Source organism: Phalangium opilio, unplaced genomic scaffold (genome assembly GCF_054372755.1).
Source record: "Phalangium opilio isolate 3A_F unplaced genomic scaffold, DU_Popi_V2 ptg000003l_1, whole genome shotgun sequence".
Lineage (NCBI taxonomy): Eukaryota > Metazoa > Arthropoda > Arachnida > Opiliones > Phalangiidae > Phalangium > Phalangium opilio.
The window spans coordinates 10,844,378-11,332,679 of record NW_028324145.1 but is presented as its reverse complement, the minus strand read 5'-3'; the positions used below and the strand labels follow the sequence as shown (position 1 = coordinate 11,332,679).

Sequence of the window (488,302 nt, the reverse complement as noted above, 5' to 3'; positions counted from 1 at the left end):
GAGGTGGGAGGGGGTTTTTGAAGACTGTTAGCTCGATCAATTTTAAAATATTCTAATGCTTTGGCGCCGAAAGCTATTTTGGAGGTTATCCAAAGACCATTTCTGTTTTCAAATTATTCACCCCATCATTCCCTTTAGACTTTAAGGCCGATCTTTCTCTTATAAGACATTATAAAATATACTCTCTCTCTCTCTCCTCTCGGGCTTCGCTAGCTCGTTTCCATTTTTCCCGAGGCCCGTTCTCGCTATGATATCCAATATATTCCTAAACCATTACTGTCAAAAGCCGCCGAAAGAGATGCGGGCCAGACATCTTAAGCCTAACGATCCGAAAACCTTAAGTTTCCATCGAAAGAAGTAGATGTGGTTGTTGAAATCTATCTATTCCAGGGTTTCCACAGACCTGAAAAAGCCAGGGAATTTAAAAATGTGCCGAAAAGGTCAGGGAAAAGTCAGGGAATTTCAAAAGCTTCAGCCAAGTCTGGGAAAAGTTAGGGAATTTTATTTTAGTCGGTAAAATTTCTGGGGATAAGTCTTTATTGAAAGAGTAATGAAAGTTTTTCCTCATCCTCTCTTAACACCGAAAACTCTAGAGCAATCCTTAAAAATGTTGTCTAGAATTGTTTTTGTAAAGTAAATGTTCTCTAAAAAATCTCTCAGGCTGTTATTTATAGTTAAAATGTTTCTTATTCATTTTGGTGCAACAAACACATTGGAAAACTTATTGTAGAGAGTTTATTTAATTATAAGCACTTAAAACGTGGGAAAAATCTAAGAAAAAGGTCAGTGAAAACCTGGAAAAATCAGGGAATTTGGTTCTGAAAATTGAGTGGCAACCCTGTATTCAATCTCAGTCAGTTAGTCAGTATATACCCGAGTCCAGTAGTAACAATAAACTTAGTAGCACCCAACCATCTTACCTAGTATGGGCTCGTGAAATTTAGATAAATATTGGAAACCTGGTATATACAGTAGAATTGCCCGGTTTGGTTATAAGTAATGTCTTTGTTAGTCAGTATCGAAAGACGATGAATCGGCCATCAAGAGAGCTCTTTAACTTTAATTGAAGTCATGATGATTCGGAAATTCTTCCCCTAAATTCGATTGAATCCAATTTCGGCTTCTCTTTCATTCTAATTTAACTTCAAATAGAGAAGACGTAGATTGAAGAAGAAAGAAAAAAAAAGACTCTCTAATCGATCGAGGTCAATCTTCTTCTGCCGTTCTTAATTAAGTTATTGAGTTCTGTCATCACCGCACCTTACTCACTTCCGTTCAAATTAAAAAAGGAAAAGAAAAAAAAAATAAGTTTCTGCTCATTAACGCCCGAGTGAACTTCCGGATAAGTTCCGGAATATTTTTGAATCTTGTTTGTTCGTCACTTTTTTTTCTCTCTCAAACTCCTGACTTTTGACCTTAGCTCCATTTTTTTAAGAATAATGTGAAACTAGAAGATGATACTGTTAAATTTTAGAAAAATATAATAGTTAATATTTAATATTTAATATTTAAAGTTAATTACTGTATATTTATTTACATTCACAAACCAGATATTTACGTTTCAATTGTAGTTTAATTATAAATCGAGCAGTTATCTTTCGCTTGGTAGATACGATACGTTTAAGGCTAAAGAAACGGAACGGTCTCTTTGATAAGATGAGACCGGAAAGGAAATCAAACGTCGAGGAAGGAAGAGACTGGGCTACATTTGATGATAATGAGGAAATTTGGGTAGTTTTTGCCGCCCGCCGGAAGATTGGGATGGCATCGGATCCTATACAATGATGAGAATGAGTTGAAGCCACGAGAATGAAAAGAATTCTCCGTTCCGTAAATTGGTATTGCACCTCCCTAATTCCCGTGAGAGAGAGAGAGAGAGAGAGAAGAGAAAATAGTTGCCAATCAATGATTTCTCGATATTTGTTTTTAGCCCCCCCCCCAAATAACTCGTGGATGGATCATGGAAAGCATGGGGGGAAGGGACTCTATCGGGATTGTACTGGACTAGAAGACCCCCCTAGTTCCTTCTAGAAAAGTGGCAAAGTCATTGGGAGCTCCGACTGTAACTGTACTACTACTAGTCAGGAAACCGTGCCCAAATCGAGTAGCGTGGCCCGGGCCATCTGGCGCCCATAAAAGAAGATTAATTGTAATGGCGATGAAAGTGCACCCCCATCCCCCTGAACCAGATAGAATGGGCCCTGCAGAGTGAGGTGGTGGGTGCTTTGGAAAAAAAGCTAGCAGCCCACTTTCAGGGAGCATCGTCGTACCAAAAGGAAATTCTCTCTCTCTCTCTTTCTCCTAACCCTTTTTTAAACTCAAACCAAAAATTGGGGTTTTTAGAAATGTTGATGTGGTCAGTTTGTTTTTTATTTTAAATTTTAGAGATAGTTTTATTTTTTATAAATTAGCTCCTGTAAGATTGCTTCTCCCTGAACGTCAGAGTGCGGCAGGGTAAACATTTCTACAGGCGCTGTATTTGAAAAGCATTATTTTTTGTACCCCCGTGGTTCGGCCGCTCCTGCAATACGCATTTTTAGCCTCATACATATTATTATTTTATATATGGGAGCGAGGATATTGTTTTTGTTTAAATAGTTTCAAAGTTTCTTTACAGGGGGTTTTGAGTCCATCCCTTATCTTTCTTGTCAGGTTTTTTTTCTCCGGCTGCGTTTGCTAGTCTTCCTTTCTGTCGGTCCACTACCCTTTTCTTCCGTTCCAACCCTTCTATTTCCTCCAGGATTCCCCCTAGTTTTGGTTCGCTCCAAGAGAGAGAGAGAGAGAGAGAATTATGTTGGCCGTCTGGAAGTAATCTAGACCAATTCGCCTGTCATTTTTGCTAACTTTGAAAAATTAATGATTCTTAGTTTATAGCCTTTTTCCTGATTCCTCCGCGTGCCACTGTGTGGTTGCGCGCGCAATTTCCCGCCTTTCCCATATAGGCTTAGTTGATAACGTACGTTTTTCTTATTACCACCGTAGCTCTTTTGCCAATTTGAAACAACTTTTTTTTCTTTTTTATTTCTTTATATACGCAACATTGGACGGAATACCGCCGTCAGGTTCAACAAAGTTTGTTTTCCTTTTGATAGCTTTTTCTATTAGAGATGATTGGACCCTAAAAAGAAAACCTAGTTCTATTTCTTTCTCTATATCGACCTAAGCCTAATTTCTTGTTTTCACGTGCTGTATTACGTAAGGCTTAGGACCGTATTGGCTAATCACGTGACAACGCAATAGTTAAAGCCCACGCCAACCTTTTTAATCCTTCTCGTACTGTTTAAAATATCTTTTTCCCTCGAAGGCATTCAAAAATAAGGAAAATATAAAATAGCTCGAAAGAGTATTTTCAACGACGTTAGGATTATTTTAATTCGGTGGAGAATGCCGGCAAATTTTTTTCCAGGACTTAAAAACAAAGAAAAATACATTTTTAGACGTAGAAAAAACCAAACAAGTGACACGTGACAAGAACAAAGTTTAGCCAGAAGTTTCCTAACCCGAAGTTATATTTGTCAGCTGAAGGTTTTTCTCTTTCCTAACTGCTCTGAAATTTAAATCATTTAATAACGTCACGTTAGGCTATTTTTGGGTAAGCCCCTTTCACGTTCGGTAGCGTCGAAAATTCGAAGAGTATCTTATTTTTTTCCCCCCGAAATTCGGGCCATCCCATTTTAAGCCTAAATGACGTATATATTATCAGCAACCGCGTTAGACCTTTTTCGTAAATATTAAGCGCTAACCTCTTCCCGCCTTTGACAAGTTAAATATTTATTAATATGGTACGAAGCTATACGCAAAGTCGCTCTTGTCTTCGATGAAAACTTTCTATAATAAGCTTTTTAAAAATTCTTTCCGCGGGCTATCAAGGGAAATAACTTCATTAAGAAACTCTTGGCTAAATATAGCTTAAAAACATTCCCCGGGACCAAAAATTTCGTGCTTCAAATATCTGGACTTAAAAGAGATGGTTGGAACAAAGAGAATTAACTGTAGAAGAGTGAATGGTTGTCTCACTCTCAATCAACTGCTAGGGAAAATCAGAATATTCTTTGAGAAAGGATACGATATCTACTCCTCAAGGATCGACTATTATTTATTCTCTCTGGTCGCTCTATGGGATAGCGCTAAGAGCCTGGAGGTAGCTTTTTCTCTTTTGGAATCCCCTTTGGCGTTTAGTTTTGCAGGTCCCCCGTCTTTTCCCAGAATTTTTGCATTGCAAATTTTAGGCGATTGTAAGTCGACGAAAGTCGCTGCTGTGGGGGAGGAGGAAAAGGGTTGAAAGTAAGTGGGGGGAACCACTCTTCGCTGTCGAACCAATCACGAATATATCTTAAGCGAATAGTTCCGCAAAGTTCGACGTGTGCTGAACGATTGAAGTTACGCGCCAGAAACCCAAAGAATTAAAAGGCCTTCTTCTTGGTATATACTTAAATCTTTCCCGTATATATTGTATGGACTTTAGGCTAGGGCATTTCAAGAAGAAATAACAAAATTTTAGAGGTATTTTAGTGAGCCATCCATTTGATTTAAATTTCGGTCTTTTCAGCTGCACGACATTTATACACTTATTGGTTATCGATAGGCCTTTGTTGTTCGTACTAAGATAATTTCCTTGGGATAATTTCTAGTCCGATGTCTAAAGAAAGTCCCTGATCCGCCACTTAAGTTAAGTATTGAGAAATTTGAGTAGAAATGAAGAATTGGTATCTTAATGATAGAAGTTTCTAAAACGGAAGTTCTTGCCACAAACAAAGACTTATCGTGGCTCATACGGTGTCAATTGAACGGTATAATTATAAATTGGTAGTTTCTAGTTAATTTATTTCTGCTCGGGAGGTAATTTCTTAAAAGGGTTGACCGCGGCGCCAACATACTTTAGGGAAACTTATTTAGTTCCAGCGGAAGTACGCCGCTTGAAATTAATTTGTTAATGTTCCTTTCATTTTAATAAAAACCCGTATACAGTTTTGCGAATATTTTTGATTTCCCATTGGCCAGTTATACTTCTTCTATAAAGATTAAAAACATTTTAGGCTATACGACCAAATTTGATCCTGTAGGGAATCTGCTAAAGTTTATTTCGGGCAAAAGGATCAAAAAGCGCGCGCTAAAATTCTGTATAATCGGGCAGGCCCGCATCAATTCCAATCGCTATTTTATAAGTTTGTAAGGATATCAATTCCGATGGAGTACAGCTTTAAAATTGGAAACTCTTTCCATCCTAAAGCTAAATATATACTCTCCAAGGAGTAAGCCCCAATCGGACTACGTACCCAGGAGTGATATTGTCATCAATACTTACTCAAATCAAGAAGCGATTTCTAGTTTATTAGGGAGAAGGTATAAATTCGCCACATTTATAACCTAGCTTTATCTCCAGTCCAAAAGACGTAGACTGTCCGGACTGTTAATCCCCGCCGCCTCTAAATTACAACCAGCATCTCACTGGTTCTTGAAAACTCACGTCAGCGCGACGCGAATGACGAAAATCACGTGGTATTTTCCGACTGAGGAGAGGCAGCGAAATAGCCCGGCCTCCTTTTACGTCCCCCCTTGTATTTTGAAAGGGGGGACTGGGACTATCGCGCGTGAATATTTAGGTATCTTAAACATTCTCCCTAATAAACTAAATATCACTTTTTGCTCAAATACATACATTACGTTTAAAACGTCAAAATGTCCCGCATCTGACGCTGTTTATTTGAAATTAAAAAATATTAAAATTTTCTACAGACCTTGGGTGATGTTATTAAACTATGTCTATCTCCGTGAATAATAATGACTGAGGATAAACCCCTCCTGGGTACTTTTTCGCTATCATCCTCTTTCTCACTCTCTCTCTCTCTCGGCTCGTTTTCTTGGGAAAGAGGATTTTTGTATGGAGCTGCACGCGATTTAATGCCTTTAGGATGTTGACTTTCTTTCGCTAATGAAAGTATACGAGGCTCGAAGGCTTCACTCGATCCTTTAATGGACTATAATATCCAGGGCGTCTGATTCATCCCTTTCCCCGCACGCCTCCTCTCCAAAGGGATTTTAAAAAAGGTCCTCTAGATCCAGTTTCCCCTCTGGCATTTAGGCCTATATATATAAAAAAAACCTAATCTTATTTTCCGCGTCAGACCTACGCCATGAAAAACTCCTTTATATAAATATTGGGATTTACTCTTAAAGAGTTTTTCGTTTAGTAACCCGATATTTTTCAAAGGGCTTAAAATATTCGATTATCGAGAGATTTTTCTTCGAAGGAGAATCATTTATATCACAAGTTTATGTTTACTAAAGCGGGTAACTCGAGCCTGAGAATCTGCCTCGTTTTTCTGATCATTTTCACCTCCATGGGCTAAGAACTTCGACTCTCAAATATGCCCAAAGTTACTCAATAAATTAGCTGTCAAACTTTGGACGGTTTATTGGGTTCATAAAAATAGCATTTTTTGTCTATTCTTCTTTCTATTTGGAAATTTTGATTGAAGACAGCTATAGGGTTTTAGGCTTTAACTTTTGATTATCCCAAAAACGGACTCGTTTTATTACGTAGGTAGTTTAAGGAGAAGGGTATATAGGTCTACTTGTCGCAATCTTGAAATAAAGTGACTTTCTAATTTTTACGCTTACAATTTTGCGTTTTTCCAAGGTTGCTAACAACTATAGTTCCCCTTTTTATTCGTAAGGAATGATGCTTTTACAAGATTTACGATTCTTGGACTGTAATTTAAAGTCGAAAAGTCGAAACGAGCTAGCTATAGTCATGGATGGGAAGGAAGGAAGCGGTTGGTCGGTGGAAGCGAGACAATTTTAGATAGCGCCGACGGGCGACCCAAGAAATTACGACTCCCACGCGGGCACCCTTAATGTATGAAGTTGGTTGGGGAAAAGGTATCCCCTTGGAGAGGCTAACTAAGGAACGACTAATGCACCATTTACTGTCCATTGAAATAACGCGTTGAATTTCAATCTGAAAATATTTTGATTCCCCCATTTTAATTTTGTCAAATTTGGATTAGTACTATCTCCTTAGTTTCTTTCTCCACCTATTGCCACTTTGACCACTTTGAAAATTTGAATTCGTTGAAAGTAGGGAAGGAAAGATGGAGAGTTAGCGCTTCAACCTTAAATTTTATTGTTTTCCCCTTTCTACGTTTATTCACTGGCTATTGGCGGTCGGGTACATGGGGATAGTGCGGCGCCGTGACCGCGGGCACCAACCTTGTTAGCCCCTGATACGTGTCCCGGGTTCCCGCTTCTTTGACCCGGAGTATCGACAAATTTCTGGGACCTTTTTCCGATAAGCAAAATTCCTTTTCTTCTATCGGCCAACGATTTAATAGTGGGAGGGGGAGGGAGGGGACTCGAGGAAGATTGATACTTTTTAATCATGTCTTCGGCTGTATATTTTTCTTCGTTTCTTTATTGCCCGTTCACTCAAATAGAGGTAATGTAGAGAAAGGTTATTTGAATGACGTAATTACGCGTACTACTACTAACGCGATAAAACAGTGAACGGACTATGTTTATAGATGGAATGGGGGTGGGAAATTCGGTCAACCCTCGATAAGGAAAGGTAATTTCAACCCCTTTTTTTGTTATTGGCCATTTTGACTTTATTGCGACCGCTATATTTTAGCATTGTCTTTTGATTTTTGACAAATGTAAAATGCTGGACCAATGCCATTTAACGATGTCGTGGTTCAATTTTCTCTATGATTTAAGTTTCTAATAAAGTTTTAGATGATAGAATTGGGCGGTGTAGTTATACTGGGAGGGTAAATTCCGCTTAGCTTCTACAAAAGAAATAGCAATTTCACGAGGAAATAAAATTTGAAAAGAAACTCGCAAACAAAACATAATGGAAAGTTAAATCTTTTCCCTTTTTAAACTCTTCATGTTGAGAGTTAAATTTCTCTTTCAATACTTGTACGAGGGATTGGATATTTGCAAATTTATTTACGCGTAAACCAGTTAGGAGTACAAATTTTTTTTAAAAAAGAAGTTTCCGACTCATTGGAACAGAGTCGATATGATTTCTTTTTATCTTTTCGTCTTTTGTCGATTTCGTCTCTTAAACGAGCTGGAAAACAAATCAAACAAAACGGATGGTTGACATCACTCTTCCGTCGAGTACAGAAGCAAGCTGCTCTTTTTTTGTTCCTAACTGGATTCTCTAAAGCAATCGACGTTCCACTCCCCTCCTTTTGTTCACTAGCCGAGAGATAACAAACAAAGAGAGAGAGAGAGAATGAAGTTGGATCTTAAATGAAACGCTCGTCGCTTTCGGCTATCAAAAAGATAAAAAGGACCAGAACAGAGAAAGTAACGGAAGCTACGTAGCAGACGCTGGCCATACCAGAACACCCGAGAAGTAGATAATCTAGAAGTTAATTGAAAGAAAGAGAAACACGTGACCACATAACCCACATTCCTTCCTTGACTTTGAAAGACATATAGATATAACTTCGAATGAATCCACTTTTGGCCGCCTCGGTGCCATTTCAGGGAGACCAACTAAATCTAAAACCCTTCCTCCTTTTCTTTGAGCAGGAAATTGCTGCTCCGTTCCCCAGACGCTATAGCTTTCCCTGGTTGGTTTTCTTCCCTTAATTTCCAAGCAAATCTTAAATTAAATAAGAATCCCTCCAAAGTAACCGTAGAAAATTTAGAGAGCATCGTTATTAAATTTCCGGAATTGGGAAATGCGGGTGTAAAAACCTAGCTTACTTTAGGATTACAACAAATAGAACTCGAGTAAATAGGCCAGAAATAATCTCCGCCTAGGACTAACACGGTCGTATTGAATACTGCTAATGCAGGTGTTTTTAGGCTTCCTGGTGTTGATGTTGGCCCTTTCACTCGACAGAGAGTCCGCGATCTTAGAGGGGGGGGGGAAAATTTAGCTGAACTACTATTTTTGTTGTATTATCTTTGCCCGATTGACCCTTGACCCATTTGCGAAGCTTAGTTTAAGAGGATGTCTTGAAGTTTTAGGGAAAGAGAGACGTCGCGATAGTGTCTTAACAGGGCCGAGTAAGTGGAGAGCCTTGTCACCAACCGAGAATTGGGAGCTTAATTAGAGAAGCCCTCTTCTTCCTTATCGATTGATTTTATCTCGCTTTATTTTTCTTCTTTTTACTCCCCCTTTCATTGTGAAAGGCCTTATTACCGGCTTACTCTCGTTAAGACAACGATTAAGAACTAAAGAACGCTAGCTGACAATCCAATCAATTACACTTCAAATATATAGTGGACTATAGTTTGTCACCTAAGTGTCCCGGATAAAGTTTTCATCCTACTTCTAGCCTGTACGGAGACTGAAGTTCGCCCTAACTCTTCATGTCAGTTTTCAAGACATTCTGTCATTTTAAAGAAATAATATAAATGTTTAGCGCGCGCTAGAGATAAGACCACGTGCCTCTTTTCATAGCACGTGATGGCTTGGTTCACGAGTCGCTTTTTCTAGCACGTGATGTCTTGGTCCGCACGAGAATGACGAGATTTATCTCAAAAATTTAAATTTCACAATTTTTATTTTCTATTTTGCGAGGTGTCGTTTAGGATTACCCCTTTCTCTCTCAAAATATAAGTTCATTTGACGTGACGGTTTCTTCCGCACTCGTAATATTTTTCTTTATTATCCGATGACGCGCGCTTCCACCTTTAATCTTTCTTTTGGGGATAAAAGTTTTAGTTTCTCGAGGGCGAAAGAGAGATTATAGAAATTTCGACGAAAGATCCAATAGATGGGGAAATGGAAAGGGGATTAATCCTGCCCAGATGCTTTAACAGTTTTTCGATCGACGCCATCATAGCAAACCTCCCTATATAGCTATAGATATAAAATACACACCCCCTTTTTCTACCCACGCAACCAACCAAATATTGATCGCCGAGACAAACTTATCCGGCTCTTTGCCCCCCCCCCAAAGAAAAAGAAAAGTTTCGGCCAAGGTAAATATAAGAGTAACTAGGGACCGGAAGGTTTAATTTCCCCAGTTTCTTATCTATTTATAAACCTTTCTAAAAATGATGGTGAGCTATACTTGAGAAATAATATTTTTGAACTGGTAACTCTGGCTTCTTGAAACTAACCTGAATATTCGAGAAAAAACGTGACGTAACACCAAAGACTTACTTCCTCTGATAAACTTCTAACTTAAACAATAATAAAATAGACCGAACTTTTATTAAATGTCTAAAAAGAATGGACGCGAAGTTATAAATCAAATGAATTGGCTGGCGTCTCGGTGACGGCGAGAGAATCTGCAACTTCTTCTAATTTTTATTTTTTATCTCCCTTATTCCGTAAAAAAGGGTTAACGAATCGGAAAAATCCTTACTCGGATCTCCGAGGAAATTATCCGAGACTGCCACGTACTCGCGAATACTAGGCCTAGCTTTTTCTTTAATCAGAGATATCACCCTTTAGGACAGGCGTAAGAAAATATAGGCCATTGATATGAAAGATAGAGCTGGGACCTAAAAAAACTCAACCAAATTAGTCTCTCTCTCAAGTCGAAAGAGACAAAAAAATATGCCAACCCAGAGTTAACGTTTAGCGGGAAAGCGCCATGTAGGCGCAAACGAACTGCTGTATTTCCCCTTGCCCCTGTAAAAATGTTCCACCCTCAATGCATCCGTGTTCTCAGGGAAAGTGTTTTAATTTTTCGCAGAATTTATTTTGGTATTTTTTTTTTAATTTGATAACTTCACCCAATTTTTATGCAGTTTCTTCAAACTTACTTTTTAATTTTAATTCGAATTAAGTTTATTTTTTTGGTTTATCTCAATAAGTAGAGACCAATAGATATTTATAAGCACTCGCAGAAGTTTTAGAAGTTCTAAAAACTTTCGCGCATACCTGATTTTTCTTGAAGCTGGAATCATGTTACATGATAAAAATTAATAATATCTTCAAAAATCGACTTGAATGATAACGAAAAAAAGGGAGGATTAATCGATGTGAAATAAGATATTTCTGCAAAGTTATCGGTTATCGATGTTTTCCTCCTCCCTCGCACCGTAAGGGATACTTGTTATTAATATATCTTCGGAACTGGCTATTAAAAATCCATTAGCATCATTCAGTTTTTATCCCTTTTTCTCGAACCCTATTCTTTCGGCTCATTTCCAAAGCATTTTCCCCCCTAACTCCAAGCTCCGTATGTCTAGTGAGCGGTGATCGGTCTGGCATACTTTGAAAGTTGGTTATGGGAGCCTTGTGCCAGAGGAACATTTTTTTGGGTGGTAATTACGTATTGTCTAGCCTAATCAATTAGAAACAATTGGTCTTTTGCGGGCGGAAATGAGGGGGACCCTTTTTCCTAATAACTGTAAAGGGTGCGGCAAAACGACTTTCATCGTGAAATTTCTACCACTCTTTCTTTTTTTTATCGACTATCGAATAAGGTGGCGCATGCCAATGTTTGAAATAAAAATAATTGAACCGAGAGCGTTTTTTAGTCCCGCTTCAGTCTCCGGACCCCTTTTTACTTAAGCGAGTGATAATGATAAGTTCCTTGAGAAGTTTCAAGATGTTCAAGTTTTTGAAACTACAATGTTTTAAAGCAACCTTGGATAATAAATTGTAGAGAGGATCTTGTTTCCTGGAAGATGTCGTTCTAATCCGTCATAGACCGTGCATGCACTTTGTGTTAAAATCTAAAACCATTATCATCACCTGGTGGTATCATTTAAGAGTGTATGCTAGGGTTTTGAAAATCGGTAAAAATTTAGGAGCTACTCATTATGTCAGTAATCAGGCCTGCTTTGGGGGGTGGTTGGACCAACCAAACCCTGCTAAACCCTTTGCCTCTCTAAGAGCCCTCTCTCTCTCTCTCTTCAAAGTGATCAGTTTTCATTGTGCCATTAGAAGACAATTAAGGTTAGGATTTTTTTGTTGGGCGAATTGCCTCCCTTTGTGGAGCATCGTGCGTGCGTGCTTGGATGGTGCAGTTGTATCTCTTTCTTCCTTAGCTATTCATTAGCTTAACGTAGAGGGATTAAATTTAATCCATTGGTGGCTCGTTGGAAGTTCATTAAGGTAATCCGATCTTCGACCCCCTCTCCCCTCCAATGCCTCCTTCCCTCCTTAATACCTTTAATTATTTCCCGCTTCTCTGGATGGCATGGTACGAGTAGAATTTAGCTAGCCAATAACAATTAGCGCCTCCCATCAACGTGGAAAAAGGGGACTTAACCATCGACGTAAACGTTTATACTTTTATTTCAATTAAATTATTCCGAATTAACATCTTAAAAATATTATTCCACGCTGTTGTTGTATAGTTGCCAAAAGTTACGCTTATTTTAATATATATTTTTTTTAATAATAAATGAATTTTAACGATGAAAAATAGGTCAACTTATAATTAAAAAATAAATAAATAAACTTATTAGTAGGGTAAAATAGATCTTCTGGACCTAATTAATACTTAACACCAATTAGTTTTTTTTTGGTTAATTTTATCTCTTTTATTTTAATAGATATTTCAAGAAAAGAAAACCCCAAAACACAGCATTGAAAAAACAAAATAGGATCGAAAGAGCCTAAACTTCATTTCGTCGCAAAAAACCCTCAAAAAAACGAGGTAAGATTTCTTTTGTTATAAAGACATAGCCCCCATCCTAAAACAAAAAAAGATCGGTCTTTTAAAAAAAACTATAATAGGAACATTCCTTTAGTTCTATCGACGAAATAGAGCCTAAATCTCTCCTCGTAACGGATGAGGGAACAAACAAATTTTTCTAATTAAAAACTTTGCCCAAGAAAGTTAAGGGATATAGCGTATATAAGAAACCCGCTTAAATGGATGTTGGTTGTACTCTTTATATCGACTTTTGTCCCATTCCTTACTACTTGTATTATGAATTATTTTAATTGGTTTATGAATATTGAAGTAAGGCCTATATCGATGTTATCACGGGGTTTAAAACCATTTGGGGATCAGGTGATTCTCGCTGGGCTTACGACAAAATTGGGGTAAATTATATTGAATTCAAGTTTCCGATGTTACCGAAGATTGACTGTTCTTTATTCGAGGGAGAATGGTGTAAACTTCATAGTTGTATTCGTTTGGAGCTTGTCTTCTATTTTTCATCCCAAGGTTTTGCCTTTTTTTGTTGTTGGGGGGAAACCGGAGCTTCGGAATAAAGAGTTTTAGTGTTGGAAACGGTTGCCATGGCAACTGAAAGAGTTTTTCTCTGTCGGGATGTACCACCTTAGTTTCAAGTAGAGATTGCAATATTAAGTAAGGTCTGACTATGGCATTTATAATAAGATTGACTTATGTCGAAGGTACGTTTTGAGAGCTTCGCAAACTCTGGTTGGGATATAAAAGTATATGGCTCTTTCGGTCCATCGAGCCCGTCGACCTGGCGCTTACATATTTCCGTACTAGCGTGCCTAAGAACACTCGAAAATCTCTTATAAAATCTCCCTCCTAAGTTCTATATAACTCGGGCAACTGCGGCGGCCAAGCCATAAATAGATGCTCTTCTTGTATAGTCGCGTACACTCTTAAAAGGGAATGAAACTATCTTTGAGAAGCCTAACTTACATGGGACATTCGTTCCATTCTACGGATGAACGCCCCGCGTATCTATGGCATCTCTCACCACATGTCCCGTTCCCTAGAGTCATCGACGAAAACTATTAACTACCGACTCTGAGGTAATCGATTCCGGCCGTGTCAACAAGCGAAAAAACTTCATCCCCTCCCTGTCTATAGATTACTTCATCCAAAGCCTCCAGCGTCCTTCCATCAAGTTGCACTTATCACGAGGTAAAACCTTGCTAAGGCATATGCGGAATGATGTACGCAGCTTCCATCGAAATACCCCATCCCAGTGTCTATATCTAAGACCAAGAGCACGTTATTTTCCGCGTGAGTGAACGCCAAAACCGTACACGATTTTCTCTGCTCTTTTTGTTCCCCTCATCTTGAAGAACTTTCCATTTGTTAAACTTTGTAGGGGAGAACAAGTCTGGTAGGTTGTTAACTCCCAAGTCATATACTCCTGGTAGAACCATATCTTAACTCCCGAATGACCGGTATTTTCATAGTTGTACTTTCTCCTTTCTTTTTTCTTCCATCCTCTGCAAGGAACCTTTATTTTCTTTAGCTCTAGATCCCCCTGGTGTAGGTAGGGGTGTAAAAGTCTAGGGAAAATGGGGTTTTCTCCGCTTTCCATTGTCATTCTTGGTAGAAGAATGTTTGCGTTTCATCTGAGGCCAGAAAGGGTATTAGCTAGGAGTGGCGCCTGCGGGAGTGTAAGAGCCTTCTTTCCTATTATATAAGGTAGGATGAAGGAGGTCCGCTTTTAACGAGGAATTCTGCACGGAGCGAATGACGTCTATATACTTGTCCTTGCTGGCTTCTTGTCATTTAACATTGCGCCACTTAGTGATCAATTACGTCCTGGCTATACAAGTACATATGTGTGTGTTTGCCCCCCCCCCCTTGCCAAATGTTGCCTTTCCAAAGGATGCTATCGTGGTAAATAAGAGCTCTTGTTGAGATGGTTAAATTCTGTTTACTTAACAAAGATGTCTATTTTCGGTCCAGTATTTGGTTTTCGCTAGACTGTGACAATAACCGCGTGTGTTAGTTTGAAGTATCTTTGTGTACCAAGGGTATTTTGAGCTGTTACAGAGTTAATCACCGAATGTTTGTAATTATCAATATTGAAGACCAATCCATGGATACTGTTTAGAGAAGTGCAGTTTCAATTAGAGCTTCATAGATCAATTTGACCAATCTCTGTTTAAGCTCAATTAGACAAGTTCATCCAAATACATTTCTCAAAGTTTGGAGATATAAAGAGTGGAGATTAGGCCTATTCTGCATTACGTAAAGTAATGATTTACGTATTAATCATCCCTAATGACAAGATATCCCAAAATTCCATGGGGAAAATATATCAACTTTCGCTGTAGATTAAGTAAGGAATAGAACAGGCAGCGATCGACCATAATGTCCGGAGTTATTAATTGTACGTAAGTAGTCTTACCTAATCTATACATCCATCTATTGGACGCCTGTCATCCGATCGAGCGACACTCCCCCCTCAACCCCTCCCCCTGACGTAATAAACGGAGAAGTCAATCTCCATTTTACTAGCTAGGGATCCTATAAGATCAATGGGGACGATAAGAGAAGCGCCACTTTAATAATAGCTTCTCTATTCCCACCAAAAATCTGCTCCAACTAGTGTTGATGCTCTATTTTACCCCTAACTTCGTTTTATCTCGGGATGATTCCATGAATCCATATATTCAATGGAATACTGACTATAAGTTTACTAATGATTGTTGAGGAGTTAATTTCCCACAATGCAAACTTGCTCTCGAGACTAGAGTCAAGTGGTAAAACTCCTAAACTGTATTTACTTACTCAAAACTCGCTACCTTCGAAGACGTGTTTACTATATTTAGTTGGCAGCTAGGATAGTCTCAAAATATTGAACATTAACACACTGTGGTATGTAAGGATGATCGGGGAGAAAAAGGAAGGATTGCATTATAGAGGGAGTAAAGAAGGAACCGCAGTTTTCTCGGCGTCTCCGTCACTTCGTTCACTTTCTCCGTGGGGAGGGGGCGCGCGCGCGGATAAATCTAGGAGAGCGCCCTCTATAAAGCTCCGAGTCCGAAGAAGCCGGAGTGGGAGGATGGGGATGGTATAATAGGGAGTGAAGGAAGAGAAATCTCCGATGTTGCCGCATCTGTAGCGAAAGAGAAGGAACGGTCGGCCTTTCAGTCTAAAGATCTCGAGCATGGCGTACGTTTCTCGGTCCAATTCCGCGCGAGGAGCTTCTTGGCAGTCCGTTCTGGGGTACGCCGTTTCGTTGGCCCTGCTCCTGTCGCTGCTTTGCTGTCAAGGAGGACTCGTGGCCGGCTTGCTGGGCAACGACGAGGGCGTGGACATCAAGGATCTCGACGAAGGCAACGTCGAAAGACTCCTCAAGTTTGTCCTGACCGAAATACAGAAATTAAAAGTCGAAAATCGCGAATTGGACGACTGTCACGGACTCGAAATCGGAAGCGTGCTCAGAGGAAAAAAACAAGTAAGACAATTTTTTTACTTTATACATTACTTATCTTAGTGGACAACTCGTGTCACCTTTTTTAAAACTAATCAGAATCGTAACGCCATAACGTAAATAAATTCATTTCTTATACTTTTTCGAATACCAGACGTTATTCGTGATAATAGGTTGGTAAAGTTACGGGGTTATTGGCCTTCAAATGGGCGGACGATCAATTGCAATTGCAATCCTGGTGGTTTTGGGCTAAATAGGTCATCCATCTAGTCTCGCCTTTTTCCTTTTCTTTCTCTTTCTTTCGATAGAATTGACCATAGGCGACAGAAGATTGAGAACGTAACACCTTCTTACCCCTTTTCCTTATCATATAAAGAAGTTTCGCATAATCGTATCGTTCTTATGTGTTTTTAAAACAAACGTAGGCCTATATAGTCAAGGATATTTTATTGTGTGTGGTTTTTGACAATACAGCTAATCTTTGCAATTTGAAAGGAAACCGACACTAGGACTAGTAAAAAAGGAAATATCTTTTAATGGGAACACAAATGCAGTTTAAGGAAAGTATTGTTAGTAGCTTGGGTCTTCTTTCTGATGGAGGAAAAGCGTCCAAACTTTTATTATACGGACGGTATTTTGGCGTCTAAAAGGAGTGGTGTTATTCTTCTTCTCTCTTCTCTCCTTTCTCCGTCATTAGGGAGAAATGAAACGGCGTCGTCTACCAACTGAGTGCTGTCGTTTTTCCTCCCCCCCATTCATCCTTTTAAGAATGAAGCTCGCTCTCCCTCTTCTTTAGCATCTCTTTGTAGCTCTTTTCTCCGAAACTTATCCCCACTAGAGCCACTCTTATCCCTTTTCAAAACAAGTCTAGGAATAAGAAAAACTAGAATTTTTCCCCCCTTAAGTATTAAAGCCTTTAAGACGTATTCAGTTTTATTCTGTGTGAAAAATACGTTTTTGGCATTTCATATTTCATACCAAAATGGAATTTTTAAACGATGAAACTATATATATATAACCTATACCGGCATTGAAGTTCGCGAATGCATCTAGCCTAGATCTAAAAGAAGTTAGAGAATTCAAAGTATGAAAATTTCATTCTATAAAAATGCTGCAAGTTCAAAATACACGAGTTGAAAATGCAGCTTTATAGAATATTTAAACTCTTATAAATATTCAATATTTATATTAAGTCTAAGAATTACTTTAAAGGAAAATCTTATTTAGGAATATTTTTCAAAGGACTTGTTTCATTTTTAAGTTGTTTACAAACTCTAACTATAGCCGCAAACTTAAAAACGTTTCCATGTTTAGAACAAATCGCCATTAACTAAAGTTTAATAACTTAAATATTTAATATAAGTACTATAAAATTTCCGAGACAATGGGCATGGAGTGAATTCACTAAGAACTCTAGAATAACATTTTCCAAATCTAAGCGACCATGCAGAAAAATGTTTTATTTTCAAAATTACCCGTCAATACAGTAGCATAGAAAGATCATATTATCCTACATTAAAGAGTGAAAAATTTCATAACGTCCAAATAGCTCTTTAGAATAAAGTTAAAACAATTTCCGAAACCTTTCTATTCTTACTTCGAAGTTCGAACATTCTGCAAATTGGATATACAGTATATAAAAAAAAAGAAGAGAGAGATTTATAAGAGAAATGCCTTAACAATTCCCCATGTTTAAGCGTTTAACAAAAGAACGATCTTTTCCATCTCATTTTTCCCCTGGGGGAAAATGGAATCTTGGGAGAATGGGAGCCCTGGAGGGGGAGGGAAAGGGGAAATGGGTGCAAAATTCCCTGTGGAAGCGATATTCTTATTCCCATCGGGGCTTTTATTATCGAAATCTTTCGCCTCCCGATATCTATCATCTTCTAAACGAGCGCGCAGTTTGGGGATAAAAATTGATCCCTCCTCCTTCCTTCCTTCCCGATCATCTCCTTGCGATGGTAGCTTGGTAAATGTCTTCCTGATAAATTCATTACTTAAATGGCCACTAAATTTCGACTCCCTGTCCGCGGAAGAAGCTATACGGGATTCTCTCATCATTCAGCCCGTTCGTAACTTCAGCTTACACGCAAATGGGCTCAGCATCCCGAGAAAATAATAGAAAAAAAAACGTTTTCAAAGAGAGGGATGAAGAAGATTGGGGCTTCTACCTTCCCTTTGTTCCATTCATTTAAGACCGTGGAGGTTTCTTAGGATTACGGGATTTCTTGCGCTGGGACACGTTTTTCAGAATAAAATCCAACCCCCTGCAGGATTTAGAGAACCGCTTACGTGAGGCTCTCTTAGGTCTTATTCAAATTCCCAAAGTTCAAACTTTCGGTTGGCAATTCCTAGTTGTCTTTCTAATCTTGTTATTTTTCTACGGTTGACTTTGGCCGTGGCTTCTCTCTCTCTCTGTTTTTTTTTATCGATTATCTATTCTCTTCTTTTATCTCATATTTCACCGGCGATAAGTCTTTCCAATCGCCATCCTTTAGATCCTCCCAGCATCCGCATCACCATCTCGCAACGGCGCGTGAAGATTTAACGCGTCTCCCATCCACCCATTTAAAGTCCACTGCCTGATACGTGTACACCTAGAACGTTCTTTTTTTATCAGTGTAGATTTTGTTCCTTTTTTACCTTCGGAAGTATATAAACCCATTTTAACCCGGTGAGGGTATATCCAATGGATACTAGTCGACTAGCCTGAAGTTTAGAAAATATATTTCCTTAATTTCGATAAGAATTAACCCTTTTTTACTAACGCGCGAAATTTATTTCAAACTCTGTAATTTTTTTTAATTTAAAGCTCTCTTGAGGTTTATGGGATATGAATTATGTAGCGTCATTTTTGACCCTTTTTTCTTGTTGCAAAAAAAAAGTACTTTCAATCTAATCACGTGACATTACTCTATCAATTCTTAAAGCGCGTGGAATTTCAAAATTTACAAAAAAAGGCTTAACTGTTTTTTAAGTACTCACAAAGCACGTGAAATAATCCTCGAGATTTAAAATTAATCAACCAAGGCTTAAGAGAAATTTTCAAACTTCTATACTAGCGGATTTTTCTACTAGTCTTATTGTTTCAATACTTTTAGCTAATCTGCTTCAGGTATTTTTGGTAACTTTTCGATCTCCTGTTGCCCCTTTTGCGGGATTGGATATCGAGGGGTCAGATTTATAGTATGTGGCGTTGGGGTATGGGGTTGGGTAGGGTAGGGTAGGGTAGTCTTATTGGAAAGTCGTAACTCTTTTGTGGCACGCAACCGTTACCGGCCAGCCAGTTAATTGCTTTTACTTTATTTCGCCTCGGACGTACGTACGTGGTCCGGGCCATATATTGGATTCCCTGCCACGTCTTTGTAATTGCTCGCTCCCGCCGCTACAAATTGAGAACAAATGTTCTCAACAGTTTATGGGGTCCGCGAAATTGCCCGTATTGTGTATTGAGACAAGTATTTAGTATCGTTGGAAAATGGCCCGCGACTCAAAGGATTTCCATGGCATGTTGTAAAATCAGAAGGTGTCGCTTAAATAAGCCCATGCATGTTTGTCCTATGGAGAAGACGTCGTTGAACCTTTCGCTTAATTACTCGGGCTCTGATTGTCGTAACCTTAAGTATTTGGTATCCTTGGAAAGCGGTGAAATTAGACTATAACATAGTGAAAGGAAATTCCCTTGTCTCTTATAGAAGCAGAGTTACGAGTCGCTAAATAATAAACTTGAGTGTGATTAGAAACCAATGGAATTAAAATATACCTCGTTCGATTGAATATAATTTTCTCTTCGCTTTTGATATATGGTGGAATAAAGACATCACCTCATCCGTCTTAATATAAAATGACGCCTTTTCAATGTATCACTTTTTGATCGTTTAAACTGACCTATCAAATTTCCGAAACGTCAAAGAATAATACCAGCTCCCCCATATTATTACTTCCATCCTCCAGAGTTTACCGGTATAGCCTTTTCCCCCTCTTTTCATATAAGGTATCAGGAAGGTATAGACCTTATAAAGCATCCTTTAAAGTCGGGAGAAAGAAACTCTCAAATATCGAAGGGTCACCTTTTTTTTCGTAGCTAGATCCCTGGGTAGAAAAAGAAAACCCCCGTTATATGATACTCTTTTATCCAGAGCTCATCTCACGATGGAGTGAATTGTGTGCAGTTGTAAGTACGCTATGAAAATTTTTACCTTACCTTTAACCTTCAAGAATGCGGTTCACTCACTCCTAGGTGACGTACTTTCGTTATCCATCCTTCAACTCTTCTATTATATATCCTTTCTCCTTCCGGCGTTTTTGAGAAACATCAATAGCTTTCCGATATTGTAAGATGCCCGTGCTGCAGTGCCAAAGCAACCCAAACCCCCTTAAAACCCCCCTTATTTTATAGCTCCCTTTAAATTTATGCTAAAACGCCGTGTATTCCATAGTGATTTATTTATAAAATGTAGAAATTAATAATGGATAATTTTATTACACGGTTTCATTTCATTTCAAACGTAGGGAATCGAATCGAAACTAGAATGTTTAATTACGTTAATAAATTTTCTATTTTCGAGAAAACCGCGCGTGTTCATTTCCAATTCCTCTAGAATATTTTTAAATTATTACAAAAATGGTTTCATCGGCGAACGTGCGGTCTTTTGAACCCGTCTTAATTTTCTTCTCAAAAATCGATTTTCTCTCAAGATTGGCTTTTTCTTTTTCTTTTCTTTTACAGTTTTTTAATTCTTAACCGCAAAATTACTCTTCTGGTTTTTCCGACCAGATTAGTTTAGTAATTATTTAGGAACCAAAAAAGGGGAGCCGAACTTTTTTTCCGTTCTCATTTTCTCTGTCGATGACTCTAAGTTCAGTAATTCCTTTCTAGGAAGAGATTAACGTGTGCAGGTTATAAATTAATTTATAACATATCCTTTGGTTGTTAAAAATGCAAACTATAAAGTCAAGCAATTCTGGGTGTTTAAATTTGTTACGGAAATACTGAGAGGCTAATCTTGAATAACATATCAATTTGCGTATGCCGGAAGCCCAGACGTGTCTGAATTAACGTTCTCTTCATTAGATTCGAAATTAAAATGTTTCTAAGCAACTCCTGGTCCCTTAAACAACCTAACTTGAATATTGATTAAGATTTCAATCATTTAAAATTGAAATTTTAGTCTGAGATTACGCGAGTTATACAAGATCGCGTTTAAATCTAGAACTTAAATTAGTTCTATCTACTCAATAGGAAGATTTAGAAGTCAAATTTCCATGGCGTAGAATATTTCAAGTCTAGTTTAAACAACGATAACCTTTGACCTGCCAGCTATTCACTATTCCCGCCCAAATATTAAAGATTTACTGATCTCTCTCCCTCTCTCTTCTCGGGCGTTTCCTTTTTCTCGCTTTTTCTTTTTAAGTACAAGCCACTCGTAGCTTAATTAAGTTTCCCTAAATTTTATATATATATATTTAATAGTGAGGGACCCCGGGTGCGTGATAGGCGCCACACACCCTTACGTCTCTTTGTCACAGTGTGACTGCTTGCGTGGCACCTGGGCCATTTAACATCGCGGTAGCTAAAGATCTGCCAAAATAGGTGACATGGATATCAGGCTTGAAATAGAAATACATTACTTGAAGTAAATAATTACTGTATGCATGGTCACTTTTAAACATGAAGTTCCATTTGGATCCATTGTAGTAAAACGTTTAACTTTGACATATCCTTCATTACTTGAAGTAAATAATTAGTGGAACACAAATGATACATGGTCACTTTTAAACGTGAAGTTCCATTCAGATCCATTGTCATGAAACTAACATTTAACTTTGACATATCCTTTGTCTAATTGCTTTATTTCAATTAATAAACTTCCGATACAATATTATAACCAAGGCTTAAGAGTTGATTTTAGGAGTCTAGGTATAAAAATATAGCCATTCTCCGCCCATCCGTGGGTAGTAAGTAGTACAGAATGAATGCACAGCGGTTTGCGTGTCCGGCTAACTTTTAGCGAAACGTTTATACCCTGATTATCTGGAGGCCTCTCGTTTCGTTTGACGTTTCCAATCATGTTTTTCTCTCTCATCTGGTCGTCGGAAGGAAGGAAATCACACTTATCTCGATATAAGCAAGCGCCTTTTCATTAATACATAAACATCGTAAAACTGATACGTTCTTATTGTATTAATATCAACTTTCATTTTTGGTCAAATCTTCAATAGAAATTCAATTCATATACTGACCTAATTTAGCCCAATATCATCAGGATTGTTGTTATGGTTTGTTTGAAATAACTTATTTTTAGGTCAAAAATAGGTCTATTTGAAGAACAGTTAGTAGAACTTAGGCCTGAGTTATTAAATAAGATTGTGAACATTTTTTTTAAATTTTTTACTGTTTGTTTTCAGACTCAGAAAACGGTCACTTATTCTTTGACCTTAAAAGTACAACCAACTGACCTGGTCAGTGACGAATGTAGTCAAAGGAATTCAACCTCCAATTCCTTACACGTAAGTAAAGAATTAATTTCAATATTTTTGGGAGAATTGAATGCATTCTGATTTTTATTCAAAATCCAAACAATTACGGATCGCTACATTTGACATTTTTGGAAAAGTTGAAATCCTAAACTTACTAAATTTTCGTTTTTAATTGGCAACTTTTATAATTAAATCCGTTCATTTGGCGTTATATTACGTGACGTCGCGAAATAAACTGGGCGACTTATCGGGGTCGTGTGTCACGGTTAATTAAAATTTTGTCAAACTGTTCTCGTGTTTCGGCTTAGTTCCCGGATTAAATTTTATATTATTTTGTCCAAATTCAAATTAAGGTTTCGAATTTTTTATAAAGATAGCTTTAAAGACTGAAAATATAGGGATTAAATATTTAAGAGTAATTTAGGGAAAATTTTGGAAAAAGAGGAAAGAAGATCCGAACTTATTAGAAATATTTCGAAAATTTGAAAAATATACTCGGGTTTGCTCATTTGAGTGTTTGAAGAGGACTTTCATTTTGCTCGCATCTTCTGAGCAAGGTTGTACAAGACGTTCCCTTCTAGATATTAAGCGCGTCTCTTAGTTAGCGCATTGCGGGATGGGGAGTAGTGGGGTCCTAATCGACTAATCTTCATTAATCTTTCTTTATCTTTAGGCGCGATGCGAGAAGGAACGCGAAGTGCGCTCGGTAATTTTCTTTTAAGGGATTAAAATTTATTTTTCTTTTCCCTCCGTTGTTTTTCCTTGGTGATGGCCAATCTAGAGTTCCGTTTTACCAGGGAGATAACCTTTTAACCTCTCATCCGTTAGTCAAAATTAATGGCTTTTTCTAAATAAATTTCTTCAAGAGCGGATTAAGAAATTTTATCGGTTGTTGCCGAGTAGCGAGTAGAGTAGCGGCTTAGCGCGCGAGCACGCGCGGTTCTTGACAGAAGTTCATTAATTAAGGTAATTTATCGTTCTTGGAAATTGCGATGGAATCATGGAATGTACATCGTAAATAGATTAGTTTAGTAGATGAAACATTTTTACACTCTTGGTAGAAACGTTTCAACCACCGTGTTATTCTGCTGAAAATCAAGCCCCCCCCCCTATAAAATGTTTGATCCCTAACCCTTTATTCAAAGATCCTTGATAAACCCTTTTTATTCAAAGATCCTTGATAAACCCTTTTTATTCAAAGATCCTTGATAAACCCTTTTTATTCCTTCGTCTATTCCATAAAATGATAAAGGTGTATGTCTAACACAAACAAGGATCTTCTGATCTTCTATACATAAGCCTTACGATCTCATAGATGATCTTCGGATTATGTTAACGGCGTCGCTTAGCTAAACTTGTAATGAGTGTTTTTATAGTCTGGGGAGCAAAAAAAAACCTCTATAGCCCTGAACCAAATTGAGTTCAAAAACGAGCAGCCATGTTATTAAAAGGAAAAAACTAATCACGGACTAGGTTAACTACAAACGAAACGAAAGAAAATAAGAGCACCGAGAGAGAGAGGGAAAAAAGAGGAGAGGAGAAATCTTCTTCCTTGGATGAGAAAGATGAAATAGTCGTAAATTTTTCGAGCTCTCTCGTATATTTTTACGAGGTACGGATGTATGTACTATTCTGTCCGAAGTAGATTAATCCGAAGTTATATCTGAAGATACGAGGTGTATCGCGAATAATTACCAATTTATTGCAATAATATAATAACGTCGTTGTTAATCTACTTCGGTTTTGGTGCGTACATAGTTATGAGACGATCTTCTCTCTCGCGTGTTGAAGCGTTTTAGTGCGAAGGAAAAGGAACCAGCGATTTTTCGGTAACGTGGAATTGTTTCGTTTCTTTAATATTTTACGAGATAATTTAAAAAAGTTGTAAGGCGGTGTAGGACTTGGAAAGTGTTCACTCCCTTTTACAATGTTAGCCTATAAAAAAAGGAGAAACTGCATGCGCCTAAATTTCTTTCCTTTTTTTTTCTTTCTCTCCTCTTTCTACTCTTTGATTAACGAGATTTACCCGAAGGCTATTTTTAATCCCAAAAAATCTTCCCAAGGAGTATAAGAAGAAGGTGGAGGTAAATGGGTCGAAATAATTTTACTGCCGCGATATAAAAAAAGAAAGGAAGTGTTTCGATTTAAGGACTATCCTAAAACTTATTTTTGGAAGGTTTTTAAAACCGGGCGTAACCCAACCGTAATGTAGACCAAATTTATAGACCAACGCGCGGAGTAATACTAAACTGAGTCAATTTTAGGTCTACTCCTAAAAAATATGTGATACTTCGTTTCCAAAAATGTCATTTAAGACACCGTTATAGTTTATCATTACTAGGTAATTAAGTTTAATTATTTTTATACTGTTTAGCCGGAAATTTGCGAAGCGGAAGTAATTGAAGACGAAAAAAGTAGTACTTCTGGTATGACCCTTTTAAGATCCGCTTGTCTTCAAGTGGAAGAACTTCAAGATTAAAAAAAAAATAAATAAATAAAAATAATGGAGTCGAAGAAGATACCGATTTGAATTATGATGACGTCATATGTATATATTATGAAATGCACACGCAAACAAACAAACATTGATTCCCTAAACAACAAACAACAGTTGTCATTTCACTACTAAATATTTATAAGTACACGAACGGAGTATTCCGATGGAAAACAAATTATAATTGTTTTAAAATTAATTGAATCCTAAAAATCAAGAAGAGAAAACATCCTGCGAAGAATCGAACGTTTCGTAATTGTCCAGCCAAAACATTTTCCAAATAATTAAAAAAAGGTTTTTCAAAAGTACGTAGCCTAATTATATGGAGAAAAAAAAACAAGCATTCCGTTGTCTCGTATACGTTCATTTTTAATTCGAGGAATTAATAGAACTCAATGTTTAAATCCACGAAACTCAAGTCAAAATTAAATAAAATTTAAATAGACTATATTTAATTTTAATTTTTTTTTCATATTTGCGTTAGGTATACCTACTCGGAAATTAATTAATCGTGAAATTTGGTTTGGTTCGAACACAACCGTGTAGTTGTTAAAATTTATACGTTAAACCAACCGAAGACAAAAACTATCGTCTATTATTTTAATTTGAAAAGTAAGAAAACTGATATTTGAAAAAGGAGCCAGTTTTATGGTGAGTAAATGTTTTTCGCGATCGCCTTTAGTCAGCAATAAAACCTAAAGTTGAGAAAGACTGGAATATATCGAAGAATTGGAAAAACATCTTTAGATATTCTTGTTTTTCGTGGTTTAAAATTTCCCGAAAACATCTTTTATTTTATTTTTTTAAGAAAAAATTTGTAACAAATGTTTTCATTCATCGAAATTTTAATATTTTCTTTTTTTCTTTGAAACAAAAAATTCTTGAGACTCAAAAGTATTTTTTTTTTCTTTCTTGAAAGCTAGTGGCTTATTTCCATTAAAGTTATTTGCGTTGGTCCCAAGAAACCCCTTGGGGTTATTTGAAAATATGACCTTTGTTTCTCTTTTCCAATATTTTCCTGTCATTTTTCTTCTCTTTCACTAATTAAATAAAAAACATCACCCTTCAGTCTTCGTAACATATTTATAAATCAATGTATCTATGTTTGAAACGACACTCCAATTTCAAAATATTAATTTTTTCCCCTCAAGTTTTAAAATATTCAAAAAAGACAAATTTTGTATTTTAGAATGTATTGTTTAATTTCCAAGAAAACTTTTTAATTCGATTAAAAATAAGGCCGTTCCTCTCGTTCAAGTTATAATGGTTTTCAATATGGAGGGGAATATTTGTCTTTTAAATAAGAAATGGTATTTTTTTTAAGTCAAGGTAAAAAATGGAAGAACCTATTGATCGACGACAAAAAGAAAAATAATTATTGGACACGCGAAGAAATTTCGGTATATAATCTTTATCAGAACGCGAATCAATCAAAAATGAACTAAAGGAATTCTTTGACGTCACTTTATTGATAACGGAACCGTTGTGACGACACGCCAGGATGACGCGTTATACTGGCTAGGAGCCACAGCATCCTTAATGGAAGAAAAACGAACTAAAACTTGGACAAAAATATTTCATAGGAACATCTCGCGATAACTGGTGTAATTCCAGAAAGAATTCGCGATAAACTGCTAAAGAGATCTTTGATTATTTCGCCTAGGAAAGCTACAGGACGACAGAAGCACGAAGTTCAAATGATTTCTTTTGCGTGTTGTTTCCCTATGAAATATTCTTTGTCTCTATGGAGAGCGTGTCTCTCTCTCTCTACTCCTCCATCAACCTCTTGAACAATCTCTCGGATACTAAAGGAATTTTCTGAATAAGAAACGGAGCAAAAAGAGGAAAAAGAAGAAAAAAATCTCCTTTTCGTTGCTGCGGGATCTATAGCTTTCTTATTAGAAAAAGGGACGAGGAAGAGGATGAGAGAGAGAGAAGATGGGGATGAAACTTCTAGGAGGATCAGCCCCAAGGATGAAGAGCGCCAGCCGAATAGCCGAGAAACCTATTTTTTTTTTTTTTTTTCCTTCTCATTCTCATCCGATGCGGATGAAGTGCCAGAGAAGTATAAGGGGATGGGGGTAGGAGGAGTGTGTGTGGGGGCCCAACGGTCCGATAGCCGCTGCCATGATTGAAGAGTTACGGAAATGCGCGACTGCTTGGGCCCCCACAGAGAGCGCGCGCCAGGAAGGAAGAAAACTTTTGTATAGCTGGGCAAGCGAGCGTGTGCACTCCCAGATGCGCCCATCACCAAAAACCCAGGCTTCCTAAGAACTTTCCCTCCATGCCGCGTCTCGAGGGCGCGCCATCCTTGGCAGACAGGGACTGCTGGGCTTTTCGGATTAAATTGTGGTAACTCGCAGAGTCGACACTTGCTCCTAAGTCAGGAAAAGTCAGGAAAAACGGAATATTATCAAATAAAGTCAGGAAATTTGGTTTTACGAAAATTCCAACGTTGCACGTTACAATATGTTTTAAAATATTATCTATCAAAAGAGCTTATTTATAAAATAATATTCTTAAACACTGACAATTAAACTTTGACCTTAAAAGTCAGGGAAATTTCGTGTCAAAGTTGAAAAAGCGAAATCGAGAAATTACCAAGTTTTGAGTTAGGATGTATTTGATCCGAAAAGCGTCAAGTATATTTTTTCTTTTTTGCGGAAGAAGGTAGCCCGGAGCCGATCGCCATCGACTTTGGGACTTCGTTATACTCCAGGCAACCCCTTATCCCTTATGGGTCTCACTCTCCTTTATCGAGATTAGAAAATAAGGAAACAAGAAATAGACAGCGCACTCCTTTGCAAGCTCAGTTTCGCCAGGTATCACACTCTATTATTATACACTGCGAAACATTATACACGGTGCAAATTCCACCTGAAAAATACTTTGTTGTATTGAAAAAAATAAGGAAAAAAGTAGAGAAAGCTATTTGTTGGGTGGCCTGGGTTTTGCTACGCTGGCCTAAACATCCGGGTCAATGCGATAGACGTTTTTGGTACCTTCCTTTTCTCTATTAGCTAACGGATTGAGGCTTCTCGGATAATTCAGGCCTCGGAATTATTTTTAGGCCCTATAAAGTTTGTTCAAGGATCTTTGGAGGAATAAAAATGAGTTAGGTGAAGTAACGGATAAGAGGCGCACGAGTACTTCAAATTATGAATATTTACAGAACGAATTGGTATAACACTCTAACCTTTCCACGTATAATTGAACCTAAATCGAATATCTATTACGTTGCCAATTGGTTAAAAGGCTCGCTAAGATGTAAAACGCCGGTTACGTCTAACTCTTCCCCCCCTGCCTTTGCCTCTATTGGCTTTGACTCGGTGGACAGAGTATCGAGTTAGGTCCTATGGGGAGATATAAGATAAGTCGCTCTATCCGTTCGGGCGATTGGACTGGCGGTGTGTCGCAGCTGGAGGTTCTGGTTCGGAGGTATAAGCCCTTCTCACTATACAGTACCCGACTTAAGTAATCTTATTAACGAAAACAATAAGTGCGTGGGTGAAGGAAGTAAAGTGGGAACTTTTCTCCACCGCATTTAGGCTTTCGGGTCAAAAACTTGGAACCCTGGTCCTTTTGTACGGCTTAATAAAACCCTTCTGCATGCCATTCTATCTATACCCGTTACAAATGGAGTGTTTTGGTGAATAAATCAATACTAACCATATACATAGGACTTGGACCGTCGCTCTAGAAGTTAAACTTATTCGAGTGTCGATGTTTGGGATTAAAATAAGCTAATTGGATAATTAAGGTTATTTAACTAGTCACAAACTCATCTAGAATTACTCGCGATTAACTTATTAAAATACCTCTGAGATTTAAACCATTAAAGATTAATTCTTAATTCGTTTAAGATTTAAGAGACTTAGTTTTTTTCCCCACTGAAAAACTTTAAACCATCTTTGTTTTGTTTACACAGTTTAAAATCAACATTAAACTTAAGAATTCTTGAATAAATAAACTCTATCCTTTTTATTTTTTCAGAGGTTCGACTGAATTACGATTTCCAATTAGTTATTGAACACAGGGAACTTCATTAGATAAGCTAATAACTTCAGTCTCAAGGTTTCTTTGAAGAAAAAAAAAACAGAACCCTCAAAAGGCAAATAAAACTCGACGTGAAAGTTCAAAACCCCTAGCTCTTGTCCAAATACAAATGAAAAAGTTCAGCTTGCCAGAATACATCAAGAAAGTAAGTAAACCAATCTACCGATTGATTCGGTTCAAACGAAACTGTGACGAAAACAACCTAAATATTGAGTTCGGTCCACGAATACGATTAAAATTATTTACGCCCTCAACTATTAATGAAAAGTGAATGGAGTGGAAGCCTCTAGCGACTGAATTTTAGGCCCATCTTATTGATCTTCCCCCAAAACGTATCTTAATTCGGCTTTATTTGTGGACAAACTCGGCTCTGTAGAGGAAAGGTACTTTTCCAATTTCAGGGTCTCCTTATCTCTAGGGACGGGAATGCAAATACACTATATAGGGATATTGGAATAGAAACAACAAGACCGCGAATAATATTGGGACCAACAGTGATTCCGGTCCTCTTAGAGACCGAGTCCCTGGTACTTTGGTTCATCAAAGGTCCCGGAAGCAAGGGTCAATATTTGAGATTCATCGGAACGGTGCTATTCTGCAAAGTTTATAGGTCGAATTAGAGTTCCCTCTCTCGCTGTGCACTGTTGTTTCTAAGGCGTATATACGCTCGTATAGAACTAGACTCGAGCGAGCTACGGTATATTTGGCTTCCGTTGACTATACTACGGTTTCTAGGATTTAATAGACTGGAATGAAAGGGCGTAAGGCTGCGTATAGTTTACCTATATTTGAACACGCTTATTGGAAATCTCTGTCCTCGTCGTCGCTGACCCAATGAAGCGTATCCTCATTTTGAATCTATTATTTAAACGAAGCCCTAGGCTTAAAACACCAGACACAATGTTTATCTAAAGCCAATGACGCGAAACAGTTCTGCTACCAGAAGTAATTTCAAGTCTGCGCGTGTTTAGCTAGGTCTATGATTAATTGTTAAAAATCCATGACGGAAATGTTAGCACGGATCTGACCATTTTTTACTCGAAACCCACTTGAAACTTTATACTTGGAGAGGAACGCGTTGTACGTAATAAATTGAAGTGGACCCTCAATTCTGGTAACACTATGAAAGGTCAAAAGGACCATTTCCGCGTCAATACGCTTTTCTTCTTATTTTTCCTTTCCTTACTGTCCACAAATCAGCGGTAACTCTAAATCCGATTGAAGAACGCTAAAGCCGCGACTGTTTTTTTCGGGATTCGTGTCCCTCCATCGATGCTGGTGAAACTAGTGCAAAAAACACCAAGATTGGGAAGGGTAGTTGACACCAGGAGCCCTTGGGATGTGTAGTCTCTTATTTGTTGATATTAGACTTAGTCCGTCTTGTTTTCTGGAAATTTCATTTCACGAACCCGAACCATAAGTCGTGGTAGAGTATAGGGGTAAATAAAAAACAAACTCGTGAAAAATAGAAATCATTTTATTTTGGTCAGGCAATTCTTTTTTTATTTGGTAAAAAATCCCCGCGTTGGCGTTTTCCGTCTCTTAGAGAAGAACATCCTTTTCTTTACATTTTTTCTCATCTTGGGTTTCCACTCTCTCCCTATAAGGCATCACGTTGGGAGTTGTTGGGACGCTAAGGTATCTAGAAGAAAGCGACTCGCGGAGTTAAACTAAGAACGGGATTAAGGATACATTCTGCAGACTCCAATACTTTTTTATTTATTTCCGTGGAATTTTAGTGAAGCGGAGAGATTTATAAAAAGAGGAGTAGAAAGTCTAACGTTTCGATTATATTGTGCATCTTAAGTCGGGAGCATAAGAAACCCCTTAAACTCCTCTTGGTATAGTTCTTTATGGTGAAAGGATTTTCTTCGTATGCACCAGGTCGCGATTATTCAATGGAAAGTGAATGCGTGGTTCTATGGCGGCTTACGTTACAGGTAAACCTATTCGAACGAACTCAAATCCCGAGCTTTATAGTTCCCCTTCGAACTTAGGAAGTATCTTTCATGCGCTTACAAATAGAAATCTTGTTATAGTAAAACAGGATCTTGTCCTATTCCGTAACTCGCATATTTTTTTATTTAAAGATAAAGAGTTTCAATGGAAGAAATGTTCCCTGAAAACGTTAATTCATTTCTGAGATCACCTTTACCGTTCATTTAACCCGTGATTTATGTAATTTGTCCGCGAATTTGTCTTTTCTCGGTGTTTAAAACGAAGTCATTCATTCTGAAAAGTGACGTGTTGAAAGGCCTTTAGTCACGATCATTTTGATTATAAATTTCAACGTCTTAATCATCGTCTTCATTAACCTAATTTTCCCGAAGTGAAATCATGGACCCCTTAATCTTGGAAAGGAACTTGAATTTATACTCGGGTTAATTTGTAGTTTCCCTTTTGCTAAGCCTAAGTAAGGCCCGTAGAATTTACCGTTTCAGTTTTAGTCCCGTGTATGGTAGAGTGAGTTAGAGAGTTCCTGCTTGGTTATAGACGCTGCCGTAGCATCCACGGGGATTTTAATTTTGATGAGTATAAACTCTCGGTTCTATTCCGAAAACTCTAAACGAATCACGACACGTATAATCTTCTTAATTAATCGCTGAGGAATTCCATCGAATAATTAGCCGCTCGACATATAGTTAAACTTGGAGCTTAGCTATAGCTTTAGCTATTCTAGGATTTAATAACAACGAGGAAATAACAAGGATAGAATTTAAAGCCTTCGAGGCTTCCGTAATTTTCCAACGCACTTCGCGAGCAAATAGATATATAGTTTAAAGTCCAAGCGCTAGCAAGGTTTTTAAGATAATTCCTAGTACACAACAGACAATATTAAAGTTTGATTGTTTAGCCAGTATGTGTTCTTTAAACCAAATGTTCTAAAAAAATAGTTCAAACTCGAGAAAGGGTCAGACTTAAGATAAATATTATCGAAGCCCTTTATGGAATAGCGGCGGTGTTTACCCACCCTTTTAAATTGGTTTACACTTGGAAAACTTTAGCGGAAAATGAAACTCTTTGAACCAGTCGCGGTTTACGCAATCTGTATGGAATCTAACCCGCCAGTATCCCTTCGCCTTAGTACAGCTGTTGTAGTAAAGATAGGGTGGTATATTAACAGCCCGCTATCCGGTCGTCTAGGTAAATAGAAGAACTAAACTAATATTTTTAGACGGATTTTAAAATTTTATATCCCAGATATATTAAAAACGTTCCAGTTCATGGGATGAATACGAAACTGTATCTATACCAACTGATTAGATATATTTTTTTCTTCTATTTCTTCGGGGATAGATTTAATTTTAGAAGTAGGAATGGAGAACGGTTAGTATTTACTTCAGTCCAATTCATAGCCCAGTATGTAGCCCCTCCCTTCAACACGTAACGAAAAGTTTAAATTATCTTATTGGCTCACTTTGATGAAGTTGATGACGGAGACGGCGAAAAATACCTAATTCATTTTTACCTCTGTCGCTATGACCCGCCTCTTCTTTCATACCCCTCCGTCCCGTGGAAGGGGGCCTGGGACTTTGACGCAGGCCCACATTACTCTGTTCTCCATTCCTACTCCTAAAATTAAATCTATCCCTGATTTCTTTTTAACTCCATTTCATAGATTGATGAAGTTGAACAAATCCCTCTAAAACTGTAGGTTGCCACCCAATCAGGTGCATATTATTTTTTCCAGTTCAGTATAGTTTTATAATTGCAATAGTGACTTTACTCCAGCTACTGTCTTTTGATTAGATAATCTTGTTTATAAAATTATAACCCTACTTACAACAATTTTCCATTAGTACTAGATAAACACTTTGTGAAAAGGTTTTTGGGGGGAAATTTCTCTTTAGGTCTATAGGTCCCTAATCCGCTTTTAAAGTTATTATAGTACACGCTAAAAAGGTCAGAGGTTTATGAACTAGGCCTAGCTCTTTCTGAAAAAAAATCCATAATCCCCGGATGAATCTTTTCTTCGTTGGCGAAACTTTTGCCGCTGGTTGCGGCCGGGTTGGCGTCCAGCTTCTGTCAGCGGTACAGGAACGAGAGAGTTAACCATGCAGCAACCGCGGTACCGTACGTCAAAAGGGTTTCAAAAACTACTCTCCGCAGCCCATCTTTTCACATCCCCATTTTTCCGTTAGCCAAACATTATATAAGACCGCTTGCCAACTAAAAAGAACCCCCGTTTTTAAACCCTGCCTAGTTTCAAGTACTTGGGTTTATTACTTTGAGGAAAGTTCTAACAGAGATCTTGTCTTATAGTACAACGCGTGGTGATACTCTCTTAAAGGTCGTAAAGTGGTGCTAACCTTTGACATTCAGTCTTATCACACTTTTTTTAACAGTTAATCAGTATTGTAAAATTACGATAGACTAGAATTATCTCCAAGCTTATTATCGTCAAACTCATCTAGCCCATGGATATTCAAAGGGCTACTGTACAGTTCATCTTGTCATTCTTGTTTCCCTTGCCGGGCTAGCATCTCCTGCTTCTTTAGTGCGCGTGTTCTTGGTGGGCGCGCTCCGTGACATATTGGTTTCCTATAGTCGGCGGGTAACCTTCTATCAATTTTTCCTCCTATACATTTTTCTCGTTAAACCTCGGTTAAAGGAAGGCACTCCTTGTGTGTAGAAGCCCTAGCTGTCCCTAGCTCTATAGTCGCTACCATCCTTCTACCCCTCCCTCTCCTCCCACCGAGAGTCCCAAAGACTCCTAAACCGCACCGCAAAAAAAGAAAAGAGAAAACGTAGGAAGAATAAAAAAGTATTTGAGCTCTAAAAGATATAGAATATGACACGCGCTGGTCAATGCTCCGACGGAATACTGATAAGGTCCCCCCCCCCCCGTTTTTCAACCATTGAAAGATAAATAGAAGTGTATGGGGACATGAGAGCTAGACAAGCTGAGGATGTTTGGGACGCGACCCATCTTTAAACTTTTTAGAAGCTTAAACTTCTCCGAATAGAAAAAAAATAAGATGAAAAGGTCGTGTTTTGACTCGTTATTGGCCTTTTTAAAGCTCCGATTTGACATTTGAAACTCTATATTATATTCTATATCCAAAACCACACCCGAATGACTTCCGGTAGATTCTCAAAAGATCTCTCTCTCTCTCTCCCTTTCCTCTAAAAGATCATTCTATCATCGTACGTTTTCCTATTTCTAATATATTTGAAGGATCAAACGAGATCTAAAGCTAAAAGATCTAATAGAGCTATACGATGTAAACTTTTTTTGTAAAATTATTTATGAGCGAAACTGCTTTAAAATTTATAAACTAGCCTCCTAGTAGCAGAATCTAATTGCAAAGTGTTTCAAATTCAAACTCTCTTCCGTATTCGGATCGTGTAATCTCCTTGAACTGTATTAGTTTAAATTCCTTAATTATTTAAAATTTATCCCCGCCAGATATAAAGGGAGTTTCGCAGTTAGGGCTAAACTTCGCAAACTAATTTCGATCCGCAAAAGGGAATACATTAAGATCAACACTCTCTCTCAAAGTGTATACCCTTTGGGTACTCAAATACCCCAAGCTAGTATACATAAACGGCAACTAGGCCCAGGTAAATATTTTGCTTAGTGAGTCACGTGTCAAGTTGCTTTGAACCTTTAATAACTTAACTTCAATTTTAAATTTACGAAGGAGTTCACTATATAGAACGTTCGGACAAGTTTTTAACTTCCTACAATTTAAATTTAATTTAAACTTGGAGTTTCTTATCTTAGAAATGACACGATATTAGTAATTAAACAACTAGACAAGTAAAATGGTAAACGTCAGACGTCAAATTAAAACTGAATTTCTCTCTCGAGTCGCGGTCAAATTGTGTCTCGCGCGTCTCAAAAACGTCTCGTAAAGACGTCGTAATGGCCAACTTTAATTTTCTAACTTGGCTTTTATTACAAACGAAATTTAGATCAAATTAAGGGTCGGATGACAGACAGCGATAGAGTAAGAAACTTATTTCCCTCAGACTCTGATATCGTTGCGCTCTTTCCCATGTGTACTATAAAGGAGTGTGCAGGCTACTGATACCAACCTTTTCGACCAAATTTCGAAGATGGTTTATCGTCCGCCTTTGACGAGAGTGATGGTTTCCATAATAGGAAGCCCCGCTAAAGAAAGCCCGAAGTTCGCGTTGAAAAGGTTGATACGGAAATCTTCTCTACCGTAATTACCGTCAGTGAGTCTCGTATATATAAACAAAATAGCCGTAAAGGAAAAATAGATTAACTCGAAGTTATTTTTATTATTGTATTTTTGAGCTATGAGAAAATGACATCTCCAGCATTCAATAGACTAGTTTGAAAAACGTTTATTTTCCACATGAATATTTTTTAATGATTAGAACTTCTAGTTAATCTACTTCTTGTAATAGTTCTCGGGGATATCTAGGATACTCCGGATAGAACGTTACGAGTCCCGGGGTACTCGTATCCTAACATTGTGACCATCCTGGGTTAGTACACCTCTACTTTTTCCCAAACTTTTCGAGCAGTTCGCCCTGAGACTATTTTCAACTTGATACAAAGGGTTCAGGGTTGCGTCAACTACCTGGAAAGCCTAGAAGCGATCCCCAAATCGTAGATACAAAGGGAATTAGGGACGAGCTAGATAACTAGAAATAACATTGTTGCATAAACGTGACACCGTTATACGGCAAGTTTTACGAGCTAGCCTAACTAACCCGTACACTCTGTGCTCTAACTGAACTCGAGAGTGTTCCCGAAATTTAATCCCAAAAGGAGGATATTTTCCTCTTCGTATTATTTACCTTGCAAACTTAAAGAGTTTGACTCTGCGGCTAGTTAAATAGGTTTCTAGAGGAACCGTTGATGCGATCAAACAGGGACCATAACTGTGCAAAATATTCATTCAAAATCAGCGGACAGTGTTTCGTACGTTCCCTCTTTGCACGTGGATAGGCGAACTATTGCCTCTCGTACAAGAAGAGCGGGTGGTAAAGGCTAGCAGCGGATAGAGGTGTTTAAGACGAAAGAGCGGAGTTTCCTCGAAGAGATTACAGATGCGTGTTTAAAGGGCATGAAAAGCGGCGGATTACGCTTTAATGCTCGCATCGCGTGCCATTCTACCTTCATTATTTCCAAGAGGGTTCAAAATCCCCAGTCTCCCCTGGCACGCGGACCCGTCTTAGGAGGACAGTATGTAGCAAAGGGCCGGACCACGCCTCCACTCTTTTGACGATTGATCACTCTAAATAGCCTCGTGGAATTTTCACGCGCCACTTTTCATCACCTACTACAAGAATAGGACGGTTGCCTATAGCTTCTTCCAGCATTCGGAAGTTTTAAGGGTTCTTTCTCGAAGCCGGCCGCGGCACCGGCCCGCCTTGAAACTTTCTAAATATAACTCGTACGATATGTCAAGGACCCGACGACGCCTAAGTCGCTTTTAATTAAAATTTACGCCAGATTGTGGGATTATAGAAGTTAGCCATACATTGAGAATGGGTGGGGTTGACTCCGATGTGCCACGCGGCCGGAAAGAAAAATTATCATTCGGGTTATGTATGATGATGCTATATTAGAAAGCGTATGAAAGATTGTCGCAACCATCGGGATTACTTTAAGCGAGGACAAAGTTTGGCTACGTTCTTTTGTTTGCTGTAAAAGTGCATCCATTTTAAAGAGGTTGTTGTAAATTTTCCAACAACATTTCATTTTTCTGGATATCTAAACCAGTTTTACAAGGCTTTGATCTCTCTACTTTGATTACCTTTCCAATTTATTACCTACTAGTAACTATACCTTGAAATGAATGGGATATGAATTCCGTTACATCACGTTCTCGAATTACCGCGCTTTTGTAGGCGTACGGTTTTTGGTACGAGCTAGGGAGCTCCGAGCTTGAAAAGATCATCAAAGGTCGGTCGAGTCTTTCCTGATAGTAAACGAGGCCCGGGATGTTGGAGAGAGAGCGGCGGATCGTCCTATCCTAGCTCGTAATAGACGCAGCTGCCAGATAGAGGTAACATTCCCCCTTAATGGACTCTTTTAAAGAGATTCCTGGCCGCAAAGCGAAACCATCGTATAAAACTCCCATGCTCCCTTCTACAGAAGGTTTCATAAATATATGATGATAAGTACCTCTTCGCAAACGTTAGTATTTCCCGTAGATATTGGAACTATACTTGATTACGACTTACAGTTTTTAACTTATGGTAATGCGGTTCCTCCGAAAACTTCGATCTAAAACTATATACTAAACTAAGGCTCCCATCGTGAAAATGTTTTGGAAAAAAAAGTGCATTTACCCATTGGTAATGATCGTCAAAATATTTTTAGGCATAAATAGCTGTATGGATAAACAGAACTTGAAATATCCTCTGTATTTCCATAACAAAACCGAAATAAACACTCGGCCAAATATGCTATATTTAAATAACTGTGGGAAAGGTTATATCCAAAATATAGTCTTCAATGTTTACCATAAGGAAAATAGATCCGAAATGATCTCAAAAGTTTCTGTACATCTTAACTTGAAAAGTTATTACTATACAGTAACATTTTGTTCTTATTTGCTACCCTAATGCGCTTATTTTGGATGTTGTTTTTGACTCGGAAATAAATTCAAGAAGCAACTATCTAACCAGTACCCTGGAAATGAAGATAGGCCAACGCCGTAGGTCACTTTCTTATCTTTCTCTAAAGAAGAATTCCACTTCCGCGTTTAGTTAACATTACCTTAAACGCCAGAACATACAGACTTAGTCTTATACGAAGAATAAGGACATAATAAACAAAATAATCAGAGTTACTGAAGGGAAAACATCATTCTGATTTTATTATTTTTCTTTTAGCGTAACTCTATCTTCCTCGCTTATGTCTTGTCGTTATCCTTTACAGGGGGTCCGAGAATATCTAACAAAGAAAGACGGAGGGGCTGGAGAGCTTGTTCTATGTGTTTGTTTGTCTTTCGCGCTTGCTTCCCTTAATCTTTTCCCTTTGTCTGTTTACTCTCTCTCTCTTCTCTCTCGTTCTGTCCTTTTCTTTTTTTCCGGATTTTTTATCTGGCTGACGATGTCCACCTCTAAATGACAGATTGTTATCCCTAGACGCGCTCGCTTTGATCTACCGTCCTTCCTCCTTAAATCCCTCTGTTCCACGCGCGTTTTACAATGCCCGCTAACCAATGTCGTGGGACGTAGTTCGTAATAGGAAGTAATAAGTTCCTGCCACGATTTCGTACACGTTATTCTGGAACTAAGTCAGATCGTCCCTCGCGTCAGTGTGGTTCAGTTCTCTAGATAGAACAGCGTTTCAACCTTTATTGTCATTGATTCACAATGATTTTACTTCCCTTAATGTCCTTCGATCACAGCTGAATCGTAACCACCCCTACTATTACCGTATTGCTTTCTCTACTTGCCTTGAATTGTACTTATAACTTTCTCGGAATCCCTTTGAGTCAAACAACCCCGAACGGAATGAAAAAGAATAGAAGCATCCCGCTAGTTTCATCCGGAAAAGCTTCGACCAGGAACAATATAGGACCACCCATTCTATTGGCTATGGAACATACCGAGTCTTAAGACGTTGGTTGCCGGACAACAATGGAGAGCATCACGATATAATGACGGGAAGCCGAACCAGTACTATCCTTTTCGTGAATCATAGGCAACCTTCTGTACCTCGAATTCCTCGAGCTCCTTTCGTTCCGTTGTTAAATCATCCCTTCCCTATACCCAAAATAGACCTTTTCGATTTCATCTCCACGTTAACCTACCTTAAACCTCGCTCGATACAATTCCACCTCCTGTTGAATTAACGGGAGATTTTTCTTTGGGTTTTAAATTGGAGCTGTCCATTAAAATCATCCCAGAAACAATTCTCTTATATATGACACCGATTGGAAGTAGGTTACAGGAAGTAAACCACTGAATCCGTTTTACCCTTTGAGTGTACAGTCGTTTCAGTTCTGTACTGGGACGTTGTTACTTTATCTGATGAAGATCAGATATCAGTTTGTTTTAGGAGAGATGTTTCCTTCCGTCTCTGGTGTAGAATATAATCCAGGGATCTATTAGTGGCGCTCGCGAGTCTATATGGGTTTTTATCCGAAAATGGGACGAGGTGACCTTTGGGGTCTTTCCGCTATTTATTTCCTTGATAGTTGTTTTTGTTTTCCTTTTATAAATGTTGTTGGTCGTCGTTCTAACAGCCATGTAATGAATCTCGGAGTGAATACTTTCTATCGACTTGTTTTTCTTATTGTCTTTGCCTATAAAAATGATCATACTTTATTATCTCCACCTAATGACTTCTTCCCTCGAGCTGTTATTGAAATTAATTAATATAGCCTTAAATGACTCAGTTAGGGTTAAGTTATGATAACTATTAATTTCTACCGAGAAAATGCATTGCATTCATTTTTCGTCTTGCAAGCCTAACTAGTTTTGGTATAATGTACTAGCAAATTTTGTACGAGCTACTTTTAAAATTTATAAGATAATCAAAATGTTTTCCGGGTTGTTTCTTTTTAACGTCCGTATCTATCATCCTGGATTCTTCTTCCTTCTTCTTCGCAGCGGAAAACAATCTTGAAGGGAAACTAGAGATAACGGAAATAGAAACCTAGTTTCCAAAACATACAAAAATAACAAAGACTTTAGGCTTAGGAAACTGAAAATTCAAAAAACTATAAGCGTAAATTTATCTGACGTTGCGGAGTTGGAGATTTCCTTTTGGAACGGAGCTGCTATATAAGTTACAACGGAAGTAGAAACATTATTATTGCATTATACCACATACCCAGTTTCCGTCAAATTGTATAAAAGCATTGAGACAGTAAAAATATTTTTCACGCAAAGTTCTTACCGAATTTATTCAGGTCTTCCAATAATATTGAAAATTTGACCCTGAAATTAAATTTAAGGATAATATATTTGTTAAAATTAAAATTAAATTCAAATTATTTGCCTACTTTCAATTTAATTAGTCATTATATATTCATTGGAGAATTGAATAGATTCATGATTACTACTCTTTCTTTTTTGCTAACGGATGTTATCCCGATGTAACAGAGAGAGAGAAAGAGAGAGACGGTAAAAAACTTTGGAAATTACATTCCAAAATTCCATTACGTCACTGACAGCTCTAACTCGCGAAACAAATTTTTCACCACCGTATATATATTCTTCCGCCCAGCAGGAAAGGGGAGAAAAATGAAACACGGCTTATGAAAACTTCCCCATACATCAGTAGACTAAACTAGTCGGTTTAAATTTACCTTGGGGATGTAGAAGGCGAGATAGCTCTTAACTTCCATTGAAATACTCTAAATTTGGAATGATAGAGGATGAGGAAAAATTCGCTCTATCTATCATATTTGTAGCGGAATATTGGTTCTCCCGACTTTGAAAATACTTTTGGGGAAGTTTGGGAGCAAAACGGAGGATGTACAGTTAAGACTGAATCATTTAGAGTTAGGGAGAAAAAAATTATCGGAGAGTGTACTTGGAAAAGCGAGGGAGAAACTGTATTTTTTTTTCTTTTGGTTCGTAAATGTATAAGCGAGCGATGAATAATTGGCTTTTGACAAATTATTCTTTGCCGGTTTCGCATTATTTATAATGCACGCCTTTTCCACTTAGGATGAAGTGGGGGGCAACCCCTTCTCCTCTAGATGCGTGCCGTGATTTTCATCCCTCGATCTTCCTCAGACCTTCGCGTTTGGTTACAACACAAATTGGATTATCTAGGGGAAACTCTTTTGTTAATGCCCTTATCCGAGAATTTTCTGATTTTGAAAAAAATGTTTTCCACCCATTGTAATTAAATTCTCCGTAAACCAATCTTTTTTTTTATTTTATTTATGATATCCCACAATGATTATAAATTATAATACAATTCTATGGAATTTTGATTATGAATTATAATACAATTCTATGGAATTTTGATTATGAATTATAATACAATTCTATGGAATTTTGATTATGAAATATAATACAATTTACTTCTCAGAATTTTATTTCGAGATAAAATTTCATGTGCGACGGGGTAAACATTTCTACAGGGGCTCGTAGGAAATACCTGGGAATAGAAACCCCTGAATGTTTTCTTTCCCTAAACACCCCGAAAAAGTATTTTCTTTTTAAATTATTTTTTAACTTGCATTTCCCATTCTTAAAAATATGATTTAACACTTTTTAATATCAATTTAAAATTAATGGGAGCGCGTTAAACGGGTCATACTCAGCTTGTTTCCTATTGGACGAGCGGATTTTTGGGATTAATTTTTGACCGAACCGTTGGTTCGTGCATGCCGATCTTCTTGGGACGGACGCGTTCGATGCTGGAATAAGAAAACTAACTTTGGGAACAAACACTTTTCTATTGACTCTGTACCCGAACGCGCTGTAAACTCTTTCTTCTTGGCAGTTAGGGAACGATTAATGCGAGTACTATCTATATAGTAAAGCTTAATTCTTTACCAGCTTCTTTTTCTCGAGCAGCTGTTATAGCGGCGCGGCAACTGACAGCCTCGAATCGGTAAAGGATGGAGAGGAGAGGAGAAAGGCGCGGGAGACTAAGTATCGAATAAATCAAAAGATTAAAGATAATTCAAACGGTATTAGTTCTTTCTTGCCCCCCCTCCCGTTCATACCCCTCCCCGGCCGCCTGCCGGCTTTTTATTGTTTTAGAACCTTTGAGAATAAATCTTTTAAACGTGTCTAAGATCGGGCCAAGGGTTTACTCAAGCAATGGAGGAAATAAACTACAGGAGTTCACGCAAAAGTGATATAAATTTAACAAGCCGAGTTATCTGGCTTTAACAATTTTGATTGAATATCTAGAAAATTTTATTAAATAATAAATAACGAACGTGGGTTTGATTTTGGAGTCAAGCAGTCGTTACAATAGCTTCCAAAGTATTTAAGTATTTACTCCAAGGTAAATTACTCTAAGCTTGCCAATTTCGGAGGTCTTGTCAAGATTAACGAAGGGAAGAGTGAAAACTGCTGTGAGAAGGAAGCTGTTTCTTATTTTTTATTAATTCTTTACAAATTATATATTTTTTTTCTTATCTATATATTTATCTATTGATGGCTTCTTAATAATGACAAACAGATGGAGCCAAAATGAATAGAAATTGAATAGATTAATCGTTCTTGTACCATCATGGCTTCCCTTCTTAACTCGAGCTCTTTTTTGGTGATCGGAGAGGGGGGGACCGTCCGTCTTTGCGGCTCGTTCAAATTGATCGAGTAAGGGCCCAGTTTTGCCAGCTAGAGATGCAAGAGAGACGGTACCTAAATTTTTAGTATTTAAAAGCTCTTTAGAATGCAGGATTTCTTATGAAAATTTATATGGGGTATTTAATTTTGTTAGTGAATCAATTTCGGCTTTGGACATTGGCGCTACTGACGACCTAGAATTTCACTCAAATTATAGACCTATTAAAAATACATAAGGTGCCAGTTGGAGGTCAAGATAGAGGTGAAACGTTCCATTATAAGGCCGGTTTTCTTGATGTATTCCCCATTCACTTTCAATTAAGAAACGATAATGTGAGATAAATATTAAGAATAACGACGTCGAAAGCTAGTTCCGAGAAAATGGGAACTATAGCGATTAATTTCAATGGTTTACTAGGCTACTCCAAGAGATACACTTCTGGAATTGCGAGTTACTCTGTATTTATTACTATCCCATTCCAGATTTTAAAGGACTAAAATTAAGTTCTCCAACTTTAATATTTTAAAACGTATGTCATCAGAGGTTTATTATTCGAAATAATATATTCAGTGTTTTCTCTGGTTTAACACGGGCAGTTTAGAAAGGGGTAAACTTTACTTCAAGTATTTTAACTTCTGACATCATAAGGCAACTCTAAAAGCATCATCGCGATGAAAACTATTAATAAACGGAACAAATTACGACCCCAGTTTTAAATATTTCAGCCTTATATCTTAACGTTAAAATTACTACCGTCCTAAACATATAAATCTGAGTTTCCATGCAGTATATTTATTTTTTTCTCTCGCAGTTTCGTAACAAAACTTTCCAGGGACCTTTTTATTTATTCTTTTTTTTTTTTGGCAAATTATTCAGGCTTTAGATTTATGACTTATATACAAAGTAGAAAATGCGTTATTATTGTAAAACCCAGGCAGAACCGTGATACAAGTTTGTTTTTTTGCCATGGCCCCGCTGACTAAATTTTCAAAACTGAGATTACGTAAAGGGGGTGTAATGCTTAACATGTATAAATAAAAGTGGCCATTCCAAAGCCGTCAGGCGGATACCCCCGTTACCAAAGCAGATAGGAAGGGGATTTTAGCCGCTGGGATGAAAAAGGAGAGAGAGAGAGAGAGAGAGAGAGAGAGAGAGAGAGAGAGAGAGAGAGAGAGAGAGATGGGGGAGAAAGAGAGAAAGAAAAGATACGGGAGAGAACATCCCTGGTTCTTCGTGACCGTGCTAGCAATTGAACCCTCTTCCTTCTCTTTCCCCTCGTAAGCTCAACATTTTTTTATATTCCACTTTCTTACATGAAATATTACTATACCTAGATTCGAGCTAGGCGTCCTGAAAACAAGGGCAAGTAGAAACTGGTTTTTAAAGCCCTGAGCCTCTAAGGTTTATAGGTCTCTTTACTTCAAATTGAAAAATGTATACCCAAATGATGACGGTTCAGTTAAACATACACAGCATTTTTATTGAATGAAAGCTTACAAGTATAAACGTTAAAATAACAATTTTGTAATGTTAAGGATACGAATGAAATATCGTAAAAGTTAGAGAATTTTGGATGGTAGTCATTGGCCCCTAATCGTGGCTCTTAGTGCCTTGAAGTTCAACCAAAACGTTACAGACATTTTTGGTAAACGGGACGCAACTGAAGTATAAGCATCTTTCGCAAAATCTATAATCCTGAACGACGTAAAACAATACGATAAAGAGAACGATGAAACCAATCAGTAGAACGATTGAGACGACGAAAATAATCCGACGAGCTCTACAAGTCCATCGATTGAAGCATAAATGCGGCATAATGGCCAGAGCGACGGGAATGCCGAAAAGTAAACCACCGAAATGCGCAAAGTTATTGACGAACGGGAAGAATCCGGCGATAACCAGGAACATCATGACCAAAATGACGAAAAAGAACTCGCACAAGTACTTGCGTTTACGGAAATTCAGAGCTTGAAGGCATTCGATGAAGGATATTCCGAGTAACGTAAATACTCCGCCGGCGCAACCGACTTGCGGTAAATAAGGATCGAAAAAGCTTCCAACCTTTTTTAAATAAATGAATATAAAAGTTTCTCAAGAGAACGTTAAACTTTGTAATTACCAAATTTCCGCCGATGGCTCCGGCAAGATAGGTTATCGCGATTCTGACGTGTCCAACCGCGGCTTCAATGGGTCGTCCAGCACACCATTGAACTATGAAGATTATGCAATAGTGAAAGATCCCGGCATGGAAAAATAGGGAAGCTAAATAACGCCAGCTTTGATTCATAGATTCCGGCATGAAATGCCACTCGTCATCGGCTTTCAGTCCAACAGATCCGCAAAAATGTTTAAAACAGAAAACCTGCGTTTTGTAATGCATTCATTAGATTATACATTGAACTTGGTAAAGTTACTCCAGATGGGTTCTTACTTCACTGCAGTGATCTTTAGTTTCAGAAAAATGGTGTCCTTCGTGAGCGTTACAACCTTCTTTAGTTGTCATTTTACAATTTCCCAGATATCCGTAACAACAAGGCTTCAGAATGGTAGTTACGTTCAGTGTCATTTTGGAACACACACTTTGTTCGTGCCAAGTTCCCCCTCCTTTGAATATCGCGTTAGTTATAACTTTTCACGAATCGCAAATTATTTTCGTCATCTTACCCATTGTCAAAGTATCGCACTCGTCTTTCATCGTGGTTCCAGCGATGCCGTGTTTTTCCACGACGCAACAACCGAGTTTTTCTTTCGAGCCGTAATGCTGCGAAAGCAAAATTCCGGTCACGACTTCGTCAGTTCGCATACAGGGAGCGTAGATGGCACCGGAACCTGACCAAGAACAGGGTGTTTCACTTTGGGTTTTGCCCCATTTTTCTTAGAAAATATCATACTGATCAAAGTCCCCGTGGGTGGTCCAATCCAAACGTTGGGTCGACGCCAAACATCGTAGTCCTCCGTACCGCGAAATGTGGTCACGCCTTTGACCAGCTTGATTTTTGGTTCAACTCCGGGCGCCGCGATACCTGTAAAATAGTTTATATCGTAATTACTGATTTGTTAAATCTCCTTCAGTTAATCCTTACCTCCCATTAGGAGGGAAATGATCAGGGCGATTAATTGCAGTATTGACATTATAATTATAAACCACGGTTTATGGTGATGTTTAGGGGTCATTTCGAGTTCAAGTTCGTGCAAGCCCCTAGAGTCAGATATTTGATAAATTAGTTTACTTAATCAAAATCACAAATTTCATCGAGAACCTTACTTTTTTCTTTCGTCTTCCGGCAAATTATTCAATTCCTGTTCTCTCGCTTATTAATAACAATTTTTATCATTAGTCAGTTTAGTTAATAGATTAGAAACGTCGATACCTGTAATTTCTGACACAATATAATAAGGTCTTGTAGTTTTCTTAACTCCCATATGTCTTGGTAGTTTAATTTCCATCTGTCAATTTTTAAATATTTTAGGAAATCAAAGTTATTAACAATTTGAGGCATTTTCTAACGTTCACCTTGCTCAAGTGACGGTAATAGTCTCCTTGTTGAGATTCTCCGGATGAAGAGTCACCTTTTTCCTGAAAATATTACAGTTAAAGCCATAGATTTTTAGTTTAAGCGATATAATATACATTGTCAGAGTGGCTCAAATCTTCTTGAGATTCTACCAAACTATCTTTGATGGATTTTCGTTTATTTTCATCAAAATTGTCGCATAAAGCCAGGCAACAAACGCAAACGTTTCTAACGCAAAATCCCACTTCATTTTCCTGGATTTTAAATGTTTTATATTAATTAGTTATGTCATGATCTCTGAGCCTATTTTGTAAACTTACTATGACACGTAAGTAGAAATTTTCTTTCCACAGGTTCATATTGAGATTCGCTAGTCCGAAAGCCCGACCGAGGGCCGCGATCCCTTTTTTCGGAGGACAACATATCATCTTGTGAGGATTTGAAAGTAATTGTACAGTAGTAATTTGCTTTATGGGTTTCACCGCGTCTTCTTTTGGCTTTTTTGACTCTTCATTTGGTATAGTAGATAGTTCCTTTGAAATTTCTACCTCTCTTTTTGGCATGGTTACCACTTTCTCTGGCATTTCTACCTCCTTCTTTGGAATTTCTACCTCCTTCTTTGGCATCTCTGGCTCAAGTTTTATCGTTTCTTGACTTGGTTCTTCTTTAATCGTTAATTCCTTTCGACTTTTCTCACTCGAAACAGTTCTGGGAAAGCTTACGGTTGAATCTTCTTCAAACAATTCATTCGATGACATCGTTAAGACATAAAATTAGGCTTAGTTTTAAAATTGAGTTTGAAATTGGAAACGCCGCACGTGCTGAATAAATTCACGCGCCTTTTCAAAATTAGGCTCACGTGTTCAAATCGCGCGCTTTTTAAGTTTACTAGCCGATCTTGTTTTATCAGAGTTGTGTTGGTTTGGGGGAGGGGGGGGAGGTTCCCAAAGTTTTTGGAAGGCCGGTGGCCCTAGAAAACAACTCGTCTGTGAATAATATTTTATAAGCCTGATAAGGTTATATTCCGACCCTAAAAGGATGATGTCAGTGGCGCGTAGTGGCGAATAGAAACCCCGGGCGACGATTGCCAGCTATTTTTTTCTTACTTTTATTATGTATAGAAGCCGAAAGTATTGTGCTAGCTTGCTAGTAGTCGGACTAGGCATAGGAAATGACATAAAAATAGATAGAGTCGAGCTGAGAAATATATTCCAAGCATGGACGGTCTCGGAAACTCAGGAAGCCAACACCGATTGCATTAGGGTCAGATCGATGTCTTTTTTTGCCAATACCCTCGCCTAACTACCATCGGTACCGCGTACAATGTACGGGTACTTGCTTGAATAATAGAGAAGCCAGAAAGATGGGTAAAGGAGTGATTGGGCTGCAGCCAAAGTGGTTAGCGTTGTATTTTATTAACAGTTAGTTCACGAAAAGACTGTTTATGGGTAAAAAAGGAGTTCTGGTATGAAAAAATACCTTCTTCTTCTTCTGGTCTCAGACCTCGCGGGCATTTTCATTTCGTACAGGAAACCCCTGCATTTTCTTTGACTTTGAGCTTTTCCGTAGTCTTTCTCGCGCTCCGTTTGCTTGGCATTGTCAATCAAACATGGTGGTTTCAAAATTGCCAAATTCAACAGTGAAATAAGCTTATCTTTTCAACAGTTTCTTTATTGATGTTGTTCCTATTTATTTCGTTCAAATCCCAGTACAAAATCGTCTTTCCTATCCAGTAATATAAGGATATACCACAGTCCCAAAAACATTCTTATTTCTTATGTATGTTTGTTTATTTATTCTTTCTCTTTCTTTTCACTTTCAACGGTCTTTGCTATACGGGACTTGGTTTGGTTTCTTTGCCATTGAATGTTCTTTCTTTTATTTTCCGCCACGGTTTGCGCGCGGCTAAGGTTATAGATAGCTCCTGTAGGAGTAGGAATGGCCAAGTCCGTTCCGCCGTGTTTGATTCCAAATTTATTTCCAAATGTTTCGCCCATCCAACCCGTAGGCCCATGAGCTGCAACTCGCGTCGTTTCGCTTGGAAACTGAAAGGATCCCATAATTTTGCACCCGGGAGGGGTAAAGATATCTCGGTTTCTTCGCTCAATTTGTCTAGCGACGTGTAATACCAGTATATACGGAGTAAACTAAAATGGATATCTTAAATATATAAGGAGGTTGAAATAAAAAGCCACGAATAAAGAAACGTATAACACTTTATTTTTATTCAAACTCGCGGTATTCAAAATTAGTAGTTGAGATTGTTAATTATATAATTTCATCTTGAATGTATCAAATTCACCAACAGCATCCTTATTTGTATTCCAAATTAAAGTTTGACCTAATTTACATCGCAGCCTCTTGAACCTAACTCGATCGTTGTTTGGCTTTGGTAAAATTAATGCAATTGCAACGAGTCTCGAACCAACTCCGGTTACATTCAGACCCGAAAAGACGAAAATAAAATGCAATTATTGGTCCCCAGATCTTGGGAGCGAAGTCAATACTTAATTTGGAACTTTTCGCCCCCATCCCCCCTCCGCCTTTTCTCGAATTTGCAGTAGCCAATAAGAAACCCTTATTTCGCCCGCACCATCCGAAAAGTTAATCTGTTTTGTTCGGAGTCTCGGTTAGTATGCTCGAATAATTTTTCTTCCGAGAATCTCCCTAAAAATTATATATAATTGGATCGAAAATTCCGTTTCGTCCTCGGGGAGTTATTAAGAAAATGCAATGACTAGCTCTACTCGCCTCCATTTTTATTTTTACTTACAAAACTTTCTTAAGCAGAAAATAAGGGAAAATGGAACTAGACACTAGAGTTTCCTTGGGCCATAAGCCAATAATAATAAAGTTGCTCTCAGTTTCTTTTACTTTTAACGTTAATGCGTCTATATTTAATATTTATCGTCGAGAAATTGTTACGATTTTGTGGTCGTTATTCAAACATCTGTTATTTCGTACCAATCATTTTGAAAACACCGCGATAGACGTATTTCGCAATTGCGGTTGTTCAAATATTCTACAGAGATTTGCACTATTTTGTGTTTTTTAAGGCGGGAAACTCGGGTTCTTCCGACTGGCAAATCTTGTTTTCCGTTGAAGTGTACATAGAAAAGAAATTTGCTTTCACGATTGGCCAGATGCTGAGAGGATATATTTGGCGGAATAAATTTTAGTTGGCGGCAGCGGAAAATACTTTTTAGAGCTGGCTCGCTACACTTTGTATGGAAATGGGCGATGGGACGGTGGTTGGCGCGGGAAACTTCGGCAAAAGGCGGGTCGTAATTCGCGCCTATTTGGCGTCAACCCTGCTGACGCCATCAGCGATTTCCATTTGCCAAGAAAAACCGCCAAAATATATTATTATTGTTATTCCCCTCTATTCCCGAGATTGAAAAACGAATTTCGGGTTCCAAAATTCCTTCCAGATAAAATTATAATACTTTTTGATTCAAATTTCGGTACGTAACACCAAAGATAAGTTTCGAGCTTAGCTTCCTGCTAGAGCTGGTTTAAAGGGGAAAGCCGCATCCAGGGGTAATAGAGCCCTTGTATTTTCAATAAGCGCCTGTAGAAATGTTTCACCCGCTGTACACCAAAACCGAAAGAGAATGTTGAGCTTCTTTGTATCACTTTTAAAACGCCAAATTATTTTCTCAAAATTTGTATAACGGTAAATTAAAGCTGTACGTGAAACGTCCAGTGTCATACGCGATACGTTAATTTGTTTCTCTCGAAAACGGACGGTATCGAGTTTCAAGCTCATCTATGAAACTCGCTGATACGGAATTTTCGAAAATCAAGAGAGGCTAGGATACCATTTCCGCAATTGTTGAGGGAATAATTATATTTCGATGAGTATTAATGTATACTGTATATTTGCTTTTCAAAATATGCTAATTAGCGCCAGAAAGTTCGCTTCTCGTTACGGAGGACGGTCCTAGCTGGAGTCTGGGGAAATTCGGAAATATGAACCCCTCCTCCCCCCCTCGTTACGTAGAGGGGAATGAAAACTTTGGTCTCTATCATCAATTTACGCTAACATTGGCAAAATTTTCGATGGAAGAGACGGTGGTGGTCTTCTCTCCTCTCTCTCTCTAGTTGCACTCCCGCTGTTTCTGGGCTTTCATATTCGCGCGGGATTACATGGACTGGCTTTCACAGAGTTCTCTCCACCCCCCCCCCTCTCTCTCCTACTCCTTTTTGGAAGAATGAGTAATTTAACGAGATCTTAAGGTAAAGAGTCTGGGAGGAAATAAAGTGTACGTGATCTGTTGTAGAGAAACCCTTATCTCTTTTAAGACCGCTCGAGAATACGCCTACTCAACCAGCCCTTTTGTATCAAGTCGTAAGGCTATAACGCTCCATTATTTCCCCTAAAGAGTAGACTAGATAATTTAAACTACATGTTATTGTAGAGTCGGGGTATATCTGCGAGTTAAAGGAGCCGATACTTCGATTAAATTAAACCTGATCACTCGCTCGCCTTGGTCTACGGTAATTTGGTGTAGAAAAGGGCTAAAAGTCGAGCTTGTTTCTACTCTCTTAACTTAAGAGAAGGAGAGAGAACCTCTTTAAAATTTATGAAGTCAGGCTAGGGTTATTACGGCCCAGGCTAAGCTAACTTTATCATTTAGGATGCTTTAAAGAAAGTTTCTCTTTTCCGAAACAAACTGAGTAGAGATACGGAGATACTTTTAATTAAAACTTTTACAATGGCTCTCGAGGACTCTCGCGTCGCTCTTCGCTTACTACTTTTCTTATCTTTTCATCTCTCATTTTTAACAATAGAGACTCGGAGACTTGAAATATATTTTCTAATGAGAGAGTTTCCTAAGGTGGGATTTTCCTATCGTGAATGGGTAAACATATTTTAGACACTCTCACTCCGAATTTGTGGTTTCATTTTTATTGCGTAGATACTCCATAGAGTTATGTAATATTATCGGAGAAAGTGACCAAGTAAAAAATTAAACTACGTCTCCTGGAATATTTCTCCATGGTCGCGGATTCTCTAATGTAGCCACCATGTCCCTTTATTGGCACGCCGACCGTCACCGTGACTAACATTTTCTTTCAGTACGGTATAAACAAACGCATTATAAATTATTTTAATCATAATATAAACTTAATTACGTCGGTAATTAGTAAATCGCGGTTTTGAAACTATTTCAAAATCAATAAACAAAATATCATAAGCATACGGCGACCTCTAGCAGCTTTAGTAGACAACACTTTTAATCTTTCTGCTCGTGAGTCGTTTCGCCGGTTGTGATACTATTGATATTATTTAAGATTTATATTAAATAACTCATAATTATATTAATTGTAGTAATAATATATTAAATAGCACAGTTTAAAATATTAAGAAATCGCTTTTTCATTTTAAATAGAGTGCAGAGAAGCTCGGTAGAAGTCTTTTATTTTGTGTGGACCAAGGCTTAAGGGAAAAAAAACCCGCAATTTTTGAATTGAACTTTTAAATAAGCCAAATTCAATCTACAGAAAAATGAGGTAAATTAATTCTTGTGATTTAAAATTTAACTATTACTTATTACACGTTTGTTTATGGTATGTTTGCAGAATCAATATTGGGGGTTTGCTTGTCTATTTTCCGTATGACTACATCTATCCTGAGCAATATTCATACATGTGTGAACTAAAGCAATGTTTGGATGCTAAAGGACACGGATGCTTGGAAATGCCATCGGGAACTGGTAAAACCATATCTCTACTAGCATTAATTACCGCCTACATTAAGGAAAAACCCCTGGATGTTGTCAAATTAATCTATTGCTCCAGAACTGTCCCTGAAATTGAAAAAGTGAAGTTAAAAGAGAGAAGTTTCTTTGAAAAATCATACTAATTAATTCTTTGCGTAACAATGGTAGGCCTTAGAGGAATTAAAGAAACTAGATGCTTACGTTGAGAAAGAATCGGGAGAGAAAAGCACCTTATTGGCCTTATGTTTATCAGCTCGAAAGAATCTCTGTATCCATCCTTCAGTTAGTAAAGAAAGAGACGGAAAAGTGGTTGATGCACGATGTTTCAAACTGACAGCTTCTTATAAAAGAGAACAAAGCAAGAATGACCCCTCCGTCGAATCATGCTCATTCTATGAAGGATATGAACATCACGGAAAGGAATTTCCATTACCAGCCGGAGTTTATAACCTGGATGATTTGAAAGATTATGGGAAGAAGAATGGATGGTGTCCTTATTTTTTAGCCAGATACGCTGTAAACATGATTATGATTTAAATTTAATTTATCTTTTTAATTGAGTGTAATTAAATGTAATTAATTAATTAATTATTAGATTACACACGCCCGCGTGATTGTTTATAGTTATCACTATTTACTCGATCCTAAAATTGCCGATTTAGTCTCGAAAGAATTGGCCAAAAATTCAGTTGTTGTTTTTGATGAAGCCCATAATATTGGTGGGGAAACTTCCTTCCTTATTAATTATATTAATTAAATTATAGGCCTAAGGTTTAATTAAGTTTAATTACTTAATTTAGATAATGTTTGCATCGATTCAATGAGTGTCAATATTTCAAGAAAAACTCTTGAAAAGAGTAACACCGCAATTCAAACTTTAGAGACGACTATCAGAGAGTAATTAAAACTATTAGTACTTTTAATTGATCTTTTAGTATAATTTTAATTACCAGATTAAAGGAAAGAGACTCGCAAAAATTAAGAGAAGAATACCAAAGATTGGTTGAGGGATTAAGGGATGCTAGTGTTCAAAGAGAGACCGATGTTGTTTTGTCAAATCCAGTTTTACCGAGTGAAATTTTAGAAGGTTCATTCCACTTAATTCCGTTAATTATCAATCATATAATTAATTACAGGGTTCATACAAACCTGGAAAAATCAGGGAAATAAATAGTTGACAAAAACCTCAGGGAAATTAAAAAATTTTAGTAAAATTCCGGGAAATCAGGGAAATTTGCGTCAAACAGGGGCCGAGTAATTAAGCAAAATGTTCATAAACATACCCTCCATAGGAATAGCATCACACCCAACTTTGGAGGCTCATAACTCAGGTTGTACTAAAGATACGGGGATATCCTTTGAGTATGTTATAGTCCAATTTGTCCCCCATCCAACGATACTAAAAACTTAGGGCTACGACAAACAGGGGCCGAGTAATTAAGCAAAATGTTTGTGAACATCCCCTTCATAGGAATAACATTAGACCCAACTTTGGAGGCTCATAACTCTGGTTCTACTAGAGATACAGGGATGTCCTTTGAGTATGTTATAGTTCAATTTATCCCCCATCCAACCATACTAAAAACGTACGGCTACGACAAACAGGGGCCGAGTAATTAAGCAAAATGTTTGTGAACATCCCCTTCATAGGAATAACATTAGACCCAACTTTGGAGGCTCATAACTCTGGTTCTACTAGAGATACAGGGATGTCCTTTGAGTATGTTATAGTTCAATTTATCCCCCATCCAACCATACTAAAAACGTACGGCTACGACAAACAGGGGCCGAGTAATTAAGCAAAATGTTTGTGAACATCCCCTTCATAGGAATAACATTAGACCCAACTTTGGAGGCTCATAACTCTGTTTCTAGTAGAGATACAGGGATGTGCTTTGAGCATGTTATAGTTCAATTTATCCCCCATCCAACCATACTAAAAACGTACGGCTACGACAAACAGGGGCCGAGTAATTAAGCAAAATGTTTGTGAACATCCCCTTCATAGGAATAACATTAGACCCAACTTTGGAGGCTCATAACTCTGGTTCTACTAGAGATACAGGGATGTCCTTTGAGTATGTTATAGTCCAATTTATCCCCTCCTTCATTAACATTTGCTCCATAGGATACTCCATATACAGGAAAAACCTGGAAATCTCAGGGAATTTTGTTTTCCAAAAGTTGTATGAACCCTGAATTAATAATTATTAATTTTTAAGTTTGTTATTTAACTCTAAATATTTAGAGGCAGTTCCGGGGAATATTAGAACAGCCGAACACTTTATTAGCTTCTTGAAAAGGTTTCTGGAATACATAAAAATGAGGTTAAGAGTTCAACACGTGGTTCAAGAATCCCCGGCCGGATTCCTAAAAGATATTTCCCAAAAAGTCTGCATTGAAAGGAAACCCTTACGTTTTTGCGCCGAACGTTTAAGGTCTTTAATTAGGACTTTAGAAATATCGGAACTCTCCGATTTCTCACCTTTAATTAGTGTTACTAATTTTGCAACTCTAGTCAGTACTTACATGAAAGGTAAGGGAGCTTTAATTAAAGGTTAATTTAACAATTAATAGTTTATTTTTAATTAGGATTTACTTTAATTATCGAACCACACGATGATAAGACTCCGACAATGCCCAACCCAATTTTACATTTTAGTTGCATGGATGCCTCCATCGCTATTAAACCAGTATTTGATAGATTTCAATCTGTCATTATCACTTCAGGGGTGAGATAAATAATTCCTTATCAACATCCCATAATTAATTTAATTAATTAACTTAGTAATTAAAATTTTAGACATTGTCTCCTTTGGATATGTATCCTAAAATCTTGGACTTTAGACCAGTTATCATGGCTTCCTTCACAATGACCTTAGCTAGACCCTGCATTTGTCCAATGGTATAAACTAACTATAACTATAATTAAATTAAATCAAATTAACATTAATTAAATTAAATTAACTAAATCCAAAGATTATCAGTAAAGGAAATGATCAAGTTGCTATGACAACTAAATTTGAAACCAGAGATGACAATGGTAAATATAAATAAATAAATTAATTAATTAAAATAATTACTTCTTATTAATTATTATTATTGTTTTAATTAATTAATTAATTAATTAATTTAATTTATAAATAAATAAATTAATTAATTAAAATAATTACTTCTTATTAATTATTATTATTGTTTTAATTAATTAATTTAATTTATAAAGAAATAAATAAATTAATTAATTAAAATAATACTTCTTATTAATAATTATTATTATTGTTTTAATTAATTAATTTAATTTATAAATAAATAAATTAATTAATTAATTAAAATAATACTTCTTATTAATAATTATTATTATTGTTTTACTAATTAATTTAATTAGCCGTAATTAGAAATTATGGGAATCTCTTGACTGAAATGTCAGCTATTGTTCCTGATGGAATAGTCTGCTTCTTTACGAGTTATTTCTATATGGAATCAGTCGTAGCTTCTTGGTACGAACAAGGAGTCATCGACAACGTACAAAAGAACAAATTATTGTTTGTAGAAACTCAGGATTCGGCCGAGACGAGTTTGGCTCTTTGCAATTACATTAAAGCCTGTGAAAACGGCAGAGGAGCTATTTTACTTAGTGTGGCGAGAGGGAAAGTTTCGGAAGGAGTTGATTTTGGTAAGAAATTTAATTTTAAACGTTTAAGAAATTAAATTTTCTTCTAAAACTTAGATCATCATTTGGGTCGAGCTGTTCTCATGTTTGGAATTCCCTTTGTTTACACTCAAAGTCGAATTCTAAAAGCTCGCTTGGAATATTTACGTGATCAGTTTTTAATCAGGGAAAATGACTTTTTAACATTTGACGCTATGAGACACGCGGCTCAATGTGTGGGGCGAGTTATGAGAGGCAAAACTGATTACGGAATCATGGTTTTTGCTGATAAAGTGAGGAAAATTTGATTGAAATCAGGGAAAAAGTCAGGGGTTTTCAGTTTTGTCGCTTTGTAAAATATATTGCAGAGGTTTTCTAGAGCTGATAAAAGAAGCAAGCTACCGAAATGGATTCAAGAATATTTGAAAGATAGCGTCTGCAATTTGTCTATAGAGGAAGGAATTCAAATTGCTAAATTGTTCTTGCGGCAGATGGCCCAGCCTTTTACTAGAGTTAGTCTTCTTTAAATTAAAATAATATTAAAATGTGTCTAGTGTAAATTTTTGCGTTTTTCTTTTAATTTATTTAATTAATTAGGAAGATCAGTTGGGTATCTCTTTACTGACGTACGAACAACTGCTCAGTGAAGATATGCAGAAAAAGATGGAGCAAAGAGTCATGATCAAATAATTGAACGGAATCCGCCACTTGTTTTAAGAATAAAGTTTTTATTCAAAATTGGAGGGAAAGATTCTATTTTTGATACTGCCTCAAAAAAAGTGTTCTTTTTAATATTAAAAACAAATATTGTATTTGAAAAAATAAAAGAAAATAAATGTTAACACTGAAAAAAAAAAAAAAAAATTGTTTTTCGTGAAAACATTTACAGGTATCCATTTCCACTCCAGTACAGTGTAGAATTTTCCTCCATGGTTTTAAAGTTGCCGTTGACCCTAATTACGCGGGAACTAAGCCGCCGGTTCCAGTTACAGTCACGTTGAGGTTAGAGAGAAACATTTTTTTTTCTTTTACTTTCAGTTAGCTTCCTAATATCACTTTTAATTGAATTTTATTTTATTAATATTATCTGTAAAACAGTTTTATTCTGAAAATCATCCGTTATTAACCACCAATAATGGAAATTTTGAAACCAAAAGGTAAGTTTTAATGTTAATTGACTTGTTAAATGACCAAGGCCCAACCATTTAAATCTTTCTGGCCTGTATCATGCCTAAACTTGAGCTCAGGGTACCCCAAAATATATCGTGTTCTTTAAACCATATTTTCCAAAAATAAAACGGCGGCAAAATTATGGTCTTGTCTAAAGTAGTAACGTAAGGGGAGGTTTTAAAATACATTTTGGGTAATGTAAACTATGTAAGCATCGTGTACCCCCCCCCCTATGGAACAATATTCAGTCTGTGTTTTCCTTAAATTTTTTCTTGCAGAACAAGAAACCCTTTTTCTATTAACTCCCTTTTTTCCTGAGATTGTGTAAACATGGGTTTTCTCCCCATTCCCCAAGACCAGCTTCTTCCAAGTTCAAAAAATCCCGCTCGGCAGTCCCGGACTACCACAATATGGCGGGAAATCTTCCTCTCTTTGGGAATGGGTGGTACGGGGCGGTAGAAATATTGTTGCACGAAAATTAGCTCTCTGCGCTGCTTTCCACGCATATTGAACTTTCAAACTAGGCTTGGAAAAATTTACCAACGTGTTGCGGCCGTATTAGCTAATTAAGCAATTTCAATCGGTTTTAATTGCAATTAATCGTTGGATAACTTAAACTATAGTTTGATTAACTGATTATGAATAGAAATAGAGCAAAATTAGGTAATTATTTTCGGATATTTAGAAAGATTTTTGGAATAAAAATAATTTTTCCAATCTAACATTACGCTAAGCAGATTAATTAGCTTTTAATCACGATTGAATGTTGAATATCGGAAATAAGAGTTTGATAAACTAATTCTGTTTAGAAATTTAGCCTAATTAGGTTGTTATTTTCAGATAATTAGAAATATTTTTTTTCAAATTAAAATAATTTTTTCAACTTAGCATTTACTACTTATTTACAGTCATGCAAATTTTGGAAAATAAAGCTAAATCAACGAGGGAATTAGATCATCTAATGAACAGTGCAAATAATTCGTATCATCTCAACCAACTGGTTTCTCCTTCGGGTCAACCACGTGACAATTTGGAGTCATCTGGTCAACATGGTAAAACGTGTAAGTACCTCTCTCAAGTAACCATTTTGGAGATGGGGAGGGGGGGGCAGTGCGTATCAATCAGCAAAGTTTAAATGTCATATTGTAAGTAGGCCTAGGTCTAAGAAAGACAAAATTGCAATGATGTTTTCGTCTATTGGAAATAATTGCAGTAGGGGGGAGGGCAAGTTCAGACACGGGGTTACCCCAGCCAAGCGCACTCCAGAGTGAGTCAGACTTAGCCCTAGCTATCCCATAATTTAATTACAACGAAGTCGAAGTTGCGTTCCACATCAGTGGACTTTCGGGATTAGTTTTATAAATAGATAGGCATTCGTTTAAGTAATGGATTATTCAGAATGAGATGAACATTTTTTAAGAGGTGGGAGGGGGAGTTACTGTTGGAAGTCAAGTAAGTTGTAAAGGAATCAGCGTGGAGAAATTGAAACGGCGGCAGAACAACATCTCGTTCCGGGCCGCGTTTAGTTTTAGCAATTTCTTTTTACATGTGGGCCGCTGGCTGTTCCGAATAGCAAGCGCGTAAGAGTTATTTGAAGCGAGTCGCGTGTCAGAAGTTCGACCCCTCCGCCCTCGAACTTCCCTTTTTCGACCAACCATTCCTCGCGATGTTTTCAGAGCGAAAGAAAAAAAATGTAGGGGAGAAACGGAGCGAGCTTATGGTTTATTTGAATCATGGTCTTGCCTTGGTAAAAGTCAAAATTGCCAGAACTTCTTCCATCACAGTCTGTCTTAGGGTTTTATCAGGGGCAAATGTCTGTATAGGGATTCTCCAGGAACTGCATGGGTCCTTTAGTTAGTGTACCAATCTTTTAAAGGAACCTATTGGATATTTCTATCTTTAACCCAAGTACCCTAGCTGTACTGGTACGTCAAAGTACCACCAAGAGACTTGTTGGCAGGAAGAGGTAAATAATTTTCTTACTTGCATGGTTATTTGTCGCGCTTTGGTGTAGTGCGTGATCTTGTGTACCAAAAAAGAAAATTTTGGGTTCCCTTGTCCTACCTCTCCGTTGGCTACTTCGATTAACACAATTTATTAAATACATAACAAGTGAGGGGCCCCTTTTCAAAGAAAGAAATTGGTGTGACGTCAAAGCAAAATTAAACGTAGGTGTATTACTCTCTTAGGCTCAGTGCGAATGACGCCTTTGCCTTCCCCTCCCCCCTCTCTGGTTAAGTATATAAAAAATAGCCAATATTTTTTAAACGCTGGATGCGGTATCGGTTTTCGCGTTTCAACTCTAGCAACTAAGTTAAAATAACGTGAACGAATTTTCTTTCATTCGTTAAAGAAATCGCAAAAGAAAGTTCTGGTGCGTAAACCGTGATACCGCGAACGTGTCCTCGATGATAGAAAATTGCATCTTTTGAATACCACTAAGGGTAATTATAGGTATTTGTGGAATAGCCTCTTTTAGGTTAGGGGATTTCGGGACAGTAGCCCGGCATTTTTGATTAGGGTTATTTAGTTGAAACTCTGGACCGTTAGTTGACTCAACTTCATGCTAGTGTAATAACTCGGTCCTTTAAAGCTAAGTTAGAATTCAATCGAAAAGGTCTTAATTGAAAAATTGTCGCCAGGATGTTAGCCTTTGACTATGAGATTTTTATCAGTATTTTTAATACAGTTTAAGGGTAGAATATACCATCCCGTATGGTTCAATCGAAATAGTTGAAACAGTCTCCTGTCTCGTAAGCATCAATCGTAAGTCATTAGAGGGGCCCTTTAGGTTCGTTTTTTAAGTATATTTTCAATCAGAAGTAGATTACTTCGAAGTCATCCTTCAAGGACAACGGGATGTTCTTTCTCTATGAGATTACCCGTATTTTGGAGCGACGTTCTATAACATCGCTCTACTTCTGAGTTCTGACTGGCTGTTTATCTAGATTTTTATCGGTTCTTATCTTCCTCATCGATGGCTGGTTTGGATCGAGGCGTCATCGCGGGAGGGGAAACGTAAAAGACAGACCGGGAACTCGTTAAGAAACCTATTAGTCCTCAATTAAGATCTTTCTTTAGCTTTCTTTTCCTCCCTCCTTCAGGACGTTTGGTGAGGCCCAACTAACCAGTCCTATGTAGAAAATAGGGTCTCTCTCTCTTCTAGCCTTAAAAATCATCTCATTTCCGAGGTAGTCGTTCCCGGCGTCGGTACGCCACTTTGAAAACCCCTCATAGACCGTTATCTTTGTGTGAGAAACGTTAGATGGGCCCCTCCCCCTCCCTTTCCTTGAAATTGGTGTATCCCGAAATAACCCTATCCCGTTCCATTCTCGGATCGGATCTCCTGGCTGGGTAAAAAACATTCTGGTGTAACTTAGAGGCGATATCGAATCCAAGTCCCGCTCTCGCTCGGAGTAAGAATCTGTACCCCGAAATTACTCTAGAACCGTTCGTTCGTTTTTCGTTTGAGTCATCTGTCAGCGGTGGCCCTCCGAATTACACGAGGGCTAAATATTAAGTATGATTTTTTTTTTACCAAAACCCTAAACTCTCTTTCCTTAAAGACCAGCTAGGAGGGCCAAAAAACTTAACGGACGTACTTGACTCCCAAAAATATATAGGACGCTAAATGAGCGCCGGGGAGGTGCACTTGTACAGACTTTCCGATAGGTTCTTGCGGTGAAAAAGTGGATAAACCTGAAATGAACTTGAGTTCAGAACTAGAGGTTCTTTATTTACTATAGGTCATTGTTGTTATATCGTCCTCCAAATTTAATCAATCGAAATTTAAGTGTTGTTTCTCAAGAAACTTCAGGGTAATCTACTTCCGTTTAAAGTTGGTCAGAAGCTGGGAGCAGAAGGGCGACCCCGCTTAATAGGCTCCTATCTATTCCTCTATCGTGCGCGGTTTCTCGTGTTTTTCTTGACGTTTAAATTCAAGCTTAGTTTTCAATACGGATAAATGCGAAACCGAATACTATTCCTTGGTATTGAAAATAAGTGGAGTTGGACTTCTTTCACGCTGACAACTCGGGTTGTACAAGAATATAGTTAGCCAAAGGAGCTCCGAGGCTAAGCGCTTCATTTAGTTCCAAAGCTATTTTCCTTACAAGACGTATATTGTGGCCGCTCTCTATATCGTGCGCCGTGTCTTAGATCACGGCTTAACTTCTTAAAGCCTTATTGACTTTGAAAGAGTTAACCAGTATTATAATCCTCCGTTTTCGTTCCTTTAGGACTGCCCGCTTTATCAAGATGGTTCTTGGTACAACCGCCATGAAATCGCGAGTCCCTCACAGTCGTGGTCGCTCGCCGGACGTTGCTAATACCATCAGCTCGACAGTGTTAACCCCGGTTCGACGCGCTATGACTGGAAGGGTACCGAGTCCGTATCCTCAGACGCAATTACCAGGCTTGTCCATTTTATATCGTGGAAGACCAGCCGGGTCATCGGGAAGCGATTCTGATAGACAATCTCGCGAGTATTCTTCGAGTGGACATCAACAGAAATATGTCTTCGATACGCCGAAAGAGAGACAAATTTTATGGTGCAGGAAGTGCGATCTTCGTTTGGATGAACTGAAGGATCAGGCAGCCAAAATGCTTCATAATCTCAGGGTTCAGGCGTCCAGGAGCGAGTTACCTGTCGGGGTAAGTCAAATCTTTACTTATACTATATTGTGGTTGCAATTTTGGATGGGGTCGAGTACTTCCGCTTTGGTGACCAAAGCAATATCTTGTTATCCGCAGATTGTAGTCTTATAATTCAACTGAACTCAAACTTTAATAATAAGATTTGTATCGAATTAACTATACATTCAGAGAACGCGCGCTAATAATTATCCCAAATCAATTAGTTCTTTTCCACCCGCGTTCAATTGTGTTGAGGTGCCAGTAGCGGCACGCGCAGTCTTTTAATTAGAAATATTCTCTTGATTGAGTATTTGGCCTTTTGTTCTCGCGAATACTGTCTAGGCTTAGCCCGGATTTCGCAGGTATAATTTGGTATTGGGAGAGAAGAACTGATCTTTAATTAATAAACCCTTCGAAGAAAAAAGGTATATTTTCGACAGGGCTATCGTTTCGTTTCGCTCGGGTGATGATGGACAAAACAGTGTCTTCTTCATCTCGCGATCGGTGTCGAATCTAAATACCTTTTCCACCCTTTCTAATCAATTGGAGTGCAGAATTTATGGGGACGAAGACCTCGGGTGGTCCAAGAAAAAAAGGTTACCTTTAATTAAAAATATATAGAAATTCCTCAATTATTTTATAATTTTTTTTGTCCTCGCACCTTGGGTGATTATGGGGTATCTTATTGCCTATTATAGGTATTATAACTTCCCTTTATTTAATTGATGGGACGACGTTTTTGCAATTTATCCTGAGCTTCCTTTATCCGGTAGTTATAATTTTGCGAGTACCAATTTGAAACTCGAAATGAAATTTTTGGTAATCTTGATCTTGTTGGCGGGTCCCCTTTTAAACCTGACACCTTCGTACAAGCAGTTAGAAAACTGTTAGCGAAACATTTCCCACACTATTCTCGAATTTACTCTTGGTTTTAGTTTTCAAAATATCGTGAATAAATACTGGCGCTGAAAGGCAAGCTTACTCGCTCGTAGTGAGTGTGTATACGGGGTTTTGGCCATCTGGTTGCGGGGAAAAACATTGTATACCGTTTTGAGAGTCCCCGAAAAAGGGGGTTTTAACTTTTGCCAAACATTCTGAACGCCACGCACTCCAACACCACGTGCTGGGAGTCTGTTGAATGTCAAAACTTGTCCGCGAAAACCCAAAACTCTCCCGAGATTTTTGCAGGGGTGCAAATTTATACCGCGCTGGGTTCAGATCAGTTCCCTAGATATTGGGCGGACAAAATGTAAACGAAAGCTATCAGCGCGTTAACCAAAAACCTTTGAAGGCATGGACACTCCGTATTGCGACTTACTTACTATCTTTGATATCTTTGGGTTTATTTATCTCTGGAAATTCCCCCTGCAAAGTTTTAGTTTGTTTGCTAAAGCAGCGAATTGTAGGCTGATATATGAAGTCAGCTTGCTATCTTACCTGTCGTCGCCTCTTTTAGTAAAGTTGGCTCTCTCTCTCTCTTTTGGAGAGGAGGAAAAGAGAACTGCCAAAGTTTCATCCAAGAGATTTTCAGGAGTGTTGACATCCGGGGATCAAGCTAGATTAAGAGATCGGAGCCCCAGTCTTTTGTAAAAGATACAACCTATAGGGGAACTCTATGGGGGTCCTTACTTTAAATATATATATATACGATATAAGGGCTCTTTTATTGGATTAGATGTAGTTTTAATTAGGGAACCCATGACTTTTCTCGCCTTGCCTTGGAACGTCAAAAAGTAACATAGTTTTTGTATTATTATACTCTTGTTCTATAAATGTCACGGTGAAGTCCTTTGAGTATGTTAGAGCCCTATTTCTTACCTTTCCAATGATACTAAATACCTGGGGTTACAACAATTAGCGCTCGAGTAATTAAGAAAATTAGTAAAAGAAAGAAAGAGTTCTCCATTCAACAATTGTTTTTTTTTTACTTGTGTTAAGAAACAGTTTATAAACTATAATTTTATTTTGCGATATGAATTTATATTTATATATTTTGACTGGGAAAGAGAACGTTTTCGTGCGGAACGCTCCCAGAATTTTTAATGATCTTATACCGAGGTGGTTATATATTTTTCTCCCTTTGGTAGGGATACGTATGTCCGATCTTTCAGGCTGATAGGGCAAATTGTTTTTTCCCTTACTTACTTCATCGGGGTATAGTATGAAGCCACTGCTACATTGACCCTTCATGAAAAAAGGGACTAAGAAACTATATTGTTTTATATGAGTTTCTCCTCTCGATAACCTCATTAACGATTCTAGTCCGGGCGTAGTTGGAATGTCGCTGAAAAGGCAGCTAGGCCTGGAGCGTTCCTTTCTCTTTCGGTGTACCTTTTAATTAGGAGATCAAGTAGCGCCAACAGCTACGAAATTTCGCTTTAGGCCATTTTTAGATTTCTCGCTGCCACCGAAAGAAAATATTACCTAAAAGTTTCCAATACCGACTTGTAGGTAACAGACGGGGCCAGTTTTCCCCCAAAATTGCGTTCGAGTTTTTTCTTTAAGAGATACCCTTGTTCTTTTTCGGATATTATTAACGCGTTTTACCAATATTGCGGTAAGTGAAATTTGGTTTAAATTCATTGCTATTAAGAACATAAACGTTTTGGTTAAATTTCTTCCTTAACTTAACAAATATGTTGGTATTTGTCTACAAATTTTATTACTTTAATTATGAACTTAGCGCAATTAATTTTTAACGCAATTATATCAAGGTAATTTAAATCATTCAATATAATCCCTCGATACTGTGGTCAGTCACGAAAGCTATCAAAAGCGTGACTTAAAACTATAGCGAAACTAATTCAAAATCAGCGCCGGTATATTTTTTAATCAAGAATTTATTGAAACCCCTTAAGTTGATAGGTTCTGTAAGAAAAAGAAAAGGAAAGTTGATTTGCCTGCGAGGCGTTCGTGGTTTTCAAATTTGAAATCCTTTCTACATTCACGATCAAAATTTAATTCAGTTGCGTATAAAAGTATATAGAACCGCTACTGTTTAATTAGGAATTGTATTTAGAGTATCGACTGAATATTTCTGGCGTTCAATCATACGGTGATTATCGCTTTTTGCTTCTAAATTACGGATATCACGATTTACTTCATTTAAATGAAAGAGTTAATATCGAGTTGAAATCGTTAAATGTTAATGTTAAATATGTTGGTATAATAATACTTAGGCCCTCACACCGAGCGAGAAGTACCTTTTAGTCCCCGATTAATAACAGAGTATGAAACTATATAATATAGTTTGCAGTTACGTTCGTGGGTGCCCCCCTAGCTTGGATTTTATTCCTTATACCTCCTAAATTTGAGCCATCTGGCCGCGCAAGAAAGTAAAGAAGTATATAAGAGCGACAAAAATGGTGGCCCGGGCCAATTATCCGAAAAAGATCTATCGCGTTTCGCGCCACATTAAATTGATACCCCCAACTTAAATGTAGGTACGTGACCGAGACGGGAATTATACTCTATGGCCTCCAACCGATGCCTGCCTTAAACCCACACGTTACCATTAACCTATAAATATACTACCGCTACCTAAACCTTCTGCTTATCGACTTAGATGACGTAAAATTGGCCGCGAAACTAGAGGACATCTCGTGTCCAGTATCGCGTCATTTTAAGTATAAAATGTTTTGAATAAACAGCGTGGAATTTCATGTTTGACCAAAATAATTTTATGATAGACAAGGAATTTATGTAAAAAATAATAATAGTTTGTATCAATTAACCTTTGACCTTTTTGTCAGCGTCACTCGTATAGTATGTAATTAATTCTTCATTACTATATATGAAGATTATTTTCGTGGCTATACGCGTACGGTAAAACCTTCTTGGCTACCACTCTGCTTATTAACATTTTTTCTTCTTTATGACTCAGGGTGATTGACCTTTTTAACTCGGCTTACTGGTAAGGTGATGGAGAAATAAATTTTGCGTAACGCCCAATTTGACTCCCCATCCCTAATTTGAAATTTATCGAACCGCCAAACACCCCTTGGTGCAGCCCAGGGCAGACTGCCAAAGAGTACCATCATACCCCTCGGACGACTGCCACTGCCACCATGCACGAACCAGAAAAGAGAGCGTGCAATCTCTGGTTTCATTTCAACCAACTTTGCAAGTTTTGTAACCAATTCGGAGTATCATTTGGCCCTCTATAGTGCCACAAAAATCCCGAGGAGGGCTTAGACGTTATACGCATAGCGGAAGTAGACTGTCCGAAGGATGCTCTATAATGCACTGGGGCGCACTAGGGTACTCCCTTCTTGATTTTTCGACTCTTAACTTTCTTTCCTTTTAATCCTCCTTTGATATAAAAGATTCGCGCGTACGCTGAAGTTCGTAATACGAAGTAAAACGAGGATACGCTGGTCTACGGACCACACCAGGTCTCTGTTTTACTTCAATACACGTACTTGCCTTCGGGATACTTGGGGTATTTGTAGGGGAGCGACCGGAAACGTATCTAATGCCCCTTTAAACGTCAGAGATCCTAGCTCCGCTTTAGAAAGGGACATAGATATAGAAAACCTTGGGATTTTTGTCATGGATGGGAGTAGAAAGAGAGAACGACACAAAATGTCGGAAGTCCGCCTAAATTGAATCTTCCGCGCGGATTAAAGTGAACCGAGATGCGGATCTTTTACTATTTTCCTCTCCACCACTCGTTTTAGGCCTTTATAGACAGACAGTCATAAAGATTCTCTTCTCCGAATGACTCACCAAGTAAAAATCCCAAAGAGGGAAAAAAGGATGGATTTTATTTCTTTATATACTATAAACCCGAAAATAAATACAAAATTCGGGATTATATGGGTTCTAGAATTTCTCATATTGAATCAATAAGGATCGTCAGCTCATATCTTGACGTAAACAATTCATTTTTACAAACTTGAAATCGCAGAACCCTAATTTTAAAAATTATAATGCAATAATTTCAATTAGTTTAAGAGGTCATAGGTCATTTTCTTTTATCAAAACCGTTTTTCCTGTCCAATATTAAACCTTAAGAGCTTGGTAGGTCAGGCATTTACTCCAAGAAAGTTATCTTTGATAACACTTACTATAGACTCGTCACGTGACAAAAGGATACCAGAACGATTTTTTGAAGTATGGTGGAAACTTGAACTTCTAGCGAGGCCTTTGGGTTTATCTTTTCTTTTTCGGCGGGTCCTCTTTTGAAGTCAATCAGGGTTTAAAGTGACGAGTCTTCGGTTCCCCTTTCGTCCGCCCGCCATGGTTAATGTCAATATTTGAGTATATCCTCCAAACTGAAGAAGAAATTCCAAACTTGATGATTTTTTTTTTCTTCTCCTCTCATCCAGAGTTCTTCTCCCCTTTCTCTCCTTCCTTCCTTCCGTTCAGCCAATTTGGTCTGCTTCCTGATAACATCCTCCTTGGAACAAAGAAGCCTTTGCTTCTTAGGGGATGTCCAACCGATCACCCCCCCTCCTTTTGTTTTAACTTTTAACGATGTTAAGGGTTAGCCTGTTGGACAAAGCGTGGAGAGACTAACTTAGAAGATGTTTTGAACCAAAAAATAACTCTGGAGGGTTGATTTAGGTAATGGATATTGGAATGCCTACCAACATCTCCTTGTTTAATTACTCCAAAAGGTCGTATAGTCGTTTCCACCCATTAATTATCTCCCTCATTGTATGCGAAACCAATTTTTGATATCTTCCTGTTATTTTTGCACTTGAACGCCCGGCAAGCTAAGAAGTTTTCCATTATGAAGGTTTTCGTAATCGAAATTACCAAATTTGAATCGAATTTCAGGCCATGGGAGGATTTCAAATTTGAAAAGTATATTTTAACGGGAGACTATAAGGAAGTATTTAGTAAATTAGTTATTAACTTCTTAATTACCATGAACTGCGCGGAGGGTAAGATTATCGTGGCGCGCACCCCCTCTGGGTTGAACCTCTAAATTTTGAGATAAACAGGGCCATGTGGCTGTTGGAGCGCCCCACATATACATACATAAGAGCGCTCTTTATTGCGTCATTAGGGAATATTCCCATGCTCTTTAACAGACAATCTTTTTTTCTGATATTATCCTCTCTCTCAAGTCTCAACTAACTGTACATGCAGTTCGAATTCCCCATTTTCTTCCAGCCATAACTCGCGTAACAGCGGCGTCATCACTTAGTTATATCCAAAGATGGTTTTCTATAGTAAGAAACTTTGGGTTTCGTTATCCGTTTCTTGAATTTTTAGTTATTGCGTAATTTGCTGTCGAAACTTCCAGTTATGGACAGTGCATTAAACATTCAGATTGTCAAGTTTTTGCTTTGTTTTTCCGCGACTTTTTCGCTCGGTTTGCTTCCCGCAATGTCAGTCCTTCTTTTCTCTCCGTCCCAATTGTAAAATATAAACGTTAACATTAACGGCTAGATAAAACAAAAGACATCTTTGTACCGTTTTTGCTTCTAAAAATGCTAAATCTTACATAAGATGGAATATATATTTTAGGCCTAAATTTCTCTCTCTTAAGACATCGGCATAGAAGCGTATCGGAATTCTTTTGGAGACCTTATCATAACATTGAAGTACTTAAGTTACTGCCGCTTGTCACGGCTCTAGAAGACTAGACGCGGAGACGAAAATCAAGGCGTCTTTCCAATTTCTCTTATAAAATTGTTTTATAAGTGGTAACCTCTGTATAGTTGAAGTCATTCGCCATATTTAATAACATTATTTTAACGACCATACGCAATTAAATAGAAATCAAAATTATACGGTTGTTATCAGCTCGGAAAGAATTTTTTTCCCTCAAATATTTTCTACTTTGTCCCACCTTCCTCCTTAAAATGAGATAATATTAATTAAATATACTGTTATCCCAATTTTTGGGGTACAAATGCACCTGCGCAGTGCTAGTTTAGCCCAAGATTTCTTTGTTTTTAAAACCATTTTGATAGTAATTGGCAATTACATTGGTTCTCATTGTATGGTAAAATTACTTCCTCCTTCGGCTTAATTAAAAAAAGTAATCCATCAAACTCTTTAATTAAAAATTTGGTAAGATCAGTGAAAAATCAAAATATTAATAATTCGAAGCCAAATATGTATACTTGTTTTTCAGCTTGTACTCCTTAACACTCCAGTTTTAAAATTTATTTGACAAACAAGTGACATAATGACTTCTTCAAGTGTTCTTTAACATAATTAGTGAATCGAGAAATTTATTCGAAAGACACTAAGGCAGGCGCCAGAAGGATTGAGTTTAGTTTCTTTGAAGTTTCAGATATAAATAATTTGAAGTATTAGCCCTATAAAAGTCCCATATAGTTTCTTTTAAGTAAAGGATTAAATAGAACTTCGGTTAATGGACTTTTTATAAGTGCGGATTGATTAAATATACGTTTTGTGCTAACTTTGTGAGTGGAGCTAAACCGCGGTAACGTGTTCCCCTACGATTGAACCCAGACAAAAAGGTTTCTTTGATATCTAACAACCGTATAATTAAATGCCTGTACCCCGTAATTAAAATCATGTTTTTTTCACGTCGTTCTTTTTCTTTCCAACGGTATTTTAAGAAAATAAGAAGTGAATATGGTTAACTGCTACTGAAATTCTACCGGTCCGGTTTTCAGACATTTCGTCTTGAAAAGAAAAAAAAATCCAATTTTTTTTATTTCAAACCATAAAATATCATTAATCCATTCGGTTAATAAGTAGATCGGAGCCTAAAATTTATCCTTAAACCTTTAATAGACACAGTACAACTTTCTTTCCTTAATTTCTATTCCAAATATTTAAGATATGATATTAATTTAAAATATGGAAAACCCGTTTCTTAATTTTAACGTTGAATTTTTTAGTTTCAATAATTTATTCGCTTTTTCAAACTGGGCCTAGGTGGTCATTAAAATTTATAATTGGGTGTTTTGTATTAAAGGTTTTGACCGCCCTACTTTTGACATTTTAACATTTTTAAATCTCAAATTGAGTCGGAAATTAGCTCTATATTTTTCTTGATTTTGACTTAAATGATTGGGCGTATTTATCCTTGGACTAGAGTTCTCGAATAAAAATATTTTCCAGTGTCAGTGTTTTGATAAACATAGCGGAGAGCTCCAAAATCTCTTTGAGAAGGAAAGTTTTTTTTCTTACATTCAAACGGGACTTGTATTTTTGACACTAAGGTCACTAAGGGTCAGAGGGTTTTAAAAGTTCCTAAGAGGCCCTCTTGTATTTCGTCTAAATTATGATTTTCTTACACGGTACAATAACTTTAAAGAACAAATAGCTTTAAAGAAAAAAATTGGGCCTCCAGAGTTAGATTTATTTTTTGTCCCATTCGACAATATTTTCTTAGTTCCTTGCCTCAGTCACAATTTTTTTTTTTTGTGATACTGGCTACTTATTATAAATGAAGGTTAATGGCTGAAAAACTCGTTAAAGTAATTATAAAAAATGATGATATACTGGAGACTATCCATTTCTTTCTTGAAGATTCGTTTTTCTTAATTTTCAAAAAAAAAAAAAATAAAACAAATTCCGGATCCCTTTTAATTATGTTCTCCTTCCGTACGCGAATATGGCATGGCAATTAGTTTAATGATATTTTTAGCACGTTCAGCCCAAGTTTTTGATGAATATATTATTGATATATCTTCTTTAATATTAATTGAGAAGTTTTGAAAGGTAAATATTATATAATCTGGAATTAGAACGGGTTTAAGTTTTGATAGGTTTTTGATAAATCTTGAGGTTTTATTTTATTTAAAGTCGTAAATTAGATAACTTTATCATTTAGCACTACATTAAACGAGGGGTGAACCACTATGGATTAATATTACCAGGAGGAAATAAACTAGGAGTAATTCTCCTACATAGTTCTAATTTTTTACGAAAGTGTCGTTGACTCGGAGTAAGCAGCCCCTCTAAGGTTTAAGAAATACCTCGTTATCTTTAAACTACCAGTAAACTTCAATAAACTTGTTCCATGGAATACTCTAGCCTTTGAGAACTGAAATAAAGTAAATATGTTCGCCATGATCACATTCTTGGCTTTTAATAGAAATCACGCGCTCTTGATTTTAATCACTTTTATTAATCTACGGTATTTCGTGAGTCTCGTGACTTCGCTTCTCTTAAATCTTAGTGACTATATGAGATTAAAAAAAATAAAGATCTTGCTGGTACTGAAATTCTCCTTGGGGTTTTCAACCCAGGATTGATTTCTAAACCACTTATCCGTAACGAGTTATTTTTTTTTTTAAAGTTGAACTTCTCTCCTAATTAATAGTCTTATACGTGGTGCTCATCGGTTAAATGTAGCTGGCTTCCCTCTTTCGCCCGGCTGTTACTATACCCTACTAACTCTACAGATAAACTCCAGATTGCCTTTCCAAAGTCCTGCCTCCCTGGTCCCCCTGCTACAGTCAGTATTTGGTATTTGTAAAACAAACTCGAGTCGAGTTCGCATACGAATTCGAATTGCTATTTCAAATCTCTTCAGTAATTTATTTGGCATATGGTACTTACCGAGGTTGGCCTCTTTGAAATTACGATGGTACAGTCTTATATTGTGGGCGTGTTCCGTTTAAGTTACGCAACACGTGAGAAGTATACTGTTTGTTTACAAACCTTTTAAAGTCGTAAACATTGTAAATAATTGTGGAAATAAGGCATTTAAAGTCCTATTTTCAATTTATAGTTGTTTCAAATATAAATTTCAATCTTAATGTTCAACAAAGATTAAGCTAGGGCGTAATTATTCCCCCGTATTATCCTATTTGAGTTTCAGCAAACTCAGACTGGGATACGAGTCCGTTTCGTTAGACCCCCAGGCTGTTGATAAATGCTGAGGCTGAATTTGGCAGCTTATCTACAAAATGAAGGATGACTGTCAACGACAAAATCTCCCTCTGGCGGGCCCCCCGCGCCATAGCTGCTCCAATTTCAATTTCCTAATTCGACCGATTATTCTATATACACCCCTATCTGCCCTAATCAACGCCCCACCCCACCCCATTCCACGAAAGAGAAGGCCAGAATGAGTAAGCCTAATTTTTAACTTTTATTTCAAATGACATAAAAAAATGTATTTCATTTATTGTCCTATCTTTCATACATGGGACGTTGTTCTAATATTCGATACCCAATAATACGCTTGACCTCCAATTAGCGATGACCCCAGTAACTGATAAAACCGTATTTTGATTTCTTTGTAACATTATACTGGCATATTTATTTAATAATGTTTGGACGTAATAATATCTTAATTTGAAATATTCTTTCTGTCATATGACATCACGTATCTCACGCTGCCACATTTTCGTACCAAACTGGCGAGTTGGGACTAGGTGGTGACTTGGTTTGCCCCCTTTTTTTAATAAAAAGTATAGTTATTATTCAGTTATGGTGTCTGGTCTGGTCTGACCAGTCCAGTAAAATTATACACGTGTTAGCTACTCCCGAAATTATAAACGGTCCGATGTATCACTGGCTACTTTGATAAGTTACATTATTAAAGCTGCCCTACCGTCCCGAACTATGCGCCAGACCATACGAAGTCAGTTGCTTCATGGTTCCAGCCCATTTTTGATTAATTGCAAAGGACGTTGGTGGGTTGTCGACACCTATCCATAGAGGGAGACGCGGACTCCGTCTACTTTCTCTTCATCCCATCCATTACGCATGGGATGAGTAGAGAAAGATGCACCCAGTTCCATTCCTCATCTAGCCTTGTCATAGTAACCTAAGATTAAATACCAAAATATTTAATATACTTTATTACTTCAACTCTGGTCTAAAGTTACGTTGAATTTTCATTTTTTTTTTTGGGCAAAAGGACCCCCAAAAAATATGATAAGCTTTCCTATGAAATTAGGGGTTTCGGGGATGTTCAGTACCGGTCCGGGTCTTTTGTAGTCAGTCGTTCTTCTGTAGGTCAAAATTAGCCTTACAGGGCACGACCCACGCAGATGCTTCTTGTTTTTTTTTTTTAAGTATGAACTTCTAAGCACTGCCGGCTCCCCATTGCGCAAGTACGCCGTGTCATAAGGTTATAACACATTTCAAAGTACCTAACGTCGCTTGTTATTAATGGTCAAAGCTGGTTGCGAAAACCTAAGAATAGTTTTATAAATATTGTTAGTGACTTACAGGGAGGGGTTTATTAACGTATGGTAGAAATATGCTGGTATAGTGAGAGAATAATAATAGGAGCTTATTTTTTTTTGATGGGGCGTCTGTACAGATGCCTCGGTTTTAGAGCCCATCCTCTCTCTTCATCCCCCCTCGTAATTGTCCTCGTCCCGTTCTCCATCCTTATCCTCTGCTTTTCTCTCTCTCTCTCCTCTTAAAATCCCAAGTAGAATTACCCTCCTCTCTTTTTATACTAAATTCGGAAGAATCGGATGGGAAAAAAATTCTCGAATGGAAATTAGCCGTGGAAATCTCAAAATGTCGTTTACCACCACTCCTAGATTGCTTCGCCAGTAACCCTTGTTTTTTAGTTGCCAAATAGAGCGTAGTTTATAGGCTTAAGGAGTACTGGGACTGGTACGGTGTTCATTGTAAAAAGAATTCATTTTTTTATTCGAGCCTCCTTCCGAGGTGGCACCTTGTAGGATGTATTTAAGAAAAGAACATATTTTCTTAGGCGTGATGTATTTGTTTGACATTACGAACTTCCTTGTGTAGCGGGGAATGTCTTTTGTATTATTTCTCTTTCATCATTAATTCGCGCGTTCTAGACATTGTTGGGCCTCATATTTTCCACCATTTTAATAGCAAGTCTTCTTTGGCAAACTTCATCCAAGATGAACGCGGGACGTATACATATAGCATAAATTTCATCGAATTCCTCCATTTATCACGTGATATTTAGCAAACATTTTTCTTAATAAGGATAAGAGAAGGGTTTATGTTAAAGTTTTTATTGTTATCCCTTGAGATATAGTGCGTGCAGGGTGATGTAACCGAGAACCTTAAAAACTTAACGAGGTCCCACATCTACCCTAAAATATCTCAATTCTCCTTGATGGTGGAATTTATGTACCCCTTATTTTAAGGGGTACATGTTTTTATGCCCCCAACTTTAATGGGTCCTCAACCCGAAACTACGTAAATTTGGGAGAAATCTCTATTTACTTTGATTATAACTGTTTATGTCCTAAGCGAAGTACGACCATAGCTCTAAGGCAACTATAGTTAAAATGAATTAAATATTGAAATGACGTGTTCCCTGCCTTTCGACTCCAGTCTAATCTTACCCTGAAAATCCTAACGCGTTTCAAAAATAGATACTCATAAAAATAACACAGGCTTCTTTAAATTGGGAATTAGATTTCGGTATTTTCTCTGGACTTTTTAAATGACACAGACATTTTCCGAGTTGGTAATTCCTGACTCTTCACGTGATTCATTTTGTGGATGGGGAGGGGGAAAGATGACGTCATAATGGAATTAACAAAATTTTATAGGTATACCGTAAAGTTGCATTTGGTTCATAGTGAATGTAATGACGCGTGAAAATTTATTTAGGGCCTCTACGAGAACTTCGTGGTAATCTATTACCAAGATTAAATTGGGAAAAATTACAATGCTCGGTCGTGGTAACAGCGCCTTTTTAAGAGTTCCTTTACCATTTCTACAATGAATCCTGGCCTGGCTGTTACCTCGACGAAATGAGTAAACGTTTTGGCAGCATCCATGGGAATTTTCCTATAGTTTTCCCCCTTCGCATTCATACATTATTATTTAATCGTTCTAGTAACCCTCCGGTAATATTTTAATGATTATTGTAACCGTATTCGTAATTATACATTTGTTTATATTGGGGATTTCTAATGATTCTTTCCATTGAATGAAGTAAATACGAAATTATATCTGTTTAGTTACGCGTGGTTGGCTTCAAGCCTGTGCTATAAGGGTTCAGTTACTCATTGTTAATTTGAATAAATTTTGAAATGATAGGGTCTCAAACCGAAATTAGAATCTTAATGACCCGGCAAGGTTACCATGTTGGTTTTCTGATGTCAATTACCATGATTGATAAAAGAGAAGTGTAGCTGTACGACTTTGAATCTTTTTATAACTTTTACTTAATAATCTTTTTCCACTACTGCCATCTTATATTTTTCTGTAAAAACCTATTTGATTGTTAGTTAGGTTGTCTATAGGGTAGTTCTGACGTATTAATGGCGTTATCCAAACTGCGTGACAAACTGATGAATGAATTATAGCGCGTCTAATTAGGTCATGCTTTTTTGGCAAAATGAAAATTTTTAAAACGGCCAAGGTCAAATAAAAATATAACGCGCGTGAAAAATATCCATAGATGTGTATGTGAGAATTTTGCGGGCAACGGTATCGCCAATGCAACAAAGAAAACAAAACATCGTTAATTCTATTTGTAAAACTATGGCGCTACCGTTGCCCCATCATTGTGGTCAGACAAGCGTCCCGGACCGACGGCTGGTTTCTTTTTTTTTTGGGCAATCCCTGCTTGGTAATAACAATCTATTTTGGCCTTTGCAGTCAGTACCTTTCGCCTCTGTAAGTTACGGATCTATTTGCCCCGTTTTACCTTAACTCCCAGTGTCCAATCAAAGCTTGCAACATAAGGAATGCTAATAATAACTTCGGGTTATAGCTAGTAGACGGGGCGACTTACGATTGACTCTGGCGTCTATCCCCTACCTCGTGCAGTGTATCTTAAAAACAAAATACGACTTCAGAGGTCAGACGCCTTTAAAAGGGTCAAAACCGCGGCGCAAACTTGGCCGCGTAAAATATTTGCATCGCCTGGAATACGCCCTAACGATTTAACAAATATAATCTATAAATTTCTATTTAAATAAAAATAGGATTATTATATCGCCGGCGCCAAATTAATAGCTTATAAAGTCTCGCCCTGAACAAAATTCACCTTTGACAAACTGAATCTCTTATTTATTCCTGAATTGTAAAGCTTCTGCATGGTATTTCCGATTTTCCGCGCTCTGAAGCCCAGTAGCGACGCGTGATTGGTTCAATTTTGTATCATAAATTTCGAAATTATCTAGTAATTTAAGTCATATATATATATATATTTTTTTTTTCAATTCGTTTCCTCGTTGAAGAAGTATCTTTTCTATATGAAAACTTGAAAGAGATCGAGAGAGGTAGAGAAGACTAAGGCCGTTTAACTCTCAAAGTTCCCATGTTTAACTCAAAATTACGCCACTTATCTTTTATAGCGTGGGTTGAAGGTACACGTAACCATTCACTTAAATTATACAAGTAAAAAAAAATAGTTGTGGGCGAGATTTCAATCTTACAGTTCGTGTCATCTTAGTTGCTTCCAAATTGGTCCATTAATGTTTTTTTTTTCTTCTTTAAAGTTTAAAAAAAAGGTAATTTATGAGTGAAACGTCATTCCATTGTCTTAGGTTCATATATTAAAATATTTCACGCTGGTTCAATATAGACGCTTACGAAAAACACGAATTTCTGGTCCGTGAAAAAATGGATGGAACTTTGGTGTTAGGGGACGTTTTTTCTTTTTTTTATTAACTGTCGATATCGCAGGTGTTGAGGCACCCTATTCTTATCGAAGACCGTATTACATTGGTGTTACGAGACCTTTTAAGGGTGTCGACGTCTTAAAATCCCCCCTATTTGAGAGAGACCCGCGCTGTCTGAGACGATGAACTTTCAAAAATAAATCGGCGATATACACCCACGTTCTAAAGCCCGTCTCGTCGCGAGCGACCCCCATCAATATTTTTCTCATCAGGGAATCACTGAATAGTCGGTACATCGTTCAATCCGGGAACTCGTGAACCTGATTTGACGTAAGGAGGTCAATCATCCTAGGTTTTATTTTTTGAAAAAACTTCTTGGTGAAATTTTGTCACGAGATGTTTGTTAATATATTCTTCCTGCACGAGATTTTACTTAACATTTATGTACATCTTGCACGTGTGTTATAAAACTATACATTTCTCTAACGTTTGTCCACTAAGCCTAGACGTTAAATTAACGTTATTTTTAATTTAATGCTTATCATTGTTGAATTAACCCGTTTACGAATCTGGTCACGTGTACAGTTAGGTTCTGGTTGAGTAACTCTAAGTCTAAAGTACGTTGAAGAGTATAAGCGTGAGAGTTCTAGACTGACTCTCATCTAAAATCCGCTTATAATGCGCATGGGGGGGGGGATAAAAATGGAGGAGATTTCACTCACTTGGCCTATAAATACAAACGTGTCTTTATATTAGAAGCTCGGTTTTTGGTGGAAAAAGGGCGCGAATGTGTGTCGAGTGCAGTTCGCACGGTCTCGTCAAAAACGCGTCCGACCGTTACTCTATCTCCTCCTGGCTTCCCTTCTCTTTCTCTCTATCAAGAAGTGACTTTTCCAAACAGACCATTCTCTCATATGTCAGACATTCAAATACATCGCATCCATCTTACACAGTTTTCCACCAAAAATTTTATTTTTAGGGATTTTCTCTCGTCGAATTTGATTTGATCGAGTTCTTGTATTGTTTGAAATCGTGTTTATTCGGGTCTTTCTAACGAATACTTAATGGGTCATAGACAGTTGTGAATGCCAATAGGGAGCTTTCGGTTGAGGGAGGAGCTAAGATTCGTCAGATAATTTTCACGGCCATACTGGTGGGTTAAAGTACAGAACGAAAGCTGATACCCACCAATATGGCTGCCAGAACCTTGGCAAGACTTAGGAGGGTGTGACGTACTACTCAGCCAACTGAAAGCTCTCTATAATCTTGGATATTCCCTGTCGATAGAATGCATTACAAGTTACAACATGCAGGGCAACGATTTCGGGAAACTTTGTTTAATTACTGATGAGTGCTAAGAACAAGTACGCCCAATTTTGCAACACTATAATTTAATTTAAATCTTAAAATACGTATATACCATGTTGGGTGGTCTATGGACGTGGTACCTTCAGCGCCTTTAAAGCCGAGTGATATTAACGCGTAAAACAATAATTACGAGGTTTCGGTCAAACCCGAGGGGTTACCTAATGTACATAAAGTTGTGGAATAGGTTTCGATTCGGATGAATCTTCTTCTAGACGTTAAGCGTATAGACCTCACGCGTAGATCTTTTCATTTTTATTATATCTATCCAATGTATTGATTGTATAGTGAATTTGGGCCTCTCTTTAAATTCCAACTAAATTACAATTTTGTTAAAGTGTTATTCGGAGTTTTAAATTGGTAGGAGATCACGACCCTCGAGTATTGAAGTCTTTGACGCATCTTTTATCCTTAATTTATTCCTTGAAGAGTTCGATAATGTAGCTTATTACCCATTTCCCAACTTTGTCTTTGGCATTTTTAAAAATATAAATTTAAACTATAGGGTCAATAATTTCGTTTAAAAGTCTTAAATATTTTGAAGTTAAAAGGTGAAGGAATAAGCCGAAATTCCGAAAACTCTTTAAAATTTTCAAAAATCTAGTTTTCAGAGAGAGAGAGAGAGAGAGAGAGAGAGAGAGAGAGAGAGAGGAGTGAAAGTTTTGAGGAAGTACAGCAATGCTTCTCGGTATAATTCCTCAAACTTCAGTTTGCGCCGCTTATAATTAAATTCCGTAGCCGATGTAAAAGAGAGAAGTTAGAACGAAGCCCCGGCTCAAAGTTTGTTTCGCTTGACACCATTGTCAAAGGAGGGTTAGATACCTTTTAGTGTGCGCTAGTAACCTTAGGTGACATTGAAATATACTATATACGTTTGAAAGATGTGTATGAGAAAAGGGAAGGTGGGAAAACAAATTCACTCATTACGGCTCACGTATCTAAACGTTAATCACTTCATCTTTCTCTCACTGGGAGAGATTCTGCAGCTAAAGTTCGTCTCACTCGGTTAATTCAATAATGACATTGGTTTCTGACCTTATTTGACTTTTGCTTTGGTTTTCAATACCCTTAACGCAGACCTTTAAAATTGGTACGGGGCACGGAGCTGGCGTCTCTGTACAATCCGGAATATATTAAAACTGAACTAGCAATTACAATAGAATAGAATATAATATGGAGTGTGCTGCTGTGAGGTTCTTGGCGGCGAAGATCACAAGATTCCCGTTGCTATCCCCCCGCTTCCCCCCCGTGACGTGGCCTCACCTGGTAATATATACCGTCCGGGCCTCTCTAGTATTAAAAGTGTGTCTTAATGGACGCCCTATCTCTATAATAATTAAGAAATTTTTAAAAGGAATTATTTTAGACTAATTACTAGTTTAGCTCTTCTTTATAGGTTTAATTTGCATTCGTTTTCGATTCGCTATGCGAAATAAACCACAGCGTATACCGTTAAGTGTTTTACTTCCTTGATGTTAATTAGTAAACACCTAGCGTCGTGTCTTTAACCGTAAGATGAGACTTTAGGAGGGATAGCCTTCAAATTTTTCTTTTAATCTCTCTGATGTGTGAGAATTAAGGGGCCCTGCACTGTTGTAGCGTTTTTGTTTGACGCACGTGGCGCTAACACTGAATTAATCCTGAAACATTTTGACAATAATATGTCGGTTTTCTTGTGATCTAAGATATAAGGCCCTTATGATAATTATCTTGACTTTTTCTTAATTATTAAACTATCAGTTGATAAGTTTAAAGCAGGTATAGCTAGGACAATCCTCAATCTGGAAAGTGAAAAACATAATGAGTGTTTCTCTTATCTGTAGTCGGTACGTGTTTAACTTGCGGAAACATTAACACAATGTTATTCTCGATATCAACGTCTTATATATAGACGGAAATGGTTTTCCATTTTAACACTCTAGATCTAGGTCTATAGAAGGGAAGAAAAAGAGGATGTTTTTATATTTTCGCGTCTATTAGAACGTCTACACATTTCGTTCCGTTATCGATAAAGGTTATAGGTTATCGTGGCGTAGACGTTGAGACGACTTGGTCCCTAGGAGGAGAGAGACTATATCTATATGAGACAGCCAATGTCTCTATTGTCTTAGAGCTATCGTCCCATGCCACCCGTTGCGAGAAAGATAAAGTCATATAAGCCATGTCTTATTCCCGTTGCTGAATTCAAGAAAGTCATATCATAAAAATATTCGAGGGGTGCAAATCCAAAGAAAATAATAAAGTTTATACGTTCTTTTTCTTACTTCCTAATGTGGTACGGTATAGATGTAGACGTTTCCTCGCGTTTTTATGTCCGCCATCATAACGCGTATATGTATTTGATGAAATAGCAGAGAGATTGCGTCACAATGTGCGTTTACCGAAATTTTCGAGGTTTACAGTGGATTATTTTAAGAGGTTTTAATCCAAATCCCGAGAAAGGTAGTCCCTTGGGATTATTTCAATTTCGCAGACCTTTATTCCAAATTTAAGATTTTTCCTCTGGATTAAACAGATTATGATTTTTTTGGGCCAAAATGGCATGAAAATGGCCCAAGAGAGAAAGTAGATAAGGAATGGCCGTATCGTTTCTTCGTGTTCATTATTGGAAATCTCTTTTGAAAATTTGTAGTTGCTACTTCCTTTATAAATTCTCTATGACAATACCCCAAACAACGTAAATAAATTTTATCGTTCGACCATGAACATAGCTTCTATGGTTGCCATTTTCCGGAACGGGTTACATTGGGTCCTTCATGGCGTATTAGACAGACTAACCTTACAGTTCCCCCGGGTCTCGTCTACGAGTTAGGATAGGGAGTACAATGGTGCCAACTAAGTGTGACTACCGAATAAGATTTGGCAACAAAATTTGGGGATTCATTCGACATTTGGGAGAGACTTTATACCCGACGAGAGTGGATGGCAAGTTCAGCCGGGGTCGATTCGTCAACCCTCTGTCGTAGCACCCATCGTCGTATTATGTAAACCCCTGCGTGGCCACTTTCTAAATGGACATAAAACTAGATGGCCCCAGACGCCCATTGTAGGGACCCCTAGCTGTTCGGAGGGGGGACTCTACTCTAGGATCAGCCAACGGATATGGGGTGCCTCCCTATTTTTATACGATCAGCTTCTTTCTCTATTTAGTGGAGCGAGAGTCGTTTCGGAACAAAGAGTTTCTCGGACACTGCCCTGGAAATTTTATTGACCAATATTTTCTGGTATATTTATACATATCTCTAAAAATTCTTCTTCCACTGTGTTTGAGGGGAAAAATAGGAGTCAAATATGTAAGCAAAATTATTGCGAGAAGTTAGGCATCAATTTCTAATCTATATTTTTCTAAAACTTTAATCCCACACATCTTGATTCAATTTATATACGATATTAACGTCATATTTAATTATTCACTTAAAATACAATTTTTTAAAATTACCCTCGTCTATGAAATCGGTTTGACCTTCGCAACTCCTTAAGCCCGTCGCGAGCTGAAACTAATTCCATGTCAGTTTTCTTTTTGAGACAGTGGTGTCTGTGCACGTGTAAGATTTAAATTTAATTATACTTATTTTTTTCTCTCCTTAACCATAAATCATTCTAAGAATTAAAATCTGCCGAATTTTGCTATGGTGTGCGACGTACTAGTGACCAATTCCATCTTTCCCGCCAAAACCTTTAGAAGAAGGAAGAACAACCCCTGTAATAACGGAGGGGTCCTTCTGGCACATGGCCTAAGGGGTCCCAAAAGAAACTAATAGATAATTAGCTATCTGATAGAAAAATTTGAGGGAGGCCAAAAGTATACTTATAGAAACCATTTCAAAAAGATGGAAAAAGGTTTTAGAAAATTCAGCTATAGGGGGCCCCCTTCGAAATAAGCTTCATTTTATTGTTATTACCGGGTTGTCAATGGATTTGTAATAGTTTATTCGCGGTGACGTTATTAATAGGATGTAAAGTTCGAGTAGGCGGTTTATTAAGTAACCTATTACACGTCACTCTTCATTACCCATCTTTGGGCGAACGTGTTCCTCCGACAGAACACTCTGTAACTATTAGCTTCCGCAAAAGTAATGCCCGTCCCTGTCAGAGAAGGATACGGAAAAAGCTAGTGAGGCCAGCCAGGGTCAAAGGTCACCTATAATAACCTAGCTGGAACATGGCATTTTTTTTGTCCCGCCTTGTACGTCGATGTATCATATAGGGATAAAAAATTTCCCTATTGTTATTTTCCATCAGGGATTCGCCTGACGCTATAACTTTTGTAGACACCTTCGATAAAATTCGTCTGCTAGTATTTCCCACAACTTTGTACGTATTAATCCACTTACCCTAAGTTACCCTCTCGAGAGGTAGGGCTCACGTTTTACCGAATTGGCCTATAACAATAGGGGCTTCATTTTTCGCTAACGCAGCTTCAGCCCCTGTTTTTACTTGGCCCTGTGAAGCACGTAGTCACGTGCCGAGGCTTCACAACCCATGGTTACTTTTTTTTTTTTCGTTTTGGGAGACGCTGTAGTTCTCTTCGGGGGGTTAAAAGCGTTCAATGATTTTAATCTCGATTAAAAATCTTTATTGAATTTTTGTATAGGGATAGAACTATGCCCGAGAAGCCCAGAACTTTGTTTATTTTAATGGAGTTTATAAATCTGACTTTATAGCCTGAAGAGTGAGTTCTGGTATTAGTTTTAATTTTGCTACTGCTCTGCTTCTAAACGATTGAGGCTGATTTACGGTAGCCAATGGACAACCGTTTCAATCTAGATTAACTACGTTCTAACTTCTAGGCTATATTGTCATTAATTTTAGTTAATTTCAATTTTATGGCTGTCCATTCAAATATAATATAATATTTGCCTCGATAAATATTTTACTGTTTCCCTTTCGAAAAGTCATTCCCGTATAGCTTATCTCGATCAATTTCATATTTTTCTTATCGAATCTACGTGCTAGGGTGACGGTGGGACCAATAACCAAAATGTTATAGTTGTAAATATGATTGCTTCCTTTTTTTATTAGTAAATTAACATTAACAGCGAATTTCCAATTGGACTAATAGTAAGCTTACAATGGCGCCACGGTTTGCCTAGCAATTCTCGCATTGTCTATGTATATTTACCGTTTTATTCTGGTTATTACGTAAACACACTTCTCTTCCTAATGGCAAAGCAGCTAGCTAGCTCTTCATTTAATCTTGATTCGCGATATCTTAATATATAAAATCAACAAAAAGAGAAAATAACTTTTTTATTAAGCTAGGGCTATTTACCCCGCACAATTTTTACGACAAAAATTTTATTCTCCCTGGAGAGAGGAAGTAAAAATGCAATATCTTATCGTCGTTCTCGGATCCAACGATACGGACTCTTATACACTACAAGAAATCCTTTTTTTAAAACGCCGTAAAAAACCTAATCTGTCCCGCTTTCTCTTCTTCCCCTTTATCTATATACATAAATCAGAACTATATTTTTACCCAGGCAATCTCTCTCCCTTACATGACGCGTTGTTAGTTTCAAATTACGGTGGTGCTGCTACGAAATATTCCATAAAGGACTTTCCTTAACTGAAAATGAGAAAAATGCCTCGAAATGATAGAATCAATCTTTACTCCTTCTCTTGTCACTCTGTATTTCAAATTTCTTTTTCTCTCTGTGAAATTACATTTACCTAAACGTGGGAGTAAATATTCAGAATTATTTTTTTTTCCTTTTTTTTTTCGAAATGAAAGCTAGACACTCGAATTAAACTTGATTTACATCTTTATCGCTTGTATCTGAAGTGCATTACCATGAAGTATTCCCGATACATTTTCTATAGCCCGTGCTTTATATTATATAAAGTAGAAGTTAGTTTACTACAAGTTACCACCTTCTATACTTGAATAAATTTGGTTCCATTCCCTGGAAATAATTTTCATTTGATTTAAGTCCCCTACGCGTCAGATTTGATATTTATGAGTTTTTCGACCAAGTATTTTTTTTTTCTTATTCAACTCCCAAATTCTAAGAGATATTTTTGCGATAATTTTTGCTCAAGTGACTGGGATCTGTCACTGGTTCCATTTTTTTTTACTTAAAATATTTTTGTCATAATAATTTTGGGAATAAGGTTCGGTAACTGATCTTGTTCACACGTTACCCGCACCGAACCGCACCCGTTTACTGTTCTTCATTAAGTAGATACTCGCGGTGTGCCGTTTAACTACCATCATGTTCTCGATTAAAAACGTGACTGCTCTCTTTAATAACGTATAGCGTTTAAGCAACCTTTATAGTGGCATCGCCGCAAACTCTCGAGCCAATTTGGTAGTCCAGTCTCACGCGGTGAGCTTGATATAGGTGTTGTCTTTGACCCTTGGCTAGTTACTCGATTAATGTTCGCCGCACCCCATGCTGATGATGATGGCCACTCCGGAAAGGCGCTAAAATTGGCGCCCGACCCCTGCATGACGTGTAATAAGCAAAAATCAAAATTAACAAGCTCGGAGAAGAGAATATTACGCCATGTAATATTTTTCGAAATTTCTCTCCCGTTTTGACCGGACCGGGTGTTGTTCTCTCACGCCCTATTACGGAATTCAGATCTTATCCACTGATAAGCCGAAATTAAGTAAAGTACGTATATACGAGGCTTCCCAAACTTTATAATAACAGTTATTTTGACGTGAAAAGTATTGTACCACGAGATTTCAAAGATTTAAATTATACCATACGTGCATGGTTAAAGTTGAACCCGAAAGCCATTTCTGGTTTTTGGAAACTTAGTTTGATTTTTTTTGTAGCGGTTCCGTGATCGTGAACTAGGCTTAATCAGTGTTCTTTTTATTAAATTATAAATTATTTTAATAGATTACTTTTCGATATAAAGCAGTTTAATTTAGTATACATAGTTTCAGACTATGAAGATTGATACCATTTACACCAGGAGTCGAAGCTACTCGGTACCTCACATCACTTTGTCCGCAGAGTAGCTTGATCTCCTGGTATAAATGGTATCAGTCCTCATAGTCTAAAAACTACGAATTTATTTTTCGATATCGTACAGTATGGCCAAAAAAAAAAGATATGTCTCAAAAGAACAGTCGGATAAATTTATTTCATCTTTATATATGTCAATTTGATAATGTTTGTCAAATCAAATTTATCTTTATTCATTATTTAATAACTGGAATTAAAACGTTACGCCGATAAAAACAACCAAATTAATTTCTCCTCTTAAAAAAAAAATAACCGCTGAAGAAAAACCTTGAAATGGCGCCAGATATCCTCTATATATATATATTTATTGGTAGCACTTTATTTAATATTTTCTATACACGAAAGGTAACCTTACTAAGCCAGCAATCCATTATTGAAATTTTTGTCTGGAGTGACCGCGCGTTAGAAACCAAAAGAAATCGTTCCTCCCATGTCGTTGAAGAAGAAGAAGATCCCTAACTGTTATTGACATTCACGACGAACGACTCCAGTCACGCGATTTAAATCCTCTTAAAATGTAAGGTTGTGGTCGCGCGACAGACCAGAATCCTGACAGTGACACCAGACTATGTCATTCTTCAATCTAAGTGTTTAGCGGAAACAAAGCCTTAATCAATAGGTTGTGTTTTAAGCTGTGTTTTACCCTTTTCAACGCTATAAAGTTACTTTGGTATTATTTAATGAAATACAATACCAAGTGATGAAGCCAAAAAATTAGACCAAAATTTGTCAGTGATGCCCAGACGATGTATATTAAGCTAGAAACCATAAGAATGCGTTTAATACTTACTGGAATATTTACACGTTACTAATTGACGTACGTGGGCTGAGTAATGACGTTGACAATATTTGTTTTCTGTTTAAAATAAATATAAAGATGTAGTGGGATTTTTGAATTAATTTATGTTCAAAGTCGATTGATAATAATCAAATAAATAAATTTCGAATTTAAATTTTAAGCGAATGAAAAACATTGACAGGTAAACGCCCTAAAATTTTAAATTCGTATTACCGTTTTTCTTCACGCGATTTTTTCACTTTTTTTACAAAGATAATTGCCAGATCACGGTTTTCTCTGGCATTTTTCCCAAACCTTATGCAAATTAGATGTATACACTTGTAATAACGGTATTAAGTTCTATCCGCTTAAACTAGCTTATCCCATTATTTATTACTATAGTTATTATTCCGGCCCACTTTTCCTTTTTTTTTTTAAATATAAATTTATAAGTTAAAATCTTGCTTTTATTTAAAAATGTATTTACGATGCTTTCAAAACTCATAATAATAATAAAAATATTTTGAAGTGAGGAGGATTTTAAGGAGAAGGTGTTAGTTATTAGTTTACACTTTGTAAGTCGGCTTTTAAAACCGTATATCCTTTTCTAAAGTTAAAATACCACCACAATTTTAGGGAATTTTTTAAACCTAAAAAAAATTTGAATATATTATAAAATGCATTCCATTCCAAAATTTATATTAATATTCGCAATTTTTTCTTAAATAATTTTAGAGAGGTTAAGAGGAGGATGATGTCCTTCTGGTTGCACCTATTTTCTTCATTGAGTTCCCGGCGTTATAGTATTATAACATAACCACCACCACCGGTGGGGGCATGCGGCATGAGATTAGGGAGACGGTAGTTTTCCTTCCCCTGTCTATATTCTCGCACGTACAGTCAATTTTTTGGGAAGTTTGAAAATCGGTGGGCTTCACTCCACTCTTCATTCGATAGACAGACAGCCGCTGCTCTAGAGACTAGATACGTCTTTTTCCTTTTCCAACTCTCTCTCTCTCAATCTCTCTAGGGTCCGAGCGTGTAAACAGTTGTATAATTCCCTTTTACCGGATTTACAGTTTTAATTTGCCCCCTGGGTTTACCAATACCTGCTTCGTAATTAAGCGATTTAAAAAAAAAAAATCGGTTCGCCGGTGGTTTGGTTTGGTTTTAATTAAGTGAAATTTGTGTGTTTTGCGCTTGGATTATTATTTAACTTCCGAGGTATGTTTTCAAATCGTTTAATTATACATTAACCAAATAATAATGTTAAAAAATAATATGGCAAATTCTTCATGGAAATATTAATTTTTCAATTTAAGAAAAATTCAGTTAAATTTTATTTGGCGTGTTTTATAAATATTACGTAAGGACAATAATTTGAAATTACAATATTCTTGTAAGGTTTGCAATGAATTCCTTTTGATATACGGTCGCGTCCAGTTGTTCGAGGGCATAGATACCTAGTACATTAGTCATCAGTATGCGCCCGAAACGCTTTTAACGCCACTCTATAATCAACATGCAGTCTAGCTAGATAATAGTCCCAAAATTACGATGTTTATTTAAATTCCAAGTATATTTATTTCGCTTTTAACGTAACCTTATTTTTAACTTCACTTAATGTCTAATACTTAACGCGTGTAGTTTCTTAGACTCGAGGGTTTTGTCCGTATCATGAAATGGGTATGGGGATAATCGCTCTTTAAAATTTTGTATACGCTTTAAGAGAAATCATGGTAAAACATCGGGCAGAGTGGCTAGCCCCTCGGATTTTTAACTCCTCGAAGGAACACCGTTCCGTTTCGCGGATACTTAAACATATATTTCTTCTTTCCAAGCCCCCCCCCCTCCCCAACCAACCAAAGATAATTTGAATCCCCCTTATCTCTTATTTTTAACCCACTTATAGTTTAAAATATCGAGAATTTTATATTGGTATTTATTTCTTAACCCAATTTCGATTATATTTTATTATATTAGCGACTCCGGTTTTGTCGCGAAACATGAAACGATTAAAAATGAAGGAAAGTCATTTAGAAATTAATTTTAATTTCGATTATTATCGCTTTTTGGGTGTAGATCGTTAATTAAAAGGGCTCAATCTCGTTATTGATAATTAAGTAGCGTATAGAAAAAAAATTAAAATCATTAAGAGTAATTAAACCAGTTAAAAAAAATAGTAAAAGTATTTAATTACGTAACGGAAATATTTAAAGGGATAGTTCATCGAAAAGCGAAATCCATTTTATTATACCAATGATTTATCATGAATTTTTATATGAAATTCATTCATTTCGGGAACTTCTTTAACATTCAATTCAAAGAGAATTAAATGAATTATTCAATAATATATTATACTTATGAACAGCAGTTTACTTTCCCTTTATATTATAAAATTGCGTAGGCGAAACCTGATCATAAAATTAGAAATATATATATATATTTCAAAATGTTTTGATCCGATTAAAAAGTAAATTTCACCTGACGGAAATTTTTTTCTCTTAATTCTTTAATCTTACATTTAATATTTAGTGTCAGGGTCGTATATTTAATTTAATTCGTTTGTGAATATTCGTATTTAACACGCGGGACCCAAAAACCAAAACCATGATCCATCGATAACTTCCCCTGGGGCCATTTGTCGCGTGAGCCTGTATAGAGCTATTTCAGAGGGGGTAATGGCTACGTCACCAATGCTATTTGCCCATAGAGAAAACCCTCACAAAATGTCCGCCCTACACTCAAAGGCAGACCCAATTCTCATAGCAGACGAAATTTTTCCCCCACTGAAATAGCTCTATAGACATTTTAATGAAAACTTAAAAACCTTTTTTATTTCGGTGGTAAGACCATTAATATATCTTTTTATTACCGTCGAAATAATTTCATGACGATTACGCTTGTTGGAAATTATGATCTGGACAGACTTTGCGTTTTAAGCTTTTTACGAATTTATTCTTTAGCTTTGGGAAAGGCAAGGGCGAACACGCGCGTTTGAGTTATCGAAAAGGTCCCTCCATTTATCATCGGATTCATCAGGCGCTTCGGTGTGGTTAGAGCTTTAAGTGTAAAACTATAGGACATCCGAAAACTGAATAATGTTACAAACCTGTTAAGTTTATTTCAACCAATGAAGCGATAAGGTGAACGTGGAAAATGTATACGAATTCCTTTATTAGAAGTAGATGAATTAGACGTTATCAATATTGATTTATTTTGTCCATTTTCCTAGATTTATATATCAGACTTGGAAAATTATAAGCGCACATTTTACACAAGGTTCAGACTCTTTGTTATTTACCTCAGGGATAGATTTAATTTTATTAGTAGGAATGGAGAACAGTTAGTGTTTACTTCAGTCCGACTCATAGCCCAGTATAGATCCCCTCCCTCCAAAACGTAACGAAAATTTTAAATCATCTTATTGGCTCACTTAAACTACGTTTTTATTATGATGTTGCTAACGGTGACGGCGAAAAATACGGAGGTAATTCCTTTTTACCTCTGTCGCTGTGACCCCCCCCCTCTTCTTTCATACCACTCCGTCCCGTGGAAGGGGGGTCCGGGACTTTGACGCGCGCCCAGATAACTCTGTTCTCCATTCCTACATCTAAAATTAAATCAATCCCTGGTTACCTTAATACGAAATATACCAATTGTGTATAATAATAGGAAATTATAACAATCGTCATAACTTTTCTTTTAATAATTAGCGTTTGATAACTTGGAGTTAATTTACTTCCGCTGTAGCTTTATACTCATTAACTGTATTAATTTGGACAGACGGTAGATAAAGGTCCCATTAAGGATTCATTAGCAAATGGCACCTCAAAATTCTTCGCTATAATTCTTTTGATCAAATTTCTAGGATGGGCGGGTAGGGATTTTCCATGGGTATAACGTTGTCGAAAAGATAATTGTTCTCGCTTATGACTCTTAAATGACGACTTTATAATGTAATGTTACTTTTTATTAATTAATCGTCGCCTCATCCGCGCCGCGCACGCTATACTTATAATTGCGGTGATGGGTACAATTTCACGCCCTTTAACCCTGGCTTATTCGGGATGTGACAAAATTACCGGGTTTCAAACTGAGAGATGAAACAAGGAGAGTAAAAAAATTCTTGAGTATAATTATTACCTCCTAGTCTTCTGGAGAGTTTAGTGAAATTATTTTTTTAATTTATTAAAAGGTCGTTTGAGGTTAGAAACCTTTTGGTTGAATGATGTTCAAGGCTGTGACGAGAGCTCTTTGAATATTACCAAGACTTATGGTCTATTTATTTCACTCACAAGTTTTTAAAGGAATTCACAAATTTAGGGTTTACCACCTAAATATTGAATCGGAATTCTCGATTCATAACGAAATCCACATCTAAATTATAGTCATTCAGATCGTGCGAAAGGTCAGAGCGCAAATCCCTGTCGAAACTAGAACACTGCGGAGTAAACCCTCTGGTACTCGTATCAAAGGCTGTGCTAGATCACAGCCGGCTTATATGTAAAATTTGCCTAATTACTATTTCCTCTCACTGCATTGCCAACTAATATTACCCTCCAACCGGTTTCTAGATCTCAGGGTGTTGCACCGTGCCCGTGACAACTACAGGCCTTGTTTATACCAAATATTGAGCTCGAAATTGTGGAGACTTAATGCAAGAAGAGCAAATTTAAGAGGTGAATAGTGGTGTCATGGTCATTCGCAGTTATGTGTACAAATCATCCCTAAGAGTGTTAGTTTTTTTTTTGCGTTCTAAGCAGTGCGCAACACCTAGTACATACGTATTCTACGCTCGTTACATTTTAATAGCATTAAGTTTCAATTTATGGGCGAGCTTCTATTTAAAATTAGCGCATTAATTCCCCGGCCGCGCCGCCTGCATCATTAGACGTCGCTTCCCGCGTGTCACCCATAACCTCCCTCCCCCCTTTAGTCTAAATTGGAAAATTCCAAACACTGAACTTTCCTCCTAACCTCCCCCCCCCCTTCCCATTGCGTCACTAAATGAACGAAACCTCATTGTGTAAGGAAATTTAGTCGTAGCCAGCTGATGCTTGATCTGTTTTTCGGAATTCGGAGCAGTTTTTTTTTTCTTTCTTTTTTGGAACACCGGTCAGAAAGAAAGGTTTATCATTGTCCGTACTTTACCGACCACTATTGCGGTCTCTTGAATAATGGTGAGATTTTTAATGGCTTCGTATTAATGTGTGTGGACTAGTTTTTATTTTTGAGAGTAATGGATGGTAAGCCTTGTACCGTAGTGACTGGTGATATCGTATGTCGCCTCTTAATGAATGAAGGCGAAAGGGTCCCGCTTCTGGACAGATGCTTTTTTAATGCAGGCGCACGTTCGAGTGCGCGTGCCGGGTAAAGCACGTGCAAAGTAGTCCGAGACGGCCCTGGTCACGTGCCCCTACTCGACACGTGTTATTCTTGGGGCAGCGCGTGCACGGTTTGATTAATACGCGTCACTTTCAAACGGGCCTTTCACCAACGTACCTTACCAAACATTTCAATGTCAAGGGTGGGGTTTATTTTCTGTATGCATAATTTTATACCCAGATTAAAGGCCAGGATATGATAGCGTGAAACTACGATTGAAATGGCCTATTCCCCTTACCCCAGTTGTCGCGTTTATTTGTTAGGCTTCATTCCTGTGTTATTGTTTACTAGAGTGAATTCGGACATAAAATTTGGGATACCAGAGTCATGCTGCATAGACAGAAGGGAAAAAAGTCACGTTTCATTTTTTCCCATAGGATTATTTGTGACATTGAGATGAATCTATTCCATTACGTTGATTTTATTGTTAAAAGTCCGATTGATTCATTTGATTGTTAAAAAAAATCCGCTGTACAACGCGTTACAGACGTGATATACGCGGTTTCCGGTTTAGGTAAAACGAAGGCAAAATCGCCCCACTTCCGGCGGCGCCATGGCTTGTTCGAATCCATTATTAAAATGCCCAGACCGTAGTATCACTCGTTGCTACCTACCGCAACTTTTTCTATTGTATTTTTCCCCCAATTCTTACTGTTAAGTTCTCCCATTGGTGAAGGAAGCCTTCTCCAGGTTGGGAAAGCATCACCTGATGTTTTTTTATATCTTTGGAAAACTAGAGTTTTTATTAATAGACCTTGGTTTTTTATGCCACGTTTTCTATTATAAAAAAAAATATGAATTTTTTTTTAGAATTTTTTTCCGTGTGAAATCGGAAGGCGAGCTGCCCAATTTTAGCTTCTCACGCGATTTTTTTATTCGATAAAATTAGGGTTTAGAACAAAGCTTTTCATAATCCTTTTTGGGTGCGTTTTTATTATGTCATTATAGTTTGAAGGCGATGTAATTTTATTGTCTACGGTTGTAATTTGATCATAATTTAGAATTTGGCTTTTTTGCTGTTTTGAGTTGTCAGTTTATTTCATTTCAATAGTTTCTTGTCTTTTTCGTATGCTTTACCAACTTGAATATATATAACCTAACCAATATCGTAATATCTCTTACAAGTAGTTGCCCTCTAAAGTATCAATGGCCCGTGCTCGGCACCACCCGATTAGATTTATTACCCATAGGTCAACGAAAGGTCATTTCGCTAGTCCCACGTGAGTTACTTCGATGATAAAGTTTACGTCATCAGAAGCTCGTTATGTAATGTAAAAACAACGGCCTGGGGTTTCTTGTAAAAATTCGTAATCATCCGCTCCCCACAGTCCCCTTAACGTCCCATCCGCGAATTTATTATTTAAGCCGATAATATTTAGGTAGTGGCGGAATAGGCCATCCAGAACTAGTTAGTTTTAGGTAAGTAGACGTTCCCCTCGCCGCCCTTCTATGCCATTAACGCCCCAAAAAAGAGAGGGGATCCAGTATATATTTTTTTTAGTGAGAGTTCATTTTGTTCGAGGGTTACGTTAGGACTTGGTTAAGTTAGGGCTAGGAGGATTTGCCTTCCTAGTCAGATTAAAGGATAAAGATCGGTCGTGTTTCGGGATTAGAGCCGACTTTCGTGACGTCCCGTTCCACGGAAAAGTGTAGAATCCCGCACAATGCGCCCCTGCCCTACACCATGGGCCAAAATGTTCAACCGGACTTTAGCCTAAATGACTCAAATGAAGAAACCATTACCAGTCCGGGACGGTTTTATTTTTGGGAAATTTATCCCGTATATGTTATCTCCTGGGATACGTAATGCGTCTTCCTAGTTTATGTCTATTTTTTTTAACAAAATTTATCCGTTACCCGGGGCTTAGTTACAAACAGCCTTGTCCAGTCTCCAGATGAGAAGGGAATCCGTCCAAGTCCAGAGTAGCTCGTGCCCGTTCGTTTAGATTAATGCGTCTAGATAACGGTTACTGCTACTGCTAGGCCTCGGTTTTGAGTATTATTTTCTGATACATTGGGTCCCTAAGGCAAAATACATCAATTTCTAAATATTTCTAATACGGTTAGTTACGTTTTTTAGCTCTGTTTAAGATTATAATAAATGAAGCGAATTTAGTTTCCAAAGATAATTCCTACTTATTTTTAAGAGAGGACGGTGATTCATCATTGGCCATGGGGGCCAAGTTACGCGTTATAAGGTCACGTGACACTAACGATTGTATTTTCTTGTTTTCAGGAGAACTTGTTAATAAAACGTCTTCATGAGAAGCTCAACTCTAAAGTTTCATTCGGCGGTGGAGAAACTTGCCAGTTGATTCAAGGTTGTTGCCGCGATTGCCATACTCATTTGGCGCAATTGAAGCACGTGGCCGTTGCTATGGTACAAAACGTTACCGACGATCAACCTTCGAAAATGTCTCGCGCGGCGGTACCACCCAGTCGTTTGGGTACACCAACTCCTAACTCTCGACCTCCGACCTCCGTCGTTCGTCCCATGGCGGCCCAGCCTTTGATCCCGCGCTCCTACGAATTACCTTCGCGATCTCAGCTGCCCTCTAAACAAGCCACTCATCATCACGTGCACCATCATCTTCATCAACATCATCACCAATCTGGTGGTACCAGCAAGATACCAACTGCCGTCTTGACACCCTCACCGTATTCGGAACAACTGATCATGCCTGTCAAGAAGCGAGAGTGCGAAATGGTATCGAGACCCGTGACGTTTGCCCAAGAAGCGATTAAAAACCATCATCAGCTACAGTTTCCGAGAGGCGCGTCACCAAGACCAGTTGGAATGTGTCCCGGATCCTTAACTTCTATGGTCCTTAAACGGTGAGTGCACGTTTACTTTTGTAGTTTTGGTACCTAGGTACAGTTATATTAAGAATTTGACATGTTGGTTCCATTATTCATGGGGTGACTGGATAAATTCGTCACTATGTTAAATAAAGACGTCTTTGTAACCCAAAATTATGACCGCGAGGCCGGCTTTATCGTAGACACGTGGTCGGATCGTAATTTGGCGCTTTTTATATATGGATCCGAGTTATTTTTTCACGAGCTAAAATCGCTCCCGCCCTCTGTGCGATGTTTTCAGAACCAATAAGTTCGGGTCGATACTTTGAATCCCTTTTAATCTAGTAATTCTAGTTTGGTAGTCTAACAATATTTCGTCTATATTTCCATGATCACGATGATTCGGTTGAACGTATATTAAACCGCGCCTAGCGCCGCGTATCGCTTTTAATATCGATTAGTTATTCGTTGAACATGGAATGAGTAACGACTGCCGATAAAACGTACCGCTGGGATTTCTATGTATTTATCGATAATTTATCGATAGTAATATAGGTTTATCTTGGAGAAAATAATTAAGGGAGTTGTAAATGATACCAACCTACGTTTTTCCATGAAAGAGTTCGTGTTAGGACTATAGGTTAGTTTGGGGAAATATGTTTTTATTTGCGAAGAAATCTGCTTAGTTAATTCCTCCAAGGATCTGCAAAATTATATCAACTTTATTAGGGTTTGTGTACGCGTTTCTGGTGTTTACGAGGGAGCTGTAATATTGGGGGAAAATATACGTTGTTGGGTTTAATGAATAATTGACCGATACGGGCTCTAATTAACCCCACCACGGATAGTAATAATCCATTAATGAAGAGCTAAATTTTCGCCTTACGAGAGGTCAAACACTCTACGTAACGTGGTCAATTTAATTTAACCTAAACCATTTTTCCTCATATTTGCTCCCCTAATTTCGTTTACAAAGAGGCGATTCAATGTTTATCAAATTATTTTCCCACATTTGATACAAAATTTTTCCATTTAATTAAGTGTCCAAGCTCTCGAATTAATTACAAAATTTATGGCATATTCCGATCGTTAACGTATTCTGTCCCTATACTTACTAATTATTATATAAACTTTAACATTGCCGCCGTAACTTTAATTATTTTTTAAATTAGTTATATCCATGGGATTTAAATCAGTGGTATTTTAGCACGAAATATTCTTACCCTGGTGGGGAGGAAATTTTCCTTTCAAAGTAATTAGCGACTAAACCCAATCAAGAAATTGATTTCCGACTACCCCTACCCCAATCCCTACCATCTCTCTCACGTGTCCCGACCCCTATCTAGTTGAACTTTGTGAGTTAAAAGAGAAAGGCCCATCGAATATTAAGTTCTCCCAAAGTTTTAAGCTACTACGCTTCGACTTAACGGAATAATGACGTAACTGCCACAAAATGAGGTTGAAAGTGAAAGATACAGCGGTTTATCCCTATATAGCTATAGCGTAGTCTTACCCATGTAGACAGCACCGAACGGGAGAAGCTAATTCGAGCAAAGATAATATTGCAAATGGATTTTACCGTAGTTGGCGGTCGCCAGCTTATTGGGGAATCTACCGTACTAACCCCTAGTTTGCTGTCCGATGTTCGATCATACACGGTTTTAGCTCCGAGTACCATCTTAGCTCCTTGGTGTAGTGAAGTCAAAACTACGAATCAAACAATATGTTAGTAAACTCTTACCTTACAGTAGAATCAGGGATAGATTTAATTTTAGAAGTAGGAATGGAGAACAGAGTAATGTCAAAGTCCCGGACCCCCTTCCACGGGACGGGGGTATGAAAGAAGAGGCTGGTCATATAGCGACAGAGGTAAAAAGGAAATACGTATTTTTCGCCGTCCCCGTCAGCAACGTCATCAAAACGTAGTTTAAGTGAGCCAATAAGATAATTTAAACCTTTCGTTACGTGTTGGAGGGAGGGGCTCTATACTTGGCTATAAGTCGGACTGAACCGTTCTCCATTCCTACTTCTAAAATTAAATCTATCCCTGGTAGAATACTATACTATTCCTAATAACAAATAGTTTTAAAGTCTATGAACGCAAAGTTTTAAGAACCGTAGTGTTTTTTGTATTACTTTCCTTGATATCGTTACAATGTTCTAAGACGATACACTATATAGTGTTATAGACGAGAGGTGGTAGGGCGAGGGGGTGTTCCAATGTTTAAACATCCACGCCATCGTCTTCCCCCCCCCTTCACCTCTAGGAACCCCTTTCACGCCAAAGGTGGCAAAGTTTGGCCGGAGGAAGGATTGAATATGAAATCGGGAGTGCAGGTTGGGGGGGGGGCAGAAGTGGAAATTACCATAATGAAGGTTTGCTCGCGCGAGCACTAAGTGATTGTTACGCAATTAATCAGGGAACGAAAAGAGGGGAGGATATTAGTGTCCTCCTACTAACCAACTTGCATGAAACCAACCGCCCCTTCCCACCCACGCCGCTCGCTCTGTTAATATTCTCCGAACGCCCCCCCCTCGCCCCCCCTTCTTGTTGGGAAGAGTAAATTAATTAGCTTGGCTACCTTTCTAGTACCTTGTGGCGGTCGCTAGTCTACACGGTTAGTAGTTTTGTATATTACATAAAGTGGGGCTCGAAATATAAAGTTTCGCGACAGGTGTTAACCAACCCTTAGTTTTCCCGTGGACTTGCCCAAATAACCAAATTTGTGTGAGCTAAAAATTTTAATTCGTATCAAATTTTGACTATTTGGATTACGATCTGTTTTGACAATTATTGTTTAGGTATGTTTTTGAAGAGGAAATTTACAGGAATGGTTAGATCCAAATGATACTATGAATGAATATTGCTTATTTACATATAACTTACCGTATACTTTTGTCGGAATATATTGTAGGTGCTTTATTTTTGTTTTTGGGTATACCGGCGGATGTTTTTTGGGGATCCCTTTTTTAGTGTGGCTCGAATATTGATTGGTCCCGGGAGCCCCCGCTCTCGAAAAGCGCTAACCCATCCTCCCTGAAGTGCACCTCGAGGAATAGAGAAACGCTAGCTAGCTCCCGCGACTCTATTTTTTTTCTTTCTTCTTGACTACTTTGGGGAAGCTCCGTCTTAGGCCACCTTCTAGGCTTTACTCTCTCTCCTTTTCCTTAAAGAACTGTAAAAAAGACTTGACTATATCCTCCTTTCGGAAAAAATCGGATTCGCCCGAAGAAAGGCCGCTATTATTTTATACCTAAAGTCTTTGGGGACATCAGCGTTTTCTGACAAACTTTTTCTATATATTCTTAAAAAGAGTTTTCAAGATGTTTATTTTTCCGTGAAATACCTTGGGTTTATTTTTTTTTTCAGTACTTCCCTTCAAAATAATCCACAAATACCTGACGAATTGTGTGTAGATCCGCCAATTGCTCTTAGATGCTTAATAGTGCGAAGGTTCTTATTATTTTGGGTTGATTTACTTCTGTTTATAACGTCATTATGCGAATTCGTTTTCAAAACGTGTTTAAATCCGCCAATTGCCTGTTAGATGCTCAATATAGCGAATGTTCTTATTATTTTGCGTTGATTTACTTCTGTTTATAACGTCATTATGTCAAGGCTAGAGTAGGAAGCATGGACACATTGACAGAAGCGCGGTGTTTTGTTGCTGGTAATCTTAGAAAACGAAAAGAATCATTTATACATGGGAAAGAATTATTGGGATAAATGTACTCGGGGTTAATATTGATAAGGGTGTTTGGAGTCCCGTATTATTTTACTCTCGTAACCTTTCCCCCCTCCCGCCCTGCCGATTCAATGAATGGTCAGAGCGCGAGACCAACGGATATATAACGATCTTCTATTTTGACGGATAGCTGTCTTCCTTTTCTGTTTATCTTTGGGCGGCCGTGGCGCGTTACAAACTATAGTTTCGCCTCTTTCTAGGAAGTTGACTACCCTGAAGTTACCCTTTCAGAAAATATAAATATTAAGAGTAAATCAATAGGTGTGAGTCTTAACTTTATGGTAACTTTGGTCTGTTATGTTTCAGTTGCTATATGTCGTATCTTGGTCTTTTATATAACCAAGAAGGGGGAGGGAAAAAGAAAAGGCAGGCCGACAACCTAAGGTCCCATTCTCCCCCTTTTTCTGGAAGACGCCGCGTACATATAGGGGTTAGGATACAATTACTCGGACCAGCTTCCGAGAGTTTTTTGGGTGACTTGTGGGGGGATTGAGGGCGCGAAAGAAAATCAAGAAAAAGATTATAGCGGTTTTTGCGGCGGATGAAATGGGCAGACGGCTTAAAGAAAGAGCTGGCTGGCTCTCTTAGTCTACGACTCGCAGCCAGTAGGCCAGTTTTCTTCTTTACTTCTTTTTTCTTCTTTTTGGTGAAGGGAGAAAGCGAGACGTTTAAGCCTATGTTCTATAGCAGCAGCACCACCGCGTCTTAAGACTCGTCTAGCAGCCTCGATCTGCCTTCCTCCAATCTCCTCCTCCCAGACCAAGAAATTCGTCTGAGCCCCGTTCGAAGTTAACCCATTTATGTATGATCAATCTATGTGTGGGTCGTCGTTTAAGGGTTGCCTGCAGCTCTTTTAAGAAAGAAATCTTACGAATTCCATATTTTGTTACAACCTTTAGCGATAGTTTCAATTTCGAAAAATTGGAAGCCTTAGTAAACTTAGGATTTCGACTCTCTCGTTTAACTTTTAGGACTTCCCCTTGGTGGTGCTTTTATGTTTTGTATCAATGTCGAACGTAACCTTGACTGAGAAATGGAAATATTATAGCGCTCGGGAAGTTGATGGCGGGAAATGGAAAATAGAGGGCAGTAGCGCCTCCGATCCGCTAGGATTAGAGCGGCGTGTATAGAGGAGAAGCCCTCTTTTAGGCGTTTTTCGAGGAAAGAGAATGGGAGTACCAACGTCAGGGGCGATTTGAGATGATGGAAAGGCCCTGAACCTTTCGCGGGACGCGCCTCCCAGATGGGCCTGCTACGTACACCCTTCCTAGGCTAAACCCTCCTGGGTCTCCTCCACCCACTTCCCTTCCCTCCTTTCGTAATAAGGCCCGCTGAGAAATATATTTATATATTATTTTTCTCCCAAGGAGGTTTTTGCCTCCGAACCGTGTGGCCTCTCCTCTTTCCAGCTTTTCTCTCCAAATATGACGGAAAACCGAGGGTTCTTACCATCAATCTATATGGGTTGGTATAGAATTTTCATTTCTCGGTCACAGGGTGCTCCTGGTTAACCGCGTATACCCTTTTGACCTTAAAATGACCCCTTATTGAAATAAATGGTATAGCAGTTGGTTTATCTATATCATATCATGAGTTCCATTAAATTCCCTAATTTATCTTCTCTTCGGGAAAATTTGAGGAATTAAGAGAAAAAGTCGAAAATGATGTTAAAGCTTGTTTTGGGAAGTGCAAAGAGTTTGTAGCGCGACATCGGAGTAGGGGGTGTCTAAAGATGCGGAATGACAGAAACACCAACCAGATTGTAAGGGTTTCATGGTGTACAATATTCGGGAAAATGTTCCGCTTTTTGTTACCGCGTCCTAGATGCTACAATACTTGTCGTAAGCGTGCTTTCTTTTTTAGCGGACGGAACTTAGGGAAGGAGGATTTTGGGAGAGTCTTATACACGGTGGTGGTGGCGTTGGGGCGAGCCAACATCGACTCGCGACTGTCTTTTAATTTCACACTTGGCTTACTCGAATCGAAGTTGTTCTCTCTCCGCTGTCTTCTCTCTCTTTCTTCTTCGTCTTCCATCTCTGGCTGGCTTTTCCGTTTTCCTACATCCTCTTTCCTCTCCGCTTCCTCATCCCTAAAACGAAGCCGCGATGGCGACGCTGTACCCTCACCCTCGACTGTTGTAGAACAAATGGGAAAATTAAAGCAACTGCTATTACCGTTTCGTTTTCTTTTCTATACCAACGATAGATTTTTCTGGTTTGTCTCTTCCACGGAACGGTTATATTGTATAGAATTGAAAAGAACGGAGCTCGTGCTACCCTTATTCCTGATCCTCCAAAAGTCTCTCTCTCTCTCTCTCTCTCTTTGTATATATTGTGTCTAATAGACCGCCCGTTTCTAATTCGATCAATTCAGAGGTTTGTGAGATCGTGATGGCTGTTGCTTTTCAAATCTCTACCATGTTTTATACTCCACTACCCATAATATAAATACGTCTTGTTCGAGTCGGGTATAGAAGGATGTGAACTGAAATAAAATACTAGTGTGAAATAACAATGAGAGGCTTGGGGAAAAATTGCGAATTTACGTAGGACTATTTCTTCAATTTATTTACTTTCTGTGTTAGTCAGGTTGAGTTTATGAAGTTTCGTAATTACTTTACGACAGTAGTTTCATATAAGTTATTGTAAAATGTTTGGAACAAAATAATCGCAGTTACAGGTACCGTTACGAATTTAATTTTAGTAGCACCGATTGACATATTTTTAAAATATGTAAACTTTATTCATTCGAGCGTCTAAATGAAGGCGTTAATGAAATATTAATTAATTGAACATTTTTCGGTTAGCGAACCGACGCGGAACATTTTGGCAAAGGACGAAATTTCTCCGAGTCGCGATTTAAACCATTTATCAAAATTTTCCGCTTTTAAACAATAGTATCTTCCGACTTCATTCATTCATTCATTTCGAAAAGTATGAAGAATTTTTTTTTTTTTTTTTTTTCAAAAGTGACCGTCGGGCCGTTCCTAACTTTACGGATTAACTATAGGGACCATTCTAGCGAGAAATTCAAAACGTAGCTCTCTGTATCTTTGTGAAAATGTGAAAAATCGCTTTGTCTTCGTTTTGTCGCAGTGAGCGAGTGACTTTTTGGGTTTTGGTGGACCCCCCTCCTTTTTTTCTTTTCTTTTCTTTTGGATCTAGTTTTTCCCTGGAGCTAGGCCGCGGACCGAGGCTTTTCTTTTCCTGACAGTTCGCTTATAGGCTATCCGACCAAGACCACTAACGAGTATATTTTGTCATCGCACGAATATTGAAATTGCGAAACATGCCAGTTACGAACCTTCTAGAATGTAGCTCAAATTTTTGAGGCAACAGAGACGTAGTTCTTTTTCGCGCTACAAAATTATTTCAGTAAAAATCTATTAAGGAAAATTGAAATAAGAATATGAATTTTCAATATTCAAGGGGACATTGAAATGATTCATTTAAAGGCCCAATACTAACGCGAAAACCGATCATTTCTTTTCTCTGGAAGTGCCTATATACATTTCTCTTCCCTTTTTTTTATCCCAATTTTTCAAAAAAAGAAAAAAGTATGGACCATTTCGAGTGAAGCCTTATGCCAGCTGCTTCTCTTGCCTTTATCATACCCTAGTGTGTGTCAAAATGAACTTTGTTGAAGTATAAACTGTTTGCAGGGTGAATAGCCATATTTGGGTAGAAAGTTCTGTGTTTGAAAGATGTGACCGCGAGCTAACGCGCGCCTAAGAAGAAAATTATAATTTTTATCCAGGTGTGTGCCTCTGAGAAAAATTGTACTCCAGGTAGAATTCTATTTTCTTTCCGTTGTACGAAGTTTATAGTCTAGCTTTTGGCGTGGCTCCCTCTCCACCGCAAAACCACTTTTCCACTTTTTTCTTATCCCGTTTTTTATAACTCGGCCGCCAACGTTTAGTAATTCGGATGATGCATTTCACTCGTTTTTTTTTCTTGCCCGAAAACCAATTATTTCTTTTAAGGAAAGGAAACCGTACGAGATATTTTTTATCCCGACTTTTCTTCCCTTAACTTTATTAACAGAGTCTTACTTCAAATTGGATGCATTTGGATTTTAAATTTATTTATAATTCCGAGAGTTATCAACTGCGGATTAAAAATGTGGCAGAATTTACAATCTGACTTTGTATTATGACCTTTTACCCCAAATATATCAGGCCACGGATCACGTGGAATTTTTCATACGGTGTTAGCGACATTACGAAACTTTGACTTGACCCCCAAAATGGCTTCGTTTCAAATTACTATATTTTTGATTTACACCCTTTTTGAACTTAAACCATACAGATTTTCTTTTTTCTGTGGTAACTTTTTAACCTTCTGCCAGTGTTAAAAATAGAAAGTCCTCTTTTATTAAGGCTCTCTTCTACGCTCTACAAGTCTCCTTCGTGTCATATTCGCGTCTTCTTTCGTCGTGGCAAAGAAAAATATATCTTGTCTCATTAGGGAAGTCGGGCCAGCTCAAGAAACTTATACAAAAGAAAGATTCGGAAAAGGAAAAAAAATAAGATTTTTTTTTCATCTTTTCTTTGTGGTTCCAGTTTTTTTTTTAATAAGTTCTCCGAGGTTATCCACTGGATTTCTTAATATTAGAAATGACGGTCAGAATGAGGTGTACCCATACCAGAATTGAATTAACTCAAAGTTATAATTTAATTTGATTTCTTTTACTCCAAGATATGATCTTCCGCATTAAATGACTTATTTAAAGATGAGTTTCCTTTTTTTCTGATGCGCGGGCTTCGAAAAAGTGTAAAAATATTAACACACCATGTGTGAAGAGGGGGTTTATTTGCATACCCCATGATAGGGGGAAGGGGGTGTGGAAAGTTGAAAATGAGGTAGGGATAAAGGTTTTAAAGATGAGGAGGGACGTTACTTTACCTATAAGTCTTTGAGACGTTTTTTTCTTTTCGCGTCTCTTATGGCTGCATCATTCAGCTTCTTGCCTAGCTCTTTTCCGTAAATGTTGATCCGGGATTATGTAGAAAGACGCGTAAAGCGAGTTTAATCTTAGACGGCTCGCTGCAGAGAAGGTGCCGGCCCGAGCTATAATCTGCTAATAGAAGCGAAGGATACGGGAGAGATGGGTATTCACCAGTCCCCCTACAAAAGGTTTATGACCTTTTGAACTACGGTGGACTTATACTTAAGGTAACTTTCCCTTTGAAATGAAAGTAGATCGGGAAGACTTTTAATGAGACGAAGTTTAAGGATGGAAAGCGAGCATCGCGCGCCGCCATTTGCTCTCTCATCCATCAGCGTTAATGTCCGGAGATACCCGATAGCCAAAGACATTACCGCCTCCCTTCTCTTCTCCGATGGGATACGCGTTTTCGATATAACACTGGCCATCTCCTTCTCTCGGCTTTTCCTCTCTTTGACATTGTGCAATTGTCAAAGACGGGTATCGGATAGCGCCAAGTATGTGTCGAAAAGGTCTTTGTTTTACCCCCTTCTTTCCTTTAGTTTGCGAGACTTATCGCCGAGAGAGTCGCTAATAGCGTACAAAACCTGATCCCTCTTTTCTTTTGCCTTTTTTCCCTTCTCTCCTTCGACTTCTTCGGTCGGTTTCTTTTTCGGATAAAATATACTTTCTCTTGATGCCATTTTATTTTTATTATATACCTAGATTAAGATAGTTCTCTCCTGACCTTTACATACGGTCCTTTATGCGCGTACGTATCCCAAGTTGACCTTTGATTGGTATTGGCTTACTTCTCTTAAGCAAACCTGATAATGTCGACTGTTGTAACTTGAATTGTCGGTTAAACTCGGAGAATAAAACCTAGATAAGTCACTGAAAGTTTGAAATACTTCTCGCCTTTAAGCTGGCTTTCTCACCATCTTATCTCTTCAGCAGTGTAAACATTTTTACAGGCGCACAATTACATAAGGCGTGGGTGGTTTGGATTCTAGGATATCGGAAATAGTTTAAGCACTTAACTTCTTTTTTATTGTTATTTTAAAAACTGTTAAGAGTTAACTTTAGCCGTTTAAATTAATGTTCTTATAAATGTAGGTTGAGATGAATTCTTCTTTTTCCTTAAAAGCCGTTCAATTCCTTAAAACGGCAGCGATCAAAATTGATCCTTCCTGTTCAAGGAAAGAAAAAAAAGAGGAAGGAGAAAGTAAGAGTTAAGAGACGATGGGGTAGGGTTCTCGCAATCAAGGGATGGACATTGATAATTTTGCTAATATATATTGCTAATAATTCTGAGATTGATCAGATCAATTTGTAAGAGAAATTGCGAACCACATTCGGTTTTATAGTTGATAATGCGCGTAGATTGGAGGTACTCCAAACTCAAGTGAATCTTTATTTATAATTTCTGGCGAGTATCCGACTCCTCGGACTGTGTGGCAGCGACAGTGTATTAGAGTGAAAAACAAGGATCGCTTTTAACGGGTTTTCTCCTTCCTTTTTTTCACTCTTCTTTTCTGGACTTCCTTCTTTTTAAGAACACTTCTTACTTCTCGAGGAAACTTTTAGTGTTTTTCCTCGAGTTTCTTTTTTATTTTATTTTGTGTTTGTTATCGAGGAAAGGGATTGGTGGGTGGCAAGCCTTTTAAAAGCCGACGCCGCCGCCATCAGAAACTCGGATTAAAAGACGTTTTTCTCGTTTTAGACGACTATTTTTCACTGACTCTTTCTTGGAAAAAAGAACAGAGTGTTTACGTTATTAAAGCGGCGGCCTAGTTTTAACCAATCTTATAGTAGGCCTATGTCTATTTAGTTTTAAAAAGAAGAGTGAGAATTTCTTTATAGCTAATGGACCGGCTTAACTAAGTATCGAATTGTATTTCTCTTGAGAAGAGGTGGTGTTTAAAATGAAGTGAAAATAGGGCAGAATTGAAAGACTTATAATATTTAGTTTTATAGTAGGCCTAGGTCTATTTAGTTTGAAGAGGTAGAAGAGTGAGAATGTCTTTATAGCTAATGGACCGGCTTAACTAAGTATCGAATTGTATTTCTCTTAAGGAGACGTGGTGTTTAAAATGAAGTGAAAATAGGACAAAATAGAAAGACTTATAATATTTAATTTTTGGTGAGCTTAAAGGGAGAATGAAATTACTTTATCGTCTTAGATAGATAAAAGAACTTTGGTTAATTTTATGTAAAATCATGTGGTTACGCTCATTTGTCTTCGACGGACTCTTGTTCTAAAATCGCAAAAGAAATGTTGGCAAGGGGCTATAATAGTAAGTCTCTAGGTTCATAACCTCTCGCGTTTCCCATTTAGGGTCACGCGCTGTGTCCCAAATCGTTCGGTCTCGAAACTCGTTCCAAAATGGTTTGTCTTTTTGTTTTATTCCGGCCTTTTCTGCGGACAGAGAAAGAGTTGGCTGGGCCCCGAAGAGAGTAGCCAAAGCACTTTCAATGATTGCACGGACGGGTTGGTCCAAATTTTAATGTCATTAGCCACCCCCTTTTTCTCTTTCCCAAATCCTCCCATCCCCACTCCGCTTCTTATACCTTTAGTAGAAGTTAATTATCGTAACGTTATTAAACGCTGTATGTTATTTTCTATTCCAAGTTACACACAGATGGAAGTATATCACTTTTATACGTAAGCTTCATATTGATACGCTTCTGTCTATAGATAGGAGACCCAAACTTTCTTCCGACTAGTTCGCTTTTTAGTCTACCGCCCTCCCCCAATGGATTTTGCTCCCCACCTAACCCAAGTCCAAATTAGGGGTTGCTCTCTTTCGCTTGATTAAATTTATGAATAAACTTAATCGTTTTACGATTATAACGAACTGCTTCATTAGCAAGAACGCCTAGCTCTAATGGAAAAGTTTTGGAATTGAAATAATGATGCGGGCATATATGGGGTTTATAGACTTAATTTGGGGTTGGCGCGAGAGATGTATGGTACAGTTAAGCTCATGATAAAACCGATTGGTGAAGCGGGCGAATTTTAAAATTATTCGTAAGTCTATTGAAAAAGGTAATCCAACATACGCAAGATGGATTGTTCAATAAATAAACAAAAACTTCTCAGGTTTTTGTTTAGAGAGAAACTCCCGTCGTTTATAAAGTCAGCCCATCGATTTTAAAAGCGTTCTTTTGTCACGCTATGTATGACCCAATAACTTTCAAAGATTGGCATCCTCCAATAGATACTTTTCTATCTTGAAACACGTCACGCCGCCGCAAGACGAGGTATTCTCTATAGGATTTGACACGTTTCAAAACTTTTTGCCAATTTTTTATAAACTGGTAATATTTTCTAATATCGGACGTCGGGAAACAACATTTCTTCCCCCCCCCCCATTTCACACTTTTCTTTATCGAAAGATGTTCTTAGAAGCGAAGATGGGGTACGGAGATAAGGGAAATGTTCGGAGCTTTTCGATTCAGAGCGTGTGCCGGTTTAAGCCCAGCCTTTAAGAAGCGCCTGAGTTTTGTTTGGAAGGTTACGTTGTCAAAGTTGGCTCATACGGTTTATGGAAAAGAACCATCGTGGAGACTCATCTGGTTCGCGGCCATCAGACACTTTCAAGATAGATGGCTAAGAGCATGACGATGCGGTTTTCTGTTTCTTAGGGATTGCCTGTTTGATTCCTATTGTGAAAAATATATATATTTTTTCCTGGTATTATCGAGAATGAAAAGAAAAACAAAGGGGAGTAGGGTTGGGGACTGAACCACGCTGTATTGGGGATTGCTAAGGACTAGAGGATGGGGGATGAAGAGGGGAGCTCTATAATCCCCTCGTGAACCCGGAGAGATCATCGCCTTTCTCATTTTCCTTGCCCGCTGTTCTTAAATGTCCAGTTGGGTGTGATGTTTTCGCCGAAAGTGACACAGTTCTGTCCATAAAGCTTTTGAACGAAGCTGTCAACTCGATCGTAGATGGTTTTAAACTTTATAAGTTAACGAGAAACATTCCGCTTGACCAAAAGGCACTTCGTCAGAGTCGTTTGGTACCTTCTGTAGTGATTTCGGAGAACTTATTAAATTTTCAAGGCGTATATAACGCTGTAATGATGATCTCTTATCACCAAGCAAGCGACACTTCGTTTTGTTTATCCCATGAACACTCGAGCGTTGTTATTCTTCTAGATGGCGCGTAACCGGGGTCCGGGCCCATCCATCACTCGTGGTGGCTCGCTCAAATTTATAAGAAGTAGGAGAAAGATGGAGGTTCGGCAGCAGCCTCAGCGTGACTTCGCGCGCGTCCCGATATTCTTTCGTATGTCTCGCCTCTGGGGTCATTTGTCAGCGAGGCAGAATGTTACCCGCTCCTCGTATCTATCGCTAAATATTTCCCTTACCGAGAACGGGTTAGGCCCCTAGTTGACGATGCTGACAAACTATTCCGGTCACTAGAGGCTCTTCAGCTTCTTCGATCTGGTATTTTTTTTTATATTCCTCGGATACCATGACGCGTGGTCGTGGGTCTTTGGCTGTCTCGCGAGACGAACGAAACTCGTGGGGACAACACGGTCGCGGCTAAAAAATAATATGAACTCTCCTTTCCCGAATCTCCAGAGTCGGTCGAGGGGAAGAAATCCCAGGCGATAGGTGTTTTTTCTTCTCCTTCTTTCATACTTGCGGTGGTAAAGCCCTTTTTATATATCTATCTTTCTATCTATCCGTTTTTGACGCTTCAATACGTCTATACTTTTTGAAAAGTTGCGCTGGGTTGAGTTTGAGGTTGGCTAGCTTTCTTTTTTATTTCTTCCTCCTGGAATTGGAATTACAGCGTGAGATGGTTTCATTATTCTTTGATGGAAACTGTTCTATGGATGGTCAAGTTTGGACCACTTGTAGACCATGAAGTACACAATGATTAAAAAAAAAATTCAATTCGAGCTCTAGAAGTCCAAATTTTTCTAGCCTATTTGTACTTGTAGTTTAATTAGAAAAAGTAAAGGAACAACTGCGATTTAAAATAATTGATTGCTCGCTTACTTCGGTTTATTGGACTTCTAAAATATCTTACATTGGCTTTTATACAGAGCTCCGAGTGAGTTTCTGGTATAGGGGAGCGTGCAGCTTGCCACACCAAAATGTCGAGATCTCTACCTTTTTGGGAAAGACAGATCGGGGCTTTAAAAGGGCGCAAAAACCCTCTAGACGTGTTGGATTTATACCCATGCACCCACCAACCCAAGAAAGGAAAGTAGAAAAAAAAGTCTATTTTGAAGACTTCTCTCTTTCTCTCTCTCTCTCTCTCTCTCTCTCTCTCTCTCTCTCTCTCTCTCTCTCTCATGACTGCTTTCATTTCCCTCCTCCCTCTCTCTTTTCTCTTCCATTTTCTCTTAAAAGAGTTTGTATCTTGACGGGCTTAGAGTAGCACGCGTTGAGTTGCGGCCACGGAGAAGTTTGGCTGTAAGAGGCTGGCAGGGATGAAAGAAATCGCCACCGACTCACCAAGAAAAAGAAGAACTCTATCAGATTTCGTTTTCTCCTTTTTCTTTTTTATTTTCAAGATTCTTTTATTCGGGCTGCGGGGCTATAAATAAGAGTATTATACTTTTGTTTTTCTACAGGGGGGGGGATGGTTTGAAGTTTGTCTCCCCCCTCCCCTCCACCATCTCCCTCGAGATGAAGTGCTCAGACTAGCAGCCTGCCTGCATGCTTTTCTCTGTCTTTTTCTTTTCGTCCGTATAACCACTTTTACTTTCAAATTTGATCCTATTTTTCAATCTCGCTGGGATGTATGTATGTACGAGTATGCTTATACTTACTTATACTTGCCGATATATTTTTTTTTGGCTTTGTTTTTTTCTCGCCTGAAGGTAGGGTAGAACTCCCATGTTTATCAAGTTACTTTTTTATTAACTCGAGATACGTGTATGGTTCTTATGGGTTCAGCATTGTTTTGGTGAAATAATTTTCTAGACTTCATATTCCCTTTGAAACAGTAAGGAGGAACTTAAGGTGAAGAGAAATTTAAGGGATAGTGAAGTACCTTATAGTCTAGCGTATTTAAATAATGAAATAACTCTGTTAACAATAGTCAACTGCTTTATTAAATCTATGACTTTTTTAAATCCAATTCAGTCGTTAAAAAGGAAAGACATTATATATTATAGGCATTGGGAGGGTGATGTTAAACTTTGGAGTATTAAGTCCAGATTTATTACTTCTTATTGCGGGAAAGGCTGTAAAGTAGCTGGTGCCACGCCAAGGAATCATGGATGGCAGTAAGAAACGAAAAAAGTCCATTACGAGTTATCGGGCGTTCTAAATTGTCTTTTTCTTTCACACCCTTTTCTTCCAAGTTCTCTCCGAGGACCCGCGCTCATCTCGTTACGCGATAGATTAAAGCCAGCCTGGGGAACAAAAAAATCCTTAATTAGCGCCGAATGTGGCCAAGTCAGAAAAAATCACCCATGCTAGCTAGAGAAGAGGAGGTATTTTTTATTCAAGAATCTCCCTGCAATTTACCAAATCAGTGCGGTATTGTCTTCTAGAGATAGTACTTGAATCTACACTCTTTATCTACTTCCAATTTGTAAAAGGGGCTTTTCGCCAATAGACCATTTTGATGGTATCCTTTCGAAACCCTTTTTGCCTTGGTGAATGATTACCAAGGAGAAACTGACGGCGAGACTGTGATAGAATTGGTCCATCGCTTCTAGAATTTGGAGTGCACGGTGGAACGCGCGCTGTTGAAGCTCTTATCCTTAATATTGTCTCATTAGTAACTAGAAGTGCCCTACTCCAAATCCCTAACGAGTCTCAAACCGTGTTTACCGAGAATCTTCGCTAAAATTTTCGCCCACGAGAGTTTCTCCTTTTTTTCTTTTTTGAAATGATCCTTAAAGGCCTAGATATCGCTGCTCGATCACGGCTAGCTTGGACCATCCATGGTTGGCCAGTTTGAAACGTGCCTGGAGTTTTAACTAAATATACCAGCGAGACTGTGAAAATGCATCCTCATTTTCAACCCGAATTTGCCACGTGAGATAGGAGTCCGTCAAGTCCGTTGATAGTTTTACGCTTGGCGCAAAGTTGGGCTGGAAATAGACCAGAGTGGGTGACGTTTTCTCGCGTTTTCTCCGTGTTTTTTTCGCTCGCATCATCGAACTTCCAAACACGTTTTTCTCAACGTTCCTCGGTTCCCGGGGAGATTGGGGGGAAATATCCTTAACGATCCCGAGTAACATCAGCGAGGGTCCTCTCCTCTTCTTCTTCTTCCATGGACCATTTTGATCCTAGTTTCGCCCAACGTCATGCGAAACCGTACCTTGCATTACCAAAGGCGGACACGAGCTGGCTGGTGTTTAGTATCAAAATTGTACCTATTCCTTAATAGACGTTCGTAGGCTGTAAAAACTCTGGAAATGTTTTCCCGCAGCACGTCAAATGAACGCTAATCAAAGTGACCGCGTACTGCATTCTTAGACCAGAAATATTAGGTAAGGACGTTCAACGACGTTGTCATGTCTTTCGTGGTACAACTCTATTTAAGGAATGCGAAATTTGGTATTGACAGAAAGAGGGAGTTAACTTTTTTTAAACGGTCTTGATTCTCAGCAAGGAAAAATTGTTTCGTAGCTACCTTTCAACGCGTTACGGTTTGTTGGCCTCGATGGAATTTTATTAGTCTAACCTATATAATGGTGGCCTTCTAAGTTTACGAGGTTTGTACGGTCCTCTGTCGGAATTCGATGTCCTTTCGAGTCGTCCGCTCTTTAAGTCAGTTCGCGAATGAAGCGAAACGTGCCACGTCCAGACAAATTACGGCCGCCAGATTAGTCCCTTTCCCAAATACCCCCGAAACCCAACGTAAACACATTTTCTCACCAATAGTTAAGTTAACCGTGGGCGCTAATGTTTTTTCATTAGTGATTAGGCTTAGCTCAGAAATATATGTTTCGCCTTATTTTTCTCGATACTGCATCCTAACTCGCGGCTTTGATAAAATCCGTCTATCATAAACCATAGGGGAGGATGATTTCGATCAGGAATAATATATCCGTTTCTATACATCCTTCGTTGTTACTAGTGGTGATGTTGAAATTGCCGTCCTTGGCCTCTGTAGATGTGGTTTTCCGTTAACGTTTATGGCCACATCGTATAAAGTTTAACTTAGACAAGTGCTGGCCCGTTGGTAGCACCACGCTGGCTGATGCGCCCCAGTTGGTCTTCTTAGCCCGCTGATCTCGCGTCCATCGAAGCGAATAGATTTGGACGCGCCCAGACATCCGTCTATATCTATAGCCCCCCTCTCCTATCTCAGTGTCTCGAGTCAGAAGACCTCTGTTATCGAGGACTGATCTTTTGTTTCTACATATTCTTCGATCCGAATGTCGATGGGCAACGCCTGGGTGCCCGGTGTGTGGTGGAACCTCGCAATCAATTCTCGCTGGACGTAGTAGTCCTAAGGGTGGCTGAGAGAAATATAGGGAACCCCTTTTTTCTTGAGCTTAATAGCCGACACGGACGGTCTGCGGACCGTCCCCCTCCTCATTGGCCAGATGAATCACGGGGCTCGCTGACCCCCTCGGGCTATTCTGTTTACGGCTCCTTGACCTTTTTCACGCGCTATAAACTGTCTCGTGCAAGATGGTCGCGGGAAAATCCTATTGACCTCTCGAGAGGCTAATCAACGGACACTGACGACTAGCGTCTGCTCGCCAGTACGCTCGTGAGGTCTCTCTTTCTTGCATGGTCAACGGTCCAGTCCGTCTAAAAAAACTATTCGGGATACTAAACGCTCATCTCCTTCCAATCCACCCTACAATTCGATCTCCTCCTCGTTTGCTGGAGTGATAAACCAACTATACTCCCCGTCTGTCCATTTGACGCTAAGTTAGTGCCGTGATAAAATTGCCTGGTTCTTAGCTAAATTTAGATAAAGTAGACCATATACCCGAGTACGGTGGTGTCTTCTATGTCCGAAGGACCTTATAATATATCTCTAAGCGCAAAAGCTCGTTACGATGTAGCTCAAGTTTAAAGTTCCTGTACTGTTTGCTAACAAAACGGACGCGATCTTGCAATTCTCGATAATAATTTAAGTAAGCCTTTGAAAATTTATTTAAATAGGAAAATTAAAGTTAGGTCTACGAGGTGAAATTTCACGGCTTTGTGAGTCTGAAATTTAGGGAAAGAGGTCATTGTGGTAATGGTCACTCAGTCACGGCGCGTGGTAAAAGTAGGTGGAGTTTTCCTGACCCTCCTTTCTCTCTCTCTCTCCAGGAATTACCGATTGACCCCGGGCTAGCTCATGATGACCCCTTGTCCAAACTGGGCTATCCAAGATAGCTATAGAAACGCTAAAGGATATTTTTCCTTCCCCAAAGGTTGAATCTCGCTAGAAATAGGAAGAAGGGCGAGGGAAGGAAAAAAAAGGCCATAAGAGTTAATGGTAACGTTTAAGCCCCGGTTTTATTTCTTCGGCGTTAGGGAAAATGGCTTTCCGTGATTGGTTCTCTCATTTGGTCTTCTCTTCTTTCTCTCTCTCGCTTTCTCCGTTTTGGCATTTTGCTAACCGCTATAGCTTGAGCGTGGCTATCTACCTACGCTTTTCATTGATTCCGTGTTTCCTGATCTAGTTTTCGATCCCCTTTACTTTGTAGCCAGCCGTTTCCTCTCAAAGTGTCTAGACTTATCGCCAGATGGCCAAAGTCAACCTCGTCTCTATTTTTTTCTTTCTTTCACTTAATTTTTAAAAGTTTAAATTTAGGTAAATTATTCTGACTGGTGTTGATTAAGGTGAAACTTAAGCTTAAAATTTTTAAAACTTATTACTTCGTCTAAACTTTTGTTGGAGTTTGAGAGTAAGTGTCTTCTTGTAGTTAAAACATTCATTGCAGTTGTTTTTTAATCTGACTCCATCTCGCAATTCTTACACTTATTGATAAGGGAGATAAGAATAAGATGAAAAAATGCATAATTTATTCAAGGGTTTAGAAGAAAGGGCTACCATACTTTTTTATTATGAGTTTGAAATATATATTTTTTTCATATTCTTTGGGGCATAACATTGGGAAGAAGGTCGGGATGGAAACAGCTTTCAATAATTCAATAAATCCGACTTAAATACGTTCCTGATCCTTGTTTATGACGAGAGAACCCTTTGCTTATCCTACAGATTCCCCCACCGACTAATCAGAAGTAGAGTAATCAAAGTTATCAAAAAGACACCGTTACCTTAAAACGTTTTATCAATTTCCCAAAAACCTTTTCCTTCGTGTGTGCAACTTTTCGTAACTTCATTTTTATTATCTATCGGGTTCATATGCCCAATTTTATCCCTGACGGCTATAAGAGGACCCTTTGCACCCCCGTCGCAAATATTTCTGGTTTAGTTCGGGTCTAGTCTTTAGGGAGCGAGGGGGTTTTGAGCGTCACCACGCGGGGCTTATAGGGGGGGTGTTATAATAAAGGGGCCACCAGCGCGCCGAATTAGGAAATAAAAACACGAGGTTTCCATCTCGTTTTGCGGTCGAGGAACCTATAAATGCCGAGCTTATTTAATATACGGCGATACAGTCTTGAAATGAGTATCTCTTACTCGAAAATATGATATTTCGTATGACATTTTGAAACCATTCCGAGCTTACAATCGGGGCTGGAAACTGGGGATCCTGAAATTTATTTCGCTCGTATTTCACTTTAAAACTTCGAAAATAACGCGTTTTGAAGATGAACAGCTCTCGGGGCGTTTTCAACCGTCTTCCTTTTTGGGTAGGGATGGAATGGATCTTATAAGCTCTATCCTTAGTTTGCCTCATTTTCTAAGACTTACTTTAACTTTATCTTTATAGAATTTCTGTAACGCGGAAAGGGTGAAGTTGGTTTTCGTATTAAATATAAACTTTAATTTAAATTTTTATAAAACCACTTTTGATGGTTGACTGTATCGATCTCCAGAGCCTCACTAACAATGTTTCTAAATTAAGTCCCTCTTTGTTAAGTATAACGAATTGTTTTAATTAATTATTGAAAGACAGTGTCTCTCGGAGTTAGATAAAATACAAGTATACTTGTTTACTTATATTTTATGACAAAAATGTCAAGTATTTAAAATACCGCAGCTAATTACAATTTGCGTAGTTGCCTATATAGATGTACAATTTTATCTTTTATAAAATGAGAAAGTTTTAATTCCATCCGTGCCCTTTTCCGCGGTATAGATAACTGTATAAAACAAGGACAATTTCAAAAGGGACTCGAATAGATGTGATGTGCTTTTCGCGTGCCTTATTAGCAAGTTTTCTTTGAAATTTGTAACCCTCGTTCTGAGTTAGTATTGTTGCTAAAACTGACTGTACAGGTTGGAAATTTCCTGTCCATTTTTAATATCCTTGATGAAAGAGAGCGACGGAGGAGGAAAATGGAGAAACTAACAAGAATATATATGCACACACCTCTGACACCAACTAGGCTTTTTAATTAAATAATTCTGTCTTCGAGTCGGAAAGAAGATCGGAAGAAATGTCCAAAAATAAACTCAGGACGAGTAGCGCGCGAGAGTGTGACCATCAAACACTCTTAGTAAATTAATTCTCTGTTTAGGCACCGCTTTTATTTTATTATTTTTTTATTTTTTCTCGTCACCCGTCTAAATTAACTCTTATCTTTTGGCACTTATAAACTCTATTTCCTATACACGCCGGATTCCACGAAGTACCCGAGAAATAATTCTTCCTAAGAGGCTGCGAAAACTACCTTAAGACTTCTTTAAGCTAACTCGGTTACGTACAAGTCGACATCGCCTTGGTTCTTTGAGAATGGAGAAATAATAGTGGAGAAGAGTTCGCGAATACAATGTTAAGTCGGTTTTTATTGGGATAAGCTATTTTGTCTTTAAGAGAGAGGGAGAAACACCTACAGTGTCATTGGTCTGTACGAGTTGTTATTTCGTTATATTTCCCTGAGCTATTATAACGCCGTTAGTCTTGTTTAAGTTTTACTCTTGGCCAAACTGACCTCTCGAGCACGTTTCTCACTATACACGAAAATTCTTCCTCCGCGCGCGCGTGGTATGTTTACGCCATGGCGAATCTACCTTACCCGTTTCTGAACCCGGTGTACTCTAGAGTACACCCGTACAACGCCTTCGGGCTGGCTGCTCCCAGCCCGTTCGAGCATAAAGAGAGTAACATTACCGAGTCTTACGCTTTTCGATTCTGTACTAGGGCCTTCCTTCGCCCACTAGACAAGACTACCAGGCCCTAGCTATACCGCTTCTTTAAAGAGTAAGCGTCAGGGACCCCTGTACCCGGAAAAGGACTACCAACCCGGTAGTTCGTTCGGGTGGTGACGGCGAATGGTGTAGAAGATAGGCGTAAGGGATAGCTGTCGCGTCTAACCCGCCTTAAAGGTTAATCTGGAGTCCCGAGTGAGCATGAACTCCTCTTCTCTTGACGTAGCTCTTTTCATCCGATGTTATCCAGTTTGGTTCACTGGACGCCCACACCGCGCTAGTCCCAGTACCATCTTGCAATGGAGCCGAAATTATGGCGGAGTAATACGTAATAATAAGGTTCGACGAATCAAATGTGGGCTGAAGCGATATTTAATTGGGATAAACTGGTACATTCGACACTGTACTTTCAGTTTGAGAATGCAACGTAATTTAAACTAAACCCGTATTAGGGTAGCTTTAAGATAATCGTAATTATTGTAGATTTGTAGCTTTTTACGCATTGCAAACTGCGATTGCCGTGAACTATAAAGCGTATAGAATATCGGTCTCGTTCGAGTTGTACCGTTTTTTCTTTTTATATTTCGGGACCAAGATCCGAGTTCGTTCACTTCGTCGGGATTTTTTGGCTATTTTGAATAAGTGATTCGCGCGTTCACAACTGATTCTTATTCAAAACCTCCTTCCAGGTTTTTTTTTCTTCTTCTTCTAGTTTCTGGAAATGGTTTAGTTTGCATACCCTCAGATTTTCTTGACGTAAAAAATACTTTCCTTGATTTCTTACATGGATGAATAATATTTTAGTAGACTTAAAGTTTTCCAATAAAAAAATTCATACGTTCTGAAAAGAAAAAGGAAAGAGATTTTACTTTCAATCATTCAAAATACGTGCTCCTTACGAACGAACGAACGAAACTTCTCGAAGAAAAGTTTAAAAGATTATTTTCACCCTGAAACTGGAACTAGAGAGATTTCATCCTAAAAATACCCAACCCAAGTAGAATTCCATTCATTGCATGAAGTCCCACGATGTAAATTTTACTTTAGTTAATGAACTTTGGTAAGCCAGCCAATTTATTTAAAAAAAAAGATTTGAGAATTTCATCCGGGGTAATTCTTTATCTTTGAGTAATGCGAACGAGACCTTTGTTTATAGTAGCCAGTTTTAAGAGAGCTCGCGCGAGCTTCGGAGTTTTCTCGGTTGTAAGCTAGTCCTCTCGGGATTCGTCTGCCGCGCTAAACTTCTTTCGAGAAGATAGAAATGAAGCCCGAAGAAGTACGGGGTTGGGGGGGTTGGTAGGGCAAACGCCCCCGCTAAGATCCAAGACAGTGGGGAGGGTGGGCGAGGGACAGGGTGCCAGCCTGCGGAAGAAGGTCTATTGAAGGGCGTCTTTGCCGTTATTAGATAGAGACGTAAAAAGAAGGCAACTCCCTCGAAACTCCCGTGAGTATTTCGGGGGAGGAGGGGGGCCTTGGCCAACCCGCCGTTCGTGTGTATCTTTACTATTTGCACCCGTAGACGTGGTTAGGCTGGCTCGCTTAGGTTAGGGCAAAAACTAGAGAAAGTTTGCAGTCTCTTTCTTCTCTCATCTCTTCAAAAATCCCGTTTTTTTTCTCTTTCACCTTAACTTTTGCGTATAAGAAATGGTGTTTGAAAAGGTTTTCTCTCAATCCAACCAAAATTCAAGCGCAACGATTCTTCTCTGCCTTTTTTGTGTTGAGTCTAGGCTTTTGGTCTATTAAATGTATTTTAGAGTCAAAAAATACTGTAGAGTGGTGAATTGTTCCTCCAATTGTTGTTGCCACTCCATGGAAGTCGGCGCTCTTTGGGCAGAAATTCGCCTTTTGTGCCTTCGTGTCCCAAATACCAGTCCAATCCCCTTTTTGAGATTTTTTGTGTTTGTTTTTCTCCGTCTATTGTCAAGATTTTAGACGTCTAGCAGACGCTCGGAACATTGGCTACTTGGCCTAAATGATTGAACGGGTAAAGCCTTATCTGTCTTTGTTATTTTTACTTAAGTAGCTTAGAACGTTATTGATAAAAGCTATCGTACCGTTTCTTTATAACAAAAAATACCCTAAAATAGATTGTCTCCTGGGCAGTAGCTTTTTCTTGGACAGTGGTGTATTGCGGGTAAAACATTTCTACAGGCGTTCTATGGAAACCTAATGTTAACGGTTGCCCCTGGTGGATGGCTTCCCTTTCGAACGTAATTGCTGGAACTTAGTATTTTAAACAAAGCCTTATACTGGAAAAATCCTTTAGAAATTTTCTATTTGAAATAAAAGGCCTTGAATTACCTTATGACCAAAAATTATCCTAGCCTTTTTTACGTTTGACTTTCAAATTTTGATTTAACACCCAAATGAAAATACCTCAATTGTCCATATTTTTTATCTCGTCCTTCCCAAGCCACGCACCACCTACCGGTAATTTCCAAGGAGAGTCTAGTATGTGAATAGTTGGATCCCCCATTTTTTCCCATCATCAATTCCGGCAAATATATTCATAGAGGGAACAAATCTAATGTCTGCTTTGCTGCGGGCTGAGAGAGTTGCATGACGAATGACGAATAAGCTAAAATGTATTCGCGAATCTACCTTGAATAGAGAATAAGGCCGGGTTAATGTAGATCTCGCTCTATCTGATCCCCTTTTTACTACGTTAACTCTTTTACACTGAACAGAGGCAAGGCATGCCCCTGATATTTCCAATTCTCCAAATGGTTCTTTTTTTTATTTCATATTTCTCTGGAAAACCCGTGGAATGTAGGTTCTCCCCTTTTTCGTCGCAGTTCGTCCCGTTTCTTATTATTGAAGCCAACCAAGCTTCCTTCCCTCTTTCTTTATATTATACTTTCTTGGTCGTGTTCAGGAGGCTTTCGTACGCCCTGAAAAATTCCTGATACGAGCGTAGGCCAAGTTTTCCAACTTTTTAACCATATTTTTTACGGTGGTGTCAAGCTAGGCTCTAGTTCGCGTGTGCCGGTGTATTCTGACGAGTTGGTTGTAAAAATGTCCCCCCTCCCTTTTCATGCTCGTACCAAATGCGTTTTCCATTTTTTTCTTCTCTTTCCAATTTTCAAGACGACTTATAACTTACCCATGGGTTTCCAGAGCTCTACGTTGGTATACTGAAGTATGTTTTTCATATTATAACTGATTTACGTTATTTCATCGTGTTAAAATTCATTTCATTGATGAACACTTTGGTCCCTTCAAAGTATGTAATAGTCTTAACATCTATAAAACCCCCATCGCATTTATTTGACCTTCAAAAGCCAATTGTTTGAAAGAAATGAAAATCCTTCATACCGTAAATAATCCTGGCTAGGTTTTTCTTTTCTTTTATTCAAATCCTTATAAACGTTTAAAAGGGACTAGGAATATATATATGGAGACTCAGATTTTTACGAGCTGAGGAAAGAAATGGTCTCCGGATTATTCCTTCAAAAGGAACAGGCAAAAATAAAATTGGATAAAGAACAAAAAACCTTGGAATATTAACCGAGAAAAGATTTCTAAAATAGAAAGCAAAGTCAAGAAGTTTTATATTAAAAGAAAGGACTGAAAAGGCGACCTGCCTCGGGGTAATATAATATATACATGTATTTAAAGTCTATTACTTGTAGTAAAACTCTGAATTTATCATGACTTCGTAGACTTTTTCATTGAAATTCCAAAGCGAAATGTTATCCGGCGTTTAAGTACCCTTTCTTAGTTACCAATTTCTTTGTTATTGAAAGGGTCTATCGCCAGCCAAAAGTTACTTTTCTTCATTTCCTCGTAAAAACGTATTATTTCCGAACGAAAATATTAACGAATCCCGAAAAGGCTTAACGGGAATATTTTATGGTCTTTTTTTTTCTAACTGAATCGCGTGATGAAACTTTTATTCCAACTCCGGGAATTTTTCCCTTCAAACCAGATGAAAAATGTGATTTACTCCGAGCGACTTCATTAATAAAGTGTGTAAAAATGACAGATGAAACCCAATTTTAATTAATACTATTGATCTTTTAACGCTTTTCGAATCCTCCGTTCTTTCATTGGGATTTTTAATATTACTCATTAAAAGAAATTTAAAAAGAAAAACACACTTTTGTTTACCAGAGGCGTGGCGCAACATTTGAGAACTCCCATTTTAATTCGACCATAAATAACTAGAAAAACAAATCCTTTGTTTTTTTTTTCTTTCGTTTGCGGCAAAAACCTCGAGTTAAGTTTTCCTTGGGGAAAAGTATCAGAAATTAGCTCTTACACCTTATGTTTTTTTTTGGTATTAGATTATCCTTTGAGAGAAAGGAAATAAGGAAAGGGGAAGAAAAGGAAAGTCTAGATAGAGGGGAAAGGTCCTGTCCCGTTTATGAGGTTCTCGCTCGATTCTAAGCTTTAGCTTGAGCCTAAAAAAAGGTTTTGCTCCTTTTCCTTGTCGCTCCTGATTTATACCAGGCTGACTTCTTGTAAATCATTGGGAATTGCCTTCATTACCGCGCAGCTAGCTAGCTAAGGCTACTTCCATAGACCCACTTCTTTTTTTCCTTCTTTCGCGTTCTCTTTTCTTTCGGGCCTTTTTCCTTTGTACCCTTTAACCCCTGGCAGTAACGACTCGGTCGCGCGCCAACTAGGATAAGCGCGCTCTTTAGAATCGGGCGCGTCACGCACGCGCAAAACTATTCAATATGGTCTACAGGGGGTGAACAATGTTTTCTTCCAGATACGAGAGGTAGTAGATACGTATTATTAAAATGACGTAGTTTTCCCCAATAAACCGAAACTAATTATTTATTATCCCAAGCTGTTAATTAACTATCTCGTTTGATCTTACTGTGTCCAGCCCGCAATAACTACACTCTGTATACTTCTTTTCCCTGAGCCTTAGCCTTAGCCTGAACAAGCCTTGGCTGCTTTTTGGTCCTACGCGAAATAATTGAATTAAGCGATCGGTCAGAATCGCTTCTCTTCTCTCTTCTTCCGCTTCTCTATGATGGCGCTGAGATCGCCCTCCGCTTTCCCTTGGCTGGCTCTAACCCCCACCACGCCACACCACGCCAATCTTATGAACGGGAGGAATAAGCCCCTACTACAAAAAAAAGGTATATAAGCCGTTAGTTTAAGAAAAGGAGAAAGAAGAAATGTATAAAAAATTTGGAGAAGGTTCCCTCCATCCCCGGTAGCTTCGTTCTGTTCCTAAGCCGCCTTCCCAAGTTTCCCTAGTTCCTTTATGACCATGGATACTAGACCTAAATGGTTTGTATCGTCTTTAAAAAATACTGATTTGTTAGAATCGTTAAGTTTAGATAGTTAAAAATTAATGGTTGAGATCGAAATCAAAGTTTAACCGTAATAGGTAAAAGTCAAATTCTTAGCCCTCACGATTTAAGAAAAAATTTAATAATTGTTAGTTGGTTAACCATTTCTTGTTGGAACGCTTTCTTATGCCTTCAGGAGTCAATGTATTACGGGCAATGCAATTATTAAGAAGGCAGACGTCAGCTATCGAATTATTCTTTTTTCTTTCATTCCGTATTTTTTTCTTCTCTTTTAAGATCTTAATACTTTTTCTCTCTTTTCTTAGCTTCGTTTTCCATCTTTCTTCCGTTTTCTTACGGGATTAAAACTCTGCTTCTTCCATTTCTCTGATCTCCCCCCCCCACACCATACTTCCCTTATTGCCTTTACTTCTTTGCCCGCCTTGTTATTGATATTAAATCTCTCTATCTCTCTCTCTTCATCGTTTGCGCAACGTTTAAAAGATAAATGTAGCTATTTCTAACATATTTTCTGTTATATATAAACTTAAAAAAGAATTTAGTTTAGAGGATTGCGACGTAGTATATAGTTGGTCTAACGTAATTGGGCCTATTTATTTCGTTAGATGGTTATTATATTTTTGCGCGCCATGTGGTGCACCGTTATTAAAGAAGTTCTTTGATTTTTAGGTCGGTGCAATAGTAAGATATTAGATCTGTTTTAGAAAATATTATTTAGCTTGTAGCAGTTTTTTGTTTTTATTGGTAAAACATACTTGATAACGGCTAATTTTATTGGCATAACAGTAAATCAGTTGTAGTTTATTTATTACTTGTCCAAAACATATGTTTTACCCATTAGTAAATACTTTTCAAAGCTTCATCCCACGAGGTAAATAATATTATTGAGAATTCGTCAATTCGATTTTGTTTTCGCTGTTATAGCGCTTGGGTGCTCGGCGGGTAAAACGTTTTACAGGGGCTCGTTGAAAATACATTGGCTATGTTGCGCCTGTAAGGGGGGCTTCCATTAGGGAGTTGTAAATAGATAATGCCGAGTTTAGAGATTTCTAATTTTATTTTACTAAATATTACTTTTAAGAAATTTTCGTTATTAATTATTCATTAAATTTCTTCTTAACAAATATTTGTTTCGAATTGGAAAGTAAAACTCGAGTTAGCTTCGTTTTAGGGAAATATTTACTCGCAAAACTGAATTTTTATTCGAATAAATTTTAGACAGCATACCGCTAGTATTATTTGCTCTTCCAAGATTATATAAAGATACATCTTCATTATCTTTTATTCAAATTATGTTTGGGTTTCAACAGAATTTTAATATTAGTGTCTTGATTTCTCGACTAAATTAGGAAAATTATGATCCTCGTTTAAATATTGAAAAGAAATAAATAAAATTAATCTCGTGAAAGACAAAAACAGGTTTTAAAAGAAAATGGAAGAGAAAGTTGTTGGCTGCATATTTTACCCGAAATGCAAAAGCTCTGATAGCTAATAGAGTGAGAAGAAAAGTAAGAAGGAAGAGTGGGCCTATATATTTCCTAGTTTTTCTTTTAAAAAATCCTCTCCCGAGAACATAAACATGGGAATAGCCTCATGGTGCATTGAAGAAAAAAGAATAATACTTCTTTACTGGTATCATATTTCTCAACACGAGATGAAAGCGGTTAGAAATGAAACGTCACTTTTTATAACGCATCTAAATATAACTTACCTCTATAAATAAATATATAAAACTTACAAATTATGTTGGTATTGATATAAATACTTATTTTCAAGATTTAATCATTTAGAAAATATCACTACACGAACTTATTATTTTTAAAGCGTGTGGGACTTTACCTTCGTACGAGTTTTGCTCGAGCTATACTTTAGAGTGTAGTATAAACTCACCCTGAAAATCTGTAAATATTTAAGCTTTTTCTAGTCTTTTTTTCTTATCCGGTCTTTCCTTGGAAAGGCAAAGACATCCTCGGTAGGACGGTGTTTGGGTTTTTTGGGGGTGCTAAAGTCGCCATTTGCAATGGAAATTAAGGGATTATTCCGCGGGCCTTGTTTTTCTTAGCTATAGGGAGCGTTTTTCCTTCCTTTTTCCTTTTTTCTCCGCAATCGATGCGCGTCTCAGGATTTCTCCGAGCGTTTCTACTTTATATATATCCTAGAAGAAGTTCTTCTTGGTCTTCTTCTCTCTTAGAGTGACGCCTGCCCCGAAAAGAGTAATAGAGAAAAAAATTGAAATCCGCTTTTAGCGAATAAAGGATTCAAAGCCCCCTCTTCCTCCTCTGATATCTTTTATCTGGAGGAAAAAGAAAATATAATGGTTAATATCGCGAACGTGAAAATTATGCCAATTTCCCCAGAGCAGCTTCTCTTCGTTCGTTCTACCAACTCCTCGAGTTGGTGGCGTTTTTTTATTTTTTCCATTCCTCTCACTCAGGAAATGGGCTAGAAATAATGCCTGCCATATATGGTTTAATGTTAGGAGATGGTTATATACGAAACTATACGGATAAGGAGTTGATTATAAAGGAATATTTAGATTAGTTTTATGAATTTATGTTTAACTGCCAATTATAATTATCCCTTAGTTTTGAATGTATTTCATTATATTTCTAAATTTAATATTATGTATATTTTTTATATTTAAAAATAAGTTTTTTTAAAACATTTCTTAGTATTTTTTGTCCTTGAGTTTTTGCGATGAATTCTATGAAAGAAAATGAGGTGAAATTAATATCAATTTGCATTTTAATTAATATTAATATAAATATTAATGCATCAATAGCGATAAGGTAGGGAAGATTACATCATAGTTCTATGATGAATTCTTAAAATCGGATAATCTATTCAATCTCTGGTAATTTCCTTTATTTTTGACCTTATCTATATGTGGGTTCCGCTACAATACTCTTGATCCCTTTTAAATGCAAATAAACCAAACCAAGGAGTTCTTGCTTCTTGATATTATTAAACTCATTCATTTGGGTGGAGGGGAAGGGTTTGACGCGTGGTGTTGGTTTATAAAATAGCCGCGATATACTTTGAATCAACTCGGAATAAATTAATTTGAACGTGGCGCTTCCTTTATAGGGAAGAGGGCGCGACTCTTTTATTTTGATGAAAATGTATCTTGATAAGATTACAAGTACTTTATTATATATTTACAACATCCCCTTTCCCGCCTCCTCCTCCCCCCTCCCTCACTACCTCCATACTTGGTCTTGTTTATTTGTTAGCGTCAAGTACAAGGTAAAGTTCTCTCCAATGGGCCGCGGAATACTTGGAAAGTTGAGTGTAGAGTGCATTTGTTATCAAGTGCACTGCGGATAACCCAATTTCAATACTTGTAGGTCTCTAGGAAGTCGGATTTGTTTCGTGAACCTCGTACCTATAGTGTTCTCTATGGTTTGGTTTTTTTTTTTTACCCCAATCCAAGGTTGATATCGTAAGGGAAGGTTTTCGTTCTCGAGTTGAATGTCCTTAAGATGTGAAATATTTTGACGGTTTTTTTTGTATGAATCATAACTGATATAATCAGTACATCTGATCGAACTAGTTAATTTGCTGATCAACTGGGATTAGTATCCTCCTCTTTAACAATCGGTTAACCTTTCCCATAACCCGTGAGCGTAGAGTCACCTATAGCTTGGACTTTATCGAGGCACCCTCTTAGGACTCTCTGTTCTTTTTATCGGAATTCGTGTGTCGAATACTGAAACAGTCTCTCTCTCTGTTTCTCTCTCTCTCTCTCCGGATATAGCTCGATCTCTAATAAGGTTTCTGGGCGCGGCGTGGCATCGCGAGCTGTATTTGCTTGGCGTATTAAAGGCGTAGGACTTACGCTTTTAGTGGCCTTGTAATAACAAACGTCTCTCCTTTCTCGCACCACTCTTCTTTGTGTTTTCTAGTTTATTGTTAATTGCAGACACCGGGATAACGTTTTTTTTTGTCTGTTTCTCTTTTGATAAGGTTTTTCCTAGAAGAGAAAAAAAATACATTTATCCGACGTTTCTTTTCACGTGCGAAACTAAGATTTGTAAGAAAAGTTGGTTTTAGAGATAAAAATGACCCTAATTTAGAAAACTTCGCTCGTGAGGTCGTTATTTTGATTTTACTTTAAACAAAACGTTGGTCTAGCTTTTTTATCTCTTCGTTTCGTTATGAAACTAGATCCATTTGTGGAATGAGAATTTAAACTAAGCTAAATATTCTAGAGCTCAAATCCCCACGCATCGTTCGCCAAAAATGTAATTTTTGTTTCTAAACCATCATCTTTTAGATAAACACTGTAATCCTTTCTAAATGGGGTCGCCAGTTTCGTATACTCTTAATAGGGCTTATTGCTAAAAGGGGTAACGCTTCGTTTACGACTTTAAGCGCCTGTTTAGGAAGTTGCATTACCGGATGGTAGATTTGGTCTGGCGTTGTGACATTCCTAGACGGTTCAATATTCATTTGAAACATTTGATAAATTCCGCTTCATTATATTTTAGCGTAGTAGGTACTTGGGGCTACGGCTACTTAGACTTAACTTGGCGCGCGGTTGGTACGTAGTACCGTGGAAGTGGTTGTAAGATTGTATACGGTATTTGGTTTGACTGGGTGCTGGTTCAGTTCAAAGTTGGGTAGTGGGCGCGCCGGCGCGGACGGTGTCGAGATTTTCCGTTCGGCGCGAACCCCGCGGAGCGGAGCGACTGGATAACGCTCTGACGGACGAAAAGCGAAACGTTTTTCCTCATTCGGAAGCGGGGTTCCGGAAAAGCCAGATCGCACAGTGGCGCGCGCCTCTTTAAGTTTCCCTTCCACGGACCCGAAAAGTCTTTCTCTCTCTCTCTCTTTCTCTCGTTGGTGTCAGGGAATATCTCTAAACTATAGAAGAACGATCGCCCACCCTTGCCCCACCGGCGGACTCTGTTCCGTGGTTGAGAGGCCAAACACCACCGTCTCTGCCTAAGGTGGGCAACGACGCCCATCCTCTAAGAAAAATAATCTTTTTCAAAAATGATTTAGTTTGTTGAAAATTAAACTCCGTGAATGCGAATGAATCCGTTGAATATGTTTACAAAAACTTGAATAACTTGGAAACCTTTGTGGGACGTAAATTTTGTTCGAATTATCAACCGTGTATTTAGAAGTTGGTGGTCCTTCTTTTTGAAGGTAAGCTATATATCAAATCTGAAAGAAAAAAAAATAACTTTAAGAAATTTTATTTGGGTTTTAAAATATTAAAAGGTCTCTTTTCTCTGTTTATATTTCGTCGCAGTCAATAAATTCACTATATTTGTTTAAAACTTCGAGGAGAAGTTATCTTCAGTACTGTTTATACTTTGCAATTTAAATGTTGTTTAAGCATTAGCATTGTGTTTAGCGTTTCATGGATTCACTGCATTATTAAGTTCATATACAGAAGGAAATTTGAATTAGAGAGAGTTGGTAAATTTTAACAACTTGGGAATTTGTAAATGATAAATAATTTTAGGTAAATTTGAAGCGAAGGAATGAATGTTTACTCAAATCCGTAGAAATATTGTAAAAGAAAACTCTCTAGAAATCAATTGTTAGTTCTTATTCCTCCTCCAAGTGTTTGGGGAAACATTTTTTTTTTATAAAAGACGACCTATCGCCTGTATTTCCTCGATGATATCGCTGTAAGATATCTCTTTTCGCATCCTCATCCCTGGTAATATTATTTTATCCTCGGAAAGAAGGGTCGTCCGACGAGTAAAATAATCTTAAACGACTAAAGGTTTTTATTTTTATCGCCCAGTTAATTAAGACTTTATTGGACGATTCTTCTTTTTACGAGTTGCAGGCGCGCTTTTTGCGGACGGCGGCGTTGCCACGGCTTTTTTAGGCGCAAACCATGACGGTCGTTGCAGTAAAAACTAAAGAGGGAAAAAACGACTTCGGGAGAAAACGGTGCTGCACCGGAATCCTTTTTTCCCTTATTAAATACGAGAACTATATATATGTACGGTGGAAAAGGGGGAACTTGGAATGGGCAGCCCGAGACCAGTAGGATGGCGATGAAATAGGGATCTTACTTCTATCACCAATTGATACATTTTATCCAAGAATATCGAAACTTTTTGAGATGTTATTAACTTCTTGAAGGAGTATTAAGGGAATTGTTCTAAAATAAGATTTTTCTGTTTAAAATTGGCCCTACGTTACTATACTTTACCAGTACTCAAATTTACAACTCTTACCTGGAAATTTGATCTAAACATAATTAGGAATAATCAACAAATTTATACGAAAGAGTTCATTAATATTCGTGTGATAATCGAGTACCATTCCCGGAAAAATACTTCTTTCTTTCGAAGACGATGGTTTTTACGGCACAATTCCGAGTTGGGTTCCGCGTTCTTCTTCTCATCTATCCGACGACGCTATCGCAGTTAAGAGATTGTCCGTAATGACTATATAGGCGACCCTAACCGAGCCGCCGCCGCACCAGCACCACTATACTGATGCTGAGGAAAACGGCCGAGCTGATTTCCATTGGGAATAACCAGGCGGTTTAGACCTAATTCCAAACTGCAAAAAGGTTACCTCCTTTTCTTATCCTTTATCCTTTAGCTTTAGCTTTAGCTTCCTTTTTTTTTGGATACGTCCTAATCTCGTTGATATAATAAACCACGTGACGTTTAAGATGTGATATAATGTAGTGTGTTGAAGGATTGGAATGATGTTGATCTCTAAAGTCTGTATTGAAATGAAACGTTTCGAGATATCTTAAGATTGTGGGTAATATTTTATTGAATAGCGCACGCGCTAATTGTTGCTTGGAGTATATAATATGGTATCCATCTTGTTTGAGCCAGCAATACAATTGCTGTTTTTGATTCCCTAGCTTGGGAGGATGTTGGAAGGGGAGAAGAGAGAGAGAGGGTATTATAAGATTGTCTGCTTCTATTCCCCGAGTTTCTTTTATTATATACAATACACCATTCTCGTAAGTGTTAACGTCTAAATAAGACCCGCGAGCTGCTAAATTAACTTTTTTTCTCTCTCTCTTCTCGCTCTTCTTCCCTCGTTCCGCATCTCGTCTTTTCAGCGCCAAAGGATTATTTTAATCAAAAAATCTTCTCTATCTTCCAGCACATGCACGCTTCTCGCAAATTTTTTTTCATTCTTTTTTAGTTTTTAGTTGCACTTCTGGGAGACTTCTCGTTTTTCGTAATTTCAAATTTTTCTTTCTTTCTTTCCCAACTCTCTCTCTGGGGATTTTCGAGGGGAGTTCAACTTCTTTCGGTTTCGGGTTTAGACCGTCTTCTTTTTACAATTCGGATTTAATCAAGAGCTGTCTAATTAAAGACATAATTATTTATTGGACGATGAAATGTAGGGTAGATAAATGTAATTTGATTTTAGTTATATTTTTGGGGTGCGTCAATCTTTAGTTTAGTATGATGAGAGTGATTTGTTCCTCGAAGATAACCTAATATTCATATTTTGAACGTCGTTACAAATTAGTCCACGGGGCCCTTGCCAACTCGCGCCAGTTTAAGAAGTAAATTAATTGGAAGGTTTAACGTAATCAAAATAAAGACAAAATAGTTTTCATTATTGCGCTGATAATTTTATCGCTCGGTGCTGTTTTTTTTAATTGACAACTTTCTGTTAATTAACTTCTATAAGAAAGGTTTTTGCGGAGTAATGCCTTCCGTTTCGCTATGGAGTTGGAATATTGGAAGAGTAAAGTGTATAGAGAAGTTTTGTTTGCGAAGATATTTCTCAAGGGCTGTCATTTATGTTGAACAACGAACTCACACGCTAGCTACCGATCAGAATAGCAGCCACGTTCCCACTGCTATCTTTAGATTTAAATCACTATTGTTCTTAGTTATCTCGGTTTTAATATCTGACGATAATTATCGATTATAGATCTTTTTTCAGTCGATAAACGTATAGTTGAAAACATTTATGTAGACTGTAAAAAAAGCCCTTAACCTTAAATAATTGAAAGCAGTTTTAACTTGAACTTGTGCGAACGCGATTTCAGTTTCATTATCGCCAGCCGAAAACTTATAAATATTAGAATCCTGGAACAGTTTTCTCTTCCGGGTGTTGTATTAGTGGTTTGAATGAAACAAAACGCGAGAAGAAAAGGTAAAAAAAAAAAAAAAAAAATTCCCCAGTTTTTGGTCATTACCATCAAAACCCATTAATAGTCTCGTAACGTTTCCCTGAGTATGATTTATATTCTGACCATTATACTCTTCTATACGCTTGTACAATTATATGCTTATAACATCTTTTCATTTCGGTTAAAACAACAAAACCCCATTTCGACGAAATGTATATATACTTATTTTTGTTTAAGTTACAAATGACTATACCGAGAAGATTTCTTTACTAAAAGTGATATGAAGTCGCGGATCTACATACCTAGCTTTTAAAGTACAATATTCATGCAATGATTTAATAAATTCGTGTAAAAATATGTATAAAAATATCGTAAAAATCGGAAAATTTTGAATTTCGAATTTCATTTTTCTTTTGAAATTTGAATCCGACCTAATTGCGTTTAAGATAAGGGTATTTTTTTTGGTTTGTTCAAAAACACAGTAGATTTTTGCTTCGGTAACCAAATCTCTTGGACTATAAGCGTATCCCCTATGTCTCTTTAAATTCCCTTATGTTATCCTTTCGGGTAAATTTTCTAAGAAAATCGCCTTTTATTGGAAAAGAGGTAAGACATTGGGAAGGATCGAATATCCGTTCTTTCGCAAAATGCGCCGCGGCTTAAATTTCGTCCCTTTTAAAATCTCTAGACCCCTTTTATTCGGAAAGTGAGTTTCGCATGGTGATGTCCAAGAGACAGAGACAGCTCGTTTCAATTTTGTATTAGGGATATGTCGTATTTGCTCCTTACAATGCTTCGGACTTCGGTATTATAAGTGATATATATCTTGTATACAGACTTTGTATCGAAATGGTCCATTGTCCAAAGAGGATAAAAGAGTGCATGATGCATTTTCTCTTCCAGTAGTTTCGTGTTTCCGCTATCATTACCATGAACAAATATCGAATTTGAAAAATCTTAGAGTGACTTAGGCTCGTCCTAATGTAGATCTATTTTTTCCGTTTTATTTTTCTTTACTGAAGTGATGAGTAAATATCTATTGTAATCTGATAGCAGTTTCTCTAGACCTAATTAAATTTTCAATAATTATATTTAAATATCAATGATATCTTATTAAATTAAGTTCAGGCGTAATTTTGAATGTTATCATGCACCCTTCTCGAATTTTTTTTCTAAAATTATCTTTAGATATCGCACCTCTTACTCATTTCTTATTACGTTGTAGAAACAATACCTTAACTCTAGATAGTATATTATAATTCTCCGGAAATGGGTAATTACGTATGCGCGCTTTTCAGGCGCCGCCATTCAACCATAAAACAAGTGAAAGAAAAAAAAATAATAATGAAAACGCCGCATAATTTTATAGATAATCTGTCGCCATATTCTGAGAGTGCATCCCGGATTACAACGCCCAAGTTGTCTTCTCTTTTAAACTCGAACAACGCGTTTAATTTAATTTTTATAAATTGTTTTATTAAGAAAGAAATAAGTATGTCTTACGCGATGTATCCCACGATACTGTGAACAATGAGACGGGACGGTATTGTTCCTTCTGTACAAGAATAGAGGGTACGCCGGTAATTAGGTGGATGAAGGTTGAACCGGATAACCATAATTCATATTGTATATAGTTGTCTTGTCTCTGCCGTGTCAATTGAAATAAATTACCCATTTCAATTAGGCAACGGATAATCCGAGCCTCTTTGTTTCAACCACCCGGCCGCGCTTTTGCATCTACACATGTCTCGTTTCGAATAAGTAATGAATGTTTCGAGTCAAGAAGTTAATTACCCGAAAGTAATTGGTAATTTTAATCAACTCTCATTATTTTAAATAATTTGTTATTTACCGTAATAATCTTTATGTAAACAAATCTAAGATGATTGGAGTCCTAGCTGTTAAGCAATAATTTATTAGTTGATTTCATTTGATCTTTACACGTTGAACATTAATTATTAATGTATTTCAAAAACCTCTTAATCGTGAAGGAGAGAGCTTTAAATTAATATTTGTACTTATAAATTATTGATGTCATACGGGCCTAAAAAAGGTTGGGAAATCGATGTTTTTGGCTTAATTATTCACGAGACTCGCCGTGACGTTTCGCCTACATTTTTATCGGTCTTTTTATTATATTTCTGCTTTGAATAAATGATATTTCTCATTTCCCCTATTAAACGTTTCCGAGGTCCATTCACACCGCCTACGTTTTGACAGAGACGCCCTATTAATATAGCTAACTTTAAAAATGGAACAGTGTGAATTCAACTAACTCGGTTGAATCACTAATTAATATTTTGTCAAGTCGTGTTAGTTGGTTAAATCAGAAGTCGACAAAACAAAAATAAACAATTATTCTACTATATGTTAAGAAGGAAATAACGTTAGTATTTTTCTTCGGCGTAATCTACTTCTAATTACGTATACGATTAGTACGAACCAGACTTTTACTTTGAAATAAATATGAAAATTATCCTTGACTCTTTCCCTCTTCGGAGATTAATGGGAGTACGAAATAGACCAACAGATTGCTTTTCCCAGACCCCGGACTAGACGAAATAAGTAAATACATTTGTACCGACCGGATTGAATACAGATTAGCGATCTTAATTAACAAAACGGGAGAAAGATTAATACGGTTTACTAATCATGATTGCAATTAGAGCGCTTGACCTATAAATTCATTAGGAAAGTTACGACATATTAATCTTGTTGACTATAGTTGGAATTTCTTTTTAATTAATGAAATAAGTAGTAGAAACGATACGATGCTACTCCTGGAGTTTTAGTATTTTTACTCCATGGAGTAAACCGCGTGCGAAACTTTGTAATGCTAAATCACGCGCAAAAATTTAAACACGCGGTACATAATTTATTCTTAACATTTGTCCATCTTTAGTAAACCATGTAGAATTTCCCCAATTCAATCGCGAATACGCGGCTCATTGTTTGTTGAAGGATAATGCCTTAGCGAATAATTATTCATACGCCCTTGTTCTTGAATATTGTTACGTTAATAAGGTTGAAGCGAAATTTCGGAATTCGAGAGAGAGCTAGGACCGAACGATTCATTCACCCTTAGCCTATTGTATCTTTCTTAAAATGTATAGTATATAGTTGCTTACTCAAGGTGCGTGTGATGCCCTTTTCGTGATAGTAAGTCCTCGCTCGTATCCTGAGGTTTTAGCAGAGTGCTTCTAAGGTTCCATCACGCTATGGATCGTTTAAAAAAATTGCCAAATCGATACTTCTTTGAACCAGCGAAAGGGGTATCGAACCAAATCCAGTTTTTTCTTTACCCCTGCGCTCTGTTTAAAAGCGGATAATCCAAAGTTAATGAAACAAAAGCACTCTGGTGACTCACTTTTTAGAAAATTCCTTAAAAGTATTCTAGAGGGAGAGATAAAACTCATCTACTACTTACGATGGTATTAATTGTGCCTTCATTAACAACTTCGCATTGATCTATTTCTAATCTCTTAGTGAGGTAACCCTCGGTACACCTCCCCCGTTCTGTATTTAAGGGAGAATATGAATTTTTGGGAAGGGAATGGGTTTAAAGTGAAGCCGACTACTCTGTTCATTTTTCATATTTAGTTATATAGGCGTTCTGTGTGGTAGAAATGAGCTTGAGACGTAGGGGCGTTATACTCGTTCCGCGTGTCTTCGATCGTGTCAAGCTTAGGCGTTTTAGCCAATTAACCCGACTAAACGAGAGTAAAGAAGTTCCCAGATTTATTTTTTCTTCATATTAATTAATGCATTATCCCTTTTAAAAGATAAATTCAGAATGAAATGTCAAAAGCTCTCCGATTGGTTTATAATTTCCTCGTGAATCTTAAATAAGGGTTAAAAGTTCTTTGCCTTAGACCACGCCCCTGAATTGGTGGGGCGTTTAAGTATCTCTTTAAGTACTATTTCCAAATTACCTAGGATGAAAATAATAAGGGTGAGAAATTGTAAAAAGAACGCGTTTGTAAGTGTAAGTGTACACGAGGAAGGTGAAAACGAGAGCTGAAAACATAATGGTTAAAAAAGCTAATGACTATATGGAAAGGCGGGTTGCGGGTTCTTACTGGCGCAAAAATGCCTGGCCCGATTATGTTGTGGCCGTAATGATTTGGACCCCTTTCTTTCTAGTTTACACGCTGAACAAATGAATATACCAAAAGCAAGCCGCAAAAAGAAAGAAAGAAAGAACAAAACCCCCCAAAACGCTTTTTTCTCATTAGCGCTCACCAAAAACTTTTTCACTCCTAATTTTGGTCCCTAAATGACTTTTAGCCGCGGCATGCAATCACTGGAGGAAAGAAAGTATATAAGTCTCACGTAACGTATACGAAATTATGATGAGCTTGAAATTCATTGTAGAAACACGTGCACGTGGACGTCGGGCGCGAGAATTATGTTTCAAAATTGGCGCGGAAAATTTACACGTGCTTTTAAATTACCATTTTCAAATTAGGCTTAACAAGTAAGAGTAAAACAAATGTTTTACTCACGCTAAAGAACCGTTTACATACGTGTACATGAAATCAAACCCACAAATAATATTTGCTTTTTGAGACAATGAAAGAATGCTTAATGTAATTGTTGTAGAAACGCGGTTTAAGGGCGTGCATGCGCCTTCTCTTTGGAATATAAGGTACGACACCCGGGAGATAGGTAAAACGAGAGGGTTCTATATATATCCAAGTAGTTAGAAACGTCAAACAATGAAAGCTGACGCTTGTATATATACGAAGGGAGAGAGTTAGCCGTGTAGATAGAGAAGAGGAAGTGGAAGTGCATGGTGTTGGAGAGCGAAAGGGGGAAGTAGCTTTATGAGAGCTTGGGCATCGTAAATCAAGAGGAAACAGCCAATATAATCAGGTGGTAGGCGCAAATATATAAGAGCTAGGTAAAAATATACTAAATAATATACTCATCACCATGGTAACACCCCCTGAAAAAGTTATAGTTATTACCAAAGCCTATCTTACCTGCATGCGTACGGGGTGTCGCTCCACGATAAAAATGTCGTAACTTGAAATTATTTCTCGCCAACTATATATATATCTCTTAGTTCAGGAGCCGTTACAATTAGACAATATTTCCAATGAATAGTAAATTGTCTTAATTACTCCAATTTTTGGTAAATTGTATTTTGGATTGTGAAGCGTTTAAGAAAACGTACTCCGACCTTATAAAACTGAAACATTTCTTCAAACGCCGCGGACAATATTAATTAAATCTAGTAATATTAATTAGATCTAACATATAAGCTCCTCAAAAAGTACATCAGTGTTCCTGTAGGAACTTGTTCCGCACGTTCGCCGTGATAACCCGCATGATACAACGTTTTCATCCCAACTTCGCGATATTTTCCCCGGAATATTGTTAGCTTCCTCGCCTGAACGCGCGCTTTTTACGACAAAGAACCGATATAATTTTTTAGCCTATGATCGTAAAACTTGTCCTATAGGCGAAACCGAAAGGGAACACGCGCGCTCCTAGGCTAATTTCTATTTCCTAGTCAGGGTAAACTAAGAAGGCGATCGAGTCAAGGTATGTCGGAAGCGTAGAATCGGGAGTAAAACACTTGGGAACCCGAAATAAGCCGCGAATAATTATGGCCTTTACCTTCTTTATCAGTGTTTTACTTCATTACGTCAACTTCTACATAGCTGAAGGGGTTTTTGGCGCAAAAATAATAGGCATACGTGATTATCATACGCGTGGCTTCATTGTTACTACAAATGAGCCTGGTAGGTTGGTTGGAAGGAAAGGAGGAAATTTACGACGTTAAACTTAGATGGAAAGAGTCGTAGGCCTACACTGTTTTTCTTTTTTATTATTTTATTATTAAGGGGCCACACGTGACCCGATAGATTTCGCGCGCTCGACACGAAGGTCTCGCGCCACACACCTTAAATGAAAGTCACTAAAAGGTGTTATTTTTACGTATGTAAATGGGTGGGGGTTGGGGATACATACGCGACCTGTCGCTATGATTTAAATCCCTAAAGTTTTTGTTGTACTCCGTGTACTAACTAGAACTGTAATCGCTACACTATTGTTGGCAAGGGGCATGTGGGAAATTACAGTACAAAAGAGTCTAACGCGGATTGATATATAATATTATGAACTACTTTTATTTAATATTGTTCGTTGATTTGTCGGAAATGAATTTATATTTCTACTTGACATTCTGGGTAGTCTAAAATGGTTTTTATTTGATACCTGAACTGGTTACTGTAGTATTAATTATCCCACTTACGCGCATAATTTAAAATTATTAAATCAATTAAAATATAGAAGAAAAATTATAATAAAATTACTTTTTATCGCAAAATTTTATCTTCATAAAAGTAAGAAACTTCAAAAGACCGTATACCGGTATATAATTTTTCTTAATAAAAAAAAGGGATTTTTAAAACCACAAAAAATTTATGGAAAATATTAAGTAGGTGGTCTTAATCTCTACCATTTTTTTCTTTTCTTTTTATAAATATAAAATTACCGATAAAACCCGTTCATTTTATAAATTCATTTTCCTTCCATTACTGCGATTAAATTTTGAAATAAACCCCCCCCCCCCAAAAAAAATTATCCGATTTCCAAAATCGAAGAAATATACAGGGTGTACCTTCGCAATTTATTTAATTTTATTCATTTTGAAGGTAGAACCGGGCTTGGGCTTTTATTAGGTAATTATATTTAAAATTGTAGACCGAAAACCCCCTGTTAGACAATTCCGGAAGTGCGGAACAACGCGTCGTAAACGAGGAAGCATTTTAAACTAAATTAATAAATTAAAAAAAATAATTTAAAGAAAAAAACCATTATTGCCAGCTGCATTTATATTAAAAAAAAAGAAACATGGTTGGATATTTCTTTTGAGTGAAACTTCATTAGGAAGATGTTGGAAATCGAAAGATGGAGGAGAATGTAGGAGAGTGGGGGAGGGGGAAAGGAGGGGGGAACCGGAAGAAAGCATTTATCATGGAAAATAAAACCTCATTAGTGGAAAAACAATAAATCAAAGAAAGGAGCGAGAAAGTGTATGAGGGAGGAATTGCGCCTTTATTAGCCTCTCAACCTTCCAGCAGATTACCTCCTCCTTGCACCCTTCCTTCTCGTTTTACTTCAAAAGCGCCTCTTATTTTAAGACTGCCGCATAAATGGCAGTATTGCCAGACTGATAGAAAAACGGGGGACTGCCTGGCATCTATTGAAAAATCTGCGAAATAATTTAGGTGGTGGTGGTATACTGCCATGCAGCCGCTTTTAACTGTACAGTCCCAAGTAATGCCGGGAATCGGGTATGTGAAAACCACTCGATAAATCACCAGAGTCCACTAGCATGCAGAGAAGAGATTCACGTAAAACGCTGAATTTTTCAAGTCGTTTTGTAATACAAACCATGAGCTCTTTAATATATGCCAGTAATTAGAAGTATAAATCAGCTTATGCCTGGAGTTATAAATGGAGTCAATTTTTGGAAACGAAAGTACGTTCATCGTTTACGTCTTGGGATGTGTTTTATGACACTTTGTTAGGTGTTGTTTCAAGGAGTAGTGAAAATAGGTTAATATTATCTGTAATGATTTAATTATGTATATTGTTATTTGTTTCGTACGTTGAATTCGATTTCAAATCTCGTGCAGTTATCAGATTAGATCTTGAGTATTACATAAAAACTGCTTTCAAAGTCTATTAGGTTAAGTTTAGGCAATGGTGACTCTAGAAACGGCCAAAATAAAAACTGAAGTACATCACTCTTAGATAAAATATAGAAAATACAAGAGAATAGAGCAGACGGACAATTTCTCCTTTTTACCCCTTCTCCACCCAAGGAAGGTTCTGGGCAATTAGACAATATAGGAAAATTTCATTTGGGCACTAAAGGGTAGCTTTTTTTCAAAATAAGAATTCACGCGTCAACACCTACGAATAAAACTATATTAGAGGTGTAAGCCCCTTATGGTATATACTCCTGGCCCTGTAACATTGTCCCTGATTCCTATATTCCTTTATTTAATAAAGGGGAGCGACTTCTATGGGGATCGATTAAAACTTCTATAATAAACCCGAGGGGGGAAGGGAGTAGACCGGGGATATACATATGGGGAGAGGAGAAAAATCGGCGTCGAGGACTTTTGATAATAACCGAAGCGAAAAGAGAATGGGATTATTTAAAGATACGAGCACCACTGCACTGCACTGCATTGCCAAAGTGTTATAGGCCTATTTTAGCCACTTCAAAAAACGAACTAGCTAAACGGGGGGAACTCGTAGCAACGCTTGTCCAGATGGACACTTCGCAACCATACCGAATTTTTCATCCGAAAGCATTTTCTCTATGTGGATAACCTTAAGCCTATTTACAATCCGATTCGTATATACTATCTTATAATTCTTAATGCATAAAGATACGTTGACGAGTGTTTTTCACCAAGTACTTGGGCCCGATCGCAAATGGCTTTTGCGTGGAATCGAATATAACGTTGCAGAGAGAGTGAACGTGACTCAATAATCAAAGGGGGAAATTGCCTGCCTTGAAGTATAGTATAACTTGGTCCGTTTCGGTTTAACGCGCGCTTAGGACTTTTAATTCCCCTTATATTCTTCCAACTGTAACTCTTTTAGGATGCGGAGTGTACATCTCCTGGTCCGTCGTTAATGGCGTTAAAAGTTTCCAATTGACGCGAGAGAGAGAGAGAGCAAGAGAGAGGGAGTTTGACGCGGTGCAGTGGCGACATTGAGTGAAAAATCGACTTACGTAATGGCAGATGCCCCGAAAGAGATTTCTAATTGATTCGTTCAATTTCGGCCTCGTTAGCGATTTAAATAGTTTTCTAGTTTGCTCTGCCCCTCCGACCACTCGCCCCCGCCCACCCACCAAGAACCGAACAATTAAAATTCGAAACTCATTCTCGCTTTTGCCATCACTCTATTCAAATTCAGTTCGTCAGTTCGAAACTTTTAATGGATGATTAAGTCGTGTCCACCATGACTCTTTTCTGCCTTCCCAAATATGTTTTATTACTATTATTTCAGTATTTTTAGTTAGTTTTAAAATACGGATTTTAGATTTGAAGATTTTGAGGTTTTAAACTAAATATGCTTAACAATTGTCCAACCACAAATTTAATATACTTCTAACCTTCAGTCGTACAAATTTGGAACATACCTTAAAACGTTTTAAATTCAGTTTTTTTTTCTAGAGAAAAATACCACACCAAAAAAAAAACTCTGAATAAAAAAAATAGACTATTCGGGGGGTAGATATTACTACATATATATACGACATGAAAATTTCAACCTTTAAAAGTATCCCGGAAGCTAGTAGAAACCCCAAATTTCTCATATAATTTTGGTTCCTACTAAACCCGAGAAGAAGTATACACAGCAGAGGTATAGGGGATTTTACACTGAAGGGGGGGGGGTAGATATTCTGTTGGGCCTTTTGCCTTTCGGATGAAGAGTGAGGAGGGAGGGATGAGGTCTGTAGAGGGTGATGGTGGGTGTCTTAACATTAATAGCTTCTGGTGCGAGCGGCGAGAGGGCCCGGGAGCCTCCTCTGGAATTTCTAGCATTTCTCCATCCCATTACGCTCCCGTTACAAGTATTCTCCTTCCTCTATCATCCCCTCACTCTTTTTTTCTCTCGCGCTTCTCCACGAGCATCCCGTTGCCATGGCAACCCCTCCTTGATTTAACTCGCTCCATTTGCACGCGCCAGCAGCACCGCGTCCGGATCTGTTTTGCATACTCCTCTTATTCCTTCCTTTTGCCCGCCTATCCTTGTTCCTACAACTAAACCAGCATCGGCCCTAAACACAATAATAACAGACACACCACCCAAGAACCAAACCCAAACCAAACCTGATGCGAAATGCGATGGTATGGATGGTTTCGGGATTAATATAACTCCTTGTCTCAAGTATTAAGACATATTTTTATGGTTTAACATGTGGCTAACAGTACGTATTGATTAGACGAGTTGTTATTTTAGAATATGGGTCTTTTAGAATACTATAAAACAAATGTTCATCCACGCATACTCTCAAAATTTCTCATTAAATTGTTAAGAAAGAAAACGAATTTATTAATTTTTAAGTCAAGTAGGTTAAAAATAGATTTAAATTTCTCAAGGTCGTTGACAGTTTTTAAAAGACGACCCCTGGTGGTTGTTGGACTTTTGACGAGAACGAAAGGTTTTTATATCTTTTTCGGCGTAGGCGATTTAAATCATTGAGGTAGTTTTATTTTTGATTCGTAATTAGCAACCCACACGTACTAAAAAAGAACAAGATACGAAGTATACATTTTGGGCATTGGCCGGGTGACCTTCTGGCAGGAGGGAACAAAACACTATTGGCCCCACTAACGTATAAACCCCCCTTTAATTCGAAAAATCGGATCGTCCTAGCTTTGATCTCGCTTATAGGGAGCCACGCGAGGGTTTTTGGTTTTTGCGCGCCTCTAATGAGTCGAATTAAGCTCCTAGATTGATTTACGGTTTTTTTTCTCTCTTGGTCAACGTCTGCTAGGGCCTAGGGTAACGTGATTTTTAAGTACAATCGCTCGTTTATTTACGTGAAAGGATATTTTGATATTGTGAGTATTATAATTAATAATAATTTTAATTTCATATCGGTTTAGTTTTAATTGCTTCATACACAACCCGTTTAAATAATTTTAACGAAGCGTGACTCTACCACCCCCTACAGATTTAACCCCGTATTGTTTTCTCTCGCGTTATTATATTCTTAACAGCTAGAGGAAAACCTTTTGTTTAAATTTTTCGTGTCGTGACCTCTACCGCCCCCCGTACCTTTTAAATAAAAAAATGGCTATCATTCAATATTACGGAGTGGGAGGAGGGGGGTTAGGGTTAGGGATTGACTTGACACAGGCTAAAGCGAAGGTTAAAAAAATGTTGAGGAAGTAACAAAGAGATTTGATAGGGAGTGACAGGCGGAAGTGATCCGTCAACATTATATCGAATAAATAATGTGCAAAGTAAACGGGCCATCGGTGTATATATATATACACCTTCCGATTAAATAGCACCACCCCCAAAGCGGTCACCCATCTCTTTTTTGCTCCGGTCACTTCGGTCCGGGAATCAAAGACTGTTAAAAAAATAAATAGACAACTTAGACACACGAAGTGATTATGTAATATTTTGGGAAGTGGTGGGTAGTGGAGTTTTGATGCTATTTGAACTTGTTAAAGCTAAAGATCCTGAGAATTTCGTGGGTTACGGCAATGGTATACGTTCCTTATTTGGCCTAAAGTTCTTTGTCCACCCAGAAATTTGGCATTAGTACCAGTTCGGACACGCACCGCGTTACGTATAAACGGTCATTTCCCAGGAGAAATAGCCAGGCCTAAAAAGATGAAAACGCGCGGCTCTCTATATTCGTGGACGTTTCCCCTTGGTTCCTCTTTGCTTTTAGCAAGTGGCATATTGCCAGGACCAAGAGTGAGTTATGATTGGGATTCTTTCCGCTCGAGGGCCTTCGTCTTTCTGCAGGCAACACAAAGGTCAGCCGATGGGAAATGACCTTTTCCCTCCCCCCTTCTTCCAACCCCTACCCTCCCCCGGCCAAAACCCCTGAAACAATGCGCGATTCCGCGCGCCTTCTTTGACAAATGAAAGTGACGCCAAAACAAGAATTTAACTCAGTTTCCAGGGAGGTTTTAGGACTTCCTTTTATTCTTTTAGGGAAACCGCAAACATTATTACCGTATATACATACCTACTTGCAATAAATTCATTCTTAAGAAGCGTACCAGTTTCTCCTTATGATTATTTATGAAATATATTCCCTCGAAGTTATCTATTACACTGTAGGAGATGACATGAAGCTTCAAATTTAGTAAAGCCGCATTATTGTTTACTTCCGTTTTATTTTCTTCCGTTACTCGCAATATTTTCCAAGTCTAATTAGGGATTCCAAGCCGAAATTAGCTCGCCACAAGGAATTATGAAATTTTTACACACGCCAGGCAAATAAAGTTGTTATAATAATATAACATTAGCTCAAGCTTTCAACCTGCATGTTTTTACCCAAATTAGTAATTAGAGATATACCCCAGAGTTTTACGTGGATATCAAAATTTAAACCGTGGAATTCTTCCATTAAAAATAAAGAAACCAAATTAACATTAGACTGTTAATTTTTATTAACTTGTCTTAGTAATATGGTAATCATTGGAACCTGCATTTTTAAGGAAAACTTATCGATTTAAGTAAACTGGATCGAATATTTTTGCTATCAGCGCACCAAAGTCACGTGGGAGCTGGGGACTTTTGGGTGACGGTATCTCGCTTATAGATGAGAAGGACCCCATACTAGTATTAAGATCACGTCGGGGACGCGATGTCTTTCGGGGTGCAGGGTGTCCTTCGGTATAGAAATGTTAAGTACCGGAATTCTTTTACGTCGCGGTTCCTATCTATCAGCGCGAGCGGGGGAGGAAGACGCTGCTAGAAATTTTGTAGAGGATTCTGGGAGATCTTTTGTAGGCCCGCGCCTTCTTCGGGATGCTGCGTGAGAGCTAGGGTGAAGGGGGAAAGGTATAGGCTTAGCTTTTCAACGTCCGTGGCACGCGCCTTTTCCATCCTATCTGACTAATGAGGCGGGCGAGAAGTCTGATAAAGGTCTCGCGCCAAAAGAGACGCTTCAAGCTCGCGCGTGCCACCAATATCATCGCGTGGAAAGACGCTAGGCGAAGAAAATTTTAGACCATTTCAATCATCCTTCTAGTCTCGCTTTTGCCTTACTTAAGCAGACTGGTTCGTACAAAGGCGCTGTGATTCTAGCCCGAACGTTGTACCGAAATAGGCCATACGCTTCTTATATATCCCAAATATTTTAGGAATACCATCACCATGCACGGCTTACCTACGCTTCTTTTCATCGCGAAATATGTCTACTCTAGTAAAAAATTGGTATATCTACAGTCTTCGAAAATAAAACAACCCGAGTCTATGGCCGCGTCAGAAAATGAGGAGTTCTTCTTGAAGTTAAACAGTGGGTTGGCGCAGTATATAGAGAATTTCTTATCTCGGTTGATGCAAGGAACCCTTTTTTTTCTCGCGGTGGACTTTCGGTGTTATAATACCCCGAAGCTGGTGTTCGTCACGCGTTTTTTGACGTAATGATTAAAGTCAGCCCTAGCTTTCTCCATTATACTTACCCCTTCCTACACAAGGCCTATAACGCCTTCCGCAAACCTACCTTCACGATGCGGTCTATACGGCTGAATAATGAATTTAGAAAATAATACCGAAAAACGCGTGGGAAAAACTCCAGACGGATTATAACCGATATACTTTAGCCGAACTCTGATTAATGGTTTTACTTATATAACGACAACCGTCTATAGCGGTTTAAGCCCTATTATTTTTAATCCCTTAGTAGGCGTATTAAAAGGGTTCGACTTATAAAGTTTTAAAGTTGATTTTAAGCTTACACCTAGTTGATATTATCTCCATTTAAAAAGTAACCCTAAGTATCTAATAATCAAATACGTAGGACTATGTCCATGCATCTTGAATTCTCTGGGAAATGACTGAAGTGGGAAGTTGTAAAAGTCAAAACAAAATGTCCAATCGATGATAAAGATAATATAAACCGCTATAAACCAATTTCAAAAAATAAAAAAGTATCTTTTATCGCTTGGAAGAGTCAATGTATTTGATTTAAATCACTCTCAAGCCGTTACAATATTATCGGTTCGAGTGTTTGGTGGTCGCTCCGTGAAAAATAAACTCGTTAAAACAAGGGATCGTGGATCGGACTTCCTATACGTACGAGTTTTTAATCGGCGCTTAAACTTGATTTAAAAGCTGACATCGTTAAAAAAAAACCCGCCGAAACGACACTCTGGCCAATAATTGCCAAGTTGCGACGTACGCCAACGTTAATAAGTTTTCCTAGCTGTGGCCTGGCGACTTATCTTTTGGGAATTGCGTCCAAATTTACTTCCAATCCTTTTTTTCGTACGTACGTAACCGCCGCTTGCAGTATATACGCTTCTCGTTCTCTTTCTCTGGTATTTGGTCAGGGAGTAAGAATAGGGGGAACATAGAGACCTTTTCCCCGACTCCGATAAGCGACGTAACGGGACTAATCATCTATAGCTTCATTGATTTCCTATCGTTTTATTCATTTGTACCCCTCCCTATTCTGGCTTTGTTACCCGACGAAATTCTGAGGGGTTTTAGGTTTGTTTTGTTGATCTCGGTGATTGTGAATTAACGTTATAGGAGACGTGAAACGCGTATTTCGTTATTATTTCGTGAAGTGGCGCTTGAAGAGGATAATACTTGGCTGCCGAGTTTAGTTTAAGATAATTGGTTTTACGATATATTTTTGATTTTAATTTTAATAGTTTTTTGGAATAGTCGAATTAAGTCTCGTCTCTCTTGTTTCTTTCTTATAGCGGTGGCAATTCTCGTAACATCATGACGTCCAGACAGTCGAAACCTTCCTCGAGCGCTTCGCCAGCCACGGGAACCGCCGTGGCCACTGGTACAACGCCGACTTCGCAGTCGACGACTACTTCCGGCGGTGTAGTTCCGACGCCCGTGGCGCAGCAAGCTCAGCAGTATTTGGAACAGAATATTCAAGCCTGGATGCAACCGAAACCGCACCATTCTCAGGTAGGCTTCTTCTCTTCTTACTTCCCAATAAAGTCCGAGAGGAATTTTGGCTTTTAAGCCTTTGCCCGTTAGGGTATAAAGGGTTGCGCAAAGGTTAGAAGAGAGGATTTGTTTAGCTAGGGCTATAGTTCCGATTAGAACGCTCCGGGCGCTTTAATTAAGGCATCTCGACCTCGCCTATGTATACTCGTTTCTATTGTAATCTAAGCCGATACCGCCGCGCCTTCGTGTACCGTACTTCCACCCCCACCCGCCCGCTCTACCATTCCGCAATTCCTCCTTTTGAGGAAGGGTTTTGTCTTTACTAATGATCAAGAAGATATACCTATGGATTAGTTTCGGAGCACCTTAATTTCTGATAGAAGAAAGTTTCGAGTGTTGCCTTAACTTTAAAAGTCCGTTGGGAATGCATTGAGACATTTTAAGACTGCTATGTGTTACGTAATTAAAGCGTTGATCAGCGTAGCGCCATTTTAATACCCTTCTGTTGGTTATTACGAATCACGAAGGTATAAATTGACTTTTCTTCGACACTTATCCGCTTTTTACGCTCTACTGACTTGACCAAAGGGTATCTTTTAAAGCTGATTTATCCGATCGGACACTAAAACTTAAATCTCACTACGTCGGCGGTCGAGAAATGACCAGATAACGACCTACGACAAGTAACCGCTAGATTTATAGCTTTAAGGTAAAGCGGCGCTGGAAATAAGCTCCGCACTATAATCGATACCAGTCTGAGCAGCTCCTTCTAACCTTCCCCAAACCGCTAGAGTTCTCTCTAAGCTCGTCGAGAAAAGAAAAAATGTCTTAAAATTTTCTTAAGTTCCGAAAAACGCGGCTTTTAAAAGGATAGTGATAATGCAAATCCTTAAAAGATAAAAAAAAAAAAACACGAAAATACTTAGAAAACCTAGAAAATTTTTTTCTCATTCCCAAATTTGCTTTCATTGGTCCATGAAAATAGAATCTCACGTTCTCCCATTTCTCTAGCAGAATTTCACGCCTTTTGTAATTTTCTTCAAGTATTTTTCGAGCCAACCTTAGAATGTACAAATATTCCATTTGCATAGCTGTTATTCTCAATGATTAATGCGTTTTGTAAGACTGAATCTGACTATATTTATATTCTGGTAATCTGATCCTTGGCTCTTCATCCTTTTTCTCCAAAAACTCTAAGCTTTTTTTCTTCTCTCTTACTCTTCAACACATACTGTCCGAAGTAGATTAAGACGAAGTTATTGAATAATTGAACTCTTGTATAAATATGAAGCTGGCTTTCATAGTATTTCCTCCGAATAGAAATGGCAGTACGTCAGAGGCTGTGTACCTTATACTCCTACATATTTAATTTTAGAAAGTGATAGCTTCAGGCTGATCTACTTCCGTAGCTAGATCCCCCATTCTTCGCATTCGCAAAGTGACGTACGCGCCGCTTATAAAATTCCTTGATAAAAAAACTGAATTTAAACGCTTTTTTTAACTCTTTTTTTCCGTTTTCCATCTTGCTGAAATTCATTTTTTATTGGCCGCCGTCTTTTTTTCTTCATCAGTTTTTTAGCTTTGCATAAACCGCGCAGTGGCTATTTTTTTTAACTGAATGATTAATTTTCTAGCTCATTATAACTCAATGGTGAATAATTTTTGGCGCCTTTTTTTTTTCGTAATGAACTTTATTTTTATTTTTTTTTACTCGGCCATGGTTTATCATAATGATTTTTCTTCCTTTAAAAAAAATAGAATTTATCACCTAGAGTATTAAAATTCATATTACTAAGGGGAAGCTACGGAAAAATAATATTTTAATAATTGGAGAAATTAACTTAGGAAATAGCTCGCTTACTTAAATTTATTTATGGAATTTTTTACCTTCGTTCTTCAGTGAATAATTAAATCTCCTTTATTAGTTCATCTAATTACTCGTCATATCTGGCGTGAAATAACACGAATGGTTAATCAACTAAAAACCACCCACTATAGCAAATGAAAAATTTATATACCGTATAAATTTTGAAAGTATATATCTTAAATATTTGGCTGCGATGAACCATTAGGATTATGTGGTCTATAATTAGCCTATTAAATTTAATCGGTTCTTTAACCTACATGCATATTCATTTTAATTAACCGCGATACGTAAGAGCTCTGCCTTTCCGCTTTGCGTCAAAGAGAGAGACGGCTAAGACCAGTATAGCTTGTACGCGTTCCTAGCATACCAATGAACCGAGAAGACCCCCCCTTCCGCCCCTGTTTAATCCCATCTCCTACGCTTATGTATAAGTCTATTATAATCGGCCTAGATTTTCCGCCCCTGCTCTATAATACGTCTACTTTTCACGATGAGAATATACTACAGCTCAAAGCTAACTTCATCGAATGGCGTAGTTTAAAAAGATGAAATTTCAGATTTCTACTCCATTTTTTGACAAACACGGACCATTTGACAATTACTTTGATACTGTTACGCGCAACCTTCTTAGAATTCCAGAGTCTTTTTTCCGTCTAGGCCTAAATCAGGCCTATTTTAAGCGTCTTCCCGAGTCGGACGCGGTGCATGGTGTCGCGTCTGAATTGACAACGATGGAGCCCCAAGATTGGGCGGAGTAGGGTCTCTTTATCCCCTTAATCCTCCTCTTCAACTGCTATAAAAATAGGGATGTGGGTGTTAGACGGAGAAGGCTATCTTTGCCCCTTCCGCCTGGTTTTATTCTACCATGTAGGGTTCCTCCTTTTTGGCCTATCGCGAGGAAAAACAAAAAGGGAGACAAGTGACGTAGCGATGAGCGTCGTGATTGGTTGGGGATTATCGGAATGATTGGGACCTCCATCCTCCTCTTCTTTTTCTTCCACCAACCATTTCGATAAATGTTTCCTCTTTGCCTTCTACTGGACTTTATCCTTTTTGGAAAAGTATCTCCTCGTAAAGTCTGTAAGGTTCTGGCGCGTGACTCGTACCGAAACGGGTCTTCGTTTTCCCAACATCCCTACTCGGTCGAAAACAAAAGGTTTCTTGGGGATCTAGCTATCTTTTCTTTGCGCTTTTCCTTCTACATGTTCGTGTAGTGTTTTTGAACGCGTTGCCAGGCACCGAGTTTATATCGCGCTGTAGGCTTAGTTCCGTTTTCTTCTTCCTTCCTGGCTTAGCGGTTGTTCATGGGGTAAAAGTGGAATCCGCTGATATAGCAATTTTTCCATTGCTGTGTGGGTGGTGGAAATGGTGGGGGGTAGGGTAGGCTTAAGCTTAGTTTTTTTTTACCGTATAAAACATTGTATCTCTCAAGGAATGACGGTATCGTTGTTAAGGTGACCCAGCTTGTACGCTTTCCGTTTTTTGTTTTTTCTCGTTTAGCCCCCGAAAGGGTTTTGGGGTTTGTTGGTTTTGAAGTTCTTTTAGCCCCATGTTCTCCCGTTAGTTTTCTCCTAGGGGTTTTGAACTGGTGTTGTTCTTCTTGTTTCGTCGTTTGGCCCTTCTTTAATAGAAGAAATAGAGAGGGGGAGCTATTAAGGGTGGGTCGTTTTGGGGAAACACGTTCCACAAATAAACTGGCTCCCAATCATCCAGGGTTGCTCTAGTTATTTACCGTCCGGTAACGAAAGAAAAGACCAGGCTACAGATCCCAACGTTTTCGGTTATTGGCCAGATCGGGCGATTTAAAGAGCACCGCGCTGCGGGTCTCTAAGAGAAGAGCTCGATTGTGTGTTATGCCCAATCTTTTCTCTTTCTTCATCCTTATTTCTCGCTAGGAACACTTTACTCGATTGTCAGAGAGGTGGACGAGGCTTAGCTTTCAATAAGTACTCGCGTAACCTTACCGAAGCGATGGCTCGAACTAGCAATGGCGTATTGGTCGAAATGGTCTATAGTCCTTGATCCTTCGTAAATGTTACGTTACCCGCATTTATCTCGATATATACCTTGTTTTATTTCGGTTCGGTTTTTTTCCCTCGATGTACTCGTGTCCATTGTTTACCCTTTTGAGGTTTTTTTTCTCCCCCCCTCTCTCTCTCTCTCTCTCTCTCTCTCTCTCTCTCTCTCTCTCTCTCTCTCTCTCTCTTGGCACTGAGAGGAGAAGGTTCTCGATTAAGAAAAGAAACATATCGATCGAAGATACCGTTTTGTTTATAAAGAAAATAAGCACAATTTTAAATTGGATCTCTTTAGAACCTTTTCTTCTTTTTCATTCCTAATAAAAAACGAAACTGAAATAAATTTCGAGATTTTACTCTTGGGAATTTGAAAATCCCGAATAAGCGGAAGTGTTTATATTTCGTAGTTTGTATAACAAGATTAGGTTGTTTTCTTTAAAATGCAATACGCATTCCTTTGTTTATTTAATTTTTAATATTTATTTTAAAATTTTTTAACAACTAATTTTGAACTTTTTTTATTTGACTACTTGATAGTACATTACCAAATTTTAGAATATGACTCTCTAAATGTGCATTTTTCCTGTACATTTTTCGTCGCATCGCTCCAGGGAATTTTTTGTTGTGCTTATGCAGCCTCTACGTTTTTTCTACATTCCTTTTGCCATTACAAACTTTTTATACGCTAGTCCATATTTTTATATATATATAAAAACTTTTAGTATATACGCTGCAACGCCAAGGTATGCATGCAGCTAGGGTCGATATAATGAAACCGAAACGTGTTAAGTCCCAGACCGTACCCGTACAAAGTTACCTGGTTTTTGCATTTTCCAAAGTTTACAACGTAAAGCATTTTATATCTTTTGAATGTTTGCCTTTTAAAGCCGGGTCAACTTTAGGCTATACCATTCGGGTATTGAAAATACTCCAAAAGCTGTATTCCATAGAGATGGACTATAACCAGTTGACGAAAATTGGTTACCCTTAGAAAGTTTCTCGTGTCAAAGGCCAAATGATTTCCATCAACCAACGAACGAACCTCTGTGGCATTTCTTCAAATTCAATAACTCTGATAGAATTTGATGCTGAAAAAAATCAATAGCTCGGGGGTCTTTATAGGCGAGCTGAATTCAATTAAATATTTTGGTCGTCGGAATTTTAATAGAGCCTATTTTAGAGGGGAGGTGGTTTAATAGCGGGTATGTATGCCTAAATTGTTTCAGAATTTCTTTGCCTGTCCCTGGCGAATAAGAGTCGATACCAGATCGGGGTTCACCACCACCACGACTCACCCTTATTTCCCTGTAGCTATAGAAAGGGACTTTTTTCTCTCTCTTTCTCTCTCTCTCTCTCTCTTACCCCTGTGAGGAATTTTTCCAGCCAGAGATGTTCGGAGTCCTCCCAAAAAAAACGGGTGTACTTGTAGAGAAGTAGGAGAAAAAAGTGCCCGCTACGGTTATTGATGTTTTTTTGCGTGTCCCGATCAATTTTGGGTGGAACGGACTATTGAGGTGTGAAGGCAACAGGGGACAGGCCACCGTATACCTTTATTCAATCTAACGTCAAACCACGTTGCAATGAAGGGGACGTTTATTTTTCAACGCGCTTTAAAATAGGGGCTCTTGGCTTATGGTTTCAGTCAATTGTTAGAGTGATATTGATCGGGGTTTAGGGGAATAAGAGCAAGGAGCTATAGGGGTGAAGGCATTTATTTGCCGCTTATTCATGTAAGACACGCCCTACCAATATGGAACCCTAACTATTTTACCACGCTGTACAACCTTCCGACAGACTACCTCCATGGAGTAAATAACTGACGGAATTTCTGTTTTCGTGACGACGCCATGCCTAAGGGTGTTGCTATTAGTTTTAATCGTTGATAAAGAACTATGGGTTTTAATTTGTTTACATTAGTATGCAAATATTCGAAAAAAAAAAACAACCTTAGGCTAACATTGAATTGAACCACGCGTGAACCTTTAGTCCACGGTCTTCTTTGCTTGATATGGATTTATAGATCTTGTATCGAAAAAGATTATTTCCTCTGACTCCCCCCCCCCCCTATTGCAGCTCTCGCTATCTGCTTCTTGGTTCCGCCTCTGGATCTAACGCTATACTTGGGTCTCTGCCCACCCAGCTTATAATATAGACAGTTTACAAATTTCCCGTCCGCCTTTCGTTTTTTTTTTTTGCCTTTCCCCGGATTTAACTTAGTTTTTTTTGGCTTGGGGAAATATGTCGGTTTCCATATTTTTTCATGGATTTGGCCCCTATAAGCCACCGTTACTTTGCGGTTTGTGTCGTAAATCATGAGATCCAATATTATTGTACATGTTCTTTCCTTAATTAGCTTCGTATCGTTAAGAATGGCTTTTCCGAGGGGGTAGACACATGAGAACTCAGGTGTACAATATGTCTTGAACTCAATGTACTGTCAAAGCTGAACTTTGAGTTCCGAAGGCTTTGGACTCAATGCACTGTCAAAGCTGAACTCTTTTGAACTCAGGTGTACACAGAGATCCAGGGCATCTACCCCCTCGGGCTTTTCCTGATTCAATTTCTTGTAATTTGTGTTTCCTTAGAGTTATTTTATTTATTTATTTATTTATTTATTTATTTATTTATTTATTTATTTATTTATTTATTTATTTATTGTGGTAACTAGGGGACAAGGCCACTAAACCATAGCAGTATTCCATATCTTTCTGACTGTCCTATTTTCAATTCATTTGTAGCTTTAACCTTCACCCATAATGGAATGTCCTCTTTGGAAATTGTTTTATAAGAAAACTCTACTTAACACGTAGAAATGGCATATACGTAGATAAGGGTACGTCGATAAAGTCAAATAAAAATGTTCGGGTGCACTTGGTTTTCACGATTCATCTTAGAGTAGCTTTCCCCTCCAATCGTTAATCAAACACGAATAACTTGAGAATGATGGAAAGAAGAGCGAGAGCGAAGAGAGAGAGAGAGATCTCTATAGATAGATAGTAGATATAAAGAATAAAGGGAGTAGAGAATCCTAAAGCGTTTCGATGATATTTTTATTCGATAAAAAGAAAGCTTCCCCGGTCGTAAAAAAAGAAGGCCCGGCCAACGCGGGCCCGAATCGACGTTTCAAATAATAACGTCATCACGTCGTAGAAAACTCCCAGAGACGCCAAAGAGGGAGTTATATAGCCCCGGCCAAAGGAGAGATAGAGAGAGAGAGTAAAGTGGAAGGAGGAAGGAAGAAGAGAGAAAAGAAGCTAGGAGCTAGAAAAATTGAAGAAAAAAGCGAGAACGATTGAGCCAAACAAAGTTCGGCCTCCCCCATAAGGAAGAGACTCGGTATAGCTGCATGCGCTCCATGGTCCCAGGAGTGCCATTTTTAACGGCGTAGAAAACGTCCCTTGTCGGCCATGATACAACCCGACCTTCTCTTCCTTAACTCGGCATCGACTCAACCCCAACCTCCCAAGCTTCTCTTCTTTTTTTTTAGCTTCTTACTTCTTACTTCAGGAGGATTATTGCCGTCTTGGACAAAATAACCCGCGTGTAACAACGCAGGGAATATATTATAGCCTATTTATCCGCTCTGTTTCTTTGGTTCAGTTGAAATTTGAAAGTTCCATTTCAAGTAGCATGATTTGCAAAATTTCTCATAGTAGGCCTAAACTTGGCAAGACGATAAGCGCGAGATTATTTTGCAATGTTAACGTTTGCGCAAATTCCGGAAACGCGGAAATGAAGTCGGGTTTTTTTTTTGCACTGGAAGGCTACTTAAGTCTCATTAGGATTATTTCATCAACAGAGATTTGGTTGATGGTAAATGGCGTATCCAAAGTTAATTCCTCCACGTATAGCCGCAGCTTCGAAACTTCTGGGGTTTTTTTTCAGTTTCTCTCTTATTTTTGGTGTATCTCCGGGAGGGTTTTGTGTCCGTTTATTAAGGCCAACTGTCACCGGACAGATCGCGAAAAACGTCAAGGGGTTTACCCTTATCCCCTATCCATGGACCATTTTTAGGATCCAACGCGTCCCGTATAATGCTTTTCTTTCGGTAAAATTTACTTATGGCTGTTACGGAACTAGCTCTAGTCTAGCGCTGAAATACTCTATCTGAAAAGCCAAAACGAAGAAGGAAATACCCGACGGTGTCGAGTTTCAAAGTAAAAGAAAGAAAAAAAAATATATTATTAGACGAAGAATTGTTTTTCGAGAAAGTTTAAATTGAAAATTGTACTGAAAAACGGATGGGGGAAGAAGAGAGAAGCGCAATTAGCGAAGAAAAATGTTCCTTTGACGCTAAATTTGGAGGTAAAATGAAAGAAAGGGAATTATTTTTACCCACCTTTCGGCTTTAAATCACAATTAAGAATTGTACTTAAAAATTCGCTCCTTCTCTAATTTCCTTCGGCATAGCTTAAAAAGTAACTCGGTCTTTGAAGTTTTCCGCATCCCATTTTTAATCCCCAATCCAGCGCGTGCTATAGAGATACCTCGTTTACATCTACGTTAATCTCGCTTAATTGATTTGGGATTTTAAATTTAACCAAAGGCAAGTACCTAAATGGCGCAAAAAAGGTCCATTAAGAGGAAGAAATATATTAGTCCTATAGACCATACATAGTTTAGGAATGAATTTCTTTATTTTAAAACACTGCCTAACACGCTGTTTTTATACGTACGTTTCTAATGAAACCCATTGGGATTAAAAGGAACAAATGAAACTCCCAAAACACACACTCGCAAAAAAAAAAGAAGAAACTTTAGTAATGGACAAAACTTTCCAATTGACAATACAGTACTGAGAAAACGGACTCGCTCTCTCTCTCTCGTGTTTTCTTGACTTGGCGACTAACGGTTGGTCGGTTGGGTCCATAGTGGTCACGGGGGACCAAAAATGGACACCTTAAATGACCCCCTCATTTGACCTTGATGGATTGTGTCCGTTACGCTGACCCGGCTACGGGAAGGCTGGTCACGGGCCGTTACCCATTGTCCCCCTCCATCAGACCTCGATAGGTTATAAAGTTACCGTCGATTCCTGCTTGGACCTAATCCCGACACCAGGAGGCGGGCATTCCTTCGGTGATCAGGGAGGAAACCGGTGGAGTAACGTTCAATATCTTTATAAAGATACCTTCTCGATTGTTTAGATCGGGCCAAGGTGGCTTACGCGGCCTTCTTTGACAGGAAAAATTATCCTTCGGAAAAGACAATTTATTAAGTTTATTAATTACGAAACGATGGCGATTTATAAACGTTTGGAAATTGGATAAGAATTGATCCGGATCGAAAAGATGTTAAGGGTGGCTGAATTCGGAAATTTATCAAAATAAATGTACCTGTAACTTAGAGTTTGGGGTTATATTTCATACTGGAAATAACTGGGATAGATGGGTCATGTTATCAATGCCTCACGTTATCAATACCATAAATTCTGTTATTTGTGGGGAATTGTTTGCGTGTTACGGATGAAAATGTAAAAAGAAGTTGCCATCATTCAGTATTTGGCGCCTGTATGGGTGTTTCAAGGGCTACACTTCGGTGTTCGGCGGAAAGCCGAACTTAGGGGTACTGTTATATTTTAACTTTACTTTAAAGAGGAAGTTTATCCAGTTGAATATTGAATATTGTCTTTTCTTTGCTCTCAGTAAACCCACGCTTTCCATCTTGACAGGCTGGCGATACCCTTTAAGCACAAAAACTGTCATATACCTAATAAAGATGTTTCATATACACCTCGAGCAATATCCAATTGACCCGGGCGTCATGGGAAACTTATTGAAAGGCGTTAGGTCGCGTCGCTGCCAAAATATTGCACCGCGGACCATAGTTTTCTTAGCCTCTTACGGTGTACCCCTAAGCCTAAGACGTTAAGCCTTTTTTCGCTCTCTCGCTTTTGTTAAAGCCTTAGTCGAGAAGTAAGAAGGTCAAGTAGCTCCTTTTTTTTCTCTTTCCTTTTGCCTTCCGGAAGCAGCTGCGGTTGCGAGAGGTTCTAAAGTATGGAAATGTAAACTTCGAAGAAAGCCATTAGAGGGTTCGCTAAACTTCATACACCCATATACACTCGGTACTGCTGCATGCGCCATCGTACAAGACCGGCTTGGCTAAAAAACCCATCACCACCAGCCAAGCGAAAAAGCGAAAATACTAGGCTCGTTTTCCTTATATAGGCTTTTTATGTACAGCAGCACCAATCCCATTTTCAAACTCGGCCCCTGCCTGCTGGTAATGTAATCTTATTTTTGAAAACATTCGAGTTTTTTCAAAAAAACTTCGGCTGCTAGGGTATATGCCTAAAATATTAACACTTTCTAGACAAAATCCTAGACTGGCTTAAATTTTAAAAGCATAAAAGGTTGTTTCATTTTCAAATATTATAGAATTTAATACATTCTGAAATGAATATAGAATAATAATGTGGTGAAATTTTCGTGTTTTCAACAATAAATTCTAAAATATTTACGAGATCGCACGTGCCACATATCTTACCTCTCCCTTGGCCCCTTGGGGATAAAGTTTAAAACTTAAAGACCGCTGGCTTGATATTAAAAATCCTAAAATAATATAAAAAAGAATGAAATATAAAAGAAAAATCGTATGTATTTTTTACGATTTTGCTGCTAAGAAATAGTTTGGGATCGCGAAATATTTATATATATATAGTAGGTTTAAATCATATTTTATAGATCTAATAAAGTCGGGGAGAAAATCTTATATAAGAGAGAAAGAGAGAGAAAAGAAATGGGCATCGTATAACCTAAACATTTTTCACCCCCTTTTCAATATAACCCTGCAAACGAGGGTGCAGAGGCAGGTGTAGAAAAAACAACGAAACGCCACTGGGTTGACTCGATCTTGATAAATCCGATAGTCACCCAACCAACCTTTCTGTAAGTCGCCCCCCTCTCCTCTCCTCCCCAACCAAAAGGAACATTATCAGAAATGTATATTAGCCCAAAATTATCAAAGATATGTTGTAATACGACTTTACTTCTTGCACAGCGATAAAAAGAAGTTCGGTGGTTTTGATAACTTTAAGTTAACACGTTTTAGGCGATATAGTATAACGAGAAGGGATTTTTTTCCTTCGTTATTCGTTGCTACCTTAGAAAGATCTCAAATTTCGTATGGATGTATTGGTTTTTTTACGGAATATTTAGCTCTTTCCTAGACTGTAATCGCTCTACAGTTTTTATACGAGAAAACGAAAGAGAGCGTATATAGTCGGGCCATTCCTTTCCTTATCAGGCCACTACAGGTTTTATCCAAAATGAGATTGGACCGTAGTTCAAAGCGTAATCTTATGGAAATGCCGGTTACCCCGTGAATACCAGGACGCCCGCCTTTGATGGCGTTATCATCTCGAGATAAAAAATGTAAAGGGTGCCTTCCCCTAGGCCGAGAGAGAAGAGAACGACGTTAATCTGCTACCGTAAAAACTCTTTTTCTTCCTCTTTCTCTCACTCTACGCCCACGCTTTTCCACTCATTCTTATACCCATCGTACCAACCGTAGTTTGCTCTTTGAACTCTTGTACCACGTGATCCATAGGCCATCTTTGGACAATATTTAATAACATTTTATACTTCATTTTCTTCTCAATATAGGCCTACTAGCAAAATGATTCTTTTCGTTTTCAGCTCCATAAATTGCATCTCCTTCGTTTAATTTATTTAAGATTGAGCGTGGGGCGCGAACCTGAATTAACTGAGGTGTTGGACGGTTGAAGCAAATTGGGGTTGTGGGTACCCCTAGCGACGGGCGACCCCCGGTGATGAACAAGGAAGAAAAAAAACGGCAACAAAAACGCGTACGTCTAGTCGTAAAAACTTTACGCCGCAGTTTAAAGCGAAGCTTCCCTTTTCTCGGCCAAACGGGGCGATACTGGATTTTTATAGGCTCTCTATTGTATATTTTACCGTTCGCTAGGCTATTCCATCTCCTTGGAAGGCAAAAAAGAGACCTAACGCTAAGGCTCTTTTTAATACGGCTCCCTAGCTGAAACTTCTCTATCTATATATAAATATACCCTCCTTGTAGAACTTTCTGTTTCTCTTCTAGCTAAGCCTATACTTCAGCCTTCGTTTTGGCCCACTCTCGGGGCCCAGTTATGACCGAGCCAGTTTATAAGCCTATAACATTGAGCCTAGCTTCTCTCTCAACTCCTTTTCTTTTTCAAGGAAAAGAATATCCACTAGCTCTTTTCCGAAGTAGATTAACTCTTTGAAGTTATAATATATGTATAAAGATCATCCGTCTTTCCTTCAATGTTATCTTTTGATTACTTCTATTTAATTTATATCATCTATGGCGTTTCTTATCAAGAATAGATCGCGAGAAGCGTAACTTATATTCACGAGAGGATCGGATATGTTTATAGGCTAAGGTTAGGTAAAGTTTAGAAGAAGAAGGAAAGGCAGATATTATAGATTTAAATATTCTTCTATAACGTAGGTGGTATCTCTTTTCTTTTCGTGTGTATAGTCTGGGGGAATATTTATGATTTACAAATGCCTTGGAAACACCTTGTTGCCTATTTTATAAATAAAAGAGTGTAGGGAAGAGAAGCCAGAGTTGTGGGGAAGGGATGAATAAACGAAAAAGATATTTTACCCTAACCGCTCTTTGAAATTTATATCCCCCAAGGCGTTGAAGTGGACGCAAACCGAATGCCAAAGAGGTAAAAGTGCGTATTTATGATACGTAGAAAGGCTAGCTAAAACATCAAATATTTATATATACTTTAAACTTGAAAGTATTTTTTTTCTTTCTTTTAGAATATAAAATATTTAGGCCTAGTGATTAAATCAAGTATCCGTATAACACCTTATAACGTTGAAAAATTGATTGCGCACGATTATGTCGTGTTGATAAAAATGGCCACTGACCCTTGCAAAATTTATTTATCCTTTTTGGGATGGGTTCAAGGGAAGTTAGTCTTTGAAGAGGAAAAATAGAAAAATTGTCCAGTACTGCTTTTGGGAAAGAAAGTGTTGGGCACCGCCGCAATTTCCTTTCAAGAAGTTTCCGGCCATTAAAGTTATCAAGGGACCCTAAGGACTTCCTCGAATCATTTCCGATTCACCTTTATAACGAAAAAAGAAAAAGAAACACTTCCAAGTATTGTATAATCGACCTTAAAAGGGCGCGAACGCTTCTCGTGCAGTTTGTGGGTCAAGAAACCCTCAACACTAATAATAATCAAATTTGGTTCACGGATTACCATTTGAAAACATGATTTTAAATCACCTACACCATTGTTCGGGATTACTCGCTATTAATTCGCTCTCCTCTTTCATGTTAAATCGTGAGCGTGAAGATCAAAATTACACTGTAATTATTCCAAAGGTACGGGGAGAGAAATGTTGGGCTCCAAATGAATGGATGGCAGCGTAGAACCATTTATAGTCGAATAGTTCAACTTGGTTTCTGCCGAATGTAACTGGATTTAACCGGGGATGGGTAAAGGGGGGGAACTTTCCCTGTTTAAATTCCAACTCATTTTAGACTCTGCGTGCACGAAAACCAATCAAACGGCGTCGGCCAGGCGTAAAAGAGGATTAACCAATTGGACCCGGGCACCCCTTTTCCCTATTTGCTTCGCTACAATTCTATCTTTTCTCGCGGCTTATCTTCCCGCGACCCCTATATAACCTTTTCCCGCCTTTTCTCCAATGGATACGAGGGCGCTTTACCTGGGAGACCGTGTAGGACGTTATGGGAAAATAGGGGAAGAGAAAGGAAGGCAATTTTCGTCTCAGGTAATTCGCTTCGAGGATGGAATTAAATTGTACGTAGAAATTGGGCGCTCTGAATTTTGACGGAGAAACTAGGTATTGCATTATGGGCTACTCTTATGGGCTGTTTTACACTACGCGAAATTAATTTGCGCAAGTTTCCTGTAGATTTTCTAAACCAAACTACGTTTTTTCTTCAAAATATTATTTATTATAAAACTTTAATGTAAGTACCGGAGTCACGCAGCAAACCAAAGATATTTTTCCGACGTTTTGGACTCCGTGTATGTCTATCGATTGGTTCCTCCAGTGCTTCTTTCGCTTTGGTTATCTTTCGATACGATCGTGCCTTATAAAGCGAGCCCGGCCTGGCCAGACCTTCACATGCACATACACATACTATACGGAACTTACACTAAAATTCGTAGTTTAGTATTAGCGTCACGTAGGTCTTGGCACACGTCGAACCACTAGCTACCAGCGCGTCCGGGTTTTCTCGCTTCTTATTCTTCGACGCGGTAGTGGTACGGTGGTACTAGTAGTATATACTATACCAAATAGAATATTGTACCCGCTCGGATCATCACGTGATTTATACGTCAGTTAGGCCACACTTTCTAGCTCAACGGACCCCACCTCCGAAATATCTTCTACGGGGTGTTTTCTTTGGGTTTTAGGGGTCATTCCATTCTCCCGTCCGTCCGTCCGTCTTTATCGGCACAATGGACTAAAATAGGCCTAACATAACCCGCTATGTCACATCCAAGGTTAGAAGAATGCAATTTGGAAGTTGACTCGTATCAAATTGTATTGTGAAAGTTTGACAAAATATTGTTAGTTATCTTCAACATTCGTCCTGGTTTTCTTTAATCCTGCAAACTGCTTTGGAAAAATCTTTATTAGTGACTGACTAGCGTTTAACCTGCCCTTTAATATTCCGTTAACCTTGTCACCGTCGAACCAATGAAGGGAGCCATTTATGAAAGGTTTTTCTTGACGCTCATGGCGCAATCAAAAATATTACGTGACCGGGTATCGAGATTAGATCGGGACCCTCCTAGATAAAGATATCCAGTTTTGACCGGATTCCCGCTTGACGTTGCCCCCATTTCTACTATGGCCGTGGTATAAATGACCAGCGAAATGGGGCTTTTTACGGATTTGCCGCTCCGATTTGGCGAAACTATCATCCCTACATACTGAGTGAAAAGAATAGGGAGGATGTTATTCCATTTTCTCGACCTCTCTAAAGAGTAAAGACCTATTTTTCCCCCTTTTAGATAAACATTCTCACTGATTCTTATTATTTCCGTCTCGGCCATTATTATTACGGTTATTATGACTATTATTACACCAGTCTCTATGAGATATCCGTAATCGCTATTGCGTTAAGCGTGTCTTTATTATAGCCTTTTGTTACGTAATATAAACGTTATGATGTGATTAGTTTAACTCTGTTATTATAGCAATTGTGGTTGATAATTTAAAAAAAAAAACATTTTAAAAGGAGAGTCATCCTGAATGTAAGCTTCTCCTGGAACACTGGTGTGCGACGTGATAAACATTTCTACAGGGGCTGGTAGAAAATACATGGGATGAAAAACCCCTGTATGCTGTCTTTACCCTAAACGCTAAACCTCGGCAGTGAAAACATTTTCACAGGCGTTCGTAAATTATAACATTATTTTTTATAGAAGTTAAATTACTCCGCCGATACTTTCTTGAAGTATAAAACTAAAACCAATGAGGGTCAATGCATCGATTGGGCAGGGGTCAGTCAGCCCAAATACGACTACTACTACTTTCTCTCTCTCATCTTGTCGTCGTGTCTTTCGTGTAGTTACTTTGGAATATAATTAAGTCTCTCTCTTTCTTTCTTGTATAACATTGTCTCTGAAAAAGGGAAATGACTCTGTATTAGGCTAGTATCCGAATCCAAGTGAAAAAAAAAAGAAAACTGGTCTTCGATCATCGGTTATCGTTAATGCCATTTTCTTTCTTCTGTTCTTGCACGGGACTTCACATCTCTTTAGCTACTACTACTACAACTAGCCTGCCACCCCCTTTTGGTACCAGGACTATGAAAAATGAGGCAGTATGTTCGAGATTCTTCTTTTTCCTTTTTTTTTCGTGATCCCAAAAAAGGAAGGAATAAAAGTTTTTTATTACGCTCGCGTGTTTCTTTTCTCTTTGCTCGCCATTTTTTTCTTTTAGCTATTTTCTTTCTTTTTTGTGTGGAATTAGGGATTCTTCTTGATTTTTGGCAACCCTCTCTCTCTCTCTCGCTCTCTCCTTTTCCAGATCGATAGACTGGAAGAAACGAAACGTATCTAAAGGCTGGTGGTATTGGTAGTGCGTACTACTACCCAACAACCAATTTTGAAGCGCAAGAAGTGTGTGGGAAAAGGAGGAATGTAAAAATGTTTTTGGGCTGTAGTTGATGAAGATGTTTATGTGTAGTCGTGATTGTAACGCGTTGGAAAAAAGGATCAAGTTCGGGATGGGAATTTTCTGAAGATGTTGGTACTGATCTCCATGTACCATTCAAGTTCTCTCAAAGACAAATAGAAATAATGGAGAGTAAGGCACCATAAATATCATCTAGTGCGCGCGTGATCCAACTGTATTCTGATTATCAGTCTTTTCTCCTATCATCCTTTGACGCTTCTTATGGCACACTAAATATAAATGCCGTCAACATCTCAGCAATAGTGGACGATAAACACCTTTAAGATTAGGAATAGTTAGTCGTTCGTTCCTATGTTTATATATATCTAGGTTCTTTCCTGTGTTTTTCTTTAGCACCGAAAGGTCGTTATGTCCAAATAGCCTCTCAGTTCTATTCTGTTCTCCAGAGTGGTATCGCTCGCTCTGTTCCCTCTATCGTTAATATATATATAGAATGGCAGTAAGTAGGGGAATGGCAAGAGGTGAACCCTATCAAATGCCGTCTATGAATGGGGGGAGGAGGGACACTATACGAACGAGGGGATCGACACACTTTCGATATGTACAAGTAGTTTCTACGTTTGAAGTTATTTGCTCATCATCCCGTTGCAAAGATAAATTATTCGAATTTTGTTGTCGATGAACTTTCTACTCGGTGTCGATTCCCTCGTCCAAGGGTAGTCTTGTCCGCGGTCAAGTGTCCTCTAGGGCTGCGGGGCCAATAGCGGGTCGTAGCTGGCAACGTGCCGGGACTGCTTATAACCCTATCAAGGAACCGTACTGCAGGGTCTGAATGTGCCTAGAAAATTCTAAAGAAAAGGGGTCTCCACCAAAATCCAAATTTAGGTTATCGCTGTTTCGGGTTGTTGTGTATGTGTATCGTACGTTGCAACTAGAATGGGTAAACGTTGAAATTGCCCCGGTTATCGTTTTTTTTCTCTTACTCTCTTTTCCGATACGGGTGCTATCTAAACGGGTCATATTGGGAATAGGGACTATATTATGCTAGATGCCATTACGTTTAAGAGAACTGTATCTTTTTTATATATATAAAAATACACAGAACGTGTTAATGAACTATAGCTTCTGCAGATATTTAGTCGCGAAACTTCGTTATAAATGATAAATATTTAAAGTTTAGATTAGGAGACTTAAGTATATTTAGGGACGAGGTGATTTTTGATTAGGGAAATAAAAGGATTTAACGGTACGTTAGTTTTGCTAAATTACGACGTTTTCCCCAAATTACGCTAAACCCTTTGGACCCTTTTAAATATATATATATATACATTGTTGAGTACCCAAGGAAGGAAGGAAGGGTGGTGGAGAAGATATACAAGTTTTCCATTTATAATTCCGACCACTCCGGAATAGAGCGAGCTAGAGAGAGACACACAGAGAGAGTTTCTCTGGCTGGTTTTCGAATTAATGCTCGTTGGCTCTTTAAACAAATTGTGACATACGTACAAAATATTTGCGAAACCAATTTACGAGGTAGCCAAAAATGGCCATCGCTCGTGCGAACCGAAGTAAATTAAACAAAAGTTAGACCCTGCCTCTCGTTAACTTTGGTGCGATGAAGAAATAGTAACTAACCATTGATTGCATTGTTGTTATAGTTGGAAAGTGTGGTGAGAAAAGAAGTCTAGGGGGCACTGGCTAATATAATATTCAACGCTACACGAAATGGCTTTTATCCGCGGTAGCACGCGCGAAATCACTTAGAGAAGTATATACACCACCCCTTTGTTTTTTTCTCCTCCCTCAACGAGACGTTAATAGGGACTAATCATTAGTTTCCGAATCAATTCTACACGCGCCTCGCCTCTTGTGGAATAATTCGTGCTTGCTTGCTGAGCTTCGAATTTAATCAAAATCATTATAAACACGAGGGATTTTTCATATTACGGGTGTAGTTACCTGAAAAAGGCGTGTCGCGTTTGTCACGGTTATTGAAAACAATTCCTTTATTCTATTCGTCACTCCAAAACACGTCCTATTTCTTATTGTCTATGGGGACATATGACACGCTAGAATAGGTTACGCTAGATGAAACTAAGTTGCTCATTTGGTTCTCGTCTTCCAAATGGGTTGGGGGAGGGACATTCTTGGGCATGTTGCGCGGGAGTTTCATTCCACTCGGTCGATTTTTTGGTCTCGCTCCTTCTCTTCTAGCGTTTTTCCCCATTTTTGAAAAGGTTCCTTCTGAAAGAGAGCAACTTTTCCCGTTCGGCGCTCTTCATTCTACGTTAAAGCTCACCGTATGATTTTTTTCGATGTTAAAATGTACCACTATTCGTAGCTACATTGGTAGCCTATTCAAGCTAGGTTCCAAAAAGCGAAAGGATGCCTTTATATTTTGTTTCAAACTTAACGTGGGAAAATTGTGTAGTTTTCGCGGAGTTCTGGTAAATTCCCGGACCCTTTTTGAATTAGCCAGGAGATAATAGAGTCGAATTGAGTGGGGGGATATTCGCTAGAGTGGAATGAAGGCTACTGCTAGGATCTTTTGAGTTTTCGTTTCTCTTCATCCTCCGCTCTCGGTCTCCTGGAGATTTTTGGAAAGCTCCCCGTGGCTTTTTTGCCAGTGTCGTGGTCTTCTTCTCTTTTTGCGCTTGATTTTTAATTGCAATCAAATGGTTTGGAATAAATTTCTTAATGTGTATACCACTAATAAATTGATTGGAAAACGACGCTATTTTTTTTAAGTTCTTGTGTGCCCTAAATAGAACTTTTCAAAAGATTGTCGCTACCCAAGTAATTTATTACTTAACATAGTAGAGTCATTTTCACATAAAACTCTTATACCATTTGAAGGATAGTTTTAGGCTCGGTTCGCTGCCCTAATGGTTATCTGAACGTAGACCTCGGTATTGGCTATTTTTGGAGTCCATCTAACGAGGGACCAGCGTTCTATTTGATCTTAAGATAGCTTTATTGTACTCCTTAGTTTTCTGATAGAATAAATTAATAGTAAATTCACATCTGATTTGAAGAAAATAAGGTTTATAACTTGTACGCCATGAGCAAGTGGTGGCTCGAACAGCTGAAATGTTCTTTCGTTCGGAAATGAAAAACTAATCTATGCAGTGATGGTGAATTAATGGGATATATTTGATGGGGAGGATCATTTTCTTCCCCGCCCCCTTTTTTCGGGTGCATGGCGGGAAATCCACGCGTGCTAGACACCATCAATCACTGGGACCCAATCTGAACGTAAAAAAGAAATTCTATTTTTTTCATCAGTTTGCCATCTTCCTTGGAATAATTTTCCATTCAAGTTTATTCGAAGCAGACGAGAAAGGGGTTGCCCAAACGGAAACAAGAACGGCTAATTTAATTTAGAACCCCGTGTTCCTTTTTTTTATTGACCCGATTTTAGATTGTTTCTTCTGTTTTTTATGTAGGAAATTTGTCCCAACATTCCAAGGGTTTATTATCTGAATTTTGGAACGTTAAGGGTTTGGACCTAGATGATTTGGGTATTAGAGAAGAGCTGAAATTTGGGTTGAAATGAAATAGATAAGTTTGAGATTTTATAATTTAACCGAATCGGAAGAATTTGTAAAAACCAAAGAGTAGACATTTGAACCTTCGGTTAAAATAGACTCGTTATATCGTAAGGCTTTTTTTAACCCCGGCAAAATCGTTTTATAAAAGGCTTGTATTTACCAGGTGGTAAATATTTTCTTGTTGTACTCTCTCTCAAAGATATCTCTAACGAAAGAGAAATGGTCTGCCAAACTCCATTAAGGTTTCGAAATGAACCTTGGAGATTGGTGCTGGGATAGACTATATTCTAACGTTTTGTTTGCCTTTTAAGATCTGCCCACAGAAAAGGGGTATTTGGAAAGTATTTTTTCTTTTTCTTCTTCTTTTCCTTCATACGGACCCTTATATTCTTGTTGACCATCTTGAGTTTTTTCGGACAATATTGACCTTCTATGAAAGAGTACGTATACCGGCAATTCTCAGGATTTTTCACTATAGATAGCGGGAAGAGCTAAGAGAAATATAGGGTATTTTGATGGAAAAGGTGCGCGAGCTCTTGCTAAAGCTTTTGATCAAGCTAACAAGAATGTATTCTGTTTCTTAATGAATATTATATGTGTAACTTGATAATTTCAAACCCCTCTTTGCCGTTTGAACAATCATTTTGGTTTTCCAAGCCATGCCTTAAAAAATCGTAGTAAATACAAAATTCTGGTGATAATTAACTTAGCCTCAATACGTCCAAAGGCTCTGTCGAATAAGCTCTAGCCCTCAATCTCGATGCTCTATAAGAGTTTTAGTTGACCGAACGTGATTCACGCTGTATTTCTATGCTTTACTTTTCTTTCGCCAGTATCATACGGTTGCCTTAACCAAACCACTAACGTTACTCGCTTGCCAGGTTAGTTTTCATTCTGAAATATTGAAGCGGTCCTGCATTAGCTCTTTGGCGATAGGTGTGCCTAAAGGCTGGCCAGAATAAATGATTATTTTTCGTGAACGATAGCAACGGTTTCTCATGTGATATCTTTCGAGAGAAAATTAAGGAATTGTGTGAGAATATTTCGCCTAACGAGTGATGAAATTAACTATACTATAATATTAACTAGTATAAACTAATTATATACCTTTTGCATAATTATAAATTTACTATTTCGTGAAAGGTATCTTCGATTATTCATTTCATATGCACTATTTGAAAACGCTAGCAATTGAGTTTATGATAATCTTGCATTATTAATTTGAAATTGTATACTCTCTAGAAATATCTTCCCGTCTTTTCGTAGAATTTCGCGGGAAAATATATTTTGATGCCGTCCGTAAATTGAAGGTAAAAGGATTCCGTAATCCTCCTTTCGCCGGGGGCGAATAAATTTATAATATTATTAAAATGGCGGACGGAATGCGCGCGCGGATTTGTTTCTGCGAACGCGTGGGAGTGTAATTTTAAATTAATAAAGATACCCGAGTTTGCCCGCTTCCTACTACCTACCTACGCCCGCTTTACTTTAGATTCCTCTTAATAAATAGTATCATTGTGAATTTATTCCAGTATCTCGTGAATATTGAATAGCTTTTTCTGCTAAGAAACTATACTCAATTGAATTGCATTTTTAAAGAAAACTAACCCATTACGTCAATATTCCCTTAAAAACAAAATAAATTCGTGGTATCCTATTTTGCTCAGCCAATTTTGCATCCGTGTATGGTTGTTTAGAATTTAGCAATCTGTTATAGAGCTACTGCCTACGATAAGACTACGCTATGCCTAACTCTACAAAATAAAGGTCTCCAGATTTTCCTCCTTTTAGTTTCAACTAACTTTAGATTTACAGCATGGAAAACGTGGATGAGACTCACGGTCCAGGGAAGAGACTTATTACGTTTTGCTACGTGCCTCCCAAACATTTTCGTCCTTAGAATTTTTCAACGCGAGATTTTACTACGGCTCGAAACTAAATGCAATCTAAATTTGATTACCTTGAAAAAAGCGTACCACGCTGAAAATTCTCCGTGGAAAATAATATTTATTTTTCATCTCGAAATTATATTTGAGGATAGAGTTATAAACCGAGTAATTAAACAAAATGGTCAAAAACATTTTCTCCGTAGGATTAACATTGGTACAAAATAAACGGAAATCCTTTCTTTCAATCCACATAAAAGGAAAAAAAGTGATTATATTTAAACACCAACTTTAATGGTCGTAAAAAAACTAATTAAATTTAATCTCGAAGAAATTAATTTAACTCGCAACGCCCTCTTAATAAAATGGCACCGCCAAAATGGTGTTTTACTTTAAGTACCTTCATGGTGGTTAGTTCTTTTTGCACGGAGGAAGAACAAGCTTCTTACTTAGAGGAAACCGAAACCTTTATTTATACCGGGGAGTAGTATATAATTTGAATTCGAACTAGCTGCTTACTGCGTTAGTGTGGGGTGCGCGTAGACTCGCCCATTTAGCTCTCGGTCTGGTCCTGTTCTACTTGCCCCGTCGCCCATGCACTCCTCACTTCCGGTGGTGCTAGTAGGGTACAGCGCGCCTTCTTAGTGGCTCTTGTCACGCGAAAACGTCCCCCAGGCCAGAAAATGTTTGGCGGTGGCCAAGTACGCTAGCTAAACGGGATTACCCGCGCTTCTCTTCCCTTAACGAGTCGGAGAGGCAATTAGGCCTAATGGGAGAATGTCATAAAAATGATCCCATAAATAAAAGGTATAACGCGTGTAGCTGGCCTTTTTCGCCCCCTTAAAATTTCCAACTTCATATTGGACTAGAGCGCCAGGCGCGGGAGCTACGTTGTTTCAATCGTAATACCCTTAACAAGCCAGTATAACTTGGGTACGTGGTAAAATCTTAGATGGTAACGAAGTATATCACTTTAGGCAGCGAGATTCCAATGTTTACCGGCCCTTTATTACAGCCGGCATAGTTTTTTACGGCGAAAAATCGTGAAAGTGCGCTTTATTGCCATGGTCGCGGTTTTTTCCCGTCCTTTTAACATTTTGATACGTTTTTGGGACGCTAAAATTATTTTTTATTTGAATTGGAAATGGGTGCATCGAGATTGGGCGGAGCTGGCCCTAGATAAGAGTCATCTCGAGTATCGACGCTAAATCAATACGTTGTTTTTTTATTATTATTTCAGATATTGACTTCGTCGCTGACGTCCATGGTGTCGCCACGAGGAACCCAGTCTGACGATCGAACGTCGGCGAACGGTTTAAGTCCATCATCCTCGACGGGTTCGAGCGCCGGTGGTGGTCAATTGACCCAGGACAAAGTTCGCGGCTCATCCGCTCAATTACCGGCATCCTCCGCTTCCGGATATTCGTCAAATTCGCGTTTCTATTCTTCCAACTTGAGTTTGGTATCACCCGGACAAACCGGAAGTGTGGCTACTTCAAATTCCGTGGCCGTGACCTCTATGGCGCCAATACCCGGACTACCTACCAGTACTTCGTTTCCGCATTCGTTGTCCTTCAGTGGCTATTCGCAAGCGTCGGCTTTGCAAGGGACATCGTTCAGTTCGCCATGCGCCAGTAGTAATTACGTCGTCACTCAACAACCGTCGGCCGCGGCGTCTTTCTTTGCCAGGTAAGACAGTTTTCATTTAATTCTTAATTTTTTTGGAAGGAAATGCTTACCTGTGTCTGACCTTGATGGTCGGGTAATATTTTTAAGCTAAAAATCAAGGGTCACCATTTGACCCTAAGGGTTTTGTGGGAACGTAATTTAAGGTCAAGGTAGATGAAGTGCTCTATCTACCGCTACAACCAAGGACTTTTCTAAGTCAAAATAAATCCCATTACAGAATGAAAAGAATCCTAAATGTTTAAGCGATATAAAGACAGGGAAAGTTTTTGAAAACCTCTAAGGCGATTACGCTCCCTTTTATAACTGGATCTAATTAGCAATTTTTCCAATCCAAGGACCCCTCTCTCTCTCTCTTCATCTTTTCTTTTAAAGAAAGTGTATTTAATGGGGAAGTTCTTTTTCTGTCATAGCCTTGCCTTTAGAACACCTTTAATTAAGACTTTATCTAGCCGATTACTTCCATTATAAGAAAAGAAACCCAACCCCTCCCACTCACCTTCTACGCGTCGAAAAAGAATATCAAAAATTCAGGAGTTACTGAGAATGGGGTTCGCCCCATTAACTATTTAACTCCCGCAGTCAGATGGGGGTTAAAAGTCATGCCAAACCGGTTGGGGGGGGGTTAAGATGATTTTTCCCATTAACATTCACTTTAACGGCAAATCATTTCCCTATACCCCTTTCATTATTCGATTCTGTTTAAAAAGTTCAAATTGTTTTTACTGTTTTAATATGACGTCACGTTATTCAAAGTTATCTGGTTTGAAAAACAAAAAATCAAAATCACTTCTTTAATTCATTTTAAGCGCGTGGGTTTTTTTTATAGATTTTTCTTTTTTTCCCCCTCAAATTTTCTTCATCTATTTCCGGATTTTTTTTTTAAATCCGTTATTTTATCCTTTTTTTAAATGGAGTTTAGTTGCGCCTTGAATGGTTTCCGAAAAGGGGATTAGGCCAGGGATTTTAATGATTTTAATTTAATGAAACGTTAAGCTTTGGAAGTTTCCTAGTTTTAATAATTAGATTTTGATAATTAACGGGTCATTAAATTTTTACTGGAGAGGAAAAGATAATTTTAAAAATTATCGTTGATTATAAAATCGTTGCTTGGAAGGTGCGCCTTTTATTAAAATTTGTAATCGTATATAGTTAAAACAAGCGTGATTTGAGAGGACCACCGAATTATTACGGACGTAGATAAATCTCTCTCTCTCGAGAGAAAGAGAATCTCTTTATTTTTCCAATGAGTATTGATCTAGAATAATATACGACACTTGCATTATTTTTCTCGTAAAATGGTGTTTAAAATTATTATTATTATTAGAATTGAATGCATTCTCGCTTTCAATTGTTTTGAACTCCCATATATATATTTATTTATTTATTCATTTTCCTGGCAAACTCTCTCAAAATTAAAACCCATTATCAAAATATACTTTTAAAACTTTGAAATTGCTATTGCGATGTTGCAATTCTGCGTAACAGATAACGTTTATTATTACTTTATTTTAAAAATTATCACCATAAAATTTCTCTGGAAAAATTTCAGACCTTCAATAGGCTAAATTTAACGTTGCAACTTTTAATAACCGCGTAAAATTTTAAGGTGAAATATTCGCGCGCGAGTTTCAAAAATATTTTTAGAATTTCGAGCTCGTGAAAATATAAATATATTAAGAGTAATATAAAATCTAATTAAATAGGGTTAAGCCTTATAATTTTATACGAAAGAGAAGAGTAATTTCGAGTATGGGGGCGTTGGGGGGAGGGGGGTAATCTTTGAATTAAGCGTGAAAGGTCAGAAACGTAATCTCGGAGCCAAACAATTTCGCGAAAGGTTGCTTGGCTCGCTTAAACTGGGAAAGTAAACGTCATAAATTCCGCGATTAGTTTATATCCAACTCTCGGCCTATGCCTTGACTAAAATTCATTCTCTAGGCCTTGGCAGCAGCGGCATCACCCCTAATATTCTGGCAATGTAAATATCTCGAGAAAAGGTCTCGTGTCAGTATAATAAAGTCAAAAGTCAACGCTCGACCTCGTTTCTTTGGCTGAAAACATTTCTCAGCGAATGCGGATGATGCAGGCGTAATTAAATTTTTATTTATAAGCGAATCTCAGCTAGCTGTCTCTCCCATAGGATATTAGCGCATTTTCTGTTAGTTAGTTAGTTAGCTCAAATATTAAGACGCCAGAAACAAGTTTGGCCATCAACTCCTGATATTAGCCTATAGGTTCCATGTGAAAAAAGGTTTCTAATATTACTAAAGCCAAACCCTTAGTATGATTATTTCGGTGTTGGCTAGCTGTCTAAAAGAATATTCTGCAAGACAAAGCGAAAGCATTCTTGACTAGTTTACCCAGCGTCTCACGGACCTGCTACGCTATTCTTTACAGAGCATGCATGGTGCTGTGAAGAAAGTTTTGCACGGAGACGCCATGGAAGGAAAGGCTTCCCAGAGTGCAATTCGCGTACTAACGTATCCCTACTCCCCCGCTATTCACTTTATTACATGTAACCCGATGAACGGAAACTAACTGGGATCGATTTTCTTCAATGTACTTTATGCCCTGGTGAAACCTTTCCTTACTCCTGTCCCTGGTGCACCCAATTTTTTTTTCGAGGCCAGTGTATATATATATACACAAACACTCTCTCTGTGGATCTCTTTAGGCTAGCCGCTAGGTTTTAATTAATAAAGGGCAAACCGAAAAGAGTGAGATACTCGATGTAAAAATATATAGCCTTGCCACGATGGAAGGCGTGACCTATCGGGAAAACGCCGGCGATACACACAGACTCGCAAACTAAGTTGATTAATGATTTCGTCTCTCTTTTAAACTGGAGAATTGACGCACCTGCGCTCTATACCTTCCCTTATCGTACCCTACCATGACACAACACGGTCACGCTCCTTGCAACTGTATAAAAACTAAGCCCAATTTACACCAGTCCCAGATGAACTCAATCAATAGGTCCTGGTTTATTCGTTTTGTTCATGATAAAATCTTAAACTGGCCGCACAAAATTATCTTGAACCCGTGACCCGCTCTCCGAAAGTACACTGTACTATGTTCTTGAAGAATTTTTCGTGGCCTTAAGTTTTAGATCTTTGTAAAGGGGGGGCCATAAAATGTAACTGGAAACCAGGCGTGTTTCGATCCCCATCTTCTTGAACTTGTAAATTTTCTTCCCGGGGCGAGCCTTTGCACGGATGCTTTGATCGGAGTTAGGTGGGGGCATGGGGTTCGGGAAAACATATTTATCGATCGTGTCTTGTTTAACGTGAATGACTTAAAATCACTGTAATCTGAACGGGCATTTTTTTTTCTTCGCTCGTATACTCCACCCTCCTTTTGACGTTCTTTCGATAAATCGTCTCTCCAAGCTTTGCCTAAGACTACCATACCGTAGAACGTTTTTTTCTCTCTTCTTTCCTTTAGGGCTAAGAGTGAGAGAGAGATAGAGAGCGGATATAGAAAGCCTCAATTTTCGCATCCCATTGTGTTAAATCCGCCTTCCTCATTGTGTTGACTTCGACACTTTCGCATTTTTTTTCTTCCTTCCCATTTTTTCTTTCTTTTTCTCACTCCTCCTTGCTTTAAGAAGCCAGGATGGAGAAGTTGAGGGTGTAAAAGTAACGCGCCAATAGTTTCCATCTCCAGAAGGAGGAAAAAAAATACAAGAAATTGTTTAAACAGAAGCCCAAAGCTTGACGATAAAAAGCGTTAAATTTTTATTTTCTTTGTGTATAAAATATTATTTGAAATATGGAAACGAATATTTTACATCGAGTTACGCGCTTCATTTAAGTTAAAATGAAAATTTCAGCGCATTTTTGGGGCGCGTATTTAACACTGTAAAATAACTCTATCCGATGAAAATGTCGAGGAGGGGTCGTTTTGTTTCCACTTTGCACAGCCTGATCGTTGCAATTCTTAAGATCGCTATAGTTATTCCTTACCTTGGCGTTTGGGAACGTTTTCTTAGAAAGTATCCCCATCATTTAGTGTTAGTATTAGGATCATTCTAAGGTTGTATAGTAGTTTTCTTTAACGGAAGAAATTGCCCAAAAAAGGATGGGCGCGTTGGGTAAAAGGCTTTGTCGATTGACTGCGGATTATGCGCGAACGTTTCGATTTCCCGGGAGCCCCTTCTACACCTCTCTCTCTCGATCTCGTCATTATCTAAACCTCTTTTTTTATTTCGTTCTATAGCATAGCATGGCATGGGTGGGGCGCTACTTTCCCCCCTTTTTTTCAACCCCTTAATTGGCTCCAAAGACTTCTCAAAAAAAAAAGGTGCGGCTCTCCTTAGAAAAGGAGTAAAAATCTTTAACAAGATCTTTTCATCCCCGCATCATCTTCCCGCGTATTATTCTCCTTTTTCTCTCTTCAGCTTCTTTTTTGACAAAAGAAAGATGACGGAACCCCAACAAATTAGCATTTTGCCTGCCATTTTTTTTTCGCGAGCGTAAGTGGATAGTATACTCTGTTCTCTAGAAAGATTCGAAAAGACTAACTTAACTTCTTAACTACGTTCCCGGGGTTGGCGTTCTTGAATGACTCCTTAAACCGTATTCACGTTAATTGGTAGCCTGTCACGACTCGCCAAAGACTTCATCGTTTACAAGAAGTTCGGAACATTTTTTTTACTGAGTTGCAAAATTCAGGAGCATAAGTTTTTAGTGAAGTTCAGGATGATTTAGACTTTTTTACTAATTAGTTTTATTAATTTAATTTAAATTTCATAATGGATGCAAGAAATGACTTTAAGGTATGGGCTTCTTGGAAAAGCGTCAGATTGTGTTGAAATATATTAATTTTAAATTGACAGCTGAAAAGGATAGAATTACTCGAAATGCTTAATTGTCCGCGGGCGTTCTTTGTCGCAAATGCATCCTTCATTTCCGTTATATCTTAGCTGTCATCTCGGTATTTTAAATTCCGGATTAAAACTAATCAAAGCTGTCGTAAATATTGAGACGAGTAGACGAAGCTTCTCCGGCGCTGTGCCCCGTCCAAGCTATTAGTAAAGAGATAATTACCTTTTCATTAAGGTCCGTTTTCCTGGCTGCGGCGGCAACCCCTCATATTTAGACTTATTACTTACCTGGCAAAACTGGAAGGGGGGCGGGGCGGGAACGGTGGTGGTAGGGGAAGGCCAACTTTGTAACCACCGCGGCCATTATACAATTTGGTGTATTAATCCGTCCCGGTGTAATCTGTCCAAGCGTGATGCTTGAATAAATCTGAAGTTAGGGCCGCTTTGTACCATCTAATGGTCCGTACTTAACATCGCATTCGGTTTAGAACCGTGGACGGGCATTAGCTTACGCCCGCTGGCGCCAAAACGCGTCCCGCTCTCTCTCTCCTATTATTATAGAAAGAGGTAGTAGGGAAGTGTAGAGACTGGGGATCTTCGCTATCAGAAGCCTATAACTTCGAGTAAAACACTTTGGAGTTACGAGGATTGCCTCGTGTTTTGGTAATTCTTGTTGTTGAACAAATGAAAGACCAGCTGTGTTTTGAAACTGCAAGAGTGTAATAGGGAAACTGCAGTTTAAACTTCGGGTTATGAGCGTCTGCCGCTATCTTATTCTGATGTTAAGCCTGATCCCGCGCTAGTGGTAATAGTATAACGAGAAGGGTCTCTGGCTCGCGCTCCTCAGCTCGCCGGTAATGAAGTAATCGTCCCTGACATTGTGACATTGATCTATTGTGAAGCAAAGCGACCGCCCCTTTCCCGTTCCCCCCGAGTAAATGATCGCTGCTCTAGGAATTAGAAGATTCGTAGACTACGATACACTGGAAGCCGGTAGGAAGCCCTCCGAGAGCTAGGTGAGGGCTTCGTGGCCCAACGTAAAGGGGGCGAGATATAGAGGTAAATAGGGACATCCCCGCTTTGTAACGTTGTTACATACTACCCTATACCTCTTACGGCGTTTAGACTATTATTCAGGCTTTATTAATGGCTTCGGAAGTCCATTTCACGGAGTGAAGCTATCCCTTCCTCTTGTCGGAAGTCGTATATTATATTTCTATCAAAGAATTTACCTCAATTAGTAGCCTTCTGTCAAATGTTGTAGCTGTAATTTACCAACCAATTCTCCTTTGAGGCGAAGTAAGGTAATTCTTGCTATATTCCGTAGTCACGTGGGATTATACTAACATCTTTCTTAATTCAGTATGATTTAACATAGCCCCTGAATGTTTGTTTCTTCATAGACACGCGTGTTTAGCGTGTGAAACATTTCTACAGGCGTTCTATGGGATTTTAACGTTAGTTTTTCAGCCTGTAAGTTATCTTTCCTGTTGAGCAATGATGTAAATAGGTTGAAATACTTATTCGGGCGGTTTATAATAACGGAAATAACCTATTTAGTAAATATTAAGCACTAACATTTAGTAATTATACTTAATAGGCGTATATTGTATCGGAAAACAGCTTTTTGTTTTTAGGTTTTATTTTTTCGTGTTCTATAGTTATAGGCCTTGGTTCTCCCGTAACAAGTTGGCTGTTCCGGTGTAGGGCGATCCATAGCCCAATGGTGGAGCAAAAGGGATGGGGGGATGGTTGTCATAGCAACCCGTTGGCTTTCTCCATCGGGGCTCTCTCTCTGTCGAAGCGTAACCCGCCGCGCCGAAGAGTAAAAGTCGAGGAGGACCGAATGTTACCCGCGTAATTTACGATAAATCACGCCCCGTATAGGCTTTGAACGTAGCAAGACGCTCAAGCGCTATATAACATTATAAAGGCCTCGACCTTCCCCACCCCTTCCTACCTTTACTAGCTACCGTAAAAGATTTTTTTCTTTCAAGTTTTTATAGTACATTGTTACTAAAAAATTCCCCTTTTGTAGTTTCTCCGTCTATTTTTTCACTTTAAAATTTCAATCTTTAAACCTAAACGATTTTTAGTCTATTTATTGATCCTTAGAAAGAAGAGTTTGTCAGGGTTAGTCGATGAAATGGTTGAGGAGCTTAGTCTTACGCTATTTCCGTCGTGTTTTATGAAAACTAACAACATTATTCAAGTTTACAAATTGGAATCTGTTGTACGGAGTTATTTTATCAAAACATTTTGATTCAAAATACCCGTACAGTGGCAATCCCCTATTTTTTTGGTCACCTCAACCATTTCTTCTCCTGTAGTTCGTGAATGTGTTTAAAGCCACGAGGAATTGATCAATAGCTCGCTTAATTGCACCCTTGAAATGAATGAAACATTCCTCGGAAAAAACCTTTTTTACATTTAAAAAATTGGTTCCTTCTAAGGCTACGCGAATACCGAGTGTTGCTCCTAGTTGATCAATCTTTTTCGTTCCTTAATAATTTCCATCTTCCCGCTCTTTCCAACCCATCGTTTTTTTCCCTGGATGGCGGAGGCAACACCCCTCTAGTTTTTGCCTCTCTTAAGATCATGAACTTTTACTCGTATACATCGATAGATTGTTCGGGAGGTAAAGAACGGGGATCTTTTTGTAACAAGCAGCTACGGCATTAAGCCTTGGACTAGGCGTAGTTCGGTCCCTAACAATTTTCTTACCACTTTTCTTCCGATGAATTTGGAACCGGGGGTACCGGGCAAATCGAAACGTTTCCGTGGGATGGGGTTTCCCCGTGAGCGACCATTGGGAAACAATCTTAGTATGATTGAAATTCTCCGTAAAAACTCTCCATTTTGCAACCGAAATTCAATTCATTCCAAGATTGTACTCGGCCAAGGGCTACTTTCGCTTTAAACCCGAGCTACTCCATTCGTACCTTTAACCGTTTACTTATTTCGTAAGATGATAACGTTGCCAAAGCCATGATCGTGATGACGCGAGTTTTGTCGAAAAACTCTATAGGGAAATTTTTTATTCACGTAAAGCGCGTTGGGGTCTCGAGCTGCATGGGGGGCTCAGGGTCATTCGTCTTCGTCACGCGTCTCCCGTGACCTTTCGACCCAGGTGCTATCAGAGGCTTGGAAGGATCCATCAATCGGCTTCCCCGCCAAAGTTTTCCCACATCACGTGACTGCACAAATAAGGGAAATCACCGGGGCGCGCCCCGCTCTCTCTTCTTTTTTAGATATCCCCGTGTACCTCTCTAGACTAGTCTCTCTCTCTCTCTCTCTCTCTCTCTCTCTCTCGGTGCTCTATATGCGAGCGAAAATTATCTTCTCGCTTCCGGAATCGTATCTCTTTCCCTCGCTGTGAAGATCCATCCTCTCAACATTACGCCCAATCGCTCAACTAGAAAGAAATACGAGAATCAACCCGAGATCGAATGATGATACCCATTTACATCTTATCACTAATTTATTTAATATTTTCTAGTTTTCCGTATTTACGTGAAAACATCTTTCCAGTGTTGAATTGATTCACGATAGGTCAGAAATATAAGTGCCTTCTTCCCTTTAAAGATCGAGAAGAGATATTACTTATTTCATCCGACGAAAACAAGTTGTCCCGTCCCGTCCTTCGATTAAAGTTCTTGAACCCCTCGATACCGTTTGAGGCAATCAGTTTTGATCAGTACAACACTATCGACTAGGTATTTGTTGAAAGGTCCATGAATTTTAAAAACCTCAATTACAGTTAGACTCGGAGAGGGCAACCCTCGATAGAAAGCGCCCCCGGGTGGGCTCCCCGAACAAAGGGGGAGGTCTCAATCGGGGAAGGGAGCCACGCGGGACATCTATCCCATCGTAATCGAGTTAGCGACGATCGACTAACGCGCGTTGAGAAGGACAGAGATGAAAATTATAGCTTTGCCCGCGTGCCTTGAGACTTTACGTTGTCGTCACCTTTTGGGCTTTAGTTTAGGCAAAGACACCAGCTACCATCGTGAAATTCACGATTTTTCGAGGTGCAAATCTACGCTTCAACTAAGCTTGAGAATTTTATGAACTTGGCGTTACTTAATCCGTCGCTGTGGTTAGCCCCTCGTGTTCTCCCACGATAAGAGGGGTGCGCGAGAGTACCACTAGCGTCAACGTGGTTCATCCAAACCTTGGTTGGGTCTCTTCTAGGTCGTAAAGAGGGAAAACCTACTACTAAAGAACATGGGGAGCGGATGAAAAAGGGGGTTGAGGGTGGGGGGTCGGGCCTTTGAGTAAGGTAGCGTGTAATGCAATTACCGCTCAGTAGGTCTCATCCCCGGCTTACGGGGTAACTCCGAGAAGTAAAGAGAACGAATGGTGACTAGCTAAAAGAGTCTAGGCCTATTTCTATACGCAATCAGATGTTACACCCTGAGATTCCACTGAGAACAAGGGCGAAGCCTATCGGGTTTCATTACCGTACTGTTTTATCCTGACGTAGCTTTGTCCTGTAGATCAAACTCCAACTCGGAAAAAATCTAGATAGGGATGGTTTTTGGGTCTAAATTCCTTCACACGTTTACACATTCACTATTCACGAGGCATAGATTGCTACCTATGTTAACTCAGCTTCTCTCGATGTGCAGTTGGGGTTTTTTTTTTCCTCGTACGGATTATATCATGCACAAACAGACGAGGTGATAACTATACTTCCCCTTTTTCCCCCAAACTAAGAGCGTTGAAGGTACTGTAGGAGTGTTGAGGATGGGCTTGGAGTAACCGCAGTGTTTTCTTTCAAGTTAAGATATAACCTTAGTCATAAAACATTAATATACGAGGATGTTTCCCGAGGCTGTTAGAGTAAGTTTTAGGGTCTTGGCCTCTTTCTCTCTCTCTCTCTCTCTCTCTCTCTCTCTCTCTCTCTCTCTCTCTCTCTCTCTCTCTCTCTCTCTCTCTCTCGCTCTCTCTCTCTGCAAGAAAAAGAAGGAATTTAGTAGATGGAAAAGAAGATTCGTTTGAAACACAATGATAGTAAATTTTACTCGCAATATTCTTAACATGGGAAGATACCGCGCTGTAATACCTAATGTAAACTCTCGTAGTGTGAAAGTAGTACGTGTATTCTCCGGTGTAAGTGTGTAGGCCGGTGGTTTTACTCCCAAGTACTCTTCTTTTTTTCTCTTAGACGTGAAATATTTCTTTCCCAACAAATTGAGTGGCTATCGCCATTGGTTGTGTATTTTTAATACTAGAATCGGTAATGGTATTTCATGAGTACGGACTTGTTGTACATGGTTTTTGTCGCAATCACTACAAATTTCCCTTGTTTGAAAGGCTAATCGTTCAAATTCACTTTGAATTTCGAGCGCAACTGGAATTAAATTTTAATCACGATCGTTGGCAGTTTTTTTTTTATTTAATTTTTTTTTGATAAAATAATCAAACAAAAGCAATTAGCTCTTTAGCGAAACTTTTTCTCAACATCCCTTTTTCCCCGAATATATTTTTTTTCATCATCATAAACTCGAAAATTCCTCGGAGAAATAAGCTACCACTCACGAGTCGGAATTATTTAAATGAAGTTTGCCAGGGGCGGGGGTTCAATGTGGTGCGTTGGATTGTTTGCCCTTTCGGTTTCGTCAGCGAACGCGTCACACCCGGGAAAAGCGGATGAGAAAAAGAGAGCGCGGGCAGGCTGAGCACTAACCTTATTAGCCTTGTTTTCAATTAGTCTCTTCATCTCTTTTCCCGCCTTATCCTTTCCTATCAAACAATAGAGCCAAAGATAGGGCGCGAAATTTGGGGCATTGAAATCCCGCGGGGAAAAAACGTAGGAGGGTTTCTCGCGCCATTGCGGAATAGACTAACGCCTAAAAATCAGAGGGTTTTAAAGAAGCTAAAACCACTTTAGCGTTAGAAATGAAACAACCTCATTTTCCTCTTTTAACCTGATCCCGCGTGATTAAAGGGAGAGTGAAAAATAATGAATAAATTATATTACTAATTTTATAAAGAAACCCCTTTAAGTTTGCTTTACCCTTAACATCGCTGTGCGGCAGGGTAAACAGTTCTACAGGCGCTCGTTAAAAATATATGGGGAAAGATACCCCTAAATGCGCGCTTATCCCGAATGCATCTACTCTTTATATTTCACCCTCTCTTAAACTACTTTTATCTAGTACTGATTAGGTATGGCGTACGTCAGTGTACGTGGCCTTGTCATCTAAAAGAGCTCCTAATAAACTAGCTTCCAAAAAGAGAACTCTATATGTAGTTGAGAATGAAGAATTTACGTATATAGAGTGGAAAGACCTCTACCGACCTTCGCCCTTCGTGGGTGCAAGATCGTGACGAGCGGACCCAGATTAATTTAAAAGTCCAGACCTTGTTTGTCTCAACTTATATGTATATAAGTATATATGACAGCCTTGGAATTCAACCTCTCTCTCTCTCTCCTTTCTAAACCCACGCTTGTCTTAAAATGGAAAGAAGATCTCCGTTGCATCTTAATGAGAATCGCAGACTCGCCATTTCAAGACAAACTTTCTAATCAAGGCTTCAAGGTATAGTTTATACTTTCGATTCGTTTTGAAGGAAAAGTCTCGAATAATTTCCTCAATTGAAGACAACTAATATTCAATCGTAATTCTATGGTTTCTTACTATACTTTGCCTTTAAGATGAAGAGAGAAAACTAAGCAAAGGGGAAGATAGGGTTAAAGAGAAAATACAGAAGGGGGTCTTAAGCCTTGACTACCCCCTTCCTTTTCCTTCCTAGTCGGCAACCAAAACATAAACCTACCGGGGATTGAAATTACAGCTCATTAGTAACACCTTCTCGTCCGAAAAGATTAGAAAACGATCAGAGAAAGCGAAAGAGAGTGTGTGTCTGCGTGGGGAGAAAGAAAAAAGATGGGGAGAGGCTGCGTGGAATTGGGAGTTGAGATACGGAGTTTGGAAAAGAATGTATTCGATTCGATTCGAGACTTCATCCGCTAGCATTTGAGAAACACTTCCAGGATTAGAATTATGTATTTGATTAATTTTCATTATCATTAATTTAAACACTTGAATTTATTTCAAACACACTTAATTTTATCTTTACGGTTCAAGATCAAGTGACTCGAGTTTTCGATTATCTTCGTAATGACTTACCGAAGCGTTCGCTCTTCCTAGGCCTAGTTTGCGTATCTCACGAGATGGAGCGCGTGGATGTATTTCCATATGCAAATATTGACAGTATATTTCCCCTTTATTCCACGTAGGTGATTCAAGGCGCGTAACGCTTTACCCTTATTCGAGGTTTTGTGCCTGGGAAGGGGTTTTCCAACTCATGGGGAGATTTACAAACCCTGACGAGTTTAATGAACTGGCTAACAGACATTTAAAATAGGAGAGCTGTGTAGGTCTCTATATATAGTTTTCCCTTTCCCAAAATCCCCCGTACCTACAAAAGAATTGGGATGCTCGGGAAAAGGGTGTTTCATAGACTGTACTGGATGGAGATAGAGGTTAGATTGAATGGGAAACGTAAAGGTGTTACGGCCTTCGCTCTCCTTCAATGACTCTCTAGACTCCTATTTTTGATTTAATCGATATTGGGCTGGGATTTCCCAGTCTGGGTCGATTTCTACACAACGGATTAGAATGTTTGAGATTATACTAACGACCAAGAAAGATACTTTGTGACAGTTTCAAATTCCTAATGGGAACTCTTTTCTAAACGATGGCGAGGCTTGTATTATACTAAAGTTCGAACTCGTCTATATGGCCGATTTGACCTCTCAAAAGCGTGACCCCTAATCTTAAAAGCATCACCGCAACTCCTTATTGTATCCTGAACCATTATAATTATTTAACGCGTGCCGAGGGACTTTCTATAGCGCTCTTTCAAGCCCAACACGTATTCAATTTCTTCAATCAAGCCCTCGTATACAACAACTCTCTAACAATCAAGCCTAATTGAAACTCTTAGTGTTAAACGAAGCCGTGACGTTTTCGGGGGGGGGGGAGAATTGATAGAGGGACTCCCCCGTTCTTTACGCGAAAAAGGTCTTTCAATGTATAGGTGATGGTCTCCTCCTATAGGCCAAATAAGGCCTAACCCTAAGTAGCCTTATCCTCTAGGGGGACCCGACCGAAGAGGGGCCTTAAGCCGAGGGAGAGAGACCCTCGCCGCGTATTTAATAGGGAAGACCCGTATATTTTCGGTTTTAACTCCCTACATATACTTTGTTTGGTCGTTCGTCGTCTTTCATCGAGCCATTCGATGACGGTTTGAGCCTAAAACCGTTCAATATTATCTAAGAGAAAGGCCATGTACGCCGGAGTATCAGCAAGTGATAATGATACTTTACATCTTTTAGTATACTGAATGGAACGTGTCTCTCGAACTCTGACTGTTGTTCTGCGCTACGTCGCGTAACTATAACATTGTGGCTCGCTTGCCGTGAGCAAACTCGATGTATGGGTTATGGGCTATACCCTTATTTAAGTTGGGGAGTTTAACTGGGGCGCTACGGAATTCCGATCACGATTGAAAGTCATTACGGATCCTGACCACGTGTATCGGTAGTTCGCTAAAGAGATCTATACCCTAGCTCCCTAGCTCCTGTCCCGGTTACCCCCACCACCTCATCCTCCTTTTCTCGTCTTTGCTCGAAGCCTAAGTCCCATTCTCGCGCCACTTCCCGTTCGACAGATAAAAAGTACGAGAAAAGAAGAAAAGTTGACTTTGACTCGCGTTTTTCGCTCCAATGTCAAAATTGAGGGAGCCGCCATTTTTACACTCGGAGAAGATATCAAAGTTTTTCAGGGTTTTTAATTCAGTTTATATTTTTTTCTCTCATTTGAGATTCTTTCGTAGCTTCTTATAAATTCAGTCTGTGTTAGTTTTATATTTTGTATTTGCTATAGGGGTATTAATTTTGTCAGAAAGATTACAACTATTTTCAGATTTAATTTAAAATATAAATAACTTGAGAATCTTGTTATTTTGCTATAAAATCAGATATAGGAAAGGTTTCACTATCCGCTCCTATTCTTCCGTTTTTTCTAAAGGAAAAACGTGATTGAAAAGATGATTTCCTACCGATCCTTCTCCGTTCTCAAAACACCCCCCCCCCCTACACGTACCAAAGTACTTCTATTCTCGTTGTCTTCGCAAAATGCAAATTCTTTATTTAAAAAAACTAGGTAGTCTTATTTGGTCCCCGTAAGGGTTATTTTTGAACCACTCTACCCAATTCTGGATGAGTTCCTCGCGGCAAATTGAATCAAAAATTTATTCCAACCCGAAGAACGGAGTACCCTAGAGAACTATAGCGAGAGGAGTAAATAAGGCCCGGTGACCATTCAGAATCAGGGATAACCGGAGTAGCTAAGGAGTATCGTTTCATTTCCTCTTGCAATAATTCTCTCTGGTAGATTCTGGATATGTTAGAGGATATACCTGATTAGGTTTTGGGGTTTTTTCAATCGATTCCAGACTGAATCGTACTTCTGAATATTTTTAAACTTACACTGGAAATCTGGTGTCTAGTTTCCTGAAAATACACGTGTTTTGCTCTTTTTTGGAGGAAGGCAATTAAAGGGCTAGCCACATGGAAACTTTCCGTATCGACCCATGGTTAGTTTTGGAGAAATAATAAAGTTTATAGGCTATAATGAAACGCTTAGTGTTGGGAAACTCATCACGCTTATTATTCACTCTTAACACCAGTGTGAGCGACACATTGAACCACTTATCATTCAAATGGTCATGCAGGACAGGCGATGGAGCTAGAAAGCGGAAAGATATTCTAATAAGCGTGACATTACCATTTATCTCTTGTCCATGCCTTCTCCAGCTGCGGCGGACGTGTGTCCATTCGTCAGTTATCCCAAAGAAACATAAAACATTTTTAGCGTCGTGGTTTTCTAAAAAATGAACCTTTTTCGACAGACTATTCCCTTAAAGGTATTGAATTCGTCTTGTAGTTGCAGCTAGACACCGCCTTCATTTCCATAGGATAATTTCTCGGGTGAAGAGAATCCTTGGATTCCTATAGTAGGTCTATTGGAAACGGAATTACTAAGTTTGACGCGTGGGGGGATGGGGCGCTTCGATTCCTTCCCCCAAATATTAATCAAAAGTAAGTCGATTGTAATTAAATTTATCCTTCGCGGACGCCCCCTCCCCTCAATATATATTTTGGAAATTCCTTCCAGTGATTAATTTTATCCCGCGCGAGGCGCCTCGACTCCGGCGAACTTGTTTACATTAGCTCGGCGCCCCAACGCCAGATTATAATACTAAGTCAGTAAAGGGAGTCTAGCTCTAAAGGGAACTGTGCATCCACGTGGCCCGCGTGTGTGAATATTGCACCAAGGCAAATCCCCTTTGTTTTCTATCGAAGCTTATCATTTGAGGATGTAAACTCATTAATTCCCTCTGACCTCAAATTACCATAAATTGTTTTATCCTACCAAAGTTAGTTTTTTTCTGCAAGGGTACAATCTTAAACTCCTTGCAGAGTCCCTTGTACCCCTATCTCATTCGTCTATATATTATCTTGGACTTAGTTAATCCACTGACCATATCAATGGCCAGAATAACCAAAATTTGTCTGGCGAACCTGGACGCTGATGGGCGTCTTTTAAAGCTTGGGGAAAGGGGAGAATTGACGAAATTGCGTTTTCGTTTTGTCATTTAGTCCGAAGACCATCCGAGTCTTAGAGTCGCTTATCCTTGGCGTGTTGAGCGGTTGAATGTACTATATATATATACTACTCGGGCCGTTTTGCCTCGCTCTATATAGTTATGAATTCCATTAGAGACTGGCGTTTCTCACGCACCGTGTCGGTATTAAGGGAAGATATCGGTCTATAAGCCCGGATTGCGGGCCAGCCCAGCCTCGCTTCGCTAGATTAACAACAATGCGTAAAGGCTTTGGCGGGTTGCTCTAATTAGATGTTTCCTCGCTCAAAACGACGCGGAAAAGAGATGAAACTTAGTATCGAGACTTATCTTCGAGATGAACTTGTTTCCCCCGGAACGGAAGAGACCTCTTATAATAAGTCGGCTCTCTTCGGAAATTCTCAAAATGACATTGTACTGAAATTGTAATACGTAACGTAATATTGAAGTGGACAGATTTTGGTACGAGTTTTGCTTAGTTAGCTCCAGTGTATACTTCTTGCAGACGATTAATGTTAATGTTTGTTTATCGGAAGATAAGTTAATAACTCCTTAGGAATATAGTATTTTAGAAATCAAGTTATCGGATATATTTATATGTTTATCACCGTTCCTCTTCGCCAAATCGTGAACATGATCACTCTGTTGCCTCGTGGTAAATGGTTTGAAAAGGTTCATAGTTCTAGTAAAATCTTAAAGAGCCGATGTCGCTGTTTCAATCTAAACTTCGATTAGACTTAATGGAAAGCTCCTAGAAAATGCAAATTTTCCTATTGAAATCTTGTAACAGATTAGGCTTAAGTTTCTAATTTTTTTCTTCGAATTTAATTAAGGGAACGTGTTGATTCGTATATCGATTTTTGAGAAAGGACTTCGCGATTAGAGTCTTTGATCGGATTTCCATCGGCGCGGTGCGGTGTCAAATTTAAATAAACGTGTAAGCATAGACAGAGTCTTCGTTAGATCAATTTTATTCAATCCCCGTACCACCTTTGACAGCGTTAAACCATTTACAGTTACCAAAGGCATGATTTTATCTATCTCGGTTGTTCTTTGAATATAGCCTATTCGCCTGACACAAGGTTGTAGTTATTGTAGGTGTTTGTAGTCCGCGGGTCACGACGGTTGCGCAAGATGATGAAATTAATTTTTAGGAGCCGTATAGGGTTGGGTTAATCCTGAGGGAAGACGTACGCGGCCTTCCAATTAAAGGCAAGTCTCCTCTTGCATCTAACATCTCGGGTTTCTGCGTGGGCTTCGGTTACCTTTTCAACATATACCTCTATCTCCCCACGCCTACAACGACTACCAAATTGTTGTATTTCTCTACTCTTATGGGCCTACTTCATTATTTGCATAACCTTTAGGTTAAAAATTCATCCCATTTCTCTTAGCTTAAAGTTTAATTTTAAATATCTAGCTGAAAGAATTAATACTAAATTAGCTTGAGTTTTAAGTATTTCTTAAGCTATTTTGTTAAGATCGTCGAGCGCAACAGCGTTTCTTCTTCAAATATTTCTTTTTATGTCCCCACAAAAATTGGCCAAAAAAAAACCTCGTAAATTCTATTATATTAGTTTCATTTAGCACTCGTAAAATAAAATTGCACCCAAGACTAAAGAGGGGGAATTTTTGGGACTATTTTTACTTGTGTGGTATTATTTTCTTTGTAGTTCCAGATTAAATAAGAGAGGTCCCGTTTGCGTATCACCCCTCGTCGTAACTGTTTTATCCTCGTCAAAAAAGGGCCTATTTTTGTCTCGCCGTCATATATTTTTTTACGAATTTGACGTATGGCCCGTTCTTTACGAAACAAAAGCTTTTGGAAACCCAAAGCCTACCAATGAGGGAATAAACCCCCAGGTGTGTTTCGTCAAGGGGTATTCTACGACTCCCCATTTTATTCCCCAACATTCATCTCCGTTTTGATGCTACTTTTGTCTCGGAGGTTAAGGAGTGTACCCCCGTATAGTCTCTAGTCAAATTTCATAGAGCATTTCGACGATTATAGCGTGCGGCTTTAACGGCGTCCTAGAAGTTAATTCGATGGAAGGCTGTTGCCTATTCGCTCTGTATCCTTGGTAAAAAGGCCTAGTCAAGAAAAAGATCGTCCTTGTTTACGGGGGCGCGTATAAACAGAGGGCATCCTTGTTACGGGACAAAACTTGGCCAGCCGGTCGACAAGATCATCTCGAAGATTTTTACTCTCCGATCTTCTCGCTCTTAAGGTCTCTCTAATCTTTTTCCCTCGACCGTACTCTTATCATCCGTGAAGATTTCTTCTTCATCATCCCCTTGTAGATTTAACTTCCCACTGCACGCGGACCAAAGTATCTTTAGACATCTGGACCACCCTTTATCCCTCTATGGTAAAAAGTACTTATTTCGTGAGGTTTCCTACTTGCCATCTTGAGCGTATTACCTTAAATATTTTCAAGGCATCTTAAAGTTACTGTCCCGTCTCTCTACTTAACTCCCCCGCGATTCCGTATCGGACGCCACAAATCTACTTCCGAAATTATAACCAAACTTCCTCTACTATCCCAGCTTGATCCGATTTGGAGTTAAGGAGTTTTTAATAGCCGGGTTACGTTCTTCCTGTAATGCCTCGAGCCATTCGACGGATGATTTAAAATTTAGTATAAATCCAACCTTAATTATATACTCCGTGGAAAATTTATGGGTTTCTTGACGTTGGATTTGAACTTTTGTATTACATTGTTAACTTTTGCGTTTCAAGCAGTTTATTTATTAACTCTACCCATGTTACGAAGAGCTTCAAATTTAACTGGAATAAGTTTGAGTGGAATATTAATTTTAGAATTCATAAACTATATCACTTCCGTTCTGGAAACTTTATTTATACAAGTCCGTCTTTGAAGTTTTCTTTATAAAGCCCATAAGGTTTGAGTTTGAGGACTTATAGGTCTTGGGAGTCCCATTAATCTTGAGTTTCGACTATTTTATCCCCCTTATTGGATATACTATTCCGTATTTCCGATCATGACCGAACCAAGAAAGTTTCGGAAGTGATTTTTTTTATCACGCGCGTGTAAGACTCGAGGGGCTTTAAACTTTTACATGTTGTTTCTTCTAACCCGGTCGCCGTATCTTTTTTTTTCGTCTTACTGTAAATAAGACAAGCTTCTAAAAGCTTTTGCATTAATAAAACTTATAAATAAAACCTCTCCCAATGTAAAGTAAGTTGCGAAGGAAGCTACTGAAGAGAACCGTGGAAAACGTCTTTTCGGAAGTCCCTTTAGAATTACTTTATAATTGAAAAGTTTTTTCTTTCCCCCTTCTTCTTTGGCGTGTTCCGACTTATACTTTCTCTTTTCCTCCGGAGCATTCTGTTTTCCCCTTTAATAATTTTTTTTAAAAGCCAGCCGAGTTACCATCGTAACGGGTTAGTTTCGGGTGTGGTTTACAGATCATGCATGGAGAGGTTGGCGTTCAACTTCTGATCAGTTAGATAATGTTTATTGAATTTGGAGTAATGAGGACAAAACAAGGATGAGAATCGTTGTTACGGAACCTTCACTCTTAAGTTCATTTAATCTTGGTGTTTGGTTTTTGGGATGTTCGGTATCCGCGGATATTTTTTTTTCTTTTCATCCTTAGCTAGGAGCATCTTTGCCCTAAACAGAATTTGCCCAGCATCTCCATCCGCTTTTCCCGAAGATTCCCAAGTGACGTGTCTCTTCTTTTCCCCCTTCTTCTCTTAGTTTCCCTCCCCCTCTTTGAGTTTTCCCGTTATTCCGTGGTCGTGGAAGCGCGTCATCCTTCTCATCTGACTTTTAGGCGCGAGATCTTTGGCTAAAGAAAGAAGAACGAACCTTCGGAGGCTGAGGTCTCTTTTCGGTGTTTGCTCAGACGTCCACTATACTCGCGAAAGGACCTTGTTAAGTCTTCGCTGATTTTTTTTTCTTTTTCTATATTTCACCATATTCTCTACTTTAGTACGGTTTTTTTTTTCTTCTTCGCCCCTCGGGTCCTCGTAGATTGTCTAGTAAGTCCGGATATGTCCGTCCCCTTATCCCACTCCGCCTTTATAAAGATGGACTTGTCTCCGAGCTATCGGTCACTGGAAAGAATCAACGGACAAAGGTCAAGCTCTAGACACGCCGAGGTTCAAGTTCAGGGTCTAACCCCTTGGGAACAGGAACGCCTCTTGAAGTTTCTCTTGTCCGAAGAGAGGTGAGCTAAGAATAACGAGAAACGCTACCCCTTTGCATCCATTTTATGTAACTAGTGTTTATCCCCTTGTTTGGGCTTATTTTGAGACAAAATTATTTTATTCGCAATACCTTCGATGACTTTAATCAATTTTGAAGGGAAATAATCTTGACCAAAAGACAAGGCCTAATTACAAAGTTAGTTTCGTAAATAAAGACCTGTGGAATCTTAGCTTCAGGCGAATGTCACTTTTCCTTTCTTAATAAAGCTGAGTGACTAAGCTAGGTTGGCCTTAATTATAATTTGGCAATCTTAATTGGTCCTTTAGGGACAATTAGCGTTATACCTGCGTAATTTCATTCATAAATTAAGTTCTCGCTAGATGTAAGAAAAAGAAAAGAGAATGTCTTTAAACGACCTAAAAAAGACGGAGAGAGCTAGGAAGCGTATGTTTTGGGGACTCGAGGGAAAAGCTCTTAGCTATAACGAGTACCTTAACTCGATTATGGTTGCTTTAAAACAATACCCCTTTTTGCTGATGCATTCTCCCCAAAGCGCAAATTACGCGCGTCTCTTTGTATTTCTATGGCTCTTCCCCCCCCCCGTTTTCTTTTCAAAAAAGGACCGGAAAACAAAAGCAAATCTTTATTCCTTTTTCCAAAATTAATGTAGCGAATGTAAGCGATTTTCCATCTTTATTAAGAGCTAGATATTCTTATATTTAAAGACTGCCAAAGGAAGATTTTTTTTTTTGAAAACTTTCTAATTTTGTTTTTTTTATCTTTAACTCGAAACAAATTAGGCGTATGCGAATTTCATTATTTAAAAGACTCCCTTTTGGAATATCAGTCCTAGGCCCGTATTTAAGATTCTCTCTCTAGTCGAATTTAATATTTTATTCTTAGCGCAAAGAAAGAAAGAAGGAAAGACGCTATTTGCTTAATTGCTTTTAAGTTAATGTTTTTAAGCTTCGTATTTCGGTTTTTAAAAGTTCTTTTTTTAGTTCTTCAGCCTATTAAGAAGGTACTTTAGCTTCAATGCGTATAGCTATACGTAGGAGGTGAAGTGGTATAGCTAGTGATTCGTAATTCGAAAGAGCTGGCTTTTTCCCTTTCCCAGCTTTTTTGATTTTCCTGGAATCTTTCTCTTTCTGGAACCGAGAAAAAGGTCCGAGCGGAAATCAATGACTTGTCTCTTTCTTTTTCCTCGGTTTTTCGTTGTTCAGCCTATGTAATGGATAGAAGAATGCCCTAGCTGGGTTCACGGTTACTCTTAGTGTCATGCCTAATGTAGACTTGAATAACGCATTTGTTCTTCTCTCTCACTCGGAGTTGGACAAAGAAGTCTAAGATTTGAAGTAGAACCTGTTGTAAGCGCTTTATTAGTGTCGACTTGTATTTTTCTTAGATAATTTTAATTGTTCCTTTTAAAGGTTTTTAAATATTCGTTTATGTTTAGTGTCGCGTGAAACCTGTTTGAATTAAGCAGTAATACTTCGGATAAGGAGCTTCTGGTTCGAGTTAAGACCATCTTTAACGGGAACGACCTTACGTATTTTCCTATCTTGTCGTTTCTCTTTATTTTTTCGTGTTCTCTCGTTGTTTGCGAGAACTTTCTTTTTGTTTTGCTCTTTCATCTTTTTCCGTTCTCTCTCGGTGGTGGACGTTTCTTTTGGTGGAATGACCCTATACATTGGGGCTTTTGCCCCTTTGATGACTTTATAAACGTTGTTCCGCCTCTTTTCATCTTTCGTGCCTGGGTTTATCGATGCTGCGTGGGGCTTCGAGATTATCACCACCTACAAAAATAAACAGAGCTAATGAGATTTATTTCTTAGCAGTAATATGTTGGTTTACCAAGAAAAAATCTAATCATTTTGAGGAAGATAAAATGCTCAAGTGGAATTGGGTTTAAAATGTAATCAAGGGCTGGAAATTAACCTTAATCTTGTTGAATATAAATCGAATTGACCTACTTCAACTTTAGTATATGCTAAATGAAGTCCATTACCTCGAGTAAACCAACTAGTGGTTAGCCCCTTGTTACACGTGGGGTGATAGCGTTTAATTAATTAGAAATACTTTAAATAAGCCTCTAAATGTTCCGCTCCATAAACCCGTGCTGGATACTCGATTTGTTAAGATGCCAAAATCAAGATACACCCAATTCCTAAATTCTACGCAATAATTTAAAATAGGGGAATTGCGTGTAATAGTGTTATGGGATGACAAGAGAGGGAGACAAGGAAAGATCGAAAGTGAGAAGGGGAGAATCTTAATTGGTGTTTGCATCAGTAAAAATGCTCCCGTGGGACGAGAGGGCCAAGTTTGGCATGGCCAATTATTAGCGGAAAGCGGGGGGCATGAAAGACGAGACCATACCGTATCAGGAAGATTCTTTTTCGGACAGATAACTTCTCCGCTCTCCTTTTCAGTGCCATTCGTCTCTCCTACTTAGTAGACATCCCCCTCGAAAATGCCTCCTTTACCGTATTGCCAGAGTAAGTATGCTTGTTAAAATAATGTAACTCTTGCTGAAAATATTGACTTAAATCTCTGAGTAAACTTTCGATTGAGTTCACAATCGACTTTACTTGTTCGCGTCGGTGATGCGGTTAAGACCTTTTACGTAACGAGCATTTAAATAGCGTCTATAATTATCTGTCACTCTTCAGTCTTGGTTTACTTTCAATCACCAGAAAATATGGAGACTGTTTTCTAGTAAGACGTTTTTGGACGTTGAAAAATGCAACCATTTTTTTCTATCATTCGTCAAAGATGATCCGTTATTTGACTCTTTTCAAATAGAAAACCACCACCACCACTACCACCCTTCTTCTTCCCCTTCTCCGCCCCCCTCTTTTTTCGATTTCGGAAAAGAGAGAGAGAGAGAGAGATAGAGTGTAGTTCCCCTTCCGTCGGCATCACAATTAGGCCGCCCGTCGAAAAATGTCGAGAAAAACGTTTGTCAATTTAAGGTGTTTCGAGACGAACGCCTATTTTTTTTTTCTTCTTCTTCCCGTAGTTTTTCCTCTCATCCTCATTCCAATCTAGTCTCAGTGACGCATTCCCTCTCTGGAAGAGGAACTCTTCTCCCGATCCATCCATCCCTCTCGCTCTTGGTCTTCTTTCGTATATCTCTTACCTTGGTCGGTCGGTTTGCTCCAAGTGGCGTATCTTTATCTCTCCCCTCAAATTTCCCATCTCGCTCATCAGTTTGCTAAAAGACAGAAGGATGCCTTGTGGGAGGGAGGGTGGCCTGCACCGGGGGGGGAATGGATGGAGGTTATAAATGACTGTGGCTCGTCTTCTGGAGTTACGACGAAAATAAGTCGAAAATGACTTTGTTTTTCTTTCGGGTTTAGGCCTTGCCTCTCTCTCTGAAGTTTTTTTTGCCTTCTTTTCTTTATTGCTCGAAATTAAAAGCGTGTCATTATGGATCCCCGCACGCTCTCTCCCTTCATTCTTTGAAGGGAGTTTTGAAAAATGACCCGTTGAAGAGGGTAAATACCTTTTTAGATGGGAATTACTCTCGCTCGATATTTACGCAACCCGTGACTGTATCGTCAAAGCGTTAGACCTTTCTGGAATGTTGAATGATGTGATCATTTTAGACCTTAGACACGCGTCAATTCGGGTCAGTTTCCTTTAGAATTTAGACATACTGAACCTACATCAATCGTGGCGCGTAGATTAGCCTATATTTGCGGTCTTCATTTTGATATCTTGACAAACATTTAAGACCGTAACGTGAACCAAATGTGTTTTTAAAAATCTGGAAGTTGAAGAAGTCGATGCAATTTGATGTCAGTTCATTTGAATAACTTAAACTTGAGTTTCAGAAGCAAAATACCGGGGTTTTCTTTTAAATATTCAGCCCTATAGTATAATCCAGGTTGTAGAGAAACGTCTTTGAAAGAATAGGCCCCAGCTTGTCATATATATATATACTTCTTTCCATAAATTATATACTTACGTCATTCCTAAATCTTATCGCGCACCCTCTATAATCGAGTGACAACGCGGCAACGGGGAAATCAAGACAAATTCGGCTATCCAATATTACTACACCGGTGTATACAAAACATAGGAGTACATTATATAACTTTGTGAGAGGAAGTCTGGATCTCTTTTCGTATAAATCAAAAGAGGGTACATAATACCGAGTGAAGGGTAGCTAGGTACCGCGGCTTAACAGGTACCCGCAACATGGGCTGGCTAGCTGGGGCGTCAAGGGCGTTAACTCCGAATACTTTCAATAGGAAATAAACTTGGAAAGGAGGAAAAGTATCATAAATTGTACGGGGCTGTGACAAAACAGTTCCGAATTAAATATATAGCTTTTCAAACTGGCAACGCGTGAGCGAAAGGCGGGTAACGAGAATTACGCGTGTTTAAAGTAAGGGAAGTCGCTAACGAGGAAAATTCAACCTTGGAAAAAATAAACAAGGACTTGTAATTGTAATACTACGTTGTGGGGAAGCAACCATCGGTGTTACGCCGTCTGGAATCAGGCGCTAATCGTTTCGGTATTTAACTTCTAATGGTAATTATTCTCAGAATGAAGGCAGACATTCGCGACGGTGTAAGAATCAATTGCTACGAATGAGTTTCGGGCGCAAATATTGGTGGTACGCGCGGGGCTATTAATGGTAGGCAGGCAGGCCTTGGGGGGGGGGCGCGGTCGCGACAGTTTGCTCCTAGAAATTCTCCCATTATTGACACAAAACGGGTGTTGGTTCGCGGTTAGGATCCGCCTGTGGCCCGAACCCTAGACTTAAACGGCTAATTAAAGACGGGTTATAGAACTCCCATTAGGAAAATTGTGTTTCGGAATTCGATATCCGCTTTGCTTCGCACGCCATCCTGTATTTCTGGCTGATGCCACTGCCGCTGCTTGCCTAATTTCCGACTAAATTACACGTTTATGACAAATTGTTCAACCAGTGCCAAAGGACTATAAACCAATCATTGATATTAGAGTGATATTACACCACACCGAGACTCGCGGGAATTGGAGAAATGCTTCATTTTAACCGCGTTGAAGTTTCAAATTTTGACCTTTAACAGATTTATCGAAAAGTGATATATTAATATTATATTATTATATAGCGTCTCAACAAATTTGTAGACGAATTGTACAGAATCGAGATGTTACCAATGTAAAACCATTGTGTTTGATTTAGGCTAGTGAGCACTTCTTCCAAACATAGTATCTCGTAGGAATGTAGCCGTGTTATTTCAGGAATTATTGATTATGTAATATTTAATGAAATTCTGAAATGAACGTAAACAAGTACCTTTAATAAACCGGAAGGAATGTCGCAACAAGCTCTGAGTTTTTTATTTTTATTCCCCAGCGTACCTTTTATAAATAACGCTACTCTATCTTTATGGATCTTTATTAAACTAATAATTTAAAAATTCTGCTCTTTATTAATCTTTAATCATAACACTGCTTTATTCTCCGAACATTTTTTTTACTTCCAACTTTGGGATCGGATGTAAAATTTAATCTTAGAAGCTATAGTTCCCTTTCGTAACTTATTGCATTCTTAACGAAAATAGATGGCTAAGGGCGTATATCTTTACTTCTTGAAACTTAATAATAAACCCCCCTTCATTAATATAACATTCTTAATTTATATCCGGGAAATGAAAAAAAAAACAAGGAAGTAGTTCCGAGAAGTATAAGTAAACTATGAGGTTACAACGCGCATCGTCTTCTGCGCAGTTATAGATCCCTATTGATCTTACGGAAGGAAGTCTTTGTAAAAGCGAGGTTATCAAGCGCTTGAAAGGTATTATCACAATGTTTTGGTATCTTCGCGTTAACCAACATCGGGTATCAAGGGTAGAAAGGCATTGCCCTAATTAATAAATTAATTAATCATTAAGATCTTTTTTAATTTTCTTCGTGAGGTAACGACCGAAAAAAATTAGGCCGTAGTTTTTCATCATCATTATAATAATCGGCTTCAAGTATAAATCAAATGTGGGCAACCCGCTGCGCGGGTTTCAAAGAATCTTAAGCTAAAACATTGGCGCTCCGTTCTTCTTGGTCTATTATTCTTTAAAAACACGGCTCTCCCATGCAGCTCGCATCACCAAAAACAATGTCAGGAGGCATCGAGGGAAAGGGGGATATATCTAAACTAGGAAGCGGAAGTAGCTGAGGAACACATAGCCGGGGACGCTGTTGGTGGGGAATTTAAGGAAGACGATCATTTGCCATTGTAGGATAGACGTAGGAATTTTTGGATGTAACTGTATTGGGATATACTTACTCGAAAGTCGCTTACCTAATTAACCGGCCCTTTCTCCTCGTGTCAAGTTTTTGGCCCCTTCACTTGACTGCCTAAGAATCTCCCAAGAACCTAAATTTCAGGAACCAAACTACACCACAATCTGTACGAGAAAGTGTTAATGTTTCGTTTCTAGGAAGTTGTTAACCCCCGCTGACTTTCAGAAAAGTGTACTCAAGAACGTCAAAGACAGATTATCTTCGACAACTTCGTAACATTTATACGCGGATTGAAAGTTGTTATCTTACAAATTTTTGAATAGAAAATTAATTCATCAACTCTCGCTCGGCTTTTCCCGCAGTTTCCAAAAAGTTCCTTGGGATTTTACACCTCTTGTATTTGTCCCTTCTCACACGGAAATTCTCCGAGGTCCATTTTAGGGGCTTTCCTATACAATTAAAGATACGGTTCCTTCCTACCCCGCTCCGCCACTATCAGGGGAGAATGATTGAAATTTGTAAGAAGGCAAGTTGCTCGAGTATCCCCAGTTCGGTATGAAAAGACGAATGCATCCTCGTTAAGGTTAGGTGGGCTGGTCCCGGACCGAGGCTTAGTTACTTAGTAAAAATGCCTGTAGTCAGCTAATTTGAGAACGCCGTGTCCGTTCTAAGCTCATTTGTACCTTCGCGAGAAGAAACCAAGGTTAAGGGAAGATAAAAAGAATGCGTTCGCTATCTTCGTTAATTATTTATTGACTGATCTTTAATAGTAATTAGCGTCTTTTTAAAACTATCTTTTAAAATTCACCCTAAGCATTTAAAAATATGGTTTCCTTTGAACTGTCCCGTCTGAATAGAGGCTTGAAGATATTTCTCGCTCGAAACCTTAATTTAGTTTGGCGTTCTATGAACCCTGCATGTGTGGAAAAGCCGCGGAAGTTATTATTACAACTCCCATAAGAAGAAAGGAATTATCTCCAGTTTCGCTAATGACGCGGTGGTGCCCTTTTCCGGGGCGTTCCTTTCCAAAGAAAAAGATTAAGAATTCTTAAAAATAGCAACAGGTTTTTGATATAAGGATCTCCTTTTGCGCCTCCAATATTTCTTTTCACAATACCATCTTTACTCATATTCTCAGGAACTTGGTACGTTCACGTAGAGAAGCCGAATAACGTCGAAGCCCCGGGTTTCTGTATTTCCTAACTGATAAAGCCCCAAGTTGCTTGTTCCGTTTTGCTTGTTGAACGATTCCTTTCTTATCTAAACCTGGAAGAACAAAAGATTTCTCTCCCTGGGCTGTACATCTTAAAAGGGAAGGAAATAAGAGTGGAAATATTATTTTTGTAACAGGGGAAGAATGATTCTCGTGCCATGGGACGCTTCGGTTGAACACGCGAGAAATATCGTCTCAGCCTTTAACCCTAGCTGGTGAGCGTTTTTATCAGGTTGCGATATTGGAAGGCGCGTGGCATGTGGCTGTGGAAATGCATTGAAGTGGCGTATTTTGTATTAAGATTCTCATTCGGTGGGTTCCGTTCTGGAGAGGCTTTTCTCCGCACGAATTCCGACAAATCCTTGACTCATTTTTTCCTTGTTTCGCGTCTCTTTCTCAGGGAAATCAGTTAATTAGTCGGCCGTTCCTTTTATTATCGTATTTTCCTCCCTCCCTCCTTCCCTTTTGACGCGGGTAAAAGGGAAAGAAGTACCCGAGAAATTTATTCCTGTTTCTAATGTAATTTAAAGGGAGCCGCTGCTTGCGCGAAGACACGAAAGATTACTTTCTTATTATTTCGAGACTTTGCGCCGCTCGCGATGGCGAGTTGAGAAAGAGCCGAATGCGGAGAAGAGAGATCTCCTCATTCGTAAGAAGATTACGCCGTAATTAAACTTCCAGGATGCGAAATTATCTGTTGTTACTTAAGATTAAGACGATGTATTACTTATACTGATTGGAAAAAAGGTTCAAAATTCTGTGGTTATATTTAGATGTAGCCTAGAACTCTGCGATGTAATTACATCACGCGGTGCGACTCTTGGTCAAGTTTATAAAAAGGGCTCTCCATCCTGTACAATACAATATTTTCACAGAGATGTTTTTGGATTTTTTATGGCATTTCAATCCAATAGCTCCGTAACTCGCTTGTCTCATTCCCCAGCAGACTTTATAAAATATCTTTCGATATGAGCTAGTGGCCAAAAATCTGGAATGGCAGATGGGGAGCGGGAAATGTTGTTATATTGCTCAGGCAAGAAGTTATCCGGTATCTCACCTTTACCGTGATGGCATACCACAAACCAGACGGTGACCGCCCTCTCCCCAAAACGGATACACCGCCTCTTAATATCACCACCAAATAAAAAACCACCGACTTCTGAAACTTTAAATAAGCTTACGGTGTATGGGGCCCGCGCCATGCTTTTTATTGTGCGCATATTTAATATTGGACGATGCAACCGTGTTACGTATTTCTAAAAGTCCATTACTTAGAATTCACTCAACTTCTGCATGGCGCGAGTCTCTTCCATTTTGGGTTTTTTTTTCTTTCTGTCTCTTTCTTGGCTTAACTAGAAGAGATGTAGATCTCTTCTAGCTGGACTATCACGTCAACTTTCTGTAGTAGGAGAATAAAATGGCCTAAAATATGTCGCAAGTGCGTTCTACATCAATAAATTTACTTCCGACTCTATCCAAGTAGATTGTTTCCGTTCTTAAGGTTTCCTGTAAGGTAGGAGGAGGGGGTTACGTTCCAAAATTGAAGTCAGTCTCGAATAGAACGAATTGTTGACGCTGATCTACCGAGCGTTTTATCGTTCCGTGTTGAGATGCAATTTTAGAATAGAGGGTTCAGAGTAAACCCAATTTTCCAGGGCCACGAATCCTCATACCTATCTCCTCCCTCGTTCTCGAGTCGACGTTCAACGTCTAAGAGTTAATTGGTACGAAGCTGTTGTCTTCCCATATTTTTCTCGTTCAGGTAACATTCCTGTATTGATTGTAAGATGTTGAACAATGGCTCATGCTGATGTAGTGATTCCCATCTATCCCCGCGCACTACGATTTGATGCTGGAATTCTAGGGCTTAGTTTCGTCTACGAGGGGGGGCTTTTCCCTGTGCCGTTTTAGTCTACGGTGGTTTTGCGCGGTGTGACTTTAGACCTTCTCTACCCGAGATTTTCTATAGCTCCTACTGAGGGATTAAAGAGTCCCTACTCCTCCTTTTTGGGGTTTCTAGATCCCTCTTTAAGCTCCATCATCGGGGAAAATCGTAATGGCTCTATACACTCCGCAGCGTGCTCGCCCAGAAATAGGGCTCCATGCACCTGATGCGATCTGTTTTTGATTTTATGGCGCAACACCACCACCCACCTTGACTCGCGATACCACGCGCCCTCTCACGTGCTGCCTGGAATAGATCATATTTTTTTTCACCCCTATACTTTGTCTTTAGTTTGCTAGCCAACAATCCCTAACACTATAGTTATGTCGAATAGTTTATGGCTCATTTCTGGGAAGTGGCAGAGAAACGAATCTGGTTTATAAACTGCATTATAAATACCGTTCAATTAAAGTAGCTATAACTGCTGTGCCTTTCCTCAACCATATTTTTGAAAAAGCACTGCCATTGCCTTGTAATTTCATTAGTGTAGGAATAGTATACACCATTTCCCCCAAAAATGAACACGCTGCCAGATATATTTCGGTGCAAATATATCGCCAAAAAGTAATCTCGCTTTCTTCAACTGGCGCATTTAGAGGTTGCCTCTATATATAATAGAGAAATGCCATTTTTCTTTATTGTTAAATTTTTTATCGGATTTGTAATAGCGTTCTCTTTTCCGTCTGGTGGATTCCGGCCGTGTAGATCGATTTAGGATTTCTATATATCAATTGTTATTGATATTAATAGGATTCTTTGTTGCCAGTTGTTTCTTTCTTTATTTCGGGTCAATATTTTTGATTTCTCCGAGTCCCAACTCTAACAATATCTCGAGAGACAAAAGGGGTTGCTCCTTACTAAAGTCTGTAAGAAGACAGAGTGAATGAGTATATTTTATAGTAGTTAAAACATTTAATGGATTCCGGGTGCCTTCCGCTATTTTTCGGGGAAACTAAAATGAGTTTATTGGAAAATTCTTCACTTTTGGCTTCCACCGCACCAAAAGTCCCTTTTGACTCGCAAACTGCGCCCCTTGTGCAGGAATTACTCTATATTTAAAGGAAAAGTCAGATACACAACGTTTAAATAGTCCTTGAAGTATATTTTGAAATACGTCAATCAATACCAACGTTATAGAAAATATGAGAGATATTAATTCTAAGAAAATAAAATGTATTTCCGAGAAATTAATTTTAACCGTTGTTATATGAAATGTTGACTCTTCCTTTAAGCTCAAAAGGAAAGTTTCCCCTTATTGGGAGAGAGAAATGGTTGGGAGCTCCGTGTTTGCTTGACTCTCCAAGTCTCTCTTGATCTAAAGAGTATAGAGATGCTCGAATCCATCCTAGCTCAGTCGACTCTCTAGAAGGATTTGCGCTTTCTGCCACCGGATCCCTAACACGCGGAGAGAGAGTGCGGGTTATGAAATTAAGTTGACGTTCATACCTTGAAGAAAACCATTCCAGTGAACAAGCGCTCTTTACTTTTTATCGTGTTCAAGACATGCTCGTGACCGAGAACTTTCGACTTTTAGTTATGAACTTTTAAGGGAGAGAGGATCGTAGAAAGGAAGGTGGACGTTGGTTGGTTGGGAGGAGAGCTAGCTTCATTTTAATTTTATCGAACGTTGCCTTGGCAAAATGGCGCCCGATTAACTTACTTAAGGGGGGAGGGAGTATAGGCATTCATCCCGGCATTCGCTTTGGGAATATCGCGTTCCACGCTACTAGCCGCTAGGCTGCTTCGTAATAGTAAACTTTCTCGAAAAGAGCCGATAATAACGTTTTAAAGGCTCGCTCTTGTTTGAAAACGCCGGCTCGTGTTTGGCATTTAACCGAGAGCAAGGGGAGCTACCCCTTAAGCCCCACTGCCTTTTACAAACCATCCCCGCCCCATCCCCTAATCTCCCAGGAACTAAATATATAAGGAAGAGACATCTTGGATAAACTTAAAATCCCCATACATTGTCTAATATGTTTCCAAACTTTAAACGTGTAATGCACTTTACGTTTGAGATCAAAAATCAAAACCAATTAAAGATGTATACCATCGCGTTCAGGCACTATTACTTCCTTACTTCCTTCCTTTGATATTTAGCATGCATTGTATAGCCTCATCTTTTACTGAATAGTTTAGATTGCAGAATCTAAACTAATATCATTGTTGTTTAGGAAAATTAATAGGTTAATAACGTCAATAAATCAGAACTGTACGTAAAAATACGATGAAACCTTTTGCAGACGTTTCGAGTATAGCTCCAATACCGAATATTTTTCTCCCTCTCTCTCTCTCTTTCTCTTTCTCTCTTTGGGCAATTGCTTGATCAAACCGTAAATCCAATCTTTGGGTTGGAAGAGTCTCTCGCTCGCTTTCCATACTGTATGTGGAAGCAAAATGAATAAAACTGGTGGAGGGAGTTGGGGCTCTTTTGGCCCAAAGGCATGTCTAGCTATCCCAAGCGCGTAGTATACGATGGGAGTCTCCATCCTTGAATAAGCCTTCTCTTTTCTCCGTGCGGACTGAAAATGCTAACTATGCAAGCTTGATTTAATTTCCAGCGTATGAACCGCATCCTAGCAACCTCTTTCCCGCGAGGAACCACCCCCTTTCTCTCTCTTGGAGTCCCTCTCTCTCAAGCTAGAGCTCTGCTAGCAGCAGGAACTAGGAAAGGATAGCAGTGGGAAAGAGTTTTTTTTTTGCAGCCAAGGCCTAGCTTTTGTTATCAATCGTTTGAGGGCCTCCCGTTCATTCTACACTCGCCCGGTTCTTCTCCTTCATTCAATTTTCTCGGTCTTACTTCCACTTCCTTCTCTTTTTTCGCGCTAGTACGTGAGCCGCGTATTTTTATAGAAAGGATCTTTTCTTCCTCAACCACCCCCTCCCCTCCCCATTTCGACTCGGTTTAATTTCAGGCCTAGTTTGCAATGAACTCGAATAACTTCTCTACTAGAGAGTTTAAGCTATACCGTCTTAGCAATCTCCCACGTCATAGCGTCAAAATACCTGCAGTTCGCTCGGACTGGAGTTACAGTTGCTAAAACTCTCTATTTAAAATCGCTTTGAGAATTTAAAGTTTTACCAGGCAATGTCTGACCTACACTGTATTCTGACTCCGGGATTGTTTCCAGGCTTTGAATACGGAAGAAATTTCTTATAACGGCTGATGTTTGTTGGGGAAAGTTCGCCCCTTTCTTAGGATGCAACTAGCTATTTTATATAGAGGTTCATTCTAGCGCGTATAAAATAGGACGCTGGTGTAGGGGGTGGGTGGGTTAGGATTTTTTTAGGCCTAACGACTTTAATGGGCTTGTTTCTTGGTCTCGATAGAAAGAAACTTCTTCCGCTTGATGTTCTCTTTCGTTTTCCCTCCAACAATTCAGCTCCTTTGTCCCTCTTTTCTGTCTGCTTTTAGAAGCGGGATTGAGCTCGGAATATTGTTGTATAGATCCTCAAGACTCTTTCGTTTTTTATTGTACTCACTGAGTGGAAGAATTGACTACAATGATAGTACTTGCTCGATTCTACACTCCTACCAGCCTACGCCCCCACAAGTTACTTATTTTCTTTCCCCATATAGTCCTACCCAACCCCCCTTTTATGTTTTATAGGTTTAGAGTTGGATAAGATAAAATTAGAGATTGGGGAAACACGATGGACAAATTATTATCGTAAGGTTAACTCTTGGTTTTTAAAGTAATTTCATAATATTAAATAGGTTATATTAATCTAACCCTATCTATCAAGTGCTTAGCCATATGCCTAGGGTTATATTGAAGGTCGAGATAAGCGGGAAAAGTCGCTTTGAAGTTAAGATATCTCGGGTTGAAAGCTATTAATTGATTTTATAATCACGATGAGTTGATATAGAGTAAATGGATTTTTTTTTAAATGAAAGGGAATCCGCGGAATACGATTCATCACGATGGCTAACGTCGTTCAATCTATATGTCTGTCTTTTCTTACTCTCGCCTTTATTTTCGTCTTTTTAAAAGAGTTGAAACCGGTGGCGGTTTGATTTATCGTTCCTGGGACATTGTACTTTTCAATGATCGATGCATTTTCCTTATTTTTTTTTTTTTTTTTTTTTTTAGCCCTTGGCATTTCTCCTGCCAATATGAGGGGGGCAATTTCCACAGTTAATGACATTGTTCCTCGCTCTATTATTAGTAAACGATCCACTCTAAGCTGCTGCAGACCCGCGTGCCATTGACGCCTATTCAAAATTTACCCATATATAGACCTTTTCAATGGGAGAAAGGTGCTAGCGTAACAAATGCGTTTCCCTTCTTGACAGCATTGACACTTTTTAAACCATTTTTGAAAAATGTGAGTGCATGCGCCAGAGTTTAGAAATTAATTCAAGTATCTCTTTTTGCAAGTTAGATCTATTCAAAAATCTAAATTTAGGTCTAAATCTCTATGGTTCAAAGGGTTAGAACATTAAGGTATACCCGCCATTTTTGTCGCTGTCTCAAGCAGATTCAAAGGAAGTTTGACTTGGGAGTTTATCACGCACGAAAGTTTAAATACAGCTTGGTGGAAAAAACCACTACGGGGTAACTTTTCAGCAATACATCGAAAAGGTCACAAACTATCCAAGAAGGGAACAAATAAATGGAAATGTTTTGGCTTTGAATCGAGGCTCGATTCCTCTTTCTCCATTTTGCTCTTTGAATGCGGTTGGAGAAAGGAAAAAAAATCAGAGATGGAATTCTCTCTCTCTCTCTCTCTCTCTCTCTCTCTCTCTCTCTCTCTCTCTCTCTCTCTCTCTCTCTCTCTCTCTCTCTCTGGGTCTGTGGAAGAAATACAAATTTTTTATTTATACGAAACGCTGTTGGTAGCAGCTGGTCTCTCCGTTATTATTGGGGAGCATCGAAAATAATAAAAATATTCGCAAAAGCAAGAGGTTTTTACGCTATTCTAGCCACATTCAAACCAAAAAATCTCCCCACCGAGGTCTTGGAGATGAAAGAAGACTAGATCTATGATGAAAAACATTGAATAAATCGTACACCGCACCAAAACTGGGTCATGAAGGATAATACGGAGTTACCCAATAGGGATCTTTAAATCTTCCGATATTAAATGCACGCGCCTTTCCTTCGAATGATGCTTGCACCTAAACACGGATGTAGTAACGTTGAAACTACTTACAGGCGCTAGAAAAATGTTAATGGGGAAGCGTTAATCAACCACTGTTTAATTGCCAGAGTCTATCATTAAGGACGATTAGTGTTTGAGATTTATGCAAATATTTATATAATTTCATAATTAAAACTCACTCTCTCTACCTATTTCAAAATTTTCTCAAATTGATGGAAAACTTTGGTATAGAATTGCGCTATTACCTCGACAGATTATCCAATTAATTTTCTTAAAAGGTAAACCATATATTTTAAAGCGAGCTGCCAATATTAAGGGGGGATGGGGTGTTAATCTATCTTTGTATGTACATCCCGAACGGTCCTCCTATAGTTATTTCGATCAATTTGTCACCATCAACTTGTCCCTTTTCTAAACTTTGTTCAATCGGTCGGGCCATCGTCGTTATATACGCATATATGTATATATAACACCCTCATTAGAACACGTAATTACACTCCGTTCTACACCTAATAGTCGAGCTACTAGTAACCTTCCTCAATTTTGCCATGCACCTTGCGGATCCCGCGCCATTCCTAAATGCTCCGTAAACACGCGTGAGCTCAGATCGGAAATCCCTTATGCTAAGACTTTGATATTTGACACCAATCAGAAGTCGATTAAATCAAAGTTCCCAAGCAGTTATTGCGTAAAATATATAGCGTATAGTAATGCTACGTGAATTGTTACGAAACCTTGATAGTTTTGGCAAATTTATTACTTTTTTAAAGTTGAAGTTAATCAATTTCTGTTTGTTCGGGTTATACATTGGCCTAGCTTAATGTGAGCGAGGAGAACCAATATTGTATATACGTTTATACCATTGTTCTCTTCCGTGCATTGTTCAATTTCTAAAGGGATATTCTCGTACTGTTACCGGGCTTTAAATCGTAATGCCAGTTGAAGTTTATTTGGCGTTAAAATCCTTGGATTACTCTGTTTGCGTTTGCGAATTTAGAAAGGAACAATTGCAGATTTTTTACGTACAAGATTGGTAAATATTACGAAGTACGTGGAAACGAAGCCTTTAAATTAAATATCACACTTGGTATTTGAAGGCTCGCGTCAAACTTCAAATTATTCTCAAGTTCTTAAATTCCATAAACTTTCCCCCATATCACTTGACCTAACTGACCAACAGCCCCAGCATGATTTTGATCCCTCGTCTTGAAAGGGTTTGACTTTCTCGTCAAAAAAAAAGCTTGGAATATTTTTGATTTTCAATTTACTCTCTCTCTCTCTCTGAATATTTTCATTTTGGGATTTTGACGTCTTCAGCGGACGTACCTGGGACCGGCTGCTGTCCTTTCCAAACGGGTTCTACTTTTTTTTAAGGGTGGTCGGAACTTCTTTTCGTCGCGCATGCAATTCATATTTTGGGGATATTTTCTCGAATACCCCTTTCGCTTCACTATATGATCCTTAAAATAGCTACGAAGAGAGAGAGAGGAGAGGAAGAGGATGGTTATGATGGATCGCTTTATAAAAACGTCAATCATTGGCAGCTAAAATGTTAACCGGGCGACTACATTTCCCTCGATTATTTGCTTTTAGAAAACGGGGCACGCGCGCAGCGCCTCGAACGGCCAACTATATAAACTTTTGACTGAGTGATTTTTCACTTTCACGCTCGCCGCCCTCGAATGACACTCTCCAGAACTTTATCCGTAACCCCTGTCCCTAGCTAGCCCTTTAGCTGCTAACCCAAACTCCTTTTCTATCATCTCTGAAAAATGCGCGGACTCTTATAGCGATGCGATATCGCTTGATACGTTAGTAAGATGAGGAAGTGGAATTTTCTCGATTAGATTCTTAGATTGCATTAAGAGTCCTATAGATTAGGGGGAGGGGATAATCTGAAATAGATATTAATCTAGGGATTTAAGGAGACGAGATCACGCTGGATTATTTACCAATGTTCTTAAGGCTGAATTATTGAGAGATTATTTTAAGCTCAACTTATTACTCGGGATTAGATCCTTAAAATTCCCATAATCCTTTTCTCCTTGTGTAGAAAAATAGGGACGTTAGCGACGCTACAATGGAACGAAAAAATAAATTCTCTTACAACAGTACAAGCCTGGGGATCTTAGGTCCTTGAAAGGGATCAGAATTTCTCGGTAATACCTTGTTTCTCGTGATATCTTCCATCCTTTATGGTTTTGATCCCCCCCTTTTTTTCTAGCCCAGAAATTTCTATCATTTTTAATCCTTTTTTTTTCTATCTCGTTCTTCTTTTCTGGGAATCAAAATCCGTCCGGGAAGAAGTCTATTAACTAAATGTTATCAATCAGTCATCAATAGTTAATTCGTGATCGCTTGAAACAAGGTCGTTTCTAGCTTCACATCTACCAGATTGGAGGTGGGAAATATTTTTGAAATTACTTCATGAACATTCCATAACTTCTATGGATTGAGTTAATCTACTTCTTCGAATTGGCCAGAAATAGCGCTCTACTCGTCTTTTTCGGATTTTTGGGATAATAGGAGGAAAAACGGGACTCGATATCGAATAGACGAGAAAATAGATAAAAAAGTAGAGCACCCGCGAGATTTAACGTCGATTCCGATTTAGGATTTTTCTTTTCTTCGTCTATGGACAATTTCGATTGAATGGTCGCGCTGCCTCTCTCCTAACTTGACGATGTTGTAAAATTGTAGTATACTGCTAAGGCATTCGTTGGAGTTGGGCACTTTCTATTGAAGAAGTACATTTCTCCGTGGAAAGAAAGAAATCTCTGGAAGAGCCTAGCGGCCGTCATTCTTGGGATCACGTCAAAGCATTTTGGGTCTCTCTCGATATTTTTTTTACAGGGTAGAAAGCAGGGACGGGGGTACGTGCGATTTTCATTTCACGGTCTCGAGGCCTCTTTCCGACTAAGGGGATATATGGAGACTAAAAGTGACTCGGATTTTCTTAACCTTTCTTTTAAAGGAAGCTTGAGCTATAGAAGGAGATTGATAAATTGCATTCTACCCTCGATATCTAACGTTTGAACGATACTCTTTGATAGAAGTAAGAGTAGACCCTCTTGTTGCCACTCTATTTTTAAAGCAATGTTGTGCCATGAAATTTTGTTTCTCAGGGACCGTTAATTTATGGTCTTATACTTGTGTAAAAACCTGGATAAGTCATCTGCAAGGATTCGTAACAACGAGTTCTTCTCTGTTACGTTGTTGACAACTATGTCTAAAACCTTATAGACTACAACTTCGAATCCATCTTGATGAGATTGCGCTAAGTTTGTCTAAAAAAACTACAAAGACTACGGGGATATTGTAGTAAATAAAGTAAAAGACTTGACTCCACTAAGCGTATCGAACGAACGGAATCTTAACAATTGGAAGACTGGACAGATCACGCTCGGAGTGTATAGTCCAGAGCGTGCATGCACCCTGGCTGGGTGAACTATAGATACACGTGTCTGTGCCTAATGGAGCGAATATCGGTTGCGCCAGTGTAGATCCGGAGCTATCGGATTCCGGCAACGAAAACTGAAAAGTATATAGACTCTCTCGCTTCGATCAGCTAGTCCGAATCGTACGTCGGAAAGAGAGAGGACCAGAGGGAAAGAAAAAAAACTCTCTCTCTCTCACTCGGTTATCTTCATCCATTGGCAAGAATAGAAAAACGCCAGAGACGTCTCTTCGATCAATTCGGCAAGCAGTCAGAGAAACCCAGAGTAAAATGTAAAGAGTACAAACCGCCTGTCAAACGCTTCTTTCGGATAGATAAAACCCACCCTGGGGATGAGATACATCCGAAGAAAAAGGGCCCCAAAAAAACTCCGACGTTTATGTACGTCCCAGTTTCTCCTGGTGGCTGGCTGCTGGCAGGGGACGCGAAAAGTCACCTACGACCGGAAATCGACTCCCACGGGTTCGGTTTCTGCACCGTGCCCGCGCACGATGTTCTCTTTCCGAGCTCTGCTCTTCTCTTTTTCTCTTGTGCATGCCCATACAGCCCAGAGAAAAGCGGAGTATATATGACGAATGAAGAGGATTTTTGTTTATCCAAGAATATTGCAAATCATAAGGAACCATTCCGATCCCATTTGATAACCAATATGAAATTAAGAATACGTAAACAATAGAGTTAATAATTCATGGGTTAGAGGTAGAAATTCATGATATAGAAGCATCCGCCAGATGAACTACGTCACAGTGTGACGCGTCACGCGATCTCTCTCTCGGCTTCTCGGCCTTCTTTTTAATAATAGAAGAGGAGCTGGAGCTATTTTTTGCTCTCTCTCTATATCAATTGGTAAAGAAGAATTCTCGGTCCAGATGTTACCTGACAACAAAATAAAAAAGAAACCCATCTCCTCTGGGCAGGGAAAGAAACGTTGCTCTTTCTTAGGAGTCTAGACTGAGAGGGGGCGAAAGATTCCGAATGTACTATGTGTGTGGTTTGTGTTCGTTGATGTCACTTTGACTGCGCTAGTCCATCTCTTACGGCTTAAAAAATAGAAAACGCCCCGGGATTTACTAGCTTTTACATCGGGGGTACGTATTCCCTCTCCCACGTCTATACTCTGTCTTATACTGGCAAATCTCTACGGGTTTAACAAATCTCCCAAAGGTTAAACTAGAAAGATTGAAAGAGCCGCGGAGCGAGTTTCAGTTTAGTTTGAGATACGATAGCTGCCTGCTGCTGTCTTCTCTACAAACTCAATCGAGATATAAAGGAGTTTGAAACCATTCCCACGTTACTCTATTTAAGAAGATTGAGCCCATTGATGTACGTATATTGAGTTTCCAGCATAAAGTTCAATCTGAAGAGTGAAAAGGCTTAACAGTTTGCGATACCGTAACTTCCCCAAATTCAAAGAGCTTAGCAATTTGTACGAATTACGAAAAAATCTTTTGAATAACAATCAAGTACTTCCGGGAAACCTCGGAAAATAACAATCCGTAACGATATAGTCTAGACTGCGGTTTACGCTCGCGGTAACCCTTGAGTATGATTACCGCCCTTTATGCTTAGTATTTTTTTTTCTTACCCCAACGTTGCCAAGTGGGTGTTTCTAAGTATCTTTGCTTACGAAGGTTCTTAGAAGGAACTCTATATAGCAATAAATATTCGTGACTAAGGGCACTCCGTAGACCCATGCGTATACTCTTTATTTCCTGCATCCCGAAATATTGGTAAGGATGCGGATAAAAACACCCATCAAAGATGTTCTCGCTACCAGAAGTAAATAATTTCGAAACTGGAAACGCCGTATAAGTCCGTTGTATTTCAATAAGTATCAATAATGTATTTTATGTATTTTGATAACATCCGGTTAATGTAGTACTATAACTAAAGCGGTGTTTACGTCGTCGCTCGGGAGTCCATTTAGCCTTTGGCGCGCCAAGGCGTTCGCGTTGAAAGGTAGACGTCAACTGCAGCCCTCGGAAACAAAAGGGGGGCCGATAGAAAGAAAAGAGCTAAGACTATAATAGAACCATTCTCTGTCACACTTTTTTTTAATGTTCTGTATATATATATATTCCATCCCTAGCGGCGTACCTTATATATTTTGCGAGGGCTGAGGGGGGGTGTTAGGGGGTATACTGTTAACGGATCTAACACGGGGTCGCTTTTCTTCTTTCGTCTCCTAAGCTTCTTAAGACGCTTTTCCTCAGCCTCCAGGAAGAGAGAGCTTTTTTTCCCCAGATCTAACAACTTTCTCTCCATCCCGTGGTGATATCCCCATATTTTTTTCTACAAGTTCCCACACCTACATATTTAAGGCTGCAATTGGTCTCGTTCGTACCGTGCAAGAAGGTAACTAACCAAAAACCAATAATAAATCGGCTCAAACAAAGGTTTCCCATTGATGTTTTTAAGTTAAATGAAATGGTTTCATGGCATTCATTTGTCCTGAAGCTTTGAGGCATATTGTAGTTACCAAAATATGATTTCAATCATATCTTAGTCTGTGTCCAGGACTGGATCCGGACACAGTGTGATTGGTCCTTGAAGTGTAATAGCCTGGCGGTGGTTTTTACTTTGAAAAATTTCTCCTTCCATCACGACGGGTGATTTTTTTAATATTCCGCGTCGACTTGATTTCAAAAATATCGACCATATCCAACATGAGGGTGGAGAATCTCAAATAGGTTGTACTTTATACGTTTATTCGCGTTGAATGATTGAATGAGGTAGAACTGGACATGATGCGGTTTCGAACCCACACTCGATCTGATGGGTTTCCATCGTTCTACGTATTCAATCGGTGACTTTGGAATAATTTTGGAGGGTGCGAGACCGAATTGAGACGCGTCGTTGTATAAGTAGCCAGGTTATAGGAATTGAAGTCGCGGGAAAACTAAGGACGGGGGAAAGTTAAAGACATTTCCCGCGGCTTTGGCCAATTTTTATATATATTCGAATCAGAAAACCACGCGCCTTCTTCTCCCTTGATTTTGAACGTGTACGGCTGGAGGGTTTTGACTTAAGCCTCGGAACCGTTTCGACCACCGCAGTTTGGCGGCGGGAAACGCTATACACTATGAAAGTGCCAACGGAATGGACTTAAGTCGACTTCCTGCATGGTTTTCGGTATAAGCCAGATTTTTCGGTTTACCCTGCAGACAGAATCAAGTCGAGATGTTTTTTTTTTGGACATGAGAAAATTGGTTTCCTTTACCAAGTAACAAAAACTCGAGAGGATATTTTTCCAACTAGGATATAGAGCGGACATTAATTGGAATTTATTTTTAACCTCGGGTCGTGGCTTCTTGGAAGGTGTTTAAAACGCTCCTCGATTATTTTCTCATCAATAACGGTCCAAAGTTGGCCCCCCTAGGACCCTAACCCTCTTTGTCCATTATACCGCGGTGAAAATTCCAAAGTTAGTAATTATTCTTTAATCGCGAGAGAACCCGGTCGGGACAGCGACGACTCCGTTAATTTTCCGGCTAATTTAATTGAATCTCTTTTAATTGGGTCACCCTTCATTTTTCACACGAGCTTAATCGCGAGCCTCGAGAAAGCTTCTAATAGACCTTTTCGGCGAATCGCCTCGTCTATATTACGCCCAGTATAAAAATACTCCTTCTAAAAGCGAACAAATGAAGTTGCCCGAGTTTGTTATCGAAACATTCCATAGTTGACCGGGGGGAAGGGAGCCAGGCGTTGGAAAACTGGTCCAAGAGATGTTGCCTTTATATTCCCATTCACTTTTTGAGGATGAATAGAGTAATACCAAGGGGAAAAAGGATTGGATGATTGCTTGTATTGTTACCACCAGAAGTATATAAAATTGAAATAGCTAGAAACCTAAGCGTTCAGGTTTCGAAAATTATATTCAACCAACGGATTCATGAGAGGTCAATACGATTAACTACAAGTGATAAGCTTTCAATCTCGGGGTCCATTTTTCCGCAGTTCAACATATTTCCTTGAATGGGTCCCAGTATAGCTCCACACTTCCAGATAAAGTAACAATATTGCTTAGACTAGCTTGGCACGCACTCTGAGTGTATATATATATATCGAAGCTCTTTATTGTGTAGTAGGTGGCGGGAACTTGTCAAAAGCAGATGCGAAAAGCCCCGCGGGTCACCCAAAGCCGCCTTCACTCCATTTCCCTTTTCTAAGGCATTGATCGGAATCCTTGGCCACGCGTTTCGCACCCACTAAGACCACACCGTAGCGTTTAACGCTACGCTATACCTCTTCCCTCACTCCTTTTCATAATATTGTATATTAATATCCTGAAACGCGTAAACTTTCTTTATTAAACTATATAGCTCGTCTTAATAACGCGATAATATTGAAGATGAGCCGAATAATTCGACGAGGCTTCAAACTAGGACATACCTCTTAGCTTGTAAGAGATGTCCTTTATTTTGTCTCGACAGTCGAAAGGGAGCTAGCTAGAAGATGAGTATTTGGGCCCGAGATTAATATATTGTGAAAGGTGGTAACAGATTGCCAAGTTTTCAAAGTTTATTACGTATTAGTTCCTTTGTTTTAATTTAGTAAACTGACTCACGCTGAATACCAAAGACTAGTTTAATAATTATTCTCAAACTCGTTCGACAGGTTTGGTTTTGATATCGTGGATTTATTAGTTTCTCGTAAATATTGAGAGCAGCTTCTTGAATAGACGTTATTAACAATTAGGCGTTTTGAATTATCTACTGTATTGTTCAAATTAATACTGTCTCTGCTCTTACAGACCGTATATTATAATCACGTGGTGTTACTCTACCAATCACCTCTATTCTAGCAATTGTTAAAGCGCGTGCGGAATTTTTAAAATTCAAAAACAAAGGCTTAACCAATTTATAAAGCACGCGAAATTTTAAAATTCAAAACAAGGCTTAACCAAGTTATTTTTCAAACGCAGACAGCCCCTGGTAGTTGGGCTGACCGAAAAGTCCCGGTGCTAGACGGTTGAGAAAACCAGCAGGCTTCATTCTGTACACTTGAAAAACTTGAAGAAAAAAAAAATTTCTTTTCAAGCTATGATAATAAACGTAAAATGGAGAAGTTGAGAGAAAGCGAACCCATTTTCAAACAATATAACTTGAAGTGAAGTAAGAAAAAGAAAACCCATTTGACTCGAGTACAGAGACAATCTTTTCGACATACTTCCTAAGTATTATAGTGTACCTCTTAAAACAGCTCGGACCTTTTCTTTGGACAACCAAGTCCAGTAAAAAAAGAAGGAAAATCTATATCATCGCGAGAGTGAGTGGTCGGACAATTCTTGGACAAATAAAATTACGTTGGTTGAATTTCAAGTTTCTGGAAAACTGCCAATATAAAGAGTTGTAATATATTTGCATTACGATTTTATAGTTTTTGAACAATTTAGTAGGAAGTATCCATTCCCTCTAGTGAGCTCATCGTCTTTTGCCAGTGAAAGTGGGCGCGATAAGGCGTCGAGAACCGAATTCCATTACGAAGGAAAATTATTGTTAAATAGACCTTACACAAAACACATTTCCAGCAAAGACCTCTTCTCCCCTCCCATATATACGCCCACTCAGCAGCCACCATGGCGTTCTGTCCTTTGTATCGTTCAAAGCTAGCTAAGAAACACGCTAGTTTTGCAGCTAAAAATGGCCTTCCATCGCAATTTTGATCGGTTATGACGTTCTATAGCTATAGAATTCTTTTCTAGCACGCTCTTTATTTCGGGACACAAACGCCTCGTGCCAATTCGATTTATAAAAACCATACGGAGGAGCTTATTTCGTAACATTTCGCCACTCTTATTTTTTGTACTATTATCGAACGGACGGACGGACGTTCCTTGAAATGAGCTAATTTCGATCAAAAGTCTGATACCGTATAGCCTACGCTTACGTAACTTCTTCTTATATTCTAACGTTGAGTTTAATGGATTTGACCTCGTTTTCAATCTAAAACCAACATTCTGCTTTACGCACACTCTGAAATGTTTTTCTGAAAATACAGTTCCTGATGGAATTTGAAGTAGAAAAAGATATATTTTTCAGCTATTTGGAACATGGCTTTTAAGGAAAATAATAAGGATGTCGTTAACTGCGTAAGGAAATTGAAGGATTTTTTTTTTTTGAAGAAAATAGTTATTGCTTCAGATATTTTTTTTTTAGCCGAATGAGAAAGTAATATGAATAGACGTGTAATTTAGAACCATATTTCAATTTCAACAAAGTCGTTCTTGGTAGTAGTAGTAGAGATTGCTCTGAGTTTAGTTGATGCAACGGAAAAGTTAAGAATAACAAAAAGAAATATAGTTGTTATAATTTCAAATGCAAAGTGGAAAAAAACGTTAAACTTCATCGACCTTTTAAAATCATTGACGCGATTATACCGGGTTCATTTAATCGAAACTTTTATGGCTTTCGGAAATTCCATTCAATTCCCAGCTCCATTTAAAGCAATTGCATTTTTCAATGAAAACAATAAAGGGTACTTTTCTTTGACATTCAAATCCTTGAAGAGTATTTACACGCGCGCACTTTGTGGACTTTGAATTTCGAATTTAAAACTATACATACATTTGAAAATTTCGTTTCCATTTTAAACTTAAATAACAACAGTCGCTCCTATGTACTACAACTAAAAGTAAGCGGGCCGGGGAATTTTAAAATCCCGGGTTAACAAAAGAGCGGAAACCCAAACTCGTTCCGCGCGTATACGTCAAAAGGCCGTGACGACGAAAATCAGACTATGTCTTGATAATTTTACTTGAATAGAAAATTTTACCCCGTTTGTTTTAAAAATGAGGAAAGAGGGGAAAAAAGAAAGAGCGCAACACGACACCACCAAAGTTAGAAAATGAATGAAACGGGAACAGGGTGTCTTTAAGCCTCGTCTCTACTTAATGAACAAACTCCCATTCTTTAAACCTTTATATTGGCTCCCTACAGTTAAGCGCTAAGCCTAACCTTTCGAAAAATTACTTTTAGTATAACTCGAAGTAACGTTCAAATATTTTCTACCGCTCTCGAGTTTTACCTCCCGTAGTTGAAATACTATCCAAGTGATAACTTTCTTTTCGTCTACTTCTGTTAAAATGAAAGACGAAAAAGGATGGGTGAAGGTCTCGAGGTAGGAGACGCTGGGCTTCGAATGTCAAGAAGAGAAGTCGCGTAGCTAGGCGGCCCAGCGGGCGACACGTGTCTCAAATTAAACAATTACGAGTTTTCGTTAGAGAGGGACCTTGTCCTAGTCCCATACGCCATGATCAATGAACTCGCAAACGGTACGAGTATCCGGCGAAGGGTAACTGCGGCCTTTGACAACGGTATCGTGTTCATTTTGATCCGTAATATACCTTGGTTTAGTGGCACTGGCACCCGGTGCGACTGAGACTTTGAGTGACTTGAATTAAAGTCGGAACAAGATCCCTAGCTCTAACACGATTCTCAATTATGAGAGCTCCCAACAGTAAGGAGAGGTAGGCCTAACCTAACTCGGGGTCAATAGACGTGTCAAGAAGTTGCAAGTTTTCGTGCCACCCTTTGTCGCGTGTTGGGTTCTAGCGAAACCTTTTAATACGGATGTAATCCTGCCCTGCCCTTTTCGGGGCTTATCATCCGAGGCATAACGTAGCCTAAATATCTGCGTAATAGCTATTTAAAGGCTTTGATTGGTGTATCCTTATAGCTACGTATAGCTTTAAACTTGCTTACTTGTAGGTTGAAAGGTACATTTCTTCAACGTTTGAACTACGCGTTAGTATTTCGGGTTGATTAGACCAGTTACTAACCAATCCGTATTCTTTTATTTGTATTTTTTCAGAGCGGCTCAAAGGTTAAATCTATCGTCCAAGAAACGTCGACGTCACCATTCTGGTTCCGAACCGGAACCTTTGCCTTTCCGAACCAACTTTTCCGAAATAGTTAAGAACTCTCCTCCACCGGCCCCACCGGCGTTACTGAGAGGTTCAGGAAGAATCAAAGACTCGACGGGCCTTGGAAAGGTAATGAAAAAAAAAAACTTTTTATTTTTCTCCTCAAAATTTGGACAAGTTTTATAATGAAATTATAACCGATAACCCCCTATACATATATCCGACATGTATGACCCATCAAATTTTCGTTATTTTATAGTTGTATTAAAAACTGCCGCGCCAACTTTTCAAACCATTCTTGGGAGGGGGAATCGGATATTTGCCAGAATTGCGTTTTGATGTTTCGGGGTGATGATTCTGAAAGTTTTAGGAAAGCCAATGAAAGTCAATACGAATTAAATAGAAGGAAGCGTAAACTATCCGGGGGATTCTTTCGTGATTAGATTTGGAGTTAATGTCCAACCACTCGGATTTACGCTTCTTCCCTGATCGTCCAACATTTTTTGATCGTTTTTTACTTAGGGTTTAAGCTTTTTTCACGCGGTGGTGGCGCACGTGCTACGATAAGTTTTTGCGCGTGCAATACAATGTGCTAAGGTGATTAGGGTTAAATAGGAGGGGGAAGGAGAAACAGAGGTTATTGGATATAAGCGAGAATAGAGCAAATCTCGCCTTTGACTCTAGTCGGGTTGTCAAAGTGGACGATGGCGAGGCTCGCGTGTTCCAAAGATAAATGAGAGAGACTCTTAGCCGGGCCTCTTCCATCTCATCCATCTAAAACGGGCGCGCGGCCTGTCATCGCTAAAACTCCTTCCTAGAAAGTCAAAGTCGCTCTTTAAATTGATTACGGCACATCGCCATACCTTGCTCAGCTTCTTAAAAAAGTTTTTTTTTCTTAACTCGAAAGTTTAGTGGCGGGGTGAGCTTTTTTCGCGCACCCCCTATACCCGTAATTGACGTTTATTTTTTACTTCAAACCCTCCCCCCATATCCGTTATCCACTCGAAGGTAAAAAGTTAAGCCCGTGTTTTTTCGGAGCTTCAAAAGGGGTGGATCAACTTTTGCCCTTTGTTTCCTGAACAGAGGTCCGTGGAGTCCAAGCTGGCCATAGTTTGGCCAAAGTGGATTAACGCGGACTTATCATACTGGGATGGATTGCATAATTAAGAACAGCCGTTAGTTTAGTCTCGTCCACTTTTTTCTTACCCCTCAGGTTGGTTGGAAAACAATATGTTGTTTCGTGGAATTTTGTAACACAAGCGATAATTTATCTTCATTCGCCAATTTCAATTTCTTAGAAAAACTAAAGCGGGTCAGACCAAATTGATTTCCAATCGTTTTATTGAAAACCTTGAGGGCCCAACAGCAAGAAGAAAATAGAATCTGAATCTTGGTTCAGTACTCGGAATTGTTAATAACCTAGCGCACGCATTTAGGGGCACACCATTTGTTCTCCTATGGTTTTCTTGGAATCATAGGCCTACCTCGATTGAAAATATAGATCTATTTGGAACGGTAATAAATTTAGAACATGGTTAAGACAAAAAAGTTCTATCCTTTTAGGCAAATCGGGGGTTTTCTCTTCACGAAATCTAATACGAGAAACTTGGTCCAAAACCAAATCGAAAAATCCAATAAAGGATGCGGTGCACTATACGAGTTCGTTGACTCAGGAACTACAGCTTACGAGAGATCACCATTACTGAAATACTTGGGTAGTATACTGCTTGCACCTAAATTAAATGTCCCGTTTTGTTTTCCATCTGGTGGACCATTTCGTTTGAAAGAACGCGCGCCTATAAACCTTTTCTGGTTTTTGGTACCGTTTTCTTCTTACCGTATCTTCCATAGGAATGGCTCTAGATATTTTCTTTCTATTCTGGTTAAGTTTGGGATCGAGAGTGAATAGGTTAGGATTGAATGGTTTGGGGTCGCGAGCGCGGGGCTGTCCCGTCGAATCTCGAGAGGCAATACCCGACTTCAATTGTTTTTCCGACTTCCCCATTGACTTTCTATGTTTATATTGTGTAGTATCTTTTTGTTTTTCAATTCAAGCTTTATATTCGTTCGTTCCCAAACGCGCGCCACTTTCCGAGCACTTGACTCCCAAAATATCTATCAATTTCCCGGAGTCCCTTCGCTTTTTCTTTATTTAGAAAATAGTTTTAAAGCGAATCCTCTAAAAAAGAGAGATTGAAACGTATAAAGGAAAATACAAATTTTTAAGCTCTTACCGAAAACGAAAACAATGGGAATTTATCGTTATAGTCTCCCTTGAAATCTCCTCGGATCTCTATCTATATATGTATACGCATAGATATATGTAGTATAATATAAAAAAACCCTTGATTTATCCAGTCTGAAGTATTGAACGAGTTTTCTTTTCTCGAAGAGAACCAACCGAGGCCTAGCCCTAGAAAGAAGAGAAAATACTAAAAAAAGGAGTCGAGTTTGCGGGAGCGGAAAATATCGGACAATTCGTTTCCTCGCGCCGCCAGCGTTTGACTTTTGAATAAGAGTAGTTGAATGGAATTGGACACGGACCACTAGGTTTCCTAGAGTTGGCCCTTGCCTCCGGAATATTGCCGCTTCCATTCTCCAAGTTAGACTTATGCGTAAGAGTATATTTCTAGGGCTCGGATTTTCCAGCAGCTAGGCTTCTCGGGGAAGTATAAAAAAGAAAGGAAACTGTTTTAGTTCCGCGGCTGGATCGATTTAATTTTACCCTAAAACTCAATAGCGCGAATCCAAAAATCGCGGGAAACTCCCTGACTTTTTCCTGGAGCTCAGTTTGGCTTTTTTTGGCAATGAAAATCTTGCTTGGTTACAACAGCGGGGAGCTTATCGTTATTATTTTCTTTACGTGAAGGCAAACTTATATATTGTATTACAAAGAGTTGGGCCAGAAACGTTTTTGGATAACATTTTGGGGAAAGGGTTATAATTCTCTAGTCCCAGGTTGCCATCTTCGACGTTTTTAAATTGTTCTTTAATACTGCCATAGATTAATCAGAAATATTAAATTTTCATTGGTAGGCCACGTAATTTAACCTGTACAAACCCTAATTACTGTTGTTTAATTTTGGTTTACCGAATTTTTCCAACTGTGAAAATGTTTCATTGTGACATCTTCAGTAAACATCGTACGGTGTATTTTCGCTCCAGCGATGACTGATTATTTCCGTATGCGCGTTTGTCGCGAACATCAGCCGGCAAACCCGAAACCTTTGGGACCCCAAAAAACCAACGCTTGCATGGCCCTTCTTTTACAAAGTAAGCGGAAGAAAGGAGATAGAAAAAAAAGGGGTTATGTTATAGGGTTTTAGTGATTTATCCTCGGCCAAAAAGTTAAGTAAGCGATTCGGTTTTCACTCTATTACATCTCGCCAATTTCCCGTCGATTGCACCAACTGGTGCTGCTACTACTCTATCCTTGCCCCACTTTTACTCCGAACTACTCTTCCTTCCACTCCGCCTCTCTTTCGTTTTTATATATTTTGTAAGCCAACTGGAGCTAACGGAATCGAAATAATTCTCTCCATCCATTTGCCGCCTTTAGGCAGCGACGCTCTTTATCTTGCAGGACTTCCTAACTCTCTCTCTCTCGCTCTCTCTTACTTCTTCTGGTACAGCGTTCTGCCTTTAACATCTCTCTAGCAGCATCCTTCGATCCCTCTCTTCTCTCGGGTGGTAAGAGAGAAGCCTCTCTCCTAATCTGATTTGCTCATTTTATCCTGAAAAAAAGGAAAAAAGGAAAAAAAAAACACTAGGAAAAGGAGAAAAACCTGCAGCGGGATGGTACTGTTGTAGTAGCGGGGTAAGGAGGAAGGAAACTAAATAGCTGACCCGGCGATATATTTCTTCATCCTTATTCGGACGTCGTTGAGTTTTATCGAGCCAATTTTTTTTTTTCCTCTTTTTTTTTTTTTTGGTGGGATTATGTTTTTTAGTTTAAATATCATTCCGCCGGAATGTTTCGCTTTATTTTCTTTCGGTGTTTTCTTTTGGAGAGTGCGCTTCTTTTATTATAAAAAACTTGTAAGTTTTGAAGTTGGAACAAATGATCTTCTTCTTTCCATCCAAGTTTTTATTAATGTTAAATATTATATTAACTAAATATTAAGGGATAACAAACAACCGAGTATACTATTTTTATCCCAGTTTTTTCCTTCATTTTTTAGCGGGCGAGTAAAAATGGTGCGTTCTCTTTTCTCTCGTTTATCTTTGATAAATGGATTTTCCCCTTTTTCTCTTGGTAATGTCGAACTGCTGTTGGCGTAGAAACGAAAATAACGATATTTTGCGTCTGCCAAAATATTTAGACTCTCTATTCCCCTTTCTGTTATTTTGTTCATATCGAAAGACATTTTATCATTTAGTTGATTTACGTTTATTCTTCGCGTCCCAAGTTTTCTCACGTTGGTAAAAAGGGTTCCTTATTATTTGATAGAAAATTCCACAATTTATTTCGAAATTGGATTGATTTGACCATATAGATTATAGACAGAGTTCGAAATTACTCGTATTCAATTTACAAGGACTAATTCCGAGTACCAATCCCTTGGCATAAAGTCTCGTATGATTAAATTGCGACCAGCAGTACTACACCGATACACTCCGTTTCTATATCTTTTCTTTAAAAGTTATTCTTGGAGAAAAGGGCGCTACCATTGTATCTGCAGGCGTTATCCTTGGTGGGCTATAAACTCCTGTTTACCATATTTTATCATCCTCGAGTGAGCTACGATATCGTAAAAGGGACTGGCGGCCAAAGGCGGAAAGACTATTATCATCCTTGGGTCCGTGGTAGCTTTATTCGCGCGGACGTTATAGCTCACCTTCCTTAAACTCCCGACTCGCTTCCGACGCCAGATTAGGCTGATTATAGTCCCGCTCAAAGCCGCTCTAGAACCGCTCCGAGAGAATTTTAAGCGAGCCTCATCGAAACGAACCGTTAATCAGATCTCTCTGGCCATGAGCGAAACTAAAACCGAGTAACGTCTTAGTGCCGCGTGGTCTTACTCCTTTTGAAAGTAGCCAGTCGAGTTGCTAAAAAGAAAAGGAATAGCTAAGCCTGGCTCTTGGATAGCAGCGTCTCCCTCTCTCTCTTTAAGACCAGGGTGTAATAGAGTTTGCCATTCACAGCTGCCGCTCGCGCCCGCCTGGACATCGTTGAGTCGTTGACGATGCTAAGAGGCGCCACACCATCATCCTCTTTTGCGTAAATATCTCTTTTTCCAACGCGAGAATATACTACGTGACAAGGCGGGGGAGTTTGGTTTGTTAATGGGGAATACTTACAATTGGTGCAGGGTATAAACGACACAGTCAAATCAATCCTCGGAAAACTTTAAGTGGTCCGTTCTGGAAGATTAAGAGAATGTTGCATTTCACTCGTAAAATGCCGTTGGCCTCGAGAATGGAATCGAAAGAAGACACGAACGAAAGTACGTTTAAACTACTACTTCGTGGAATACTTATATTGGGATGTATGTCTACGCGAGGGTTTTGGGGGAATAACACCCTTTAGTTTCAATAATCTATAGCAGCCATAATTCGAGGTTGTTTCTTACAACGCTGGTCCACGAATAAACGTTATTCGAGACACTTTTGTTTGGGGTGCGTAGGGAATTAACTCGATGATTATGGTTCAAAATTTCCTGGAGAGATTTTTCGTGAATTGATAATTTAGATAAAACATTGGAGTAACTTCAGTAATAATGATGGTAAATGTAATTGGTTCGTTAAAAACCCATTAACAATGGGTACGTATCTCATCCCGAGTCTTGGTCTTCCGCTTTAATAGGCTCGTCAAAGATATCGCCATCGTTGCAGACTCGCGTATTAAGATCCCTGAAACATTAAAGCGAGAAGCGTACGCTGTAGTTCTCGGAATATATGGGCCGAGCTCGTATTAGAACTAATTATTATCGCCTATCAAAATTGATAGACCAACCGTAGGACTCGCGCTTCCCTGTACCCCAGGTGGACCACGCTACGTGCCGAATAGAGTAGACGCTTGCGTTGCTTGATTTGAATAGTTACTTAATGACCTTGCTATCTCTCTTTCCTCACATTCGCGCTGAATTCGTGAACGTTTCACGTGCTTCTACAACCATAGATATTAGAATTATAATTATTGAAACAATCAATGAAAACACACTCGCATTTTGGCAAGTGAAGGAAATATTTCAAAATTTATTTCGGATGTCTATAGGTTTAGAACTGCGTAGAAATCGTTAAAATTTCTGCCGATTTGGGCTCATGAAGGCGGTGAGGTTAAAATAGCGTAGGCTTGAGAGAAAAATGTTTGGCCATTTCTGTCTGCCACCGATTACGATCACCGTTCTCGAGTTTTGGGGTGGTGGACGATATATCCGACGACCGATTCCGTCTCGTAACACTCCGAGTCGACGCTTAATAGCCATAACCAGCCAGACTTAAGCCCGAGTCGATTAATGTCATTTTCCCAAATAGAAACACCGCAACCAAAACGGAAGGCGACGGGGGGGGAGATGGGGGGTTTAGCCCTACAGTCACACCGATACAATGAAGCCAGGCCCGTTTTAAATGGCCTACACACACCCTACTATAATTATAGCCGAGGCCTGCTGTTCCAAGTTGCGTGATTTATTTACAATTAAGCAGGGTGTGGGGGAAAAGAAGGCTAATTACGAGATGCAGTATGCCTGAGTTCAATTGGAAAATATCAGTGGGAACGACATGTACATAGCTGCGTTGTAATTGAAGATGCCACAAAGATTTTGACCTATTTTAATGCTAAGGACGGTAGTTGAGCCAATGAAAAATAATTGTAGGAGAGTTTCAGTAGCCCTTGAACGGATTACACTATTCCGGCTTATAAAACGCCCATTACACCTATTTTCAATATCTAACACGAGATTTTAAAAGTAAAGTACGTAATCTGAAGCCTTGGCAAATTTTTGAGAGATTAGGTAGGGAAGGGGAGTTTTGAATGCCATCAGAGCAACGACGGGTTCCCCTTTAAAAAGTAAGTAAAGCTTTTTTATGGAAGCGAGGTTCGAATTTCGAATTGACTTGGGTCCTCTAACTCCCCCTCCCTCCTCCTCCCCCCCCCCCATCAGCCGACTTGTCACGTTACCATGGTGGGAGAAAATAAGTCCTCGTTAAGTTTAAATCGGGAATAGACGTTTCTCCTATATACGCCATTACCCAACTTTTCCGAGACACGCGGTTCAGTCCAAATATAAGTTTCCCCGTGACCTCTGACATATTTTACCGCTGGTATAATCAAGTACAACGAAATAACTTGACTAAGGCTGAAAAAGAAGTAGCTCAAACCTTCAAACAAAATAGTCTATCGTTTCATCGGCTAGACATCATTTTGAGTCCTAAAAAAAGAGAGAAGTCACTAGCTTCTCAAAACACCTTCATTTTCAATGTGATATTGAGCCAAAGTTGAAGCTGGGAACCGTGGTATTTGAAGCGAGTAGCTTCCATACCTGGCTGTACCTTTAAACCCTGGTCAAATCTCAATTTGAAAATAGAAGTTTCCGAAGACTTTTTTTCACTCAAGTGAGGAACCGGAGATTTTTTGGGCGCGTGGTGGTATATTTTTTTGGGTCGGGGTTTTGAATGTCACGTGTCACGTGCCATCTTGGCTCTGTTTGCTCCTTGATGGGAGACTTTGCCCGGGGTGCGTTAGGACTTTTCGTCTGCTAGAATAGGAGACGCGAGACTGCTTGGAAACTAAATAGGTTTGTATTGATTTAAGAAACTCTTCGCGGAGTGCGTGTACTTGCAACTTTTTCATTGACTGAAGGAAAATCAAGAAAAAGTTCGCTTAAAAATTGCGTTTCTTTGTTTTTCTTTCTCGTAGGTGAAAGTGATGTTGCGAATTTGCCACGGTAGGTCCGACTTGGACGATTCTTCGGGGGACCAATCAACATCGTCCTCGTTTTTGAACGTGGACCAACGTAAGAAGCAACTGTCCGTTTTCGATCCTTCCGCCTGTGGTCTTAGCACCCCGGCTGACCGAAGGGTCGGGGTCTCAGCCCCAAAAATGTTCGCTTTTGACGCCATATTTTCGCAAGACGACACTCAGGTAGGCTCGAGCTTCCGGCGCGATTCGGGGGGCTTTTTAACATCGCAATATCATTTATACGCAGACTGAAGTATGCTCTAGTTCATTAACTGACGTTATTCAAGCTGTGGTAAATGGAAATGACGGTTGCCTCTTTGTCTACGGTCACTCCAAATTAGGTAAAGTCACTTAATATTATTTTGGGGAGTTAGACTGAGGCTTTAGTTTTATTAGCCCTAATTTGGGCAAGCCATGTCCAGTGTAGACCTGTTCTGAAATGGTTCATTCTCGGCACCAACGAAGAAAAGCCTCGAGGTTAATCAAATTTATTTCATCTTTCATCTCTGAAGGAATACAAACTTATTTTTCGAGATACGTCCATAAAAATTTAAAATAACCTTAACCAGAGCTAGAGTAAGGCTTTTTACCGTTCTCGCTCTTAATATAAAAAAGATACAACCACTTAAAACTTTCCACGTTGCTACAAATTTCTCTCTTTTTTTTTTGGTAAAAGAAAAAAAACACCCAACTCTGATGTTGAGAGGAAAAACTTATCTCTTTCCCTTTTCACCAAAGAGATAAAAAAGAGCAAAAAAAATGTGGATTTTTTTTATTTTTGAAGCGAGAACGAGTCAGCCTTTGAATTATGAAACTTTTTGGCGAAAACGTATAGCTTTCGTCGCCGCCTTTCATCTCGAAGGCCCGTGCCTTTTTGGGCTTTCTTTCAGTATATATTTCTCTCTTACGGGCTAAGAAGGTATTAAGGCTGCAGGTGGGACTTGTCTCACATTTAGCGACGAAGAAGAAGGGAGACTTTTCAAAATGGACTTCTCGTGTTGTCACATTTTTTTGTCTAGATCGCTTTGTCTTCCCTTCGGAATGCGTTAGCCGACGCATTAACGTTCCTTTCTCGCCCGTCCGCCTGCCTGCCACGTTTTTACCACTCGGTGATCATGCTATCTTAGGAAAACATTCCGCTATCATTCTCCAGTTACTGGTTTCCAATCTAAATTATTTGTGTAACTAACTTCCTTCTCGGATATTGTCGCGTTTTGGGAAACCATGACGCGTGGGATATGAACCTAGAACCTTAATTAGGTTAGGTTTTATGGCCACTCTCGCGAAAGTTGGATGTCATCGCTTGTTCGGTCGAGCTAGTCCCCTTTCTAGGCGACGTTAGGCGAATGCAAAGCGGCTTCCGTTATTTTACGGTTGTTCGCTCCATTCTCATTGCCATCTTCTCCACGCAGTGTTCATCCGGAATATTTTTGTCTCTCCGCCACATTTCTTCCTAGCTCTTTACCTATTTTTCCTTTTATTCGCTATTCCTTATTCCGATTTGAGTAGACGTAAAAACTGAAAACGTCGTGTCTTCCATTTTATAAAATAGCTTTTATCCTACGCCTATATTTACACATTGCCTCTAGCTTTTCTCTTCTTTCTCCAAATGGAATCTCGTTTATTCGCGTACTTCTCTCGAGCAGTTGTTCTATTCGGGACGTATTGATGGTTATGTTCCACTAAATCGCTAGCTCGAAAATCAATTAGTTACTTTAACCGAATTAGTTTTTGTTTTCTTTTCATTATATCAGGTAAAACGTACACGATGACTGGAGGTTGGTCTTCCCCTCAAGAACTGGGAGTCATTCCTTGCTCGCTGTGTTGGTTATTTCGTTTAATTAATGAACAGAAGCAGAGAACTGGCGCTCGTTTTTCAGTTCGAGTCTCGGCAGTGGAAATCACCGGGAAAAATGAAAATCTAAGAGACCTTCTTTCTGACATTGCCTCCGGTAAGAACCAATCATTTATTTATACTTCAACTATCATCATTCGAGGTTCAAACATTTTTGGCTTAATTGAAGTTAAGTTTAATCGTTGTAGTGCGTTTATTTGTACGCGGGAACGCGAAGATTCCGATTCGTATTTAATATTTCTTTAGATTCGTGTGTTTATATAGACGTTGTTTTGAAAACAGTTAGGGAACTCGTGATATTTCCGGGAGGGGAAGTCTGCCAATAGCTAATGTTATTTCTCGATGTTAGGAACGGAAGGAAGTGGTCCATCTCCGGCCATTTACCTGCGAGACGACCCGATTTTCGGCACTCGTCTGATGAATCACAGCGAGTTGCGAGCGCCCACTGCCGAGAAAGCGGCTTTCCTTCTAGACGCCGCTCTGGCTGCCAGAAGTGTCGGTAAGTTAACTTTTCCTCCTTAAAGATTCGTGGTTATTTTCTATTTCCTGATTATATTTCTAAAGAGATATTAAAAGAAAATGTAATAAAAAGGGGTAGTCAATGTGAATTGTACTTTTCATTGTCTTCGTATAGCGTTAATGATATCGTAATTTACGATTACGTACATATTTCGCTCAGAAAAACTGTCCCCATTGTCAACAGACGTTGGTCATTTCTATCCCGTCGACCATTTGACTTTTCGAGCCTAATCTCGCGTCGATAACGGATTTTTATAGTCCGACGAATAGGCCTGTCGCGCGAAGATCTCGCGCCGTACCGTTTTAAACCCTTTACTAAGAGTTTCCCTCGTGCTGACAATGATAACGTTTCGCGTGATCCAAACGGGGGATCTTCCCAGCATTGAAATGGTCTAGTTTACGGCGATGGGGAGATATGGTGGCTCGCGCCATAAACTCGACGTTGTCTGTCCGTTCGGTAAACGGGTTGCTATCTAAAATGAGGGACAGCAACAGTTGCTCGTGACAGCTGATCCTGACGGGCAAATTAGACGACACGCCGGGGTTTTCTCGTTCCGAAACTGGCGCGCCCATTATTAGGGAATGGGGTACTTTGCCAGGATCCCTCTCTTGGACGCTCTACTTATACTCCCTACCTCTAGAGCCATTTTCGACAGACAACGCGTGTCGACTTTTATTTCTTCTCCACCAGCCGAAGCATCTTCCAATTTTTCCTTATATTTTTGCTTTCTTGAAAGAAGCGAAACGTCTCATCCCGTATTCCATCTACGATTCTCTCTCTCTCGTTCTGTCCGATTCTTCAACTTCTCCCCTCTACCATCACGCCGCGAGTGATAATGTCAAACGTTATCGAAGTGTTCTTCCTCAATTTAACGTTCGAATATTAGCAACCACTCTAATGGCTCTTGACATTTTAGGCTCTGGTTAGTGCCAACGTGTTGTGGAAATTATTAGAAAGGGCGAGATTTCTTCCTCGTATCTCGAGACGCTCGTTGCGAATGTTACGTACATCGCTAAAACGTGACATTATCGCTGGCCGAGTTATTTGGATGTTGTACATGCTCTGGAGGAAGCGTGTTAGGGAGCGCGATAACTTCCGAGGAAAAGAATGATCGAATGGAAGAAATGGGCTCGTCTTCTCTTCCCCTTTATTAGTTTTTGCCTCCTTTATTTTATTTATTCCGAGTTGGCGATTTCAAATTTATTTTCTTCCGACCAGGCCTATAATAAAGATTTTTCCTATCTCTTATATTTTACTTCGTGTATTTGTTTTATGTCGCAGCCGAAACGGACGAGGACAGTCGAAATTCTCATTTCCTTTTCACCCTCCACGTTTATCAATACAGAGTTGAGAAGGGAGGTAAAGGCGGAGGTACGAATTCTCTCGCGCCCCTTGAACTCCTTCCATTTAAATAGGGATATGTTTTTTTTTCTAATTTTTTATGTTCGTTTTTACGTACAGTAGCCGGAGGTCGAAGTCGCCTTCATTTATTCGACCTGGGCAGTTGCGAAAAACAAGCCAAACCGAGGGAAGGTGGGGTCGGAGGTCAGTGTTTGACCTTGTCGGCTTTGGGAAACGTTATTTTGGCGCTGTTTAACGGGCAGAAACACGTTCCTTGCAAGTACGTCGAACTTTAATGAAACGAAAAGATTTAAAAAGGTTCTCTGGTTTTTCGGATTCTGATCGCGTGTTCTTGCCCTCTTTATCTATAGGGACAGTAAAGTGACTCAGATCATGCGAGAAGCTCTAGGTAGTCTAACGTGCAGGGCTGCCATGATAGCTCACGTTTCCTCTCATCCGAGTCATTACGCCGAGTCTCTATCCACCATCCAGTTGGCTTCCAGGGTACACAGGATGAGACGAAAGAAACTGAAAGTAAGCTAAGCTACAATATTTTACGAAAAACCAAATCGTTTGTCCTAGAGTTAGAATAGCCTCGAAGAGTAATAGTCGAAATCGTAACTTAAACTCGCGATATGTTGCGATTTATTTTTAGTACATGGGAGTTGGTACGACGGACACGGTGGATGATAAACTGTGTAGACCGTTCGTTCGTTCGCACGCTGTAAGTGACGATGGTGTGAAATCGGGTAGCAGCGACCCGGATTACACTTCGAGTAGCGAGCAATCGTGCGACACTGTCATCTACGTCGGAGCTGCCGGGTTACCATTACCCGAAAGAGACTTAACGGACAACGAGGGTCCTCCGCCTCTCGTTCCCCCGTTGACTTTCGCGACCCCTAAAAACGTCGCGAGCCAAATGACGTCCACTAATAATAGTGCTACAATTAAAGGTGCCAAATCCATCAACAACAACAATACGCCTTCCAACGCCGACCACCAGGTTCCTAAAGTTTCCTCCGCTGGTACGGATACCAATCGTGCGTCGGACGAAGTTCAAATGACCAGTAGTTCTTCCAACGCGATGCCAGGACCGGCGGGCAAAAGTGCCTCGGTATCTAAAAGACCGGTTAATCGTGGTAGTCAAATAGTTCAGAACGATACCGCGGAACTGAAAAATGGCGCGCCCTTACAGGTTTCGGGAACTCCGCGTAAAAGTGGCGGTGGCCCTAAAAGGACGCAAAACTCCTCGGCTAAAGCGGGGGTCGGACAGCAGGGTAACAATAGCTCCAAACTGGCCACGAATACCAAAGATCAGACAGCGTCCCCCGTGGGTAAGGACCCCAAAATCCAGAGTGACGAGCTATGGATAGACGGACCGCGATTTTGTAAACCGCGTTTCGATTCGAGGACGTTACATCAGTTACAAAAAGAACAGTGGGTTGACGGTCCCGCCGTCAACTACGGTTATATGGACGATCATAAACAGGACATGATTCTAAAGTGGGTGGAAGAACACTCGAAACACGCGCAAAGCAAACAGGAAAGGATGAAGGAAGTTTGGATCGACTTTCCTCGGGGTCCCGTGGCCGGGCCAGGTTCGGGCGGGATTTTGGTGGAAGGGCAAACTGGCGATTACCATCGGAGGCCTTCTTTCGCGTCACACGGGGACAGGAGTCATAGGACTAGTTCTTCACTTCGGAGGGCCAAGGAGGACGCCAAAAGACGGGCATCCGCCGCGGCCTCGGCCAGTCAACATCATAGCGCGAAAGAAGAAACGAGTAAATTGACGACGGGTGCTTTGGACGGTGACGCTGTTCCCGGAGATAGTGACGACGCGGATTCGGCAAGTACTTCAGCCGATATCGATGACGGAGATAATGAATTGGGAAATATGGCCAATGATCTCGAGGATGATGAAATCAAAGATGAGGAGTTTCAAGGAACACTCGAAGAGTTGGAGGAAACATTGTCCAAAACGCGTCAGGTAATGCGAATTTTTTATGTTCAATCCAACTTTCCACCCCAGTGTGATCGCTTTAAAATATTTGATCCAATTAAGTCACTCGTAGATGTTAAACAATTTTATTATTAAAGACGAGACTCTGTAGGATGTTTATGATACTTAGACCTTTTAGTAGCAGTTAGTTGTAACGTCGTTAGGGAAGGGTTCTTGGTAAGTTTGGTAAATGGATGAGCGTATAGTCGTAGTCATGGCTGTCTAGGTGGTGGATAAATCAAGTTGGGATCGACTCTCGGGAGACTGATTTGTCGCCTGACCTTAGCGTATAAATAATGCATCGCTTCATTATCGAGACTGACTGTCAACTCGAGCTACCAGCAAGGCGGCCATATAGAGACAAAATGATGGATGACCTTTCTTCGCCGCTTCTTTTTCTACTTTATTCGTACCGCCCCTATTTCCCCGGAAACTAAATATAAACTCAATCTCAATGGCCCCCGCTGCTACCTTTAGATCGTCTTCTTAATATAATCAGAAGTAAATAACCAGAAGTAAAACGCTCCGGCTCTCTCTTTCCCATATATTTCCAATTAACTTGTAATCCGTAGTCCCCTCTAAATGTAAATTGACACGAATAGTTTTCCTGGAAACCGGATGAATAATTTATTTAATCTTTGATATATGTTCTTGTTTATACAACTCGAAATGATAATGAATAACGAGACGGTGTTTGGTGGGTTGTCTTTATACAGGTCATATTAGAGTACGCGGAGAGTGATGACGACGAGGAACAGCCCCCGGAGACGATCGAAGTGATGGATCCCGAGGAACCCGTCCAAATGACGGACTCGTGCCTGCAAGTGAACGAGGAAGACATCATGGCCGCCTGTTGGATGTTGGATGACGCCTCTGAGAATCCCCTACCGGAAGTGGATCAAGAAAGTTTAGAAGGGAGCGACGAACACCCTTTGAGGATACTCAGTCGGGAAGGACTTAATTTGGCCTCGTCGTTTACCGATTCAAGATCCGTCAGCGTCGATTTGGAGACCATGAGTGTCCCCGACGACACGCCACGTTCTTGGAGAGATTACGTCAGGGGACCAACTTACGTCTCAAAGTTAAGGTTAGATGTTAATTCATTATTGTTTACAAACCAACAAATCTCACGTAAGCGGTGGAAATAATTAAATTTGCATTAGATAATGTTTAGCGTACTTTAATATCTCTCATGTTTGCGTATACTCCTTGTTCAGGGACCCGGCTTCCTTCGCCGCTGCCATTCGCTTAACAGACCCAGATGAAACTTCGAGCGTTCATTCCAGTTTCCGAAGCGAATTATTTTCTCAGAAACTGGAGCGAATCGCCAGGTTGCGCGAAATTTCTCTTGCCGCCGCTGAAGGAACAAAGTTCTCAGACAGGGCCAGCGACGATATCACCTTCTCCAAAACTAGTTCTACTCCCAAACTGAACAGTACCGGGCTTCCATCTAGAACCGCGAGATTAACCATGTCCGACATGCTCTTTGGCAGCAGGGATTCGAGCTTAGACGAAATGGTTGAGGATGTCACGAGCATACATAGCGAACCCGCCGAACTAGATTTCGATAGGTTAGGTTTCGTAATTTTTAAAAACGCTACTGGTTTCTGGCAATTGACAACCCTGTTGATCGGATTTCATTGTCAGAGGCTCAAGGCCTTCTTTTCTTATTCTGTCTGTTTGTCTATCTGTTTTTGGCCGTCTTAATTCTAAATCTAGTCTCCGCTTTACTAACGTTTCAAGGTGCGACTATAAATTTAACATCAAACCCATGAACGGCTTAAAGCTAGAAGCCTTTTATAACAAACTGTATAACACGACGTCGTTTTTGGAACAAGCGCTTCAAGCTAAATCTCCATCTACGTCCTTACTCAACTCGGCTTCTCGCATCCCTTCGGCTACGAAGCGACAAGTTGTCACGGCACCCAGCCCTAGTCGCTACGCTGTCCCGAAGATCGAGAACGCCGCCTATCAGAGGTCTTCCGTGTCCGTCGCCCCCGTCCTACCGACGACGGAGAAATTAAAAACTGTAGGTTCTTGCAGGTACGCTTCTTAACGAGCACCGACCATCAGCGCGAAATTCATATTCGCCATCTCACAAATTCCATAACTGCTTAGGAATCTTTCTGGAAACGTTTCCGATACGGGAGGGGAAGTAAGTGACGTCAGCGTCGGAAACGGAAATAAACGAAACTCCTTGGACGAGAGGAAGAGGAGGAGCTACATCACGTCCTTGCGTCATCCGGACGGGGCCTCTAACCCTCACTTGAACAAACATCCGTCCATCACCCAAATCAGTCCGCCTACAACGGTACAACAAGTAAACAGTCCCAGTTCGGTGGTGAGAATGGTCAACTCGCCTTCCAGCAAGTCTCAAAGGTCACCGGGAAGTGGGGCCTGTTCCGTCGAGGCTGATGAGAAACCAACGTTACAAGAGCCAGCGGCTTCTATCACCTACCAAATGGAATATGGAACACCGTTTCAGTACGAGAAGCAAACTCTGCCAATTTTAACACCTGGCCAATCACCAACTGCCAAAATGTCCAGGCTATCAAGGTAGGTTACTGTGAAAGTTTCCGTGAAATAAACTGAGATTTATACGTAAGGTTGCATTGTTTAAATGTATTTTGGTGATCTGTTAGGCTTCTAGGGCGTAGTGGTAGCGGGACGACTATAAATTCTGAGAAGACTAGCAAGTCGAAAGAAAGCTCCTCTTCGAAACACCATAAATCGCCTAAAAGCAGTCCCAAAATGAGTTCCAGGTCAACGCCAAACGCGTCTCCCAGCAGACAACAGCACGTGGTTGGGACTCCTTACGGAGCTTGCAGTCCAGCCTGGATTCCCACTCGAGGAAGTCCTACAAGTAGTTCAACGGGAGTCCCTACTATGTGCTGCAACTCCATGAAAGCCATTGGGGGTCGTTCTTCCAAGAACAAACAGTCCACAATACCTTCCAACGGTTCAAATAAGCATTCGCCAAAGATCGATAAACAACAGCGGAAAGCCGCTCAGGCTGCTGCCGCCGCTCTTAATAGTTCCGGTTGTGGACAGAATGGAAACTGTTGTTCAGGAACTAACGGCGAGACAAAGGAACACAAGAAGGCTCAAAAGTCGAAGATACTAGCCAGGTAGTGTTTTAAATCGTTATCCATTTTTGTTTTTTCTTCCCTTTGGACCATTAGGATATAAATCTCTTCTCATTTCGGTGGTTAACGGAAGTTGCTTAATTTTTAGAAGCTCTTCATCGCCCGTAACTTCCTGTGACGAGAAAGAAACACTTGGGGAAGAGCGCGAAAGCGAAGAACAACCTCACGCCAAGACGCCCTTGATAGTGGGGGATCCCTCGGTTCGAAAAAGATCAGGAACAGCGGCCTCGTCGTCTTCCGGTTTGCCATCGCCTTATTCTTTGATCACCAAGGCTCGTTTGACCCACCATTCCAGTAGTGGACACGGCAGCGATAGCAGCGTTAATAGCGGGGACCTTCGTGACGGCAAAGAACCCTTGATGAAGGGCATGAAAGGTCAGCAATGCTCAGGAACTAGCTCGGGATACGAGAGCATTCTTAGAGACAGCGAAGGAACACCTCTCTCGTCATCCAGTCAGGAATCTGAATGCGAGGACCTAACGGCCGAAGGAAGAGGTCGCAAAGGGAAACGCAAGAAATCTCAAGGTCAGTCAACCGGAGTAACAATTCTTACGTAACAGAAACTTAACCGGTTAGTCCTCGTACGTGTATCAGGAGGTTCGACTAAACGGAGCCGATCGGCTCCCGCCAGAGTTCCAAATGGAAACGGGCAACAACGCAGTCCGGGGGCGTCGGGCAACGGCGCTGCCAGTGCCTTCATTGACCAACCGCGAGCCACGGCAAACGGACGCTCCGGACGACACCATCATCACATCCAACAACATTGGGGGAATGGCAGGTTGAGAACATCGGAGGACGATGTCTGTTGTACGGGATTACTGTGCTGTCGACTGTTGGACTTTTATTGACCAAATGACACGATGCCCTCGACATTGATAATTGTGTAAGTATGATGGTACTTGGCGCCTTCGTTATGGCACTTGGCCTAACTTGTGCCTTGTATTTAAGCCTTGGCCAGATGGTTTGTCCACCGAAAGACAACCGCAACGTTCGTCGGCTCAATATATATATATATATAAATTTCGACGCAATTTTGACTGTTACGTCAGAAAATATGGCTAACCCCCTTTTAATTATCTCTCGAAGATTATTTTTTACCGCCATCCTGAAAGCTCTCTGTTTTTAAACCGCAAATCGTAAGAAGCCAAAGACGGGATTCTAGTCTTCGAGAAAAAGAAGAAAACTTTTAATTTTATTACGATCAGAATTTTACAGTTTTGTAAGTAGTAATTTATTTGGTTGATAAATGATTTGAGATCCCGAGAAAAAAGTATCAAGAGAAAATAGTTCCTCAAGAAAAGATTCGAATTGGTTAGTTTCGAAGGAAAATTACTGTAATTTAAAGCCAGGATAATAGAATAATTATTCAATCAAATTGGTTCAACTCCAAAAGTTTCATTTAGTTAAAGACAGTAAAAAAAATTATTTATAATAGATGAAAACTATTCAAGGCAAGACATAATCTACAAAAAGACCTACTGTATGTATATTACTATAAAAACCAACAAGAAATCGTGACAATTGTACAAAAAAAAAAAACCAGAAGAAAAAACAAAAATTAAAAAAATTAATGCTAAAAAATGTTTACTCCTTCCATAGCATGTGTGCCGCTAGGAACTCGTCGCTAATCAGGTAAAAAATACATGGGGAGAGAACGAAACGTCTACAAATGTGTTCATCAAAGGAGTGAGTAGTACTATTTTTATTTTCGTCTAAAGCTTCAATTAAAGTTTTGTCCGTAGGCCTATATTTACTTGAACGTCCGGGTAGGTGTTATAAAATTTTATAACACCTCTAATATTTAGACTAAAAAATAGGCCTCACATACTAAAAGGCAAAACCAAACATTACATTTTAATAGACTAAAAAAAGGCGCTCTCGCTCAAGACTGAGTTATCTTAAAGAAATAGCGTAGCATCTCGTCTAAAATGTATTTTTCAAAGGAAAGACGCGAACAACCCCTCTTGGCGAACAACGTTAAGAAAAAGTCATCGCGCGCCTAGAATATTAAATAGGGTTATTTTTTTCCGCTTCACTTTTGTTTGACAAAATATCCTTTAATAAAGGGGCCTCGTATCAAGAGGACTGTATACCGTGACGTAACGCTATCGTAACCTATTACCCTTTTGCGCGCGCGAGCCAGCCATCTCCCAATGAGACTTGGAGGGAAAACGAAGAGAGCGGAAAAAAAACACTCCTCTCGGACTCCGTTGCGGGTCGTTCATATTCATGAGGTTATCCGACTAGAAAATGTTTCTCTAGCTACCCCAATTTTATTTTTTTAGAGTTTTCTACAGTCGAGGCTACTAGCTGCTACGAAAAAAAAAGAAAACTTTAAAATTCGTAGCAGCCCTTGGCTGGTTTCTTATCTCCCTACGGGAAAACGGAACTTAATAATAAAAATATTCAGTACGCGAAGGGGGTCGAAAATATTTTTCAATTAATATTTTTAGTTCTTACTTCTTTCGGAAGTAGTTTCCGTTTGCCTTAGATTCGGAGTCGGATTTGTGAAATTAAAGTTCATGGGGATCGTTAACTGTGAAATTGAACCACGTGGCACGGATTACGACACAAAGGTGAACACTGAGATGAGTTTATTAAAAAGTAATTACGTGAGAATTCTACATCGTAGTGTAAAAGGCGCGAATATCGTTCAAAAACGTAAGCCTATAGTTGGTGCCTATTACACCCCTAAAATATAAACTGAATACCCTCTGAGAGGGTACTCCTGGCTGGCATCAGCCAACCTATACAAGTGATCAAAGTTCAAACCTAAAGAAAGAATGGTGGGAAAATGAGGTGGGAGGTCAAGTATACGAATGGTTTATAAAGGTTTCCATATACGTATAAAAGATCGGTAGTCTTTATAGCTCGGGGGGGTGGTAGATGTCGGACGATGGTATTAATTACGAGCGGCGGCGCAAAATGTCAACGCGGGCTCTTTTCACGCGCTAGTTACATAATACCAGAGTAAACAGGCACCTTTCTCACCCCTGATAGAGGGACTTAAGGGGGTGGTTTGCCTCGTGTTAAAGGTAGAGAAGAAGGAAGGAACGGTAGGGTAGGGTGAGGGGTAAAACGACGTGGCTCTTTATGGTGGCGGTTAATGGCCGAGAACGATGCTGTTGCTATGGTTACCTCCTTAACCGTCCAGCCGAAACCTTTATCACCCAGACATAACTCCCACTTGGCCAGCCCGAACCGAATTCCCCTCACACTCCTACTTATACTTTTTAAAACGCTAATTCTTTAAAAACATCAAATTTTAACGCCTTAAAGCTAACTATACCCGTCGTATTTTACCTTAAATAACGGCGTAAGGATATTAAATACAAAACTCCATAGAGATAAAGTAGAATAATTCAAAGTTAAATTGAATATGTTGGAAAAGATAAACATTAACGTGCGCGACCAACTTCTTGTTTATAAACGTTGCTGTACAGTTTGCTTTGAGATGAGATGATGATTGGCCAATATTAACTTGGGTTTTACGAGTGAGTCGGATGCTGATGATAATTTTGTTGATAAGTAAGCCTAGAACCGATAAAATTAAAGACTTATAGTTACTTTGTGATATACTGAGCGGGCATTTATAAGACCTAACGTCTTATAGAAATCGGTCAAAATTTCCAGTGGGTAAATCCGATAGAGGAGGAAGACTGGAAAGATAAGGCTAGGAGGATGGAGGGAGAGGGAGTTTTGGCATCAGGCTTAAGAAACCATCGAGGAAGATTATTCTAGGAGAGCGATAGCTCTCTTAGATAAGACCTCATACCGACTTTAATGTATAAGGATGGTTTTTTGATTGGTTATAACTTTTTTTGTATCGTATTAACTGCTTTGAAAAAATTCCACAGAACTACAATTCGGGACCTAAATATGTGGTTAAAATTTCAAAAAGATCCATCCATTAGTTTTTCTTATAAAAAATAAAGTTGCTAAGGGTGGTTTTCATTTCCATAAAAATTTTACGATATTTTGATGAAAATCATGAAATTTTCCATAGAAATAACATGGGAAAAATTTAACAGATAGCCTTTTTGTGGAAGCCGTCATGAAATAACTATACGTTTGTTTGATTTGAAAACGGTTTCAAATGAAAGCCTCATATTTAGTATTTGTGCTTTCCAGCTTTCATTGATTAATTTTAAGTTTAAGTATGTTTAATTTTAAATTTTCAAAATTACCCCAATCTGCGTTATTTAAGCATGGATAGACTGATTTACTAGAAAATTGCAGCGCGACCAAAATTGGCCTTTTTTTGCGTTTAGTTGCGTCATATTAATCCGATTGTTTTTTCTTAATGCCTTTTGGTTGAAATGCCCTATCGGTAGTGAGATAAGACTGCTTTAATATTGCCGCCGTGACAAATACCCCGTTTGTGGTCGCCATTTTTTTAAGGGGAAAAAATTTGAGAGTGGGTCCTTTATCGTTGTCATTTTCATATTTTTTGAGGATTTGCTGATGGATAGATTTTAAATATAATATAAAGTAGGTTTCAAGTTTTAATATAAGCCTAATTTCATAATTTTCCACCTTTCTATTGTCCCACAATCTGTTTCTAAACTTGCCACTTTTTTTAAGGCGGTGAAACCCGTGAAATTGCGCTAAGCCTTGGTCGCTTCAGCCCCTTTAATGCTTCTAATCGTGGTGCGCAGCCATGGTGAATTAATTTCTCTAAGCCTTGGTCAAAACAATATCCATAGTGCACCAGGCCCGTCAATCTTATTTCCCATCCTGGTTTCCTCATATATGCTCTGTCTTCGAAGTCTGCTTTGTATTATGCTATGAATTTATGCTTTATTTATTTCGTAAGCATAGGTAACAGTAGTGATAGTTAAAAATGCCGTTATTTATTTACTCAAATCAGGGTTCCATTGTATTAATTAAAACCTTGTATTCTACCTAAATGATTAAAATGTTTCATTTGGTAATGCTTTATGAAAAACAACGCTCACTACAGAAGATTTAAACACATATTCCTCACCAACGTAACACGTTTGTTTACCTTCTAAACTATTAAATACAATAAATACTATTGCCATTAACGGTGATTTTCTGGAAAGTATTGACAGCAAACCTTATTTTCTTAATTAATAGTTTACATATTTATAATTTAACTCAAACACACTTTTAACAAGTTATATTAATTGTGGTTATATGTAATATTTCATGAATGAAGCTCAGTTTCGAACAAAACCACTATTAGTGAGCCATCCAACAAACAATGGTTTGGAACTAATAATAATAATAATAGATGGAAATGATTAACGCAAGTTGATAAAGAAATTAATAATCTTTTGATTAATTATGTTAGAAAGGAAATGATTTACGCAAGTTGATAAAGAAATTAATAATCTTTTGATTAATTATGTTAGGAAGGAAATGATTAACGCAAGTTGATAAAGAAATTAATAATCTTTTAATTAGTTATGTTAGGAAGGAAATGATTAACGCAAGTTGATAAAGAAATTAATAATCTTTTAATTAGTTATGTTAGGAAGGAAATGATTTACGCAAGTTCATAAAGAAATTAATAATCTTTTAATTAGTTATGTTAGGAAGGAAATGATTAACGCAAGTTGATAAAGAAATTAATAATCTTTTAATTAGTTATGTTAGGAAGGAAATGATTTACGCAAGTTGATAAAGAAATTAATAATCTTTTAATAAGTTATGTTAGGAAGGAAATGATTAACGCAAGTTGATAAAGAAATTAATAATCTTTTAATTAGTTATGTTAGGAAGGAAATGATTAACGCAAGTTGATAAAGAAATTAATAAATTAATAATAATTTGATAAATATTATGGGGAAGAATATAATACTTCTTTTCCCCTTCTGATATGGGAACTCATGACGGAGACAATAGGGAGCTAACAGTTCTGACCCTGAAACGTCACACCCTTCTATCTCTTACTGGAGTTTCATCCCCCCTAACGGTTGGAAACAGTATTCTACTCGCAAAAATTCCAACCAGAGAGGGGCTGTGTGACGTCAGACTATCTGTTCCCCCTAGCCAGTTGTTACCTCCTTATAGCTTTTAGACCAAACTACATTTTAAATGTCAGGAAGCTTTGACTGTAATTGGATTTAGGAATATTTTGAACTAATAATTCTACCCAAATGATTAAAATCTTAAATTAGGTAAGGCTTTATGAAAAACCACGCTTTCTACAGAAGATATCCACATATTTCTCGCCAACGTAACATCTTTGTTTATCTTGCAAACTGTGTGCAAAGAATGAGAGCGACTTTGGATTAAAAAAACCAAAGATATTCAAAGAAATAACCCTCGTATTGGTTGAGTGAGTGTCTATAGAACGTCAAACTGTACCAAGGCCAAATAATACGTGTCAATTATTTAATTTCCCTGCATAGTTATATAACGGCTTGGCAAGCCTTGCCTTCAAGTTCATCAACACAATAGAAGTTCATAACAGATATGAATTCGCTAAAAAAACTTTTTTGAACAAAAGTTGCTTCAACGTTATTAAAATTTAGAACAGCAATGGTTTGTTACTAAAATTATGTACTTTACTATGTTGGGAGTTTGGGCGCACTCCTGTAAGCCAAGCTTCTGGGCGACAAAGTTTTGAGGGAATAAGGGACTTGTCAGCATGCCTACCCTACAGGAACTGACTACCCCGTGTCCGCGGGTGGTGAAATACCCCAAATCCCCCCTCCTTCACCACCCGATTAAACCTCAAGTACTTCACTCGTAACTCTAAAAAACCCAACTGTGATTAACCGCCTAATCACCTTGGACTTCAATTTAAATTTCCATCGAAACGCCTTATGAACGTTATTTTACGGACGTTTGCCAAACAAAACAAGCTCGATGGAATTAGTAAAATAAAGCTGCCAATTAATGACGTTAAGCAGTAATGCTATTTGAGTTCAAAAGTAATAAATATCAAAACAAAATAAAATGGACTGGAGATGTCGCTACCAAACACAAGGCACATCATTAACTCTCTGAACTAAATTGCAGATTCTACATTAACATAACAAAATCACGCGCGATGGAGCTAGTAAAAAAGCTACCGATTAATGAAATTAACCACTAACGCCATCTTAGTTCAATAGTGAAACACAAGGCTCCTCATTAACTGTGAACTAAACTGCAGACTCTACATCAATAAAACAAAACCAAGCGCGATGGAACCAGTAAAAAAAGCTACCAATTTATGACATTAACCACTAACGCCATCTTAGTTCAATAGTATTAAATATAGAAAAAAAAAAATAAATCAACTGGATTGAAGATGTCACTAACGAAATACAAGGCGCTTCATTAACTCTCTGAGCTAAACTGCAGATTCTACACCAACAAATCACTACCCTTTTTAAAAAGCATCTTTAAGTATATTAGCAGTATTTTAACAAACTCCCCCTTCCCTTTTTTATACCTAAAATAATTTAACATTAAAACCCATGCTTACTATTTTTCTGGCTATTATATATTCTCAATTTTACAGTCCTAGGATTACATGTGTATAAATATTTTTTCATCATTGAATTATTCACTTGAGAGATTAACAAAATGATTATTGGTGCTCTAACGTTAATGTTGAACTTTTCACACTTTTTAAATCCAACCTTCACGTATGACTCTCTTTGAACATTTTTTTAATCCCTCTCATGTATTCATAGTGAAACTTACATTTTAGATTCAGTTAAAATTAATTATAGTTATTCCTAGCTTTTCCCTGTTAAGGTCTATTTTTTGACAGTTAGGACGCTATCACTAATTATTCTCAAAAGCCTTTCTGGTGTCCAAAATAATTTTCCTTATAAAGTTACGAATGAAACCCTTTAAAAAATACGCAACTATTAGCTTTAAACGTGAAAAATAAAATTTTTATTTACTGGAAAATAATTATAATGAATACAAATAACAACCAGGGAAATTCAATTCCAAATTGCGTCCTATAAATAAATGTAGCAATTATCAAACCAAATGTGTTTTTAAAATAAATCTTTAGCACATGCCAATAAAATAATAATCATACGTGTTTTAACTTTGAAAAAAAAGTTTAACAAAAATATTCTTAAAGCAATTTATTGTTTTAATGACTTTTAAGTAATTACTGAACAGCCATAACTTTAAAAAATTACAATTTATATTTTAACTATTATATAAAATAAATAATACTATTAACCCTAACTTTTGTCATCAATAAACTACTGTAACTCTCATTTCACTTTATTTATCAAAGGTAAAATAGTTACCATTAGTTTCATAAATACTACTAAATAATTTGTTGATCCTATTATTTCCTATATTCAATGATAAATCTAAGCACAGTTCCATTGCCAGACTCCTGTAGTACGCTGGCTAATCATTTATCATCTATCCCAATGGCTAAATCCAATTAAAATTGTACTTAAGGACAGAGCGAAAAATAAAATATGCCAAACTACCACACTATACGGAAGAGAAAATCTTTTTAAGACGCGTTATATTTATATTATATTATAATTATTATGATATTGCCAGCTTTTCCAAAACACTACAAAATTGTATTTCTTTTCCCCTGAAATATTGCCAAATTATTGCTAGTTGTCTTATTTAATGCCACTTTTAACAAAAAAAATTACTATTTTAGTTTCTTAAATTAGGTTAAAGTTAATCACAAAAGATGGTAATCTATATGTTGAATCTCGTGTAAAGGTTAAGAGAAATATCCGTTCTGAATAAGATCTTTTTGACACAATGACATTGGAAATGGGGTTCAAAATTAGCGTGAAAGCAACTGGTATATTCTGGTCTGGGTTCATCAGAAATAGTCGAACTAAAATCTTTGTCATGACATCACACCCTCGTATATCTACGAATTTCATCAGCTTAAATTAAGACTAAAAATATTGATGTGACGTCCCCTTAGCTAATAACTCTCAGTCTATTGAATGACAAACTATTTCCTTTTCTGCAGCTAGCGGGAATGAGCACTGAAATAAATTAATCACCACCGCATGTACGCAAAATTAATAAAAATTAAGACCGAAGTAACAGATATTAATCAAAACGCGTCTTGGATTTAACCAAGACCTACAAAGTATCGATAAGAACAAGGTTAATCACTTGACTGAATGCGCAGATATTGAAACTTTTTTTTTAATTAAAACTTACATGCTTAAGAAAGTATGTTCCATCACCCTATTCCATTGAATAAACTTACTTTACTGGTAGTAAATTTTTTCCCTCTCAATAATTTGAAAAATTTACTTATCTCGGGTTTTCGAGCACAATTCCATTCCCCGAAAACATTTTATAACTACATTTATTATCACTTTTAAGAGTTTTCGTGTGGAAAAATACCTCATAACTAGTAACTACACGTAACAATGAAAAAACGATTAGGGGGTAGTCTGCTTTAGCTTCTGCTGCGCCCGATACGAACAAGGAGGATGTATAGTTGTATACCCCCCTTGATAGAAGTACGCCTTGTGCCATTCTCATGCCTTGTCTTTCGCTGGCCTCGTCACCAAGGCAATAGCCCACTCAATTACGCGTTAAGCTGCTCGAGAATTCTGTGTGAATCACTTTTTAAGGTATTCGTCAGCAAATAGTAATTGTTTTTGAGAGCATTCCTCGCCTTGAAATAGGACAACTACGAAATAATTCGACCAAATTGAAGTTTAAATATTCGAACAAATCTTATTTTATAAATATCTTCTACCATTTCAATTTCTATAAAACTGTTCTACCAAATGCATAAAGAGTGCTACCAGAAGTCTCTGGGGCTACTAGAAATACAACATTTACTATAGGAAGATTCGCAGCGACAAGTTTAAAAATCCCATATTCCTTTAAAAACCGTTAATGCATTATCCTTGTTCCTGAAGATATACAGACTAAGTAGCAGAGTCGAGCCACAGCGTCGTAGATCACGCGACTTGGTGAACGCAGGCTATTTTTCAAAATAACCAAGTCATAAATTTCAGGCTACGACCACGCTTAAGTTAACAATTACAACAAAGAAAATCAAAAAATTACGAATATCATGCACGCCCCTACTGCTTGCGAACCATAGAAACGCCATGGCAGAACCGTTTGAACATTGTCTGTCGTACCGTTGCTATAGACCCTTTTTACGTAAAAAAGAGATGTCAATCCTTAGTATCGGGACATATGGGAGGGGGGGGGGTTTGACCCCTCGCCGTCTCTGCTCTATTTATGATCTTTCCATCGACTCGACTCACTCGAGCGAGATGGAAGGCAAAGTTTTACCCCCGTGTCTTCCCATGTCGAAGTGGTCTATTAACATAAGTCAGTTTAACCAAGAGTAAAAATCATAACGTCCATGTTGAATGTGCTGCCATTGTTGAAATTTGCACTAAAATTAACAAAAGGTTTCACTATGGAGCGTTCAGGGCATAAACGGGGATATGTTAGCAACCTATTAACGACACAATGTCATACACGTACTCTCTTAAAAGTGATAATAAATGTAGTTATAAAATGTTTTCGGGGAATGGAATTGTGCTCGAAAACCCGAGATAAGTAAATTTTTCAAATTATTGAGAGGGAAAAAATTTACTACCAGTAAAGTAAGTTTATTCAATGGAATAGGGTGATGGAACATACTTTCTTAAGCATGTAAGTTTTAATTAAAAAAAAAGTTTCAATATCTGCGCATTCAGTCAAGTGATTAACCTTGTTCTTATCGATACTTTGTAGGTCTTGGTTAAATCCAAGACGCGTTTTGATTAATTGATTAAGTCATTAGTTTGCTTGATACGCCCTGCCCGAGCAACACCACACTCGGCCTGACCGAAAGAAAAATAAGTTTGCTGTCTGCAACGGAAGACCTTAATCAACGCTGCAGGCTTAGAATTGACCCCCCAGCCCCACAAACATCGAGCCTGGATAAAACAAGATGCGCCGGTTAATATTTAGAATTACTATTTCTAACCCCTCCATGACCCTCCTACAACAGTTTCATAATGAAATATAGTTATGTTAGATCCCTTTTGACCCTCAAATAGGAGTCATTTTTAATACACTCTAAGGTATACGGTCTTATCTACTTTTTTAGACGTGTTTTTAAGTCATTAGTTTAAATAATAGGGACTGCTTACAAAAAATAATCAAGTGGAAATGTTTAAGCCCGAATTCCTTTTAACAAAAATCCTATTTGCTTCAAGCTCAATATATTTAATGTTAGGTTATATAGACTTTTCTTTCTGGGAAGAATTAATTAGGCGTAGACTTATAACGTCTATTTTACTATCATACTCTTAGCTTAGTGAAACTCTCCGTGTCTTATAATATAAAGAAGAGCCGTATGGAAGGCCCATAAACCTAATTAACTTTTTCCAGATAAAGAGAATAAGAATAAAATTGAATCTGTAATATATATTGATAGTCCTTTGGAAGAAATTCAACCAATTACTTTGAAATTTATAGAGTCATTTTCTTAATAGGATCCTTATGTGGTTTTAAAGAAAGACTCTACTTTAGCCTACATCTAAGAAACTACTCCGGATCGAGTCTCTCGTGGCATTCTATTTCGGGGCAGAGTTTCGCTTTTAAACTCTTAATTCATTTTCTTCTCTTGGAACTTGTATTATTTGCGTTTTGCTTTTAGTTGGAAAAAGCTAATTATGGTCTGAAGATGTATCCCACGCATTCCTTGAAATATTCTTTCATTGATTTTAGCCTCCAGGGGAAAAGGTCGGGTATATTCTGAGAAGCGAGCGTAGGGTCTTTCTAATTAGAGTTTCCTTTTCTCTAACAAATATCTCTTGGAAAGAAGAAGCAGAAAAAAAACCCCAAGACCTTATCGGGTTAAATTATTTCCGCGTAAGAAGAGAAAATGATATTCCGTTTATTATTTCATTTATTCACTTAATTCCGAGGTTTCACTTATTTATTCTTCTTACGGTCATGACATCTGATTCTAATTTTAAACGTAGCTATTAGGAATAAGAAACTAATTTAGTGATAAAGTGAAAATAAAGATATTAGATTAATTAGGCCTTTTCAAAAATAGTGGGCCTTGGTACCTTCTGTTTTGTTAGGTAGATCTATATCAAACTATTTTCTCACCACCCCCGCGAGTTAGACTGACCAAAAAGTCGGAATGCACTGCGAGAAAACAAACTATAATATTTCAATAGAGAAATTCTATATCTTCTCGAGGAAAAGCCTGAAATATTATGTTTTCCGAGTTTTAGCAGTCCTATAACGGAATGTATGAAACAAAGGAAAAGAATGGGAAGATGGTGGTGGTGGTGGTGGTGGTATGGCCTATGTATTAAAATAGTTTGGCGTTGGGGAAATGGGAAAAGTCTCTTGGAGGGGAGAAGAAGTCTAGAGAGAATCGGTTCTCTCAGACGGCGTGGGGCCACGAACCCCACGGATCGATGCTCCAACAAGAATGAGGCAGCGAATCTCACGCGTTGTATAAACGAAACCAAATAACTGAGTTAAACTCGCATCGTGCACGCCCGCTACGATCTGGGTCAAAGGTCAAGCTACCACTTCTCCCAACGTCTCGTAATTCCAAACGAAGACCTAATTTTTCAACCAAAAAAGAAAAATCATAATTTGTTGCTTTTCATATTTCCTAACCATAAGTCCCTTGTTTAGTTTGTAATATATTCTTCGACTTCAAAATGAGTGTTTTTCTCTGGAACTAGAGAAGTCATTTTGGACATGTAGGTTGTATATCGGTGTCTGAATTCCGCAGCCGGGGTCTCGCTTGAGAGGTGTCGTATTAAGTTAAGGGACAAGTGACGAGCTTGTCGGTTAGAGGGGGTGGCGATAGGTTTCGAGGATCCTTTTCTATACATAACACAGTTGAGAGTGACGGGGCCAAGGCTAACCTCAAATTTAAATCGATAAATAGCGTTGGACCTGAATGGAAAAACTATGCCACAAAAGGGAACTAGGGGGGGGGGGGTGGAGAAGGCGAATGCTTTCCAACAAGTCAGGGTCTCTTTTAAAAGTGTCTCGACTCTCGAGATTTCGAGGCGAGAAAATCGGAAAACAAAAGAGAATGACACCATATACTTCAGGCTGTGCCTCCTCTAATCCTCTCACTGACCAAAATCAATAGCTATAACCTTCAAGTTGCAGTTTTTGTTTTTGTTTTAGAACGAGCGGACGACGCGAGTGATGCTTAAAATATGTGTTCGTTAATCTCGTATTGATCTCCGGTTGTTTGTTTATTCGGTGATTTAGGTTTAGCCAAACCGACCATTGTCCAAAACGCGTATATGACGGTCGAGTCTCTTACATACACAGCCTGAGCGTAGTTTTGCCACGTCAGACAAAAGAAACTCGCGAAATTGTATTTGTCCCAGTCTGATTAAATATAAAGCCGAGACCACTCTTCCTCCATCCCTTAGATTTGATTAGAAGTCATCCTACGTATTTGGGTCAGAAATAAAGTAACGGTCATCGAGCTCTTAGTCCACCCCCCCCCCGTTGTCCCTGTAGCCCTTAGTAGCTCGTGAAAGCCCATTTCCTCTTTATGTCCCCTCTATACTCCTTGGAAATGAAAATAGGCCTACATGATCTCGACAAAAGCCGTGACGGAACTTGTCTTTGCGCCAACCCTCCCATAACAGATATCAACTAAATCGAAGTTACCATAACTCGACTTAATATTCAAGGGTATCTTCTCTTAGTCTCTTTATATCTCTTTGCAAATGGGAACCTCGGCTTAATTCACTTTTGATACGAGTCTAAAAGCGCACTCGTGGCGGGGTAAGGGAAGGGCCCCGAGGGAAATGGCCCACGATAGTCCTAAACATTTTCTTCCGCGATAGTAGGGAGAAGCCTAATGAAATACGTGTTTAGGCCTAATTGCAAATTCAATTTAAGAGTCGGTGGGGGAAGACCGCGGAGACACGACCGGTCCTCGACGTAAAATAGGCCTCGACAGGATTTTTAGACCCACGTCGTTTAACCCCCCCCCCCTCCCCCTTCGTAAGCCCCGCGGTTTTGGGGCAAACTGCGTGACTGTGATTCCAAAATTTCCATCGGAAGCCAGCTATAATTTCAAAAAGAGCTTGGCTTGCTCCGAAAGGGCGGAGAGGAATAAAAGAGGATCCAGACCCCTAGAAGAAGATCACTCTTTTATCTCGGAAGCTTTTGTCGGCAGGGGTGTCATCGCTCATTGGCCCTAAGGGCTACTAAGACTATCGCATCGCCAACTGACTAACGTTTACGGTAACACCCCTTGGTCCGTCCGGCCGCCTTCTATCCCCGCGTAATTTGTTAAACTGGAAAATGACTCAAAAGGCGCGGGAACCGGGAGAAATTTGCTACGAGATAAGATTAAGAACCCGGTAATCGTCCAGTATTCGGAACAATGGGGCGAAATTTGCCTCCAATTGCGAATGTCGGTGATGCGTTCGAGCGGGAACGTTTTCTCATTTAGGTCTATTTCTTAAGAACAACCTAAGATAGCGATAAGTTTAAACTCCAAGTCTGAGAGTGCATAAATTTTTGGAAAGAGGAAGCCACACTTTTATTTGGAAATATACACGAGAAAGCGTTTTTAATAATTTCTGAACACTTTTTCTTTCCTTTTCTCTTAAACTTATGGTAATTTTCTTCATGCAGCGAATAATAAGAGGCATTCTCGCCTGTTAAACAGAGTGTAAATTAAGGGGCTAATCTCCTAGAAAAGTTTCGTTGCCACCACGCCCTCCTTTTATACCCCCTTCCTCGGTCGATATCTTACACTGTCATTTCTACCGGAAGATTTCACCACGTTCCGAAGGCTGACGACACTAAAACCCGTTACAATATTAAGCGTACGGTCTTTAACCTTATCCTTTAGTAAAATCTCGTGATTGAAATTTCACCTGTACGGTAGTGCTCGAGACCAACAACGAAGTTTAGGTTGCGGAATAAAAGAAAGATGTTTGGGATATGATCACCATGACTGGGTAGGGCTACTTGGAATGGAAAGCTCGGGTGGCTGGACATTTGACCAATATATGAAATATTTACGAATAAAGTAGAGAGTATAAAAGGAAGTGGACACCATTTACCACGGGAGAAAACCATATCTAGGGGATAGTTCTTGGTAGCTGTCCAACATCTTTTCGTAGGCCTGCTTCATTTCCGTTCTGAAGGCGATCTAAATTGACAAGGCTCTGAAATTGATGGTGGTTAGCTATTTCTTAGGACATTAACTAGTTCGCGCGGGGTCAGCTTAAAAAAGTAACTAGGTTGATAAAAAATGTGGCCACGGGTTAAATAAGTTTTGGGAAGCTTCAAGGCCAGCGCTGGCAGTGGTCAACGAGGCGAATAGAGCCCGACGAAAAAATGGAAGTCAGCTCTTAAGGTGACACATTCAGGACCCTACCCGCTGAAAAAATAGAGAAACCGACACATAAGTTTTTTATCTTCTTTCCTTTCAAAGAAAGATGAAAAAGATAAAATAGAAAAAAAAAGTAAAATGCTGACTTTGGTCGAATTTTAAATCGACATATACTTGCAGTAGGGATGTTTATGCGCTGAATTGTTGAGCAGTAGTTTAATATTTGACTGTTAGATTTATTATCAATACCAAACACCAAAATTCGATTAAATTCTATAATATAATATAATATAATATAATATAAAATTTTGTGCATTTCAAAATTTATTTGGAAAAAAAACTTTTTATGTATGTCTCCTGTAAGTTGTATTTACCGCCTTACATCAGGAGTTTTCGGTCAGCCTAACCTCCAGGGGCTACGAACTTTTCGGCCAGCCTAACCTCCAGGGGCTATTCACTCAATACAAAACTTATAACTATTTTCTCAATGAAACCCAAAATCTGACGTTTAAAATGAAAGATATTTATACAAATAGTCTTAAATATTAGCTTAACATGGAAATAAAAGCGCAATATATTCTTGGAAATCTGTCGAATATAAAAAGTAGAAAAATATCCTCTGATCTCATCTTATCGTATATCAAATCCAATTTGGATCTCGTTTGCCTTTTTTTTTTATTCTTCCCCATCTTTGTCTAGCTGTCTCTCTAGGAATGGGATAAGGATGGGAAAAATCTCATTTTTTAATAATTCTTCTTAAGCGGGGTCTTGTGTGCCATCGATTGAGGCTTATTTTTCCCTATTCAATCTTTCCAGGTCCCGAGGCGCTTTTTTTCCCGGAATAGAAAAACGTACCCCCCGTATTTTCCACGGTACGCAGTTCGTCTCAAGGCCTTGTACTTCAACCTCAAACCCCGATATTAAAAGAGAAGAGCGATAAATTGAAACAAGTAGGCCTATTCTTGGAAGCATCTCTACTCTCTGAATTTGCGGCACTTGTTTACGGATCGCGAACCCTCTCGCTCTAGCTCCCGCCTCGAAGGACGTTGTCCTGATCAAAGTTAGGGAAGAAGTCGGGTTCCACTTTTTAGCCTAGGTTCATGTATATACGAAGAAGACGTTTCCTTAGCAACTAAACTACTTCGGGTATAGAGTTGACTTCTCTCGAATCTTTCTCCTAGGAAAATGGGGATTTTTCTTTTTTGGCCTCGGGGTAAGGCAAAGTATATGCAAACGCGATACTCGCTATTTTCTTCCCTTTTACTGCCCTTATTGGCTAGGTTAATTTTGTAAAACCGTACTATCTAACGGTATAAGACCAAAAAGAACGAATGTGCCTAATTCTGACTAGCGTACATTTAAAAACTTAAACCGTACTTCCTCGTATCTCTTGACGTAGTGGATGGCTAGACAATCAGAAAAGTCCTAGACCATCTAGCAAACATTCCGAAGTGCTTGAGGACTGTGAAAATCTTCTCAAAGAGAGATATAGAAAAGGGCAGTATCTCTCTAATCCTCTCGACTTAAAATATTGCGGTATGAACCTCCCTGATACCAGAGGTAGCCTAGTTGAGATGGAGAGGAAAGAGAACCCGAATTGGGTAGGTGTGTTACCGTCTCGATACGATATCCGCGTCCTACACCCTAACTCCCTCCCTCCCCGGGTTAGCTCGCTCCAAGAAAGTACTCGATGTTTAAGTCCTTGTCGAATGCTCTTATCGCGCGAGCTGTCGGCCAGGGCTACCTTCCGGTTTGATCACGAAATACGGGAGGGGGTAACACGACGGAGGGTAAGATTCCATATCTTAAGGACCCTGGCTGACATAGGAGTTGAAGTTGACTCGTTATAAGAGAACCGAGAGGAGAGAGGACTTTACACGGCAGCCGGAAATTAAAAAAAGGAGTCCTATAGGAGAAAGAACTGGGCTATTAAATGAAGGCTGAACAATGTAGGGAAAGTTCTCTTGTGGTGGTTGCGCCTAGTTTATGCCAGTGAACCGTGATTTTCCTTTAACCCCGGCAACTTAAACCTCTTATCTTTCTCCCCCTTTTCGAGTGTCACGTCTGTCAGTATGTGAAGTCCTTATAGATTCTTAATATTACTGGTTTTAGCAGGAAGTAATATCATGGATAAAGGATGAGCGTGAAAAAGATGCCACATTCTATGGGATACGCAACCCCTATACCAAATATTCGATTACTAGCGCCGAATAGCTAACAGCGCTGGAAATATAGCGCTAAAAAAATTAATACAGGACATTAGAAATCAAAATCACTTGTTTTCTACTTAAAAAATAGATTTTTCGATATAATTCGTAATTCTAGACGTGTTGATGAGAGAACAAAAGAAGAAATTGAAGAACGCGGGAAACCTAGGTGGCGCTGGTTTATGACTCACTAGTCTCACGTGACTAGAGGACATTTTTGTTTTAGTCTGCTTACGATACGAGTTGCCGGTTTTCGCGGTGCCTTCTGAACCGTAAAGCCAATATTGGTAATAATTAGTTAAAATACATCATGGATATTATATCTGAAGTTAAAATCACTAGTTGTGAAGATTCCATATACGCTAAACCATCTCGTATGGTATTTAAACAGGTATGAAAAAATTTGCCAGGGTTTCTTCCTTCTTTACTTAAGCCTTGGTAATTTTAGAATGGGAAACCTAGGGATTGGGATTTGATGAAAGTTCATGACAGGTATTTTAAGATTAACTTAAGTAGTTTTAACTTAATTGTTACGAGTGTAATGATTAAAATACGCTTTACAGCGTTGCGATAGTGATTTACAATGTATCAAGGAAAACACTCGTGTTTGTTAAGCAGTTCAGGCCAGGTATTACAATAAGTGCTATTTCAAGTATCTTTGGTGCATGTGTGATTTAAGTGATCTAGAAAATAGCTTAAACCCACAGCCGTATATATCAACAGAGTGGAATTAGACGGAGATACCGTAGATACAACCAAATATCCTGGTAGTATCGGTGTTACTGTTGAATTATGCGCTGGTATTGTGGATAAAGACTTAAGCCTGGCTGAAGTAGCCAAGGAAGAGATCTTTGAAGAATGTGGCTATGATGTTCCTCTTAATCTTATTGAGAAAGTTACCTCTTATTGGTAGGAAAAAAACTACTTTAACCATTGAGAGACTAGTTAGTAAGTAACCCAGTGCAAATTTTGCAGTTCTGGAGTTGGTCTAACTGGTTCTTTGCAAACACTATTTTACGCTGAAGTCACTGAGGCAATGAAAGTGGGACTGGGTGGGGGGTGTGAAGAAGAAGGGGAATACATTGAAGTGGTTGAAGTTAGCTTAACTGAAGCTAAAAGAATGATATTTGACGAGTCCATACCTAGACCAATGTCTTTCCTTTTTGCAAGCATGTGGTTTTTTAATAACAAATTACCCACTCTTAAACTTCAACAAAAACTTTAAAAAAATCAACTCAAAAATATTATGCTATAAAATCAATTTATTTTCCTTAAACAATGTTCCTTAAGACATGATGTAATTATACATTTTCGTTTTGTTTTTCCAACAATATATTGACAAGTCATTTCTTAAACATTATCCGTCTTCAAGCTTTTCTTTTGTCTCTTTTCTGACATGAAAATTGGCATTAATCAGTTAATCATTAATCACCTATTAATTAATAATTCCCATACCAATTCTATTTGATGATTTCCTTTTCTTTTTCTCCACCATTGTCCCATCATCATCCTCATCATCACTAGCCACGCTAATTTGATCCCAAATTTCATCCTCTTGACCGTCTTCAATCGGGTTGATATTTTCGCTTAAAGATTCTTTGTTTTCCAAAGTTTCTTCTTTAATTTCAAAGTTTCTCTTCATGAGCAAGCAGTTTAGTCTCGATTTCAGATAAATCTACAATAAATTAATTATTAAACAGACTTTGACCTAAAAAGTACTAAAAACCAACCTTATTTAGAAGTTTACGGGAATTGAGATCGTGTATTCTTAAAAACCTATCGAGGCCGCACGAAGCCACAATAGGAAGTGTAGGGTGACATTGTACCCATCTAATACTGCCTGCAAAACCTTTATAAACATGAACCATAGCTTTCCTTCTTAGATCTATTAGAGCCATTCTCCCTCTAGAGTTCCCGATGATATATTGGCTAAAGAAAAATCCCCCCAAAGTCAATTTTAGTTAACTTTTTACCCAAAATTCAACATTTGAATCTTATTTATACTTTTCTCTGGGTGTATTGGAAATGCTAATAATGGGATATTCGTCAAATTCCATGTCAATAACTGGTCTTCTTTGACGAATACTCGGGTCGTACATTCTTATCTGATGATGTCCAGTTACGGTAACAATTTTGTCACTTTGAGGTACAAATTGCATATCACAGACCCAGATGGGTACCCTAAGATCTAGAAAATCATTTTGAACCTAAAATCAGATAGGAATATGTTTAAAAATTGTGGTGTCTTTATAATTTAGGACTATAAAGTATAAATGTTACATTTTTGGCTCTAAAAATGGGTGTATCAGGTTTTTGTAAGTCCAAAACTTTCAAATCATTTTCTTTCCCTCCAACCGCGACTACTCGAGGTTCTTCAGGATTTTGCCTCATTCTACATACATTAGAACCGACGTCTATAAATAACTATTAAATGAAATGATTTATTTTAATTATATTTGCCAAAAATTGAAGTTTTTAGTTTAGTTTAAAGAATACTTTCTGGTTTTCTTTAGCCCAATATGCTAATCCTCCAGATTCGGTACACGTTATAAGGTCCCCATTATAAACTGCTAATCCTTTAAGAGGTCCCTCTGAGTAAGAAACGTCAATTGTGTTGGTAAACCTCTGGGTTTTTGTGTCATAGATTTTGACAGTTTGGTTACGTTGTCCCAAATAAATCTATGTAATGTTAAGTGTTATTTTTGGCTTTTAAATAAGGTCTTGAGGCATTTACTTCTCTTTCCTCGTGTTCCCCCCAACACATGGCCGTAATTTCGTTCTTTTTTGATAAATTTTGCATTGGATTTAAGTTTGCGCATGTTTGTTTTACAGTATTCACACCTGGAACATAGTTAATGTGAAAATTCGTTAAGCCTTGGTCAAAATTTCATTTTATGGAGTTTAGCGATATTTAATTTTAAAAAATGTGCAATTTCTTTAATTAGAATTGAGTACTTGGATATTCTGTATCTAATGAAGTTGAAATAGAGAATTTAGGTCTAAAATTATACCTTTAAAGAGACCAGTTTCGGCTCCGACGAACACGTTGTACTGGCAATCAGCCATGATGAAAAGTAGCGGAAGTAGCAGAAGATTATTTCCGGTTTCTCCTATTTTTTATATATATATTTTTTGGCGGGAAATTCAAATTTAAGGCTTATTGTAAACTTGAGTCTTGAAACATTTTTAATGTTAATTATTTTCCCCAATACGAAATATTTAAGGGGTTGTAGTTTAGATAACAAGTAAACAAAAAGAAATTAGTTCCCATGGCCTGTAGGCAGAAATTAGACAATGTGTATATGTTATAGGCCTAAATGTCCTATTATAAACTCCGATGAATAAATAATAGGTTTCTTTTATATTAATCTTCAAAATGATAACCTTTATTTTTCTATTGGACCGATCTTACATTTTTATACTGATAATTTTCGGCTTTATTGTGTCAAGTCATATTTGTCCAAATATGATAGAACATAGTTCGATTATAAATTCGTTATATCTTATCAGTTTGTCTCGGAAAAATTAGACAATAGAATTATTACGTCTGTGTTTATCTATTCATATTTTTTTCTCGAGATTGATTCGCGAACAAATAGTTATTATCGGGAAAATGAATTAAACGGGCGGAGTGAATCTAGGGAGTTTCTTACATTTAATTTCTGGGTTAATTAAATTTAAGTTAGGCCTAGCGTAAGAAAGGAATTAAATATGAAAATGAAGACCACCGCGAGAAAAGACTGCCCGGACAAAATCAACTTTGGAACATTGACGCTAAAGAACATCCCTGCCGTGGCTCTGGTAATCTTTTTGTCCCTTATTGCTTTGAAGATCATTTTTGGAGGGAAAAAGAAGACGCGAGATCCTAAAGGCTTAGCCGTGTTCGTTACTGGCTGTGATCATGGCGTCGGGTACGAATGCGCCAAGAAATTGGACCGACTTGGATTTCACGTTTTTGCCGGGTGCCATTTTCCCGAGGGTGAAGGAGCTCTAAGATTGAAAAGTCGGACGTCGGACAAGTTGACCATTGTGGGTATTGACGTAGCTAATGACGAGGAAGTGCAGAAAGCCGCGGAATTCGTACGGCAACGTCTGCCGAGGGAAGCTGAAGGTTCGATCACTGGTCCTAGTCTTCCTTGATCACGGGTGACCGGGTATTTTTGCGACCGATTTCAGGTCTTTACGCTTTGATAAATAACGCTGGTCAAAAGCTATACGGGGACTTCGATTGGTACACGATGACTCAATGCGAGAAACAAGTCAACGTTACTTTGCTAGGCACTATTAGGGTCACGAAGTATTTCTTGCCTCTCTTGAAGCCTTCCAAGGGTAGAGGACAATTTATAAATAGCTAGTTTTTCAAATATATAAGGCGTATTTGATTGAAAGGTCGTATCATAACCTTCACGGGGATCAACGGACGCATCGCCTTCCCCCAGTTGTCGATCTACAGCGCTACCAAATTCGCTCTGGAAGGTTTTTGTAGAAGTCTTCGTTACGAGATGGAGAAGTTCAAGATAGCCGTTTCCGTCATCCAGCCAGGCGATCTCTCCTTATCTTTTAGTTTGCTGCAGGTATTTCGTTCGAGGGGTGACCACTCGGCCATTATATGACCCCTTGTCTCCTCTTCAGTCTTACAAACAGAACGCCGAAGAGATGTGGGAATCCATGAGCCCCGAAAACCGCGACTATTACAAGTCTTACTTTGAATGGTGCAAGGAACAAGTTAGAGCCGCTTCCAGAACGGAGAAGAGAACCCACAAGGACACGTTCAAGCTACTTTTGCAGGATTTGGAACACGCCGTCACTTCCCCCCAACCCAAGATGAGATACATTTCGGCACCATTTCCATTTAAAAATATCTACACCATTTTGGGAGTTTTGCCCGAATCCTGGAGAATCGCTATTATTCATTTTTACATGCGAAGGAAGACTGACAAGAAGGTGCGACAAGAACTGGAAGGAGGACCACAAAGGAAGAGAGCCGCGACTGTTAGTTGGTAAAAACAAACAGTAGGCCTACACCGCTTTTATACTTTTTTAAGATAAAATGAAATTATTCCATTATATTTTTAATAAAATTGGTATAATCTACAACTAACATTGGCGTTTATTCTTGACTCATTTCGGGACTTAAGATGTGTATTATTATACTAGCTGTTACCCGCGGCGTCGCTCCTGTGTAATAAGAACTACCATCAAAATGATACAAAGAATGGGTAGATTTTACTGATGACTAATATTTTTGTAGCATCCTAGGAGCGAAGGCACTCGGCGTTGCCCGTCAGCCCGTCGGGACATTTTTTATTACTTTTCACGCGGACATTATTCCATAAAGAAGGGTTTTTTAGTTTTTGGCCGCCATTTAAAAAGATGGCAACAAATCGAACCCAAAAGACCATTCAGTCTGTCTATAGGTTAAAGGAAATCCGTGTACTAAATATCTGTGAAATCGGTTGAAACGCGCGGACTTTGTTGCATAGAGAAGAATTTTTACATTTCTGGTCGCCATTTTTTAAGATGGCGGCGGATTGCAAAAATCTTTCTTAGTACGCGCCTACTACTTATGAGTAACGTTCCTGCAAATTTTCAGCCTTCTAGGGCAAGCGGTTTGGGCTGGGCGTTGATTATCTGTCAGTCTGTCAGTCAGTCAGTCAGGACTTTGATTTATATAGATATAGATTTGTTACTACCCAATTCAAATTGCCACTCCAGGCTCTCGGGGATTATTTCTCCATCTACGTATATTTTATACGTAACGCCTGTAAGTTGTCTTTTCCCCGAGCATTTATGCGCGAGGGGTGAAACATTTCTACAGGGGCTCGTAGAAAATACATAGGCTATTTCACCCTGAATGTTGGCTTTCCTGACTCGATATTATTAAAATTGAAAGTCGACAATACCGATTCAAAATTTTTATTTTCTACATCAAGAGATATTTTAATTACAGTTTTTAAATAAGGGCTGAACATTAGTTAATTTTTTCCTCCATTTTATCAAAAGTAACTCCTTCAACGCTACAGTCTTTTAGATAATCTTCCAACATCAAAGCAGTCAGTTCCAAATGAGCGACTCCTTTCAACTCTCCCAATTTCAATCTTTTTAATTTCCTGAATAATATAAATAAAACCAACGTTTATAAAGCTACGAAAAGAAAGGTTCCGCTATTAAAGTACCTAAGTCTATGTAAAACTGCTAATCCTCTTTCAGTCACATTGGGGCATCTATCGATTTCTAATTCTTCCAATGTCTCTTTGAAAATATTTAGTCTATCTAAACACCAGTCATCAATGTAGGGGTTGTCACCAAGTTTCAATAGCTTTAGGTCAGTTAGATTTGCTAATTTTTGTAAAAGATTATATTGTAATTAAGGCCTAATTTTAGGGGGGAGGAAGACCTACTAAAGTTTTCAAATCCCTCATACATTAGGCTCATTCCTGTGGTGTCAATTGCTTCCAGAGTTAAATCAGGAACAAAGTTACGAGGGAGATCGTATTGTTTCTTTTCTAATTTAACCCATTTCGTTTGCCCTTTAAATCTAATGGCGCCTCCCCTTGCAACCACAAAATGGGCGCAAGCTAAGTTAGAACCTAGGATTTTGTGTCTTTCAGGTATGAATTTCTGATTGTCTTCTACAGCTTTAGTCAATCGTTTTTGAATATTTTCGAATATTGAAGGAAAGGTAAAATCACCGTAACTTATCGAGTGTAACCTTGCCACATTTTCGATCCCGATAAAATTTTTGGGAACTAAACGCGAAAAGAAACCACCCTTCTCTTCTTCAACATTGTCTAAACGATCAGCCTCCCTTCTTTCCCGTTCACTACCACTCATTTGATATCGATAACATCCAATTAATGGACTTAGTTTTTTGCGTTTCAACGCTATAACTCTCGACTTTAACATAATTAATAATTAAATAATAATATATATTAGAAAAAGTATAATTTATTATACTGTCGGTTCGCGACTAAGCCTAAACCCTAAATATCGTCTGCTTCTGGGGGAATTGAACATTTTTTTAACAAATGCTTATTTCCAGCACTGGTGTTTTTTTTTTGTGGACTTTTTTGTTAGGCTTATCACGTTTTGTTTAATACGTTGATATGATATTTAAATTAAATATCTGCCGGGAGTGTGGCGCACTCCTGTAAGCCAAGCTACTGGGCGGCAAAGTTTGAGGGAATAAGACACATGTCGGCGATCCTACCCTATAGGTGCCGACTGCCCCGTGTCCGCCGGAGGTGACTTGACCCCCACACCCCGTCCGTCACCTCCCAAGTAAACCTCATTTCCTTCCCCTGCTTACACTCCTACTGAAACCTGAATAATCACATCCTTGCCGCGGTCCATAGACCCTATTCGCATTGAAACCTCAAAAAAAAAAAAAAAAATTAAATATCTTAGTTTGCACCAAATATTATGAAAATACTGAAGTAAAGCGAGTCACTCAATACATAAAATTCAAAAAGGTCCTTTCAAGTTAAATAATGGCATATGAACTTTGTCTTTACCAAGTAATAGCCAATGAGGTAGAGGCCGCGAGGCAAGTAATAGCAAAGGTCAATGATCTCTATGGCAAAGGCTTAAGATTTAAAATAATTCAGACAACGTGGTTATTTTTTAACAAGTTTATTTAAAAATTAACAGAACTAAAAATGACTGTAAACGTGTGAAAAATAAGATAAAACGTAATGAATAGAAGGTATTGTTACAATGCCAATAATTTTACAGTTTCAATTTAAAATAAAACGAGGCATGATGAAACCTATCACAGTAAGGGAGGAGATCAATGGGTGAATGAATGATGAGCTTAAGATTATGATAATTTTATAAATCGTTAAACTGTCAGTGGGATTAAAATAAACAAACTAAAATACCATCAGTTAAGAGTAGATTTTTTCCCAACCCAAAGATTTTGAGCATTTTAGGCCTAAATTTGTAATTGAACAATGGATTAATTGGAATTTTATATTTCATTATTTCACGTAAATGCTTAAAAAAATCACATTCACAAGTTTTTAACGCGGGACTTTCAAATCCCTTATTGCATTGATAATGCGTCAATTTTTATAAATAGAGAAAAAAATTAATAATTATTATTAAGTCCTAGAAAAGGGGGCGTGTCTAATTAAATAAAATAAAATAAAATTGTTAATGAAATGAATATTTAACGAGTTAACTTAAAAGTTCCTAATGAAAAATGATAAATCCATTCAGTTTTTTTTAGCGGGTTCACCACTATAAAATAAAAAATAAAATAAAATCAACTTAATGAAATTAAATTAAAAACGAAACCTAAGATTAAAATTAATTAGGAAATATAAATAATAAAATAATTATAAAACCTATCATCACCATTTTCCGCGTTTTGGCCAATCTTTGGGTGTCCAATGTAAACATTTAGAGTCGATCCTAAGAGGTCTTTTAGCAGTGGCTCTATCAAACGCTTCAATCACGTCCGAAGTCAACGTAATTATGTACTGGCCTTTATAATAATTGATTAGGTTTAGGTATTGTAAAGTCGAAATCACATCCTCTTTCTTGATACTCGTTAATTCTGATATTTCACTATTGGGGGGGAAAAATATTAAGTTAAGTATTATATTTAAATTAATTTAATTTAATTTTCAAACGAACTTGATGGTAATTAAGGGTTTTTCGTTTCCATCTGTCGGATTCATGGTGATTAAAATTTCTAATATTGTTTCAGACCAATAACTACGATAGGATAATAGACCCAAATCTGAAAGGGGTTTTTCAGGCGAACCCGTTTTACCTTCGAATTTTGATAATTCATAACCTATAATATCAAAAACAATTAAACAAAATATTTAAATTAAATTAAAGTTTATTTAAATTAATTTCTTAATCGTACTAAATTCTATTAGAAGTTTCCCAAATCCCTTTCTTTGATAAGGAGGTAAAGTCAGAATACAAGCTACATTATAATCCTCAGTTGATTCTTTTTCCTAAAATAATAATGATTAATTAATTTATAATTAAACCGTTAATTAATTAAATAAAATAATTAAGGAAATTAAATGAAACCTTAGAGAAATATCCGACTATATGAAATCCTTTAGAATCCATTTCAGTCATGACATAAAAGAGGAAGGGATCTGTATCATAATAGAGTGTTTTATGATCTAGGAAGCACTTGGCAAGAAGGCACAGATTTTGAGCATAAATCTAATGAAAGTAAATGATGCAAAATGTATTTTATTCCTTGAAAATTCCTTGGAAATTCGAAAATTCCTTGGAAATTCGAAAATTCCTTGGAAATTCGAAAATTCCTTGAAAATTCCTTGGAAATTCGAAAATTCCTTGAAAATTCCTTGGAAATTCGAAAATTCCTTGAAAATTCGAAAATTCCTTGAAAATTCCTTGGAAATTCGAAATTCCTTGAAAATTCCTTGGAAATTCGAAAATTCCTTGGAAATTCGAAAATTCCTTGGAAATTCTTTCTAGAACTAACTTTATTTTTTCTCCCATCAATTTCAAAGAAAGAAATTGCTCCTTTCCTATAAATTTCATTACCGGGTGGATGCCTAAGATTGCATTTAATCTAAAAGCAGCCAATTAATTTTAATAATAAGTTTTCTTTTAACAATCTAGTATTGAGGTATTTATATTTTCTTCTTACTATATGCCTTTGTAGACATTTTCTGGATTTCATATATTTTAGACAATATTCGCAAAGATATATGCAAGGGGAGGAAACCAATTCTTGGGGATAAGGGGAAAAATACCAAGGTCGAATACGATGTCGACCCAATTCTATCATTTCTAAATTTTTCATCCTAGTTACGAGATCATCGTGATGAGCTACCATACTCCCAGTTGTCCTGGGACCGGGAGAACCATCTAAAGAGTCCTGAGGTACCACCAATAATATTTCAAGGGGGAAAACTAATTTTACAATCTGTTTTTTTCATTTTTTTCATTTTTCAATGAAGGAGGTGTAATATTAATATACTTCTTCATTTTGAGGGAATTTCCTTTTTCTGCCAAAAAGAACCTTCTTCGGAGGTCCACCACCATTCTATAAGATATAAGATGCCATTAATCAAGATTAATTGGTTATAAATAATTAATTAATTATCAAAGGGGGCTTTTACTTTTGTAGCTGAAGGTGTGGCTATTATCGGAGGCACTATAGTTTCAGGTATAACAACGGGTCGAGTTGGAACCACTGGAGGAGCGACTGTTGGTGTCTAAAATAACCTTTTTTTTTTACTATAATGTATCTTTAATTATAACTCCGTAAATATTTTTCATTACCACCACTTCCTTATCAGGAGATGCTGGTCTGGAGCCATTTTTAACATCTTTTAAAGGTGTTTTAGCCTCTTTTTTGGGGTATTGGATCTTACGGACTTCTAATCTGTCTCTAGTAACCCATTCATCCAATCTTTTATTATCTACAAAGTGATTTAGCGGAATTTTATTTCTGTAGGAAGTATTTTAATTTTTATTTTATGAATAATGATAAACTTACAATCAATATAATGTATATAATATTGTGGTTCTTGATTGGGGGACTCTTTTATGCTTAAAACCTCTGCCAAAGCTATTTTTTAACAATATATAGTATTTTATTTCACTATATATATATATTCATATTTTTGCGTTATATATATATCTTACGCCAGTCTTCCGTGTTTCTCATACAAACAGGTAAACGACATCCTTCTATAATCTGGCCCTGTTTCATTTTAAAATAATTTACAAACTTAGTAATAAAAAATGTGCGTAAAGTTTATTTGAATTTGGCGCCTTTCTCAAGCATTTTGTTAAACAGCGCCCCCTATTTGCGTAAAATAATAATTTCGATATTTTACGGCTTGACCTATCGGGGCTAGCCGCCATTTTGAGCATTTAAATTCGAGAAAACGAGGTAGTGTTAGGCCCGAAATAGACCAAAATTAAATAACCAAAATAAGTTTTTCATACCGCGTAAGATCATACATCAAAATTATAATTACTTCCGCTATAAAAAAATCACAAAAATATATTTAAATAAGAATTACCGCAAAATTATCGGTATTCTCGGTCATTCCATTATCTTCCGTCATGGTCGCCCTATAGTCGCTTTTTAGAACGGCGACCACGTAGCAACTATTTTCCGAGCCTGAATGACGGAACCTTATTGGTTAATCCCTAGCTTCGGTCTATCCTCTCATCACATTGGACGAAGTGGGAAAATCGTCTGCTTCTAAATTATCCAATCGTATTTTACTTGCATCGGTCGTGGTGTGTCGCGGTTACCCATAGGTTAGGGCCGGTGGCGGGTTAGCAGTACGGAATCGGATAGTGTTCACCGGATTGTGTTTTAACTAATTACCGAGTAAATTTTACTATAAGTGTTAATTTGTTGCGGGTAAAGTGTTCACGGTAAAGAGTTTTATCATATTGGTAAGTTAAATAAGAGACCTTAATTGGGACTTTTGGTTTTGGTCGGCTTCTTCAAATTAAGTTTTTTTAACTATGAATTGTGCCAAGGCTTAGTAATACAAAAGTAAAAGCATGGATAAAGAATGCGCGGTATAAAATTTGTTTCCACGCTAGAGGATAGGCAACTCCCTATCTCTGATGACAGCTAATTCGATTTATACTCAATCTGTTCAAGCTTCGGTTGTCAGCATGCGCAAACTTAATTAGGTTTCCATGTTGGACCGTCTTAACGGTAACCAATACGTTGGATTAGTATACAGGGTGTTTGTGAAAAGTCCATCAATAATGAAAGGGCGTATTTATTGGGCCATTTTGAGTCGAAAATGTTCTATGACATTTTGCCGTCCGAGCCACGGTTTTCGAGTTATGATTTGAATATTTTAGGGATGACCCCTTCATTAAATTAGCGCTGTCTTTCAATTTCTTAATTAAATTTAAGGGGTCATCCGTAAATTACTCCAATCATAACTTGAAAACAGTGGCTCGGACGGAAAAATGTCATAGAACATTTTCGACTCAAAGTGGCCCAATAAATACGCCCTTTCATTATTGATGGACATTTCACAAACACCCTGTATATCGTATAAGCTGCCGTCGGAGATAGGGAGTCGAATATCCTCTAGCGTGAAAACAAACGTCCTCACTGGTATCCTTAATCCATGGTAAAAGTTCGTCAAGTCATTGCTTCTTTCTTTGTACTTAAAAGTTTCGGGAAGAAACATAATTCTTGGAATATTTTAAATGGAGGATTCCATTCTTGAAAAACAGGCGATTGATGAAATAATTAATGACACTAAAAAAGCGGCTATTAGGGCAAATTCTATCGGAGCTCATGGGTGGGCTAAGCCAAATAGGCCTGTAACAAACAAACGGTTTTTAAGGAACATGATTACATCCACTTTAATCACGCCACCGAAACAGAAACCAAAACATAACTCTCGTGATACTCGCGATATAGACAATTCGAAACCACGTGACACTCATATAAGTAGAGAAAGTGTTACACTTTCTAAAAAACCAAAGGTTGACAAAGTGGAAAAACCTAATAAAATACGTGGTAACACTTACGAACATAGACTAAAAGACCGCGAAGAATCTGAACGCTCTAAAACGCGAAACACAGAGACAAGTACTAACCGGAAGTATTATACTTCGAGATACGGTGGTAAAAGAGAACAAACTTTCAAAGATAAGAAAGATATTTAATTTTTAATCAAAGTGTAAAAAGTAATTGACCTTCAAGATAACTTGTACAATAAGTTTATGTTACTATCAAATTTATAAAATTTATTCGTTAATCTTCGGATTTCGCAAACGGACCGAATCTAATGCTTTTGAATGGCGTGAATGTAAAACGCCGGGGCTTCACTTGTCTTATCCAATGGCTGAAAATCTCCATAGACTGTATGTGAAGCCCCTTTCCCAAAAACGTCAGTTAGGAGGCCTGTAAATTGCTCCAAACGCAGGGGAGTGTAAGATAATCGGAAATGGCTGCAAAAAGTTTATAAAAACTTTGTTATATAGATCGGATAAATAATAGGCTCGCAATAGTTAAAAATATCTATTTACTCGACTGGCTCGGCGTATCTCCCTTTCTTTGTAAACTCGCTGTCAGTTCGATCAAACTTTGAGGGTAGACCGGAAATATCCATTAAATAATCCAAAGTAACCATAGATGCCTTCTTGTTCACGTACAAAACTGATGTTTGAATATCCTTGATATGGCGACTCTGAAAATTTAAATTTACTTTTAGTTTATGTTAAAAGTATATTATATAAGGATCCATATTACATTGTAATAAATACTCTTTGCCGGAGTATTTCCCGTATCCAAAATATAATCAAAATTTCTGTGATCAATGAACAAGTAGCCTCCTGGTTTGATCATATCGTGAAAATTTTGAATGGCCCTTCTTTGATTGCTTAATGTTCCATCACTGTCTGGTAAATGAGTGAAAGAATTTCCGAGGCAAATAACCGCGTCAAAACCGTCGTTTGGTTTATGCAAGTCGTCGGCTAATGTTAACCAATTAGCTTCTTCAATAACTATGCGGGGCGGGGGGGAAAATAATTTTGTAGCAAAATTCGTCGTGTCTTTAGAGTTAGAAAATCTTATCTTACCCCATTTATCAAATTCAGCTTCTTTTCTCCTATTCCATCTTTCTTTTAAGGCATACTTTAACATTTTATCACTAGCATCAACGCTCGTCATGTTAAAACCCTCCTCGACAAACATGATTGAATCAATTCTAAGAATAATTAAAATTAGTTATAAGTAGCCCATTTATTAGTTTAAAACAATCTTACCCCGTGCCGCAAGCTACATCCAGAATATTTTTACAATTCCTGGTTCGTAATAAATTGGTGAAAAATTCCTTGTAGTGTTTGGTACGGTCATTTTTGTCTCCAATAAAAATCTCCCAAACTTTGGCCGCTTTACCATCGGCGTATTGGTCAGGTAGACCCTCGACAGCCACTCCTAAAGAACGGGTGCGATACACATTGTCATTCATTGTTGGAAAATTAAGTACAACTGTTGCTACTCGGAATCCCGGAGCTCTATTTGGCTTTCGCTACCGTTAATTTTCAGTTTTAAACTGATTAAGGGGGTGCGCTTTCTCTTAGACTAAGTAGTACTTGAAAAAAATGCAAGGTCAAGTTTCTCAACTAGATTACGATGAAAACTTTGCTATTATCTCTATAGGGCCCGGGAATTTATTAACAAATTCGAGATTAGTCAATCCTTAATCGGCAAACTTTGAGTCTTGACGCACTGACAATATCGATTGATATACACATAAAAAAATTAAATTCATCTTACCATTGTCAATTGGAGCTTCGGGAATTATTTCATTCGGTTTAGGACCCATTATTATATATTTTTTCAACGCAATTACAAAGATTGTAATGCTAAAATGTTTCTGGCAGGTATCTTATATACTGTTGTAACTGTATACGAGAACCTTGCACTGTAGATCAAATTAAACCTAAACTAAAAGTAAAACTAAATCCTACGCTTCAAAATGTTTGTTTTTATTATTAATATTTTTTTTCAACCCGCTGTTCATTTTAATTCTTTTTTAAACTAATGGTTTTATATAGCGTTATACCCTTTATAAAGGAAATTAAATATGTCTGGCGATAGTAATTAGATAAGGGTTATTTTTCTATAATGATCTCTAGATTTTATCGGACGTTGACACATTTTTTGTCCTTTTTCTTTTTGAGGTTAAAAGATATAATATATATTGCGAAATTATTTATGGGATTCTTATTTCATATGACGTTACTCTTATTCGAGATAAATTTAATATCCGGTACTAACTGGGACCAACCAGTTGTACCTTTAAATCGGATGATACGCCGCTCAAATTTCTTTGATGAGAATGTCAACATAATACGATAGGTTTTTTTAAAAAAATTATGTGCAAACAAAACACTTGAAATAATATTATAAAGCTCATACTAGAAAGTAGAAAACTAATAGAAAAAGATGTATATAATTTTAATTGTGAATAAACGTGTTTTCTATAATAAATTACATCTCTTTCTTTTTACGTTTCAATTTTGTAGAATTTGAATTTCATACATTTTTGAAGCCAAATTCCCGAAATGGATCAAGAAATTGGCTCAAAACCCAAGCAAGGTCTTTAGAGATACGAATTATTCCTTAGTTATGACGAAGTGGTAATTCATTTTGAAGCCATGTCTTTTACGATGTTATAGGAGTAGGACACCACTCAAGACGTGGTGGTGGAGGTGGAGGGGGTCGAAGTCATCACCAACCCTCGTCTAATTGTAATACCAAAAAGGAAATTGAAGTAGATGAAAACTCGCCTACAATTCAGGCGTTTCGTTCCTATCAACAAGATCTGGATAAACGCTACGAAAAACACGAGAGAATCGTTAAAAGAGGCCGTGACGTCACTTTTGAAAGCAAGAAAGTCATCTTTCTGCTGCACAGAATTACGGGGTTAGATTCGCTATCTCGTTTGACTGTTTTTTGCCAGTATACTGATAGATGTTGTTGTTGAAATTTAAAGCGAATCAAATAAACAAAGTATTATCAACGAAGCTGAAGAGAAACTAAAGGAAATCGCCAATAATCATCTGAAAGAGATCGCCCTTGAATTGCTCGGAGAAGATTTTTATCAATTTCTTCGAGCGTTTTCGCCAGGCTTACAAGAATACGTCGAAGCCAAGACGTATTTGTCTTATTTAAAAAATGGATCAGTCATAACCATTGATGAGATTAAGAAAGATCTAACATTTGATCACACTTTCGTGAGAAAATTTATACACTTTTCTGTTTTAGAACACGCGCGATCTCATCTTTATGTTTATATAAATCTAGGAAGGAGATAACGAATCTATTACAACGATATCAATGCCATTACCGCAGCAAGAATACCTTTTAGGTGTGGCTGATTTAACGGGAGAATTAATGCGAAAATGCATTAATAGCGTCGCCCAAGGAAACATCGAAGAACCCTTAAAAGTTGCCGCTTTAATGAAACCAATGTACGAAGGATTTTATTCCATCGGTAATATAGCTGGCAAAGAAATCTGGAGGAAAACAGTCGTACTGAAACAAAGCTTAAATAAAGTCGAAAACGCTTGCTACACTATTAAAGTTAGGAGGTCGGAGTTCCCTGAAAATGATAAAATCGCCGATCACGTCTTATCTGACGTTTTCAGTTCCAATTTCAACAATCCAAATATTTCCGAAGATCTTTACGAAGAAAGATAATTAAACAATCCTTCGACCTTTGTTCCTTAAATGTTTCGAAATTTAATAAAACAATTTCTTTAATCTGTAAAGTTTCTTTATTTTTATTTACAACACTCAACAACAAACGCAAAAGTTGTAAAGCATAAATATAATATTTTTTTTAATTTATTTTACACGAATAAAAATAATCTTTTAATTGTTAACTTAATTAATTAATTAATTAATTAATTAATTAAAGGGGTTAAAAATGACTTGATTTTAATTTCAATTTCAAGACTTTATCATATGTCTAAACATATCTAAATGATAAACGCTATTAGATAATCGCCCAAATGCGTTTAGTAAAGTAACAATTTCCGCTCGGGTTAATTGAAATTTACTCTTCCTCATGTTAACTATATCGTAATTGTACTTTCCATCGCCGGAAAATAGGATTTTTAAAGCGGTTCCTAACCCTTGAACCTAAATAACAACGGGGCGGGGAAAACAAATTAATTAATTAATTAAAGAAGTTATAATAAATTTAGTTAAGAAACTAACTTGTAATTTCCCCCATAATTTACACTTGGAACATCCGACACAATCCATGATTTTGGAAATATTCATAAAGTGACTCTTAAATTCCTCTTTTAATTTCTTTCCCTCTAAATCGGAAAACATGACGCTTTCATTGAAATGCTCGGGAAAAGACCTAGAATTAAAATTAATAATTAATCTCCAAAAATAATTAAATATTCCCAAGCAATTAGCCTTATTCCTGATCAGCGCCACCTACCCATAGCGGTGACTTTGAGAACTACTGTAAGCGGCAAGCCAATCAGATGTCGCTAAAATCTGGTGACGTCATTTTTGGTAAGACCCGAGAGTGCCAGTCAGTGACGTCACCAGATTTTAGCGACATCTGATTGGCTTGCCGCTTACAGTAGTTCTCAAAGTCGCCGCTATGGGTAGGTGGCGCTGATCAGGAATAAGGGTAATTAAGAGCTCATACTTGACTATGTCTAATAACTCGACAATATTCTTTTTGACTTCCGAATCTTCTTTGTTATTTCCCGTATAATATAGTTCATTTTCCAAATATGGTCCCGCTTTGGCCAAGGCCCTTAACTCCAGTAGGTATAGAAAATATAGATTTTTTAATCTCTGGGGTCCTTCGCCATTTGTAAGCTTGGGATCAAATCGGCGACGAAATTCTTTCAAATTTGGACCCCATTTACCAGGTTGAAATGTGTTTTTGCCTGAGTTTCAAAGATAAATAATTAAATCTCAATGTAGAGGTCAGAGGGCGCCGCCACCGTTATTACTTGGTATAAAATAATCCGCGCAAAGGTGAATGTTAATACTGCTGTGCATTCCTGAAATAGCTCGGTAAAATACTCGTTTCTCCAAACACATGGCTACCAAAATAACGCGGAAGAACGAGTTAGCGATTCCGCTTATAACTCCTCCCCTTTTCGATAGGAGAGCCATCTCTTGGTGGAATAATGAACCTTTTTAACGCGTTTAATTACCATTTAAGTTTTTTGAAGTGGAATAAGGCCCTAGACCTTTCCCGGGTGGAAAACAATTCTCCCTATAAATACTTTTCCATATCCTATGAGCGGATTTTCCTTGATATCCCGTGAATCTTTCAGGATTCAATAGCAAATCCACGTAATGGGAATCACTGGAATATTCGTCTAGATGGGGTTGAAAACATTAATTAATTTAAACAAAGGTAATTGTTATTAATAGTTATAATTGGTTAGAACAGTGCAATCAATCAATCAATTAAAAACATTTATATGGTAAAAATCCGAATATCGTGACTGCATGTTAGTAACTTATTTTTGGTTATTAAATTGCGTGTAAAACAAAAAGAAAAACACACTGAAAACTGTGCCATTGCTGGGATTAGTCTCTCCTCTATGGAATTAATTACTCACTGATACACTCAACTGAAGGTTGAACACCACTGGTCAACCCTAATTTTTCGCATACATCTTTAAAACAAAACATTTTTGACAAGCACTCAATTTTATTATTATTATTATTATTATTATTATTATTAAATCTTTCCATTCAACATCTATAAATTTCTATGGGAATAAAATGAATTAGTTGATAGTTAAATATGTTTTTTACCATCCATCTCGCAAAAATTATCCTGAGAATCATCGTGATATCTCCACCTTTTAAAATCATTGAATGTCTCGTCGCTATTGTAAAAGAATAGGATAGGATTAAAATTAAATGAGAGGAATTAAATTTAAGGTTAATGCTAACTTTAAATTACCTAATTGTAAGATTAACAGCTCCTAAGCCATCATGATTTTCATCACAGTCACTTTTTCCCTGTGCCTCTTCCGAATACTATAAGATTTAAATATTATATTTAAATATTTCATTTAAGCCACTAGATGTCGCCAGTTGAATGTTTCTTTAGACCACAACGCCATCTAGTTTTTAATGTATAAAAAATCCAGGTGGCGTTTGTTTCCAGTTTCCCCAATTTAACCCCCTTTTCATCCCCCTCTTGCGTGAATGATGACATTTGAAATGATTTGTCTTACCTTATTAAGAGTAATTTGGGAATTACTCGAACCTTTCAAACCAATTGGAACTTTATCCTGTAATGAATATAAATTGCTGGTCTATATATATTTACAAATATGAAATATAATAAAAACTTACATCAGGACATAATTGAACTGTACAATCTTTCATGGAACAAGTAGAATCATCCGCCCAATATGGGCATTGTCTTTCTAAATTGACCTTAAAGTACCTAAAGTAGTCTTTAACCAATATACTTTGCAACTTTGGGTAGATCTTTTTGTTATTAAAATAGTCTAAAGTGTCTATAGTACACGTACAATCGTCTATTTGGCCTTTAAGCTGACAACGGAAACGTATTTCAATTAGATCACAACGACAAGATACTATTTGAAAAGAGTAATATATTTTCCCTACTTGGCAAAAGCAATTGTCCTCCAAAATTTCATTCTCTGAATTTATTCTTTGAGCAAAGGGTAGGCATAATAAAATTACAGCTACACTTTTAAATACAAAACTGCACCATAAATTGTTTGTATTTGTCACGTAAATTGTCACACATTGACTTCTTTGGTGTATAAGTTTAGGTTTCATTTTACTACGTAATAAAATATAAGAAAATAAACATTTTTGAGAAAATAAGTACAAAAATGAATTTATTCATGACTTATGAGAAGTTGAGAACATATTTTTCATGTTTAAAAAATAAATTCATGATTGTAAAGATTATGCAAGAGCTATACTTACAGTAATTGAGTATTCTTATTTATTTATTTTTGCTATTGATTTAAAAAACTTTTTCTCTTTGGAAAACATTAATTTAATATTGTACATAAATGAATGAAGGAGTTAGTTTTTTAAGGTTACGTATGTTAGAAAACAAGTTCATTTTCAAGGAACAATTCCGAGCACTTCAAAGGCGCCGTATTAATCACGTATTATAAACGTAAGAACACCCGATTGGTTGAATTATGATAATTTATGTTATAGTCTTCCTTCTGTTACGTCTGTAAAGGCTGGTAAAGGGGCGAACGTCTATATGCTTATGTTCGGCTCCGATATTACATTACGTTTTATTACGTAAGCAAACATCGTCTGCTAGACTACTTGGCTTCTTCTAAATCGAAGGTTTTCTGAGTTTTAAATTAATATAAATTTTATTTCAAGGTTAAATTTCGAGGTTAGTCTTTGTTAGATAATGTGAAAAGTTCCAGCTGGTTGCTACAATAATTAATCTACAGAAACAGTAAGTTTTTGCATATTTTCATTCAATTTTTGGTGTGGCACACCGAGGGTTAAGATAAGGGGTCAAATATTTTGGCAAACGTGACTTTTAACACGTGCGTTGTGGTGGCTAATTTGACCATCTCTATGTTGACTTTGTGTCAGGTATTTTTATCGGTTAATTTGAAAGTTTTCTGTGCTTTTTTTTGGTAAAGATTAAAATCTCTTGGGGAAATATGAGTGCATTTAGGACCAGTTGCAGGCTTTTATGCCATAACCTTTCAAGGTCACTTCCAAGGCAGAGATCTAGAGCCGTGTGGCTTCAAGATGCTGGTGGGTAGTCGTGGGTTACGATACCATGGATAAAAAATGCGCGTACTGAAATCTGTTTTCACGCTATAGGATAGGCAACTCCCTATCTCGAACGACAGCTTATTTTGTATATACTCTGTTACAACATCGGTTGTCAGCACGTGCAAAGCTAGGTCTCTATGTAACCTAGCTTTGTGCCTGCTGACAAGAGGCGAAAAACTTCAGGATTTTCAGGGTTTAAAATATCCGCGAGTTTTTTAGCTCGAGTGCACGGACCTCTAGGCATTAGTTTCAAATACGTATTTGAAATTAAGTCCTAAAGGTCCGTGGACTCGAGCTAAAAAAAACTCGCGAATATTTTAAATCCTGAAGTTTTTGTCTCTTGTCAGCACGCACAAAGCTAGGTTACATAGAGACCTAGCTTTGCGCGTGCTGACAACCGATGCTGTAACAGAGTATATACAGAATAAGCTGTCATTCGAGATAGGGAGTTGCCTATCCTATAGCGTGAAAACAAATTTCTTGACGCGCATTCTTTACCCATGGAATTACTCTGTTTTAGTAGAAAATGCGTAAAATAGGCACACAAAAATATTTTAGCCACAAAACCCCGATTATATTGCGCGCAAACTCAAATAAAATCCAAGGAAACCAAATTATTAAACCAGTTACGATCTAGAATAAAGGCCACAGGACCCATGACAGTTGCAGAGTACATGAAAGAAGTTTTAATAAATCCCATGTCTGTAAGTTTAGCGGTACTTGCTGGCTGTCAGATTATTCAAAACTAATAAAAAAAAAATATTCTTGGCCTTAAGGGATATTATATGCATAGAGATGTTTTAGGCAGCTCGGGTGACTTCATAACATCACCCGAAATATCTCAAATGTTGGGAGAGGTATAAAAATGTTAGACCTACTATAATATTAGACGAAAGCTGAAGCTGTTTCAAATATTTAGTTGGTGGCTGTTTGGTTTATTAACGAATGGATTAAAGCTGGAAAGCCTAAACCATTATACGTGATAGAAGTGGGACCAGGAAGGGGAACAATGTCCGATGACATGCTAAGAGTTTGTTTAAATTAATTTAGGTTATTCTCGACTTAATTTCAGATATTTTAAATTAAATTTGGGGCGTCTCGTTTTTAGATATTTTCTCAATTTAATGACGCGATGGAAGTGGTTTCTCTACACTTAGTCGAAGTTAGCCCCCATTTAAGTCAATTGCAAGAATTGAAACTATGCGGAACTGTTAGTGTCTTAAAAGACGTGATGGAAACCGATGAAAGCCAAAGACATTTATCCCAAAAGAAAGGTTTAATCACGGATGATTTAGCCTATAAGCAAAATATCACCAAACACGGTGTCCCTGTCTCTTGGTATCACCATTTGGATGATATTCCGGCTGGTTTCACGTGCATGATTGCTCACGAACTCTTCGATGCCCTCCCTATTCACAAATTTCAGGTTAATTGAATTCCAATAATCGCTACATTGTTTCGGTTTCAAAACTAAAATTCTTGTATAATAGAAAACTCCCGAAGGTTGGAGAGAAGTTTTAGTTGATATTGATGATGGCTTGGGCCAACATCATCTCAGATATGTCCTCTCTAGAGGACCAACTCCGGCTAGCCAATTTTTTATTGACGTAATTAAATTTTTCTTCAACTTACATCGATGTATAAAAAGGGGTGTTTTTTTAGGTCAAATTTTGTCTATTTAGGCAAATGAAAAAAGGGACCATATAGAAGTTAGTCCAGAGAGTGGAGTCCTAGTTCAAGAAATGGCTACCAGGTTAAATAGGGACGGAGGATGCTCTCTTATTGTTGATTACGGTCATAATGGAGAAAAAACGGACACATTTAGGGTACAAAAATACATTTAACCTGCTTGGAATTAAATGATCAGTTATGTTTAATATTTGTAAACAAATTAAGGCATTCAAACGACACGCTCTTCACGACCCCCTTTGTGAACCAGGGACAGCTGATTTAACAGCGGATGTTGATTATTCCTATCTGAAGAAAATGGTTCATGACAAAGGTCCTTGTCAAATTAAGTGGTTTTAACAAGGAACTATAGGAATATAGCGTGTATTTCTTATTTAAATAGCCCTTGTCTTTGGCCCTGCCACTCAAGAAACATTTTTGAAGAATATGCAAATTGCTATAAGACTAGAGGTAATTAAATTAATCAAACTAATTAAATTATATCAGTGTATTAAACGTTGGTTGGTTTCTTTACTCCCAGAAACTCTTAAAAGCCGCTAATTCGGAAGAACAACGAAAGCAAATTGCATCTGGTTATGACATGCTGGTCAGTCCGGAAAAAATGGGGGAGAGATTCAAATTTATGGGTCTTTTTCCATTGGACATGGAGGAAGATTTAAGAGAGAATCCCCCCGCTGGATTCTTTCCCGCTAGCTCCTAGTTTACCCAATGTTTAGAGACAGTGCCTTTAAGCCTTCTAAGTCAAAGTGAGTGGAGAAATGACACGTACGGATACATCAAAAGGTTAAAAACAACCCGATAACAATTAGCAGCAGCAGCAGTAGCCCGGCCAGCCATAATTGTCCATTCCTTTAGATTGTGTAATTAATAGTCTAATTAATCTAAGTCAAACGAGGATATATATCTTTTAAATATAATATACGTTAAGGCTCTACTTAATGGAGTATCAGTCCGCTTGTAATCATTCCACTCTTGACAGTCAACTGTCTTTGTCTCTTGTAACTGTTAATTGTTTTCTGCCCTCGCATAAGAATTAAGGCAGCCACCCCAAAGGAGGGACAACTAAAGCGCGTCAAATTAAGTGTAAACGTCATTTTTCAGTTAATTAATCATTTTTTTAATTGCAAACTCGTTAAAATCTGCAATGTACATCTGTTTTTGTCAACATTGAGTAAATTTCTATGAATTTGCCTGGATGAAATGTGTGTCGCGATACTTTTAAAATAAAAGTAACGCTAGATTTAAGAATAGACGCATTTTAATACAGCTGAATTCAATTTATACATGATTGTTTTTTAAATAATCTTTTAATGACACGATTTTAGCAATTCAGTTTGGATTCCTCCAATTCCTTGGCGGTGAAATGCAATATAGCGGCAATCGCGTTTAACATGTGCATTTTGCCGCCTAAATCTTTACACAAAACGAATCTAAGGACGACGTTTTTTAAGTACTCCATGTTGACGCCTTTCTCGTTTTGACTGCTTTCGAGACGCGAGACTTTCTTGCTCAGTAGTTCAATCTCTTCCACGTATTTCTCCTCTTTAGTGGCGGCCACGCATTGCAGTTCTCTCAGGGTACTTTCTAGCAAATGTCGGCCCCTTCTTAGATTGCTAATCTCCACGTCCTTTCGGGCGATTTCTTGGACGTAATGAAGAATCTTTTGCTCTCCTTTCTTGGAAGCCATTGTTTTGGAAAGCATTTCCGCCACTGTCTCCTTTTTGGAGTTTTCACCTTCCGATTCCGAGTTATCAGAGTTTTTAGACTCGGTTGCGTCTTGTTGTAGTTGAAAGGAACCCTGTTAAAGCAAAGGGATAAGAATTTTAATGAGATGGGACGTGGCGGTTTGTTTGGGGATTAGTTTCTCGAGTAAACCTGGAATAAAGGATGCGTTAACAAGCTGTCCTTGACGTTTTGTATCTCCTTATCCTTTTCTTGAAGCAAGGCTAAGGTTCTTTCTCTTTGTTTTTGCATCTGTTGCTCTAATTCGACCAATTTCGACGCGTGATTCGACTCAATTTGACTAATTTCGCGACGATGTTTCAGTTTAAGATCTTGCAAGGTGTTTTGCAGTTTATTAATAACTTGTTGTCGATATTCTTCACCCGACTCTGACTGAGATTTCAGCGTTTGTAATTTGTTTTTCAGTTCGCTAATTTGATTATAGAGAGTTTCGTTCTCTTTGGAATAATCTTGGTCCTAAAAAAGCAGCAAAGTCCGAATTTGTAAAATGGAATTTCTTCCGTGGGGATTCGAAATAAGGCGCTCTACTTTGACTGATTTGCTTTTCAACACCGTTTGCGCTCTGGCTTTATAATGTTCAAATTCGTTTCTCAATGCTTCTAATTCTTCGTGACAATGAGAGTGAAGATCCGATTCTGGAAGCGTGTTGTTTATACTGAACACTTCTGTAATTGTAAAGACACGTTTGAATTAAGTCTTAAAATACGTTTTAATTAGCCTTATTCCTGATCAGCGCCATCTACCCATAGCGGCGATTTTGAGAACTACTGTAAGCGGCAAGCCAATCAGATGTCGCTAAAATCTGGTGACGTCATTTTTGGTAAGACCCGAGTGTGTTAGTCAGTGACGTCACCAGATTTTAGCGACATCTGATTGGCTTGCCGCTTACAGTAGTTCTCAAAGTCGCCGCTATGGGTAGGTGGCGCTGATCAGGAATAAGGCTAATTGAAAGTACCACTAAGATCAACGGGAAATTCCGATCTTTCATTGGCTATTTTTAAAAGATTCTTTAGTTTGATTATTTTATCAATTAGCAATTGAGGATCTAATTTGGACGCCTCGAATTCCAATATTCCATCCGAGTTGGCCGCCTGAGCGAGGACCATATTTTCCAAATCCAACTGAGCCACTCTGTCCTAATTGCAGGTTTCGAGAGGTTTTAAATATAGGTCTAAACGTTAGGTGTACGTGTACAATATAGACCTTAAGTTTGACAATAGCTTGTTGATCTTGTTGCCTTAATCTATCGTAATTTCCTATCATTTCTGATAGTTCAGCGACTTTCATCTCTAAGGTGGTAACTCTCTCTTCACTTCCTCGCGCCAAGCTTTTAAGTTTTTCCTCGGCTTCATTCGCCCTGCGTTGTTCTTCTACAACAGCGTGTTGTTGATCCAACTTCATATCCTTCATTTCTTTTTTAAGTTCAAAAAGAAGGGGTGACGGTTTCAGAGACGCGTTTTCAGTCGAAGCTAATTTTTCTCTCATTCTATTTAATTGCGTTTCCAATTCCAAAACGGTTTTACGATAATCTTCCAATTGTTTTTCAAAGTGTTTGCAACCGTTTTCATTCTGTTTCCTTAATTTATCCACTTGTTTCGCTAATTTATCGCTAGAATTTCTTTCATTGGTCAATAAAGATTGGAGTTCTCTCAACATCAACGCGTTGTTCTTATTCTCTTCTTCCCTCTGTTTTTGTTCCACGCCTAAATTCCATTTGTGCTACCATGAAAAATAGAGTAATTTATTGTCGCAACTATACTAGAAGTTCAAGTTCGTAAGTAATTAAATAAATACTTCTTGTATTTTTTGATTTAGTTTTTTTATTTCGGCATTGTGTTGTTCCTTTAATTGCCCTATTTCTTGTTGTAGAGTTTCGCATTCTTGCTGCGAATCAATTTTAATTTAAGTGAAAGTTAAATTTAATTAAAGGTTCAATAAATTAATTGTACCTTTAATTTTTTCTTATCAGTGGTTAAACAATTTTCAATTCTAATTTTTTCATTAGTTAAGGTGCTAATTGCTTCTTTCAAAGTACTCAATGTATCGTTGGAATTGCCCTAAAAATATGTTCCCCTTTAAATATCTTTTAAACGGGGTGGAATATAAAAAGGATTGCTCAGGGGGGGGGGCTTTAAAGTTTGTTGGGGGATGCTAGGTGGAAAAGTTTTCAGGGTACTGATAATTTGTGGGGGGGGGGGTTCCTTCCATTAGGGGTCACTCAGACTCCCACGACGTCGTATAACACGACCACCCCTCGACTGACAGGTTCTGGGAAATTTTGTTTTGGATTGGTTTTTATGGTGCAATACTTAGATTTGTACTGTTTGTAGGGGGACATAGGTTACCTTCAAAGCTTTCTAGTATTTTCACTCTCTCTATTAGCTTGTTTTGTAGGAATGTGTTTGACCATAGATACGATCTTTTGGGGGGGGGTCACACTCGCCTCCACGTCGCCTGACAGGGTTCTGGGAAATTTTGTTTTGGATTGGTTTTATGGTGCAATACTTAGATTTGTACTGTTTGTAGGGGGACATAGGGCGCTTTCTAGTATTTTCTCTCTATTTATTAGCTTCTTTTGTAGGAATATTTTTAAGTTAAAGGGAAAAGTGAATTTTTTGGCAAATTTTTAATAACTGACTTCAATTTAATTTTTGGGATGGTTACAAAATATCGTTTTTCTACCTCTTCAGTAGACAACTGAGTTTCACTTCCAGTTTCCGTTTCACTAGTTTCTTTATCATTTCCTTCTTTATTTTTCTCTTCTGATAAGTTTAAGGCTTTTAAACTCTTTTCTAGAGCTTCTTTTTCTTTCGTGACACCTTTATACGCCTCAATTACATCTTTAAATTAATAAATTTGTCATTATTAAACGTTATTGACTGTAATTAAAAGTGGATTCTTAAAGGAGTTGGCACTCCGCGTTAAATTCCCTACAGCTTAACGCAGCCAAAGGCGGGGAGCTGCCAGTTGCTCTATAAACTTCCGTATTCTATTGATAACTTACCCCTAAGTTTGTGTCTATAATTAAAAATTTTGTTTTCCTGTTCCTCTATAATTTCGATTAACTCTTTTTTCGATTTCTTTTCCATTATTAATTTAATTTAAATAATATTAATTAAGATTGTAAACAATTGATCACCCATGCACGTTTGCCAAATGTCAAAATTGGACCATAATAGAGTGGCAGACGTATAATTATACAGCGCATGCGCCAGTAAACGGGATGGGGGGCGCCAATCAAAAGGGGAGTAAAGACAATAGGCCAATATTTGCGCGAGATTGCGTCATAGCTTCAGCGACACCATTTTGTACTTTGATGAGCTGGCATCAACGGCATTAAACCGGGTGAAACCAGTTTGGTCGGTTTGATATACTAGCCACGGGGGTCCAACGTCCCACGGTCCTTTTTATATCAGACTCAGAGAGATACCGATCTACCACACACGGACAGGGTTGCTTTTTTTTGACCCAGATAATCTTATATTCCTTCCTTCGTGTCTGAAGATAGTGAAAAGCGCGAAGGGTATCTCTGATTTACTTCCCTCCCCGTTAAAAATTAAGTTAGAGGTATTTCATCGGGCAGGGAGCCAAAACTTACGAAATGGAAAATCAAAATTATAAAGGCAGTAATCCGACGACGCCTTTAGCCGAGGAAGAACCTGATTTCCAGCGCAACTCTACTCTCGACGAAAATATGGACGAAGAAGCGGCGGCCAAAGAGCATTTAACGTCGAGCGATCCCACCAAAGTTAAGTTCATTTCGGCAAATTCTGAATATACTAGGAAAAATGGGGATGCCAAAGTGGACATCGAGAATGTTCAGAGATCTGTCGGAATGGGAAAAGACGAGCTGATGAAATACGCCAATGATCCTTTTTGGATTCGCCTAAGAATGACCCTCTTCGTTTTATTCTGGGTCATTTGGGTGGCCATGTTGGTGGGTTCCGTGGTCATCATCTTCTTGGCTCCCAGATGTCCACCCGCGCCCCAATTAGATTGGTGGCAAAAAACGGTGGTCTATAAGACCTTGGTGGGCTCCTTCAAGGATAGTAACGGAGACGGTTACGGAGATCTGAATGGCCTGATTGAAAAACTAGATTATTTGAAGGAGAATCACGTCAATACCTTGCATTTAAACCCTATCAACCCCACCTCACCCAACCAATACGAATATGAAATAACCGACTTTAAGGCCATCAATCCTCGACTGGGAAACATGGAGGACTTTGAGAATCTCATCAAGGCTGCTGATGAAAGGGGTAAATACTGACTTGATCTAATTAAAGTTAAGTTAGGGCTATCCTTGATTAATTAATCCTATAATTAAATTAAATCACAGACATGAAAGTTATCTTGGAATTCATCCCAAACCATTCCAGTATCACTCATCCGTGGTTTTTAAAAAGCAAATCTAGAACGGAGCCTTACACTGATTATTACGTCTGGGCTGATGAGAAATCAGGAAGTCCTGATAAATACCCAAACAATTGGGTAAGCGAGTCAAATTTATTTTAATATAAAAATCAATTAATTAAGCCATTAATTAATTTATACAGAAAAGTGTTTTTGGAGACACTGCTTGGGTTTTTGACGAACAAAGAAAGCAGTATTATCTAAGTCAGTTTTTCCCCGAGCAAGCTGATTTGAATCTTCACAATCCTGATGTCCGAGCTGAGTTACAAGATATTCTCAAATTCTGGCTGGACAAGGGAGTTGATGGTTTTAAGATTAACCATGTTCAATTCCTTTACGAGTCTCAATCATTGGAGGATGAACCTGTTTTGAGTGACAATTCCGATGGAAAGGTATTTGTGAGTTAAAATTTATCTTTGTTGAGGATTAGATATTGCTAACATCACGCTTTAATTAAAATTAATTGAATTAAAATTAATTATTTTGCATGGAAAAAGATATGAAATGAATTTATAGTTTTGAACTTGTGACCTCCAGGCTTTAATTTATCTTTATCTGATAACTGGAAATTTTTTGGGGGGATCCAGTTTCTTTACTTTTTGATATGAAATCCAATATTGGGTCTTATCTGAGGTCAAATAAGTTCAAACTCCAAAAGTACAAGTACATATCATATCTCTTTCGTTTAGACAAATTTAATTTAACAATATATTTGTGAAACTGAATATGTTGTTAAGATATTCTACCCCAAAATGGCGCCCAAAACTGACTGAACATATACGGGGGGGGAAGGGGGGAGGGCGGCCATCTTGGGGTAGAAGTCACTCGCTATCTGAATGTTTAGAATGAGTGAGAGTTGATACTCTTTCTATTTGTGCTTTTTTTGGTTTAGTTTTAAGGAGAAAAGGTCAAAGGTCAAGAGATGCTTGTTTTTTTGATTGTGCAGTTTATTTTTTTCAATATTGTTTTTAGTACTAACATCTCAATTATTTATTTAATTTATTTTATTTAAGTTCAATTCATATTTCACGGTCTTTGTTGTCACCCTTTACTATCATTTAGTTTATTTATTTATACTCAATTAGCATGTTAAATCATTTGTTAATTACAATAACGCGGATCCTAGCTTTACTCATTCTTATACATCCAGTCCGAGTCTCTCTCTCTCTCTCTCTCTCTTCTCTCTCTTTATGCCCACAAAAGTATCCCTACTCTTCTAATTTGAGAAAGACTTATTTATTTTAATTAACAGCTTCTTTTATAATCAACCTATTTAATTTGGCATAAAAAATACCGCTAGCACGTTTTTAACAGCTAAAATTCTTAATTATAAACGGAATATTAATATTTCTTGATCAGCATGATTTCTCACTATCTCTCTTTATTTAATTAATAATTCTACTTTCTATTCAATTTCAATAAAATTTAAAGGAACTATATAATTAATAATCTTTCTCTAAAAAATTAGTCCCCTGAAAAATCTGGTTCTTTAAGTAGTTGCAGCTACGGTTTGTTTGTTTGTTTTTTGACCCTTTTTCCCCGTTAATTTTCAATTTTAGGTCTAAATTTCGCCTATTTCTGTGATATTCAACAGAAATATTTTTTGTTTTATGATATGTTCCATAAGTATGTCACTACCCATACTTCGTAATGTTAGAGGCTTAATGAGAGCTAGTTCAAGAACGACGTGAGAATTGACTACACTCAGTTTTGCAGTCCATTCTCCTCATTAGTCTGTACTAAGCCTTTTACAGCGCCTCACTAGGCGTCGCTTTACGAGAATCTATGACGTTTCACCTACATCACTTCATGACAAGCTCTCATTAACAAGTGACACACTTATGGAACATATCTTATAAACTTATGGTTTTATTTATTTAACAAGCCGTCGCGTGTTATACTAAGTTGTCGGTTGCTATTCAACTTCCCAAATTATTCTGTGTTGTTTCTCAGAACTAGCCTAGAACATTATTTAGATGTTCTTAATTTCATTATTGTTTGTAATGAAACATATTCCGTTTTGTCAGAATTAAAAATTAGTTTAAATTTAGTAGTAGAAGTTGAAACTCTCTAAAACCCAGATTTTTCACGAGACGGTACTTTATTTAAAACTTCTCTCTCTAAAACGTCATTATTTCTATAAAAATAACGGCATAATCAAAGAAATTCAATTTTCACCACCTCCCCCCCTTATCACCCAATGGCAGCATACTTTTATGGGCATTCCAGTTGATGTGAGTATAAACAAATAAATAATCAACTTCATTAATTAAAAAAAAAATCATTGAAACGTGTTTTTTAAGCTTGTTCGTTGCCAGTCAGTCAGTCAGTCAATGTTTTGTAGTAGATTTGTTTTCGTTAATTAATTTAATTAATATTGTAACTGGTGACAACATCATAATCAAATCATCATTAATTCTATTTTAATTGAATTATTTTCAAAGTTATTTAAATCTTTCTTTAATTTTTTTTTAATTAAAAATAAAAATGTAGAAAGACTACAATAGTTTGTCGCACGAACATACATTGAATCACCCGAATAATCTGGAGCAATTAAAAGAATGGCGGGCCTTTTTGGACGATTACGCCAATAGTAACGCGACAACCGAAAACCACAGGAGAGTTATCTTAACGGATGTTGTTAGCTCAAATGTTAATGAAACCGCCAAATATTTTGGAAACTCGACAAACCCCATCTCCGATATCCCGTTTTACTTTGGGTTGGACAATATGCCAAAGGGCTCTGAAGCTCTTCACTTGTCAACCGCGATTAAGGACTGGTTAGCGGTCGTTCCTAAAGGGTTATGGCCCAATTTTGTGGTAAATAACTAATTACTTTTACCATCCACGAGAGACCACGCAAAGAGAAGCTAATTTTAAATTCTTATATCTTTTTGGGGTCAATATATAGTTGGGTGGTTTTAGCAACGAATACAATTCCAATAAACCTCAACGTTTAGCGACCAAAGTGGGTCATAATTTTGTAGACGCGCTTCACGCCATCGCTACTTTAGTTAAAGGAACGCCTATTGTTTATTACGGCGATGAAATAGGAATGGAGAATGTAGAGATTGCCGATAGTGAAGCTATAGACCCAGTTGCGACTAGAACCAACACTGTAAGATGTTTTTTGTAACCGAAATTTCGGACTGGTCACTTAACATAACATAACATACGCGTTTCAGGAATCTTCCGATGTTGTTAAAACACCGATGCAATGGAACAATACAGCTCAAGCTGGTTTTAGTTCGGGTTCCAATACTTTCTTGCGCGTTAATGCTAATTACGAAACCATTAACGTTGAGGTAATGTTTATAGAAAGGTCAAAGGAACTATTTGCGCCTTGCTAACACATGGAGTTCATTTTTCTAGACCGAGAAAAACTCTGAAAGTTCGCATTTAAGTATATTTAAGCGACTGGTGGCCATGAGAAAGGAACCAGCCATTCAATTTGGTACAACTAATGTCAAGGACATTGGCAAAAATATCTTTGCCATGACCAGGATTCGTAAGGGGACACCCGGTTATTTGGTTCTAGTTAATTTTGGAGGAAATTCCACCGTTGTCGATGTGGCCTCTAAAATGGAGCAAATGCCTGATAATGGGAGAGTGGAGTTGGTTTCTTATCCATCTCCCGATGTACCCTTGTCCGATAAGGGACATCCCAAGGTGACATTGTCCTCCATACCATTAGGAGGAAGTCAAACCGCAGTTATTTCATTTGTTCCCAAAAGTGGGGATTAAAATTAATTGATAAAAGAAATGAAACGATTAATGAAGTAGAAGAAAAAGAAATTACTAATGAAGTAGAAAAATAAATAAATAAAATAGTATCTCATTGCAAATGTTGTCCATCTTATTTTTCACAGCAACTTGGCATGGTTAATTAATTAATTAATTAATTAGTAAGAAAATTAATTAAAATTTAATAAAAAAAACGCTGTTTATTGTTCAAAGAAAACAAATGGTTTTACACAAAGAAATGAAACTTGGTATTTTTAAAATGATATTGAATTGTATTATCATGGGATGAGTAAGGTCATAGTTCAAAAACAGGAATCTAGGAACTATAACCGATTCTTCACTCTGGAAAATCCGTTTGACAGCCTGGAAGGAATTCAATATTAACTTAGTTAATTTAACGCATTAAGTAAGAAATTAATTAATCATTTCTTACTGAGGGTTTCATAAACAATGGGTAATGTCTGTATCTCTTTGACCTCCATTTGGGGTCCAAAATCAACTTGACTACAAAAATCTTGCGTTTCAAAAGCAGCGTCTACCATATCCGTCCCCGAGTCTTTCTTTTCTTTTAGTTCGGTTTTGAACTGGAATTTTAATTTTTTTTTAATTTTATTTTAATTTAAAAGGGGAAAATGTTATTTAACTTATTTTTAATTACAATTTGATCAGGAACTAATTCCGAGAATCGTTCGGAATCTGTTGGTTCCGTTTTAATCTTCAAAAATTAAATAATGGAAATATTTTAAAATTAATTTTAATGAGAAAAAATTAATTTCTAACTTCTATTTGAGGCACGGTATCTTCACTAAGAAAATCTGTAGATGTTCCAGCAGACTGAAAAAAAAGGTACAGTTTAATTTAATTGTAGTTTAATTAAATTAAAGTCAATTATAAGATTTAAATTATTTTACAAAATCTGAGGTGTGAGGTTTTGTCTCCATTTCTTCGTAATCTTGTGGTTCTTGTTTAACCTGAATAATTAAAAGAGTTATTAGTTGGGTCATTTTTAGTAGTTAATTGGGATAATTACAGTTATACTGGAAGGGATTGCTACGGTGTCCGTTTCCGTCTCCGTTTTAATCTTAATAATAAATTGCAATTCATTAAAGGTTATTTTAAAATTAAAGGGAATACAACTCTACAAGGTGATATTGATATTCCCTTTAAAATTAAATAAGAACCTGAGTAATTGGAATAGTCGGTGTTGGTGTAACATCTGGAATTATTGTTTCCATTGAGCAATCCGGTGGTTTTGGTAAAATCTAAATTAATTAAAGTTAACTTAATTATAATTAAGGTTTCTTCTTTTCTGAAACTTTTAATAACAAATTTGCCCTCACTTTCGCTCTTTTAGCAGGATAGTAGCTCATCTTGGTAATATGCTAATTAATATACGGGTTAATAACACTAATTAAAATCAGTCCTAAATAATTAAAATTAATCACAAACGGTCCGGAACTTTCTCTTCGTCCGTTTCAACAACTGTCAAACTACTGCAGTACTGTGTGAAGTTGTGAACCGTCGCACTCGCTAGAGGTCACCACGAGTTAGTCAACGCGGGAAAGTATGTAAAAGGCGGGAAATTTCGGAAATCTTCGGAACACGTGGTAGGCCTTCAAGCACGAATAAATTCAAGTCAATATTTATCAAAAAAAACTTTTTAATGCAAAAATAATATTAATTACAGTTTATTATGATCAAGTAGACGATGTTTGTTAGAACTTTAAAAGTCATTTTTTTTGTTACATTTAACAAAATATAATGAGAAATAAATATAAAAAATGTTTGATGCCCTAGCTATAGCTTTTTTAAGTGAGGAAATGAGGGCTGTAAAAAACATTTCGCGAGACATTTCGGTCCAGCCGTTTATACATTTTTTTTTTTTTTTCGATTTTTAGATAGCGGCTGCCAGATTGAGTTTTACTGCAGAGCGGATAACATGGATCGGAAATTATTGGCGCTAACGGGACATTTCTTTTCTTTGTCAAACTGTTCACAGTCTCCTCCCTTCGAACCAAAGTCACGCGCTTGTCGAATATTTTTGCTCAAGAAGTTGGTTTTGACCGGACCGAAGCTAAAGTGAAATCAATGATAAGGTAATTAATATTTAATATTGAGTTTTTGGATAAGTATTTCATTTTGGTGGGAAGACTTACTTTAAGACACTGTCGATAATGTCCAATGGACTGAGCGCGCCGTTGCTTCTACCCTCGGTTTTAGTGGCGGCAGAACGGCCGATACTGCACATGGCCATGTTAAGGCAGGCGTTAGTGTCGATATTGTATTGACCCAAGATTTTGTTGACGTTAGTGGCGATATCGTCGATGGTCACGTCACCTCCATTATCTAAAAATAAAACAGAACAGAATTGAGAATCCACTTGTTATTCGAATGTCCGATAAAGATTAATGGCTAAAGTTCTCTTACTTCTGAAAGAGGTACTTGGTACCAAACCGAGACTGGAAAAGATTTGTGGGTAGAAGAGGGTTCCTAAAACTGCCAAACCTCCCAGAGCGGCGACGGTTCCCATGTTGAGCTTAAAAAGGCTGCTAGTTGAGCTCGATAAACTGGGGAAGTTTTCACCGAAAACGCCGTTGAAGAGAGACTTCATGTGTAACTTGTAGACGGGCATTCTCATTCCCAAATCGAACTGAACATCGGATAAGTACTAGTGTTACGATAAGTTCTCGTAACTTCTCGGTGATAATTACTTACGGACATATCTCCTAAAGTGTCCAAGAAACTTCCCAATTGTCTGTCATGTCCGACGGGGTTGACGACGTGGAATTCGGTCCTACTGTCGGCACCGACTGGTTTGTACGCGGGAGCTCTGAATCTGGTACTTTGGTTGGGGTCCCCGGCTGGGAAGGCGATGCCTCTGTTTTGTCTGGCTTCTTCGGCGGTCGTAGTTGGGTTAGATTTAACCTTCGAAGAGTCTGAAATAATTAGCCCGCTCGATTCCCTCGGTGGACTAGCCAAGCTGACGGCGAACAGCGTCAAAGATACGAGACATACAACGGATTTCATGGTGAATTATAACCTAGAGTTGATAAAGATAAAATAGCAACTGTTAGGTGGGTAATTTGTATCGCCTTATCTCTTGGGACGCTTCGAAGTCCTAGACTCATTACTTCGAAGTCCTTCGAAACCCTTGAACCCTTGCCTTATCTTTAAGACAAGTTTTCCAAACCCCTTGCTTTATCTCTAAGACGAAAGTTTCGCGAAACCTTCGCCTTATCTTTGTGTAAGCGCCTCAATAAAGTGTATGGAAGTTTATCTTTAACACAACTAGATCATGATCACTTAGCCCCATTACTCGAAGATAAACATTTTAACCGTCTTTCACGAAAAAGTGGTGAAAACGTTCGAGGCCACTAACCTGAGACGCGTTTCCTTCTTGGAGAGTTATATTAGACGTGGTTCGATCTAAGCGAGAGAGACTTCTTCTTTGGGTCTCCTTGAGGGGGGATTGTTTCTTATATAGGTCCGTACCTTTCCTCTGGCCGCGATCTAGGGGTTCCTTCTCCAACCAAAAGAGAAAAAAAAACACCCTCCCTTTTTAGCGCGGGAAAAACATCTTGTATATATTATCCGAATTAAGGTTCTCGCCCGCTTTCTCCGAGAATCTCCCAAAATAAATACACGCGGGTAGGGGAAATCCGTCTTGTAGGTAGAAGAACGTGAAACTAACCACCAATGGTTAACCCCCTTCCCCACCTTTAAAATATGATAAGGCGCGTTGGCTTGAATCAGTCGGTGTACGTATTTTTAACGCATTCAATCGGTGTTTCAAATTGACATTATAAATCGGTTTTAGAAGTCAAGTCGAGCGACAATGGTAAATGGAAAGCATTCCCGGTTTAACAATCTGATTAGAGATTTATCCGCGCTGTCTGGACTTTACGTCTCGCCGACGGTACCTTCCTTTAAAGGAAGAGTTTCACAAAATATATGACATCTTATAAGAAACGGGGTTTTGTCAAGCGCTCCTGAACATGAGCATAGTGAAGTCGGGGTTTGAAATTGTAATTTGTCTCATTAGTGGCATTTACTTTTGGGTTATATTCCCTCTTATTTTTTTTAAATAAATTTCTCCTGAAGTTACGATTTGTATTCAGTCAGGTGTACGAAACTGTTACTGTTAGTGACTTGCTTATCCATAGTTATTACATAATAAAAGTCCCAAAGCGTGAAACAGGTTCTGCCATTGCTAGGTATAATAATTCTCACAGCAATTACTAAAAGATCTTCGAGAGACCATTTTTCGTGAGACTCTCTCTTTACGATTATAACCTCTGATAACGGTAAAGTTATATTGCCTGTAGCAATTTTTCAATAGGTAGGCCGGTAGGTCGAGTCTGGCCCTTAGGGGTCTCTCTTGAGAATTCGAGTAAACAACTGTCTAGGGGTCACGGTCAAGGACATGAAGTTGATGACTTTAACTAGGGTTTCTTTGCACTATTGGAGCCCATAAGGGATACCTTGAATAGGTTTTTATTTAGTTTCTAGTAACGATGGATAGTTCTATATGTCTCTACAGAATTTTAGGTGCAGGAGTTCTTGACTTTCTAGGAATATCTTCGTAGATAAAAAATAGGCCAAAAAAAATGAAGCGCGTCTTATTTCTGAGAAAAATACCGCGGAGATAATTATAAAAACTTTCACCCCGGTGTTTTAATTTCTAGGTCAGCAGTGTTAAAACCTTGCCAATGAAAAAATAAAGCTATAAATATATTTATTTATTTATCGCGTTTTGGGTTCCATATGGCGCAATTTTAATATTAGACTTAAGTATTTATAATTAGCGTGGATCAAAGTTGAAAGCCGTTCGGTATATTTTTCAAAGCGCTCGCCCATAGGGTTTGTAAGCCTGCAGATTTTCCTTTAGCGTATTATCTCTGTTATTAAAATGAGTCAGATCGGAGTTTCCATATGTAATAAGTTAAAAATGGTACTTCTTAAAGTAGAACAAACGGAAAATCCAACGAAAACGAGTCAACAGCCTTTTTAACTCGCGTTTTTCTTTTTTTTCTTTATGAAAATAAAAAACTTTTACCAGGTAAAGATTACGACTCCCGTGTTGCGCGTTAACAATTTAGGACGCGATGAATTGGTTTCTTCGAAATGTATTCAATTTAATATTGTATAACCAATCTTCCTGTAGTGTCTTTCGAACAAAATATAGTCTTATCAACTTCAGGCACAATATAGTAATTATATCTCTCTATATTACTGTCGACTCTGGTCCCTGGACTATTTGCCCCCTCCTTCCCAAAGTTTTTAATTACTTTACACACCCTTTAATTTAATTGGACCAACAGTGGGCGAATTCTGTTCATGGTCAAGGTTGACCTAATAAGGAAATCCCTTATTTATTATTATTATTATTATTATTATTATTAGTAAGGGATATTTTTTAGAAGAACTAAATTAAAAACCATTCAATTTGAAATTATAGCTATAATATATCAATCCCTTATAATTGTTAGGAAGTTGTGGGGGTATTTTTCCTTGCATCCGAAAGTGAAATACCCGAGATCCGGATCTACCATTCTACCCTCTTCGTTTGTTTTTAATAACAGCGTAACAGCCCAACCCCTATATACAATCTGGGTCGAAGATAAGTCACTCGCGCTAACCCAATTTTCTTTTTCTATTCTAAAATCCAACGAAACCTTAGAGTAGAACAAAGCATTCCAAAGGCAGACTCTTCCCTTCCCTCTGCTATTAGGTTAAGTTGAATTTTGAAAAATAGCATACGTAACTTCATTTTTCAATTTTCGTCGGGGAATACCTAAGGAAATCCTATCTCTTTTCTATTCTGGTATTATTTTGGGTATTTTTAAATTAAAAACAACTTTATTTATAGACATCTTTTATTTAAAACAAAGCTGGTAGTATAAATTTACAGAAAAACAAATATGTGACATTCAGGTCTAAAAAAAGAAACAATATTCAAGGGTATCTTTATTCATTTTTTTGGCACATTTATTTTAGTATATTTAGGAACGTGCATTTTTTTTTTAAATAGCGTAAGTTTGTAACTTATCAATGTGGGTAAGTTATAAGCTTATGAAAATAGGTTTAATAGACATATGGAAAGCGTTGTTAGTTATTCAAGTATTTAGAATTTTAGTTGAGATTTTAATGAGATCTATACTTTAATTAATATACCCTGTTTCAAGCGTCTTTTAACTTCTATGTAAATTTGGCTTAGTTTTTTTTAACAAGTTTGTACTTTTTCACGACTTAAAAGCAATATGTTTAGGCAACATTTTTTTATTCTATTGCTAAATATAGCAAATATCAAATAGTATAGAGTTATATTTAATGCTTAAATTTTGAAAAGAGTAAATTTTTAAAAGGCATTAAACAGCCTTTAGAGGTAATTAATTAATTTTTTTTTCATTCTGTAAATATTGGTACATTGGTATGGTATTTATTTCGACTCCTCCTATCAAAAAATGCCGCTGCAATTGCGGCTAATATCGCTGACAAGGTCACGACCCCCAAGACAAGCCAAAGCGCGGTAAGACCTTTCAACCTATCATTTGGTCCAAAACCATACTGACTTTCCATTGGACTGAAAACCAAACCCAACCCAACCCCAAAACAATCAAATTAAGTTAATAAAGTTTCCCAAACTGGTTTGCACCATGCCGCCATGGTGCCAACTATATTTAAAATAAAAAAAAAAAAAACCCCCAAATGAAAGGATTTTTATAGTACCTGACATACTTTAATTCCTGAAGATCAACGGTAGTATTCCCTTTAGCAATTAAATTCCTTAGTCTAATTTGACTGCGTAAATCCTCTTCGTCCGTAACAATTCCACTTGGTTGGTAAAACGTCACCAACATCCAGTAACGAGATTCCTCCTCATTAATACTCAGCTTTGATTCTTGGATCCAAGAGAAAGGAACGTGAATAACTTCGGCTAGCCTTCTTGTAGCTGCACCTTCAATTTCTTCTAAGGTTTTAAAATGCTTTAACGTAACTTCCGCCGGAGTTGGCGACGAAATTTTAAACCACATTTGGCAACAATGTTCAAGTTTTTGCTCTTTAAAGGCCAACACATTAGGAATAGGAACGGAGGTCAAGCATAAGTTTTCACTTTGGCAATAAACTGTTTCGTACTCTGATAGAAACTGTGTCGAAAGAAAAATAACGTATTTAATTATAGTTAATATTTAAATTAATTAAATTAAAATTACTTGAAAGTCAATTTGAGAGTCTTTAGGACAGTCAAACCATTTTTCTTCAACTTTAATTTCAATACTGTTATTAATGCAACGATATTTAAAACAACTCGCTGATTTCTAAAAAAAAAATATCAAGTTTATAAAAAAAAATTAATTTAAAGATTAATTAAAAATTTACGGTAGAATTAATTTCGGTTATAAAACAAGAAGACTCTCTATCCGAACATTTTTCCACAGCATTTTTATAAATTCCGCATTTATGCACTTTACTAATCATTTCGCATTTGCTCTTGGTAGTATGATATAAATCACATCCGTATCTTTCTTCACTAAAATATTTTTTTAACTATTTAATATTAATGGGAAAATTAATTTAAAATTAAATTTTACTTCATAACGCAAGTGTAATCGTAACTACAATCTTCAAACTGAAGCAAATTACACCCGCTACCTAAAAAATTAAGCTTCAATAAAATTTTAATATAATTTATCGAGTTAATTAGCCTTATTCCTTATCAGCGCCACCTACCCATAGCGGCGACTTTGAGAACTACTGTAAGCGGCAAGCCAATCAGATGTCGCTAAAATCTGGTGACGTCACTGAGGAGCACTCTCGGGGGTCTTACCAAAAATGACGTCACCAGATTTTAGCGACATCTGATTGGCTTGCCGCTTACAGTAGTTCTCAAAGTCACCGCTATGGGTAGATGGCGCTGATCAGGAATAAGGCTAATTAGTATTTAATTACCCTTCCCCCATAAATAATTATCCGCGGCTGAATAATTAACTCTATACCATCCTGTTCCTTCAAATAAACTCAAAGTAATTGCGTCAATTGCTGTTAAATCCACCTAATTTTAAGGAGATGGTTGAATAATTTTAAAATTGGTTTATTTAATTATTTTTAGTTCGTTTTTACGTCAGTAATTCTAGGTGCCATTATACTGTAATGAAATATAATCGGATCCCAATGAGAACTTCGTAACATATTTTTTTCCTATAGATTAATCTATTTAATACTAATTTCAATTATTTATTATTTATTTTTATTTACTGGCAAATTCAAAATTGCACCAAAATCGGGGTCGTCACAACCAAAGTGTTTTTGCATTTTGTCAATAACAGTTGGAAGAATTATTACGTCTCTATTATTTTCTTTAACGACAACTTTTTGATCGTAACAATTTCCTGACGATTATCAATTAAAATTAATTAATTAATTGGGAACCAATTAGAATAACTACATTATTTTACCAATTGAATCACAGTCTTTAAAATATTTAAATAAATCGGATGAAAACCCTAATGTATGAAATAATTCGTGAATAGTTGCCTATTTAAAGAAAATAAATTTTTATTTGACGAATTTGATGTAATAATTATCACCACCAAGATGGCGGCTATCCGTCATCACCCCTAGATGGAGCTGTACTATGTAAGGTTTATTTACTAAGCAGACTGATGACGGCCATTAAGGGGTAAAACACCCCTACACTCACAAGAACACTTTTTTTGAAAGAGAATTTATCATTCTTTAAATGTTGCGGGCAAAAATTGACGAAACCCGCGATGGGACGATTATTTTTGCCTAATTGACAATGAGAGGAATAAGCCATAATATCCTGGGATTGGCAATTGTCGGTTTGTTTGACTGTGATGTACGCGACAAAATCTGAATTTGGGATTCCTGCTCCACTTATCAAGGATTGATTAGAAGGGATTTCGGATGCCAGGGTGTTATAGTGATTAATTCCCATCAGATGGTCATTAGGGATCTTAAAATTAACCATTAATTTCATCATAATTTAACTATTAAGCTAAAATGAGTTAATTACAATAAAGGAATCAATTTTATCTATGCAATATTCATTTTGGTAGTTTGAGGCCAGCACGGAGCATCTAAAAACATGAAAATTGCGTTGTAATACAACATTTTTATGACAAAATTATTGGCAATTAATTAAAAACGGACTTCTCGTTATTTCCATTCACGATAAAGTATTTTTTGCACGCTCTTTTACGCTTGAGGTAGAGGTTTCCCTTAACGCGTCTCACTTAAAAACAAATTTAAGTTCATTAACACGTCAATGCGAGATTTAAGTGAATATCGAGTAATTTCTAATACCAGCCAATAAAGTAGAAGTCTTTTCGACTGCATTACGAATAATTTCTCTTAATCGTTTGACTTCAACTGAGTTTAATGTCTCCCAGTTTGTTTCGTGAACGTGAATTCTTATCGGTAAGAATTCCAAATCAATCAGGGAGGCTTGAGTTTCAAGAACCGAAAATTTTAGCTGATTTAAAAGGTTTTCCGCTGACGAATTATCGTCATCGGAATAATCGTGAGAGCCCCAAACAAATTTGAGTATTAAAATAACGGCAAGGATTAGAATATTACAGATTCTACAGGAATTCATGGTGGGTACTTTTATTTTAATTAGATTAGAAAGGGATTTGGAAATCAATAAGGTGGGCTCCTAATTCTATCATTATTTTGAACCTGGTTGAACTTAAATAGCTTTGACTGAAAATATGTTTATATGTATACAGTTAAATGTCAAAAAAAGAGCACGTAAAAATTGTTGGTAAACAAACAAATAGTCATCCAACACGTGCTCTATTTCTATGTTTATAGCAGAAGACAGAAACTTGAAGGGTCCAAAACAACACAAACGTTGAGCTTCTACTCCAGTAATTATTTTTGCTTCTTGCCTCTAGCCAAAGCCCAAAGCTGTCGTCTGCTCAAATTTCAATATTACCAAATTCAAATGGCTTTAAAACACGTGGCGGATGGAAAGTCTGCTATGCAATTTGAAATTAATTTTAGCGGCCTAATTACTGTAGAATTGAGAGGGAAAGTATTAGTTGAAATAATTAAAAGTCTAATTTATCAAAGTGGTCAAACGCCTTTACCTTACGATCAAATAAAACGTTACGTTGAAACCGAACTAGCTAAGCCTCGTCTACTAGGAGCAAACAATGAAGTTTTTCAAGATGGCGGCGAAGAAGTCTCCGGCAAAATTGAAGAAATTTCAACTTCTTCGAAAGAATCCAACATTCCAGTAAGTTTTAAAAATTAAAAGGTAAATATAACGCCTCGCCATCATGGTAACTGTATGCCTGTCGTATTTTTTACTCTGCAGCGAGACTTTAAATTTGAATCAAATTTCCGTAAAATTCGTCAAGCTTACGAAACTCTAACGACACTCTTTGAGCATGTTAACGTTGTACTTGGTAACGAACTGTTTGACGCGCGTGAAGTTTTACTTTTTACGGGGGCCACTCAAGTGTCTCCGCGAGAACTTTATCATTTAATTCTACCCGATTTGAAGCAATCAGTTTGCAGCGAACACGATGATATCCCCAAGTTAACCTTTAAGGCTTGTATGGTTAGGGTTTTTCGCGAAATCGTCACTAACAATATCTTCTGGGAAAGTAGTTCCGAATGTGGAAACGTATCTTCCATTCAAAATATCTTCATTATGGTTAAAATGAGTCGCCAAGCTACCATGAGCGATCATATGGAACCTCAAATTAATTTTCAAATTCCCACCAAGGCCTACAAAACTGTCACTATGCCTATTAAACTGATATGTCCAATTTGCGAAGTCATTGCTAATGAGACTAAAGATATTAATGAAATTAGTAAAGCCATGAATAAGGTTTCAATTAGTGGGGACGAAGAGGCGGGTGATCAAATTTGGGTTAAAATTTTGCCAGTTGCTAAGGGATTTTCGAATTCTTTGTTGGGCAATGCGAAAAAGTAGCGGAAATAGGTCCAATTTTAAAGCCATATTCATTCCTTAACTGTTAAACCCATTGTTTTAATATTTAAGTATCCAATTAAAATCTACAGCCAAAAATTTCCTAAATTAATCAATAACTCAAAACTTTTTAAATTCCAATTGTTTTATTGAAATTTTAATCAATTACAAAAAGTTGCGTCTCCTGAATGATCAACCTTGTGGTTTTGATCGTAAAAGTTATACAAAGTTAATAAAATATAGACTAGAATCAAATACAATTATTAAATGAAAACATTCATTACTGGAACATAATTACTACACTTTAAGTGTCAAAATTCTATTGCCAATATAGTTTAGCAAATACATTTATGGGTATATATACAGTGATATGGAACCAACGAAATAAGTATATCGCGAAACGTTAATTTATTATTTGCGAAATGCCCATGATCCCGTTCTTTTCAAACAAACACCGGAATCGTTAAAGGTGGCTAATGATAGTCTATTAAGTTTCGAAGCCAATAGAGCTTCCGATCTAACTTTAATTGGCGTTGGCGGGACACCAAATTCTATAGGAATAGCGCGAATATTAGTTTAAGAAACGATCGAGACTTTCGTTAGTTTCATTTTTATACCATTATCATCGTGAAAAGGGCTTGTTAACCCAACTCCATCCACTTCATCCTCACTCCAAGAAGGTCTTTGTTTCAATTCATCAACGAATGAACTAATTAATATATCCATAAATTTCGCCTGTAAATTATATTAGACAAAATTTGACGAGGTTAAATATTTAAAGAAACATTTCGGTGTAACTTTACTTGTTTCGAGAAAACTTGCAACAAGTTGGATTCCCGTTTGTTCATGCCCTGAACTCGAAATTGTAGGAAAATACACGGGAAACAAGTGGGGCTTTCTGGTTTAGCTGGACAAGCGTAATCCCATGAAAAATCTTTGTACTTTAAGCTTAATATGACGCTCTGCGAAACAATTATAACCATTTTAGTAAAGTCCCATCCATTAATTAGCCTTATTCCTGATCAGCGCCATCTACCCATAGCGGTGACTTTGAGAACTACTGTAAGCGGCAAGCCAATCAGATGTCGCTAAAATCTGGTGACGTCATTTTTGGTAAGACCCGAGAGTGCCAGTCAGTGACGTCACCAGATTTTAGCGACATCTGATTGGCTTGCCGCTTACAGTAGTTCTCAAAGTCGCCACTATGGGTAGGTGGCGCTGATCAGGAATAAGGCTAATTGTATAGACTTTATTGAAAGCACTAACGTGATCTCCTTGATCAATTAAATGTACTCCTTCGCGATTTATCCCGACTAATATCGGTTGATCGTAATGATTTAAGAGCATGGCGAAACCTTTAGCTGGTCTTTCAATTTGCCCGGGGAAAAAGGCACTCCTTAATTATTAATTAAGTTTAAAATTAGGTGGTTCTATATTGGAATCGTTAATTTTAAATTATTTATACCCGTAAAAGGGCAAGGCCCAACAAAACTCTAGGTATTTTCTTAGCAGCTTGTACGATGTAGTTTTAGAGGGAATACTTTTAAACTGTTCCAGAACTCTGTGTTCAGCCCCGACTTTAGGTCCGAAACCCAAAAGATTCCAACTGGTTCGACACGCGTATTCGGGGAGGAACTCTGTTATTCTGTTTCTATATGGGGTTAAGGGTGTTTTAATTTTTAATACGTTATAAATTTGGGTTTCTGTTAGGGGTTGAGAGGAGGGTTTACTTAAAAAAGTCCGGAGTATGTACGTCTCTTTCGTACGATTCTAATTCCAATTTGGCTTGAATGCCGGCTAACATTTCGCAATCTTCATTGCGACAAACGTAACGCCCCTCCAAAATATTCCATTTTGCTTCTTCGTATAATAATTCCAAAATTTTCATATCAGTAATCTATTTTTACGGGTAAATGGTTAGGTCCTGTTTATTCGAGTATCTCCAATATGGCGTTACTGACTCTCATTTCCTCTTTCTTATCAAAGAAAACGTTTCTCTTAAAAACCAAAACGGGTTCTTCGGGTTCGGTAACGGTTGTACTATATTTGGCCAACATTTCTTCCCATTGTTGGCGCAAATTATAAGGCTTATGATGCGGTTTAAGCTGCAATTCTAAATTCTTAGAAATCATCCAAAGCGTAAAAATTTCTCTAGCAATGGGAGGTAAGGCTATCTCTTGTTCATCATTGAAAATCATGTCTAAGAGCTCCAAAGTTGAAACTTGGAAGACAGAATCAACTTCTAAACATAATCCCACTTTATTCATCAACAAAACGCAAAGATCTTGTTCTGAAAACGAAAATTAATAAGGCCGCGGAAGTCTTTATAGAGTGGTACCATAAGTTTATGGAACATATCTTATAAACTTATGGTGCTACTGATAGGGGAGGAACTACGGGGACGTGACGTCAATATAGAACTATCTCAGAATCTTTAGCGTGACGTCACGTCACCCATGCTGTGGGTCCATAGAACCAAAGCTGTACTAAACATGACGGCTCACTACCAAAGTTAAGCTAGTGACGTTTTACGTAGGCAGTGACGTCAAAACTGAGATAGCTCTATTGGTAGTCTGATTGTACGGCCTGAGCTGACGACTACAATATGGTCGCCAAAATCGAGGTAAGAAAAAGGTAGGTGTGACGTCACGAGGAAGTTCGTATTAGCATTTAACAGACTATAATAAGAAAGGGGAAAAGCTACGGGGACGTGACGTCAATATTGGTAGTCTAAATTGTATGGCCTGAACTGACGATTTCCAATACACCCTTTCGACAGGGAAAGGGGGGTAGGCAACCCTTAGTATAAGGAGATATACAAGGGGGTTGCTCCAGTACCGTGTTTGCGCACTCTCAGATCCAAAACTCCTACAGCGCAGGCGCTAAAAAGCGAGATGGAAGGCAGATTTTTACCCCGCGCCTTTCCCTCTTAGACTCTTCGAAAGAGTGTATATGGTCGCCAAAAGCAAGGTAAGACATAGAGTAGTGTCGGTAGAAAGGGGAGTAGACTGTCTATCCCTCCCTCTAGGCGCGCTTTTGTAAGAGGGGATACTGTACGCGCCTGGTAGGGGGGATGACACTGAGCTAAGAGATAGAAGGGTATAACGTTTGCATTACTCTATAGGAGGGTGTTACGTCAGGACAAAGTTCATAGTAGCAGGCTATAAGAGAGGCTGGTTTACTCAACTCTTTGCGTTTGATGTTTGACTACCGCGGTCAGTTGCTCTAGTTGTCCATTCATTACAGCTGTGAATGCTGCTGACTGAACAACGTGTCCCCGGTCTATTATTATACCAAGGTTGGGTCCCTCCCACTAATCCATGGGAAGGGGCATGTCCAGTGTTTTCTGGACAGGAATAATCTCGAGGCAAATGACGCGATTCCTCTCTCCTTGTTGCATTTCCTTGTTTTTTTTTTTAAAAAAATTGGAAAGTTAAACAAGTCAGTGATTGGTTGGAAGTGTTAGAAAAAACTACCAGTTATAGAGGGTGACTCTGTGGGAGGGTAATCAACGGGTATGACGGTGACGTAATTATGGCTAACATAGTTGCCCGCGACTGGATCAGGTCGTTTCATTTCTGTTAATTCCTCGGAGAATGGACTGTCGTCCAATTTTTCACTTTTCTATAAAATTTTAATTAGCAGCTATGAAAATTATTTATTATCATAAAAGAAACCAACAATGAAAAATTTTATAAAATGGTAAACAAAATGAAAGAATAGATGAAATTCAAATGAAACGCAATTCATGCAGCTGTTTTATAGTACGCTTACGTTTATCTTAAACCAGTATACCACCACCACATATAGTTTGCTCGCCGCTAGCCGCTCGTTAACTTTAAAGATGAAATTAACTAATCAAGCTTAAATTTAAATACTTAAAGCGAGAGGGGTAGGTAGGCGGGAAGTACGGATATCAATAGGGGGAAAGATATGATATCATATTTCAAAGTTTTCCTACCTCTGAACTCATTAAATTAAAAATAATTAACTATATTTGGGATTATAATTTATAAAGAATTATATTAACCCCCGCTCAAAGAAAACAGAAGCCAGGTATGAGTAACCTATCTTATCAGCCCCTTTGTTGTTCAATATTTGTGTGATGAGGATGCTTTAATAGAGAGAAAGGCGTGTTTAGTCTTTAAATTGTCTTTTATCTCAGAATTCCTTTAATTCATGAATATTTAGCGTAGAGATTATTATCTCCAATTTCTCAAAAGTCAGCCCTCCCGCTGTCTTTTGGGGCCAAAAAGGTATCGTCTGCTCTTTCAATTGTAAACAAACTAAACATTAAGCCTTGGTCTGAGATAAGCTATTATTTTGTACACGTTTAAATCTTCGCTATGGATGCGAAGCTCCGCGAATTTCGGCAAAGAAAAAAGGAAAATCTCAATAATTTACCGGATAAAAGTACAGAAACTCTAAATCAAGATAACCCACCCCAGGAAAGCGATATTGAAAGCGTTAGGCTTAGGAAAAAACGTCTTTTAGAAATGAGAAAATCTCAGCAGCAGCTTGAAGCCAATCAACCCGAACTCTTGGATAATATTCCCGTAAGAATTACGGCACTTAATTAATCAGAAACGTCATAAATAATTTAATTACAATTAAATTATCACGTAGTTAATGCCAGACTTGGAATGTCAAGAAGTTCCTGATCCTAATTGGAAACTCGTCTATACGGAGAGAACGTTAAAATTTGTGATATGGTGTTTATTAATGGCCTTATTTGTCGTATTTGAATTTGGTGCCGTCTTCTTTGTTCTTTCCGTCTTTTACTTTATGTATATTAACTTCCGGAAAACGCCAAAAAGACCGGGAGAATTAAGCGCTTATTCAGTCTTTAATCCAAATTTTGAAACCTTAAAAGGAACCGTTACGGCTGAACAATTTGAAAGGGAATTGGTTTACGGAGCTGCCAGTACCGTAGTGCATTAAGGCGGCGATATATTAGTCGTGAAAAATACCATTTTTATTGCGTTAATATTTACATTTTGTATAATATATACTAAAGAACGGGGCTCTGTTTGAATTATTTACAAAACAATAAAACCCGAGAAATAAAATTACTTCCGATAATGCCTGAGACTAGAAAAGCCTATTTAATATTTTAATTTAATTTAATTTAACTTTTTATACATTTTGCTATAATATGACGAAACAAGGTACCTTTAGTTTCTTACCAATTAAAAAATACAAATCATTTAATTTAGATTAAGAAATAAATTATCACGAATTTGAAGATAGGGAATTTCTAGTTGACTCGGCTAACTCCTTCAATTGAGCGTAACTCGAAAACGATAGACTTTTTAAACCTAGATTATCAATCTAAATTGATATAATTAATTAATTATTAGTTAAAATAGATTTAATTTAAGGAAAATTATTATTATTATTATTTACTTTTAGGCCATAAGCTTCGATATCAATTAAAAGTTGTATTCTAATTTTATCATCGTCACTAACGGCAACTTGAGAGTTGATATTGGTGGGTGTTCTCTCTCTGGCTTTCCTTAATATTTTCATACTATCCTCTACTCTTTTAACCGAATGTAAAACGTCCCTAGTTACCGTTAGATATCTGAGAAGTTGTATTATTTAAAAAAAGATAATTAGTTTTTTTTTTAAGGTAATTTTCTGTTAATTATAATATTAATTACTGTTCAGTTAGTCGGTCTACAACTTGGCCACTCCATAACTGATAAGTATCCCGGGATAAATAACCCTGATGCGTAGAGAGGAAATTTTCCAAAGGGTTAAAGATAATATTAACGTAATTGGAGGGTTTAGTCGGGACCTGAAAAAAAAAAAATTTTAATTTAATTTAATTGTTTATCAAGTTAATTAATTAATTAATTAGGATCTATTACTTCTTTATTAGTTTTTCTATATAATCTGGGTATATCAGGAACTTGTTTAAGGTTCAGAGCGCAATGATTGGCTATTTGCTTAGTAATTAATTTTGCCAAAGTGTTTAGCAGATCGTTTAATTTCAATATTGATTCTTCCAAACCACCTGATTTAATTAAAAGAAATTATTAATTAATTATTAATCGTAAAACGTCCATTCCACTTTAAGAAAGAGCTAAAACCTTTTAAAATATCAGTGTTAGTGAAGCCCCGAGTCATTAATATTGGACAGATCACTTCCTTAAAATATAAAGGCACCTGAAATTAATACAAAAAATTAATTAACCAATGGAAAAATTAAAATTAAAAAAAGAACTTAAATTTTTATACCTTTAACTGTAAAGTTTCAATGTCTTGAACTAACATTACAAGATGGGCTACGTCAAATTTCTTTTCCAAATATGATGGGCCATTAGACGTTGTAGTTTCTTCAAAATTTTGTTGGTTATTGGAAGAGTTTATAGTAATCTAAATGAGAAAAGAAATCTATTTATTTATTTATTTATTACGGATTAATTTAATTTAATAAATAAATAATTAATTATTAAACCTCGTTAGAGGTGGCTTCTTTAGCCCATAAACAAAATCGGTTTAAAAGTTGCAAAGTTAATTTCCAAAATCTATGGCTCAATTTTGGCAGAAAAATATCCCTGGACCAACATTTTTCTACGCAATTCATTAAAACTTGCGTAATAATTAATTTATAATCAGATCCCTCCTTAGATAATTGGTAATCTTTTGAAAGGGAATTTTCAAAAGTACCGGCAATCTTTGGAAACCTTTAAATTAAAGAAAAGCCCATTTAAAAAACAATTTTCTTTTAAATGAATGAATGAATGAATTAATTTAACTGACTGAATTTGAAAATAAACTGGCAAATTCCATTTATTCTTGAATCCAATATAAATACGACTGGATTTTAATTTATCCTTGATTTCTTGGTTGGGACACAAATTTTCAAAATCCGCAATAAATTCTTCACTGGCCAAATAATATTGATGGAATTGCTGAGGATTTCCTGGTGAAAATATAACGGGGACTCTGCTCTCTAAATTAAGAATCATTTCGGGGAAAATAACTTCCACCAAGAAATCATATCCTATAATCGCTTCCGTTAATCTACAGGAGTTGAAATAATTAAATTATTTAATACTAATTAGTTAATTAATTAATTACCCAGTTGGAGTTGTTGTTAAATCTATCAGATGTTTACACTTTAAAGGAACGAAACTTAAAAGTTCCTTGTACATTTTTTCAATTCCCATTTTGAGATTATTTTCAGTAATTATCTGAAACATTTTAATTATTAATTAATTAATTACTTAAGGGGGGGGGATATAATTTTTAATTAGTAAGTTACATTTTCCAAATAAGGCTGCAAAATCTTGTTGAGAAATAATTTCTCTATCTCCTTTGATTTTCCTAACGAGCTATTTATTCTCAGAACAAATTCAAGTTTCATTCTAGCATTTTTATTTAAAGCAATTAGGAAAGCCTCGTTTAAATATGTCTGAAGCGAGTTGGAGATTTTCCAAACTTTCTGAAAACATAAAGATATTTTTTTATTTATTACGTAAGATTCGTGTCTTTTTGAAGTTTTTTCTATTAAAATTTACTGGTTTTAGTTCTTCCGTTAAAGGAAGGCTAGGGATTTCGTTTAAATGAACTTGTACATCTATTAATTCATTAGCTATTCTTTCTATAACACTTTCTACTGGTTCGGTGCTTTTGCTGAAATATAAGAGCACAGTTTTTAATTAAAAAGTTTGCTAAAACAATTTTACAATATTTTGGTTTACTCTTGATAAAGTTCATCAGAAGTAAATGGCGATAATTGAGACATTTTCTCAAGTTTTTGTACTCCGTTTAAAACTGTTGATATTCTTTGTAACGTTAACTATAAGAGAAGTGAATAAGTAGGGAAATAGTAATACAAATGGTTCAATTTGGTTTACCTTCTTGTCTCTCAACTCTTTTTGACGTTGAACATGGTGATAAGCAGTTTCTAACGCTTCATCCAAGGAAGATTTGACAAGCTGCGATAATACCGATTAGCTAAATAATAATAAGACTTTAAAATATACGTACAAGCACTTCTTCTCTTAGTTGACCAAGTGGAATACATAGGTTGTTGATAGATTTATCTAATCCGGCCTGACAAAACAATTAATTGATCATTTAGTATATTTATTTAGACTAAAACTTATTTTACCAAATTAGTTGAAAGATTAACAAAATCAGCGTAATCCTGATTTATCAACTCCACCATGGAAGATTTTAGAACTTTCAAGTAAGTTGTAAGATCATCCCTCAGTTTTTCTAGCGACGCGTATTTACGGTGTTCACTGACAAACTTGTCAACGGAAAAACTTTCCTATTATTTTAATGATAATTATATTATTTTGATTTAAAATCAAACCCCAATTAGCCGGCTTCCATATCACCAAGCCTTGGTTAATTCTCTCACATTCATGAAATCATCCTTGTTGAAACATAAAGTTAAGTTCTTAGTTACCGCTTCGCTATTGGAAAATTGGGTATTCATGACTAATTTTTTAAGAAACTTAACACCCATTCGATCAAAGTAATTAAAAATCCATAAGCTTTGCTGTTATGTTATTGTCAGAGTGACTCTAAGACCAGAGCACTGAGAGCAGTCACCACTCACCAGGGTAGGATAGCGGTGCTGGAAATATTAAAAGTTTCGTATTGACCCGCAAAATTTGAAAATTGAAAGTGTAGGTCTAGGTATAATAATTATGTTTGAGAGAAGTGTACCACAAAGCGAGGACGTGGTCTCAGTCACGTCAGTCCCAGAATTTAAACATAAACTAAAACTGTACCTTAACCTGTAAATTTGCATTTCTATTTTGTATTTTTGTATATTTCTGTATATTTTCTTTTTTTTTCCCTATGGAGCTGTATGACCTTCTGATAGGGTTCTAGCTCGTCAAATAAATGGAGCAAAAAAAAAAAAAAAATGGTTTCGTGATTCTTAAAAACATCGGAAAATTTGGAGCAAGGTTAGTAAACCCTCATCATTACTATTTGTAAAGGATTTAGTACCAATCAGTTATAAAACTGAGCCCACGGTGCGAGGCCCAATCTTAGTTTTATGAGCAGGATAGCGAGCGAAGGGGATGAGCTATGCCTGGTATATAAGTGAGAGGGGGAAGAGGGAGAGGGGGGCTTCCCGCTTGGGAGAAGAGAGAGAGAGGAAAGAAAGGTAGTTTAAATTTCGCGGGCTTTTTGAGTGAAGGAAACAAGATGATAATTTTCGTGAAGCTGTCGCTGATACATCAGAATATGCTGGATGGTTAGGTTCGGTTTTGTAAAATAGAGGGGGTGGTTTGCGTCATAGTACTTTCTGGTTTAGGGGATTCAGGATTTTGTTTTAGATACATTAAAAAATTTAAAAATTATACTTTAGTGCGGTGAACAATTTAGTTCCATTAATATTATTTGAAATGTGACGTTATTAGAAATTAAGGGGATACACTACACGACTGTGTTTCAGAAATGTTTTTAGTTGTACCATTTATTTTAATAATACCTTAGGGAGATCAACTATATGGGGGGGGGCAGTGAGCGTGTAAGATTAGTATTAAGGCCCAGCCCTTGGGATATCTTGTTTGTTTCTTTATTTCTTTATTTTCCCTCTTACAGTCAGTTTTTTTAGGGGGATTCAAAGAGGGAAAAATTATACTATTGTCTTCCCCCTCCTACAGCGCCCTTTTTCTCTCTAGCAGAGATCTTCCATGTTTTGGTTAGGGCTATGGGTATACTTGAAATAACACAAAAACTACAATTAAACTAAATAAAACACAGAAAAAGTATAATTAAACTACATAAAACACAGAAAAAACTACAATTAAACTAAATAAAACAAAGAAAAACTACAATTAAACTACATAAAACACAGAAAAACTACAATTAAACTAAATAAAACAAAGAAAAACTACAATTAAACTACATAAAACACAGAAAAACTACAATTAAACTACATAAAACGAAGAAAAACTACAATTAAACTAAATAAAACACAGAAAAACTACAATTAAACTACATAAAACGCAGAAAAACTACAATTAAACTACATAAAACAAAGAAAAACTACAATTAAACTGCGTAAAACAGAGAAAAACTACAATTAAACTAAATAAAACACAGAAAAACTACAATTAAACTAAATAAAACGAAGAAAAACTACAATTAAACTAAATAAAACGAAGAAAAACTACAATTAAACTAAATTAAACTACATAAAACACAGAAAAACTAAATAAAACACAGAAAAACTACATAAAACACAGAAAATCCACATAAAACACAGAAAAAGTATAATAAAACATTTTCTTTCATTCAATTTTTTACAATTATGTCATTTACAAATTTTTTGGAACTTTTTCTTTTCAAATGGCGCCTTGATTTTAAATGCGCTATAAGTTAAAATATATTATAAATATGTAATGAATTTAAAATTTTTATTCTCTTTAACTAATTTGGGGAATGAACTTACTTTCCCAAATTCGGCTTCCCACAATGATTTGTTGGCATATTTCACAATAGAAGGTTTCTAATTTATTAACAATAACTTCCTCTTGTTGGGGTAAAGGTTCCCAATTAGCTTTTGAACCCTGGAATCATTAAATATCAAAATAATTAGTTAATTACCCTTAATTTCATTAAAAAAAAAATTAAAATAATAATATTTGCCTTTAGAAATGCTTCCAGAATTCCATAAGAAATATCCCTGACATCTTTGTTCCAATTTTTAACCTCCGTAGAGTTTAAAGCATAAACGGGAGGGGATTCCCTTAAAGACTCTGGTAATTAAAATAAAATTTAATTTTTATTTGTCTAACAGTAATAATTATTAGAAGAAAAAAATATATGGCCTAATTCATTTAAAACGTAATTAATTTTTAAATAATTTAAAGTATATTTAATTATTTATTTACTTTTCAAAATTCTATTTTCTATCCAACGGCATTGTTTTTTGGCATAATGTCTCGTGACACGTTTCATGCATTCTGTTCCAGTTTGGAAAAGCCTCTTTCCTTCGTCAGTTGATTTCTTGAAATCATCCAAAATTAGATAATCATGAAACTCTTTGAATCCAATTGATTGGAAAATTCCTCTCGTATAATCAGCATCTCTGATCAATTATTATTATTAATTAGTAACTAATTACAATATTTAAAAAAATAAAATAGAAAAAAATTAATTAGGAACTTATAAATTAATTAACAGCCATTAAATTTCTAATTAATTAAATTGAAACTTACCCACCATTAAGCAACCTATTGCTATTATATTCTGTGTGAAAATTAGACATCTCTTCCACTAAACCTCTTTTTATCATATCATCTACTCTGTCATCAATTCTTTTATTAAGAACTGACAAAAAAATTAATTAATTAAATGTAATTAAAACAATTCTAATTTATTTTTCCTTACCTTCAGTATCACACTGCACCCATAAAATTATAGAATTTGGAAATCGTAAAGGTCCACTGACGGAACAACCTCCACTTTGCATTTGTTGATCTTTAAGAAGTTTGGAATGCAATTTTCCCGTTTGTTGATAGACTTGAAGGCTCCTGAATAATAAATATGTTTTCTTTCGGAACTAATTTACACCTCATATTCTTACCTAATAACCTTTCTGCGGTCATTTGGGTGTAAACTAGACCCACGTTCCGCATCAACTTGTAATAATAAATTGTGTAAATCCATATTTGAAAAATTATCTAGTGCTGCCGGATTTATTGGGTTGGAAAGTATATCATTGATATTTTCTATGTTTGATTGTACATTTTCTCGCTCCGTATCCAAAATATTCTGACTAGTTTCATTCTTAAAAACGCATTTAAAAAATTACTTAAATTAGGGATAAGCAAGGGTTGAAATGTTAAATTCTTATCCAGGCCTACTTTTTCAACCGGAGACACGAGAAAGTCCCATAACAATGATTCAATGTAATAATTTGTTCCACCAACAATAACAGGCAATTTCTGTCTTTCATGAATTTCGTAGATCTTGGTTTAACGACTAATTAAGAAATTCTACTTTACTAAATGAATTAGAAGATATATCTAGTAAAAAAAGATACAAGGGGCAATGCTTGGTTTCGAAAATCAACAACAGTATAATTAGCCAAAGGTTCCACAAAATCTAACAAATGATGGGGTACACCTTCAGTTTCTTCTTCCGTAACTTTATTTGTTGTGATATCTAGACCTTTATAAACCTTAAGACAAAGAATTTCACATAAATACTAATTTATAAGAAACGCAGATGCAGAACTTCTTAAAATCAATGATGCTCCAGCCAAGGCCTACTACTCAGTCACTCACTTAACCATTATTTTCAGACTTACTTGCATTGAATCAGCGCTGATTATTTCTCCATTGAATTTCTTGGCAATTTCAATTCCTAATTTTGATTTTCCACATCCAGTAGCGCCCAAAACAAAGACGAGGGGCTTTAAAAACTGAAAATTTGACACAGACATTTTCCTCACAGCCAAACCAATGGAAGCCGCCATATTAATTTTTTTTAAAGAGCCCACGCATGAGCAGTTGCAAGTTTAGGCAGTGAGCACATGTACTCCCTGGTTTAGGGTCATTGTTGATAGTTTTGGTTTTACACGCTCTTTCATTTAATTCAAATGAACCATTAAATTTAAAAATGTTTCAAGACATTAGAGGGCAATGCCTAATTTGTAGTAAAATAGAATGAATTTTTGTAACAAAACAAAAATGCAAAAAGACAAGCTCCGATGCCGGGAATCGAACCCGGGCCTTCTGGGTGAAAGCCAGATATCCTAGCCACTAGACCACATCGGATATACAATGTATCTCAGTATAGACTAATTTGATCTTAATTTGTCTAAGTTGAATTTATATTATTTTAAACGATTATATCATTTAAATTTGGTATAATACCAATTTATTTTTTAACAATTCTTTCGCAAACTTAAAATGCATTGTAGTTTAAGCTTCACAACTTCTATACTTATTAAATTGTAAAACAAATTGATAATAAAGACCCGTATGCTGTTTGCATGGATTTCTAGAAAACTGAGTATAAATAGCTGAAGCGAAACAACGTTATTTGAAATGGTCCGGAGTTCAAGGGAATGTTCCCGCAAAAAACCAGTATGGTTAAATCAATAGATATGCTTTGATTACCCCGATGAGCGAATATGACCGTTTCTATTTTTATTAAATTTAGTTTATATCCTTAAGTAACGTTTCTTAAATAATATTATTATTTAGTCTCTTTACTATATTTTTTATTATAAAGTCGATGCCATGGGCTTCAAATGTCACAAAAGTGTATTAGAAAGGGTTCCAAAGTAATTGTAGGCGAAAGTAAACGTGGTATCTGATCTGGGTCGTCTTAAGTCACGTTTTGAAAAAATAAATTAACTTTTAAAACGAAATTGATTCGTACTATCTCTCGTTTGATGGTCATACGCGGTTGATTTATAAACGAAACATACTGTTGTTATGGAAACAAACTAGTATTGATCTGTTTTTTCCTGTATACCTTACTCGGCCTTCATACTACCATACTTTCGGAAGTACTTATAACGACCAGAAACCCAAACCCTTTCTCCATTTTCGCGCCGGAACTCGATTTTGAACGGAGTATGAATTAGTTATGACAGATTGACCGCGGAACTTTCTTCCGGTCCAATTAAAACCGAAAAGAACCGATAGTATTATCAAAATTGGGTCAAGTCGACAAAAAGAAAGGAGGTTACGACCCCCATGCTACTTGTAAGGAGATTTACTGGCAACTGACGTTGTCCATTACTTATAAATAAATGGGTTTTGATTATCTTTTCAGTCCCAATTAGGGAATCAAACGCGCAATAATGGATTTCAAAATCAATTAGTCGGAGGAGGTTTCGGATCGTACGAAGAAAAGAAGAAACGGTTAGCCGAAGAGCGAAAAAAAGAATATCAACTCTTCTTACAAAAGGTAAAGTTCTTTTTTTGGCGTTGTTAACTGCTAAAAGGCCTTATCTCGCAATAGTAGTAATTAGTAAAGTTACAACGTTCTGGCTATCGCTCTCTTTTCCGAGAGTGTGTTATAAGGGAATTAATGAAATTTTGGGATGGTACTTTAGAAAAATGAAGAAGAGGAGAAACGCAAAGAAAACCGATTACGTCAGCGTCAAGAAGTTCAACAGAAACAAGAGATGGACTATCGAGAAATGCTTAGACGCAAAAAGGAAGAAGAAATGCGATACAGGTATGCACTACTTATTGATATACCATAAGTTAATAAGATATATTCCATAAGTTTGTCACTGGTTACTTAAGGAACATATCTTATAAACTTACGCTGATACATACAAATACAAGCCTGACTGACAAATAAAATGCAAAAAATACTTTTGTAGAGACGTTAACGATTTCGGAGCTGTAGATTACGGGTCTTCCACTGTTAATAATTACGCTCAATTAAATAAATCCGAAAATCAGCTCGATTCTGCTCCTAACGAAAGCCCTTTCGCTAACAACGATCGTAGAACTATGTCCCAAAGAAGAGGCGGTAACGCCAATACTTATCTATCACCATCTCCGGGACAATTTGAAAGTAATAACTATTCAAACACATTCAACATATCAATCTAATTAAATTGATTTAATTTAAATTAGACCCCGATGGTGGTGATAGAAGACGCTCTAGGGTGTACAGCGCCATTCCTAATCTGGCCCCGTCTAACAATCACAACACTAACGGGTAAACTACTAATCTTTCGCTGCTCGGACTTGGAAGTTGGAATACCGCAATTTAATGGACGTTTTCTCCCAAATTGCTCAAAGATAAAAGCGTATTTTTCTTTTAGATCGCCACAAACCGAATCATATTCGCCAAGTTTCACTGAAAAAGAAGTTAAGAAAAGACCTCAGTAATTATAATCCATTACTTAATGATGTTAAGTAATGCATTAAGTACGATAATTAATTTAATTTTCTTGGCAGAGCGTTACCAGACAATCGCCCTCCATTTATGGACGAAAGTACTAGCAACCATAAGTAAATACCAATTAATACAACTACGATAAAAACCCACTTATCATAATTAAACCTAATCCACTTTAGGGCCTACCAACAAGTACAAATTCAAGTTGCGCCACCAGCTCCGCATACTAATGGAGGTAATTACAATTGCCTTCTTTTTTTACCAAAACTAAATTTACTTTTACAAGTCCCAACTGTCCCTATTGGTTTCGACTTTCCCTTGTAATTTTGCTTTTATCATTAAAGCCTCTACTACTACTTTGCAACAAGAACCAGGATGGTTAGGCCCTAAAGACGACAGCGTGACGCGTTCCACCCAAGGCAGCAACAACCCTAAAGCGGCCACTCAATACCGTGACGAGCTTCAAAAACAAGTAAGTCCTGTTAAAAAATTGGGGTCATCAAGAGGTGGGAGGCAAAAAGGCACCGAACCGTGGATGGCTAGTCCATTAGGAACAGTTTTAATTTGTGGGTTTTAATAACCCCCCTTGTAATTCCTAATGTATTATCGCTTTGGCGTTAAGAGGGGGGGCGTACAATTTGCAAATTGAACTAAGGTACCTGTGTGTTGTTGTACCTTGGAGAAGGGAAGTTTATACTGGAGTTGCATACTCTAAACAATGAATACTTCTAACGCGAGAGGGCCCTCCCAACGAGTGTCCGTGAAATGTACCCATGGTACACCGGTTTCAGGTTGGGTATAAGTCGCACTCAATGATACCCAAATTTGAAAACACGCTGGAATTTTTAAACAGCCACGGATGGTTCCCAAACTATACAACTCCAGTACCAAACTTCCCTCCTCCAAGGTTGTACCAAGAAGCGATATCTAGTTTACTAGGGAGAAGGTATAAATTGGCCACATTTCTAGCTTTATCTCCAGTCCAAACGTAGGTCCGGAGTTAATCCCCGCATCTCATTGGTTCTTGAAAACTCACGTCAGCGCGACGCGAATGACGACGAAAACTACGTATTTTTCGACTGAGGAGACGCGAAAAAGCCCGAACTCCTTTTACGTCCCCCCTTGTATTTTGAAAGGGGGGACTGGGACTATGGCGCGCGAATACTTAGGCATCTTAAACCTTCTCCCTAATAAACTAGATATCGCTTCTTGGTTGTACTTTGCAATTTTGTAGATCGAAGAAAAAAAGAGAAGACAGGAAGAAGCCAAGCGGAAAGAGAGAGAAGAAGAAGAGAAATTGGCCAAGAGAATCGAAGAACAGAGATTAAAGATGCAGAAAGAGTACGAAGAGGAAGTGGCAGCCAAGAAAAAGAAAGAGGAGGAGGTATGAGGGGAGAGACAGAGAGAGAAGGATGGGGAATCGGATTAAGGAATCGTAAAAGAATCCATTTCCAAAAGTGAAGGTATCATTTACTTCCTTCCTCAATTTACCAATTTTCGCAGGCTCAAAAGAAACACGAACTGCTGCTTCAAAAACAACGAGAAATGCAACTAGACGCGGATAACGATAGGAAACGTGCCAGACAAAACTATTATAACAAAAGAACCGCGGAGGAACCAGATACTGTAGGTGTTCAAAAAATTTTATCATCGCGCTCTTAAACGTATTCTATTTCACGTTTCTTTTAAAGAAATTCGAAACAATTGGCGCATTATCGCGGCAACGGTCCCCGCCTATTCCAACTTTGAGAAAAGCAGCCGTCGCGGAGGTCAATACGAGGTCAAATTCTCCTCCCATTCCCACACTGCGAAATAAGGAAATGGCACGATCTCAATCTCCCCCCATCCCAACTATGATAAATAAGTCTAAAGTTGCTGATAAAACGGATGTTAATCCTTCAACAACGAGGAAACCAAATACGGACAAACAAAGTGAAGAAATATTCACCGTAAAAAAGACCTACCTAATTTATAATTTACCTTCATCCGCAGACTTACAGAAAATTCCCAGCTTAGAAACTCCTCCGCCTGAAATAGTAGATGAAATTACGCAATTTCGTCAACAGCTCTTAAACGAAGATAAACAAGAGTTGGAAACTCAAAAGTTACTGCAACAGGTACATAAATATACAGGGTGTTCCAAAAAGGGTGGTACAGTTAGTTCTAGGGGCGACCTTTTGCCCTAAGGGTCAAAGTGTTTTATGGATGACCCCTTATGAAATCAGTACTGCCTTTCAGTTTCTTACGTTAATTTTAAGGGGTCATCCACAGAATTCGTTTACGGTGTCCCTTATTGCAATATGTCACAGTACCCTTAGGAAAACACGTATAAGATTGGTCGCTGCGCGAACACAATTAACCCTTTACATTTTAATTATTTCTAGTCGACCTACCGTGTTACCAGCAGCCATTTCGTCGTCGTGGAGGACCCAAAGACGTTTCCTTTGTTAGCGGCGAGTAACCTAAACGCGACCAATAATCACGTGACGACATCGATACCTCAAAAGGAAACAAACGCCATCGTGGCTAAATCGGAAAAGGCCAAATTGGATCGCTTAGGGGACACTTCCGCGATAATACCTCTGTCTAATTTGCCGAGAGGGGATAACGACAGCGTATCGCGACAGCAACCGGAAGTGAAACTTACCGCGGTCAAACGGGATATGAGCTGTCAGGTCTCGAGTCCAAAACAACCAAAGTAAGAAACAAAGTCTTTTCCGTTTTGTATTTTGTTTTCAATCCACTTTGCTTTTCATTTATTATTAATTATTATTATGTTGTTTATGTTATTATATATCACTCGTTCGCTGATATCTGTTTTTTTTTTGGGTTTGTTTTGATATATTAACAATAACGTGTATATATATGTATATATATAGCTCTATACTATCAGATACATTCAATTTGTTATAACATTTAAACAAATAGTTACAACTCTCGAATATATTATTTTTTTTTATATTCTTTAATATATTATAGGCGCCATTTCGGTTCAAAGTTCGCGCGAATTTATTCCCGCCTTTAAACTTTAGTTTAGTTACTACCAAATAAATAGCAGCAAAGAGCATAGGGAAGTTATTTCAAAAAACGTTGCGTCTAGGCGCTGACGTCACAAATGAAATATCTCAGTGCGCGAACTTTTTACCGAAATACTCTATAATGTCGTAAATAGATGCAAGATCTAGTTGGAAGGAATTTCTCGCTAAACGACATTAATTTAATTTAATTTAGATTAGTTTAACCCCATTCCCATAAAAAAAATTATTAAATTATCAGATAAAAGTACATGATTAATAATTAGTTTAAAAAGGAATTTGCTTTAGGATGGTTTATTTATGGGCTATTTCAATTAGACCTAAGCAGAGCTTTATATTAAAGGGCTCCTTCGAACCCTTAGACACATGGCCCCGCGGATTTCCATCCCCTCTTCATAGACGATCTTCCTCAACACTTTGCCCCACCGATTTCCGACCCCTAAGTAGTTCCCTCCTTGTTAACATCCCCCTTCTTTCACTCCCTCCCTCTGGTTAGGTAGGGGGGCTCGGAAATCCGCGGGGCCATGAGTCTAAGGGTCCGAAGGAGCCCTTTAAGGTTCCTTTAGTATCTACGTATAAGGCCTTATCGAGTATACCGCGAGTCTCTTAATGAAATAGTCCATAATTAAAAGAAAAACCCGAACTTAAGTTTAATCGCGGTTAAGTTAAATGTTAGTATTATGTTTTAAAAATGATTATTTTACCAGTAGTTACCTAAAAGACAAATAGATCAGGGAATTTTATGGGGTAAACGGGTGGTAAAGGTGTATTGGTGTGGGCGTGACCTTCTTCGACCCTAACGGGGGTCATAGGTGAGGAAGGTCGACTGCAACTGTTATCCGGGGTGCTCGGGGGAGGCAGCTTACCGAATATCTCGTTCAGCTTATTCTGCAGATCGACCGTCTAAGGCACAAAGAAAATTAGAAAATATAATATAATATACTTTATTGAAAATTAATTACTATTAAAACTAATATTAATTATAAACAAAACATGGTTTTATCAACGCCACCCTAAAGTAGAAAAATGATTTTGAGAATAGGTGTCCCATAGAACCCACCTTAAACCCCTTTTAAGATAGGAGACCATGTACTATACTTTGATACTTCGGGATAGCGTTGATACGTAAATACAGAACGCCAATACGGAATAAATTAGGATACTATAGCGGTGCTAGGCAAATTAGTTAAGTTACAACGTCGATGAATCGGAATGGAGGTTAGAGAACTATAGGAATCGGATAAGGGACCAACCACGATGCGATCTACGAGATATGAAAGATGAGGACGTACTTCTTCCGTTTTAGATGCCACCAATTCGTCAAAGGGCGTGTTACGGAACCTTTCAACCACTCTGAGCCTGTGCTCCGTTTGGAGTTCACGTCGGCTGTTTAGAGGCTCCAAAACTAACTTCTTAAGGGAATCAATAGTGATTTCTTCTTCCGGTTGTTTCTGAAATAGTTATATAAAAACCATCCCCCTCGATCTTATAGCTATCGTAGAAAATAATAAAAGCGACACTTAAGTACTTAAGGATTCCAAGTGACGCTTTTATGTTTTGCTGTTAGAGAAAGGTGTACTAACCCTTGTCATTCCCGGAGAGGAATTGACGCTGTCAACTTCGACGTTAATAGCGTTCAAATCACTAATACTGCGAGTGACTGTTATCTCCCCTGTTTAGAGTACACCATAAAAAACACTACTAAATTCATTGTTCTTTGGTCAATTATATTTCGCAGCGCAACTAACAAGCAAATCAACGAACTAGTTCGGAATTTAGCTAGAGAAGATACGCCAGCTTATCATCATAATTATCACTTTTTTTACGACTAAGGTACTTAAAATATATTCAAATTAAATATGATTATATCTTTTACCAGTGCGTTGTAATAATTAAAAGTTTATATATTAAAATGTTGCGTTTCTAAATTTTAATTTGGTTTGTAATAATTCCCCGAGTTTGGAACAAAATAGAGCGTATTTACAAAAGGAAATTGTATCTTACCCGAGCTGACGTTCCTGGGCACAAACGGATGTAGAAGTTTGGAGATGTCGTGTCCGGTGCTTTGTAACGCTTCCGATATGGCAGCCCGGTCAATAAGCAATTCCGTAGGTAATGGCTCTTCGAGGATAACTTTAACGCTGTCCCCATCACCGTCCAATTGGTCATCTTCCGGGAAAGATGACGGAAGCAAAAAGGGCGCCTTTTCTTCGCGAGCTTTGATCACCATTTCGATGTGCGAACACAACGGTGGAATGGCGGTTAGTTGGCCGACCAAAGAAATGATACTGGCCACTAAAGAATGAGTGTACGCTTTTTGAAGGGGGCTCAAGTTGATTCCAGTTGTAGTCGGTAAGTCCTGGATAGCTAAAGTTAGTCTAAGTAGTTCCATGATGACCTCTTCACTGCCCAATTCCAAGAAAATAAGGGCCAGACTGGTGTACAGGGATTTGAAGTGTTCCCTTTGGTTTGACGCGATCTGAACGTTCTCGTACATATGGTACAATATTTCGGGTCCGTTTTTCTTCATAAACATAACGTCTTGGCGACTACATTTTTCGTAATTTAGTTGAGGAAGGTGACCCACCCTTTATAACGCGTAAGTAATGAGATTGTTAAGCCTAGGACCGAGGAATACAAGTAAAAGATTAATCGTCTTACGTTGGTATGGTGAGTTTGTCCATATTATCATGTCGGTCCAATAAAGTATGGAAGATATGTTGCACTAGTAATCGGACAGCTGGGTCCGGAGCCAGTGACATTTTCAGCAACGGTTGTAAGAAGGAAGAGGGGAATGCCTGACCCATTTGAACCGTACGGTACTTGGTCCCAACCTAACAATAAATAAACCCCAAACTCTTCTTAAGCTCAAAAGCCCCCGGTATGGTTCTTCTAAGTTAGTTCTAATCACCTTCAGTAAACTTTTCAACAACGTTCTCTGCAGAAGCGTGTCGGTTCTCTGTTGGTCTTCCCTGGGAGGTGGAACTTTGTTCAAAATGAACATCATGATTTCGATTTTCTGATAATCGGGGAGATTATTCGCGAACTCGCCTACGTCGCGGAAATATCACGAGAAGTTAATATAGGTCAGAGCCTTTGGGTTTAGAGTTCAGGGCTGACGACGCTGTATTATTAATACCTAGGGCTATGATAGCGGCCTCTTGAAAATGCTGCTCGTCTTTTAGGACCGCTTCGTTCGTCGCTTTCGTTTCGATAGAACGTCTCAAGTGATTTAGAAGAGAGTTGAAAATGTCCAATACAGAAGGTCCTAACAGTTAATTTTTTAAGGATTGGGGTTAGTTTCAAGTAGTTAACTCCGTGGAAGAATTGGTTATATTCATAGTAAGACAGGGGAGGGGGATTAGCCTACCAATACTCTCGCTAGCAGCGATGGCAACGATATGCGAGAGGGCGCCAACCATTCCGGTCAAAACTTTGGCACCCCCCGTTTTGGACATATCATCCATATGGTTCATCAGGGCTTGAATGACCGAGAAAGAATACTGTGCCTGAATCGAGTACATAATGATTTTGAATGTTTGAACGGCGAAATCGTTAGGAACCCATAGTTGATGACTATCCAAATGTCTAAAAAAACATAATGAACCCGGAAATCCGTCCATTAAAAGTCTTTCGATCTACCTTGAAAGAATTTCAAGTAAGCCCACCTTAGGACGGGTCCCAGAACGGATAGTATATGTCCGAACGTGGCCCTTCCCATAAGTTGACGTAGACACATTTCGGCTAGTGACCAAGGGTGGCTTTCCTCTTGGGGCGTGTCCGTCGTTTCGGTTTGCTGACCACTGAACCCCGGAAAGTAATTATATTTAAATACGGTCTACGCGTATGCCCTAACAATTCAAGAGCGTCTGGGAGCATATAATTACACGCACACGTGATCTTGCATGTTGAAGAGCAATGAGGGGACAATTTTCTCCATGTGCATTTCGTCCCAAATATTGGCTTGCAAATCATCGCTGACCGTTTTGCGTACTACCCCTTGAAGACCTTTCAGTCCAGCTAATCTTAATCTTTATTATTTAAAATGGATAAACGTTGTCAACCTCATGCGGCTAATGACAATTGTACTTAATAAATCAATTACTAACTGGGTTCTAGTGTTCACATCAGGGTGACTACTGTGACACAAGGCTGAGAATTTAGAAACGAAAAAATCGTAACGTCTGTGGTATGAAGGGGTATCTTCCTCTATGTTGGCGAATTTGACAAACTAGAAATTCGTCCAATAATACCGCTTAAACCTAAATACCCTCTTATTTATTTTTTAAGTATAAATTTACGGATAGGGTGGCCATGAGTTGTAATTCGGCGTCTTGGCATTCGAGTAATCTTTGAACCATTTTCAAGAAACTTTCAACGAAGAGGTTGAGACACTGCGCGTGACAAGCTTGGAGTAATTGATCCATAGCTTCCATAGCAATTACTACGTATCTAATGTCATTGGATGGAAAAGGTCCAAGGTGTATTTTTAAGTCGCGAGAAATTAATTACGCCATATCGCCGCGTTAAATTTCGAGGTTAAAATTTTAAATACCCGTTCTTATGTCGGTGTATGTCCCGAGATACTTTCTGAGCCAAGTATTCGCCGATTCGGTCCAGTTTTTCGGGAGAGGAAAGGACGTAAAACATAAGTTTTTCCATGTTACTCCGTACGAGACCATCCTAAGTTCAACCATATTATAAATCGCGAAATTAGGAACCGAAACTGAAGTCTCGTGAAAATATAGACCTAAATTGGCATGGTATTACCAACCATAAAACTTCTCAATACTAATCAAATATTTAATTTTTATATAATAAAAAGAAGCGTTTGAGCCTCAAATTCTTAACTAGAAAACTGTTTTTGTCAAATAGGTTTTGAGGCAAACCAAGGGGGTATAATTTAGAAGTTCATAAAGTCACTTTTAACAAGAATCTTAATTAAATTTGTTCCAAACAATAGACCTTTTCGACGTAAAAAAAGGGGTAGGCAACCCTCAGTATCTCTGCGCATTTTCATGATACAAAATTACTACTGCGCAGGCGCCAAAAAGCGAGATGGAAGGCAATGTTTCGCCCCCCCCACCGGTGTCTTTCCCTCTTAGTCACATCGAAATGGTCAATTGACCTTAACGTTTAAGAACCGTTCGCGTGAAAATTAGCAATAATAATAAGAGAAAAGAAAACGTGACAATTACTTGAGGATTAGGCGGGAAAATGTTATCAACCAATCGTTTATAGCGAGGTCTCAGAGCCGAGCAACATCCGCAACAACCTGCAATATACAAAGAAATATACCTAAATACACCTCTGAACATTACCAAAGATACCAAACACTGCATATGCTAAGCATATTTGATATTAAATTGGACTTCTCAATAACTTATTCAGTTATATAGATAAACGTAAAACATATACTATAGATTTATCGATTTACAAAGCCTGCATGGGTGTTAAGGGTAATATCTCGCATTGTCCCCATCACCTGAGACTACATTAGGTAACGCTAAAATACTCTTCCACCTTCATCCTCTACTCTCAGGTCACGCTGACAACGAAAAATCGAGGGATCCAACACTCACTACTTTAATATTAACGGAACCAAGATAGTTTTTCATCGTGTCCGACACTTGAACTCCTCTACGGATAAGTTCATAAGATATGTTCCATAAGTGTGTCACTGGTTAATGAGAGCTCGTCATGAAGTGAGGTAGGCGAAACGTCATAGATTCGAGGTAAAGCGACGCCTGGTGAGGCGCTATCAAAGGCTTAGTACAGACTAAATAGGAAGATGGACCATGCAAAATTAACCGAGTGTAGGACTTCAATTCTCGCTTGTCGTTTTCGAACTAGCTCTCATTACGAAGTATAGGTAGTGACCAAGGTCTGTATATGAGCAAAAAATTGCACTATGGGTAGTGACATACTTATGGAACATACCTTATAAACTTATGTTCATACTAACACAAATTCGAGCAGTAATCCATTACTGACGACAACTCCCAGCATGCACCGCTTCAAATTAATATTTCAGAGAGACTTAGGGCCAACAAGATCATTCCAAACAAATAAATAACTAATAAGAGCTTGAAGAGTGAGTTTGCCTGCAGCCCAGAATGAATCCAAAACACTTTTGCGACGGTACTTAAGTAGCGTTTTACCGTTTCTACTACAGCTTTACACCAGGAGCATCGCCCCCACGACACTCTAAAGGCTAAAAGCTATAAAGCTTAAGCTAGGCGCGGGGATCGATGAAGCTCCTGGGTACTTGCATATGAAAGAAGTAAAAAATATGTCAACGTCATTTAATGGTTAAATCGCCCGGTTAGAAATTTTGTCCAAAAATAAACCGTCGCGAAATGACAGAAAATTTTTACTCTCTGAGATTGCGGTACGTTTATATATACGTTGATACCGAAGTATATTAAATAGAAGTTATCCAATTTTGCTACAGAATACCGCAAAAATATATATTATTTTTACTTCAAAATTCGACGAACTGTATCGTTATTATATTTCAGGTTGATTTCACGAGAAAAAGTTAATATGTCTTACTAAATTTTATCAGAAGTACCTATATATTACTTCTCTTCGAGAGAAGTGTACCACGAAAGCGGCCAGAGCAATTGTAACACGATTATTCCCAACATCAAAATGCATTTGGAGCATACATATTTACTAAAAACCGAATGACTTACGCGATAAATAGTTCTCTTATCAGTTTGGTGAGCGGGAGAGAAAACAAAAATGGTGAGTCTACGTAACTAAAGAATTAGGAGGATACGGAGTGCCATCCTTCTTCTATTATCCCCTTCTGATTAAATACAATTCTTTGCTTATATTGCAAACCGTGACTGGCTCGAAAACGCGTTAAGGCAATGGAAATCACGTGATACAAGCACAAAATTATTCCTCCCAGCACCCGTCAAATGTTATAAACAGATACAAATATTAAAGAGAACCATTACTGCAAAAATCGAAAGAAAAAACTAACTGTATGTATATAAACAGACCCAGGGAAATTAAAACATGTTCGTGTCTCTTTATCATTGACCTTCGGAGAAACACAATGTTAAAAGTTCCACAACCTTAATGTCAATGACTCCTCACGGTTTAGACTTTAGTTTCCATATTTTTACGTAAACGATAATGAAGCTATAACCGTGGGCTCATTTTGTTATTCAAGTTTCACAACGACAAGCTAACGGATTTTGGGAGTTAAAGAGTTAGGGAGTGGATGGCATAGTAACAAACACCTCCTGTAAAACCGGATCCAAAAGGTAACGTTTCATTTAAATATAGTGTAAATGTCATTCGTCTTTACGCAATATTTTTAAAATAATAAAAAGTGATCCTCCACCCAAAAATAATATATTGCAAAAGAAATAAGAATGATTTATTTCATATTGCGGTGTTGATGTACCGGTTGGAAGAGGCAGGAAAAATTGTATCTGTAAAAGGACTGACTTAAATAATAGCATAAGTTTATAAGATATATTTCATCCATAAGTATGACGCTACCTATACTTCGTAATGCTAGAGACTTGCAGAATGCTTGCAGCAAGAAGTGATATCTAGTTTATTAGGGAGAAGGTATGTCTAAGTATTCGCGCGCCATGGACCCAGTCCCCCTTTTAAAATACAAGGGGGACGTAAAAGGAGGCCCCGGGCTATTTCGCAGCCTCTCCTCAGTCGGAAAATACAGAGTAATTTTCGTCATTCGCGTAGCGCTGACGTGGGTTTTCAAGAACCAATGAGACGCTGGTTGTAATTTGGAGGCGGGGATTAACTCCGGACAGGCTACGTTTGGACTGGAGAAAAAGCTGGAAATATGGCGTATTTATTCCTTCTAATAGTAAACTAGATATCACTTCTTGTCTCTAAGTCTTTGACAGTGCCTCATGCACCAGGCGTCGCTTTACCTCGAATCTATGACCTACCTCACTCACTTCATGACAAGCTCCAGTTTGTAACCAGTAACAAACTTATAATGGAACATATCTTATGAACTTATGATATTAGGTACAAAGCTACAAGCGAAAACTGGGACATTAATTTCACTTTAGTATGACCGATTTTCAGGATACTTCTTTTCCGGGTTACATCCATCAGAGAGAGCGGATGTAAACCTTAATATAACGGCTCTATCTCTTTCCTTCGCTAGCATCCTAGGAAGTAAACTGTGTTCCTAATAGAAATCATTTACATTCTGTCCCTATTAAGGTTGCAACAGGCAACGGAAGAATCCTCTACGGGGAGTTGAGGATGATAATAAAGATAAGGTCCTGACGTCAAAACGGTTTCATTATCATATCAACAGACCGTCAACATCAACTACTCGAAAAGGCAAATTATGAAAAATGGACTCGTAACCCGAATCCGCCATTCGGAAAGACTCCTTTTGTTATTTAAATTAAGGCATTATCTAAGGATGGGTGCGTTTTAACGGGTGTAAATTTAAACGAAAGGTACGAGCCGTTAAACGGAAATGACGTATTTACAAGCGACGAAGGATTTTAATTTATGAAATTTATTCAAATATGAGAAATGGTTGGGGTCAAGACTTCTATAATTATTATAACATATTACTCAATTGGTATGCAAAGGTAATTCAACCACTATCATAAGTTTATAAGATATGTATGCCACTACCTCCTATACTTTGTAATGCTAGAGAATTACTAAGAGCTAGTTCAAGAACGATGGAAGCGAGAATTGAAGTCCTACACTCGGTGGTTAATTTTGCAGGACTTCCATCTTCTCCTATTTAGTCTGTACTAAGCCTTTGATATGCAGCGCCTCACCAGGCCTCCCTCGCTTTACCTCGAATCTATGAACTACCTCACTTACTTCATGACAAGCTCCAGTTTATAACCAGTGACAAACTTATGGATGGAACATATCTTATGAACTTATGCTACTTACTATATATCGGTATTGAGGATAAAAACTAGGCAAAGTGCCTATCAAATTGTTTATAAAAATTGTCCCTAAACGCGATAAATTTGGCTACCCTCTCTTTAAAAAGACGTTCCGTTTGCCAATATTTGAGTATCGAACGGATGAGAGACGTGCCAAGGAAATTTCATTTCGCTTGAATACCCCAAAAAGACTCAGCACGCGCACCTTTCTGGGTGCACCCCCTAGCTCTTATAGATCGAGAGTTAAAAGGCCTGGTGTGTGTATCTCGATTTAATGCCTCTCCAGGTTATTAATCGACGAAGCGTGATGATCCCTATACGTCGTCGTCCTTCTCAAAAGCTCCGCGACTTAAAACCGTCACCGATTAAGCCCTTTGTCGACAAACCCGGGGACACACACGGGAAGAGGGAGATTCTAAAAATCGAGTTCCTAGTGCCCCACTTATCTCACACTCTATTCTTCCGCGTAAAAGGTTTGTTGCAAGGGATGCTGGACAAAACAATGGGATCCACGTGAAGAAGGAGGACGGAGGAAAATAAAATGGTACAGTAGTCGAGGTGCGCTTTACCCTAATTTGTTAAGAAACTAACCTAATCCGTTTTATACCGAGATTGAAACAATGAAGTCCATCATTTCTTGTCTTTCTTAACCCGAAATAAAATCACCGTGTACCCAAGATTCCTTCTAAGGAATTAATAAAGAAATGTTTATCATGCCGTCATCTGTTAAAAGACACGTGGAAACCTTCAGGGTGTCGTAGCTCTATTGCGAGAAAAATAAAATAAGAAACTTTTTATCTTAAAAGGGTACTGATAATTAATAGTCGTGGGACGTTTCACGGAGATAAAGTACTACAACAAGCCAAATTAAGGAGCAAAAAGAACTTACACTGGTAGGGAAGTAGAATCATGGTAATGTCTAACATGTTTCGGATCGAGAGAATCTTTAACAAATTCTTTCAGACTCTAGTTACTTAGTAGATTAGATCTCGCGGCATTGCAATTGCATCTTTGCTTCATCGAAATTCTAGTCAGACTGTGTGACTGACTACAAGAGCTAGACAATGTGGCTCCCTTATTCCAATTCAATTATTCATTCCCCATCCCTAGCATTACGTCATTCATTCGAATGATTCGCGTAGAAAAATAAAAAACTATATTTACCAAACTACGAATGTGCAAACTCAAAGTATAACGTGCTAGGTTATGATTCATAGCAACAGGTGAACACATAATTATAATTCCCCTAACTCTAATTATCATTTTGGTTCGAAATTTATTCAGTTGATTGTACCATTATGTCGAATGTTAAAACACTAGGAGGATAGATACCATTTACACCAGTAGGCCAGGATACTTGGCGGACAAAATGCATCACCTAGTAGCCTCGCCTCCTGGTGTAAATGGTATCAATTCTCCTAGTCTGAAAACTACGTATAGTTTAATTTACTAAAATTCCTTCAGTTTTTGATGCAAGTTGCGAAAGACAGTATTTACAATCCCGAAAATGTCTGCCAAAACCCCTTTAAATCTTTGGTCAATATTTTTAAAAGCTTTTATTATACTTAGGCATTAAACATCGCATCTCAATAAAAACTACTTTTACTGTCCCCCTAAGTATGAAAAGCTTTACGATGACCAGTTCATAACGTAATATTTAGAAGGTCATAAAAAGAAATATATATCCTAAGATTTATTGGCGTGACGTCCTGTCCAATCTTCCACGATTCTTGTTCCAACCCAAGGTCAAATTAACAAATTAATTACAGTTAAAGGTTAAACGGAGTCTGCTTGCATAATTAAAGCAATATCCGGCGAACAGCTATGGCCCTCCCACGATATTTCCAAAGACAATAAGTAAAGGTCTAATACGGATGTATAATAAAAGCTTTCCACTTTTCGTTCGTCCATCCTTTGTTGCGGAAGTCTTTCAGAATTTTGGTTTTGGAAGATACTGTTTCTTTTAAGATTTATATAAAAGACCAGACTGAATCGCTTTAGGCCTATACAGTCGGGGCTCTTTGTCTGCAAAAAAGCCCCTTTTTTAAACCAGACAGGATTAGGTCAGAAGTTCACAAATGGATGTTATTTTTGGTTTGAATTTGGGTATAGTCCTCGATTATATATAAAGCAAATTCAACAAGGAGTATTGATACCATTTACAACAGGAGGAAAGGCTACTGATTGATAACATTTACACTATAGGAGGAAAGGCTACTGATTGATACCATTTACACTATAGGAGGAAAGGCTACTGATTGATACCATTTACACTATAGGAGGAAAGGCTACTGATTGATACCATTTACACTAGGAGGAAAGGCTACTGATTGATACCATTTACACTATAGGAGGAAAGGCTACTTGGCGGACAAAGTGCAATACCAAGTAGCCTCGCCTCCTGCAGTGTAAATGGTATCAATCATCCTAGTCTGAAAAGTTTAAAACCAAAATATCCCTTTATTTATTAATAGCGTGCAATTATTTATTTCAAAAAAGGACTTTTAACCAGGAAACCATCTTCTATTTATTTAACAGGAGAGAGCACTTATATGCGGTTCTGAGAAGTAAGATTTAAAAATAACGAACGAAAAGTTCATCTACTACTTCTTCTTCTACACACCAGGTCAAACTAATAGCCAGCCCATCGTATGTCTGTATATACGATGCAGCTAAAAAATCTGCTTAGAAATGGTCACAGTCGTCCTTATTATAAAAAATATGAAAAAAACCCCCAAAAATATTATCTTTTTCAAAAGATGACACAAAGCCTCAAAAATATCTAGACAAAAGGATTATATTACGGTAATACGGATGTCTAGGGATGATGTTAGTAGCGTATATCACCTAGCAACGCTATTTCAATTCGAATAAGAAGAACACTGAGAAAGTAGAGGAAGGGAAGTAAAAAAGAGGAAGTAAGAGTTGCTAGTGTTCTTTCCATGAAGGGATTTAGTACTTTTTTTGAAGGAAAATTGCGGAATGTTGGAGATAACCAAAAACCACGCAAACTTAAATCTTTTTTCTTTTTCTTCAAAGTTTCTTTTCTACGAAACGAATTTGAATCTCAAAGGAGTAATGAATTTTTTTTGGTTCTGGTGCTGCTGACATGTTGTAAGAAAACTTCAACTTTATGTCTTTGAAATAATAAAGACCTAAAGATTTAAATCTACCCAAATCTAATTTAAATTTGTAATTTACGTACAATTCAGTATTTTCGTAATTGGGTTACAGCTATTCACGATTTTATAAGCAATTTTAAATAAATCCAAGAGGGATTGGAAAAGATAAGTTTTTGTTATTCAAGAAAGGGCGGGAAATGCTTAAAGGATCGAGATTTAATCCTTTGATTTTCTTAAATGTATATTGTCGCGAGACAAGTTTAGAAAGATCTTAAGGGAAATTTGAGAGATGCTCTTTGTTTATTGGGTCACATTTTCTACCCCCCCCCCCTCCCCCGGGGAAGGAGTTCAACGACCGATTGTGTTAAGAATAAAAATGGCTTAACATATCAAACTTAAATTAAATTAAATTAACAAGAAACATCAGATTTATTCCATGAATATTGAATAAAACCAGGAATGCATAAAGTTAATAAGAATCATTGTGCATCCCCATATATATCTTGTTAATTCCTAGGCATGTTTTGTGCGCCGGGCTTGAGAACTTGCTATACGTCACTCACGTCTCATAATTGGGATATCTTTCTAACTGCGATCTCATTGGTTAGCACTTGGTGGTAGCAACGCGAGGTCAAGAGGGCACGCAATGTGCAACAGGCAGCGAGATAAATTATTTGCCAGATAAAATTCATCATATATTGCGATTAGTTTAGCTCTTCTGACAAAATTGGCCTAGTTAAGTTTGAGAATCATTCCTTTTAGATGTATGCATTCCAGAAGATTTGAACTCATAATTGGATTAGCCTTTACAGTCGTTCAATATTCACTGGGAAATTTAATAAATTCAACAAGATGTTGAAAGGCTTCAACCAGTCAGACTTTTCTAAACTAAATTTTAACTTCACTTTAGTTTGGAAGGATTGCTGGTCAATCCAACGGGCAAAAATTTACTTGTCATAGAAGTAGGCCTACATCTACCAGGTTCGAAAAATTAGGCTTTACAAGCAGAATCAGGCCACAAAGAGAATAAAAAAATAAAATGGAATAGAAGTTTGTGTGGGCCCTATTTCCGATCGATATTAAACAGAAGTAGAACCCCTCATAGCGGGGCTTTTTACCAAATTGGATCAAACGATAAAAACGGTAGCCTTTATTTACGGCTTTTAAAAGGCCAAAGAGATGATGGATGGCTCTTCAATTGCTAAGACTAAATTCAAATATTTGCGATGCCCTTACTTATTAATGATTACGTCAAACTGATTGAAATTAGTCGCATCCTGTGACCCTATTCTATAATAATATTTTCGGGTTTTACCAACATTAGCACTAGTTAAGATTAGGTTAACATCATGCTAAACATTCGTTCCATTTAAAATGAAGAATTTTTACGCATAGTAAAAGAGTACTTCAATTTTGTAAAGTTTGGTCACAATGAACTTTGGTAAGAGGGTCAACACGCGGTCTAAGGAAACAAACTGCAAAGCAAGAAACCCTTCAAATCGCTAATGAATATAACCCTTCTTTAACTATAACACTTACTATTTAAATAATAATTAAGTTACTAGGTGAGAGTGGTATAGTTGAATTGACTTACAGTCAGGAGGGTCGCATCGGTTCCAGAGTGACGTTAACCAGCTGGACTCGACGCAGCAGCGCAGACCGCCGCCACCATTTATACTCATGTCTAAAAACCGAAACGACTCTCGACCTCCTAGGCCTACTACTTAATAATAAGGGTCTAATAACAACCGCTACAAGTCCTGCCTCGGCCAGGGGATGACCAGGAGGGGACGACGTTTTACAGCATTAAACGCTTGCCGAGTTTCCAAGCGGTCAGTAGCGAACTTAATCCGACCGGAGGTCGGACAATTTCATTCCCGATAGTGGCCAGTTGTTGGCTCAAACTCTTTTCGATCTGCCCCTTCATCTCGCTCTATTTTTTAACCCGAAACTGGGATAAAATCGGTTGAAAACTTTCAATCAAAGATACTGGGTTAACGCGGAAAAACCAGAGAAAGGTATCTCCCCCGGTTTTATCTATTAAGGCGCGAAAAAGGGGGCTGTCCCGCAATGCAGTGGCTTCTGTGAATAGCGCGTTAAGCTTTTCCGCGGCTCTTCGTTCGGACCCTCCAAAGTTTCTCAAAGACCTTTCTCTCTCAGCCGCTCGCGAAATGTTAGTGGAGAATACTAGTACTACTCTGGTAAACTCGAGATTAAAACGGACTGGACTTCTCCGACGGTTAAGGTTTCGAGAATAGTAGCTGGTGGTGGTGGTAAAGGAAGGAAGGCTGGAAGGGATCCGAAATATACGGGCCAAGAGAAAACCTTAAAGCGCTTGCGTCATTGCCTACAATTCAACTCTCTCTCTCTCTCTTTCTCGTCTCCTCTCTTTACTTATTTTCTCCTATCTGAAAAGGCTGGGAATCTCGGGATCGATTCTATCCCTCCCCCCCCCCTTAACATCTTTCTTGCCACCCGCCCGTCGAAGGCGATTGAGTTTTAGTAGCCGTATAAGTGAACTTAGAGAACCAGAGAACCAGAGAAAATTAGCACGCGATAAACTAATATTGAATGCTCTCTTCGCGCACAGTTATATAGTTAGGGTTATTATCTTATTCAATATTTACGGAATTAGTGTTAAAGTCGACCTTTTATACAGAAAGGTCACGAGTTAATTTTTTGGGGCAATTTATGTTAAGCTTAAAAGATAATTACCTCAAATTTAATATTAATAATAATTGTTATATAAAAACGGTTATACTATATTTTGTGCAAATTAAATTTTCTTTAAACGTAAGAACCTTGAGAACGCCTTCATTATCTAACGTAATCTTTCCAGCAATACAGAACCGCGCTTCATTTCGGTAAGGATTGCATAATTTTTGGGTCAGAAAATTCATTCATTATACGCCGTCTAATAACTAAGTAAGTGAAATTATAATTTAAAGCTTATCTAAAATAATTAGGCAATTGTTTGCGTGGCGTATTACACCTACAGCATCATAATTTGACTTTTAAATGTGTTTTCGTAACTTATATCGCCTATGTAGTAGTCTCTCCATAGTAGTCTAGTCCGACTATCCGAGTCGTTCAGTTTATGCTTTTAAGCCTAAAATCTTTAGCTCCGAAATGGAAAACGATGCTAAAACTTGCGAAAAGGTAAAACAAAACACTTACTGGTCAAAACAGGCATGGTCTTCTTTAAAATTGCCGCTTAATCACTTCCTCAATCGAGTAATTAAGTTAATTACAGAACATAATTCGTTATCCCTTTGACTTAAGCCTTGGCTTTCCCTTTGGGCGTAGCACAGTTAACACTTATCTCGCGCACATTTCAGAAACCGAGATACTTTAGTGACATTGTTTAGTTGTTGAAAATAATTTAGGTGTACAATCAACATTAATTTCGCGATAAATTTGACTTAATTCTTCCTAAATACGAATTAATTTAAATGTACTTCCTTCGAGGAAATACCCAGTTTTTAGAATGATCGAGCAGACGATCAATCGCTTAGTAACGTGTTGTAATGCCGGTAGGTGACGGTCGAGGCCTACGCTAAGGGATCATACATAAATCACCATTTCCAAAATTTGAAAATTGGCGGGAAAATGGTTTATGGTTAAAAAATTGGCGCATTTTTTACTAATTTCTTACGACCCTCCAGTACCTGTATAAACGGAATATATGTTATTTTTCCTTTCAGTTTGGCAATATGAAAGTCGTAGACGCCATAAAACTTTTTCAAACCCACCAAAAGTACTTTGCATCCTCCGTTCTTCAAAAGGTAAGTTTTGTATGGTAGCCCAAAGCAGCGCCATTTTAGGGAAAATTACAAGTAAATTCTCATAAACCTGCCAACAGCTTAAGGTTGTGAGCGAGGACAAGGGAAAATGTGTCATGGAGTTAAAAGTGGAGGAGGTATAATTCAGCCTAAAAACGTTTCAAGTAACGAACGTTTGCAATTAAATTTTAAATTTAAACCAGGACCACCAAAACATGTTTGGGTCTTTGCACGGAGGTCTTACAGCAACGCTAATAGACGTCGTGACATCTATAGCTCTACAAACAGCCAATCCCTCCAACCCAGGAGTTAGCGTTGACCTGAACATAACGTGAATAAAATACTATACCTGCATTGAATGCTTGCGCAATACTATAGGGCCTTAATGTTTTCCTCAGGTACATGACGGCGGCCAAAGTGGGGTCCACCATCTTGATCGACGCCCAAACTCTTAAACAGGGCTCTAGAATAGCATTTTTATCATGCGACATTAGGGACAAGGATACTGGGAAAATGATCGCCCAAGGTCGTCATACTAAGTTTATTGGTTAGCCGTCTAATTTGCATTCAATTTTCGTCTCACATTAATGACATACAGTCCGTTAATTAATTGTATATAGGAAATTACGAACCCAGGGTGAAATCTAATCTATGACGAATAAATAAAAAAATAAATAATTTTTGAAAAACTAGTTTTGGTTTCTTTATGCCTAATAACCAACCATACTCTTTAAGCTAGACGTCCTAATTATTTTCCAGCCAAAATTTTGAGGTCCACATGTTGGCACAGAACACGTCGTATTGGTTTTAAGTCTCTTATAATTAAAATAAAAGGAAGTTTAGTCCTAAAACTACACGCGCCATTATCAAAATTTATGTATTAATAATGGTTTTTCAAAACATAATTCAAATTAAATTACCTGATATCCTTGGAAAACGAAAAGCTGTCACCTTTAATGAATTGTCCACTTACTTGAACAATTAGTTCATAATTTTTTGGCACGACGTTAACAGGTGGTTTTTGTGTTTTATTTACGCTCGATTGCTGTATTTCCTGGTTTAGCGATCAAAAGCTCGGTAGCAACTGTACATCGAAGACTTCAAAAATGAAGATAATGCAAATAATCGCGAGACATAAAAACCATTTTGCACTGCAATTATACAAAAATGTAAGTTCTTGAGATCGTCAAGTTCACTTCGAAATACAGAAGCATAAATTAAATTTAGTAATTTGACACTCTTAGTTAAAAACGGTTAGTGAGAGTCCCGGGAATGCTGTCTTTGAGCTGAAAGTGGAAAAGGTAATTACCTACGCAGTTCTTAATATGCACAATTAAGCAAGAATTAAAACGTAGGAGCATCAAAACCCCGGTGGAATGTTTCATGGAGGAACAATTAGCTTGATTATCGACGACATGACTATCCTTGCCATGGCTGCCATGAGTGATGGTCAAGTGGGAGCCACGGTGGACTTAAGCGTCAAGTAAGTTACTTACAATGTTGGTTGCTCTCTTGAGAGTCACGTAAATTGCCACGGAAATTGTTAATTGCGTTCATAACGATGTATTGAAGGTATTTAAACCCAGCAAAATTAGGAGATACGGTCCTCATCAACACAAAGTTGTTGAAAGACGGTAAAAGGATGGCTTTCTTCGATTGCAATATTCTGGAGAAAACGACTGGCAAAATTATAGCTCAAGGTCGAACAACTCTCAAAAAATTTTCACTAAATGAAGCAGACAAAGATTAATAATTATAATTTTTTTGTTTGTGATTGAATCCAGATGAATAAATTAATATTTAAGCTAAAAGTAATTAAACTAATGGCGATTTTCATTTCATCATAAATTCCTATCTAAACTTTAACTCGATTCAAAGTCCTTCGATTAAAATATAACGACAAACTGTAAATACATCAAGAACTCATATCATCTGAGAACGCTCAAAGATAGTTCCCAGGTGTCCTAATGGATAACAACCTGGCAAGTGTAACGTCCTAGCGCGAAGTAAACGCTAAGATGGGTATTTGCACGTTCTCGGGTTGTACACATGGGTTCTTGACTACTTGTACGGTAGATCTTGCAACTTATTCAGATGTAATGCAAACTAGCTGAGCGATATCGTTCGAAAGTACGGCAAGAAACAACTTAGTTCTAGATAGAGTACGTCACAAAATGAAGGTAATGCAAATACTAACTATGAACAAAAATAATTTCATCGCCCAGTTGTATAAAAACGTAAGTATGGACTACTTTCATAACAGTGTCCTTTAACTGATCACTTAATTACTTATACGTAAAGGTAAAAGTAATTAGGGAGAGTGCCGGTAGTTGTGTCGTCGAGATGAAAGTGGAACGGGTAAATTAAATTAATATGAAATTAACTTTTCTCGCCAAGTTAAAGCAATCGACTATTAAATTATAGGAGCATCAAAACCCAGATGGATTTTTGCACGGTGCAGTATGTACGGTTTTAGTTGACGTATTTTCTAGCGTTGTTATGGCTACCATGACCGAGGGGAAATTAGGGGTCACGGTGGACTTGAGCGTCAAGTGAATCGTAAATCGTTGTAATGTTACCTCCATCCTAATGAAAATTATCTTTTAGGTTCTTAAATTCGGGGCAAATAGGAGATAGAATTCTTATTGACGCAAAGGTATTGAAACTTGGTAAAAGACTGTCTTTCATGAATTGCGACATTTTGGAGAAAGTGTCCGGCAAAGTAATTGCGCAAGGTCGAACAACGACAGCTACTATTTATAAGTAACAACTCTTAGCAATGAGAATGTGTTCTTGCAAGTCAGTGTATAGTAAATATCGAAAATATGAAATTTTGTTTACGATTGATGAATAAAATAAATATTGATGATGGGGTTTCTTTTCTAATTGGCTTAATTAATAAATACACTTTTATGGCCTTTTTCATTCCATTACTCGTTTTTCAAAAAATCTATCTCGAATATTCGATTTTTTTTTTCAAAACGAATACTATTCGAAAATTCGATTATTCGCACAGCCCTAGAAAATAATACAAATTAAATAACCTGATATCATTGGAATATTATTAACGACGAACAACAAAAAGATAATAAAATGCTTGGCACAACGTTGACACTCGACAGGCGGTTTTGCTTTCGCCTACGCTCTACCCTTGTATTTCATGGTTTCGCGATCAAAAGTTCTGTAGCAACTGTACATTGAAGACCTCAAAAATGAAGATAATGCAAATAATAGCCAGACATAAAAACCATTTTGCCGCGCAGTTATACAAAAATGTAAGTTTTTTAAAAGCGTCTCTTTAGACTGAAGCGTAAATTAAATTTAGTTATTTCACACTCTTAGTTAAAAATGGTTAGTGAGAGTCCTGGAAATGTTGTCTTTGAGTTGAAAATCGAAAAGGTAATTACATACGCAGTACAGTTAAGTCAGTTTTTAATTTTTTCGATATAAAACATAGGAGCATAAAAACCCCGTTGGAATGTTCCATGGAGGGACAATGAGCTTGATAATCGACGACTTGACAATCTTTACCATGGCTGCCATGAGTGATGGTCAACTGGGAGCCACGGTGGACTTAAGTGTCAAGTAAGTTACAGTATTGGTTGCACTTTAGCGAGACAAGTAATTTCTACACAAATTTGGATAGTTTCTTACGTTGAAACACAACGATGTATTGGTAGGTACTTAAACCCAGCGAAATTAGGAGATACGGTCCTCATCAACACAAAGTTGTTGAAAAACGGTAAAAGGATGGCTTTCTTCGACTGCGACATTCTTGAGAAAACGTCCGGCAAAATGATTGCTCAAGGTCGAACAATTCTCAAAAAAGTTTCAGTAAATGAAGCCGCGAAAAGTGAATGTGAAATATCGAAAATATGAAATTTTTGTTTGTGATTGAATCCGGATGAATAAATCAATATTGAACTTAAAAGTAACTAAACGCGCGCCCACATTACTCTGTTCTCTATTCCTACTTTTCAAATTAAATCTATTCCTGGTAAAAACAAGCTTTAACAGCTTTTAGCAATGAGAATGGCGTTCAGGGAAATCAAAGTGTACAGTAAATATCATAAACATGGTTTACGATAGGTGAATAAAATTAATATTGAAGATGGGGTTCTTTTCTGATTGGCTTAATTAACTGCAAATACTTACCGAGCATAAATGGCGACATTTGGATCTGACAGTTCATGTAAAGATGGTCGACCTAACGCGTAGTGTGTAAATAAGAAAGAAAATTTAGGTATTTCTTTTAATATACGTTCGTAGTGAACTTTATAGTTTCAGAAGTAAAAAGTTTGACCTCGCGAGTTTTGGTTGTCTTCCGATCAGTTAATTACTTAATAAAATGACGCAAAAAATATCGCATTTATCAAGTTTTGGCACTGAATAAATTATTAAAAACATATCTAAAAACCGTGACGTGAATTCCGGCATCTGAGCCAAAAAAATATATAACGCGCGGTAAAAGTCATTCGTGACGCTCTGGTCTTACGCGTTAATTATTTTTAAAAAATAATAAGATTAATTAAGACAAGGATGAGTACTACCGTCGCTCCTAAACTCCCTTTAATTGGCGCCTGCGCAATTCGATTTCACCTGACAGTTTATCTGGCCATTCTATAAGACAAGTAGTACTTGAAACATTTAAACTTGGGGGAAAAATTCCCACTAATTTAGGCTTAAAGTAACGTACCTCGCAAGAACACAGCGTGCATTTCTTTCTTTTCCACTTTTCTCCATCCCTTCTTATCCTTCCATTAAGTTCCGTACACGTCACGACCCCATTTTGCGCTAAACACTCGGCTTCTAGTTGGTGTACCTTATTTCCGGTGAAAACATCGTTTACTCTTAACCCGCTAAGACGCGACGTATCCTAAATACCTTTTTAGTCAACTGCCTTAATGACTTATGGAGTTTGCTGACCAGTTCTTCTAACCCTTCGATCCTAAGTTCCGTTATGTCCACATCCGCTTCCTTAAAGTCATCCAACTTTGACGTCAAATTGGTGGGTTTATCCTTAGGAAAACTGAACTGATTCGTTTCAAATGATCGTTTGTTGCGAGTTATTTGTTTGGTCATTGAAGAAAAACTTCCGGAGCTGGAACAATCTAAGTGAAAAGGGTTAGTAGGCGAATTTTGAGTCGTTCATTCGGGTACCTTCGCAGCACTGAGCCCATATTCTCAACTCCATGGACGGTATAACGTCGCAACTGACTAGCTGCGGGTTTTGCATTTTCGGTATCATAAAGACGTCCCGAGTAATTCGCGTAATGTTGTCCCCGTTATCGCACAAAACGCGACTCAAAGAAGTTCGTTTGATTTCCGTAACTTGTTCCGGTTTGAAAATTCCAGGATTTTCGTACCAAAACCTTTTAGATAAGTAGTTATAACTTTGCAGTTAAAAAGGACCAACAATGGGACTAACCTGTCTCCATCTCGAACTCTCTTGAATTGATCCGCCAAGAGACACATCAAGGTGGGTCCCACACGCGCGCCTTCCACTAAATCCTCGCTGACTCCACCCACCCATAAGTCAATGTTATCTGGAACATTTCATGACGCTTTCTTTAGAAATAAAATTCACGGTTGATGACAATGAAAGATAAAGTAGTACCGGGATGTCCGTAAAGACTTTGAAGTTTGGCTCGAAGCTCAGCGTTTCCGATTTCATTTCGCAAGTCGTCGAAGGTTCGAGCGTAACTCAAGTTACAAAATCGGCGCCACTCGTTGTAAGAAGGAATGGCGTGGTCACGACCTCTTTGAATATTAATGGCTGCCAAATCGAGAGCCACACTGCGCGCCAACTGAAACCCGAAAAAAAATGTTACACATTTAACGTATTAGAACTAAACGCGAAGAAAAAACTTACCGTGAATAAATTATCTATCAGCTCCGAGTTGAGAAGCTGGTCAGGTTTCCTAATCTTCGAAGGAGAGTAAAATAAACCCCTAAGCAAGGGGTCAACACCTCCTTCCTCTACGATACGATGCGGGGCGAAAAACGCCTTGTGTAATGGCAAATCACCTTCGGGTATAGTTTGAAATGTCTCGTTCAACCGCGTCAGTATTGGGTTGATCAAGGTATGCCCGAACCTCATGGCAGCCGTTGCAAAAACGTTTGCGATGGAGGGATTAACGTCGGATTTGTAACCCTCATACTTGCCTAAAAGTTTCATACCACGCGGGCCTAATATCTTGGGTAACCAATGACTGTACGTTACGTGTTGCATCTGGGCCCCGATAATTTTTCTGGCTTCGTTGTATAGTATTTCACCGTCCCATTGAGGGTTGACTCGCTTAAGTTCTCGCACTATTCTATTATGTTCCCGAACCCATATTGTATGCATTGATAATAGACCTAATTGTTCGTTAGCCCTAACGTCGCCCGCGACGAAACACGGTAAATGACGAGCATTGAGATCTCTTTGGCAATCCATCGCTAAACCGTTAGCGAAAGGTAGTAAGGGTTTCATGTCACCGATAAACTCGTGTCCCAGGAGTCCGTTAAAGGGTGTGCTTTGGTTACGAACCGCGTTATTGACTCTTTCGGTACTACCGTAAACGTTTGACGCGTCTATAAAAGAAGTTAATTGATTGACTTGTTCACGCGGCATAACCGCTTCCGAAAACAAGGAACTTTCCCCGGAACCACAAACAGCGGAAGACCGAACAAACTCTATACACCGGTGACGCGATTCCACCTCACGACCTCTGACCCTCTCATCCTCATCAGGAATTTTGATTGGATAACACGGTGGTATATTATCGCACCTTTGTAGACAGTCGCTCGTGTCTTCGAACGCCACGTGACTTACCGCGGGCAAAGAAAAGTCCATATCGTGATCGAGGAACTGTCCCCATTGCATCAACATGTGAGAGTACTCGTGGTCCGCCGTGATGTTTTTGGTGATAATAACTTGAGTAGAGACTAACCGCGCGTTGGGCTTCTTAAGACCGTTGTACAGTTTATCGTCTGACCAGCCAATGGGAGTATGAAGGCCATTTTCGTAAACCGGAGGCATGTGTCTCTGGAACGCCGTTAAGGCGGAACCCCACCACGGATTTTTTAAGTTGTTGCATGAACCATCGATGGTACGGTACTTGCCATGGAAACACATATTATCGCAATTAGGAGCGTTATTATGATGGAGACAACCCGAAAGGTTAGCGATTTTACGTAGTTCGCCCGAACTCAACCAGGAAGTGAATGAATAGGCTGAAAAGAGAAACATATCCAAATGTTCCTTTATAATACACGTGAAAAGGGTACGTAAAAAATTTTTTTATTTAGCTTAGGGAATGATCTATAATATTTTTTAGAAAGTGCTACAAATAGGTACATCCATGTTCATGTTTAGAGATTTTTTTGTTCCCTTAAAACTAGGTCTAGTGTGAATCAAATGATCATTCAAACCTGATAAATTGGTGGGGTTTTCCTTCAGGGCCTTTTTGTGCACCAACTCGATGGTTCGGTCGTAAATTTCGGCGGCACGTGCCAAATTACGCGCCTCCGTGTCGGGGAAGCGAAGAACTTTGAAAAGTTTGAAAGGTGAAGGTCTTTCGCTTCCCTTCTTAAATAACGTCTCCATGGTATGATTGATGGCCTTATCAACATCTACCGTCGCCTCCGCCACGGCTTTTTCGATGTAGTTATCAATATCTTCCTTCTTTTCTACGGGTTCTCGTTCGACTTCCCTCGTTTCTCCCGTTCCCTCAACTAGTCTGGGACTAGTAGGGGTGGATGGTGTACCCACGTTGTTGTTGTTGTTACTTTTGACTGAAAGTACCATGGACGAACTGGCGACACCTTCTTTATTCCTGGCGACGCATTCGTAAGTGCCTTTATCCTTTTCTTCCACGTTGAACATGTACAGTCTGCCAGTTGTGCTTTGACGATGTGACGCGTCTGTGGGTAACTCCTTACCTTCCCGCATCCATTTGATGACGGGTTGAGGGTCCCCTTCAGCCAGACAAGAAATTTCGACGTCAGCTCCCACCCGTACTTCGATGTCTTTCGGTACGCGGATTAGTGTTGGCGCTTTTCCAACTTCTGTGGGGTGAAATAAGAAGGCGAGATTGACGTGATATTGCCAATCTTAGGATCTAACTGGGACAAGTATTACTCAATAATCGGGACTGTTCGAAATTAGAGGTTGATAACTTAATGAAAGACGCGTGTTTCTCGCGCTAATTAATACGATAGACATTTTAGATGTCCAACTACGTGATTTAAACGAAGAGTGAAACTTACTGATTCCCTTGACTCCTTTGACAGCCAGATTAGCAACTGCCGTTTTCTTTCCGGATTGATTTTCGGCGACGCAGGCGTACACGCCCCTATCAGAACCCTCTATCTCTCTGACACGAAGAATACTTCCACGATGTAGAACAGTGATTCTTTCATTCTCTTCGATGGGTCTTCCTGGCAAGTACATAACAATCGTACTCCAAAACACGCCCACAAACAGAAACCCGAAAACCATCGACTCTTACCGTCCTTAGTCCAGGACAATTCCGGAGCGGGTTTCCCTTCGACGTAACACTTAAATTCGGCCAATCCACCTTCATGAGCCAATACATCAACTGGACTTTCGATCCATTGAGGAGGGACTGAAAAATAAAACCAGTACTCACGTTAATTGAAGCAAAGATCGTCAATTGGCTTCATTATAAATTAGACGTCTTTGTACCGACTTCCAACGTCCAATCTTGAAACGGCACCGATTCGTCCCAAATAGTTGGTGGCCACGCATCGATAGAGTCCAACATCGGTCAACTGAATATTGTTGATAGTCAGAGATCCTGTTGCTGAGATCTGATATTTGCCGGAGTATGACGGTAGCAGGAAGTTCCCGAATGTCCAAGTGATAACGGGGATAGGATACCCTCCGGCTTGACAGTTAAGGGTTACCGTTGAGAATTGGTTGACCATTTGACGTTCCTCCGGTGTTTGAATGAAGTGCGGTTTAGCTGAGAGAATTGATTATCTCGATGTATTGAGTTACAATAAAAATAAACATTTCTAAACAAACGCTTACATTTTCCTCCACGATACTTCATCTTGACTGGTTTGGATTTAGTTTCACCGGCCATGTTTTTGGCCATACATTCGTAGATGCCCTGGTCTTTATCTTGGGCCTCCTTTATCATCAAAGTACCATCCTTAAGGACGCTATACCTCTCCTCGTTCGCCATAGGGATCTCATTGCTGTAGTCAAAAGAAACCGACAACGACAAGGTCTTACCATTATTACATCAATGTGAGGTCCTATCTCTCACGGCTTTTTACAAAAAAAAATTACTAAGAAAAAAACTCATCCGAAACGAACCTGTTACGCAGCCAAACTATTTCTGGGTTAGGGTCCCCCTCGGCTTTACAAGCAAAATAAGCTGTTCCTCCAAATGATACTTCAACGTCCGTTGGCTCTTGGGTCAGTTTAGGCTTTTCTGTTTAAAATACAAGTATTCATTTTCCAATTTTAGAGCGAGCGAGAGATACACATTTTAAAAACAATTTTAAGAAACAAAATCGTGCAGGGCGTATATAGTAAATGCGAGAGGAGGTTAAAAATAAAACTAAGACGGCGAGTTTAGGGGTTCAAGTCCTTCCTTTTTTCATTTCTCCTTGTTTATTTTCTGGTATAACGTTCTTTTTTATGGAATTGACAAGAGAGTGTGAAGGGAGACGACTCGAAACTTGTATGTACGGTAAGAAGGTTTATTTTAAGAGTGACTACAAAACTTTTAAAAGAGAGATGGACCATTTTGATACTAAGTTCTTGACAAGGACTGGCTCGCCTTTAGTTACCATTAAATTCAGATAAAATAGTGAATATTATCTACTTGTTCCTCTAAATTAAAAAAAAAAAAATACCCGTAAGGTTTTGGGAACTTTTTTTAGGTCAATAAATCAGACTCAGTTTTTAGACTTTTCTTGGAAGATAGATCAGACCAGTGTGGGGAAAATAGGTCAAAAGAGATCAATCTTTGGATGGAGAGGCTAGGGATATTGACGCTACTTACTGCACCTAAAGTCGCCTTTATCGAGTGACGCGAGTGGTTTCCCTTGTAAGGAAGACGGATATTCGCAAGTAGCAGCAGCTTGGGTCGTCGATTGCTTCTGTTTTAAAGCTTCGGCTAGCCACATCATATCGCAATCGCAAACTAGGGCGTTGGAATCTAAACGGCTGTCAAAACACACGAGTTTTAGCCATTAAGATAGCGCTAATATTGCCTGGGAGAGCTAGCTTGCTTTACTGAATAAATATTGAAATTGAATTTAGTCTATATTAAAAGACTATACCATATACTTACAGACGTTTCAACGAATCGAGTCTCTGAAACGCTTTGGGTGGAATTTTCGATAACTTGTTATTATGCATAAACAAACGTTCAAGTCGCGGTAAATTAGCGAATGTTTCCTCATCGAAGGTTTCAATTTGATTAAAGTGAATATATCTAGATATTTTTTAATTTTAAAATTAGCCAAATATTGCGGTAAATAGCATAAGTTTATAAGATATGTTCCATAAGTATGACATAGCTAGAGAGAGCTAGTTCGAGAATGACGCGAGAATTGACTACACTCGGTTTTGCAGTCCATCTTCCTATTTAGTCTGTAATAAGCCTTTGATATGCAGCGCCTGACCAGGCGTCGCTTTACCTCGAATCTATGACCTACCTCCCTCACTTCATGACAAGCTCCAGTTAGTAACCAGTGACAAACTTATGTTGAACATAGCTTATGAACTTATGGTAATAGTAAAGAAAATAATTTCGCTTACAGTTGCTCGAGATTGGGTACTCCTTTAAAAGCGTGCTTCTCCACGACATGTATGCGATTTTTGTAGAGATACCTGTAAATGGATTAGGGTTAAAGTTTGAGTATATAGCATTAAGGCTAACGTGCCAGACCCTGTTCGAGCGGAAAATAAAAGACGAACGATAAAAAGGTTGCCAAAAAGATATAATAATCTCTATAATCGAGAGTTCGAGACATTTTATATTCAAAAGGCTATTTTTATATTAAATAAATTTAGAGAGCTTAACTTAATTTTAAATAGGACGGTTGTATACAAAGTAAGTTTATTCGAGTCTCGTTAAACTAGGCCTATTAAAGATGAAAAGAAACGCCGATTTATTCTAATTTAATCGTTTTAAAACGAGGAAAAACATTTTATTTTTTTTTTTTTTAAAGATATTATCAAAAGTTAGTTGACGCAAAGTTTGGCGTTCTCTTACGAACGTTGCTAATTAAGATGTAGAATTTTCTAACTAAGTTAAAATTATAATTTCGAGTTCATCTACTTTTGATTTTTGTATAAAAGACGTACGCTTTGATAGCGAAATATTAAAAAGGGGGGAGACTGATTATTCATTTGAGATTAGAGAAAATTAATCTCAGCGTGTGATAAGTTTACTTAACCTTTATTTCTAATCTAAGACGCATGCAAGATGCTTCTATAAGAGCGGCTTTTGATGTATAAGTGTTGAAAACTTGCGAGAGAGAGTGAGACAGATGGATAGAGTATGAAAGATAATTTGGGGTAGCATCATCAAAGGATGGGATGCAATTTTATAAAAAAAAAAAAAAAAATATGAAAGTTTTAATTCCTCTTCATTTCATCACTCCATGTCGAATTTCACTTCAATTAGCTACACTTAAAGTACAGCTATAGGAACTATACATAGTTTAAAGCTTGGAATGCACATAAATTCCCATTGAAACACAGCTTATTAAATGAAAACATCTCCCATTCCTACCATGAAAACGAGCCTTTACAATAATTTTAATTATTAAAGCCTAACTTACTAGAGTGTAATTTTAATTTAGAATAAAAAGCATACAATGATAAAGTGTACGTGCTATAGTAGCCAAGACAAGTTGGGAAAACCAAAATATTACCTCTCCGAGTCAAGACGACTACTTACAAACTTATTTACCCAGATATGGAAATGTTTCTTAAGTTAAAATTTATGAAATATTAAAGCAGTATACAAAGCATAGCAAATTTACTGTAAATCAGACGACATTTTACATCCAATAATGATATACTTGTACACATTAAAATCATCCGATGGGGGAAAAACGGGTCATCGGCGTTTTATAAATGACGCTAGCCTAATAAAGCGTGCAAGGTACCAAGGCTTAACAAAAATTGTAGGATAACATATTTATAGAGATAGATAACAACTTTTATAATTAAAATTAGAAACTAACATATCTATTAAAATTCTCGCGTGATCAACTGGTTTCACGCCAATTAAATAGCTATAGTCCCATAGAGCTATTTGTATTAATTCCTCCATAGTTTTTTCGCCAAGCTGAGAACTACGCGTTTTACGTCACGTTATCCAAAAAGCCGACTATTTTCTTTGAAGACCGCGCTAGCTCAGCGCTAAGCACCGTAACGTCAAAATTCAAAAACAAAATCCCTGGGCCGCGTTCAGCAACGCTGGGCTCTGCTGAACGCGGCCCAGATTTCCACCATGATAATAAAATTTAAGCCTAATTATTTAAAAGTGTATTTAACTTTCGGCTCAATCTGAACCGTTAATGTCTCTGCATACAGAAACGAAAACCAAACCCAAACGTTTACTTTTTGGTTCACTAGGCCTATTGACAAATAAGAGGTCATTTGACCAACATAGCAGCATTGTGCTTGTATTCACTGTGATTAAGGAAAGGATTATGCTATAAACAGATGTAGTATAGCTTAAGTAATATATAAACATCCATTTTAAATAATAATATTAAAAATAATCTTTGGAATATCAAAATGAAATAGAGCTTTAAAGCTACAAAAGTACTAAATGCATCATAATTACGAAAAATATTTCCACATATTCACTTTATATTAAGGATAAAGGGAATATTATGGTTTCTTTACACATCAAAACAAAACGAACTTCTAACGCAGCGCACTACTGTAACAACGGACGGACACATACAGACAAAAACATAGACTGCTTTTAACTCTTTCCGTATTAATTTTGAATTGAGAAACAAGATTATCTTAAATATTAAAATAAATATAATTAATATTTAATATTTTCTTCGTTAGTTATTCGCCTTATTGAACGTTACATCGTTTTGAAAAACAACAATTAAACATTCTTGAGAGACTTGACTAATATTGGCGTTTGAAATGAAGCATACGCCGGTTGCTTCGCCTTCATCAAATAGGTAGTATATAAGGGTGTCGAATCGCAGCTATGGATAAGAACAGCGCAATTGCGTGAACCTTTGGTGGAAGCCCCACCATTGGGAGGCCGGACGTTTCTCGTAACCCTGGCCGATCGCCGCGTATGTCTCAACCTTAAGGAGTAGAAGCCAGGTGTACAGACTGGTGTCCATGTGGGATGGACAAAAACAAAGACCAGAAGATGGTGGTGTTAGAAGCCAGGTGTACAGACTGGTCTCCATGTGGGATGGACAAAAACAAAGACCAGAAGATGGTGGTGTTAGAAGCCAGGTGTACAGACTGGTGTCCATGTGGGATGGACAAAAACAAAGACCGGAAAATGATGGTGATAGAAGCCAGTAAGTGCAGACTGGTGTCTATGTGGAATGGACAAAGACCACAAAATGGTGGTGTTTGAAGCCAATAAGTACAGATTGGTATTCATGTAGAATAGACAATTGACTAGTCAGATGAAGTAATAGTGGCCAGTTGATTTGTGGATAGATTCAAGTTTTGAAATTTCCGGGAACTGTGAATACGGTCCGGAAATAGCGAACACATTTGCTTCAATTCGGAAACTGCGAACACGGTCCCCTGGGGTGTAAGTCAATAACAACAGACAGACAGACAGACAGACAGACAGACAGACAGACACACACACAGACACGTCGAAATTAGAACCTCTCCGTGACATACGTCACTCGGAGAGGTAATAAAGTCCTTAAGAGTTTTAAAATAAATAAACGAAAGTATATACAGGGTGTTTGTGAAAAGTCCATCAATAATGAAAGGGCGTATTTATTGGGCCATTTTGAGTCGAAAATGTTCTATGACATTTTGCCGTCCGAGCCACGGTTTTCGAGTTATGATTTGAATATTTTAGGGATGACCCCTTCATTAAATTAGCGCTGTCTTTCAATTTCTTAATTAAATTTAAGGGGTCATCCGTAAATTACTCCAATCATAACTTGAAAACAGTGGCCCGAACGGAAAAATGTCATAGAACATTTTCGACTCAAAATGGCCCAATAAATACGCCCTTTCATTATTGATGGACCTTTCACAAACACCCTGTATATATTGAGGACCACGCCTTGGAAACGTAATTTAAACATTTTTTTAAGTTTTAGAAAGCTGAAAAAATGGGTGAAATCTTGGTTAAGAGAAGACGCTGATCGTCCTTGAACTACTAAATCTAATTAGCTGACTCGTTTTAGGAATAAAATTAACCCTGAATAGGCCTTCCTCCTATGCGTGAGAGTTTTCTAGACACGCTATGTAAGAAAAAAGGAATTTTAATATTTTTTTCTTTTAACCAAGGAGTTGCCCCTGACTGAAGGAATTTCATAGTTCATTTCGTTCTCCGATGGTTCATACCAAGCCTAAATGCAATAAGGTAACAGCCTGGTAACCCGTAACTTAATGAATCAAGAGATCAAGAGGGGAACGTCGAACCTTTTAAAGACTTTCTAGGCCTAAGTAACTATGTCTAAACGACTTTTTTTAGGCCTAAGTTAACTTTTAAGTTAAAACATCTTTTTCTATCTAGCCACACGTTTTTCACGAGATTTTGGCCCTCGATTTGTTTTTTCAACGTTTGATGAAAAGTTGGAACGAATTGGTATAAACATTCACGAAGCAGCTGAATTACAATAAAAAATAGAAACTGGCATTCGTATATATATTCATTCCGCAGGTGTCCCCAAAGCCAGATAAGAATATGAGTTCATGAAAAAAATACAAAATAAAAATTACAGTCACGTTTGAGAAGATTAAAAGAAAGAGATTCGTAAACCACCCAAAAAAAAACCAAAATCAAATTGAAATTTCGGAATGAAAAGTGCCATAACAAAGTTCTGTTTAAGAGCCGCTTTTCATATAGCTTCATACATATCTTCATAAGATATGTTCACCATAAGTTAGCCCCTGGTTACAAACTGGAGCTTGTCATGAAGTGACGTAGGTAAAGCGACGCATGCCTGGTGAGGCGCTGCACGTCAAAATCTTAGTACAGACTAAATAGGACCTAGATGGAAGTCCTGCAAAATTAACCAATGAGTGTAGGACTTCAATTCTCGCTTCCTTCGTTCTCGAACTAGCTTTAGGGTGTCTCTACTTATGGAAAATAACTTATAAACTTATGATATCATGAAAATGTTAGATGTTATAATGATAAGGGTATAAGATGGAATGCGAGGGACAGCGAATTTTAGCGGGCGCTTTACTCTTGTACATAATTTCATAAGAGGGTGCGATTCGAGATGCGATTTTATGCGGGAGATTGTTTTCTATTAGTTTAAACTTAAGGGCAAATCCATATAGTTAAAGGAAACGTCAAATAGTTTTAACCAATTTAAACACAAGAACCCAAAGTTTTAATGTCTGTCCCTTTGACTAAATTTTAAAAGATAGATCATCCTGCTTGCCTAATCTAATCTAATCTAACCTATAAGTTAGACAAAGTTCTATCACGTTTGATTGGTTTAGAGTGAAACACAGAGACGTTGATTCAAAATTGACCTTAAATCTGGAGCTACAGCAAGCCCAATTCTATTTTTAAAAGATGAGAAAATTCTGGGATTTATGTTAAAAAATAGAATTGATTTTACAGCATTTTGTGGTACATTTAATGGTAGTTTCACATTAACTTTAATTCTCTATTCTTATAAAATATATAATAAAAGGGGGCCCTTCTATTATTTGTTCAACGTTAGGAATACAAAAAAAAATTTATACCATGATGCGTCCTCTAACATTAAAAAAAAATAATAAAAATAAAATCACATGGCCTCTTTTTTTATAGCACCCTTCACAAAAAATAGATCCTACACCCTCTTAAGGAAATATTTTATTATATAACAGAGGCTATACAGTCAAGATATCCTATAACATAAGCCTACTATAATTTAGTTATAACCAGCAACTTACCAAGATGAATTTAGCTAAAAAAACAAACGGCACTTCTTATCTTTAAAATAAGCAAAAATAATCACAACAACTTCTGATAAAAATCATCTTTTCCCAATAATATTATGACAAGTCTAATCCCGAAACGATATCTCTACGATAAATTTATGTTCCTATAGGGGATAAGGTTGAAATAAAACTGGCCCTCATGTCCAGGACACCCACCCACTGCAGGAAGGTACTTGCAATAATAAAAAATAAGGGCCACACACGAGGGTTAGCGAAGATAATTCTTCAAAAAGTGGAAGAAATCGAGAACCACGCGATTCGTTTTACGGTGGAATTTTTAATTATACTTATATCATGATTGTATAAAAGAGCTGTATCATTTTTCATCAAGTGTGAACGGGTCACGCCCATAAGGCTCACCTTAGACACGCCCCCTTTTGCCTTACACCCTAAAGCGATGAAAGATTGAACCCACGATTTGTATACAACATCATCGTGAGCCTCAGAAACGAATAATTTCGAAGTATCAAATAGGCCCTAGATAAATTCGACCCTAAATTGACCCTTTTCAGTGTTGTCTGCTTGATTTACTTCATTGTTGACCACATACAAATCAAGGTTCCATCTTAAAACACAATTAAGGTGGTCAAACACCAGACTCTATTTTAGTATTTTACGCTTTTACAAGCAAGTGTCTATAGGAACTCTGAAATGTACTCTTAACTTCAGGTTTAGCTACTTTTGACGCATAACCCTCTAGGTTGCTTCTAGAGGTACAGTACTTACTATAGGTTGAGGCTTTTTATAATATTTCAACTGTGTAATAAAAGGTTTGCGGCCGGGTCTGCCACGTACATCCATGCAGCCACTCTCACATCTGGTACATACGCTTATATCTGACCCCATAAGTAGCCTCTATTTTCCACCACTACAAGGTATACCGTTCCGTTGGTTGTTATAATGGCAAAACCCTCCCTCCCCATCTCTCTTTATTTTTAACGAAATTCCACGATTTTCGTGTGAAAACTTACCTTTTATCATCGTACTTATACGGGAGTTATGCTATGCGAATACCTCATTTATAAAATAAGTAAATACCTTTAATATCTTGATAAATTTTATGTATATTTTTTCTTGTTCGTGAAGAAAATAAGAATTTAGCGCTTTTCTTAAAATTTATCTCTAAAAAACGAGAAAATGTATTCCGCCCAGAAATCTACACCTTATTAAAGTTTTCATTAAAGATTTTTATGATAGACAGTATCTAGTAGCGAGCGAGCAAACTCATAATTACAACCTCATTATCAAGAACACTACAATCAAGAAGGGATATCTAGTTTACTAGGGAGAAGGTATAAGATGCCTAAGTTTCGGCGCGCCTTAGTCCCAGTCCCCCTTTCAAATACAAGGGGGGACGTAAAAGGAGGCCGGGCTATTTCACCTCTCCTCAGTCGGAAAATACAGAGTAATTTTCGTCATTCGCGTCGCGCTGACGTCAGTTTAAGAACCAATGAGATGTTGGTTGTAATTTAGAGTTGGGGATTAACTCCGGACCTACTATACGTTTGGACTGGAGATAAAGCTGGAAATGTGGCGAATTTATAACTTCTCCCTAGTAAACTAGATATCACTTCTTGTTACAATATAATTATGGGCGTGTTTACTAAAAGCATGAAACCAAAATCAGCTACTTACAAATAACGAAGCTCCTTTAATCCAACGAAGGCGTTGTTTTCAATTTTCGTAATAAGATTGTTGTTTATTAAACTGTAAAGAAAATAATTAACGACATAATTATACAGACTGTGACGTCTCTTTATATATATTTTTTCAAACAACTTCATTAATATTCAATTTTAAGCGGTATTTTAAAAAGACAGAGCGTAACGTATGTATTAAATTCTTAAACCGGCTTAAAAATCCAATTAGGGTCTGCCTACACACACCGTAATTAGCATAAACGTCAAGCATTTTATTCAATTGATATCAATAACAAGAAGATGCCCACGTAATGACCAAGTCGTGTATCTACGAGAGCTTAATGAATTTAGCATGTATTTTAATGAATGTAGAACCGCTAACTACCAAGATAAAAATAAGTCTCTTGAAAGTGTCAGCTTAAAATGATTATTCTAGAAGAGATTGAATAAATTCTCTGTTTGTCTTATCTCAAAGTACTACTCTTTTCTCCCTTCTGGTGGTACAAAACGGTATCCACCTAAAACTAGTTAAGAAGGGGGAACATTATATGATAACGTTCCTAAGACGAAAATAGAATAAACGTTAATGCCTTGTCCCAGGGTGAAGGGGTTGTTATTGAAATTCCTTTCTCCCGCTTTTGGCAATGGTCGAAGCTTAGAGTGAAATTGGAGTTATCCGGAAGATCAAAATGTCGGGGAAGACGCGCGTGGTTTAACCATTAAGGAAAAACAAGCTTTTATTATACAGGGTGTATCATAATTATTTGACCTTATGTACAGTGGGAAATGAATTTTGAGTCGAAAATGTAACTTTAATTTCATTTTGTCATAAACGAGTTATGACTGGAGCGTTTTACTCATGACCCATTAATTAATAGGGGTCATTCAAGTTTATTACTTAAATTTTTGGGGGGTCATCCGTGAAACACTTCAATCGCAACTCGTAAAAGGTGTCCCTTAGAATATTTACGACACATAGTACATCCTACACTTCGGTAACATCACCTTTTTGCAACACCCTGTATAAGTTACGCGAAATGTCGTTCATTATAAAAAAACCCACATTATACAACCCACGCTGTAAGACCAATCAATGAATGATACGGCCTCTCCAGTCGATTAAAAACTCTTTTTAACTTTTTTCCTATGGATGTATATAGTGAAGGAACCAAATTTGTACGTACGTATGTACCCACGGGTTATATTCTAACAAAGGTGGGTGAATCTACATAGACAGATATTCAAAAGACTTATAAACTCTCTTTAATGACTTTATAATTTCACCGTCCCTTTGATATCCTAGACAATCTGACATTAAAATCAACTTGTTCCGACATTAGCGCGCGAGAAAAGCACCGTCCCTAATCGTTTCAAATGGACATCACCGATAAAAATTGTTAATAGCAATTTTGGCAACCTAAAATTGCCGATTTATTTTTCCCCGATTCTTTGATAAGAGACTCATTTTATCGAAGAAAAGATATTTGAAAACGATTTTTTTTAAAAAACTAGACAGTGAGTGTACTTAAAGTCTACTCTTAAAGAATTCCTAAATCTTAACAGTTTAAAAGAACAGCTAGGGTACCTCAGCCTTCGGAAAACGCTAGTTGCTTTTAGTTAGGAGTTTGCGCCGGCGATCTCTATCGTGATGCATCTCTCTCTTTTCATGTCTTTCCCGTCCATCGATTCGACCAAATAAAAGATCGGCACGCCAATTTAATTAATAGGGGGATATTTTTTCGTTTTGACGTCGATATAAAATATTACGGACCGATAAATAACGGGGCACATACGGGGTCGCTCATTGGCCAAAAATAAAAAAAAATTGGTGTACATCGTTACTTGGCACTGAATGAGATACTGAAATAATGAATTTTAATGGTAAATTCTGTAGAACGTTAGGTATAATTTCAAAGAACCATTGATTTTAATCGATGAAGTCAAACTTTTAAATTTATTGGCAACGATTAAGGTATATTAGCCCCAAGGAAGTCCTTAGAGAGGGCACTCATTGCTGTACTTCGTTTAAGTAACTTATTAAATACGTCATTTGTTGCTAAAATCCCCATACTTTGGGAAATATTAGACTAACTTAATTCTGTCTGAAGAAAAAATAGGCTTAGCTCGTGTTTAAAAAATTAATATTAATCAATTTCTTCCACCAGAGATACAAGTTTGTTGAAATATATCTCGGGGGTCAGGAGGCTCTGCAGTGAGAAGTTGAAGCCTGATGAAGTTTGTTTACACCATGGGGCTTCCGTTCTAGGCCTATTTCCAGAGATCTTTTTCTATTCTATGAGCTAAGCCTAACAAATCGGCTAGTTGTAATTAAAGAGAGAGCCTCGTAAATTTGGCCCCTCCAAAATCTCAGCCAGCGTCATTTACTAAAGAGAGAGAGAGAGACTCGAGGGCGAACTACAGGAAAAAGTGAAAAATGTCCAAAAGAGGATAGAGGCAATTTGACGAAAGCGATGCGAGACTTTTGTACATTGGAAAAAGAAATTCGTGCAAGAAAACATAGAGTAATGGCACCTCCTATCTTTCGACCCTGTTGAGGCCTATGGCGAGATAAAGATGGGTGCTAGGGTCGTAACACCACCACCGCATCACATCGTTATCTATCAGTGAGGGTGTCTCTCGCGCTGCTCTATCGACAGAGAGGCCTTATAGCTAGCTTCTGCAACTCAGAAGCATTTCGTAAACATTCCATATAAAATTACCCCCAATCAATGACAACCCAAACAAAGCCAACACGTTGGTAGGCTAGCAAATGATCATTTTAAGGCTTAAATGATATGGCAGTAGCCTTTGACTCAATTGCTTCTAAGGAATCAAACAATTATTGAGTGTTCCCGCGTGGATGTAATTAAATATTATGAAATTTCGACTTCATTAAACCGCTAGCTGGGTTATATTATTACTTGAATTCCCAATAGCCCGTAACAGAAAGGGTTCAACTGTAACGAATTGCAACTTAAACGTAATACGGCTGAGAACCATACCAACTAAAGACGGTACCAGGTTTAGAGTTCTCTAAATAAAAAACCCTTTTAAAACCTAAACTATAAATCACAAATAATTAGGCCCAAGGCCTAACGTGCCTGAAACCCTAAGTATCATTTACAACATTGCATGGGTTTGGGTTTAAACTGGCTGGTTATCAACGTTATAACCATGGTTAAGTTTCGCAATTACTTTAAACGAAGTTCTAAGTTATTCTTTAGGTGCAAACTGCACTTGATACGGATGTCAGAGTCTAGAGAAAGATGGGGAGTGAACTATAGTGGATTTTCTATTGCATAGTGAAAAGTGAAGAAGCAATAACAGATGCTTGACAGAAGCTCATTAACGTCACCAGAAAACGCGTCACGGTGACGACTTCCACTTCATCCCTTCTCCCATTCTCTACACGCTCCTAATATAGCTTGTAATAAGGATAGCAAACCATCCTTAAGGTTGGAGAACAAGGGGCAAAGCCGCAAATAAGGATATTAACATACGTATCCATCCAGGACAGATACACCTCTATGGACAGACATTATTCTCAACTATGTGGACACACTATCAAGGACCAAGATGGTCACCTTATTATTGGTAGCGTATTAATTATTGGTTTTAACTGAGAAATAGTACTGTACAACTCTGCCTTTGTTCAATTCACAACAATGGACAGTAGACGAATAATTCATAATAATAAATGTAGGTACTTACAGAATGTTAAGATGTCTCAAATTACGGAACGTATGGGACGGAATTTCTCGAATCTTGTTGTAACGGAGATCGCTGAAAATAAAATAAAATAAATTTTAAGTGCGCAATTTCTTATAAACATTACTAAAAAATATAGGCGCGAAGAAAACCATTTGTCACCCCGCACCATTCTCGAAAAGGTCTCAGTCCCACATTGTAATCAATCAAAGGGGGTTACATCCTACTGAGTAACGCGAGAATTGGTGTGGAAAGACAAACATTCTATTCTACAAAGCGCGTTCAACGCCTAACATTCGCCCCAATCAAAATAATGACCTATGAACTTTAAAGTTCAAGTGACAAATTTATTATAACGGAAAGAGATTGACCTCGTGATGCAGTTTCGCCTTGACGCCCTAATCTACACAAGTTCAGGCGTTCTTAGTGAAGCAAGAGGAATTGTGTTCGGAAACATTTAGATACCAATTAGCAATTTATACGACACAGTTTCGGAAATAAAGTACGATGGGGCGTTTTGCGTCAGTTAAACTAATCCAAGGAACAAATTCGTTACCATGCACTGAAGAAAATTACAAGCTTAGAAAAATAAACTGGTTTAACAATAATCCTTTTTCAGACAGATTTATATCAAGTTGGGACTTGAGACGTACCCATATCCTCCCTCGCAAAAAATCTAACGTACAAGAAAGCGGTGCGGTACAACCTTGGTTGGCAACAGAATGAAAGATACGATGCCTTGATAGTTAAAGTAAAATTGGGTGCAAACTTAGATTGCGTTAAAAGCGCAGCTGACGTACAAGTTGGTCCTTAGAGTTACGTTTCTTTTCTCTTATTAAATCTATTTTAGTTTTTAGTTGCCAGGGTGCTAAGGTTCGTCCATTGGGAAGCCCCGAATAGCTAGGAAGTAAAAGTTACTAAAAGTAAATTAACTCAAAGATTAAAACGAAACAAGTAATCAATTCTCAGACAAGCCACTTTTGTCGTAGAATTTTTAACTTCCGGTTAGGCTATTTCCGATATAACAATTCCTAATTTCTTTAAAATGTACCAGACACTTATAAATTCAGTTCAGTTCAGTGGATATGGAAACCGTGACGTTCCACGACGGGCGGAAGTAGACGTTAAACTATATAAGAAGAGCGCGATGGAGCGACGTTGAGGAATGGCGTGCAGAAACAAAACCAAATTCAAAATGTCATTCTGGACATATTATTTTGTAACTTTTTTATGTCTTAGGTCTATGACTTGTTCTTGTATGAAGAATGAGAGGGGGGAACGGGGGGGACGATGGCCAGAATACAACATATTGTAGCAGTCATGACGATGACAAGAAACGCGTTCTCTAGAATATTCCCCCGAACCTAAGAACTTAATGGCAGCAGAAATAATCTTTTGCAAGAATGAGTTTTATATAGATTTTTTGAGATGTGGTGGGGAATAAAAAAAATTACGGGGTTGTTTTAAGCGTAGGAAGCTTTGAAGTAAGAAAAAGAGAAAAACAGATCTATCATCCAAAGAAATTTTCAGTAGATTATAACTCAGAGATTCGAGATTAGTTTTGGGCATTTCTAAAGATTGAAATGGAGTATATAGGTTGCAGTACCACACAATGAGCTTAAGTTAATTATAATACCTTTCTACGCTGCACCAAATTCATTCCAAATGTACTTAACAGATCACTTCTACCATAAGTTCATATGATATGTTGCATAAGTTTGTCACTGGTTACAAACTGGATTGTCATAAAGTGAGGGAGGTAGGTCATAGATTCGAGGTAAAGCGACGCCTAGTGCTGAGGCGCTGCATGTCAAAGGCTTAGTACAGACTAAATAGGTAGATAGAATGTAAAACTAACCGAGTAGTCTCGAGCTAGATCTCAGTTAAGTCTCTAGCATTACGAAGTACAGGTAGCGTCATACTTATGGAGCATGTCTTATTCTTACAAACTTATGCTTCTACTTGTAGCTATTTAGGATGCCTGCCTCATGCGATATGTTTAACCCTTTCATGATTTGACGTTCACTTATGCCTTTCTTTTTTACTTTTAATTATTTTTCCTAGCTTTTTAAAAACGGTATAGATGAGCCAGAAAATCGGCTGATGTTGTTATATTTGGATTCAAGCCAGATATATAATGGAAAAGAACTTATCTTTTTTATCCTAAGTAGAGTTAGGTACTCTGGATAATTTTTAGCGTCATTAGAAATTTGTTTATTATATACTTTGCGAGCTTTTCATTTCCTACTCTTATTTTTTTTTAAACCGAGGCTTAGCTGGAGAACTTTGATTTGTCAGATTTTATATTTGTTCAAACAATATTCCAGTCAGCTGAAATAGTGACTAACACGATTTATTCAAAGTCCATTTTAACTTATTGGCTAAGACTTAAAAACGTCTGTTTATAAATTTAATGGTTCAAAAAGAGACTGGAACATTAATATAAATTGGTTGCAAAAGTCTTAATTCGGTTTTCTGAATCCCCCTACAAATTCCAAATAGTTTAAAAGTAAGAATAAAATGATTTGTAAAAAAATTTGAACGTCAAAATAAATTAGAGTTTTAGTGTTGGACGTACACGGGTTTTAAGTCAGGTGGATGAAGGACTTTGGAGAGAAAATTACGCTTATCAAAAATTGAAGAGATAATAATTCGCGATGTGGATGGAGAAAAGAAAATGTCGTGAGAGAATTTTATGAATGAATTGATCTATTTTGATGTCAACGACATCTTATCGGATTTGACTGAGTGGGTGGTTAAATTGCTATTAAAACCGGTTATCCTCCCAAGAAAGTAAATATCAGATTGCGTTTTAATATAGTTATCAAAGAAATGGATTCAAATCTATCGGTTCATAGAAAAACAAACACTAAAATCTCTCTTCAGTATCCGGAAACATTACGTTTAGTACTTGATTTAATTTACTTTCCAATCACATCTCTAAGAACTTCACATTAAATAACTCCAAAACTAATCGACTTAACCCTCAATTAAACCGGAATAAAAACAATTATTATAGTTCTTAAGAGAAAGAAGAAAAGAAAAATCACTCCTACGTTCGAAGTTATTACATCAGCTCAAAAACAATAATTAATTTTAGAAGAAAAGGGAATTTGAAAAATCGGATACTTCAACAATGATTTGGTAAATTACTCATGGAAATATTAAATAAACCAATAGTATCCAACCACTTGCTGTTTTAAAAATACTAAGATAGGCTCCTAAAACCATCCACGCTTTCTGTAAGAAATGAACCATAATTCGTACTTGTAAAACCATTTATCAACGATCCATACACGATTTAGAAAACTTGACACGTGATGCGCCTAGTTAGTTAAGGTTTTAGTTAGACTATAAGCACGTGTGGAGTTTCTCGGTGCCATAATCCCACGCGCCAATTTGCAAATAGAGAAGTTAAGTAAAGGAGTCGAAGGCGTATCTTAGTTTCTCCCTGAATTCATTGAACTATTTCTGCACGGCCATTAGACGTAATATTTAGCTCCTTCAAAAAACGAGTGACGTCGACTTAAAGATCTCTTTTGTAATTAAAACGTTACGAGTCTCAATTACCGACGTTTTAAAATTTGCAATTCCTTTCCCTTTCAATGGTGGCGTGTCTAGGGGTCATATATTTCTTTAATAATAATAAAAAATTTGGTGACGCTCGCAACCCGAAACCTCTTAATGGCTTTTAACAAATTATTTTTTTGTTTTGTTTTTCTCTGGTCTCTTTCAGAAAACCCGACGGCGGCCACAGTGATGAAGAAAATTTAATATAATAATGTATAGCTCCCCTTTAATGGGTCGTAGGAATTACGCTGCATGGGCCTAAAGCGTACGTTAAAATATGTGTATAATGAAATTTTAAAATGTTGTACGCTCGCAAATTGATTTCAACGTTTAAAAAGTTCATTAGGGTTTAGCAATTAGGTCGATACTGTAAACTGCCCTTGGTAGACTACAAAGGTTGTTATCCCTTTTAAGATATGTAACGTTGCTGGAAACAAAACCTTGTTACATTGTTAAAGGCACTGAACTCGAGACGTATAGATCGAGGGGCTAACAACCCAGTCTAATCGGTGTACACGCTGTACCTTTGACTGTACTAAAGAGATTACTCGTAATCTTTAAAACCCTCGCCCTTGACATTGTTAAAATGATTACTAGTAATCCGAAATCGTTGTACAAGGGCCTGAGAGTGATTCACCCCTCGGTTTAGAAAGGGTATAGGTACATTTCTAGAAAGATTAACTTTGTTTTAAAAGTGTCTGCCCCAACAGTCCTTGAGAATTTTTAAAATTGTTATAATTCAGATTAGAAATAACTATATATTTTTTTTTAAGTTCTAAGTATTTGATATGTCACTCCAAAGTTTTGATTGCAAAATGATCATAATTTAAAATATTAAAAGGGAAATTGAATTCGAACACATGCATGCACGAAACTGCATGAAGAAGGTAGTTTCATCTCAAAATTCATGTAATGCCTTTTCTTTTCTTTTCTTATATTTATAGACATTGAGCGGTTTGAAGCCAAAATTCACGTAATGCAAATTTTGAGTCACACTCTATTTTCATCGCAGTTCCCTCGGATTAGCCTTTAAACAATAAATAAATAAATCAATTGCTAACAAAACTAAATACGTTTCAATCTCCCTTTAGAAACTAAAATCTTAAAAGATGAGGAGGGGGAGGAAAATGGGATACGGGAATCGGATAAAACGTCAGGGAATATATAAACTATCAATATTTTATGGTGGATGTCACGCCCATCAAAAGATAACCCCGCTTAAGAGAAAGTACTCGAATTTTAACTCTTTTTCTCTTTTTCTCTCTCTCTCTCTCTTTCAATTTTAATCGCAATGAAGGAGAAGTTTAGAAATTTATAATAGGGTATAAGAAAATTGGCCCCTTTAAATGATATCTTATATAGAAGAAACAGGTGCGCGTCTCCCCAAGATATCGGAGAGGGAGACGCGCTACATTTAAGTTGATGTGTCTAAGCTAAATTATATAAAAGTGAATTAAGTTTAAGGAATTTTAAGCACTTAAAATTCTGAAATAAAAATTAATCCAGTCTTCATTAAAGTTACAGAGGGACTTAAAAGTTTTAAAACTAAAATTCTAGATAAAGTATTGGGAAGATTAGCATAGTTTAAAAAAAAATAGATAAGTTAAAACCTGTTAATCCACATTCATTTGCCAAGTTTTAATTTAGCTTAGACTTAATTTTTATTTATTAAAATTTCTAATGGAAATTCAAACTTTATATCAATCTTTATGGATTAAATGCGCGCACGATCGTGTTATAAAATACCACACAAAGTTAATTCCAATGTTTAAAATATTAAATAAATTGCAGAGCTATTATAATTTTAATATCCTAAACCATTTTTTAAAACCCGTTTTTATACCACAATATTACCATCATTATGAAATTTAAACATTTTTAGGCGGCGTGCTTGGTTAGTGGTTAATTTTAAAGGACAGTTTTATTTTACGAGTTAAAAACGTGCTAACTTAATTCATTACATTATATTTCGTTTGTAATATAAATTACCAAATTTGTACTGCGAGCCCCGAGGTGACGACGACTTGATCTGACTTCAATTTAAAATTAAACCCCTATCTCCCCCAACGCCGCTAACTCCTTCCTTTTCATCGTTTCAAATTTTTCTTTCCTTATTAAAAATTGTTCTCAGTCATAGATAGCTTAGTTAAGAAGTCCATTTTTAGGCATAAATATTCTTATCTATGACGTAAGCTATAAACGTTCCCTGGGGGTGGAAAAAGACTTACATACAACCCAGTTCTAAATTGAGAAATTATAATAACGGAAATTTTATTAGGATCGTAAACATCAGCGCGTGGGTATTTATTTTCTTGCAAATTAGCATTACCTAGGCCTACTTGTTCAGAAGAAAGAAACGTACGGGTAATAACATATTTAAAGTAATGTTGAAAATACACACAAATTTCTGTATAAAGGGGCCATTACTAAAGTACAGGGACATACATGAATTTTACGTTTACTTTGAAAGTAGGTCAGAGGTTACGGGGAGTCACGCCCAAAGACGGAATCTTTAAAGTGTATAAATAGTATACCAATTTGCATATTGTCTGACCTACACATTGAGAAGATCGAGTAAGGGCGTGAACCGCAATATACCTACACCCCTAGACAACCTCCAGACAAGTCTACATACCTTTAACACCTCATTGTAATATGGTATATAATAAAGTATATACTTTCAGATCTTAACAATAAGCCTTTGAAACATAACAGCAGCAGTTAGGCCTTTTCTTATAAATATTCCATTGAAATAAACTCTCTATCTTCATGGGTGGTACAGTTCCAGTACAACAGCCTCAACAGGCTCTCAATTTCAAAATTGGACAAGTAGTATAACGACGTCGGAGTGACAATTTGACGTTTCTAGAGTTTTCATTTAAAACCTTCCCCTATATATAAAGTTCCAACTCTTTCATTTAAACCACGTGAAATAATATACTTTAAAAGTTTGGGAATAAAATTAGGCCTAACAAGCTTCTCGTTAAGTCTCCCCATGATTTAACTAAGGTACAGTGTACGTGGCTTTTTCGCCATGACCTTTGAGGTGTATCAGAATGGATAAATTAAGTTTTTAGTTTTATTTTATATTTTTTTAATTTAAAACTTCTCTCCCCCTTGAAGATGACCTAAATAATATAAACGTTGAATACTATTTTGAAGCAAAAACTAAGTACGTTTTATCAAAAGTAAATAGTGTTTAAATAAAGTGAGGTAGAAAGAAGAGCGTCGCTTCTGACTAAACGAAACAAATATTTTCTGCCCCCTTTTCATCGAAGAGAGGGGAAAGATAACGTCATAAAGTAGGGCTCTGATTGGTCGACGGAAGATGCTAGAGGGAAAGGGAGTCTTTACGCTGTAAGGACCATACTGATTCACGCCAGTGCGTCAGTCACTTTTCGTTTATCTATTTACTTTTGAAACTTGAAATTAAGAAGAAAGGGTGAAATAAAAAAGAGTATAAAGATCAAAGGGGTAGAACCATGTTGCCACGCTCGTCGTGCCTTCTAATAAATTGAAGGATTTTTATTCTATTCAATTCTAGTTTTCAACTAAACTCTCGTTGAAAGCGACTCTGAAAACGCGCCAATGTTAAATAGCCGTGGAATGATGAATTTCGTAACCCTCCCCTTAAAAAATTCTGTTGATACTGCAGGGGGATAGGGTACTTTGCTTACTGAATTTAAATGCGCTGATAATAAAAGCAAGTTTTTGTCAACTATAAGTAAGTTTTTACTCCTTTTTATCTAATTGACTGAAAGAAATATTGCTGGTTTTAAAATTAATGGAGTATTTTGGGTCCTTGAGAAGAAACTTTCTTAGGAAAGCTATAGCTAGACGATAAATTTTGAAATGTTTGTGATATACGCCAATTAATGATTAAAAACGGTTATCAACTATAGAGGCCAGTCACTCGGCGTATACCTTTAAAATGTATTACTATAAGTTTATAAGATATGTTCCTTCCATAAGTATGACACTTTCTATAATTCGTTATGCTAGAGTCTTACAGCTCGAGCTAGTTCGAGAACGACGGAAGCGAGAGAATTCTTGGTGGTTAATTTTGCAGGACTTCCATCTAGCTCCTATTTAGTCTGTACTAAGCCTTTGACATGCAGCGCCTCACCAGGCGTCACTTTACCTCGAATCTATGACCTACCTCACTCACTTCATAACAAGCTCCAGTTTGTAACCAGTGACAAACTTATGGTGAACATATCTTATGAACTTAAGGTATCAAGAAGTAAACATGGCTCGCAGTTTCAACCGAATACCATAACATAACATTCATTGAGATTCTAGACAACCCTGCTTCTAATCAAATTTACGTTGTATAATTTGAGGAGATAGTGTCCGAGTTTCAGCGGGTTTCTTTTTAGTAATTGAAGATAGAAAAAAAAAGATCTTACATTCTGATTCTGGGCGTTGATAACGCGCCTCTGTAGCCGTGTAATGTTCTTAACAGCTTCTTAGTGATTTGTTTCACGTAAATATCGCGATTAAAGTCTTAGTTTTATCACAGTTTGGGAACGTACCCTCCGCATGGGAATGCTTCTTAAATAGTAAAAGGGCCCACTATTTAGGAGCACGAATTCGACCCGATTATAGGCCTAGGTCTAATCAAGAAGTAATATCTAGTTTATTAGGGAGAAGGTATAAATTCACCACATTTCTAGCAGCTTTATCTCTAGCCCAAACGTTAAGTAGGTCCGGAGTTAATCCCCGCCGCCTCTAAATTACAACCAGCACATTCTCACTGGTTCTTGAAAACTCACGTCAGCGCGACGCGAATGACGAAAATGAGGAGAGTCGAAATAGCCCGGTCTCCTTTTACGTCCCCCTTTTATTTTGAAAGGGGGACTGGGACTATGACACGCGAATACTTAGGCATCTTATACCTTCTCCCTAATAAACTAGATATCACTTCTTGGTCAAATACGTAAGCGAAACGAGAAATTCCGACCTAACCTATACCATGAAATAAGTATTCCGCGATATTTCTCTTAAACTTCATAAAACCTCGCTTTATAGACGCTGAACTTTACAACTGAGACGAAATCCACTCCGTGAACTTAGGATTTTTGCAATAAAAGATATTCTCTTACAGAATCTCGAAACGTCAAAAGTTGCCGCGGGAATTTAGTAGAAATTCGCTTCAATTCTATAACCTATTATTATACTTAAGCCCCCTAAATTTATACAATTTTAAGGAGTAATGGCAGGCCGTGTTGAATAAGCGTATACCACAATGGTATCAATGGTAGAACGCTGTCATCGTCTAGCTTACCAAAAGAATAATTATCAGTGCTCAAAAAGGGTGTTATTAAACTAATGATTTTTTTTTCGGTACAACCGAAATTAATTTAAGCGACACATTTTTGTGGTAAAAAGGGTGTAGTCTGGAGAGGAGGGGGGGGATAATTAAAATTTAATTAAAACCTAATAATATACGTTCTTTTTCATTAATTATTTATCAAATAATTTCAATCTGTGAAATATTGGTAGTCAAGTTTGTCGTATAACATTAAAACCAGATTTAATAAGGTTGACAAGTATAAGTATAAAAATATTCATTTTTAAATATTTCTGGGAATAATTAATTATTCAAAATAAAATACTTGTTCTTGTGGTATAGAATTTGAATATCTGGGAACCTGATGAAGAGATTTTTAGAACGAGGTGAAACTCACTCACTCAGCGTTCTAAACATTCCTATACCCTGGCTAAAGTGATTACCCGTAACCCGTAGTTATTGTATAGTCTCAGAGAGTGATTAGCCCCTCGTTTTAGAAGCCCTTATAAGACTCTTAACTATGACTTACAGGAAACTAAAGACACAAGTAACGCTTCAACTTGGACTTACGTGGTTTTAACATCCTAAAATCTCAAGTCAGACTATAATAGACGCTTTGTAGAAGAAAAAATAAAACTATTTATGAAACTGCGAATATAACATACTGATTTCTTAAGAAACAGTCTAAAGATCAATCTATCATTTTTGCCACACATTATGGAGCAACGTTTTCGACAGAAAAAAAAATCACCAAAAAAAAACGTTATAGAGCAATAATTGCAGTTTCATGTGCTCGTAATAACAATAATACTAATAAGGGGTTTAGCTGGCTCTATTTTATCCAGTCAGAGCCAACAAAAACTAAACCAAAAAGTCACGATCGTATAAAAAATTAGATGCAAATATTTACAGCAGAAATGTCTTAACAAAGAGGGTTGGTTTAAAGAAAGTTACGTGGTTTTTGCCCTAAGGGTATTATAAGGAATACAGGGTGTTTCTGGAAGATATGTCAGTGATTTTGAAGAGAAAATGCCATCCGGACCACCATAATAAGTTATGATTGGGGTGTTTTATGGATGGCCCCCTTTCAATTTAACTAAGAAACTTAAAGACAATTATTTCTAATTTAATTAAGGGGTCATCCTTAAAACACTCCAAATATAACTTAAAAACTGTGTCCCTTAGCCTGGCAAATGTCATCGCCCAAAGAACATCCCCTCAAATTCTGACAGAAATTTTAGAAACACCCTGTATAGTAAATTCTCCCACTGAATATTGTGCAATTTCTTGGACCCTGATCTAGCAGCCCCTTCAACAATAATTTTAACAAATTTACGTAACATTTAATCGCTGGTAAAGGTAATCGCAATTTTAAATCTAAATTATCTTAAATGATTATCATCTTATCTTCGTGAAAATCACGCTCACGCTTTTCTTTTTCTTCAAAAAAAAAAATTAAAAATTATATTAACGAGTTTTCATATAAGTTCGTAAGGTATGGGTTAAAAAAACGAATCGTATCTTTTTCAGGCGTTTTCTCCGGTTAACCAAAAAGGGGTAGAAACTTAAAGAAAGAAGCTAACTCAAAATCAATTTTAACCCCAAAGGCAACGATAAAAAAAGACCTTGAAAACTTATATATTAATAGAAAAGATAGATTTCAGAGCGAGTGTAATTTTTTTTCCAGGCCGATGCATTTTCTTTCAGCCCATGAATAAATTACTAGTATTCACCACGTGCTTTTAAAATCACAATAAAACCCCTTAAAACGTTGTAATTAGTCGATTCTAGACTTACAGAACTGTGGTTTCCGGTGGTAAGTCGGCCGGTACACGGTCCAACTGCAAGTACATGCATCTAACGGTTGTACGGAAGCACAGACACCTGGATGGACAAGGGACAGCGTCAATTAAAAACAATTGGAGGCCAAATATAACCGTAACTAAAACGCGAAAATTATTAATTACTAAACGCGACATTTTAAGTTTTAACTTAAGAAAAGGGGTACGATTCGTGTACTTTAATTTAACTGGCAGAGAACTGTAAAATCTCTCGTTTAGTTCTCTCGCGTCAAGAAAAATCGGGAGCTCGACAACTCTCCCCCATTGCTCGAAGCCAAGTGTATGGATGGAATGGTGTGGCGCGAACTAAACAGTTCCCAGACTTCTCTTTTCTCTTTTTTTTTTTAGCCGGTTGCCTCTGTGGTTCGCCGAAATCGCATTTTTCTTCCCGCCTCTATATCCCCTTTTCTATTTCTCTCAAATCCCAGACGGCTTTAAGTAAACTTAAACTAATTTGCATAATCATATTTCACACGAAATGAAATTGTTCCGTGGTTTGATTGGCATCGTTTTGTCCCTTGAAAAACAATACCCCTTGTTGCAATGCTAATTTACAAAGAAGTCATTTCAATGAAATTTCAAAAACTTGACAGGCAACCAAGTTCAAGGAAGCTAATTAGTAATTAACACGTATAAATGAACTTTCTGGGAACAAAGGCAAGTACGTAAGTTTCCTAAGAGTATAGGTTGATGATCTCTGTGCTAAAGAATTGAAAAATGTGTTGGTGTCAGCTGTAGTTTATGGTATGTCGAAATCACATCGCAATAATGAAGTGTTTAGGTAGAAAGCGCGCGAATTTCAAATAAACCGCGTTTCCAGAAGTATACTTTAAGGAATGGCCCCCTTTTACTGTTACAGCTAATTCGGTGGCGCCATCTACCGGGTAAAGTCGCAAGTGGAAAACTAACTAGGTTCGGTTAGGGTTAATTTTGATGCATTATTTTATGGTAATAGGAAGAAATAATATTTGCCAATTGAATAAATTTAAATCAAAGAGAAAATATTTATGTTTAATATCAGTGTTTGTTTGAATGACATTTTCTAAATGGCTAATAACAGTTCAATTTTTACAACATTGAAACTATTAAGAAATGGGAGACTTCCCATTTAATTAATTAACCTAATGTGAATCTCATATATTAACGAAGACTCTTTTCTCGCTGTAATCGACCACTATAGACTCTAGAGACTAGATTTAACGAATCCATGAACCTATCCATACACATTGACAAGCATTTTTGTTCTGAATTGTCTAAGGAAAAGCCTGGCTTTGCTATGCATTTCTGAAAACACTTTTCCGTGATTTGTTGCAAAATTTCCTGCGCGCTGGCAATGGCAATTTGTTGTTTAACTTGATCTTTCAGATCCTCCTTCTGAGCACCAGTTAGTTTTCCACCTCCTGATAATGCGTCCATTCTAAGACACAAACACTTAGTTCTTACTTTTTGGCGATCTTTTTTTTCATATTAAAAAACCTTTAACTATGCCCCAATTAACCCCTATTTCTAATTATTATAAGAATGCAATGCACCTTTAGTTTATTGCACTTAAAAAATAACTTAAAATTATTTAAGTACTTCTAAGAGCCAAGGCTTAGGTAAATCTAACTAAAACTGTTACATCACATAAACCAATGCTTACCTAATCGTTAAAATATATTTTAAACGGCTCTGCGTTGGACACGAATGTATTCTTAAAAGTTTAATTCGTGGTAATTAAATTAATTACTCCACAATTTATTTGAAAACCTTAAATTAATAAACCTTGCAGGCTTGCATCAGTACACGCATGGACCGGTTCTGATTGTAAGAACTAAGAAGTCTTATTAAGCTAGCTAAGAATTTGTAAGAATTCTATAAAAATATGTGAAAATTCTTACAGAATTTATATTCTTCTCACAAGAATAATTCTTAGTATTTTAACGCATCCAAAATCCGAGATTACCATGCGTTAGCGCCATCTATCTATACAATAAATAAACGCGGGAAATTTAAAATTTATGACTTTTTCGACCAAAAAAAAAAAAAAAAAAAAAAAGTCCGTTTGATTACGTTAATAAAACCCTTAAAAATTAAAAGAGAGAATTAAAAACAGTTGCCAAGTAATTTAATGAAATCCTAGGGTTGCAGTTTACAGGGAGGGAGAGAAAAACTCAGAAATTTCTGGAGAGGAAGATTGTTTTTGTCCCCAGCTATAAAAACTTGACAAATTGCTTATTTAATATTAATAAATTTTGATAAAAGATTTTTTTTTCTTTTCCCCACTGATCTCCTTTTAGAGAAAGAGGAAAATTATTATCAACATCTCAATAATAACTCTTTCACTCGAAATATAAAACTTGTTATAATATTATCATTTCATTTACAATTTATTTAATTACTTATAATAATAAAGTGTGAGAAAACTGGGAATGAATAAAATTTGTTTCAAAGATGAAATATATATATTTATATATATATATATAAATTATGAAAATAAAGATTTCACTTCTTCTTTATTTGTTTTAATTTTATTTTAAATTCTTATACTTTATTTTTTGCACCATCAATAATAATAATAATAATAATAATAATAATAATAATAAATCTATTTAAATTTCCTAAAATATCTTTTTATTTATTTTAATTTTAATTTTTTTTTGCAGTCTACAACTAACAAATTAATTAATTAATTAATTTATTTAACGACTCCGAAACAAATTTTAAAGGAGTAAAAAAAGGGATATATATAACGAGAATTTTAATTACGGTACTAACAATATTTAAAATTAAAAAATACCTGAAAAACTCCCCCAGAACTTTAATAATAAAATAAAAAAAAAAAGAAATTAATTAATTAATTAACACACCTTTGAACAACTCCCCCATCCTTATTTAAATGTTTTTATTAATTTCTTAACAATGGTATGTAAAAATCCGGACTCAAAGCTAGAAAGGCACTTTCCACCCTCCACCATTTTTATTTTTTTTTTCTTCTTACATTCATTTAATTAGGGGACAGCCTTCTTTGATTAAATATTTTATTTTATTTTATACCCCTTTCTAGCCTTAATTTAATTAAATTTAATTAGCCTTATTCCTGATCAGCGCCATCTACCCATAGCGGTGACTTTGAGAACTACTGTAAGCGGCAAGCCAATCAGATGTCGCTAAAATCTGGTGACGTCATTTTTGGTAAGACCCGAGAGTGCCAGTCAGTGACGTCACCAGATTTTAGCGACATCTGATTGGCTTGCCGCTTACAGTAGTTCTTAAAGTCGCCGTTATGGGTAGGTGGCGCTGATCAGGAATAAGGCTAATTTAAAGGTTGTAAATAATTATAATTAAAAAAACAAAAAAGACGTTTTTTAATTAATTTTCTCGCTGTTTAAAATAAACCATCACCACCCACTCTTCACTTCAATCAGATTATATCTTTTTATATCGAAAAATTGTTCGATATGTAAAATATATAATATTAATATATCCATGTTTTTTTTTTAAAGTACTTGCGAAACAATTGCATTGCATTTCGCGTTGCTCTTTAAATTCTTTTTGCATAATGATCTCTTAATTACCAAATTAATCCTTGAATTTTGTCATTAATTACTTTTACTTTAGTTACTTCAGCACCTGCACTCATACATACTTACCTGAAATGTTGTTTTTTTTTTTCCGAGTGTTTGTTTGTTTGTTTGTTTATCCATCAATTGATTGATTGATTGTTTACCAATGTTATTTATGTATTTTTTTTTAATGTTTCAGGGAAGATATTGATTGTTGCAAAAAACTCTCCATCGCTCTCTCTCTCTCTTGTTCACTGGATATTATGCATGGCACAAAATTACGGTGGGAAATATCTTCTAAGAATTTTTTATTCCTTTCGAACTTTCTTCTTTTTCTTCGTTGGTTTAGCGTCTTGCCACATATCTGTAGAGTTAAAGTTTGAAAAAATGTCTAAATTGTAATTGTTATCATTTTAAAACTGTTTTAATGTGATAACAAACCTCCGAGCTCATCAAAAACAACGTTGGAAGCCTCTGGATTAGACGCATCTTCATTTTTCTTATCACTACTACTTTTAACAGCTTCGTCATTGACATTTTTGACACTGTCGGTGACGGCTTCTTTTGCCAATGGTTTTTTATCTTCAGTAGGACGGTTTTTTTGCTGTTGGCTTTCAGCCTGTTTGGGTACTGCCTTTTCTGGAGTCTTTTTAGCCGGAGTTTCAGCTGGTTTAGCGGAGTCTTTTACTGATTTCTGAAATTTTAATTGTTAGATGATTTTATGTTAAATAATTAATTAACATAAAATATAATAAACAGTTGTAGTAAACCTTTTCTGGGGAGTTTTCCTTTTTCTCAGGCTTGCTTGGTTTCTTCTTAATTTCTACCACCGGTTCTGGTTGAGCTTCGGGTTTACTAATCTCGACTACGGCTACGGGTTGTTGAACTTCTTTTACTTCAACGGGTTCAACTTTGGGGCTTTCCTTAACCTTTTCCTCCTTTTTCTTCTTGTTTTTCTTTCCTCCAGTAGCGGACTCATTGTTATTGAGCAGTTTCTCTACTTCACTAGTGATATTTTCATCTTTCTTTCTATTTTTCCGTTCTTTTCTAGAGATGATTTGAGCCCATTCACCTCCGCCAATAATTTCTTTCTCTTCCGGAGAAGCTTGAGGTGTTTCCTCAGTCTCAACCTTAGCTTTCTTATTAGAGTTTGTAGCATTGTTGTTGACCTTCTTATTTTTATCCTAATGTTTCAAAAATAATTAGCGTAACTTGGGGGTCAGTTTAAAAGAAAGGACTCTAACCTTTGCTTCAGCCTTAACTGGTTGCCCCTTGACATTCTGAGCTTTAGTGGGCAAAGGGGCTTTTGATGGCACATTCTTCGAGGGTATCACTTTGGCTGGAGTCTGAGCGTGTGGTTGTTTCTCTGATTTATCTTTCCCAGTATCCTTACTTCCCTTAGAAGGAGCCTTACTCTCACTTTTATTATCTTTACTAGATTCATTTGAAGCAGCTTGGACGCGAGATTGGGTTTGGGCAGCTCCATTTTGTACTAGTTTAGTTTGTTGCTAAAGGATTTTAAATTATTAAGATAAGATCTTTTTCCCCCCTCTCTCTTTGGGTTTTAAATAAAATTGCTTAAATTAGGCCTTAATTAGGGTTAAAATTACGTCGGAATATTTCCTGACCATGCGGGGTTTATTTAGGGTATAGACTAATGGCATCCCATGTTATTTCCCCATAGAGCTTAATACAGTCGAACGCGGAGGACTACCATTACCCTATCAAAGGCTTAATAGCGGTTACGGATTTATTTTATGGTGGATGGTCGCTTACCTTTTCCTTATTTTTCTGCTTCTTTTTGCTAGTGGCTTTCCTGTGTTCGTCCACGAAATCAAAACTAGGAGGTTGAGCCGGGGTTTTGAAACCAAAGGCGAAAACTAATAAAGCGCATAGTAAAACCCCGACGATCGGGAACGCGAATTGAGGATTAATTACATCCTCGAAATTAATTCTTTCTAATATCATTCTGTACATTTGGATTTTGAAGAAGGAGAAGAAGAAAAAAAAAGGAAAACCTACAATATGTTACAACCGCGAAGAGAGCGACTATATGATTGCTCCTCGTTTAAAAAATAGAGACATCAAAGAGAGATACACCGTCAAACCACGATCGTGCCGACTGCTAAAGTTGGATGGCTTGAATCAAGGTGTCGGATAGTTATTTACGTAATCGCGTTTAATTTTTATAAAAGGTTAATTTCTTTTAAAAATATCTATAGATAAACAAATTTTAAAACAAAAACCCCAATAAAACTTAAAATAAATACGTAAAACGAATTAAAATCTCAAAAAGCCGAAAGAGAAAACGTCTAATGACCGACTACTCGGTTTGAACCCTTGACGTCAGCATTTCGGTATACGTTGTCCAAAACTGGCTTCCGGTTCCTATTTCTGTTAGCTCTACTCTCATTGGCTGTTGAGTATACACGTGATCGGAACTTTACTTCGCGAAGTCAGCGGGACTTTAAATTTAAAAAGTAATGCAAAAATGTAGTAAGTCCGAATTTTTTTGGTTTTTAAGGATTTGTACTGTAAATTAAATTTTAATTAAGGAAATAAAATAATCTCAAAATTAAATTATAATATTTATTAAACACATAATAATAATAATTATTGAATGCTGAAATATTTGTAAAAATTAAATGTTCAAACTGAAATAACATTTAGACAAATTTGAATTAGCGTAGCTTATTCCTGATCAGCGCCATCTACCCATAGCGGTGACTTTGAGAACTACTGTAATCGGCAAGCCAATCAGATGTCGCTAAAATCTGGTGACGTCATTTTTGGTAAGACCCCGAGAGTGCCCGTCAGTGACGTCACCAGATTTTAGAGACTTCTGATTGGCTTACCGCTTACAGTAGTTCTCAAAGTCGCCGCTATGGGTAGGTGGCGCTGATCAGGAATAAGGCTAATTACAACAAATTTCTACTTACAAGTTGGAATGACAGAAAAAAAAAATCCAAATTTATTTTGATATATTTGCAATAATTTCTCATTATATCTCGTTGTCAATTCCAAAAAAAAAAAAAAAAAATATTCCAGATTTAGGGTTTTTTATATTCTATTCTCTCAACTTTGACATCATCTCCAATCAACTGATACACATAAGTGACCACTGTTGTAGATTGAATGTCCATTAAGACAAAGGAGGCGGTGATATTACTATCTAGAGCGCTGTAAGCTCCAGTGGCCGAGCCAGGATTTATGTAGAATTTATTTTCATGCTCATAAGCCTCAAAACGATGCGTGTGACCAGATATCAAGATATCCACATCCAATTGCCTCTGAATGGCTGCTAAAGAATCAGGGTCACCCCATGGAACTACTTGATGTCCGTGACAAAGTCCAATACGAAATTGTCCAACAGTGACTATCTTTTGCTCAGGGTAATTAAGATTTTCATCAAAATCTCCTCGGACAACGTGAACATCACTAGCCAAGGTTTTCAGATAATCAAATGATTCTTTAGTACATAGATTACCAGTACATAAAATGTGTTGAATTCGCCCTACACATTAGCAATGATATTAATTTTAATTACTATAATTAAAATTTTAATATCTCATACCTGGAACTAAGAGTTTCTTGAACTTAGCAGGTAGGCTATAACATCTATGAGGAATGTGTAAATCTCCAAGAACTAGTACAAGCATTTTGGTTCTAGTTATAAATAATTTTTCCTCGTACTGATTGATTTGGTAATTTTGATATTCTCTGATTATTAATTCTAATTAACTTTATATCACATTAAAATCCGTGATTGGTCACCACCAACACCACGCCTCCTATCTCGTGATCAGGGGAAAGTGTTAGGCTTAAGTCGAAGCTTCTTCACAAATTATTTCTATGTTATATCGGTTTGAATCCTGAATAAGAATCTGTAAATTATACTTTTTATACTTAAATACTTATAAGGATGACTTAATAAATTAATAATAAAAATGTTCAATAATAATAATTACCTAAATTTATAGACAAACACTTGGGCCTAACTCTCTTTGAAGTTAGATAAGAGATTGAGCAGACGACGTTGGAGGAAAAGTTGCAAATGTTATGTAACTTCCGGTTCCGTGTTATGACCTTTGTGGATTTTTAAGGATACCGAAAAGGTGGTGCGCATTATTCTCGATTAAAATTTGAATTAGGATCATTCCTTAATTTAATTATTCGCCAATAATAATTAAAAATGGCACAACTAGTCGCGCGTAACGTTTCCAGAATCTTCGCTCGAAGCTTCTCTATTTCTAGCAGGTGTTTAGCTGAAGAAAGTAAGAAATACTAAGCCTTGGCCCAAAACTTCCTGGTTTTAATTTATTGACCCAACTTTTAATTGATAATTTAAGTTTAAATATTTAATTTAAATTTGGTATTATCTTTCATGAAGCTTTGCTTGACCCCGTGGAACACGCGGTTGGTACAGAGAAAAAGGAAATTTTAGCCAAATTGGCTGGTAATGATGTATGTATAATTAACATTCATTTGGTGATGGGGAATTAATTACTAATTGGTGATATATTTTTTCCCTGTGATTTTTATCAATTAGAATCCCTTCGATATGAGAGTTTACAAGCGTGCTGGTGGAACTAAAGAAACCCCAAACTTAATTCCATCTCATTTGGAGAGCAGGATGATTGGCTGCATTTGTAAGATCAAAACTACTATAATTAACCTGTGATTAATATTAACTGAAATGATTTTTTTTTTTTTTTACTTTCAGGTGAAGAAGACGCCACTAGCATAAACTGGATGTGGGTTCAAAAGGGAAGCCCTAAACGTTGTGAATGTGGTTATTACTTTAAACTAGTTGATGCTAAACCTTTGTGAGGGAATATTACCCACAATACATTGTAGAAAAAACAAAACCAATTTAAAAAAAATTTGTTAAATAAAAACTTTGTTGTAGTGTCTATTTCATGATTTGTGTATAATTGTATCTTTAAATTAAAATAAATGACAAAATTGAAATTTGTCATATTTCTGGTGGTTATGAGAAGTAAATATTGGGATTGAAAAATTAGGCAAGAACTAGATGAGAAATGGTTAGGTTAAATTTCCACACACTGGGGTAGGGGTAGCTTCATTGCAATACACAAATGGTTAGTCAATATTCCCTACCCCCTCTACACCCCCATTCTATGGTCGCTGTAACCGTCCGTAACACATTTGAACAGGTCAAAATAAATGTCATAAAAAGTTAAAATACATAATTACATCGCGTTGAATTGACAGGGGGAGGGGTTGGGACAGTTTCCGCAAAGGTTTTAGTCTATTTATAAAGGCGTAAACAAGTTGGAGAAAGCGGATATTAATGTCAAAGCCACGGAAGTTAAAGGGGAATGAAACATTATTTCCGATAATCAAGGTTATAGTTCCTTAAAACCGCTCTCCAAAGACGTCATACTCCTAAACAAATCGACCAGCGGGTAGTTACGGTAGAGGTTAGGCACACATTAAGTAATCACGTGCAGGCCGGTTCGGAGAAATACGAAGCCTGATACATTTCGCGTGCACGTTAATAGTCAAAACTTCAAAACGTTGCTGTGGCAACGCTACAACAAACACAAATCAAAAAGACTTCTGGGTTGTTGCCAAGCTGACCGCGGAATTTCTCTTCTCGGATATAGGGACCGTAAACCAGTATATCTCCGAGTTTTAAAACCGTGATGGGGTGTTCTCCGAGTAAAAGTTCCGGTTTGGTGGCTCCGAACCGACCGGACATAGCCCGTTGCACAGACGTGACCGCGTCCGGGGCACCCTTGACCTTCGAGGTCGCGGAAGAGAAAGTGTCCGACGAAATAGAGGACAAAAATGATCGTAAAGATCCCGAAGGCGATCGAAACGACGACCTTCTAACTGACGACGCGCAAGAGGTAAGCTTCGTTTTACGTCTCTTTACGAGTGTCCAGTGACCCTTGGGTTGACCCTGGATCTGTCCTGATTTTAACCTCAACAGAAACAGCCGGAAGAACAAAACAAGGAAGATAAAGATGGTTCCCATTCGGCGTCAAGTCACGATTCGGGAATTGACGAATTAGAAGAGGAATATTCGTTCGTAATCACCGAATTTTCGGAACCAGAAAAGGTCAACGAAATTGAAGCGAACTTCAAGGAAAATGAATCTATAGGTAAGGCCCATTCTAACCATCATTTTAACCAAAAAATATCACAATCCCCCCTTCTTTGTTATAGACCTTCTAATCGTGGGTAAAGCTTGTACCAGAAAATTGAGTCCCAAAGACAAAGAGAAGACCGAAGAGATTAATATTTTAAACAAACTGCGAGAGGAAGGGTTTGTCCCTCGACCTCCTTCGAGAGCCGCTGGCGGATTGAGGTCAATATTGTTTCTTTCCCTCCATTACACCCACGGGGACCAATTCTAGGGAGTGTCTAGAATACGGATGGCCCAGTCCCCATTTTTTAATACAATTATAACAAACCTTCCTTCTGCCACCGTCATGTCCTCCCATATAGATTCGAAATCGTTCCAGCCGATATAGCGGATCCCGCTGCTCCTGGGTTGAGGAAACTACCGCCACTCAGTCTGCAAAGAGCCCTGTCCAAAAAGAAAATAAATTTAACCAAGGAAGACATCGAGGAGAAACTCGAAAAAGCCGAAGAGAGGCGAAAGGTATATTGAATTAAATTTCACTTTTCGTATTGAACGGTTAAGAATATCTTGAAAGTTCAATTTATTCGATTTTAATAGCAAATCGAGGAAGAAAGGTTGGAGAAAATAGCCAGTAAAGGACGAACGGAAGCGATGACGGCGTTGGAACAACAAGCCTTAGAAAAGAAAGAGCGTCACAGCTTAAAGATGGAGAACAAAGCTAAGATCAGGTACATTTTCATCTTAAATTAGATTTTATATAATGAGACGCTAATCTGTACAGAAATTTTAAACCTTTGTACTTTCTTGTAGACAAGAAAAACTGCGTGAACTACAAACTCGACTAAAAAATCACCGTGACCATGTCGAGACAGTGCGTCACAGAAAAGAACTACTGGAATCCGTCCCCAATTTGGACGCCATGTAAAAAAAAATAAATAGATGTTTAAACGATAAAATGCGCTCAAATATGAGGAAACCACTTTTTCGATATGATCCCTTACTAATTTAAGACGAATCGATTTTATATACTATACTATACTAAATATCACTCGAATGTTTAAAAAACAATTTCGTGTTCTTAAAACAAGTATTAAAAATTACTCCTATATACTTTAGCCGCTGCGTTCTAACCGTACATATCGGCAATGTTGTTTAAAAAAATAAATAAATAGGCCTTATATAATAACTTCACTATACTTCGGCCTGGAGGCTCAAAAGGTAAATGTTTGTTAATATAGAAAGATGGAATGTTATTTTTGCAAGATGTTAAATGAATATTGTTAAAGGAGAAAGAGTTGTTAATTGTAACGCTCTAACAGTTGGTTAGTGAAGTAATAAAGATTTTGTTTTTGGCAAAAACCTACCGTGACATTTTCATCTTGTTGGCATTTTCAGGTGACTGGTTGAATAACTGCGTCTACAAAAAAAAAAAGTTGAAATATACGTTAAGTTGAGAAGAAACACTTTTTGGTTTTATTAATTTTTTTTTCGACATAAACAGTGTTATTTGTTGTTGTTGTTGTTGTTTTTTTCATATAATTTGTTTTTTTCCTTATTTAAATTTTGGGGGAAATTGTTATTAAGTGTTTCACCGCTAAAAACGAGAGATTTCTTTGGTATTTTCATAATAATAATAATTTGTTTGCTTGTTTTTTTTTCAAAGAGTTATTCATTATAGCTATACTGAGCCAGGGTGTTGGCTAAACGTTATTTACACATTGTTTACTCTTCACTACTTGGAAGTAAATTTTAGTTTTGTTTCTTATCTCCAAACTACAAATTGTTTTCAAGTTGCGGTTTTTTTTTGTTATTTTTTTTATCTTGATTCTTTGTTTTTGTTTTTTTTTTTTGCTTTTTACATGACCCTGTTTTATTTTTTATTTTATTATTAAATTTATTCGTAGCTGGCAATTTAAATGAAAAATTAATTTGATTGAAATTAAGCTAGAAGCTTTTTGAATATTTAAAACTGAGTGATTTTACGTCTATACGGATTTTTTTTTTAAAGAAGAATTATAAATTTCAATAATTTTTTTTTCAAAAGCCGACCGGGGTGTGTTTTTATTTCAATATTGGCATTGAAATTAAAATTTCTGTGGGATAATTCTGAGCCGCGATTGGATGAATGAAAAAATAAAAAATAAAAAGGTAATCGAATATTGTGAATTTGTTTTTGTTTTTGCCTTTTTCTTAAAAACAACAACGCCAATATACCCCAAACAACTATTTACAATTTCTTATTTTTTTTAGTCTTTTTTTTTCTACAACTTTTGTTTAAAATATCTTGACATGAGAAACAGTTATTAATTTTTATTTGGTAATTTTATTTCATTTTATTTCTTTTAATATCATTTTTGGTCTCAAAATGTTTCGCTTTTTTTAAAGAGTTTTATTTTGTCGAGGATTTTTCAGCGATTTTCTCGTGAAAACACGTGTTATGTTTTATTTTAAATGAAAAAGTTTTTTCATAAAGTTTTCTTTATAAATAATTTTACCGCATTTTTGTCTTTAAAAAACAAGAAAATTGGTTTGAAAAAACTTCCTATTTTTTATATTTTTCTTTTCCCAGAGAGGTGCTGTGAGGTGCGCCAGCAATTTAATTTATTCTTAATTAAGAATAAAGTGTGAATTACACCGAAGAACCGTTTAATACGTTTTTTTTAATTTAATTTTCACTTTATAAATATATTCCCTCGCAATTAAAGATAAATAAATTAACTCATAAATTAGTTTTGGGAACTTCGACCTCGCATACTAATTTGTCAAATAAAGGTTTATTTGTTTAAAAAAAAACCTATATTTTTCTTGGGTGCTATAATAATTAATCTATTAATAATTTATTCCTTAATATATTAATATAATTTATTTCGTATTTTTAGACACCGGTATTTTTGAATTAAATACGATGGTCTATTTAGAATGAAACTAAAGATATTTACACCTAATAATTAAACTTAAAAATAAATAAATAAATAAATAAATAATTAAATGCCGTGAAATTACGGTAATTAAAATAATTATTAATACTGAAATATATATAATCTTTTTTTATTAGGAATGACTGTCTATATCACTTTTCAAATCATTAAAGATACGTTTCTTAACGTTCCTTTAAGATTATTATTTAATTTCTTTTTTAATTAAAAATAATACTGAAATAATTATAAACTAAATAACGATAATTTATCTCTAATACTCGTGACCAATCGCGCGATATTTCTTTATATAATTTTGAGCGAAATTCAAAAAATCCGTTTTCCGCCGCGTATTTCGTGGTCCAAGGGGGTCGTCAATAAATGAAATCAAACGGGGCTTTTTTATTTTTACAAATTTAATTAATTTGCGCGAGAGATATTATTTAAGAAAAAACATCACAGCATTAAAAATGGGCCTGGTGCGCGACTTTTTAGGCCTAAATATTTCTTTATGTACAAAAAGAAGTCTCCCGTTTTTTTATTTGATGTCAAGGATGAGGGGTCAAAGGGTAAAAGAGAAGATTTGGGTTTTGTTCGGATTTGAAGAGAGTTTTGGGGGAATGTTTTTGAAAAAGGCAAGTTTGCTGCCTTTTCTTAATTTGTTTGTTTGTTTGCGAGAAGATACGAAAACCGAGGAAGGAAACAGTGCTCGACCAATCTTGTAATATTATTACTAAACAGTCTGATTTTTGCTTAAATCATTTGGATTTAAAACACTTTCCCCAATGAAATAAATAAATTTCAGATTTTGCTTTTCTGATTAAAAATTAAATAATAGAAAGAAATACATTTTTGCCCTCGTTGGTGAATCCTCAGGATCTCACCCAGTTGTTAGAGTTTTGGCTGTTTAATGAAATAGGATTGGGAACAGATAGACTTATCAATAATAATTGATGACGAAAAGTAGGTGCGAGTAAAACGACAGTGCGGTTTTCAATAAAATAGGAAATAATAACTTATATTATTTGTAATACGACCAAAATATAAAACCAGGCGGACCAAAAACCATCCAAAACAAAAGAAAAAACATAAATAGATGTACTTACTAAGGCATAGAAAAGTCCTGTAGCGCTTGTTTGACTGTCGAGAGAACGGCGCGGTTCTCTTCCCGGTAATTGTCACCGCAAAGAGACTGCAACTTGTTCAGGTAAGTGTCGAAATTCTGCGGAGAGGGTTTCTCGTCGAAATTCGGGAGTCTAACGTGATCCAACAACGAAATAAAATTGTTTCTCAAAGACTCGTAATATTCCGATAAGTGGCTATTTTTCTCGGCCAGAGATTGGTTATCCTGAATCAAGTACGGTACAAAAGAGACAATACGCGTTAAGGTCAAACTGGACAAAATAACTAAAAAAAACTTCCCAAGGTTTCCCTGTGATATTGGCCTATTTTTTATCTACTTGTTGGGAATTGACTTTCCAATCTAAATTATTTTGGGACTAGAAACGTTTTCATTTTACGGGGGGAAGCAACAATCTGTCACTGGTGTGGTCTTCAAAGGAGAGTGTCTAATGGTTGTATAGGATCCAAAGTATGAAATAAATGGACAGTGTATTATGGTACAACTAACAACAGTTACCCGTTCGGTCAAACGAATCTGTTGCTCCATCTGCGTAATGTCCGTGCACAGCTTGATCATTTCCGACTCGACTTTGGCGTTGTACTCTTGCAACTCGTAGATTTCCTCTTCCAAGGCCCGAATATCGTTGTCGCTCTCCATGTAATCTGGTGGGAAAAAAGCTAACGAGAAGCGCCGCCGCGCGTTAACCAAAACCCACGATCCGGATGGATATACGCCAAGCGTCAAATATTTAACCCGCGTAAACTTACTCTGTCCAGTCTTCATGGGTTGCGCCGAAGAATGGTGCTGTTGTTGAGGAGGAGGCGGAGGTGGTGGCGGTTGGTGAACCGGAGTCATTTCTCCGCTCGACATTTTCGCCTTCTTGACCGCTTGACTGGCTCGAGGACAACCCGAAAGGCTACGATGAGTCAAGAAACTCCCGTTGGCGTGACCGCTTCCGTCGCAACCCGGTGTTGGGCAACTAAAAGTTAAGTAAGGTAACGTTGTTGGTCTTACGTATTGACGGACGTACAACGAAACACTGTCAAAGAGACACGCTTCTATAGGTTGTCTCTCAAAAACTCACCTGACGCCTTCCGATTTGATAGATCTGCCGTCATTCTCGTGCCTTAACTTGCTCCTATTGGTCAGAGGACATCCCGAGGCACTATACGAGAAAGAAAGTAGCCAAAAGAAAATGGTTGCGTTATAGAAAAATAAGAAAAAATTCTCAACTATCACGTGGGTCTTGTTAAAATTCTAGTTAAATAAAATGGAACATCAAAAATAAGAAGACAGTAACGGAAATTATTAATCTTTTTGTTGTTCTTCTCTTCATACATTTTGAATTTCCATTTTACTTTCATTTCAACATTTTATGGGTTAAACTGAATAAAAAGTGAGAGAAAAACGTTTGCTTTACGAAACAAAGAAATTAATATAAATATAAATAACGAAAAATTATAATTAACGAGAGTGGATTAATTAATCAATACGGTGCGATTTTGTAGAAAATCATGCAATTAGCGGTCACTTCACTTCCCGCTTATAACTCTTCAAAATTACATGAATTATTAATTGAACTTTAACGTCTTGTTAATGACGACTTAGTGCTTAACCTAGAAAACCAAAAAACTCGGTAAAAACAAACTAAAATGTAAAAAATAAATCAATAAATAAATAAAAATGGGTAAAAACGTTTCATCAAAATCATGCTTAAAATAATCGTCCAGTCATTCATTAAAGCGTGCGTGAAATTGTCCATTAACTTAATAATAGGAGGAGGAGGGTCAAAACATCGTCAACTAATCATGCTTCGAAATAAATATAGTGCGGATTTCGGTGCGGAACTACTTAAAATTTTGTTGATAAATTAAACGTGGCATTCGGTGGATATATTGGTCGTATCCATTACACGCTATACAAAGACAGTTAGTACTACTACCTGCGGTGAGACTGAAATTTCCCTGTGACATGTCCCGAGCCATCGCAGCCGGGGATCGGGCAGCTTGCAAAAAAGTGGGATAGACAGTTAAAATAACCACAAATCTTCTTCCCTTTTATTTTTTATTTTAGGCAGAGAGAGTCACTTTGTTCCGGATTTTATCTCTTAAATCTATGTTTTCTTTTTCATTCGCGATTTGTTTCGCTGCCGCCGCCGCGTAATACTTGAACTATAGCTTTTTGGACTACAAACTTCTTATCGGAAAATAAAGATAGAATGGAACTGAACCAAAGTAAAATAAAAATTATATCAAAAGGGATGGAGGATAATAACGATTCCCGATTTCGACATAAAAATAAAATTACGCCTGATAAATCTACGCCGTTGAACAAGTTAAACGCATCCCCCAGTTGCGAGTTAAAAACCGTTGCGAGTACTAACGGTTTTTGAATAAACACGCTCTCATAATCCATAATTATTCACCATGCAATAATAAAAAAAAAATACAACAAACTTCATCTTGAGAACAACCATCAGTCTCATCATCATTCCAAAAATGTCTCGTTTACTTAATTGTTTTTTTTTATCAATTAGGCCTAATTTTCTAATTAATAACTAACGTATTCAGTTGTTTGAAGCTTATTTTAACTTTATCCTACGCCATTTATAAGTTAGGCCTAGTAATTTTAAAATTAATAGTTCATGTAACGCACATCGGGAATTGGGGCCACACACTAGTTCAATTTTGCCCATCACTTTTCAAATTATCTAAAACGATAACCCCCAAAATCCTTAAGCTTAATCCTCGCTCAAAAAATGGGTCAAATTAAACACAAATTTTATGAAAACTTAAATAATAAACCAAACAAAATAAAAAAAATATATTAGAGAAACGAAAAGAAAAAAAAAGAAACGGGGGGTAAAATTCTCTAAAATAGTAGAAAGGAATAACCTCCAATGGGCAGCATACCGAAGGGGTTCCGAGTCGCTCTTCTCGTCTCTGGTCACCACTTTCTTGGGCTTGTTGGCGCGCGGACAGCCGGACAAACTCCGATGGGAGGAGTAGTTGCCGGTCACGTGGCCCGAGCCATCGCATCCCGGGGTTGGGCACCTGTGACGAAGATAAATGAACACGATGCACCAGCCTGCCAAGCACACAAAGCTTATACAATCCTCTATCCCCCTCTCCCTCTCCCTCTTTTCTCTCTACTCCATCCTCTTCCATCCTTTCCACCCATCCTCTTTTCATCCTCATTTCCAAGGGAGTAGAAGCGAGTGTTCATCCCAAATTTCCTTCCTCTCTCGCAGGCTCCCTTATCGACTGGGCCACGGAGGGCCGCTCACCCCTACACTCCCCCTCCCCGTTTTCCCGCACGTACCCCCTTATCAAAGAAAATTTTAGCCAGGCACCGGCGCGACCTATCTCATTTTCTCTTGCAACCACGCCATACCAAAGCGAACATACTGCGTGTGGTATCATTTCATCCGTAGTTTGCCACGAACGCGACTACGAATCAAGGAATTTAAAACGCCATCCAAAATAGGGAATATTTCCTTCTTAACGTTGCATTTTCAGAGTAAACCGACATACCAACCCTAGTGTGCAAAAGCCTGTGAGTCTAAAACGCGCCGAGTTCCAAGAAATTTCTAGCTAGGTCTATTTTAATTCGGTAGAGCATTATGATTGTGGGATGAACTTTGAGGATACTACGAAAGAGAGAATGGGAGGTTCAGGATGAGGATGGGGGGTTTTACACCACCAGAGATTACGCTAGCGTCGCGGGTGGTGGTAGTGGGAGAAGTAGGTCTTCTCGCTTTTAAGCTTTTATAGTCAGCTACGCTTCAGGAAAAACCTTAGATCCCTATTTAGAAAAGCATCGGACGCCAAAAAACCACTATACTTGTGTATGAAAAGGGTTGTTTAAAACAAGTAAAAAAAGGGTCTCTTACTTCAGTTCTTGATGTTGAGCTTGAACTTGAGATCTCTCCGAATGAGGACACGACGACATACTGTGTCCAACCAATTCGCGGGAGATGAGGAAAGAGAAAGGTTCCAGGGCAAAGAGAGAGAGAGAGAGAGAGAGAGAGAGAGAGAGAGAGAGAGAGAGAAGAACAAAAAAACCGTGAGATGAAAGTGACTGAACGGTTAAATATAAATCTAATCTAATCTAAGCCTAGTTGACCCTTGAGATCCATGTATCTAAAATAATCATGGGTTATCATGCACCGGATATTGGATATTTTCCAGGGAGCCTAGTTTGTACTGGTGTTACTATAGGCTGATCAAACTCGCTTTCGAGGTTCAAATTATTGAACTTCCTAATCTTCAAAATGATCATTCAAACAATCCTACCTATCTTTGTCACTGGAGTAGTCCGGTGGAGGTGGCAGTGAGAGTTGAGGAGCGTAAACAGGTGAGGGTCTCGGTGGCGAACAAGGTACGGGTGGCGAGAGTGAAGAGCTATTGACCGGTGGCATAGATCCGCAAGGAGAGCAGGCTCCCGGCGTTAAGAAACCCGTCCCAGGCGTTCCCGTTCTGGCCGGAGTATGACCCGTCGAGAAATCCACCGGTTCCGTTTGCTCAGCGTCAGGACCATACAGGGGCTTGGGTGACACCAAAACAGTCGGCCGTTGAAGCATACCTTGCGAACACCTAGACAGAGAAAGAAACGTTTATGGTTAATTAATTACAATAAATACATACCACGAGACACAACACGTGATTCAATTAAACAAAACGCAAGGGAAACAAAAGCCAGTAAAAACAAAGGATACAAGGGTTATGTTTGAATTGATTTAATGATAATAAAATCTATAGAAAATGGAATTGAATGAAGTAATTATCTCATTATAAGAAATATGTAGAGCGGGACATTCGAAATCCCAACTGAAAACATCACCCCACGTATATTTACCGTCACCACCTAATTAGATTTGACTGATTACGTATACAGTTCAATTTAAAAATAAAATACGCCCTAATTATAGCGGTCAACCGTAAAGGAAGGGTAACACGGCATAGAGTCCTTAACTAAATTCATATTGCAAATAAGACAAGTAGTTTTTATTCAACAGCTCTTTAGAGAAATCACCTTTGAAGTATGGAGTATAGGCAATTTCCTTTTTCGTTTATTTTTTTGCCCAATAAAGGCGTCCACCCAGTAAACCAAAGTAAAAGAAGAGAGAGGGTGGACCAAGAATTAAAAAGCATTGTTCCGTGTCAAGAGATAAAAAATGTGGTGGTCGAAGAGAGAGAGAGAGAGAGAGAGAGAGAGAGAGAGAGAGAGAGAGAGAGAGAGAGAGAGAGAGAGAGAGAGAGAGAGAGAGAGAGAGAGAGAGAGTAAAGTCGAGTAGGGAATCGCTTCGGTCTTTTAATTAACCCTCGTGTCTTATAGACGTATCAACCAATTGGAAAAATTGACCATCAAATATTTAAGGGTAGCAATTTTGATTAAAAATGACAGAACCTTTTCGTTTTGAGGGCGCAGCAGTGGCTTTTCAACCAATACGATGATACCACTGTCCAAGACCTTAAGCCTTGTCTACGATAGGATTTTATTAAACTCTCTAAAGACTAAAAAGGGAAAGGACTAAGGCCGGCTTTCAATCAAACTACTTGATAATAAACCTCAAGAACGGAAGACCGACCATTTCGAGCTATAGCACTCCCTCCACCCAAACTTAACTATTTAAAGTATAAACCTGTAGGAAGTTATAACCTGAACGAGTTACGAGCTTTCAGATCGAAATGGTCCATACATAGAAGGAAGTATATACACTTGTTACTCGGTTCTGGGTTGTCCAGTATACCGGAGGGATGTTATATTGAAGGGTAAAGTGTGTATGTGGCTAAGGGGGGAGGGCGGGGGTTTAACTTTTATAAATTCAAGACGTACATGCTCATCTGACGGTCCATCGATCTGCTGGACAGGTCCATGACGCATTCGGACCCTTTGGTTGATAAATTGATAGCCGAATGTTCGTAGCTAGGGTAAGGTGGCCTAGACGGGAGAAAAAGAAAAACCATCATAGTAATAGCCTTTCCTTTTTCCTTCCCTCCGCCATGCACCACCCATTTTTCCTTCAAGGAAATTTTTCTCTCAGCTCTCTCTCATTCTCTCTCTCTCTCTCTTCTTCTCTTTGCTAAGCCTAATTCCCACACCTCTATATAAGTGTACCACCCCTCACCCCCAACCCCCAACCCCCAAGTCTCTTTCTCTATATCCGTACATAGAAACATTTAGGGGTCTAGCCGGTCCCAGTTCCTCCTCCCTTTCCTTAAGGGTTATTACCATATTCTAGTTAAGAAGGTGGACCTGACCCTGGCTGAAAATATATACAGGGTGTTTCTGAAAGATCTATCAGAAATTAAGGGCAGTGATCCTTGGATTAAATTCGAGGCGAGAATATTTTGGACTAAGGGATACCGTTTTTAAGCTATGATTGGAGTGTTTTATGGATGACCCCTTAATTTAAATTAGAATTTCTTAATTAAATTTAAGGGGTCATTCGTAATCTCAACTTTCTAATCACAACTTGAAGTTAAAATGTGAAGGCTCAGAAGTCAAACACTTGTAAACTGTGTCCATTTGGGACAAAAATGTCATAGGAGTTACATTTCGACTCCAATTTAGTCCAAAGAACACTGCCCTTAATTCCCTTAATTTCTGACAGATATTTTAAAAACACCCTGTACAGAAGTGAAGCTGTAGATGACAAAGGACTTAACTCAAAAAGATATAAGGAGTCGCGTGGGAAAAAAGGATTTTCACTATTTAGGATTATATTCAAATATGTATGTGTCTATGTATGTATGGCAAAAGGGACTGTATAGTGTAGGTATAAATCGTTTTACCCTCTTCTTCCGCTTTTATTTCCGTTTAGCACGATATATTATAGGCGTCGCTTCGGTACACTCCGTTTATTATCAAAAATATTATACGTCAAATGGGAAAGGAAGAAAAGAAATAGTAGAAAATATCGCGTATGATTATTATTTACACGAAGGGGTTCCATGAATTCTTTTGTTCTTTGCCGTTATTTACGGTGGTGGACAAAATTTCTCGGTATTTTACAAAAGGCTGACGTAACGTAATTAAATATTCTTTACTTTTAATTAAAGACTATAAGCTTTGAAATATTTGTAATGAAATTTTGATAATGAGCTATCAAATTAAAATAGATGAGGACTAGCTTAATCAGCCCTAGTCAGTTTTGTAAACTATATATATATATTGAACGGTTATGGAGTCTTAGGCAGATTTTAAACTACGCAAGTGATAAGTGTAGTTGTTGGGAAACTGCTCTATAGTCTTTGAGCGGTTGGGAAAAGGGCTGGTTTATTTTTCTTTTAAATTGAAATATTTACCATAACCATATTTTTAATTATAGGTAATAATATTAATATTAATTAAAAACACGTTTAACCGTTATGGTTCACAATATTTACGTAAATATATTTACTTTTCAGTAAATATTTTGGAACAAGTGGGTTTGGCCAATGAAAACACAGAATTTGAAGAAAGAAATAAAAGTAATAAAATAAAAAAAAACGCAACAGAGCTTGATATAAAAAATAAGAGTATGCGGAATATGTAAATGTAAATTTGCAAACTTGGGAGTTTATAATACGTACTTGTAAGGTATAAGTATGGGTTTCCGGTCTTGTTGGTCGTCGACGTTCATGTTTGGTTTGGGAGCGATGGGTCTGTTGTAGTAAGGGTAATCGTTTTTCCCTCCATATTTCTCCAATTCTTTGGGAATGTTCGGTCTGGGAGACACGGAGTAGCTGGATCCGGGACTGTATTGCGAACAATTAGGCCTAATACCGCGATCGCAACCTAAGAAAATACAATAACCAGAAATAAAAAATATATCAATTTAATAACATACTTATTATTAGAAGACCCTAACTTGAAGTAAACACGAACGAGCCACAATCTTTGGTATAGATTAAAAAAATTTAAATAAAAATGCTATTATCCCAAACCGGAAGTGGTTTCTCGCGTGGTGACAACACCCCAATTGTAGTTCAAGTGAAGACAGACACGTTTTCTTTTGTTTTTTTTTGTAACTTCAAGTTATGAACTTTTAATATTTTGTATTCATAGTTCGTCCTGACTTAATTTACATTTGGCTAAAATATATATTCATAAAGCCATTTAAATGCGACTTTGGGTCCATTTGATCGTTTAAGCCGTTTTTAGGTTAAAAAACTAAAAAAGAGGTTGTTCATTTGTGTATTTATCGAGACTACGGACATTTATACGCAAATTATCTAGAAAACTATAACGTAATGGATATATTTTTTAACTTTTTTAAATACCAGTATTATCGGGTATTATGATTCTTGGGCATAAACATATAATATAAAACTTTTTGATAATTTTTATTTTTTATTTTTTATTATATTTTAAAAAAAGGGGGAGGAGTTTTAAAACAATACTAAAACTTACCCTGCGTTTTTCCTTTGTTAGACATTTTTTCCATGGCCGCTATTGGACAACCGGATAAACTGCGTGAAAACAGAACAGAAATTAAACGCGTGTAGTTAGATTTAATAAAATATTTAGAGGGTTTAAATATTAAAATTTATGATTTATTTTATATATTGATATACCTTCTATGCGAATTCCTATTGCTATTAACGTGCCCTCTACCGTTACAACCGGGCGTTGGACACCTAATAATCCCCAAAAACAAGGCGAAAAATAATTAATAATTCATATGTTTTGTGGTATTTCTAAGAATTGGAGTTCCAAACAAATAAATGTCCGCAAAACTTAACTTTTGATAAAAAAAAGTTCAAAGTTTCTATATTATAAGATAAAAAAAAATCAATAAAAATAAAACAATAGTTACTAAGTTTAAGTTTTCAGTTAATCTAAAATAATTTAGATTAACTGAACTTGAATTTAAGTTTAAATGAGTCAATAATTGACTTTATAGCCCTCTTGAGACGCATCATTGAAATAGTTTTTTTATTATTTGGAAAGGCCTATTATTTGGGACGTCGTCTGCTTTTGAAACGTGGCAATTAATGGCGCAAAAATCTACATAGTCCAACCATAATTTCATAAGATATGTACCATAAGTAGGGCACTACTTATACTTCGTAAGGCTAGAGATTTACAGCTCGAGCTAGTTCGAGAAGGACAAGAGAGAATTGAAGTACTACACTCGGTTTAGCAGGACTTCCATCTAGGTTCTATTTAGTCTGTACTAAGCCTTGGCATGCAGCACCTCAGCACCAGGCGTCGCTTTACCTCGAACCTATGACCTACTTCAATTACTTCATGACAAGCTCCATTTTGTAACCAGTGAAAAAACTTATGGAACATATCTTATGAAATGAACTTACGGTTCAACTTAGGATCTAGCTACAAAATTAAAATAAAAATAAAATAAAATGAAAAACATAAGTTGAGGTAATGATTATACTTACTTAAGTATTGTCTCGTGCATGGCCAGGACTGGAAAGTCAAAAGAGTCTGGGTTAGTGAAGCCATTGTTCGAGAGTTGGCCAAAGGAGAACGTCGATGGGAAACCGTCGCAAGAGTACTTACTGTCCGGCGTTATTCGGTCTTTCCTCGGACACCCGGAGAGGCTGCTTCCGGGGGCGAATGATACGAGCGTAGAATGAACCACGACAGAACCACGGAAATGCCGCCAGACAAAAGAAAACCAGACAAAGAGCGAGAGAGAGAGAGAGAGAAAAAAAAGGGACAAGAAGAAAGTTCACCCATCAGATTATCCGCATCAAGTTAAAAAAAAATTAAATAAGTTTAATTACACGATAAGAACTAATTATCGTAAACACACTCTCGAAGTAACCAAACTAAAATATTTTAACTCATCATTAACCAATAGATAAGTTAAGAGGCATGTTATGTTAGGTTAGTTATTTTCCTGTAGACCTTCCTTATTCAATCGAAAAAGTTTTAAACCAAATCTAGACTAATTATTTCAATTCCATATTGACAACCGACCGTACTTCTATATACTTTTTAATTAAAAACTTTATAAATACTTTTATGTATCACTACGCTTACTAACTTATAATTGCTCGTAAAATATTAAAAATTCACATTAAAAATTAATAAATAAAGTCAATGTAAGCTCTATTTTTTATTCTAATAAAAAAAAATAATTTAATACCCGGATAAAAACTTTGCCCTTAAGCGACCTTTTCTTCTTATTTAAAAAATATACACATACATATGGAAGGTTGAATACTTTTTTTACCATTATGTAATAAAAAAAATTTATTCGCCAACCGAGTAAGTTCTGTAAATCAAATTTAAAACGCCCACGGGCGTTGTTTGTTTAAAGGGTATAGGCAGCTTTAATTTCATATCATATTTTATATCTTAAAAGGTTTAAAGTTGCACTTTCGAGTCTCTAATTTATAAATATCAACTTTTTAAAATAATTGAACAATTAATTCTATACTTAAAATGAATTTAAAAATCGTCAAAACTGAATTTTTACATACCTATACCCTTGCCTCACCAGCTTGTTTTTTGACGTCAACTGAATAAGCGCGGGAAAAACCATGGAGCCTTAATCTAGGCTCTATGCAAAAACGGTAGTCCGGACTCTCTAGGCGCGAAGCGTTTGGACTCTTCGATTCATGGTTGAAGTTACGTGACGTCTGCTACTTATTTTACCTAACAACTGCACCGTCCCCTTCAGACTCGGACTAACCGCTTAAATTAATCGAAAAATCCGACAACAAATTGACCAGATTATCCGACTCACTACTCGAGTTTGAAGACACAACAGGTTAATAAATTTAATTACCAAAATTTCAGCTAAACTATCCGCTTCTTAAAAATCAAAACCGAATTGCTCCGTGATTGCAGAGAACCAGTCTGGGAAATAAGGATAATTTTTAAACTAGTCCTTGGGACCAGTGACCCCCCTAGGGTCCGAAATAATAAACTGGTCTCCGGGCTGATCCCAGGCTTTGTTCTCTTATAGATTTGCAATTAATAAACTGGTCCTGAGGACCAGTAAGCCCCACTTTTTGAATTAAAAAACTAGTCCTAGCAATTAATAAACTGGTTTTGGACCAGAGGAAGTGTGCTATTTCCCAGACTGGCGGGAACTGTGTCCGGGACGCCCAACTGAAGATTTCGTTTCCCCGATTCCCGATACAAAAACCGTCTAGTGAAAGACAAGTATCTGACGTCATATACTTGTCTTTACTTTGGTAAAATGGCGGCCTAATTTGAAAAATGGGGGTAGGAACTTTATATATTCAAACTTATCTTACAAAATAACTACAAATCGGAGAGTTAAAAGTTTGATATTTTTGGATTCTTTGAAAGAAATTCTATCTTTTGTTAAATGAATGAAAGGTTTTTTAAATAAAGCTGCGCATACCCTTTAAAGTCGCGGTCTAGCCCGAGACAACAAGCGCCTCTTCAACCCTACCCCTGGAAACGTTCTTTCCTTGAATACTGGAGTATCGCTTAAAAAACATTTCTGCAGGCGTTCTTTGAAAATCCCTGCAAAACGTTTCAGCCTGGTGGGTAGCTCGCCCTTTTATCATCAATTCGCACTGTTTTTTTTTGCGTATTTCTTAAGCCTAACGCGTTTAAACGTGTAAAAGACGCTCGATATACCTCCTGTGGTGAGAATACAGTCCCGTGGAATGACCAGTTCCGTTACATCCGGGTGTCGGACATTTACTGTCGGGAGAGTTCAAAAATTCTTCTTCGGATGGTCGGTAACTGCAGGGACTCATCATGGATTCTTCTCCTGAAATTATATCACCTCCAATTAATTAGTGATTGGTCTACTTAAATTTAGGCCTATTTTAATCATAAGCTTATAAGTTATGTTATGTCATGGGTTCTTCTCCTGAAATTATATCCCAACCAATTAATTAAAATTAATTAGGGTTAACGGTGTATAGGTATACTCAAATTTAGGTCCAATTTAATCATAAGTTTAGAAGATATATTCCATAAGTATGACACTACTTATACATCGTTATGATAGAGACTTACAGCTCGAGCTAGTTCGAGAACGACTACACTCGGTTAATTTTGCAGACTTGATTTTACGATTTAGTCTGTACTAAGCCTTTGACTAGCTCTCAGCAACCAGTGACAAACTTATGGAACATATCTTACGAACTTATGTTTTCATCTTAAATATATATTGATAAGAATACGCCTATAACGGGTTACGTCAAATAATTTCAGCGCCAACTACTCTGAGTGATTGGTCCCTCGAATTACTAGTTAATTATACAGTTTTTGACAACGCCAATCTCAAGGGAAAGAGACAAGTTAAGCCTTGACTAAAATATCTTGGATTAAAATTAATATAACATAGAAATGTTGCTCTACTGAATATACTGATGACGTGCACAGACATGACGTACGTACGTCATAAGCTTCTTAGATTGATTAAAACTAAATTGGGAAATCAAGTTGAAATTAAGGTTTAGACATTCAAGTGTGACGTCATAATTAAACTATCAATAACAAACTCAATTTCGGAATAAAATTGATTTTCCCTGGATATTTATAAAACTAATATAAAAATCTATTAAATCTTAATAAAAATAAGTAGAAATTATAAATAAATCAGTAAATAAAGAATTTATAATAAACTTTAACCGCAGCTGTCTTTTCTTATAAGAATTAAAATAAAAAAAACACCAATATAAACAAGAAAACCCCCCACAAAAAACAAGGAAGAAAGATTCCAATCTATTATAAAAAAACCTACTTTCAACCCTAAACACTCTTGATAACAAGGTAGTTATTAAAACCACTTAAAGTGTGGCTACACCGTTTCGTTGTAGAGGAAAAAAGAGGTAGATTTTTTAGAGCGATAAAAACAGATAGGGAGAGAAAGAGGGAGAGAGAGAGAGATAAGATGAAGTGTTTTTATGGTACTGAAGAAAAGAAACTAACCCACGTCCCAACCCAACAACCACCCCTTTAAACTAATTTATATTCCTTTTAAAAGATTTACAATTCGATTAACTTAAAATCTAATTGTTTTTAATTTTTTTTCTTGCGCGCGCGCGTGGGCGCTTGAAGAATCACTCTATACCGCTCCGCAGCCTCCGTAGCCTCTTTTAAGCCCCATCCTTTTTTTACAAACCACCATCAACCAGGTCCAGGATGGAGACGAGGTTTTCTCCAATTTAACCATGATCCTTGAGCTCCAAGCTCGCTTTAGGCGAGATGAAAAGGGAGTGGACGTTTTTTAGAAAATAAGGACACGAAGTAGGTGTCAGCACGTACGAAACTGGGCTCGGAATAATTTCTAACCTATCAGTCCAAGAGATAACATGGACAATACCTTCGTACACGTTGCATTTTAACCTGATATTAAGGCTGACTCTTCGCCAAGGCCTAAGGGATGATGGTAGGGAAATTTTGGTCACCGATTATGTTCTCCTGACAAGTATTAATGAAGTTTAAGGTTTTCAATTGTTGCGTTTAAAACAAATCCTTCATTATACGTGATAGTTCACAGTCAACAATTTGCACCATCTCAGTGCATTTTATTGAACTTCATTATGTCACGTTGAGAGGTGGTCTTGGCTTTAACGTGTTTTTCTCAGTAAATACCGTATTTTTCTAGCAACACTTCATTGCTTCACCAATCGCGAGGGACGAATAGAGGTTTGGTTAGAATAACCAAATCGACAACAGGCAACAAAATAAAAAAATGCAGCCCGTTGAATAAGACTAAAAATAAAGAAAAAAGGAGAGAGAGAGAGAGAGAGAGAGAGAGAGAGAGAGAGAGTATGGAAAAGAGAAAAATATATCTCTAAAAAAATGAAAGAATCAGAGGAGTAAGTTCAAAAGAGGGAGAGAACATTTGTAACCTGAATTTTTCTTCAACTTCTCCGTGAGTATTGAAATGTAACCTAAAGGTTTCGCGCTTGAATTTTGTTAAGTTTAAATTCCGTGTAAGAACTTATATGAGCTAAGCCTAATTTGAAAATGAAAATTGAAAATCACGTGGAGTTTTCTCGCGCCAAATTTATATAATAGGTCTTACCTCTAGACTCACGCGAGCTTAACTAGGTTTCTGTCGCCACGTGAAAATACCAAGGAATTGCTAAGCCTAATTTGAAAATGAAAATTGAGAATCACGTGGAGTTTTTTCCCGCCAAAATTAAGAGGTCTAGAAATAAGCGCGCCGCACTACAGACATAAATTTATTTAATCATTTAAATACTTGCTGATTTGATTTAGAATTCTATATTCTAAAAACATAAGCCTAAAACCTTAAGATTAAGTTGAAATATTCCTGGGAGAACTGATATCCTCTTGTTAGTAAGGATGCGGAGGAAGATGGAAAAAGAAAGAGAAAAGAATGATGCAAAAAAGAAAAAGGAGAGGAATTCTCTAGTGTTGTGTATTGTATGTCTGGGGCATCTAAAGGATTGGAGGTGCCACGAAGCTATCAGGACCAACAGCTGGTCGCCCCTTATCGGTCTCTGGGTGACACTTCAACTGGAGCGCTATATCGACCCGTACACGCCAGTTCCGTGTATACGTTCTATTTCCTCTTTCTCTATATCCTCTTCTTTTCCTATCCAATTTCAGCCCTTTTCTGAACATTTCTCTACACTTTTCTAACCCAAAATTGCACCGCGAGTTAAAGCGGGGAAAGCCTTATTCGTACGGAGATCCCTTTACTGGGAAAAGGCTTAAACTCTGGTGTAATCTAACGTTGAAAAAATTCACAGTAAAACTGGATGACCTTAAAGTCCATCCCACTCTAACTACGCACTTTGCCTTACTACTATTTCCATGAAAGAGGAAACTAAATTTGTATAAGTAGTTGGTATTATTAGCAGTGTTGCATTTCCATATGAAACGGTCTGTCTTAAGAAAGAACCAAAATAAAAAAGGTATACTCTTTTTTTCGGGGTATACCAAAGGATGGGGTTAGCGAGTATTATAACGATACGCTCCCTATCTCTGGCCTAGTGGTAGGTTGACGTGTTTTTTCTTTTCCTTTCCAGGATAGACGGTTTTAACCTCGCGGCTTAATGGCTAGGTGGTCAGGTACCAACATCTGTTGGCTATACCATACCAGTATTTGTTGTGGTTATACCCAAAAAGGTTCGCGTGGGACGGTGTTTTTCGTCTGACAGAAGAGCGTCTCTCGCGGAAGAGAAATCATACCGGAAGAAGTATACGCCTGAGAGAAAAATGGTCAAAATATTTTTGGAAACTTCTAACCGTGAAGAGTTTAGTCAAGAGATGGAAGGTGGCTAAATTGCACTAACAGGAAAATGCCTTTAATTATAGTAAAATTTAACTGTGAAATATTATTCCATGGGCCAGCTCGGTCATCTCACGCAGAGAGACGCGCTGTCCCGACTTGCGTAAACCTTTTCGCTCTTTGGAAAATTCAACCCAGAAAAAAAGGGACCCTTGATTCGAAGCATACAGTATAACCATAAGTTCATAAGATATGTTCCGTTATAAGTTTGTCACTGGTTACAAACTGGAGCTTGTCATGAAGTGAATGAGGTAGGTCATAGATTCGAGGTAAAGCGACGCCTGGTGAGGCGCTGTCTAAGGCTTAGAACAGACTAAATAAGAAACCGAATGTATTCAATTCTCGCTTGTCGTTCTGGAACTAGCTCTAGAGTAAGTATCTAGCATTATACAAAGTATAGGTAGTGTTATACTTAAGGAACATATCTTATAAACTTATGATATAACGAACTGACTCTCGCGGAAGAGTCGTGAAAAGAAAAACGAGTCTGAGGTATTTCCGTGAAGCGATTTAGCAAGCCGCGAATATTACCGGTATGATGTGTTGAACCTAGGCAAAATCTAGTACTCGAAAAGACGATTCAAAACGCATTACCGCGAATATGACCGACCATATTCCGAGGTTGGTCCTCCATTCCCGCCCAACCAAACTATCCTCTTTACGTTTCGAGTTGGTTTCAGAGTGAGTTTCCATAAGATGGTATACTCTTAGAGCTCCAGAAGTATGGTGGCTATTGAACGTTGCAACTTATACGAGTTGAAATCTCGTATCTTACGAGCCACGAACCACGTCGAGATCAAAACGATTCCCAGGTTCTATTGCGTAGAAGTTGGGAGAAAACGCGTCCAACCGAGACGGACGTATGACTCTCATCTTTCCTCAATGAACTAAGGAATCTCCAAAATAATATATATATAGGTCCTAAAAATATTTCCTATTTTAGGGTTAAGGATTTGGTCCCTTAAAAGACATAATTATTTTATGCTGGTGGAAACCTGAATATTAATCATAATGAACAATGTATGTATGTATTTCAATCTCGGAAGATATTAAAGTTTAAACGGAAAAAGTTACATTTTGATGGCTAATTAAATCTCTTTTAGTTCATTCCAAAGTTGAAAGTATACTTGATGGCATGCAGTTGGTGAAAGAAAAATGTGGCCTTTCTATTTCAACGACGTTAATCAGGAAATATATTAGCTAACAAATTTAGTGACAAATCTGGGACCCAAAAAACAACAGGCGTCTTGTCAAGGGACAAAACTTTTTTTTTTAAAAAAAAGCCTCCAAACTAAATCTCAACTTCAATTTATATCGCGTAAAATACTGGGTCGCTATATTTTAAAGTCTAACTCAGCCTTTACACGCGGTGCAATCTCTGGTTAAAATTTTAATACCCAAAGTACAAAGTAGTTCGATTTAGGTGGTTGGGCGTGGAAGCGGAGCGTACCATACGTCATGTTGATAAAGGAAAGGCGGAGGACTTTGTATTGGAGTATACAGGCGAGCGAACCAAAAAAACAAACGAGTGGGGAAACCAAAATCCAGATTTATGTTTATAATCCTGTTGGAACGCCAACAGACTTAAAAGCCGACTGAGAGAAGATGGGAAACGTGGGGATATTGTGGACGAGAAAAAAAAAGAAAACATCCGAAACCTCCCTTTAAGGGAAAGCTCTAGGGAGACCTAAGTAGCGGTATAACATCGAAAATTCCTTACTTTCCTCTAATAAAGGCGTATAGAGCTGAGCTTGTACTTTTTTTTTAAAAAAAAATATATAACAAGATGGTAAAGATAGAAGGATTGGTTATCTTTAACATCGCAGTCCAGGATAGGTTAAATCATGCCCAAAGTTTTAATACGAAAGGTGCGCACACTTCAAGTAGGTTAAAAGTAAAAACAATAATAATGTAAAGCTACTGAGGTCAAGATGTTTGAAAAAAAAATTGTTGGACTTAGAATCTTAGTATTTGACTGTAGAATTACAGTGACTACATCTTCAACTCTACGTCCGTCTCGAAAGCAGAAGTTTAAAGGTTTGAATATTATAGGGATAAAACTGAAAAAGAGAATACGAGGGAGAGCTATAGGGGTCGAAATAAAAAATAAGAAGAAAAAGTAAAACGAAGGTTTTCTTTAATTCGGGACTATCGGGAATAGGAGCCTGGGAGTGGGTAGGATGGTAGTCCGGATGGTCGCCGCGAAAGATTACCTGTCTTCATCGAGCGGCATCGATCTTGATTTGCGAGAGTCACCTGAGGGACCCCCCGTCCGGAAAAGAGACTTAGAGAGTCTAACGGGACACGGGACATGGACGGGCGAAGCATCCTGGACTCTTATCAATGAGGACAACAGTGACGGGGTGCTCGGGAAGGGAGGGTTAGAAAGACTAATACCGGTATAGAGGAGCGCGGACACTTTATAACTCGAAGACGTGTAAGGATGTTCCCGACCAAGATCATTTACTTTACGGGATCTTTTTCCTAGTTAGTCCCGCGTCTCTCGGCTAAGTTAACTGATGTCCCGTATAGTAGGTATAGGCTTATACTAAGATGAATAGAACCTCTAAATTTCCCACCCGTTTTGTAACGCTAATTTTAAAGAATAGCTTTAGTTTCGAATTTGAAATAGATTCGGCGAAACTAAAATTTCTCTTTGAGAGTCTGTGTGGCGTGAATATTCAATTGTAAATGAAGTAAAAAATATTTAGGCATTACTTACCCCTCATGGGAGAGACGGGTGATCTGTTGTCGCATTCCGAAGAAACCTTTTCTTCGTGCGGCCTGAGCATGCAGGGAGAATAGATATTGGTCTGCGAACAAGGTCCCATTGAGGCCTCGCTTCCGTCGCTGTCGTCACCGTCATCTTCGTCCCCGCGCGATTTGTTCCTCGTTTCGTCGATGACCAAAGGATGGTCGTCGTCAGGTATAGGCAAGAGGTGGTCCGGGTGATGGTAGCCGACGCGTTTGCTCTCCAGTACCGTGTATTGCTGGGGACTTCCTCCCGAACAACAAGATTGCGGAGAGTTCACTCTCTGAATGGGTGGACCCGTACACAACGGGTCCGTCAAGTCGCAAGTATTGTTCTTGTCGACCCCCTGATGATGGTGCTGGGGAGGCGGGTACGTAGATGGGACTAGCCTTTGACAAGACTGTTGCACCATGCACGAGTCGCGCATCATTTCGCTTTTCACATGCATACAGTCGCTGTACACCGAATGGTTCTCGTTCTTTCTGAGGGGCGCGTAATGTTCCGTCATGATGGCCCCGCACTCTTCTTCGATTTTCAGTAAGTTGTCCACGTCGTAGGGTTCGCGTTTCACCACGACCGCGGGAACAGTCAGTTGCTGTTGCGCGTGATGTTGTTGATGGGGCAGCGTTATTTGAGGTCCCTGATGAAGTCCTTGAGACTGCTGTTGTTGCTGGTGGGCCTGTTGCGGATTCATTGCGGGCAAGGCCCCGCTAATCGTGGGTCCGCCGAACGAATCGCGGGGAGAGGGTCCTCCGCAAACGCGAGAGGGTCCCGCTCCGTACGCCCCGGAAGAGCTCGCGCCCATCATCGAGTCTTCTTCCTCGCCGCAGGACATTGGTTCCGTTTTGCACTTGGGGTAGGGGGATCTATCAGAGTATTTCGAGACCGACGAGCAAGGACTCGCTTCTTGGTCCTCTTTACGATCGTCCCGGTAATAACCGGCACCCACGGGTGATAAAATAGGGGATCTTAAGGGTGACCTATCAGTACTGCTTCCGCAAGTCGAAGATCCCGACGAGCTGGCGCTGAGAGTTACAATCTCCTTCCACGAATTGGTGACGGATTCGCCACCCTGCGAGCTAGGGGTTCCCGTATTGTTTTTCTTTTCGAATAAGTTCTCGAAAGGCGGGTTGATTTCGCAATTTTCCGTGTATGTATTAGTCACGGGTTCGTAACACACGCCCGATAAGCTTAACAAAGCCGCTTCGGCTTCTTGGATTCGTCTCGTGTCTTCGTCAAGTTCCTCGGACGTCCGTTCGCGATGTTCGTCTCGTACCCTAACAACCGACGCCGCCGTAGTTGGCGTGACGCGTTCCCGATAAGGTTCTCCGCTACTAAACCTAGTAGAGACCGATTCGCCGCGAGATTCACCACCGGATCCCGCGCTGCAATCAACCCTGAGCTGTTGAGAAAATTCGCCCGATTTCTCGGACCAGTTTGAAACGGACGCGCTTTCGCCTCCACTATCGTGACTAATTTCGGCCGTTTGACCACTGTTAGAAGTGTCCATACTCTCTAAGCGTTCGGACAATCGACTACCCTGAGGACTACTCGTCCCTGAGGGTACCGGCGAGGACCTACTCTCCCGTTCCGCGGTTGTCGCCCTGGGAGGAGTGTTAGAGCCACTTTGTCGACCAGACTTACAAGACGTCTGTTGCGAATGTTGTCTCGTTTCCGAAGAAAATTTGCGTTTGTTGGGAGATGCGCTAGAGAGTCGTCGCCTCTTCGTCGTAGAACTCGATCCGGAACCGCTAAAACAAGGAGAAAAATGATATAAATACTATTTAATATTAATATTACATCCTTAAATAATTTAAGAAAAGTCTCGAGTTAAGATCGAGGCAACTCGAAAGTTCCAAGAGCCGGAAAACCCTAAAATAAAATAACTAGAGACTCTAGAATAGTGTAATAAAACTAAATTTCTAAATTCGGACGACACTCCAGGCGATCGTAGAATATCTTTATACATCACGAGGAATAGTGGAAAAGAACCAGAGTAAAAGATAGTTTCGAGTTCTCCCAAGAAAATTCATTAATTAAAGTAATTCCCATATCGAAAGAAAGAAAAGCTAAAAAGGAATTCATCCCCTTAAGGAAAACGATGACAAAATCCGAGTAAATAAGTCTCGATTAAGTTTTACACGCTAGGAACATGGTTTTATAAAGAAAAATCACAGCGCGTGAAAAAGATAGAAAGTTAGCCAATGGCAACACCTCGTCAAAGAAAATAGAAAAAAAAAGAGGTATGGGAATACAAAAAATAAATTGTGTTTTTAACTCTTAGCGACTTGGTATACTACTGTTGAACTTATTACCAAGAACGCGTGCCATGTTTTAATGTACTCTTGAACAAGTTAAATGTGTCAACTAAAAACACACCCATGCCTTTTTTATCCAAAAAGGTCTAAGATGAAACTTTTTCAGGATAAAAACCAAAGGCGGAAGACGAGATTTTAAAATAGCTTAGCTTACAAATACGAAAAGAAACACCAATATTGGATATAGTCCCTCCACTTTCTAAAACTGAATCGAGATAAAGGGGGATTAGATAATTAGAGAGCTAAGGATTTGCCTTTCATCCGATTCACCGTATAGCTGAGCGAACGAAGAATATATATACAACTGCACTGAGAAGAAAGCTATATAGAGAGTGTCTTATATGGATCTATATTTCAACGGTTGGTTCCATTCCATCCTTCCGTGAGTATATAGGTTGGGCGCGTGCGGTCTGACAGACGAGGGAGTGCCACGTACGCTGGAAGAAGAGTCAACTTTTATGGACCACGAGAGAGTCAGCTAGCTCCGACGACTCTTCATAAATAATGCCAGTCGTGGCTGCTGCCCGTAAAGAACTCTCACTTTTCTCTCTTTCCATCTTTGACTCTCTTCCGTATGGTGGCGGAAGTGTATTAAACCGGAAGTTACCCAAGACTGACTGAGCATAATTCTAAAAACTATATTTTCCCGATGCTGCATGCACCATTTAACGAATTCCGTGTCCCCATACATATTGATAACTTCAGGTTATCTCCTTCAGTTGACGATGTACGTATATACACGTATACCACAGTACTATCTTGAGACGATTCGGGTCTTGGCCGAAAAGCCGACCTCCCGTCTATTTATTACCACCAGTTGACCTTTTCGTGTATCCCAAGTCGGTCGTAGAAAAATGTAGAGTGTTAAAGGTATGTAGGGGGTATCCCCACCTTTACGAAGATTTTATATAATGAACATTGACTTTACTTCTCGATGGTTGACAACAGTTAACAGGGCAGAGTTTACAATTTAACATCTTTTCGCTGTAGTTTTAGCTTGGCTAAACCATAATGCTCGACTCATAAAAATTTCTTATTTTTTTTTTCCTTTTTAAAACCTCTTCATCGCATCAAAACTACACGGTCATTAAAAACTATAAAAAAAGCTTTGCTAATATCCACAGAAGGTGATTTAGCCCAAAGGCCTAACAATGGATGATTAGCTCTATCTAAGAGCGAGAGAGAGAGAGGGGGGAGAGCGAGGGAGAGGAAATCCCGAAATTATACTTAGTGGAGTGGAAAAAAGGCGCGTAATTTTTTTTTTAGTTCCCGCTCATTCTTGTCTATTGGAAAGAATGCTAAAAAAAAGTACATAGCCATTATGTTGGTGAAGTCCTTCCTCTAGTACGTATGAAGGGACAAATATTAAAAGTACTCACTTGCCACCAATACCGCGTTGTTTTTTCTCTGGAGCAACATGACCTCCGGCTTCTCTCCTGAAAGTTGGAATAGAGGAAGAACACGCGAAACGAAAAACGAGAGGCTGATTAATTCCAAAATCATTAAGCGGAAAAAGGGGTGATAGTAGGGGAAGGGTTTAGGGTGGAAACGAAGGAGCAATCGTATCACGTGACCGCGTAAAGTAGCTCACGAATCGCTAAGTTAATGTAGCGAAAAAATGAAAGAGAGTCCCACAGATTATAGCGAAAAGGCGGGAAAAATCAAAAAAGAGAATGGTCAGAAAACGTACCTATCATTCGGAGATCCTTCGTAAGTAATGCATTAAAATAAAAGGAAATTCAGAATAAGAGGGATGTAATGTTTACAAGCGTTAGGGATTTGACGTCACAATCACTTTGGAAACATTAAACTGATGAGGGTACATAGTATAGGATCATAAAATGAATCTGAATTCATTTTACGCCATTATTCGTAATGGTACGAATGGAATTATGGTTAAATTTATCAAAAATGTAAACAGTTTTAGGAGTAGAGAGAGAGAATAGACCCGAATGATAGCAAAATAGTACAAGATGAATTAACTCTATAAGTAAGTCAAGGTAAGATTGTCAATCATCTTTGATAAAATGTCCAAAATCTTACGACAACTTACAAACAACTGAAATTCACCCTCCCTTGAAAAAATAATCGTAGGGAAAGTGTAAATATATGAAAAAGATCACGATCCGAGTAAAACACGAAAATCGCGGTGGAAAATTTGTTTCCCACCAAAGTATACGACGGTGACCCGAGGAGTCAAGCATTTATTTTAAATTATTTATTATTAAAGTATATTTAAACATTAAAAGGTATAGAAAGGCTGCGCAAAGCGTGGTAAAACTAACTTCAAACTCTAATGACTTCAAGCACTCGAGGCAAGCGAAATTTCCCACGATTTTTCGACGCCCCCAAAACCAAACTTTTAGTTTAGTCATGTGTCGCGAATCGAACTAGTTCGTAAAAACTACGCTATCTCTTTCAAACAATAAAATTAACCTATTAGCTTCATGTATCTTTAAAACTATCAAAATCCGATATAAGTCAAACGCTACTATGCCTATCCTTTATTTAAAGATCAATTTATGAACTGTATAGCAACAAGGTAACATTAAGGATCTCTTTTTTTCTATGTTAAGCGTATATTTTGCGGCTTTGTAGCGCTTGGTGGTTTTCTAATGGTTTAGCCTAACTCTTGGCCATTATAGATCGGACCGCCCGTTAAGTTAAGCACTCGGCGGCGTTAGCGTTCCATTGTCGAGTCAAAACAAATGAATCAACTTTTCACCCGGCCTTAATTAAGAAGTCTGCCTTTACTAGCTCGTTCTTTCTCCCATACACTTAACGCGTATTCTACGAAAATAGATGTAAAATTCTGCGAAACATTAACTGATTGAAAAGTATAATGACTATCTATCTAGCGGTACAAGTGGAGAAACACCTGTGCAGCTTTTATTGTTATTGTTTTGTCTTTCAGGTCAATAGAGACACCGACTATTCTTGCTTTAGCTTATGGAGATTAGTAGTTTCACGCGATTTTGAACAAACGAAGTCCAAGAAGGTAACGATATGGATCACGCAAAAATTAGGTTTATAGTATAATTATAATTAAGCTAAGACCATATAGAAACAACTGAAAACGGAGAGAGGAGAGAATTTTATGGAGCTACTAAACAAATAGGCGACTATTTTATGTATGGTTTTGTTTCGAATATATACGAAAGTTAACGTTATAGTATAAGTTAATTCCTTCTTATAGTTTTCCACTAACTATCTAACTTTTAAGAACTTGAAATTTTATCGATATTAGGGCAGGTGGAATAGGGTCAAAAGTTCTCTCGACCATTATAGCTAGTGCATTTTTTTATTTGTAAATAATTTTTCAAGCCAGTAAATTTGCATAATCAAACCTTCTAATGGGCTTATTATCCTTTCTAAGTATTTAAAATTTAATATGTAGTATTTAGATGTTAAGAAGTTACAAATTTGGTTCTCAAGCTCCAGGCAAAAATTAGGAAAGTATTAGCAGTGTCTTTGACTACATTTTAAAATTATCTTTTTTTTTTCGCTGCACAGCGTGTCCCCCAGATGTATTAAAACGGATTAAAAACATCTGTAACGATTAGCCTTATTCCTTGAATTCTCCGAAGAGAGAGACAGAGAGAGAGAGAGAGAGTGGCGTAGCTTTTTCTTAATCATATATCTCTTCTCTTTATCTTAGGCCGGGGGTACGAAACCTTATCCGATTAAAAGGTCGTAGTCAGCATCCTTACGAGTTCAGGAGGTCCAAGAGAAGCCTCTTCTTCCCTCAGGGGGAAAAAGAAGCCATCCAGGAGAGAAAGAGACCAAAAAGAGAGAAGAAAGAGGCTTTCGACAAAAAATATTCCATCTGGTCAGATCATTTACTTCTGATCTGGTACATTTCTCGTTAAACCTACCAGTGCACGCTTTAATAGTTAAAATAGTTTGGCAGTTATGATAATGAGAAAACGCTTGGAATAACGTTACAAATTGAACTTCGGTATCAACTACAACTCTTATTAAAATTAAAACCGATAAAACTCTTATCAGTAGATCAAATATTTATAATTAAGGTCTATTTTCGCCTACTATTAAGTTTATTAAATTATTTATTTGACGGTTAGGAACGATCTAGATTAATTCAATTCATTTTCTATTAAATTGGTCTCTATTTTGTCCAGATGAAATCTTATTTGTCAAGTAGCACGGCGAAAAGAATTCAGTTTCTGGGAAAAAGGGCTTTTTCAACTTTCCCGCGTGGCGAAGAAGACGCGAGACTCAAGCGTTCAATTATTCAAGAAAAAAGCTTTCGAAATAGTCTGTTCCGACAAAACTAGAGAAGGGTGAAACTTCCTAAACACCCTTTCGGCTGATTCTCCTTGCATCGTAGCCTCCTCTGTCCACCTAGAAACTCGGACCAAGGTATTGAACAAGAAATGGTGCTAAGTACCATCTAATAAAGACATTGCTATTTCCAAGCTTGAACCTTATTCGCCAAGGATAAGCTCTCTCCTCTCCCGTCTCTCTCTCTTTTCGTTCGTTTATACGAGCTGGGACAACCAGGGGGAATATTTTAATATAATTAAACGAAATTCTCTAATTAAATGTTAAAAAGATGGATAGGTTGGGATGCATTAAGACGCGCCGGTGCAGCGAAGATGATGCCCTGAAGGTGAAGTATACGAAGTGGGGAAGAAGAAAAAGATGTTCGCCGTGGATTTCTTAATTAGCCACATCGTATGATGCATATCTATGTTGAGGCTATTAGTTTGACCTGGCCTGTAGTAGGTGTAGTAGTAGTACCAAATATTTTGTTCGTCTGTGAAGGGAGAGTGAAAGGGAGAGGATAAGGTGATATTTTCCCGTTTATCCCAATCATAAAGGGAGAGGATTATGGTCGAGAGAGTAAGCATTGAAATGTGTTTAATGTTCATTTCTTATTAAATATGGCTCTAATTAAGTAGAGAACGATGTGGCTATTATTATGGCCCAGCCCTTGGGTCATCTTGTTTTATTTTTGTTAATTTCTGCTCGAGTCTAGTCGTCTTCTTGATTTGTTAAAATTTGTGTACCTTACTGTTATAAATATTTCTTGGAATTAACGCGAGTTAAAGTTAAGATTTTTTAACATTAATATTAAATGAAATAAATTTGTTAAATTAAATATAACCTACATTTGGAAACACGCACGCTCCAGTTAAGCTTTAGTAAAGGAATATTTGTTATTATTTTTAAGACTGTCTGTTTGACAAATTTTACTTTTAATTTAGGACAAGAAGCGATGGTTTATTTAGCTATTCTCAAGTAATTAATTATTTGTTAAGACGCCGTTATAACGAAATATACTTTTAAAATTTTAATCCGAGAAAGAACTCGATACGGGCCTTGCTTAATTCAATTCAAGTTAATGAATTTTGAAGAAATAAATCAATGGTATAATATCTCATTATTTCGTGACGATAGCTAATGCGTACCATGGTAGTATATTAATTAATTTCATGGCGTTTCTATTATAACAATCGCGTGATGTCCCTACAACATATTTCTTTTTTGTTCCTATAGGGGGGAATATATCAATATATAGTATACGTATATATAAGTGCGATTTTCATAGCCTATAAACCTCCTAATGGATGATGTTAGGGGTTAGTTAGAAATATATAGCACTGCCAGAATAGCCAATACACCCTCACCTATCCGCATGCACTTTCCCTGTATAATCCGAAAAAAAAGAACACGAGGAACTAGAAGTAATCAAAAACATATTAACCTAATCCTACGCTATCATTCTTTCAAATTTAAGGTACCAGAATGGATTGGTAATTTCGAGTTATTTTCTTTGGGTGCATGCATGGCGCGCGCGGTTTTATACCTTTGCCCCGTTAGAAAATAGCGCGTGTAGGCAGGGTTATCTACGTTAGTATAAGGCGAGTCGACGTTATAGGTGTAGAGGTTTTAGATGAATGCTAGCTATAGGGTAGGAGGAGAAGGTATGTATGTGTGAGAAAAGGTTCGGACGTAGCTAAGGCGAGAGCGAGCGAGCGCGGCCCTACTGCTCGAGTAATTAACTGTGTGCTGGCCCTGATAAGGGCAGCTTCTTGCACAGACAGCCATGATTAATGACCGACGAGGGCGGAAGGGTTGCTTTGGAAACGCTCACCTGGTGGGCCTTTGGAACGCGTCGGGGGCCGCCGAGAGACGGAACCCCCCGATCCCGACGATGGCGCTCCCGCTCCTCCGAGTGAGGCGCTGCAGCTGGTGGTGGTGGGTTCGGCTCCTCCCTTGCAAGCCTCGCTGCTGCCTGCCTGCAAAGACAGATAGACAAAAGGTGAGACGATTGCCCGAGAGAGAGAGAGAGAGAGAGAGAGGAGTGAGGCGAAGAAGGAGAGAAAAAATTGCGTGAAGAGAGAGAGAGGTAGAAGGGCAAATATGCGGCTAGAAAACGAGCGAAAGAAAGCGGCCGAGAAAGGAGAAGAGAGAATATACGGAAAGAAGAGAAATAAGAAAGAGGATGCGGCCCCGTTCGCATCTCTCTCGAATAATCATCCTCGGTTTAAAAGCGAATATTATTACAGTTAGTAGGCTCTTATTAGGAGCGTGGGAAAACGTCATAACGATTACGTTCGCACTTGAAAAGAGTCAATTAAGGGGGAACTCCACACCGCACTCCTTCCGTTTAATTAATAGCGATTTAATTACGGGAAAACGCTTTAAGGAAACGAGCGTACCAAGGGTTAAGGAATCTAGTTTAGACGCCTTTAAGCGAATGTATAAAGATTTTGGCTCGCAAATATTGGGTTATATAAAGTAACCAATTTTAGAGAAGGATTCGCTATCTAACAGGTTGAAGAATCGTTTAAGAAGAGCTAAGAATAATTATAGTCTAACGTAGAGGCCTTATTCTCTGATTGAAAACTCATTGTGTAAACATATTGGTGTTACGAATTTAAGCTAACATCTGATTTGATCAATTAGAATATTTCTTAGTAAATTGGTAGTTAAAAATAAACGACAATTAAACCCATCCAATTTAATTAAGCGGGAAAAAAGAAACCTTCCCGCAAAAATTAAATAAAAAAACCAAAAAATAAAAAAAAGTCAAATTAAAGTTGGATTGCGGAATCAGAATAAAGACAAAGACCAAAAAATAAAAAACCTTCGTCGAGGAGTTTTAATTGCACACTTCTTTAAGCAGGTTAGGGGTTAGCTTTGTTTGAAAAAAAAAATAAGCTTTTTTTAGAATTGCTTGGAGAATGGGGGATAATACTAACCCATCGTACTCTTTAAAATCCGAACTAGTTCTCTCTCATTTGAGCCTATATCGTATTAGCGGGAGACAAATGACTTCTAAAGCATCGCAATTAGTCTTACTATCAAAAATGGGGAGGGAAGGGTTTGGCGAGGACACGAGGCTATTCCGCTCTCCTTACCCCTTTAGATATACCGAGGTGAGAACGAGACTTTCTAGAAGAGGCGAAGGGTGTTAATCAGGGTGAGGGGGTGACCCCCCACCCACCAAGAAAGGGAATAAAACTATGGGGGGCCAAGCGAAAGATAATGTTAATTTGCATGGAAGTGGTTGAAGATTTCAAAGTTTAATATTACACCCTAAATTAATTGCTCATTTTAACTTTAATCAGGGATAGATTTAATTTTAGATGTAGGAATGGAGAACAGAGTAATCTGGGCGCGCGTCAAAGTCCCAGACCCCCTTCCACGGGACGGAGGGGTATGAAAAAAGAGGCGGTCATAGCGACAGAGGTAAAAAGGAATTACGTATTTTTCGCCGTTCTCGTCAGCAACGCCATCAAAACGTAGTTTAAGTGAGCCAATAAGATAATTTAAACTTTTCGTTACGTGTTGGAGGGAGGGGCTCTATACTGGGCTATGAGTTGGACTGAAGCAAAAACTAACCGTTCTCCATTCCTACTTCTAAAATGAAATCTATCCCTGCTTTAATATAACATTTTCAAAATATAGAGTAAAAAAAAGTGGTAGGACTAAATTACAAACAATGCTTGGGTTAGGAAAATGTTATTACTATGACATTTTTGTCCAACGGGTCACCGTTGTTTACATGTTATGATTAAAGTCTTTGACTGCTAAGTCTTCCTGCACATTTTAACACCATCACTTGCTTACGTTAAAAAGGAGTAAGGGGGGCAAGAAACACCCCCAAGCGCAAAAAAAAGTAGGAAAGATGCCGCAAAGGAAAAAAGGAAAGGCAGAGAGAAGAAATAGTAAGGAAAAAAAACTGAGAAGGAAGAAAACACGAGATGGGAGGGAAATAAGAGGAAGCGTGTTTGGAGTGAGGCAACGAGTATTTTTTATCTTTTTTCTTTTTTGGGACATTTTTTATACTCCGGCCAGCAGAGAAGCAGTTGGCAGGCGAGCGCGTTAAGAAATAGTCTTTCTATTTCCACATGTATAAAAAAAGGAACCGACGCCGTTCCGAAGGGTCAAGCGTTAACCCCATCTCTTTAAGTAGAACCTAAATATAGAGCGGGTCATCCATTAATTTTGTCATACGAAAAGGATATATCTTCGTTTCTTTTGGAATAATCACGCATTCTATTTTAGTTAAACCAATTAAAACAATGCTTAATTCCGTGCGTTTCAAAAGTTGTAATAATAAAAGATACTTCAAAAATCATTCAATTACAAATTAATCCACTTTGGCAATATCGGCTTCATAATATATATATTAAATATTTTAATAATTAAATTAGACCGTCTGACACTGGTTAATTTCGGACATAGACCAGAAGTAGTCCGAAACTTCGTAAATGTATTTAATTACAAACTTTTTGATTCTAAGAAGTTGGTTAGTTAGTTGGTAATACTCGTCGTAATCCCCCATTAATGAAAATTCCTTTCTCTAAATATTCAAAGGATAGGTGGGGGGGGGGAGGTGAAGTAGGCGGGGTTTAGAGTGCGACTCTCCCTCCCCCGCATTTTCGTAGCTTCAAAATAAGAAATAGAATGTTGTTCCATTGGCTACAAGAAGACCATCTTCACAAACAGTGCCAGGAACGTAAATGCAGAGAAGAAGAGGGTGGTGGGAAACCCAGAGATAATGATTAAGTAATTGAAATGAAAAGAGTTTTAGTATGAGCGAGAGAGAGAGAGTGTTGTTTTATTTTTAGTAGAAAAGATAGGAGGACCATCTCTGGAATTTCACGTATCGAAGAACGGGATGCTCTCTTAAGTTAATTCTGTTCAGGGACAGTTTGTAAGAATTGTTTTAATCACAATGAAGTTTAACATTGGGAATTAATCCGCCGTAACATTCACTGTGTTGTTTCGAAAAAGTGAATTTGAAACAAAACTACATAATATACGAAATAGTTTTAGTTACGGGGCTTCTCTCTTTATACAACTATTATAATATAAATGAATTTGATACCCTGGACCCCCTAGATAACTAAACCCCCTTTCCCCATTCCAACCGGGCCTTGGCAGAAGAAGCCTAAACTAATTTCAGATCGGTCCCTTCCCCACAAGGATAGAAATTAAAAGAGGAAAAATATTTCCATAATGCGAAGAGAGAGAGAGAGAGAGAGAGAGGGAGAGGGAGAGGGGATATATATAAAACCCCCTTTCGCCAAATCTCGGAAAAAGGGGAAAATTTAGAAGGGAATGTATGTTCATGTATATCTACAGTAAGTTCTTCTTCGAGTCAGAGTTGGAGCTCCACCAGTTTTCTCTATTATCATTCGTTCATATCGCTAAAGCGAAACTATAGTTTAAGGGGAAGCTTAAATCTATCCAATAACAGCCATATTCCATATGAAGCTTCTACTTCATTCGGATTCACTCAGCGACTACGTGAAAAATACTTTATATATCTATACCAAAACTTTTCAAGAAATTACAAATTCCTTGCCAGCAGCCGGTTTTCATCAGTATAATATACCCTATAGCTATCTGCCCATCCATACTAACTTATATACTCACTATCAGGGGTGAGAATGAATACCCCAATCGAGTACATTGTTTAATATGAAATATAAAAGTCATGAACACGTACAAAACACGAGAACATATGAATAGCCAATCATCGTTGGTCAATTTTCATAAGATTAGATCACACTTTACATACTAAACAAACTTCGTGACCGACGAATTCAAGGATTAGATATAAAATTTAAAAATTGGGCCAAATTGTTAAAGAGAAAGAGAGAGAGAGAGAGAGAGAGAGAGAGAGAGAGAGAGAGAGAGAGAGAGAGAGAGGGAGAGAGAGAGACAGAATTATCTTTCGAAATACTTGGACCAATATTCATCGATAAATGATCGAAATTCACGCACTTAACAAAACAGCAACAAAATTTAACCGAACCCAACCCGAAAATATCTCGTATATGTATACGATTTTGCGGAAGCTATATGTTCTTCACTCTTTGGGAGTTTTAATTAGGGAAAGTGTAGGCCGGTTTAATTGCAGTGATTCTCGGCTGTCAGGAACGATTACCGGACTCTTCTTTCGGGGGCGCTTTTCCCCCCGTTTAATGACGAGGCCTAGAGCCCGCCGCCATCGCTCCAGACACCGTCGTTTACTCTTCATCCCAACACCCATACATCTATCGAGTTCCCCCCAGTTTCCCCTATAGGAAACTGTTTTTCTCTTCAAAGTGAAGGGTGATTTAGAAGTTTAGAGCTTGGTTAGGACTTGGGACGTACGCCATCGAGGTGTTGGGTAACAACTAGAGTTTATTACCAAATATCGTTAATAATCTGCTAAGCATCAGAACCCGAAATTTTGAGGGCCAACTCCCCTTCCCAATGACCCCTAAGGTCAGTTCAGTAAAAACTGAAAAAGGTTACGTTATTTAACATAAATGGTATAGTAGAGAATTTTGACCCAAACTTTGTTATCTAAAAGCAAAACAGATGGTTGGTAATGACGTCATATAAACTGGTTCCTTTCTCCAATGAATTTAATTATATTTATATCAAAATTAAAACCACCATGAACGTCCTAAATTCTCCGGTATTATTTATATTCTCACCAGTAGATTTTTATTTCAAAGCCAACTTTTAATAAAACTCCAATCTCATCCCCTATACAGTATAGTGGGGAAGCGCACATGGAGTATACGGTATATGGTATATATAGATCCCGATTTCCGGACCCAAAGTGTCTTTAGAATGACGAAAACCTCCCCACTCCTTTTAAGAGCCGGCGATACTCATTCCCATCCTATCATCCATCCATAGAGGAGCGTGAGACGCGGAGATGGGTGTGAGGAGTTTTGGAAAAGAGAGCTATACAGGATAGTGATGGGGAGGGATGAAGAGAGGCTGCCATGATGAGGATGAGAAGCGCGTGCCCCACTCCTTATATTCCCTCCTCCCGGAGTAGAACTAGTGCCGGTCGGGAGGAGAGAGAGAGAGAGAGGAGATCTAAGCAAGGCCGGGTAATGGCTCAAGATGAAAACACGGTGGCGCGTTCTAAAGTGATCAATGTCGGCGTCACCGTGACTGATGACATCCAGAGGAAAAGACGTGCTAAGAGCGCGAGAAGCGCAACCCATATAGCTTCTTTTTCTATAATAATGCTTAGTATTAAATCCTCCAGGCCTGGCTACACTAAAGCTACACCGAGGCTACACTATACAGTGCTAGGCTATATCCAATAGGACCACTAGCGGCCCCGTGTTTAAGAAGGATGTGAGGAACGGCTAAGAGTAAAGAGAGTAAATGATTTCGAAGTTGAAAAAAAAAAAAAAAAAAAAGAAATTCGGTTTCATTTAATATTTGGGAAAGCCAACATTTAGGGGTAAAATCGTCCAGCAATTTTCTATGAGCGCCTGTAAAAATGTTGACCCGCAATACATAGATGCATGCAAAATTATTTTCGTAAAAAATTAAAAAATACTACTTTTAATATCAAAAATAAGAGAAAATGAGATGATAAAAAGAGATGAATCTGAAAGCCTAAAAGGGATCAGATAATCAGCCAATGAACAAAACCAGAAATGAAAAAAAAAAATCAATTATCGCCGCTAGAAAGTATACGACAATTACTAAATTACTTCGGATTCATTCACTTCTTGTATGAAAGTGTACTGAGTGAAGAGTAGGATTTGGACTTTGCGGGTGATGCGCGGAAGATGCGTACGTGGCGGTTCAAGGCATTCGAGTTAATACGGTAATGTTAGGGGAATGAGAAATAATCGGTACCAGGGTGGATAAGAAAAGGGGCCCAATTAAGCTTGGCACCCATTGGAACTTGATAAGTTGAATTAAAAGAATGTTACCTAGAGCTATAGGAAACGATGAAAAAGCGTCCGTCAGAAATGGATCAAAAGAAAACCCAGGGACAGAAGCTGGAACTTGGTCTAAATCCTTTTATTAATCACCTTCCGAGTTGTACGTTACCACGTGGTTTGGCCATCACCCTTCCTCCTCCCACCCACTTTTCCCGCCTTAATCCCGCGCCAGATCGACTGATATAATGATTCCACCGGATTCACCCCATACCTTTGTATAGTCCACCTAGCTCCGAAGAATAAGGTAGAAGGCGAGAACGTTTCTGTCTTAATGGTTAGGCTTAGCTTCTGATTCTTTTCCCCCCGCCTTCGATATCAATTCGGGGATTCAGGGTGAAGTATGTTGGACCGACTTATAGCTCTCTGTACCCGTCCCGAGGGAGATTGAGACCTTTTTCTTTCCTCAATTCTACTTCATCCTCGTGCCACTCTCCGCACCGCCATCGACGAATTGCGGTTTGGCGGCAAATACCGTCTCATTTTTTAAACTAATAAAGAAGTATCAATATTTTCAGGCACGATTTTTCCTTTTTCTTTTCCCACGAGAGATGGAAAAGAAAAATAATTTTTTTTCTCTAAGACTCAAAATATTTTGAGTAATATTTTTACACAATGCTATATGGGTTTAATTCCATCGGTGTTAGATGGATGTTTCTTAAAAAAGTTATAAAGGATTTAATCCAAATAATTTATCTCGTGACAAAGGTCAAGGTGAAAAAGAATGGGACAGAAGCAAGGTGAGGTACAAATAAAATTGTTTTCAACAGTCTCTGTAATATATACCTAACTTTGGAGGAAAAATTAAGTCTAAATGTTGATACGATTAAAGTTCTCATCCCAATTATGATGAAACCCATAAAAATAGCGCAACAAACGAAAAAAAAAACATAAGTTGTTTACCTTATTCATGATTCATAGCCATCTTCAATTCTGTTTCTTCAAACCTAAAAGAAAAAGACAATATTAAAACATTATATCTGGTGGAATAGACTTAATAGAAATAGCAAGTGTGCTTAAAAAATCCTTACAGAAGGAATTTCAACATTATATACGTAAAGAACACTCATCCTAAAATTTTTTGGGGGTTTGACAAAAAAATGGGGTTATAGCAAAAGGAAAGACCCGGTGGAAAGAGCGCGGTTTAAAAATTTAAATTAAAATTTCTGAAATTCAGCTATTATAACGTCGAGCGCATATTACGTAGCTATAAGAAAGGTTCTTTGCCACAGAAACTTACCTATCAGGGTTCCCTTACTAAACGCGACCTTCCTAAATATATGAAAGGCAAAAATTCTCTATGAGTTGGTTCCTCTGGCACGATGAGAGAGAGAGAGAAAAAGGAGGGAGAAAAGAAGGGGTGTAGGGAAGCCCCAACCACGGATTTACCCCCGGAGAACGTTAGTTCGTACGCTTCTACGAAGCTCTATACACTACACCGAAGCTGCACCGGGGCAGTTTCCCTACACCATATAGAGGAGCGCCAGGACAGGGGCGACCGCCTCCGCTTAACGCTATCAGACTTAGCAGAGCGTGGCTTCCCTTCTATACATTGGCTTCTCTCTCTCTAACTCCCCCTCTCTCTCTTTACCTCTCTTATAAGAGAAGGGCCGTCAGGGGCTAGCCTTTCGCTTAACGGGGGATTGAGGTGAAGGGGAAGGGGATGGGTAGAGAAGGGGCAAAACCCCTCGCGATTCATTCCGGCGCAACCACCCACAATCACGCAGAACGGACGTGTTCGCACGATACCAGAAACCTACACAAATACGTGCTCTATTATGATCTATACACGCGTTGGTAAAAAAGAAAAGAGAGAGAAAGAAGGCTACAGTACAGAGTTTATAAATTATTGATACGCGACCGTGACACGATGATATTCATCTTCAAAATTTCTTCTCTTTTACGTGTTCATAAAGCTTACGTTCGAAATTAATATAACAGATACGTAATGTTACAATTTTAGGTCAGAATTAGAGCAACAATTGTGTCAAAGGTAATTAAAAATTAATATTATCATTTAAAATTAACTAAACAGCGATAATCCAGCTGTTCCCCTATTTTTTATAAATAAAAAGTAGTATTTTTTTAAATATTTTATAAAAATAAATAAATCTTATGCATGCATCAGTGTATTGCGGGTCAACATTTTTACAGGGGCTCGTAGAAAATGCATAGAAGATTTAACCCCTAAATGTTGGCTTTTTTAAAACCTGAATATTATTGTATTATATTTTTGAGATACCGATAAAAATGTAATCTTTATAATTAAATGTCACGTTTTATTTAAAAATACTTCAAATATTTTTTTGGAAGTGAAAAGGGTGTGTTTGAGGCGTGCGAACGAATCTTTATAAAAGGAAGAGGCAAAACCTAAAGAGAGAGAAGTAGGTATGGGGAAAAGAGGGAAAGAGAGAGAGAAAGAGAAAATAGGAGAGTTATAAGAGAGGCAACACGCACAGCTGCGGTACGTACAAGACCCCGTTTTCCTATATGTATATATATGATCTAGGAGTGAGTTTTCGGGGGCACGGGCTAAAGCGTCTGAATATAACTCTAGGGCCCACCGGGGTGTACGGTTTTAGGAAAAGGGGGCCACAGCCCAAGGAATCTCCGAGGAATAATCGGCCAAGGTTCGCTTCGGCACATATCGGCTTGGGCAATATACCCAAGGAGTACTGAGCAGACTTATATCGCCAAGAATTCCCGAAACCCCTTCACTTAAAGGAAGAGTTCCACGTCGAGAAACCCTCCACTATTGGCCTAAATTAGAATAGGGCTAATTTTCCCGAACCCAAAGATATTATTTCAAAGTGTCATTAAGATTTTCTCCAGTCCAGACATCGTAGTAATGACGTAGAAAAACACCTGATGGGAAAGTTTTGACCCGTCACGAATTTTGACTAGGAAATTTTTTAATCCATGTATGACCAATCAAATGTACAAGCAGCAGTAGTGATAACTATCCAGATAGACATTAATCCAAGATGGTAGTCAATTTGACCCAAAATTTAACTGTTTTTCATAGCGTTTTATATTGTACCACCTATCCCTAAATAATATATTTAAAAATCTCGTATTTTCATAGTTTTTGAGGCTGTCTCTTGAAAGGAAAATCGTACATAGCGGGTTTTGGAACTAAAGAGAGAGAGAGAGAGAGAGAGAGAGAGAGAGGGGGAGAGAGAGAGAGTGGGGAGGGCCATATCGATTTTTAGCTCTGGCGCTAATGTGACAGCCAACGGCGTCGAACCGAGTTGCCTTCCACCAAAGCCCGGACGCTCGAATGAAGCTAGAGGCGCAGTTAGTTAATAGGCATTTTTACCACTGAGCAACCAGCTTCGTATATATACTATTTTTCGCATACGGTCTTCCGTTTTTCTTCTAAAGGTCTTTTCTAATAAAGTCCCGGGTCCGATAAGGGGAACCCAGCAGTCAGAATCGTCGTTGTCCGCGCTTCGATAGCGTATAAAACCAGAGGGGGGAGGGGAGAATGTGGAGTCCTACTCGATAGAGAGTACAGCACTACACTATGTATACCTAGGACTTGGCAAAAACGCCCGGGGAAACGTTAAGGTGCAGAGACTCCTCTCTAGACTCTAGAGTGCTTTCCTGGTTCGAGGCGGCATTCGTTGGTTGGCCTTTTTGGAAGGAGGGGACCACCGAGAGATAACCGAAAACGTATTTATATAGCTTGTGTCGAGAGACCTACCAAAACCACTACAGCCAAATAAAGATTGCTCGTGGTTAAACGGACCGATATGTATTCATATAGGCCTATATACCTTTACAATTGTTATATATTTTCATATATATATATATAGTTGTATCGAACACATTTTTGCATCGCACCATATCAATAAAAATGGGCGCTCTAAAGGGTTCTAGAGTGTACTGGGGCTACACTCCGAAGGCTTAGAGTACACTATTATGTGGAAAGTATTACCGTTTTGATAACTATTGGAAAAATTTGTTTTTTCTTGCTCAAAAACATGGTATATTCGGAAATTAGAATCGTTTTGCAGATACGGATATAAAATATGAAACGTTCTTATTACTTGACAATGATTTTTGCTTTATAAATCACTTACATTTAATCAACTTAAATTACGAATTTTAACTATGAACACGAGTAGTAAGGAAAAAGGTTTGAATATATTTGGAGTTGCTCTAAATACGAGGATTAACTCTTAGTACAAAAACAAGTTATCTTACAGGTTAGGAAGTTAAAAGATACGTGGTTTGTTTTGCTGTGATAATAAAATTTGGAAAAGAAAATAAAAAACAGAATAAATAAAGAAGAATCAATCTATTTGAAAGCGAATTGGTTCAAGTGGCTTCAAGCCGCCGAGTGAATTAGTTCAATTCAACGTGTTGAGGACTCGAGTTATAAATGAAATGGTTTCGTTGAATTTGCCTATTTCCGTTCCAGTGGAAAATTCAAAAGAAAAAGAAGAAAAATATATCGAGTAAGGATCTACAAGCGCCAGACATTCAATAAAATAAGCGGGACTAATCATTTATTGTCTCAACTAATTGATTCACCCCTACGAATAAAAAGCCCCATGCAGAACAGCTAGAAACCCATCTATTTCTCTCTCTGGCACATGTTACGATAATTAGTATTCGAGATCCATCTTATGAGGAAGCCAGAATTAAGAATTGGTTTCTTCATTTCTCGTCTACATTTCCTACAGTGCCTATAACCCTTTGCGATTAGCTTCCATACTCATATATATCTCCCACCCACGATGCGGAATACATCCCATTAAGCCGTCTCCCACTCAGAGAGAGAGAGAGAGAGAGAGAAAGAAGATCGAGGTAGTAAGGAGGAAATTGGGATGAGCAAAAACTATGCTTCATCCTCTCGCAGCTAGCTAGTGCTATAGTATTCTTTATCTTTCACAGTCTGGCCATCCCCTTTTAGTTCCATTCATGGAAAATACCCATTTAGGCTTATAACAACGTAGACAAAGCTAAAAACGCCGCGAGATAGAGAGAGACGGGAGGGTTAAAAGATCCAGGCAGAGTGGGATGGGAGCCCGCGTTTAATCCAAAGAGAAACGAGGGAAAACGCGCGAAACCATCGCATGGAATACTGAACGAGGTGTATCCTAAATTACCAATCTCTCTTGACACTGAAACAGAAGCCTCACCCGGCCTTCCCATTTCGTAGTTAATTTAGCCAACTGTATGACTAGATACTCATAGTCTGGGTAGGTCCGTAAGTTACGGAGGAGAACACTCGCGAGAGTTTTACTAAACAGAGAGAGAGAGAGAGAGAAACGATCGAGTCTTTTCGCATCTGCCTATACGCTAGCTAGCTAGGTAGGCTACTATCGTTTTGGCGCGAGCTAAAGAGTTTCGAAGGCCGAATTACATATAGGGAAGGAACCGTTTACGGTTAACGGAAGAGGCCAGAGGTATAGCCAAGAAGGGGTTGGGTAAGGCTAGCTTGATGAGAGACCCGTATAGGGACGAAGAATCCATAACTCGAAGTTGAGTACAAGTTGAACAGAGTCTTTTGAAACTCTAAATTAAACAGACAACAAATAGACGTGAACCGAAGAACGTAGCAGGTTACAAGGTACGTATATTCAAATAAATTATACTAAGGTAAATATTAGTAATAACATCTTTATACACAACCCGATCCACTGCACTAATTTCAACGCTTTATTCAGGGATGGGTCTGAAATGTCAAAACTTCAAATCATGAACCTCTGATGATACGAGGAGGAGCGAAATAGGCAAGCGATGATGCGAATGGGGCGAAGGATAGAGAGAAACGCGAGAAAGGTGGAAAGAGCTAGACTGGAAGAGGCGATGGTAGAGGGTTGAGACTAAAAGGATTAATGGGTTAGCAGTTTGTCATCGACTATTATCAGCCGCACGCGCTATAATATGTTGAATAGGCGATAATCATTCGCCTCGTTCCACGTGTTTACCAACAAGAGGCCCCTTACTCCCCCCCCCAATCTGACACTTTAATGGTTATATCGGACGAGAATACGCAACATATATCAAAACTGAACTGCAAAACCTAAACGGTCGAATGAGTTCGATTGGGAGAATGTACACGTTTTTATCTAAGGATTGATTTGACGCTCCAATTTATTTCGCATTAAAGTTATTTACAGATTTTTCCTAGACACTTCCGCGGAAGCGGTTGAACTACATTTCAGATTCTATCGCTCCCAACCGTAAAGTTAATTAAAATTAATTTTTGTCAACTTAAATCAGAGAGACATTTTTTGGCAATAAACTCATTTTGACGAATTTAATTTATTTGGCAAAGCATTTATAGGCAAATTTCCTTTTTTTAATGGTCTAATAGATAACGTAAAAAAATACGTCATACTTTGTCAAAGGCTGCCAGATAATGGCGTTATAGTTTAGTACTTTTCTTTGTTGATATTGGCCTAACTGCTAGTCTAGTCGACTATAATCTAAAATCGAAACCTTACCCATATTTTACCCCTACACTGAAAATAGAGTTCATATCTGACAGAAATTAAAACCAATAGAAAGTACCGGTATATAGAGAGGAAATAAAGTATATATATATAGAGAGAGATAGAATAGATAGTCGATAGATATGACCGTCCATTATTCGGATTCCTGCGCCAAGGGGCGTAACTGGTAAAAATCTCGCGACCAAAAACGATAGAGAGAGAATGAGGGAGCCCGGAACGAGAGTGTAGGAAGAGGGGAAGTAAGGTCGTCATTAAAGTCATTCCTGGAAAGCCTATAGTCCAAGAGGGGCTAGAGTAAGTCATTAAAGAGGACGGAAGTAGGCTAGGCTCGCCTCCGTTATATGAAAGAGACCAAGCCGAGCGGAGAAGAGAAGAGGAGAGAGAGAGAGGGAGGGAAAAAGAAGAGAGAAAAAGACGAAAAACTCTTAAACGCCTTCTTCAAATTCCTTTCGTCGCGAATATTTTATAGAAGGAAAGAGAAAAGAGCTGGTGCAGCTCGGTGGAAGTAGGATTTGCGTTTTAGACGAACTTCCTGGCCGCGTGATTGCGCGCGCCAGCTTTACGGAAGTCCACGGCACCGTCCGTTTGGTTCTTCACTCTTTAAGACAAGGTGATCTGATACCGAACAGTTTCATACAAGCGACTGGTCGCCGTACCGATTTAGTATTCTCTTCTCCCTTAGAATGAGTGATTCAGAACTGCGCCCCCAAAGAACTAAAGAAATTTATCTTATTCAATGAATTCGAAAGGGCCTTCTGAATTAGGGTATCGAGTCACTCATGCACTAAACTTCAAAATTAGGATATTGTACAGAATGTTTACCAAAATATACACTAAACCATTAACAGGATTTTGAGTATCGTGGATTAAACTGAAAAAGAGATTGTACAAATGAAGAAACAATATGATTCCATTCGATAACACTAGTTCCGCAACTTACGAATACTGCCTTAATCGAAAGGTATATATATATACAGGCTAGAATCTTACGATTTTAAACTCTCTTTAGGTGTGCATCGTTCTCGTCGCTATACCAGCCCGAAAGCAAAAAAGTAGTGGCGCACTATACAAGGGCCGAATTTCCGAAGACCCTTTCTCCTTCTGGCACCTCAAGACTCAGGCCCACCCACTCACCCACACACGTGCAACTCTAGGATTGGGAATTTTTCGGGGTCTGAATAGAAGGGAAGTATAGGGATGGGATAGATTTTAGAGGGACGCCAAAGGAAATCGACCTCAAAAGCACACCGGGGCAAGCCAGAACCAGATCCCAAGCTCGGGGCAGAGGGTGAGATGGGGTGTATAGATCTGGGAGGGAAGATCGAAAAGAAGAAAAGAGGTAAAGTTGGGGGGGGATAAGGGGGTAAAACTGAAGCCCCGGTATCCATGGTAACGGGTATAGGCGCCCCGAGGATTAATTCGGAAGAGACCCGTATGGCCCGAAACGGAAGCCGCCACCGAAGACCACCCCATACCCCTTTCTTACCCTCTCCATCCTTGGATCTTCCTTCTCCTCCTCCTCCTCCTACTCACAATCTCCATCAGTTCCCTTCTATTTCTCTATAAGAGTATACATCCACGTTTTCAAGCCGAATAGAAAATGAAGACGCCCTGGCTCTAGGGTTAGTTATTTTCTTAATGGTGCCGATAGCGACTATCTCTACTTCCCAACTTTGGTTTCATTCGGGCCGATATTAATGTGGACTGAATCTATCTACGGGCGGATCCTGGCCAGCGCGCGCGGTCTTATCACGGTAGGCCGTGCCGCAGATTAGCGTCCTCCGGGGCCGATGCTCGCACGTGACGGACCCCAATTTGCTCCCAGCGTCGACAATTCCCACGTTACATCATTGGCACGAGCCTTCCGTTCGTCGCTCGCTCGCGCGCGCGTTGCCAGTATAACTTCCAAGGCTGTAGTCGATCCTACGCGTTACGCATACTTTATAAGCCTACCTACCCCCCACGCCTAACCTGAACTCTTTTTAGTTATATATCTCGCTCTCATTTCGATATAGAATCGAACTACAGCGTACGTCTTTCAGAGGCTAATAATGGGCCGTCTCACACACAAACCCAATGTTCACCCTTGTCTCGTTTCGATCTTACATCAATGAAATTAAGGATTTGGTAAAACATATTGTCTAGTACATCCTTCCAGGAAGTTGTCAAATTTCTACTTACAGATAAAAATACGCTAGCTACAAATACGATCCGAACCTCTGGAAAACGTCACGACCAGATCCGAACGAACTAAAGCCTTCGTCGAAAAATAGGAAAAGATATGTCCGCGTATTCTACGATAGGATCCGCTTTCCAGCGGGAGCCCCTTAAGGTAACGGGACTGTATATTTAAATCCAGGAAGGATTATAATTTGACACCCCGGAGGCGAGATAAACATTTTTGTCCGCTCAGTCTAGCCGTGCTAGGTGAGAAGAGGGGATTTTCCATGAGAAGCCTCAGAAATGCCCCCTCTATAGAGTGAGAGAGAGAGGAAAGCCAGGCGGGATTGAATGGTATTTCGGTTTTCCGGCCGCGTTCTTGAATGAAAAATGGTATTCGGTTGCTACGGGGAAGTAGACACCAGACCAAAAATAAAGGTTAGGATTTAAATCCGACGCGCGCGTGTTTGTTGCCCGCAAAACAAAAGATATCCCTCTTTCCTCCATATGGTTGAAATTAGAAATCAAATATAAACAAACAACCAAAAAATTTAGACGGCAAAAGGTTATAAGTTTCACAATAAGTTCATAAGATGCGTTCCATAAGTTTGTCACTGGTTACAAATTGGAGCTTGTCATGAAGTGAGTGAGGTAGGTCATAGATTCGAGGCAAAGTGACGTCTAGTGAGGCGCTGTCAAAGGCTTACTACAGACTAAATAGAAAGATGGACTGATAAAACCGAGTGTAATAAATTCTCATATCATTCTCGAATTAGCTGTAAGGTAAGTTTCTAGTATTACGAAGTAGGTAATGTTATATTTATGGAACATATCTTATAAACTTATGGTTTTACCTACGTCTGCGCGATAGTTCAAAGGTCAAGTTTATATTTAATGAATTATATCTTAGGTTAATTCTGAAAGTGACAGTCTAGCACGCGAGTGAGGTAATTAACCAAAAACTAAGTGTAAGCGTAATTAACTACAGCGCTCATTTGGAAAATAAATTCCCCCCAAAACCTTTCAAAGGAAATTCAAGAGTATTTCGCGGGTTTTGCAAATTGAAACCAGTTATAACATTTTTCCCTATAGAAACGTATTCATTCAAAAATATTTCTCACTCGAACGTAAAATTTTAATATATAACAATCCTCGTTATTTCTACAAACTGTTCAGTTCCTATGTATAAAACAAAGAGCTTAGCGTTTGCGAAACAAAGGGATGGATGATACGCTCATTTTATTACCTGCCAGAAACAATCTCCGGGAGTTTCTGTATTCGCGCTTAGTCATTAAGGCCTCGATCATCAACTTCGCGAGGAAATGAGAGAAAAATGTTTGTTAAAATCATTTCTCCTATGCCTATAGTTGTTGCATTGCGATATACTTGTACAACCGAAACAAAGAGTGGCTTTCCCATAGGATACTTTCCGTTTTTCGCCCTTATAATTTAACTAAGGTATCCAACGATTGAAATTTAAACTCCCGCTAGCCGTATTTTTCAATTTCCTTTGATATATTGTAAACTGTATTCGAGTATATATTCGTTCGCAACCTTAAAATGACGTTAATTACGCCGATGAAAGGTAAATCACCGTGCGGTTCTTTTGAAATTTAGTTTCAATTTAAGGATGGTTTCATTGTAACTTATGGGAATATGTATTAATAAGATTTATGTAACCTAACCTAAGCTATTTAATTTTACATTTTTACATTTTCCCTATTTAATTTTTCGTAGAAATATAACAATCACAAAGTATGTAGGCCCTATAGAAATTTATCAATGCGGCTCTAAGGAAAATTTTGTATCAAGTATCTATAGCCTCTATTTCGTAGAAAATTTTTTAGGAAGCTAGTAAGTTGCTTCACCCCTTTCAACATTAACATTAAGGTTGCTTTATCAACCGCAAAGAAATTGCAAAGCCTTGATTATCATCTCACCCTTGTAAGCGAGCTTTCCAATGGACAGAAGTGTTCAGCACGTGAAACGTTTTTACAGGGGCAGGCATTGCCTGCCTATACTTCAGAAGAAATAATAGAACTTTTATTTGGAGTAATTTGAAAAACATCTAAATTATTCAAATAATTTTATCTTTGAAATTAATAAAGAATGTTCCAAAATATCACAGAAGTTTGATTTTCGACTCAAAATAACCCAAAGAATCCACTTTTCTTTAACACACCATTTTAAATTAAAATTGTAAGCATACTACCAAATTTAAAAATTTATTAAAAACCCGAGGAAAATATGAAACATAAATTATTAAGACAATATTCCACAAAATTAAATTAGGTAAAACAATTTTCAATATCCTGAGGTAAATAACCCCATATTTTGGAATATATAAAAAGGTGTCTCAATAAATCACGAGTTAAAAGTATGTACTTTATTAATAAAAGTGAAGATAACCTTTGACTAGGTTGATCTTTAAATGAATTCTAGCCTTACTCAAAGCTTATGTACATCTTATCATTATCGTTGAAAAAAATGGTCCATGGGAAAAAATATTCCGCAACTAAATATAGTATCTATATAGCGTGCCTAATTATTGAAGCACGAAAGATAGGAAGGAGATCACGAAGAGGCCAAAAAAAAAAAAAGAATTGGGTATAGCCAACGGAAGGATCTTTATGAATCTAGACCTACTAAAAGAATAAGAAATGGTAGAAAATAAAGATGAAATAAGGAGCAGGAATGGAAGGGATTCGAGAAAAAGGGAGTTTTCTCCCTCGCACAGTATTGGAAATCGAAAAGCCCGAAACTGGCTATAAGGGAAAAGATCTACGGTTTATAGAATTCCATGTAAAATATAAAAGAAGGGGCCAAGCGCCGATGCCACTTAGGCCCTGGCCGCTAGAGACAAGAGGGGCCGAGTTGCTTGGCTGGCTGGCTGGCCAGTTAAGGGCCTAAACCCGAACCCTCCCGGCGGTCTGGTCATCATCTAAGTTCGACTTAAGACGAGTAATACGAACAAAGGTATATTTTCGATTGTTTCTCTGGTATACCAATTTAGGTATTTTTTGGGTATAACCTTTTATTAATTCTCTAAACGCGAATAGACGCTCCCTAGGAAGCAGACTCCGAGGGTTCTAGACCTCCTTAATCCAATGGACCACCAGCAGGGTTCGTACAAAATTTGGTTTTCCTTGACTAAATTCCACAAATTTCCCTGACCATTTGCAATAACGTACATGGCGAACATATATGAAAACCAATCCAAATTCACTCGAATCATTTTTGCACAATTTATTGTTATAAAAATTTGCGAATTGATTCGTTTACATTTAACTTCAAGTGAAACATAAATAACCGGAGCGAGCGAAGCGAGCTCCGCCAATTTTGTGGCTCTAGTCATATTGACAACACACTTTCTGGTCACCCTTATACTGTTATCCAAACTTTATACATTTCCCTCCAATATATTTTTCCCTGACATTTCCCTGACTTTTAAGGTCTATTTTAAATTTCCCTGACTTTTCCCTGACCTTTTAGGCCCATTTTCAATTTCCCTGACTTTTCCAGGTTTTCCAGGATTTCCAGGTCGTGTACGAACCCTGACCAGCCATCCAGTTCGATCTACTCCTATAGCTAATTTCAATCATGGAATGGCCGAAATTTTACATCAAAAACATTGTTTTTCAATGATAAAGTTGGTCCTTTCCAAACCAGCAACTAACTAAGGGTTCGTCCACTTTTCAAAGGCGAATTTCTACCAAAAGTAAGGGATATCGTTGGCTAAATCAACCTGTACAAAGCTATCCCTTATTAATTATATTCAGAGTGGTACAGTGGACGGACTTAGCAAGTTCTCCAACTCATAGGAGAGGAAAGTAGATCTATAAAACTCGCGCTAAAAGAGCTCATAGATTCACCCCATGGGGATATAGATAATATAGGACCTATCAAGCGCAGATATGTTCAAATTCAACCTTTGATACTAAGAAAATATTAGAAAGAAGCAAAAAGGTAAGACTTGGCTCAATCCGTAATTTCGAAAAACCAAGGTAGACGGTACTGCGAAAGATATGGGACCTTTGTATCAATGCGAGATCGGAATTAGGAATTATTTGTGAATTGTGGTGTCGTAATGAATATGTTTAAGATATTTTAAAGCTAATTTCACCTTTAACCTAACTCTGTTTATAATAAAACTCAAATAAAAAGGTACCTTCGACTCGTAGAATTTTACTTTGATTATGTTTTAATTTTTTAAAAATGTTTTATTATTCGCCAGATAATGTTTCATTTATCAGTGAAATTAAATAAATTTCACTTCCTTTAATGATTCCACCACGGCAAAAATCATTGAAATATTAAATCTAAATCAACAAATCTAATCTCATCGGTATAATTTCGGAATGATGTTTGATGTTGATAAACTAAAGGAAATACATATAGGCGCATAGTATATAGAGCACGAAGCAGTGCAGTGTGTACCAATAACTAATAGCAAAAGGGTATAGAGAGGGGTTCGTTGGAGACGCTATAACGGGAACTAGATAGCTTCATGCGGAAGAGAATTATAAATTTTGGGCCCCACAACCTCCCGGGACTGTTGATGATCCCGAGTCCGAGAAAGTCTAGAGAGGAAAAGGCGGGAGTATAACTTTATAGAGTACAGTACACCAGAGTAGAATAGAGTAAGAGAAAGAGCGGGGCCAGCCCAGCTTCGTTCATTATTGAGAGGGTATCGGTGGGCCCCCGAAACTAACGAACTAACGAGAACAGCTAGGGCGGGATTTGGGGATGGGGGTTAGGGGGGTAAGAAAGGAAAAGGGGCAGGGAAGCTTTTAAAACCGAATAATTAAATATTAAGCATTATTCGAGGATTAAAGCCCAAGCATCCAAGACATTATGTAAACAAGATACGTTACTTAATTATCCATAATAATTATTAAAATATCGGGAGTCGCGACGGGACTACACCAGGACCTCGCCGCCGCTAAGGAGCTAGCTAAGGGAAAGTAAAAGGGGTATGTATATAAGGGCCGCTGAATACTGCGCTCCAAACTATACGTTTTAAATAATAGGAGAGCCTTCGATTTCAAAGAGAGGCTGCCTGAGTCAAACCAAAATGTTTTAAATGTTAGATAGACTTTATTTGTTGTTGTAAGAAGTTAATTCCCCTCTAGTAAAGTGTAAATTAACCGGTTAGAAAAGTTCAGTTCAATTCTTTCCATCTGCAGCTAGAATTAGTCGCAGAAGAATTTCATTAAGAGCATAAGGATGACAATTGAACACTCCATTGTCGTTTCATCTTCTCTTTTAGGGAGGGTTATTAGAGAGGGACCTCAAATACGGCGTCAAAGAGAATGAGAGTATATAATGTATCGAATCTGAAAGTCTTTTGATCGGCGACAAATAGCAAGGGGGTTTTGAAAAGCCAGGAGAAAGACCAAAGCTATAACTAAATTCAAATTGTTAAATCATAGGCGCCGGTCGTACAACTATTACATCGACTTCCAGGTAAAGAGACAAGGTATTTATTACTACGCGCTTTTTGATTTAAAATTAATACCAGACTGGTGTTTACCATAGCTTTTGCTTGCTTAATTTCCACGTATAAAATTTCAATGTACTTTCTCTCGAACAAGGCTTTGACTTTCGGCAAAAGTGAAAATCTAAATAATAATTTTCAGAGAAGGAAAATACTATAAGTAGACTGGTGTCGAAGATGTTTGGAACGTGGAATATTTTAGGCGATCAACGAATCAAAGAGAATACAACTTGGAAACTATGGTACACCTGTCATAAATTATTCAATAGAATAGAATAGAATCTTTGTAATAGACCAAATTTGGTCTAATTTTCTATAACTACTAGTTTTAGGAAAAAAGAATTGTCAAAGCCAATAACTATTTAAGATGTCCTAATTTGATATTGGTTGACAAAAGGTACGTGATTATCTCAGGTGTATTGGGTCTAAAACTAAATGAGATATCAACAGAACTAAAGTAAAATTCAAACTTAAAGGGAAGAACAGAGAACAAATTTACTTTCTAATGATGAATTTACAATTTCAAAGGTTGGTTGTTTTTCCATGCATGGATCGTTCTGAAAGGTATATGAGCGTGGAGACATAAAATAAGAACTGAAAGCTGTTAAGCAGTGAAAATAGAAACACGTTCCTACTCTTAAAAGTTCATTTCCGAAGGGAAAAAGGATGGGAAAATAACCATATTTCATTCTCCCTTTAATCCCAAGCATATGGTATTTAAATCAAGACGATGAGGGGATAGTAAAACGGCTAGAAATGACCTCGAAAAAAAGTTTAAGATAACCCGAGGGTCTAATAAGTGGGGACATTTAGCCAGCGGGGGGTGGATATGATCCGTATAGAGGAAAGAGATGGGGATGGGGAGAGACCTCGTTCCTTCCTTTAATGATGTAGATTCCCCAGTAGCGTCGTCGTGAGCCAAGCAAAATCCTAAATAGGCTCGTCGAATATAGTACCCAAAAGCTAACCATGCCACGCAAACCCCTAGGTCTACTATAGTCAAGCCAGAGAAACCCACCAGTTATGAACGCTATGAATGTAACCAATAAAGCATGAAAATTCAACTTGGGTCTCTTTGATAAAATTGCGTAGGTATATACAACTGCAAATATACCTTGGAAGACGTCACTCAATATTCTTGGGGAAATTGCGTGTATTCAGAATAGAACATACGCAGTTTATAAGGACCCCGAAACCCTCTTATTTCCTATAGGATTTATAAGCGTTAGAAAATGGGCTAAGGGTAGCCTTCCATGGCACCGAGTACATTCTGGTCACGTAGGCGATATCGGTATCAGAAAGGGGACGGAAGGTGGGGAGGAGAAGGGGGTTCTAGGTTGGGGCGAACGGAGGACGGAGAGCAATCGTTCGTTCGTTGGTTCGGACGAAAGTACGCGTTGGACGGGCCAGGATCAAAGCGTCGTTATCGCGTAGCTTCGGGATAAAACGTCCCGGTCCGCGCGTCTTACTCGCTCGGTTTGCAAAGACTAGCTCGCTAGCCCCACAGAGAGTAAGGGCCGAAATGGTATAGGTTCAGGGGAGGGTTGGGGGGAAGGGTGGTTCGCCTCTATAATACGGATCAGGGCTGCTCGCCCAATAACATCCAACGGCTGGCTGATCGCGGCTAAAAGTTAGAATTTAATACCGCGGGGCTCTTAAGGCCTTAGAATCGCCGGCACGGCCGCCCAACGCTTGCATAATGGCAGGCCGCGCGGCTATGCTATAGCTCGCACGCAGCCATAGAAATACTGACGCACGTTCCGGACTACTTATTATTGGTCCTAGAGCGCCACCGTCTTTCCCCAAATGTTAAAGGCCTTTCGCTAAAATACGACGGACCCAAAGCTTACAAACACCTTGTTATACTGAAGGAAAATCGTTAGTTTCGCTTCCCTTGGCAGAAAACGGGGGCTCAACCTTGGCCCCGCCGAAACCTCTGGAGAGAAAATACCCCAGAGTCCCTACTACCAAAAGAGATTTTTTCCTCTCTCGGCTATCCTCTTATTCTTTCTCTTTCAAATCGTAAAAATAAAATACATAAACGTGCTCTAATTTCCAGTCGATGCGAGGAACGTATATATATATAGTTATAGAAAAATCTGTTATAGACTTGAAAGGAATTGTTTTTAAACGAAAAGCTGCCTAAATCCACTCTTTCAACGTATGAAATTCCATTCCACGCATAATCACAATCACAAATATAGATTTTTTTCTTTCTTTCTTTCTAACAAAAACACGGATCAATTAACGGTTCAGGAATAATTAATGACGTAACACCGAATCCGATATTTCCAACGTCACGATATAAACAAATTTAAAATTAATTAGGCATCGTATGTAATTCTGGGAATAGGCGCAAAACAGGTCTGCCTAAAGGAAAAATGGGAAATAAATATATCCTAGCTTGGTCTCTCGTGATGGTGGGAAAAATAATTGCGGGTCCATGTATAGGTTGACAGGCTATCGTGAATTGCAGTTATAGAAGAAGGGTAAAACACGCTATGTTATTCTAAGGTCGAGACTAACGCAAAATAAGATAGAATTCAGAATATACATCGATACAATAGGAACAAAGAAAAAAATAAAAACACAATTAAATAGTAAAATATTCGTCTATTAATTTTTGAAATTGTTAAAATGAAAAATAAAAATATGGGTTACTCTAAGCAGCCTGGAATATTAACATTGCCGTGTTTGAGTAATTACTTTGATTTCACAATTAAAAATATTCCTATACAATAATCTCAGCCATTTTTGTAAAACAGATAATTACACCGAATAATACTCGCAATTAACAAATAATTAGGGCTTCTTAAGCTAATTTTTACGCTTGCTTTCTAATTGCAGATTCTTTTTGGAGAGATTACGTAAGATCGATTCACATCTACTCAAATTTTAGACTCGTTATTTTTTTATGAATTACAATTCCCCTTTAAAATATTATAATTAAGTAGTCTGTTTTAGATTTAAGGAATCAAAACTACCTACAACAAAACCAAACGTTATTGGTATATTTTCAACATTGACTAAAAAAATGTGAAATTAAATGTCAGTATTTATTGCTGACTATATCTGGGATTAAATTCGAAGGAAAGGGTTAAAAGCATGCAACAAAAATATATAAGTAAAGGCCCATATAATGGGAATGCACACTCCGAAGGTAATAAACATTTCTCCCCGCAAGGTTCCGGTTCTCATTTCGTTCCTAATCCGTCTCAATTATTGGTTCCCTTTCCCGCAAAAGACATGGTATTTCCTTTCCACTATTTTCCAACATAATTATAACTATTACCCTAACCATTCGAACAAGCTCCACAGCGAGAGAGAGAGAGAGAGAGAGAGAGAGAGAGAGAGAGACGAAAAAATGTAAAAATAGTATATATATAAACGAAAAACGATACGAATTTTCGATCTGGCTTTTCCCCCATAGTAATATACTAGAAATAGATCAACCTAAAGCTATTAGAATCAGATATTGAACAGTAATTAGAGAAAATCCAGCATATAATTGAGTTCTTTAATTATTTTAAAATTATTTTCTCAAATCTCCGAAGTGCCAACTTCCAGGGGTAAAATTTGTAATGTATTTCCTACCGGCCCCTGTAAAACATTTACCCGCAATACACCAGTGCATGATAATATTTTTATAAAATTCGTATGATCCTTATTTCTGCACTGATTTAGTTGTTACGGGCATCGAATTAAAACCTAAATTATACTCTATAAATTAAGAGCAGTGCTCATTGAACAAATGGTCAAGAAATACTAAAATACAAGTGCCAACTTCCAGGGGTAATATTTGTAATGTATTTCCTACCGGCCCCTGTAAAACATTTACCCGCAATACCACTGGTGTACAACTTTTATTTTTATAAAATTCATATTATCCTTATTTCTGTGCCGATTTACTTGTTCTAGGTATCAAATTAATACCTAAATTACACTCTACAAAATTATAGCAATGTTAATTTTACAAATGGTCAAGAAATACTTAAAATACTTCATAACTTCGAGCTAACCTTAATCTAATGGAGCTTCACGGAGTTCATGAAGGCAGGCAAAATTAGTTTTTGTCCGTCCTCGATGCATGGCGTTCACCCGCTCATCCGTCCCTCCCACGAAGGAATCATTTCTAAACTTTATAATAACCCGGTATGGTAGATAGTATAGCTGGCGTTATATATATATGTGGAGTAAACGAGACTCCCCTAATCAATACGGCCAGTCTAGACTTTGCCCTCGGAATTAGAGAGTATACACCATAGGGTTCCCGACGGCACAGCTCTTCAAAGTGTACTAGGAAATTCACCACACCGTCCGGCCAATCGAGAACCAGAGTCTAGAGTGTATTTTATATTTATATATATATCTACAATATCTATAGATGATATAAAATATATCTCCACGTTCCCAGCATCCGTTTCTTAGGCACACAAACTACATATGGGGATATATATAGTCCAAACCGGAAATACTTTGGTATTAAAAAATTAAAAATTAAAAAATAAAATAAAATATACCTTTCAATATCTAAATTACAAACGGCGAACATTTTCAATCGCAGGCATATTGTATCAAATTCCCGATAAACTTAGCACAAATTAAATTCCTTTATTTTCTGTACTAGCAAGGTGGATACCACAGTTCAGATACCATCATATATACCAACCAATGGCAGCTGATATCGTACATAACGCAGATTTAAAGTCTTTAAATAAAATAACTGAAATTTAATTGAATAACAACTCCAAATGACTTACACCAAGCAAAATGACAGTAGATACAAATACGAGAAAAGTGATAGATCTACAGTTTTCGATTACACCACGGTCCATAACTAACCATAAAATATTTTGAAACAAATTCAGATGTAGCTATATATATATATACATATATATATTCCATATCATCATGGCCTCAGACCGAAACAACCCACTCACGTTATATAGTATACACTTTATCTATTCGAAATCTGTGTATGTATCGTCGTCGGTCCATTCTGATGTTCGTCGCAATGACCATGGTGTGAGGCATGAGGAGGTCGAAAACGTCTCAGACTCTAAACCTATACCAAATATGAATTCATTCAAACTTCACACGAATACCCAATAGCAGCTTGTATAAGTCCCGTTGCCTTAGCCAACAAGGCCCAGGATTAGGTAATTCGGCCCGCAGATTTCTTTTTCAATTTCGGGGTTCAATGTTTAAGAATGGTTAAATATTGCTTTTATGACGTAATAAGTAAATTTGAGTTTTAAAATTCAAGTGATAGTTAAAAGAAATTCATGTCTATATTATATATCTTTAGTTGGAATAGAAGTTGCTGGTATAAAAGGGGTTGGGTTTAAGAGCAGTTGGGTAGAAAATGCTGGGAAGGATCCCTAGAGTTCTAAAATTACTTCAGATTTCTTGGATTGGAGAAGGCAGAGCCGTGTGTGTATGTGTATGTGTGTGTGTGTGTGTGGGCTCTCCAGAAAAGAGTGGGCTATAGAAAGGAAAGAGAAGATGCCGGGCCCGACTCGTCGCCGAGGCTTAATGAAGTTTGATGTCATTGTCGGCATGCATGCATTATGTATGATTTAGGGACTAGAATCCTTCGTCCAACCTCCTCCGCGTTTTCCTGGCCCTACAAACCCCCAAAAATTTCAAATTCTGAAGACCCTGAGAGGTTCTGAGTTGCGAAAAGCAATGGGGAGGGATAGAGTATAGGGGAGCTGTTGATAATAAAGGCGACGATTGGGACCCAAGCTAGCTGCTTATTCTCCGGTTGCTCGAGTTTTAAATATTTTTCAAGACGCCACGCACGCTAGCCTCGCATCACGGGTTTGAATTTCTTTATACTTAAAGTATATGACCAGCTACGGAAGGAAAGAATATTTTTGATACAGTGATGCTAGAGGAAAATAAAGATTTAGGGAGAAACTTGGATAGGGGGAGGGGGACCATAGGGGAATAGGAAAAATATCAAACAAACGGAAGTGGCTATATAGTTTACTGGAAGCGAGATGGTTTTTTTAAAGCTCTCGTTACAATAAAGGAATAAAATTGGGGATGGAGACCTTAACTATGGATGGATCATATGGCTATGATAAGAGATAAACTGTATGCCGATTAACTTCTAAAGTTTCAGGAAGTTTCGTGACTATGGATTAGGCCATATGAACTGCGATACACAATGAAAAATTTAAGATTAAAATATTTTTTCCATTAAAATAGTTAATTATAGTTTTTAATTTAGGTTCGCATTTGAAATATTCTAGATTTCTTCATTTTCAACAAATGTTTTTCAATGAAACTAGAGTGTAATAAAATTTAGGAACAAGTGTTCAATATTAAAGGGTTAATATGACTAAATTCATGAACGAACTCATCACTAAAGTCGCTGCTAAAAATCACAGCGACACACAACTCCATAAGATATAAGTCAAAGCGCAAAAGTGTCGTCTGCTGCAATGTAAATTAATAAACTTATCATTTTCTCCATCAGTTTTCATAAAGAAAGAAAATAACTCTATATGCCGTTAAAGAACATATAGTGTAACGTTATTTTCCGTGGCAACTAAAACAATATAATTATTCTATCTTAGTCCCCTTTCTCTCTCAGAGCTCTAAAGGCTCGTTTTCATAGAAGCTAGAAAATTCGAAAACGCTCACGCTTCACGAGCTTGAATACGCGCAGTAACGTATTTTTTTTTAACGTTTCCGCTTTCGCTCGAAATTTTCACGCAACTCGCGCCTATGAAAACGAGCCCTAAGAGTGTCCCGAGACTTCGTCAGAAACGTCATAAAACGAATCGTAATTAAAAAAGGGTGGTTGGTGTTGGGAGTGGGTGGAGGGAGGACGGTCCGTAAGATAATACGGAGGTTTTCCCCAAAATTAAAGACTTCCAAAAAGGGGGTGAGAGATAGCTTCATACACAACCCTGATATTAAACTCATTTTTGACGAGAAGCCTATTTTTCCCCGCACCACCAACGAACATCCTTCTTAAAAGATTGAGAAATTCACGCCATCCCTGTAGTGTTTTCTCTCTCTGAAGCTATGAATAAATTTAATTTTAAGCATAATATTGGTTAAATGGCGTATAGATATATTCATTTTACGTAACTACTTATACTCAGCGCAATATTCGTGTTATAATTAATATAAATCCAGGCTTGGTGGTAGTTATTTGGGTGCGCAAACTGGCTGGTCCACCTCGCTAAACCTTACTCCCTTCGGACTGTTCCCTAGGTCGCGCGCCACCCCGTTGCGAGTCCAGTGTACACCCAGGGCTCCTCTTCTCTCTTTGGCGCACTTTTCTCTATACTCCTCCACCTTCTACTGACACGGACGGCGTGACTCAAAGCCGCTGTCCGTGACAGGCCTCATTGTGCCCCTTACTCCCCCCCGCCTGGCTGGCTTGCTGGGTCTCGACTCTTCCTTTCGAGCAATAGGAGGGAATTCGGGACTCCCACATTTTTCCGTCCCCACTGCCCCAGAGCGATTTTCTTCGCAACCTCTTCTACCCAGGGCCTTCTAGCGTCGTGATGCTTGCCCTCCCTTTTCCCTAGCCCATATTCTCCTTCCTTCAACCTCTTACACGGAGCGGCAGACCTTCTGGGAGTAAGATAAAGAGGAAACTGCAAATCTAGGTCTTACCAGAAACCAGCAACCTTTCCGTATTTTTAATAAATTCTCCCGTTATCAAGCCAAAGGAAAAAAGAAGAGATAGATGTAATATCGTTAATTTTTTTAAACTACGATAATTATGATCAATCAATTGTTTCGTAATTAGTATTAAACTGCAAATAATTAGTCATATTATAAATTTATTAATTTAAAATTAATTGATAAATAAACTAAGACTTATGAGTTAAGTTGTAAATAACTTCGTGGCCCCTGGTAGGTGGCTTATTTGCGGTACTGTAGTGCAAAGCGTATGGAACACTTTTACAGTATTTCCTTAAACTATTCTTAACTATTTCCTAATTAATTAATAAACTATTTATCATAATTTCACCATTTAACTACATTAAATATTGATGTAAAAATTATAATACTCACTACTAATTAATGAAACTAGTTATAGTCAATTAAATTGGGGAGCTTGAAAATGCGCGGCGGTTAATGTACCCGACAATTTCTTAATTCAAATTAAACTTAATTTAATAATCTAATCACGGCACGCATTCCATCCCTTTATAAATAGAAAAGAAAACGATAAGGAATTTCTTCTAAATAGGTTGACAGTCGAGATGGGAACGCATTAATTACTCTCGTCTTTCTCATGGGGTCCACGGAATACACTGAGTTCAGTTCAAAGTCTCTAAGAACAGAGTTGTGGAATCGGTGTGAGAGTTAGAGATGGTTCGAGCGCTACGGGATGCAGCAGCGGCCAGAGGAAGAGAGTGAGAGAGAGAGGAGAGAGAGAGAGAGAGAGAGAGAGAGAGAGAGAGAGAGAGAGAGAGAGAGAGAGAGAGAGAGAGAGAGAGAGAGAGTATAGCCGGAAAGCAGCTCGTTAAAAGCCGAGCACGGGTTGAGCTTCCACGATAAGCGGGCTGGCCCTATAGCCCTCTGCGCCCCCTATATCGATCCGGACCGCGGTGGTTTTAATTTTGGGGACTGCTGCCGAGAGAAGAGAAGAGAAGAGAACCGAGACGCGTTCGCTTTTACCGAAATGAGGAAGACGTACTAAATGATCCGCCTAGACCATTTCATCTAGGGGAAAACAACCTACACCGTACAAAGTAGAAACCAAAACAATCCTCGTATAATGTTACGGTGTTCTTTATGATGACGTAAAAATGCTAAAACTTGACCCATTTTGTGTTTCTCTCCGTATGTATGTTTAGGATAACATATTCTCCGTTCTTTTAATACAAGGAAAAAGTGTCCCCCAGTGTCGAATTGAACTTAAAACCCATGGGTTGTCATAAGAGCAACGAAACTTGAAGGATATTCCTTACCAATATCAAGATGAAATTTTAAATTTTTTTAACAATTCTTTTTCTCTTAATGAAGGAGGAGAATTTAATGAACCAAATATCTGCTTCATAGACGTCGACCTATATCTCTCTAGCTAAAAGATATTAAACTTGGAATGTGAAAAAGAGGAGGGTCAAGATAGGCTGTTAAAAATATTTAGATTTTTCTTAAAAAAAACCTACAACAACAAGACGTCTAGTTCCAACCATAGCAAGGTACGCTCCAACCAGAAAAGAGCATTTAAAATAAAATTCAACCCTTTTTATATCTTGGGTATAATATTTTCCATATAGAAATATTATGGGTATATCGGAAAGATAAGTCTAGTGAGTCCAGGTATGCATGCGAGGATGTTTTTCAAGAGGCAAGAAAAAAATAAATAAAAAAGCTCTCATAGCCGTTTCCTCCAGCCTGTTTACGAAATATTTTTTTTCTCTCTCTCTCCTTCTTTTACTCCTCTTGTTATTGGCAAAAACTAATAAAAACCCATTGAGTAGCGTGTACTAGAGACCAGGAAAGAGGTTAGGGTGAGGCGTTGGAGTTATAGATGTAAACAAGGCCTGGCCGTAGTTCCCCTTTGGCTCTCGCTTTTACTCTTTTCTCTCGCGGATACTTGGTCCCAAACCGAGTCTACGCTAAATAGAAAGCGGCCCTTCCTTCATTCCCTCCGTTTAAAAACCCTACTCTTATCATAAAGGCAACCTTTAACCCAAAAGGAATATCTAACTTGAGACGCAGCAGTGTTGCCGACAACCAGGCACTAGCTTTGACTCGCTTTACTTCCGCCCCTTTTTGGGTGGGGGGATTTTTCTCCCTACAGCTCTTCGGCCTCCTTTCATGTTTTGCAGTGTGGGGATGGAATACTTGTCCGTACAGGGAGTGAGGAGAGAGAGAGAGTAAGGGGTAAGCGAGGCCTTGGGGTGTGAGAACCGCCTTCGTAGATATGAAGCATCTGCACGCGGAAATGAAGCCCCTCTCTCTCTCTTCGCCCACCACTGTACCACCAGCCACCTCTCGCCCACTCACCCTCCTTCCCTCCTCCTTTTTTGGTTCTTTTTAGGTCCCTAACTTCGCTTCTCTCCTGCAGTCCCTCATTCGACTTAAATCAGTCAACAAAGTAAAGTGTGGGGAAAGGATGAAAATTGGTAGAAGAGGATTTACAAAATGTAGGCTTCTCCAGCTTCGTGCGCGTTCAATGGGATAAACTGGTCCATCTTCGGCTCTGGCGTGAGTATTTTCCCCGTATTTTCCTCCCTTCTAGCGGTCCAACGTTGCGTGGCGAATAGCTCCTGCTTTTGGAGAAAGACTTGGCAAGCCAGAGTTCCAGTATACCACAGTATACAGAATGTCTATACTTCAAACTAGAAAACTCCCTATGCTCTTCTATTGCATCGGTCGCCTATCGGCAGAGGAAATGGGGATTGGGGTAGGGAAGGAAGGATTATAAGCCAAACCTCACAATATCTACTCGGCCCGTAATGAAATTAAAAATTCAGAATATTGAGAGCGTATTGGATGTGCGGTATTGTTATCTCGGGGCTTATTGCCTTATACCTGTCAAATATCTATCTGGAAATATAATACCTTTACGGGAAACACTATATGTTACCAGTGAGAATTATATCAAGGGTAGTAGCAGTTGTAGTATGAAAAGGCAGGGCGACTATATAGTTTTCCCACACTCGACTTTGATAGTATTCTGAGGATAGCAAAGGTTTTCTACTGTATCGTTAAACCAATTACAGATTGGTTACTTACACATAACTTAACCTCGCCCTTAAAAAATCGTTGTAAATAGGGCCCAATTTAATCTTACTTAACTATGTTTCTCACATTCATTTCATCAAGTATTGCCTTCAATTCTGTTTACACGTTCATGCGCGAAAGAATATCGGAAGAATCTATACGTTGGTCTTCTCAACCTCAAAAAGAATTGAGGGAAAGCCCACAATTTGAATCCCTGCATTTAAAGACTCGTTCCTATGATAATGATATTTTAAGAACTAAGTCGGAAATTAGTCCCTTAATAATTAAATTAAAAACTAGGCAGCCTTTGAAATCCCTGACCCAGACGTTTATAAATTTATTAATTGCGTATAATCACGTCTGCATTTAAATCGCCAATTACATAAATACATATATCAAAGAAAATATTTCAAAGGGAATGAACTTCAAAGAGCTTAACAAAATTCATTTAAACATTTAAACGTACTAAAATAATATTAATACTGAAGCATATTTTTGGTAGGGCTTCTACTCGTTTAAGTTACAAGAAAACAAACATACTTGAAGCCATTTAATTTTTGGTTTTAACTAAATTTAGTTGGCGGAAAGATAAGTGCATAAATTAAAAACCCAAAAAACCAATTTTTTCCTTACGTCAGAATAAAACCCAAGCTACCCTTGGTATAGCAAGGGGATTCAGTGTTCCGTAATACCCTGCAGATCTCCCTCTCTCTCTATTTTATCAGAATTCCCTTCATTACAGTGACTATAGCGCAAAGATTACAAAATCAAAACCCAACAGGAGGAATCCAACTTGAAAACAAATTAAAAATGGATATAGTCATGGTATGAACAAAACTTCATACGACCGAACGGTCTTCTCGCGTCCACAGTAGGACCCAATGAACTGTAGGTTACCAAGAAGCGGGTGAAAAGGAAGCTAGGAAATAAGACGGAGAAAAGAAGATCGGAGAAGGAAGAGGCAAGATAGAGCTGGAGAGAGAGAGAGAGGAAAAAGAAGGAGGATGGGGATGAAGGGGGTATACGATCAAAGAGAGCCTCGGGATTAGAAGCATCACATCATTAGTGCGCGGATTAGAAGCTACCCCCAGCTACAAAACCGAGTTGGCGATTCAAGTCTCCTAAGCGAAGGGCGTAGAGAGAGAGAGAGAGAGGAGAGAGAGAAATAAAGAGGCAGAGGGCTCCTAGAGGCTAGAGTTAAAGATAGGGTTGGGAGTCTGGGCTGCTGCAGGCTCGGAGGATGAGGAAAAAAAAACGTAAAAAGAGCTAGAACCTTTTACTTCCCATCCTAGAAGATGAACTCGAATTAAAAAAGGAGCGAAAAAAAAAGGATAGCAGGGGTTTAAAAAAAAGAGGAACTATCGAGGAAGGGAAATGACTCCAAATAGGTGATGTGGGACCAGAAGCGAAAGTCCAAATCGCCCCGGAAAGAAGCAAGAAGGAAGATGAAAAAAAAAAAAAAAATGTCAGGAATATTTTTTTTTACCACTATATGTTTTTACTTTCTTTTCCAGTTGGGTGTACCTTAGGTCGCAGCGTGTGAAGGAGTAGAAGAAAAAACCCCGCCACACCATACGAAACGCGTTGCCGTTACGGTGCAGTGGTTATTAAAAATATGTTAAAGGGGGTGGGGTTCGAACCTAAAGGGTAAGTAAGGTTTGATGTGGCTAATTTACATTTTAAAAACTTGGGAATGAGCTGAAGAAGGTAGGGGAGAGTAAGGGAGGAGGGGCCTACGCGGATTTCACTAAGTTGAATGGGGTTTATCAAGGGGCATTTTTATAATGAGATGACTGCGAAATATTCAACTTTTCTTTGTTTAAAGATGAGGGAGGGTTAATGAATATTATTATAAAGGTAATTAGATCGGGGGTTGTATAATGTTTTGTAAGTAGTACCTATATCTTAGGAAATTCAAAAATATATGGGAAGCGCATTAGCGCGATTAATATTTAATAATTAATGGAAATTAAATAATTACGGTTAATGGATAATTCTTTCAACTATAATTTCGTAACTAATTAATTAATTAGTTACGTATCATTCCGTCTAATTAATATTTAAAATTCATAAGTCAAATAGCACTAATTTCGTTAGAGAAATCGACAATGAAGAAGTCAAAGTTCCACGAAGTAATTTTAGTAATGAATTTACTTGCATCGCAAATATAATCATTTTATCATAAACTGCCCATAGATAGCTTCCTGTATAAGGAAGGATCCTGTATGTCATCTATTAAAAATTCAATAGCCCAATCATCGAGTAAGCGTGAAATTAACCCTTATACTCGATACTAAATGATTAGCTATAGATTAAGTATCCGCGGTTTTCCAGAAATAGATCTTACTTCAAAGCCTCTTCCTGTATTATATATCTTCATCACTAAGGATTAGGCCTAGACGTTGGCCAATACGGCCCTATCTATAAACCACGATAGCTGCAGCGCTTGCTTGTAACGTCGGTTGACGTAAAAGGTGCGGTTCGTGAAGGACCCAAATGAAAAAGAGTAAACCCCAGATAAACCGCGAAGTTTTCCGCGCCCTCTCTCCCGCATTAATTTTTTTTTATTATTCCTAAAACGATGACATAAGCCCACCACCAAGAGAGAAGAGAAAAGGTCTTTACGACAGCAATTGGTGAAGTGGCGAGAGATGAGGAAGTAGAAAAAAAAAGTAACGTTTCTTCCTCATTGATTTCTTCACTCATTTCGAGGCTTTATCGGAGAATGGGAAATAATTTTCAGCCTATGAATGCGATACAGTTAAAATATTAAGAATAAATTCAGTATTCCCATGGATATTGAATTAAAATAATCACGAAATAATTTCTTTTCTTCCATTCATTGTTTTCTAACTTCTCTAAATTAATGATTAACCCTTTCCTTTCAATGGAGTTCATAGTGAAAGGCGTTATTTTATGAGTTGCCATTAAAACAAAGGTCTAATATTTAATATTGCGATTTGACAATTATCAGTCACGGACTTTGATCACGTGATCAAGAGTTAAGTATAGTATTAATGGTAAACGTATATACGCCTTGTATTTAAGCGCATTCGTACCTATGGAATAAGGGATCGACCTTGATTCCGTTGAAAACGCAATCATATCGCGCTCCTATTGTATTCTGAGGTTGGAGTGGAATTCTGACTTCAATAGAATCGAAACGATCCACGAAAGGCGAAGGTCCTCTTCCTCCTTCATCCTCCCATATCCATGGATAAAAAAAAAGAGAGAACCGAGATCGGGATAAGGATGGGGATGAGGAAGAGGAGGAGAGAGAGAGAAAGCCCAAGCAATAAAAAAAGAGGGAGAGACAAAAAATCTTTTGGTAAAAGAACTATAAAGAACATGCTAGCTAGGATCATCGGCAATTTAGCGTGTAGCGGAGAAGAACACGCCGAGATCTAAGGATGAAATCATCCCAGGAAAGAGTACGGAGAGTGCCGTGACTCAAAGACGGGAAAGACCGTCTGGATCTTAGTAAGATTATTCGAGGCCGTTTAGGGCAATATATTATTGCTCAAAATTAGTTTAAAACCTTAATTATTTTAACAATAACATTATTTTAATGGTATTTTTTTAAATAATAAGTAAAATTATTATGCCAACCAGTGTATCGCGACACTTATACGGGAGTTTCCTAACATTAAGATTCTCCTTGAAAGTTTTAAACTTTAGTCAAAACATGCATGCAGGTTTTAAAAATAGCCTTCTCACGCGATAAGGCTTTTCTAATTAACAATACTAACGTAAGTTGGAAACTAAGGTCATAATTACGGTAAACGTGCAATCGTGAAAAGCGACCTATATTTAATTAGAGAACTAAAATAATTAAAGAACTTTTATTTAATCGGCAAAGTCTATATATAGCTATAGTTTTACCCTTTCTAAAATTAAATAACGCCTATAACATTAAGTATTAAAGTTTTTGGATGTCAATTATAAAGATTTTAATATATATGTGTATAATAACATGCTTCTAACATGGAGGAATAATATAATTATATTAAATAAAAGTTATCAATAAATATCTGACCATAAAGCCTACTTTTATTAGACCAAAATAATTCGGTAAATAATATGCAGAATTTCCTACTAAATAAATTTTACACCTACCCTAACTTCGGACGAAACTACTTCGATAAAGGCGTGTTAAATATAGTTAAAATTAATGCGATAGTTATCAAACATACACGTTAATATAAAACACTTCTAAAACTCCATGCATTTTCAACTCTTAATTTCAAAAGTTAAAACATTCAATATTGAAAACTCTGCACGCGTTCGATTTTAAAATAGAGTCATTAAGGGTTGAATAACGAAACAGACAAATCCTTACTTCAAAACCAAATAATAAATTTAACAGCTGAAACCCATAACTAAAAGTTAGTCATTCATTCGCTAGAATTATACGAAATACATACACAATATGTCAAAGAAAAACTAATAATATTTTACTAACATCGAGTTACGGACTTCAGAAGATAATAAGCCCCGATTAAATCCAAACTCAGACAATGAATTAAAATAATAAAAAAAAAATGTTCCTCGCCAAGTCTCGCCAATGAGTCAACGCTTCATTTAAAATTCTAGCAAAACAATTAAAGTACCATATTTAAACAGTAGATCGTGTATGGTACATTTTGGCGTCATTATTTGAGTTTTTAAAATTTTAAGTGAGTTTACATTTTAAAAACAAGTCTACACAACCTACGCCTATTTTTAAAATCTCGTGTAATGTATGACGAGCGATGACGAGTTGTCGAGATAATTAAAGGTTTGACGTAAGCTCGTTATAGGCTGGTTTCAACTGAAGGAAAAAAACCTTAACGTTCCTTCAGCATTTCTTGGACAAACATTGGGGTCCGCGACGCGCTCAATCATAAACCAACATACACGTTTTTCTATTATTCATTTTTACATGGTTTTACTGGCGAAGTATAATATAGTTTTAGCCTAAAGTTATAAAACGTTCCATTGGTACCAAATAATGTTGGTTACTTAAAACAATGGAAGCTTGATGATAGTTTTAGTTTAAATTACTTCTGACACTCATAGAAGAGCCATTTAGGAAGGGCGCTGATGCGTGTATATAGAGTAAACTTTGAGTGTACGACCATGCATGATCACGAAAGGGTCTTCGTATATGAACATCATTTTCTTCTCAACGATAACATTGAGTTTATGATCAAGAACTTGCATTTTATTCAATATTAATAGGTTAAAAGGTTGGCTGAATGTTCACCTAACATTGGCTTTAACCCAAAGCGCTTCTATAAGGTAAAACCATAAGTTTAAAAGATATGTTCCACCCATAAGTATGACACGTTCTATACTTCGTAATGCTGGAGACTTACAGCGAGAATTGATGTCCGACACTCGGTTAATTTTGCAGCTAGGACTTCCATCTTCCTATTTAGTATGTACTAAGCCTTTGACAGCGCCTCACCAGGCATCGCTTTACTATAGAATCTATGACCTACCTTACTTAAGTTCCAGATTGTAACCAGTGACAAACTTGTGGAACATATCTTATGAACTTATGGTAAAACTATAGGAAGTAAGTCGCCAATTTTGTGTTGTATTTATTTACACAGCGTTTAATAGACGCTCGTTTGACAATTGCGGCGAATGATGTTTCGAATTCCTTAACTATGTGTCTCCTTGTTCGTGTGTTTCGACTATTTAAGGCTCCTTAAACGGAAAAAAGCGTTGGGTGTTTGTTTATTTGCTAAAATTTATATATTAATAAGGTTACAAAAAAAGATGAACGCTTGTAAATGACGGTACTGAGTAAACACAAAAATGTTTCTGAGCATTTAGTGGCAGTGACCTTTCATGAGGTTAAAAAACCTTTCCAAAATAACAGTTTTATTAATGGTTTTCTTATGGTAAATTAAATTTCCCAAGTTGTTTAATTCTTAAGTTAACTAAATAAACACAATAATAGGTATAAGGCGCCATTAGGTACGCCATTGTAAACTAGCGACCCCCTTCATGAGTTAACTATAAGTTAACTAAACTAAATTAACCCAATAATAGTAATAGTAGTAGTAGAAAGTTGTTTATCGATGAATAGGTTATACATTCATACTTATCGGAATTTAATTGAAAACAAAATTATCTAAATTTAGGAAAGTTTAGAACCATTCAGTATCGATATTGTTATTATCTTTTTTTCTAGTCTACCATGTTTGATATCTTCTCACCCTCCTAACAATTTTCAGGGAACCTATTTGGCGTTGCCTTATCCAAAACGAAGCAGGTGTGATGAAGAAAATAGAGGGGTTGGACAATTTACGCATTTACGCGTCACATACGATTCCGGAGATATTTTGAACCTTTTAGAACAATATGAGTTAGGCCTATTTAAGATTCAAATATTTAGCAAACTCAACTCCGTCAACGCACGCGCGGTATTCAAGAAAGTGTTTGACCCCTAGAGAAAGCGCTAAAGAGTAAAGAGAAGAAGAAGAAGGCGATAGGGGAAAAAAAGAGTATTGAATCTCTTTAGCATTCTAGTCGCGGGTCTTTCTGTAGGAAACTGCATGGAGGGGAGTCCACGCTTCTAGTAATTGCCAAACGGGGCACGTAAGCCTATTTTTACTGATGCCTAAGCAGCTAGGGCCTAGCTAGGGCCAACGGAGACATTTTTATCGATGCCGTCGCCGTTCGGCCCTAACTTCGGCCCCGGCTTCAACTCCTTCTCCCATGCACTCTCGGGGTCCGGAGAGAGAGGCGAGTTCGGCGGCTGCAGCCTCACATGCTAATTTCGTGTCGCCGTGGTCGCGACGGCTAATCATCGAACGTCCTGTTCCGACGTGAACTCGCGCCCAATTTATGTTCTTTTATATCCCCCTGCATGGTCTAACCATCGTCCCTAAACATATACTACTCTATATTCCCAATATACCCAACACGCCATAGTGCACTGTTGTTTATATTTTGAAAACCCCTTTCTGAAGCGTGATATAGTCGTCAAATTATACTCGTCTAGGTTTCGCTATGAATAATCGAGGTATAGTCTAATAACTCCATATTTATTGGTAGCGATACTTCTATTTCAATATGTAATTTTCTAAGGCTTTTTTGGAAGTGAAAAGCTTACGATGAAGGATGAAGAATTAGTATTTTTTTACAAAATTAGAAAAATACGGCGTTATTCTGAATTTCTTAGAAATTCTATAAAGTTTTTCGAGGAAACTATAACGATTCAAGTGAAAATGAATTGTTTTCGTTATGGATAAGATGACCTTTCAACGTGAATGAAATGAACGTGTTTCTCATATCTGAGCAAAGGAAGGTTATATCATATTTGGAGCTATAGATATAGAAGTTCTTTCATATATTTATATGGAAACGGACTTAACCCCTTAATCCCTTTGCTAATACATATCTAAAGGTTACTCAATATATTTAATTAAGACTGATAAAAGCGTCCGAAACTAAAAGCTTCGCAATGTGTATGTTATACCAAACGTAAAATATTTTCCCATAAACAGTATAAATAAATCATGCCTTTTATATACGTAACATATTCCAAAAGGAAAAAAAGGGGGGCAAAAAGCTCTAACCATACGTTTTCTCCCAATCGTTTAAAGGCCGATTACAATAGGATTACGCTGTAGGAGATATATCTACAAGAGGGGGGGGAAGAGCCGAAATATAGTATAGAGAAGTATATATTAAACATTTATCAAGGCAGAGCCATATTAGTATCCTTTTCTGGGCTATTTTACCTTCGTTTCTCGATTCAAAACGAGATCCACAGCGGAAAGAATAGCGTAGAAATATATACGAATAAAAAAAAAACACCGCTTGCCGTTCGTGTTTGGCAATTTCCGTAAAAAGCCGAATGAGAAATGTCTATACGGAGTTGGCCATCCAGTCTATAACGTAACAGGGAGGGCAAAGAAAGGGGAGGAGACGCGGTTACCTCGCAAAGGTAAGGTAAGGTAGGTAGGGCGGCCGCCCAACTTCGTGCGGAAACAAATTTTATAGCGCGTGCCGTTCTACGGAAATTACGAGGCAACGCAACCGCGCCAGGTAAAAAGTATATCTAGGGAGAAGGGATTTCAACCTCCTGGATTGGTGCACGAGATCTAGACCATTTCCACGAAATAAAGCGCCCCGCTTTGCCTAATGTTAGTATCGTAAAACGTACAAAGGCTGGTACGGAAATAGCGTTAAAAAGGTCTAAGGAAACCAAAAAGGAGAAGGTTTAACCCGGCACGGACTGAAAATACCTATCCAGGAACCCCTTTTTCCCGCCTTTTCCTATAGCGCTTCAGCATCATCCGTAAGGTTTACTATGGTCCTAAACAATGCCGGAAAGAAAACGGCTTTTAAACCACGCGGGCCCAATCGAGGCACGAGCTTTTTAAAACTTTTATCTTATCCCTTCCTGCGGGCCCAAAAGCGCGAGCTACAAAGGGCGGGGGAAAAAAAGATAGAACGCGGCGCATTAACTTCGGCCTTCGTAGGTCAGAGTTCAATCCGCTAATCTATATACGCAACCACCCAATATAGGAGTGTGTTCCCACAGAACCAAACGATAGAGAGTAAAAAAAATAAGTATATTTAGAAAGGATCGTGCTTGTTTCGCTGCAATCCTAAAGATACCAGCTAAAACTATAAGGGTTACGTCCCAAGGTTTTAGGTCTATAATGTTTTGCCATTGGTTATAATATACTGCCAAGGCTTACTACCTACCATATACTTTTTTTTTATTAAATGAAAAGTTGGTAAAAAAAGTAAATAAACTTACCATTTTTGATGCAATTCTGATTCACCACGTCAAATTGATTAAATCTATAAATGAAATGAAATAAAAGACAGTGTTAAGAAACAAATAATAATAATAATAATAATAAAAAACAAGATTTTTATGTTTTAAGCCTAAATGTTTGCTTAACCCTGAACACATCTGTCTTGCAAGTGAAACATTTCTACAGGGGAAAATAGAAAATACACGGTTTAATTTCAGCCTGTATGTTGGCTTTCCCTCCGTGCAAGAAATATTTCAATAAATGTTTTTCCAACATAAACAAAAGAAATATTTCAACAAAAAAATTATTCAGTAAATCAAATCTAGACAGAAAAACCGCCAAATTACAGTAAGAGTGTGTCTGGGGTAAAATAATTCTCGATAGAAAGACGACAGCTTTCGCCGGAGTCTCTTGAAAAATACAAGAGAACATTTGAAATGAAGGTAGCGCGGACACGGAGACAGTCAGTTAGGACAAAACTTTTCTAACCATCCCATAGGAATTTCAGTGGAACTTCGTGGCCTCACGATGCTCCCTTAGATTTTTAAATTATAAAACAAGCGCCGGGAGTTGGGGAGTTAGGGGAGACACACAGAGAAAAAAAGACAAAAACCTTTCCCTGTGCTCAGTGTGTGTGTGTTTATTCCCTTATAACTTTCTAACCTTAGAAAACTATGACTGACAAATTATTTACGTCGCATCTATTGATAATGGGACTCGGATATCATCCCCCTTTTTCTGTTTTCCCAATTTTTTTCTTTTTTTTTTTTCGTTTTGCAATGCACGACGTACAGCGCGCGAAATCGAACACGCGAGATTTTGTTGAATTAATTATTTAAAATCACAAACTCCTCCTTTTAAAAAGAAAAAAACCAAAGAAAGAAAAAAATAAGGCGGAGATTTTTTTTCTTTCTATATTAAAGAAAATAACATGGAAATATAGATTATTCCAGATTTAAAATATATGGATTAATTCCCTTTTTATATTAATCATAACAGGTTTTTAAAGTGAGAATGAAACCCTAACACTGGTAGAATCTTCCTTACGTTCTATAATTGTTATATAATAAAAACTATAATAGACTAGTTTATTATACCGTTATACAACTAATAATTAGATAATTTTATAGTAGTCCTATACCTTTGTATATAAGATGTATATAAATCAATATAAACCAAGATATATATTTATATTTTTGTATCGCTTAGTAAAATGAAAGAGAAAAAAAAGTTTGTTATAGTTTGATGTTTATTAGTAGATGTATAAGGCGATATAGTGTTGTTTTAAAATCTTTATAATCTTTCTAATATAAAGGGTATTAATATCGGGGACACGGAGCTTTAACTACTAAATAATTCAGAGTTTTGGTAAAATAAGGAGGAAAAGTTTATAAGGTGGAAGCTAGAAACCCCGCGCATGGTTAACCGATTTGTTATATCCGTATATTTTCAATTCGGATGTATATATATATATACATTGGCGGAACCCTTATTTGTTGTTTGAAGGTTTTAAAACTCGTATAGTTCGAGTAAACTAGTTGATTTATTAAAGAGTGACGCCGGTATAAGGTACTGATTAATCCCCCGTTTTCATGTACCGCTATTATTTTGAGAGAGAGAAACACTAATATAAAAGTAAAATCATCAATATATTGAAAACGAAAATCGCGCCGAAAGTCAAAATATCAACAACTAACTCGAGTTTGCATTTAATAATTTAAAAACCTAACGCTTTTGAAAGGTTTTCCCCCTCCAAAGAAATATACATATTTAAACTATAAAATAATATTATACCAACCAGGTGAAGAGTTGACTTAATGCCAAATAAAAAGTCGAAATACAAGTTATCTTGGTTTTGAACCAAAAAAGTACCTACGTAAGAAATGCGAGAAAATCTGTAATTTCTTACTAAACCACAAAATTATAGGCATAGAACGGGAGCCAGTTACTTATTCCCGCTTCTTTAAATCTATAAATTCTTGGTTTAACCAGGGATAGATTTAATTTTAGAAGTAGGAATAGAGAACAGAGTAATCTGGAAGCGCGTCAAAGTTCCGGATCCCCTTCCACGGGACGAAGGGGTATGAAAGAAGAGGCGGGACTCGGGAGGGTCATAGCGACAGAGGTAAAAAGGAATTACGTATTCTTCGCCGTCCCGTCAGCAACGTCATCAAAACGTAGCTTAAGTGAGCCAATAAGATAATTTAAAATTTTCGTTACGTGTTGAAGGGAGGGGCTCTATGCTAGGCTATGAGTCAGGCTGCTAAATACTAACCGAACCGTTCTCCATTCATACTTCTAAAATTTAATCTATCCTTGGTTTACACAAAAATGTCGAATAAGGAGGTTGATTTGAAGAAAGCCAATCTATTCACGCTATTAGAGTGTAGAGAGAGCAAAGTGTCTCGGGCATTGATCTATCCTACACTAACACATAAACGAGTAGAAAGGATCTATGAGAAGTGAATATGTCGAAGCTTTCTAATCGCGTCTTTCGAATGAACGGAAACGCGCTCAAAGGCGTTTGATCGAATTAACACCCGACATACGATCCACGCTTCAAAGAGAGAGCGGGATGGGACGTATCGGGCCCGTATACCCTCCCTTATTTGTTCCAAAGAGAAAGGACGGGAAAACTAGCAGAAGACAGATTATAGGCCTAAAAGTGTTTGCTTATATACGACACTGAAAGTCACTACGCGCGTAATATCGTAAGTTCATAAGATATGTTCCATAAGTTTGTCACTGGTTACAAACTGGAGCTTGTCATGAAGTGAGGGAGGTAGGTCATAGATTCGAGGTAAAGCGACGCCTGGTGAGGCGTTGCATGTCAAAGGATTAGTACAGACTAAATAGGAAGATGGTAGTCCTGCAAGAGTGTTGGACTTCAATTCTCGCTTGTCGTTCTCGAACTAGCTCGAGCTGTGTCTCTAGAATTTCAAAGTATAGGAAGTGTCATACTTATGGAACATACCTTATAAACTTATGAAAGCTCATATACACCAAAATAGATTCAAATAAAGCTGTTAAGAAATTAAAACAAAAACAAAATGTTGAAGTAATTCTTAAATTTAAAAAAAAATCCAATTACTTTTCGACACTGTATTTCATTATATAATTAAAACAATTGTATCTGTCGCTGCTAACAAGTGGGACGGATTCTCACTCTTAGAAAGATCAAAATAAAGATTGAAACCCATGGGGAAATGAACCTATTCCAAGCTCGCGTATTTAGAACAAGATGAAAAAAAGCGTCGAAAATAAAAAAGAAAAACACGATTAACGAGAAAAACCAGAGAAGAGAGAATTAAGGTTAGGGGTCGCGTATAAAAAACAACTAATTAGAAGGATCAATAATTGTTTTGGTGGCGACCCGGCAATTACCGGGCATGCTTACCCAGTTGGGAGAAGAAGGAGAAAAAAAAAGACTAAGAAAAAACAAACACCACGTGGTATTATAGTGCGAGACTCGGTGGAATATGCTTAAACGGGAACGTTCAATGTTTAATAGCGTAGTAGGGTTTAATTTTTTTGCCTTTCTCTCTTTCCTTGCCAGGCTACAAGCCTGAAAATCTCGAATTCCAGCCCAGCTTTTCCCGAGTTCGTTAGGCCTAAGAAGAAGAAAAGAAGAGAGTATATAAAAAAGAGGAGTAGAAGTTTAGAGAAGTTCAAGGGGGAAGCTTCGAATCTAAAGCAAGAAGAGCGTTCTACTCCTCTCCTTTATACTCTCTATGAAGGGAATAATGAAAAACGAATCACGGTCGGTGCAAAAAGGAGCTAGGAAATGGAAGGTGGAATGGGGAATTCTTTTTTTTTCTTCTTGGTGCCTTATCCGACTCTGATTATATTCGTATGTAGAGGGGAAGTTAGCTGATCACGTGGGGATATCGGGAAAGGGTAAAAAAAAAGGTTTGGGGGATGGGGATTCGGAGGTAGGGGGGGGTAGAAATGTAACGGAGTCAATAGAGTCATTTTCATTGCCTCGGGAGTCGTTTGACAAGAAACCCAATTTGGTAAGGGGAGCTTTGGGCCTTAGGGTTAGCAGCTAGGGCTGACTGTATAAAGACCTTTTTTTACCCCGTAATATTCTGACCTCATAAAAGCGATGAATTTTTTTTTACTTCAGTAAACTGTTATAAGTAGAAAATGAGGGTAAAACACCATCCATAAATTAGTGTAGCTTACACGGAGATATTTAAAGTATTTAAGAGTTCAAAGGAAATTAAATTTTTACTACGTTATAGAATTAGTTAATAAGATATGTTGGCCATAAGTTTGTCACTGGTTATTGAGAGCTTGTCATGAAGTGACGTAGGTCATAGATTCGAGGCAAAGCAACGCCTGGTGAGGCGCTGCATATCAAAGGCTTAGTACAGACCAAATAGAAAAATGGACTGCTAAACGGCGTGTAGTCAATTCTCGCTTGTCGTTGTCGAACAAGCTCGCAATAGGTTTATAACATTACGAAGTATGTGAAGTGTCACCCTAGTCTAAGTCGTTCTACGTGGATTTCCTGACATATACACTCTCGTTTCTTTATAGGTTGTCTTGAAATTAAGCATATAAAATTTAGTATGAATATGTAAGGAAAGCTCAATCCACCTTGATATGCGGTACATATCCAAAAACTAAACACTTCCAATTTGTTCCAATTAACCTTATAAAGTCGCTAAACGTCTCCAAGTAGCGCACCCCTATAACGTCGAGTACATTGTATACTTATGTCGTAATAGTCACGGGGGAGAGAGATTCATTCCTCCAGCTGCACCCATTGCGCGAAATAGTCAAAGAGAGAGAGGGGAGTGGGATAGTATAGATCTCTTTAATCTACTTGGCTCAGCAGATACCCAGCGGGTATCCTTAGGAAGCTTGGGTTAGACCTACTACGTTCGTACGTAACCGGCCTGGATTTTAAGGATTCTGGAAGGGAGGATATAGGCACGCAGGCACGGGGGTTAGAAAGAGGCTAAGGAGCTAAGCTAAAGGCGACGGCGATGGTATAGTCGAAAACCAGAGATAGATAAGAAGGATGGTAAAGGAAGGAAAGACTTGGGAGCAGAAACTGAACCCGGAGAAGCCCACTAACGACTCCAGAATGTTTACCCCCTACCCATCATCCCCTTCTCTTTTCCAAGTTCTCATCACGCCCCGCGGGAGTCACGTGACTTCAATCATCCGCCCATGGGAGACCCGATTCATCCCTTCCCATCCTCCCACACCTTTTTTTTCCTTGACGCTCCCATCGCGGGTCTGAGTCGGTCGTCTTGTAGACGTATATCACTCCTCATCCGAACGACTCAGGGTATAGTTCTACCATAGTTAGTTCACTTCGTAAGACGTAACAGACAGGAAGGTACAAGTGGGGTTCCTTTCTAATCACCGCCTCTTACAGGGAATTTTCCTTTTCCCCTAATATCTCTTCGTTGACTCTAAGAAGATGAACGGAGCGAGCGAGGATGAAAAAAAAAGAGAAGGAAGATGAGGATGGAGGATGGAAAGCGCTGCTGACTTAGCGCCGCGCGTTTGAGTGATGAGTTTCCTCCCAAAAGGAAGGATTAAAAACCGAGATGAGAGCAGCGCGGCCGCTAGATAGGGCGACCTTCGTTACGGTGTTGAGTAGGAATTCGGATAGAACCGACTACGCTCATCAGCTTGACATCGCTCGAGTTCGCCAACATGGAATATAAGAAGAAGATGACTTTAAAGGCGCCAAAAACGCCATAAAGAAGTTCGTCCGCCCCCATCTGCATTTCCTTTTTCTTCAAGGGGTTACGTTGCGCGCCTTTTTTCCGTCCTTAAACCCAATTTACACCCGTCTCTCTTACACAAACCCGAATATAGTGTAAGGCGGGGAAAGAGTACAGTTCCCTAATAAGATCCACCCATGACTGTTCATCCCGGCTTTTCTTTTAAATTCATCTTCGAGCATGGACCCGTGGACCGACTATTTCCTCTCCATCCTTCTCCCGTTTCCGGGGATAGGTCCCGTACGTTCGTCTTTTACCCTTAACTCTTTTTTTTACGTTTCCCACCTTAAGAATGTACTAAAGGCCAGGACTAAAGCGCTGGATAGATTTGTCGGAAATAAGCTTCGAGTTACGGTTGAAACTTAGGGTGTAATTCACTCCTTTAATATAAGGATAAAATAAAACGTCTCTCTATAAGAGATCACTTCAACACGTGGGAAAATTAATTCGCCACTGTTCCTCTACTTCAAGTCGTTCTGATTGAGACAAAATAATCCTGCGTTTACATAATCGTAGCTTCATAACAACTGATACTGAATGATACCCAATTTTTCGCCTACCCAGACATGGAAAAGCATAAACCGTGACGAAGTAGAATGTCCCTAGATTTTCAATGGCCTATGAATTTTTCGAAATTAAAATCGTAAAAATATTTTACTTAAAAACCAGGGCGCTAGGCAAATCTCAGGTGACGTTCCGATAATTTTAATAGATGTGTAATTTTCACTTGCCGACAACGAAGGCACGGGGAATTTAAATAATAAATCTACAGAGAAATGACTTAATTAATACTATCATCGGATTATGAGTTATAATTAGAGAGAAATGGCTTTTAAGAAGGGGTAGATGTATATATATATACCCCAAGGATTATAATTTTGCAATATGGGGAAGGCGAGTCGAAATCATCTAGAAATGCCAGTATGTACAAAGCTACACATCATATTCATATTTCTATTGAAGCGAAGGTAAGAGATAGACTACTAGCATTGTACTTGCTGATCCTTCAAAGTGATATAAGGATGCGTGGGATTTCATAATCAAAGAGTTATTACGATTTTAGAGAGCGCGGGTTACCTAGAACGAAAGAAATTTAGGTCTTCTATATTTTCTAGGTTTAACCTAAATCCCAATATTGTATTAATTAATAGACCTTTTCTGGAAAATATTATGAAATTTTAAAGACTAGATGAAAAAAAAAGAAATTACACTCAAAGCTTCGGCAATGTAATGAATTAGTTCTTAAAATGGTTTGGGCACATAAAAGATTCTGAGGGGGCGTTCAGAGTAAGTACAAAAGTGGTATATACGCGTGATCGGTTTGCCTCCCTGAACGCCGTTAACAACACGTCCAACTCTTTCCTCACTTAATTGACCGTCAACACAGTAAAAATATACAATGAATCATCTATTAAATAATAAATATTCCCACGCAAAAATACATTAAATTTTCATCGACTTGAGATCAGACTTAGCAATAAAAAAATACTAAAAATAAAAACCCCTTTTCTATAGTTTTCCATCTCTCTATTAAACCTCTAACATCTCTCTCTATTAAAGTCGAGCTACATCTCAAGTAACCTTCTTGTCACCAAGAAGAAAAAAGTGAAATAAAATAAAAAATACGGAATAAATTTAAATTTTACAAGATATCTCCCTCGGAGAGAAATACATCCCGCACCATCTTTTTTTTTTTACTTTAAAGATTTCCTTAAATGGGAGGGCGGTAAAACAGGAACGATGGCGTAAAAATCACCCTCATCCTTCTAACCAACCAAAAAAAGAAGAAGAAAAAATGAAAAGGAGCAATCAGATTATAAATTTCAAGAGCGAAGAGATCAACATCTCTCTCACTCTTTAAGGAGAAGAGCTAGGAGTGGTAGTGGAGAGAGAGCCCCGCACCCAGAAAGAGATAGACGGGCGACAGAGAAAAGTCGTCGCCGCTTAGAATGGAGAGAGAGAGAAAGAGAGAGAGAGAGCCGCCAGCGGGGTGTACGAGAGATGCTAGAGAGAAGGAAGCGCAAGAGGAGTAAAGGAAAGAAGATGCTATAGGGATGAGGAAGAAGATGAAGAGGAAAGAGAGAGAGAGAGCTCGCGGCATGATGAATGGGGCGGGTTTCCCGCAAGGCTTCCGAACGGGGCAGGGAATCCCCATTTAAGGGGAATAGAGGGAAACGGTCTCTTCTCTCTAGAAACGTCGGTGCGGAAGATGCTGTTTGAGAGAGAGAAGAAAAATACGTCATATATCTAGCAAAAATAAGGGGCCAAAAAAAATATTCTGAAGCGTAAGAAAACCGGACTTGGACTCTTTTCGAGTTCTCAAGAACGAAGAAAAACACATTACACAACATAACCAACCATCTTTCAGCTATTAGTAGGCCTAAATTTAAATTAATGATATTATAAGGTCAAATTAGACCTACAAGAGATTAATATTAATCGTCGCATTAACTCCCAAGGATTTTGCTCCAGAAACTAATGGGGTTCCATACGTTGAGTTTATTGAAAACTTAACTTTACGCCATGGATTTTACTTATGACGATTTGAAATTCTAAGAACTAAAACTGAATTGACGTAAGTGTATTATATGCGCTACAGTGGAAATGTCGTTTAGTGCGGCTTACATTTGCTTCAGGGTGTCAAAATTTTCACCCGTATCTATCCCGACGTTTAGTACAACATGCGCTAGGACACTTTACCCTCGTCCAGAAATGTCTAGTCTTAAGTCCGAGATCTAAATATCTTTAAAGATAAAGAGTGAGGGAAGAGGATAGTAAGGATATAAAGAAAGATGGAAAGAAGCGAGTCTGAAGGGGCGGAGAAAAGATGTAGCGCGTATATATATACTGAAGTGTAAGAATAAGAAAGAGTGAGGATGGAGAGAGAGAGAGAGTGAGTGAGAAAGGGGAAGAGGAAGAAGAGCGCCTTGGGAAGTTGGGAACGAAGGGAATGGGGTGACCGCGTCGGCGCCTCCGCTTGTCCTCCTTGGGTCACCGGCAACAGCTGCCACTGACTCGGCAACAAATGGAGAAAGATGCCGCAGATGTAAATGTGTCGTTCCCTCGTCTAGTTCATCCTTCAATTTCTCCTCGTCCTCATCCCAACCTCCTTGATATAACACACACACACACACACCTCGACGCTCCAGGAAATATCTATACAGGGTGTTTCTGATTCTCTTAAAGTCTGTCAAAAATTATGGGCAGTGTTCTTCGTACGATTTTGAGTGGAAAATGTTCTAAGACCTTTTGCAGTTCGGGCCACTGTTTTCAAGTTTAATTGAAGTGGCCCAGACTGCACAATGTCATACAAGTTTCAACTCGAAGCCGCACTAAAGGACACCGCTCTTAATTGCTGGTAAACCTTTCAGAAACACCCTGTACCAACCACTCTCTAAAGGATAGAACCGAACCGAAAGATCCTAAAGAGACGGGGGGTTTATGGACTCGCCGAAGGATTCTTAAACGTCTCTAGTTGTCTACGGAACGATCCATACCAAGTCGATTATGCAACGCGGTAAAAACCTAATACACGATAGACAACTTCTATACAGACACTCGTGTTAATATACTACGCGTAGAGTTATGTACGCTGGGTACAACGATACAAGACCGCTCGCATTTTATATAAAAACAGCACATGGAAAAAGTTGCGTATTCCAGAGGGTTGATATGTGTTAGACTGACAAGAGTTTTGAAGCGAAAGGTAAAAGGTAACTACTACTCTGTGTATGCGTCAGTCATACTCCGAATTTAGTTTAGAATTTAACCTTTTTCAGTTGAGCATTTTACGGTTGGAGAGGAAATGGGAAACTTCAACCTTTCCTCGTGCAAAAAGTCTTCGTTTGCACGCGACAAACGGAATGTATCGGTCGTTGCGTCTGAGATTTGAGAAGCGCGAGGAAAAGAGCGGGGGAAAAAAAATGCAAAACCAACTATTAAGGTATAGCATTTCAACTCAACCTTGCAATGAAGATAAGGTTACTTTAGCGAATGCTTAATGCTATTATCGAGTCTTTCCTAACATTGCAAGAACAAAATGGGAACCCTAAAGTTTAGGATAAAAAAAGAGGAGAGAGAGAGAGGAAGGTGTATACGGTATAAGGAGGAGAGGTTTTCGGAAAACCGCTGATTGACATCCCACCTATCCCGACCCTCTCTTTTTCTCCAGCTCGGGTTTTTTTTCTCTCCTTTAGGTCCCGCGCTTCCAACTCGAGTACACAAGCGGCTGGCTCTTTCGCTTTTCTAACAATGAGGTATTTGATGCTCAATTAAGAGGATTAAAGCGTGTAAAGAGTGGGTAAGAAAAAAACACGGAGGAGGTCCTGACTAACGGGAGAAATTGACGTAGGACAAAAGACAGCGCCCGAGCCATGCTTGAAGAAGAGAAAAAAAAACCAAACTATACGGTGATAATTAGAGGTTGTAGCAAGAGCCAAACCGCTACTCATTCTCTTAACCACGATGGCGAATTAACAATATTGAATTTGGTAGAAGATAATCCGAAGTTAGTAATAAATACCGGTGGCATATGTGTCAAGTTACTTTTATTTGTAACCAAGATGCGCTTTGATCTGCTAACAAAAATGTTGACGCTGACAATTAAAGCGTTATATACTACCATAAGTTTGTCACTGGTTACTGAGTTTGTCATGAAGTGACCTAGGTGAAAGGTCATAGATTCTCGTAAAGCGACGCCATGGTAAGGCGCTGTACAGACTAAATAGTAAGATGGACTTCAAAACCGCGTGTAATCCATTCTCACTTGTCGTTCTCGAACTAGCTCTCAGTAAGCCTCTAGCATTACGAAGTAAGTTATGGAACATATCTTATAAACCTATGATACTACTTATAATTCAATAAATTCATGTTGAAATTCTTCCAATCTTTTATGTAATCCTCATATCTTAAATATAAAACAATATATACATTTATATCGTTTAAATATTATTGTAAACTTAATTATAAACTAATTTGCTATTTTTTAAAAAACGAAGTTCATCTTGAGTAATATTCTTATTCGCATTATCTTGGCCTGGAATTACTTTAAATATTTCGAATACTATAACCCCCTTTTCATTCTGTTAATTTAAAACTTCAAAAGCATTCAGCGCGTATAGAGCGGGATTATTCTTTGATTCTCTGGATATAAAATTTAAAAGAGTGGGGGAAAAGCCTTGCCGGAAGGAAACTAAACTTTAATGGAGAGTTTTAAAGTTGCTTAATGCTCATTTACACATCAAACGGAATTAAAAATTCATCGAACCCCGGGTTATATTGCCAAAAGGCGCGGATCAAAAGATTCTGCCAAATTTTATATTTATATATATATACTCAAAAATGTCACCGTTAAATGGACAAAAACACAAAATGAAGGTTTTACTAAATTTAAAATTAGCGATAAAGTCATATAAATTAGTAAAAATAATGAAAATTACTTTCTTATACTTTAACTATACCCAGAAGGGGATAATAGGAGAAGGATGAAACTCTTTATCCTATGCTCTTAATAGTTTAGTTATGTAACATGATTCTTCCCAAGGCTAACCCTTTTTGTTTGCTCTCCCGCTCAACTAACTTCAGATGAACATCGCACCATGCTAGGGTGAATTCTATAACTGTTTGGTACTAAATCCTCAGCAATCAAGTCACAGACCTTGATTGTCTTGACGTGGGACAAAAACCCTTGGTTAGTTCCATATATTCTCATGTTGGGAAGAATCATGTTACAATTACTCCGCTTTCTGGTACACGTCTCTCGAAGAGAAGTATTATATAGCATTGTTTCAGGACAACTTGAATATTAGACGTGTTTAACTTTAAACAATTCATTCAGTTACAAACCGCGCTCAGAGCTTATAAGGGAAATATGATTATATATTCTAGATGTCTATCTTACGATTACAATATTGACTCAAATTATTATCTAACATTAAATGATGTTAACCATAATAATAAAAACCCGCATGGTTATTAAAATTATACTTTTATTAGAGGGGGTTATCTTCAACCAAGCTTATAGCATCAAAAAGAGAGAGAAAGAGAGAGAGAGAGAGAGAGAGAGAGAGAGAGAGAGAGAGAGAGAGAGAGAGAGAGAGAGAGAGAGAGAGAGAAGCGTTTCGTGGAAAGAATCGCTGAGACCCAAAAAAAGCAGAGAGTGCAGAAGCTGCAGCTATAAAGGAGGAAAACGTTGGAACACACTGGCTGGCAGTAGGGACTGGTATAAATAAAAGGCTTGCCCGAGAAAGAAGAAAAGAAAGAGAAGGGGAAAAAGGAAAATATAAAAAACGACCAACCTCGAGCGAGGGATGAATCTCGGGCCCAAAAGAATCCTCCCAGCTCCGAGAGAAAGAGAGAGAGAGAGCTACGGAGAAGCGGGACCAAAGTGCCTCGGCAACCGACTATTAGTGAATTTCCCCGGACGCTACAAACAGCGGCTTATTTTCAAAACGTTTTCCACAAAAAAATGGGTATAGAGAGTGGAGAGAGAGAAAAAACTATATCAATGCCGCAGAAATAAAAAGAAGATAGGGTAGAGTCCCTGCGTTCGACTCAGGACTACGAGTCGAAACCTTACCGATACCATGCAGCAGCTACACCGTAAGTTCAAAAGATAAGTTTGACACTGGTTACAAACTGGAGCTTGTCATGATGTGAAGTATAGGTCATAGATTCGAGGTAAAGCGACGACTGGTGAGTTGGTAGCTCAAGTCCATGCAGCATTACGAAGTATAGGAAGCGTTACACTTATGGAATATATCTTATAAACTTATGCTACACGTAGTATACACCTACAGCAAAGGACGTAATATTTTTTTACTATAACTTTCCTTTCCTGCAAAAGCGAAACCTCGAATTTCATCGCATATGGCTGAATGAAGCTCCGATCCACACAAAGGCATGATGTATAAATTGCGTTTAAAATATTCCCTATCTATCCTTAAACCGTATTCGCTTTACCATCGTGGATGCGAGTACATTCCATCCTTTTTTCATCCCCAGATCCCGGATTAATCAGAATGTCGGTATATAGAAAACCCCAGAAGAGTGATTGGATGTACAAAAGATAAGATATTCGATTGTTTCTGTTCGCTGTAAACTCGACGCGTCTCAAAGTCAAAGTCATTTTTTATAATATAAAGATTTCATATTTTAAGTTAATATTTAATCATTTTGTTTAAAATTTTTTGGTGTTTGTTTTTTCTATAAAATAAAATGTTCAGTATAGTTTACGAAGTTCGATTTTACTTAAGTCATTAAATTGACTAAGTAAAATTAACCTGATTTACAAACAAATCCCCGATTTCTAACCCCCATTTTCCCAACGAATGGTATCGTTAAATCTTGACTCTAGACTCTAAATCGACAAATTCCGTGGCAGGTTGATAGTTACCCCCAACCAATCACAATCTACCGTTAGAAAGTGCATAGGTACGTACAGAGCAGAGTTCTGAATTAGTAATAGACCATATTTGTCCCAAGTACTTGTTGGAGTCGTCGTTATACACGAACTTCTATCATTAATTCATTGACACGAAAGGAGAAAAAAGTCAGAGAAAGAGAAAGAGAGAGAGAGAGAGAGAGAGACACCCGCCCACTACACTTTTAATGAACATGAGATGAACATATGGTTTTTGGAGGGGAAGATCTATGTACTTCTAAATCACGATATATTGGGCGGTATCTGATATATTTATTTCACGAGACCAAGAAGCGATATCTAGTTTATTAGGGAGAAGGTATAAATTCGCCGCATTTCCAGCTTTATCTCCAGTCCAAACGTAGACGTGTCCGGAGTTAATCTCCGCCGCCTCTAAATTACAACCAGTATATTCTCATTGGTTTTTGAAAACTCAGGTCAGCGCGACGCGAATGACGAAAATTACAGTCATATTTTCCGACTGAGGAGAGGCGAAATAGCCCGGCCTCATTTTACGTCCCCCCTTGTATTTTGAAAGGGGGACTAGGACTATGGCGCGCGAATACTTAGGCATCTTATAACTTCTCCCTAGAAAACTAGATTTCGCTTTTGACGAAACCATAGACTATTTCGATAGAAAGCTCGTGCCCTGATTGCCTATAGCTATAACGTACTTCCTTAATAATTTAAAAATTATAAAGGAATAGAAAGAAAGCGGGTAGAGCGCAGACGTTTGTAAAAGTAGCTCATGCATATCTAACCAAATATCTCAATAACTATACAGGATGTAAAAAAGGGTTGATTTCCCATAAAACTAACCGTACCTCGGTCCAGCCACCCTTTTTAGATATCACCCTGTATATAATGAAATGGTTTTAAAATCAGATCGCGACTCGCGTGGCTGCATTAAGCAAACAAACCGAAGCAAAAGTATGAGTTACATTAAAGGGGTTTTTAACAGTATATACATATACTTAATGCAGTATATTTTCTAAATACATTATATACTAAAGCATAGTAAAGAGTAAATCGCGATTAAAAACGATTTTAAAATATTTTTATAAAAGCAGTCTCCTTTGTGATTCAGTAAATAAAAATTGTGATCAGAATATCTTTGAAGCGGGAAAGATATACTCACAGGCGCTCGTAGTAAATAAATGGAGAAATTTGAACCCCCGAATGTCGGCTATTTTACTAGAACGCTCTAGTTAGAGATTTAGAGTTTTTCTTATATAAATATTGAAATTTGAACACGCGTACTGAACAGTTTACACAGACATAACAAAACTTCTAAACAAAATCCCCGTACTTCTCTAATGATAGTAAATGGTGATTAATAAAAGTTAGATTTTTCGGAGGCAAAAACCAAGCCTCTCAAAGACTATAATATACTTTAAAACTCGGTAATGGAAAAGGTAAAAAAAAAAAAGACAAAAACAAACCCGGTAGCCAAAATATTCAAATAAACGATAACGAGTTATTTCACGGTTTGACAAAATCGACTTGGTAAAAACGTCAACAAAGATAAACCTTAGTACACCAACCACCATCTCTCTCTCTTTCTCTCTCTCTCTCTCTCTCTCTCTCTCTCTCTCTCTCTCTCTCTCTCTCTCAGCCTTCCTTATAGCGCTTTTCCCACACCTTTCCCCCAAAATAAATAAAAAAAAAATCATAATAAAAAAGAAAGAACCATAATCGCCAGACAATTTATAAAACAGGAATCTAGACTAGCGAGAAGAAAAAAAATAAACGAGAGATAGAAGTTGCATTTGTCCAAGATGCTGAGTTGAAAACAGTGAAAGGCGAGAGAAAAGGTTATGGGTCTACGGTATAAAATTACCGTTCCACGTATGTTTCTTTCAATTCAACCGAGCTACATGGACCAACTAGTAAAGTATAAGAGATAGGAAAAGATAGTTGGATGATGTAGAAACTAACGTTTATTGCGATGGGCCTTGTCCACTCAACCAAGCTGAATAGGCCTAAATGAAGGAAAAATGGGGTTGTTTTCCTAATAGCCGAGTTGTATTTCCTACTTCCTTTAATTCACGGTGGTAAGATGGACAAACCATGTACCTGGGTTGTCGAAAATAGCGCTTTTCCGGTTTCATCAAACGCGTTTTATCTTTTTTGAAACGGAAGTATATTAACTGGATGACGTATCTCGTTAAAAATAATATTTTTCGTTGATAATTTTGAACCCCAAGTTTGTGGTTTACGATACTGGCCAGTAGGAACTGTCGCAGTCACATAATTTTGCATAATACTGACTGCATTTGATAATTTCTTATTAATCAACTGTGGTTCATAAAGATATGCTCTACATCCTAATCGACCAACCAATTCGATGGAGAATAAGAGCGACTTTACCTTACACCTATTACAAGGGAATTATTTATAAAAATTGCCGCAACGCACTCGCTTATAACTAGAATAGTCCATATCGTTCCGGCCGCGGGGATTATAAACTTTACATGGAAATACATAGATATATTTTCGAGCCTACATAAAAATTCCGGATAAACAGCTAGGGAGAGTAGAGTAGCTATATAGGGTGAAAATGTGGCGCGCACAGAGACTTATATACGAATGTTAATAGGCCTTGGGTTAGGCAAGAGGAAGGAGATATAATAGGAGCTCGTGGAGTAAGACAGCCTCTCTCTAAGCCCTTTTATGTAAATCTGGTGCTGGCAAGGTGCAGCTATATAGCATGGGTCGAAAGGTCGGACAACTACCGCTATTTTTGAATACAAATTGCCAAAAAAGAAAAAATTCATATTCAAACTCTTTGATTTTCCAGGTTTTCCAGGGTTCATACAACGTAAGGAAAACCGATTTCCCTGAGCTGGCCTGGTTTTTCCCATATATTTCCCTTAGTTTTTCAGGTTTTTTCCCATATATGGAGCAATAACAACGAAAGTGGTTTTTTATAATTGAAGGAACCCCTTCAGAGCAAACTTATTCAAACCTCACAAATATCCCTGGTTTCCCTGATTTTTACTCAAAATTCTAAATTTCCCTAAGTTTTCCCTGTTTTCCAGGTTTGTATAACCCGGTTTTCCATGATCCAGACCAAAAATTGCCAATATTAACACGTATTTTTCAATATTTGAAGATATTTATCTCACCGGTTTCAATTATTTTCCGATTTCAAACAAATTGTAGATGATTTTTACAAATATCCATCCCCTCTACTAGTGCTCACTAAACAGTGAAGGGCGCATTAGAATGCTAACCAGCCTAGCGAGCATAGAACTGGCACGTTTTGCCACCCCATACACCCCCGCACCCCCTTTATCCTACTCTTCTCAGCCTCTTCCCGTTACCATAGAAACCTCGATATAGCATTCGCGGTTGGATGATGAATAGGATACAAATTATGTAAGACTACATAACCAACTTATTCCAGAGTTCCCATTCCCCGTTTATTCTTTATTAACGGTATCAGTACGTAGATCGAATTTAAGTCAGGTTTAAAACTGAACAAAATTCGTGGGTTTCCAATGAATACGGGTAAAACTGAAAGACCTACAATAATCTCGAGCTTCATTTCAACGTATTCTTCATTAAAACGACCATCGCGAACGGAGAATTTAAGACACGAGCTCGATATTCGCGGTTACCTAATGAATAGAGTCAGGTTAAATCGCTGGCAATTTCCCATTACGTTATTTTATAGTTTCAGCGTGTTCAACGAGTCAACGCGAACATGAAGGAATTTAAGAAAAGAGAAGCTAGTCACTAAAGAGATAGGCGGAAGAGAAAAAAGAGAGAGAGGAAGTGAAAGAGGAAAAAAATACGATATAGGCATATATATGAAAGACAAAAAAATGTTAGGGTGTGGAACGGTTAGTAATGAATGCGCTTGAGAGAGTCTTGTACTGCCGGAACTCAACTTTGGTTTTCACTGGATTTTTACCCATATATCGAACGCGTTTAAGTTATGGCGGGAATAAAGGGGAATTTGGCGGGAGAAGCCACGCGCTCACGATTTTGGGGAAACGATTAACAGAAAGTCGACGTACGAAACGGAAGAGCGGTAAACGTTTCTCGCATAAATTAAAACTTAAACCGAAACGTGTTAATTAGGATATCGCTATATTATAACCCTTCACTTTTCTTTTCATTTGGTGATATAATTTAAGTAAATTATACGTGTTTTATATTACTTAATAAATGACTAACATGTAGTATAACCATATGTACATTTCAGTTTACCTTTGACCCTATAGTTCAAGTAGGAACAATTAAGATAATCGCTTTAATTATGATACCCCTCTTTATACTTTTTAATCCGTTAATAACGTAAAGGTAAAAACCGCTTTTTGGTCATTAAAAAAAGAGTTAAACACCGCTTGGAGTATTTTTTTTTTAAATTACTTAAAAAGTGAACATACATACACGTAGCGTACTTCTGAGCGAGAGATTTAATGACCGAGACGGAGAGAGAGAAAGAAAAAGAGAGAGGGAGAGAGAGAAGACGAGAACAAGAGAGGCTTTCATCAAACACCACTAATGAATGTGAAATCTCTTTGCAAAAACTATCATTTTAATCGTCCTTAGTAACTAGAGTCCCGACGCGGTTAAAAGCCCTATTACATTTCTCTATCTCCCCCCCAAAAACAAGCCTTTTTTTCTTTACAGTAAAATATGGCTAGATATAATAAATTCATTTCAGGTGTAGTTTACAATGTATCGGTACGTTTTTATAACATTCCATAACTTGAAGTGTATGTACTTGGCAATAATCTAAGCCTAAATATAATAGCAATATCATAATAATTAGTATTTATGAATTAATTGCACCATCCATTTTTACTAATAGTTTAATTACTAAGTTCCGTGCCGTGATAATTATAATTAAACTTCGATCGTCGGTAAACATTTCATCAAAAATAGTCACTATTATTATTATACAGTGTGTTATAAAAAGGGTAGTACCGAAATAAGGTAAGTCCCATAGGCAATTTCTAGTCGAAAATTTAACCCTTTATGACTTCTAAACCGTACGTGGTTAAAAGGTCATAGAACATTTTAGACTCAAAATGGAGTGATAGAATACACTGAACTTCAGTCCTTTTGGGGAACACCTGATCTCAAATAAACCATAATGTATACCCATATATACATACGAACACTGCAAATCTATACAATACATTCCTGCAAATTTCAAAGCATATACACATCAAGTGACGAACTGCATGCACCTTGAAAGGGCCATGTACAATACCACAAAAGTCTATATATATAAGGCATTAACCGCTAGAGATGAGATCAACTTAGCATGGCGATAGGGTCCCGCCCACTGTTGTTACCAAACACATTCGTTTTATTTTAAACAAGAAAATAGCAGCCTCCGGGACACAAGCGGAAGAAAAAAACCCAACGCGAAATGTAAAGGGGGGAAGCTTTTCCTAACTCTAAACAAGAACAAAAGAGAGAAAGGGAGAGAGATAGGAGTGGACAAGCTTTTTCCATTTTAACAAATGAGATTCTTCTAGTTTCCAGCTAGACCTATACCCACCACCTATACGTTCTACTTAACAATCCTTTTTCATTCCCAGAATTAAATACGCTAGCGTTAACGAGATAAATATGTTTTGCGGCAATGCTACACCAACTCAAGGTTTCGTTTAAACTATATAAAAAAAAATTTCTACTTGTTCATTTTTTTCTTTCTGTTCATTTTGATCTAAAAAGGGTCTAAAAGGAGGTTATATGTAAATGAGTATGGACTACGCCCTATAAGGTTACGTAACTTCGCGTTTATATTATGTTTCGATCGAAATCACTGAGAAATTTATAAATTTATGGATTTTTCATAAAAATCCATCACATCATTTGTAAAGTTGCCTATATATTTTAATTTTCAAAAAACAAAAGATGGTTTTACAATAGATCTTTCCGATGTAAAAAAGGGGGTAGGCAACCCCCAATATCGGGATTTACAAGGGGGATTACCTCTTGCCGTCTCTGCACATTCTTATGATCCCCCAAACCTACAGCGCAGGCGCCAAAAAGCGGAATAGAAGGCAAAACTTCACCCTCTGTGTCTTTCGCTCTTAGTTAAATCGAAATGGGCCATAGAAATTTGAAATTTGTGTTGTTTCCAAACCACTTATAGAGTATAAATAAGATCTAATATGCTCTTCTGAAGCTCGGTTTTTAGAGAAAGAGAAACAAAACAAAAATTTGCATAAATTCAATTATGGTATAGATATAGGTCTATATTGTTCTTTAAAAGTGTATATTAAAATTAACAAGATTAGGTATTAGAATGAGACCCGATATAATCCATTTCTCATACGATAATTAAAAACAATGACAATTTTCACCACTATGCACGTAAGGGTGGCCGTATAGCCAATTCAAACCCATTGCTCTCTCTCTCTCTCTCTCTCTCTCTCTCTCTCTCTCTCTCTCTCTCTCTCTCTCCCTGTAATATAATTTCCGTTACTAAATGGTTGCGGAATCGAGTTCATTTCTTAGAAGAAGAATAATTTCGCGTGCCAATTATAGTAGCTCGGAACGGCACAAGATTAAATATTAAGGTTTTAATTTATTTGCGGTCGTGTTCGAAACATTGCACGGTTCGCTGATTTAGAAAAGCCCAAAAGAGAGAGAGAAATGGCCTCTTATAAGGCATAAAAGGGCAGGCACCGAGCGGCATGCCGTGAGCTTATTAGACAAACTCTACTTCGGTAAAAACCAGAATTTTAATTATTAATTTAATTGCGCTACTGTGTGTGCCGCCCGCTCCATATTCTAATTACCGTAATCTGAACGAAGAAAACCTCGTATTATAAACGTATACCAAGGGAGGGGCATACGCTACTATTTCGTCAAGCCACTAGCGGTGTAGAATTGCTAAATGAGAAGGTTGAGAAACTGCAGACGAAATAGGCCCTACCTATTCATAAGATATGTTCCATAAATTTGTCACTGGTTATTGAGAGCTTATTGTGAAGTGAGTGAGGTAGGTCATAGATTCGAGGTAAAGCGAGGGAGACCTTGTGAGGCGCTACATATCAAAGGCTTAGTACATGACTAAATAGGACCTAGATGGAAGTCCTGCAAAATTAACCACCGAGTGTAGGACTTCAATCCTCGCTTGTCGTTCTCGAGTTGTAAGTCTCTAGCATTACGAATTACAGGCAGTCTCATACTTATGGAACACATCTCATAAACTTATGGTCCTACCTAACACGAGGCGTAACATTAAGTATATAGTTGGTCAACAATTTCAACTTAAACCTCGTGGCGTGACCCAAAAGTAAAGCTGGCGCGAAATCGACCCGGCCGCCAGGTGAAACTCAAACAATTATTTCCATACACAAATTCTGAAAGGTAAGGAGTAAAAATTGCTAAACATGATCGTGCCGCGAAATTAACGATCATCCAATTTAAAACATTAACGGGTAAACAATGGAATAAGTTATAAAATAAATCGTCCGCCAAAACGATATAATCTTTTAGGGTTTAGCTTGAGTATTCGTTTAAGGACATTACCTCATAACGAGGTTTTTAAACAACTTTATAGAAAGAACATTGGCATGCAGAAGCTTATAAACTCTCCTAATATTGGTATATACTGTATACATATATATCTTTTGATTTTTTAGAAAAATGAACAATTGACTTCACTTATAAGTGTGTGTTCATTCAAGTATACAACCGTTTTGGTTTGCGTTCTATATACAGTTGTTTTGTTGATGTTTCAATGTTTAAAATATTATATTTAAATTTATAAAATACCGAGTTTTACTCACGCAATCTATAGAAAAGGTATACTAAAGGCGTTACTATACTAAATGGTAAATTTTGGAGATAAAAAAGAATCCTTTTAACTGCAGCAAAGTAATTATAATGGGCTCGAGTCTGCACGAAAAGGTATAATGGATTATGATAGCAAAAGTTGTAAAAGTTTATATTATAAGTTGAATTGCCACTGAATATATTTTTTCTCTATCTGAACATAACATCGAAAACGGATAACACTACATATGGAAATAGCGTCAAGAAGGGAGGAGCATGCAATAAAATCAGAAAGTAACCCTGCCTTTATTGAATTCCCCTTCATTATCCATTCGCGGTTTGGCGGTTAAGTTACAAACGAATATTTCAACGCTAAAGTTAAGAGCTAGCGCGACCGCACACCAAGGAAACCTTTAAAACATTTTAATAGCTCCAAATTTAGCAGTTAGAAAAGCTAATATGAAAATTTTCGTCCAAAGCGGAATTCTCTCCTAACCCGGCCGCAAGAAGAATTTGTTCAATTCTTCCAACAATACTGAAGTTAAATCAAAGATGTCTCGTTTTAATCAAGAACATATTTGAAGAGTCGTTAATTGTTGCGTAACTTAGGGGACAAATCAGGAAGTAATTAACAATCTGACGTCATGGTCCTATAAATCCCAATGCAAATGAGCTGTTGGTTCAGGGGATATCAGGGTTCAAACAACTTTTGGAAAACCGACTTTCCTCAGTTTTCAATGTTTTTTCCCATATATTTCCCTGAGTTTTCAATGTTTTCTTCCCATATATTTCCCTGAGTTTTCAATGTTTTCTTCCCATATATTTCCCTGAGTTTTCCAGGTTTGTATGAACGGTGCGCTGTTCCAAAACCATAAATTTATATATAAAATGTAATAATATTTTTGGAGAGTAAATTAACCGTGACCTAATCGCAATAAGACTATAAGAAGACCACCACTTCAATATTCTTGGTAAAACTAAATAAACTAATCTTAGCACTTAAACCAAAAAGCATTAGAGAGAGAGAGAGAGAGAGAGAGAGTTTTCTCTCATTTTCGCTATAGCACTATAGCTCTGCGGGCAAGTAGGCAAAGCCGAGTTCCGCGGCTAGTCGCGACTCTCATTGGTTGGGTATTTAACGGTTGTCGGATGATAGCTCAATGAGTTAGTATATATCTCTCTCTCTCTCCATTCTCCCTTCTCTCTCTCTCTATCGCTCTCTCATAATAACAAAAGACTAATTTCGAGAGAGAGAGAGAGAGAGAGAGAGGAAAGCGTTTCTCTCGTTAGTTCTAAACGATGCCAACCCCATGGAAGCGGGTCGTACCGGCCGGCTGGCCTGCCTTCTCAAAAGTATATCGAAGCGCGGAGTTAGCCCTTCTCAAATCCCGCACGGCCTTTTCGCTACCTTCCCGGCATGCATTTTCCAACGCGCCTAAATATGATTATTATTATTTAGTCATACTACAATTTATTCTCTCATTTCCTAATATTATATTTTACCACTTAAAATATGCAATACGTTCCAAAGGTATGTAACAACGCCGTCCCTTTGATATAGTTATAGTTATTAGTAGTAGTATCGTGGGAATTTCAGAAGGGGGTATAGATTTCCGACTCTCTGTATTTTCCCAATGGGATGGTTTAAATTATGATTAAGACGTAAATCGTTTGACGCTGCAAGAATTTATGGTTGCATAGAAGCGCGGGTAATAATAATAATCAGGGATGATTGGTAGCGCAAAAATATAGTAATACAAATAAACATTACGTAACACCAGAAGTATATACTGTAGTTATCTTTGAGAGAAGTGTACTAGCATAAATCAGGGTAATTGTAACGTGATTCTTCCTAATGTCATTTTACATTTGGAGCATGCAAGGTTACGAAACCGAATCACAGACGCGATAAATAGTTCCCTCATTAGCGCTTAACTATTTGCCAAGGCCCATGCGCTTGTGGGTGCAATTTTGTCCCACGTCAAGATAATCAAGGTTTGTGGGTTGATTGCTGAGAATTTAGTATACCAAAAAGTTATATTATTCACCCTACGGTACGATCCATACCCATCTGAAGTTTGATGAGCGGGAGAGTAAACTAAAAGGGTGAGCCTGCATGGGAAGAATCGTGTTACATAACTAAAGTATTAAGAAGATACAGAGGGTCATCCTTCTTCTATTATATCCTCCTTATTTCTCAGTGCCTCTATAGCCTCGTTAATTTAGTGTCTAACACAGAAAGGAAAACAATTATTGGCTAAAAAACATGCAAGTCATAATCCGTAAAAACTCAAGGCAACAAGCACCGTTTTATTCATCCAATTAAATCAAAATTACTTTGAATACGTGGAATAAGGCACCATGTTCCATATCTGCTCATTGTAAGATTATCCGGCGACCCTCGGTTTTGTTAGTTAGAGGAAATGATAGGGTAGTTTAGACCTAACCCCGGCAGACATAGTCTGCTTATTACTCTTAGCTACTCTCTCTTTGCGATGAATCACTTCGTCAAAACGCCTTTTCAGCTATATAGAGTATGGGTTCCCGACGCCGTATTATATCGTAGTTTATAAAAGGGCAGACACCCAACAACCCGCACGAGACGCGCGAGCATCAAGTACTAGCTCTATACGGATCGCTTGGCTACAGGTAATTTTCCAGGACAATATAGACTCGCTTATTGTCGTAATTGTACAAACGCAGCCCCGCGAACGATTCTCTATACTTATATATACACTCTCCCGCTCTTGGTCCTCCTTCATCTCACTCCACTCATCTCTCTCTCTCTAGATCCTCTTCCTTCGGCATAATCTTTGGTCGCGAGCATTCTCGGTCTGGGATAGGTTTTAAGAGGGCAAGAGAGAGAGAGAGAGAGAGAGAATGGGTCTATAAGGTCCTTAACGAGTTATAGGGGATGGTCCCGTCGCCGTCGACGTAAGCGTCTGAAGATATCTCATCCTCGGAGAAAAGTGTAAAGGAGGAATAGATATTAGTTCAAAGATGAGTGGTAATACTAATGTAGGGATTCAAAGCTTTATCCCCAATTCAGAGTCGCTAAGTGGACCGAAGAGTATACCTGCATCTCCTCTCGCGATATAGATTGCAGCATTTGCAGACAAAGGTTGCGATGGTGAAAAGTCAAAAGCTAAGGCGCCAAAATCGGCATTGCTAATTCGTGGGGATATAGGAAGACAAGAGGCTTCAGACGGTGCGAGCTGTGCACTGTGGGCTCTGCGAGAAAAGGGTGCTATATAAGTAGCTAGGGTGGCTCGACTGGCTGAGACGCGTTTTAAGCAGATAAGAATGTTTAGAAATTCCAAACACTTGGTCAGGCGGAACAATTATATACGAAAGTCAAGTATAAGGTTTTGCCAAGGTCTTATTATAAGGAAAAATGAACGTTTAATGGGACGGTTAATGCGGATTGATAATCTTTTAAACGGCCAAGTATTTGTCTTTGTACTTAACGAACGTTAAACTAGTCTTATAGAGAGCGAAACAATACGCAACGATTGCACGAATCTACCCAATACAAAAACTATCATATTATACTACACTCAGTTAAGCCTTTGTTCTTTTTTGAATTTTAAAAATGCACGTGCTTTAATAATAACTGAGAGTTATGTCACGTGATTAACGAATACGGTTGGTGTCGCAGTCTATTCCCGAAGTCATAACGTATACGGATTTAACAAGAATCGGATGAACGAACTTATTATTAAGTGGCTAAAAAACGAAAAAAAAAAGGAAAAAACGCAAAATTCCCGTTGGGTAGTCGAGAGGGAAATTGAGCCATTTCCATCTTCCCCCCCTGCCGTCTCTCCTTCCCCCGTTTTCCTTTTGTTTTTTATGCACGGTTGATTTCTTTTTTTTTTTTGAGCCAGGGAACAACGCAACAGTTTGTCAGGACCGAGACCGGTACGAAACGGTACGGAGTAAGAAAGGGTGCCCTGGTGCTAGTTCTAGGGCGCAAACACTATAACTCTACACACGCTTTTTCATAGAGCGAATGAACGAACTTTGATGACAGATTGCAACCGGTGCAAAAAAGCTGCCACCCCGAGGAGAGTTTATGGTAATGAGAAGTGGTTCGGGGGGGGACGGGGCTGAAAAATAAACGACACGAGAGAGAGAGAGAGAGAGAGAGAGAGAGAGAGAGGGAGAGAGAGAGAGAACTATTTTGAATAGGAACAGAGAGAAACGCGTGGGATTCAAACGTGCACCCGGAGCGCGAGGATTGAGGCGTTGTAACATGGGTGTCCAAAATCGTGATCACAAAAAAAAATTAAATCCATAACAGAGGGATAAATTAGGTATGGATTTCATTCCTGAACCGAAGGCCGTGCAATAATTAGACTTAGTAAGAGTTTCCTAGCAGACGAACTAGGCTTAGCCCAAAACAGTGAGTGCACCACGAGAAATGATCGAAATCATTAGTGAGAGTTTTCTATCAGACGAAATAGGCGGCTTAACCGCGAGAGGTTATCGAAAGAATTATCATCTCATCAGGAAATTTAAATTAGCAATTTGACGCATCCTGATGACTGAAACCGATCATAAACCCCATAGAGTTCAGCAGCCATATTCCATCATAACCTTTATAACCTTTAGGGGTCAGGTATATCGATGAAAAGACATCTTATGATCTTACGGAGCGCGCGGTATAAGTTTATAACGGTAGTGGCTGGTTCTCTTTCGTCCATTCAAAAATGCATGAGATTTTTTTCGGCTCAGTATATCGTTATTGGCCATCCGGTTCCCTTTACATTCTTGGGTACAGCGCAAGGGGAAATAAGGTGCACCTCGGACAACGTGGGCCACCACCGAAATTTATGGCAATATCGCCGTTGACAGAATGAAGAGTAATGTTATACGTTCCAGGGTTCGGTTAGGTTTATAGAAGGTCTATAACTATAAAAAAAGCAGCGTCCGCACCGTACAGGTATATAGTGAGTGTGTAGTTATACTTGGTTCAAGCCCCTTCCATACTTCCTAGTTATTAAATCTTTAATGCGCCCTTTGCTATGATCAGTGGATTTTTTTTTCCTTCTATGCTGTTGGATGGAGCCCAAATTTATTACTTATCATTTCGTGATGCCCTAGGTCTACTCTACTCTACAACAACATCCGGCGTAGTTCTGGACTGGCAAATATATCGTTCTAAGTTTATAGCTAATCGAAGTTTATGTATACCCATGCAGGATACGTATAAGATTGGATATACTATAGTGTATATATATTATATATAAATATATAAATAAGATGCGAGTTTATTTTAAGGTAATTGGAATTTCGAAACCTTGCAATGGTGTAGTCTCAGTTTTCTTTGGGTTAAGGTTAACTATATAATATGCATGCAGTATAACAAGATCCTTAAATTCAATACTTTTGATATTGGTTACTAAGGGTTAGTTGGGAGTCATTTCGTCTGCACGTTTTCAAGGGATATGGGTTGAAAATAACAACCAATTAACCCTGATTAATATAAAATCCCAAACGAGGGGTCCGACATTCCCAAAAAAGAGTACGATATTTCTTCTTAATTTTGGCGATTTTGCCAAATATTTCGGAATTTAATCTTTGGTATCGTGATTTATTCAAAAATTTCGTGATTTTGCGTGAAAGATTTCGCGAGAATCGTACGGGATTTCGTGTAAATGTGGAACCCCTCGGTCATACATCCTAAAGAAAGTCTCCCAAAAAAATTGGTCGAAATTTCGTGATTTCCTCTTTGATTTCGTAATTTCTTCAAAGATTTCGTGATTTTGCGTGATAGATTTCGCGAGACACGTACGGGGTTTCGAGCAAATATGCGACCCCTCGGTCCCTGACCTAAAGAAAACCTCTCTAAATCCTTAAAATTTCAAGATGAATTCAAGGAATATCTCTCGAAACGTGTAAAATACCGACAGCATCTAGTATACTTCATTTAAGTCGGTACTAAAATGGCACGCGCGATCTTGAATCTCAATAAACAGTCCTTTAAATATAGCTACTGTATATAAGCGATCGAGGTCCCGAATAACGGTGAATTTAGACTTAAATATTGACTGTTTAAAGAGCTATATAGTTCATGCAGGGTCGAGAGCTTGGAACTATAGCTATTATAAGAGAAGGAAGAGAGTTCATATTTTGCGAGGGAAATAACGGATGTAAACGGAGCATAAAGGGGGGATCGTTAACCACCGTGCGTGGGCGACTATTAATGATGACCAGTCTATAGTAATATAAAGATAAATATCGAGTCGTTATAATTACGCGAATAGTTGAATATAGAGATTGGGTTTGAGCAACCCGTTTTGATATGCTACGCTTTTTTCTATAAATATTTTTAAATAATAAAGTAACCGATTTAATATTGCAATTAATGATATTTCAAAAAAAAAATAATAATAATAATAAATAGGTTATATGTTTGGGAACATCGCGTTTATCAAATACAATTAAAATAATTAAGTATATATCTTATAGCAGATTGAATTTAAGGGTATAATTGAAAGTATAATTTTGAAGACAAAGATATATCAAGTCAAAGACTGCGTTTTGAAATAAAATAAAAAATTTGTCGCAATAAAACTATCAAAACGTTGAAATAGTTTTAAATTATAATTCCAATACTTTTAAAATTTATTTGTTTTTAATTCAATCTGATAAGATCACGCTGTGACATGAAATTTAATAAATTGCCCTTCCCAATTTTAAACTGAACTTATCAATTGTTTCCAGTTGAAATAATAGCCGTAAAATTCAAAGTACATTTGGAAAAATTAATAAAAGTTTGTAAATTTGAATGAAAAGCAACCAACTACGTTTAATAAAGGCAAGAGCGAGAGAGAAAATAAGAGAGATGAAGGTGATACCATCGTTAACTCCAACTCCAAAAAAAATATATATATAAATTATTCATTTCAGATACGAAAAAGATAAAGTTAAAAAAAAAAAAAATTCCAGAAAAATTTCAAAATGGTATGGAAAGAGGGGGCGGTGCTAGGCGTTATCAACGTGCAAAACTGGGGAAAAATGAGATTCAAAATTTAGGGGGATGATGTCACATTCTTGTCGAGGAAAGGTGTCGTGGAGTAGGGTTAAAGGTCGAGGGAAGGTATAGGACAAATTTTGGATCTTCGTGTTGGGTTCTCCTAAATTCTCAAACTGGCTGGCATCGCTTACCTCCCGGTAAACAAACAATAACAAAAACGAGGAGAGGCAACGCGTATAGTTTCGAGTCATTCTAAAAGAGGCCGCGGGTATAAATATTTATACGAAACGCTACACTACTAGTATAGCCCAGGTATAATATAATCCCACGTCATTTTTAAAAAGATGCAAAAATATGCGCGATCCAAGCATTTTCAAGCGCAAAATCCGCATCCCCGGGAAAGGACGGAAAACTCTCGAGTCAAAAATTTACTTTTCAAAAACCGCAATGAAATTAAACCTGAAAACGGTATAACAAAAGAATTTCGGTGCAGAAGCTAGCTACGGGGAAATCCGGAAGCCCAAATTTCTCGGGTAAAAAATTTACATATAAATTAAAAATCTTAGCGCAAGAAAACCCTTGTTGTTGGAGCAACACGAAATAAATTTTCCACGCTGGGAATTATTAAGCAATGTTTCGGTAATATAAATAAACTAAATGTAAACTAAAAGCGCGCGCCAACTAGACAAAGAGATTGGATGGAGGATGGTAAGAGGCTGAGAAAGAGGAGACGCCGGCCGAGAGCAACGGAGATTTGAGTGAAGCGCGGTTCGCGCGTCGGCGACGGCCGTACTCTCTCTCGTGTGAAAACAAAGCAATTCTATATCAATGGATAAGGCCAGGAACGCACTAGAATCAAAAACTTGTTATCTTACGTAAAATATCGGGTATATACGATCTAAGAAAACGGAAACGGGTATAGCGAGATAGGAGAGCTAAAGTTTTAGGACTAAGCCTCACTCCTTAAGCCTTGCAAAACAAAATAACAAAATGACAAGTCCGAGGCTTAGCGTTTCAGAGGAGTAAAATTCTTGGAAACACACTGGGAAAAGGGATTTAGGAGTCTGACGGATTTGCCAGAGGTTCTTGTTATAGAGGGGTCAAGACTTTAAAAGTAAAACGGGGGTACTCACGTCGCTAGGGATGAACGAATGATAAGAGTGTCGGGAACGAAAACGCCGCTTCCTTTGTCGGGCAGTGTCGGACCTCGAATGCGGAGGCTGCGAGGCAACGTGTTCGCCTCTTCGCCAGCGAGAGGCGGCGCGGAATCGAGCGGCCGGTTTTTCCCGAAGTCGTCCCTACACTCTCTCGGTGGCTCTAGCTGTGACGCGAACCAGCCAGCTACGGCCCTAATGATTTTTATCGATCCGAAACTTCTCTCTACTCCTCTTTTCCAAATCCCCCGTTTCTACGTCACTGACAGCCTAAACTGGACCGTCTATCGTTACCAAAGCCTATCATAGTCAGTCTGGGTTGGCAGTAAAGAGGAAAGAAGACCTTACGTGGGTGGGTGACGAGCGTGCGTAAGTCTCCGTGCCATGTTGAACCCCTCCTCTCTCTCTCCCCCTTATCCCTTCCTCCAGCCTCTTTCTGTCCCTTTTTGAAAACCCCCGCCGTTCTATCCCTAGTCCCTTACCCTACACACTCTGCCCTTCAGCCCATCGTTCGCCTAGCTCTCCCACTCTTCTCAAACGTTCTTCTATATCTACTACCTCCACCACTACAACCAGTTATATGCCTATAGGAGCAGCCTGCCTGCCTAGCTGCCAGATAGCTCCTAAGGTTTTTTAAAATATATTTCGACAAGAGCTGATTAACACAAAGTTATCGGATCGAGATTTTAAACATTACATATCTTTCACAAGGAATTTTCGTAACGTTTTTAATTTTGAAGATAGCTTAATTGTGTAATAGAGACATTGGATAACAAAAAAATAAAAACAGAACAATATTAGTATAATTTCGAGTTAATCTATTTCTTATATATGAAGAAAAAAAAATCTAGCTGCTCGTGATGGTATAGTGTGCATTGGAGTGCGCTACTTCTAACTGAACATCCCCTTTTTTTTTAGAAAAAAAAAAATATATGGAGAGATTCTGAGTCTACTGACTGTATAGAAAAAGACGAATTTTGAAATGGATTTAACTGAGACCATTGGGAATTATTTGGGATTAATTAAGGTGTAATTACTAAAATTAATGAGATATTGCTAATTATATCTTTATCAATCCCTTTGTCCCCCCCCCAAAGTCTTATCTTATTTTTATTGTTAGTAAAATATGGATGTATTATCTAAAAATTGAATCAAATGAGCTATAGGCCTAGGAGTTACATTTAATATTTTTTGTGTTTGACAATAATTGTTTAACGAGTTGGATTTGAGTGACTCGGATAATTAGGATGGGAATTAGACTCGAATTATTTCTGTCTCATTTGGTGATCACGTAATTATTAAACGAATATTATTACTTCGTTAGGTTTAGCGAGATCAAAATATTAAAAGCTAAGTGCATGCGCAATTAGAGTGTTACTTTTAAGATATTAATGAAACGAAATTTTGACCTTAATTTTTTCTAAGATAAAAAATGAGATACGCGATGATTTATTCATATTTGTTTTGTTAAAATATAGCGTACGAAATAAAATTTAAATTTAAAAATAATAAGTTTGATTTCATTTCTTTGTTAAAAATTTCTTCTTAATAATCCTAAATTTCTGCCATTAACATAATTTAATTTTGTCATTTGCGAAAACTAAATTAATAGGAAAAAAATATCATTTTTGAATTTACTTCTAATCGTCAGAAATTAACAAAATCTAAGAATGAAAACTTAATAAAAACCTTATTTAAAAATCGGATTTCTTCTCGCGCCTATAAGGCGGCATTTCCGCGAACATTGATGCGCTGCGTGGTAAACATTTCTACAGGGGCTCGTAGAAAATACACGGACGAAATTGCGCCTATAGTTCGGCTTTCCCTTTATACTCTACCAAAGATTTTTAAAACATCTAATGACACAGTGCCTTGTTTTTATTATTATTTTCAAAACAAAAACTAAAATCTAGTAAAATCAGAATTATAGTAATTAATTAATATTCGCTACAGGTATTATTTGCTTGAGAATATAATTCGTAATAACGATATTAATTAACCTATTCAGTCTAATTACGACTCAAAATAGACCAGAAATAGATTTTCTTATAGTCCGAAATATAAATGATTTGTGAGAAATATAAGAAAGAGTCGCCTATATAAAAGAGATCATGCGGAAGAGTCAAAACAATATCATAAATCATCTTTCGGCCAGGGAATCCGTCCTCTTATATATTTCTTCTTCCTTCGGAGAGATCTCTAGCCGCATCTCAGGAATAAGAGAAACAGTGAGAGAGAGAGAGAGAGAGAGAGAGAGAGCGGGAGAGGGAGGGAAAAAAGTAAGAGGACTGCACCGTCCAGAGCTATTAGAACTATAGCGTATAAGAAAGAAGAAATATAGTATATCAAGCCGTGCATGAGGTCCACCTTTGAGATATACGGAAACTACCCTAAAATAGATTCCCCGATAGAGCCTCGGTTCTCCTCAAACCATCAATCTCTAATTATACGATCTACGTAAAGGGGATATCCGACTCGACTTCCTACTGTACTGTACTGTACTGAACCTAATCTACGCACGATCCGCACGAGGTAATAGAGTTTAGGGTATGGCCAAAATACGCTACAGGAGGGTTGGTTTTTTACCTTGAAAGAATGAATTATAGGAAGACAACAGGTATAGTATATATTTTTTAAAATGCTTTTCTAAGATGGACTTTACGTTTTGAATAGAAATATGGTTGGTTATTCATCCATTCTGGGGTTTTCTCGGTTCTTACTGAACAATGATTGATATCTATCAGTAATAGTTAGTATAGGGCTTTGTCGGTTAGCCACCACTTCTCTTTGTATTATAAATAAGTCACAGGACATCCCTTCACTATAGACAAAGACATTATCATATTATTATTAATAAACAAATTTATTTTTAAATAAATTTCTGAAAACGACTTAAATTAAAGAAATCAGTAAAACTAGTTGTAGTTAATTCCGCCAAGACATTATAAAATCCAGGTAGAGCCAATTAAGTTGTCTCTGATTCTTAATGCGTTAAACCCTTATTAATCCCAAATTCTCCTATATAACTAAGGTTTGAATGAATGAATGGTTCAAGTTGGGCGTAGAACTAGCTAGACGGAAAATAATGAAGAGAAAAAAGGGAGCATAAACAGTCCTTCCAACCTTTTCCGTTTTCGAAGCCAAGCCCATCGGGGTCTTTTTCGCGAACCTTCTATACTGTATATACACACACAGTCACCTGCAAAAAGGGGATCTTTATGTTTGGCTCTAGATAAAGGGGGTATAGGACTGAAAACCGAGTAAAAGGAAAATTTATTTAAAATCTCCACCTACTCGCAGAAATTTGAGCCTAACATTTCGGGGCCTCTGCCTTGGAATAAAGCTAAGGCTAAGGCTAAAGCTAGTCTCTGGTCGTCTCGCCAGGTATACGTATAAAAAGAGTAATAACGAGCTGGGCCTTTGCTAGGTTTTCCCAAACGAGAAAGACCGGGCTGTGAAGAAGCTAAAGGAGAAGGGGTTAGGTTAGGTCTGGAAGGCTAAAGCCAAAAGAGAGGTTGAATAGGGGCCAGAGTATATGCAGTTTGTTTCAGCTTTAACTTGCAACGTGCGGAATGCAGTTTCCGGTTTATTCCTAGAGATTTAGAACTCGCAACTAAAACGAGACGAGCACTACTGAGAGCAAATGCTAATTATAACGGAAGGTGATGGTTTCCGAATATCAGGATATCGAGTTAACTGATAATGCGTTATATTATTTTATATTAAAATAGGTAAGGAGTGTTATATTCACATTTCAGTGAATATAATGCGGTCGAATTATTAATTTAGTCTATTATAATATAGGCTAATTTTATAACGTGTTTTATAAATTATAAAAATTCCCCCAGATATGTATTTAATAATATTTTTTGTTCCTAATTTCAAAATGAGTTTGAAACTTTACTCCGCGGATTATTTTTGAAGTTTAACATATTATCGCCTCAGTTTCTTCTGTCCTTCTCTTTCTTAACCTTTTAAAAATTCCAAATAATTTTATGTCAACCTAAAACGTAAACAAATTCCGGCGTTGTCTCTAAATTCGGACTGGTTATAGGGTAATTAACACAATTTCCGTGTAAAATAGAGTTACCACATTTCCCTCCTTAGTTGCCAGGTTGTATTTAGGCCTGGAATGAACTCTACCAAAGTGGGAGTTAGAGGGTGCGATAGAGGAGTTCGAGGTATAAGGGAGAATTGAAGCTGGGAATGAAGGGTGTACTAGTACAGGCTAGTATAGTAGCTGTCCACCAACCAGCTATATAGAGAAGAAAGTTAGCGAGATGGTAGGAGGTTGTGCGTGTTGCACGAGAAATGGGAGGAAGGGAGGGGGGTTGGTGGTGGGGACCTCGAGCGCGCGACGCGAGAGTCTTGTCACGCGAGAAAGCCCTTTTTAGGGCCCTAGCAGGGAGGTTATAAGGGAAGGGACAAGACCTTACTCTCTATCCTCCCGCTTTGACGGATGGGGGGATATTATGGCCGGGCGAATACGACCACATGCCCCGCTGACTACAAGCTCGGACCGTGCCAATAAGTTACGACAAGGAACATACGCGAAGCCCGCTTGGCCTACTCACACCCCTCCGCGCCTATTCTTCGCCTAGAGTACACCTGTATATTCGAGAATTAGAAGAGCACGAGGCGTTAGGGGGGATATCGAAATTAAAGGGAAATCGACTTGTTTTTACACCATAAGTTCAAAAGATATGTTCACCATAAGTTTCGTCACTGGTTACAAAATGGAGCTTGTCATGAAGTGAGTGAGGTAGGTCATAGATTCCTGGTGCTGAGGCGCTGCATGTCAAAGGCTTAGTAATGCAGACTAAATAGGAAGATGGAAGTCCTGCAAAATTAACCACCGACTGTAGGACTTCAATTCTCGTTTATCGTTCGCCCTCAAACTAGCTCGAGCCGTGAGTCTCTAGCATACTTATGGAACATATCTTATAAACTTATGATTTGCATATGATTTAATTACTATAGTGAAATTCTTAACTTTCTTGGGTAGATAATAAAACAACAAACAACGTTGCAGTAGGGTGTTCCAATTTTTTTTATGTAAATTATCGAGAAAATATTCAAAGTACATCGGTGAATTTAAATAATCAGCTGTCGTTTCGGCCTCCCTTTAAGCAGGTAGGGGAGTAACGTGAGAATATTTTATTGGAAAAGGTGCCGGTGAGCCAACATGGACGGATTAAAAATGTGTAAAAAGAGGGGTGGGGTGAGGGGGGGTTAGTGGCGGAGAGGTGGAGTGGCTGTACGGTTTCAAGCAAGCCCCCTCTTTTACTCTTTAGTATTTTAGTTTCGAATTGATTGGAATGACCTTTCATATATATTTCGCGGGAGAGAGGAAGTCCTCTTTAATCCAAAACCACCCAATTTTTAGTCTTTCTTTTTTTTCTTTTGGTAGAAAGGACGACCGGGGGAGGGGGATCTTTTTTGAATAGACCAGCTGTATATGGAAATTCGTTTATATTTAGTACCCGAGGCTGAAGTCAGCTGCCTGTTTTTCTTCTTTCCAACAAATTATTCGGCCCTATTTGGGTAATTTTGCAATGGTTTAGCGGTGACTTCGGACTGATTATATTCATCAGCTGAGTACGTAATATTTATTTGGCACAAGTATAATTGAAATAACTCTTTCTTAACAATATTCTGTTAATTATTAAACAATGACTAAATTAAAATAATTCTCTATGTTCCATATTAGTAAGGTTTATCTTATACTAACTCCTATCTTATAATTTTTATATTTAACGACGTGGAACAGACGCAATATTTTTATCACGAATTAATTATACAATACCTTATACCTTGAATATGGAACTGTTAAAAATACATGTTAAATAATGTTCATTGTATAAAGTTAAGAGTAAGACACGTTTATGACGGGAGATATTCTGCATTTTTAATTATTTACGTAAAGAATGAATAAATTTTTGAAAATATCCCTCACTTATAAATAATTTAAATAAAGTCTTTTTAAATATCTATAACAACCATACAGTATGCAGAAGGGAAAGAAAGGTTTAACCCCATTCAGTAAAAAGCTTAAAACGGGGTGAAACTCCAATTAACCATTTTTAAGAGAGGAGAAAGGTTGTTTCACCCTAGCTGATGTATGCAAAGAAGAAACGCAGCGAGAGAGAAATATAATAGAAAAAAAGAACGCAAGTCGGAGAAAATAAAGCGTATACGAGTTAAGGATGGGACGGGTAAATGGTAGAAGGCTTAAATAATTAGCGGATAGAATCTCTCGAAAGATTTTCCACGCGGGCCCCTCCTAGCATCCCCCCTTGTTTATTTTATAAGCTAAGCAATTAGGATTACCGTTAGATGTATAGAAAAGGGAGTAGAGACGCGAAAGCTCCGGGATCTTCAGAGAGAGAGAGAGAGAGAGAGAGAGAGAGAGTGAGAGTGAGAGTGAGATGAAGAGAGAGAGAGAAAGGAAAAGGAGGAAGATGGAAGAGGCTGGGGAGGATGCGGAGTCTCTCCTCTCAAAAGAGGCCGCTCGCGCTCGCGACGGTTAATGCGATTAGCGAGGAATAAACTGCTCTCGTCATAAAATTATACTTCAAAGCGAGACAAATTCAATCGCGAAAGACCTCTTTGATGTTGAGCAAGGCACCTTTCTCGGTGAACCGAAACCGCGATCTCTCCTCGTGAATATATACACAACACAACCCAACCCAACCCCTATCCCGCGCTCCGAGCTTTGGGTTTGCTCTATTTACTATACTCTATACCTTTCTTCATATCAGCAGCTATATAGCGAAAGTTCTAGCTACCATAAAGACATTGCATGATTTTTAAGACTATATATCCAAGATATAACTTTCGCTCGAGGTTAAGAAGGAAGAGGAGAGGAGAGACAAGAAAGTGAAATAAAATTCTTTAACCTAAAGCTTGTCGGACACGGAGTCCTTGGAAATAATATGCAAGGTTTAACCGATGAACATATTATAACAAGCTATAGAAAAATTAAATTGAATAGGGTTTTGAAGGGGTACATTCGATCTTAAAATTGGGCTTTGAATTTCAATTTTTAATCGAAAAACAAAATTCAAGTTGAATTTTATAATTAAAATATCGTGATTTTTCTAAAAGCCGTTATACGACGGGCTCGCGCGACTTGAAATCGCTCCAAAAGAATTTCGCATCGCATCGCATCGCGGCTAAATCAAAAAGACGTTATACTTCAAAAGAAAATTGGTTTAGTATATATATATTGGAGAGGATATACTACGTGGTAAAGGTGCAGGTTGGCCCGGGGGAGTCAGCCTCATTAAAACCAGGGGTATTAAACAAATATGACCCAAACTAACTCTGCCCTATCTTCTCATTAGCGATAATACTTAACTATAGGGAAGCGTATACTTGCGAGTTAGTATAAGTTTCGTCTCTTATTAAGCTTGGAGAGGGTCATCCCTATAGCACTCACTTTTAACGCTATTAAAAGCGACACGGTGTACGTACATTATACAGTATAGAATAGTAAAAATGTTACATCGTCACCGCACCAAATAATTTTTTACGACGATTTTAAAGTTTTCCTCGAATTTACTTCCAATTTCAGTTAAATTCTATTCCTCGGGGTCGGGGGTTTGGGGGTTGTATAAGAATATATATCCTTTAGATCCCGCGGGAATATCTGTTGAATTCTCTCAACGTTTCGCAGGATAATCGCTATTAACAAAGGAGTCACGTCTATTTTAAATTTAACGAATAATTAGAATAATTTATTCTAGAGGATCTTTTCGTCCGCATTTCCGAGTTAAGGCGTGTGAGAGAGAGAAAGAGAGAGAGAGAGAGAGAGAGAGATTCCCTCACTGCGGGACTAAATTAAAGAGTTGGACTACACGGTTTAAGGTGGAAACTTAGAAACGTAACGGTATATTATCCGATTATTTGATCGTCCCTAACGAAGGAAGAATCCACGTTGCACTCTCTTAACTTTGATTACCTTTATACGTTCCGGAATTATTCCGTAAATCACTATCCCTCCCCTCAATTACGACACTTAATTTACGGAACATTCGAAATAGATATAATTATAAATTTATTTTTTAAAAAGAAGCTCTAGATATTTTATTCGATTTCCATGGCACTGATTATATGATAAACGAATTTCGTATATTCTATTCTATAATTCAACAGATATTTATGTTGAAATATATTATATAAAAAAAATCAATAATAAATAAGGTATCTATAGCAATTGGTTTAAGAAGTTAATACGTAAAAAATAGTCAATAGTTAAAGGAAAAATTCAGGTAATATAACGTTGTACCTTAAAAAATGGCCTTCTTCGAAATATAAAAGCGAAAAATTAAAAATAAATAAATAAATGATAGGCCTATCTTATAATAAAATAATTATTCTTAAAAATAATCAAGGAATACTGGGCCGCCATTGCTTTAGCGGCGTCTGCTAAACCGAATCTCTTACCCTTACCTCTCTCAGCTTGTGAGAATTCAACCAATCCCGTAGAGGTAAGAGGTTCTGGCTAGCAGACGCCACTAAACCAATGTCCTCAATTTTAAGACTAATTAAATGCCAATTATTTTGAAATATGAGATCATTTATTTCGTTTAATATTTAATTCCTTTTATATTTAGAAAAAAAGCCATTATTTTAAGGTATAATGTTATGTTACCTAAACTTTTCCTTTAGCAACACTCAGGGTGGAGGGATACAGACTCGAGGGAGGGGTAAATAAGAATCGAATGACGCGAATACGCGAAGAAAGCAATCACCGATAATGCAATCGATATCCCCCTTGGGTGACATCTGTCGCTGGACAGCGTTTCGACCATGGAAATGTCCCCTGTCCCCCTATAGCTCGATTGACTCCTCTTTTCTTACTCTATATCCTTTCTTTCCTTCTTCTTCATCTACAGCTACTTCAGTCTCTTCATCAAGCCATCCTCATCCCCGCGTTCGTTCTCATTGATTTCACCCATTATATACAACCCCCTATAATAGGGCATTTCTACTTAACGCACGTGGAACCACGTGCCTACCTTCGACTAAAACCATCATTTTGAAAAACAATCACGTGGCCCTTAATTAGGGCTACACTCCGAATAAAAAGTCTATATCTTATCACTTCGTTATTCAACCATATTGTCACTAAGATACGGTCGTACCGATTTCCATTTAATGTGAGAATTAAATTTCTAATATTAGTACAGTGGCCCCCTATACCTCGCTTAAAAAAACACAACCCTACAAAACTTGTTATATAGTTTAGACAAAGGTGAGTGCGTGGAAGTTTTAATCAGTGAAAAGACTGAAAGTATATAAGTAGCTATGGGTTACGAATTAAATTACAAGCCGGGGTATTATACGCTTCCATTACTAAAACTAATTATGGATTAGAAATCCTTTCTCCCGCTCTATATCACGACACGTGTGTGTGTTTCCCGCCATTTTATCCCGCCTTTTCAACTTTCGTGTTTAATATCAATTTCAAACCGAATGTTCCGTATAGCGCCAGACTGAAGGTAGTATAATTTAAGCTTGATATGATTTTGTATATGAGAAAATGTTCATTAGAGATTGAATTTTGGGGATTAACTCTTATGATTTTCCATCTAGTTCATATCTAGCAACGGGGCGCAAAAAAATGATAATCGTATTATGAAGGAAAGTATAGCGAAAATGATCATTATTTTACGGTTTTAGTAAAGGTATTAATTAAACCTCTAGAAATTTGAGTCGTTTTTTTTTTCTTGGCGGTTTAAATGCAATTTCGATCCAATTAAAGTTGTTTCCCGATAACGTAGATTAAAAATTATAGTTTGAAAACGCGGAAGCTCTCATATTTCATCCGAAAAACAGATTACTCCGATGTCGTCTGCTATAGACAACTCTGAAAACACGAAGTCACATTTCTAGATAAATGTTTTCATCCCTTGTTAAGTTCTAAGGTGCGTTACGACGTGATCCTAAGGGTCAAATTAAAATATTATTAGTTGGAGGCACCTCTTTTAGACCGTTTATTCAACTGTAGGGGGAGGGTGTGTCGGTTTTTAAATGTTCGCAGACTCGCTGAGCACTTCCAAAATCCCTCCGCCTATTATTTGTTTTTATAGAATTTTTCAGCTCGATTTGGTTTGCTCTTTTGAAGGGAGTACGCGGCCCGTAATGATTCCTTGATGGTTGGCCAATCGCTTTACAAAGTGTTGAAAAGAGCGCGAGACGGTGCCTAAAAGATCTCACTGTCTTGAATAAAGAAAAAGACGTTGAGAAACGCGCGAAACGCCTTTATACGTAAAACATCGCCAGCGAGAAAGATCTAAAGAAGCCGCCGGAAGGCAAAGAAAGAAACGATTAAGGCGGGAAATGCAAAAGTCTCCAATCCCTTCTACACTCTGAAGCCTTCATCAAGATTGGAAAAGATCATGCTAAGGAGGTTTATAGTGTAGACTATTATGAATGAAACGCGGCCCTAAAAGTCATCAGGGTTACGTGATGAAAAGACAATGTCCTAACCACGCAGCCAATCGTTTCAACTTTCTCATAAAAGACAATCCGAAATAATCCTTGAGTCTAACGTAACCTGACAGTAAAGCTTAAGTTACATCTCTCTCTCTCTTTCCCCATTCACATTCATTTAACTCGAATGATCTCAGGCTAAGATTAGAGATAATGTACGCCTGTGATTATGATCAAATTGTAATCCACGAAATGAGGTCACTTATCAGCTTCCCTCATCATTACCACGAGGTACCATTTCAGAGCCGCACGCACTTCTTCCAAAAATTAGCATTGATACCTTACCACGATAATAGTTCTCGGACAACTTGGTATAACGTCCAGAGGTTAACGGAGATAGGTATAGAAAAGTTGACCCTTCCTCGAGAGAGAGAGAGAGAAAACTTTTAGCCGCAGTTTTAGCTTGGGGAGGGAGGGTGGGTGATCTAAGAGGTGGACCCGGTGGTCAGTCGAGTGCGAGAAGAGAGGAGGTTGCTGGGAAGTTTCGTTTTTCTCGAAAAAGCGAAAGGTAGTATTATAAGGAAGTATAGTTTGACTGGCGGAAGGGTGACCATGGCCGCGGGGGGGGGGGTATAGCGTGATCTTCCAAAAGACTTGGGCCGGTAATCGAGCGGACCGAGCTCACGACCATCCGTCGATAATCGAAGTATTAAGGTTAATCGACCACCTCGCGTTCTTCTAGGCCACAGCAATCAATAGGAATACGACGCTTTCCTTTCCCCAACTCCTTTCGGGGGTCCTACGTTACGCGTTATATACCAGCCTGAGGAGGGTTTGGGGCACGAGGGGACCCCGTCGGCTTTCCCGCCAACAGAAAAAAAGGAAGGATAGAGAGAGAGAGAGAAAGAGAGAGAAGGAAGCGAAACGGAGCGCATGGTTAGACACAATGAATGCATTCTCCACGAATACAGCGAGAGAAGGTAACGTACGCGCTAGTTCTCTCCAAGCATCTACCGTATACTAAGAAACCCCCTCTCCCTTCTCCCACAAACCCTTCTCGTCTTTAAACGGCAGGGCAAGACCGAGAGAAGCATTTAGGATTTGTTCGGATTTTGATTATGGTCTTAAATACCACAGCTCTTAAGACGCTGCAGATACGCTGTTGAAATCAGGATAGCATAAATCATCAAGAAATGTATAGTGGTGGGTGCAATGATAAATGTTCTATTTTGTAACAGGTATTATTTTATCAAAATATTCCCATAGATTTGGGCTTCTTCCCGGATTATATTTGAATTACCCGGACTACGTTTGAATTTTTCAGACTACGATTAAATTTACAAGAACCGTTTTAGTTAAATTTAAACAATTCTGACATGTTTAAGACGTTTTAAACCCATTTTAATTACCAAACGTCCACGAATAGCTTATAATAAACAAAACTAAAACTCGGTTTCAACACCCATCATAAAGTAACCCATCATTTACAATTTAAATCAAGCAATTTAAATAAATAAAATAAATCCGGTGAAGATAACATTTTAACCTTATAAGTGCGAACGGGATCATAGCCAAGGGCGGTAAAGCGGAGAGGGGCAAGAAAAGCTGGAGAGGATGGAGATTGTATTCAAGCATAAGGGGGAGGGTGAGAGAGGGGGAGCGGGAGCGCGTGAGATTCCGCATCAATAATTTATGCCCGCACGAGAAAAAGGGAAGACGGCCAAAGACTAAAGAGGCAGGTCGGGTCCCAAAAGAAGGTGAATAGTTTTAAGTGAGAGAAAACCTCCGGACAGACCACCCAAAGATGAACCGTCGAAACCTAGCTCTAGAGTTCCTCTTAAAACACCTTGGACGAAACGAAAGGACATACTTTTTTCTCTGTCTCTCTTTATCTTTCTCTTTCCTGAACTGAAGAATTTACAAAACTATGACTACGAATTTAAGAAAAGTTTTATATACCATATAAACGACCACCGGAAGTAGAAATAATACTTCCATCCACCGATAAGTCGTTGCTTCCGGATTTTAAAAATTGAGTCAGAATAAAAATACAATTTAATTCAAAATATATTCTTGAAATATTAAAGACGCAGATTCTCGTTTAGACATGAATTAAACTACAGAAAACCAAAGAAATAATTAATTATTTAAAGAGTTTCAAATTAAATGAAGAACTATATATAAAAAAACTTCATCGTAAGAATTAACGTCGAGTAATAATAATAAGTCAACGTAAAAACTGTCGAATAGGAAATTTATCGAATAGCGAATAAGAAAAAACACCGTGGACAACACGCAACTCGACACACTGACAGGAGAAAAAAATAATTCCGTGCTACTGCAGTCTCCGGAGATAAATAAAGCAGACTACCACTGTATTTTTATCTAATCAATATTCATTGGAGCAAAGTATAAATTTTAATAGGATTTAAATTACCTACGTCTAGAAAAAAAGAAATTAAAGCAAATTTGGTGATTTTTTTCTATACTTCCAGGAATTGTTTATACCTTAGATTATTCCTTGAAGGGTGTGTTCTCCGCGCGCACAGATGTGTTGAGGGTGAAACATTTCTACAGGGGCTATGGGGAAATACATTAAGTCTCAACGCCTGCAAGATGGCTTCACTGTATTTGTTTCTCCTTTTTCGCGCTCATTATACATAGTATATTTTTCGAACAAGGTGTAAAATATTTTGTCAAAATTTTCTTAATTCATTCATTAGTAGTAGTATTATTGTCATTTAGTTGATTAACGTTTTTTATATTTTTTATTGTTATTATTATTTTATTGTGCCTGTTCTAAAATTCGAGAAAATTAAGTTGTTTGTGTAAAATTTGGAAAATTTGTTATTCATGTATTTTTAAAAATGTTTTCGTGCTAAAAGATATTTTTGAGGGTAAAAAATAGTTCAAAAATAGAGCACCCTGCTGGGGGTACAAAGAGTGAAAAAAGTAAACCAGAAGCAAACTGTAAAAACCCTTTACGTAGGTAAAGATTGAAAAGAAAGTTGAGGCAGGTGAACGGCCCTGCTAGTGGAAAATCACCAGTAAAGCGAAATAGTTTTTAAGAATAGCCAAAAGGGCACTGAGCTGGGGGGGGGGCGTGTGGGCCCCCTTAAAAATAAGAGAAAGTAAAAACGTTTTTTGAGCAAAATGAGAAGTTAGAAGTCAGTCACTGTTTAGAGCGTGGTACCAGAAAGAACTCGAGAAAAGAATAACTGTGGGGTCCTCGAGAAAAATAAAATAGAGCGAGCAAACCTAAAGAGGTAAATAAAAATGTTTTAAGGAATTTTTCTGTGCGGGCGGGTTTAAAAACCCAAATTAATAACTAAGGAACTGAGCGGAATTAAGAAATAAATTAAGAACTTTTCTGTGCGGGCGGGTTTAAAAACCCAAATTAACCAATTAATAGAACTTTTCGAGCGAGCGGTTTTTATACCAAAATTAAATTAAACTTTTTTGTGCGGGCTTTTGTTTTAATAATCTGAGCAAACTTTTTAAAGATCAAATAAATAAACTGAACTTTGGTGCGAATAGACTAAATGATTTAACACACGTATCACAATAACAGTAATTATAATGTTTCAGTCCGTTATGATTACTTAAATAGACTCTCCCAATTAACGAACCAGGGGTTGCCAAAAAAGGCGCAACATTTTTTGGTGCAAGAAACCCGGGATAAGTGGACTTTAGATACGTGGTGGTTAGTAAAAAATTCAATGTGCGCGTGAAACAAAGAAAAATAAAAATTAAGTTAGTGGACCTAAACAAAAGAGCCAAAATGACCGACGTAAATCGGCAAAAAGCCAAACGCGTGGCGATTCGAAATAGTTTACAACGCGCAATGGATATAATTAAAGTCCAACTGGACGAAGAGGAACCGGACGAGGACGAACTATTAGATCAGTACGCGCAAATCGTGGCTAGAGAGAAGAAACTCGGTCTGTTAAATACATCTATAGCCGATTTAATCACGGACTCGGATGAACTTGATGCGGAAATTAACGAGGCAGAAACGTGGACGGATCAAACAACGCTATGGAAGGACCGCGCCAAACGACGGGTCGAAAGAATGGAGAAGGACCGGTACCATGCGGGAACCGGAATCATCGCGGCAACAAGCGGCACCGGATTACCTACGCCGTCGCCAACTCCGAGTGGTCACACGGGAACGTCGATGAACTTCGTACCGTCGGTCAAGCTACCGCAACTCCAGATTCAAAAATTCAGCGAAGGTGTGGAACAATGGTTTCGTTTCTGGGGCCAATTTGAAAGCGCCGTACACAACAATGCCAACCTTACTAATGCAGATAAGTTAAATTATTTAAAAAGTTATTTGGAAGGTGAAGGCGCGGAAACTATTGGTGGAATTACCTTGACGGATGAAAATTATGTACTAGCAGTTAATCAGTTAAAGAAACGCTACGGGCGTAAAGATCGTTTACTTAGTATAAGGTTAAAGAATTTTCGTGAATTAATATCGGTTCAAAGATCAGATGATGTAAAAGGATTAAGGCGGTTGCACGACGCGGCGCAAATTGAAGTTAGGAGCTTACAATCATTGGGAATTTTAACGAGGGATTCTGGAGAGTTGTTCGCCCATATGTTAGCTGGTTTTATGCCAAAAGAAATAATTGAGAGCTTTTGTAGAGAAAAGGAGAAAAGTAGGGATGTTAATAATCTAGAAGAAATTAACGATTGGAATCTTGAGGATTTACTAAATTTTCTACGCGTGGAAATTGAAATTAAGGAAAGGGCATTATCAGTTGCTAGGTCTGTGGTTCCGACAAAAATAAACAATAGCACTTCGAGCCAGTGGGATAAAAATAAAGAAAAACCAAATTTAAATTCTTGGGTTAGGCCTAGACCAATGCCATCTGCGGCAGTTTTGAATGCGGGGGTGGAGCCATTTAAAAGAGCGTGTCCCTTTTGCGAAAGACCACATCCATATTACGAGTGTAATCAAGTTAGTGTCAATGAGAGAAAGACAATAGCGTTAAGAAAAGGATTATGTTTTTTATGCTTAAATTCAGGGCATTCGGCGCAAAGATGCTTAGGTAGAATTAAACAATGTAGAAAGTGTGGGCGGGCCCATCATCAGATTTTGTGCGTGTATAGGGTAGATAGCAATACTGAGCCTAAAAGACCGTTCTCGCAAGGGGGCAATAACAATAGTAACAATGTGCAGGTAGCTAGTTGTAACGTGGCCGCAGCGAGCGTAGATCAGGGGTCAGAAATCTTGTTGCAAACCGCGCGGGCAGCCATTATGGGTCCGAGTGGGGAAATTGGTAGAGCGCGCTGTTTGTTGGATGGGGGAAGCCATCGCTGTTTCGTCAAAGAAAGTTTATCACGTGAATTAAATTTAGAGCAGGTGGGGGAAGAGTCCCTTAGAATTCATCCCTTTGGACGGGAAGACCCCATAGTGAGCGTGAAAAGAAAAGTAAAAATAGTGCTGAAAAATATTCATAACAATGAACAGGTGGAAATCGAGGCGTTAGAAACCCCCGAAATCACGGGAGCAGCTTTAACAATACCTGGGGAAAACATAGCGCAAGAAATGAGGCAGCGAGGATTACAGCTAGCGGATGAGCAAGAAAGTAATAGTAATGGGGCAAACAAGAATATTGACATACTCATAGGATCAGATTACTTTTGGAAAGTGGCAAAAGCCACACCCCTTCAGCGTTTAGGAGAGGCCTTGGTAGCGATTGATACCAAGTTAGGGTGGACATTGCAAGGTCCCACACAGGTTAGAGGGTCGACAATAGGAGCAAATACAATAGCGGTCATGAAAGTGTCAGTTTATGAGCCAAATAAAGAGGAGAATCTGATGGAGACCGTTAGTGCGTTCTGGAATTTAGAACATATAGGGATAAGGGACAAAGGTGGAAATGAGACTAATGAGGAAAATAAAACCTTGGGAAAATTTGAGGAAACAATTAAATTGCTGGATGGGCGTTATTCAGTTAACCTACCTTGGAAGGATAACGTCAAAGATTTAGGGGATAATTTTGGGGAAGCGAAGAGAAGAACCTTAAACTTATTGCGCAAGTTAAGAGCGAATCCCACCGAATTTCATGCCTATAATGATATAATAGAGGGACAGTTAAAAACAGGTATTTTAGAGCATGCGCCATTAACTAACCCCCCTAGTGGTCCCGTGTATTATCTCCCGCACCGAGGTGTGTTTAGAAAAGAAAGTTTGACAACAAAAACTAGAGTAGTGTGCGACGCGTCATCCCATGTTAAAAATGCGCTTTCCCTTAACGAATGCGTCGAATCAGGCCCCAATCTCCTACCCGAGCTTTTTAAAATTCTAATTAGGTTTAGAGAAAATAAGATTGCGGTGTCTGGCGACATAGAGAAAGCTTTTCACCAGATAAGCGTAGCAGAGTGCGATAGGGATGCGCTGAGATTCATTTGGGTAGCGGGTATAACAAGCCCTGATAATGAAAGACTAGTAACCTTAAGATTTGCAAGAGTACCATTTGGGGTTACGGCAAGTCCGTTCCTATTGGCCGCTACTATCAAACACCATGTGAAAAAATACGCGGCAGAATATACAAACACGTGCAAAGTCCTCTCGGAAGAATTATATGTGGACGATCTAATATCAGGTGAGGATGGTGTGAAAAAGGCGGATATTTTAATCCAAGAAAGTAGTAAAATCCTGATGGAGGGTGGAATGAGGTTAAGGAAATGGAGGAGCAACTCCAAATATATAAGAGAAAAATGGGGTGGTCAAACAGAAGGTGGTCAGAGCTTACCTAACCCAGGTCCATTAAAAGTATTGGGATTAATGTGGGATGAAACGAAAGATTTACTATTGTTTGAAGTCGAACCATTATTAGAATTTCTTCTAAACAAAGCTAACACAAAACGATGGGTTTTAAGGGCAGTGGCCCGAATCTTTGATCCCTTAGGTATTTTAGCCCCCTTCACGATTTTAGCTAAGATACTATTCCAAGATATTTGGCAATGGCAACAGAATAAAGAAAACAAACCTAAATCTAGCAAAATAGAATGGGACGAACAGCTGCCCGAGAGTATTGGGGAAAGGTTTAACAATTGGTGCGAACAGTTACCAAATTTAAATAGAATTAAAGTACCAAGGTACTATTTTCAAAATTTGCTAGAAGAGAAGCCCATGTCAGTAGAGCTGCATGGCTTCGTAGATGCCAGTACTCGTGCATATGCCTGCGTCTTTTATTTAAGAAATTTGTTTAAAAATGGATTAATTACAACTGTACTGGTTAGCTCTAAGGCTAGGGTTTCGCCCATTGGTTTAAAGACCATAACATTACCCCGATTAGAATTAATGAGCGCGCTACTGGGCGCAAGACTAGGAAATGAGCTCCTAGAAACTTTGAAAACAAAACCTGAAAAAATGGTCATGTGGGGAGACTCCACTATCGCTTTAAATTGGATCTATGGGTGCGCGGATAAGTGGAAGCCCTTCGTTAAAAATCGCGTGCAAGAAATTCAAAAGTTAACAAACAAGGACTGTTGGAAACATTGTTCCGGTAAAATAAATCCGGCCGATTTACCCACGCGCGGTCTAACTCTCGCGAAATTAGCCGATAATGAAACCTGGTGGCACGGGCCACAGTTTTTAAGAGAACCCGAACTTTCCGCGCTAAATTTTAAACCGAGCGAAGAAATCCCAGAAGAAATCGCGGAAGAATTACGGGCAACACCAATAGAAGTAGCGGCAAATATAAACCTAGTAAAGCCCTTGGAACCTTTGCTAGCATTAGAAAATTATACTGAGCTAAAACCCGTGCTTCGTCTAACCGCCTGGATTAGACGATTTGTGCATAATTCCAAGCCAAAGAGCACCAAGAGAAGCGGACCCTTAAAAACAGTAGAGCTAGAGGAGGCCGAGAGGTTTTGGATAGCCAAGGCCCAAGGTGAATGTTACGGAGAAGAAATGAGAAACTTAGAAGCCGGGAAGCCAGTCCCTCGAGCATCAAAAATTCTGTCGCTGAGCCCCCAAATAGATGCCAATGGGCTTCTAAGAGTAGGCGGAAGATTAGACGCCGCAAAAATGACGTACCAAGAAAAACATCCGTACATTCTGGCCGCCAACCAAAGGTTAACCCATCTGATGGTCGTGTCCATCCATTTAAGATTACAACATGCCGGGGTTAACGATATTCAAGTCGAATTAAGAGAAACTACGTGGGTCCCGAAAGGAAGACAACTCATTAAGAAAATTGTAGCTTCGTGTCCTCGGTGCAAAGTCTTCAAAGCAAAGCCAGCCATGGCCGTAATGGCACCCTTACCGGGAATTAGAATAAATGCAGCACCGCCCTTTGAAGTCTGTGGTATTGACCACGCCGGACCGCTTTACACTAAAAACAATGAAAAATGCTATATAGCGCTGTATACATGCGCAGTGACGCGCGCGGTGCATTTAGAACTTGTATCCAGTTTAAGTACGGAGAGTTTTCTAATGTCGTTTAGAAGGTTCATAGCCCGTAGAGGAATAGTGCGGATCATAATGAGTGATAACGCGGCGACATTTAAGCGCGCAGATGCAGATCTGCAAATTTTGTTAGAGCATATGAGGAACCCAGAGGTTCTGAATTATTTCGGAGCTTTAAAGATTACCTGGAAGTACATAGCCGAAAGAGGAGCATGGTGGGGAGGCTTCTGGGAGCGACTGGTGAGGTCAGTCAAAGGCGCTCTCAGAAAAGTGCTCGGTAAAGCCCACCTCAAATATGAGGAACTTGAAACCATTTTAATAGAAATCGAGGCGACCATTAACTCTCGACCTTTGACGTTCGTACACGAGAATCCAGGGGAACCGTGCCCCCTAACTCCAGCGCACTTTCTCGTGGGTAAACGGTTAACCGCGTTGCCGTCCCAAATATATTCATCTAGTGAAATGCCCCCCTCAGATAAACGCGAATTAATTAAGAGACTTAAATACCGCCAAACCCTTCTTGATAGGTTTTGGGTGAGATGGAAGCACGACTACTTGCTTGAATTAAGGTCTGCCCATCATAAAATATCTAATGGAGTACCCACGCGTGAATTAAAAATTGATGACGTTGTGCTTATAGAAGACTCTAAACAGCCTAGAGCTATGTGGAAATTAGCAATCGTAGTTGAACTAACGAAAGGTAGAGACGGTGTCGTCCGTTCTTGCCTAGTGAGGTTACCAAACGGGAACCGTTTAAGGCGTCCAGTACAGTTGCTGTATAATTTAGAAATATGAATTTAATTGTTTTTGTTGTTTAATTGTAAACCCATTTTGAACCCTTACGGTTCAAGGTGGGGAGTGTAAAATATTTTGTCAAAATTTTCTTAATTCATTCATTAGTAGTAGTATTATTGTCATTTAGTTGATTAACGTTTTTTATATTTTTTATTGTTATTATTATTTTATTGTGCCTGTTCTAAAATTCGAGAAAATTAAGTTGTTTGTGTAAAATTTGGAAAATTTGTTATTCATGTATTTTTAAAAATGTTTTCGTGCTAAAAGATATTTTTGAGGGTAAAAAATAGTTCAAAAATAGAGCACCCTGCTGGGGGTACAAAGAGTGAAAAAAGTAAACCAGAAGCAAACTGTAAAAACCCTTTACGTAGGTAAAGATTGAAAAGAAAGTTGAGGCAGGTGAACGGCCCTGCTAGTGGAAAATCACCAGTAAAGCGAAATAGTTTTTAAGAATAGCCAAAAGGGCACTGAGCTGGGGGGGGGCGTGTGGGCCCCCTTAAAAATAAGAGAAAGTAAAAACGTTTTTTGAGCAAAATGAGAAGTTAGAAGTCAGTCACTGTTTAGAGCGTGGTACCAGAAAGAACTCGAGAAAAGAATAACTGTGGGGTCCTCGAGAAAAATAAAATAGAGCGAGCAAACCTAAAGAGGTAAATAAAAATGTTTTAAGGAATTTTTCTGTGCGGGCGGGTTTAAAAACCCAAATTAATAACTAAGGAACTGAGCGGAATTAAGAAATAAATTAAGAACTTTTCTGTGCGGGCGGGTTTAAAAACCCAAATTAACCAATTAATAGAACTTTTCGAGCGAGCGGTTTTTATACCAAAATTAAATTAAACTTTTTTGTGCGGGCTTTTGTTTTAATAATCTGAGCAAACTTTTTAAAGATCAAATAAATAAACTGAACTTTGGTGCGAATAGACTAAATGATTTAACACACGTATCACAATAACAGTAATTATAATGTTTCAGTCCGTTATGATTACTTAAATAGACTCTCCCAATTAACGAACCAGGGGTTGCCAAAAAAGGCGCAACACAAGGTGTATGAATATAATTATATAATAACATATTATTACATATACATATATATAATTATATATTACAGCAGATAAATATACTATTATTAATAAATGAGTCGAAAAATGCCCAATTGGTTGCAATTTATACTTTAAACAACACCAACTTTACAAAAACACCAAAATGCTTACGAAAATGGGTGTATTTGTTTATATAGATTAAAGGCTATTTTTCAGACTGTAAAATTCCTAGGAAAACCAAACGAGAGAATCATTTTAGGAACTCACTAACCGTTAAACCAGTATATTATGCAACAACCAAGAGAAAACTATACGGAAAAATCGGAAGATTCAAGACAACAATAAAGTCAGAGGGCGTTTGGTTTCGAAACGATGAAAACTATGCCCGAAGAACGAATTAACAACAACAACCACCAGCGCTTCGCGTTTGTTTTTAACTTAACTCCATATCTTCGTCTATGGGTTCCTATAGAGAATACTTCAATCTATAAGCTGGCAACGTGGACCCCCCAATGCCAAAGGATTGTCCCTTATCGATACCCAGGCGCTTCGGAAATCCGGTCATGGGCCGGTTAGTTTCCACGTAACAACACGAGTTTCCTTATACCCCCGTCACTTTACCCCCATCGCTTCATTCCTGGTGGACCCCCTTCTTCCCCCACCCCCGTCTTTATACGTTAGAGTCCGGATTTGCGGTTTATTTTGCTCCCCACCCTGAGCTATTTCTATACCGTCCACTATGGTAAGATGAATAAAGCTAAAGTTGATTTTCAAGCTTTAGTTTTAGCATTATCCCCGATATCTCTTTATTCGTCTTTAGGTATGTTCAATATTCGTCCACTCTATAAATTGAATGCGGTTAAATAGAGAACGTACTGCCTAAAATACCCCTTCCTTAACTTCCCACTACATTCGCCTTTCCTCAATGGATTGATACCTCGTGTATTGATAGAGTATTTCGATAAAAGCTCACAGCATTTCCTTCAAAGCTTTAATGTTTCTATAAAAGGTATTGTGAGGAAGTTATCAGTTACATTTATAGAAAAGGTCTATTGGAAAACGGGTATTCGTGCTGCCCCTTTTCGGTTGAAGCGAGCTAGGTTACGTATAGCTATAGTATTCCGAAGCAAGGGGCTATAACCATTGATTTGCAATTAGTAACCGTCTCCGTACGTTGTTGGTATGGCTATATAGGATAAGGGTGTATGGGAAGAGCTAGCTAGCTAGCTGGCTACCTTCAGGACCTATACTATACTTTGCAGTTCGAAATAAGGTATATATATATATAGGTATATAGTATATCTGCAGGAGGTAGTAGGCCAACATGTAAGGAATATATACTGGGCCCCACCTCCCTTTTCTATAGCGTAGTATGTTGGATCCAATATTAGACCTTAAAATGTACACAAATACAGCAACTAAAAATCCAATGAAATTGAAACGGAAAAACACATTCCTGTGGTTAGGTATATATAGTTTGACTTTTGAAAAATTCGATGAGGAATTTTTTAGTCGAATCTTCTCAATTTTGTTCAATAAGTAATTTTTGCAATTAAACTAATTTTTGTTCGTTAAAACGAATAATTAACCGTTTTTAATTAAGGGAGTAAATATTATTAGAAACATTGCAATTAGTAAAATTAAAATTAAATGGATTGATATAATAAAATTTGTTTTAATTAAGTGAATTTCTTCGCATTGTTTTAAAAAATATGGCTTCAATAGTTTGGAAAATTCCAATAACCGGTGTTTCAAGGTGCTCAAAGACTATGATTTTTTAACTATCACGTTATTTAATTGAGTTTAATTTTTTCAAAGAAATTACTGGAATAAAATATAAATATTGATCTCTTAAAATTCATAAACCATATATTATTTGTACGTGGTGAAAATGAGGATATATTAGTAGGGAAGTAGCTGAAACAGTGTTGAACTTAGGACCTCGTAGGAACCAATATGGCCCTGGGAAAAGGCCAACATCGCATGCTATAGCTAAAAAAGTAGGGGGTAGTCGGTAGGGAGGAAACAGCTGCTCGCGTATCCGCCCACCTATTCCATGTTTCGCCCACCCCATCCTCCTTCCCCTCTATGCCCACCTTCCCTTGGTAATTCCCCCCTTTTCCCTTTAGCTCGCTTTTCTCTCTCGAAACCTCCTTCACTATATTAGACCAAGCTAGGAAGGTTAGGCCTATGTATTTCAGATCAATCTTGTAGGAGCAGTCTTCCCCAGGCAGAAAATACCCCTCCTCTCTCTCTCTCTCTCTCTCTCTCTCTCTCTCTCTCTTTCCTCTTCCCAACTTCTTTCCCAGAACGGATCAGTAAAAAAATAGAGAGAGAGAGAGGGAGAGAGAGAGAAGCGGAGAAGGAAAAAGGAACGAAAGATTGGCGAAGACTTTTCAGAATCCAAAGTATTCCCTACGCTCTACGAATTAAACCCATAATGAAGAAAATGCTGAATTTTTACTTCCAAGACTTCTTATTTCAAGCCGATTTTTTCCTTTAAATTCTCCCCCCCCTTCGTCAACGGACTAGTAAGATATTTTGCTCTCTATTAAAAATATGAGCTCTTTTATCTTATTAGGCCATCGTCCGCAAAAAAATATAGAATTGGAAACCGAAGTTACCTGTCAGAAATTTGAAACCAAATTTTGAAGGGGTTATAGGCCATAATTTAACAAAACAAAATTAAAATATTCGTTTTATGAACATTTCGTTTAATTACTTGGGCCCTGATTTCTATAACTTCCAAGTTTTTAGTATCGTTGGAAAAGGAATTATGAAATAGGACTATACTCTCGAAGGATTACCCTATATCTCTTATATAACCAGAGAGAGACTATAATATAGTCAAATTACTTTTCTGTATCTCATATAGAATCAGAAAAATGAGCCTCAAAAAATTTAGAGAAAAAAAACGCCTTATGTTAAATCTGTGGATTGAATGTTCAAGAATATATCGTTTAATTATTCCAAGTATTAATTACTCCATCGGAAAAGGAAGAAATGGAACTATTACATAAAAATTCCTGTATCTCTTACATAGAACAAATTTCATTCCGATAACTTTGGTCCCAATTGAGGGGGCATGCATTATAAAGACTGCAGTCTTCGATTTCCCTAGGGTTTGCAGATGGTATTACTTGAAAAATATGTTAAAATTCAAATATTGAATATATGGGATGTACAAAATAATAAATAACAATATACATACATATACGCAGTGCGTACAATTTTAATCACACGCAACAAGCCGCTTTGAAATGGACTTATTCGTATTTCTATATTCCCCTCTGTACAACATGCGAGGACAATTTTAATCAATATTCATTGATTCGTATGAATGGTTAAATAAGACTTAAATTATACATAAAGGGCGTTACGAACGAACGCCGGAATATGAACTTATTTCTCTATCAAACGGAGTCACGTGATGTATCTCTTGCCTCCTTACTTCTCCCGGAACACCGTTTTACTTTTGCGAAATTGTTACAACCAATGAATTTATAGTTATGTTTCGACTGACCCAGAAAATTAACAACAGTGTGTTCAATGGTGGGACATCAATTTTGAGTTGAAAATGTAATTTTTAATCTTCAATGATATTTTACCCTAAATGCAACCGTTTACAGTTTATGATAAGAGTGTTTTAGGGGTGACCCCTTAAATTTAAATAAGAAACTCAAAACAAACCCAAACAAAAAGCCGCTGTTCCATTCTCCCTTTTCAAAATACATGCACAAACGATTACTTATCAATAAATTAGGGTCTATTATACTTCAAATCCTTCAGGGAATGGGAGAGAAAAACTCCATGGGAGTAATTCTTGATAATTTGTAATTATTGGGGCATTATTAACACCCCTTTAGCACTTGGCCCCCATTTTTTTTCTTATTTAACCCCACTTTCATCCTTTCTTTTTTCTTTCCTTTTTCACATACTCCCCATCACAACCATCTCCCTCTCTCTCTCTCTCTCTCTCTCTCTGTCACACACACACACACACACACTGGCTTAAAGGTCCATTCAGACTATAGACTAAAATCTTTCAGTTCACGTCGGTGAAGTGGCTTTGTTCGCTTAATTAGACACGTGTCAACGACTACGTCGACTATGTTTAGTTTGTGAAAATTTTCAGGGTCGTCAAGTGGCACCACCTCGTTAGCGTCTTATCTTTAGCCATAGCTCACTTGATCATGCCTTGATTGACGCGTGATTAAGTGAGCCATACGCTTTAGCAGACGATATATGAAATATTTTAGGATTGTTGAAGCGGTATTTGTCATTTTGGTATTCAAAAGCCTTGGTTCAAGTCGTCTGCTCTCGCGTCTGAACACGGAAATGAACGTACCGACGCAACCGAAACGAAATTAACAATGCGACCGACGGGAACTTAAAATTTAACTTTAAGTCTGAATGGGCCTTTACTCTCTCCAATAAGAGTATACGACATCCCCCAAAATTAATTTCGAGAAAGAGGGGGTCCCCCCTTTATTTTTTCCTACACTTTTTACTTTCTCCCTCCTTTTTTATTTCCTCTCTATCTCCTAACCCTACATTGCTCTTGCGCTTCCAGCATCCATCCCGCAGTCAGTAGTCTCAGCCCCATCTTCTTTTTCCAATAATCTCAAGACTAGAGGGAGAGAGAGAGAGTTCCAGACCTAGATGGCCAACGCCACAGGCCCATGGCACTCATTCGGAGTCTAGGATTGGTCCGAATAAAAAAAAAAGTAAAAGAAAATTGGGGAAAGGATGAGGAAGAGAAGGAGAGGAAGAAAAAACCGGGTAGTTTCCGAATATCGGTAACCGCAGGAACAAAAAAAAAACAAAGAAAGAAACGGAAGTCCATCCTTTGATTCTTTTACACCCTCAAACAAATAAAACGGAATTTGGCAAAAATTTGCGAACTTTTCGTCACTTCCAAATGATTTTTAATGATGCCGGTAAAACAATAGGATGGAGGTAAACTTTTTTTCAAAAGTAAAAAAATATATAAAAACTGCAAAAAAAAATTGGTTGAAGTCAGTTCACATTACGCGTAGCAGAAATTTCCTTTTTATATTTGTTTACGACCCCATGAAAAAAAAATGGAAAACATGTAGCTCATCTTTTAAATGCGTAAATAATTTAAGGTGTTTTGGTGCCTGGCTAGTCACGTGATATGTTACATTAGGTAACTCTAGTTCGAACCGGGCCTGAATGAGAATCAATTAAACGGAATAGAAAGTAGAATATTGAGGGGATTTAGTAATATAGAGTAGTGTAGTTTTGAATTCCTGCACCAAAAGTCGTCGCCGAGTCTTTTTTAATGAAAGCTTCGCTAGTTCCTCACCAATGTACCGATATTTTCCAAAGGAATCGGAAGTAAAAGAGGGTAGTGTGGTAGGTACCAC

The 488,302-nt window shown here is 37.9% G+C and overlaps 34 protein-coding genes, 4 long non-coding RNA genes and 1 other non-coding gene across 65 annotated transcripts; 16 read left to right on the top strand and 23 right to left on the bottom strand.

Annotated features, from left to right (window-relative positions):
- Positions 1–15,696: 15,696 nt before the first annotated feature.
- Positions 15,697–25,998, top strand: LOC149717830 (uncharacterized). The gene is made up of 3 exons (XM_089840794.1): positions 15,697–16,062; positions 22,447–22,548; positions 24,893–25,998. The coding sequence occupies exons 1-3, from the start codon at positions 15,772–15,774 to the stop codon at positions 24,995–24,997; spliced, it is 498 nt and encodes a 165-aa protein (XP_089696920.1). The 5' UTR covers positions 15,697–15,771; the 3' UTR covers positions 24,998–25,998.
- A 17,730-nt stretch (positions 25,999–43,728) lies between these two features.
- Positions 43,729–45,320, bottom strand: LOC149717829 (inactive rhomboid protein 1-like). Its single transcript, XM_089840808.1, has 5 exons — positions 45,161–45,320; positions 44,934–45,098; positions 44,701–44,873; positions 44,389–44,631; positions 43,729–44,330 (listed from the first exon to the last, which is right to left on the bottom strand). The coding sequence occupies exons 2-5, from the start codon at positions 45,070–45,072 to the stop codon at positions 43,860–43,862; spliced, it is 1,026 nt and encodes a 341-aa protein (XP_089696934.1). The 5' UTR covers positions 45,073–45,098; positions 45,161–45,320; the 3' UTR covers positions 43,729–43,859.
- Positions 45,320–51,182, bottom strand: LOC149717828 (uncharacterized). Its single transcript, XM_089840813.1, has 6 exons — positions 46,105–51,182; positions 45,901–46,038; positions 45,784–45,846; positions 45,641–45,716; positions 45,535–45,580; positions 45,320–45,468 (listed from the first exon to the last, which is right to left on the bottom strand). The coding sequence occupies exons 1-6, from the start codon at positions 46,540–46,542 to the stop codon at positions 45,342–45,344; spliced, it is 888 nt and encodes a 295-aa protein (XP_089696939.1). The 5' UTR covers positions 46,543–51,182; the 3' UTR covers positions 45,320–45,341.
- Positions 51,181–55,991, top strand: Xpd (general transcription and DNA repair factor IIH helicase subunit Xpd). Its single transcript, XM_089840800.1, has 14 exons — positions 51,181–51,301; positions 51,371–51,611; positions 51,679–52,026; positions 52,106–52,229; positions 52,311–52,407; positions 52,464–52,597; positions 53,759–54,046; positions 54,103–54,242; positions 54,314–54,415; positions 54,490–54,553; positions 54,896–55,183; positions 55,238–55,452; positions 55,528–55,671; positions 55,757–55,991. Exons 1-14 carry the CDS (start codon positions 51,297–51,299, stop codon positions 55,847–55,849), a joined length of 2,283 nt encoding a protein of 760 aa, XP_089696926.1. The 5' UTR covers positions 51,181–51,296; the 3' UTR covers positions 55,850–55,991.
- Positions 55,992–58,114: 2,123 nt separating this feature from the next.
- On the top strand, positions 58,115–228,635 carry LOC149717826 (uncharacterized). 5 transcript variants are annotated; one of them, XM_089840771.1, is made up of 22 exons: positions 58,115–58,295; positions 60,568–60,982; positions 92,186–92,784; positions 141,444–141,663; positions 164,351–164,799; positions 210,239–210,419; positions 218,152–218,376; positions 218,441–218,534; positions 219,948–220,145; positions 220,398–220,547; positions 221,850–221,939; positions 222,030–222,189; positions 222,281–222,443; positions 222,565–223,896; positions 224,625–224,995; positions 225,126–225,479; positions 225,652–225,951; positions 226,027–226,464; positions 226,551–227,036; positions 227,143–227,579; positions 227,649–227,937; positions 228,003–228,635. In XM_089840771.1, the coding sequence occupies exons 2-21, from the start codon at positions 60,587–60,589 to the stop codon at positions 227,900–227,902; spliced, it is 6,897 nt and encodes a 2,298-aa protein (XP_089696897.1). In that variant the 5' UTR covers positions 58,115–58,295; positions 60,568–60,586; the 3' UTR covers positions 227,903–227,937; positions 228,003–228,635. The 5 variants fall into 5 exon arrangements, with proteins under 5 accessions (XP_089696897.1, XP_089696900.1, XP_089696913.1 ...); XM_089840774.1 differs by lacking the exon at positions 58,115–58,295 and adding an exon at positions 59,721–59,849; XM_089840775.1 differs by lacking the exons at positions 58,115–58,295; positions 60,568–60,982 and adding an exon at positions 85,537–85,785.
- A 2,156-nt stretch (positions 228,636–230,791) lies between these two features.
- On the top strand, positions 230,792–235,487 carry LOC149717825 (uncharacterized). Of its 2 annotated transcripts, XR_016367850.1 has the most exons (3): positions 230,792–231,545; positions 231,639–233,361; positions 233,435–235,487. It is a non-coding gene; the product is annotated as an uncharacterized LOC149717825 (long non-coding RNA). The 2 variants fall into 2 exon arrangements; XR_016367849.1 differs by having other exon boundaries at positions 231,639–235,487.
- On the bottom strand, positions 234,890–237,782 carry LOC149717824 (uncharacterized). The gene is made up of 2 exons (XR_016367851.1): positions 236,740–237,782; positions 234,890–236,670 (listed from the first exon to the last, which is right to left on the bottom strand). It is a non-coding gene; the product is annotated as an uncharacterized LOC149717824 (long non-coding RNA).
- A 6,988-nt stretch (positions 237,783–244,770) lies between these two features.
- Positions 244,771–249,651, top strand: LOC149717822 (D-beta-hydroxybutyrate dehydrogenase, mitochondrial-like). The gene is made up of 5 exons (XM_089840760.1): positions 244,771–244,941; positions 248,382–248,661; positions 248,727–248,879; positions 248,940–249,124; positions 249,183–249,651. The coding sequence occupies exons 1-5, from the start codon at positions 244,861–244,863 to the stop codon at positions 249,552–249,554; spliced, it is 1,071 nt and encodes a 356-aa protein (XP_089696886.1). The 5' UTR covers positions 244,771–244,860; the 3' UTR covers positions 249,555–249,651.
- On the bottom strand, positions 245,795–247,628 carry l(2)k09848 (WD repeat domain 74 lethal (2) k09848). Its single transcript, XM_089840759.1, has 8 exons — positions 247,562–247,628; positions 247,285–247,391; positions 247,047–247,229; positions 246,831–246,974; positions 246,555–246,757; positions 246,281–246,479; positions 246,006–246,225; positions 245,795–245,941 (listed from the first exon to the last, which is right to left on the bottom strand). The coding sequence occupies exons 1-8, from the start codon at positions 247,614–247,616 to the stop codon at positions 245,901–245,903; spliced, it is 1,152 nt and encodes a 383-aa protein (XP_089696885.1). The 5' UTR covers positions 247,617–247,628; the 3' UTR covers positions 245,795–245,900.
- A 799-nt stretch (positions 249,652–250,450) lies between the features above and the next one.
- On the bottom strand, positions 250,451–251,596 carry LOC149717821 (distal membrane-arm assembly complex protein 2). The gene is made up of 3 exons (XM_089840766.1): positions 250,952–251,596; positions 250,727–250,889; positions 250,451–250,660 (listed from the first exon to the last, which is right to left on the bottom strand). The coding sequence occupies exons 1-3, from the start codon at positions 251,454–251,456 to the stop codon at positions 250,522–250,524; spliced, it is 807 nt and encodes a 268-aa protein (XP_089696892.1). The 5' UTR covers positions 251,457–251,596; the 3' UTR covers positions 250,451–250,521.
- A 570-nt stretch (positions 251,597–252,166) lies between these two features.
- Tip60 (Histone acetyltransferase Tip60) lies at positions 252,167–255,785 on the bottom strand. 3 transcript variants are annotated; one of them, XM_089840752.1, is made up of 13 exons: positions 255,584–255,785; positions 255,201–255,258; positions 255,052–255,123; positions 254,835–254,974; positions 254,672–254,767; positions 254,530–254,595; positions 254,197–254,439; positions 254,029–254,118; positions 253,602–253,742; positions 253,429–253,522; positions 253,191–253,353; positions 252,909–253,121; positions 252,167–252,791 (listed from the first exon to the last, which is right to left on the bottom strand). In XM_089840752.1, exons 1-13 carry the CDS (start codon positions 255,626–255,628, stop codon positions 252,767–252,769), a joined length of 1,446 nt encoding a protein of 481 aa, XP_089696878.1. In that variant the 5' UTR covers positions 255,629–255,785; the 3' UTR covers positions 252,167–252,766. The 3 variants fall into 3 exon arrangements, with proteins under 3 accessions (XP_089696878.1, XP_089696879.1, XP_089696880.1); XM_089840753.1 differs by having other exon boundaries at positions 254,197–254,427; XM_089840754.1 differs by lacking the exon at positions 252,167–252,791 and having other exon boundaries at positions 252,905–253,121.
- A 28-nt stretch (positions 255,786–255,813) lies between these two features.
- Positions 255,814–260,828, top strand: Trax (Translin associated factor X). Of its 2 annotated transcripts, none has more exons than XM_089840762.1 (5): positions 255,814–255,968; positions 259,581–259,653; positions 259,740–259,980; positions 260,051–260,291; positions 260,362–260,828. In XM_089840762.1, exons 2-5 carry the CDS (start codon positions 259,620–259,622, stop codon positions 260,755–260,757), a joined length of 912 nt encoding a protein of 303 aa, XP_089696888.1. In that variant the 5' UTR covers positions 255,814–255,968; positions 259,581–259,619; the 3' UTR covers positions 260,758–260,828. The 2 variants fall into 2 exon arrangements, with proteins under 2 accessions (XP_089696888.1, XP_089696887.1); XM_089840761.1 differs by having other exon boundaries at positions 259,734–259,980.
- Gnmt (Glycine N-methyltransferase) lies at positions 257,189–259,000 on the bottom strand. The gene is made up of 5 exons (XM_089840764.1): positions 258,315–259,000; positions 258,129–258,256; positions 257,800–258,053; positions 257,577–257,737; positions 257,189–257,498 (listed from the first exon to the last, which is right to left on the bottom strand). The coding sequence occupies exons 1-5, from the start codon at positions 258,518–258,520 to the stop codon at positions 257,333–257,335; spliced, it is 915 nt and encodes a 304-aa protein (XP_089696890.1). The 5' UTR covers positions 258,521–259,000; the 3' UTR covers positions 257,189–257,332.
- A 5-nt stretch (positions 260,829–260,833) lies between the features above and the next one.
- On the bottom strand, positions 260,834–264,268 carry Ero1L (endoplasmic reticulum oxidoreductin-1-like protein). Its single transcript, XM_089840755.1, has 11 exons — positions 264,022–264,268; positions 263,692–263,872; positions 263,413–263,616; positions 263,292–263,348; positions 263,015–263,091; positions 262,864–262,937; positions 262,251–262,418; positions 262,044–262,136; positions 261,731–261,977; positions 261,280–261,430; positions 260,834–261,201 (listed from the first exon to the last, which is right to left on the bottom strand). The coding sequence occupies exons 2-11, from the start codon at positions 263,866–263,868 to the stop codon at positions 261,010–261,012; spliced, it is 1,440 nt and encodes a 479-aa protein (XP_089696881.1). The 5' UTR covers positions 263,869–263,872; positions 264,022–264,268; the 3' UTR covers positions 260,834–261,009.
- Positions 264,269–264,369: 101 nt separating this feature from the next.
- Positions 264,370–267,789, top strand: LOC149717816 (protein arginine methyltransferase NDUFAF7, mitochondrial). The gene is made up of 11 exons (XM_089840758.1): positions 264,370–264,520; positions 264,714–264,831; positions 265,411–265,556; positions 265,629–265,709; positions 265,772–265,882; positions 265,961–266,278; positions 266,343–266,459; positions 266,535–266,678; positions 266,749–266,854; positions 266,924–266,991; positions 267,062–267,789. Exons 2-11 carry the CDS (start codon positions 264,735–264,737, stop codon positions 267,239–267,241), a joined length of 1,368 nt encoding a protein of 455 aa, XP_089696884.1. The 5' UTR covers positions 264,370–264,520; positions 264,714–264,734; the 3' UTR covers positions 267,242–267,789.
- GCC88 (GRIP and coiled-coil domain containing 88 kDa) lies at positions 267,782–271,513 on the bottom strand. Its single transcript, XM_089840744.1, has 9 exons — positions 271,289–271,513; positions 270,967–271,124; positions 270,234–270,341; positions 270,079–270,168; positions 269,488–270,003; positions 269,240–269,420; positions 268,813–268,949; positions 268,417–268,740; positions 267,782–268,339 (listed from the first exon to the last, which is right to left on the bottom strand). The coding sequence occupies exons 1-9, from the start codon at positions 271,371–271,373 to the stop codon at positions 267,863–267,865; spliced, it is 2,076 nt and encodes a 691-aa protein (XP_089696870.1). The 5' UTR covers positions 271,374–271,513; the 3' UTR covers positions 267,782–267,862.
- Positions 271,514–271,680: 167 nt separating this feature from the next.
- LOC149717814 (maltase A3-like) lies at positions 271,681–276,542 on the top strand. Of its 4 annotated transcripts, none has more exons than XM_089840741.1 (8): positions 271,681–272,543; positions 272,624–272,775; positions 272,841–273,089; positions 274,905–274,931; positions 275,191–275,517; positions 275,609–275,815; positions 275,883–276,002; positions 276,070–276,542. In XM_089840741.1, exons 1-8 carry the CDS (start codon positions 271,886–271,888, stop codon positions 276,439–276,441), a joined length of 2,112 nt encoding a protein of 703 aa, XP_089696867.1. In that variant the 5' UTR covers positions 271,681–271,885; the 3' UTR covers positions 276,442–276,542. The 4 variants fall into 4 exon arrangements, with proteins under 4 accessions (XP_089696867.1, XP_089696866.1, XP_089696868.1 ...); XM_089840740.1 differs by having other exon boundaries at positions 272,841–273,095; XM_089840742.1 differs by lacking the exon at positions 274,905–274,931 and having other exon boundaries at positions 271,682–272,543; positions 272,841–273,095.
- A 75-nt stretch (positions 276,543–276,617) lies between these two features.
- LOC149717813 (uncharacterized) lies at positions 276,618–277,956 on the bottom strand. The gene is made up of 8 exons (XM_089840768.1): positions 277,782–277,956; positions 277,623–277,703; positions 277,472–277,522; positions 277,353–277,412; positions 277,222–277,275; positions 277,100–277,156; positions 276,875–277,025; positions 276,618–276,804 (listed from the first exon to the last, which is right to left on the bottom strand). Exons 1-8 carry the CDS (start codon positions 277,809–277,811, stop codon positions 276,779–276,781), a joined length of 510 nt encoding a protein of 169 aa, XP_089696894.1. The 5' UTR covers positions 277,812–277,956; the 3' UTR covers positions 276,618–276,778.
- A 127-nt stretch (positions 277,957–278,083) lies between these two features.
- Desi (DM4/DM12 domain-containing protein Desiccate) lies at positions 278,084–279,979 on the bottom strand. The gene is made up of 5 exons (XM_089840765.1): positions 279,821–279,979; positions 279,157–279,481; positions 278,869–279,091; positions 278,598–278,787; positions 278,084–278,515 (listed from the first exon to the last, which is right to left on the bottom strand). Exons 2-5 carry the CDS (start codon positions 279,466–279,468, stop codon positions 278,362–278,364), a joined length of 879 nt encoding a protein of 292 aa, XP_089696891.1. The 5' UTR covers positions 279,469–279,481; positions 279,821–279,979; the 3' UTR covers positions 278,084–278,361.
- Positions 279,980–282,692: 2,713 nt separating this feature from the next.
- On the bottom strand, positions 282,693–286,257 carry LOC149717811 (ciliated left-right organizer metallopeptidase-like). 2 transcript variants are annotated; one of them, XM_089840747.1, is made up of 13 exons: positions 285,769–286,257; positions 285,616–285,697; positions 285,479–285,542; positions 285,143–285,418; positions 284,898–284,976; positions 284,698–284,831; positions 284,563–284,640; positions 284,392–284,494; positions 284,034–284,094; positions 283,822–283,972; positions 283,656–283,760; positions 283,180–283,589; positions 282,693–283,024 (listed from the first exon to the last, which is right to left on the bottom strand). In XM_089840747.1, the coding sequence occupies exons 1-13, from the start codon at positions 286,058–286,060 to the stop codon at positions 282,847–282,849; spliced, it is 2,013 nt and encodes a 670-aa protein (XP_089696873.1). In that variant the 5' UTR covers positions 286,061–286,257; the 3' UTR covers positions 282,693–282,846. The 2 variants fall into 2 exon arrangements, with proteins under 2 accessions (XP_089696873.1, XP_089696871.1); XM_089840745.1 differs by having other exon boundaries at positions 283,171–283,589; positions 285,769–286,254.
- A 23-nt stretch (positions 286,258–286,280) lies between these two features.
- Positions 286,281–289,061, top strand: LOC149717810 (MAD2L1-binding protein-like). Its single transcript, XM_089840763.1, has 2 exons — positions 286,281–286,705; positions 286,787–289,061. The coding sequence occupies exons 1-2, from the start codon at positions 286,412–286,414 to the stop codon at positions 287,408–287,410; spliced, it is 918 nt and encodes a 305-aa protein (XP_089696889.1). The 5' UTR covers positions 286,281–286,411; the 3' UTR covers positions 287,411–289,061.
- Positions 287,535–291,510, bottom strand: Bili (FERM domain-containing protein 8 Bili). Of its 2 annotated transcripts, XM_089840750.1 has the most exons (11): positions 291,369–291,510; positions 291,182–291,243; positions 290,884–291,031; positions 290,595–290,810; positions 289,369–289,697; positions 289,138–289,304; positions 288,873–289,058; positions 288,674–288,803; positions 288,211–288,369; positions 288,025–288,142; positions 287,535–287,958 (listed from the first exon to the last, which is right to left on the bottom strand). In XM_089840750.1, exons 3-11 carry the CDS (start codon positions 290,981–290,983, stop codon positions 287,819–287,821), a joined length of 1,545 nt encoding a protein of 514 aa, XP_089696876.1. In that variant the 5' UTR covers positions 290,984–291,031; positions 291,182–291,243; positions 291,369–291,510; the 3' UTR covers positions 287,535–287,818. The 2 variants fall into 2 exon arrangements, with proteins under 2 accessions (XP_089696876.1, XP_089696875.1); XM_089840749.1 differs by lacking the exon at positions 291,182–291,243.
- Positions 291,511–291,753: 243 nt separating this feature from the next.
- On the top strand, positions 291,754–292,506 carry Saysd1 (SAYSVFN motif domain containing 1). The gene is made up of 2 exons (XM_089840767.1): positions 291,754–291,963; positions 292,034–292,506. The coding sequence occupies exons 1-2, from the start codon at positions 291,754–291,756 to the stop codon at positions 292,346–292,348; spliced, it is 525 nt and encodes a 174-aa protein (XP_089696893.1). The 3' UTR covers positions 292,349–292,506.
- On the bottom strand, positions 292,361–296,316 carry Cog2 (conserved oligomeric Golgi complex subunit 2). The gene is made up of 16 exons (XM_089840739.1): positions 295,788–296,316; positions 295,533–295,694; positions 295,409–295,474; positions 295,276–295,356; positions 295,120–295,217; positions 294,937–295,051; positions 294,681–294,860; positions 294,497–294,609; positions 294,176–294,439; positions 293,871–294,099; positions 293,651–293,788; positions 293,503–293,578; positions 293,281–293,426; positions 293,071–293,207; positions 292,814–292,991; positions 292,361–292,738 (listed from the first exon to the last, which is right to left on the bottom strand). Exons 1-16 carry the CDS (start codon positions 295,893–295,895, stop codon positions 292,640–292,642), a joined length of 2,190 nt encoding a protein of 729 aa, XP_089696865.1. The 5' UTR covers positions 295,896–296,316; the 3' UTR covers positions 292,361–292,639.
- A 1,340-nt stretch (positions 296,317–297,656) lies between these two features.
- Positions 297,657–299,889, bottom strand: LOC149717806 (tRNA dimethylallyltransferase). Its single transcript, XM_089840757.1, has 10 exons — positions 299,703–299,889; positions 299,436–299,573; positions 299,257–299,361; positions 298,977–299,179; positions 298,781–298,923; positions 298,609–298,720; positions 298,282–298,478; positions 298,037–298,146; positions 297,840–297,957; positions 297,657–297,759 (listed from the first exon to the last, which is right to left on the bottom strand). Exons 1-10 carry the CDS (start codon positions 299,868–299,870, stop codon positions 297,683–297,685), a joined length of 1,371 nt encoding a protein of 456 aa, XP_089696883.1. The 5' UTR covers positions 299,871–299,889; the 3' UTR covers positions 297,657–297,682.
- LOC149717804 (uncharacterized) lies at positions 299,862–307,235 on the top strand. The gene is made up of 16 exons (XM_089840748.1): positions 299,862–300,483; positions 300,632–301,110; positions 301,181–301,315; positions 301,464–301,588; positions 301,740–301,936; positions 301,999–302,083; positions 302,190–302,252; positions 302,326–302,379; positions 302,446–302,501; positions 302,611–302,738; positions 303,501–303,650; positions 303,770–303,892; positions 303,958–304,198; positions 304,259–304,383; positions 304,651–304,964; positions 307,040–307,235. The coding sequence occupies exons 2-16, from the start codon at positions 301,102–301,104 to the stop codon at positions 307,131–307,133; spliced, it is 1,899 nt and encodes a 632-aa protein (XP_089696874.1). The 5' UTR covers positions 299,862–300,483; positions 300,632–301,101; the 3' UTR covers positions 307,134–307,235.
- Positions 300,100–300,171, bottom strand: TRNAE-UUC (transfer RNA glutamic acid (anticodon UUC)). Its single transcript has one exon. It is a non-coding gene; the product is annotated as a tRNA-Glu (tRNA).
- stmA (Protein EFR3 homolog stmA) lies at positions 304,968–320,870 on the bottom strand. 2 transcript variants are annotated; one of them, XM_089840738.1, is made up of 15 exons: positions 320,522–320,870; positions 310,500–310,576; positions 309,857–309,984; positions 309,603–309,753; positions 309,411–309,532; positions 309,195–309,332; positions 308,970–309,104; positions 308,672–308,889; positions 308,441–308,569; positions 308,213–308,352; positions 307,963–308,135; positions 307,306–307,889; positions 306,885–306,973; positions 306,594–306,752; positions 304,968–306,204 (listed from the first exon to the last, which is right to left on the bottom strand). In XM_089840738.1, exons 1-15 carry the CDS (start codon positions 320,535–320,537, stop codon positions 306,016–306,018), a joined length of 2,448 nt encoding a protein of 815 aa, XP_089696864.1. In that variant the 5' UTR covers positions 320,538–320,870; the 3' UTR covers positions 304,968–306,015. The 2 variants fall into 2 exon arrangements, with proteins under 2 accessions (XP_089696864.1, XP_089696862.1); XM_089840736.1 differs by lacking the exon at positions 320,522–320,870 and adding an exon at positions 318,939–319,585.
- On the top strand, positions 319,880–321,816 carry LOC149717802 (acyl-coenzyme A thioesterase 13-like). Of its 2 annotated transcripts, none has more exons than XM_089840770.1 (6): positions 319,880–320,269; positions 321,049–321,129; positions 321,207–321,263; positions 321,330–321,457; positions 321,525–321,673; positions 321,747–321,816. In XM_089840770.1, exons 2-6 carry the CDS (start codon positions 321,058–321,060, stop codon positions 321,779–321,781), a joined length of 441 nt encoding a protein of 146 aa, XP_089696896.1. In that variant the 5' UTR covers positions 319,880–320,269; positions 321,049–321,057; the 3' UTR covers positions 321,782–321,816. The 2 variants fall into 2 exon arrangements, with proteins under 2 accessions (XP_089696896.1, XP_089696895.1); XM_089840769.1 differs by lacking the exon at positions 319,880–320,269 and adding an exon at positions 320,380–320,503.
- A 12-nt stretch (positions 321,817–321,828) lies between these two features.
- On the bottom strand, positions 321,829–322,509 carry LOC149717801 (uncharacterized). The gene is made up of 3 exons (XR_016367848.1): positions 322,436–322,509; positions 322,047–322,277; positions 321,829–321,941 (listed from the first exon to the last, which is right to left on the bottom strand). It is a non-coding gene; the product is annotated as an uncharacterized LOC149717801 (long non-coding RNA).
- A 2,855-nt stretch (positions 322,510–325,364) lies between these two features.
- Pxn (Peroxidasin) lies at positions 325,365–353,827 on the bottom strand. The gene is made up of 19 exons (XM_089840735.1): positions 353,297–353,827; positions 342,640–342,711; positions 338,924–338,995; positions 331,913–331,984; positions 331,443–331,586; positions 331,152–331,315; positions 330,458–330,575; positions 330,167–330,336; positions 329,823–330,098; positions 329,622–329,738; positions 329,380–329,550; positions 328,543–329,178; positions 326,999–328,344; positions 326,744–326,933; positions 326,555–326,672; positions 326,287–326,498; positions 326,011–326,237; positions 325,823–325,948; positions 325,365–325,746 (listed from the first exon to the last, which is right to left on the bottom strand). The coding sequence occupies exons 1-19, from the start codon at positions 353,476–353,478 to the stop codon at positions 325,696–325,698; spliced, it is 4,464 nt and encodes a 1,487-aa protein (XP_089696861.1). The 5' UTR covers positions 353,479–353,827; the 3' UTR covers positions 325,365–325,695.
- Positions 353,828–354,319: 492 nt separating this feature from the next.
- On the bottom strand, positions 354,320–355,159 carry LOC149717799 (mitochondrial import inner membrane translocase subunit Tim13). The gene is made up of 2 exons (XM_089840734.1): positions 354,983–355,159; positions 354,320–354,757 (listed from the first exon to the last, which is right to left on the bottom strand). The coding sequence occupies exon 2, from the start codon at positions 354,754–354,756 to the stop codon at positions 354,481–354,483; it is 276 nt and encodes a 91-aa protein (XP_089696860.1). The 5' UTR covers position 354,757; positions 354,983–355,159; the 3' UTR covers positions 354,320–354,480.
- Positions 355,160–355,430: 271 nt separating this feature from the next.
- Positions 355,431–359,132, bottom strand: LOC149717798 (uncharacterized). The gene is made up of 5 exons (XM_089840730.1): positions 358,662–359,132; positions 358,130–358,393; positions 357,656–358,069; positions 357,327–357,579; positions 355,431–357,249 (listed from the first exon to the last, which is right to left on the bottom strand). Exons 1-5 carry the CDS (start codon positions 358,860–358,862, stop codon positions 357,194–357,196), a joined length of 1,188 nt encoding a protein of 395 aa, XP_089696856.1. The 5' UTR covers positions 358,863–359,132; the 3' UTR covers positions 355,431–357,193.
- A 328-nt stretch (positions 359,133–359,460) lies between these two features.
- On the bottom strand, positions 359,461–360,983 carry Vps29 (vacuolar protein sorting 29). Its single transcript, XM_089840732.1, has 3 exons — positions 360,854–360,983; positions 360,460–360,769; positions 359,461–360,399 (listed from the first exon to the last, which is right to left on the bottom strand). The coding sequence occupies exons 2-3, from the start codon at positions 360,542–360,544 to the stop codon at positions 359,936–359,938; spliced, it is 549 nt and encodes a 182-aa protein (XP_089696858.1). The 5' UTR covers positions 360,545–360,769; positions 360,854–360,983; the 3' UTR covers positions 359,461–359,935.
- Positions 360,984–361,015: 32 nt separating this feature from the next.
- LOC149717796 (cytochrome c oxidase subunit 5B, mitochondrial-like) lies at positions 361,016–361,856 on the top strand. Its single transcript, XM_089840733.1, has 4 exons — positions 361,016–361,159; positions 361,276–361,349; positions 361,435–361,534; positions 361,609–361,856. Exons 1-4 carry the CDS (start codon positions 361,078–361,080, stop codon positions 361,713–361,715), a joined length of 363 nt encoding a protein of 120 aa, XP_089696859.1. The 5' UTR covers positions 361,016–361,077; the 3' UTR covers positions 361,716–361,856.
- Positions 361,857–362,541: 685 nt separating this feature from the next.
- Positions 362,542–364,363, top strand: LOC149717795 (uncharacterized). Its single transcript, XM_089840731.1, has 6 exons — positions 362,542–362,761; positions 362,845–363,016; positions 363,081–363,222; positions 363,363–363,519; positions 363,598–363,728; positions 363,811–364,363. Exons 1-6 carry the CDS (start codon positions 362,555–362,557, stop codon positions 363,923–363,925), a joined length of 924 nt encoding a protein of 307 aa, XP_089696857.1. The 5' UTR covers positions 362,542–362,554; the 3' UTR covers positions 363,926–364,363.
- An 87-nt stretch (positions 364,364–364,450) lies between these two features.
- On the bottom strand, positions 364,451–462,241 carry LOC149717793 (uncharacterized). 12 transcript variants are annotated; one of them, XM_089840722.1, is made up of 23 exons: positions 462,192–462,241; positions 433,157–433,200; positions 400,453–400,496; positions 393,441–393,585; positions 389,013–389,028; positions 388,702–388,758; positions 384,975–386,755; positions 378,610–378,745; positions 376,546–376,589; positions 376,425–376,470; positions 375,600–375,662; positions 375,436–375,494; positions 374,616–374,820; positions 372,877–372,981; positions 371,334–371,633; positions 370,931–370,990; positions 369,933–370,091; positions 368,981–369,043; positions 368,123–368,203; positions 367,806–368,017; positions 367,546–367,715; positions 367,022–367,263; positions 364,451–366,818 (listed from the first exon to the last, which is right to left on the bottom strand). In XM_089840722.1, the coding sequence occupies exons 3-23, from the start codon at positions 400,459–400,461 to the stop codon at positions 366,788–366,790; spliced, it is 3,984 nt and encodes a 1,327-aa protein (XP_089696848.1). In that variant the 5' UTR covers positions 400,462–400,496; positions 433,157–433,200; positions 462,192–462,241; the 3' UTR covers positions 364,451–366,787. The 12 variants fall into 12 exon arrangements, with proteins under 12 accessions (XP_089696848.1, XP_089696852.1, XP_089696849.1 ...); XM_089840726.1 differs by having other exon boundaries at positions 376,425–376,452; XM_089840723.1 differs by having other exon boundaries at positions 376,546–376,586.
- Positions 411,747–412,367, top strand: LOC149717794 (uncharacterized). The gene is made up of 2 exons (XR_016365594.1): positions 411,747–411,897; positions 411,959–412,367. It is a non-coding gene; the product is annotated as an uncharacterized LOC149717794 (long non-coding RNA).
- A 14,192-nt stretch (positions 462,242–476,433) lies between the features above and the next one.
- Positions 476,434–481,875, top strand: LOC149717792 (uncharacterized). The gene has a single exon (XM_089834726.1). The coding sequence runs from the start codon at positions 476,434–476,436 to the stop codon at positions 481,873–481,875; it is 5,442 nt and encodes a 1,813-aa protein (XP_089690852.1).
- Positions 481,876–488,302: the final 6,427 nt, after the last annotated feature.

What these genes read in the sequence shown, in the direction of transcription:
- LOC149717830 (XM_089840794.1), top strand. Translation starts at nt 15,772, where the DNA reads ATGGCGTACGTTTCTCGGTCCAATTCCGCGCGAGGAGCTTCTTGGCAG. An exon ending in TGCTCAGAGGAAAAAAACAA is followed by an intron (nt 16,063 to 22,446) that starts GTAAGACAATTT and finishes GTTTGTTTTCAG; the next exon opens with ACTCAGAAAACGGTCACTTA. An exon ending in CAACCTCCAATTCCTTACAC is followed by an intron (nt 22,549 to 24,892) that starts GTAAGTAAAGAA and finishes TATACTGTTTAG; the next exon opens with CCGGAAATTTGCGAAGCGGA.
- LOC149717829 (XM_089840808.1), bottom strand. Translation starts at nt 45,072, where the DNA reads ATGCGAACTGACGAAGTCGTGACCGGAATTTTGCTTTCGCAGCATTAC. An exon ending in GTGCGATACTTTGACAATGG is followed by an intron (nt 44,874 to 44,933) that starts GTAAGATGACGA and finishes CGATATTCAAAG; the next exon opens with GAGGGGGAACTTGGCACGAA. An exon ending in GAGCCATCGGCGGAAATTTG is followed by an intron (nt 44,331 to 44,388) that starts GTAATTACAAAG and finishes TATTTAAAAAAG; the next exon opens with GTTGGAAGCTTTTTCGATCC.
- LOC149717828 (XM_089840813.1), bottom strand. Translation starts at nt 46,542, where the DNA reads ATGTCATCGAATGAATTGTTTGAAGAAGATTCAACCGTAAGCTTTCCC. An exon ending in ATTTCTACTTACGTGTCATA is followed by an intron (nt 46,039 to 46,104) that starts GTAAGTTTACAA and finishes TTTAAAATCCAG; the next exon opens with GAAAATGAAGTGGGATTTTG. An exon ending in CCGGAAGACGAAAGAAAAAA is followed by an intron (nt 45,469 to 45,534) that starts GTAAGGTTCTCG and finishes ATCTGACTCTAG; the next exon opens with GGGCTTGCACGAACTTGAAC.
- Xpd (XM_089840800.1), top strand. An exon ending in ACCGAGTGAAATTTTAGAAG is followed by an intron (nt 52,598 to 53,758) that starts GTTCATTCCACT and finishes CTAAATATTTAG; the next exon opens with AGGCAGTTCCGGGGAATATT. An exon ending in GACCCTGCATTTGTCCAATG is followed by an intron (nt 54,416 to 54,489) that starts GTATAAACTAAC and finishes CTAAATCCAAAG; the next exon opens with ATTATCAGTAAAGGAAATGA.
- LOC149717826 (XM_089840771.1), top strand. Translation starts at nt 60,587, where the DNA reads ATGGTTCTTGGTACAACCGCCATGAAATCGCGAGTCCCTCACAGTCGT. An exon ending in CGAAACCGCACCATTCTCAG is followed by an intron (nt 141,664 to 164,350) that starts GTAGGCTTCTTC and finishes TTATTATTTCAG; the next exon opens with ATATTGACTTCGTCGCTGAC. An exon ending in ACTCGACGGGCCTTGGAAAG is followed by an intron (nt 210,420 to 218,151) that starts GTAATGAAAAAA and finishes TCTTTCTCGTAG; the next exon opens with GTGAAAGTGATGTTGCGAAT.
- LOC149717822 (XM_089840760.1), top strand. Translation starts at nt 244,861, where the DNA reads ATGGATATTATATCTGAAGTTAAAATCACTAGTTGTGAAGATTCCATA. An exon ending in TCTCTTGAAGCCTTCCAAGG is followed by an intron (nt 248,880 to 248,939) that starts GTAGAGGACAAT and finishes TTTGATTGAAAG; the next exon opens with GTCGTATCATAACCTTCACG. An exon ending in TATCTTTTAGTTTGCTGCAG is followed by an intron (nt 249,125 to 249,182) that starts GTATTTCGTTCG and finishes TCTCCTCTTCAG; the next exon opens with TCTTACAAACAGAACGCCGA.
- LOC149717821 (XM_089840766.1), bottom strand. Translation starts at nt 251,456, where the DNA reads ATGTTAAAGTCGAGAGTTATAGCGTTGAAACGCAAAAAACTAAGTCCA. An exon ending in TGAGGGATTTGAAAACTTTA is followed by an intron (nt 250,890 to 250,951) that starts GTAGGTCTTCCT and finishes TACAAAAATTAG; the next exon opens with CAAATCTAACTGACCTAAAG. An exon ending in GCAGTTTTACATAGACTTAG is followed by an intron (nt 250,661 to 250,726) that starts GTACTTTAATAG and finishes TATATTATTCAG; the next exon opens with GAAATTAAAAAGATTGAAAT.
- Tip60 (XM_089840752.1), bottom strand. Translation starts at nt 255,628, where the DNA reads ATGACGGAAGATAATGGAATGACCGAGAATACCGATAATTTTGCG. An exon ending in AATTCCCTCAAAATGAAGAA is followed by an intron (nt 254,440 to 254,529) that starts GTATATTAATAT and finishes GAAATATTATTG; the next exon opens with GTGGTACCTCAGGACTCTTT. An exon ending in TGGCCAAAACGCGGAAAATG is followed by an intron (nt 252,792 to 252,908) that starts GTGATGATAGGT and finishes TTTATTTTATAG; the next exon opens with TGGTGAACCCGCTAAAAAAA.
- Gnmt (XM_089840764.1), bottom strand. Translation starts at nt 258,520, where the DNA reads ATGAATGACAATGTGTATCGCACCCGTTCTTTAGGAGTGGCTGTCGAG. An exon ending in GATGTAGCTTGCGGCACGGG is followed by an intron (nt 258,257 to 258,314) that starts GTAAGATTGTTT and finishes AATTATTCTTAG; the next exon opens with AATTGATTCAATCATGTTTG. An exon ending in AGCTGAATTTGATAAATGGG is followed by an intron (nt 258,054 to 258,128) that starts GTAAGATAAGAT and finishes CGCCCCGCATAG; the next exon opens with TTATTGAAGAAGCTAATTGG.
- Trax (XM_089840761.1), top strand. Translation starts at nt 259,620, where the DNA reads ATGGATCAAGAAATTGGCTCAAAACCCAAGCAAG. An exon ending in TGGCTCAAAACCCAAGCAAG is followed by an intron (nt 259,654 to 259,733) that starts GTCTTTAGAGAT and finishes ACGATGTTATAG; the next exon opens with GAGTAGGACACCACTCAAGA. An exon ending in CTGCTGCACAGAATTACGGG is followed by an intron (nt 259,981 to 260,050) that starts GTTAGATTCGCT and finishes TGAAATTTAAAG; the next exon opens with CGAATCAAATAAACAAAGTA.
- Ero1L (XM_089840755.1), bottom strand. Translation starts at nt 263,868, where the DNA reads ATGAAACCTAAACTTATACACCAAAGAAGTCAATGTGTGACAATTTAC. An exon ending in GCTGTTAATCTTACAATTAG is followed by an intron (nt 262,938 to 263,014) that starts GTAATTTAAAGT and finishes CTTTTACAATAG; the next exon opens with CGACGAGACATTCAATGATT. An exon ending in CGCGGATTATTTTATACCAA is followed by an intron (nt 261,978 to 262,043) that starts GTAATAACGGTG and finishes TTTGAAACTCAG; the next exon opens with GCAAAAACACATTTCAACCT.
- LOC149717816 (XM_089840758.1), top strand. Translation starts at nt 264,735, where the DNA reads ATGAGTGCATTTAGGACCAGTTGCAGGCTTTTATGCCATAACCTTTCA. An exon ending in AAAAAACGGACACATTTAGG is followed by an intron (nt 266,679 to 266,748) that starts GTACAAAAATAC and finishes AAACAAATTAAG; the next exon opens with GCATTCAAACGACACGCTCT. An exon ending in GAAAATGGTTCATGACAAAG is followed by an intron (nt 266,855 to 266,923) that starts GTCCTTGTCAAA and finishes TTATTTAAATAG; the next exon opens with CCCTTGTCTTTGGCCCTGCC.
- GCC88 (XM_089840744.1), bottom strand. Translation starts at nt 271,373, where the DNA reads ATGGAAAAGAAATCGAAAAAAGAGTTAATCGAAATTATAGAGGAACAG. An exon ending in CTCAGTTGTCTACTGAAGAG is followed by an intron (nt 270,342 to 270,966) that starts GTAGAAAAACGA and finishes ACATATTTTTAG; the next exon opens with GGCAATTCCAACGATACATT. An exon ending in AAGCTATTGTCAAACTTAAG is followed by an intron (nt 269,421 to 269,487) that starts GTCTATATTGTA and finishes ACCTGCAATTAG; the next exon opens with GACAGAGTGGCTCAGTTGGA.
- LOC149717814 (XM_089840740.1), top strand. Translation starts at nt 271,886, where the DNA reads ATGGAAAATCAAAATTATAAAGGCAGTAATCCGACGACGCCTTTAGCC. An exon ending in GGTTATGGCCCAATTTTGTG is followed by an intron (nt 275,518 to 275,608) that starts GTAAATAACTAA and finishes GTCAATATATAG; the next exon opens with TTGGGTGGTTTTAGCAACGA. An exon ending in TTGCGACTAGAACCAACACT is followed by an intron (nt 275,816 to 275,882) that starts GTAAGATGTTTT and finishes TACGCGTTTCAG; the next exon opens with GAATCTTCCGATGTTGTTAA.
- LOC149717813 (XM_089840768.1), bottom strand. Translation starts at nt 277,811, where the DNA reads ATGAGCTACTATCCTGCTAAAAGAGCGAAA. An exon ending in CGACTATTCCAATTACTCAG is followed by an intron (nt 277,523 to 277,622) that starts GTTCTTATTTAA and finishes TTTATTATTAAG; the next exon opens with ATTAAAACGGAGACGGAAAC. An exon ending in AATTAGTTCCTGATCAAATT is followed by an intron (nt 277,026 to 277,099) that starts GTAATTAAAAAT and finishes TTAAAATTCCAG; the next exon opens with TTCAAAACCGAACTAAAAGA.
- Desi (XM_089840765.1), bottom strand. Translation starts at nt 279,468, where the DNA reads ATGAAATCCGTTGTATGTCTCGTATCTTTGACGCTGTTCGCCGTCAGC. An exon ending in ACCAAGTACCTCTTTCAGAA is followed by an intron (nt 278,788 to 278,868) that starts GTAAGAGAACTT and finishes TTTTATTTTTAG; the next exon opens with ATAATGGAGGTGACGTGACC. An exon ending in ATTATCGACAGTGTCTTAAA is followed by an intron (nt 278,516 to 278,597) that starts GTAAGTCTTCCC and finishes ATTTCACTTTAG; the next exon opens with CTTCGGTCCGGTCAAAACCA.
- LOC149717811 (XM_089840745.1), bottom strand. Translation starts at nt 286,060, where the DNA reads ATGAATTCCTGTAGAATCTGTAATATTCTAATCCTTGCCGTTATTTTA. An exon ending in CTTTCAAAAAAAGTGTTCTT is followed by an intron (nt 284,977 to 285,142) that starts GTGAGTGTAGGG and finishes TTCTTTAAATAG; the next exon opens with GCAACTATTCACGAATTATT. An exon ending in GATTACACTTGCGTTATGAA is followed by an intron (nt 283,973 to 284,033) that starts GTAAAATTTAAT and finishes AAAATATTTTAG; the next exon opens with TGAAGAAAGATACGGATGTG.
- LOC149717810 (XM_089840763.1), top strand. Translation starts at nt 286,412, where the DNA reads ATGGCTTTAAAACACGTGGCGGATGGAAAGTCTGCTATGCAATTTGAA. An exon ending in CGAAAGAATCCAACATTCCA is followed by an intron (nt 286,706 to 286,786) that starts GTAAGTTTTAAA and finishes TTTACTCTGCAG; the next exon opens with CGAGACTTTAAATTTGAATC.
- Bili (XM_089840749.1), bottom strand. An exon ending in AGAGTCACCCTCTATAACTG is followed by an intron (nt 290,811 to 290,883) that starts GTAGTTTTTTCT and finishes AAAAAAAACAAG; the next exon opens with GAAATGCAACAAGGAGAGAG. An exon ending in TGCAAGTTTTCTCGAAACAA is followed by an intron (nt 288,143 to 288,210) that starts GTAAAGTTACAC and finishes TATAATTTACAG; the next exon opens with GCGAAATTTATGGATATATT.
- Saysd1 (XM_089840767.1), top strand. Translation starts at nt 291,754, where the DNA reads ATGGATGCGAAGCTCCGCGAATTTCGGCAAAGAAAAAAGGAAAATCTC. An exon ending in AACTCTTGGATAATATTCCC is followed by an intron (nt 291,964 to 292,033) that starts GTAAGAATTACG and finishes ATTATCACGTAG; the next exon opens with TTAATGCCAGACTTGGAATG.
- Cog2 (XM_089840739.1), bottom strand. Translation starts at nt 295,895, where the DNA reads ATGGGTGTTAAGTTTCTTAAAAAATTAGTCATGAATACCCAATTTTCC. An exon ending in AACTAAGAGAAGAAGTGCTT is followed by an intron (nt 295,357 to 295,408) that starts GTACGTATATTT and finishes GTATTATCGCAG; the next exon opens with CTTGTCAAATCTTCCTTGGA. An exon ending in TCTGATGAACTTTATCAAGA is followed by an intron (nt 295,052 to 295,119) that starts GTAAACCAAAAT and finishes CTTATATTTCAG; the next exon opens with CAAAAGCACCGAACCAGTAG.
- LOC149717806 (XM_089840757.1), bottom strand. Translation starts at nt 299,870, where the DNA reads ATGGCGGCTTCCATTGGTTTGGCTGTGAGGAAAATGTCTGTGTCAAAT. An exon ending in TCGTGTCTCCGGTTGAAAAA is followed by an intron (nt 299,180 to 299,256) that starts GTAGGCCTGGAT and finishes TGCGTTTTTAAG; the next exon opens with AATGAAACTAGTCAGAATAT. An exon ending in AATAGGTTGCTTAATGGTGG is followed by an intron (nt 298,479 to 298,608) that starts GTAAGTTTCAAT and finishes ATAATTGATCAG; the next exon opens with AGATGCTGATTATACGAGAG.
- LOC149717804 (XM_089840748.1), top strand. An exon ending in GAAGTTAAGAAAAGACCTCA is followed by an intron (nt 302,253 to 302,325) that starts GTAATTATAATC and finishes TTTTCTTGGCAG; the next exon opens with AGCGTTACCAGACAATCGCC. An exon ending in AGCTCCGCATACTAATGGAG is followed by an intron (nt 302,502 to 302,610) that starts GTAATTACAATT and finishes TTATCATTAAAG; the next exon opens with CCTCTACTACTACTTTGCAA.
- stmA (XM_089840736.1), bottom strand. Translation starts at nt 319,026, where the DNA reads ATGAGTATAAATGGTGGCGGCGGTCTGCGCTGCTGCGTCGAGTCCAGC. An exon ending in CCGATGCGACCCTCCTGACT is followed by an intron (nt 310,577 to 318,938) that starts GTAAGTCAATTC and finishes TGTATATTGCAG; the next exon opens with GTTGTTGCGGATGTTGCTCG. An exon ending in TTCAACATGCAAGATCACGT is followed by an intron (nt 309,105 to 309,194) that starts GTGCGTGTAATT and finishes TCCGGGGTTCAG; the next exon opens with TGGTCAGCAAACCGAAACGA.
- LOC149717802 (XM_089840769.1), top strand. Translation starts at nt 320,474, where the DNA reads ATGGAAAACGATGCTAAAACTTGCGAAAAG. An exon ending in TGGAGTTAAAAGTGGAGGAG is followed by an intron (nt 321,264 to 321,329) that starts GTATAATTCAGC and finishes AATTTAAACCAG; the next exon opens with GACCACCAAAACATGTTTGG. An exon ending in AGCGTTGACCTGAACATAAC is followed by an intron (nt 321,458 to 321,524) that starts GTGAATAAAATA and finishes TGTTTTCCTCAG; the next exon opens with GTACATGACGGCGGCCAAAG.
- Pxn (XM_089840735.1), bottom strand. Translation starts at nt 353,478, where the DNA reads ATGTCGCGTTTAGTAATTAATAATTTTCGCGTTTTAGTTACGGTTATA. An exon ending in TTAAAGGAGCTTCGTTATTT is followed by an intron (nt 331,985 to 338,923) that starts GTAAGTAGCTGA and finishes ATCCATTTACAG; the next exon opens with GTATCTCTACAAAAATCGCA. An exon ending in ATTGTCCTGGACTAAGGACG is followed by an intron (nt 329,551 to 329,621) that starts GTAAGAGTCGAT and finishes TGTACTTGCCAG; the next exon opens with GAAGACCCATCGAAGAGAAT.
- LOC149717799 (XM_089840734.1), bottom strand. Translation starts at nt 354,756, where the DNA reads ATGGACGCATTATCAGGAGGTGGAAAACTAACTGGTGCTCAGAAGGAG.
- LOC149717798 (XM_089840730.1), bottom strand. Translation starts at nt 358,862, where the DNA reads ATGTACAGAATGATATTAGAAAGAATTAATTTCGAGGATGTAATTAAT. An exon ending in AGCAGAAAAATAAGGAAAAG is followed by an intron (nt 358,394 to 358,661) that starts GTAAGCGACCAT and finishes AAAATCCTTTAG; the next exon opens with CAACAAACTAAACTAGTACA. An exon ending in AGGAAAACTCCCCAGAAAAG is followed by an intron (nt 357,580 to 357,655) that starts GTTTACTACAAC and finishes TTAAAATTTCAG; the next exon opens with AAATCAGTAAAAGACTCCGC.
- Vps29 (XM_089840732.1), bottom strand. Translation starts at nt 360,544, where the DNA reads ATGCTTGTACTAGTTCTTGGAGATTTACACATTCCTCATAGATGTTAT. An exon ending in CAAGAAACTCTTAGTTCCAG is followed by an intron (nt 360,400 to 360,459) that starts GTATGAGATATT and finishes GCTAATGTGTAG; the next exon opens with GGCGAATTCAACACATTTTA.
- LOC149717796 (XM_089840733.1), top strand. Translation starts at nt 361,078, where the DNA reads ATGGCACAACTAGTCGCGCGTAACGTTTCCAGAATCTTCGCTCGAAGC. An exon ending in CCAAATTGGCTGGTAATGAT is followed by an intron (nt 361,350 to 361,434) that starts GTATGTATAATT and finishes TTTATCAATTAG; the next exon opens with AATCCCTTCGATATGAGAGT. An exon ending in CAGGATGATTGGCTGCATTT is followed by an intron (nt 361,535 to 361,608) that starts GTAAGATCAAAA and finishes TTTTACTTTCAG; the next exon opens with GTGAAGAAGACGCCACTAGC.
- LOC149717795 (XM_089840731.1), top strand. Translation starts at nt 362,555, where the DNA reads ATGGGGTGTTCTCCGAGTAAAAGTTCCGGTTTGGTGGCTCCGAACCGA. An exon ending in CAAGGAAAATGAATCTATAG is followed by an intron (nt 363,017 to 363,080) that starts GTAAGGCCCATT and finishes TCTTTGTTATAG; the next exon opens with ACCTTCTAATCGTGGGTAAA. An exon ending in GAGAACAAAGCTAAGATCAG is followed by an intron (nt 363,729 to 363,810) that starts GTACATTTTCAT and finishes ACTTTCTTGTAG; the next exon opens with ACAAGAAAAACTGCGTGAAC.
- LOC149717793 (XM_089840717.1), bottom strand. An exon ending in GCTCAACATCAAGAACTGAA is followed by an intron (nt 370,092 to 370,930) that starts GTAAGAGACCCT and finishes TCTTCGTCACAG; the next exon opens with GTGCCCAACCCCGGGATGCG. An exon ending in ATCAAATCGGAAGGCGTCAG is followed by an intron (nt 368,018 to 368,122) that starts GTGAGTTTTTGA and finishes CTTAACTTTTAG; the next exon opens with TTGCCCAACACCGGGTTGCG.
- LOC149717792 (XM_089834726.1), top strand. Translation starts at nt 476,434, where the DNA reads ATGACCGACGTAAATCGGCAAAAAGCCAAACGCGTGGCGATTCGAAAT.